Source organism: Leucoraja erinacea, chromosome 5, assembly GCF_028641065.1.
Source record: "Leucoraja erinacea ecotype New England chromosome 5, Leri_hhj_1, whole genome shotgun sequence".
NCBI classification, from domain to species: Eukaryota; Metazoa; Chordata; class Chondrichthyes; order Rajiformes; family Rajidae; genus Leucoraja; species Leucoraja erinaceus.
This window is the reverse complement of record NC_073381.1, coordinates 16717468-17220497: the sequence shown is the minus strand read 5'-3', so window position 1 is coordinate 17220497 and position 503030 is coordinate 16717468. Positions and strand designations below refer to the sequence as shown.

At 44.0% G+C, this 503030-nt stretch overlaps 12 protein-coding genes and 1 pseudogene across 17 annotated transcripts; 7 read left to right on the top strand and 6 right to left on the bottom strand.

Annotated features, from left to right (window-relative positions):
• Window positions 1–2209: 2209 nt before the first annotated feature.
• On the bottom strand, window positions 2210–21862 carry c5h1orf131 (chromosome 5 C1orf131 homolog). The gene is made up of 7 exons (XM_055635113.1): window positions 21684–21862; window positions 15434–15819; window positions 12310–12366; window positions 8781–8876; window positions 7038–7118; window positions 6779–6822; window positions 2210–2402 (listed from the first exon to the last, which is right to left on the bottom strand). The coding sequence occupies exons 1-7, from the start codon at window positions 21751–21753 to the stop codon at window positions 2279–2281; spliced, it is 858 nt and encodes a 285-aa protein (XP_055491088.1). The 5' UTR covers window positions 21754–21862; the 3' UTR covers window positions 2210–2278.
• A 360-nt stretch (window positions 21863–22222) lies between these two features.
• gnpat (glyceronephosphate O-acyltransferase) lies at window positions 22223–58679 on the top strand. The gene is made up of 16 exons (XM_055635111.1): window positions 22223–22422; window positions 31087–31278; window positions 32117–32293; window positions 33733–33862; window positions 34530–34657; window positions 36620–36695; window positions 40572–40723; window positions 40818–40948; window positions 41484–41707; window positions 44680–44925; window positions 47353–47432; window positions 47923–48063; window positions 49240–49342; window positions 53258–53351; window positions 55120–55181; window positions 56841–58679. The coding sequence occupies exons 1-16, from the start codon at window positions 22366–22368 to the stop codon at window positions 56882–56884; spliced, it is 2037 nt and encodes a 678-aa protein (XP_055491086.1). The 5' UTR covers window positions 22223–22365; the 3' UTR covers window positions 56885–58679.
• A 2569-nt stretch (window positions 58680–61248) lies between these two features.
• On the bottom strand, window positions 61249–69735 carry sprtn (SprT-like N-terminal domain). The gene is made up of 5 exons (XM_055635112.1): window positions 69443–69735; window positions 67930–68029; window positions 67343–67471; window positions 63796–64063; window positions 61249–62370 (listed from the first exon to the last, which is right to left on the bottom strand). Exons 1-5 carry the CDS (start codon window positions 69682–69684, stop codon window positions 61631–61633), a joined length of 1479 nt encoding a protein of 492 aa, XP_055491087.1. The 5' UTR covers window positions 69685–69735; the 3' UTR covers window positions 61249–61630.
• A 399-nt stretch (window positions 69736–70134) lies between these two features.
• exoc8 (exocyst complex component 8) lies at window positions 70135–72701 on the top strand. The gene has a single exon (XM_055635110.1). It carries the CDS (start codon window positions 70253–70255, stop codon window positions 72464–72466), a length of 2214 nt encoding a protein of 737 aa, XP_055491085.1. The 5' UTR covers window positions 70135–70252; the 3' UTR covers window positions 72467–72701.
• A 26498-nt stretch (window positions 72702–99199) lies between these two features.
• selenol (selenoprotein L) lies at window positions 99200–114556 on the top strand. 2 transcript variants are annotated; one of them, XM_055635107.1, is made up of 9 exons: window positions 99200–99341; window positions 101150–101228; window positions 103144–103197; window positions 105019–105064; window positions 107817–107941; window positions 109244–109358; window positions 109702–109824; window positions 111381–111518; window positions 113578–114556. In XM_055635107.1, exons 1-6 carry the CDS (start codon window positions 99215–99217, stop codon window positions 109314–109316), a joined length of 504 nt encoding a protein of 167 aa, XP_055491082.1. In that variant the 5' UTR covers window positions 99200–99214; the 3' UTR covers window positions 109317–109358; window positions 109702–109824; window positions 111381–111518; window positions 113578–114556. The 2 variants fall into 2 exon arrangements, with proteins under 2 accessions (XP_055491082.1, XP_055491083.1); XM_055635108.1 differs by lacking the exon at window positions 99200–99341 and adding an exon at window positions 99421–99599.
• Window positions 114557–118051: 3495 nt separating this feature from the next.
• Window positions 118052–136713, top strand: epm2a (EPM2A glucan phosphatase, laforin). Of its 2 annotated transcripts, XM_055635105.1 has the most exons (4): window positions 118052–118501; window positions 125505–125679; window positions 133131–133372; window positions 134870–136713. In XM_055635105.1, the coding sequence occupies exons 1-4, from the start codon at window positions 118261–118263 to the stop codon at window positions 135148–135150; spliced, it is 939 nt and encodes a 312-aa protein (XP_055491080.1). In that variant the 5' UTR covers window positions 118052–118260; the 3' UTR covers window positions 135151–136713. The 2 variants fall into 2 exon arrangements, with proteins under 2 accessions (XP_055491080.1, XP_055491081.1); XM_055635106.1 differs by lacking the exons at window positions 118052–118501; window positions 125505–125679 and adding an exon at window positions 127611–127759 and having other exon boundaries at window positions 134870–136712.
• Window positions 136714–142113: 5400 nt separating this feature from the next.
• On the bottom strand, window positions 142114–159317 carry tbp (TATA box binding protein). Of its 3 annotated transcripts, none has more exons than XM_055635102.1 (8): window positions 159162–159317; window positions 155293–155493; window positions 153162–153490; window positions 149647–149734; window positions 148410–148501; window positions 146137–146304; window positions 143414–143508; window positions 142114–143112 (listed from the first exon to the last, which is right to left on the bottom strand). In XM_055635102.1, the coding sequence occupies exons 2-8, from the start codon at window positions 155347–155349 to the stop codon at window positions 143033–143035; spliced, it is 909 nt and encodes a 302-aa protein (XP_055491077.1). In that variant the 5' UTR covers window positions 155350–155493; window positions 159162–159317; the 3' UTR covers window positions 142114–143032. The 3 variants fall into 3 exon arrangements, with proteins under 3 accessions (XP_055491077.1, XP_055491078.1, XP_055491079.1); XM_055635103.1 differs by having other exon boundaries at window positions 155293–155490; window positions 159162–159299; XM_055635104.1 differs by lacking the exon at window positions 159162–159317 and adding an exon at window positions 158984–158998.
• A 57569-nt stretch (window positions 159318–216886) lies between these two features.
• On the top strand, window positions 216887–291979 carry galnt2 (UDP-N-acetyl-alpha-D-galactosamine:polypeptide N-acetylgalactosaminyltransferase 2). Of its 2 annotated transcripts, XM_055635100.1 has the most exons (17): window positions 216887–217124; window positions 235835–235928; window positions 241347–241433; window positions 248024–248177; window positions 251818–251916; window positions 255053–255120; window positions 255201–255266; window positions 258667–258788; window positions 265272–265359; window positions 271121–271208; window positions 273762–273865; window positions 275393–275519; window positions 277219–277311; window positions 278671–278754; window positions 285919–286045; window positions 286940–287059; window positions 289932–291979. In XM_055635100.1, the coding sequence occupies exons 1-17, from the start codon at window positions 217029–217031 to the stop codon at window positions 290085–290087; spliced, it is 1773 nt and encodes a 590-aa protein (XP_055491075.1). In that variant the 5' UTR covers window positions 216887–217028; the 3' UTR covers window positions 290088–291979. The 2 variants fall into 2 exon arrangements, with proteins under 2 accessions (XP_055491075.1, XP_055491076.1); XM_055635101.1 differs by lacking the exon at window positions 241347–241433 and having other exon boundaries at window positions 216889–217124.
• Window positions 291980–292405: 426 nt separating this feature from the next.
• Window positions 292406–335455, bottom strand: pgbd5 (piggyBac transposable element derived 5). Its single transcript, XM_055635097.1, has 7 exons — window positions 334524–335455; window positions 328369–328796; window positions 305452–305586; window positions 302243–302423; window positions 299269–299466; window positions 297860–297965; window positions 292406–293819 (listed from the first exon to the last, which is right to left on the bottom strand). Exons 1-7 carry the CDS (start codon window positions 334867–334869, stop codon window positions 293630–293632), a joined length of 1584 nt encoding a protein of 527 aa, XP_055491072.1. The 5' UTR covers window positions 334870–335455; the 3' UTR covers window positions 292406–293629.
• A 4830-nt stretch (window positions 335456–340285) lies between these two features.
• On the top strand, window positions 340286–395896 carry cog2 (component of oligomeric golgi complex 2). Its single transcript, XM_055635099.1, has 18 exons — window positions 340286–340471; window positions 346917–347078; window positions 347157–347222; window positions 350853–350933; window positions 355062–355165; window positions 358297–358405; window positions 359757–359936; window positions 360372–360496; window positions 363550–363676; window positions 366167–366306; window positions 370098–370159; window positions 370246–370397; window positions 379541–379741; window positions 382012–382084; window positions 385687–385829; window positions 391891–392030; window positions 392798–392981; window positions 395281–395896. The coding sequence occupies exons 1-18, from the start codon at window positions 340388–340390 to the stop codon at window positions 395380–395382; spliced, it is 2235 nt and encodes a 744-aa protein (XP_055491074.1). The 5' UTR covers window positions 340286–340387; the 3' UTR covers window positions 395383–395896.
• A 1890-nt stretch (window positions 395897–397786) lies between these two features.
• On the bottom strand, window positions 397787–414021 carry LOC129696957 (angiotensinogen-like). The gene is made up of 5 exons (XM_055635096.1): window positions 413910–414021; window positions 408771–409571; window positions 400906–401164; window positions 398741–398882; window positions 397787–397994 (listed from the first exon to the last, which is right to left on the bottom strand). The coding sequence occupies exons 2-5, from the start codon at window positions 409546–409548 to the stop codon at window positions 397791–397793; spliced, it is 1383 nt and encodes a 460-aa protein (XP_055491071.1). The 5' UTR covers window positions 409549–409571; window positions 413910–414021; the 3' UTR covers window positions 397787–397790.
• Window positions 414022–420133: 6112 nt separating this feature from the next.
• Window positions 420134–473590, top strand: capn9 (calpain 9). Its single transcript, XM_055635090.1, has 20 exons — window positions 420134–420453; window positions 434233–434302; window positions 436741–436859; window positions 437313–437446; window positions 441717–441885; window positions 445225–445308; window positions 446538–446623; window positions 448570–448647; window positions 452826–452986; window positions 458291–458460; window positions 460822–461030; window positions 462026–462062; window positions 462796–462876; window positions 464650–464707; window positions 465222–465286; window positions 467542–467610; window positions 467693–467771; window positions 469394–469510; window positions 471729–471787; window positions 472509–473590. The coding sequence occupies exons 1-20, from the start codon at window positions 420229–420231 to the stop codon at window positions 472533–472535; spliced, it is 2097 nt and encodes a 698-aa protein (XP_055491065.1). The 5' UTR covers window positions 420134–420228; the 3' UTR covers window positions 472536–473590.
• A 6808-nt stretch (window positions 473591–480398) lies between these two features.
• Window positions 480399–500784, bottom strand: LOC129696956 (katanin p60 ATPase-containing subunit A1-like; annotated as a pseudogene).
• Between the last annotated feature and the right edge of the window lie 2246 nt (window positions 500785–503030).

Genomic DNA, 503030 nt, shown 5'->3' with positions numbered 1-503030 from the left:
ATCCTTATTATGGGCCTCTTTATAATGGACGTCGGTTACAGTGGACAGAGTGACCACCAGGCGGAGGCAATGAGCAAGGACAACACCACTAAATTATAAAGAATTATGTCTGCTACTTCCACTGTTTATATGAACCTCTTTCCAAATACAATGTAATCCATGATGGAATATGTGAAGTACTGCAGGACATGTGTTTAATTATCATGCTTTCAATATCTATTTTATCTTTAATATACCACCTGAGATATAACATTTAAAATATATGAACTAAGCTCCCTTTACTCGATTATGGCAACGGCAATATCCAGCCCCCCCCCCCCCCCCCCCCCCCCCCCCCCAAAAGCGGCCCATTATAACAAAGGATATCTGTATACTGTTTTTCTACCAGTTGACAAGGTCTAGTATATGATAATCACATTGACCAGGAACTCTATGCAGTGCTTCAGCTGTGACCTAGCCAATGTTTTATGAATTAGTACAATGATATCCTTGCTCTTATATTCTGCATGCTGGCAAATGAGGACCTATATACTCCATGCTTTTATCACTTTGTCTAATTCTACTTCCACCATCATGGATCCTTTTACTTGCACAGCAAAGTCCCTTCATTCCTCAATACTCCCAAGTACCATTCACTGTGCATGTTCTCTTATTCGACCTACCAAAGTGATATACCTTGTGCTTTGCAGGATTTAATTCCGTCTGCCATTGCTCTGCCCTTCGTACCAACTCATCAATATCATTCTGTAATCTATGACAATCAACAACAATTTTGGTGATATCTCAAATTACTGATCATACTCCTTTACAACTAACAGTAAGAATCCCTCACACCTTTATAAGGATACTATCTGGCCAGTAATGGATACCATCATTCTGTCTACTGATCAAGCCAATTCTGACCCCAACATTCATCCATGGACATCATCCTTTTGGACATTTCCTATTTGGAATCTTTCTGCCTTCTTCTTCATTTCTTTTTTGATTAATCCTTGCCCTCCATTGTCTTCCTCCCTACTGAACTCCTCAGCCCCATCCCTTTCAATTGAACATAAAAAATCACTCTTCAACCTTTTTTCCCATTGTTCCTTTGTCTCCATTCTTTTGATCGTGTGACCAGATCTTGATACAAATGTTCTCAATTGGGCGGCCATTTCCGTTCTGTCCTGAAAAGGACACAAGCTTCTGGCGACACTCAGTGGAAGCCATCACTTGTCGCAATAGATGATGGCCCCATGGTAGCAGAATTAGCTCAGGATACTTCCAGTTTCCAGCCCCGCCACGTGGACGCTTCTGCTGTGGGGCCTTTCCCTTTCCCAGTCCCGAAGAAGGGTTCTTGAGCTGAAACAATGATTTTCTCTCCCCACCACTGCTGGTTGACCTGCTGAGGTCTTCCAACATTTTCTTAATTTGTGATAATCTACTGATACCTTCTTCCAAATCAGAACTTTCATCTAAGCAACCATCTTGTCAATTTGGTATCTTAGGCAAACTTTTTAACTATAGCCCCTAAATTTAAGTCCAATCTGCTTGTACATACCGCAAGAACGATGGGGACTAGTATTCAATAGCTAACCTTCCATTGTATCCTATGTTATATCTTCTGTAAAAACAGTAGCATCGTCCCACATAAGTACAAAATCCAGATTTGATATACTTCAGCCGATGCTTAAAATGCTCATAAGGAATAACCCATTTTATCCAGAACTCGGGCATGCTAGGGATATTAAACTCAGAAGCCTTTCCTTATTGATGACATTAGCAGGAATGTAGCTTCCAGCAATCATATCAATGTGTAAGCTGATGAATATGTAATGTGAATAACATTCACTCACTGGTATGTCATTTTTATGTACAGAAAACTTTTCCAATGCTTTTGTTTAAATGTGTTTCCAACTAAACCGGCCTTAGATTTTTTTTTTAAATTGTGTTTAGCAGTCTCTTTTTACTGTACTGCAGAATTTTAGCTGTGATTTGTGATTTACGTATAATTTATGTTTTATGTGCCTATGATGTTGCTGCAAGATTTTCATTGCACCCGTAACTTGTCGTACTTGTGCATATGGCAATAAACTCGATTTGCCTTAAATTTTTTACCGTTAACCGTGGAAACAAATGAAGTAAAATTTAAATTCAATCTCAAGTGCAGCAGCTTTGAGTCAGAAATGTATTTAACCAAACATCGCAGTAAAAGCAAAACCCCATCTGATTGCCATGTTGCACAATATTTATTTATAACAAAAACATGATATTTGCATACTTTAGGAACAGAACAAAATTAGCGATGTTTTGATTTTGAACTGACTTTGAGTCTCTTGATGTCATTGTCACTGAGGATCAGCGCTCCATTTTTAAATCGTCCCACCTGTCCAGATGGGGCTCTGCCAGACTTCTTGTGTCGCCTGTGGATACCAAATCCCAATAAATGTACACAGTTAAAGCTTGTACTTTACATGATACTTAATGCTAGCCAGGTTAATTGTAAATTGCATAATTTACTGGGGATTAATTGTTAGACCATATAATGTCCATGGAATGGACGATCCCAATTGATCCATGAATTCTGTATTCAACAATATGCACTTATAAAATAGTTTTAAAAGCAAAAATATTTAAGGTGTACTGAACAATAAAATGGTATTTGAACAAAGAAGAAATTTGGAGAGAAGCCAAAGTTTAGTCCAAGCAGTTAACTTTTAGGGAGGGAGTTTAAAAGAAGTGGAAGATTTGCAATGAATTACAGGCTCTGGGGTTAAGGAAGCTGAAGGAGGCAATTACACAGAGACTAGATCCAGTAGAAAGGACAAATAGGAGCTTTCGGAGACTGGTCTTTGGTGCAGACAAAAGGACACTATTTGCGGCAATGGGAGGCCAGAACAAAAACAATGGATAAACAGTACTTTGTGAGGGGACTTTCACGATGAATTCGCAAATATTAAGGGTAGAAATTGCAAGGCCAATTAACAGAGCATGGAATCATTAAGGCTAGTGTTCAAACATACTGATTAATGTTTCCGTAGCAAGAGAGAAGATTAAATGAATAAAAAAGTGATGTTTATCATAGGAAACCAAATGGACATGGAGATTTACATACCTCAGGCCAATCTAAAACACTTGATAGTCAATCAGATTATTTTATCAAATGCTCCAGCAATGAGCAAACACCAATATCCACGTCTGGCACTGGCTGATGATTGATCTTGATCTAGATATTGATCTTGTAACTGGAAACTCCTGGTCTTCATTAAATAGTTCTATGATATATTTTATGCTTGAATAAGAAAGTAGGCTGGACTTCAATGTAAAGTCGTTTAAAAAAATGCTATCTAATGGGCCTGTCCTATCTAGGCGAAAAACCGGCAACTGGAACAGCGACTGTCAGAGTGGAACACACACACACACACAAACGCAGCTTCCTTCACCAGCCCGTGTGAATTTTTTAGACAGCGCCCCCCCCCCCCCCTAAAAAATTCACACGGTGCAAAGCAAAGGTGATACAGACACACCGCGATGAACAGGAAGGTTGGTGCTGTAAAAATATGGCTAAAGCACAGTGTAAGGTAAGTCCTTTAAAATAGAGGGGGGAGGGGGGAGAAGGAGGAGGAGTGGAGACAACTTTTAAGAAGCCAGAGAAACACGGCTGCGAAGCTCGGTGGACATTTAACGTATCCTTGGTTCTGCTTACTGCTTGGTTCTGCTTACCTTTCTTCCCCCCAATGAACCAATGAAATTCACCGGTCAGCACCGGCTACAACCTGCGAGATCCTCCGAGAACCTTCGGCCTCCTGGCAACCCACTCGGGCCTCCTGTCGACCCACCTACGGCTCAAGAATTCTCGCTACTCTCCATGGCGGCTTCAATTTAGTCCCCACTAATTTTTCAACAAGTTGAAATGTTCACGGTGACCACAATGAGGCCGCGACTGGTTCCCAGAATGCGGGAACGCCTCGCAACCATGAAGGCGACTCCCCGGCAACGACCAGCGAACATGTGGCGACTGCATAGTCTCCCGCAGTCGCCTAAAAAGTCGCTTAAGTGGGGCAGGCCCATAAGGCACATCAGATTGGACTGGATAATGAGTTCAAGTCCCTGGAGTCAGACTTCCAAAGACAAGATTCATACCATCAAAACTATGTTAGCACCCGAGAACAGATATAATTACTGAAAGCTCAGCACACAAGTTTGAAATAGATACCAAGTCTGCAGACTAATTGACAGTAGCTGTGAAAGGGAATTTAAGGCCTCTTAATCATCTCATCTTTAACCTCTCAATACTCAATTCTGGAGGTCCCCACCTGCTTCAAGAAGACCACTATCATCCAGCGTTAAAGAAAAGGTAGCGTGCTTTATGATCACCGTCCAATGGCTCTGACAACCACTATCATGAAGTGCTTTGTGAGACTGGTGATGGCGCACATTAACTCCAACCTACCAGCCAGCATTGATCCACTAGAGTTTGTTTACTGTCGCAACAGATCCATAGCAGACCCCACCTCCCTGGCCCTAAAACTCATCTCTGGAACACCAGGACAAGAACTCCTATTTTAGACTCGTATTTATCAACTATAGCTCTATCCTCATCACCATAATCCCATCCAAACTCATCTCCAAACTCCATGACCTAGAATTCAGCACTCGCATCTGGCACTGGATTCTTGATTTTTGACGCATAGACCACAATCAGTGAGGATAGGTGACAACACCTCCTCCACAATAATTCTCAACTCTGATGCACAGCAAGGATGTGTTCTCAGCCTCCTACTACACACCCGATACACTCATTACTGTACGGCCAAATTCACCACTGACTCCATCTACAAGTTTGCAGATGACACCATTGTCGTGGGCCGAATCACAAACAATGATGAGACTGGGTAGAGGAAGGAGATAAAGTACTGAGGACAATAACCTCTCGCTCAATGTCAGCAAATGAGCTAGTTATTGACTTCAGGAAGTATGGTGGAGTACATTTCCCAATCAGCATTAATGGCGTGAAGTGAAATGGTCTGGAGCTTCAAATTCAATGGTAATAATATGACCAATAATCTGTCATGGACCACATCAATGCAACAGCCCCGATAGCACACCGACATGTGAGGGGGGATCTTATAGAAACTTACACAATTCTTAAGGGGTTGGACAGGCTAGATGCACAAAGATTGTTCCCGATGTTGGGGAAGTCCAGAACAAGGGGTCACAGTTTAAGGATAAGGGGGAAATCTTTTAGGACCGAGATGAGAAAAACATTTTTCACACAGAGATTGGTGAATCTCTGGAATTCTCTGCCACAGAAGGTAGTTGAGGCCAGTTCATTGGCTATATTTAAGAGGGCGGTAGATGTGGCCCTTGTGGCTAAAGGGATCAGGGGGTATGGAGAGAAGGCAGGTACAGGATACGAAGTTGGATTATCAGCCATGATCATATTGAATGGCGGTGCAGGCTCGAAGGGCCGAATGGCCTACTCCTGCACCTATTTTCTATGTTTCTATGTAACAACCCTAGTTCCTGGAGAGACAGGAAATTCGGCATTTCTCCAATAACTCTACAGGCGCACCATAGAAAGCATACTGTTGGGTTGCTTCACACCTCAGTTTGAGGACAGCTCTGCCCAAGACCTCAAGAAATTGGAGAGATTTGTAGCTGTAGCCCAGTCCATCACACAGTCCAGATTTCCCACCATCGACTGCATCTACACTTTGTATTTCCTCGGAAAAACCCCCCAACATAATCAAAGACTTGTCATACCCTGGTCATTCCTTCTCCCTGCTCCCAGCCGGCAGGAGATACAGAAGTGTGAAAGTGTGCACCACCAGACTCAGGAACAACTTCATCCCCTATGTTATCAGGCATCTGAATGGTCCTTCCATAAACCAGGGTACAGGCCAATTCACCTCTACCCCATTGTGGCTATTGCACTTTGTCGATGGAACTGATGCACCACAATGTTGAGGTCTACATTCTACACTATGTATCTTCTCTTTGGCGCTACCTCATGTACTCGAGTTTGACTTGATTGTCTTTATGTATAGTACTATCTGATCTGATTTAAAAACAAAGCATTTCACTGTATCTTGGTACACATGACAATAATAAACCTAGACTGAACTGCTTGGTAACAACAATACAATGTCTTTACTGATCAAAACCTTTTAGCTGGAGGAAATTGTTGCTCATCATTAAACATAATTCTTAAGGGGTTGGACAGGCTAAATGCAGAAAGATTGTTCCCGATGTTGGGGAAGTCCAGAACAAGGGGTCACAGTTTAAGGATAAGGGGGAAATCTTTTAGGACCGAGATGAGAAAAACATTTTTCACACAAAGTGTGGTGAATCTGTGGAATTGTCTGCCACAGAAGGTAGTTGAGGCCAGTTCATTGGCTATATTTAAGAGGGAGTTAGATGTGGCTAAAGGGATCAGGGGGTATGGAGAGAAGGCAGGTACAGGATACTGAGTTGGATGATCAGCCATGATCATATTGAATGGCGGTGCAGGCTCGAAGGGCCGAATGGCCTACTCCTGCACCTAATTTCTATGTTTCTATAAGCAGTCTGACAATGCAGAAGGATTTGAGAAATTATGGACAGCTCAACTGGTCTTGATGTACAAGATGGATAAGAGAGACAACATCATCAATGACAACGTCAACACGAGGGGATGAGGTAAGGAAAGTGTGGTCACGGAAACAAAGGTATAGATCACTTGACTTTTGGTATAAACTTTTGAGAAGGATAATATGGCACAAAGAGAGAGACACAGACATTTTCTCCCACTCCTCACCTGTCCTCGTCCTTCTTTTCCTTCGGCAGGGCCGATTTTGAGTTCTGAAATAAGAAAGGAAAAATCTAATAATGAAAATGAATGTTTGACATAGTTTGACATCTCTTAGCCAATACTCAAATTACAAATCAGCCCGACCCTATGAGATATTATTCCAATATATTCTGACGTACACTTCACAAGGAAGGCAAGCAATGTCTTAAAGTTCAGGAATAAGATGCTCTGCTGAGAATAAGCACAATGATAAAACAGCACTAACCATTTTCATTTGTTTCGCTGTTTCCTTGTTTTTCACCATTTCCTGGTAAGTTTTGTAATTTACATATTCACGTTTTGGAGGCTGAAATAAAAGCATCAGTACAAAGGATTGTAAAGTTTAATTAGGACCTTCAAATTCCTGATATTAGTTACAATGTGAGAATTTTCTACATGTGTGTGCATTGTGAATATTCTATATGAATGCATTATACCCAGGAACATTATGCCTCGTATGAGGCATCAAGTGCTATTATATTATTCCTCAAACACTGCCACGTGGGATCCAACCGTCAAGACATCATTTCCCGCAGTACCTCGGCGCAGAGGGAGAACAAAGAGGGAAGAGACACAGACTTTTAAGAGACTTTAAGATTTTGCCTTCCATCACAGTGAGGAGGTGTTTGGTGAACTCACTGTGGTGGATGTTAAATTTGTGTTGATTGTGTGTTTTTGTCATATTTTATTATATGTATGACTGCAGGGAAACAAAATTTCGTTCAGACCGAAAGGTCTGAATGATAAATAAAAAAATAAAAAAAATTAAAAAAAATTAAAAATTAAAAAAAATTCAGTACTCCACAAGTACCATCATGGAAGCTTCGGCCCCTTTTTAAATGATTTAAAAAAATATATAAATGCTCATGCCGCCAGAGGAGGGCCACATAAACATAACCTTCTGACTTGAAGGCGAGGGTGGCAGCTACAGAGCCTCAGCCGACAATGAGAGGACAGGGTGTGCAGAGTGTCTGTGCTCTGGGTCACATGTACTACAGATCTGTGGTTATGATTGAGCGTCAACATGTTGAGTCCAAAACAATGTTACCGTATACGTACATTCCAAGTTGATTACTAGTAATAGAGCAAAACGAGAGCAGCCGTGTAGATGGAAATATTCACAAGAAATACATGATTTACTTTTAGAACACACGCTCTTTATTACAAATTGCTCAAGACCAGGTCTGTCCAGGGACCACAACAAAAATTTATAAAAAAAAAAAAAAAATTTTAACGGTGTTCTTCTGTCCTAGGGCAGATGCTTCCAAATAAACACCAAATATCGCTTTTTATAGTACCCCCTTCTCTACACTTCCACTCCCCTGGAATCCGTGAAGTGGTTGCTGGGCAATATCCAGGTGTGGGCTCACTTAAGGTCACTTTATTTGCAACTGGTCACTGAGACTGGTGTAATCCAGTTTCAGTGAGGCCTGTCCCCCAAGCTTGAGGATCATCTTACATCTTGGCCTTCCTGCCTCAGCCCACTGTCCGCTTTGACTGCCTTGACCCATTGTGTCCCCTTTACAAGCCAAATTAACTCAAGACCCAAAATGTTGCCTGTCAATTTCCCTCCACAGATGCTGTCTGACCTGCCGAGTGCCTATAACTTTTTTTTTTTTTGCTGCAGCCACTTGCACCTAGTCTCTTGTGTCTTAATATTAATAAAGGTCCAGTTTGAGAATCATTCTCTAAAGCTCCTTCCAAACTTCCGTTGCCATAGAATTCAAGCCAATAAAATAGCAAACAGAAAATGGAAATAGCTTTGAGCTGCCTGAACGTAACTAGCTCAAGTGCCAGAGCAAAGGGTTGCACACCTCAGCATAACTTCTACCCTTGAAAATGAGTAGAGAACACAGAGCAGTACCTTGTGGAAACCATCAGTCTCAGGAGGAATGAAAGAGTCAGCATGAGGAACTGTAGCAGGTCACAAACAAATATGCGTACATACAGTGCAATCCATATGACATACCCTAGCGCCAAGCATTATAGCTCTCTCTTGTTCTAAAACCCTTTGCTGTTCTTTTCTGTATCCAGTGATACCAAATCTGTGCACTTCCAGACGGGCCTGTAAAGCAGAAGGCATCAACAGTGAGGCTCTTGGTTACGATTTACACTGTTCAATTGCATTTTTTGGGCCCGTTACATCATCCTGCATGAGTTTGGTCAGCGTGCCTCCACTAGGCCCCCCAACCCACTGTCTTCATGCCTCCATATATAGAGCAGGTGCAATAAGTTGCAACAAACCAGCATGGACACCTATTGCACACCGCCCAGCCCAACCATCTGTAGCAAATGAGGGGGGACCTCATTGAAACTTACCGAATTGTGAAAGGCTTGGATAGAGTGGATGTGGAGAGGATGCTTCCACTAGTGGGACTATCTAGGACTAGAGGTCACAGCCTCGGAATTAAAGGACATTGCTTTAGGAAGGAGATGAGGAGGAATTTCTTTAATCAGAGGGTGGTGAATCTGTGAAATTCTTTGCCACAGAAGGTTGTGGAGGCCAAGTCAATGGATACTTTTGCAGCACGGATAGATAGATTCTTGATTAGTACGAGTGTCAGGAGTTATGGGGAGAAGGCAGGAGAATGAGGTTAGGAGGGAGAGATAGATCAGCTACGATTGAATGGCGGAGTAGACTTGATGGGCCGAATGGCCTAATTCTGCTCATCACGTATGACCAAATCTCCCTGGTTGTAACCATCAAACTCTTTGCAGGGGCTTTAACAACTACCCATCCATAAGAAAGAACTGTAGATGCTGGATAGTGTGTCGCCTATTCTTTCTCTCTATAGATGCTGCTTCACCCGCTGAGTTCTTCCAACATTTTTGTCTACCCATCCATAAGATGTGCAGTGTCGCTACTTCTCCCCCACTAACAGTCGCCTTCATAGCAGCTGAGGCTATGATGTTTGTGTTTATGCAATTAATCAGATACCCCATACCCCTATCTGCATACCCTTGTCAGTACCCCTTATCAAGCATATCCAATTTCTATGGGTATTCCCCAATCTTTACAAGACCCCATAAAGCTTGAAGAAATCCAAGAGATTTCCTCTGCCTCTGCCTCTGCACAGAAAAGTGAACAGATGTAAAGGTAGCTCTGCTATAATGTGCGTTTCTGTAAAACTAATTGGATACACAGGACTCTCAACTTAGGGAATTATTTGCATTACTCGAGCCAAATTGCTTATAACGTGATTTATATCAAGAATGAGAGAACCACTTAAAAGTTACTTTAGAAATTGATAAGCAGAAAAAAGCTGCCTTTGGGCCAAAAAAAACGGGGAAATAAAATGCTGTTTCCATGTAACCTCCACAGTTGGACACCAATAGACAATAGACAATAGGGGCAGGTAAAGGAATGTCCCCAATCAGTACCCCGTTCCTGCCTTCTCCCCATATCCCCTGACTCCGCTATTTTTAACAGCCCTATCTAGCTCTGTCTTGAAAGCATCCAGAGAGCCTGCCTCCACTGCCCTCTGAGGCAGAGAATTCCACAGACTCACCACTCTCTGTGAGAAAAAGTGTTTCCTTGTCTCCGTTCTAAATGGCTTAGTCCTTATTCTTAAACTGTGGCCCCTGGTTCTGGACTCCAACATCGGGAACATGTTTCCTGCCTCAAGTGTGTCCAAACCCTTAACAATCTTATATGTTTCAATGAGACCCCTCACATCCGTCGAAACTCCAGTGGACAAGCCCAGCTGCTCCATTCTCTCAGCATATGACAGTCCCGCCATCCTGGGAATTAACCTTGTAAACCTACGCTGCACTCCCTTAATAGCAAGAACGTCCTTCCTCAAACTAGGGGACCAAAACTGCACACAAAACTCCAGGTGTGGTCTCACTAGGGCTCTGTACAACTGCAGAAGGACCTCTTTGTTCATATATTCGATTCCTCTTGTTATAAAGGCCAACATGCCATTCGCTTTCTTCACTGCCTGCTGTACCTGCATGCTTACTTTCATAGACTGATGTCAAGGACCCCCAGATCCCGTTGTACTTCCCCTTTTCCCAACTTGACGCCATTTAGATAGTAATCTGCCTTCCTGTTTTTCCTACCAAAGTGGATAACCTCACATTTATCCGCATTAAACTTAATCTGCCATGCATCTGCCCACTGCCCCACCCTGTCCAAGTCACCCTGTATTCTCATAGCATCCTCCTCACAGTGCACACTGCCACCCAGCTTTGTGTAATCTGCAAATTTGCTAATGTTACTTTGAATCCCTTCATCCAAATCATTGATGTATATTGTAAATAGCTGCGGTCCCAGCAATGAGCCTTGCGGTACCCCACTAGTCACTGCCTGCCATTCTGAAAGGGACCCGTTAATCCCTACTCTTTGTTTCCTGTCTGCCAACCACTTATCTATCCATGTCAGCACCCTACCCCCAATACCATGTGCCATAATTGTCTCATTAGAACGCAGGCTGCATTTTGGAAGGGTACTTCAATACCAACGCTTAAATGTGGATTGCAAGTATGTTGGACACAGCTCATCTTGAGGAAATGCGATTCCTCCTAATGGATAAATCAGACCAATTCATAACGAGTTGGTCTCCATTCGTCGTTTTTTTGGAATCATATGGTGCAACACAATTGTAAAAGAACTGTTTCAGGACTGGCCGAGGGTTGGTCAAGATTATAGAAACATAGAAAATAGGTGCAGGAGTAGGCCATTCCCTTCGAGCCCTTCGAGCCATTCAATATGATCATGGCTGATCATCCAACTCAGTATCCTGTACCTGCCTTCTCTCCATACCCCCTGATCCCTTTAGCCACAAGGGCCACATCTAACTCCCTCTTAAATATAGCCAATGAACTGGCCTCAACTACCTTCTGCGGCAGAGAATTCCAGAGATTCACCACTCTCTGTGTGAATAATGTTATAAATAATAATCTCCTTTTCTTTTTTATTTTATTTTCTTTTCTCCATTTTCTCTCTCAACTTTCTTCATTTACTCGTTTTCTTTCTTCACACACTATATATTTCACATCTTTCTATCCTTTACTATCTAACATTTTTCTTATTCTAATCTTTTTTCAATGTAACAAAAAAAAAAAAAGAAGTTGTACATAAAATGTATTATGAAAATATATATTAGGCACTTTGGTGCCATATGACTGTACTTACTTCTAATAAAATAAAAAGAAAAAAAACCCCAAAACCCCGCAGGCTGCTAGTTTTACCGTGGTGGCCACTGAAATTGACAAACAATCACTTCTGTTGACACTTGGACAATGATACTCTATATCACAATGTAACATACAGCCTTAAGTATTTTTAGCTTGCAGTAACAAAAGTAAACTTAAAGCTATTAAAAAAAACTTTAGTTTTGAACATCCTGTGGGCACAATCACTTTGTTATTACATCTGACTCTAACCCCCTTTTCCCCACTGACATAAAAACAATGACATGTTTTTTTATTATGCAAGCTTTTTAAGGAACACAACTATCTGTACCCAAAAACAACAGGGCTGATACAAGACTTACCCTCTCCAAGTTAATCGCATTCTGGATCCTGTTGTCCTGCTCAGCAGTTTCTGTCACCTGCACATGTAAAAATGTAAAGTAATTGTTTCAACCATTAAATTCACTTAAAAGGCTGGAGAATGGTTCATTGCAATGGTAATTACTAAAGCTACAGCTTTCCGGGAGGAAAACCAGAGGCCCCAGCAGTTGCCAACAAGGCTGATGGACAGATAATTGATAATTGCCAAAATTATCCAAGAATCTACTTCTCATATGGCAAGAAGATGGTGTTTACATGTTTTTTATTGCAAATTTTTAGTCACCCTATGTGATTATGCAGGCAGCTGAATTTCCAACTTCGCAAAATGAGGCTAACGTTAGACCAAAAGACCAGACACGTATCAACAAATAGGCTGCTCCCGTTGAAAATCCTTCCCTCCTTCACCTCCTTTCTGAAAACCGAGAGTGCGGTTTCAAGTCAGTGGATATTTTTAAGGCAGAGATAGACAAATTATTGATTAGAATCGGTTATGGGTAGAAGGCAGGAAAATGGGATTAGTAGGCAGTGGGCCGAGGTGCCAAAAGGGCTCTAGATTTTAACTTTTGTGACCCATGTCTGGTATCTACTTGAAATTTGGCACAGATTTAGATAAAACATCATTGACAAGGAATTCATAACTCGTCAGTGCAAAAAGTTGCACACTAAATTAATTAAGCTAATTAGAAAAAGTAACAACGTCCTCTTGTGCTCAATAATATATAGCTGTACATGGGAACATTGAATACGGGACTGTAGCAGAGGTCCCGGATTTCACCGCCCCCTGAACTCACCTAATTAATGGGTGAGGGCAGATCCTGTGCGTTCCCCAGTTTACTGAACCCCACTGACTGCCAGTGTGCAGAGTGGGGGGTCACAGGCATAGTAGGACTGGAGCAGTGCTAGGCTGGGAGAAGTAAGTACGTTTATTGGCCAAGTATTCACATACAAGGAAGTTGCCTTGGTGCTCCGCCCACAAGTAACAACATGACATACAGTGACAGTTACGAATGACTCAGAAAACACTAAACATTAATAATAATAAAACATTAATGATAAAACATCATTGATCAAGCATGTGAACCAACAAAATACCAGATCAAAGGGAGGCTACAAATTTTTGGCTGTTGAGTAGAGCAACTACTCGTGGATAAAAACTGTTTTTATGTCTGGCTGTGGCAGCTTTGACAATCCGGAGTCGCTTTCCAGAGGGAAGTGATTCAAAGAGTTTGTGCCCAGGGTCAGAGGGGTCAGAGATAGACAGATATGCCATTTATTGTCACTATACATGTACAATGAGATTAAAAGCAGCTCGTACTCAGTGCATACATATAATTTAGATCGCTCTGCGGATGATCTTGCCCGCTCGCTTCCTGGCCCTTGCAGTGTACAGTTCATCAATGGAGGGAAGGTTGCAGCCAATAATCTTCTCTGCTGATCGGACGATTAGCTGCAACCTCCAGGTGTCGTGCTTGGTGGCTGAGCCAAACCAGACCATGATGGAGAAGGTGACAACAGACTCTACGATGGCCGTGTAGAATTGGACCATCATTGCCTGTGGCAGATTGTGCTTCCTCAGCTGCCGCAGGAAGTACATACTCTGTTGTGCCTTTTTGACTGTGGAGTTGATGGTAGCCCCCCACTTAAGGTCCTTGGAGATGACTGTCCCCAGGAACTTAAAAGACTCCACAGATGTGACTGTGGTGTTGTTGATGGTGAGTGGGGTGAGGGGAGGGGGAGCTCTCCTAAAGTCTACAATCAATTCCACTGTCTTAAAGAGCATTGAGCTCTAGGTTGTTGCAATGCCAGCTGTGACACTTCCTGTCTGTGCCAAGGCATCTTCCACTGAGAAGAAAATGCCTAACCCTAACCCGCTCCCCTTCCAGTGCTGCCCACGGCTGGTGCTGGTGCCACTTTGGGACCAGCAGCGGACTCTGTACCCGTGCGCTGTACGTGACGCTCAGCGCGTCCACCTCGGCCAGCACGCCCTTCTGGATCATCAGCAGCAGCCCACCCAACGCCACGATTACCCCATTGTGGGGAGCATCACTTCCCTGCACGCCAGCCGGGCCGCCTTCAGTACCCCCATAGCATTGGCTCCGTCAGTCCGCCTGCCCGCCCGCTCGCTGCAACACCGGTCAGCCGACAGCCCGACTGACCCCTCACTGCACCCACCGGCCGGCCGACAGCCCGACCGATTGACTGACCCCCTCTCTTCCCCCTGCTGCTCAGCTCGGCCCAGGGCCGCCTTCAGCACCCACTTCGCGCCGGCTCTGTAACGGAAGTCCTCAAAAAAAACAATACGCCTGCGGGCCGGATGTTTTCAGGTCACGGGCAGGATCTGACCCGTGAGCTCGACCCCTGCCCTAACCCTCTTCGACTGAGAGGTAAATGCCTAACCCTCACCCTAAAATGCCTAACCCTGACACTAACTACATTTTTATTTATCATTGTTATTTCACAGTTCACAACATAACTTTACAAAGATAAATCAGTTGTAAAACAAAAATTTCAGTAAGTGGTTAGCATTACCTTTCTTCCTTCAAAACCTTGCTATTGTTGTGATGTTATTAGGAGGCAGCTATGATCCCAGTGTGCTCGCTGCCTAGCTATCATGAAACAAAGCGCGTGATTGGTCAATTGGCGTCCAACAATATCAAACGTGCTTTGATTGGACAATTACTACTGGGAAAATTGGAGGTTTTTCTCATATTTTTAAAATATGTGCAGGTTTTGTTCTTGACGAGTTTCAGGTATGATTTCTATAATATTTTTACACAATATGTTATAAATACAGGCAGATACGTGATTTGGGTCACGAAATGAAACGAAAAATCACCTCGGCCCACGGTCTATAAGAGGCAGACATCAGCCATGATTGAATGGTGGAGTGGACTCTATTACGTGAACCTGTGAACATGGGTTACAACTTGCCAGTACTGTGGCAGGCAGTGACTAAATGCCAATTGGAGATCCACCAGATCTGGTTAACAGATGGTTTTGAGAGCTTCCAGTGGTGTTAAAAGGTTATAGTGGAGTTTGAGTGCAGGTTGCAAATGTGCAATTTCAGGAATGCAGAAGTGGAATGAGAGAAACTATGAAACATACTTTACTGATCTTGGCTGTGACTGGTGGAAGCCCCCTTTTCTTGCGAGCACCGGTAAAGCTTACAACTTCAACTGGCTTCTTGTTGCTGACAGTTCCATTCTGATCATCTGGTTCTCTTCTTCCCTCTGCCTTTGTGTACACCGTCTGCTCATTCTCAGGATCAAGAAGCTCTCTGCGCAGCCCTTCTAGACACTTTGAAGTCTTAGCAGAAGAGATTGCTGTTGTCTTTGTATGCAAGTTACTTGTTCTGGGAGCTGCCTCAGTGCAAGGCACAGCCTGAGCCTCTGAGCAAACAATTTGTTTTTTTGTTTTGTCTCGTTTGCCTCTTCCCCCTTTTAGTTTTCGTTTCTCTCCCTTCTTCTTCTTTCCATCCACCTCAGATTCTTCTGTAATATCAATGTAAAAAGAAATCAAAGTCACTTGGATTAAAAGGTCTGTACAGTGATGGAACAAAATACTACAAATGTGTGAGAAGAAACTGCAGATGCTGCTTTAAACCGAAGATAGACACAAAAAGCTGGAGTAACTCAGCGGAACAGGCAGCATCTCTGGAGAGAAGGAAAGGGTAACGTTTCGGGTCGAAACCCTTCTTCAGATGGAAACGACTATAAGCAATGGTCATGATGCATTTTTGGTTTTCCTGATCCTGTGAACAGGATGCTACATAATTTGGCTCACCTGCTATTCTGCTTCAGTTTTGCCCATGCCCATCTTTTGGTTCCCATAATATCTATAAAATCTGTAGAATCTTTACCATCTTACAGTGTCAGAGACTCGAGTTTGATTTCTACCGACCTCTGGTGCTGTTTAGGTGGAGTTTCTACATTCTTTCTGTGATCCCGTGAGTTTCTCCTGAGTGCTACATTCCCTCCCATTTCTCAAAAACATGCAGGTTAGTAGTTTTGAGGTGCAAGAAACTACAGTTGCCGGTGTCGAGCAAAAAAACAACTGCTGGAGTAGGAATTACAGAAGGGGAGTAGTGAAAGAGGGTCTCACTAAGTTGTAAAGTTACTTGGGCGCTGTAAATTGACCTGCTGTAAATAAGTGGTACGATTAGAGAGGGGTGCGCGATGCAGGAGGTGAGTTTTAGTAAGGAGAATGGGTAGAATGCAGGTTTCATTTATATTGAAAAGAAATGATGACTGTTTCTCTTTTTCTCTGAAGCCGTCAATGCCGACAACTGGGACGGATGTTATGGAGGACCAAGTAAAAGAATGTAGTTTATTTTTATGTATAAAAGTGTTGCTTAAGATGTATTTAATTCACATTTTAAGTTGCGAAACGGTGATTTTCCCCCCCGAAGAACCGGCAGCGTATTTGTTACAGATATGGGGGCATAAATTCACCGCATCTGAACGTTCTAAATGGTCCCGTTCCAGAAAATCCCACTCGCAAGATGATTTAAATGGCCATTAATTTACAGGTATTAAACATTAAATTCCTTCCATTTGGCCTATAAACCCATGACAATGAGATTTAAAAATTATGTTATATTCTGAATTATTGTGTAAATGTTATTTGGACACTTAGGCTATTTAAAATGTTAATCTATTCTTAAGAAATGGATAGATGGTTAATCTAGTAATTGAATTTTGTAATTAGCTACAATTCAAGTCAAGTCAAGTCTGTCACATACACATACGAGATGTGCAGTGAAATGAAATTGGGAATGCTCGCGGACTTTTGTGCAAAAGACAAACAACCAAACAAACTATAAACACAATCATAACATACATATTCTTTTACATAATAAATAATGGAAGGAAAAACGTTCAGTGGAGTTAGTCCCTGGTGAGATAGGCGTCTACAGTCCGAATGGCCTCTGGGAAGAAACTCCTTCTCAACCTCTCCGTTCTCACCGCATGGCAACAGAGGCATTTGCCTGACCGTAGCAGCTGGAACAGTCCGTTGCAGGGGTGGAAGTGGTCTCTCATGATATTGTTGGCTCTGGAGTTGCACCTCCTGATGTGTAGTTCCTGCAGGGGGGCAAGTGAAGTTCCCATAGTGCGTTCGGCCGAACACACTACTTTCTGCAGAGCCTTCTTGTCCTTGGCAGAGCAATTCCCAAACCAGATGGTAATGTTCCCGGACAAGATGCTTTCCACCGCCGCTGCGTAGAAGCACTGGAGGATCCTCGGAGACACTCTGAATTTCCTCAATTGCCTGAGGTGGTAAAGGCGCTGCCTTGCCTTAGTCACGAGTGCTGAGGCGTGTGATGCCCATGTCATATCCTCGGAGATGTGAACTCCCAGATATTTAAAACAGTTCACCCTATCCACAGGATCCCCATTTATCCTCAATGGAGTGTACGTCCTCAGATGATGTGCCCTCCTAAAGTCCATGATCAGCTCCTTCGTTTTTATGATGTTCAAGAGGAGGCTGTTATCCTGGCACCAAAGTGCTAGACCAGCCACCTCCTCCCGGTAGGCCTTCTCGTCATTGTCTGAGATCAGGCCCACCACCACAGTGTCATCAGCAAATTTAATTATTGAGTTGGAGCTGAACCTAGCCACACAGTCATGTGTGTACAGGGAGTACAATAGGAGGCTGAGGACAAAACCCTGGGGCGATCCTGTGCTCAGGGTGAGGGACTCCGATGTATTCCCTCCCATCTTGACTACCTGGGGCCTGGCAGTGAGAAAGTCCAGGACCCAGGCACACAGGGAGGTGTTGAGCCCCAATTCCATTAGCTTCCCGGCCAGTCTGATGGGGACAATCGTGTTGTAGGCTGAACTGTAGTCTATGAACAGCATCCTCACGTAGCCCCCCTTCTGGCTGTCCAGATGGGAGAGAGCGGTTTGCAAGACCTGGGAGACCGCATCGTCCGTGGATCTGTTCGGACGGTATGCGAACTGCAACGGGTCCATGTTCCGAGGGAGGAAGGCGCAGATGTGTTTCTTCACCAGCCTCTCAAAGCATTTCATGACTACCGAGGTAAGGGCCACCGGACGGTAGTCATTCAGACAGGCTGGGGAGGCATTTTTTGGTACCGGTACAATTATGGATTTTTTGAAGCAGGTAGGGACCACGGACTTGTCCAGGGAGAGGTTGAATAATGTAGTGAGCACTGGTGCTAGCTGCGTAGCACAGGACTTGAGTACTCGCCCCGAGATGCCATCGGGGCCTGCAGCTTTTCTCGTGTTCACCCGTGTCAGAGCCCTCCTCACGTCATGCTCGGACAGCGAGAATGTGTGCACATTCCTCCCTTCAGCATCGGTAGTCAGCCCGCTGGCGGTATTGTCGATAGTCGGCAGACCTGGAGTGGTGTTGCCCCTCTCGAAACGAGCGTAAAAGGAGTTCAGGTCATCAGCTAGGGAGGTGCCGGCACTTGCGGATGAGGGAGGGGTGCTTCGGTAGTTGGTTAGAATCCGTAGCCCCTGCCACAGGCTTCTGGTGTCCTGCTGCTCCATCTGTAACTCCATCTTGTCTCTGTACCTTCTCTTTGCGTCCTTCACCGCCCTTCGCAGTCGGTAGGACTCTGCCTTGTAGACGTCCATGTTTCCTGATGCCAGGCCCGAGTTGTAGGCAGCGGTGCGAGTATTCAGGGCCACATGAACAGACCTGTCTACCCAGGGTTTTTGGTTCGGAAAGGTGCTTACCCTTACCGTGGGGACGATGTTGTTGGTTACTGTTGCGATGAAGTCCGTGACTGCTTCCGCGAACTCACTGACGTCACTGGAACTTGCTTCGAACATATTCCAGTCGACATCACTCAGTGCATCTTGCAGCATGACCTCTGACTGATCGGACCACCGCTTTACGTCCCGCTTCCCGAACTATCCTCTGTTTATACTCCGGCAACAGGAAAATGGCAGCGTGGTCAGATTTTCCTAGAGGAGGGAGTGAAACGGCCTTGTAGCCTTTCCTGAACGGTGTGTAGCAGTGGTCCAAAGTTCTCCCCCCCTGGTGGCACACATGATGTGTTGGTAGAAGTTCGGCATGACCTTCTTGAGATTTGATTTATTAAAATCTCCAGCCACCACCCTAGCCGCATCCGGGTCCTTGTTTTGATGTCGACATAGCACATCGTGTAGGGCCGATAGTGCCATTGCAAATGTCCAGTCCCTGGAAAACAAGCTGGATGACCTCAGGGCGAGGGTCAGATTCCAGCGGGACATAAGGGACTGCAACATCCTCTGCCTGACTGAAACATGGCTGACCTCGCTGATTCCGGATCAGGTAATCTGCCCAACCGAGTCCTTCACTGTCCACCGTGCTGACAAAACAGAAGCATCTGGGAAATCCAAGGGTGGAGGAGTCTGCTTCATGACCAATAACAACTGGTGCAACCCTGGAAATATCAAGATGCTTTCCCGTTCCAGCTCGCCGGACCTGGAGCACCTGACGATCTCATGCCCCCCATTCTACCTTCCCCGGGAGTTCGGCTCAGTGATCGTCACAGCTGTCTACATTCCATCGCAGGCGGACACCGACATGGCACTCTCAATTAGGGTAACTAACTAATTATATGCTTTAATTTCAAGTCATCTAAGTAAGATTGTTTCATATTTGTTTTAGAATGCTTCAATCTATAATAACTGAAAATTTATTTCAGTTCTCTTAAATTTTAAGAAAGGTATCGGCTTTTAAATGTTCTTGATCACAGCTTTTGTGTCAAATCAATGCAAAAGCAATAGGGAACAAGATGCCAATTTCCGAGTATGAAAAGGGGTCACAGCTTAAGGATAAGGGGGAAATCATTTAAAACCTAGATGAGAAGAACTTTTTTCACACAGAGAGTGGTGAATCTCTGGAACTCTCTGCCACAGAGGGTAGTTGAGGCCAGTTATTGGCTATATTTAAGAGGGAGTTAGATGTGGCCCTTGTGGCTAAGGGGATCAGGGTGTATGGAGAGAAGGCAGGTACGGGATACTGAGTTGGATGATCAGCCATGATCATATTGAATGGCGGTGCAGGCTCGAAGGGCCGAATGGCCTACTCCTGCACCTAATTTCTGTTTCTATGTTTCTATAATTTTTTTAATACTGAAGATATGAAAGTGAATTAGGTATCAAATTAAACTTCTTTTTATGCTTTATCTGATGGGATAAATTAAAGACTTGATTTTTAAAATCTCAAAATTTTGTAACATTGCTAGTTACAGGAAGTTAGAAAAATCAATATTCAGAAACAAAATGCTGGAGTAACTCAGTGGGTCAGACATCTCTGGAGAGAAGGAATAGGTGACGTTTCGGGTCGTGACCCTTCGAGATCAGTCTGAAGATGGGGCTCAACCCGAAACGTCGCCAATTACTTCTCTCCGTTGATGCTGCCTCACCTGCTGAGTTTCCCCAGCATTTTTTGTCTCCCTTCTTCAGACCGCTGGGTTGTAAGCTGCCCAAGTGAAATATGAGGTTATGTTAGGTATGTTGCAAAGCCTACCTGAAGCGTCGCTGAAAATCTGTCGCTGCGGGTGTGCGTGATTTTGGCGCCGTTTAGAGGGGGCGGGTTTTAAAACGCGATTTTCCCTAGGCTGTTCCAATCGAGGATGTTCAGCCTAGTTAATTATTAACGGAAAATCGCTGGAATATTCCGTCGCTTTAGCTATTATTAGTTTTAAAGGCTTCATATAGTTGTTGTGGTAGTTTAAAAATTAACCTCTAAACCCACGACCACCGGCAGGGTCTCATACAGCAGACAACAGAAGGTAGGCTGTTTATGTTTACATTACAAAAAGGGCTTCTTACGATCCCTTTATACAAAGTTTAAAGTTGCGAGTAGCTAATTTTGGGCCCATTATATCCTGCAGTATTTTTCTGGGCATTTGGGGGCACAAATCTAGCGCAATGTGAACGTTCTAAACCTAGCGCGTTCACAGGAACCCACTGGAGAGCTGATTTAAATTGACTTTAATTTACAGCAATTGAACACTAAATTCCTTCCATTTGGCCTATAAATTAATGTAAATGAGATTTAAAAATTTCATTCAGTTCTCGTAATTAAGAAAGTTATGGGCTTTGACTGTCCACGATCACAGCTTTTTTGTATGTCCATCGAAAATCAACAGGGAACAAGATGCTAATTTCCGAGTATGAAAATGGCCATAACTTTTTAAATACTTGAGATATGAAAGTGAATTAGGTGTCAAATTAAATTATGCTTTATCTGATGGGATAAATTGCAGACTTGATTTTTAAAATCTCAAAATTTTGTAACATTGCTAGTTATGTTCCTCCAATTAAACTGAGACAATCCCACCCCAAGTCGGCAACAAAATGCCGGTCGGTCGGTCGCGGCTGCCGGCGCTTACCGCACTGGTACAGCAGCCCCAGGACCCGCTCCAGCAACCGCCGCTCGGCCTCGCCGCCGCTCTCGCCCATCACTACACGCGCTCCACGCCGTGTCTACGTCCTTGCGTCATCGCGCTCGAGAAGCTCGCCGATCGTCGGACCCGGACCGTCCACGCTCCGCTATAAGATCTTTGGTCCACGCTGAGCTCAGGGGTTCCTCTGACGTCATCACGGCGGCGCGGGCGCTGGTCGGCGAAGAACCTGGGGAGGGGCGGGGCCGATTGTAGTGGGTGGAGCTTGCGCTGGTCCGAGGAGAGGGAGGGGGCGTGGCTTCGGATGGTCCGGGGAGGGGCATGGCAGCGGGTGCAGGGGCGTGGCTCGCGCAAGCTCCGGGGATAAGGAAGGTGAGGGGGCGGGGCTTGCGCTGGTCTGGGGGTGGGGGCGAGGCTCGCACTGGCTGGCGCTGGCGCGGGCGCGGCCGTTGCTAGTGGGCGGGACTGTGCTGCTCCGGGAGGGGGAGGGGCAGACGGAGGTTCGCTTTGGTTCGGGAAGGTGTTGGCGAGGGGTGCGGCTCGCGGAAGGAGGGAGCGCGAGCGGCGGTTGGTTGGTTGCCCTGCCGGCCGCGAGGGCGGCGGGCGGTGGGCGGTGACGTGGCCTGGCGGGGCGGCTGTTGCTAACGGGCGTAGAGATTATGAGCCGCGGATGTCGCACATGGCCCCAAACACCATGGCGGGCACGACCGTGGACTCCCTGTACTCGGTGAGTGTTCCGTCGCCAGTGCGTTGATGCGTGATGGGCGCCGTGTCTGTGCCTTGAGCCGGCGACGCTGATGCAAATCCCGGGCCCGGCATAACCCGGACACAGAGGCCGCTGAGTGGGAGGCCAGTGGTGACAGATTGGTTACCCTCCAAAGAGTGACGGGTCGGCCTGCGGATATACAGAGCGAAAGTGACAAGACGAGATGGCATTTGTAGCCGCCAAGAGCAAACAAACTCAAGAAAACCAGTGCCATCTATCCCAAGAAACAAGAGAATTTGGGAATTACCTACAGTCTTCATTAATAATAGACCATGAAGCATTGTTGGATTGTTAACCAGCAAATCTGGTGTCAGTAGAGATAAACCTAAGTTTCTGTAGCTATAACCTCCTAGGTAGCTAATGGTCAGTGGTCATACTCCTTCGAATTTAAGCATTATAGGTCGAAGTCTCTGGATCCAAATGTAAGAATCCAGTTGATTACATAGAAAAACATAGAAACATAGAAAATAGGTGCAGGAGTAGGCCATGCGGCCCTTCCAACCTGCACTGCCATTCAATATGATCATGGCTGATCATCCAACTCAGTATCCTGTACCTGCCTTCTCTCCATACCCCCTGATCACTTTAGCCACAAGGGCCACATCTAATTCCCTCTTAAATATAGCCAATGCACCGGCCGCAACTACCTTCTGTGGCAGAGAATTCCACAAATTCACCACTCTCTGTGTGAAAAATGTTTTCCTCAACTCGGTCCTAAAAGATTTCCCCCTTATCCTTAAACTGTGACACCTTGTTCTGGACTTCCCCAACAATCTTTCTGCATCTAGCCTGTCCAACCCCTTAAGAATTTTGTACGTTTCTATAAGATCCCCCCTCAATCTTCTACGAAAGAAACGATTCACTTGACATGCTTAGCTCTGTGCGATATATTAAACTATGGCACCCGTGGATGTTCTTCAAAGGTCCATGATTGTTACTTCATTTATCATTCCACCAATAGTAGTGAAAAAGGTTATCTGCCAATTATCACACTGCTGTCTGCATAAGTTTGCTCTGTGTAAAATAACAGGTGAATGGCTGAAGAAGGGTCTCGACCCGAAACGTCACCAAATCCTTCTCTCCGGAGATGCTGCCTGTCCTACTGAATTACTCCAGCCTTTTGCATCTATCTTCGGTTTAAACCAGCATCTGCAGTTTCTTTCTGCACAAAACGACAGTTGTGTTGTATATTGGAATAATGACAGTGTTTCAAGCATGATTTGGTGAGGAGGTAGTTGGAGATATCTTGTGGCCATGAAGGACAATCTATATGTAATACCTATATCTATATGTAATATGCAAAGAACAGTCTCTCAAGAGATTGGCAAAAAATTCAGATTTGGTATTAAAAAAAAAAACTAATGGCATTCTTAGTTGTAATCTTGAATTCTGGCATGTCAAGTCGAGTTTACTGTTATATGCAGAAGTACAGTGAGAAAAGCACAGGCATATAGAACAAACGACACAAAAACATAAACTTTATATACATTCATGTACATTCTACAAGACAGTGAAAATAAAAAGGCTGAACAAAACAATCATGAAAAACACGATTAGAAAACAAGTCGGTGGTAGTGCAAGAAATGTTTTATTTTGTTTTTTTGTTATCAAAGTAGTATTTGGGTTGTGCAGGTCAGTTCAAGAACTTGTAGGAAAGATGGTTGTAGGAACATTGCTGTTCCTGACCCTGGTGGTATGGGACCAGGTTTCTCAATGTCCTGCCTGATGGCTACAGTGAAAAGTCACCATGACCCGGCTGATGGGGATCCTAGATAGATGCTACCTTTAGTCAGCGTGTCATGGTGACGCTTTAGATGGCAGGGTGGGGGCTGGCCTGTCATGGATTGGGCTGAGTCCACCACTCTGCAAACTTTTGCAATCCTATGCATTGGAATTGCCATAATGGACCCAGTCAGGATGCTTTCTACAGAAATTCCTTAGCGTATTTGATGACACTCTGAATCTCTAAACTTCTAAGAAAGTAATGTTGCTGACGTGGCATCTTTGTGATATGTGCTAGGCCTAAGACACATCATTTGTGATGGTAACGTCCAGGAATTTGAAGTTATTATTTGTCTCCACTGCTGACCCATCAATCGGAACTGGCATGTAGTCAACTGACTTCCCCTTTCCGAAGTCCACATGTGGTTCCTTGCTTTTATTGATGCTGAGTGAGAGGTTGTAGTTGTGGCACCAGGTGTTCTGTCTCTTTCCTGAATGCTTTATCTTCACCATCCATGATTTAGCTAACAAAAGTGGCATTGTTGGCAAATTAGCAGACGTCATTGGAGCTGTGCGTAGTCACACAGTCATGGGTGTAAAGAGAGTAGAGCAGGGAGCTGAGCATGCAGTCCTGAGGCAAATTGAAACAGCACAAGGTCATTTCTGAGGCAGGTTGATTTGCACCAATTTCTCAAAGAACATCATTACAGTGGATGGAAGTGCTACCAGATGGTAGTCATTAAGACTGATCATCATGCACATCTCGGGTACTGGTACAATAGATGCCCTTTTAAAGCAGATGGAAACCTCAGACTGAGAACCAAGAGGTTGAAGATGGCCTTGAATACTCCAAAGCCTCAAAATGCAGTGGATAGATTCACCAAACTTGGATAAATACTTAAAAATTACAAAAAAGAATTGCTGGATTGGGGGGAAAGAATGGAGAATGGGATAACTGTGGTCACTAAGAGTTGCCCAATGTCCTCCTGTCCTGTAATAATTCTGATTCAGAATTTTATTGAATTTGTATGCTGATCTGCTGGGTTGATCTGCTGGGTTGATAAAAGTGAAGGAATTTTTACCTTGAAAACTTCAGCAGATTTTTATTTAATTGCTCCTTGTAAATGACTGTTCAATTCCAAACACAGCTTTCCCTATAAATGTTTTGAATTAAGCTAAAATATACTCCCAGAAAATCAGATTATTATTTTGTGTCATCACACTACTATTTGCCAATAACGAGCAAATTTTAGTGCCACGTCGTTGGCCTCTGCAAGGTCCTTTACAGTGCATGTGTCATGCAGCATGTCGCAGCTCAGGAGATGTTCCATAGTCTGGAGGCCCTGTACGCACTCGCAGTCTGCCGCATCTTCAGCATATCCCCACTTCAGCATGTTTAGCATTTGTTCCTTCCCATGCCTGTCCGTAGTCTGTTGAGACTACACCAGGTTATCAACGGTTGATCGAAACCTGGTGGGAGTTTCTTGGAGGGATCGATTGCCATGTGAATGTCTTCCGGGAGATTTCTCTAGTCTCTCTTCCCAGAGTTTGAGCCTTCTGGACGTTGCACTGCTGTCCAGGGTATGGACAGAAGAGATTAAATTTCTGTGTGATTTCAAACGCTGAGGTAGCAAAGGATGGTCATGTATTGGGTGTCTTTCATCCTCTGATTGTCTGAGGCATTCTTTTTGACTAGCTACAGCTCTGATTTCGGGGGGTGCAATGACAGAGAGTAGGTAGATGATGTCAGTCTTGGTAGGTTTCATGCATCCATTGATGCAGCAACAGCTTGTGTTTAGCACAGGATCAATCTTCCTTACATGAGCTGAGCCCTCCCATACTGCACAGGCATACTCGGCTGCGGAGAAGCAGAGAGCCAGAGCTGTTGATCGAATGGTTGTAGAATTTGCTCCCCATTTTGAGGTACTCAGCTTACTAAGAAGAGCATTTCTGGAACTGACTTTTCCTTTAAGCTTGGTGATATGTGCTTTGTAGGTCAGATCGATCAAGTCACACCGAGATAGACTGGATTGTCACAGTGCTCCAATCTGACCATTCCATGTGATCCTAAACCTTCGATTTGCATACTTATTCTTCACGTGGAAGGCACAGACTTGGGTTTTAGATGGATTGGCTCGCAGGTGATTATCTTTGTAGTACGAGGACAGGTTGACTAAAGCCTCACATAGAGTAGCTTGTGCCTCGAGGAAGTCAGCACTTTGGGTTGTAATACATAGGTCATCTGCATAAATGAAACTCCTGGTGTTGGGATGGATAGGCTGGTCGTTAACATAGATATTAAACAAGGTGGGTGCCAGTACACTTCCTTGAGTTTTTCTGCCTGCGCTAGCGACTTTTCTTTTCAGACAGCTCGACAAAGAAGCGTCTGTTTTTGACCAGAGTTAGCACCCAGTCTGTGTCTTTTGTGAGAAAGACATCCAATAAAGCTATGGAAAGGCCTAATGAACCACCGTGGCCTAAAAATCCATCAGGCGAGAATGAAGTGCTCGGAGAAGGAGAAAGAGGTGCAGGGCACAAGCCTTGAACCTGATGAGACACAGGAGGAGCCCGGCCAGGACTTACCCCACAGAGCCCAGTCCGTCCATGCACTAGAGTCTCCCAACCCCTGCAGAGTAGTTATTAAGATGGCTGATCCGAGGGCAGTTGCTGCTGGGACGCAAGTCGGGGCCTGATCAACACCAGCTGGGTCGCCTGGGCGAGGGTGTCTAGTGTTGTGAGACCCGAAACACCCGATGACCCCAGGTCACATCACTGAGAAGATGTATATTTTTCACCAGGTTGGTTAGATGCAAGTTGTGTGTCAGATCAAGTACTTTGTGTAACAGTCAGCGATGGTTTACTGTATCATAAGCGGCTGAGAGGTTTACCAAAACCGCGCCTGTGATAACACTTTCCTGAAAGCTATCCTCTATGTGTTGGGTGAGATTGAGAAGCTGACCAGCGCAGGACTTCCCAGGTCGGAATCCCGCCTGCTCCTTTATTAGCGATGGCTCTAAGGCGGGTCAAGATGAGTTGCTCAAACAGCTTATAGGTGTGGCAAAGAAGTGATATTGCCCTGTAGCTCTTTGTTGCTGAAGAATCTTTGCCTGGCTTCAGCAATGCTATGACACTTTGGGATGTGACATCTTTGGGATGTGACATCTCTCCATGCAGGTGTTAAACATGGCCAGCAACCACTGTTTTGTAGTTGGTCCAAGGTGCTTGATCTGTTCAGTTAAGATGTTATCCAGACCTGCAGCTTTACCTATTTTTTGCTGTGCATAAAGCAGCATCTAGGTCTTTCATTGTGAAAGGCTGACACTAAATTGGATGATGAGAAACAGGACAATGACCATAAGGTATGTTTTTAAAGGAAAACAGGCAAACAATAATTAGTTATGAAAGGGTTGTTTGATAGCTCAAAATGGCACTGCTAGGAAACCTAGTGACAGCTTCAAGGTTTAAAGGATATTTTACAATATTGAATGACTGCTACGTACTGTGCAGCAACAAACTATAATGTATCTGTTGAAGACAGAGTGCAGATGCTGGAATCTGAAGCAAAAAACAACTGGTCGAGCAGCATCTATGGAGGCAAAAGGTATATTACAACATTTCGAGTTGTGACCCTGCATGAGAGAGAAAAGGAAAGATTGCCAGTGTCTTGGCAATCTGAGGAAGGGGTGAAACAGGTTGGTCGGTGATGGATCGAACGAGATAAGGTGGGGTTGGGGGAATGATGGGCAGGTGGGGATGGGCAGGGTCAGAGATTGGGAGGGGGGGGGGGGGGGGGGGAGGGGGGAAATGTGAACAAAGGGAGAAAAGATATAGAGTGCCCTCCATAATGTTTGGGACAAAGACCCATCTTTTATTAATTTGCCTCTGTAATCCACAGTTTGAGATTTGCAATAGCAAAAATCGCATGTGGTTAAAGTGCACATTGTTAGATTTTAATAAAGGCCATTTTTATACATTTTGGTTTCACCATGTAGAAATTACAGCAGTGTTTATTCGTAGTCTCCCCATTTCAGGGCACCATAATGTTTGGGACACAGCAATGTCATGTAAATGAAAATAGTCATGTTTACTATTTTGTTGCATATCCTTTGCATGCAATGACTGCTTGAAGTCTGCGATTCATGGACATCACCAGTTCTTCTCTGTTGTCTTCTCTGGTGATGCTCGGCCAGGCCTGTATTGCAGCTATCTTTAGCTTATGCTTGTTTTGGGGGCATGCTCAATTGAGTTCAGAACGAGTGATTGACTTGGCCACTCAAGAAGTGACCATTTTTTAGCTTTGAAAAACTCCTTTGTTGCTTTAGCAGTTTGTTTGGAATCATTGTCTTGCTGTAGAATAAACCCACGGTCAATGGGATTTGAGGCATTTGTTTGAACTTGAGCAGATAGGATGTGGCTATACACTTCAGAATTCATTATGCTACTACCATCTTCAGGAGTCGGGTGTGGATTTGTCAATGACCACTGTCCGCAGAAGATTCATGAACAGAAATACAGAGACTACACTGCAAGATGCAAACCACTGGTTAACTGCAAAAATAAAATGGTATCATCAATGAATATGTGAGCCAGTACATTCAGCAGCCATACATGCCCAGGCCATAACACCCCTATCACCGTGTTTCACAAATGAAGTAGTATGCTTTGGATCTTGGGCAGTTCCTTCTCTCCTCCATAGTTTACTCTTGTCATTATTCTGATATAAATTAATCTTCGTCTCATCTGTCCACAAGACTGTGATTGCTCTTTTAAGTACTTCTTGGCAAACTGTAACCTGACCATTTTATTTTTGCAGCTAACCAGTGGTTTGCATCTTGCAGTGTAGCCTCTGTATTTCTGTTCATGAATCTTCTGCGGACAGTGGTCATTGACAAATCCACACCTGACTCCTGAAGAGTGTTTCTGATCTGTTGGACAGGTGTTTAGGGATTTTTCTTTATTATAGAGAGAATTCTTCTATCGTCAGCTGTGGAATATTACTTGGCCTGCCAGTCCCATTGCGATTAGTAAGCTCACTAGTGCTCTCTTTCTTCTTAATGATGTTCCAAACGGTTGATTTTGGTAAGACTAATGGGCCTATCCCACTTAGGCATCTTTTTAGGCGACTGCTGAAGACTGTGTGGTCACCACTTGTTCTCAGGTGGTTGCTGGGTAGTCGTCTTCATGGTCGAGAGGAGTTCCCGCATTCTGGAAACTAGTCGCGGCCTCATTATGGTCGCCGCACATTTTTCAACATTTCAACAAATTAGCGGCGACCAGAATGAAGCCGCCATGGAGAGTAGCGAGAATTCTCGTGCCGTAGGTGGGTCGCCAGGAGATCCTAATGGGTTGCCAGGAGGTCGAAGATTCTCGTAGGTTGTAGCCGGTGCTGACCGGTGAATTTCATTGGCTTATTGTGAAAAGAAAACGTAAGCAGTAGTTTTCAGAACCAAGGATAACCGACCGGTAATGTTAATGTCCACCGAGCTTCACAGCCATGTGTCTCTGGCCTCTTAAAAGTTGTCTCCACTTCTTCTCCCCCCCCTTCTCCCCCCCCCCCCCCCCCCCCCCCCCCACATGTCCTTAGGAACGATAGCGGATTAGATGTTCATGTTCAAGATTCTCCCATCGAAACGAGATGTAGTTAGAAAATATGGAGTGATTATTTAAAATTGAGGTGCATAAGAGCTTCTTGCCAAGAGTGACAAATCTTGGAATTCTCTACCCTGGAAGGTTATGGAGGCTTGATCATTGCTGGTGTTAAAGAGGAAGTAGGTAATCTTGTTTTAGAGATAAAGGAATTGAGCGTTCTGAAGAAGTGGCATAAAGGAGGAGTTGAAGCCATGATCAAATTAATTGTCAGGGCAGTTTGGGAGGCCGAATAGCCTATCGCTATTTCCTTGTGTTCTTATAATGCAGTTGTTGAATGGAGATATGTTTCTGTGGACAAATACATTTTGAAAAAGATAACCTGCAGTCCCTCTCAATGGACAGAGTCAAAGGCTTTGAGATTAATCATGTATTGTCTTTCCACTGACTGGTTAGCACGCAACAAAAGCTTTTCACTGTACCTCGGTACACGTGACAATAAACTAAACTAAACTAAAGAAGAGCTGGAATTATTGTTGATGTTATTTACTGCATTTCTCTTCGGGTGACACAGTTAAGAATGTGTTCAATGTGTCTCAAATGGGAAAACTCTTTGACTATCATCGACCAGATAGTCCATTTATACCTTTGTAACATCATCAAGTTCTGACCAGCTTTTTTTTAATCTATTGTAGTGATGTTTATCTGTGTGACTGACATTTATGGTCTAGAACTTTTTAACATACTCCTCGTTAGTGTACCTGCTTCACTCCCCGTAAAGTTGAAATTGTGGAAAACTGTACTGCTAATATTATCTAATAACCATAAAATTGTAGATAGAGATATAGCACAGGAATGGTAGATAGAGATGTAGTGCATTTGACTCAACAGAACTCTGCTGAATTCTTTGTTGAGATATTTGAAGTACATATAATGGGTTTGTAGTACTATTAATGTAAGCTTTGTTTTTCCTTGTCATTAGCGAGATGTCAACAATATTAAGAAGCTCACGAGTAGTTATCAGGAAAGATGAGGATATGCAGCAGTACCATCTGACATCATAGCCAGTATTTTAGTTGAACTCGTGCAATTTGTTGAAAAACATAATGTCCATTGAGCATCAGCCCAGAATAGTTTAAGTGTACCTTGATGCTGGAGTACTGATGTATTTTTAACCCTTCATTTCCTGATGACCCTGCAGTGTAACTAGTGCAGAATACCTACTTTACAAGTGTATGATATCTCAGAACTTGAAGCAGTAACTGGATTTGTAAATGTATTTTACTTGAATTGTAATTTTCTGTTTTTGAATCACAGCAGAAGGATACAACATTGAATAAAAGAGAGAGATTTGAAGATTTGATGGAAGAGCGCAGGCAGAGTAGTGATCTCAGATATGCCATGCGATGTTACACTCCAGTGGTTTACAAAGATCTTGTGCCCCGTACACCCAGTGCTCTCAGGAGTGTTGTGTTGAAATCTGATCCAGTGCAATATGTCATCAAACAGGTACGTGTAGATGTTAGGATTTGGGTTGATTAAAGTTGTTGAAGTTTAAATGAAATTGCTGCAGCATATTGTATTGGTCTTCTAACATCTTAATCTTTTGATTACTTGGCTTTAGACCTAATACTTAAGCAGGAGTTCATATAAGTATGAACCCCACTCAGCGGTGGTAAGAAAGGCAATGATAATTACACAGAAATGAACAAATATAGAAATACACCATTCGATCCCACATACAAGCTTCTTGGGAAGAGACATGCAAGTGTGTTTATTGGCTTAGAAATATTTATTTGAAAACTGTCCAAAATAAAAACGCGCACTGTTTGATACTGAGATACTGGTCATTTCAGCAACGACTAGTATTTCAGTGACAAGCCAGTACTCTGCCTGGTATCATAATAATCAGAAGAGGAAAATGTTCATTCCACAGATTGTAATATTAAATCAGGAACAGGAGCTTGCTAAAATAAATGTAAGAAAAATAACCATAACGAAGAAAATAGTAGCATTAAATTGGGACAAATCCCCATGACTGGATGATATCAGGTTCGAAATAAATTAACTGTGACTGGATGCCATCGTGTTTTTAAAGAAAAATGCAGATGCCCTAACTATAATTTGTTAAAAGTTCTCTAATTTTCTGAACAAATTTATTAGACATGGATAATTGTGTATATGGCTCCACTTTATGGAAGGTGAAAGAGAAATTATACAATTGCGGACTAGTTTGTTTAGTCTTTTACAAAAGCATATAGTGAGAAAGGCTGTCAAATGTATCAGTGGAGTATGGATCAGATAATTCCCCGTGTAAATTTGATGTTGTTTTATGTATTACCTTTAGCTAGCAAAAGAAACTGGTGAGTCTCCAGATATCATCAGTGATGAAGCATCCGATATTTTGGAAAAGATGGGCCACAGCCTTCGCTTAAGTATTGTCCGATTCTTTGCATTCACTCTGAGCAAAATCTTTAAAATGCTATTTCACAAAGTCCACGTGAATGAGGAGGGAATTCAAAAGGTTAGTTTCATCTTTTGTAATATTTGGCCTGCAGTAATTTTTTGCAGATATTTCGACTGAAAAATTATTCTGCAGATATTTACTGCAGATGCTTGAAAAATCGAAGGCAGATAAAAATGCTGGAGGAATTCAGCGGGCGAAGCAGCATCTTTCGAGAGAAGAAGTAGGCGACATTTCGGGTTGAGACCCTTCAGACTCAAGAAGGGTCTGAAGAAGGGTCTCAACCCGAAAGGTCGTCTATTTCTTCTCTCCATAGATGGTGCCTCATCCACTAAGTTCCTCCAGCATTTTTGTCCAACTGCAGATATTTAACATTGTAAAGAAATGTGACAAACTTGGAATTGCCAGAGGAAATAAGCTTTTAATATAGTTTAAAAAGCTCACATTTCTTTTTCGCGTCATTACCTTCCTGAAAAATATAATTGTGCTAGTTATACTTTCATGAATGATAGCAGTCTTGCTCATGGTAAAGATAGACATAAAATGCTGGAGTAACTCAGCAGGACAGGCAGCATCTCAAGAGAAGTAATGGGTGACGTTTCAGGTCGAGACCCTTCTTCAGACTGACATCAGGGGGGGAGGGAGATAGATAAGGAAGTGTGAAAACAGGGCAATGGGAATGGAGAACAAGGAAAATAGAATAGATCATTGTTAGCTGGGACAATGCAAACAGAGCAACAAAGCAAACAGAGAAATTGTAGTTGGAGACAATAAAACTGGTCGGAGAACTAGCAAGGTGGAGGGATGGAAAGACCGGGAAAGCAAGGATTACTTGAGGTTAGAGAAGTCAATGTTCATACCACTGGGGTGTAAGCTGCCTAAGCGAAATATGAAGTGCTGTTCTTCCAATTTGTGCTGGGCATCACTCTGACAATGGAGGAGGCCCAGGAGAGAAAGGTCTGTGTGGGAATGGGAGGGGGAGTTATAAAGTGTCCAGCAACCGGAAGATCAGGTAGGTTCAGGCAGACTAAGCGGAGGTGTTCAGCGAAACAATTGCCGAACCTGTGCTTGGTCTCACTGATATATAGGAGTCCACACCTGGAACAGTGGAGACAGTAGATGGGGTTGGAGGGGGTGCAAGTGAACCTCTGCCTCATGATAAATTTGCTCATGGTAAAACTCTGCATAGTAAAGGATCTCTTCAGAGTGAGTGATCGTAATAGAATTCAATTTCAGGGAGAAACCTTGATCCGAAACTATTGTCCTAAAGGCAATAACAAGGGACAAGACAGGATTGATTACAATAGATTCCAAAAAAAGATTAGAAGGTAAGACAGCACCCACTAGCCTAAGAAATTATCTTCCCTCTGCAATAATTATTTCACAATCTCAAAATACTGCTTCTTAAAAGTGTGCAAATTTTCCAATATTATGTTAAATCATGTTTCACATTTTTCTTTAAAATGTGTCTTGCATGTATTAACTGAGCTCTTTTTCAGCTCCAACAGGCCATACAAGAATATCCAGTAGTTGTGCTGCCAAGTCATCGCAGTTACATAGACTTCCTCATGTTGTCATACATAATGTACACTTATGACCTCTCCTTACCCGTTATTGCTGCAGGAATGGGCAAGTATCAATTTTAATATAGAAGCTGTACATAAAGTTAATTGGTATATAAATAGTGGAATAAAGGGCCAGTCCCACATGGGTGACCTAATTGGCGAGTTTAGAAGAGTTTGAAAAAATGACATGTTGAAGACCTCCTTCAACTATGTAGAAGACCCCCTTCGACTATGTTGAAGACCAGCTTCGATTAGCTACGACTAACTTCGGGAAAATTGGACACCAAATAGTGGAGAGTGAAGACGGCTTCCTTCGATCTCCTTCGACCTCCCTTCGACTATGATGAAGACTATCTACGACTACCTTTGACTACCCTCGATTACCTACGACTAACATGCCAACCTACTACGATTAAACCTACGAGTAAAAAAAGTATCGATTTTTTTCCAGGGCGACCTTTTTTTACTGGTGGACATTTTTTAACACATTGAAAAAAACGCCACAACCTAGCTGAGACCTCGAGTACGCAGAGACTACTCTCGAGCATGAAGGAGAGTTACGAAGACCTCCTACGACCTCGTGTCGACCATGCTGCGAGTATGAGTTGAGGGCAAACTCGCCAGAACTCGCGGATTAGGTCGCCCAAGTGGGACAGGCCCTTAAGACTCAGCTTTACACGTCTACGTTAGTTAAAAATGATCTTTACATGAACAGTTCTTCTCCTTTTTAGATTTTATGGGAATGAAAATAGTCGGCGAGATGCTACGGATGTCGGGCGCTTTTTTCATTCGCCGTTCATTTGGAGGAGATAAACTTTACTGGGCAGTTTTCTCTGAATATGTGAAAACAATTCTCCGGGTTAGTATTGTGTTTACTATCAATACACCAGAGAGATATTGGTATTCTTTTATAAATATTGAATTTCTATGACTTTTATGGCTATGATTCTGCTGGAGTTATGCAGGGTTGTCAAGAGAGGAAGTGGATAATCCTTCTCAAAATTGTCTCATCAGAGGTGTGTTATCATTCTGCAATCTTCCTCATGATGACATACGAGCCCCGAGCAACTGGTGCAGATGGGTCAAGCAAGGCTGTGTCATTGCACAGGCTCTCAATCTTCTATGTAAAGCCACATCAGTTGATTGTACATTTTCTGAGAATGGAGACTGTCAAGAAAGGGGAGGGAGGTGTCAGAGATGATCCAAGTAAAATTGAGTGCAAGATGGAAATTAGTGGTGAAGTTAATGAAGTCCATGCATGGATTATGCATGGGTGCAGGAGGTAGCACCGATGCAGTCGTCAATGTAACGGAGATAGAGTCCGGGGATGGGGCCAGTGTACGCCTGGAACAGGGATTGTCCATCGTACCCTACAATGAGGCAGGCATAGCTGGGGCCTATGCGGATGCCCATAGCTACGCCTAGGAGGAAGTGGGAGGAGTCAAATGAGAAGTTGCTAAGAGTGAGGACCTGCTCCCCTGGGCAGAGTAGTGTTAGTAGAGGGGAATTGGATGGTTAACAAGCCTGTGTTCCCAATCAGAGGAAATTTACTTATTCAGCATATCAAAAATCTTTGGAATTTAAAACATTAAATCTCTCTTCATAGGAAACAAGAGGGGCAACAGGCAGAAAATTGATTTTTGAGATATCCTGAGGCTTTTGATACCAATGGGGGAAGTGCCAAGCTGGTGATGCTGGTGGAGTGGTTTCTAGATGTGATGCGTGAGCTACTTAAGCAAGCTGCCAGGAAAAATATAGGTCAGTTTGAGAGGAATAGCAATAACTCGTATGATTAGTGGCCTGTTTGAAAGTGGCGTGAGAATTGTAAGTTGATTCCCTGTACACAGCTACTGGACCTTGCCAAAATCACTTGCTTAGAAGTGCAGATAAAGTGCAGAAGTGCAGTTGGAGCATTTTGTACTTAACTAAGCATTGTACTGGGAAATAGATGAAAATTGGAAACATTGGAAGATGGTAGAGATCTGTGCTTGGCTTTTCAAAGGCAAAGGAAAACAATTGTTAGGAGGTGGGTGATGCTCTAAAAGATAGAGAATTGTGGTCCAGAGCGTGGTGACATGAGTCAAAAAGAGTACGAGCGTGAGCAGTTCAGCATGATTCTGACATTAAACAAGTTTTGGCTCATTTAAATTTCAGCATGTCAGGACATGCACTTGGAGGGAGTGCAGTAAACCTGAGTTCCTGATTCCTTGCTTCCAGGTTATACCACTGATAGATAGCTTGTGAGTAATTGATAGAGGGATCAAGAATAGAATTTAAGAAATGCCAGAGGTAATGGCAAGGATAGTCCTTGTGCTTATTATCCGCAAGAGATGTATTTCCCCACTGTGAAATACCAGCATGAATAAAATAATTGGTTCATGCTACCTAATATATATTTGCTCTTTGGTTGCAAAAGAACATAGAAACATAGAAAATAGGTGCAGGAGTAGGCCATTCGGCCCTTTGAGCCTGCACCGCCATTCAGTATGATCATGGCTGATCATCCAACTCAGTATCCTGTTCCTGCCTTCTCTCCATACCCCCTGATCCCTTTAGCCACAAGGGCCACATCTAACTCCCTCTTAAATATAGCCAATGAACTGGCCTCAACTACCTTCTGCGGCAGAGAATTCCAGAGATTCACCACTCTCTGTGTGAAAAAAGTTTTCCTCATCTCGGTCCTAAAAGATTTCCCCCTTATCCTTAAACTACGAATATTTTGAAAAAAAAAATCTGCATAAAAATGATTTGTTTGATTCCAACTGATCTGTGTTTTCATTTAACTCAAAGCTTCTGTATTAACTTAAAACGCATTTTTCAGAACGGTGATGCTCCTGTTGAATTTTTTCTGGAGGGGACTAGAAGTCGTACTGGAAAGTCACTGATGCCCAAATTGGGTGAGTACGAAGATTTGTTTTTGTGAACATTGAAATGTTTTAATCATGTAATCTTCAATTGTGCAGGTCTAAAATAAGGTTACTTTCATATTTATTTTATCACCCGCTCCACACTTGCTTACAAGAAGGGCCCGAAGGCTGCAAGAAGGCCTACTTGCAGCCTTTCATTATTATCTACAAGAGCTCTGTCCCGTTGTATGCATGCCACACATCACATTCCAGGATTGTGGTGATCACTGTTCACATGACAATTGAGCTACAAACCAATCTGAAACCTAGAAGTAATCTATTGCAGAAGAAAAATATACACCAAATTAGCACAAAACTAGCGAGAGAAGCTGAAAAATGGGATGGAAATTTTAAACGTTGGAGATGGATCATGCGAGGGAGTCCCTATTTTCTTCACATTTAGACATAGACATAGAAAATAGATGCCGGTGGAGGCCATTCTGCCCTTCGAGCCAGCACCGCCATTCATTGTGATCATGGCTGATTGTCCCCAATCAATAACCCGTGCCTGCCTTCTCCCCATATCCCTCGATTCCACTAGCCCCTAGAGCTCTATCTAACTCTTAAATCCATCCAGTGATTTGGCCTCCACTGCCATCTGTGGCAGGGAATTCCACAAATTCACAACTCTCTGGGTGAAAAAGTTTTTTCTCACCTCAGTCTTAAATGGCCTCCCTTTTATTCTAAACCTGTGGCCCCCTGGTTCTGGGCTCGCCCAACATTGGGAACATTTTTCCTGCATCTAGCTTGTCCAGTCCTTTTATAATTTCATATGTTTCTATAAGATAGCCCCTCATCCTTCTAAACTCCAGTGAATACAAGCCTAGTCTTGTAGTAGTTTAGTAGTAGGGAAATGTCTCAAATATTGTTAAGGCCAGATTTCATGTGAAATGTTTGAAAGCAGCCATGGTCTGGTAGAAATATGTATTGATAAGCCTATTAGGTTTTTGTAATCTGATTGTACTAACCCATAAATCAGTTTCTCAGTTTGTTGTTGGCAGAATTTGAAGTTGTAACTTTTGAACTAGAGGCACGGCTTTACTACATTATTCTAACAACTTTGTTTACTAACAGACTCTCTGTTGCAGTATAAATACTTGCAAAAGATTGGAAGATACAAATAAGAGAAGACAAATGAAATTTCAACTTGCCAGAAAAAAAAATTGCTGGAAGAGATACATGACTGGAATATCTGATTATTTAATTATTATTGAATTCTTTGAGCCTGGAAGGCTATAAAGTTTTTTTTTTTGCGAGGTGAAGAGTTATTTTTTGAACTCCTGATGGATATCTTTGAAATGGTGCTGGAGTCCAAAGAATAGGTCAGAGAATTGGTGACAGACAATTGGAAGTTTTGGTTCAAGTTTGTGAACTGATCAGTGATGTTTTGAAAAGTGGTCACCCAATTTGTTTGATTTTACCCAAGTCAGGATACCAAATGGCAAGGTCAAAGTAAATTGTCTCTTCACATGGAAAGAATTTTTGGGTGGAAGATTAGATAGGTTTTTCTATAGATATTTGTCGCTTCTCCTGTGGATTCATAGGAATGAGCCATGAAAGGTGGATGGCTGCTGGCGGAGCTGTTGGTCCTTTCAGATCGCTGAAAGGAAAGGGGTGGAAAATTTGATCTTGTGTTGGAGATGCTGGAATTTATAGAGGATAATCTGTTAAATGTGCAGGCTGGTGGGATGGAAAGGACAAATGCAGTTCAATCTTTGGGTTTAAGTGCACAAATGTGTGAAATGTAAGAGACAACAGCATTGAGAACCTTGGCAGCTATGGTAGGAGGAAACAGTGACTAAACATTGACATAAGCAACACGATATTGAGACACCATTAATTTAGCCAACTCCACCAATCAGTAACATCATATCTGTCCTTCACCTCAAATCCATTTTCCTGTCTTCATCCTCTAACTTTTGATATTGCTTTAGTTCAAAAATCTTTTCTCTAAATCTTGAATTATTAAATGATGATCTCCACTGTGATCTTGGAGAGATTTCCAAAGATTCGTCCCCTCTGAGGGAAGATAGCAATATTTCTTATTTCTATCTTAACGAGTGATCCTTATTCTGAAATCATAACCTCCTATTTCTAGATTCCCCCAAAGAGGAAACATACACCAACCTTTCTTCTTCCCCACCCCCACATCAGTCTGAAACGGTCTCGACCCGAAACATCACCTATTCCTTCACTCCATAGATGCTGCCTCACCCGCTGAGTTTCTCCAGGATTTTTGTCTACCTTCGATTTTTTTTCAGAATCTGCAGTTCTTTCTTAAACAATACTCCAAGCATCCACTGTATTAAGCCTCTTCAAAATCATGTTTTAATGCTATCTGCTCTCATTCATTCAAATGATTGAGTATCGGCTCAATCAATTGATTTGCTATGGAACTGAACACATTGTAGATGTGTTTCAACAGTGGATTTGCATTAAATAAAGAGCCAAACTTGATTATTGTGGCACTACATCCTCCAGCTTTTTAATGTGAGATTTCCTCCAGATTTGCACAGTTTAGAATTGCTTGAATGTGAACATTGCTGAACTTGTATGTTAGACTAGTGTGCAGAACCAGTATTTGGATGATATCGGACATCACCCTGTGATGCAGAAAGCAAGCTATCTACTCCACAATAGATCTAATTTTATGCACCGGTTTAAAATGAAAGGCTGAAAATAATGTTTAATAATAATTTTTTATGTACATACAATTGACCGAAGCAAAATAAAGATCTCGATAGAATTGAAAGATTTCACTTTATTCAAAATACAGAAAATTGACCTGCGTTTAATAAGCGGTGGCACAATTACCAGTGATAAATGATTACTTTTCACACAAATTATATTATCTCAAACATTTGTTGGTAATGAAACGCTATTTATTTCCAGTTGCTTTGATATAAAAGTAACTTCCTTGTGTTCCTATAAAGCTCATGCTTATACGTCTTTTATAACTGCAGGTTTGACAGCTTTTACATGTTTCTTACTTTGTATTCTCACACACACACTCTCTCTCTTCACCGTGTTAGGATGCCCAAATGTAAAATAAGTACTTTTCAAAATAATTCACTGATGTAATGTGAGCAACATGCCTATTAATTTGCACACGGCTAACTAGTGGAAACAGCAAAGATAATCTCCATATCTTCTAGGGTTTTTGAAGTGATGGTAAGGAATATATATTGCTCACTTGCTCCTCTTTAGCACCTTGCCATGGAATCTACCACGTTAAAATGAGAGAGCTGATAGTATAATATTTTGTAAAAATTTCAGCAATAAGTATTCTGTCATGATGCAGGATAAACATTTTGCTTATATCTTTAGATTGGACAGGATTTGAGACTGCTGCCACTGAGCTATGATTGACACATGTACAAAGGTTCACACAAACATTTTAAATACTCTTCATGGTTGTAAAATAATTTAAATTTGTCTCACAAATATTGGCAGAACAGTCTGTGATTTCTTGAGGTGCTGCATGAGAATGGGGCAATTACATTTCACATCAATGCAATATAATGTTATCATTGTAATAGGGATAACACTTTGTTGGTAATTTGATTTTTAGGGAGCAATATTTGATCTGTGGGCAACAGACAATCTTTTCAACCTTATAAATTTACCACCATTGTGCTTCTGATGCTGGGAGTTCCCTTGCAATTCAGAGCATGGCAAACATCTGGTTTAAGGCTAATAGTTACAGTATCAAGTTGCTGTCAAGTAAGTTGATTACATTTTACAGTACATTAGTATTCTAGAACTTGAACTTTCACCGTAAATGTGAATATTCCATCATGTCTAGAAATATTTGTGGGCAATTGCTCTTTGTTTCACTTTACGTTTTTTAAATGTTCTCTCTTCTAGGACTGTTAAACATAGCAATGGAACCTTTTCTGATGGGGGAGGTTTTTGACATGTACTTAGTTCCCATAAGTATAAGCTACGAGCGAATCCTGGAGGAGTCCCTGTATGCACACGAACTGTTAGGCGTTCCGAAGCCAAAGGAATCAACGTCGGTGTGTTCAGGTTTCTTCCTGTGGATGTCCTTCTTTTAACCATTTTCTGGAAATGTTAATGCAAGCTGGTGACCAAGCTGGTTTTGTTTTGTAGGGTTTACTGAAGGCTAGGAAGATTCTAAGTGAAAACTTTGGAAGCATACATGTTTACTTCGGGCAGCCTGTGTCAGTGCGATCCCTAGCCACAGGAATCGTTAGGCGATCTCATTATAACTTGTTACCCAGGTTAGTTGTCAACATCTAAAAGAGCATATAAATAAAATGATGCATTAGAGATCAGCTTTGTAAAAAAATAAAGGTTTTATTTGTAATTAATTGTTAGCCTTTTTGTCAGGCTAGACCTGTGCCTGCAAAAAGTGGAAATAATTGGCTTGATGTCAGAAATGGAGAAATGTTTGAAGGTGCTGCAAGGGAGGTCATCAATTCTCATTAAAAAGCAAAGAGGCAGTATTAGAAAACAGTATGATCAAAAGTAATTGATCACCCCCTGGTGTACAGATTAATGAAAAGCACTTCTGCATCTTTGTTGCATGGCCAATGACATTCTCCTCCCAAGTCCTTGTTCAAGACTTGTATTACACCACAAATGAATTTGACTGGTTCAGTACGATAATAGGATCTCATTTAAAATGATTTATGAGACAAAAGTGACCAATGTGTCTCTGCTTTTGTGTGTTTATGCTTCTGCCAGTTCCAGTTGATTAAAATATTAGACAAAGAAAAATATTTTTAACGTGTCATTTTTTGTTATTTTAAACAGGCATATTCCACGAAAGCCCTCTGAGGATGTGCACAGGTTTCTTGATGCTGTAGGCCATAAATTAGTGTTGTTGCAGCAGAAAAACATGGTCATCAGTCCCTGGGTACTGATGGCTACAGTGATCATCCAAAATCTGCCTGGCCTAACTCTGACAGAACTTACTAGGCAGACATTGTGGCTCAGGACAATTGCAGAAGTATTTGGAGCTTCCATCGACTGGCCAGGTAAGAAAAAGTTTAGTTTTGTAAAATGAATCTCTTTTGATCCTAATGACCCTAGCTATTGCCAACCTATAGCTGTTCTACCAAGTGACAAAGCGCCTTACATGTAGTATGTCAAAGCTCAAAATGAAAAATATACTACTTTACAACAGCAGGGATATTTTTTTGCCTTCTAGAAATGATTATTCGGTTCTTAAGAGGTCAGAAAGTCTGGCACAACCCTGCCCGATTTACACATTTCCTTTCCAGTCATGCAGCTGATTGCAAGCAAAATCAGAGACAGTAGTTGCTTACTTCACTGTCCCCCTGCACTGCTAACCTCTCCTTTTAAAAACAAAATAATAATTTGAAATGTTTTTCTTTTTTTTTATTGGCATGATACAGGTTATTGTTAAGTGCACAAAACAAAAATATCTTTATCCTGATCTTCTGCTGCAGAGATATTTTTCCTTCAGAAACCACAGCCATTTAATCATATAACCATGTAATAATTACAGCACGGAAAACAGGCCATCTCGGCCCTTCAAATCCGTACCGAACATTTGTCTTTGCACTGGGTAGGACTGCAGACACTGGAAATATTTTCGCTCACTGCCCAATGATTTTAAATATACTAGAAATCCTCAGTCAAATGCTACGTTTATGTCAAGAGCAGTCACTCCACTGCCTCTCTAAAACCAATCCAGTTGTAATGATGGCTAGAGATGAGCAGGCTTTATGGAAAACCAAAGGAGCATAAGTGAACAAATGATCAGTAAGTGCCAATTAAGGGCGCAATCAAACACATCTCCATCTGCACCCAGGTGATTAATGTAAATTGTGAGGGAGTAGAGGACTAATGGGGATGTTAATTAGCCAGATTAGATTTATATGGCTTGTGAACAATACACATATGGACAGTTTTCCACATTGTGTTGCATGAAGCAAATTAATGTGCAGTCACAGTGCAGTACGGTACTAATATTGTAACATCTGCTATGGATTTGTGTATTCGATTAAGATCAAATACTGCATGTTTCTGCTCGCATATCTTGGTGATAATAATCCTCTATTTTATCTCGTGTGTTCACCAGACTGATTCCTGGGATGTCAGGACTTTCATATGAAGAAAGACTGGATAGACTCGGCTTGTACTCGCTAGAATTTAGAAGATTGAGGGGGGATCTTATAGAAACTTACAAAATTCTTAAGGGATTGGACAGGCTAGATGCAGGAAGATTGTTCCCGATGTATGGAAAGTCCAGAACAAGGGGTCACAGTTTAAGGATAAGGGGGAAATCCTTTAGGACCGAGATGAGAAAAGCATTTTTCACACAGAGAGTGGTGAATCTCTGGAATTCTCTACCACAGAAGGTAGTTGAGGCCAATTCATTGGCTATATTTAAGAGGGAGTTAGATGTGGCCCTTGTGGTTAAAGGGATCAGGGGGTATGGAGAGAAGGCAGGTATAGGATACTGAGTTGGATGATCAGCCACGATCATATTAAATGGCGGTGCAGGCTCGAAGGGCCGAATGGCCTACTCCTGCACCTATTTTCTATGTTTCTATTTTTCTTGGGAGAGGACTGCTCATCCGCCTAGCTTACTTATGAGTAAAACTGTATCATGTTGAATGGCCAACACAGCACCAAGGTTTCAGCCCTGATTATACTACATCAACTCTCTGGTCAAAGCTAGGGTGCTAGCTGGGGACGGAAGAGAGTAGCAGGACATCATGAAGCAGGTGGCACCACTCAACCCTGAGTTGGAATGAATGCCATAGATGGATAGATTGATAGATATATTCTTGGGATGGAAGAATCATGAATTTTGCAGTAGTAAAAAGTTGAAACTTTTAAAATAAATTATATTTTATTCTCCCTTGTTCAAAACTATCAGGGACTGCCTGTGGCAGATTAGATATTGTAAAGAAAAAGACTGCAAAAAAAACCAACCCATTAGTGCAAAAAATATACAATTAGATTAATACGTCCATGGTCGAACAAGAGGTGGTCCACAGAGTTTAGTTTGTGAGTTGGATAAAGTGCCTGTCCCACTGTACGAGGTAAATCAAGAGCTCTCCCGAGTTTAAAAAAAAATCAAACTCGTGGTAAGCACATAGAATATACGTAGCGGGTAGGTCGGAGCTCGGGACATCTCTTAGCGGCCAGTAATGCTTACGGCAGGTACTCGGGAACGGGGTAAGCTCGTGAAGATTTTTCAACATGTTGAAAAATGTCCACGAGAGCCCCGAGTACCTACGAGCAGATATTACTGTAATTCTCCGAGTTTGAATTAGGGGGAAGCTCGGGAGAACTCTTGAATTAGCTCGTACAGTGGGACAGGCCCTTTAGACCTGTGCAGGTTGGTTCAAGACCTGGTGGTTGTACTAAAGTAGCTGTTCCTGAATTTGGTGGTGTGGGACTTCAGGCTTATGTATTTTCTACCCAATGTCAGCAGTGAGAAGAGGACACATATGGTGGGAATCCTTGATAAATGCTGCCTTCTTGGGGCAGCTTTTGATGTGGGGGGGGGAGCTGTGTCTGACGAACGGGCTGAATCCACAAGTCTTTGTTGCGTTTGAGGTACTGTGTATCCGAATTGTCGTATCAGGCCTTGTTGCAACTAGTCAGGTTATTTTCCACATTGCACCTGCTTAATTTTAAGTATTCAGTAACGTGCCAAATCTCTTTAAACTTCAAAGAAATCAGTCATGCTGGCACGCCTTCTTTGTGATTATGTCGATGTACTGGGACCAGGACAGGTCATCAGCGACGTTAACGCCCAGGAATCCGAAGCTGCCAACTCTCTCCACCAATGAAAATAGCACCTAAAATAGCACTAAAATAATAGACACTGTTAAAGAGAAACCAATAAAGCAATTTAGGATATTTTATATTAATCACACTATTAATCATATGTTCACCATAATTTTTTGCTTCTATTCCGTGTGTGTACAATGAAGTAAATGCACTGATGATCTCCGATCTGTTCCAGAAAATGTAACGCCTGACAAAGTGATTCGTTCTAGTCTTGCTCTACGCCACAATATAGTGAAAACAATCAAAAACCAGGTTGTGCTTTGCCAAGAAGACACTCCGGCAGAATTCACAGTGGAAATGATTTTCAAACGCACTGTCTCGGTGCTAATGTGTGCTTCCTACAGAAATCAGATATTACATGTCTTTGTGCGTCCGGCGTTGGTAGCAATTGCATTTCAGAACACACAAAGTTGCAAAAGAGGTAATTATGCATATTTTTTAAATCCATTATATCTCTCACTCTGCTGGCTGTGGAGGTCATTGTTTAAATAAAACTAACCTGAGTTTCTATTGTAGTCAGTCACCACAGAAATAATGACATTGAAATCCGCAGCAAATGTAATTGGTCTGCTTGTCATATTATTTAGGTGCGTGCAAAGAGCCAAGAGAAACATAGACAAATAGGTGCAGGAGTAGGCTATTCGGCACTTCGAGCCAGCATTCAATATGATCATGGCTGATCATCTAAAATCAGTACCCTTACCGGCTTTTTCCCTATATACCTGATTACTTTAGCCCTGAGAGCTAAATCTCTTGAAAACATCCAGTCAATTAGCCTCCACTGCCTTCTAAAGCAGAGAATTCCACAGATTCACAACTTTCTGGGTGAAAAGGTTTTCCTCATCTCAGTCCTAAATGGCCTACCCCTTATTCTTAAACTGTGACCACTGATTCTGGACTCCCCCAACATCGGGAACATTTTTCTTGCATCTAGCCTGTTCAATCCTTTAAGAAATTTTAATGTTCCTATAAGATATCCTCTCATCCTTCTAAATACAAGCCCAGTCGACCCATTCTTTCATCATATGTCAGTCCCCCCATTCCGGGAATTAACCTGGGGAACCTACTCTGTATTCCCTCAATAGCAATAATGTCCTTCCTCAAATTAGGAGACCAAAATGTGATCATGGTTGTGCTTGGTGTCGAGAAAAGAATAATTTTCATAATTGTACTACCCATTACTTTAGTATGTACAACAAATTCAAGTTTACATACCAAATATATATATATTTATAAACAAAATAAATAAATAATTGTTTACACATTTGCCCACCATTATAATTTGTTTCCCAGGCTGTTAGAACTGTGGAACTCCAGCATCTCTCGAGTTCCTCCCTGTAACAAGGCTTTTAAAACACATGTTTCGTGTCATCTGATTAAAAATTTTCTATTTCAACTTCTCATCACCCATTAATACTGCTTTCAGTGCCTCCTTGACTGGGGTTACTGTCTGAGCCCGGGCGGTTTCTCAATTTGAAAAACAATCTTAAAAAGAAATTCAACAAAAACATTTTTTAATTAGACTAGGCCTTAAAATACAACAGGATATGTCAAGTCCGCCTACCCCATCACTTTTTAAACTATTGCTATTCATCTTGTCATGTATCAGTGAACTTAGAAAGTGCCGACTGGCAATAAAATTTGGTTATAACCAAACAGGCCACAAAGTGATGGAGAATCTCAGCGTGTCTGGAGAACATGGATGGATGATCTTTTGGGTCGGGACCCTTCTTCAGACTGATTGTGGTGGGGAGGGGGGCTGAGAGAGGTGGAGGGAGGACAAGTTGTGGCAAGTGATGGTTGGATACTAGTGAGGGGGATTTTGGACAAATAGTTAGACAAAGGCCAGAGAAGAAAAGACAAAAGGTATGAGATAAGGAGATCAGGATAAAAGAGGTACAAATTGTGAAGCCTGAGGAAGAAATATGCGTTGGGGGGGCGCGTGGGGGAGATTGGGTACGAACCCAGAAGGGAAAAGAGGTAGGGGAAAAAGGAGGGGAAGAAGGGGAATTTGTTTGAAAATGCAATGTTCATACCATTAGGTTGTAAGCTCCAGCAATGGAGATGGCCCAGGACAGAAAGGTGGGTGCAGGAATGGGAAGGGGAATTAAAATAGTTTGCAACTGGGAGATCTAGCTGGCCTTGGCAGACGGAGCCTAAGTGTTCGGCAAAGCAATGCATGTGTTGAGCTTGGTCTTGTCAATGTAAAGGAAAGGAGTGGAGTAGTTCTATCCCTCCTTTGAGAAAATCACTTTTTGCACAGAGAGTGGTGAATCTGTGGAATTCTCTGCCGCAGAAGGTAGTTGAGGCCAGTTCATTGGCTATATTTAAGAGGGAGTTAGATGTGGCCCTTGTGGCTAAAGGGATCAGGTGGTATGGAGAGAAGGCAGGGATGGGATACTGAGTTGGATGATCAGCCATGATCATATCGAATGGCGGTGCAGGCTCGAAGTGCCGAATGGCCTACTCCTGCACCTATTTTCAATGTTTCTATGTTAGAGAAGGAGTAATTCCTTGTGTCTGTCTTATAACTAAACAGTTTGGTTGAATTTCTGTTCCTCATCTATTAAAGTATTGCCAGTAGCATTGTACCAAGATATGTAAGACATTTGCTGGAAACCCTCCATGCAGATTGAACAGCAGTGTCTGATAATGAGTTTCATGAAAATACTTCAACACCAAGACGTATGCTGTATAAAATGTACCAGGATTTGACATGAATAAACTGACTGTATAAGGTGATCAAAAACATGTAAAGAAACATTTCAAGGTGTAAGCATATCTGGCTTGAAATTCTCTAAATCACAAAAGCATGTTGCTCCTAATTATCTTTTCTAATTTCTTTCAGAGGACATCTTTGGGTGCTTCAGCTACTTGCGTGAAGTCCTCTCTGATGAGTTTGTTTTCTTGCCAGGAAATCTTGTCAAGGTAATGTAAAATAAAATGTGGCAATTTAATTCCTGCATATGCATAACTCAAGGGGTTGGGTTAGGAATGGGTGTTTCTATTTTCATAATGACCTGTGACAGGAAAATTCACCTGTGTTGTTATTAAGAAGGTGGTGAACTTAGTCAAGTCACTTACAACTGTTACGATCAGACAATTAAAATAATCGTGTGATGAGTCTTTGTAATAACATTCCCATTCTAAGCTCTGCAAAGGCCTTGACAAATTGACAACTTCCTGATTCTAAAAATGCTAAATGTAAATATTATAAATAACTTTATTTCTCCCCCCCCCTCCCCTCTTTCCCTCCTCTATTCCCATTTCTCTGCTCCCTCTCTATCTTCCCCCACTCTCTGTCCTCTCCCCCCTCTCTATCATCCCCTCTCTGCCCCCTCCCTCTCTATCTCCCACCGCCCTCTCTCCTCTCCCCTATTCCCTCTCTCTTCCTCACTCTTTTTATCTCTCCCTGCAGGACTTTGATGAAGGCCTGTACTTGCTGATGAAGAGTGGTGCCATTCACATGTCTCAGGCAGATCTCCATATATCTGAGAAGGGAAATACAACCATTTCATTTTTATCAGTGATGTTTGTGCCTTTTCTGGAAGGTTATCGGGTATGTGTGAATTTTCTGTTTATATATTCTGTGTTCAAACTTTTTTTTCCTTCTAGCTGAAGGTAGATAATTTTCAATTGGAGGCGGAAGCAGTAAGAAATCAAACTGCAAAGGCAGTAATTGATGTGATCAGAAGCATCTTATATGCACTGGATAAATTGACATTTTCATATAAGATCTGAATTTACAGCGTACATATCAACACTTGTTTATGCAAGGAGATATCTTTGCAAATGTTAAAAGCCTCTGATCATAAATTATTAGCCACCAAAATTGGATTGTTCCATAATTAATTAAAATGTTATTTTCCTTAAGTCTAACCACTTTTACATCCCTTTTAGTAATAAGACTGATGTATTACTATATCCCTGTGTGGTTTTTAATAAATGATTAACCTGAGATTACATTTAAATTGCCATAAACCTCACACATAAATTCATGTTCTAGGAGCAGAATTAGGCCATTCAGCCAATCAAATCTATGCCATTCAATCATGTCTGATCTATCTTTCCCTCTCAACCCCATTCTCCTGCCTTCGTCCCATAACCCGTGCCACCCTTACTAATCAATAATCTTGTCAATCTCCGCCTTAAAAATATCCATTGACTTGGCCTCCACAGCCGTCTGTGCCAATGAATTCCACAGATTCACCACCATCTGACTAAAAATTCATATTGTGTTGGACAGTGTGCATCATAAATTACATTTGGATGTAATAAATAACTAAGCTTTAGGCATTGGTGTTTTTGTGTAGGTCTATGCATGTGGTGTGCTATTTTCCATATATTCCATGCTTCACAAAGTTATTGTGCCTTTTGAGTGCTTCTGTGCAAATATTTATTTGTTGTTGATTTATTAATTTTCGTTACAATCTAGTTAAATCATATTTTATTCCAAACATATAAAAACAATTGATAGTGATATTTTGATGTCTTAATTACTCTTATATGCACGCCTTTAAGATAAAGAAAAATATTCCCAAGTTGAGAGTTTTTAGTATGTTTAAAGCACTAATTCTAAAATTTCTGAATTTATCTTTTTGTTTTTACCCTTTGACCCTTTTGAAAAGTGGGTTTTCCCTACAAAGATACATGGTTAAATACATGCTTTATTTTTTAAAGCATGTATTTTAAAGCTATGGCGATCTCTCTTAAATATAAATGTTTGCATTTGTAGGTTATTTTCAAATACCCGTTGCACCCGGAATTTGCAGACGATTTTACTGAGAAGAGCTTTATTGCTGCATTCCGAACCTATGCAGCTGAACTCATTCTGACAGGTATTTCAGCTGGTGCAAAATGTATTCACACCCGAATTTCTTCCTGAAGTATATTTGGCACTGGGAGCTTTAATTTTCCACAGTCAATGAGTAATTCTTTGAATTTCTGCATCATAGCAGTAACTGATTTTAGAATTCCCGTTTTCATCCGGTGTTTATGGTGTTGGATGTGACATCATCGGAGTGTTCACATCGAATAATACTTCCAGTCTTGAGTGCATCAATGTTAAAAGCATTATTCACAAGGGGAAAGCAGTGGAGACAAACAAAAGTGGTGAGGAACTGAGGAATTTGGTTTGTAAATTGGTAAATTAAGCAATTTATCAGTCAATATAAGCAAGGCTGCTCTAGGGGAGCGGCAGTGAGGGAGCGGCCTTGTGAGTCTTTGGCTCGAGAGTCGTGAGTAAAGTTTGAGTCTTTGGCTCAAGAGTCTTTGGCTCAAGAGTCTTCGGCGAGGAGGCTGAGGAGAGGAGGCTATGCGATCTTTACTGGGGTAGGGGTGACCTGTACAAAAGGGACAGGTTACACCTTAACTGGAGGGGGGCCGACATTCTGGCAAGCAGGTTTGCTAGGGTTACACGTGTGGGGGGGGGGGGGGGCGGGATTGACAAATTGGGAGTATAAAGATGGAGTTGAAAGGGAAGTGAGTACAGGAAAAATTACAAAAGATTCTCGAATTAATAGGAAGGAAAGTTTGAGAACGGACAACAGAGTAAGGTCAGGGCCAATTGTGAGCGGTGCGAGGGGGGACATGAATACGGAGGTCAAAGTGGTGTATATGAATGCGCGATGTATACAAAATAAAGTGGACGAGCTTGAGGCTCAGTTAGAAATTGGCAAGTATGATGTTGTGGGAATTACAGAGACATGGCTGCAAGAGGACCAGGGCTGGGAACTTAATATCCAAGGGTGTACCTCCTATCGAAAAGACAGACAGGTGGGCAGAGGGGGTGGGGTAGCTCTGTTGGTGAGGAATGAAATTTGGACCCTTGCAAGATGTGACATTGAAACAGGAAATGTGGAGTCATTATGGATAGAACTAAGGAATTGTAAGGGTAAAAAGACCCTAATGGGACTTATTTACAGGCCTCCAAACAGTAGCCTGGACATAGGGTGCAAGTTGAATCAGGAATTAAAATTTGCATGAAGCAACGGTAATGCTGTGGTTGTTATGGGAGATTTCAACATGCAGGTAGACTGGGAAAATGAGGTTGGTACTGGACCCCAAGAAAGGGACTTTGTAGTGCCTTTGTGATGGATTCTTAGAGCAGCTTGTATTGGAGCCTACCAGGGAGAAAGCAAATCTGGATTTAGTGTTATGTAATGAACTGGATTTGATAAAAGAGCTTGAGGTTAATGAGCCATTAGGAGGCAGTGACCACAACATGGTCAGGTTTAATCTACAATTGGAGAGGGAGAAGGGTAGATCGAAGGTGTCACTGTTGCAGTTGAATAAAGGGGACTATGGGGCCATGAGGGAGGAGCTGGCCAAAATTAACTGGAAAAATACACTAGCAGGGATGACAGTGGAACAAAAATGGCAGGTGTTTCTAGGAATAATACAGAAGGTTCAGGATCAGTTCATTCCTCGGAGGAAGAAAGATTCCAAGGGGAGTAAGGGGAAACCGTGGCTGACAAGCGACGTCAGGGACAGTATAAAAATAAAAGAGAAATACAAGGTAGCAAAGATGAGGGGAAGCAAGAATATTGGGTAATGTTTAAAGAGCAACAGAAGATAACTAAAAAGACAATACAGGGAGAAAAGATGAGGTACGAAGGTAAGCTAGCCAAGAATATAAAGCAGGACAGTAAAAGCTTCTTTAGGTATGTGAAGAGGAAAACATTTGTTAAGACCAAAGTTGGACCCTTGAAGACCGTGAATTTATTATGGGAAACAAGAAAATGGAAGATGAGTTGAACAGGTACTTTGGATCCGTCCTCACTAAGGAGGGCACAAACAATCTTCCTGATATAGTAATGGCCAGAGGATCTGGGGTGATGGTGAACTGAAGGAAATCTACATTAGGCAGGATAGACTGATGGAACTGAAGGCTGATAAATCCCCAGGGCCTGATGGTCTGCTTCCCAGGATACTTAAGGAAGTGGCGCACGAAATCGTGGATGCATTGATGATAATTTTCCAATGTTCTATGGACTCTGGATCAGTTCCTGTGGATTGGAGGGTAGCTAATGTTATCCCACTTTTTAAGAAAGGCGGGAGAGAGAAAACAGGGAATTATAGACCAGTTTGCCTGGCATCGGTGGTGGGGAAGATGCTGGAGTCAATTATAAAAGATGAAATAGCCGCACATTTGGATAGCAGTAACAGGATCGGTCCGAGTCAGCATTGATTTACGAGGGGGAAATCATGCTTGACTAATCTTCTGGAATTTTTTGAGGATGTAACTAGGAAAATGGACAAAGGAGAGCCAGTGGATGTAGTGTACCTGGACTTTCAGAAAACATTTGATAAGGTCCCACATAGGAGATTAGTGGGCAAAATTAGGGCACATGGTATTGGTGGTAGAGTGCTGACATGGATAGAAAATTGGTTGGCAGACAGGAAACAAAGAGTAGGGATTAACGGGCCCCTTTCAGAATGGCAAGGCAGTGACTAGTGGGGTGCTGCAAGGCTCAGTGCTGGGACCGCAACTATTTACAATATACATCAATGATTTGGATGAAGGGATTCAAAGTAACATTAGCAAATTTGCAGATGGGTGGCAGTGTGAACTGTGAGGAGGGTGCTATGAGAATGCAGGGTGACTTGGACAGGTTGGGGGAGTGGGCAGATGCATGGCAGATTAAGTTTAATGTGGATAAATGTGAGGTTATGCACTTTGGTATAAAAAACAGGAAGGCAGATTACTATCTAAATGACGTCAAGTTGGAAAAAAGGGGAAGTACAATGGGATCTGGGAGTCCTTGTTCATTAGTCTATGGAAGTAAGCAAACATGCTGGAGAAACTCTGCGGGCGCAGCAGCATCTATGGAGCGAAAGAAATAGGTGACGTTTTGGCAAAAGTAAGCATGCAGGTTCAGCAGGCAGTGAAGAAAGCGAATAGCATGTTGGTCTTTATAACAAGAGTCGAGTATCGGAGCAAACAGGTCCTTCTGCAGTTGTACAGGGCACTAGTGAGACCACACCTGGAATATTGTGTGCCGTTTTGGTCCCCTAATTTGAGGAAGGACATTCTTGCTATTGAGGGAGTGCAGCGTAGGTTTACAAGGTTAATTCCCGGGATGGCAGGACTGTCATATGCTGAGAAATTGGAGCGGCTGGGATTGTATACTCTGGAGTTTAGAAGGATGAGAGGGTTTCTTATTGAAACATATAAGATTTTTAAGGGTTTGGACACGCTAGAGGCAGGAAACATGTTCCTGATGCTGGGGGAGTCCAGAATCAGGGGCCACAGTTTAAGAATAAGGGGTAAGCCATTTAGAACGGAGACGTGGAAGTCTGTGGAATTCTCTGCCTCAGAGGGCAGTGGAGGCCAGTTCTCCGGACACTTTCAAGAGAGAGCTAGATAGGGCTCTTAAAGATAGCGGAGTCAGGGGATATGGGGAGAAGGCAGGAACGGGGTACTGATTGGGGATGATCAGCAATGATGACATTGAATGGCGGTGCTGGCTCGAAGGGCCGAATGGCCTACTCCTGCACCTATTGTCTGTTGTGATCAGAGGTGCCGAGAGGTGGTGGGAGATTGTAACAACCAACAAGTGTCTTTCTCTTGCTGTGACTGATCCTTCATAGACTTGCAGGATAGTTATCTTTGAGTATCATTGCTAATCAGAGCCTCTTATGATCTACTGCAGAATAGTCTGTTGTTCAACATTATATCAATGGTTTATGACAGCATTATTTGGTTCATCTATTCCCAACAGAGTCTGATTCACACTTTCGTTTGAGTACAGGTGCCATAAAGTATAATGAGGTCCTTTCAACGGATATGCAAAAGAATGCATTGGCTGCTTTAATCCGGTTAGGTGCCGTGGAAAAGTTTAAGACGTATGTATCATTAAAACATCTCAACAGTTCTGATCAAAGGTAGTACAGGTGCACAACCTTTTATCCGACGATCCAAATAACGAAAACCTCCGAATAGCGACATTTTTTCGGTCCTTGAAGAAAGGTCCTTGAAAACGTTCACCGAGGGCGGTCCGCAGAGGTGACAGCGGAACCTCCAGTCGGTCCTCGAAGAAAGGGGAACTAAATCCCCATTCATAAAAGAGGTGAGGGTATATTGCGCGGGAGGGTTAATAATTGACAATATGCTGCTGCCTGCCCGCTGAGTTAAAAAGTTCCCACGGTAGACACGATACACAGTGTATCGTGAGTCTTGCGTGGGAACTTTTTTAACTCAGCGTGCAGGCAGCAGCAAATTGTCGCTCCCTTCAGTTTCATCCCACCTACACCCCTCTGCTTCCCGGCCATGTGTGTGACCCCTTCCCTCCCCTCTCCAGTTCCCCGCCCATTGCACCGGCGCGGGGGCTTTGCACTGTCTTCACGTCGGCGATTCTAGCAGCACAGTGCAGTCGCCGGAGACGTCAGGACCAACGGGACACCGAACCCCAGGCCCACCGCAAGCACGGAGATCCCAGAGACCCACAGCCAGCAGCAGCCCAGCCCCGTTCCAACTCCAGAGGAAAACTGCAAACTGGCCAGAGACGTCAGGACCACCAGAATCCGCTCCCCGATGGGCCGCTACGGCGACAAGTGGCAGTTCGCCCACAGCCCGAGCTGCGCCCTCTCATCGGGACACCGACCCCCAGGCCTACTGCAAGCACGGAGATCCCAGATCAGCAACTCCAGCCCAGCCCCGTTCCAACTTCAGAGGAACGCGCAGTGTATGGGCAGAAGCTGATGGTGTGCAAGGTACGTCTTGTTCTTGGGGTGGCGCAGCTCGGGCTGTGGGCGAACTGACACTTGTCGCCGTAGCGGCCCATCGGGGAGCGGATTCCTCTGGAGTTGGAGGGGGAGGGGGGTATTGTGCTGTTTGATCGCCCCCTACTATCCCAGGGACAGGGAGACAGGACGTTCACCGAGGGCGGCCCGCAGAGGTGACAGCGGAACCTCCGGTCGGTCCTCGAAGAAAGGGGAACTAAATCCCCATTCATAAAAGAGAAGGTGAGAGTAAATTGCGTGGGAGGGTTAATAATTGACAATATGCTGCTACCTGCCCGCTTAGTTAAAACGTTCCCACGGTAGACACGATACACAGTGTATCGTGAGTCTTGCGTGGGAACTTTTTTAACTCAGCGTGCAGGCAGCAGCAAATTGTCGCTCCCTTCAGTTTCACCCCACCTACACCCCTCTGCTTCCCGGCCATGTGTGTGACCCCTTCCCTCCCCTCTCCAGCTCCCCGCTCATTGCACCGGCGTGGGGGCTTTGTACTGTCTCCACGACGGCGATGGCAGTAGGTCAGTGCAGTCACCGGAGACGTCAGGACCAATTGGACGTCGACCACCAGGCCCACCGCAAGCACAGAGATCCCAGAGACCCACAGCCAGCAGCAGCCCAGCCCAGCCCCGCTCCAACTTCTTCTGCCGGGATCAAGGCGCAAACTCGCGACCTTGCGGATATGAGCCGAGCACTCTACCACTGAGCCAGCCATTAAAATCTACGCAAAAAAATTTCCATTCCGAAGACCGACAAATTCTGAATTACGAAAGGTGTCTGGTCCCAAGGCTTTCGGATAAAAGGTTGTGCACCTGTATTGTTGCATTTGTATCTATTTTTGCAGACATGACCATGTTATTGACTTCTTGCTTTACAGAGCTGAAGGGATCATCTGCAAGGTGAATAAACAGACGCTTGGTAGGGTGGTGGACATGTTGGGTAAGTCTTCATCATTATCATTTTAACCTTGCATAATAATTGTATTTACACCTTGCATCTCCTTACCTGCCAAGTGGTTTTGCTTTTATCATATGTACAACATGGTCAAATATGCGTAATACTTTGTTTGTATCATACTACTGCACATGTGTCAATCCTTCACTAGATACTGTGGATGCCAAACCACTCTGCAATGGAAGTGTGTTAAGCAGAACGTCTGCAAACCTGGTTGATAGTTAGCAAATAGCCCAAATGGAGACAGTTTTTACATTTTAAGCAAGAACAGATTAAGGGTTTGAATAAGTTATGTCTTGTAGCATTGTATTACGATTTTCTGATGTACTAGACCAGGTGCGTCCCCCAAGGCAATATTCCACCACTCACCCATAGCCCCCAACTGCGCAGGTGCGGCTGAGGGGTTCCCGTTGTGAAGCGAGTCACGACAACCCACTCCCAACTGCGCCTCGCCATCCCTCTTCCTACCCCTATCTTCCTCCATTCCCCCTCATCCCTAGCACTCCCTCGCCCTCTTCTTCACCCACCCTCTCCTTTCTCCTACCCTCAGTCACTCTCTCCCTGCTCCCCAACTCACCTCCCCCTATCCCACTCCCACTCTCCGCCACTGCCCTCCTCTCCCTCTATCCCCCACCTCCCTATCTTCCTCACTCCCCTCTTCCTCTCCCTCTATCCCCCCCCCCCCTCCTCCCCACTCTCCCTCCTCACCTCTCCCACTTTCCCCTCCCTACCAACCTCCTCTCCCTCTACCCCCCTGCTCCCCTACTCCTCACCTCCCCCCTATCACCCCCCACAATGAAAATCATGATTTTTTTTTTAATGGAACCTTCCTCCTATCCCACCATCTCCCCACAAGAAAATCACAATTTACAAAAAAATAAATTCTCAATGAAAATCGCGTTACTGTTAACTTAATAAAAACAGAAGAATTTGATTAAAATTTAGTTTTTTTGAAAATCGCGATTAAAAAAAAAATGTAAATGAGAATCTGGATCCCATTGTGACGTGGAACTGGATCCCATTGTGACATCATTGTGACGTCGAAAGCGGCTAACGGGCAGGGCAAGTGAAAAAGTGGTTTGAAAAGTTATTTTTGTAAAGTTTAAAATGTCAATAACTTGTAAAATATACCATCAATTTGAACGAAACTTGTTTCATTTACATCCCAGGATAATGGTGAGTAAGGTGGGACAAAAATTGTAGCGCTATCGTATACCGTTTTGGCGGGATTTTGGGCTCTCATGCACACACATGCATACAAACAAACAAGATGAGAGTTTAGGTAATATAATAATATAGATAACACAATATGAAGCAAATTGGAAATTGCAACTTGACAAACATATATTGTGTTGAAATTTAAAACGTAGCCACTTGGCATAACCATGCTATTGGTAGAACCTATGCTAACAGCATTGGTGAGACCAGGAGGTGAAATGAACTTGGCCTGTCACCATCACGTGATGGTGAATTGTTTTGTTCCCCAATGAAATTAATCTCCTCCTTATCACAGCTAATGCACAAATATTTTGAGTATTTTTAAATAGTAAGTTATGTTGGCACAGTTATACAGACAAAATAGTAATCTTTGGAGTGTAATCCAAAGATTGTGTTTTACAATTAACCGTTGTTTTTGTTTAACAGCGCCCAGGATACCAGTGAAAAATGCTGCTGTGGCCAGACTCTGAGCACAACATATTACTCATGATGGCTCACAGATCGGTGGAATTTGTCGTGTTTTTTAATCGATGAAAGTGGGAACCAAACCCAGCTGGAAAAGAAATGTTGCTGGAAACGGATACAGTGAGCTTATCGCTTACTTGAGCTTCCAAGGTCGCAAAAGCCAGACCTGCACTGATCAGGAGCAAGAAATCCCTATACTACTCATTTTATGCTTCAAGTTGCTGTAACCTGTGGTGTCTTTTGTTTTTTTTGATAAGTTATGTAAGTGCAGATTTTGTTCAGGTAAACATTAATATAACCACAATAGTATGTCGCAGTCAAAACAACATTCAGCTAAAAGTGCAACAGGGTCGGTGGTGAAGTTTACAGTTTGATTTTTGTCTGTCTTGAACACCTGTTTTATCTGGGGATTTGTTGGAGCTATCTTTGAAATCTGTTTTATCCTCAGTCTTTCTGTTGTCACCACATCCAGAAAATTGCCAATGCGGAATAAGACCTGTTTCAGTGGAAGGATCCTGTTTGCATTTGCCTCAGTTCAGTTCATTTCCTTCGTTCATGTAGAGCCTTAAATGACATGGGTGTTGGTTTGCTCAGCAGCTGACAGTGGAGTTTCATGGCAGTTAACTATTCTTCAAAGGACCTTAACATTGGATAATTGAATTAATTCTTTTTTTTACTTTTATACTGCAATTAGGACAGCAAAACCAGAAACTTGTGTGAATGCATAAGCATTTAGAATAAAGGCACTTCAACTAATCCTGGGCACGGCTGTCTGGGGATTGTAATGATAGGAGAGGCAGCAAGAAAATGGCTGGAGTTTACATCCTTTCGCCTTCTATGTGGAAATTAATGAAATGGCCAAAACAATTAACATTTGTTTATTGCTGTGTGCTTCACAGCTTTATCGGAATATCTGTAAAAAAAATTAGCTTTGCACGCGTCTAATTCTGTAGGTGGCTTCCTAACATTGCGGAGACTGTATATAAAAGGAAAAACAATTTAGGGGGAATGAAAACACCCAAGACATGCTGCGGGTGGTGATGAGGGGGAAGATAAAGGCATGTTCAATTGCACTATTTGGATCCAAGCAACCACTCCAGAAATGAAACCCTGGGCACACTCCAAAATGGATGATAATGTGGTCAATCTGACAATTAGCTTCCTCGAGAAACAGGAATGTGTAGTCATCACAGAAGTGGAGAGTTTAAGGTCAGACTCTCAATTGGATCACCCTTGAAAGATGCCCACAGTGACCACTCTGGCAGTTGGAATACTCCAGAAACAGGGGCAAGGGTCACTCCAGAAATGTGCTCGATCTGGCTGTTGGATCACTCCTGAAGTAGGAAATGTGGTAGTTGTGATATTTTGGGTCACTCCTGAAGTAGAGATTCTGGTTACTGATATTTAGATCACTCCTGAAGTGGGCATTGTGGCTACCCTGACACTTGAGTCACTCCTAAAGTGTGAAATGTGGTTACTGCAACACTTGGGTCACTCCTGAAGTGGGGATTCTGGTTATTGATTTTTAAATCACTCCTGAAGTGGCCATTGTGTTTACTATGACATTTGGTTTACTCCTGAAAAAGGCTCATGTACCATTGTAGACATAAGATGAGGATGAAGTGCCACATAGCTCCATAAGGGTGACGGTTATTCAGATACATTAGTTTAGCAGTCAGCGTCCAGATGGTAATGGAACTGAACCATTAAACCCCTGTTCAAACCATTTTGTTAAAAGAACATTTAAAACATGGTTGAATATTTGCAATTTCCCTTAATAAATTAACAGTGCTAATCCAATTACAAGCTTGAATTTATTGATATTGTATTCTTAGTTTTTCTTTGCTGGGGGGAAGAAACTGTTCCTGAATCTGGATGTTGCAGATTTCAGGCTCCTGTACCTTCTACCTGAAGGCAGCGGAGAGATGAGTGTGTGGCCAGGATGGTGTGGGTCCTTGATGATGCTGGCAGCCTTTTTGAGGCAGCGACTGCAAGTGATCCCCTCGATGGTAGGGAGGTCAGATCTAATGATGGACAGAGCAGTGGTTACAATTTTTGCAGCCTTTTCTGCTCCTGGATGCTCAGGTTGCCGTACCAAGCCATGATGCAACCGGTCAGCATGCTCTCTACTGTGCACCTGTAGAAGTTCGAGAGAGTCCTCCTTGACATACCGACTCTCCGTAATCTTCGCAGGAAGTAGAGGCGTGATGTGCTTTCTTTATGATTGCATCAGTGTTCTGGGACCAGGAGAGATCTTCGGAAATATGCATGCCCAGGACTTTGAAGTTCTTGACCCTTTCCACCATTGACCCGTTGATATAAACTGAACTATGGGACCCCATCCTATCCCTTCCGAAGTCCACAATCAGGCAACAATTGTTATTTCAGGTTAATTTTGAAGTTTTGGCTTGCCCGTTTTGATTGGGGTAAAGAATTTTCTCGTTCACTTGAATGAAATTCTAGAAAGTTCAGAGATTAACCAGTCAATAGTTTCATTTACCACAGGTAATCCCCAAATGAATCTTGAGATCGCAGAATCAGATCATTCTAATCTCAGCCAAAGATTCATAGAGTCATAGTCATACAGCGTGGAAACAGGCCCACGCTGACCAACATGTCCATCTACAATAGTCCCACCTGTCTGTGTTTGGGCTATATCCTTCTAAACCTATCCTTGTACCTGTTCAAATATCTTTTAAAATGTGTCAGTTCCTGCCTCAACTATCTTCTCTGACAGCTCATTCCATATACCTACCACCCTTTGTATTTAAAAAAAAAAGTTGCCTCTTAGGTTCCTATTAAATCTTTCCCCCTCACATTAAACCCATGTGCTGTGGATCTTGATTCCCCTACTCTGGGAAAGAGTGTGCAATTAGCCTATCCAGGAGGACAAAGGGCTTAATTAGGAAAGGGAAAATAGATAATGAAAGAAAACTGGCAGGGAACATAAAAACTGACTGCAAAAGTTTTTATAGATATGTGAAGAGAAAGAGATTAGTTAAAACAAATGTAGGTCCCTTGCAGTCAGAAACTGAATTGATCATGGGGAACAAGGATATGGTGGACTAATTGAATAACTACTTTGGTTCCGTCTTCACTAAGGAAGACCTAAATAATCTGCCGGAAATAGCAGGGGACCGCGGGTCAAAGGAGATGGAGGAACTGAGTGAAATCCAGGTTAGTCGGGAAGTGGTGTTGGGTAAATTGAATGGATTAAAGGCCGATAAATCCCCAGGCCAGATAGGCTGCATCCCAGAGTACTTAAGGAAGTAGCTCCAGAAATAGTGGATGCATTAGTGATAATTTTTCAAAGCTCTTTAGATTCTGGAGTAGTTCCTGAGGATTGGAGGGTAGCTAACGTAACCCCTTTTTAAGAAAGGAGGGAGAGAGAAAACAGGGAATTACAGACCAGTTAGTCTAACATCGGCAGTGGGGAAACTGCTAGAGTCAGTTATTAAAGATGGGATAGCAGCACATTTGGAAAGTGGTGAAATCATTGGACAAAGTTAGCATGGATTTACGAAAGGTAAATCATGTCTGACGAATCTTATAGAATTTTTCGAGGATGTAACTAGTGGCGTGGATAGGGGAGAACCAGTGGATGTGTTGTATCTGGACTTTCAGAAGACTTTCGACAAGGTCCCACATAAGAGATTAGTATACAAACTTAAAGCACACGGTATTGGGGGTTCAGTATTGATGTGGATAGAGAACTGGCTGGCAGAGAGGAAGCAAAGAGTAGGAGTAAACGGGTCCTTTTCACAATGGCAGGCAGTGACTAGTGGGGTACCTTTCCACTTTTATATTTTTCAAAAGTGTCAGTACTTTTCTTTGAATCTCATGGTATCCATAGCTACTCTACTTGTTTCCCTTACCTCACATAATTCAATATCCTTCTCCTTGGTGAATACCGAAGAAAATAAATTGTTCAATATCTCCCCCATCTCTTTTGGCTCTGCAGATAGCTGTCCTTTCTGGCTTTTCTGGCTTTGCCCTTGATTCCCAAGAATTTAAACCCAAACTTGGCTGAGACAGAAATGATCAGATAAATAACAACTTCCACCTTTAATGCAGCAGGACATCCGATGGCACGGGAACATGAGTAAATGGCAACTCACACAGAATGGGGCAGATGACCAAAACTGGATCAGAAGTAAGCTTTAATGAACACCTGAAAGAAAAAGTCAACGGCAGAGACACCGCTAGGAGAATATTCTTGAGCCCAGGGCCCTGACAACTGAAAGCAAAGCTGCCAAAGGCGAATCAAAAGGGATTTGAGGGTGAATAAGGAGATGCAAAATTGAGTGCAACTAACACAAGAGCAATAATCATTCATCTGCTGTTATTTAATCCTCTAAACAGCATACAATAAATCAAAAGGGAAAAAGTTTACTTTAATCTTTATTAGAAAAATAAATTATTCAAACAATTATTCCGATCCAAATTAAGTTTGCAATTATTGTACTGAAAAATCATTGTTTTAATTGGCTGTACAGAGTTAAGCATCACATAACAAATAGCATAAACAAAGACATAAAACTATACACAATATATTTTAATCAAGGTTCCAAATATACGTTTTACTTTATAAAAGTCTTATGGAGACAAATAGCATTGATCGAGTTAAATTACATAAAATCTGAGAATGACTTAATTAACAAATTAACAACCACTCTCTCCTGAAGATTCTTACTGATCCTGACAATTCTGAAACAAAACTCACGATTTATATTTTCCTAATAACTTCTCCATCAGTGAAGGCACAAATCTAAGTGTTGGTTAATTTCAGAAGCCAAGACAGTAGACTGACAGGCGGGACAGTTAACAGTGCCACTCACACCACTGCGGTCAGCCGGGTTACCCATCTGTGGAGGTGAGGTGGACGCACTCTTCTGGCCGTGCCAATTCTCAGTGTCAGCTGCACGGGAAGTGCTTGCGCCAGAGGACTGACCTCCCCGCCTCTCTGCTGTTGATTTACCAAACGCATACAAAATGGTCCCTCTGGGAAAGGATGAATCAGGCCACACCGTCTTCCTATTCTGTTGGAGAGGTGGTTGTTGCAATTCAGAAACGAGCCCCTTTGGAGAATTGTTTGGCACTTTCTTCTTTACAGAGTTCACGGGATTTGTGTTATTTGTCCGTACGGGTGACCCATCGATGCTGATAAAAGCCCTGCCGTTGGAAACAGACCTTTTTGTCGGCGTGAAACCTAGGTGGTCTCCGGAACGTTTTAACAGCCGCCCTGAAGGGACAGAGGGTGTCCATGAATCCGAGGATGAACTTGATGTCCTTTGAGCAGCTTTTTGCCCATTGGAGTTGAAAGCTGGTTCTGAAACCCAGGAGACATGGTGGGAAGAAGGTGTGGGCAAGCTCACAGGAGTCCTCCCCAAGGACACACGTTGCAGGGCTGTGCTGGGGCTGCTGCCTCCCAGGACGTGACCTTTTCCACTGAACGGCAGGATTGTACGTATATCGACACCCACGGATTTATCTGACACAAGAAAAGGACAGATGTGATTACTATCTTTGGCTGATTACACACCAAGAAATAGTTCAGTAAATACAACCAAAAAGGTGTTAAAGATGTATTAAAAATTCACATCTACAACAAATTGTATACATTACATTTCACGATGCGCATCAGGGACCAATCCAGTGATGCACTCACACTTGAGATCCCAGTGACACTGGCAATGCGTGCATTAATTATTCATGCCTAATGCCCTGACATGCTGCAGTCTGTGTGGTGAAGCCACTCCCACAGGTATATTACAGGGAAAAAGTTCATATTCTTTCTGGTGTGTGACTTATGGACCTGTCCCACTTAGGCGATTATTTTAGGCGACTAACAGGCGACTGCTGAACAATTTTCAACATGTTGAACATTTTTCAGCGACAGTGGTGACATTTTGGGTTGTCATAGGTGCTGTCGTAGGTTGTGCCAGATTAACGAAGGTTGTCGCCAGTGCTGACTTCGGTGAATTCTATTGTCCGAGTCGCTGGCAGTCGCTTAAAAAAATCGCCTAAGTGGAACAGGCCCATAAACACAATGCCAATGCTACATCAATGCATTTGGTTCTTAACCACTACCTAAAATGGCTTAGTCACTGAGAAAGCAAACTAACTTCTAGATGGGAAACTGTCCGACGATATGGTGAAGCACATCTCATAGTATTGTCATTTTTGGACTACATACAAAGCAGCCTAGACATCATCAGGCAAACCCCTTTGATTTCACTGGCTGATCTGTGCAAATCCTGATTCATAAAGATCACAGCACAACTGGGGCAGAAACATTTGTACGCTCTCCCCATGACCTGTTTTCTCCGAGATCTTCAGCTTCCTCCCACACTCCAAAGACGTACAGGTTTGTAGGTTAATTGGCTTGGTAAATGTAAAATTGTCCCGAGTGGGTGTAGGATAATGTTAATGTGTGGGGATCACTGGTCGGCGCGGACCTGGTGGGCCGAAGGGCCTGTTTCTGTGCTGTATCTCTAAACTAAACTAATGGTGTCTGTTAATTTCCAGATGATGAGGTTAAAGATGAAATTCAATGCTTATAACTATCCTAAACGGTTACTGGGGACACTTGGGAAATTAAGTTGTGAAACAAATGTCTCAGGAATGCGCGTGAGTGGGCATGATTATAAAGTCTGAAGGACAATTAAATCATGTATTTGGAAAAGCTGACATCTAATCAGTCTCAGCTTCTGTTACGTGCTGAATTATATACTGACAACTAGAATCTGAAACAGCTGCTTTTTATCACTGTTATGTCTTCATTCAAACTCAAGAATAAACAAATGTCCGGTGGTACAATGGTGTCAAGAAAAAGATTTCATTACTTCCATTTCCCCCCCCCAAAAAAAAAAATATTTTTGATCACACCCACGCATCACCCAAGGAGACCCAGTACCTTTATCCTTTGTGGCTTTTGAGAGCTTTCCTGGTGCCCCTTCCGCTTTTGCCTTCTTCGTCTTGTAATTTTCAGGCTCTTTGACTTTGGTGTACGTCCCACCGCACGTTTGCTGATGCTCAGGCCACCAGGGATCTTGAGCTGACGGTGCCCTGTTCATTGCCCGTTTAACGTACCCGTAGTACGGCCGCCTGTTTTGGCAGGGTCCATCACACCGCCACCAGTGCTGCCGGTATTCATCCACCTCGTCGTGGAATGAGTGATAAATCTGAAAGAAAAACATGCTAGTAACAAACCACTCCAAATTCAGAAAGAAACTAGTTAGGAACTGGAGATAGCATTGCTGGTGCATTTTTAAAACTGTGCATTTCACTCTTTCCTGCCATTTCAATACATTCAAATGGCTTTTGATGATAGTTCCACACACAATTAGTTACATTAAATACGGTTTTAACTAACCAGATGGTATGCACTCACACACCCAAAACAAGGCTACAGACTATTTCAAACTAAACCATACCTACAGACATATCAGTTACTACAATTTAAGAAAGGCATTCGTTATTCTTTAAGTCTATTTGAAAATTAATATTTTTATACACTTTAATGTATAATCTAAAGGCCGATAAATCCCCAGGGCCAGATAGGCTGCATCCCAGAGTACTTAAGGAAGTAGCTCCAGAAATAGTGGATGCATTAGTAATAATCTTTCAAAACTCTTTAGATTCTGGAGTAGTTCCTGAAGATTGGCGGGTAGCAAACGTAACCCCACTTTTTAAGAAGGGAGGGAGAGAGAAAATGGGGAATTACAGACCAGTTAGTCTAACATCGGTAGTGGGGAAACTGCTAGAGTCAGTTATTAAAGATGGGATAGCAGCACATTTGGACAGTGGTGAAATCATTGGACAAAGTCAGCATGGATTTACGAAAGGTAAATCATGTCTGACGAATCTTATAGAATTTTTCGAGGATGTAACTAGTAGCGTGGATAGGGGAGAACCAGTGGATGTGGTGTATCTGGACTTCCAGAAGGCTTTCGACAAGGTCCCACATAAGAGATTAGTATACAAACTTAAAGCACAAGGCATTGGGGGTTCAGTATTGATGTGGATAGAGAACTGGTTGGCAAACAGGAAGCAAAGAGTAGGAGTAAACGGGTCCTTTTCACAATGGCAGGCAGTGACTAGTGGGGTACCGCAAGGCTCAGTGCTGGGACCCCAGCTATTTACAATATATATTAATGATCTGGATGAGGGAATTGAAGGCAATATCTCCAAGTTTGCGGATGACACTAAGCTGGGGGGCAGTGTTAGCTGTGAGGAGGATGCTAGGAGACGGCAAGGTGACTTGGATAGGCTGGGTGAGTGGGCAAATGTTTGGCAGATGCAGTATAATGCGGATAAATGTGAGGTTATCCATTTTGGTGGCAAAAACGGGAAAGCAGACTATTATCTAAATGGTGGCCGATTGGGAAAGGGGGAGATGCAGCGGGACCTGGGTGGCATGGTACACCAGTCATTGAAGGTAGGCATGCAGGTGCAGCAGGCAGTAAAGAAAGCAAATGGTATGTTAGCTTTCATTGCAAAAGGATTTGAGTATAGGAGCAGGGAGGTTGTACTGCAGTTGTACAGGGTCTTGGTGAGACCACACCTGGAGTATTGTGTATAGTTTTGGTCTCCAAATCTGAGGAAGGACATTATTGCCATAGAGGGAGTGCAGAGACGGTTCACCAGACTGATTCCTGGGATGTCAGGACTGTTATGAAGAAAGACTGGATAGACTTGGTTTATACTCTAGAATTTAGGAGATTGAGAGGGGATCTTATAGAAACTTACAAAATTCTTAAGGGGTTGGACAGGCTAGATGCAGGAAGATTGTTCCCGATGTTAGGGAAGTCCAGGACAAGGGGTCACAGCTTAAGGATAAGGGGGAAATCCTTTAAAACCGAGATGAGAAGAACTTTTTTCACACAGAGAGTGGTGAATCTCTGGAACTCTCTGCCACAGAGGGTAGTTGAGGCCAGTTCATTGGCTATATTTAAGAGGGTTAGATGTGGCCCTTGTGGCTAAAAGGATCAGGGGGTATGGAGAGAAGGCAGGTATGGGATACTGAGTTGGATGATCAGCCATGATCATATTGAATGGCGGTGCAGGCTCGAAGGGCCGAATGGCCTACTCCTGCACCTAATTTCTATGTTTCTATGTTTCTACTACCTGCATCTCTTGCAATTTGAATTTACTATATAATGTTCACAACATTTCACAGAGCCATTAACAGACAGAAAATGACAACAATCTATAAAATAAAGTGACTATAACCCAGGTTAAGGATAATTAAATGGGCGAAGACATTTAGCATCTGAAGAATAGTTCTGACACAAAATGTTGCCTATCCATGTGTTCCTGAGATGCTGCCTGACCCACTCAGTTACTTCAACACTGTTCTTTGCTCTAGAGACTTCAGCACATGGTAGCCAATGGTAAATAAAATTCAAGTTCCTCAGCAGGCCAGAATTGAAGCACAGCCATGGGCTCAAGGGTTTACAGCGTTGGTGACATATGGAAGGATGAAGCTAAGGTGACAATAAACTCACTTGAACTTTAACTTGAACTAAGGAGAAATTTGAAGGAAGGAACTGCAGATGCTGGTTTATACCAAAGATAGACACAAAAGGCAGGAGTAACTCAGCGGGACAGGCAGCATCTCTGGAGAGAAGGAATGGGTGACGTTTCGGGTCCAGACCCTTCTTCAGACTGGAGTCTTCTTCAGAAGTGCACCTGAAGAAGGGTCTCGACCCGAAATGTCACCTATTCCTTCTCTCCAGAGATGCTGCCTGTCCCACTGAGCTACTACAGCTTTTTGTGTCTATGGAGACATTTGTTGGACATTAAAACTGGAAAGGCTGCATCATTCAACATTTATGTGATATGGTTGCAAAACAACCCCCTCCGCCCGTGTACAGTGCCACCCATAATGTTTGGGACAAAGACCCATCATTTGCCTCTGTATCACACCTGAGCAATTACAAACGCATGTGAAGCCATATGTCCCAAACATTATGGAACCCTGAAATGGGGGGGAACTGTGTATAAACACAGCTGTAATTTCTACATGGTGAAACCAAAATGTATAAAAATACCCTTTAATAAAATCTGACAATGTGCACTTTTGCCACATGTGAAATCTCAAATTGTGGAGTACAGAGGCAAATCAATAAATGATGGGTCTTTATCCCAAACATTATGGAGGGCACTGTATAACCACAGGAGCCGACCATATCTGAGATATATTGCAGCATGTCTTTTGTTCAAGAGCTAGGACAAAAGATTCCTTTGATTTAGAGCAGGGCACACAACAGCTCAATCCACTACAAGGCATCAGTATTTCACTGGATTGTATTTAACATACAAATAAGCTTTTCAGCCCTTCAAGCCTGCTCCATCATTCATTAGGATCATGGGTGATCTTCCACATATAATCCCCATTGTCATGGAACAATGAATGAGAGCACACATCCCTCGTGGGTGGCGCCTGCCTCAGTACTTACAGTGATCTTGGTTCCAGACACCCTGTTGATCCTTCTCATGTGTTTGCAGAATTCAGGTCCATGAGACTCGTGATCTCTATCGTTGTTTGTGACAAACAGCAAGGCGTGGATCATTTCATGCAATAGTGTCTATTGAGAAAGCAAAATAAAGTCATAATTGCATTGAGCTACAACAGGCCCACTCAGTCCAACGCCGACCATCGATCACCCTTTCACACGATCTATTTTATCCTACTTTCTCATCCACTCCCTACATGCTAGGGGCAATTGACATAGACCGGTTAATCTGCAAATCTACACGTCTTTGGGATGTGAGAGGAAACCGGAGCACCCGGAGGAAATCCACGTAGTTACAGGGAGAACGTGCAAAGGTACACAAACAGCACCTGAGGTCAAGATCAAACCTAGGCCTCCGGCATTGAGACAGGCTAGATGCAGGATACAGCAGCTCTCCCAGCTGTGCCACCCTAATTGTATTGTAAAGTCACAAATATAACACCCGACAACTATATAACAACAAATATAACACCAGGGTTCCTAAAGAATCAAACACCAAAAAGAGGGTACTAGGACCTTACAGCACATACCTCAACCAAATCCCGTCTGGGTCGCAATTTCATCAGAGGTTCACTAATACGTACTGAACATAGTCCCCCTCTCCCCTCATAACTACATACACCGGCACACCTGCAAAAAGAAAACAGTGAGTCAGCAAACATAGGAACATAGAAATTAGGTGCAGGAGTAGGCCATTCGGCCCTTCGAGCCTGCACCGCCATTCAATATGATCATGGCTGATCATCCAACTCAGTATCCCGTACCTGCCTTCGCTCCATACCCCCTGATCCCTTTAGCCACAAGGGCCACATCTAACTCCCTCTTAAATATAGCCAATGAACTGGCCTCAACTACCCTCTGTGGCAGAGAGTTCCAGAGATTCACCACTCTCTGTGTGAAAAAAGTTCTTCTCATCTCGGTTTTAAAGGATTTCCCCCTTATCCTTAAGCTGTGACCCCTTGTCCTGGACTTCCCCAACATCGGGAACAATCTTCCTGCATCTAGCCTGTCCAACCCCTTAAGAATTTTGTAAGTTTCTTTAAGATCCCCTCTCAATCTCCTAAATTCTAGAGAGTATAAACCAAGTCTATCCAGTCTTTCTTCATAAGACAGTCCTGACATCCCAGGAATCAGTCTGGTGAACCGTCTCTGCACTCCCTCTATGGCAATAATGTCCTTCCTCAGATTTGGAGACCAAAACTGTACGCAATACTCCAGGTGTGGTCTCACCAAGACCCTGTACAACTGCAGTAGAACCTCCCTGCTCCTATACTCAAATCCTTTTGCAATGAAAGCTAACATACCATTCGCTTTCTTTACTGCCTGCTGCACCTGCATGCCTACTTTCAATGACTGGTGTACCATGACACCCAGGTCTCGCTGCATCTCCCCCTTTCCCAATCGGCCACCATTTAGATAATAGTCTGCTTTCCCGTTTTTGCCACCAAAATGGATAACCTCACATTTATCCACATTATACTGCAGATACTGCAAGACAGATAATGAGTGGTATAAACCATTTCAAATGTAGCAACTGCAAACATTACATTGGTAAATCAGACAACATGTCTGAAGAACCATTATCTTCCATTGACCCTTTTAAAATAAATCTACTAAAACAAGGCCACTGGCACCTGCCCCCATACACCAATCTGATGGACACATTCAAAACACTACATGGCTCATGTAACAGCCTGACTCCACCATCAGAAGTTGGAGAGGGTGCAGAGAAACATTATAGTAGTAGGAATAAGCCATTCGATATCTTTATACGTGCTCCGTCACTCTAAATTGTGGCTGATCTTGTAATTCTGAGTCACTTTCTTGTGCAATACACATCCCTCACTTACTGCTCGGGTGAAATCAGAATGAAGATGAGTTCTGACAGCAAACCTGACAGCACTTGTGGGACCCCAGCACGAACTAGGGTGGGGTGGGAGACTGTGCCAGGGGGGAGGGTGGGGGTCTCTCGGTCTCCCTCTCTCCCTCCCTCACCCCTCCCTCTCCCTCTCCCGGGTCGGGCTGACCCCAGGCCGCACTCACAGGGTCATCCGCGGGCTCCAGCGCACCTCCACCCCGGACAGCTGCCCCCAGAAGAACATGTCATTGAACTGCAGGAAGAGGGCGCGCAGGTCCGGGTTCGGATCCAGCAACTCCCACGACTCATCCACCACCGTGAGCGGGGCCTCGGGGTCGGGCGGCTTCTGGCGGCCGGCGGGCCCGGCCCGATCCTCGGCCTCCCAGGCCCCTTGTAGCTGCAGCGCCAGCAACAGATCGCCGTCCATCGTCCGCCCGCCTTCCACCCTCCACCGCCGGGCATGCGCGGTGGGGGCTCACATTACGTCACGTGACCGACTAGACAGAATGGACCAATGAGCGCCTTCGGTTTGAACCGACCAATCAGACAGCTGGTGAGAAGCGACCAATGAGGGGGCAGCCGGGCGATGATGGACAACCCACTTAGCCAATAGTCTCTGGGGTTGGACACCACTGGCCAATAGGGACATGGGGAAGGGGCGGAACTAACTAGCAGCCACCAATCGGATAGCAGACAGCTGGGGGGAGGCGGGACCAACCAGATGGAAGCTGGTGCTGATGGACAGCCGCTTCAGCCAATAGCCTCAGGTGTTGGACCAATTGTGTTGGGGCTAAGGGGCGGGACTAACCAACAGGGACCAATCGGAGAGGTGGGAGGGCGGTCCTCTGGCGGGCGGGGTATCGGGCGTCAGTGGGAGGGGGAGCGGAAGCGGAAGCACGGTCGGTCGGGGCCTGTTCGCTGACACCAGGCTTGGGGAACGGGCGGCTGAGAGACCGGGGCCTCGTCCACTTCCCCCGCCCGTGTCGACAGCGAGGATGGCGATGGCGGCGGCGGACGGCGGCTCCAGGCTGCGGCGCCAGCTGGAGGCCGTGCGCTTCGAGCCGGCGCTCTACGTGAAGCAGCTGTCGCAGCAGTCGGACGGCGACCGCGACCTGCAGGAGCACCGGCACAAGATCCAGAGCCTGGCCGACGAGACGGCGCAGAACCTGAAGAAGAACGTGTACAAGAACTACCGGCAGTTCATCGAGACGGCGCGGGAGATCTCGTACCTGGAGAGCGAGATGTACCAGCTCAGCCACATCCTCACCGAGCAGAAGGGCATCATGGACGGCCTGACCCAGATGCTGCTGGCAGCTGACAGGGAGCAGCAGCTGCAGGCCGGGCCTTCCTCCGCCTCCGCCTCAGCCTCCGCCTCCGCGGCCGACCGCGCCTCCACCAAGTCCGAGGCCTTCCTGCTGCCGCGGGAGGCCGAGGAGCACAAGCAGCGCACACTGACGCCGCTGCTGGAGAAGGTGGAGGGTTGCCAGGAGTTGCTGCAGGCGCCCGGCCGCTACCTGGTCTACAACGGCGACCTGCTGGAGTGCGACCCGGAGAGTGCGGCGCAGCTGCAGCGGGTCCACGCCTTCCTGATGAACGACTGCTTCCTGGTGGCCGCCTGGTTGCCGGGCCGCCGCGGCGCAGCGCTCCGGTACCGCTTCGACGCCGTCTACCAGCTGGACAGCTTCGCGGTGGTGAACGTGAAGGACGCGGGCCCCATGCGGGACATGTTCAAGGTGCTGATGTTCCCCGACACCCGCGTCTTCCAGGCGGAGAACGCCAAGGTGAAGAAGGAGTGGCTGGAGATCCTGGAGCAGACCAAGAAGAACAAGGCGCTGGGCGAGCGCCGGGAGCTGGAGAAAGCCGAGGCCCTGCGGCTGGCGGCGGCCGAGCAGGAGCAACAGCGGCTGCAGCAGGAGGAAGAGCAGCGGAGGAGGAGGGCCCTGCCGTCCGGCACCAACCCGTTCGAGGAGGAGGAGGATGGGGGGGAGGCGGGCGACGAGCCGCGGGCCGACCTGCAGCCGCTGGACCTCGGCCTGGACTGGATCCAGGAGCTGCCCGAGGACCTGGACGTATGCATCGCCCAGCGGGACTTCGAGGGCGCCGTGGACCTGCTGGACAAGCTGTCGGCCTACTTGAGCGGCGCCGACGGGCAGCCCGGGGTGCGGCAGCTGAGGAGCCGGGTGGAGCAGCGGATCCGCCGGCTCACCGGCGTGCTGGTGTACGAGCTGTCGCCCGGGCGCTCGCTGCGTGGCGGCCCGCGGGCCACCCGGCGCGCCGTCTCGCAGCTCATCCGCCTCGGCCAGTCCACCAAGGCGTGCGATCTCTTCCTGAAGAACCGGGCGGCCGCCGTGCACACCGCCATCCGCCAGCTGCGCATCGAGGGCGCCACGCTGCTCTACATCCACAAGCTCTGCAACATCTTCTTCACCGGCCTGCTGGACACGGCCCGCGAGTTCGAGATGGACTTCGCCGGCGACAGCGGCTGCTACTCGGCCTTCGTGGTGTGGTCGCGCTCGTCCACCCGCCTCTTTGTGGACGCCTTCAGCAAGCAGGTGTTCGACAGTAAGGAGAGCCTGTCCACCACGGCCGAGTGCGTGGAGGTGGCCAAGGAGCACTGCAACAAGCTCAGCGAGATCGGCCTGGACCTCACCTTCACCCTGCAGGCGTTGCTGGTCAAGGACATCAAGGCCGCGCTCCACTGCTACAAGGACATCATCATGGAGGCCACCAAGCACCGAAACTCGGAGGAGATGTGGAGGAAGATGAACCTGATGACACCCGAGGCCTTGACAAAACTGAAGGACGAAATGAAGAGTAGTGGCATCACCAATTTCGACCAGTACACGGGCGACGATTGCTGGGTCAACCTCAGCTATACCATAGTGGCCTTCACCAAGCAGCTGATGGCCTTCTTGGAGGAAGGACTGAAGCTCTACTTCCCCGAACTGCACATGGTTCTTCTGGAAAGCCTCCAGGAGATCATCTTGGTGGCCGTGCAACATGTTGACTACAGCCTGCGCTGCGAGCAGGATCCAGAGAAGAAAGTCTTCATTCACGACAACGTTTCCTTCCTTTATGAGACTGTCCTCCCAGTGGTGGAGAGACGGTTCGAGGAGGGAGTTGGGACGCCAGCCAAGCAGCTCCAGGATCTTCGTAACGGCTCCCGAATCATTCGTGTCAATCCAGAGAGCACAAATTCCTTTGTGTGAACATCTTGAAGTAGTTGTTGCAGCCAGCCCCTCCACAGCCCCTAGTGAGCTCTCTGTATTTCTTATTTAACACTAACCTTGTGTAGCACCTAGTTGTGGGGCAGTCATAAACATTGTCTCACCTTATGCAGAAGACATTATATCAACTACCGGTTGTCATTTTCAGCAACATCTGTCTTGTAAATACTACTTTTGTTTTTGTTTATACTTCACTAGTAAAAGAGTTTTGTGGCAATACCTGAATTTGCTTATATCCTTGGATTTGTGCAAAAAGCAAATATGGTACATCTCCATATTTGCTTGCATCCTGCAAGGCCTTATTCTCCCCCCCTAAAATCCCCTTTAACTGTGAAATACATTTTGATAATACCATTGCATTGACTAAACATGCCCCACCAGCCTTAATGCTTGTAGCTCACTGCATATTTTTAGTTTGATAATGCTAGCAGTGTAAATGGAAATATAGTTTCATGGTGGTTTCATCTTTATAGTCCTCCTTAATCCAATATCATTTTAGACTTGGACTTTTTTTGTCCATTTACACTCCTTGAATTATGCTGGGTTTATTAATTATGAGGAAGCTTAATAGATGTTCAGACTGTCGACCTTCTAGCAGTAGAACCTGTAAAACTGCCGAGCAGTGTAAACCTGCCCTAAAAGGGAAGCCTTTTGAACATGAAACAGTACCGCACAGCAACTGGTCCTTCAGACCACAATGTTTGTGTGGAACAGGATGCAAAGACCAACTCTTATCTGCACATAATCCATATCCATGTGTCTAACCCAAAGTTCCTTAAATGCCACTATCGTCTCTGCTTCTGCCTTCATCTGCTGCAGTGTGTTCCAGGCACTCGCCATCCTCTAAACAAAAATTAAACTTGTCCAGCGCATCTCCTTTCAACTTTGCCCCTCTATGCCCTCTAGTATTTTGTATTTCCAGCCTGGGAAAATGGTTCTGTCAGGTTTCCCCTCAACATATTGTTTTCCAAAGAAAATAATCTTAATCTGTCCAACCTCCCTGTAGCTAATACTCCCCAATCCAGGCATCATTCTGGTAAACCTTCTCTGCACCCTTTCCAAAGCCTCCACATCCTTCCTGTAATGGGGATACTAATACTACATGCAATACTGCAAATGCACCCTAACCAAAGTCCTGTAAAGCTACATCATGGCTTCCTGATTTTATACTCAATGCCCTGGCCAATAAAGCCAAGCATGCCCTGTACCACCTGTATCACTCTACTTGTGCTTTCACTTTAAGGGGGTTGTGGACTTGGATCCCCAAGATCCCTGTATACATCAATGCTGTTCAGGCTAATGCTCATAATTGTATATTAAATGTATAATTGCATTCGACCTCCCAACTTCCACCGCCTCACACTTACTCAGATTAAACTAATTTCTGTAGCTGATAGGTAGACACAAAAAGCTGGAGTAACTCAGTGGGACAAGCAGCATCTCTGGTGAGAAGGAATGGGTGACGTTTCGGGTCAAGACCCTTCTTGAGACGGATTCAGACTCTGGCTGATAAATATTCCGCTGTATAATTTGACCGCCTTCCTCATATGTGACCCTAGTAATGGTGGTGTCATCTGCAAACATAATAACCAACCCGTCCATACTTATGTCTTAAGTCATTCATATATATCAGAGGTCTCCAAACAATGGCCCGCGGGCCACATCAGGCCCGCCACCAGATTTTATCGGAATGGAGAGAATAGGTGATGAGGAAACACTTTTTCTCACAGAGAGTGGTGAGTCTGTGGAATTCTCTGCCTCAGAGGGCGGTCGGGCAGTGGAGGCAGGTTCTCTGGATGCTTTCAAGAGAGAGCTAGATAGGGCTCTTAAAAATAGCGGAGTCAGGGGTTATGGGGAGAAGGCAGGAACGGGAGTACTGATTGGGGATGATCAGCCATGATCACATTGAATGGCGGTGCTGGCTCGAAGGGCCAAATAGCCTACTCTTGCACCTATTGTCTATTGTTTATTTAGTGGGTTCTGTGGTAACGCGGGAACTGAAACGTCAGTTTGCTCTAAATTTTAGAGATGCAGCGTCCTGGAAACAGGCCATTTGCTCGCCCCCACCACTAACACTATCCTACACTTGCGCGCACACACCAGGGACAATTATACCAACCCAATCAATCTACAAATCTTCGGTGTATAACCAGCATATGTAGTTCCTTCCTATACAAACCTGCACCGTATTTGGAGTATGTGCGGAAACCGGAGCTCCCAGAGAAAATCCATGCAGGTCACTGGGAGAATGTACAAACTCCGTACAGACAGCACCTGTTTTCAGGAATGAACCTGGCATTCTGGCGCTATATAGCGGCAACTTAAGACTGTGTCGCCTTGCTGCCCAATTATCGTGTACAACTGTAACATTACAAATTATTGCAGCTGTTTTTACAATCCTTTCGATATTTTTTTACAAAAGGCAGATGCTCACCCTACATTTTTGACTGTGGGGGAAAAAAAGGGAAAAAGATCAATTATTCGCAGACCAATGACCTTGTTGTATTTGTTAGGCCAAAGGGTAAATTATGCCAGAGCCACCAGTTGAAAGCTAACATATGGTGATGCATTTATTGTAGATTGGTGCATAAGTTGCGATGTTGCTGCAGATGTATGTGTCAAGGCAGTGTTTGTCAGGAGTTTACCCTAAATATTAATGTGGGAATTTGGGTGCAGCAAAACTAAAATCAAAAGCATATTGAAAATAACACGCATGGAATCGAATCCCAGTGGCATATACCACATGCTGAGCAATTTTGCATCAACCCATACAAAGCTGTACCTATACATTGAACTGATCGCACAGCCAATTGATGAGATGGTCCGGATAGATGTGTTAATTGCTGATGCACATTCACACTCCCTTTCTTCTTCCACTTGACGGTCACCTAACTACAGAATGACTTGTGCGCTCCATTAATAGGAAATCTCTCGATTGGATGTAGCCTTCAGAGCCTTTTAAACATGTGGATGGGAAAGGAATGGAGGGTTATGGTCTGAGTGCAGGTAGATGGGACTAGGGGAAAATAATTGTTCGGCACGGACTTGTAGGGCCGAGATGGCCTGTTTCCGTGCTGTAATTGTTATATGGTTATATTTATATTTAGAGTAACCCGTGTAAGGCTGCTTCTCCTGCTTCCATTGGTCGCTGTCTGTTGGGGCTCTTCACTGCTTCCTCCATCGGGTTTGGTTATAGTTGCCGTGGGTGAGGGAAGAGAGAGAGGGGGGCCAGGGTGTTGGGGGGGACAGGGTTTAACCATGCTCCCGACTCGCTGCAACAAACCCTCTCAGTGGGGAACCGGTAAATGTGTGTGTGTGTGTGTGTGTGTATATATAAATTAATTCACCCGCCAGTTAGCTTAAAGATTAACCTTGGTTGATGGCTACAAGTTTTGTTTTTGAATTTCTTCCATTTGTTTTACTTAAGTTCTTTTGTGAGTTCATTAAATTTATAAAACTGACATTTCTTTATGTTTTTCTACGGCCAGCAAAAATGTGCCAGATATATAATGTGGCCCTTCCTCATGGTGAAAAGTTTGGAGGCCCCTGATATAAATCATAAACAACAGAGGTCACACACAGCACAGGTCCAGGCAGAGCTCCACTGGTCACAGGACTCCAGCCTGAATATTTTTCTACCACCACAACCATACGACAAAGTCCTGTGCATCTTAATCTTCTGAAACAGTCTGCCTTGGGGGACTAAATACCGTACTAAAATCCAAGTAAACTACATCTATTGCTCAATGATTGATCACATTCATAGCCACTTTAAAAAAACTAAAAATTCTTATCTGCCGCCTCTAATTCTCTATTGTGTCCTTGGTTTCAAAGCTGAAAGCTGCCCTAAGTAATGACTGTTTTGTGCTTTTAAGGATCTGTTTTATGATTAGTTAAGTGTAACTATTTGTGGAGGGTTCAGAGTTGCTGCTGAAATATGGAGCAAAAACAGAATAAAGTGCATTTCATTTTTGTTTATATTTTATCCCTGTGATTTGAATTTTCAATTTTTATCTGAGTGCACTAATTCTAAACACAACTTTGTGACCTTTTACTACTCTTATAGTTAGATTTTAAATGCAAGTTGCCACTGTAGTGTATGTCTGATAGGCTCTTGATTCTAGACGTATACAAGTCCATGCTGAAAATCCTTTTTTGAAAAATAAAATCCATATTTCCATCTTGTATTTAGACTTCTAAATATTGATACCTGTTCTTTCTGATTTAACAGAATGGCTTCTCCAAAATCAATTTATATTCGACTGTGAATAGCCAATATTCTGTTTTAGATACACCAAAAGATATCTTGTAAAATTGTTACACGTAGCAAAAATGCACTGAGGGGAATTACATCACTTTTCACAGAAAAAAATATTTATTTGAAAATTAGAGCACATGGTATTGGGGGTAGGGTATTGACATGGATAGAGAACTGGTAGGCAGGAAGCAGAGTAGGAATAACGGGTCTTTTTCAGAACGGCAGGCAGTGACTAGTGGGGTGCTGCAAGGTTCGGTGCTGGGACCTCAGCTATTTACAATATATATTAACGATTTAGACGAGGGAATAAAACATGACATCTACGAGTTTGCAGATGTTTGAAGCTGGGTGGTAGTGTGCTGCGAGGAGGATGCTATGCGGCTGCAGGGTGACTTGGATAGGTTGGGTGAGTGGGCAGATGCAGTAGAATGTGGATAAATGTGGTGTTGTTCACTTTGGTGGCAAGAACAAGAAGGCAGATTATTATCTGAATGGTGTCAGATTGGTAAAAGGCAGGAACGGGGTACTGATTCAGTCGTAGAGAAGTTGGGAGGTCATGTTGCAGTTGAATACGACATTGGTGAGACTGCATTAGAATATTATGTTCAGTTCTGGGCACCATGTTATAGGAAAGATATTATCAAGCTTGAAAGGGTTCAGAAAAGATTTACAAGGATGTTGCCAGGACTAGAGAGTGTGAGCTATAGGGAGAGGTTGAATAGACTGAGTCTCTATCCTTTGGAGTGCAGGAGGATGAGGAATGATTTTATAGAGGTGTAAAAAATCATGAGAGGAATAGATTGGGTAGATCCACTGTCTCTTGCCCTTGGACCAGAGGACATAGGTTCGATGGTGAAGGGGAAAATATTTAATTGGAATCCGAGGGGTAACTTTTTCACACAAAGGATGGTGGACGTATGGAACAAGCTGCGAGAGGAGGTAGTTGAGGCTGGGACTATCCTATTGTTTAAAAAACCGACAGATACATGGTACAGGTACATACAAACTTAAAGCACACGGTACTGGGGGTTCAGTATTGATGTGGATAGAGAACTGGCTGGCAGACAGGAAGCTAAGAGTAGGAGTAAACGGGTCCGTTTCACACTGGCAGGCAGTGACTAGTGGGGTACCGCAAGGCTCAGTGCTGGGACCCCAGGTATTTACAATATATATTAATGATTTGGACGAGGGAATTGAATGCAACATCTCCAGGTTTGCGGATGACACAAAGCTGGGGGGCAGTGTTAGCTGTGAGGAGGATGCTAGGAGGCTGCAAGGTGATTTGAATAGGCTGGGTGAGTGGGCAAATGCATGGCAGATGCAGTATAATGTGGGTAAATGTGAGGTTATCCACTTTGGTGGCAAAAACAGGAAAGTAGATTATTATCTGAATGGTGGCCGATTAGGAAAAGGGAAGATGCAAAGAGACCTGGGTGTCATGGTACACCAGTCATTGAAAGTAGGCATGCAGGTGCAGCAGGCAGTGAAGAAAGCGAATGGTATGTTAGCATTCATAGCAAAAGGATTTGAGTATAGGAGCAGGGAGGTTCTACTGCAGTTGTACAGGGTCTTGGTGAGACCACACTTGGAGTATTGCGTACAGTTTTGGTCTCCTAATCTGAGGAAAGACATTCTTGCCATAGAGGGAGTACAGAGAAGGTTCACCAGACTGATTCCTGGGATGTCAGGACTTTCATATGAAGAAAGACTGGATAGACTTGGCTTGTACTCGCTAGAATTTAGAAGATTGAGGGGGGATCTTGTAGAAACTTACAAAATTCTTAAGGGGTTGGACAGGCTAGATGCAGGAAGATTGTTCCCGATGTTAGGGAAGTCCAGAACAAGGGATCACAGTTTAAGGATAAGGGGGAAATCTTTTAGGACCGAGATGAGAAAAACATTTGTCACACAGAGAGTGGTGAATCTCTGGAATTCTCTGCCACAGAAGGTAGTTGAAGCCAGTTCATTGGCTGTATTTAAGAGGGAGTTAGATGTGGCCCTTGTGGCTAAAGGGATCAGGGGTATGGAGTGAAGGCAGGTACAGGATACTGAGTTGGATGATCAGCCAAGATCATATTGAATTACGGTGCAGGCTCGAAGGGCCGAATGGCCTACTCCTGCACCTATTTTCTATGTTTCCATGGATATGACAGGTTTGGAGGGATATGGACCAAGCACAGGCAGGTGGGACTAGTGTAGCTGGGACATGTTGGCCGGTGTGGGAAAGATGGGCCAAAGGGCCTGTTTTCACACTGTATCACTCTTTGGGCTTGTATTCACTGGAGGTTAGAAGGATGAGAGGCTATCTTAGAAACTTAGAAAATAGGTGCAGGAGGAGGCCCTTCGAGCCAGCACCGCCATTCATTGTGATCATGGCTGATCGTCCCCTATCAATAACCCGTGCCTGCCTTCTCCCCATATCCTTTGACTCCACTAGCCCCTAGAGCTCTATCTAACTCTCTTTTAAATCCATCCAGTGATTTGGCCTCCACTGCCCTCTGGGGCAGGGAATTCCATAAATTCACAACTCTGGGTGAAAAAGTTATTTCTCACCTCAGTCTTAAATGACCTCCCCTTTATTCTAAGACTGTGGCCCCTGGTTCTGGACTCGTCCAACATTGGGAACATTTTTCCTGTATCTAGCTTGTCCAGTCCTTTTATAATTCTATGTTTCTATAAGATTCCCCTCATCCTTCTAAACTCCAGTGAATACAAGTCTAGTCTTTTCAATCTTTCCTCATATGACAGTCGCGCCATTCCAGGGATCAATCTCGTGAACCTACGCTGCACTGCTTCAATCACAAGGATGTCCTTCTTCAAATTAGGAGACCAAAACTGTACACAATACTCCAGATGTGGTCTCACCAGAGCCCTATACAACTGCAGCAGAACCTCTTTACTCCTATACTGAAATCCTCTTGTTATGAAGGCCAACATTCCATTAGCTTTCTTCACTGCCTGCTGTACCTGTAAGCCAACTTTCAGTGACCGGTGTACAAGGACGCCCAGGTCTCGCTGTACCTCCCCCCGACCTAACCTAACCCCATTGAGATAATAATCTGCCCCCTTGTTTTTGCCACCAAAGTGGATAACCTCACATTTATCTATATTATACTGCATCTGCCACACATCTGCCCACTCACTCAACCTGTCCAGGTCACACTGCAACCTCCTAACATCCTCTTCACAGTTCACACTGCCACCCAGCTTTGTGTCATGCACAAACTTGCTAATGTTGCTCCTAATTCCCTCTTCCAAATCATTAAAATATATGGTAAACAGTTGCGGCCCCAACACCGAGCCTTGCAGCACTCCACTCGCCACTGCCTGCCATTCTGAAATTGACCCGTTCACTCCTACTCTTTGCTTCCGGTCTGCCAACCAATTTCCTATCCAAGTCAACACCCTACCCCCAATACCATGTGCTCTAATTTTAGTCACCAGTCTCCCGTGCGGGACCTTATCAAAGGCTTTCTGAAAGTCTAGATACACTACATCCACTGGCACCCCTTCATCCATTTTACTTGTCACATCCTCAAAAAATTCCAGAAGATTAGTCAAGCACGATTTCCCTTTCATAAATCTATGTTGACTTGGACTAATCCTTTTACTGCTATCCAAATGCCCCATTATTATCTCTTTAATAATTGACTCCAGCATCTTTCTCACCACCGGTCAGGCTAACTGGTCTGTAATTCCCTGTTTTCTCTCTCGCTCCTTTCTTGAAAAGTGGGATAACATTAGCTGTCTTCCAATCCACAGGAACTGATCCTGAATCTATAGAACATTGGAAAATGATCACCAATGCGTCCACTATTTCTAGAGCCACTTCCCTGAGGACCCTGGGATGCAGTCCATCAGGCCCAGGGGATTTATCATCCTTCAGTCCCATTAGCCTATCCAATACTATTTCTTGTAGAAACATATAGAAATCTTAAAGGATCGTATAGGCTAGATTCAGAAAAAATGTTACCGATGTTGGGGGAGACCAGAACCAGAGTTCACAGTTTAAGAATAAGGGGTAGGCAATTTAGGACTGAGATGAGGAAAAACCTTTTCACCTGGAGAGAAGTGAATTTGGAATTCTCTGCCACAGAAGGCAGTGGAGGCCAATTCTCTGGATGTTTTCAAGACGGAGTTGGATTTAGCTCCTAGGGCTAAAAGAATCGAGAGAGGTGTGGGGAAAAAGCAGGAATGGGGTACTGATTCTCGATGATCAGCCATGATCATATTGAATCGCTGTGCTGGCTCGAAGGGCTGAATAGCCTACACCTATTTTTCTATGTTTCTATTCCTGGAAATCTAGGAAATACTCACTTTGATGCACTCATCATTGGAGTGTATCATTGGAAGTATGGTCAAAATTGTAGTGCGGGAAATGAAGAGGCAATTTGCATAATATAAGAACTCAGAGTACACTGTTGGGCTGTCGGCTGCTCCTTTAATCAACAAGATCGTGGTTGATCTTTTTATTTTCCTGCCACATCCCTTGAATCTTTTCATGTCCAGAAATCCATCAATCATGGTTTCGAATGCAATCCACACCCTTTGTTGTGAGGCAAATGACACTTTACACTACTTGTAATTTACTTAACTTTATTTAAGCTTTAAGAACTTATTTCTTTAATACATTAACTCAGAAACGTCTGGCAAACATGGCTGATTCCGCAGGCCTTTCCCGCCCGAAATACTCCGCACATGCGCACACTCTAGAAGAGCCCTGCACATGCGCCCACTTCATTCTCCCCTCTTATTTATAAGTTGAGACGGTCAGGTTTAGAAACATAGCAAATAGGTGCAGGAGTAGGCCATTCGGCCCTTCGAGCCAGCACCGCCATTCAATATGATTATGGATGATCATCTAACTCAGTATCCTGTACCTGCCTTCTCTCCATACCCCCTGATCCCTTTAGCCACAAGGGCCACATCTAACTCCCTCTTAAATATAGCCAATGAATTGGCCTCAACTACCTTCTGTGGCAGAGAATTCCACAGATTCACCACTCTGTGTGTGAACAAATGTTTTTCTCATCTCAGTCCTAAAAGACTTCCCCCTTATCCTTAAACTGTGATCCCTTGTCCTGGACTTCCCCAACATCGGGAATAATCTTCCTGCATCTAGCCTGTCCAACCCCTTAAGAATTTTGTACGTTTCTATAACATCCCCCCTCAATCTTCCAAATTCTAGCGAGTACAAGCCGAGTCTATCCAGTCTTTCTTCATATGAAAGTCCTGCTATCCCAGGAATCAGTCTGGTGAACCTTCTCTGTACTCCCTCTATGGCAAGAATGTCTTTCCTCAGATTAGGAGACCAAAACTGTACGCCATACTCCAGGTGAGGTCTCACCAAGACCCTGTACAACTGCAGTAGAACCTCCCTGCTCTTATACTCAAATCCTTTTGCTATGAATGCTAACATACCATTTGCTTTCTTCACTGCCTGCTGCACCTGCATTCCTACTTTCAATGACTGGTGTACCATGACACCCAGGTCTCGTTGCATCTCCCCTTTTCCTAATCGGCCACGGTTTAGTACGTCTTGAGGACCGTCGCAGCACTGGAGCTTCAGGAGACAATGCAGTTTCAATAGCTGGTGGCAGATATATTGCTTGGTCATCAACTTCACTCATATTGTTATTTAGATTTTAAATTTTAGAATTTCTTTTAGAAGTTTCCATGGGAGTGTTGGAGGAAGTTCTCGATTAATGTTATCAAGAAGTGACGGAGCTGATGGAGATGGTGCAAGGTCACAAAGTGAGACAGTTGACTGACGTCCATCCTGATACCTGATAGTTGCATAAGAAGGGTTGACATCAGTCAGTTCAACTTCATCAACAAAAGGCTCATTCTTATTTGATTGGACATAACGACGAAGCAACACAGGCCCAGGGCTAGTCAACCATGACGGCAGAGAAGTACCACTAGAAGAATGCCGTTTGAAGTTAAAGAACCGCTCGTGTGGAGTAGTATTGGTAGCAGTTGACAGTAGAGATCTGATGGAGTGTAATGCATCTGGTAGAACACATTCCCAATACTGATCTGGTTTGTCATTTGACTTTGAAGCCAGCTTCACTGCTTTCCAAATAATTCCGTTATACCTCACAACCTGACCAATTCCAATCGGATGATATGGTGTTGTTTTACTTGTTGCAATTCCGCTATTAGAAAGGTAGTCTTTTAAATCTTTTGACATGAATGAGGTGCCCCTATCAGAATGTATGTAACTTGGAGCTCCACAGAATGAAAACAGTTGATCTAAACATTTGATAACCATAGCAGCTGACACATTTGGACAAGGAAAGGCAAATGAAAACCTCAAATATTCATTAACTAAGGTAAGTTTATAAACATTTCGAGAGGAGGATGGTAAAGGCCCTTTGAAGTCAATGCTCAAACGTTCCATAGGTTGAGTAGCTTTGATCAATCTTCCTTCTTCAGGACGGAAGAACCTTGGTTTGAACTCGGCACAGATTCTACATGAAGCACACATCATCTTCACATCTTCTGTAGAGATAGGTAAGTCTTTGGAACGAACATAGTGTAACATAAGAGTGACTCCAGGATGACACAGCCCATTGTGAAGATCAGTGAGTGCAGAAGAATGAACAAAGGCACAAAATGCTCGAGTTAATGTATCCGGAGCAACATTATCCTTACCAGGGCGGTACTCAATTGAATAACTATATGCAGATAATTCAATCCTCCATTCATGAATTTTACTGTTTTTAATCTTCGTTTCCGATTATCCAGCATAAAAGCTACTGAACGCTGATCTGTTATCAAAGTGAAGTGCTGGCAAAAAGGAAATGACTCAATTTTCTCACTGCTTCAATAGTTTCTGTAGCTTCCTTTTCGACGGGTGGGTAGTGCAATTCACTACCTTGGAGAGTACGAGACATGAAAGCCACTGGTCGTCCTCCTTGATTTACTGCTAAATCAGAGGCACCACCTTCAACAACAAAGGGAAGATCCTCATCGATGGCGTATAATGTCACAGATTCCAATTGTTTCTTTAAAGAAGCAAAGGCACCAATTGTAGTTGAGTCAAGGGGGAAAGATTTTGCTCTAATCAAAGGTTGAATTTTGTCAGAAAAATTTGGTATTCATTTAGCATAATATGCAAACATCCCAAGGACCCTTCGTAGAGAGTTTAATGTAGCTGGAACAGGTATCTCTTTGAGAGGGCGGAGTCTTTCTGGATCAGGCTTGATTATATCATTTCCAACCCAATAACCAAGAATATTAATTGATGACACTGATGTTATTGACTTAGCCTCATTTAATGTTAGATTTTATAGAATGTACAACATCTAAAAAACATTGTACAACGCACCTCCCCACCCTTCAATCTCTACCTCCCTCCCCCTCCTTCTCCACCTCCACACCCCTCTCTAGCTGCGCCTGCGCAGTTGGGGGTTATGCGTGAGTGGATGGGGTGAAAGAAGCAAATGAATATTAATATAATACCAAGCGGGGGGGGGGGGTAGTGTGTGTGTGGGGTGCTAAGTACGTGTGTGACACCGAAGGCCGCCCCCCACCCCACAACCGCATGTTGAGGGACGGGACCCAACGGGTCCCCCTTGTTCTAGTTGTTTATAAAAAAGAACTTTTCACCAAAACAGACATGGTAACAATGACATTATATATAAAATACATTTCCTTATGATTCCACCATTCAGGATAAAACCAGAATGATTTGACAGTATCTGCAATGTGTTGTGTAGTTTGCAAGTTATGATGCACGGATTAACTATTTGGGTTCGCCTGGACCACTAAAGAATAAAGCCTAGCCTTCTCAATTTCTCCTCGTATTACAGACATACCATCTTTGACCAGTCTGAATCTATGTTGCAACCGTTCTGGTGCAAGTATATTCTTGGGAAAGGAAATCAAAGTTGTCGCAGTTCTCCAGACGTGGTCTCACAAACATTGCCTATAATTAAGATTTGGACATTCTTCCTCTTTAACTCATCCTTTTCCATCAAAAGCCAACGTATAATTTTCCTTCCTGGTTGCCCTCAGTCCTGCATACGACCAAGTCTTTTAAACATGAACATTTCGCAGCCTTGTACCTTTATAAACAAAATACTCAGCATTTGTTATTTTCTTACTGCAGAGAATCATCTCACATCTCCCCCAGTTCTCCACCTGTGGCATGGTTTCCCACTTGTTTAGCCTGCATATAACCACTAGATGGCTCTTTGCATTATTCACATTTCACCACTATTCACATTTTCATTTATCAGCACACTTGGAAATGTTACATTTGGTCCGCTCGGCTAAACAGTTGAAGTGGAATGTGACTAGTTGGGCAAACTAATCCCTGCAGCCTGCCAGCCTGACAAGTATCCTTTTTACTCTTTGTTTTCCACGTGTTGAGCAAATCCCAGTCCACTATTGTACATTATCCCCAATTCCAGATGGCCTTACTTTATTCTGCAATTACCTGTGAGGGACCTTATGGAAGCTATACTTAACGGAAAAAGATTCATTGTTAAAACAACAAATGTTAATTGTGTTGGGATTTGCATAAGGAGAGGATGATTCCTCTCTATTTTATATAGAATGTAAAAGCAGGGATGTAATGCTGCGGCTTTATAAGGTACTAGACTAAGTGGGACCCGATGGGTCCCATGTTCACACGGGAGGACTGGTCCCCCGATGCAATATTCCACCTCTCCACCAATTCCAATATTGGTGGCCAGTGGGGGTGCTTTCTGGAGTGCTGGTATGGGTTTTTGGGGTGGCAGCTCAGTCCCTCAAGCCTGATCTGCTGGCAGCTCACTCACGGCTGGTGGAATGGCAGTTGACTCATGACTATTCCTTGAAATTCCATTTCAAGCAGGGTGCAAGGCCACCGAATTCAAGTGCAGTTTCCTACCGCTTCAAGCAGGGTGCAAGGACACTGACTTTGTGCAGTTTCCAACCGCTTCAAGCTGGATCCAAGGCCACCAAATTCAAGTGCAGTTTCATACCACTTTCAGCAGGGTGCAAGGCCACAAAATTCAGTGCAGTTTCATACCACTTCAAGCAGGATGCAAGGCTGCCAAATTCAAGTGCAGTTTCATTCCACTTCGAGCAGGGTCCAAGGCCACCAAATTCAAATACAGCTTCATACCATTTCATGCAGGGTGAAACCACCATAAACTCACAGTTCAGTAGACATTCAGTGTGTTCAGTTGATTTACAGCTCAGACAGAATCATGACCACTCCCTCCCCCATCATGCAGAGACTGAGCCACACCCACACTTCCGGGTTTTATAACCCCTCCCCCTCCCACCGGAAAAGGTGTGGCTTTCAGGGTGTGATTCACAGGAGAGAATCAACATTTTTAAAACACTAATAACACTTTATATGTTCATTGATGGGAAGAATTCTCTGCACCTGCCCAGCGGAGGGGGGAACTGAGTAAGATGGCCAAAAATCACAGCCGTATGTTGTAGCATGTTATCTATATAGCTGCAAACAGGAAGTAAGTGCATTTGTAGAGTGCCTTTTAACTTCAAGCCAAAGCACCCAAGCCATCATTTGCAGTAAGTAGTGCCAATCAACTTCAAGCCATATCACCCAAGCCACCATTTGCAGTAAGTAGTGCCTTTCAACTTCAAGCCAAAGCACCCAAGCCATCATTTGCAGTGAGTAGTGCCAATCAACTTCAAGCCATATCACCCAAGCCACCATTTGCAGTAAGTATTGCCTTTCAACTTCATGCCACCATTTGCAGTAAGTAGTGCCTTTCAACTTCAAGCCAATGCACCTAAGCCACCATTTGCAATAAGCAGTGCCTTTCGACTTAAAGCCGAAGCATCCAAGCCACCATTTGCAGTAAGAAGTGCCTTTCAACTTCAAGCCAAATCACCTAAACCATCATTTGCAGTAAGTATTGCTTTTCAACTTCAAGTCAAAGCACCCAGGCCACCATTTGCAGTAAATAGTGCCTTTCAACTTCAAGCAAAGCGCCCAAGCCACCATTAGCAGCAAGTAGTGCCTTTCAACCTCAAGCCAAAGCACGCAAGCCACCATTTGCAGTAAGTCGTGCTTTTCAACTTCAAGCAAAGCACCCAAGCCACCATTTGCAGTAAGTAGTGTCTTTCAACTTCAAGCCAAAGCACCCAAACAACCATTTTTAGGCAGTGCCTTTTTACCTCAAACAAACCATATTTTCATTTTCAAACTACATTAAGGGTACTCACAGTTGTGTAGACATTTGTTCACTGTTATTCAGAGCTCAGAGAGACATGACCCTTGGCTTCATCCATCTTGCAGAGAGTGAGTGAGGCACACCACTTCCTGGTGTTATAATCCCTCCCCCTCCCTCCAGCAGGGGCAGCAGAGAGAATGGTGAATTTTTTTAACTTCAAGCCAAATCACCCAAGTCACCATTTGCAGTAAGTGCCTTTCAACTTCATGTCACCATTTGCAGTAAGTAGTGTCTTTCAACTTCAAGCCAAAGCACCCAAGCCACCATTTGCAGTAAGTAGTGCCTTTCAACTTCAAGCCAAAGCACCCAAGCCACCATGTGCAGTAAGAAGTGCCCTTCAACTTCAAGCCAAATCTCCCGCCACCATTTGCAGTAAGTAGTGATTTCAACTTCAAGCCAAAGCAGCCAAACAACCATTTGCAGGTAGTGCCTTTTTACTTCAAACAAACCATATTTTCATTTTCAAACTACATAAGGCTTACAGTTGTGTAGACATTTGTTCACTGTTATTCAGAGCTCAGAGAGACATGACTCTTGGCTTCATCCACCTTGCCGAGAGTGAGTGAGGCACACCACTTCCTGGTCCCTCCCCCTCCGTCCAGCAGGGACAGCAGAGAGAATGGTGAATTTTTTAAACTTCAAGCCAAAGCTCCAAAGCCATCATTTGCAGTAAATAGTGCATTTCAACTTCAAGCCAAAGCACCCAAGCCACCATTTGCAGGCAGTGCCTTTTTACTTCAAACAAACCATATTTTCATTTTCAAACTACATTAAGGGTACTCACAATTGTGTAGACATTTGTTCACTGTTATTCAGAGCTCAGAGAGACGTGACCCTTGGCTTCATCCATCTTGCAGAGAATGAGTGAGGCACACCACTTCCTGGTTTTATAGTCCCTCACCCTCCCTCCAACAGGGGCAGCAGAGAGAATGGTGTATTTTTTAAAAACATTAATATCTCTCTGATTTGTCATCGATGGGAAAAATCCTCTGCACCCGTAAGGTGGAGGGGGGCTCTGAGCGAGGTGGCCAAAAATGACGGCCGTAGGTGGCGGCGTTCTGTCGGAAATCGCAGCACAGTGGGCCAAAAGCGGTCAAGATCAGAGATTTAGTAATATAGATGAGGCCCAAGATTGCTCACAATACTCCAAATCTGAAGAAGGATGTGCTGGTGCTGGAAGAGGTGCGGAGGAAGTTTACGAGAATGATCCCAGGGATAATTGGGTTAACATATAATAAGCGCTTGATGGCTCTGGGACTGCACTCGCTGGTGTTTAGAAGGATGAGGGGGAGAGGCTTGTTGAAACTTACTGAAGTGAAAGGCCTGGATAGAGTGGATGTGGAGAGTATTTCCACTAGTGGGAAAGTCTAGGACCAGAGGGTTTTCTCAAAATAGTAGTATTGTGTACAGTTTTGGTCTCCTAATTTGAGGAAGGACATCCTTGTGATTGAGGCAGTGCAGCGTAGGTTCACGAGATTGATCTCTGGGATGGCGGGACGGTCATATGAGGAAAGATTGAAAAGACTAGGCTTGTATTCACTGGCGTTTAGAAGGATGAGGGGGCATCTTATAGAAACATATAAAATTATAAAATGACTGGACAAGCTAGATGCAGGAAAAATGTTCCCAATGTTGGGCGAGTCCAGAACCAGGGGCCGCAGTCTTAGAATAAAGGGGAGGTCATTTAATACTGAGGTGAGAAAAAACATTTTCACCCAGAGTTGTGAATTTATGGAATTCCCTGCCACAGAGGGCAGTGGAGGCCAAGTCACTGGATAGATTTAAGAGAGAGTTAGATAGAGCTCTAGGGGCTAGTGGAGTCAAGGAATATGGGGAGAAGGCAGGCACGGGTTATTGATAGGGGACGATCAGCCATGATCACAATGAATGGCGGTGCTGGCTTGAAGGGCCGAAGGGCCTTCTCTTGCACCTAGTTTCTATGTTCTATGTGTGGGAGGTCGGTGTCACCAGAATACAAGCTACAGCCTGCACTAAGATTGTTTTATGATGAGAGAAACTGGAATATAAAAAATTAAAACTGAACATAAATTATTTCACTGTTTCAGAAATGAAATGATTTTTTGTTGCGAATCCAGTCAACTTAAGTTTGGATGAAGCAAAGCTTCCTTATCAGCTGAAGCAGAAGATTTTGCATTCCCCAATGCAGATGAGTTGATTTTGTTATTGGATGTGATCTCATTTGGACCTCGGCCCCTCAGGTGGCACAAAGTATCCCACACCCTTTTTCAAAGAATAGCTGCATGTTATTCAAGGAACCAAAGAGAAGAACATACTGATGTAATCTATGCATAAAGGTGGTGAAATGTTGTTAATTGGTCTCCACTTGGGATTTTATAAATATTCTCTGTTGATGTGATTAATGGAATGAGGAGGAGGGCTGATAAAAAATATATGGAGACACAAGTGACAGCAGATGCTCGAAACTTGAGCAATATAATTCCATACTTTGGTAGATGCAATTATTCCAGTTGTCGTGACACCTGAACCTTAGAAAACCTTGGGGGGATCTTATAGAAACTTACAAAATTCTTAAGGGGTTGGACAGGCTAGATGCAGGAAGATTGTTCCCGATGTTGGGGAAGTCCAGGACAAGGGGTCACTGTTTAAGGATAAAGGGGAAATCTTTTAAGACTGAGAAGAGAAAAACATTTTTTCCCTCGCCCAAATCTTTAATATATATTGTAAATAGCTGGGGTCCCAGCACTGAACCTTGCGGTACCCCACTAGTCACTGCCTGCCATTGTGAAAAAGACCTGTTTACTCCTACTCTTTGCTTCTACTGAGGTACATATTCTACATATTCTACGGAGGTTCTACTGCAGTTGTACAGGGTCTTGGTGAGACCACACCTGGAGTATTGCGTACAGTTTTGGTCTCCAAATCTGAGGAAGTACATTATTGCCATAGAGGGAGTGCAGAGAAGGTTCACCAGACTGATTCCTGGGATGTCAGGACTGTCTTATGAAGAAAGACTGGATAGACTTGGTTTATACTCTCTAGAATTTAGGAGATTGATAGGGGATCTTATAGAAACTTACAAAATTCTTAAGGGGTTGGACAGGCTAGATGCAGGAAGATTGTTCCCGATGTTAGGGAAGTCCAGGACAAGGGGTCACAGCTTAAGGATAAGGGGGAAATCCTTTAAAACCGAGATGAGGGGAACTTTTATCACACAGAGAGTGGTGAATCTCTGGAACTCTCTGCCACAGAGGGTAGTTGAGGCCAGTTCATTGGCTATATTTAAGAGGGAGTTAGATGTGGCCCTTGTGGCCAAGGGGATCAGAGGGTATGGAGAGAAGGCAGGTACGGGATACTGAGTTGGATGATCAGCCATGATCATATTGAATGGCGGTGCAGGCTCGAAGGGCCGAATGGCCTACTGCACCTATTTTCTATGTTTCTACGTTTCTTCCTCTCTGCCAGCCAGTTCTCCATCCACATCAATATTGAACCCCCAATACCGTGTGCTTTAAGTTTGTATACTAATCTCTTATGTGGGACCTTGTCGAAAGCCTTCTGAAAGTCCAGATATAACACATCCACTGGTTCTCCCATTATCCACTCTACTAGTTACATCCTCGAAAAACTCTATAAGTTTCGTCAGACATAATTTACCTTTCATAAATCCATGCTGACTTTGCCCTATGATTTCACCACTTTCCAAATGTGCTACGATCCCATCTTTAATAATTGACTCTAGCAGTTTCCCCACTACCGATGTTAGACTAACTGGTCTGTAATTCCCCGTTTTCTCTCTCCCTCCCTTTTTAAAAAGTGGAGTTACATTTGCTACCCTCCAATCCTCAGGAACTACTACAGAATCTAAAGAGTTTTGAAAAATGATCACTAATGCATCCACTATTTCTGCGGCTACTTCCTTAAGTACTCTGGGATGCAGCCTATCTGGCCCTGGGGATTTATCGGCTTTTAATCCATTCAATTTACCTAACACCACTTCCCGGCCAACCTGGATTTCACTCAGTTCCTCCATCTCATTTGACCCCTGGTCCCCTGCTATTTCCAGCAGATTATTTATGTCTTCCTTAGTGAAGACAGAACCAAAGTAGTTCTTCAATTGGTCTGCCATGTCTTTGTTCCCCATGATCAATTCACCTGTTTCTGACTGCAAGGGACCTACATTTGTTTTAACTAATCTTTTTCTCTTCACATATCTATAAAAACATTGCAGTTAGTTTTTATGTTCCCTGCCAGTTTTCTTTCATTATCTATTTTCCTTTTCCTAATTAAGCCCTTTGTCCTCCTCTGCTGGACTGAATTTCTCCCAGTCCTCTGGTAGGCTGCTTTTTCTGGCTAATTTGTATGTTTCATCTTTTGTTTTGATACTTACCCTGATTTCCCTTGTTATCCATGGATGCACTACCTTCCCTGATTTATTATTTTGCCAAACTGGGATGAACAATTGTTGTAGTTCATCCATGCAGTCTTTAAATGCCTTCCATTGCATATCCACCGTCAACCCTTTAAGAATCAATTGCCAGTCTATCTTGGCCAATTCACGTCTCATACCCTCAAAGTTGCCTTTCTTCAAGTTCAGGACGCTTGTCTCTGAATTAACAATGTCACTCTCCATCCTAATGAAGAACTCACCCATATTATGGTCACACTTGCCCTAGGGGCTACGCACAACAAGACTGCTAACTAACCCTTCCTCATTACTCAATACCCAATCTAGAATAGCCTGCTCTCTCGTTGGTTCCTCTACATGTTGGTTTAGAAAACTATCCCGCATACATTCCAAGAAATCCTCTTCCTCAGCACCCCTGCCAATTTGATTCACCCAATCTATATGTAGATTAAAGTCACCCATTATAACTGTTTTACCTTTGTTGCACGCATTTCTAATTTCCTGTTTGATGCCATCCCCAACTCCACTACTACTATTAGGTGGCCTGTACACAACTCCCACTAGCGTTTTCTACCCCTTAGTGTTTCGCAGATCTACCCATACCGATTCCACATCCTCCAACCTAATGTCCTTCCTTTCTATTGCGTTAATCTCCTCTCTAACCAGCAATGCTACCCCACCTCCTTTTCCTTTCTGTCTATTCCTCCTGAATATTGAATATTCCTGGATGTTCAGCTCCCAGCCTTGGTCACCCTGGAGCCATGTCTCCGTGATCCCAACTATATCATAGTCATTAATAACTATCTACACATTCAACTCATCCACCTTATTACGAATGCTCCATGCATTGAGACACAAAGCCTTCAGGCTTGTTTTTACAACGCTCTTACCCCTTATACAATTGTTGAAAAGTGGCCCTTTTTGCCCTGGATCTTTGCCCTGCCACTTTTACTTTTCACCTTGCTACCTATTGCTTCTACCCTCATTTTACACCCCTCTGTCTCTCTGCTCACACATTTAAGAAACCCTTTCCCTTTAACTCCATCCTCAACTATCCCATTTGACACCCCACCCCCCTTATTCAGTTTAAAACCACCCGTGTAGCAGTGGCAAACCTGCCTGCCAGAATGCTGGTCCCCCACCTGTTAAGATGCAATCCGTCCCCTTACTCCAAAACAGATCCCAGTGATCTAAGAATCTAAACCCCTGCCCCTTGCACCAGTTCCTCAGCCACACATTCAGGTCCCGTATCTCCCTGTTCCTGCTCTCGCCAGCACGAGGAACTGGAAGCAAACCGGAGATAACAACCCTGGAGGTCCTGCTTTTCAGCATTTTTCCGAGCTCTCTAAAGTCACGCTGCAGAATATTCATCCCCTTCTTTCCGACATCGTTTGTGCCGACATGCACTACCACTTCCGGCTGTTCACCTTCGCCCTTGAGGATTTTCTGCACTCTGTCCGTGACATCCTGGATCCTGGCACCAGGAAGGCAGCACACCATCCTCGAATCCCGTCTGTTGCCACAGAAACCCCTGTCCGTACCTCTCACAATGGAGTCTCCCATTACAATGGCGTTGCCTGACGTTGGCCTCTTTGGTTTTGGCTCAACAGCCCTATTTGCATCGCAAGCCAGTCCACCGCTCGGTGTAATAACGTCTTCTGACCCGACAGCTTCTAAGTGAGTGAACCTGCGGTACAACACCCGGGGACGTTTGCATTCCATGCTTCCCTCCCTTTCCCACCATCACCCACCTTCTCTCTTCCAGTACCTTAGGTGTAACAATCTTACTGTTAACACTGCCCAGTCCATCATTGGCTCTGACCGTCCTTCCATCGAGGGGATTTATCGCAGTCGCTGCCTCAAAAAGACTGGCAGCATCATCAAAGACCCACACCATCCTGGCCACGCACTCGTCTCCCTGCTACCTTCAGGTAGAAGGTACAGGAGCCTGAAGATTGCAACAACCAGGTTCAGGAATAGCTACTTCCCCACAGCCATCAGGCTATTAAACCTGGCTCGGACAAAACTCTGATTATTAATAACCCATTTTCTGTTATTTGCACTTTATCAGTTTATTTATTCATGTGTGTATATATTTATATTATGGTATGTGGACACACTGATCTGTTTTGTAGTAAATGCCTACTATGTTCTGTGTGCTGAAGCAAAGCAAGAATTTCATTGTCCTATAAAGGGACACATGACAATAAACTCACTTGAACTTGAACTTACTGTAGGACTTGTCGAGGAACGACTCAGTTTCTCGGGCGAACCTGAGGTCATCCACTTGCTTCTCCAGTTCTCCAACACGGTCCTTCAGGAGCTGTACCTGGATGCATTTCTCACATTTGTAACAGCCAGAGGCACCAGCAGTGTCCTTGACCTCCCACATACTGCAAGCATCGCACTGAATCAGCTTGCCTGACATCTCCTTCTTTCATCTCTCCCTCTCCAGCGTTTGATTATACAAAGTAAATTTGATTATACAAAGTGCTCTATTGTCAAAACCCTTATAGTTAAATAATTGATGTCAGGTTTTCAGAGCTGTGGGGTTTTGTATTATTTCTTATTGCTTCTCCGTGAACAGTTGCAACTTACTGATCCCTTGGTGTTGAAGAGAGGGGGATCATAGAAACATATAAAATTATAAAAGGACTGGACAAGCTAGATGCAGGAAAAATGTTCCCAGTGTGGGGCGAGTCCAGAACCAGGGGCCACAGTCTTAGAATAAAGGGGAGGTCATTTAAGACTGAGGTGAAAAAAAACATTTTCACCCAGAGAGTTGTGAATTTATGGAATTCCCTGCCACAGAGGGCAGTGGAGGCCAAGTCACTGGATGGATTTAAGAGATAGGTAGATAGAGCTCTAGGGGCTAGTGGAGTCAAGGGATATGGGGAGAAGGCAGGCACGGGTTATTGATAGGGGATGATCAGCCATGATCCACAATGAATGGCTATGCTGGCTCGAAGGGCCGAATAGCCTCCTGCACCTATTTTCTATGTTTTTATGTTTCTATGACCACCAGGGACTCCACCTCTTTTCAAACCACGGCTGGTTATTTGGTCGACGTTTATACTTTTATCTCGGAGCTTTGCTTTCAGTTCCTCACTTTTAAACACGGTTCCCCTATTTCTGTCACATTTTGCATATGGTAAAAGATCTCTTGCACTTCCTTTTGCACCATTACATTTCTCCTGCCTTGGTCACAAGATTCACATCTTCCATTTTAAACACAATACAAGGCCTTGCAACAATTTTAATATTTCTGGCAAGATTACTGTCATATTCTACTCCCTCCACCGTTTTATTTTGTTTATCCTTGATTTCTTCCCCACAGGACTGCCCCAATCCTGTGGTTCACTAGTCTTTTATCTTAGATCTATCTTTAGATTTAATAACTTGCAATGAGAAAAAGCTATCCAGGTTTGCGGATGACACTAAGCTGGGGGGCAGTGTTAGCTGTGAGGGGGATGCTAGGAGACTGCAAGGTGACTTGGATAGGCTGGGTGAGTGGGCAAATGCATGGCAGATGCAGTATAATGTGGATAAATGTGAGGTTACCAACTTTGGTGGCAAAACAGGAAAGTAGACTATTATCTGAATGGTGGACGATTAGGAAAAGAGGAGATGCAACGAGACCTGGGTGTCATGGTACACCAGTCATTGAAAGTAGGCATGCAGGTGCAGCAGGCAGTGAAGAAAGCGAATGGTATGTTAGCATTCATAGCAAAAGGATTTGAGTGTAGGAGCAGGGAGGTTCTACTGCAGTTGTCAGGGTCTTGGTGAGACCACACCTGGAGTATTGCGTACAGGTTTGGTCTCCTAATCTGAGAAAATACATTCTTGCCATAGAGGGAGTACAGAGAAGGTTCACCAGACGGATTCCTGGGATGGTAGGACTTTCATATGAAGAAAGACTGGATAGACCCTGCTTGTACTCGCTAGAATTTAGAAGATTGAAGGGGGATCTTATAGAAACTTACAAAATTCTTAAGGGGTTGGATAGGCTAGATGCAGGAAGATTGTTCCCGATGTAGGGGAAGGCCAGAACAAGGGGTCACAGTTTAAGGATAAGGGGGAAATCTTTAAGGACCGAGATGAGAAAAACATTTTTCACACAGAGAGTGGTGAATCTGTGGAATGCTCTGTCACAGAAGGGTAGTTGAGGCCAGTTCATTGGCTATATTTAAGAGGGAGTTAGATGTGGCCCTTGTGGCTAAGGGGATCAGAGGGTTTGGAGAGAAGGCAGGTACGTTATACTAAGTTGGATGATCAGCCATGATCGTATTGAATGGCGGTGCTGGCTCGAAGGGCCGAATGGCCTACTCCTGCACCTATTTTCTATGTTTCTGTGTTATCAACAGCTGGATTTTTCTATTTTTCACTCCTACAGATATGACCCCCTGCCATCGGATAGAGAAGATTGTAGATTTCTATGATTCTATGTTTCTATTATCTGTCAACGGTTTTATGAAAAGGGAAACTATATTTGACCAGGCCTTTTATTTGGAGGATGTAGCAAGCAGCGTATTTGAGAGAGAACTTGAATCTGAATTGTCTGGATAAGGTATCACACAAAGTGTTTAAAGATGCGCATAGTTTGAACTAATAATGCAATACGGGAAGAAAAGATGAGGTGCGAAGGTAAGCTAGCCAAGAATATAACGGAGGATAGTAAAAGCTTCTTTTGGTATGTGAAGAGAAAAAAATTAGTTAAGATCAAAGTTGGACCCTTGAAGACTGAAAAAGGTGAATTTATTATGGGGAACAAGGAAATGGCAGATGAGGTGAACAAGTACTTTGGATCTGTCTTCATTAAAGAGGACACAAACAATCTTCCTGATGTACTAGTGGCCAGAGGAACAGAAGGAAATCCACATTAGGCAGGAAATGGTGCTGGGTAGACTGATGGGACTGAAGGCTGATAAATCCCCAGGGCCTGGTGGTCTGCATCCCAGGGTACTTAAGGAGGTGGCTCTAGAAATTGAGGACACATTGGGGATAATTTTCCAATGTTCTATTGATTCAGGATCAGTTTCTTTGGATTGGAGGTTAGCTAATGATATCCCACTTTTTAAGAAAGGCAGGAAAGAGAAAACAGGGAACTATAGACCAGGTGGTGGGGAAGATGCTGGAGTCAATTCTAAAAGATGAAATAGCAGCACACTTGGATATCAGTGACAGAATCGGTCCAAGTCAGCGTGGATTTACGAAGGGGAAATCGTGCTTGACTAATCTGGTATTTTTTGAGGATGTAACTAGGAAAATAGTCATGGGAGAGCCAGTGGATGTAGTGTACCTGGACTTTCAGAAAGCATTTGATAAGGTCCCACATTGGAGATTAGTGGGCAAAATTAGGGCACATGGTATTGGGGGTACAGTGCTGACATGGATAGAAACTTGGTTGGCAGACAGGAAACAAAGAGTCGGGATTAACGGGTCCCTTTCAGAATGGCAGGCTGAGAGAATGGAGTGGCTGGGCTTGTATACTCTGGAGTTTACAAGGATGAGAGGTGATCTGATTGAAACATATAAGATTATTAAGGGTCTGAACACGCTAGAGGCAGGAAACATGTTCCCGACGTTGGGGGAGTCCAGAACCAGGGGCCACAGTTTAAGAATAAGGGGTAAGCCATTTAGAACAGAGACGAGGAAATACTTTTTCCCACAGAGAGTTGTGAGTCAGGAGAATTCTCTGCCTCAGAAGGCGGTGGAGGCAGGTTCTCTGGATACTTTCAAGAGAGAGCTAGATAGGGCTCTTTAAAATCGCCGAGTCAGGGGATATGGGGAAAAGGCAGGAACGGGGTACTGATTGTGGATGATCAGCCATGATCACATTAAATGGCGGTGCTGGCTCGAAGGGTTGAATGGCCTGTTCCTGAACCTATTGTCTAAAAGAGAAAAAACGGAATCAATTGAATCAATCAATGAAGCAAAACTAATGTGAACGGGTGATCAACGGTAGGTGTGGACTAGGTGGGCCGAAGGGCCTGTTTCCATGCTGTATCTTTCAGTCAATTTCAATTTAATCAAATTGATTATTTGTGAGTTATTTGCTGTTGTCACAGGGATTAATGCTGCGCTTCAACTATTTAAAATCTACATTGATGACATGGACAAAAGGACAAAATATAACACATGCGTTTGCTTATATGCCTTCAGTCTAGATGTACATAATCTGAAAAATAGCTGAAATCCAAGGAATATGAATGTCGGAATGGGAGGGGGAGTTGAAGTGCTGAGCCAATGGGAGATCAGGTTGGTTAATGCGAACCTTGCGCAAGTGTTGGGCGAAGCGATCGCCAAGCCTGCGCTCGGTCTCACCAATGTAGAGCAGTTGACACCTAGAGCAGCAGATGCAATAGATGAGGTTGGAGGAGGTGCAGGTGAACCTCTGCCTCACCTGGAAAGACTGCTTGGGCCCTTGGATGGAGTCGAGAGGGGGAGGTAAAGCGACAAGTGTAGCATTTCCTGCGGTTGCAAGGGAAAGTACCGGGGGGAGGGGGTGGTTTGGGTGGGAAGGGACAAAGTTTTTGGGAAGGGACCAAGAAGTTACGGCGGGAGCAGTCTCTGCGGAAAGCTGGAAGGGGAGATGTGGCCAGTGGTGGGATCCCGTTGGAGGTGCCTAACTTTTCGGAGGATTATCTGTTGTATGTGGCGGCTGGTTCGGTGAAAGGTGAGGACAAGGGGGATTCTGTCCTTGTTAGGAATGGGGATTGGGGAGTGAGAGCGGAGCTACGGGATATAGAGGAGAACCTGGTGAGAGCCTCATCTATAACCCCCATTCCCTAAAGAGTGAGGACATCTCCAGTGCCCTGGTTTGGAACACCACATCATGGGTGCAGATGCGGTGCAGACGTGGGAATTGGGAGTAGGGGATTAAGGGTCACTTTCAAAATGAGCAATTGACACCAGCAGAGGGATTTGCCAAGGATTACTCACCAAAACATTTGAAGGTGCAGGTGGAGGCCAATGTCGAGTTGCCCTGCGCAATGTGGGGCCTTGGGCCTAAAAGCCCAACGTTTGGGTGTGCACATACTGACTCACAGTCCACATGCCACTAAATAACCACTCATTATATTATATTTTTCATAAATTACCTTGGATCTAAGAATTTACAGGCAGGTTCACTTGGGGTGGAGAAGAGTAGTAAGGGATGTAAATCTCTGGAATGCTCTACCACAGAGGAAGAGGGATGATCTGCATGGGGCTGGGGAATAAGAGCATTGAAACATAGAAAATAGGTGCAGGAGTAGGCCATTCGGCCCTTCGAGCCTGCACCGCCATTCAATATGATCATGGCTGATCATCCAACTCGGTATCCTTGAAGGACACTGTGAGTGAATGGGGAAAGCTCAGATTTGTTATTTTATAAAAGGTGGAATGGGATACACTCTCAATAAACTGACAATAAACTCTCTTGAATCTTGAATTGGATACATTGCAATGGGATAGAAACATAGAAAATAGGTGCAGGAGTAGGCCATTCGGCCCTTCGAGCCTATACCGCCATTCAATATGATCATGGCTGATCATCCAACTCAGTATCCTGTACCTGCCTTCTCTCCATACCCCCTGATCCCTTTAGCTACATGGGCCACATATAACTCCCTCTTAAATATAGTCAATGAACTGGCCTCAACTACCTTCTGTGGTAGAGAATTCCAGAGATTCACCACTCTCTGTGTAAAAAAATGTTTTTCTCATCTTAGTCCTCAAAGATTTCCCCCTTATCCTTAAACTGTGACCCCTTGTTCTGGACTTCCCCAACATTGGGAACAATCTTCCTGCATCTAGCCTGTCCAACCCCTTAAGAATTTTGTAAGTTTCTATAAGATCCCCCTCCCCCTCAACTTCACTAGAGGGAGCACCACCACCTTCATATGGGTGACTCACCCTCGCTACATCCAAGGGATGGGGATGGGGATGGGGATGGTGATGGTCAACAAAGGCTTTCCTGGGCAGACACTCGCGGATCCCCGCATAACAATTGGGGCAGCGAGTTGCAGCGTAAGTGTTTTGTTTTCCCACACCCACCTTGTTCCCCTGGGCTTTGCTGAACACGCCTCGGGCCGCTCCTCCCTCCCCGGGAACGGGAACCCTCCTCCACCCAGTCGCCTCCCTCCCTGCCTCCCGCTCGGAAGTGCAGTCGGGCCGCAGCGATGGAGGATTGCAGCCCGGGAGAGAAGGAGCTGCTGCGGGCTATCGACGAGCTGTCCCGGGGCGGCCGGGGCATCCTGGCGGCGGCGAGGGAGGAGAGCGGCGGAGGTACGGCTCCCGGGGGGGAGGGGGGTGGTGTAGCTACCGGGCGGCCGGCACTGTATCAATTCATCGAGAGTGGTGAACACCCCACCCCTTCCCTTCGTGTCCCACCCTACTCCAACCCCTACCTATCCCCCAACCTCTACCTATCCCCCAACCCCTACCTATCCCCCTACCTATCCCCAACCCCTACCCCTACCTATCCCCAACCCCTACCTATCCCCCTACCTTTCCCCAACCCCTACCTATCCCCCAAACCCTACCTATCCCCAACCCCTACCTATCCCCAACCCCTACCTATCCCCCAACCCCTACCTATCCCCCACCCCTACCTATCCCCCACCCCTACCTATCCCCCAACCCCTACCTATCCCCCAACCCCTACCTATCCCCTACCCCTACCTATCCCCCAACCCCTACCTATCCCCAACCCCTACCTATCCCCCAACCCCTACCTATTTATTATGTAAAATAATTTTATTATGTAAAAGAATATGTGTGTTATGATTGTGTTTATAATTTGTTGGTTGTTTTGTTGTTTGTCTTTTGCACAAAAGTCCGCGAGCATTGCCACTTTCATTTCACTGTACATCTCGTATGTGTATGTGACAAATAAACTTGACTTGACTACCTATCCCCCAACCCCTACCTATCCCCCAACCCCTACCTATCCCTAACCCCTACCTATCCCCAACCCCTACCTATCCCCCAACCCCTACCTATCCCCTACCTATCCCCAACCCCTACCTATCCCCAGCCCCTACCTATCCCCTACCTATCCCCAACCCCTACCTATCCCCCAACCCCTACCTATCCCCAACCCCTACCTATCCCCAACCCCTACCTATCCCCCAACCCCTACCTATCCCCCAACCCCTACCTATCCCCCAACCCCTACCTATCCCCCAACCCCTACCTATCCCCAACCCCTACCTCTCCCCCAACCCCTACCTATCCCCCAACCCCTACCTATCCCCCAACCCCCCTATCCCCAACCCCTACCTATCCCCAACCCCTACCTATCCCCAACCTCTACATCCCCCCCACCTCATCTCACTCACTGCCCCCCCCCCTTCGTGTCCCACCCTGCCCCAACCCCTACCTATCCCCCAACCCCTACCTATCCCCCAACCTCTACCTATCCCCAACCTCTACCTATTCCCCAACCTCATCTCACTCACTGCCCCCTTTACCCCAAGCCTACTCCCCAAACCAACCCCCTGGTCCTTCCACCTGCTCCTGCCCAACCCATGTCCCTAATCTCCAACTCATCGTGTCCCCCAATCGTCATCCATCCTGCACCCCCCCCCCCCCCTTCCCCTCCCCTCTAGATTCTGGTCCTATCCATCCCCCCCCCCCCCCCCCCCCTCACCCCCCCTCATACTACCCTGGCTCCACCTCGGGTGCAAGTAGCCAGGCTTTCTGCTGTGGCAGTATTGCTAACTTTCAACCACACCCCTCATCCATTTCTTTAGCTTCTCGAATCTTTCTGAGCTTCCAATCCAAATTTGTGGAATATGAACTAAAGGTGTGCTTGCATGGGATTTGTTTTCCAGCAAGGGCCCAAGAGTTTGTCTCCCTGAAGATAGGCCGCCTGGCTGGGCTGATTCAGCTGCATGCAAACTTTTTCAACAAGTAAGTGACAAAGTCGGTTCCTTTACAGCAAGAGGTGAATTCTGAAGAGAGGTAAATAAAACCCTTCCCTTTTAATAGTGCCTTTCTCTCTTACGATGTTTCATGTAATTAATGAAGTATTCTTGTACCGTAATCAAAGGTATCAAAGGTCTTTTATTGTCACGTGATCAATTAAGGTATAGTAACCCGTGAATTACCATACTAAAAAAAAGCAACAAGACACACAACTACATGACAGTTAACATAAACATCCACCACAGCAGATTCCACATTCCACACTGTGAAGGAAGGAAATGAAGTCTAATCTTCTTCCCTCGTTTTTCTCCCCGCGGTCGGGGCAGTCGTACCATCCGTCAGGGAGATTGAAGTTCCAGCAGCCGGCAATCGAAGCTCCCGCGTTGGGGCGGTCGAAGCTCCTGCGGCTTGGAACTCCCGAAGTCGGTCTCTAACCAGGGACCGCGAGCTCCACGATGTTAAAGTCCGCAGGCTCCCGCTGTTGGAGCTCAGAGGTCGATCTCTGGCCAAGGGATCGCCAGCTCCACGATTGAAAGTCCCGCAGGCTCCAAGCGGTTGGAGCTCCCCAAGTCGGCCTCCAGCAAAGGCCGCCAGCTCCTCGATGTTATTTAACACATACTAAAGAAACAATAGAGAAGGAAGGGACAGGTAGACTGTTGGTGAGGCAGCCATTGCTGGCGCCACCTGGTGGTAATGTAGAAAATGCAAGAGCAAGTTTTGCATGGCAAAGGTACACAAAAATGCTGGAGAAACTCAGCGGGTGCAGCAGCATCTATGGAGCAAAGTCGATAGGCAACGTTTCGGGCCGAAACCCTTCTTCAAATTTCACCAACAGCCCAAACCACCTCCACCATCGACCTTCTCAAACACTATATATTTCAATGAAGTCACCTTTCATTGACTCCAGCACATAAAAAAGAGACAAAATGTAGAAACAAGGACATACAGATGCTGGTTTCAAAAATAGACATAATGTGCTGGAGTAACTCAGCAGGTCAGGCAACATCCCTGGAGAACATGGCTAGGTGGCATTTTGGGTCGAGACCCTAAAAGAGACATATTTACTATTGCATCCTTCACAGATTTGCGAAGTACCGAACTGCTTTACAATTAATGCAGTACCTTTTCATGTGTAGTAATGTTGAGAATATGGAACTTACTTCTCCCCACATTTCACCATTCCACCCCCTCCCATTTCCTCCCAACTACCTATTTCTCCCCTTCAATACACGCAGGTGTCACAATTTATAATTCTTCAATGCGTTTGTCTCTCACCTTCTGCTTATATCTCTGGGCTGTATTCCAACCATCAGGCTCGAAGGGCCGAATGGCCATCCGCCTATTAAACGACCTCAACCTCCATCTGTGTCCACCTATTACCTGCCACGCTTTGTCCTGCTCCCCCCCCGCCCCCCCCCCCCCCCCCCCCCCCAACTTTCCTACTTTCACCCCCAGTCTGAAGGCTCTCTCTCGACCCAAAACGTGAGCTAGCCGTATTTTCCAGAGATGCTGCCTGACCCGCGGAGTTACACCAGCACGTTGTGTCCTTTTTTGCGTTACAAACATCTACAGTTGTGCACTCGCCTCTCAACTTTCCGACTTGAGAGGTGAGTGCACAGCCCTTTGAGCTACAGCCGACGTGTTTGATCAGCCTGTCACAAGTCTGTGTTGGTCTGAAATAAACGGAATCGGTCTGAAGATGGGTCCTGAACTGAAACATCACCATTCCGTGTTTTCCAGAGATGCTTCCTAACCCTCTCAAGTTGCTCCAGCACTTTGTGTCTTTTTGTCTGAATTAAACTATAATATAAACCTCAATAGATGGGAGAGGGGAGGGGTTAAAACCTCTGTGTATTTTTTCTTGAGGACCTGACCAAGAATCTTTCCTTCCTCATTGAAGCTTGAATGTGCGGAGGAGAAGTGATGTTGAAGATTTGTTCAAAAAGTTTTACCAGTAAGTATCACGAGATGAGAAGTTAAACATTGTATAATGTCTGTTTTTTTTTCTTTGAGGTCGATGGGAACATAGGAGCCAAAGGTCATTTACCTCTCGTGGCCCTTCCAGAATCTAGCTAGTTTGGGGCTGAGCTGCACCTTAATTCCTTCCACCAGCTTTGGCTCCGAAACTCTCAATACCATTTGCCTAACAAATAAATGTACCAACATTACCTTCCAAATTTACATTTGAACTACACCGTCACCCCAGGTGTGGAGGGAGAAATGCAAATATTCGCAACGGTTGATTCGACAGAGAACTAAGCAGCAGGGAAATAGACCCTTCGGCCCAAATTGTCCATTTTGACCAAGTTGCCTAACTGAGCTAGTCCTACTTGTCTGCACCTGGCCATATCCTTCCAAACCTGTCTTATCCATGTATTCCCGCAAATGTCTTTTAAATATCGTTATTACATCTGCTTTTATCAGCAGATCATTATGTATATGCGCCACACTTTGTGCAAAAAATTGCCCATCAGGCCCCTTTTAAATATTTCCCCTCTCAGCTGAAAACTATGCCTTGACTCCCCGACTCATGAGAAAAGATTGTGACCATTCACCTTGTGTATGGCCCCTCATGATTTTATATACTCTATAAGGCCACTCCCTCAGCCTCTTACACTCCAGGGGGGAAAAAGACCTATCCAGCCTTTGTTGATAACTCAAACCCTACAGACCCAGTAACATCGTAGCAAATCTGTTTTGCACCTTTTTCCAGGTTAATTACTTTCTTCCTAAAGCTGGGCATCCAGAATTGTACACTGCTTTCCAAATGAGGTCTTACCAACAACTTATACAGCTGTAACATGACATCCCAACTCCTGCACTCAATACCCTGACCAATGAAGGCCAACATGGCAAATGCAACATTCACCTCTATCGCTGCTTGCATGGAACTATTTCTAATATCAGTCTTTAATAGCCCAGCTTTCTTCTGGATTTGTATCCTTACGCTGGAATATCCCACCACTGAAACTAATAGATATTATCTCTTTCTCCCCCGCTCACGAACTGCCACCGTCCATAGACCTATGATCTGCCGTACAATATCCACTGCAGCGAGTGAGGAATAAGCTCCCTTTGTGTGTTTAGTGTTACAACTATTCGGCAGTTCCATTCCTGAGCAGTGTCCATATCCTGAACTGCCTGTAAGTCGGAAATGAACAAGACCAGTGTGAGGGAGAGGATTATAAGAATCAGGAGCAGGGAGAGCGGCTGCCAGCTGGCCCCACTGAATCAGTGAATGAGTCTGCTCACCGCTCCCAGCTCTGCCCGACTTGGACCGGCTCCTCATTTTTGCATCTTGCGGGGGTCGGGGGGTGGGGGGGGGGAATACAGGCGCGTCCCACTCGGCAGAAGGAGCCTACAGCCCCGCAGCAGCCGGCAAATCCATCCCACCGATCTCCCAGATCCATCCCGCCAGTCTCCCATATCCACCCCACCGGTCCCCATATCCACCCCGCCAGTCTCCCATATCCACCCCACCGATCTCCCAGATCCATCCCGCCAGTCTCCCATATCCACCCCACCGGTCCCCAGATCCATCCCGCCAGTCTCCCATATCCACCCCACCGGTCCCCATATCCATCCCGCCAGTCTCCCATATCCACCCCACCGGTCCCCATATCCACCCGACCGATCTCCCATATCCATCCCGCCAGTCTCCCAAATCTTCATTCATGTATACGTGGTGTCTATTAGTTGGGCATTCCTAACCCCAGGGAGGGCCTGTATTATGCATCAGTCAACTAAAACCATGCATTTATTTTATATCGGACAGGTCTACCGCTGTGCGGGATCAGGTGGAAGACTTGATGAAGTTCGAGGTAGTTCTACTTTGGGTTTTTTTAAGTTGGAAATTGCCCAAATATTGACTATAGTTTGGTATGTTGAGTTGAATGCACTTCTGCTGTGTAATCATCCACCAGATACTTTGCCAAATGCCTGGGCAGTTTTTCTGCAACTCACTGGGCTCAAAAGCAGCTCCCAGCTGAGTGGAATGTGGTTTCAGTGCCTCGATTGACATCACTGAAGAGTAAAATTGCTTTTAATTCAGTCTTGGAACTGGTTCTGCTGGTTAACCTAGTAGTGGTTTAGGTTAAAATTCCACCCCACCTGCCTCCAGTTGATCTTTTCCTCAACTTGAGATCCTTTCCGTCGCAACTAAGGGGTTGGACAGGCTAGATGCAGGAAGATTGTTCCCGATGTTGGGGAAGTCCAGAGCAAGGGGTCACAGTTTAAGGATAAGAGGAGATAAGATGGAGAAAAATCATTTTTCACACAGAGAGTGGTGAATCTGTGGAATTCTCTGCCACAGAAGGTAGTTGAGGCCAGTTCATTGGCTATATTTAGGAGGGAGTTAGATGTGGCCCTTGTGGCTAAAGGTATCAGGGGGTATGGAGAGAAGGCATGTACAGGATACTGAGTTGGATGATCAGCCATGATCATATTGAATGGCGGTGCAGGCTCGAAGGGCGGAATGGCCTACTCCTGCACCTATTTTCTATGTTTCTATGTAACTGCCAAAGATAAAATCACTTTTCAGCCAGGCGTGGCTGCAAGGTAGTCCTATCATTTACTTTGCTTGTGCCGATTAGAGATAAGAATGCAGAGCGCACTGCTACAAAGCCCATAAAAGAAAGTCTGGATTCTGTTGCCAGATTTAGCATTAGTATGAAGTCTGTTTCCCCCAACAATAAATTTGTGGGCTCAACCAGCCTGTCCTACAACAATACTGTTGTTATAACTGCAAGTGGGAAGTGAAACCACTGCAGTGCTAGCAGAGTTCCTCTTGCAGCCTGCGATCAACACCCTGATGCTGTGGCTGCCAATGCAGACAGGTTAGATCTTCCTTCCTTGGTTCCTCACGGCCACCCAGTGCTGCCCTCTGAACACTGACTGCTCATGTTGGCCTGTGGTGAGCCAGTTGAAATCCGTCACCAAGGGAACCCTCCATCTGCCTGCTGTTTCCCTCAAGCAGTTTTCTGTTCTCAGGATGAGGGCGTGTCCGATTTAGCAGCATTTGTCACTCCTCCGATATCATCGTTGTAGAGTAGGCCATTCAGCTTCCTTTGTCCATGCCGACCAAGTTGGCATATTGCACTGGCCCCATTTGCCTGCATTTGTCCCATAGCCTCCCGACTCCTATCCATATATCTGTCCAAAAGTCGTTTGACAATCATAATTGTATCTGCTTCTGTAGCTGCTTCCAGCAGCTCATTACAGATCAGACTCGATCTGAGGATGAGTGAAAAGGTTGTCACTGACGTTCCTCTTCAATCTCTGCCCCCTCATCTTGAGCATTAGTTTGACTCCGCTGTCCTTGGGAAAGGACTGTGAGCATTCATTTTATCCATGAACTTCATGATCTTATATGCCTCAATAATGCCACCCGTCAACCTCCGAAACGCCAAAAGAAAACATCCCCAGCCTATCCAACCTCTCCCTACAACTCACGCCTGCATGCCTAAGTAAACCTGGTGAATCTCATCTGCACCCTTTCCAATTTGATGACATCCTTCCTATAGCTGGACCTCTCTTCGACCCACAATACCTCAACACTGGTCAAGAAGGCTCACCAGCGTCTCTTCTTCCTGAGGAGACTAAAGATGGTCCATCTGTCTCCTCAGATTCTGGTGAGCTTCTACCGCTGCACCATCGAGAGCATCCTTACCAACTGTATCACAGTATGGTATGGCAACTGCTCTGTCTCCGACCGGAAAGCACTCCAGAGGGTGGTGAAAACTGCCCTCTGGTTCCTCACTCCCCTCCATTGAGTCTGTCCAAAGCAAGCGATGTCTGCGAAGGGCGCGCAGCATCGCCAAGGACTGCTCTCACCCCAGCCACAGACTGTTTACCCTCCTCCCATCCGGGAGGCGCTACAGGTCTCTCCGTTGCCGGACCAGCAGGTTCAGGAACAGCTTCTTCCCGGCGGCTGTTACACTACTTAACTCTGCACCTTAACTCTGCACCCCGGACACTCCTTCCCCCAGAAAAATTGCACTACTACTACTGTATGTGCGTATATATATTTATTGCTCATTATTCTATGTTCGCTCTTCTGGGTGAGATGCTAACTGCATTTCGTTGTCTCTGTACTGTACACTGCACAATGACAATAAAGATTGAATCTGAATCTGAAGACCAGAATTGCGCACAGTCCCCAAGTGTGGTCTCACCAAAGACTTGTACAGTCGCAACATGTTTGGCACATGAGACGTCGGGGCGTCACTTCCGTCAACCGCCATGGTCCATGGGGTGATAGAGTGAATAAAGAAATGATGGAGTCAGTGCTGTGACTGAGTTTAGTTTTGTTTCATGTCATGTGTACCCAGGTATAGTGAAAAGCTTTTGTTGTGTGCTAATTAGTCAGCGGGAAGGCAATACATGGTTACCATCGAGCCATTTACAGTGCATAGATGCATGATAATGGGAATAACGTGAATGATTGAAAAATATGCCCAACTAATTTGTGGTCTTGCGGTCTCAATCATTTTAAACAAAGATGCATCTGAATAGAAGGGACTAATTTATTTTCCATTAACATTGACTGGCCCTGGCCCTCTCTCTCAATCCTAGTTGGAGTGGAACAATTTCCTGGGTGACGTGGATAATCAAATAGAAGCAAACGCGTTCCAGGCCCAGCTGAAATTGGGCACACAGGTCCCTGGATGCATGAAGCTCACTGATGTGAGAAGTGGAAGGTAAATGATTACACAAACTTATTGCTGTGAGATAATGATCCCGGATTCACATCCGGAATGCCAGTCAATTAGCTACCTAATGATCCCATTATATCTTGATGGTTTTGGTCGGTTGGTGAGGAGGTTTGAAGAAGGGTTTCGGCCCGAAACGTTGCCTATTCCCTTCATTCCATAGATGCTGCTGCACCCGCTGAGTTTCTCCAGCATTTTTGTGTACCTTCGATTTTACAGCATCTGCAGTTCCTTCTTAAACAGAGGAGGTTTAAATGTTGAAAACGGTGCAAGAACAAACACCGATATGATTAGGCCATTCAGTCCTTTGAAGCCTCCCATTTACTATCACATCCACCTCATCGGACCATCTCTTTAGTTCCAACACTTCCATCGGCCCATCTCCTCAGTCTCTCCACCGTTACCTTGATCCTTTCCATTGAGATCCTCCATTGCATAAATGTGATATTTTATAACCATATAACAATTACAGCACAGAAACAGGCCATCTCGGCCCTTCTAGTCCGTGCCGAACACTTATTCTCCCCTAGTCCCATCTACCTGCACTCATACCATAACCCTCCATTCCTTTCCCGTCCATATACCTATCCAATTTATTTTTAAATTATAAAATCAAACCTGCCTCCACCACTTCCACTGGAAGCTCATTCCACACCGCTGCCACTCTCTGAGTAAAGAAGTTCCCCCTCATGTTACCCCTAAACTTCTGTCCCTTAATTCTCAGGTCATGTCCTCTTATTTGAATCTTCCCTACTCAATGGGAAAAGCTTATCCACGTCAACTCTGTCTATCCCTCTCATCATTTTAAAGACCTCTATCAAGTCCCCCCTTAACCTCCTGCGCTCGAAAGAATAAAGACCTAACTTGTTCAACCTTTCTCTGTAACTTAGTTGCTGAAACCCAGGCAACATTCTAGTAAATCTCCTCTGTACTCTCTCTATTTTGTTGACATCCTTCCTATAATTAGGCGACCAAAATTGTACACCATACTCCAGAATTGGCCTCACCAATGCCTTGTACAATTTTAACTTCTATTCTATACTCAATGCTCTGATTTATAAAGGCCAGCACACCAAAAGCTTTCTTTACCACCCTATCTACATGAGATTCCACCTTCAGGGAACTGGCTACGGTTATTCCTAGATCCCTCTGTTCAACTGCATTCCTCAACTCACTACCATTTACCATTTTCTTGTAGAATGAGTCCCTGTTGGGGGAAAAAAAAGTAGAAGCTTGGCATTCAATGGGGGTGCCTGGTCGTACATTATCTTATTCTGGTTTCCATTTCAGAGAAATTCAACTCGAAGAGTTCCTCCACCGTCGGGAGAAACTGCTGCTGGTTTTGCTGAGGCATTTTGCCTGACTACCGTGACGCGATCACCTGGTACAACTACAGGCGCAACAGGTATTTCCCGTCCCCTTGGAGAGCCTCCAGCTTGAATTCTATACATCAAGTAGAGGGCGTGCACAGCATTGAGTTCCGTGATTATTTGTAACAGAGACAGGCTGAGCTGGATACACTCCCTCGTGTACATCACCCTTTTAATCCAAATCACCGCGTGCAGAAGGAATTCCAGCAGACTGGGCTCAGTTTGATATTTACTTGCATACGGGTCATAGAAACATACGGGTCATGTCAATGTTTTTGTTTCACATGGCGTTCACTGTTCATTTATTAGTTGATCTAATTGTTGATCGGTTTAATTCTGGATTTCATTGTTGAATGGTTGGTGTTGTGTTTTGCACAGAGCTGCCTTGATGTTGTGCCCCTGAAAGTCCTGCTGATCTCATTTGGATGTAAAGAGGGAGCTGTCCAATGGCTTCAGGAGACCAAATGTTCCTACGACATGTTGCTGGATCCCAGTCGGCAGGTACCTCATGTTGCTGCTCCCATCGGCAGGCTCATTTCTGTGTGTTCAGCGGTTCCCCGAGTAAATATGGTCATCCTAACCAGGTTATAGGAGTAGAGGAGCAGGGAGGTTCTACTGCAGTTGTACAGGGTCTTGGTGAGACCACACCTGGAGTATTGCGTACAGTTTTGGTCTCCAAATCTGAGGAAAGACATTCTTGCCACAGAGGGAGTACAGAGAAGGTTCACCAGACTGATTCCTGGGATGTCAGGGCTTTCATATGAAGAAAGACTGGATAGACTCGGCTTGTACTCGCTAGAATTTTGAAGATTGAGGGGGGATCTTATAGAAACATACAAAAATTTTTAAGGGGTTGGACAGGCTAGATGCAGGAAGATTGTTCCCGATGTTGGGGAAGTCCAGAACAAGGGGTAAGTTTAACAGTTTAAGGATAAGGGGGAAGTCTTTTAGGACCGAGATGAGAAAAACATTTTTCACACGGAGTGGTGAATCTCTGGAATTCTTTGCCACAGAAGGTAGTTGAGGCCAGTTCATTGGCTATATTTAAGAGGGAGTTAGATGTGGCCCTTGTGGCTAAAGGGATCAGGGGGTACGGAGTGAAGGCAGGTACAGGATACTGAGTTGGATGATCAGCCATGATCAGTATTGAATGGCGGTGCTGGCTCGAAGGGCCGAATGGCCTACGCCTGCACCTATTTTCTATGTTTCTATGTTATCAACAGCTGGATTTTTCTATTTTTCACTCCTACAGATATGACCCCCTGCCATCGGATAGAGAAGATTGTAGATTTGCCAACCATTTAAGTTATTCCCAACATCCTAGCACAGCAGGATACCTGCTAAAATGTTGACACTCAAGTAATATTAGGAAATTTGATCAACAAGCTAGGTTTTAAGAATAGTGAGATGAGCTTGGTAGAAGAAGGGAGCCAATGATGGGGTGAAAAAAATGGTGCGAATTCAAGAACCCATAGATGGGGAGGCAACGAAAGGTTGAATAAGTCAGGTCTTTATTCTCTGGAGCGCAGAAGGTTAAGGGGGGACTTGATAGAGGTCTTTAAAATGATGAGAGGGATAGACAGAGTTGATGTGGATAAGCTTTTCCCATTGAGAGTAGGGACGATTCAAACAAGAGGACATGACTTGAGAATGAAGGGACAGAAGTTTAGAGGTAACATGAGGGGGAACTTCTTTACTCAGAGAGTGGTAGCTGTGTGGAATGAGCTTCCAGTGGAAGTGGTGGAGGCAGGTTCGATTTTATCATTTAAAAATAAATTGGATAGGTATATGGATGGGAAAGGAATGGAGGGTTATGGTCTGAGTGCAGGTATATGGGACTAGGGGAAAATAAGTGTTCGGCATGGACTTGTAGGGCCGAGATGGCCTGTTTTCCCTGCTGTAATTGTTATATGGTTATAACGAAGCCTAGGATGGATTTAAACAGGAAAATAAAGATACTATATTAAAGACAATGGCATACAGAATATATTGCAATGTTAATGGGCAATGGGTTAAAGAGGGGGCTGGCAGAGCATAATATTATGTTTCTTTTCCAGTTGTACCATGCGTTTGGTTTGGGAATATCTGTTAAAAAGGTGTGGAACATTGACTTGATTACTTATTATGCAGAGCAATTAGTCAGCAATCGGACCTTACCCAAAAAAAATCACAACGTTGCCGATGACCCGCACCAGGTAAGTTCAGCGGCTATAATTAACCAACCAACCAACCAACCAGGAGACAGCTCGAGGGCTAAGGAAGGGGAGGAGCCAGCGAGCGCTAACAAAATTGGGAGAATTCAATGTTCATGCCCGCCGGATGCAGGCTCCCCAAGCGGAATATGAGGTGCTGTTCCTCCAATTTCCAATGTTGCTCACTCTGGCAATGGAGGAGACCCAGGACAGAGAGGTTGGATTGAGAATGGGAGGGGGAGTTGAAGTGCTGAGCCACCGGGAGGTCAGGTTGGTTCTTGCGGACCGAGCGGAGGTGTTGCTGCTTTCTCCTCCCCTTCCTTAGCCCTCGAGCTGTCTCCTCCCATCCCCCAGCCCTCGGGCTCCTCCTCCTCCTTTTTCCTTCCTTCTCCCCGCCACCCCCTATCAGTCTGAATAAGGGTTTCGGCCCGAAACGTTATCTATTTCCTTTGCTCCATAGATGCTGTTGCACCCGCTGAGTTTCTCCAATGTTTAGACTGTGTAAGCTTCATCTGATCTCATTAAGACAATGCCACTCTTGTCCCATTTGTAAGCAATCAATCAATCAACCTTTATTGTCATCTTGCAAAAAGCAACAATTGTACAGTGCAAAATGAGATGACGTTTCCCAGGGAATACCGGAGCATCACACATAAAACTTAAACTCTTCACACATAAAATAAAAACAATCCAGTCCCTGATGAAACAGTATAAATAGTTAAAAAGCAGGTAAAACAGCAACATTAAAATACAGTAAAAACAGTCATAAAATGCCCAGAGCAGCTGATGATATGATATGATATATGATATGATGATATGATATGATATACCATTTATTGTCACTATACATGTACAATGAAATTAAAAGCTGCTCGTACTCAGTGCATATATATAATTTAGTACAAAAGCACGAAACAAAAAACAAAAACAGAAGGGAGAAGTGGGGGGGGGGGGGAAGGGGGGGTGCACAATTCTGCGGCGCTATATACATATATACAGATGGAAGTCCGGGTGTTGGGCTGTGAAGTCAGTGCATGTGTGAATTTGAATTAAGAGTAGTTATAATTTTCGGAAAACAGCTATTCCTGAGTATATTTGTCCTGGATTTCATGCACCTATAGCGCCTTCCAGAGGGCAGCAGGTCGAACAGTCCAACCGCAGGATGGGAGCTGTCCTTGATGATATTCTTTGCCCTGCTAAGGCAGCGGGAGGTGTAGATATCCATCAGGGAGGGGAGAGGGCAACCAATGATCTTCTGTGCTGTCAGTTAAGTGGCCAGTGCCAGAGTTATTAAATTGTCAGTGCAAAGCAGCAGAATCAGGTGGAGTGACTGTTTAGCAGCCTCACAGCCTGTGGCAGGAAGCTGTTTAGCAGTCTGGTAGTCCGGGCTTTGATGCTACGGTATCTCTTGCCTGATGGCAGGAGATCCAGATGTGTGTGGAAGGGGTGCAGTTTGTCCTTTGCTATTCTCAGTCCTTTTTTCAGACAGCGGCTCTGGAACAGAATAGAATAGAATAGTTTCTTTATTGTCATTGTAACATGAACCATGTACAACGAAATTTAAAAATGTCAGCCAGTCAGTGCACCATTCAAACATTTCTAAAAGCTAACGATACATACAAGGTAAAATATTAAAAGATAAACAACTAAAATAAATATCACGAAAATAGCGTTGTTCGCCCGACAGTAAGTACACAGAGCACAAAACAACACGTACACATACACAAAAAACACGAAGCACTGACCGGGAGGACATCGAGCCGCTGCAACTGTGTGCGCCGCCATTTTTCAACAGTTCTTGTACCGATGGTAGGGAGACGCCAATGATCCTCTATGCTCCCCTCACTACCCTCTGCAGAGCCTTCCTGTCTGAGCAGTTACAGTTGGAGTACCACGTGTTCATGCAGTAAGCAGTAGGTTCATGGTAAAAAAAAAGGCAGAGAGTGCGCGCTTTATTGTTTGTAAGTGAGGTTGACAGGCACAGCTGAGACTTCCACCCCCCCAACCTCCAAGTTGTTTCTAAATGGGGTATGATGGAATTTTTTTTTTTCTCTCTCAACAGCTTGGCGGTGACTTTGGTTTGGATCAACGAGGAACAGTCATTTTCTTCCATCCAAGCGCCAGTCCAACAGACCGACCTGATGTATCAGAAATACTGAAAGTCATGAAATAATGCTGATTCTGTAGAGTAGCAAGAAGCCTGAGGTGGGGGAAAGAAACTATTTAGCTGTTTTAATAACTGTGATTCTACATTCCTGCTCTTTGCAAAATGAATACACACAGGACAACACACCGTGCAAATGATAAGCAATAATCTAATACCTTAAAACAGCAAGCGCTCTACTTTGTTCATTTCACATGACCGGCTGTAATTAGGGAATGACATTCCAGGGAAATTGAAGACAAAATCGTGCATGGAATTGGATTTGGTTTGTTTCTCCAGAGCTTCCTTGCTTTAACAGGGCTAGGCAGAATCACTTGAGAACACTGCCTGGTGGAAAATCAACTGTTTTGAGAAATGTGGGGTGAGATCACACATTCATAACAATATTCTGTCCCTTACTGAATACTAAATGGCAAGGATACATTGAAATTAAATATCTTAGGAACATTTTGAGTTAAAACCCAAGGGTTTCAAAATGAAAAAATGTGCTTCCAAGAAATAAATTTAGAATAAAAAATGGTGGCATTACATTGGATCTGATCTGGGAAGGAACAAGTTCCATTTTCAGCTGAATGGACATGGAAAGTTTTGTAATTTTTTATTTTCTGGTCTCTCTTGAAGTAGTTGTCAGGATCTGTGTGTGTGTTTAGTGGGGTATGTGGGAGTACCAAGCGATGCTTCCGGTTGCGGTGAGAAGGGAGTCAGTTTTAAGTGGATGACAGTCGTGCCATCACTCAGAATATCTGAATGGTACTGCTTGATATAACTGTAAAACAGACACTGGCTTCACCTTGCAACAAGTGTCACCACAAAAGTATATAAGTTGTGAATGATAACTGAAGGATGGAATTATATATATTATAAAAAAACAAATAAATTGTGGCTTTGTGGATTCCCATTGCTGCAGAAAATTGAAAGTTGCATTTTCTGTAATATTCTCTCTCGCTTTCTCTTTCTCTCTTTTTCGCTCTCTCTCTTTCTCTCTTTCTTTCTCTCTCTCTTCTCTCTCTTTCTCTTCTTTCTCTCGCTTTCTCTCTTTCTCTTTTTCTCTCCTAAGTAAGCACAAGGAACTGCAGATGCTGGTTTACAAAAAGTTCAGAGTGCTGGAGTAACACAGCGGGCCAGGCAGCATCTCGGGAGGAAATGCATAGGTGATATTTCGGGTCAGAATCCTTCATAGAAACATAGAAAAATAGAAATTAGGTGCAGGAGTAGGCCATTCGGCCCTTCGAGCCTGCACCACCATTCAATATGATCATGGCTGATCATCCAACTCAGTATCCCGTACCTGCCTTCTCTCCATACCCCCTGATCCCCTTAGCCACAAGGGCCACATCTAACTCCCTCTTAAATATAGCCAATGAACTGGCCTCAACTACCCTCTGTGGCAGAGATTTCCGGAGATTCACCACTCTCTGTGTGAAAAAAGTTCTTCCCATCTCGTTTTTAAAGGATTTCCCCCTTATCCTCAAGCTGTGCCCCCTTGTCCTGGACTTCCCTACATCGGGAACAATCTTCCTGCATCTAGCCTATCTAACACCTTAAGAATTTTCTAAGTTTCTATAAGATCCCCTCTCAACCTCCTAAATCCTAGAGAGTATAAACCAAGTCTATCCAGTCTTTCTTCACAGTCCTGACATGAATCAGGGTGAAATCTCTGCACTCCCTCTATGGCAATAATGTCCTTCCTCAGATTTGGGAGAAATACTCCAGGTGTGGTCTCACCAAGTCCTGTACAACTGCAGTAGAACCTCCCTGCTCCTATACTCAAATCCTTTTGCAATGAAAGCTAACATACCATTCGCTTTCTTTACTGCCTGCTGCACCTGCATGTCTACCTTCAATGACTGGTGTACCATGACACCCAGGTCTCGCTGCATCTCCCCCTTTCCCAATCGGCCACCATTTAGATAATAGTCTGCTTTCCCGTTTTTGCCACCAAAATGGATAACCTCACATTTATCCACATTAAACTGCATCTGCCAAACATTTGCCCACTCACCCAGCCTATCCAAGTCACCTTGCAGTCTCCTAGCATCCTCCTCACACCTAACACTGCCCCCCAGCTTAGTGTCATCCGCAAACTTGGAGATATTGCCTTCAATTCCCTCATCCAGATCATTAATGTATATTGTAAATAGCTGGGGTCCCAGCACTGAGCCTTGCTGTACCCCACTAGTCACTGCCTGCCATTGTGAAAAGGACCCGTTTGCTACTCTTTGCTTCCTGTTTGCCAGCCAGTTCTCTATCCACATCAATACTGAACCCCCAATATCGTGTGCTTTAAGTTTGTATACTAATCTCTTATGTGGGACCTTGTCGAAAGCCTTCTGGAAGTCCAGATACACCACATCCACTGGTTCTCCCCTATCCATGCTACTAGTTACATCCTCGAAAAATTCTATAAGATTCGTCAGACATGATTTACCTTTCGTAAATCCATGCTGACTTTGTCCAATGATTTCACTACTTTCCAAATGTGCTGCTATCCCATCTTTAATAACTGACTCTAGCAGTTTCCCCACTACCGATGTTAGACTAACTGGTCTGTAATTCCCCATTTTCTCTCTCCCTCCCTTCTTAAAAAGTGGGGTTACGTTTGCTACCCGCCAATCTTCAGGAACTACTCCAGAATCTAAAGAGTTTTGAAAGATTATTACTAATGCATCCATTATTTCTGGAGCTACTTCCTTAAGTACTCTGGGATGCAGCCTATCTGGCCCTGGGGATTTATCGGCCTTTAATCCATTCAATTTAATTCCCGGCTAACCTGGATTTCACTCAATTCCTCCAACTCCTTTGACCCGCGGTCCCCTGCTATTTCCGGCAAATTATTTATGTCTTCCTTAGTGAAGACGGAACCAAAGTAGTTATTCAATTGGTCCGCCATATCCTTGTTCCATTGGTCCGCCATATCCTTGTTCCTTCAGACAACAATTAGTTTGATGAAGGGCCCTGACCTGAAACGTTGCCTATCCATGTCCTCCAGAGATGCTGTCTGATCCATTGAGTTACTCCATCACTCTGTCTTTTTTCTACCATCACAGTGCTACTGTGGGACGTGCAGGCACAGCAATCAGTACTTGAACAGTCAGTTTATTCAACCTCTGATGGGGTACAAAACTGGATGTTAAAACTATATGGCAGCCACAAATGAAAGGTAAAAGATACTTGGGAGAAATCTTTTACCTTGATGGTAGTGGGAGTGTGGAACCTATCAGAGAAAGTGGATGAGGCAAAAAGCAAAAAATGTGTAAGGATCCACCACATACAGTATAAATAGAATACATGGGCAGCACAGTGGTGCAACTGGTAGAGCTGCTGCCTCTCAGCATCAGAGACCTGGATTCGATCCTGACCTTGGGTGTTGTCCGTGTGGAGTTTGCATATTTTCACAGTGACACACGGGTGTCCTCTGGGTGCTCCGGTTCCCGCCCACATCCCAAACACATGCAGGGTTGCAGGTTAATTGGCCTCTATAAAATGTATGGGGAGAAGGCAGGAACGGAGTACTGATTGGGGATGATCTGCTACGATCACATTGAATGGCGGTGCTGGCTCGAAGGGCCCAATGGCCTACTCCTGCACCTATTGTCTATTGTGTAAGAAGTGGATGAGAAAGTGAGATAACAGCACTGGTGTGAACGGGTGATCAATGGTCAATGTGGACTCAAAAGGGTCTATTTCCATACCGTTTATTTCAATCACAAAAAAAAGTAGATACATTTTCCCTTAGGAAGTGGGCGAGGAGGGGTTTATATGGACCATAACACTGGAATAGAGTAAAGGGCGTGTTTCTATACATAATGCAAAGTTATTTCTTTGACAAATAAACTCAAGTACTGCAGGAATTCAGCAGGCCAGGCAGCATCTGTGGAGGGACCATGTTTTGGTGCAGCACTGATAGACAGTTCATTTCTTGCACAATTAACATGGTAGGTACACAAAAATGCTGGAGAAACTCAACAGCTGCAGCAGCATCTATGGAGCGAAGGAAATAGGCAACGTTTCGGGCCGAAACCCTTCTTCACACGCCTGAAACGTTGCCTATTTCCTTCGCTCCATAGATGCTGCTGCACCCGCTGAGTTTCTCCAGCTTTTTTGTGTAACCTCCAATACACTTCATGTTCAGTGTCTAACATGGTTATGTTTGCCTTTAAATAAAGGGGCTTGGAGAGTGATGTGGTCTGAGCTTGCAAAATTGTAGCAAGTGAGCATATAGACGCTACATAGAACAGCACAGGAACAGGCCCTTCGGCCACAATGTCTGTGTCGAACATGATACCAAATTAAACTAATCTCCTCTGCCTGTACATGAAATAGCTGGACAACAAGCCCAGGAGGTGGGTGCGGACTTATTTGCCCTGAGCACTACAAGAGTAAAACCCGTGCAGTGATCTGGCCTCTGCATGTGTTGAGCTCTAAACATTCCCCGGTTATTTTGGGCTGCTCTGCACCGCTTGCCTCTCGGCTTTATTGGCTGCTGGTTGCATTCAGTCCTTCAGCAGCTGGAGGAGAGTGACAGGGGAGGGCCGAGCTGGAATCTGGGCCAGTCCAGACCAAACAGAGGAGCTCCCCGCAATGTTGCTGCGATTCGGGGTGGTGGTGACACTGGAAGAGCGCGATGTGCAGCTGTTCGTGTGCGGGTCGAGGCCGGAGCTGGGGCACTGGGACCCGGAGCGAGCCGTGCAGATGGTCGCTGCAAGCAGCGCGGTGAACGAGCCTTCCTTCTGGACAGGCGAGGTGTTGCTGCAGGAGCACAGCACCGACACTTTCTGGTTCAAGTTTGCCAAGCGGATCCGGGGCCAGTTTGTCTGGGAAGGTAGAGGACGTCGTTATTGACTGTGACTGGGACAGGCATTGCTCGCTGGGGCACTGGATGTGACAGATCACTGACTGTGACTGGGCACTGGCTGGCACTGAGCATTGTCACTGAGTGCTTCACTGGACACTGCCACTGGACACTCACTGGAGCACACATTGAGCACTGGCATTGTCAATGGACAATGTCACTAGGCACCGACTTTCACTGGACACTGCCACTGGACACTGCCACTGGACACTCACTGGACACTGTCACTGACATTCATTGAGCACTGGGACAGTTACAGAAACATAGAAACATAGACAATAGGTACAGGAGTAGACCATTCGGCCCTTCGAGCCTGCACCGCCATTCGATATGATCATGGCTGATCATCCAACTCAGTATCCCATCCCTGCCTTCTCTCCATACCCCCTGATCCCTTTAGCCACAAGGGCCACATCTAACTCCCTCTTAAATATAGCCAATGAACTGGCCTCAACTACCCTCTGTGGCAGAAAGTTCCACAGATTCACCACTCTCTGTGTAAAAAATGATTTTCTCATCTCGGTCCTAAAAGACTTCCCTCTTATCCTTAAGCTGTGACCCCTAGTTCTGGACTTCCCCAACATCGGGAACAATCTTCCTGCATCTAGCCTGTCCAACCCCTTAAGAATTTTAAGAAGTCATCGGGCAATGCCGCTGAGAACTAACTTGCTCTGAACACTATTAGCCATTGACTGGTTCTGGGCACAGACTATCATTGCAGGTTGGCCAAGCACGAGCACTCATTGGCACTGGGTACTGGATCAAACCATTTCTGGGAAAAGCACTGAGCAACTTCTTACAGTGACTGGTCCTTGATAGACTAAAGACACTTTAATGGGACTGTGACCTGGGCTCAGCCTGTCACTGGCCATTTGCACTCGATATAGAAACATAGGTTCCTAGGTTCTAGCACCTATTTTCTATAGAAACATAGAAAATAGGTGCAGGAGGAGGCCATTTGGCCCTTCGAGCCAGCACTGCCATTCATTGTGATCATGGCTGATCGTCCCCTATCAATAACCTGTGCCTGCCTTCTCCCCATATCCCTTGACTCCACTAGCCCCTAGATCTCTATCTAACTATCTCTTAAATCCATCCAGTGATTTGGCCTCCACTGCCCTCTGTGGCAGGGAATTCCATAAATTCACAATTCTCTGGGTGAAAAAGTTTTTTCTCACCTCAGTCTTAAATAACCTCCCCTTAGACTGTGGCCCCTGGTTCTGGACTCGCCCAACATTGGGAACATTTTTCCTGCTCGTCCAGTCCTTTTATAATTTTATATGTTTCTATAAGATATCCCCTCATCCTTCTAAACTCCAGTGAATACAAACCTAGTCTTTTCAATCTTTCCTCATATGACAATCCCGCCATCCCAGGGATCAATCTCGTGAATCTACACTACACTGCCTCAATCACAAGGATGTCCTTCTTCAAATTAGGAGACCAAAACTGTACACAATACTCCAGGTGTGGTCTCACCAGATATCGATTGGCAGTGTAGCTGGACATTAGCTGTCACTGGACACTGGGTTTGGGTCTGTAACTGTTTGAGCGTAGACTGTCACTGATCATGGACAATTATTGGGCACTGATTGGGCTTTGTGAATGGACGGTGCCAGTGGTCGCTGATTAACACTGGTCACTATCTGCCAACGGGCACTCTAACAAAGCACTGAATATTTATTGACCCTGTCAATTTGCACACACTGGCACTGGGCACATTGTCATACACAAGTTGAAAGGGAGGGTTCAGGTGAGAGGAAGTACAGAAATTTGCATGGCAGAGTGTAACAATATGAGTTAAGATGAGTAGAGTGTGTCAGGAAGGGACAAGATAACAAAAAGATGCAGCAGCAATAAGTGATCAAAGTATTGAAACCATGTAGAAAGCCAGAATTAAAATCCAATATTTTGAACATACAAGGTATTTGTAACAAGCTAGATGAACTGATAGCACAAAGAAAACAGGTTTCATCTAATAGTCATTACAGGCCATGGTTGCTAGGTGACCAAGGCTGGGAGCCGATCATTCCAGGGTACTTTATGTTCTTCATGTTTCAAAAAGATGTAAAGCGAATGCTGGTTAGGATAGTTATGTACATGGTGGTTGCTATAGACCTAGTGGGCCAAAGGGCCTGGATTTATTCAGTATGGCTATAGGCAGAACTGAAGAGGAGATGAGTTTAATTTAGTTTAGAGATACTGCGTGGAAACAGGCCCTTCAGTCCACCAAGTCCATGCAGACCATTATCACCCCACACACTGGCTCTATACTACACACTAGGAACAATTTACAGAAGCCAATTAACCTGTAAACGTGCACGTCTTTGGAATGTGGGAGGAAACCAGGTACCCGGAGAAAACCCATGTGGCCACAAGGAGAACGTACAAACTCCATACAGGCAGCACCCATAGTCAAGATTGAACCCGGGTCTCTGGCACTGTAAGGAAGTCACTCTACCCCACTCTAATAATAACATATGATATCAGGACAGTAATGGGAAATTATCTTGACTAACAAACAAACTGCTGGAGGAACATAAGCTAAGGGTTTAGTCCCAATCACCCCACCTACCTCATTTCTACCCTCATGCTTTTTTTTTCAATCTGCACTTTCTCTCTAGCTGTTTCCTTGTAACACGCTATACAAGGCACTCTGGTTATATTTGTCTTTGCACTGCCTGCTATGCACGTGTCTGGCTTGATTACACTTGTGTATGGTATGATTTGACTGGAGGCATGCAAAACATAGAAACATAGAAAATAGGTGCAGGAGTAGGCCATTCGGCCCTTCGAGCCTGCAGCGCCATTCAATATAATCATGGCTGATCATCCAACTCAGTATCCTGTACCTGCCTTCTCTCCATACCCCCTGATCCCTTTAGCCACAAGGGCCACATCTAACTCCCTCTTAAATATAGCCAATGAACTGGCCTCAACTACCTTCTGTGGCAGAGAATTCCACAGATTCACCACTCTCTGTGTGAAAAATGTTTTTCTCAACTCGGTCCTAAAAGATTTCCCCCTTATCCTTAAACTGTGACCCCTTGTTCTGGACTTCCACAACAGCGGGAATAATCTTCCTGCATCTAGCCTGTCCAACCCCGTAAGAATTTTGTAAGTTTCTATAAGATCCCCCCTCAATCTTCTAATTTCTAGCGAGTACAAGCCGAGTCTATCCAGTCTTTCTTCATATGAAAGTCCTGACATCCCAGGAATCAGTCTGGTGAACCTTCTCTGTACTCCCTCTATAGCAAGAATGTCTTTCCTCAGATTAGGAGACCAAAACTGTACGCAATACTCCAGGTGTGGTCTCACCAAGACCCTGTACACTGCAGTAGAACCTCCCTGCTCCTATACTCAAATCCTTTTGCTATGAATGCTAACATACCATTCGCTTTCTTCACTGCCTGCTGCACCTGCATGCCTACTTTCAATGACTGGTGTACCATGACACCCAGGTCTTGTTGCATCTCCCTTTTTCCTAATCTGCCATCATTCAGGTAATAGTCTACTTTCCTGTTTTTGCCACCAAAGTGGATAACCTCACATTTATCCACATTATACTGCATCTGCCATGTATTTGCCCACTCACCCAGCCTATCCAAGTCACCTTGTAGCCTCCTAGCATCCTCCTCACAGCTAACACTGCCCCCCAGCTTCGTGTCATCCACAAACTTGGAGATGTTGCATTCAATTCCCTCATCCAAATCATTAATATATATTGTAAATAGCTGGGGTCCCAGCACTGAGCCTTGCGGTACCCCACTAGTCACTGCCTGCCATTGTGAAAAGGACCCGTTTACTCCTACTCTTTGCTTCCTGTCTGCCAGCCAGTTCTCTATCCACATTAATACTGAACCCCCAATACTGTGTGCTTTAAGTTTTTATACTAATCTCCTTTAAGTTTGCATACTAACAAAAATGTTCACTCTGTTTTGGTGTACATGACAATAGTAATAAACCAAACTAACTTACCATGAACAATATCAGTGGTGGGAAATGAACTAAGTGTAGCGAGGAAGAGAGCCAGTATAAAGAGGAGAGGTGGAGTAGAGAAGACAGGGGCCATGGGTGATTGGTGGACCGAAGAGGGTGAAGGTTAAAGGGCAGATGTGTGGCAGGACAGAGGCAGGTGGGTGATAAGGTGAAGACACGGAAAAACAAAAAGAAAGGAAGGCGGAGCCAGGTGGGTAAGGGATGGGAGGGCAGGGTGAAGAGGGAGACAGCTAGGAGTGGAGATAAGTGGGAACAGAAAGGCAACCAGCACTGGGGTCTGAGAAGTATGGAAGGTGCTAATGGGAACCAATAGGGGAGAGAGAGGTGAAGGCTGATAGTGACCAGAATCAGATGAGTTATTTTCAAACACCACATGATTTTGCCTTTTCATGCCTTTTTTTGATGATTTCAGGAAGATAATGCCTTTTTCACGATTGTGCCTAAATCAGCCTTTTTTTGCCATTTTAACGTAACTTACAAGAAAATTGACAGCTCTCGGGCGAAACCGGCTGTAAGTGGATGTCAAGTGATGATTGGAGAGGGGTGTGTGGGAAAGGGTCCAGTCTTTGCAGACTGGACTTATGCTTTAAGTAGGTGTGAAGTGGTGATTGGGGAGGAGTAGGTGGGGAAGGGTCTAGTCTTTTCAAACCGGAGTCAAGCTATGAGCAGCTGTAAATGTTAGTTGGGGATTGGGTGCGGGGTACCAGGGTTAAGTTTCTGTTTATCGAACCTGCAGTAGAACTCGTTCAGGTCATTGGTCAGCTGACAATTGTCCAAGGAGCGGGGGGAGGGGGGGTTTTCCTCTTGTAGCTTGTGATTTCTTGCAAGCCCTTCCACACTGAAGAAGAGTCATTTGCTGAGAACTTGCTCCTCAACTTCTCAGAGTACCTTTCCTTGGCAGCTCTGATTCCTTTTCTCAGCTTGTACTTGGCCTGCCTGTAGAGGTTTGCATCCCCACTCTTGTAGGATCTACCCCTGCAAGCGTCAAAATGCCTAAAGTTTAGTCAACGCCTTGTAAAAAACTGAACGATTTGTGAGAGTGTACGGGAGTGATATATTCTCTACAGCCAACTATGTGCAGTTTTGCAAAGCATGTGAGAAAGCAGTGAATCATGAGAAGAAATATTTCTTCTCCCAGCATGTACAGACAGCTAAACACAAGTCGACGGCAGAGAAACTGAAGGTAGGAAATATGCAAGCTTGTCTGCTCACAACATTTACTGCTGGCTCCAATCGCAAATCTGAGTTTTCGAGTGATCTGTGCAAAGCATTCATTGATGCTGGAATTCCACTGTGGAAATTGGAAAACAAATCTCTCAGAGGTTTTTATGGGAAATACATAAAGGAACCTATACTGAGTGAGTCATCATTACAGAAAAATTATGTTGACAGCAACTTCAACATTGTTGTGCAGAAAATTAGAGATGAAGTTGCATGCAACAAAATATGGATCTCAATAGACGAGACAACCAATGCTGTGGGGAGATATGTTGCCAATGTGGTCATCGGTACACTGGAGGCAGGTCAACCTTCAAAGGAGTATTTCTTGACGTTGGAAGTATTGGAGAAGTCAAAGAGCTCAACTATTGCTCAGTTGTTTACATCTTCACTTGCTGTACTTTGTACTTAAAGTTCCTGGCGATGTAGGTGAAGACATACAAGGAAAATGTGAGAGGGTGATTTTAGCTAACAAAGATCTTGAAGAAATACAAAACATAGCTAAACTTCTCAAAGGTAGTTGTAATACACAAGATATCAACATGAATGTAGAGTTTGTAGCTTGGTTCAGGAATGCACCAGTGACCTCAGCTGGGGTAGAAAGAAGTTTTTCACAACTGAAGCATATTCTGTCTGACAGACGGCATAGTTTAACACCAGATAATTTGAAAAAAATTGCTAGTAGTTATGTGCAACCAGGCGATAATGTAGTATACCTTTATAATTATCTTTTTCAACCATATTTTGCTGGTGGAAATACATGCCTTTTTTGTAATTTTATTTTGCCTTTTTGCCTGCCTATTTCAGAGATTTTTAGCGCCTAAACATCCTGGCTCTAGCCATTAGTTATCCTCTGGATCTTTGTGCCCCGGAAACAAATTGAATAATATATTTCAAACGATTGTTTGGGCATTTACTGCTCTGTGATTCCCATGTAACTTGAGCATTTTGATGCGATTGCAGGCCAGGGAACATTCAGCCACTGTACCCATTCTCGTCAATATTGACTCTAATTATACACGGGTTAATTATACTCAGTATCCTGTACCTGCCTTCTCTCCATACCCCCTGATCCCTTTAGCCACAAGTGCCACATCTAACTCCCTTTTAAATATAGCCAATAAACTAGCCTCAACTGCATTCTGTGGCAGAGAATTCCAGAGATTCACCACTCTCTGTGTAAAAAATGTTTTTCTCATCTCGGTCCTAAAAGATTTCCCCCTTATCCTTAAACTGTGACCCCTTGTTCTGGACTTCCCCAACATCGGAAAAAATCTTCCTGCATCTAGCCTGTCCAACCCCTTAAGAATTTTGTAAGTTTCTATAAGATCCCCCCCTCAATCTTCTAAATTCTAGCGAGTACAAAGCGAGTCTATCCAGTCTTTCTTCATATGAAAGTCCTGACATCCCAGGAATCAGTCTGGTGAACCGTCTCTGCACTCCCTCTATGGCAAGAATGTCTTTCCTCAGATTAGGAGACCAAAACTGTACGCAATACTCCAGGTGTGGTCTCACCAAGACCCTGTACAACTGTAGTAGAACCTCCCTGCTCCTATACTCAAATCCTTTTGTTGTTTAATTTGATAATGACCTGATAGTCCGTTAGAATGATTGGCCAGAAAACTGGGGACCATTCATGCCTGGCTTTCTAATTAATTATGTCCTGTGTGTGATCTCCTACGCCAGCAGACAGGCCCTCCCCAGAAAACAGAGTTGATTGCTGAAAATGCTGCCAATCTCTTTTTGTCCATGTTAGGAAACGGGCCACTCCATGATCGGAGCTGCGAATACGATGACAGCAACTTAGTGGATGATGTTTACTGTATCCCTGTCGGACATTATATTGAGGACAGTGGGTGTACTAACGAGATGAAGCACACCACCGATTTCTACTTTCACATTGCTGATCACCAAGCCATGCACTACTCCAGGTAAAACCACTCGGATGCCTGAATTTTAACACTGCTGCTAATTTTCGAAGGTTGCTGAAGGTTGGCACAGGAACAAGTCTTCAGCTCGGTGCATCTGTGATGACCTTCAAGCACCTATGTACATTAATCCCATGTTTTTCTTTGCATCTCATCAACACTCCCTCCCCCTCTAATTCTCCTGCCACACAGCTGCACCAGGGGCAATTCATTAAACTTGTCAACCTGCACGTCTTTGGACATTAGAGAAAATTAGAGCACCCAGGGACACCCAGATGATCACAGGAAGAACTTGCAAACTCCACATAGAGAGCACCAAGGTCAGGATCAAACCTGGATCTCTGGATTTGTGAGGCAACAGCGTTAATAGCCCTGCCATTGCACAGCTTTAGTGAGAAAGCTATAAAAGTGGATACAACTACAATTTTAAAAATACATTTGGTCAGATATATAGATAAGAAGGGTTTAGAGGGGTGTGGGTCAAATGCAGGCAAATAGAACCTTCCCAATATGCTTTTGGTCAGCATAGACAAGGTGGGCCAAAGAGGCTGTTTCCATGCTGAATAGTTCAATAACTCTATGGTATATATTCACAGCATACAAACAGGCCTTTCTTTTCAATTGGTCTATACTGTGATCATACTTCACGCAAATTTTAACTATTCTATCTTTTAAGTTCCCACGTGTGTTTATTCCGTTTCTACCTTTATGCATCATTGCCATGCACTGCATCTGCTTACTGTGATAGCGAGTTCTTTCTCTGGGAAAAGAGGTGTCTGCTGAATTGCCAAATGCCCGTTTATTGAGTCAATAAACAACAACAATGTTTTGATACTAATGTTTGCCAATCAACTTTCAGCTTTTACTAGTTGTCAATTCCCTCTGGAAGTCTGAAGATGACCATAGGTGTGTATAATGTTGAATAAGTGTGATTTTGAAAGGAATTTCAAAGCTAGTTAATGGGAGTTACAAGTTGTTTCAGAGACAGAGTTTTAGGCTGATGAGAATCTGAGTCACAGGATTCCCTTATAACAGCCGTGTGTATCTTAGCTATGCAAGGCACAAGACAACGTTTTGCTAGTTAAATATTATACCAGGATAACTCTTGAAAGTCAAATCTGAGCTAGGAATGTATGAACTGACATTGCCAGCTATTCATTAATCTCTCATTGAACAGTTGATATTTTCCATGAGTTGCATCCCACCATTCAAACAGTGACCAGTTTATTCCTACCATCTGTATAATTTACCTTGCCCATTTAGAACATGGAACAGGACAGGAACAGGCCCCTTGGCCCACAATGTCCTTGCTGAACCTGATGCCATGTTAAACTAATCTCCACTGTCTGCACATGATTCATATCCCTGCATTTCCACATAGCCATCCAAAAGCCTCTTAAAAACCACTATCATATCTGCCTTCACCACCACAAGTGGCAGCAGTTTCCAGCCATCTACCATTCTGATTTGTTTATATTACGTTTAAATCTTGTAATCTGTGATTTTATAACTAATATACCTTGCAACCCAACTAAACAATTACTTTTGTTACTGATTTTGATTCTCTATTGTCTGCAGACACTGAGCCTAGTTATTGTATGCTCATAGTTAATTCACTTCCATGTTGCTACTCATTAACCAGAACAAAACCAACTAGTTTTCCCTTACTTGTTATTTCATTATCATATTGAATGCGAAACAAGGGCCTTAACAAACTGCAAAAAAACTTGTGCTCTCTCAATGCACAGATTTTTGTTTTTTTCAGACCTCCTGTGAATAAATAGTCATCCGCAATCGTAGCTTGCCAATCCACAAACTGGTACGCAAATGGTAAGATTTTTCAGTGCACAGAGTGAGATTCCACCTGCCTAACATTGTGCTTCAGGTCCATCCTCAGAACTGCAGCAACAATCACACTAGTGTGCCATCTTCCAATGTACCTTAGGGTATTGCCTCACTCATGAGATTTAAAGATAGGGAGAAAGCGTTTTGGTAAGTGGGATTAGATGGTGAACATGATAGATCGATGCATTTTCTTTTTCTCAGGGTTGGGGAATGAAGAACTAGAGGGCAGAGAATTAAGGTAAGAGGGGAAAAATGTGATAGGAACTTATACTGAGTGATGTACATATGAGGAACAAACTGCCAGAGGAAGTGATTCTCTGCATAAGAATAACAACATTTAAAATGTATTTCGATATCTTTATAAATAGGAAAAGTTTAGATGGATACAAGACAAATGGGATTAGTTTAAATGGCCATCTTGGTGGGCAGGGAGGAATTGGGCCAAAAGGCCTGTTTATATGCTGTTCGACCCTATGATGAATCAAATAAAGGTTCTCTATCCTTTTCTCATAGTTTAGTGTAGAGATACAGTGTGGAAACATGCCCTTCAGCCCACCAGGTCCACACTGACCAATGATCACCTGTACACTAGTACACTGTACACTAGTTCGATCCTGCACATTAGGCATCATTTACACAAGCCAATTAACCTTCAAAACTGCACGTCTTTGCAATGTGGGAGGAAACCGGAGCACCCGGAGAATATCTATGCGGTCACAGGGAGAACGTACAAACATCACCCAGACAGCACCCATAGTCAGGATCGAACCAGCTTTTTTTCAGAGTTGGGGCTGCTTGTTGCATTCCTGGAATGAGCCATTGCCCAACAATCTGAATTTTAACTCAGCGGCTCAGGCAGCATCTGTGGAGAAAAAGAATAGGTGATGTTTTGGGTCGAGACCCATCTTCAGTCTGAAGCATCTCCATAGATGCTGCCTGATCCGCTGAGATGCTCCAGCTTTTTGTGCCTATCTTCCGTTTAAAAAGCATCTACATTTCTTTCCTACACAATCTGAATTTTAACTCTTTTGTTCATCAATCTCTATAATCATATATTATAGGTGAGATTTTAAACAAATACAATCTAAGCATCTGGACAGACCGGTTTTACAACTCTGTGACGCGATCATAACCCCAGTGCTGCTTAACTGGAGAATGCATGAAAAAAAATAGAGAAACCCCGCAGGCTATTTCTATTCACTTCCTACTAGTCATTTACAGGTGTGGAACAGGAACAATTTTAAGAATTTGAGAATTTATCCGAGTTGTTCATGAAATGTTTTTATTTAAGCAGTTCATGTGTTGTATAAACACTCAGTTTTATACTTAAACGCTCAGTTTAATATTTAAACGATACAGCTCAACAATTAGTTCAGAAGGACAAGGTGGTGGGTTAACGTGTTGACTGTGGTGAAGACTAGCTGCGTTGTCTGCTGCTCCCCGCCAGATTCCGCCCAGGTCGGCGTTGATTTGTGGGGCCAGATCACGCCAGGTCCTTGCGATTGCTCGAGCTCGATGGTTTCAGACCAAAGTGGCTCGACCTGCCACATGACCCCCCCCCCCCCACCCCAGAACCTGAGAATTGGAGGCGGTTATGCTGTCGAGTGAGGCAGCCTGATCTTGTGTACGTGTCTCCTGTGTTCGGGGTTGCAGCTGGTTGAGTTGAGGGCGGGTTTGGCCGTGATGGTGGACGCCCTCTGCGGCGGGATTGTGCCACCTGCACTGATTGGTCAATGTCCAAGTGTGCCGGCTTAAGACGGTCCACGGAGACAGTTATTATAATTTATTATTGAGCAAATATTAGAAAAGTAAACCAAAAAGTCTTCAGGCAAAGTTAACAAAGATGAAAAAGAGATAATGTTTAAATATCGAGTGTTGTGGGTAAAGGGGATCTGGTGAATGACCTATGTTGCAGAAGGCTTTTGCTTCAGGTCAACATCAAACATTATTGTGCAAAATAAAAGTTGACTGTCGAGGTAACATATTGGCATGAGTAGATCAGCAGACTAACAGGAATTAGAGTAACAGGAATTAGAGTCTGGGATAAATTGATCTTTTTCAGGTTGACGGGATGAAATGAGTGGTGTACCACAGGGATTGGTTCTGGGACCTCAACGTTTTACAATTTAGATAAATGACTTGGATGAAGCCACCAAATACACAGTTGTTACATTTGCTGATGACTCAAAAGTCAGGCAGGAAAGTAAGTTTAAGGAGGACTCGAGGAAGCTGCAAAGGAATATATGTAGGTTAGGTGAATGAACAAAGATTTGACAAATGGAGTATAATGTGGAAGCATATGAATGTTTCCATTTTGACAGGAAGTTTTTACACGGCACAATATGCTGGATTACAAGGGATGGGTGGGCAGCGTGGAGTTGTGTTCCCCTCATTGAGAAATCAGGAGTCACAGTCTCAGAATAAGGGGGGGGGAGGGGTCATTTAGGTCAGGAAAGAGGAGGTTATTTTCCACTCAGAAGATAGTGAATTGTTTGAATTCATTTTACAAGATGGTTTAGTCGTTGTTCTGGATATTAAGAGAATCAAGGGACATGGTAAAGCTGGAAACGAGTTAAAATAGATTAGCCATGGTGATGAATGACAGAACAGGCTCTGTAAGGGCATGATATTCGTTCTATTTCTTATGCTCTTAAGGGGTGCCAACCTTGTGACTACATTCAGGCCAAGTTACAGATTTATTGTACTTTAGATGGAGCCCCAGATCAAAACCTTGGAACCATGCCACAATAGTTGTAAATACTGGTGTTCAATTAAACAACCAATGCCAGGGGGTTGTTCCATGAACATCTTCATCTTGAATGTTCATTGAGCTTAGCAGTTGAAAACAAAGGACAAGACTGATATTTATAACTATGGTTGTGAAAAATTACAGCTGGTTCTTGACCAGCTGGGTAATTCGATTGACGAATGGTTAATGGAGTTTAATGTTGATGAGTGCAAGGTGTTGCATTTTGGTAAGTCAGTCTACAGCAGGACTTTCACAGTGAAGGCTTTCGGTTCATTGGCCTTCATCAGTCAGGGTATTGAGTCTATAAGTTGGGATGCTATTGTTAAAGTTGTGCAAGACGCTGGTGAGGACTTGTGTGTTCTTTTTTGATCACCCTGCTATTGCAGAGAAGGTTTACAAGATGTTGCCAGGACTTGAGAGCCTGATCTATGGGGAGAGGTTGGGCAGGTTAAGACTTTATTTATTGGAATGCAGGAGGCTGAGGGGTGATCTTATAGTGGTGAATGATAAAATCATGAGAGGCATAGATAGGATGAATGTACAGAATCTTTAATCCAGGGGAAATCAAGAACCGAACAATGAAATTATTTCTTGCAGCAGCAGTCTGCTAACATAGTGCTCAGATAAACATAGATATTATATATTAAAAAGTTGATTAAAAAAAGACCCAATATAGTCCAATAACAAAACAAAGTGCAAAGTGCCTGGTCCATTCAAGGCAGTTTGTAATTTGGAGTTTAGTTGGAGTTCATAGTGTTCGATGGCCTGGTGTTGTTAGACGCTGTTCCTGAACCTGGATGTTAAGAGTTTTCAGACTCCTATACCTTTTTCCCGATGGCAGGACTGAAATGAGAGCATGGTCAGGGTGGTGTGAGCGCTTGATGATACTGGCTGCTATTTTGAGAGTATGCCTCCTATCCATCCCTTCGATTGTGGGGAGGTCACTTCCCGTGATGGACCAGGCAGTTTTCTCCACTTTTTGTAATCACCTTAATTCCTGGGCATTCAATTTGCCAAACCAGGCAGTGATGCAAGCAGTCAATATGGTCTCTACCATACACCTGTAGAGGTTTAAGAGAGTTTAAGAAGGAACTGAAGATGCTGGAAATCGAAGGTACACAAAAATGCTGGAGAAACTCAGCGGGTGCAGCAGCATCTATGGAGCGAAGGAGATAGGCAACGTTTCGGCCCGAAACGTTGCCTATCTCCTTCGCTCCATAGATGCTGCTGCACCCGCTGAGTTTCTCCAGCATTTTTGTGTACCTGAGGTTTAAGAGAGTATTTGTCCACGTGCAGAATCTCCTCAATCTTCTAAGAAAATAGAGGTGTTGATGGACTTTCTTCATGATTGCATGAATATGCTGGGTCCAGGACAGATCTTCAGAGGTATGCAAGCCCAGGAACATGGACATTATTGACTCACTCCACCTTGAACCCGTTGATGAAAACAGATTTGTGGATCCCCGGCCCATCCCTTCTAAAGTCAACCATCAGTTCCTTTGTTTTTACTGACATTGAGTGCAAAGTTGTTCTGGCACCATTCAATCAGATGAATGATCTCCCTCCTATACTCTGACTTAACATTACCCATAATTCGTCAGTAAATGTAAAAGTGGAGTTGGAATTGTGTCCGGCTGCAGTTATGGGTATAGCAGGAGCAGAGCAGGGGGCTGAGCACATAGCCTTCAGGTGACCCTGTGCTTCAGAATAAAATCCACCTGCAATCAAGCTGTTTTAGTATATTGCGGGAGTGCAGCGTAGGTTTACAAGGTTAATTCCCGGGATGGCGGGACTATCATAAGCTGAGAGAATGGAGCAGCTGGAGTTTAGAAGGGTGAGAGGATATCTTATTCTGGTATTTATACATTAAAATGAGAAAATTTGCTGTTCACAGTTTCATTAATTTAATTACAGCCACGTATAAGAAATTATTTGAAATGTGTCACGACTAAGTTGCCAAACAGCACTTATTCAAACAGTTCAATAAATGTGACCTTCCCCATGCCTTCAGGCTATTAAACCTGGCTCGGACAAAATTCAGATCACCAATAACCCATTATATGTTATTTGCACTTTATCAGTGTATTTATGCATGTGTGTATATATTTATATAATGGTATATGGACACACTGATCCGTTTTGTAGTAAATGCCTACTATGTTCTGTGTGCTGAAGCAAAGCACAAACTTCATTGTCCTGTCAGGGACACATGACAATAAACTCACTTGAACTTGAACTTGAACTTGATCATGATTTTCAGGCAGCAGACTTGCTCCCTCATAGCACCAGCAACTAGAGTTTAAGCCTGACCTCCGGTGCTTTCCGCATAGAGTTCGTAGGTTCTCCTGTAATTGTACTTGTTTCCTCAGAATCTTCCGGATTTCTTCTACATCACAAAGATGTGCAGGTAGATCAGTTAACTGGCCACTGTATATAGCCCCGTGTGTAGATGAGTGGTTGAATCTTTTTCTTCCCAACCCTCCAAATAAGGACAAGGAAATGGTATATTGACTTGAATATGTCTCTTCAATCTCTTCAGTTGCTTAAAACCAATATATGTCACAATTAACCAAGCATGGACTGTACAGTTGCATCTTTAAAGAAATAAACCATGGAACAAAGGTTTTTGTGAAGTCGATGTATTATTGAAATAGTATTGCATGTTCAATTCTACGTCCAAAGATTTCAGCAATACAATCCAATTTACTCTAAGCAGAGCTTTCATTTTATATCGTTAGACCCAACGAAAGGCTCATCTTGCTTAATTTTGGTGGGAATTTCTTTTACAGCCGAATGTAACCATAAATGTGATGTAGTTACTGAACTAATTTTGCAATGAAATGGGTGCTTTGATCTCCAGGATTCTGCCTCGGATTTGGCTTGGTAGCTGTCCACGACAGGTAGAGCACGTGACCATCAAACTCAAGCACGAGTTGGGGGTGACTGCAGTAATGAATTTTCAAACGGAATGGGATGTTGTGCAAAACTCGGCCGGGTGTAACCGGAGACCAGAACCAATGAAACCTGAGTTCATGATGGAATTGTACAAAGATGCTGACTTAGCATATATATGGATGCCAACTCCAGATATGAGTACAGAAGGTGAAAAAAATTATATTTTGATTAATTATTGCTAAAACTATGATAGAGCTTCTCTTGGAAGTGGTTACCATATCCTGCACGATAAAAATGAGTAACACAAATATAAGCTTACGGATAACCAACAACTTGCATTAATATAGTTCTAACATTGTAATAGAAATTAGGTGCAGGAGTAGGCCATTCAGCCCTTCGAGCCTGCACCGCCATTCAATATGATCATGGCTGATCATCCAACTCAGTATCTCGTACCTGCATTCTCTCCATACCCCCTGATCCCTTGAGCCACATCTAACTCCCTCTTAAATATGCCCAGATGCACAAAATACCGCAAGTGTCCACCACCAAAAGCATCCAGGCTGCAACACCATCACTGATCTAGCTGGGCGACTCCAGAAAGACACAGCTGTCAAGCTGGGCAGGTACTGAGAACTAACCAGGAAAGAATTACCTGTACCATGTCTTCAACAACATTCAGACAATTATGCTCTCAGTCCAGATTAGGTAATGTGGGCACCATGAAAGTTTGATTGAGCATTACATCAAGGAACCATATTAACATTTGTTGATGGGAATCAAAGGGAAAGCTCTCCAGTGACTGCAGTCACCTCTGACATGGAAAGATGGTTGTGATTTTTGGAGGCAAGACATTTCAGCAATAGGACAGCAATGCAAAGGCTGTGCAGGGGCCAGTTACATTCGCCAATCACCAATCTTCTCACCACCAATGTTTAGCGGTGGCCGGGTTGTGTTAGAGAGGGATTATGCGCTGTCCACAGACGCCCTGGGGGATTTCCGGGACCGCTGGGTTGGGAGGGGAGGGGGAATGCATCCTTGACAAGGATTGTAAGATAGTTGTATCATTGTTTATTGTTTGTCGTGTATTATGGTGGTGGGTTCTTTTTGATTAATTGACTATTTTGATTTTTTTTAATGTTTAGCACTGGGGGAAGTATAGTCCCAAAAGAGTCCAAGTGTTGAATTGTCATGTGTACCTGCACCAAAACAATGAAAAAAAAGAACTTGACCACCTATGTAAATACTTGAATAGACCAGTGAGCGATTCTGAAATTAATGCAGAATTAGTCACATTTACAAACTGGAAGTTCAGTAATGTGAATTTTCTTCTATTTGCCTGGATTAAATTAGCCCCGACACAAACAAACCATTCATAGCAAAAACAGGCCATTTGATTTACATCCCAAGCATAGAATGTACAGTGTACTGTACACTATTCGCAAGATGCACTATGGCAACTTTCCTGGTGTTCACGCCTTCCAAAGCCATGACAGGCATATAGAAAGACTGCGCCAAACCACATACAATCCTGACTTTCCTTCTCGGTCACTGCACCTTCTCTATACTTCCAGGTAAACTACAAGTTCCTCACTTGTCCAGTATAAGGTAATATATAAAAAATATTCTTCCTGGTAAAATTGTATTTTCGTTCTCTGACTAAGTTGCGTGTTTTTGATTTGGCTTTTTTCCCCTCTACAACAGGCAGAGTGAAGATGCTCCCTCAGGCAGTTTACTTACTGAATGGTTTGCTGGAGAATGGCCACACTGTGTACGTGCATTGTAATGCAGGTGTAGGAAGATCGACTGCCACTGTATGTGGGTTCCTGATGTATATCACTGGATGGAGTCTTAGGAAAGTTCAGTATCTTGTAACTTCCAAAAGACCCGCAGTCTACATAGATGAAGAGGCTTTAATCCTTGCCAAGAATGAATTTTATCAAAAATTTGGAAATATTCATTCTTCTCTGTGTCACAACTGTTAAGATTACCCACTATTTATTGCAAATACTCGGGTTGAAGGATATGTTGTGTTTTTGCTTTAAAACGAGCAGAGCTTTAATATTTATTTATGACAGCACAATATGAGCAAATAATTTATTGCAGAAATTCCCATAACTTTTTAAACATCCATCCTACCTAGTTCTGAAATATCTTGATGCAGTTTTAAGAACAGTTGGCGATTGCAAGTTGGCAGTGATTTTTGACCAAGGATGTCTGATGGAAACTGCTTGTAGGTAACAAACTACTCCGAGATGTTAATTGTTTATTTACCTATAAATCTTTTGAAAATCACTGAGACATACATTATAATCAGAATGAGACCCTGCTTGATAACAAGCCATTAGAGCGATTAAGATCATTAAAGCAATAATGTTAAAGGATGCCTCCCCCATTGAGAACACATCCAGACTTCATTCTGATTGGGACAATTCAGCAAACATAGAATGGTAGACATTAAGGCATGTATTGGTTGCACCGCCAGATAGTCGCTTATGCTGTAAGGAAACCTAACAGAAAATCATGTAGTATGGTACAGCAGAAGACACAATTAATTATCTCTGATAGCAGGTACATGAGTTACATATAAACACATCTTAGCCTTTCTTTCATATGTCATCGTCTTCTATTCGCCCCACAAAATACATTTGTCATTCACTTCAATTGCTCCTTGAGATATCATACTCTTACTACTTTGAGGTAAAAGGGATTCTTGTAAATACCCTGTTGCATTTACCAATGACGAATCTTTTATCTCATATAACCATATAACCACATCTCATTTTTCAATCCCTCCAGAGCTTCACCCTACCCTGTCTCATTCAGCTTTACTTATGTCCTGCCTTCCAGTTACAGGTTATGTACCAATATTGTCAGAGGGATTAGGGGATGCCTCTGTTCATTCTATAAGTCAGAGCACAATAGGAAAACAAGAAAATCAGCAGTGCAATTTGTCAATGTACTAATGCTATATTAAACAGTAATTATATTAATTTTAATACCAATTTCCAGGTGTATGTTGTTAATTTTGAATGTAAATATGTCAAACAAACAAAAATCAGAATGGAGTGAATATTTAATCCTGCTATAATGAAATGTTGTTGCAGAAAATATTTTAAACATTGCTTTTGTTTTTATATTTATCAATTTAATTACAAGTTCAAATTGAAACATTTAGATTGGAAAGTTATTGCATTAACAGTGTAGATGAAGTACATTGAAATAAAGGTCTTCTTCTTATCGAGTCCACACACAAGATTAGAAGTTGTTCAGCCAGAGCTGAACACACTTCTCGGCATCTGCACAATGGTGTCTGTCTTGCGCTTCTTGTGCGTGGTGGTGGAAAGATTGGTTGAAGCAGGGCCGCGACGTGAACGCTCTTTCCTTCACTCCGAAATAAAGGTGGAAAATAAAAAGAGAGCCAATGTCTCAGGTTGATTTCCTTTCATTGTAACTGGGACATGGGTACTGTGCATTATATTTGTTTGAAATCTATATAATTAAAAGTCTCATCAACCACTTCCTGTCTGCGATGTATATTGATTTTAAAAAAACGCTACCATATATCGCTATAATGTTTGGCCATCTTACTCACAGTCCTCCTCCGCTGAGGAGGCTCCGAGGATTTTTCCCATCAATGAAAAATAAAAAAGTTATTCGTGTTTAAAAACGCTTGAGATCCTCTCGCCTGTCAATCACCGCGATGAAGGTTACGCCCCCGGATGCCTGGACGTGACTCAGTCACTCTGCAAGATTGCGAGGGAGAGGCTATGACTCTCATTCTAAGCTGTGAATCAACTGAACTGTGAGTCTGTAATGTACTTGCAATAAATGATTTGTTAGCCCTTAATGGCAATGCCATGAGTTGTTTGGCCTGCTGCCCTGCCTGTGCTTGAAACTGCAATGCTTTATTGGGTCCGACTGTGTCTGGAAGGAATAAATGTTTTATTAGGTCTGACTTTGTTTGGTTCAAAAGTCCAACTCATTTCGTGACTTCTGCTTGGTGGAAAGGTCGCGCTGATTGCGTAATTTCCGGTGAGTGTAGAGGTCACGCTGATTGCGGAAGTGCCGCTGACTGCGGAAGCCCCAAAGTGGAGAGGCCACTCTCAGCCATGTGAGTATTCAAGAACATTTACTGCCACAGAAGGTGGTTGAGGCCAGTTCATTGGCTATAGTTAAGAGGGAGTTAGATGTGGCCCTTGTGGCTAAAGGGATCGGGGGGTATGGAGAGAAGGCAGGTACAGGATACCGAGTCGGATGATCAGCCATGATCATATTGAATGGCGGTGTAGATTCGAAGGGCCGAATGGCCTACTCCTGCACCTATTTTCTATATATGGTGGATGAGTCGGTGAGTGTGAGTGTGTGTGAGAGTGTGTATGGTCTCAGTGACTGAGCTGCCAGCCCAATAATCCATTCGGCCCACAATGTCCATACTAGCCCTATGGAAACCAGTCCCTTCGGCACGCAACACCATGCTATCGCTCCAGAACCCCCCCCCCGGCCAGCAATATTGAAAATGGTGGAGAGGTGGAATATTGCATTGGGGGACCAGCCCTCCCGTGTGAAGCTGGGACCCAACCGATCCCACTTAGTCTAGTCATAGATTATAGGTGAGATTTCAAACAACTTCATAATTATAGGTGGCACAGTGGTTCAACAGTAGAGCTGCTGCCTTACAGTGGCAGAGGTCCAAGTTCTATCCAAACAGCAGGTGCTGTCTGTACAGAGTTTGCACACTCTCCCTGTGATCACATGGGTTTTCTTGGGGTACCCTGGTTTCCTCCCACATTCCAAAAGAGCAAGGGTTAGTGGGTTAATTGGTTTCTGTAAATTGGCCCCAGTGTGTACGATAGAACTAGCGTGCAGGTGATCGTTGGCTGCCATGGATTGGTGGGCCGAGGAACTGTTTCCACAACGTATCTAAACTAAACTAATTACTATATGAACTACAAAGCTAGCTCAAGTTATTAAGGGAGCTGGTACATGGTTCATTCTGGAACAAAATTTTCATTTCAGGCCTAGCATGTTACATTTCCCACAAATAAAAAAGGATAGTTTTAGTCTATTATATTTCTTAACCCAGGGCTAGGCAATTTGATAATTAACATAGCACCTATAACCAAACACATCAAAAGTAATACAAGATTTGACACGGGCACTAAGGGCGACTAGGGCTTACATGAGGGTAACTAATAGAATTTCTTGAAAAGAGGGCAGAAAGGTTAGGAGGGGTATTTCAGGGCACAGGGCATTGACACGTGGTGCAGTCAGCAATAGGGGAACAATGATAATCAGTAAGATTCAAACAGCGAAAGCAGTGGTGTCAAGATTCCAGTTAAAATAGACAATGGAGTAAATAACAAAAAACAAATATTAAAAAAAACTTTAATTTTATGATAAGCTCCCCATTCTCCTTAAAAGTTCTCAAAATACTGAAGCTACTAGCTTCTTGTGTAGAAAAGAACTGCAGATGCTGGTTTAAACTGAAGATAGACTCAAAATGCTGGAGTAATTCAGCGGGTCAGGCACCTTCTCTGGACACTATAATCTTCTCCAGAGACACTGCCTAACCCGCTGAGTTATTCTAGGTTTTTGCATCTACCTGTACTAGCATTTGTTCCTTGATAGATAAAGACCATGACACTTTACTAGAATGTTGCCTGGGTTTCAGCAACTAAGTTACAGAGAAAGGTTGAACAAGTTAGGGCTTTATTCTTTGGAGCGCAGAAGGTTAAGGGGGGACTTGATAGAGGTTTTTAAAATGATGAGAGGGATAGACAGAGTTGACGTGGAAAAGCTTTTCCCCACTGAGAGTAGGGAAGATTCAAACAAGGGGACATGACATGAGAATTAAGGGACTGAAGTTTAGGGGTAACATGAGGGGGAACTTCTTTACTCAGAGAGTGGTAGCTGTGTGGAATGAGCTTCCAGTGAAGGTGGTGGAGGCAGGTTCGTTTTTATCATTTAAAAATAAATTGGATAGTTATATGGATGGGAAGGGAATGGAGGGTTATGGTCTGAGCGCAGGTATATGGGACTAGGGGAGATTATGTGTTCGGCACAGACTAGAAGGGTCGAGATGGCCTGTTTCCGTGCTGTAATTGTTATATGGTTATATGGTTGACACAAGAATAAAGTTAATCTGATGACGAAGATCATGGTACTGCATGCACTGGATAATTTGAATGGATACACAATAGACAATAGGTGCAGGAGTAGGCCATTTCGCCCTTCGAGCCAGCACCCCGCCATTCAATGTGATCATGACTGATCATCCCTAATCAGTACCCCGTTCCTGCCTTCTCCCCATATCCCCTGACTCCGCTATTTTTAAGAGCCCTATCTAGCTCTCTCTTGAAAGCATCCAGGGAACCTGCCTCCACCGCCCTCTGAGGCAGAGAATTCCAGACTCACCACTCTCTGTGAGAAAAAGTGTTTCCTCGTCTCCATTCTAAATGGCTTACTCCTTATTCTTAAACTGTGGCCCCTGGTTCACATCAGATATTTTCCTTTGTACCCATGAACTGCCAGATTGGAAGCCAATATATGTATTGGGAACAGATGACATTTAAATAGGAAATATTAACTGCAAGTTAGGACGCAAGCAGCAATCTTTTGGATAAGATCATATTTACTAAAACAGAGGCAATTATATTACAGAACTCAATTATATTAGCATTGAAACAGAATATACAAACCAGACAGATGATCTCATTGAGTTTGATCATATAGGCATGTTGCAATTAAGGAATATCTACCCTCCTGCACCAACCATCATGTTTGTTTATCAAAATTGAAGTAAGCTGCCAAGTACAGAAAAATCAAACAAATCCCTGGCCAAATTAGGACATGCAAATTCGACTTTGCTCCCTACAGCAGTCAAAACAAATCGAGATGACGGCAGTGATTGTGTAACCTGCAATCTGTAATCAGCTCTTTCAGTTGCAGTGAATCAATGCTTGCCACAAGAGCTTTTTCTTGCTTGACCATCTGGAATAAAAAGCTGACATCTAAGCTAGTTATGGTCTTACGCCTCTCTTCTCCATGATGATTTAATTCAAACCTATTGTTTGTCAAGATGGCTGGGTAGAAATACACTGTTTTGGCTGCAGTTCATTTTTATAAGAATTAAAAATGCAGAAACTATTCCTGCACACATCTTCCATGGGAGTTTTATCAGGGCAAGTAACATATCACAAAAATACCAGGAACCACTTTCTCAGGTTACATTATTCAGTTAAAAGCCAAATTGCATTAATGGAGACAGTATTTTTTCATTTTTACCTTTTCCCATGTGATCAAGTGTCTCAGAAATGTGAGAGCTAAAAAACTTCCCCATCCTATTCTCACATTGCTGTTTTAAGGACTGCTGATTTTTTTCTGTTTTAGTTACAAATGGAAACATCATTCAAGGTGATCACCACAGTGCTGTGGTTTAATCTCAACTTCAGCTGACTTGAATTCTACCGATTTAACTGTGGAGAGAAAAAAAGTAACTTGTACTTATGCAGTGCCAGCGTAATTTATGTGGTGAACTACCAATGTTGGGACATGAAACTATAATTATCTGATTGAACATCGTTCTGCATGTTCATGTTCTGCATCAGCTGGACATGTCAAACTGAGCTTTGGGATGTCTGGTTTCTTTGATGTACTCCAGTTATTTCTAAACACTTGTGGAATACAAGCACTGACCATTTTTCCTCCTTTTAGTTTACTATAGACTTCAACTTTGATATCTTCAATGAAATATTATGGAATTATTGTAACTGACCACAACTTCAAATTTTGCATCTTCTAAGGAAGATCAAACTTGTTTTCAAAGGCAGAAGCACCCCAATAGCAGTCAAGCAATCCATATATACTCAGGGCTTAAAATTCAGGACTGTTTGAACATCTGCTTGAACAAGGGTCTTGGTGAGACCACACCTGGAGTATTGCGTAGTTTTGGTCTCCAAATCTGAGGAAGGACATTATTGCCATAGAGGGAGTGCAGAAAAGGTTCACCAGACTGATTCCTGGGATGTCGGGACTTTCATATGAAGACTGGATGGACTCGGCTTATACTCGCTAGAATTTAGGAGATTGAGGGGGGGGATCTTATAGAAACGTACAAAATTCTTAAGGGGTTGGACAGGCTAGATGCAGGAAGATTGTTCCCGATGTTGGGGAAGTCCAGGACAAGGGGTCACAGCTTAAGGATAAGGGGGGAAATCCTTTAAGACCGAGATGAGAAAAATATATTTCACACAGAGAGTGGTGAATCTCTGGAACTCTCTGCCACAGAGGGTAGTTGAGGCCAATTCATTGGCTATATTTAAGAGGGAGTTAGATGTGGCCCTTGTGGCTAAAGGGATCAGGGGGTATGGAGAGAAGGCAGGTACAGGATACTGTGTGGGATGATCAGCCATGATCATATTGAATGGCGGTGCAGGCTCGAAGGGCCGAATGGCCTACTCCTGCACCTATTTTCTATGTTTCTATGTATCTAATAGCTGGAAAGATTACTGGCAACTGTGGGAATGATTGCCAGGCCCAGGGATTGATCAGTTATATTCATAGCTTTGGGTAAAATTAGCAACTACTTACACAAATTATGCTGTACCATTGCCCTAAGTTGGTGGTAGTCTACTTGCGGTAAAATCTGGAGGTTGTAAATTGCATGGGACTAATGGAAGGATGCGCTGTCAGAATTACTAGCTTTCTAGTGAGTTGCTAACTCCAGCTATGTCTTCCTTTTGGGGTGAAAAAAGAAAGCCTTGTGGCATTATAACAAAATCAAGTGCTCTCATTTGTGTCCTGGTTAATCCACATTCACCCCTCATTTGATACCATCAAAACAGATTCCCTGGTTATTTATCTAAATATCGTTTAAAAACCCATGGGTAATTAAAGCAAACTATAACACCTTGTTTTAGGAGCAATTAAAACAGGTTTGAAACAGATTTTTATAAAAATCTTGATTTTACTTTCGGAAACCATAAAGCGTTTTTACAGTCAATGCAATACCTGAAATGACATATTGTTGCAGGCAATTTACATACAGCCACTCCCATTAATAATAATGTAACAATGAACAGCCAATTTATTTATAGGTATTGGTTGACCAGTGCAGCAGAGAACCATCCTGCCCTTCTGAAATAATGCCATTGGATCTTTGGTGAACACTCAAGTATGACACCAAGTCTCTCTTAGAGAACAGAGTAATCCTCAGCAAATACACCACCTACAAAAGGTGGATGACCAAACGTTTGAACACATCATCCCTTGATGGAAAAACAACGTTTACTTATCATACTTCGTTGAGCAATTTTTGACTGAAGCTATTGTCACCACATAAAATAGTCTGTCTCGACACAAGCTTGTCATTAGTAAATTTTACTAATGTATTGATTGGCGAAAAAAGTTTAATCTAAAAATCTCAGTTGTAAATTGCTTGACAATTCAGAACACATTCTTTGATCATGCTTGAAAAAGCAAGATAGTTTCAAGTAAAATTTAATTAAAAATTAAACTTCAAATATTTTAAGATACATTTACATGGCTGACGTTTTATAAAAAGTTCAATATAAATAACATGCAAAACAAAATGTTCGATTGGTTGATAAAATTCCAAGTAATACAGAACTCGGGTCCTGACAATGATTTTGAACAAAAAAAACTGCTGTCACAGGGTGACTAGATTGGTACCGTAGATAAAAGATACTGATTTTTACTCCAAGATCATTGCATATAAGTCTGAATCACTCAATGTAAATGTGGTAAATTGGAATACCAGCAGGAAACACCTTCAACTGTACAGGCTATACAAGTCAACAGGGTATAGAAACAGTCCTTCAAAGTAGAATGTACTTGAGAATAAAGTTATGTTGTCTTCCTGAAACCTTTCAAAATCGGATAGATGTTTTCAAAAGCTTCATAGATTTCCGCACGAACTTTAGCACCTTCAAAATACAAATTGCATGTCAATTAACAAACTTGGGGGTGGATTTATGCATTACAAATTTTGTTTTTTAACAAACAGTACAGGAGGAACACAATAGTTGAGATTAATAACTGAATTAACAGAAGGAAGCTGGATAATTAAATAAGGAAGTAATAATATTGATAGGAATGTCTTTACATTACATTTACAATGAAGGAGATTTCTAGGAAATATAAGTATGAAAATAGCCAGTGCTGAAATAAAGTGCAATTGTGATCACGAGGTGCACTCAAATTAAGCAACAAAGTGAAGCATGTTACCTGTCAATACAACTTTTCCAGACACAAATATTAGTAACACAATTCTTGGTTTGATCATTCGGTAGATTAACCCAGGAAACAGCTCTGGTTCATAACTATAAAAATGAGAAACAAAATAATAATTGACCTTTTTGCAACGTCTTAAAATGATGACTAGAAAAATTACCAGATTTTCATAAAAACCCATCAGGTTCCTAATGTTCTTGAATAACTCAGCTGGCCATGTAGCATTGGTGGACAGTAGATAGGCAACATTTTGGGTTGGGACCCTTCTTCAGAGCCTGCCTATCAATTCCCTCCACAGATGATGCCTGTCCCAGAGTTCTTCCAACACATTTCTTTCCTCAAAATGTCAGCATCTGCAGTTCATTGTGTTTCCTGATGTACTTACCTGGTTTGGCCTACATGTTGCTTTAGCCCCACCATGTGGTTGGCTTCTAGATCCTCTCTGAATTGACCTAGCAAGCTACTCATTTCCAGTCACCAGTGTTTAATTGACATGTGCACCAGAATTACAATAATGAAATTATTTCTTACTGCAGCAGCACAGGTATATTCAACACAGCACTGTGGCTCTGCTGGTAGAGCTTCTGCTTACAGCGCTGCAGATCCAATTATGACCTCAAGGATTTCCTCTGGGTGCTCTGGTTTCCTCCCATACCCCCGAAACTTGCGGAATGATAGGCTAATTGGTCTCTGAAAATTGCTATGTGTGTGCAGGGAGCAGATGCAAAAGAAGAATAACAGAACTAGTGTGAACGGGTGAGGGATGGTCAACTAGATGGGCCTTGGGGCCTGCTTTCATACCATATCTTTCAATGAAACAAGTCAAACACAACAAATATTCAATAAATTATCAGTTTAACAGGTAGATTGTTTATAATGTCTGTTTCCACAATGCAAATTGGATATATTGCAATCAATTAATGAAGGAAGACTCTTTATATTACACACACACACACACATTAGTGATGATTTTGATCGCAAACTAGAGACACACTTAAAGGTCACTTCTGAAATTGGCAAGCAGAAAAAAGCAGATATGTAACAAAAAATTGTTTCCATGTAGCCTCCCACGGTAATGAGATACTATTGCCTCTTAAAAACATGGCTACTTTCACCGCAGAAGGCTAAAGAAATTGACAAATCATTGCTTCTATCGACACTTGTGCAACGACACTCGATTTAACAATGTAGCAGACAGCCTTTAATTTTAGCTTGCAGTAATAAAAATAAATATGTAGTTATTAAAAATATATTTATATTTGAAAATTCAGCAACTCATTGTGAGTCTGAAACTCTCCAGCCCCAAAAATCTCCTTTCCCCACTGAAAAAAATGTTTTATAAACATGATTTTATATAACAAGATTTTTTAAAATAATGCAACTATCACTTTACAGAACTATCTAGACTAGGCAAACATGACTATAATAGTACAAGCCACCATACATAGTGTAATCTTTGTTGCAAGGCCACTTAATTATACAATTTAATTATATAACTGTTTAATTTCAGCAAAAGTTATATAACAAGCTAAATTACACTACTTATCAAATTAAATGGTTATGAAATAGAGAGAGTACAGAGGAGATTTACTAGAATGTTGCCTGGGTTTCAACAACTAAGTTACAGAGATAGGTTGAATAAATTAGGTCTTTATTCTCTGGAGCGCAGAAGGTTAAGGGGGGGACTTGATAGAGGTCTTTAAAATGATGAGAGGGATAGACAGAGTTGATGTGGACAAGCTTTTCCCTTTGAGAATAGGGAAGATTCAAACAAAAGGACATGACTTCAGAATTAAGGGACAGATGTTTAGGGGTAATACGAGGGGGAACTTCTTTACTCAGAGAGTGGTAGCGGTGTGGAATGAGCTTCCAGTGGAAGTGGTGGAGGCAGGTTCATTGGTATCATTTAAAAATAAATTGGATAGGCATATGGATGAGAAGGGAATGGAGGGTTATGGTATGAGTGCAGGCAGGTGGGACTAAGGGAAAAAAAAGTTGTTCGGCACGGACTTGTAGGGCCGAGATGGCCTGTTTCCATGCTGTAATTGTTATATGGTTATATGGAATGCCATTATATCAAGTAAGAATATTTTATCTCACATTTAGAAGATTTCTGGTCAAATCAATTGGCTTCTCATTTGCAACATTAGAGGAAAATGTATACATTCTATAAATGATTCCCATATAAATATTTTGAGTATGTGCTAGTTAAGCATTGCAAAGGCTATAACGTATTGCATCTTCATTAATGTAGACTAAATATCTGTTGATATTAATTTCAAAGTGAGCACAACATGCAATTTAGAACAATCAATTTGAGTATAGAACAGGGTGTAGATTCAGCAAGTGAATTTGTTTTTCTCACTGCGATGGCGAGAGGAAAAATAGACGTGGGAAAAAATCTGGCCAATTGTTTTTCAAATTACTTCTGATCATTGTGCGTTTCTTTCCCCTTAAACTCTAATTTCGTCACAGAGATTACACACTGAAATATTTAAGGAAACATGTGCAGGTCATACAAGGGAAAATGCTAACCCACCAACGCAATGCAAGGAGGAAACCAATAAGAGTGTGATGGTGCTTAGTTTAACACCTGTATCGTCTTCATAATTAACAAATACAGAATCATTCAAATTTTTAACAAAAACTAGAAGAGTTATCAGTGTCGCCTTTGAATTACAAATTAAACCTCAACCTCCTTTTCCCATTATCATTACCTGCTGAATTGCTGATGAGTGAGCACCAGCCCTTCTAGTCGAATTGGAAATTTCACATCACAACTGCCTACCATGTTCTGAATTTTAAAATCCAGAAATTTCGCTGGAAATCCCAACTTTTGTACAACTCTGGCATATTTCCTTGCAGCTAACCGTGACTGTTCTTCACTGGAACAAAACACAGGGGTAAATACTCATCAAACAAATCCACACTAATAAAACGCAGGTGCAGTCAAAGATGCTGAACACGTCCATCCCTTTTTTGGTCTAATCACAGTTTAACGTGTTGAGCTAGTGATAATGCGCAGCACAGTTTAATTTATTTTATTCTCTAAATAAATCAGAAGCAATTGCTTTTACAATTTTGGAACAATTTTTAAAAACAAAGGCAATTAAAACATATTACCAAAATACTTCAGCCACTTTCTGGTTACACATAATTCTATTTCACAACTCCAAAAATAATGCAAATATAAAGAAGATTCTTTTCATTCACAAGATTATCTGAATGAAAGGCAGGCTAGAATAAGTGGCTATTAATGATAAGTCAATTGTGAATTAAAAACTTATAGAGGGAAAGAATACTGTAGTCTGAATGGCCTTTTGTGATTCTGACATTTTCTGCTTCTACTCAATTATGCACCAAATCCTTTACAGTTGATTCCATTTTAAATTTGCTATATCGACTTACAGAATAACTTAATAATTTATTAGAAAATACATTCATCATTCAGCAAGTTTAATGATCTAATTTGCTAATTTGTCATCACAATGACCATTAAGCAAATGACAAAATCAATTTTCTAAATACATAACAGTCATCAGTCTCATGGCCTTCAAGTCAGACAGCACAAGGAGTTTTCTCAACAAGGCTACACCCTATCACACTCGTCTAACTATGTGCGTACATAGGTCACCTTGAACCTGCCACAAATCGCACTGCACCATCTATTTGGCCCACAATACCAATGTCAACCAATCAAAAGACACGCTTGTACCACTTGGCTGCTCTTTGGATTTTTCTCCTTTCAGCATTCACAATTCCCTTTTGAAACCTCTGAAATTAGTCCAAACATACTTTCATCCTAAACCTTCCACATTGTGATAATTAACTGAATTAAAAAAAAAAAATCACCTACTCTCTTGCTGTTTTATGAATAATTTTAATACTGAGTTCTGCCATAAATATAGTTTCTCATACATAGAAACATAGAAAATAGGTGTAGGTGGAGGTCATTTGGCCCTTCGAACCAGCACCGCCATTCATTGTGATCATGGCTGATCGTCCCCTATCAATAACCCGTGCCTGCCTTCTCCCCATATCCCTTGACTCCACTAGCCCCTAGAGTTCTATCTAACTCTCTCTTAAATCCATCCAGTGACTTGGCCTCCACTGCCCTCTGTGGCAGGGAATTCCATAAATTCACAATTCTCTGGGTGAAAAAGTTTTTTCTCACCCCATTCTTAAATGACCTCCCCTTTATTCTAAGACTATGGCCCCTGGTTCTGGACTCGCCCAACATTGGGAATATTTTCCCTGCATCTAGCTTGTCCAGTCCTTTTATAATTTTATATGTTTCTATAAGATCCTCCCACATCCTTCTAAACTCCAGTGAATACAAGCCTAGTCTTTTCGATCTTTCCTCATATGACAGTCCCGCCATCCCAGGGATCAATCTCGTGAACCTACGCTGCACTGCCTCAATCACAAGGATTTCCTTCCTACTGCCTCAATACAAAAACATAATTGAGCACCTTTATTAAATGGTCACGTAATCCTTGCACAAAGATGTTTTTTTGTAAACCAGCACCGGAGGTTCCTTGTATACAAAGCAAAATAATATTAGCTTCCATAAACTCTGTGTATCATCCAGTTCCAATTCCTTGTGAAATTATTACTCTAAGATTTATTAGATGATTCTACACTGAATAACCATTCTGAACATCATTAAAACTGTTTTATCCAGCTAAATATTTAAATTTCAGATTATTACACTTGAAAGGAATAATACTGCACGAAACACAGCTTTGCCACTTGTTGGATTATGCAGGAGTGTACAATAAACGCACTGGGTATGTTAGTTAAATATAGTTATGAAACAACACATGGCATTAACATAACCTGACAGTTGTAACATTTGATAAGCAAGTAGGGAAATCAACAATTTTAAAGCCCCCAAAAGATTCAGAGAGATTAGTTTTACATAATTGAAATAGTGTATTAGCAGCATTATCAAAAATGTGAAAAACGCGATTAAAATTAACGGCCATACCTTTTTGCGCCAGTACACACCATTTTCCCGGAGCTGAAAATAAGTGCAGTTGTACGAGGCTCCCGAATTCTCATGATGACAGCAGCAAAACGCTAAAAAATATTTAAATACTGTTACATTGATGGCAAGACTAAATTTCTAATATGGTCCTATGATTGAGAATTTGGAAATTCTTATATGTATCACAAACAAATAACTTGGATGTAGATGGCCTGGTTGGTAAGTTGCAGATGACACCAACATTGGTGGAGCTGTAGACATTGAGGAAGGCTATCAATGGAAACAGAGGGGTATAGATCAGTTACAGATATGGGCAGAGAAGTAGCAGATTAAATTTTGCACTGTGGGAGGTCAAATGCAAGGGGAAAAGTATAGTCAATAACAAGACCGAGTACACTATTCCATGAAAGTGGCAACACAAGTAGAGAGAGTGATAAAGAGGTAGTATGGTATGCGTTGCATATCTTCAAATGTATTATTTATTTCGCAAATTACTTCTTGCGTAGGTGGTGTTGCTTGATTGAGGAGTTATGTAACACCAGTCCCTGATGCAAATGTGAACGCCTCAGATTCAGAAAGGTACAGCATGGAAACAGGCCCTTTGATCTTGAGCCTAAAATTACACTTATTTTTTCAACAATCTTATAATAAACCCATGTTATTGTTCCCACATATCCCATCAACCACCCCCAGCTCTCTCCAAAATATTATCAATCATCCACACATTAAAGGTGATTTAATGTGGCCAATTACCCTGCCAAGCATTGTATCTATGGGACGTGGAAGGAAACCAGAACATCAGAAAAGAAACCCATGCAATTACAGGGAGAATGTGCAACTTTGAAGGCAGCACTAGAAGTCAGGATCAAACCCAATTGCTAGAGTCACAAGGCAGCACCTCTACCTGCTGCTTCATTATGCCACCCTTATATTAATTGTGAAAAGAGTAAATCACAAGGCTATACATTTGGAATATAGAAAGGGGAAATGTCAAAACATCTATTCAATTCTTTTGATTCTCACTCTGTGTCTCTCTACTCAAACACATTGACAGATTATGCTAATATTAAATATTACATATAACACAGAAATATTTAAACGTAAAATGATTTTTCTCAACTCCAACACTTTAACCAAAATTTTGAGACTTAGTAAAATAACTTAAGGTGGCAAAATCATTATCAATTAATTCATTACATTGAAAGTTGCATTTGTTTCAATGACAGAACATACTTACTTTTGGGTTATACTCAGCATTTCTTGCTCGGAGAGCTATCGTCTTCAGATCCAGTTTGCAACCTAAATTGACTGTAGACACGATATTTCTAAACACAAAATGTATTTTATATTATTGAATAGTATATTACTGCAATTTATTGACATTGCAACCCTTTAAAAATGCAACTATTTTTCAATGCAAGAATACAAATGTAATACTCAAAATTTAAGGGTTCTGTAAGTTTTTTGCTTGATTTGAGTTGTTAAACAGGAATTGATGGATCATTTTTATCACATTATCATATTCTTACAATTCTCACTAAGGAAGACTTAAATAATCTGCCGGAAATAGCAGGGGACCAGGGATCAAAAGAGATGGAGGAACTGAGTGAAATCCAGGTTAGCCAGGAAGGGGTGTTAGGTAAATTAAATGGATTAAAGGCCGATAAATCCCCAGGGCCAGATAGGCTGCATCCCAGAGTACTTAAGGAAGTAGCCCCAGAAATATTGGATGTATTATTGATAACTTTTCAAAACTCTTTAGATTCTGTAGTAGTTCCTGAGGATTGGAGGGTAGCTAATGTAACCCCACTTTTTAAAAAGGGAGAGAGAAAACGGGGAATTACAGACCAGTTAGTCTAACATCGGTAGTGGGGAAACTGCTAGTCAGTTATTAAAGATGGGATAGCAGCACATTTGGAAAGTGGTGAAATCATTGGACAAAGTAAGCATGGATTTATGAAAGGTAAATCATGTCTGACGAATCTTATAGAATTTTTCGAGGATGTAACTAGTAGAGTGGATAAGGGAGAACCAGTGGATGTGTTATATCTGGACTTTCAGAAGGCTTTCGACAAGGTCCCACATAAGAGATTGGTATACAAACTTAAAGCACACGGTATTGGGGGTTCAGTATTGATGTGGATAGAGAACTGGCTGGCAGACAGGAAGCAAAGAGTAGGAGTAGGGTCCTTTTCAGAATGGCAGGCAGTGACTAGTGGGGTACCGCAAGGCTCAGTGCTGGGACCCCAGCTATTTACTATATATACTAGACTAAGTTCACACGGGAGGGCTGGTCCCCCGACGCAATATTCCACCTCTCCACCAATTCCAATATTGGTGGCCAGTGGGGGGGAGGCTTTCTGGAGTGCTGGTATGGGTGTTGTTAGCTGCAGGGACTACTGGTCTCCAGAGGGCTAGTATGGACATTGTGGGCCAAATGGATTCTTGGGGTGGCAGCTCAGTCCCTCAAGCCTGATGTGCTGGCAGCTCACTCATGGCTGGTGGGCTGGCAGTTAACTCACGGCTATTCCTTGAAATTCCATTTCAAGCAGTGCAAGGCCACCAAATTCAAATCCATTTTCCTACCATTTCAAGCAGGGTGCAAGGCCACCAAATTCAAGTGCAGTTTCTTACCTCTTCGAGCAGGGAGCAAGGCCACAAAATTCAAGTGCAGTTTCATACCACTTCAAGCAGGGTGCAAGGCCACCAAATTCAGGTTCAGTTTCCTACCACTTCAAGCAGAGTGCAAGGCCACCAAATTCAAGTGCAGTTTCATACCACTTCAAGCAGGGTGCAAGGCCACCAAATTCAAGTGCAGTTTCATACCATTCAAGGGGGGTGCAAGGCCACCAAATTCAAATGCAGTTTCATACCATTTCATGCAGGGTGCAACGACACCACATTCAAATGCAGTTTCATACCTTTTCATGTAGGGTGCAAGGCCACCACATTCAAATGCAAGGTGAAACCACCATAAAACCACACAACACCACACTCACAGTTCAGTAGACATTTCAGTGTGTTCAGTTGATTCACAGCTCAGACAGAGTTGAGTGGAGTGTGTGCGCGTGTGTGTGTGTGTGTGTGTGTGTGTGTGTGTGTGTGTGTGTGTGTGTGTGAGGGTGAGGGTGTGAGGATGTGTTTGTTTGTTTGTGTGTGTGAATGTGAGTGTGTGCGAGTGAGTGTCTGTGTGCGAGTGAGTGTCTGTGTGCGAGTGAGCGTCTGTGTGTGGTGGAGGGTGTGTGTGTGTGTGCGCGCGCGTGTGAGTGAGACTGTGTGTGCGGGTGAGACTGTGTGAGTGTGAGTGTGAGTGTACGGTGGTGTGTGTGTGTGTGTGTGCGGTGGAGTGTGTGCGGGTGGAGTGTGCGTATGTGAATTTGCTGCCTGCACCTTGATTGGAGTGCTGTGAGATTAGATTTGGCTGTCTGCATTCTGCTTGAAGTGCTGTGAGATTGGATTTCCTGCCTGCACTGAATGATGACTTTTAAGGTAAATTATCAGATTTTCTTTGTTAAAATTTGACCGCTCAATCTCTCTATATCAAAATCAAGAGGCAGTGAGCAGCAGAACACAAGACACAACAAGAAAAAACTGAAAATAAACCTCATCTTTAACATTTAAATTGTTGTTATATTTTAAGAGTCATTCACAATTTAAACTTTAATAAATCCTCTTTCCACTTGCCATGCCTGCCTGTTCTTCATCACAATGGCCAGGACTGGCTAAACCTTGTGTATCCTACCACAGTGATGAATGGTGTGGTGGATGTTTGTGTTACATTTTTATTGTGTATTGTGTGTTCTTTTTTACTGTACCGCTGCTGGCAAGTTCATTTCACTGCACTTTATTGTGTATGTGAGCGAATAAATCTGACTATTGACTATGAGTAAGTGAACTGCCAGCCCACCAGCTGTAAGTGATTGAAGTGCCAGCCCACCAGCCATGACTTAGTGAGCTGCCAGCCCACCAGCCATGATTCACTGAACTGCAAGAATCCATTCAGTCCACAATGTCCATACTAGCCCTCTGGAAACCAGTCCCTTCAGCCCACAACACCCATGGAAGCGCTCCAGAAAGCCCCCCCCCCTGGCCAGAAATGTTGGAATTGGTAGGGAGGTGGAATATTGCGTTGGGGGACTAGTCTTCCCTTGTGAAGCTGGGACCCAATAGGTCCCACTTAGTCTAGTCTTCTCTAATCTCATCTACTGCATCCAGTGTTCCTGATCTGTACATTGGCGAGACAAAGCACAGTCGGCCAATATTTTGGTGAACACTTACACTTGGTTCACTAAGGCCTCCTGGATCTTCCAGTTGCTAACCACTTTAACCCCTTCCCATACTGATCTTTCCGTCCTGGACCTCCTCCATTGCCACACACGCAAATTGACGGAAGAGCAACTCGTATTTTGCTTGGGTAGCATACAACCTCTTGGGCTCACACTTGTCTCTAGCCAACAATCAGCCTATCAGGGAACCTCCCTGCCCGAGGTCATATATTGCCGGTCCTGATTTGTCATGATTTTTTCCTGCTTCCAGTCCCTCCTCCCCTCCCCCTTACAATCAGTCTGAAGAAAGATTGATCAAAGCACATCCCTTACTCTGGATGGAAAAAAGTGTTCAATGTGTATATATTTATTCTATTACACACCATTTAGGACTGCTTAATGTTAATAACTGGATCAGTAGTTTTAAAAACATTGTCTACCAACACGTCAGCAAACACATTTCCCAAAGGCTAAGAAATGTACTTACTGTAGTTGTGGTACAATTCCTGAACTCTCAGAAGCAGGAGTAGCTGGAGTTACGGGCGTCATGGGAGTCATTGGAGAAGCATAATGAGATGTGATGCCTGGTAAATTAGTGGTGGTCATTGTCTGTGAATGAAAGAGCTGCGGTGGCTGATTGGTAGAAACTTGTGTTGTTAGTTGAGATGTTGTGGACTGCTGTGCTGCTTGTTGCTGCTGTCGTTGCTGTTCTTCCAAGAGAGATATGCTATTCGAGCTTTGGACAGGCTGTGGAGTCAAGCCAGTGCCATATGGCATCATCGGACTAAATATTGTGTTCCCGGGTGTCATGATACCCTAGATGTGAAAATGGGACAGAAATTAAAATTATGCAGTTTCCATATATTCTGCCATATGTATGCCACCGTTTCTCTACCTCAACCACCCACTCCACAACCCTTCAAGATCTTTTCTCTCCTGTAAGTCTTGTTGCACCGATCCATCATAGGTAAATTATCCCAATGGCTGCACTGGTGTTCCCTCCCTAAAGCATTATGCCTCTCCTCTAGTATGGCTCAACTGAATGCCAAACTTCTTGCCAACACATTTGGACATTTAAAGTAAGTAAGTAAGTTTATTGGCCAAGTATTCACATACAAAGAATTTCCTTGGTACTCCGCCCACAAGTAACAACATGACATACAGTGACAGTTACTAATGACTCAGAAAACACTAAACATTAATAATAATAAAACATTAATGATAAAACACCATTGATCAAGCATGTGAACCAACAAAATACCAGATCAAAGGGAGGCTACAGATTTTTGGCTGTTGAGTAGAGCAACTACTCGTGGATAAAAAACTGTTTTTGGCTGTGGCAGCTTTGACAGTCCGGAGTCGCCTTCCAGAGGGAAGTGATTCAAAGAGTTTGTGCCCAGGATGAGAGGGGTCAGAGATGATCTTGCTCGCTCGCTTCCTGGCCCTTGCAGTGTAGTTTATCAATGGAGGGAAGGTTGCAGCCAATAATCTTCTCTCCTGATCGGACGATTCGCTGCAGCCTCCTGGTGTCGTGCTTGGTGGCTGAGCTAAACCAGACCATGATGGAGAAGGTGAGAACAGACTCCATGATGGCCGTGTAGAATTGGACCATCATTGCCTGTGGCAGATTGTGCTTCCTCAGCTGTCGCAGAAAGTACATCCCCACTTAAGGTCCTTGGAGACGATGGTTCCCAGGAACTTAAAATACTCCACAGATGTGACTGTGGTGTTGTTGATGGTGAGTGGGGTGAGGGGAGGGGGAGCTCTCCTAAAGTCTACAATCAATTCCAATTCCACTGATTGATAAATGCATGTTGATATTGCAATTGATACTGTGCGAATGATAACATTTAGCACAGATATACTGAAGCTAACATCTGGATTATTATAGAATGACTTGACAACGTGCACAGAAACATATAAAATAGGTGCAGGAGTAGGTTATTCGGCCCTTCGAGCCAGCACCGCCATTCAATATGATTATACGACCTTTCCCGGTTTCTCATCATATCCCTTGATTACGTTAGCCCCAAGAGCTAACGCGAAGACAATGCTCTGTTGAAACAACTCTTTAAACACTGCCAAAAAGTACATGCATTATTATTATTCAATGCTGACCAATGATATATTTATAGGTTGTAACCAACTAATAAGATAAAATAAACCACAGATGCTGAAATATAGAACAAAAACAGAATGTTGGATGAACTCAGTGGGTCATGCAACATCTGTGGAAGCAAAAGGTGTATATTCCTGATCAAGATCGTATATCAGGACTGAGAAGGAACAGAAAGGTTTGCCAGTAAATATCTGTACATGCTGATTTAGAGTCTTTGTTCCATCCTCAAATACCTTATGCTTTCAATTCACAATCATCTATATTTTCACTTGTTTAACATTACATCCAGTACCTCCAGTTTTCATTCTGGTTTGCTAAATACACTAACTCTCACTTGCTCACGACAGGCTGCATCTTCAACCGCAGCACTAAAACAACGTCTACTTTTCAACACATTTTTCCACTTCAAAATTCCTCAGAACCTACGTTAAGGTTAAATCATGATAAACTTTGTATGACAAGGAGGTTGCCAGAGGAATAAAAATTACCGTGAACTTACTTGTGGTGATGATAATCCTTGTGCATAAGGGGGCAGCCCATTGTTTGACTGATCCATGGCTGAGACGTGTTGTTCACACAGTGGGAAAGGTTGCTACACGTCTCCTCTTCACCACAATAACACAGTTCAATAATTCCAATGTAGCTTCAGTTGTAACTCATACTTAAAACACTCACGATTTAACTGAGGGAGCAAAACCTACTGAAAGGTGGAAGGAGCAAGAAGTGAGAATAGAACTACGAAAGAGAAAGATGAGGTACAGTAAACTCATTTTAATGGACCCCTTTATAATGGATTTTGGTTATAGCGGATGGACCTGCCAATGATACGCAGGCTCGCAAGATGCACCAACGAGTCCTTCACCCACTGCGTGACCCCATTGATGCGGCTGTTGTGACTCGCATTATAGACGCTGGGGACAGCGCTTTCTTCAAGGCACCGGCAGGTCGCATTTGGTCACCGTGGGGGTTCTCTCCCCTCTCACCAGCTAACACATCTCCCGGTTTGCTGTGGCTTAGTCCACATGCCCCCCTCCCTGGAGTGGAACGGAGGGCAGACAAAGCGACAGGTGAGAGGGTAGGGAAACCCACAGTGACTGAGCGCGTCCTGTCGGTAGCAGCAACCTGAAGAAAGCTCACCTGTCGTGGGCTACAACGTGAGCCATAACAGCAGCCATGTCATCCGGTGAAGAAGTGCTCGCTGATGCAGACCAGCAGCATCGTGCCTAGTTTTAAGGTGAAATGTCACAGTGTTAACCATATAACCATATAACAATTACAGCACGGAAACAGGCCGTCTCGACCTTTCTAGTCTGTGCCGAACACATAATCTCCCTAGTCCCGGGTGGGGGGGGACCGGGAGGGGGGGGGGGGGGGGGGGGAGAGAGGGTGGTGGGGGGGGGAGGAAGGGGGGGGAGTGGGGGGGGGGAGAGGAGGAGGGGGGGGGGAAGAGAGGGGTGCGTGGGGGGGGGGAGAGGGGGCGTGGGGGGGGAGGAGGCGGGGGGGGGGGGGGGGGGGGAGAGGGGGGGGGGGGGGAGGGAGAGGGGTGTGCGTGGGGGGGGTGTGTGAGGGGTGCGTGTGGGGGGGGGGAGGAAGGTGGGGTGAGGGTGGGGGGGGGAAGGGGAGGGGTGCGTGGGGGGGAAGAAGGGGGGGGGAGGGGGGGGGCGTGGGGGGGGGGAGGAGGGGTGCGCGTGGGGGGGGGGGGGGGGAGGGGGTGCGGGGGGGGGGGGGGGGGGGGGGGGGGTGGGGGGGGGGGGGGGGGGGGGAGCGGGGGGGGGGGGGAGGGGGGGGGGGGGGGGGGGAGGGGGGGGGGGGGGGGGGGGGGGGGGGGGGGGGGGAGGGGGGGGGGGGAGAGGGGGGGGGAGGGGGGGGGGGGGGGGGGGGGGGGGGGGAGGGGGGGGGGAGGGGGGGGGGGGAGGGGGGAGGAGGGGGGGGGGAGGGGGGGGTGGTGGGGGGGAGTGGAAAGAGGGGGGGAAGAAGAGGGATAGGGGGGGAAGATTGGGAGGGAGGGGGTCCCGTGTGGAGGGAGGCAAGGGGGGTGGGGGGGGGGGGGGTGGGGGGGGGGGGAGGGGCGGGGGGGGGGGGGTTGGGAGGGGGGGGGGGGGGGTTTGGGGGGGGGGGGGGGGGGGGAGGGGTGGGGGGGGGGGGGGGGGAAGGGGGGGGGGGGGGGGGGGGGGGGGGGGGGGGTGGTGGGGGGGGGGGAGGGGGAGGGAAGGGAGGGGGGGGGGGTGGGTGGGGGAGGGGGGGTGGGGGGGGGAGAGGGGTGGGGGGGGGGGGAGAGGGGGGGGGAGGGGGGAGTGTGTGGGGGGGGAGGGGAGAGGTGGGGGGGGGGGGTGCGTGGGGGGGGAGAGGGGTGCGTGGGGGGGGAGGGGGTGCGTGGGGGGGGGGGAGAGGGGTGCGTGGGGGGGGAGAGGGGTGTGTGGGGGGGATGGGAGAGGTGGGGTGAGGGGAGGTGGGGAGGGAGAGGTGTGTGGGGGGGAGGGGGAGCGGTGTGGGGGAGAGGGGTGGTGGGGGGAGAGGGGGGTGTGTGTGGGGGGGGGGAGGGGGGTGCGTGGGGGGGGAGGGGGGGTGTGTGGGGGGGAGGGGTGTGTGGGGGGGGGGGGGGTGGGGGGGGGAGAGGGGTGGTGGGGAGAGGGTGTGTGGGGACAGGGGGGGAGGGGAGGGGGTGGGGGGGGGGGGGGGGGGGGGGGGGGGGGTGGGGGGGGGGGGGTGTGGTGGGGGGGGGGGGGTGGGGGGTGGGGGGGGGGGGAGGGGGGGAGGGGTGGGGGGGGGGGGGGGTGGGGGGGAAGGGGGTGTGGGGGGGGAGAGGGGTGTGGGGGGGGGAGAGGGGTGTGTGGGGGGGGGAGTGGGGGGGGTGGGGGGGTGTGAGGGGGGAGTGGGGGGGGGGGGAGAGGGGTGGGGGGGGGGGGTGGGGGGGTGGGGGGGGAGGGGGGGGGGGGGGGGGGGGGGGGGGGGAGAGGGGTGTGTGGGGGGGAGAGGGGGTGTGTGGGGGGGGGGGAGAGGGGTGTGGGGGGGGGGAGGGTGGGTGGGGGGGGGGGTGGGGGTGAGGGGGTGTGGGGGAGTGTGTGGGGGGGGGGGAGAGGGTGTGTGTGGGGGGGAGGAGCTGTGGTGGGGGGGAGAGGGGGGTGTGGGGGGGGAGAGGGGGGGAGGGGAGAGGGGTGTGTGGGGGGGAGAGGTGTGTGTGGGGGGGGGGGGGGGGGGGGGGGGGGGTGTGTGGGGGGGAGAGGGGTGTGTGTGGGAGGGAGGGTGTGTGGGTGGGAGGGGGGGCGGGTGGGGGGGGGGGGGGGGGGAGTGGGGGGTGTGTGGGGGGGAGGGTGGTGGGGGAGAGGGGGGTGTGTGGGGGGGGAGAGGGGGGGTGGGGGGGAGAGGGGTGTGTGGGGGGGAGAGGGGTGTGGGGGGGGAGAGGGGTGTGTGGGGGGGGGGGGGGTGTGTGTGGGGGGGGGAGGGTGTGAGGGGGGGGGGGGGTGTGAGGGGGGTGTGGGGGGGGGAGAGGGGGGGTGTGTGTGGGGGGGGGGGGGGGGTGTGTGGGGGGGGGGGGGGGGTGTGTGGGGGGGGGGGGGGGGGTGGGGGGGGGGGGGGAGAGGGGAGGGGTGTGTGGGGGAGAGGGGGGTGTGTGGGGGGGAGAGGGGTGTGTGTGGGGAGGGGAGAGTGTGTGTGGGGACAGCGGTGCGTGGGGGGGGGGGAGAGGGGTGTGTGTGGGGGGGAGGAGGGTGGGTGGGGGGGGGAGAGGTGTGGTGGGGGGGGAGAGGTGTGTGGGGGGGGGGGAGGTGTGTGGTGGGTGGGGGGTGGGGGGAGGGGAGAGGTGTGTGGGGGGGGAGGGGTGTGTGGGGGGGAGAGGGGTGTGTGGGGGGGAGAGGGGTGCGTGGGGGGAGAGGGGTGCGTGGGGGGGGGGGGGGGGGGGGGAGAGCGGTGCGTGGGGAGGGGAGTGGGGTGTGTGGGGGGGGGGGGGGGGGGGAGTGTGTATATAAGGGTTAGGAAGGGGGGTGGGGAGTGGTTGGAGGGGTCGGTTCCATTACCTCAACGGGCTCCCGCGGCCAAGTTGACTCTTCATCACTTCTGACCAGTGTTGCTGCAAGAGGATGGGACAGGCCCGGTCGCAGCAGCACTCTGGCAACGCAGCAGAGGTGCGGAACCCCAGGCCGGGCTTAGGGCAGCCGGTGCCGCTGAGGGGCAACCGTGCGGCCTAAGGCCACCGGAGCAACGGCTCGACCGCCGCGAGCCCGCACCGTCCCGTCCCGCCTCCCATCCGCCGACCCCCACGCTCACCGGAGCAACGGCCGGTCCGCTGCCCTGCCCTCCCCTCCCCCACACACACTCACCGCGCGCCCCGACCCCCGCATCGTCCCGCGCGCCCGCCGACCCCACACTCACCGGAGCAACGGCTCGTCCGCCGCGCGCGCCGTCTCCCGCACCGTCCTGCGCGCCTTCCATTCCCGGCGTCCACCGCGGGGCGAAGCCAAACATGACAGGACCGGCCGCGCGCCTGCGCGCCAACGTTGCCACTCGAGCTCGAGCCCGAGCCCTGGTGACCAAACCGTTGCTCGGACCGAGCTGCGCCATCAACTCCTCACCCTGTGTAAATCGAAAGGTAGACACAAAATGCTAGAGTAACCCAGCGGGACAGGCAGCATCTCTGGAGAGAAGAATGGGTGACGTTTCGGGTCGAGACCCTTCTTCAGTCTTACTCTGTGCGTGTGAAGTGCTGAAGATGTCCAGACCCTGCCAGGTGGCGCGGGCATTGTCGGACGACGTGCGTGGGGTAGGGGGTGGGGCTCTAACTCAAGGTAGCCTGCAGCAAAGATACTAGAGGAGCAGTATCTTTGGCCTGCAGAGGGTCTTCTCTCTATCCCGCAGCTTCGCTCTCACTCCCCATCAAAGATCTTTGCTCCCCATCTCCTTACTCGTAACAAGGACAGAGTCCCCCTTGACCTTACCTTTCACCCTACCAGTAGCAATGTTACAACATTTTGAGATTTAAAAAATCAAGTCTGCAATTCATCCCATCAGATAAAGCATAAAACGAAGTTTAATTTGACACCTAATTCACTTTCATATCAACAAGTATTAAAAAGGTTATGGCCATTTTCATACTCGGAAATTAGCAACTTGTTCCCTATTGATTTTCTATGGACATAACAAAAAAGCTGTGATCGTGGACAGTCAAAAGCCCATAACTTTCTTAAAAATTCAGAGAACTGAATGAAATTTTCAGTTATCATAGATGGAAGCATTCTGAAATAAATATAAAACAATCTTACTTGGAAGACCTGAAATTAAAGCATATCATTAGTTAGTTACCCAATTGTAGCTAATTCCAAACTTCAATTACTAGATTTAAACATCTATCCATTTCTTAAAAAAAGATTAACATTTTTAAATAGCCTAAGTGTCCAAATAACATTCACAAAGAATTCGCAATAAAACATGATTTTAAAATCTCATTTACATTAATTTATAGGCCAAATGGAAGGAATTTAGTGTTCAATTGCTGTAAATTAATGGCCATTTAAATCAGCTTTCGAGTGGGATCCTGTGGAACACGCTGGTTTAGAACGCTCACATTGCAGTGAATTTGTGCCCCAAATGCCCAGAAAAATACTGCGGGATTTAATGGGGCCCCAAATTAGCTACATAAAACTTTGTATAAAGGGATCTTAAGAAGCGCTTTTTAATGTAAAAATAAATAACCTACCTTCCCTTGTCCCCTGTATGAGATCCATCCCGTTGTCGGCGGTCGCGGGTTTAGAGGTTAATTTTTAACTTACTATAATAATTAAATAAACCCGTAAAATGTAAAAATAGCTCCAGCGAGCAAAACTCCAAGCGATTTTTTCGTCAGCAACTTAGTAGGCTGAACAAGCTCGATTTTAACAGCCTAGGGAAAATAGTGTTTTAAACCCGCCCCCCTCTAAACGGCGCCATAATCGGGCTGGGACAGATCTTCAGCGACGCTTAAGGTAGGTTTTGCAACATACCTACTACCAGCCGTCACATACAAAATATAATCCGCTGACATTTTCGCCACCTCCAATGGGATCCCACCACTGGCCATATCTTGCCATCTCCTCCCTTTTCTGCTTTCTGCAGAGACTGTTCCCTCCGTAACTCCCTGGTCAATTCGTCCCTTACCACCCAAACCACCCCCTCCCCTGGTACTTTCCCTTGCAACTGCAGGAAATGCTACACTTGTCACTTAACCTCCCCCATCAACTCCATCCAAGGACCCAAGCAGTCTTTCCAGGTGAGGCAGAGGTTCACCTGCACCTCCTCCAACCCCATCTACTGGGCAATTCCATAATTTCAGACGTACATTTCAGACACTTAAATGAGTTGCAAATGGAAAAATAATTACAAACAAGGAATTTTTATTTGACCAATATGTGACATCTACTGAGTAGAAAACAATTATAGATATAAATATAGTACAAACACCATAATGACATAATGACCTTGTACTAATAAAAAAACACCATGTGGTCGGACATACACAGAAAAGTGCGTTTTTCTGACATTGGAATTCAACTGAAAATCTCTGAAGTATACTGGCTTTTTCTCAAAAATCACTCATAACCATTTCAGTTAGATATCAAATGAATAATGTGTAATTTCTACTTTCTAGTAATGAATAATTATGTTTTTTCTTTGTGTCGGACGTACAGTACAGTACTGTCGTGTCAGACGTACATAATAATAATAATATCTTTTATTGTCATTGCACATAAGTGCAACGAGATTTGGGTTTGCAGCTTCCATCCGATGTAATAACTTAAATAACTAATAAAATTTAGATTTAGATACCCCAAGAAACATGGTTTGTAAAAAGAACATTACAACAGTAAAACAGTTCAAACAGACTAAAGTGCAGATGTATCTGTGCGACGTGACCATCCGAGGGAGACAGTCCAGGGGGGATGGGGCGCACTCAGCAGGGCTGGTTCAGAGCTGCTATAGCTCTGGGAATGAAGCTGTTCCTGAGTCTGGAGGTTCGGGCGTAGAAGGCCTTGTAACGTCTGCCGGAGGGAAGTAGTTCGAACAGTCCATTATAAGGGTGTGAGATTCAGATTCAATTTAATTGTCATTGTCAGTGTACAGTACAGAGACAACAAAATGCATTTTGTGAGGAGTCTTTATGGATGCTGATGGCCTTCCTGAGGCACCGTGTGTGGTAGATGCCCTCCAAGGCTGGTAGCGGTGTCCCAATGATCTTCTGCGCTCTGTGGACGACGCGCTGAAGAGCTCTCCTCTCCGTCTCCGTGCAGCTGAGATACCACACAGAGATGCCATACGTTAATATGCTCTCTGGTGCAGTGGTAGAAGGTTGACAGCAGCTGTGGAGACAGACCAGTCTTTTTTAATGTTCTCAGGAAGAACAGTCGTTGCTGTGCCTTTTTGACCAGCGCAGCTGTGTTGGTGGACCATGTGAGGTCCTCTGAAATGTGAGTGTCCAGAGCTGGACACTCTCTCCACACTGTCCCCGTAGATGGAGATTGGGGCGTATTCTCCATTATGTGACCTCCTGAAGTCAATAATCAGCTCCTTGGTCTTGGAGGTGTTTAGTGACAAGTTGTTATGTGCGCACCAGTCCACTAGGTTCTGCACCTCCGCTCTGTATTTTGTTTCATCACCGTTGGTGATCAGCCCAATCACTGTTGTGTCGTCTGCAAACTTGACGATGGTGTTGGTGTCGAATGCAGGAACACAGTCGTGTGTGAAGAGGGAGTAGAGCATGGGGCTCATTACACAGCCCTGTGGTGTGCCGGTGCTCAGGGCGATAGTGGAGGACAGGTGCGGGCCCAGTCTCAATGCCTGCGGTCATTCCGTCTGAAAATTCACCATCCAATCGCATATCGACGAGCTGAGGCCTAGCTGGTGGAGTTTGGTGGTGAGCTTGGTGGGGATGACCGTATTGAATGCAAAGCTATAGTCTATGAAGAGCATCCTCACATACGTGCCCTGTCTTTCCAGGTGAGTCAGGACAGTGTGAAGAGCCAGAGAGATAGCATCCTCTGTTGATCTACTTGCCCTGTATGCAAATTGCCGGTTGCATTGGGGGACAAGGCAAGTGAGGCAGGGATGCTGGGTTTGATGTGGGAGAGGACCAGACTTTCAAAGCACTTCATTGGTATTGGTGTTAGGGCAACCGGGCGGTAGTCATTCAGGTTGGTGACTTTAGACTTTTTCGGCACCGGCACTTTGGTAGCTGTGTTCAGGCACTTGGGGACCGTTGCCAGAGATAGAGACAGGTTAAAAATCCAGCTGTACAGCACAGTCCTTTAGTACCCTTCCCTGGATTCCATCCGGGCCTGCAGCCTTGCGTGGATTGATCCTACGCAGAGCGCACTGTACCTCCTGAGTGGTCAGTGATAAGGCCTGTCCCTCCGCCATGGCCGGGGTTATTCCACTCCTGGTGGTGTTGCCAGTTTCGCAGCGGACAAAGAAGGTGTTTAACTCATTGGCCAGTGTGATATCACTGTGGGGGCAGTCGGGGCTGCTCTTGTAGTCAGTGATGTCCCTGACACCCTGCCACATACTTATTATTATTATTATTATTATTATTATTATACAATACCTTATGTTTCTAAGTGCTGTGAACAACCAAATATTACAAATATCATAAAACTCAACAAAACGATATCAAACTTAAACAAAAGAAACATCATTAAACACAAAACAAAGAAAATAACAATTAACCATATACTTGATAACACTTCAATATTAAAATGGGTTTAATGCATTTGACAAATAGATTTTCATGTACAGTGTGCATTGGGATCATGCTATTAGGCCTGGAACATCTTTTCCCTTCAGAATTATTAAATTGAAAATAAAGCTGCTCATAAATTTGAGATCTGGTATATAATTCTGTATATTGGAGTACAATTTGAATACTGTTAATGCAACTGTAAAAGTAACATTTAATCCAACAACTTTAGCATAGACTTACTGAATTGTCATGCCTTCAAACAATGGCAGAACATTCTCGCAAATTGATTATTTCGTTCCTCTCACAGATTGTACAAGTGAATATTGTTTTTATTTTAATCTCAGAATTAGAAAGAAACACTAAGGAACATGTGAAAATATTATATATAAGGTATTTTTATACTTTTTTTTAGCTATCCTGTATATGCATGTTCACACAGAAAGGGGTGGAGGACCTTAGGGAATAGGACTTAGAAAGTAAAAATGTACTGTCCCCTGCTGCCAGCGATCACTGGTGGAGATATTTTTTGATAACATCTTTCCTGAAATAGAGAATTTGATCTGGGTGTTGTGGCCATCTCCAGTGCCCACCTGCTTGACCTTGACCTTGAGATCAGTGTAATTGGGACCAAATTCGATGACTTCACCAGGGAAAGTTTCCCCTTGATAGGCAACCAACACCCAGTCCCCAATTTGTATTTGTAATTCATCACTTTCATCATCAGATGATTCATCCATGCTGTCAAGGGACTCATTGAGATCCTCAACCTCCTTTCTGATGTGAACATGCCGGTGCTCGCTACTGTTGGACACGTCATTGGCAACCAAGTTATGTCCAACTGGGACCACACTATGAATTTTGTGCGTGTTTGGTACAGGTATTGTGGTTTGCCAGAATGCCTCCAAATTCTCTCTCTTGCATCTTTGGAAATATGATTTCAATGGTAGGGTTTCTGTGAACTGCAACTTCGTAAAACGTAATTGGCGTTGATGCCGTTCCTTTCCCACTACGAACAAATCTCCAAACCAACCGCTTCACTGAACCTCTAAGTCCATCGACCACACCCTTGCCTTGGGACGTAGGAAAGAAATGCCACTTTAGACTGATGGCGAATTCCTCTTCCCACTTGGCCAAGTTGGAAAAGAGGAATCTCTGTTTGAATTGTGAGCTGGCGCCATCTGATACCACATGGACTGTGCTGATTGAAGGATGCTTTCTCGTCAGTGCAGTCAGAATGTGTTCCATGAATGTGTCACACTTAGCTTGGTATGTTGGAGCTCATCAGAAACGATGACCATGCTCTCCCTGGTGTCTGGATCTGCCCTTATCAAAGCTGTGAAGAGGGTCACCTGCCCCTGGTTCCAATGAGCTGTTTGAATCTCATTCTGGTCAGAAAGTGTTCCATTTTCAGAAAAATCCACTTGCAACTTGATCCTCTTCTCCATCCACTTTCTTCCTCAGTCACCTGCCACTGGTGATACGTAACAGGCATGTTACACTCAGGGGATGGTCGGTGTTGTTCAATGTTCTCTTGGCATTTTGGACACTCCATTGACATGCACTTTTTATAGCCAGCATCACAGACAATGGCATCAATGAATCTTGAGAAACCTGGATCACATCATGAGGCATGAGGCCTACATTAATGCTTACCTGTTTGAACACACCACAGTGTGCAAGAACGCCTATTTTCCATCGGCTTCGCACTATTGAAATTATGATCTTAGTAAACTTGTGTTGGAAACAAAGTTTTGTTAATAATAGTGCTACACACTTATAATGATGCAGAGATATTGTGCTGTAATTACATGGCCTTAAGGCATATTAACATGGCAGAAACGTATTCATTATAAATGACGTGTCGGACGTACATGAATATATGATGTCGGACTTACAAAAAAAGTGTACGTCCGACCACACAATTTTTCCTTAAATAGAGATAATTGAATAAATCTAATGTACAGCCTTGCTTTGCATTGAGAACCTGCAGTTAATTGCTTTCTTTGGCTTTTTGTAAAATTAAAAAATCAGGTTTTTTTGTGACGGACGTACATGACCAAAGTACATATGATATTATAAGTAATAAATCATAACTTTAAAAAGTTTCACATTTTCTAATGTATGATCATGGATACATTGGTTATACTGTTTATATCTATCATAGTGAGTGACATAATTCACTTCATTTTCTTTTAGAAAAAACAAGAAATTAATTAGTACATGCAAGTGGCAATATATTGGCTGTCGTTGAATGCTTCCGTCGGAGCAGTCTGGTGACTTTGAACTTGGTCCAGTGTATCTGTAACTTACATATTTTGATAGTTCACATCTTTACCTTTAAAATGATATAACATTTGAACCAATTTGATTATTTTGAAAATGTTGCCTAAATATAAAGTTTTAGAATATGTGAAATGAATCTCAAGAATGTAAGGTCAGCATTTCACGAAACAACAAACATAAATACACACATTATTTTTAAATATGCCTTGTTTAAAAGATTTGGGTCTAACCCTGAAATAAATCCTTACATTTTGTGTCTATTTCTGTCCAAATGCCTTTTCCACGTTTCACCTTTTTCTTTTCACTATCCTGTTGACATATAGTCTGCCTCTGCCCAAATTCATCCCGATAGATCCAATTAGCTTCCTTAGAATTAATTGCAGTTGTTCCTCCCACTCACAATGTTATTTTCACGTTAAAATGTTAATCCATCTTGATTTCCTGCACCTATTCTCTATTGTTTATTTATTTATTTATCCATTTATTTATCTATTTATTTATTTATTTATTTATTCCGAACAAGTAAAGACATTAATAGTAACAAAATCAAAATTATCAAACAATTGGACATTACAATCAATATTTACAAGCAATGAAAAGAACAAAAAGCAAATTTCCAATGTCCAACTCTGTGTCTGTACAAGCTCGAAAAGGAGTGAGAAGAAGAATAACTTATTAAATCTCACCCCTTTTCTCCAACACTTCTACCATATTTAAAAATCAATTAATTAATAATAATAATACTACCCCAGGCAATTTCCCATAATACCTACAGACATATATATACATACAACTATTATACACATACAAACTTCATATATGAAGTAACCAAACATAAGTAAACAATTGTAAAGCAATAGACAAACATTAACCTATCTATTGTATAAGTCTATTGATTTATTCTGGTTCAGTCATTATTTGCTGGTCCTCATTTTGCCTTTAAGGATCCCCATTTTCTCTGCTGAATAGTATGTGACCAAATAATCTAAGCAAGATTATTTTATATAATTCTCAACATTTATCAACCTGACTATATGGTGCTGGTGACCCCTGCATGACTTCTGTGAAGGAAATTTGCCGTTCTAGGCGATTTGCCCTAATAGAATTCATGTCATTACCAAAATCTTTGAAATCTATCTGTCTGTCTGAGTGCCTGTCTGTCTGTCTGTCCATAATTAAAACTCTGATCTTGTACTCCTCCTGTTTGTGTAGTTTTTCTATTTGCGCAAAAACGGTACACGATAGTGCTACGATTTTTCGCCACCTTACTCACCATTCTCCTGTGCTCAAGTGCAATTTTTTTTATTAGGATCGATGGTATATTGTAAAAGTTAATAAGGTTTAAAAATCGTAAAAAACGTGCGTGTGCAGATTGGTCACTCCTGTCAATCGCCACCATGCAGATTGGTCTCTCCTGTCAGTCATGTAGGGGCGTCCGCTGTCAGTCTGCTGGAGGTCGCCAACTCGCCACCGGCGCCATGGTGAAGGAGTGGCGGCTGCCGGCATCACCCGACGAGCTGCGACCGCCCGGTACCTGGTGGGGAGGGTGGTGCCGTGGGCCGAGCCCGGGTACTTGGGCTGGAGCTGGACTGGGCTGAGCCGAGCCTGGAGCTGGAGCCGAGCCTGGAGTTGGAGTGAGGACCGAGCCTGGGGCTAGGGATGGGGCTGTGACCAGGGCCGAGAAAGAAGCTGCCGCCTGGGCTGGAACCAAGGACGAGCCTGGGTCTGGGATCAGGGACGAGCATGGAGATGAAGTCGGGGTTTGGACTGGAGCCCAGGCAGCGGTCGAGCTGAGGGCTGGAGTCTACAGCTAGGGCCGGGCCAAGTACAAGAACCAGGCCGCGTTCCAGGCATTGGCGCAGCTCTACGACCTGGGTAGGTGCTGGGGCAGGGACTGGGAGTGAAGGGAGGAGAATGAGGGAAATGAGGAGGAGGGAGATGGGGTGGGGAGTGAGGTGGTAGAGGGTGATGGGGGTGGTGTGGATGAGGGAGATGGGGAGGGGTGGAGGAGGGAAATGTGGAGGAGGGAGATGGGGTGGTAGAGGGAGATAGGGGTATGGAGGAGATGGGAGGTGGAGGAGGTACAGGGGGGTGGAGGAGGAAGATTGTGTGGGGAGTGAGGTGGTAGAAGGAGATGGGGTGGGAAGTGGGGGATAGGGGAGGGAGGGAGGATGGGGGTGTGGAGGGGGAGAGGGGCTGGAGGATGGAGATAGGGTGGGGAGTGGGTGGTAGAGGGAGATGGGGTGGGGAGTGGGTGGTAGAGGGAGATGGGGGTGTGGAGGAGGTAGATGGTGAATATTAGAATATTGCGTTGGGGGAACGGGTGAGTGGTGGAATATTGCGTTGTAGAACGGGTTGCGTTGGAGGACCAGGCCGCCCATGTGACAGGGACCTAACCTTACTGACCATTCTCCTGCATGTGCAATAAGCTTTGTTCTGATCGATGGCATATTTTAAAAGTTATTAAGGTTAAAAAATCTTTAAAACCGTGCATGTGCAGATTGGTCTCCTTTCCTGTCAGTCACCGTCGGGACGGCGACGCCCCTTCCTACGCCATCAGTGCATTAATTGGCCCCGTCCGCTGTCAGTCACCGGCGGCACCTGCCTCGCCCGGCGCGGCCTTTGTCGGCGCGGCCCTAGCTACTGGTGCTCCGGGGCCGCGCCGAGGATCTGAGGCCTGGGTGCTGAGTCTGGCTCTGAGGGCACCGATGGCTGATGCTCCTCCGGGGCTGTGCCCAGGATCTGAGGCCTGGGTGCTGAGCCTGGCTCTGAGGGCACCGATGGCTGATGCTCCTCTGGGGCACACAAGAAAGGAGAGGAGCGGCAAGCTCGAGATCCTGGGGAGGTGAGGTGGGAGGTGAGGAGTGGAGTTATGGAGGGAGGGAGGGAGGGATTGACTGAGGGTAGGGGAAAGGAGATGGAGGGAGAGGTGAGGCAGGGATTGGGGAGGGGAGGAGGAGAGGGAGGGTGAAGAGGAGGGGGAGAGAGCTGGGGGATGAAGGGAAATGAGCCGTGGCGGCGCAGCTGGAACCTATGGGTGAGTGGTGGAATATTGCGTTGGGGGAACCGGTTGCATTGGGGGACAAGGCCTCCCGTGTGACAGGGACCCAACGGGACCCACTTAGTCTAGTTCATAATAAAATTCACTCTTACAGAATTTATGTGGGATTAAAAAAACATTTTTTTTCTAACTAATTTCTTGATCCATGCGTAAATGACACAGCTTTACTTTAAAGAAAATTACGATATGGACCCCCGTTTCCAGAAATAACTCCCCTCCCCGATGGGGGATTGCCTTGTATACATTAGCTAAGGTTCAAGTTAACAGCCATGGCAGAGTTGTACTTCTTTCTATAAATCCTGACCACAGGTTCAAGAATAGCTTCTTCCCAACAATTAGCAGGCTCTTGAATACTACACAACACTCAATATGGTAACCATACCTCCACAGTATAGGAATGAATGCCATCAAAAACACTTAAAGTGGCGAGAGAGGAAATGAACATACATATATGTACGTGTATATTAAAAATAATTTTATATTATGGGAACTTGCTGGAATGGCGGGGTGTCCTTTTTCCCAGGATGGAAATGTCAAAGCCTAAGGCATGTCAAACCCTAGTACAGCCTGGGACTGGATGTCAAGTATTCCAACAGGCTTTGGGAGTATGCTACTATCTAGAGACAGACAGAGCGAATGACTGGAGCCAGGGGAACAAAGGATTGCAGTGAAAACGGTCACATCATTGACATCTGGTGGGAGCAGAGCTGAAGGTAACTTCACGGCTAAGGCAGTACGGCCTTGAGAAGATAATGTGCTTGGAATTGGCATGTTGCAAAATAACTATATAATGAGAAGGATGTATGAACAGGCAACATAATTAAGAACTCCCTAGCCTGATAAGAATGAAGATGTGTTTTGTTTATTCAGCCCTTGGAGGAGTGAAAGTAAAGCCATGAGAGCCTTGGGTTAGAACAAAGGCTTCCTTTCGACGATGGAAGGAGAAGTAGAATAAAGAAGGTCGGTTCAAGAGATCGGAGCGACAACCCGGGAACAACCATCGCAAGAAGATCAGCGGCGGTGGAAAGCATCTTGTCCGGAAATATTACCATCTGGTTTGGGAATGGACAAGAAGGCTCTGCAGAGAGTAGTGCGTTCGGCCGAACGCACTATGGGAACTTCACTCGCCCCCCTGCAGGAACTATACAACAGGAGGTGCAACTCCAGAGCAAATAAAATCATGGGAGATCCCTTCCACCCCTGCAACGGACTGTTCCAGCTGCTACGGTCAGGCAAACGCCTCCGTTGACATGCGGTGAGAACGGAGAGGTTGAGAAGGAGTTTCTTCCCAGAGGCCATTCGGACTGTAAACGCCTATCTCACCAGGGACTAACTCTACTGAACGTTTTTCCTTCCATTATTTATTATGTAAAAGAATATGTGTGTTATGATTGTGTTTATAATTTGTTTGGTTGTTTGGCTTTTGCACAAAAGTCCGCGAGCATTGCCTCTTTCATTTCACTGCACATCTCGTATGTGTATGTGATAAATAAACTTGACTTGACTTGAGTTTGAAGCTCAGAAGACTACACCCTACCAACAGAATTAATCTGGCCAATTCATTCATATGGATAATATCTGACTGCAAGTCATGAGTTTTGTGATTTAGTTTAAGAAGTGATGTTGAAATAATAAAGCAAATGAGAAGTTATTTGAAGTCAATTGTCTATCTGCATGTTTAAAGTTACTTGAGTGTTAATAAAGATTAAGTTGTACTAAACTAAACTAAACCTTGGATTAGAGTCTTTTGTTCGATACGTCAGTTGATACCCTATAGAGGTAATAAGGTCAACACTAGGCATATCTTTAAGGTCAGAGGGGCAAATTTTAGGGTGTTTTTTTACATGGAGAGTTGAGGGTGGTGGTGGAGGCAGACACGATAGTGGCAATTAAGAGGCTTTTAGATTGGCACATATATAGAAGATGGAGGGATATGGATCACGTGCAGGTAAAGAAGATTGGTTTAACTTGGCATCATGTTCGGCATGGAAATTGTGGACAACAGGGCCTGTTCCTATGCTGTACTGTTCTATGTTCATGGTTTAATTAGCCTTCATAAAATGACATAAATCCGAAATTTTTAGTGTACATTGCTATAAGCAATAACTGATTGAAACTGCTGATCGAATATGTTAGATATTGATGTTAGAAAGTACAAACTGTATGAAATTGAAGAAGACACCGTGCTGTAGTAACTCAGCGGAACAGGCAGCATCTCAGGGGAACATGAATAGGCAACGTTTCGGGTTGCAATCCTTCTTCAGAATGATTGCAGGGGGGGGGGGGGGGGAGGAGGAGGAAGAAAGCTGGGAGAGAGGAGGGACAAGACAAAGTCTAGCAGTTAAAATGCCGTTACAGGTGAGGAGGGTTATTTGATAGGCAGATGGATGGACAAAGGCCAGAGATGAAAAAACGAAAGGTGTGAGACAAAAGGATTGAAGAGTTGCAAATCGTGAAGTTAGAGTAAGGGCACATAGATGGAAGGGAAGGGGAGAAATAGGTGCAAGTCCATGTGGGGCACAGGGGAAAGTGGCAGGGGGGTGGGGGGTAGAGGGGTTGTGTGGAGGATGTAGGCGGAGGGGGATGGTTAGTTACCTTAAATTGGTGAATTCAAATGTTCATGCCATTGGGTTGTAAGCCAACGGAATATAAGGTGTTGTTCCTCCAGTTTGCGTGTGGCCCAGGACAGAAAGTTCAGAATGGGAAGGGGAGTTAAAATGGATAGCAACCAGGAGAACCTGCTAGTCTTGGCAGAGTGAGCTTAAGTGTTGGACAAAATAGTCACTGAATCTACGCTTGGTCTCGCTGATGTACAGGAGGCTATATCGTGAACACTGGATGCAGTAGATGAAGTCAGACAAGATGCATGCAAAGCTGTATCACCTGGAAGGAGTATTGAGGTTCTTGGATGAAGGTGATATAGGTATAGGGACAAAATTGAATGCTGTTTTGCTGTTGATTATTAGAGCTAATAGAGGTATGAGAAAGGGTCCCCTGCTATTCGGGCAGCTTGTGGGGATTGGAAGAGGACTTGTGAAACAAGGTAGCATAAGCATCTCCAAGTTTGCGGATGACACGAAGCTGGGGGGCAGTGTTAGCTGTGAGGAGGATGCTAGGAGGCTGCAAGGTGACTTGGATAGGCTGGGTGAGTGGGCAAATGCATGGCAGATGCAGTATAATGTGGATAAATGTGAGGTTATCCACTTTGATGGCAAAACACGAAAGTAGATTATTATCTGAATGGTGGCCGATTAGGAAAGGGGGAGATGCAACGAGACCTGGGTGTCATGGTACACCAGTCATTAAAAGTAGGCATGCAGGTGCAGCAGGCAGTGAAGAAGGCGAATGGTATGTTAGCATTCATAGCAAAAGGATTTGAGTATAGGAGCAGGGAGGTTCTACTGCAGTTGTACAGGGTCTTGGTGAGACCACACCTGGAGTATTGCGTACAGTTTTGGTCTCCTAATCTGAGGAAAGACATTCTTGCCATAGAAGTAGTACAGAGAAGGTTCACCAGACTGATTCCTGGGATGTCAGGACTTTCATATGAAGAAAGACTGGATAGACTCGGTTTGTACTCGCTAGAATTTAGAAGATTGAGGGTGGATCTTATAGAAACTTACAAAATTCTTAAGGGGTTGGACAGGCTAGATGCAGGAAGATTGTTCCTGATGTTGGGGAAGTCCAGGACAAGGGGGTCATAGTTTAAGGATAAGGGGGAAATCGTTTAGGACGGAGATGAGGAAAACTTTTTTCACACAGAGTGGTGAATCTCTGGAATTCTCTGCCGCAGAGGTAGTTGAGGCCAGTTCATTGGCTATATTTAAGAGGAAGTTAGATGTGGCCCTTGTGGCTAAAGGGATCAGGGGGGTATGGAGAGAAGGCAGGAACAGGATACTGAGTTGGATGATCAGCCATGATCATATTGAATGGCGGTGCAGGCTCGAAGGGCCGAATGGCCTACTCCTGCACCTATTTTCTATGTTTCTATGTTCAAGTTCAAGTGAGTTTATTGTCATGTGTCCCTGTATAAGACAATGAAATTCTTGCTTTGCTTCAGCACACAGAACATAGTCGGCATTTACTACAAAACAGATAAGTGTGTCCATATACAATAATATAAATATATACACACATGAATAAATAAACTGATAAAGTGCAAATAACAGATAATGGGTTATTAATAATCAGAGTTTTGTCCGAGCCAGGTTTAATAGCCTGATGGCTGTGGGGAAGTAGCTATTCCTGAACCTGGTTGTTGCAGTCTTCAGGCTCCTGTACCTTCTACCTGAAGGTAGCAGGCAGATGGGTGTGTGGCCAGGATGGTGTGGATCTTTGATGATACTGCCAGCCTTTTTGAGGCAGCGACTGCGATAAATCCCCTCGATGGAAGGAAGGTCAGAGCCGATGATGGACTGGGCAGTGTTTACTACATTTTGTAGTCCTTTCCTCTCCAGGGCTTTCAAATTGCTGAACCACGCCACGATGCAACCGGTCAGCATGCTCTCTACTGTGCACCTGTAGAAGTTAGAGAGACCTCCTTGACAAACCGACTCTCCGTAATCTTCTCAGGAAGTAGAGGCGCTGATGAGCTTTCTTGATAATTGCATTAGTGTTCTCGGACCAGGAAAGATCTTCAGAGATGTGCACGCCCAGGAATTTGAAGCTCTTGACCCTTTCAACCATCGACCCTTTGATATAAATGGGGCTGTGGGTCCCCGTCCTGCTCCTTCCAAAGTCCACAATCAGTTTCTTGGTTTTGCTGGTGTTGAGGGCCAGGTTATTGTGCTGGCACCATATGGACAGTTGCTCGATCTCTCTTCTGTACTCTGACTCATCCCCATCAGTGATACATCCCACAACAGTGGTGTCGTCAGCGAACTTGATGATGGAGTTCGCACTGTGACTGGCTACGCAGTCATGAGTATAGAGTGGGTACAGCAGGTGGCTGAGCACGCAGCCTTGAGGTGCTGCTGTGCTGATTGTTATCGAGGCTGACACATTTCCACCAATGGTCTGTAAATGAGGAAGTCGAGGATCCAATTGCAGAGCGATGCGCAGAGACCCAGTTCTGCGAGTTTGGTAACCAGCTTGGAGGGGATGATTGTGATAAATGCCGAACTGTAATCGATGAATAACAGCCTGACATATGAGTTTTTGTTGTCCAAGTGGTCCGGAGTGGAGGGCCAGTGAGATCGCATCCACCGTTGATCTGTTGTGGCGGTAAGCGAACTGCAGTGGGTCCAGGGTTTTGTCGAGGTAGGAGTTGATTTGCTACATGATCAACCTCTCAAAGCACTTCATCACCACTGGCGTTAGTGCCACTGGTCGATAGTCGTTGAGGCACGTCACCTTACTCTTCTTGGGCACTGGTATTATTGATGCCCTTTTAAAGCAGGTGGAGACCTCAGAAGTGAGAGGTTGAAAATGTTCGTAAAAATTCCAGCCAGTTGGTCCGCACAGGTTTTTAGAACACGACCGGGTATACCATCAGGTCCAGGCGCTTTTTGGGGGTTCACCCCTCTGAAAGATTTCCTGACGTCGGTCTCTGTGACTGAGACTGAAATACCATCACAGCGAATGGGGGCTCGGGAAGGCACATCAGTATTCTCCCTATCAAAGCGTGCGTAAAACGCATTGAGCTCATCAGGGAGTGATGTTTCACCGACATTCGAGCTGCCTCCTGGTTTCACCTAGTAGGAGGTGATTGCATTCAGGCCCCGCCACAGCTGCCGAACATCTGTCTCATCCTCCAGTTTGGAGCAGAACTCCCTTTTGGCCTTTTTGATGGCCTTACCAATCAAATACTTGTAGGCCACTGTATCATCGGACGTGAATGCCCTGTGTCTGGACTTCAGAAGAGTGCGGATCTCAAAGTTCATCCAAAGTTTCTAATTGGGTAACACGCGGAAGGTTTTTGTAGGGATGCAGTCCTCCACACATTTCTTTATGAAGTCTGTAATGACTGTGGCGTATTCGTTCAAGTCCGTTGCCGAGTCCTTGAACATTGCCCAGTCTACAGACTCCAAACAGTCCTGGAGTTGTTCCTCTGCCCCCCCCCCCCCCCGACCAGCTCTGTACTGTCCTCACTTCTGGGGGTGCGCTCTTCAATTGATTCCTGTAGGCAGGAAGAAGCAGCATCGCGGTATGGTCGGATTTACCGAAGTGAGGGCGAGGGATAGAGTGATAGGCATCCTTGATGGTGGTGTAGCAGTGGTCGACGGTGTTAGGTCCTCTGGTGCAGCAGGAGACATGTTGGTGGCAGTTAGGGAGTGATTTCTTTAGGTTTGCCTTATTGAAGTCCCCAGCAATGGTGGTAAATGCCTCGGGGTAAGACGTCTGGTGTTTGTTGACCACGGCGTGCAGCTCCTCCAGTGCCAGACGGACGTCTGCCTTGGGTGGGATGTAGACCGCGGTCAGGATAATGGAGGTGAATTCCTTTGGGAGGTAGAAGGGACGGCACTTCACCGGCAGATGTTCGAGGTGTGGAGAGCAGGAGTTGGACAGGACTGCCATGTCTGAGCACCACGCAGAGTTGACCATGAGGCAGACGCCCCCTCCTCTTCCTTTCCCAGGTGGCAGGGTACGGTCCATATGGTGGATGGAGAACCCTTCAGGCTGGACCGCTGAGTCTGGGGAGCTGGGGGTGAGCCATGTCTCTGTGAAACAGAACACAGAGCATTCCCTCAGCTCCCTTTGATAAAGCAGCCTTGCCCTTAAGTCCTCCACTTTGTTTTCAAGGGACTGTACGTTGGCCAGTAGGATAGTAGGGAGAGGGGGCCAAAGTCCCCTGCGCTTCATTCTGACCTGAAGTCCTGCCTGTCGGCCACGTTTCCGGACACAATGGAGGCTTCCCCTTTGTTTCCAGGTACTGTGTTTACTGTACCTGCTGTTTCTGCGAACCTGCGCTGGAACGGGAATTCCCTCACAGACGGCAGCTCCAGCTCCGTAATGAGCGGGGGTTCCCTCAAAGTCGGCAGCACCAGCTCCGTTGTTCCTGGAAGATCCAGCCCGTTGGCTCTGGGGGTTATCCCGGGGTCTCCAGGTATCGTACTCCAGGTACCGTCTCCAGGTACTGTACCGTTCGGTGAAACAGTCACCAAATCTATGCTTAGAACAAGATGTCATAGAAAGCAGACTGATTGCAATTAGAAGTAAACCACTGGTGAAATGAAATACGTAGAAAAGAAAAATTCACAAGAAAAAAAAGAACTGCCCCAGAAAACAGAAGAGGGACAATTTACCATATAGCTGTTGAGTCTTTTGGTAACTAAGTCTCAGGAACTTGGTACAATACACATGAGGATCCTTGGTGAAATTGATCGCTATTATAACCTTCCAGTCATCATAGACTACTTGAGAGGTTCCTGGGGATTATGAGATTATAGAAAGCCATATGTTGCTCCTGTTTTCTTTTTAAAAGGCAGCAAAGGTGGCATAATATATACACAAGTAAGTTTGATATTGGAGATAAGACCATGCACAATCTCATTGGCAATAAAACCATGGCAGACTATGTTACATTTAGTTTATTATTTTTGATAAATGATCTAAAACTAGGAGTTCAAGGCACAACAGTTTGAACTTTGAGATGTAAAATTAACATGCTGGATTCCAAAGATGAACAGGATATGCTTAAGAGAGGTTAGAATATACATGGGTTTGGAGCAGACAGAGGATAGATTATAAATAGACATATGCTAATTTGACAAATGATAAAATTCTGCATTACGTAAATGAAAACAAAGTCACTTGTATGGATTGTGGGATTATAAATTGCAATAAATGGAAGCTAATATAAGTACAGGACATGCTTGAAAAATCCAGTAGAATTTGAATAAGGCATTGATCTAAAATGTTATGTGTAAGAAGGAACTGCAGATGCTGGTTTAAACCGAAGATAGACACAAAAAGCTGGAGTAACTCAGTGGGACAGGCAGCAACTCTGGCAAGAAAGAATGGGTGACGATTTGGGTCGAGACCCTTCTTCAGACTGGTTAGGGATAAGGGAAACTAGAGATACAGACGGTGATGTGGAGAGATTAAGAACAATGAATGAAAGATATGCAAAAAAGTAACGATGATAAAGGAAACAGGCTGTTTGTAAGGTGAAAATGAGAAGCTGGTGTGACTTGGGTGGGGGAGGGATAGAGACAGGGAATGCCAGGGCTACCTGACGTGAAAGAAATCAATATTCATACCACTGGGCCATAAGCTGCCCAAGCAAAATATGAGATGGTGTTCCTCCAATTTGCGCTTAGCCTCACTCTGACAATGGATGGGGATCAGGTTGGTTCACGTGGGCTGAGCGAAGGTGTTCCGCGAAACAATCGCCCAGTCGGTGTTTGGTCTCGCCGATGTATAAGAGTCCACATCTTGAACAACGGATACAGTAGATGAGGTTGGAGGAGGTACAAGTGAACCTCTGCCTAACCTGAAAGTACTGTTGGAGTCCCTGGACAGAGTCGAGGGAGGAGGTAGAGCGACAGGCGTTGTATCTTCTGCGGTTGCAGGGGAAGGTACCTGGGGAGGGGATGGTTTGGGTAGGAAGGGATGAGTTAACTAGGGAGTTACGTAGGGAACTATCTCAGTGGAAGGTGAAAAGGGGTGGAGATGGGAACATGTGGCTAGTGGTGGGATCCCGTTGGAGGTTGCGGAAGTTTTGGAGGATTATGTGTTGTATGCAACGGCTGATGGGGTGGAAGGTAAGGACTAGGGCGACTCTGTCTCTGTTGCAACTGGGGGGGGCAGGAGTAAGGGTGGAGCTGCGGGGTACCGAGGAGACATGAGTGAGGGCATCATCTATGATGGGAGATGGGAACCCCCATTCCTTAACAAATGAGGACATCTCGGATGTTCTAGCATGGAACCTACACCAAACCCAAACCAATTAGGAGCAGACGAGGGCATTCGATCCAATTTGTGATCCCAGCTACAAAGACAGATGTGTACAGCAATTCGTTCTTCCCCCGCACAATTAAAGCATGGAATAATCTCCACCCTATTACAGTTACCCAACCAGATGCAACTAAATTTAAAGTAGCTATTTCTTCCCAATAACCCTTTCTGGCTTTAGTCCTCCCTCCTCCACCTCCAGTTTAAATTCCATTTGGAATATTTTGGAGGACCAAGAAACCAAGAACCAAGAATCTCATCTTGGGCGCAATGCGGCCTAGATGGAAAAATGGGAGTAGGGGATAGTCTTTGCAGGAAGCAGGGTGGGAAGAAGTGTAGTCGAGATAGTTGTGGGAGTCAGTGGGTTTGTAATAGACGTCAGTCAAAAGTCTATTTCTTGTGATGGAAACTGAAATCAAGAAAGGGGAGCAAGGTGTCGGAGATGGTCCAAGTAAATTTGAGTGCAGGATGAAAATTGGTGGTGAAGTTGATGAAGTCCATGACTTCTGCATGGGTGCAGGAGGTAGCACCGATTCAGTCATCAATGTAATGGAGATTGAGGTCGGGGACAGGGTAAGTGTACGCCTGGAACAGGGATTGTTCAACATACCCTACAATGAGGCAGGCATAGCTGGGGCCCGTGCGGGTGCCCATAACTACGCCTTGGACTTGGAGAACCCGAACTCGTGTCTCCTCTGTACCCCGCAGCTCCACCTTTGCTCCCCCTCCCCCAGTCATGACAGAGGCAGAGTCCTCCTAGTCCTTACCTTCCACCCCATCAGCCGTCGCATACAACACATAATCCTCCGAAATTTCTGCCACCTCAAATGGGATCCCACCACTGGCCACATTTTCCCACCTACATCCCTTTCCACCTTCGGCAGAGACCGTTCCCTCCGCAACTCCCTGATTAATTCATTCCTTCCCGCCCAAACCACCCCCTCCCCAGGTACCTTACCCTGCAACTGCAAATGATGCAACTCCTGTCACTATACCTCCTCCCTCGACTCTGTCCAGGGACTCCGACTTACCTTTCAGGTTAGGCAGAAGTTCACTTGCACCTCTTCCAACCTCATCTACTGTATCTGTTGTTCAAGATGTGGACTCTTATACATCGGCAAGACCAAATGCAGACTGGGCGATTGCTCAGCCCGTGTGAACCAACCTGACCTCCCGGTTGCTGGACACTTTAATTCTCCTTCCCATTCCTACACAGACCTTTATGTCCTCGGTCTCCTCCATTGTCAGAGTGAGGCTGAACGCAACTTGGAGGAACAGCATCTCATATTTTGCTTGGCCAGCTTACGGCCCAGTGGTATGAATATTGATTTCTCTCACTTAAGGTAGCCCCGGCATTTCCGCTCTCGCTATCCCTCCCCCACCCGTCAACTAGCTTCTCATTTTCACGCAACTAACAGCTTACAATGGCCTGTTTCATTTATCATTGTAACTTTTTTGCATATCTTTCATTAATTGTTCTTTACCTCTCCACATCACCGTCTATATCTCTCATTTCCCTTATCCCTATCTATACCCAGATCCTTAAAGGGCGATCTCACGGTGTGACCTGAAGCAAGACCTAACAAGAGTTTAACATCGTGGGAACCTTCTGCGATAGCAGTACGGCATTCGTGGACCACCGAGGACCTCCGTGGCGCTGACGGCAGGCAGTCGTGTGACTTGGTAAGGTCGGAAGAAAATTCAAACATTTTTGAATTTCTCCAAGAGTGTCTTGAGCAGCGTTGCAACATTGTATGAGTGCAGATGCCAGTGCGATATCCGTGCGATATCCGTAATGACTCTTACGAGTACCGTGGGAACTCCTGCAAACGGCAAACCCGGAAGCTTGACAGAAGGGACATAAGGTGAGGTTAAATAAATATATTTTTTACTATCAGATTGATGTCTGCAACTCTTCATTAACACATCACTACAAGAGGAATGTCTCTAATGTTATAATCCCTCTCATGCTGAAATACAAAATAGTTGAAGGGAGGTGAAATAATCACATTTTTATTCTTTTTCATTTTTGAGTGTCCAAGTAGCTCACTTGCTGAGCTATTGTACTCCAGCAGTTTGTGTCTCTTTTAGTCTGAAAGCAGTTTCTAACTGGAGGAACTCCGCGGGCCAGGCAGCATCTACTTTGGGGGGGGGGGAGGTGGGGGGGGGGGGGGGGGGGGGGGGGGGGGGTGGGGAGGGTGGAGGTGGTGAATAAAAAGTTGAATCTCTGTCAAGAAGTAGCAGAAGTTGTGTTAGAAACCCTGCATTTAAAAATGCATGGAATGAAATACATTCAATGAAGATAATAATTCATACAATGAATGGGGCAGCAGTAGATTAGCTACCTTACAGCGCCAGAGACCCGTGTTTGATCTATGGGTGCTGTCTGTTTGTATGGAGTTTGTACGTTCTCCACGTGACCTATATTTAAGAGGGAGTTGGATGTGGCCCTTGTGGCTAAAGGGATCAGGGGTATGGAGAGAAGGCAGGTACAGGATGCTGAATTGGATGATCAGCCATGATCATATTGAATGGCGGTGCAGGCTCGAAGGGCCGAATGGCCTACTCCTGCACCTATTTTCTATGTTTCTATGTTTCTACTGAGGGAAATTGACAGGCGAGCCTTTCCTCAGGCTGCCTTATCTCTCTACACCCCCCCCCCCCCCCCCCCAACTGCCACCCACACACACAAATGCTGGAGAAACTCAGCGGGTGCAGCAGCATCTATGGAACAAAGGAAATAGGCAACGTTTCGGCCCGAAAAGTTGCCTATTTCTTGTGCATGTGTCGGAAGGAACAGCAGATGCCGGTTTAAAGAGAATGAGTAACTCGACGGCAGGCAGCATCTTTTGGGAGAAGGAATGGGTGACATTTCGGGTCGAGACCCTTCTGATATGCTGCTTGTCCCGCTGAGCTACATGTTGTGTCTATCTTCGTTTTAATCCAGCATCTGCAGATCCTTCCTGGCCGAACCCGATTGAAAGATGAGAGGCTGGGCGATAGAAATCATTAATTGAATTAAATAACTAGATACCTGTCTAATCGTATCTACAGGATTGGACAGGCTAGATGGAGGAAGAATGTTCCCGATGTTGGGGGAGTCCAGAACCAGGGTCCCAGTTTTACAGTCTACCGTGGGAACTCTTTAATTACAGCGGGAAACCTTCAGTTTCCCAGGGGGTCGGGACGGGACTGGAGTTGGGAGGGAAAGGTGGGGGAGTCGAGGGAGAGGAGGGGGAGACAGATGGGGGTGTCTTCATTTAGTGGCGGTGGGTGTCTGTCACTGAAACAGGCAGGTGAGATTTCGCATCCACCTTGTGTGTGCCTCTCTCTCTCTCTCTCTCTCTCCCTCCCTCCCTCCCTCCCTCTCACACAGGCATGAATGGATGAACTCCGCGGGCCAGGCAGCATCTACGGAGGGAAATGGACAGGCGACCCATTCTTCAGGCTGCCTTATGTCTCTCCCCCCCCCCCCCCCAACTCCCACCCACACACGCGAATGCTGGAGTAACTCAGTGGGGGGCGCAGCATCTATGGCACGCAGGAAATAGACAACGTTTCGGCCCCGCTGCACCCGCTGAGTTTCTCCAGCATTCGTGTGTGTGGGTGGGAGTTGGGGTGAGGGGGGGGGGGGGGGGAGAGAGACATAAGGGCAGCCTGAAGAATGGGTCGCCTGTCCATTTCCCTCCGTAGATGCTGCCTGGCCCGCGGAGTTCATCCATTCATGCCTGTGTGAGAGGGAGGGAGGGAGAGAGAGAGAGAGGCACACACAAGGTGAATGTGAAATCTCACCTGCCTGTTTCAGTGACAGACACCCACCGCCACTAAATGAAGACACCCCCATCTGTCTCCCCCTCCTCTCCCTCGACTCCCCCACCTTTCCCTCCAACTCCAGTCCCGTCCCAAGTTCGGTCTGTGAAACGCAACATGCCAGCCCCGACAACCAGCCCGGTGGTCAGTCCTTTGAAGATAGACACCAGTTGCTTGGAGCAACTCAGCGGGACAGGCAGCATCTCTGGAGAGAAGGAACAGGTGGCGTTTCGGGTCGAGAGCCTTCTTCAGACTGAAAGTTTCACCTCTCAGTAGATCATAAAATAACACAATCATCACGGTCAATGTGAGACACAGTCTTTATTCATATTTGACAAAATAAAAAGACGACTTCTTGCACATATTGAGAGAAGGTGCATCACACCAAACAACATTTGTCTAAAAAAACACAGATTATTCTTCAGCTCATTAAAGAGCTCGGGTGAAAAAAAACAATATAGTGTGTGACAACAAAGTAACATCATTTGTGCCACGTGATTAACTACACTACAGTCCACGATGTTCATTCACGATTAACGGGAAAGATCGGGAGACGGACAAGTCACTCGCAAAAATGACAGAATTGCAGAGTACCGTGGGAACTCTTTATCTACCTCCCGCTATATCGTGCGGAACTCTTACTGGACCACGACCACTTCACTCGGGTGACATCTTGCATCAGGTCGCACCGTGAGATCTAGCCATTAGACCCAGCAAAGGTGAGGAAACGACAATATGTTTCCATGTCAACTTGTTGTGGAACTTGGAGGGAAACCTGAAAGTCGTGGTCTTCCATGCACCTGCTGCCCTATCCTTGGTGCTTGATATTGCGGGTTTGAGAGTACTGTTGGAGTAGCCCAGATGAGTAATTGCAGTGCATTTAGGAGATAGTGTACACAGCAGCATTGTACACTGCTACTAAGGCAATTAATGTCCGGAACGGTTGATGGACTGACGGTTAAACAGGTTGCTTTGTCTCAGAAGTTCTAAAGGGATTAGGAACTGAAGAAAATGCATCAAAATAACAAAATATTAAGTTTACGGTGGGACCAATAGGGAGAACAATGAGTCTCAAGAAGAGTCCCAACCCAAAACATCACCTATCTACGTTTGCTTGAGATGCTGTTGACCCACTGAGCTACAATGTTGACAAAACGCTCAATGAATAAATAATTGTGATTAGATAGAAACTTAAAAGAAAGGCTATGAAGTGTTTTGAACGCCTGGTGAAATCCCACATTACTGCCAGCCTCCCCTCATCGTTAGACCCCCTCCAGTTTGCCTATCGCCCCAACCGTTCTACAGAGGATGCCATCTCTACCACGCTGCACACCGTACTCACGCATCTGGAAAACAAAAACTCGTACGCCAGAATCCTGTACATTGACTTCAGCTCAGCGTTTAACACCATCATCCCACAGAGACTTGTGGAGAAACTAACCCTGCTGGGCCTCAACACCACCCTGTGTCACTGGATCTTGGACTTTCTGACAGAGAGACCGCAGTCAGTCCTTGTTGGCAAGAACACTTCAGGCTCGATCACGCTGAGCACCGGCTCCCCTCAAGGCTGTGTGCTCAGCCCGCTGTTGTTCACATTGCTCACACATGACTGTGCTGCCAGATTCAGGGACAATAAGATCATAAAATTCGCGGATGACACAACAGTGGTGGGACTCATCAGCGGAGATGACGAATCAATGTACAGGGAGGAAGTAAAACAACTAGTGGACTGGTGCGGCAAAAATAATCTAGAATTAAATGTCGACAAAACGAAGGAGATGGTTGTCGACTTCAGGAGGGCGCAGCCAAAGCATACACCCCTCAACATCAGTGGCACTGCAGTGGAGAGAGTGGAGAGCATAAAGTTCCTCGGTGTGCAAATTACAGACAGCCTCACCTGGTCCAGGAACACCACTGGGACCGTCAAACGGGCCCATCAGCGACTGCACTTCCTGAGGAAACTAAAACAGGCCTCACTCCCCACCAACATCCCCAGGACTTTCAACAGGGGTACGGTGGAGTCTGTACTCACGTACTGCATAAATACGTGGTACTCCACCTGCAACTGCTCAGACAGGAAGGCTCTGCAGAGGGTAGTGAGGGGAGCAGAGAGGATCATTGGCGTCTCCCTACCCTCGGTACAAGAACTGTTCCAGAGCCGCTGTCTGAAAAAAGCTCAGAGAATTGCTAAGGACAAACTGCACCCCCTCCACATACACCTGGATCTCCTGCCATCAGGCAAGAGATATCGAAGCATCAAAGCCCGGACTACAAGACTGCTAAACAGCTTCCTACCACAGGCTGTGAGGCTGCTAAACAGTCACTCTGTACTCACAGTTACCTGATTCTGCGGCTGGCAAGGCCACTTTAATAACTGGCACTGGCCACTCAAATCAGCTGCCCCGGACATTTTTATGATTGGTTTATTGTATTTTAACGTTGTGTTTTACCTGCTTTAACTATTTATTTATACTGTTCCATCAGGGACTGGATTGTTTTTAGTGTTATTATGTGTGAAACGTTTTAAATTTCATGTGCGATGCTCCGCTATTCACTGGGAAATGTCTTTTCATTTTGCACTGTACAACTGTTGCTTGCAAGATGACAATAAAGGTTGATTGATTGATTGATTGATTGATACTTAAGAAGTATTTTTAATCAAAAGAGAAGAATATTGACAGAGGGGATAAATACTAAATCAAAAGTAAAATAAAAAATTAAACTGAAATATTGATTAGTAAGAGTCAAAACAAAGTTAGTTCAGTTTGTCAGTGCTTCGACTGCGTAGCATCATCTGACATGTTCACTTTTTACATCAATGATTTCCACATTTGTAGTTGATACTGAAATGAAAGGAAACAACAGAGCAATATTGCCAAAATGTGGAATGGGCAACATTCTCTCAGGTGGCAATTAATGTTTGTTAGTATGAGATGCTAGATGGTAAAATAAAATGATTTATAACTTGATTGGGAAGGCTAGGTGATGTGGAAAAGCAGAGGAATTGGGGGTTTCAGCTGCAAGTTATTAAAATGCTGTCTCAAGTAGGCAAGGCAATTAAATGGAGGTAAAGAAAAGCTGGCTTATATAGAAAGAGGATAGTGTACAAAATGTGAGATTAAACGATTAATAAGTGCACAGATGGAGCAACGTGGGGTTTTGAAGGGTACTTCCTTTTGTGATAGGATAGGAGGCAATAGGAGGCAAGAGGACATTCATGAAGATACTTTCTGTTGCGTACAGTATATATTATGAAAACATTTTTGAAAAGGTTGAGCAAAAACAAACTGTTGGAGGAACTCAGAAGGTCAAGCAGCGTCTATGGGAGGAAATAAATTGTTGATTCACGCCACTGATTGGGCGTGTGTCTCATTACAATTAGAATAGAGCCTATACTAATTGAAAGTTACAAGGTACTGAAAAACTCCGTTGAACAGCAGTTTTCCCATGTAATATGATACCACCACAGTACAATAGACAGGGAGTTCCAGGCTGTTGACCCAGCTATGATAGTTCTCTCTCTACAAATGATTCATGAACTGTTGAGTATTTCCAGCATTTTCTGTTTTTATTTCAGATTTCCATCATCTGCATTAAGTAGCTTTAATTGTAGTTTAAATATTTTCTAGTTATTATCTTGTAAAATACAATTATGATTACTTCTCTGATTGTCCTCCAATATTTACTGTACAATATTAAATCTATCTGTAAGTGAGCTGTTCTCTATGGTCTGTTTTGCTGACTTCTTCCACATGTTAATGCAATTCAATTGGATCCCCGTAGACTATTTTACCTTTCTCCTTGAAGGATTCATTGAAGTTGTTTTTCTCTTTACATGGTTTCTGAATTTTTTAATAATCCAGTTGGGATTATGCTTATTTTGTCTGGTTTTGTATTTATCCTGGATCCTCCACATTGTGCCTCCAGGGGCTTCCTGTTTTTTTTGTACTGTAGTTGTTGCAGAACAAATTATTTAATAAAATCTGCTTTAATCCTGGAAGCTTTTTAAATTACATAATATCTGTTAACATGTAAAATAATATACCATCTGCTATTGCTGTTGAGGAAGGTTTAAACTGAGCTGGCAGGGGAAGGGAGAGAGTAGTTGTCCAGATGGAGTAGTATAAGCACGTAGAGAAGAAGTTAGTAAATCCAGTTGGCAAAACAAATGTGTAAACGACTACCAAGGGAATTCAAAGTGAAATTGCATCTATTTTAATGCTAGTATCACTAATAAAGTAGATGAGCTCAAAGCTTTAATTAGCACGTGGTTCAACAATATGGTTCCCATCAGTAACACATGGTTAAATCACTGAGAGGATTAGTAACTCAATATCTTTAGGGTGGACCTGGAAAAAGTGAATGGAAGCATCTACTTGCAGATAAATCTACATCTGCACATTGGGAAGCATTCAAAGGAGAAATAGCTATTGGCCAATAAGTTCCTGTTTAGGTAAAAGCCAATGTGTAGGGAAGTGTCGGGAACTCTCAGTGTCAACAGACATTGTAGGTTGGATAAAGCATCCCAGCGTACTTAAGGAAGTGACTCTAGAAATCGTGGATGCATCGGTGATAATTTTCCAATGTTCTATAGACTCAGGATCAGTTCCTGTGGATTGGAGGGTACTTAATGTTATCCCACTTTTTAAGAAAGGCGGCAGAGAGAAAACAGGGATTTATAGACCAGTTAGCCTGACATCGGTGGTGGGGAAGTTTGGATAGCAGTAATCTTCTGGAATTTTATGAACATGTAACTAGGAAATTGGACAAGGGAGAGCCAGTGTGGATGTAGTGTTTAAGAAGGAACTGCAGATGCTGGAAAATCGAAGGTACACAAAAATGCTGGAGAAACTCAGCGGGTGCAGCAGCATCTATGGAGCGATGGTAATAGGCAACGTTTTGGGCCAAAACCCTTCTTCAGATTGATGGGGTGTGGGGGGGGGGCGGGGAGAAGAAAGGAAAAAGGAGGAGGAGGAGCCCGAGGGCTGGGGAAGGGGAGGAGACAGCAAGGGCTAACAAAATTGGGAGAATTCATTTTTCATGCCCCCAGGATGCAGACTCCCCAAGTGGAATATGAGGTGTTGTTCCTCCAATTTCCGGTGGTGCTCGCTCTGGCCATGGAGGAGACCCAGGACAGAGAGGTCGGATACGGAATGGGAGGGGGAGTTGAAGTGCTGAGCCACAGGGAGGTCAGGTTGGTTATTGCGGACCGAGCGGAGGTGTTCAGCAAACGATCGCCCAGCCTCCGCTTAGTCTCACCGATGTAGATCAGCTGACATCTAGAGTGGCGGATGCAATAGGTGAGGTTGGAGGAGATGCAGGTGAACCTCTGTTGCACCTGGAACGACTGCTTGGGTCCTTGAATGGGGTCGAGGGGGGAGGTAAAGCGACAGGTGTAGCATCTCTTGCGGTTGCAAGGGAAAGTGCCCGGGGAGTGGGTAGTACGGGAGGGAAGGGAAGAATTGACAAGGGAGTTACGGAGGTGGCGGTCTTTGCGGAAGGCAGACATGGGGGGAGATGGGAAGATGTGGCGAGTGGTGGGGTCACGTTGGAGGTGGCGAAACTGACGGAGGATTACTTGTTGTATGTGACGACTGGTGGGGTGAAAGGTGAGGACTAGGGGGACTCTGCCCTTGTTGCTAGTGGGGGGATGGGGAGAGAGAGCAGTGTTACGGGGTATGGAAGAGACCCTGGTGCGAGAATTAGGACATTTCAGATGCCCTGGTGTGGAACGCCTCATCCTGGGAGCAGATGCGGCGTAGACGGAGGAATTGGGAGTAGGGGATGGTTTCTGGGAGGTAGGGAGCTGGAGCTGGAAGCCATGAGGTATGAGATGGAGGCACAGGCATACCCCGAGGAAGCAAATGTGGCTGTGGTATCAAGCCAGTGGATGTAGTGTGCCTGGACTTTCAGAAAGCATTTGATAAGGTCCCACGTAGGAGATTAGTGGGCAAAATTAGGGCACATGGCATTCGGAGTAGAGTGCTGACATGGATAGAGAAGTGGTTGGCAGGCAGGAAACAAAGAGTAGGGATCAACGGGTCCCTTTCAGAATGGCAGGCAGTGACTAGTGGTGTACCGCAAAGCTCGGTGCTGGGACTGCAGCTATTTATAATGTACATCAATGATTTGGATGAAGCGATTCAAAGTAACATTAGCAAATTTGCAGATGACACAAAGCTGGGTGGCAGTGTGAACTGTGAGGAGGATGCTATGAGAATGCAGGGTGACTTGGACAGGTTGGGGGAGTGGGCAGATGCATGGCAGATGAAGTTTAATGCGGATAAATGTGAGGTTATCCACTTTGGTAGCGAAAACAGGAAGGCAGATGACTATCTAAATGGTGTCAACTTGGGAAAAGGAGAAGTACAAAGGGATCAGGGGGTCCTGGTACATCAGTCTATGAAAGTAAGCATGCAGGTACAGCAGGCAGTGAAGAAAGCGAATGGCATGTTGGTCTTTATAATAAGAGGAGTTGAGTATAGGAGCAAAGAGGTCCTTCTGCAGTTGTACAGAGCCCTAGTGAGACCACACCTGGAGTATTGTGTGCAGTTTTGGTCCCCTAATTTGAGGAAGGACATTCTTGCTATTGAGGGAGTGCAGCGTAGGTTTACAAGGTTAATTCCCGGGATGGCGGGACTGTCATATGCTGAGAGAATGGAGCAGCTGGGCTTGTACACTCTGGAGTTTAGAAGGATGAGAGGATATCTCATTGAACATATAAGATTCTTAAGGGCTTGGACACACTAAAGGCAGGAAACATGTTCCCGATGTTGGGGGAGTCCAGAACCAGGGGCCACAGTTTAAGAATAAGGAGTAAGCCATTTAGAACGGAGACGAGGAAACACTTTTTCTCACGGAAAGTGGTGAGTCTGTGGAATTCTCTGCCTCAGGGGGGCAGTGGAGGCAGGTTCTCTGGATGCTTTCAAGAGAGAGCTAGATAGGGCTCTTAAAAATAGCGGAGTCAGGGGATATCGGGAGAAGGCAAGAACGGGGTACTGATTAGGGATGATCAGCCATTGAATGGCGGTGCTGGCCCGAAGGGCCAAATGGCCTACTCCTGCACCTATTGTCTATAAGTATAGACAGCTAATGGCACTTTGGGGGGTGTGATATTTGGTGGACTGTGTGGGGTGGGAGGACCCATTGCTCCTCCTGTGTAGCAGGTGGCACTGCACAGGGCAAGGGAGATGTTTTGTATATAGTTTATCCTGCAGACAGCATGTGAGTGTGCAGCCATTTTTGAGTTGTCTTGCTGCCAGCATTGGGTAAAGCATTAAAGGGGGGGGGGGGAGGGGGGCAGGGTGCTAATTACAATAAGATAAAAGGAAAATCCAAAGACATTCTGTAAGGGTATTTAGAGCAAAAAATAACCGGAGGAAAAGGTACGGGATTTGGAATAACTGGGAAAATCTGTATATGGGGCCAGAAAGTATAGGATCAGCCCTAAATGAATACTTTTCATTGGCGTTCTCAAAGGAAACAGATTTTTAATTTGGGGAATTAATTGAAAGGTTAGGTGCAGGTCTTTACAAATAAGGAGGTATTTGATGCCGGGGGCTTAAAGGTAGATACATGCATGGACTAGATGGGATTTATTCCAGGTTGCTGTTGGAGATGAGGGTAGAATCCATTGCATCTGATGTGGCCTCCTCGAAGTCGGCATGACCAAGTGTAGACTAGGCGATCGCTCACCAAACACTTGTACTCTAACTGCTAATACCTGTTTCTCCCATTTGCAGGCCATTTAACTCGCTTTCCTATTTCAATACCAACCAATTCCAATTGGAATTAATGCCTGGGTGGTATCCTTCACATTGTGAGTTGAGGCTAAAATTAAGATTTATTGTATGATTAGTGCCAAGAAAAAAATGTATCAGACTGTAATTTATGTTGGGATCGGATTGATGCCAAATTGGAAGTTGTGCCAGCATGGAAATTATGTTGAGATAGAATTGGTGCCAAGGTCGGATTTATAGTGATTAATGTAAATTGGTGCCTGGTCAAGATGCAATTAGTGGAAGGTGAGATTGGTACAGGCTAGGTTTCATACTGAGCGTGTTTGCTGAGATGTGATTGTACCAAGGTGAGATTGGTGCTGTGGTTCAATTATGCCGAGTGGTTTAGAGTCCGGATGGGATTAGTACGCAAATAGATTGCACCGGCTGAGATTGCTACAGAGGTGGAATGATGCTAGATTGTATTTAGTGCCAATGTAAGATTGTTGCCAAGATTTCAATGGAACCTGGATAGGACAAGTGCTAGTATTGACTTCAATGCAGCTTTCCATGGATCCAGGATGGGACATGTGCCAGTATAGACTTCAATGCAGATTTCAATGGATCCAGGATACAACAAGTGACAGTATAGACAGGGTTTGGTTAGAAAGATGGTATTTCCTGAGATAAACTCTGAATTTGAGGAAAATCCAAAGATTGGTTGAAGTTAATGGTGGGGCCACAGTTTAATGTTTGTCGTTGATCACCTGCCAGAATTCTCCAGGGTCGGAGCAGGAATTGGGGAGGGAGCTGCGACCCATGGGAATTGCCACATATGAGATTGCCACATATGAGATTGCCACATATGAGATTGCCACATATGAGATAGGCAAGTCACTTAACACATGCATGTGTGGAGAAGGAGACTGTTCAAGGGATAATCCTAAAAACGTTCTGCTCGCCCACCCCTTTTGGCATGTTTCTCTGGTGAATTTCACTGGCTGAACGTTATATTTTGTCAAATTGAAGGTTGAAGAGATCTTCAAGCAATTACTTTTACATTACAGTTCCCCCCAACCTGTTTAAGCTTTAGGCCACCCAAAATGAACTGAACAAATAAACCAAGCTGGAGGCTCTCTTTTATCTCTCTCTGTGCTTTGTCTTTGCTTTTTTTTGGAGTCTTCTATTTTGATTTCAATTTTTTCTTGGAATGCCTTCATTTAATAAAAGCATCACAATTGAGCAATCCTTGAAAACTAACAGTCCACTCACTGTGCTGAACACTGCTCTGTGTCCAGGATTCTCTTTTTTTTCAGTTTATTATTACATCCTGCAGCTATGTGATTGATGCTTTCACAAACCTCTGCCTCAAGAGTTGGTAACTTTATCTGATGAGGGGCCCAGTGCAGTGTAGTCAGGGCTGGAATTAGATGAAGAGAGGCCCTAAGCTATTTCACATGTGAGCCCCCCCCCCCCACCCACCACCAATCCCCCACCCCACGACTAGAGGACCATGGCTACCCGACAGTGACAGTGTGGCACTTTTAGATCCTACTGTGTTGTCATTAAACAGTTGGTTTTAAAATACATATTGGATTCACCGTGGAGCAGGCGATGCCTTACCTGGATCGCCGTTTGAAGCTCTGGAGTGTTGGGCCTGCTGCTTCAACATCAGAGCTGTGGTTTGCAGAGCTCCCAGCTTCGGGCCGCGCTGATTTCAACATCGTGGAGCCCTGGGACCCTTTTGCCGAGGGCAACCAGCGTGAATCTCTGCCCAGCTCAGCCTGTGGACTTCGGGAGCCACGGTCTCCGGTAGGAAGTGGCCGATTCGGAAGTCCAAGCCATTGAGAATGTTCCCCTGTTCCGACGTCAGATGGTGACCCCAAATATCATTGTACCAATTGGTGCATGTGACAATAAGTGTCTCTTGGATTGAATGTGGAATATTAAGAAATAAAGAAACTACAAATACACTAAGAACAAAAATGTTTTTTTCTCGCCTTCTTCATAGCAAAATCATCCAGAAGTTCACCAAGATCTGTTTGTCTAAGTTTGGCACTCTCAATGCACAGAATGCTCAGTGGAGACAACCTCTCTTGAGACATCAGTCTGAAGAAGGGTTTCGGCCCGAAACTTCGCCTATTTCCTTCGCTCCATAGATGCTGCTGCACCCGCTGAGTTTCTCCAGCAATTTTGTGTACCGTCTCTTGAGACATTGTGGACCTTAAATCATTTTTAATTATTTTGTGTCTTGAAAAAGACCTCTCTCCCTAGCAGTTGGTGACCATTAAGCTAAGAAACAACCGCGAGATTGCTTCCACATTAGGGAAGGCCATCTGAATTGTTTCCTTGTATATTATTTGATAACGGTGTGTATGAGACAGAGAGTGCTCTTCTGTACGCTTATGGCTTTGTCTCACGTATGAGTGAAAATGCAAAAATTCACCCGTAAGTTTCAGGTCAACATCTTCTGGGTATGCTTCCATCAACAGTTCAACACCTTGCTGAATTTCTTGTTTAGATGCGGTCAGATTAGCAAGAATGGGAAACTGTTGTGCAACTTTATTGTACACAGTACCTCTTCTTTTTAAATTGGTTTCAAGTGCATCTAGTATATGAATAAAGGATTCTATCCTAAACTTATCTCTTGAAGATAGTTTATCTAAAGCATCAGGACCAGGTGCACCTCCATCATTTCCTTGCCATTCCCTTACTCTTTGTCTCCCTGTGATAGTTCTGCAGTTACCATCTGGCAAGGTGGCCTTTGCTTGTTGCTCAAGCTCATCAAAATCTTCTCTAATTTTGCTTACAAAATCTTGAAGTGAACTGTACAAACTTGCACAAGTACTCAATAACAGTTTGGATTTCTGAATGGCTTTGTTGACCTTGTGGAAAATTACCTAGCAGACGGGTCCAAAAATGCAGCATAAACACAAATTCCAGTTTTCCATTTTCTGCAAAAGATTGATAGCTTGAAGCCTGGTATCACCCTTCAGAGTACGCTGTAACTATCCAAAATAGCTTCTGTGGCTTTTGCATGTGCCTCCCACCTAGTGTCTGACAAATATTTAGGCACTTTTGACTGAGGTTGCAAAAATGATTTTAGAACTGCCCATCTCTTTGTGGAGGATGAAAAGAAGATATAAATTTCATTGATAATTCCAAAACAGTTCACTGCATCAAGGCAGCAATCAACAGCCGAACGGCCCACCAAATTTAATGAGTGAGCAGCGCATGGAATAAATCTTGCAAATTTGTTTTTTTTCGAGGATTATTTGCTGCATACCCTTGTACCTACCAGCCATGTTGGCAGCATTGTCATAAGACTGCCCTCGGAAGAAGAGCTCCAAATCGCGGCAGGCGCGGAACTCATTGAGGTTGGGACGGAGGAGGACAAAGGTGTGGCAGACCGTTCTGTATCTGAGAGGGGGAGGTCAGGGGGGATGGTGAACACACGGCAGGGATGGGGGTTGGGGCCAGAGGAAGGCAGGTGAATGGACTGAGGCCGAGGCGATGTCTGGTGGTGGGTGGTCAGGGGGTAGGGGAGTATGAGGACTGTAGTGTGGGTGGGGAAGAGCTGGGGTCACATGGTTTGAGGGGAATGGGGAAGACCCAGTGGAAAAGCCACTGAGGTTACCAGGGTTAGGGGGACTAGCATTAGGACCCGGCACAGTCAAACTCAAGGTAGTTGGAGTCTGCAGCGTGGTAACGTCAGGCCCGGTGCTGAGTCCAGGCTGCAGGTAAGGCGACGGCTGCGGGCTGCTGGCGGGCGGTGGAGTGGCGCGGGTCAGTGGGAGGTCCCAGAGGGCGTGAAACCAGCCCCATCAGAGACTGTGAGCAGGGTTAACTATAGAAAGGACCATTCCGCCTATCGCAGCGGGTGGCTGCTCATTCCCACCCACCCTTTACCCCGCCCAGAGCCTTATCTCTTCTCCGCTGAAGCAGGCAGGTCGGGCACAGTCGGAGCTGGTTCTGACATTGTTAAACTTGCAGCCACTCACCAACTCCAACACTCCTGACTGTTGAAAGGACAAGGCTCAGAAAATACAAATATGTCAAAAGATTTATGCACCTTGGTGGAGCGGGCCTAGGCCCCCTAGATCTCGAGGCCCTAAGCTTAAGCTTGTCTAGCTTACACGTAAATCCGGCCCTGAGTGTAGTGGTGGAAGGATGTAGCCTTTCCAGCAATGCCTAATGATGGTTGTACACTGGACAATGTGAATCCAATCTCATCCGTGATGTTCCAAAAGCAGCATGGCATTGGGAATGAAAGAAAGAGGGGAGGGGCCATGCAAAGGAGGTTCATGCCCCAAAGTGCTTGGCTAACTTCGTGAAGTGACCGCAAATTGGTTGTTACATCATTTCACTTTGGTGAAAAAAGAAATTCAATTGTATAATGCTGAAAGAAAATGGAAAAGGTAATTAACTTTTGTGTTGATTTTTTTAGACCACTCTGCCAATAGGGGGCAGATGAAACCAAATGTGGGAACAAATGCACAATATTCATAATGAGAGCAAGAAACCAAAAGAAGGGAAAATAAGCTAAAGACCTGGTGCTGCATGCAAGTTTGCAAGCAACTGTTTCTGCAGTACAGAGTAACTGATAAAGGGCACGCATAATTCATTATACAGAATTAGAGAACAGTTGTGACACATAAACACTGGGCTCAAGTCATATTCCATATGAGCCTCGTCTCACCTTCCATTGTCACACCTCATCTACTTTTCTGGCTTCTAATATTTGCCTCAATTATTTCACGTAGTAACAAGTTCCACATTTTCAATATTTTCTCAGGTTTCTCTCGAATTCCTTATTTGATTTATTGGTAGCAGGCTTATATTTATGGTCCCTAGTTTTGGCTTCTTTCCACAAGGGGTAATATTTTCCTCAGAATATGTTCTGTCATTTAGATGCAGGAAACGTGTTCCCAATGTTGGGCGAGTCCAGAACCAGGGGCCACAGTCTTAAATTAGAGGGGAGGTCATTTAAGACTGAGGTGAGAAAAAACCTTTTCACCCAGAGAGTTGTAAATTTATGGAATTCCCTGCCACGTCACTGGATGGATTTAAGAGAGAGTTAGATAGAGCTCTAGGGGCTAGTGGAGTCAAGGGATATGGGGAAAAGGCAGGCACGGGTTATTGATAGCGGACGATCAGCCATGATCACAATGAATGGCAGTGCTGGCTCGAAGGGCCGAATGACATCCTCCTGCACCTATTTTCTATGTTTTCTAGGTCAAACATCTTAAAGTGAGAGGCCTCTGTCAGGTCAATTATCAAACCTCTTTTTTAGACAAAGGTTCCCCAGCCTGCACATGTTCTCCTGCTAATTATAACTTCCCTGCACTGATATAATCCAAATAAATTTGCTCATACCCTATCCACGCCTCCATATTTTTATATTAAGGACGTTAGTTTTCCATAGTGCTGTAAGAATTGTTGAGTCAAAATCTAATGGCTAGACTTCACCTGGAGAACTACATGTCATTTTGGATAACAGTATAATTCCACCTCAGTGGGTGAGCAGGCAACAATATTTCTTTGGCAGGAATTTAAGTTGGAAGGAAAAAAATAGCTTTAGTGCCAGAATTATTTTGTTCAATTTTGGCTGGTAAACAAAATTGTTAGATAACTTCCCACTGATGTAAGCAATCGATGCTAGTAACTTTGTGCCTAATTGAGTTTGACTCATTGGCCCAAGTTTCCAAAAATATGGCCCACCAACATGGGGTAGAAATTAAAGGTTGTTTTTCATGTCATTATTTCCCAGGAATACTGTGAGAACCTCACCAAACTATTCAAAGATGAGCGTCATCTGTCAGATGAGACATTAGGCTAATGTGCCCACTGCACTCTCAGATGAAGGTAAAGGATGAGATGTCAGCGTCTCAAAGAAGCTTCCAACCCAATGTACAGGCCAATATCCAATATTTATTTTCTTATGTGTGGCAGGTAACCGTGCACAAAATTGTTTCTCACTTTTCCTGAGCCACAACAGTGATTATATTTCAAAAATATGTCATAGGTATATTATCCAACTTAAATTTCTAATGCAGAAATGTTGTTGACTGTGCACTCACTGAGATGCAATTTAGAAACCTGACATTTACAATATCTAAGATTTTATTTCCTCTCATCTACAATTTAGAATTGGCACACAAATATCAATGCAAAAACTGCTTTCAATCGCACCAAGATTTTTACATCATACCTCTTCGCTAAAGTAATATTATTTGGCCACATTAATACAGGGTCTTGGTGAGACCACACCTGGAGTATTGCGTACAGTTTTGGTCTCCAAATCTGCGGAAAGACATTCTTGCCATAGAGGGAGTACAGAGAAGGTTCACCAGACTGATTCCTGGGATGTCAGGACTTTCATATGAAGAAAGACTGGATAGACTCGGCTTGTACTCGCTAAAATTTAGGAGATTGAGGGGGGATCTTATAGAAACTTACAAAATTCTTAAGGGGTTGGACAGGCTAGATGCAGGAAGATTGTTCCCGATGTTGGTGAAGTCCAGAACAAGGGGTCACAGTTTAAGGATAAGGGGGAAATCGTTTAGGACCGAGATGAGGAAAACATTTTTCACACAGAGAGTGGTGAATCTCTGGAATTCTCTGCCACAGAAGGTAGTTGAGGCCAGTTTATTGGCTATATTTAAGAGGGAGTTAGATGTGGCCCTTGTGGCTAAAGGGATCAGGGGGTATGGAGAGAAGGCAGGTACAGGATACCGAGTTGGATGATCAGCCATGATCATATTGAATGGCGGTGCAGGCTCGAGGGGCCGAATGGCCTACTCCTGCACCTATTTTTTATGTTTCTATGTTTCTATAAGCAAAAAACTACAGATGCACAGAAATTCGAAATAAAACAAAATGTTGGAAATATCTCAACAGTGTCTGATGAATGTTTCTGACATGGATCTGAAATGTTCTCTCTCCACAGATACTGCCAGATCTGTTGGGTGCTTCCAAGATTCTTCATCTTCAATATTTATATTTTATGACATAGTTTGCTTAAATGTTAACTCGAAAAACACTCAACTATTCGACAGTGGAAACACATGTTTATGTTTTTGGAGATTTTGTCCCAAAGAACTCCAAAGCCTTGTAATTCATAGGAAATGATACTGTAGAAAGGCCAATGGGCATCAGTTATGGTTAAAATATTGGAAAACATTCCTAATCGGGTCACCTATAAACAGTAGCTCAAGAAGGGTAATAAATAGTTATGGAATTCAGGAAACTCTTCTTATTGCACTCATTTGGAAGAACATGACATGAGCTACCCAAATAATTTGTTGAGGCAATTAGCATTTGTTGCATCTGAGAGGGATCTAGGTAAGTACACACAGGAGAAAGATATGGAGACGCAAGAGGATGCAGATGCTGAGATTCAGTAGGTCAAGCAGCATCTGGGGGGGGGGAACTGTTGGGCATTCAGTTCGAAAGCCTGCATCAAGACCAAGAGTGGAGAGAATAGTAGTCAGTATAAAGAGACGTACAGAGATTTTACGATGTTATTTAGTTCAATACTGTGAGAGCACAGTTGGAGGTGCTGTTTTTAGACAAGATATTAAATCAAAAACTTGGCCAGCCCTCTCAAATGGGCCACGAACACTCCCAAGCCATTTTTTTGCACATGAGTAAGGGAATTCACCATGGCATCCTGACGAATCTCTGTATCTGAATCAACAGTAGTAAAAACCTATCTTGGGAAAAATAATTGTAACCTCTGCACAGTAAGCAGACACGATAAGACAGCTTTTTTTGTGCTTGTCAATTTCCAAAGTAACTTTTAAGTAATTCTCTAGTTCCGGATGGAAATCACATTATAACCAATTCGACCCACATAATACAAACGGTGTTACCTAAATTATTAATGGCGTTATAGCCAATCTGTGATATGGAAATGTACATTATAGCAAAACTGCCTATAAATGGAATATGTGAAAAGTTTTTTTTTTGTTTTAAATACGCAAGTCAGTTCTGGCTACATCACCTGCAACAGCCAAAGGGCCAGTGTGTGACTGGTGACTGAGGAGGGGGTGAAGTTTGACGGTCAGAAGATATCGATGCGCATGTGTGTGTTTTGGGATAAATGAGGTAAATTAGTAGTAGGGTCAGATGACCATGAATTTTGTTGGGCTTAGATAATGTGCAACTGGATTTAAATAACACAGTCAGTCAGTTTCACCGCAGATGGCCATTTAAATTGAGAAGCAATCACTTCTATTGATACTGTGTAAAACAACATTACATATACCCTTTAATTTCTTACCTTGCAGTAACAAAAATAAACTTATTGCTGTTAAAAAGACCTTTGTGTTTGAAAATCATAGAGGGGAGGGGGGAAACTTTGGTATTACGAGTATGAAATTCTCCAGTCCCTTACCCCTTTCACGTAATTGTCTTCATAATACTTTTTTTATATAATGCAAGGTTTATTAGGAATGCAACTATTGTGTTACAGCGGAACATCCTGTACTTGGTCAAAAGAGTTAGTTAATATGAAGACACAATAGGAATGATATGGGGATCAATGGCAGTTACCAATAATAATTTTATCATGGGGGAATATGAAGGTAAAAATAATTGGCGAGACAAAATTTAAATATAATAGGTGGGTTAGTGAAGTGTGCTGATGAATGGTGAGTGGGACTTAATTTGGAGAAATATAAGGTGAATTTTAATTAAAGGGAGAAAGATTAAAAGGTTAAGGTATTTCAGAGACTATATCCTTACCGAAGGGACATGGTTTTTGAGCAATATTCACCAGAAATTCCAGAGTAGCCACAGAACAGTGCACAAATTGGAGTCCATACGAGCCATTTATACAACACCATCTGATGTACTGATGCCACAGTACAGCAAGACACAGAAGATAGTTCAGAAAGTGCAATGAAACTAACATGTCACATGTCAGTTGCCTAACAATAAGTTGAGTAACTTGGGTTGTTACTTTGAGAAAGAAGGTTCTGGGAGATTTTATTCAAGGATACAGGATCCTTAAGAGAATAGATGAAATGACCTTAATAATATACTCCATGTTGCGAGTCACAGCCTGACCACTCCCTCTTCTCCCTTCTCTCATTGGGCAAAAGGTACAGAAGTGTGAAACTACATACCTCCAGATTCAGGGACAGTTTCTTCCCAGTTGTTACCAGGCAACTGAATCATGTTTCCACAACTAGAGCACAGTCATGAACTACGATCAAACTCATTGATGACCCTTGGACTATTTTTGATCATACTTGACTGGCTTCACCTTCCACTAAATGTTATTCCATTATGGAAACATAGAAACATAGAAAATATGTGCAGGAGTAGGCCATTCGGCCCTTCAAGCCTGCACTGCCATTGAATATGATCATGGCTGATCATCCAACTCAGTATCCTGTACCTGCCTTCTCTCCATACCCTCTGATCCCTTTAGCCACAAGGGCCACATCTAACTCCCTCTTAAATATAGCCAATGAACTGGCCTCAATGTATCTATACATTGTAAATGGCTTGATTGTAATCATGTATTGTCTTTCCGCTGACTGGATAGTACACAACAAAAGCTTTTCACTGCACCTGGGTACACGTAACAATAAACTAAACTGAACTAAAGCTTTGCACTGTACCTCAATATATATGACAATAATATACCTAAACCTAAAATTAAATATTTGTACCAAAGTGCTCACCTCTATTACTCAATCTTTTATTCAATGTAGACTCAAAGACTGCAGATGCTGGAATCTGGAGCGAAAAACAAACAGTGAATCTGGCAGCCTCTGTGGAGGGAAATGAACAGTCCAACATTGGAGTATAGGATCACTCTCATCCAACGTATTCCCCATCTGTGTCATCTATCCCTCATCTAGACACTCCTCCTATCAGGTTCCCTCTTACCACTATTGATATCCGCCCACCCCACCAACCTTACTTGACTCAATACTCCACCTTCCTTTCCCATCACAATCCATTATCTGCAGCCCCTGATTACCTCTACCTATCATGCCCTAGCCTTTGTTGTTATCTCCACTCCTCTTTCCTCAACCTGACTCCATTCACCAATCCATTCCTCCTCATCTGGGTCCAACTATCATGTGCCAGCTCTTACCCTACCACTCAACCTTTTTATTATAGGCTATCTCCCTTCCAGTTATTAATTACAGAGAAAGACACTCATCTCCCCATTTCCCATCACATATGCTGCCTGACCTGCTGAGTTCTTCCTGCAGATTTTTATTTATAGCACTGCTTGATTCAATTTACTTAAAAAATATTAAACATTCAGTGCATAATCTGCATAAACTAGAGCAGGACATCAAAAGTTTACTGGAGGCTTGTTCATCTTTATCCAACCATCATCTGTTCCCAGGCAAATGTCCATATTGTTCATGATCCGATCATCAACAGATGTAGTCTCTCCTAACCTTTCTCTCTTCCAGATTCACGTGCCAACACAGAGAAAGACTATGGCACTAGGACGAGAATATTAAGGTTGCACGAGCAAGATGAATTAAAAAAAGCCAAAGTACAAATCTGTGATAATTCAACTGATTGGCAGCAAAGGCTCACAAGACTCTGAAATCTATTTCTGTTCCTCTGGCTTCAACTTACTGGTTTCATATTCCAAAAAGCAAGGATTTTCTGATTTAGAAAAACATTTATTACTAGTTTTATTGATAGACCTGGAAGGTATTTTCAATTTCCATTTTTCATAAAAGGTAATTGAAACAATATGGCTTTTGAAGTGCAGGAAAAGAGCACTGCCAAGAAGATCAGTCTGCACATTGGAAAAGAGTAGTGTTCCACTGTGATACTGCTGAAATGGTGCATTTTGTAATATCCGATTTTTGCACAGTTGCTGGTATTCCAACACGCCCATCCCTCATTTCAGAAGGTCACCAGCACTCCTGCTTATGGGTCTCTCACATCCCTCTTCATTTCTTCTGGGATCTCTGGCCTCTTGACCTCCTCCAGAATACTTGGCCTCCTTTGATCAGTTTTAATCTACAATTTGAGAGGGAGAAGGGTAAATCGGAGGTGTCAGTATCACAGTTGAAGAAAGGGGGCTATGGAGCCATGAGGGAGGAGCTGGCCAAAGTTGACTGGAAAGATACCCTAGCAGTGGAGCAACAATGGCAGGTATTTCTGGGAACAATACGGAAGGTGCAGGATCAGTTCATTCCAAAGAGGAAGAAAGATTCCAAGGGGAGTAAGGGGTGATCGTGTCTGACAAGGAAGTCAGGGACAGTATAAAAATAAATGACAAGAAGTATAACATAGCGAAGATGAGCAGGAAGCCAGAGGATTGGGCAACTTTCAAAGAGCAACAGAAGATAATTAAAAAGGCAATACAGGGAGAAAAGATGAGGTACGAAGGAAAGCTGGCCAAAAATATAAAGGAGGATAGTAAAAGCTTCTTTAGGTATGTGAAGAGGAAAAAATTAGTTAAGACCAAAGTTGGACCCTTGAGGACTGAAAAAGGTGAATTTATTATGGGGAACAAGGAAATGGCAGATGAGTTGAACAGCTACTTTGGATCCGTCTTCACAAAGGAGGACTCAAACAATCTTCCTGATGTACTAGTGGCAAGAGCATCTAGGATGGCGGAGGAACTGAAGGAAATCCACATTAGGCAGGAAATGGTGTTGGGTAGACTGATGGGACTGAAGGCTGATAAATCCCCAGGGCCTGATGGTCTGCATCCCAGGGTACTTAAGGAAATGGCTCTAGAAATTGTGGATGCATTGGTGATCATTTTCCAATGTTCTATAGATTCAGGATCACTTCCTGTGGATTGAGGGGTAGCTAATGTTATCCCACTTTTTAAGAAAGGCGGCAGAGAGAAAACAGGGATTTATAGACCAGTTAGCCTGACATCGGTGGTGGGGAAGTTGCTGGAGTCAATTATAAAAGATGAAATAGCGGAACATTTGGATAGCAGTAGCAGGATCGGTCCGAGTCAGCATGGATTTACGAAGGGGAAATCATGCTTGACTAATCTTCTGGAATTTTTTTGAGGATGTAACCAGGAAAATGGACAAGGGAGAGCCAGTGGATGTAGTGTACCTGGGCTTTCAGAAAACATTTGATAAGGTCCCACATAGGAGATTAGTGGGCAAAACTAGAACACATGGTATTGGGGGTAGAGTGCTGACATGGATAGTAAATTGGTTGGCAGACAGGAAACAAAGAGTAGGGATTGACGGGTCCCTTTCAGAATGGCAGGCAGTGACTAGTGGGGTACCGCAAAGATCGGTGCTGGGACCGAAGCTATTTACAGTATGTATTAATGATTTGGATGAAGGGATTAAAGTAAATTTGCAGATGACACAAAGCTGGGTGGCAGTGTAATGCTATGAGGGTGCAGGGTGACTTGCACAGGTTGGGGGAGTGGGCAGATGCATGGCAGATGCAGTTTAATGTGGATACGTGAGGGGTTATCCACTTTGGTGGCAAAACCAGGAAGGCAGATTATTATCTAAATGGAGTCAGTTGGAAAAAGGGGAAGTACAACGGGGGGGGGGGGGTTCTTGTTCATCAGTCAATGAAAGTAAGCATGCAGGTACAGCAGGCAGTGAAGAAAGCAAACGGTATGTTGGCCTTCATAACAAGAGGAGTTGAGTATAGGAGCAAAGAGGTCATTTTGCAGATGGACAGAGCCCTAGTGAGAACATACCTGGAGTATTGTGTGCAGTTTTGGTCTCCCAATTTGAGGAAGGACATTCTTGCTATTGAGGGAGTGCAGCGTAGGTTCACCAGGTTAATTCCCGGGATGGCGGGACTGTCATATGTTGATAGAATGGAGCGGCTGGGCTTGTATACTCTGGAATTTAGGATGAGAGGGTATCTTATTGAAACATATAAGATTATTAAAGGTCTGGACACGCCAGAGGCAGGAAACATGTTCCCGATGTTGGGGCAGTCCAGAACCAGGGGCCACTGTTTAGATTCAGAATAAAAAATAAATAATAAGTGGTAGTCAGAGGTACGTTCAGAAGTAGAGTGACAGCCGCCGGAAAGGAAGAAGCTGTCCACCTGCTGGTTCGGCAAAGGAGAGACCTGTAGCGCCTCCCGTTTAAGAATAAGGGGTAAGCCATTCAGAATGGATACGAGGAAACACTTTTTCTCACAGAGAGTTGTGAATCTGTGGAATTCTCTGCTTCAGAGGGCGGTGGAGGCTGGTTCTCTGGATACTTTAAAGAGAGAACTAGACAGAGCTCTTAAAGATAGTCAAGGGATATGGTGAGAAGGCAGTAATGGGGTACTGATTGTGGATGATCAGCCATGATCACATTGATGGCAGTGCTGGCTCAAAGGGCCAAATGGCCTACTCCTGCACCTATTGTCTATTGTCTCGGCCTCTCTTGAGATCTCCAACTTATCTCATGGATATTTCTGAGGTCTCCTGACTGCCTTTCATATGTACCTGGACTTTCTGGCTTCTCCTCAAATGCTCCATGGTCTCTGACCTTTTCCTGGCCTCACCTGGTGTCACTGACCTCACCTCAGCCTCTCATGGGATCCCTGACCTCTTCTTTGTTATCTCCCACGGTCCCCAATATCCATCTCAGCCTCCCCAGGTGTCTCTGATCCCTCTCAGTCATTTCTGGGCTCCTGGACATTTCTCAGCCTCTCCCAAGGTCCCTGACTCTCTTGCCTTCTCCTGAAGTCTCAGATTTCCTTTTCAGCCTTTCCTAGGGTCTCGGACCTTTTTCAAAACCCCTTTGAGGATCTCTATCCCCATCTTGACTGGTCCTGGGATCTCTGAACTCAGGCAACATTTGTGGGGCACCACCTAAGAATCATACATTAGCCACTGTCTGGGACCTGTGGTTGCAAATCCAGCAGAAGGGAAAAAAAAACATCGGTATATGTGTGTGTGTGTGTGTGCCCGCGTGTGTGCATGAGCAATTGAGAGAGAGAGAGAGGGAGAGAAGAAGGAGGAACAAAAGGGAATGTGTTCCTACTATGTGGAAGCCATACTTAAGGATGGGGCTTTACAGGGAATTAGGAATTATCGAGTGGGTACAGGCGTACTTGCTATTCAAAGGCAACTGTATCCCAATCAGGAGTTCATTGGGATGTAAGTAGCCAGCCATTCAGGATAGGGATGAGAAGAAATTTATTCACATAAAGGGTGATGCATTTTTGGGCACTAGGTCATTGAGTATTTTCAAGATAAGGATTAATAAGATTTCTAGGTATTAAAGAAATTAGGAGTTCTGGAGTTATTGTAAGAATGTGGTGCTAAGATAAAAGATCACCCACGATTTTATTGGATCATGGAGCAAGTACAAGGGTCGAAGGGTTATTTCTGCTTCCAGTAAGTTATTTTTATTTCATTAGATCATACATTTTTTACAGTCCATCAGTGATCTGACACCTGAAATTGAGTTTGTTGAAGGGAAACAATTCTCCCTTCAATTGCTACTTTGGAATGAACTCCTTATTGGGATATAGTTGCCTTTGAATAGCAAGTACGCCTGTACCCACTCGATAATTCCTAATTCTCTGTAAAGCCCCATCCTTGAGTACGGCTTCCACATAGTAGGAACACACTCTCTTTTGTTCCTCCTTCTCTCCCTCTCTCTCTCTCTCTCTCTCTCGCCAATTGGACCATGGTATCCCTTCAATTGCACAATAGTATTGGGTAGGATAATGGGACTGAAGGATGATAAATCCCCAGGGCCTGATGTACTGCATCCCAGGGTCCTCAGGGAAGTGGCTCTAGAAATAGTGGACGCATTGGTGATCATTTTCCAATGTTCAATTCAGGATCAGTTCCTGTGGATTGGAGGATAGCTAATGTTATCCCACTTTTCAAGAAAGGAGCGAGAGAGAAAACGGGGAATTACAGACCAGTTAGCCTGACTTCGGTGGTGGGAAAGATGCTGGAGTCAATTATTAAAGAGGTAATAATGGGGCATTTGGATAGCAGTAAAAGGATTAATCCAAGTCAGCATGGATTTATGAAAGGAAAATCATGCTTGACTAATCTGGAATTTTTCGAGGATGTGACAAGTAAAATGGATGAAGGGGAGCCAGTGGGTGTAGTGTATCTAGACTTTCAGAAAGCCTTTGATATGGTCCCGCTCGGGAGACTGGTGACTAAAATTAGAGCACATGATATTGGGGGTAGGGTGTTGACGTGGATAGAAAATTGGTTGGCAGACAGGAAGCAAAGAGTCGGAGTGAACGGGTCCTTTTCAGAATGGCAGGCAGTGGTGAGTGGAGTGCTGCAAGGCTTGGTGTTTACCATATATATTAATGATTTGGAAGAGGGAATTAGGAGCAACACTGGCAAATTTGCGGATGACACAAAGCTGCGTGGCAGTGTGAACTGTGAAGAGGATGTTAGGAGGTTGCAGGGTGACCTGGACAGGTTGAGTAATGGGCAGATGCGTGGCAGATGCAGTATAATATAGATAAATGTGAGGTTATCCACTTTGGTGGCAAAAACAAGGGGGCAGATTATTTTCTCAATGGGGTTAGGTTAGGTAAGGGCGAGCTACAGCGAGACCTGGGTGTCCTTGCATACCGGTCACTGAAGGTTGGCTTACAGGTACAGCAGGCAGTGAAGAAAGCTAATGGAATGTTGACTTCATAACAAGAGGATTTCCGTATAGGAGTAGAGAGGTTCTTCTGCAGTTGTACAGGGCTCTGGTAAGACCACATCTGGAGTATTGCGTGCAGTTTTGGTCTCCTAATTTGAGGAAGGACATCCTTGTGATTGAGGCAGTGCAGCGTAGGTTCACGAGATTGATCTCTGGGAAGGCGGGACTGTCATGTGAGGAAAGATTGAAAAGACTAGGCTTGTATTCACTGGAGTTTAGAAGGTTGAGGGGGGATCTTATAGAAACATATAAAATTATAAAAGTACTGGACAAGCTAGATGCAGGAAATATTTTTTCCCAATGTTGGGCAAGTCCAGAACCAGGGGCCACAGTCTTAGAATTAAGGGTAGGCCATTTAAGATTGAGGTGAGAAGAAACTTTTTCATCCAGAGAGTTGTGAATTTGTGGAATTCCCTGCCACAGAGGGCAGTGGAGGCCAAATCACTGGACGGATTTAAGAGAGAGTTAGATAGAGCTCTAGGGGCTAGTGGAATCAAGGGATATGGGGAGAAGGCAAGCACGGGTTATTGATTGGGGACGATCAGCCATGATCGCAATGAATGGCGGTGCTGGCTCGAAGGGCTGAATGGCCTCCTCCTGAACCTATTTTCTATGTTTCCATGTTACTAAGATAATATCTACATCCCATGCCACCGTAAAATGCAATAAAGTGTCCTCACATCTGGTGATTCGCAAAACTGGATAAGCTGTTAAAAAGGTTGAATCATGTTTTTTTTTTATTTGCTGCATTCAACACAGGGGTGCAATCTAATCCTGTGCTCCTACTTCTGGGAGCACTTTTGTCTCTGGAGCAGAAGGTTCTGGGTTTAAGAAGCGCTCAGGTTTGAGCATGAAATCTGAGCTGACATTCCATTGCAGTTGGCCTCTCAGCTCTCTCTCCTGTGTGTTTATTTATGCAGGTTCTTCATTGTTTTTGTTGCTGGTTTTGATTCTTGTGCAGTTGTTACCCTCTCTATTTCCCCTCTGAGACACTTGGCAACTGGAATCTAGTACTGTACAATATTGGCTTATACATCTAAATTGTAGAATGGATGCGTTACAAATGGCAAGCCTGTGCTTTGTAGAGAGCCCCTCAGGGTTGAGGTTGACTTGCTTCCTCTACAGTTATGTGGCTCCTGAGGTGAGAACTAGGATGCACGGAATCTACTACAGTGGGATAAGTAAAGCTTGTTAGTGGTTGAAGGGTTGATTAAACAATTGCATGCTCCACCCACTGTTTGTGCGAGGCTCCAAGTGGTTGGATTATCCTTGATGCCTCTCTTGACAGATGCGTCTTGGAGCTGAGATTCCTACAGGTTGGTTAGGATTTACATTTATTCAAGACTTTGAGGACATCCTTAAGGCTTGTTTGCTGCCTTCATGATGAATCTATTGACAAGCTCAGAGTATTGTGTTTGTTTCAGGACCTCTGGTATCATATGTGGGAACAATTTGACTCACTTATTGGAGATAGACGCAAAATGCTGGAGTAACTCAGCGGGACAGGCAGCGTCTCTGGAGAGAAGGAATGGGTGACGTTTCGGGTCGAGACCCTTCTTCAGAGCCGGATTTAGATGAAGGCTATTCCACTTGTGAGGCCCCTCCCAATCCCCCACCCCCATGACGGGAGGAAGATGGAAGAGTCCACCAGATTGACACCGATGTGCAGCCGAGCGTGGCCCTTGAGATAAGGGCTGGAAAGCTGCGCTTTTTATTTATTGCCAGTGCCAGTGTCGAGTTATCGGCTTAAAACACTATTATTCTGTAATGGAGGGCAAGGCAAATTGCTGAAGTATTGTTTAGAGACTACAGTGCGTTGTGACAGCATATGTAAGAAAGGCCTATGACAGTGTCAAAAATATTATACACCAGGCAAGTACGAAGCTTTTCAAAAACGGGGTGGCATGGCAGGATTACAAAAAATGTATGTGAAATAAATGCACGCAGCGCATATCACAAGCGCGAAGCTGAAAGACCCTTGCAGTCGGGGTTCTTGGGTTTTAGATGCTCTCTGGTGCATTTATTTCACATACATTTTTTCTGGGCCTTCTTTGGAGCACCAAATCTATGACCAATATTTCAGAAATAATTTTTGTTGAGTCAAGAGTAATGAGTGGTTGAAATGGGATGATTAGGGTCATTGTTGTATACATTTTTTTAAATCAAGAATTGAAGCTGTCCTTGTTTTAATAATCAAGTTGTACTATAAAATGTTATAAAGGAGCATGCAAACACTGCAAATAAAATACTGTTTTTGCAGTAAATAAAACCTTTTTTTTTGAAAAAAATGTTGTGTGTTGATTTCATTGCATGCTACTGTTCGACTGTGTTAGTGTGTGCACAATAAAAATATGATGCAAAATGAAAATCACAAACTATGGAATTCATATTTTTCAGTATTGTTAATATATATTTGCTCTAAAACCTACCTTAATTTTGCAATCTCACTAAAGATAATCCCCCTTTCTCTTTCCCCCCTCCTTCCCCTCTCTCTCTCCCCATCTCTCTCTCTCTCCTCCTGGTACCCTCCCTCCCTCTCTCTCTCTCTCCCCTCCCCCCCTCCCCTCCCTCTCTCTCTCCTCCCCTCTCCTCCCCTCCCCCTCTCACACCCCCCTCTCTCTCCCTCCCTCTCTCTCCCTCCCACAGCGAGACTCTGACTCCGACGTCGCAGACACCGCAGCCCCCCCCCCCCCCCCGTCCGGAGAAACGGGCACTCTCGCAATGCAATATTCCACTACTTACCTGGGGTAGACTCGAGGCATCGAGGTGATTGTGTGGTGTGCAAATGGAGATCTGAACCGCCTGGCTCCACTGCGCACGCGAGGAGAGACAGAGTCATTTTGCGTCGCTACTGCGTCACCGGCTTCCCCCAACTGTGCAGGTTATGGTCACAAATTGTGATGGTCACAAATTTTTCCCCCAAAACTTCCAGCGGGCGGAACCAGAATTTCAGGTAATGTCCGTCAAAGTGAAAACGCTGATAGCGCTCCAATTTTTATTTCTCTGGATTTTTTTTTACTCTGGGGAAAAAAAAACCTTGGCCGCAAGCCCTCTAGATTTTTAGGCCCTAGGCTTCAACCTATGAGGCCTGGAGGTAAATCCGGCCCTGCCGAGGCCCCCCTAGATCTCGAGGCCCTAAGTTTAAGCTTGTGAAGCTTATACGTAAATCCGGCCCTGCTTCAGAGTGATCTATCTATCTTCGAATTAAACCAGCATCTGCTGTTCCTTCTTACACATTTTGCGACTTACCTATTGGAACTGTTTGAAAGCCTCAGTGTGCTGTGGATTTTGGCCGAAGAAAAGACATTGTCTCCCTTTTCTGCAGTGGAAAGGAAGATTTTTGTGGTGGGTGGAACTCAAATGTTTTGAGATTGACTCAAATGCTTAAGAGTCAATTACTCTAAAGGTACCTCCTGGTGACACACCTACTGCTCGAGAATTCTCGCTACTCTCCATGGTAGCTTCATTCCAGTTGTCGCTAATTTTTCAACGTGTTGAAAAATTCATTGCGACCATAATGAGACCGCAACTAGTTCCCAGAATGCGGGAACTCCTCACGACCATGAAGGCGACTCCCCGGCAACCACCCGCGAACATGTGGCGACTGCATAGTCTCCTCCAGTCCCTAAAAAGTCGCCTAAGTGGGACAGGCTCATTAGTATTAGATCCATAATTGTATACATTTTCATAGAGGATTCAATGTTTTGAACTTAAGCACATGGATAAGCTTGAAGTCCGTGGTTGGGATGATCTTGATTCTGGAGTGGATGCGAGTTTACTGCTCATCCTGTCCACTGACCCACTCCAGTGGAAGTTCAAGATAAGGTCAACTATCACAACAGGGAAGATTGAAGAGAGTTTAAGAGGGAACTGCAGTTGCTGGAGAATCGAAGGTTACACAAGAAAGCTGGAGAAACTCAGCGGGTGCAGCAGCATCTATGGAGCGAAGGAAATAGGCAACGTTTCGGGCCGCTTCGGGCCCGAAACGTTGCCTATTTCCTTCGCTCCATAGATGCTGCTGCACCCGCTGAGTTTCTCCAGCTTTCTTGTGTAAGATTGAAGAGAGGATTGGTGCAATGACAAAGCCTTGTTTGATCTCATTCAGCACTGGGATTTGGCCTGTTGTGGATCAGTCTGTGAGGATGAAGATTCCATGTCACTGTGTAGCCTTTATTCGTCACCATCTGTTCTCCAATTACAAGTTTCTTGCTCAAATTCAGCTTTCAAATCCTGTGAATTACACATCCGATCAAATACAAAATAAATAGCTGATCTGAATCCAATCTGATTGCAATAAATCTAAACCTGACTTCACCATGCAAATCTAAATCCGACTGAACTATAGCCAATCCAAACCTGAGCCAGCCATAGTCAATTGGATCCTGTTCTGACACAATCAATCTGAACCCAATCAACCATTGAAAATCCAAAACAGACCCAACCACTCCATAACCATGGCCCAATCCAATACAAGTTGAGAGAGTTACAATTCTTTTCATGCTTTTGCAACTTTCTTTCAACTTGTATACATTTTTTTTTACATATAGTCATGTCGCTTTGGGCTTCAAGAAAGTAGACAGTATCCTCTGCAAACCTGTTTCTCTCACTCTTGAGCTGTGATAGTGCTTTCAGTTTTAGTGTGTCTTGCATTTGCAATTAATTAACTCCTTTATCTCCAGGATGAAGTCTTGGTGTTTTCTGACAAATAAACCAAGAATCTCTCAACAGATGCCAGGAAAGGCCAGGTACTATAAGCTGTGAGACATTTGTTGGACAGGTTTTCTTTTTGCTGGGACTTTGTGCTGTGTTTCTTTTCCTGTCAGTATTTTGCATCCAGATTCAATAAGGTGCCAGAGTGGATTGGATAGCGATTAGGGCAGAAGTCATTGGCTCCTTTCATGATGTAGATAATGCAAGCATCTTTGTGGTTCCTGTAATGCATCGATGGCTGGGTGAGAAATTTTGTCATGAGGTCTTGTGGTTGCCTCTCCGAGGAAAAAGTATATTGCATGAGACAAAAAAATTCTAAGCATTTTATCAGAAGGCGGATTTTGCTAGAGATAGCTTCCCTGCTCCTTCACTGCATTTCCAGATGTCTGCATCCTTTCCAACAATGGCACAGGAATTGTCAAAAAGGATCAGGATATTTTTTTAACGTTTTACATTCAGAGAATTATATTTCAAAGTACAGCATTGCAGCAATATTCCACAATTGGAAAAATATGAGAATTAATTTAATGTCAAGCTCCTTAACCAAATCATTCCCAACTATTTTTTTCTCTCTATAGATATAGCAAGAGATAAGGTGGACCTGGCGTTGAATACTTTGTAGCTTTGTCAGCTCCCTTTATGTGGTGACTATTTGCATACCTTGAGTATGCAAAACAAAGAATTTCACTGTGACTTGTCACATGTGACAATAAAGTATTAATTCATAAATGAAGAGTGTCAGCATGTCAAAGAGATTATGTCAACTTTGGATGGGTTTAAGTAGACTAGGTCTCCATTGCGGGCTGTTTGGCATGAAGGGTCAGCGCATGATTTAGAGGTCTGGTCATTGCCTGTGCCTGTAAAGGAAAGTTAAGTCTTCTTCCTCTTGCTTATGGCGTGCACAGCCTAAAGTTGTAGGACAACTTGTTCTGTATGATCTTCTGTTTGTGCACGCCACATTGATTGCATTCTTCGAAACAGGGTGGACCACGTGAAGGTTGCAATCTCCCACCCCAAATCTCCCATGTTACCTGATGGAGTCTTTGATCTGCAGCAGCACCTAAGCTCCACCATTTAACTCGCTGTTGCCCATTATCATTGGGCATTACCCTGGGCCTCTCCTCTCCAATCCTTGGTTGATCACCGCCTTCACTTAAGCCCTGCTCATTCCCACTCTAACCACAGCATATGTGACTCCAGTTGTGGTCATCCTGGTCTCCTAAACTCAGCCCTGGACCTGACACACTAGATGACACGTTTATGCGTGCACTGAGAATTGCAAGAGGAGACCTGAGATTGCATTGGTCGCAATGCACTCCACTGCCACGTCCCATCTTCTGCACCACTTGTTTCATTAGAATTGCCTAGCCACAGTGGCAACTGTTTGAGAGTCTGGGAGTAAATCCTGATGTTAGAGAGCCAGACGTTTTGGGAAAATTAGGAAACAAATTAGGAAATTTGGAACTCCTTCACAAATGGAAAATGATCAATAGTCGGGTCTATAGATAATTTTAAGTCTAAGATAGATAAGATTTATGGTTAAATAAAGACATTAAAGGATTTGGGGTTAGTTCACAGTTGAACCGTCAACTCAGTCAATAGCAGAATTGGCCAGAGTGATTAAATTGCAGATTCCTGTTGCCATGTTCCAAAACCCTACAATTCTAAAGATGATCAGACTGTTGTCAAAAGCAAGAAAAGGTCTTTCTGCTGCTATCCTTCTCTGGCTCTCCATGTATTTGGACTTTGCCAAACTGCTACTATCCAGAAATATGATTTACTTATTGATTGAGGATAACTGAAATGCATTGTTAAGATACTGATAAGCCACCATCACATTTTTCAGGACGTTGCTAACGCCATAAAGTATAAAATACTTGAAAGTGTTATCAACACAGACCTGGCTTAGCTGGAACTATTCGAAACTGTGACAATGGATTTGTTTCTCATTAGCCTTTAAGATTCATATTCTGCTGGTATGATCACCATCTTAAGAAGTTGCAGATATTTTAATAATGTAATTTTGTTCAAACCTAGGTTTGAATGACAATAAATAGCATTCCATCCATCCATCCATCCAATGATCCATTGATTTTGGATCATAGAGTGGTAAAGCAGAGAGACAGGCCCTTCAGTTCATCATGTCTGTGCTGAGCTTTTGCCCACATTATGGACCAAATCTCTATGCCTTGCCTATTCAAAGGCCTATCTACATGCCTATATGGTGTTTAAGAAGGAACTGCACATACTGGAAAATTGAAGGTACACAAAAATGCTGGAGAAACTCAGCGGGTGCAGCAGCATCTATGGAGCGAAGGAGACCGAAGGTCCGAAACCTTCACTCTTAATATAGTGATTGTATCTATTTCCACCACCTCCTTTGACGGTCCGTTTCAGATTTTACTATTCCAAATGTAAAAAAACGTTCCCCTCAAATTCCCTTTAAAACTTATTTCTCTCACTTTAAAGCTATGGCCTCTTGATAACATATGGGAAATAAATCATGAAACATTTGGATTTATATTATGTATTTCATGATCTCAGGAATTTAAATAGGTTTATAGTCAATTATATAACTCTATGAAGTACTCAGCAAAGTAATTTAGGAAGCTTAGGACCTACTTTGTGCAAAGCTATGTTCAGGAATATGATAATATAAATTAGTAATGTTGGCTGAGGTTTGAATATTGCTCAGGTCGTAAGGGGATAATAAGCTGCACTTTCTTAAAGTAATGCAACAGCACTGTTTACCCACACTTGTAAGGGACAGAAAGATGGCACTTCCAACAGTGCAACACTTATTCAGAAGACCGCTGAAGTGTCAGCTAATATCTGTGCTCAAGTTTTTACAGTGAGTGAGAAGTAAAAATACAGCTGACTAAGCTATGATTGAGACAGAACTCTGGGTAAGTTCCAGAGCTGAAATGTTGCCAGGAGCTGGCAGAATGACCACAGCCTTTAATTTATACACTCCTGGATCCTTCCCAGCAAAAACAGGAAATTGTATGCCCAACTCTGCAAAACTGGTGCAAGAAGTAAGTGACGGATTACTTATTTCCATCGAATTCCCTGTGGGAAACTGTCAGCAACATGTGAGGCTGACCAACACATTTTTTCATGGGTTACAATTATTGTGAAAGTATGACGTACTTTGATATCGTGAATGTGGATATATAGAACCACAAGCAATTCCACAGGCTTCCAGTGCAGACAAGAGTTCAATTGCATTAATAAGCTGCTTCCTATGTTTACTGACATAGAAATGTCAGATCCTGACATCAGCCACGACCTCTGCATTTAATGAAATCTATGATGCCACTGATACTTATTAAAGGAACTGAAGGACTGAATAGAAAAATTCTTGTGATCAAGGACAGCCTTTTTGAACTCAGCTGATGATCATCTGCACAAAAGCAGAATTGTGATTTAAGATGCATGCCCTCACCACAATCCTAAACAAGCAGATCACAGGAATTGTGAGGTGTTCTAACTTCATGATAGTCCTTAATGACTAACTCACAGTCACTAAGCTGCTTCAGAGCATAATTATTGTTGTAATGTTGGTACGTGCCAAATAATTTGTGCATGTACCGCAATAGTCATGCAATAAATGACCACCAAATCGCATTACTGACTTGGTGGAGTATTAAACATTGATTCATGCATGATTCATTATCTTCAGTGTTGGTAAAGTATGTCTGATGATTGCACAGAACAAGGCTTTTACAGTCCGAAACGTAAACTATCCCCTTTCCCCACAGATGGTACTTGACCCACAGGGTTCCTCCAGCAATTTGCTTTTTTGCTCCGGATTCCAGCATCTGCAGTCTCTTGTGTCTCCATTGTACTCAATCAATTTGATTTGGTCACCATTATGTCAAGAGGTGACTGAGTGTATTGGTAAGGCTGTAGGCACCAGCAAGATCACATCTATCCAGAATAGGATAGGCCTCTAACAAAAATGTCCAAGTACAACTACCCTGTACAACAGTGACATCCATCCAATAATGCAGAAAGTTGCCCTAAATAATCTGCCAAAAAAATACTTTCCGACTAACTACGATCTGATCAGTCTCCTCTCACTCATCAGCAAGGAGGTAGAAGTAGGACTTACCACCTAATAACTTGATCACTGATGATCAGTTTTGGTTATAATCATAATAAGTAGTTCTGAATTAGTTAAGTGATACCATTTAGCTACGTGTGAATTTTAGTAGAAAATATCTACTGCACACTTACACAGCCTGCTTTGGCAAACTCATCATGCAATAAAAGGATGAAAATATGCAAATCTGAATATATGCAATGAAATCACTCATGCAATAACTGTTCATGACTTTTTTTATTATCCAATCAGATGCAATTAATTATAGCTGGAATTCCAATAAGTAGCTAATAATTAAAATATTGGACATACATTAAAACTGCATTGGAGATTTCATGCACCAGAGACTCCATCTGAATGAACCATAATCATATAAACCTTTTTAATAGATTCGCAAGCATTCGCAATTTGACAGAGAGCAGTAACTGTTTTAATATACATTGAAAGCTACAATAACTTGAAAAAGTGTCAGCGAACTAAGATCAGATTATACCATCTGAATCTATTGAATATTAAAATAATGTTCTTACTTGCTTGAATGTCAAATGCTGGACCATAGTAAAATGCCGCTGCTTGAGTTGCTATAAGCATGCTCTAGAGAGAAGCACATAATTTGGCTGACAAGGTATGGAACCATTGTTGGCAAATTAAACCAAAGTTCATTATACACTTGGGTGGACATACAATCAAGATACATTTATTTACTTTTTATGCTGCAAAAGGAGACCATTCAGCCCATCACGTTCCTGCTGGCTCTCTGGTTCAGTAGAACAAGGCTATTCCCTGCATCTTGTTTCCCTGAAGCCGACACTCTCTCACGTGCATTCGCACGTGCATAATAGCACATCTTTGATCCCTTTACCACGTCCCCACTGGGATAATTTACAGTATCCAATTAATTCCGAGAGAATGTGCAAATTTCACACAGCTCCCAAGGTCCTGATTGAACTGCTGCATTTGTGCTGTCCAACTAATTCACCTGGCCCATATTTATCTTTTAACAAAAATCACCAAGTCACATTATGAGTTTATTGATCCCATTTGAAGCTTTGTTTTTCGTCTATTTTGCACTTTGGGATGTGATCCTGATGAACCTATTATAAATATAATATTTTTGGTGTGTTTTGTATTAAATTTCATCTGCCATTGTTCTATCCAAATGATCCTTTATTTTTTTTAAAATCTGCAACTCTAGCATCAACATTGCCACTCTAGCATCAACATAGAAACCCCAAGGAAAACTTGGTGTGGTGCTGAGAAAACTCAGTAGACAGCATTATTGTACCTCCACCAATGTAAAGCACTTTGGCCAACGAGAGTTGTTTTTTAAATGTGCTATATAAATAAAAGTGACTTGACTTGACTTGATTGTGCACAAACCCTGGTGCCTTTCACAACATTGAACTCTTTCTTTTGATTATATTTTTATTATCCCCAGACCTTTTTGCCTGTTGTAAGGCTTTCCAAGATTATATGGACAATGGTGAAAAACCCAATACTCCGGCCAAGTTTGATATTCCAGATCACTGATCTGAATTTGTGTGATTTAAAGGACCAACAGATGTCTGCAATGTCCTGCAATCTCAAATACACCTTCACAGATGTGCCCAGTTTTGTTTGTCCATGAATGTCAGAGTTACTGTCAACTTCTTAGCCTCAGGATTATTCCAGGCAGATGTTGTTGATCCTTTCCATTCATTACAGTCTGCAGTTCATTGCTGCAATAGGAAGACCACCAAAGCTGCATAGGCAAGGAGAGTTGACTTCATCCCATTTTCACCTCAGTCCACGGTAGTGGGCAGAACAGACCTGAAGAATTATTACTCATGCACTACTATGATGGGCACCCTGGCAACTTGCTGGGGAAGCTGCCTGCAGCTCTGAAGGATCTGCCTCTCTTGTATAAAAAACAGAACCATGAAGCTGTTCTTCATCAGCCTTTACAGATCCTTTGATATTCTTCCACCACTTTCTCCTCTCCCTCCATCCCTAGATTATTTCAGCATCCATTTTTTAAGCAGTAATACCTCATTATAACTGGAATAGTTCTGGTTGTATTCCACGAGGAGCTTGCTACTGTGGTTGCATCTAGCCACTTAGTTTCTTCATTATCAAAGTCAAGCTCGTTTACTTGAAATGCAAAACACTTTCTTCATGATCATCTGTAATGTAAATAGATTCATTTCATTCCATCAAGAATTAACATCATTCCATATGACACAGAATTATTGTTATTATCTGCGATTTTTAGAATTACCTTTTATTATTTATACATATATATATGTACAATATATATGTATAAATAATAAAATGTAATTCTAAAAATCGCAGATAATAACAATAATTCGGTGTCATATGAAATGATGTTAATTCTTGATGGAATGAAATGAATAATGTAGCTTTATCTTCATTATTATAAGATTTAACATTGCTTTTTCAGTTCATGGGAGTGGGCTATAAACTATGTAACATAGACAAATTATATTCAATGCTGGATCAACCTTAGTTTACACAATTTATCTTTGATTCCCGATTACAATATGTTAAGCAGAATTATCAGTTACACCAGGAAATTAAATTAATTCGTTTGCAATTCAGAATTGTTAATATAAGTGTTGTAAAATTATTTATATATTGTATTAGTCTAATGTATCTATCTTAAATGTAAAACACGTACAATGTAAATGAGTTTATTCATTATTGTAGGTAATGTTGAATTATTACATGCGGTGTAGAACTATTGTTTACTATTTCCATGATATTACGGAATGTCTTAATTATCTTTACTACAATGCAAAAATGTAGCGTCTCTATTCAATGAAATACAATACATCAGCGCTCTTTATCATGCAGTTTGGAATTGTATTCAACGTGCATTATAATAGTTGATATTAAACACGATGCGTGATTATATGGAAAATTAGGTGTTTTTGTCATGCAGCGCGAAATTAACCCAATATTTATCCGCGAAAGGGTAATTACTTGAAGTTTATATGTGGTGTGGAATTAACTTCCTTATTATACGCACTGCAAAAATGATCTTGGTGGTTATTTTGTAGGTTTGGTGCTGGAAGCCTGGAGCTGAGCTGGAGCTGGAGCTGCGCGAGCGGTGGGTCGGCGGTTGGTTGTGCCGCCTCGCTCGTCGCTCGTCCTTCACTCCCCCCCCCCCCCCCCCCCCGCGCGACGTACCCTTTACCCCCTGACCTTCGCCCAGGCGGCGCCGCCAGCTTGCGCGGCTCTTCGCTGATGGATGCTGAGCGTCGTTTGGTCGCCAGTGCCGATCCGGCCTGCTCCTTCGCCTCGCTCCCCTCATTCCCATCCCGCTCGAAACTATGCGAAGAAAGTCGAGAATCCTCCTGTGCTTCGCCCTTCTCTGGGTGCTGGGGATCGCCTATTACATTTATCTGGGCAACGGGACGAGCAGGAAGGTGAGGATTATTATTATTTTCTCCCTCGCTCTCTCTCTCGCTCTCAGCTTGAAGACTAAGAGCGACCGGTTGTGTGTGTGTGTGTGTGTGTTTGTGTGTGTGTGTGCTGGGCCTCGGGAAGGCGGCGAGTCCCCGGGATCCGGCCCCCGACAGGCTGCTGGAGACGGACACCGGCCCCCGGCCCCCGGCCCCCGGCCCTTGCCAGCCAGCGAGCCAGCGAGCCAGCACTGACAGGCAGTGGAACACATGGGCACTCGCCGACACATCTAGAGACGGGGGGAGCACAGGCAGACATTAACAACCGGGACACCCAGGCAGGCGCTCGTTCATTCATGTAGCGTCTGGATCAGTCGGACACTGGAGCAGGCACACAGACAGTGGATCAGGCACACAGACAGTGGATCAGGCACACAGACAGTGGATCAGGCACACAGACAGTGGATCAGGCACACAGACAGTGGATCAGGCACACAGACAGTGGATCAGGCACACGGATTGTGGATCAGGCACACAGACAGTGGATCAGGCACACAGACAGTGGATCAGGCACACAGACAGTGGATCAGGCACACGGAGAGTGGATCAGGCACACGGATTGTAGCTCAGGCACACACACACTGGAGCAGGCACATAAATAGTGGATCAGGCACACAGACACTGGATCAGGCACACGGATTGTGGATCAGGCACTCGGATTGTGGATCAGGCACACGGATTGTGGATCAGGCACACAGAGAGTGGATCAGCCACAGACAGGATCAGTCTCACAGTTCATCAGTTTCACAGTTCATCAGTGTTACAGACTGCCACACAGATCAGCCACAAGGACACAGGATCATGCACACGGAGACTGAATCAGGCACACAGAAAGTGGATCAGTCTCACAGACAGTGGATGAGCCACACGGGCACTAGATCTGGCATATAGACACCAAGGAACTTACAGACACTACATTGGCCTCATAGAGACTGGATCAGTCATGTTGGCACTCGAATGTGAAGCACACGATCACTCGCACAGACACCAGATCAGACTCGCAGACACTGAAACCTGCTGACTCTGGATCAGTCTCACCACACTGGATCAGTCTCACCACACTGGATCAGTCTCACAGACACTGGATCAGTCTCACCACACTGGATCAGTCTCACAGAAACTGGATCGGTCGCACAGACACAGGAACTGCAGACACTGGATCAGTCAGACACACACACTGGAATGTACAGGCACTGAATCACACACACTGGATTACTCTCACACGCACAGGAACTGCAGACATTGGATCAGTCACACACACACACTGGAATGTACAGGCACTGGATCACACACACTGGATCACTCACAGGCACTGGAACTTGCAGACACTGGAGGAGCCACACAGACACTGGATCATTCATCCACACCAGACAGTCCCTTGGGATCGGGCCTAACATATTTGCACTCTGTTTTGTCGGCTCTAAGTTGGCTAATGATCCGATATGGAAACTGCAGACTCTTCTACAGGTGGGGGAGCTAGCTGATTCATGGCCTTTCCATTTTTCAATATTTTTACTGCATTATTCACATCTGTATCTAAGGGGCTACCAGTGGGTTTAGTGTATTTGGAATTTTAGGCCTTCCATGAGATGCCACGCAAGAAGTTATTACACAACATTTGAACACATGGAATTGGCATGGCATGAGGATTAGTTAGTCTGTTAACCAGAGTAATAAATGGCACACTTTCAGGTTGGGAGCATGACCAGTCAAGTAGTAGAGGGTTCGGAGCTGGGGTCCCAGCTGTTCAGAGTCTCTGTATTAGTCATTTGTATGAGAGAACCATGAGTAATATACCTATATTTGCTGAGGATGCAAATCTGGTAAACAGTATAAGTTTTGAGAAGGGGTTCCAAGAAGATATTGATACACAATAAGAATGAATAAGGACATGGTGATGATACGTAATGTGGGAACTTGTGAGTACTCCACTTTTGTAGAAATGGTGAGCAACTGAAAGACATTGGCGCCGGTGGAATCTTGTATACGCCTTACCAAAGGTCAACATGGAGGTATATGAAGCGATTAAGAAGGCAAGTCACATGCTAGCCTTTATTGCAAGAAGATTTGAATAAAAGAGTAGAGACTCGTTCTCTAATGATATAGGGCCTTGATTAGTCTGTGCTGTGCACAGGTCAGGTCCCTATAACCCAAGGAAGGATATGGCCGTTATAAAGGTAGTACAGCAAATATTCACCAAATTGCTTCTTGGGTTGGGGTGGCACGGATGTGGTTTGTCTTTTGAGAAGAGATTAAGCAGTTCCTGCTTTTTCACTCTAGATTTTGGAGGAATTAGTGATGTTTGTGTTGTCACCCATGAGTGATGAGTGACGTCACCCATTCATTCTCTCCAGAGATGCTGCCTGTCTCGCTGAGTTACTCCAGCATTTTGTGTCTATCTTTGGTGTAAACCAGCATCTGCAGTTCCTTCCCTCTCGTTTTAAATCCTAATGTGCATACAAATTAAATCAAATTCCATTTATATCAATTTAGGCATTGTTCCTAATTTAGGCATTGTTTCCAATTCTGACATGAAACTGGGTGTGATTTGTGTCACTTTGGTCCACAGAGCAATAGTATAAGCTACAAGTGAATTATTACAAAGCTCTATTTGTATTTGAGCATTCAGTTAAGACTGACTCATGTGCTTTATCAAGTGCCTTGGTTTATATTTGAATGAACAGAATCCCCATCTTGTTATCCTCTCCATTCCTTTGTCCTCCTTTAAGTCCACTCTGCTACAATTTGTATCGGATACCATAAATATGAAAATTTGCAGTCCAATAAAGAAACCTTTCTTTTCAATCAGGGTTTGGTGAGAATGGCGAACCCACAACCACTGCGAGTGTTTGAGGCAGATTGTGTAGATTTATCTAAGGGGAGTACATACAAGAGAAAGCAAATATGCTTCCAGGAAGGGATGAAGAAAAGAGGGTGGAGGATCTTGTAAAGCACAAACACTGGGTAAACTAGTTGGATTTGATGCCGTTTCTGAATATTTTATGTAATTTGATCCTCTTTAACATAACTTTCAGTCACCCATCCAAATTTCTTTCCATGACTTGTTTTTTATTGTCTGCTTATGCTCCCATGAAGTGATAGAAATCATTTTTACTCTGCTAAAGCTCCTAAATACACCTTAATAACTGTGGCTGATATTTAGTGATGCCGGTGGGGTCAAGGTTGAGGTTGATGGGGAGTGAGGAAAACAGTTCAGTAAAGCAGGATAGATTGATTGCACAGTGCATATTTGTATTGATATGGTATACTATATTAGATTTTGCAGAATAATTATATTTATAAAAATAAAAAAGGACAAGACAGTTTAATGGGAGCCCATGACCACAAATTTAAATTCATTTTTTGATCTGCTGGCTTCCCTCGCTGACAGCCAGAAGAAAGAATCTGCTTCCAAAAATGTAATCTCTGAGTTTGTTAGAAAGAGCTCTAGGGGCTAGTGGAATCAAGGATATGGGGAGAAGGCAGGAACAGGTTATTGATTGGGGACGATCAGCCATGATCACAATGAATGGCGGTGCTGCCTCGAAGGGCCGAATGGCCTCCTCCTGCACCTGTTTTCTATGTTTCTATGTCAATAGATTAGAGATTGGGCACAATTCCAGTGGCACTGAAAGAATCAAAACTAAAACTTACACCCTTCACCTCCACGCCCTTCAACCATTTCAAGGTGAACGCTGCTGATATAAGTGATCCGTCTTAAACTAAAAATACAAGCCTAGAATTAAAGCATAATTTGTTTTAGATTGCCAATAAATCATGAAGTCCTTTGGACTTCAGTAGAAATTCCAGAGATGTATATTACCTGAAAAGTTAATTTTATTACATGGAACCTGTAAACCTACTTTGATTATTTATATTCTAGGTCCTAGCCTCACAGGGCAAAGGGAAACGAAATATGTAAATTATTTGTTTTCCCTTTTTTCCCCATTTGTTCTATTTCCATCCTGATGAAGACTTGTGCACACTATTGTGCAGTTTCAAGGAGTGTTGTAATGCCGGATGTACAGGTACTACCCTTCAATTGAGGTGTTAAAGTGAAGCCCTATTCACTGGTGGATGCTAAAGATCCTGCAGAAGAGGGGATGTCCAGAGTAATGTGATCGGTGTTTATCCTGCAGTCAGCATTATTAATGTAGATGATGTGATCATATTCGTATTGCTAACTGTGAACATTTGCTGGATACAAATTAGCTCCTGTTTGCTGGATTACAATAACGACTGCACTTTGAGAAGTCCTGAGGCGTTACAATATCCCTTTCCTCAATTGTGCTTTTCATCTCACAAATGCTACCAGACCTGTTGAGTGTTTTCAGCATGTTGTGCTTTACTTCATATTTTCACTATCTGCAGTGTTGTCTTCTTTCTTTGTCTGCATTGGACAGTTTCTAATTTTACATTGCGATCACATACGATTTTGTGAGCTCGGCGACGAGGTGTATCGTAAAATGAATGTGTTGCAGCTTATGACCCTTTCCGTTTCTTTCTCATGCTTGCCGTAGATCATTGGTTGCAAAGGGACATACAATGGCCATCTCCAAAGACAAAATGAAATAGTGAAGTCTGCATTGGCTAAAGTGTTTTAAAATTACTTCCACATATTGTACTAGTGTGGCTTTGAGTATGCTGCCAAGGTTAAATAGGTGCTGGGTCCAAATCCAATGGCTTCTTTTCTAGAATCACAAACCTTTCTTTTAATCATGACATTCACATTGTGGGTGTAGCTGTAATGATGGTGTTTAATGCCCATCCCTAGTTACCGTGGCAGCACATCAATATGTATGATCTGCGGTTATATGATGTGGCTTAGTTGATCTCAAGATTAATAGGTAACCACCTTGGCGTCGGATAGGGAAAGGAAAACATTGGTATCGGTTTAATATTGTACTGAGATACAGTGAAAAGCTTTGTTTGCATGTTATCCAGTCAAATCAGACTACGTGTGATTACAATAAAACCATAAACAAGTACAACTGGTAGTGGAAAGAGGAAAGTAACAATGCAGAAGCTAGTGTTACAGAAAAAGTGCAATTTTAAAAAGAAGTGCGTGTCTGCAACGAGGTAGGTTGGATGATTGAAATGACACCCTAGCTTATGAGAGGAACCGTCAGTGGTCTGACGACAGTGGGGAAGATGCTGTACTTGAAGCTTTCAAGCTTTTGTATCTTGTACCAATGGGAGAGGGAAGAAAAGGAGATGGAAAGAAGAGGGTGAAAATTGTCTGCGATTATGTTGGCTGGTTTCCTTCGGCAGTGTAAAGTGTAAATTGGAGTCGATTGAGAAGAGGTCAGTTTGTGTGATGGAGAATGCTGGTTGGTGTGACACCTACAACTCTACAATTTCTTGTGGTCTTGGGCAGATCTGTTGCCAAACTGAACTGTGATGCATCCCATTAGAATGCTTTCTGCGGTGCATCTGTAGAAGTTGGCAAGTCGTTAGAAGGATGGGAAACTTTCTTATTCATCTGAGGAAGTAAAGGCGTGTTTTAATTTGGCCGTAGCTTCAATGTGGTTGGTCCAGGTCAAATTACTGGTGATACTTAGGAACATGATGTTCTTGACCATTTACACTTTGTCACCATTAATGCTGATCAAACATCACCTCCGGAAGTTAATAACTAGCTCCTTCATTTTGCTGACATTGGAGTGGTTATGTAATAAAAGGGAACTACAGATGCTGGTTTATACCAAAGACTGACACGAAAAACTGGAGTAACTCTGCGGGTCAGACAGCATCGCTGGAGAAAATGGATAGGTGACGTTGCGGGTCGGGATACTCCTCAGACTGATTGTGGAGGGGGGGGAAATGGAAGCAAGAAAAGACTCGGACATACCAGGGCTGCCAACAAATGACCTCAGGCTTGTCCTGGTCTTTTCTTGCTCCCATCCCCCAACAATGTCTGAAGAAGGGACCCAGCCAGAAACACCATCTATCCTTTTTCTCCAGAGATGCTGCCTGACCTGCTGAGTTACTCCAGCATTTTGTGTCTATCTGTGAAGGATCGTTTGTTGTCTTAACACCATGTTATTAAGCTCTCTTTCCCCTTCCTGAGTTTCATGTCATTACTTTTCGAGATCCGGCCCACTAGTTCTGCAAACTTGTATATGTTGTTAGACCGAATTTGGCTGCACAGTTGTGAGTGCTGAGGGAAAATAGCAAGAGGCCAAGAACACATCCTTGCAGGGCACCATTGTTAAGAATTATCATGAAGGATTTTTCATCACCGATACTCAACTTTAAAGGACTGTTGTGAACCAATTGGATGGGTTAAGCGGTCTCCTTCTGTCCCAGAACAATTCTGACATTTCCATGATCACATTCAGTATCTTTCCCAACCTCTGGGTCTTCCAACATTGCAGCATTCCCACTGTGCTGCATTATGAGTAGCATCCTAAATTATTCACACCGAAAATGTTTATTCAGAGCTCTAGCCACTGAGACATAGCTAGAAAATAATGCTTTGTCCCACATATGCAGGTGTGCATGTATTGCAGTCAGAAGGTTGCTCAAGCACTCCGCTCCTCATTTAATTTGAAATAACTATTAACATGGGAAACTCCAGTCAAAAATAATGCTATCATTTAAACATCTCTGGTCCTTGATTTGTGTCCATTTGGCAGAAGTGTTCGCATGACTGCATGGGTTTGTTTCAGCTCTTGCAGCTGAATGTCACTTCTTAAGCATTATGCTCATTACAGTGGAAGGATTCATGTGCTGATCTTTGTTGCTATTATTTTACTGCTGACCATTTAAAAACAGTTTTTAATCTGGTGATGTGCAGTAATCTAGTGCGCATAGTGAATGTAACAACTTAATTGAGAAAAATTCCTTTGGTGCTTAAAAATATTTTTATCAGCTTTAGCGTCTCTGTATTTTCTTAAGTAAACATAGAAACATAGAAAATAGGTGCAGGAGTAGGCCATTCGGCCCTTCGAGCATTCACCGCCATTCAATATAATCATGGCTGATCATCCAACTCGGTATCCTGTACCTGCCTTCTCTCCATACCCCCTGATACCTTTAGCCACAAGGGCCACATCTAACTCCCTCTTAAATATAGCCAATTAAGATTCAGATTCAGATTCAGATTCAAGTTTAATTGTCATTGTCAGTGTACAGTACAGAGACAACGAAATGCATTTAGCATCTCCCTTGAAGAGCGACATAGCAAACGATTTGAATTAAAAAAAAATAATAAGTGTCCGTGGGGGGGGGGGGTGATTGGCAGTCACCGAGGTACGTTGTTTAGTAGAGTGACAGCCGCCGGAAAGAAGCTGTTCCTCGACCTGCTGGTTAGGCAACGGAGAGACCTGTAGCGCCTCCCGGATGGTAGGAGGGTAAACAGTCCATGGTTGGGGTGAGAGCAGTCCTTGGCGATGCTGAGTGCCCTCCGCAGACAGCGCTTGCTTTGGACAGACTCAATGGAGGGGAGCGTGGAACCGGTGATGCGTTGGGCAATTTTCACCACCCTCTGCAATGCCTTCCGGTCGGAGACAGAGCAGTTGCCATACCATACTGTGATGCAGTTGGTAAGGATGCTCTCGATGGTGCAGCGGTAGAAGTTCACCAGGATCTGAGGAGACAGATGGACCTTCTTCAGTCTCCTCAGGAAGAAGAGACGCTGATGAGCCTTCTTGATCAGAGTAGAGGTATTGTGGGTCCAAGAGAGGTCATCGGAGATGTTGACTCCCAGGAACCTGAAGCTAGAAACACGTTCCACCTCTGTCCCGTTAATGTGGATGGGGGTGTGCGTGCCGCCTCTGGACTTCCTGAAGTCTACAATGAGCTCCTTGGTCTTCTTGGAGTTAAGGGCCAGGTTGTTGTCAGCGCACCATGCTGCTAAGTGCTGGACCTCCTCCCTGTAGGCCAGCTCATCGTTGTTGCTGATGAGGCCAATCACCGTTGTATCATCTGCATACTTGATGATGGTGTTAGTACCATGTACAGGTGTGCAGTCATAGGTGAAGAGGGAGTAGAGGAGAGGGCTCAGCACACAGCCCTGAGGAACGCCGGTGTTCAGGGTGAGGGTTGAAGAGGTGTGCTTGTCTAACCTCACAGACTGGGGTCTGTTGGTTAGAAAGTCCAGTATCCAGTTGCAGAGGGAGGGGTCGATGCCCAGGTTACCGAGTTTGGTGATCAGTTTTGATGGAATAATGGTGTTGAATGCTGAGCTGTAATCGATGAACAGCATTCTTACATAAGTGTCTCTGTTGTCAAGGTGGGAGAGGGCGGAGTGAAGTGCCGTTGAGATGGCATCCTCCGTACTCCTGTTCTTGCGGTAGGCAAACTGATAGGGATCCAGTGTGGGGGGTAGGCAGCTTTTGAGTTGTGCCAGGACCAGCCTCTCGAAGCACTTGGTGATGATGGGGGTAAGTGCAACTGGGCGGAAGTCGTTGAGGCTTGCCGCAGTGGAGTGTTTTGGCACTGGCACGATGGAGGTGGCTTTAAGGCAAGTGGGGACAACTGCTTGGGCAAGTGACAGGTTGAAGATGTCAGTCCAGACGTCTGTCAGCTGCGCAGCACAGGCACTGAGCACGCGCCCGGGGAGGCCGTCAGGGCCAGCAGCCTTACGTGCATTAGTCCTACTCAGTGCCACGTACACGTCGTAGGGGGTGAGTGTGAGGGGTTGGTGATCGGCAGGTAGCACAGCCTTGATGGCTGTCTCTAGATTGTCCCTGTCGAAGCGGCCATAGAAGTGATTAAGCTCCTCAAGGAAGGAGGCGTCGCTGGATGTGGGGGTGATGTTGGAGGGTCTGTAGTCCATGATGGCCTGGATGCCTTGCCACATGCGTCGGGGGTCGGAGTTGTTGTTGAAGTGCTCCTCAATCCTGAGCTTATGGCAGTGCTTGGCCTTCCTGATGCCCCTCTTCAGGTTAGCCCTGGATGAACTGTAGGCTCGAGCATCGCCTGACCTGAAAGCGGTGTCCCGTGCTTTCAGCAGTAGCCTGACCTCGCTGTTCATCCATGGCTTCTGATTCGGGTATATGGTCACCTGTTTGAGGGAGGTGACACTATTGATGGTGGAGTTTATAAAGTCCAGAACAGAGGATGTATAGGAATCAATGTCCGTGTGAGAGTCAAGGGTGGCCTGGGCTGCAAACGCCTTCCAGTCAGTGTTTCCAAAACACTGCTGAAGTGTGAAGTCCGCTTCCTCTGACCAGACTTTAACTGTCCTTACAGTTGGTTTAACCCGTCTGATGAGTGGGTAGTACTTAGGTAGCAGGAACAATGAGACGTGATCAGACTGACCAAGGTGGGGGAGGGGGATGGCTTTGTAAGCGTCAGCCATATTGGTGTAGACTTTGTCCAGTGTCTTGTCTACTCTAGTGGGGAAGGATACATGTTGGTGGAATTTGGGCAGTACAGTCTTCAGGTTGGAGTGATTGAAGTCACCCGCAACAATGAAGGCTGCCTCGGGGTTGTGCGTCTGTTGTTTGCTAATGGCAGTATGCAGCTCTTTCATTGCAAGCTTGGCATTAGCATCAGGAGGGATATAGGCTGCAGTCACAACAGTGGAGGTGAACTCTCTGGGCAGATAGAACGGTCTGCATCTAACCAAGAGGAATTCAAGGTTAGCTGAGCAGTGACTCTCGATGATGGTGGAGTCCGTGCACCATGCTTTGTTTACATAAATGCACAGACCCCCCCCCTCTGGTCTTACCAGAGTCTGATGTCCTGTCCGCTCGGAGTAAATGACGCCCCGATAGCTGGATGGCGCTGTCAGGAACGTCAGTGTTGAGCCAAGTTTCAGTGAAGATCAAGATGTTGCAGTCCTTGATCCGGTTGTGGGAGGTGATCCTTAGCCGGAGTTCATCCATTTTGTTTGCCAGTGAGCGCACGTTGGCGAGGAAAAGGCTAGGAATCGCTGCCCTGTGTGGGGCTAGCTCTAACCTGGCCTTTAACCCACCTCTGCGTCCCCGGCGGTGTTTTCGTACCCGTCGCCGTCTGTTGGTGCTTCTGGTGGGCCGAGCTGGCTTGGTGCGCGCTGGTGTTTTGCCGCTCCGTTGCTCCGCGTCTGCGTTACTCCGCAGGCGGTCTTCAGCCCCGCGGCTCTGCTAATGGTCTCCAGCCCCGGGGCTTACCTGGCGTTCTCCAGCTCCACAGGTCGGGTGGTGGTCTCAACTGGCCTCAACTACCTTCTGTGGCAGAGAATTCCAGAGATTCACCACTCTCTGTGTGAAAATGTTTTCCTCATCTCCGTCCTAAAATATTTCCCCCTTATCCTTAAACTGTGACCCCTTGTTCTGGACTTCCCCAACATCGGAAACAATCTGAAGAAGGGTTTCGGCCCGAAACGTTGCCTATTTCCTTCGCTCCATAGATGCTGCTGCACCCGCTGAGTTTCTCCAGCTTTTCTGTGTAACCTTCGATTCTCCAGCATCTGCAGTTCCCTCTTAAACATCGGAAACAATCTTCCTGCATCTAGCCTGTCCAACCCCTTAAGAATTTTGTAAGTTTCTATAAGATCCCCCCTCAATCTTCTAAATTCTAGCGAGTACAAGCCGACTCTATCCAGTCTTTCTTCATATGAAAGTCCTGACATCCCAGGAATCAGTCTGGTGAACCTTCTCTGTACTCCCTCTATGGCAAGAATGTCTTTCCTCAGATTAGGAGACCAAAACTGTACGCAATACTCCAGGTGTGGTCTCACCAAGACCCTGTACAACTGCAGTAGAACCTCCCTGCTCCTATACTCAAATCCTTTTGCTATGAAACGCTCATAGATGTACAGTAATGTCTCTTTTATTAACTTTTCCATGCATTTAAATTGAATCAATTATTTTAAAGGCACAAATTTGTGGCTTATCCACTCCCGTGCTGTTCAGGGAATTTGTGATGTGGCCTCTACCCACCAAGTACATACGTCTATCTCACCTAAATCAGATGACGGGAAGACTGAAATAACTAGCTCACAGATATATAATATTTATATAGTACACCATCTCCAAAGCACCTGTAGAGTCGTCAAATGAAGTACAGTTGATGTGTGGTTACTGTTGCAACAAATGTGTAACCAACCTGTGCCACAGCAAGATGTGGGAAACAGCAATGTGATAATGCCCAGATAATTTGAGTGGAGACACAAGAGATCACAGATGATGGAATCTTGAGCAAAATACTGAGGATCTCAGCGGGTCAGGCAGCATTTGTGGAAGGAAATTGATGGATGAGGCTTCAGGTCAGGACCCTTCATTGGACTGAATCTTGAGTGATCATGGCTATATATCATGCAAGATTGCAGGGAGAACTCCTCTGATTGTCTTAGAATGGTACCATGGAATCCTTCACATTCTCCTGCAACACCAGATTTAAATTTGATTTAATATCTTATTTGGAAGAGTGCATCTTTGACAATGCAGCATTCCTCATTATTGGCACTGTGAGAGTTAGCCTCAATTTTGCATTCAAGTCTCTCAAGTGAGAATTGAAGTTGTGACTCGCTGACTCAAAAGCAAGAGTGCCATGCATAGGCACATTGATCAAGTCTCTCAAGTGAGAATTGAAGTTGTGACTCGCTGACTCAAAAGCAAGAGTGCCATGCATAGAGGCACATTGACATGTTAGTGCAATGTCAAAATGGTGTCATACTTCAGTGAATCACACATTTAGACGGTTTGAAAGCCAGCAGAATCTACATTAGCAAGAACAATTTGTTAAACTTGGCTGAAAGTTTTCATTCACCAAATCCAAACTAATGGAAAATCAGTTGAGCTTTCTTTCTAGATGTGCAGGAAGGAATGGGAATGCCTGGGTGTTGAAAAAATAAAGAAGTGTCCCGACCAGAAACATCAACCATCCTTTTTCTCCAGAGATGCTCCCTGACCCACTGAGTTACTCCAGCACTTTGATCATTTTGTTTATTCCACTTCAGCCTTGGTCAAATGGTAGCAGCCAGAATTATGGATCAGCGATCCAGAGATACAAGTTTGAATCCTCACATGGCAACATCCTCACATTTGAATCCTCACATTGCTGTGAACATCCATTTGACTCACTAATGTTTACCAGGGTAGGAAATCTGCCCTCCTTACCTAGACTTGGATATTGGTGAGTTCACTTGCCAAAATAAAGGGCCTGTCCCACTTACGCAATTTTTTTCGGCGACTTGCCGGCACTCGTCATTGTCAAAGCAGGTCGCCGAAAATGTTCAAAATGTTGAAAATCCAACGGTGACCAGAAAAAGGTACGACTCTTTGGGCGACATGTCGCGGGGTGACGCCTGTATGGTCGTGAGTAGTCGCCCAAAGAATCGTACAATTTTCTGGTCGCCACTGGTTTTGCAATATTTTGAAAAGCTTTCAGCAACCTGCTGCGACTATGACGGGTGCAGTTCTGGGACATTTAGGCAATCAACACTGGCATTGGCAGAAACATTCTGTGAACAGGTGAATAGTTAAAAACTATTGATGTTCAAATCTCTTAATGTTTTACATATTTGTAAAAGGTCTCATGACTGCTCCACCTCAAATTAACCTTCAGTATTATCACCTAATCTCCCTCTGCAAGCAGAAGGAATTATTAATGATAAGTGGAAAGGAGCATTAACACATGTTAACATTTTGGTACAAGGTGGATTTCTTATCTGCTTTAAATAAACCCGTTACTAATTGTCATCCTTTTTATTCATTCCGATCTACACCCTCATGTCTTTGTCTGAAAATCTTTTATACGGTAACTGGCCAAGAGTTTTTTCAAATTGCTGTAACACTAGGCCCTTCTTTAGTCAGAGGGTAGTATATCTTTGAAATTCATTGCCATGGGCGGCTGTGGAGGTCATCAATGGATATTTTTATGGCGGAAATTGGCATATGCTTGATTAGTAAGGGTGGCGGGGGAAAAAGGCAGGAGAATGGGGTTGAGAGGGATAGATAGATAAGCTGTGATTGAATGGCGGAATAGAAATGATGGGCCGAACAGTCTAATTCTGCTCCTAGAAATTATGAACTTATGAACACAAGCTACATTTAAAACATTTATCCCATGTTTTACAGCTACAATAAATTTAGGCTCATTTTCTTTCATAACCTAACAAAAGGGTGACATTTTCTCTCGCACAGAGACATTTAAATAAACTAAGATTTGATGTTCCTTTAATAAGAAGCCTGTATTTTACTTAAGTAGTGATGTTAATCATGAAATCAATTTGCATATCAGATAATAATGCATCCGAGTTCAGGAACTATTTTGATGTTCACTGTCTGATCATTTCATAGTTTCTTGTCTTCTATTAACATACATACGACAACGTGCAAAATTAAGTTGTGTTGACTGGAAACCCATACGTCTGTGGACCTGCAGGACTGCATCATCCCTGTTGAAATTAGGTTTTGGGCAGGAGATTATAATGTGATGGCAGATCAACTGGTTGAAGAACTCGGCGCACATAGCATCTGTTCTTCTAGTGCCCAGCATTTTCATTTCATTGACAACTGGTCAGTCCAGTGCAAATATAGTTGATTCTTTGGCCACCCATCTTAAATTAAACCTCAAATTGAGGACAAGTACAGATGTAACTTATTATTTCCAACTTCTTTGCCAGGTAAATGATGTCAATTTGTAAAAGAACATGGGTCACAGGGACACACACTCTTATTCCACTGCCACCCGTGACAACAGTGACTATTATTTTCTGGATCACATTCAGTGAACCTTCATGCTTAACCAGAACTCTGTGTGCTTGAAGTCTCTTTGCTTGTCTCATATTCAAAAAGATATACAGATGTAGGCAGCGGTAGATTTCCTTGTAAAATGTCCAAAACAGGACTGATAAATATAAAATTTGTTATTAGTAAATCTATATGGATAGTTTTTTTTAATCAAGAGAAGGGTGAAGAATGTGGAACTTGCTACTATAAGGAATAGCCAGAGTGGAGACTTTGCGCCCCACCCATGGTTTCCATGCGGTTCCCAGAGGTTGCAGGTGGTTGCCGGAGGTTGCAGGTAGTGGAAGCAGGTAGCGAGACTGACAAAAACCTCCGGGAACCGCACGGAAACCTTGGGTGGGGCACAAAGTCTCCAAAGGTTTCCGTTCAGGTTTCCTAAGTGGGGCAGGGGCATTAGCAATGATGAGACAATAATAACAAAGCTACTGATGGAACAGGGAAGAAAATATCTGCCATCCTTACTGGTATGTGAGTTCAGATGCTTTGCAGTTAAGGATAACAATAAATGTTGGCCTTTCCAATTATCCTAAAAACTGAGTAGTATTAGAGGTCTTGCAATCTCAGACGTGATTATTCACTTATGTTTTCAAATTTGGGCATAAAAAGAACTTAAGTCGGACAGAATAGATTCCGAGTTCTTTAATAGTTTATTTTGCATGAAATATAATTATATAGAATGTAGGTTTCAACAAACTCATTTTATGCATCTCCCGTGGGTAGACACAAAACGCTGGAGTAACTCAGCAGGAGAGGCAGCATCTATGGAGAGAAGGAATTGGCGATGTTTCGGGTCAAGACCCTTCTTAGTGTCCCATCTTTCTTCACTCCCTCTCCCTCCCCCATTCCCAGACCATCCTTTTCACTGGTTCTACATTTCACTCCCCACCTTCGTTCCTTATCAGAGTCCATCATCTTCTCCACCTCTAACCTTGGTTATGATCTCCACATGCCCTCTGAGTTAATCCCTCTCATTTCGATCCAATTATCACCTGGTCTTGCTTCACCTCTTCCCCTCACCTTTTTTTTACTAACTATTTCTGCTCTACTCCATCAGTCTGAAGGGTCCCGCCCCAAAACATTGTCTGTTCACTTCCTTCACAGATGCTGCCTGATCCACTGAGTTCTTCCAGCAGGTTGTTTTACGTTCAAGATTTCAACATCTGCGGTCTCTTGTGCCTCCATTACCCATTCTCACTCTCCCAATTAACTTGCACTAACCTTAGAACTGCGCGACTGGTGCCTCCCGCTCTTTCACAATCAAAAATCGCCCTCAAGATTGCAATAAAGTCATACAGCATGGAAACAGCCCCTTCACCCCAACTTGTCCGAGCTGACTAAGATGCCCCATCAAAACGTCCCATTTAGACAATAGACAATAGACAATAGGTGCAGTAGTAGGCCATTTGGCCCTTCGAACCAGCACCACCATTCAATGTGATCACGGCTGATCATCCCCAATCAGTACCCCATTCCTGCCTTCTCCCCATATCCCCTGACCACTATTTTTAAGAGCCCTATCTAGCTCTCTCTTGAAAGCATCCAGTGAACCTGCCTCCACCGCCCTCTGAGGCAGAGAATTCCACTGACTTACAGAGTTACCCACATTTGGTCCATATCCCTCTAAACCCTTCCTATCCACGTACCTGTCCAAGTATCTTTGAAATGCTGTTATTGTAATTAAAGGTACGAGCTTAAATAAACCTCTCCCTTGGTGATGGAGATACTGCCATTGTTTAAATAAACTCTCATGCTGAGCTCATCATGTAAAGACCATTCTGATGTTAAATGCATGAACAGCTCTTGAAAGAGCTCAAAGGGCTTCATTGTCTGAAAGCTAATATATGTGAAGCTGTACAGCTGGGAGATGGCTAATTGGTCCAAAGCTGCAATTGATTTGTCCTAAATATCACTGTCTGCATTTCTGAGAGCCTTTGTGGATTGAATCTAACATAATTATAAGTTACATTAAAATCCCCTTTAGTTAAAATACTTTATAAAAAGCAATCTACTCAATCTCTCTGCTCCATTGCTTGTGTTTCCTCTGATACCCACTGATTTTAGCTTGTTCTGATAGATCCAGATAGTACCAGAGTATTGTACTTCCGGTGGCGCTGGTGCCAGCAGCCTCCACCTTCAGCCGGGTATCTTTTTGTTTTTTTGTTTTTTTAGTTATGTTGATGTGTGTTTTTTATGATTTTTTTTAATGTCTTTATGTGGGGGAAGAGGGCATGGTGCGGGGGATACCGTCCTTCAGCCACTTCCTGGTGAGGACGCGACTATTATTCGAGTCGCGTCCTCGCCTCCCCCCCCCCAGCGGCCTACCTACCTGGATTGGCCTTTCCTGGCCTTTCCTGCCGGGATCGACGACCGGAGCTCCAGCAGCAGCGGGACAGCGCTGAAACATCGCGGGGCTGGCGATGCCTTACCGGGGGTCGCCGTCTGGAGCCCGGAGTGCTGGACCTGCTGCACCGACATCATGGAGCTGCGGTTTGCGGAGCTCCCAATGCGGGCGGCGCTGATGCGGGGTCCTGTGACTCTGCCCGGCTCAACCTGCGGACTCGGGAGCTGCGGACTCCGGCTGCGTGAGGCGGCTGATCAGAAGGTCCGGGCCGCTGAGGAGGAGGATGTTCACCGTCGGGGATCGGCGTCAGCGTTCCACTAGCCCGGCGTGAGGGCCTGAACATCGGGCCACCCGGGGCGGCGACTGCGGGTACTCGGAAGGCCCCGACCACGGATGAACATCTGGGAAGATCGGAGGGAAGGCTGGCTGGACTATGGTGCCTTCCTCACCTTGGTGCCACTGTGTTGTGTTGTGTCGTGGACTTTCTGTGTTTGTGCTTTTTTTTAAATTCTATTTTATTTTTTTTAATATGTTTTAATAGTTATTATTTATTTATTTTTATGATACTGACTGTAAAGGGAAATTCATTTTGGTGTCTATAATTGAGACAATGACAATAAATTTGAATACAATACAAGTACATTGTCTCCTCCCCTCTATCCCTCTCCTTTACCACACAGTTGTTTCCTGGGAAACCACAAATAAACCACTCTAATAAACCACTGTGTCTTACCTCCAACCCCACCCTATTATTTCTGGCAGAGGTACACAAAAATGCTGATGAAACTCAGCGGGTGCAGCAGCATCTATGGAGCGAAGGAAATAGGCAACGTTTCGGCCCGAAACGTTGCCTATTTCCTTCGCTCCATAGATGCTGCTGCACCCGCTGAGTTTCATCAGCATTTTTGTGTACCTTCGATTTTCCAGCATCTGCAGTTCTTTCTTAAACATATTATTTCCAGCTCCTGGTTTGTTTTCTGTTATCGCTTTTATCCCCAGCTCTCTGTTCTGCCTTCTGTTGTTACCTTAACGCATGCTCTCCCTCTTACTCCTCCTGTCATCTGCTTTATCTCTAGATTTTCTCTATTCCAGTTTCCCTATTTCCCTTTTCCCCTATACTCTTTCCCCTCCCCAAGCCAATGCCAAAGTTCTTAAGGCTCACCTGGCTGTATAGATTGCATGAAATTGTACATTTTCATAAGACTTCTCGGTTCTACCTCTCCGATTACTGATGTTGTGCAAGATGGATTGGAGCTTGTTGCAAGCAGATTATAAATATTACCTTTCCACACTTTTTCTCACTTCAATTTGTTAACTTCCACAAAGGACCTTCATCTTCTGTTGCTAATATCTGCCGTATATGCACAGTCCCCAACGGGTCCCACTTCGTCTAGTTGTTCATAAAAATGTCATCCCTTTTATCTAAAGAGGGAATTCACCGCCACCATCTTGTCAATTGTCTACATTCCACTCAAGCAATGCCAAGATCTGCACTGGACGAATTTATACTGCGTCAACACCCTCAAGACATTGACTTCAATCAAGCTACATTCAGGAATGTGCTTCCCAATACGATTACTGGTGCCCGCAGGGTTGTGTGCATAGTCCCATGCTCTACTCCCTGTACACCCATGAAAATTTGGCCAAACACAAGGCCGACTCGATTTTTAAGTTCACTGACGACGCCACTGTTCTGATCTACAACAGAGATAAGATGCAAGAGATTGAGAACTGAGTCCCATGGTGTCAATACAATAACCTACAAAATAGTTGTTTGTTGTTGTCATAAAGAAGCAGGGGGGTGAACAAAAACCATGTCTTCATCAATGGAGCTGCTGTAGAGCTGGTCGACAGCTTCAAGTTCCTAGGCTTCCATATCACCAGCAAACTAACTTGGTCCGTTCATACTGATGTGGTATTTAAGAAAGTGCATCAACATATATTTGCTTTTAGGGTCTGAACCTACATATCCACAAGGATTCTCTCGAACTTGTACAGATGTGCTGTGGAAAGTATTCTGATGGGATGCATCTCAGCCTAGAATGGAAACTGCTCTAATCTTGACTATCTGAACCTGCAGAGTGGTAAACACAGCCCAGTCCATCAGAGGCTCATCGTTTCTTTCCATCTCTCTACTTTGCCATGTGGCATGAGGAAGGTTTAGTTTAGCAAGCCACTAAAATTCTGTTTTGAGAGAAGTAATGCCCCTGTCCCACTTAGGAAACTTGAACAGAAACCTCTGGAGACTTTGCGCCCCACCCAAGGTTTCCGTGCGGTTCCCGGAGGTTGCAGGTGGTTGCCGGAGGTTGCAGGTAGTGGAAGCAGGTAGGGAGACTGACAAAAACCTCCGGGAACCGCCCGGAAACCTTGGGTGGGGCGCAAAGTCTCCAGAGGTTTCCGTTCAGGTGGGACGGGGCATAAGGTTATTTGGGGTTCCAATGTTTTTTTTCTGGTAATTTACTCATTCTGACACTGCTCTTATGTACATAAGAGTCAATATAGTGCATTTGTGAATAGTGTTACAACCCACTTTGCTGTAAAGTAGATATTTCTCAAATCAAGATGATTTATATTTGAGCAGTTTATAGCAAAGTCATGCAATGAATCCTACTACTTATACAATCATTATTCTCTTACAATTTGTTTGATAGGATGAGTGGAATGCTTTGGATCCAAATACAAAGAAGGATGGTCAGAGCAGCAATGCAGAAGGAAAAACAAAGAACGCGGAAACATTACCACCTGGTAGGTTTTCAAAGCTCTGAATACTGAAAAGTCTGGAATATCAAAAACCAATGGTGGTTTGTGCTGATTCATGTCCAAGTTGCACTTTGCATTATTGGTGAACTGAAGATTGTTAATGGGATGTGAGTTTCTGGGATAAACACAAAGGCTTCTTTCACAGGGCCGTATCAGTGCAGTTGCTGATGGTTCAATGTCTTCTCAACAGGGTAACCAGGTAGCAAGCATCGTCTGGGGCTAGAAAGTTTGATCCGTTGAAAATCATCTGAGGAGCCAAAACAGCCTTGTTTTCTCCAGCCCTCTCTGATGAGCAGAGGTCTTTAATTATAGATGGTTATGAATCGCAATTTCTGCCTCGGGTGCACTCGCCAGTAATTCAAATAGCTTGACCTAGTTTTAAATTAGTGGCTTATTTAATTAGGAAAGTTATGTTTGTATTTTTTAATTTACATTTGGTAATTAAGTCAATATCTTCCATTTTATGCATGGTTCTAGTATATATATATATATCTATATATAGATATATATAGATATATATATTATATTATATATATATATTATTTGGTGGATGTAAGAACGGCAACCAAGCTTTTGTGAACTTATTTATTTCAGAAATAACTCTTTGGTTTACAGGTCCTCACAAACATGTCTGACCATAACGGTGGTCAGCTACACAACTGTGGCGCGGAAGCGAAACCGCGCAAAAACAGCAGCCCCTCTCGAGTCACCGCGGCTTCCGAACGCCGGGTTCGATACCTGCGTTCAATTATATATATATTTTAAGTAATCGATTAATTAGAACTCTAGAACACTCTAGAGTAGTACAGCATCGGGACAAGTTCTTTGCCCCCTGATATCTGTGTCGAGCATGAAGCTAAATTAAACTAATCCCTTCTGCCTGCATGTGATCCATATCCCTCCATTCCCTGCATAATTGTGTGTCCATCTAAAAGCCTCTTAAATTGCCACCGTTGTATCTCCTTCCACCATCACCCCTGGCAACATGTTCTAGGCACCTACCACTTTCTGTGTGAAAAACAACTTGCCCCTCACATCTCCTTAATTAGCCCATTCTCTTACAAATGTATAATTAACTAATTCACGTCCAAGTCTCTACGGAATGTATACCAACTCTTTATTATCCTGAACTACATATCACTCTACTTTTGCTGCATCAGTCAGTTCACTTGGATGACCCAGTGGCATGTGTAGGTGACCTCTGACCTCTGGTGCTGTGTATGGGGTTTGCACAGCTCCCTGTGACCACATGTGTTTCTCGAGAGTGGGGGGTCCAGTTTCCTCTCACATCCCAACGGTGTGCTATCTGAGATATAATTTGGCTACTGCAAATGACCCCAAGTGCAGGTGGATGGTAGAATTCAGTAAATGGCTATGTTTGAGGGAATCATTTGTAGGAAATTAGTGGGGTAAACGCCTGGTAAAGACTTGATGGGTTGAATGGACTCCTATGTTATAATCCTTTTTATGATTACAAATACTTTCTGCCCTCTTCTTACACTCCAATTACGTGCTTTCTTCTTTATAGACGATTTATTCCCTTTTTTCTGTTTTTGAGTACATTTCTTTGCACTTAAGCCTTTCTCACGTTTCCAACTTTGCCGACTTTCTTCATATCTCCAACCTTAAATATTAATAGCTTTCCTTATGTTTTATTAATTCTCCTTTTGCTTGCCTGTTTTTTCTTCCCAGTTAATTTAACTCATAAGGAGCATAATCTAAATATGCTATCCATTGTAAGTTACTTTGAATTTTGTGCATTATAGCAAAATGTTTGATTTGTATCCAGTGTGTAAAGCTTTATTTTTTAATGCTGACAGTTCAATTTCCCCCAAAATTGTGAATTAATAAGACATATAGTATGCAGGTGATTCAATGCAGTTATGTAAATGTGAAATATCCCAGTTTCTTTCATGCAGATTAATCATTGCAATATGAAAGTTTCCTTTTCTTCAAATATTTCTTTGTCCCTTCCAATTTGTTGAGAATGGTATAATATTCTGCAATTCTGCAATATTCAGGAAATACATGTTTAAACCTGTTTCATAATTGTTTCTTTTAGAACATGGAAGGACGAATTGTTGGTAACTCTTTTGGAAATGACCATGCGAGCATATCAACAGAAAATGTTGCTTAACCTAGAGTATTGCCCGCATTTTTGAAGGGAGGAACAAAGTTAACATTACAGGCCAATGGCATTCCATCAGAGATGAGAAATCAATAATATTTCTGCATAGAATGGAGAGAACAAAGGAAATGTCTGTAATAGAGTGGAGATCAAGAAAAACAGAATGATACAAGTGGTCGTGGAGTCTGCTGAGGGATGTTGGTGGAGGCTTGTTAGCTCCACATGCAGATAGCGGAATGGGTAGCAAATTGGCTCCATGGAAGGAAGCAGAGGGTGATGTTGGAAGATTGCTTCTTGTACTGGAGGCCTGTGACTAGTGGTGTGCCTCAGGGTTCGGTGCTGGGCCCATTACTGTTTGTCATCTACATCAATGATTTGGATGAGAACATACAGGGCAAGATTAGCAAGTTTGTTGATGATACAAAAGTGAGTGGTTTTGCAGAGAGTGAAGATGGTTGTGAAAGATTGCAGTAGGATCTGGATCGATTGGCCAGGTGGGCGGAAGAATGATCGATGTATGGTTCCTTGAAGGTCGAGTCGCAGGTAGATAAGGTGGTCAAAAAGGTGGTACTTTAGCCTTCATCACTCAGAGTATTGAATATAAGTTGGGAATTCATGTTGCAGTTCTATAAGACGTTGGTGAGACCGCATTTAGAATATTGTGTTTAGTTTAGGAAAGATTTTGGCAAGCTTGAAAGGGTTTAGAAAAGATTTAGGAGGATGTTGCCAGGATTCAAGGGTGTGAGCCATAGGGAGAGGTTGAGTAGGCTGGGTCTCTATTCCATGGAGGATGAGGTTGGATCTTATAGAGGTGTACAAAATCATGAGAGGAATAGATCGGGTAGATGCACAGAGTCTCTTGCCCAGAGTATGGGAATCGAGGACCAGAGGACATAGGTTCAAGGTGAAGGGGAAAAGATTTAATAGGAATCCGAGGGGTAACTTTTTCTCACAAAGAGTGGTGGGTGTATGGAACAAGCTGCCAGAGGAGGTAGTTGAGGTTGGGACTATCCCATTGTTTAAGAAACAGTTAGAGAAGTACATAGATAGGATAGGTTTGTAGGGATATGGACCAATCGCAGGCAAGTGGGACTAGTATAGCTGGGACATTGTTGGGCAAGTTGGGCCGAATGGCCTGTTTCTGCACTGTATCACTATATAACTCTATGACTCTATCAGCAATTAGTAATACAGGTGCACAACCTTTTATCCGAAAGCCTTGGGACCAGACACATTTCGTAATTCGGACTTTTTCGGCTTTCGGAATGGAAGATTTTTAGTGTAGATTTTAACGGCTGGCTCAGTGGTAGAGTGCTCGGCTCATATCCGCAAGGTCGCGAGTTTGCGCCTCGATCCCGGCAGTTACTCGATCGCGAGTTTGAGTCTTCAATGTAGTTTTTTCTTGCAGAATAGGAGAGAATAGGGAGGGTTAGGCTGGGATCATTCTCAGCGAGATGATCTTAGTGCGGGAGACAAGTGTAGGAGAGGTGTACTGACTGTGTGGGCAGAACTTTGGAAGTGATTGCCCACCATTCTCAAAAGCCGCTGTGTCTCCCTGTCCCTGGGATAGCAGGGGGCGATCAAACAGCACAATACCCCCCTCCCCCTCCAACTCCAGAGGAATCCGCTCCCGGATGGGCCGCTACGGCGACAAGTGGCAGTTCGCCCACAACCCGAGCTGCGCCACCCCAAGAACAAGACGTACCCTGCACACCATCAGCTTCTGTCCCTACGGGGAGCGTGTTCCTCTGGAGTTGGAGCGGAGCTGGGCTGGAGTTGCTGATCTGGGATCTCCGTGCTTACAGTGGGCCTGGGGGTCGGTATCCCGATGAGGGGGCGCAGCTCGGGCTGTGGGCGATCTGCCACTTGTCGCCGTAGCGGCGCATCGGGGAGCGGCTTCTGGTGGTCCTGACGTCTCCGGCCACCCCCCTGTACAGGAGCTGAGACTGGGAACTGTACCGCCCTTGCAGGTGAACAGGAGAGTGGGGTTGTTTGCAGTTGCAGAGGGAGGGGGCAAGGGCGGTACAGTTCCCAGTCTCAGCTCCTGTCCAGGGGGGTGGCCAGAGACGTCAGGACCAACAGGAACCCACTCCCCGATGGGCCGCTACAGCGACAAGTGGCAGTTCGCCCACAGCCCGAGCTGCGCCCCCTCATCCGCAACCCGGGTTCCTCTGGAGTTGGAACGGGGCTGGGCTAGAGTTGCTGCTGGCTGTGAGTCTGTGGGATCTCCGTGCTTGCAGTCGGTGTCCCGTTGGTCCTGACGTCTCCGGCCACCCCCCTGAACAGGAGCTGAGACTGGGAACTGTACAGCCCTTGCCCCCTCCTTCTGCAACTGCAAACAACCTCACTCTCCTGCTCACCTGCAAGGGCGGTACAGTTCCCAGTCTCAGCTCCTGTACAGGGGGGTGGCCGGAGACATCACAGCCCGAGCTGCGCCCCCTCATCTGCAACCCCAAGACCAAGACGTACCTTGCACACCATCAGCTTCTGTCCCTACGGGAAGTGTGTTCCTCTGAAGTTGGAACGGGGCTGGGCTGTTGCTGGCTGTGGGTCTCTGGGATCTCTGTGCTTGCAGTGGGCCTGGGGGTCGGTGGCCCATTGGTCCTGACGTCTCCGGTGACTGGCACTGACCTGCTGGCATTGCCGACGTGAAGACAGTGCAAAGCCCCCACGCCGGTGCAATGGGCGGGAAACTGGAGAGGGGAGGGAAGGGGTCACACACATGGCCGGGAAGCAGAGGGGTGTAGGTGGGGTGAAACTGAAGGGAGCGACAATCTGCTGCTGCCTGCCCGCTGAGTTAAAAAGTTCCCACGCAAGACTCACGATACACTGTGTATCGTGAGTCTACCGTAGGAACTTTTTAACTCAGCGGGCAGGCAGCAGGAGATTGTCAATTATTAACCCTCCTGCACAATATACCCTCACATTCTCTTTTATGAATGGGGATTTAGTTCCCCTTTCTTCGAGGACCGACCGGAGGTTCCGCTGTCACCTCTGCGGGCCGCCCTCGGTGAACGTCTTCAAGGACCTTTCTTCAAGGACCGAAAAAATGTCCGCTATTCGGAGCTTTTCGTTATTTGGAATTTCGGATAAAAGGTTGTGCACCTATAGTAATTATGAAAACAGCAACTAAAACAATGATAATCTGTAATTCCACAATTACTGCACTAGCCCACAATGAACCTTTGATAATAGGTAAGTTATTTGCCTTTTGTGTGGTGTGATATTAGAAAATTGGACTTGTAATGGATATTCTTTGTAACCCATCCTCTTAGATGGAGTTAGACATGTCAAGAAGGAAAAGGGAAGAGATAGAGAACAAAAGCTAGTAATTACTAACATCTTTGAACAGCCACATAAAGGTAAAACATTATAGTTCCTGTTAGACCTTGAAGTTGTTTGATAACAGAATGCCATGATTACAAGACCATGTATAGATGTTGGTATTTGGCATTGATAAGAAACTTGATTTATTACCTCTGTATCCCAAGAAGGTAGTAAAGGGACATGGTCATCAATTAATTCAGTCTTTATGATGTAGCTGCATATCCTGAGCAGGTACACATATTGACAAATTAGTAAATCCTTAAATTGATACAATATCATAGAATTGATAGTTAATCTGTTTTTCAGCTCCTCAGTTTCTCTGTCCTCCACACAGCCCATCCACTTGTTGACTTGTCCAACCTCTGATATTGCGAGTATTGTGTGCAATTCAGGAAAGATGTGGAGGCTTTGGAGAGGTGCAGAAGAGATTTAGTAGAATGCTTGCTGTCTGGATTGCCGGGTATTAGCTACAAAGAGAGGTGGGACAAACTTGGATTATTTTCCCTGGAACGCAGGAGGTTGAGGGGAGACCTGATCTTATGATGAAAATATGAGAGGCATAGACAGACTAAACATTCAGAACCATTATCCCGGGGTGGAAACATCAAAGACTAGAGGACAAAGCTTTAAGATGTGAGGAGTAAAGTTTAAAGGAGATGCGCAGGACATTTCTTTGACAGAGGATGATGGATGCCTGGAACCCATTGTCAGGGGTGATAGAGGCAGATACAATAGTAGAGTTTAAAAGGCTTTTAGATAGGCACGTGGATATGCAGGGAATGGGGGGATATGATAGTGTGCAGGAAGACAGTTAGATCCAGCTCTTAGGGCTAATGGAATAATGGAATCACTAGAATTTAGAAGATTTAGGGGGGGTCTTATAGAAACTTACAAAATTCTTAAGGGGCTGGACCGGCTAGATGCAGGAAGATTGTTCCCGATGTTGGGGAAATCCAGAACAAAGGGTCACAGTTTAAGGATAAGGGGGAAATCTTTTAGGACCGAGATGAGGAAAACATTTTTCACACAGAGAGTGGTGAATCTGTGGAATTCCCTGCCACAGAAGGTAGTTGAGGCCAGTTCATTGGCCATATTTAAGAGGGAGTTTGATGTGGCCCTTGTGGCTAAAGGGATCAGCGGGTATGGAAAGAAGGCAGGTACAGGATACTGAGTTGGATGATCAGCCATGATCATATTGAATGGCGGTGCAGGCTCAAAGGGCCGAATGGCCTTCTCCTGCACCTATTTTCTATGTTTCTATGAATTAAGGGATATGGGAGAAAGCAGGAACGGGGTACTGATTTTGGATGATCAGCCATGATCACATTGAATGGCTCGAAGGGCCGAAAACGGCCCACTCCTGCATCTATTTTCAACGTGTCTATGTTTAAGATAGAAAAGATTGGTTTGTCTTGTAATCATGTCTGGCATGATGTGTTGTACTTTTCTATGTTCTATGGTACCAGCTGTAGATGTTGAGGCACTGATAGACTAATTTTAGTCATAAACACCTTGCAAATTAGCACACAATACACGTAAATACCCAACAGCTGTCTATTTGCTTAGCAAACATGCCAACCTTCAGTTTATTAGGAAGTAAAACAATCCAACAAAGGATTGCATATTAAGTTGATAAAATAGTTATTTAAAAAGCAGAATACTTTTCAAATCACTATTTTACCAGCTAAACATGCAAAAGATTAAAGCCAAGATGAATACTTCTGCTGCATGCCTAGGTATTTTGGACATGAAATAGCTGTAGGGCTAATGCCTCCTTTTTATTGCATATTTTTCATGACATGGGGACATTGCTGCCAAGGCTGATATTTATTGCCCTTCTATAATTGGCCTTAGAAAGGGGATGGTGAGCAGCCTTCTGGAAGCACTGTAGTGAAGCTACTCCCCAAATGAGTTCCAACATTTCTCCCTCAAAGAAAATAAATAGATTATGATACATTTCCAATTTAGGAAGACGTGTAACTTGGAGGGGAAATGTGTTAGCTATTTTAACGTTTCCAATTTTAATCGTGGGGTTGAAGTTAATGTGTTTGGGAAGAACTGTTGAACATACCGTCTTACAGATGGTTCATAATGTAGTTACAATGTACTGGTGCTGGAGGTGCATCAGCTGCCAGACACCCAGCAGCTTGTTGCATTCATGTGTGTGTCCTTGGTTCTTTTAGAGCTAGCCTTATTTAGGCAAGCGAATAATATTTCTGACTTCTCCCTTGTAGATTAAAAACACAGTCTTGAGGCTTTGGGAGGTATATAATGCCCCTGTCCCACTCAGGAAACCTGAACGGAAACCTCTGGAGACTTTGCGCCCCACCCAAGGTTTCCGTTCGGTTCCCGGAGGTTGCAGGTGGTTGCCGGAGGTTGCAGGTAGTGGAAGCTGGTAGGGACAGGGCCGGATTTAGATGAAGAGAGGCCCTAAGCTGTTCCACTTGTGAGGCCCCCTCCGCATTGGTTTTCAGCACTGGTGGCGAGGCAGCCATGGCGGTCAAATCTCCCACATTTCAAAGCGAGGGAGAAAGTGCCCAGCCCCGACCAGTTGCCGTTGCAGTGCGCATGCGCAGGGCGGCCAATGATGTGCTGGCCGTGGTTGTGCGCATGTGCAGGGGGGAGGACGTGCAGGCCGCAGCAATGCGTATGTGCAAGGCGGCCTACCGTGCCGCCTTGCACGGATGAGGAGCGAGCGGAGCCCGGCGGCCCGGACACGGATAGTGGGGGGAGATGGAGAGAGAGAGAGAGAGATAGAGAGGGGGGCCCGCCCACAGTTGAACGGTGGGTGTCCTGCCTTGGCCGGAGGCCCCCCTAGACCTCGAGGCCCTAAGCTTAAGCTTATATAGTTTATAGGTAAATCCGGCCCTGGGTAGGGAGACTGACAAAAACTTCCAGGAACCGCACGGAAACCTTGGGCGGGGCACAAAGTCTCCAGAGGTTTCCGTTCAGGTTTCCTAAGTGGGACAGGGGCTTTATACACGGCAGTAAACGCAGTCTCTGACTTGCTCTTGTAAGCATTGTATTTCATTTCCTGGTCTAATTGAGTTTATGGTCATTGATGAATTCTGGAACGTTGATAGTAATGGATTTGTCTCTGGTGATGCAATTGTACATCAAAAGCATTGATTAGGGTCTCTTATTAGATTGTCTTCCTTTGAGCAGTATGAAAGCAGTCCAAGGATGTTTATTCTGCTGAACGTGGACATGACATACAGAGCTATTTTCCACTGTGTTGGACCGGTGCCAATATTGTTATGGCACTGGAACAGCTTGGGTGACCAGTTGTGGAGCTTGTGAACAGTGCTACAGGCAGGCAGGATTCTGTCTGTTTCCATTGCCTTGGTGCCATTGTGTCATACAATGTGGAAACAGGCCCTTCGGCCAAAATTGCTCATGTCAACCAACATGCTCAATCTACACTAGTTCCACCTGCCTGCATTTGGTCCATATCTGTCTAAACCTATTCTATCATTGTACCTGTCCAAATGTTTTTTTAAACATTGTGATAGTGCCTGCCTCAACCACCTCCTCTGCCAGTGCTTTCCATATCCCCACCACCCTTTGTGCAAAGAAAAAGTTGCCTCTCAGGTTCCTTTTAAATCTTTCCCCCATCACCTTAAACCTTTGTCCTCTGGTTCTTGATTCCTCGACTCTGGGTAAAAGACTGTGCATTTACCCTATCTCCCTCTTGAACTTATATACTTCTATAAGATCACCCCTCATCTTCCTGCACTCCCAAGGAGTGAATTCCTAGCCTGCTCAATCTCTCCCTATAGGTCAGGCCTTTAAGTCTTGTCAATCCTCATGTCTTCACTGCACCTTTTCCAGCTTAACAACATCTTTCCTATAACAGGATGACCAAAACTGAACACAATACTCTAATTCCACACCAATGTCATGTACAACGGTAACATAACCTCTCAACATCTGTACATTATACTCTGACTGATGAAGGCCAATGTGCCAAAAGCCTTCTTGACCACCCTATCTACTTGTGACGCCACTTTCAAGGAAAGATGTAATTGCACTCCTAGATCCCTCTGCTCTACAACATTCTCAAGAGCCCTGCCAAACACTATGTAGGTCCTACCCTGATTTGACTTCCCAAAATGCAACAACTCGCATTTATCATTATTAAATTGGGCATCAATTATACCAGTGGCCAAGAAGAGCAAGGTGACGTGCCTCAATGACTATCGACCAGTGGCACTAACGTCTGTGGTGATGAAGTGCTTTGAGAGGTTGATCATGGCGCAAATCAACTCCTCCCTCGACAAAAATCTGGACCCACTGCAGTTCGCTTACCGCCACAACAGATCAACGGTGGATGCGATCTCGCTGGCCCTCCACTCCGCTCTGGACCACTTGGACAACAAAAACTCATATGTCAGGCTGTTATTCATTGATTACAGCTCGGGATTTAACGCAATCATCCCCTCCAAGCTGGTTACCAAACTCGCAGAACATTTTGAGGTCCACTCTTAACTGTGTGAAGCTCCTTGTGATAGATCCATAGATTGTATTTAGAAACGTTGGTTTTAGACTGTGAGTATGACTGTGAGTATTCCTTCTCTGTGAGATATTGGTCCCAATTTAGACACTAATCCCCAGCTTTTAGTGAAGTGGATGATTACACCTTTGTCCTGATTGGTGATTGATGAAAACCTGGTAGTCTTTTAAGCTGTACTCTTTTTTCCCCTCATAGTTTGATAAATCCGTATGGATGGCAGTTAAAAGTCACCCACTTTGTGGGATTTTACTTCGGAGTCACGTGAGTGACTTCGTGAAGAACCCCGCTTCCACGCATGCGTGTCATATCGCTACACGCATTGCAACGAGTCACACATTGTTCAACCAGATTGGGTTTGGGAGGGCAATACAGCATTACATTACGAACATTAGCTTCCCATTTCATTTTTTTTAACTAACTAAAATTATATTTCTCAGTTGCTGTGGCTGATTTGCCTCGGAATCATTTGTTTCCTCTGATTTACTCGTAGAACTGCCTGTCGTAGAAACAAATCAATGCAAAGTGCCTTATTCTACGATATTTAGAACTAAGGCATTATCCATGGGACCAGTCCCAGAGATTGGGAGTTGGATGTAGCAGACTAGATCTTTGAAGTAAAAAAAGACAAAAGAAAAAGACTCGGCAGGTCAGGCAGCCTCTGTGGAAAGATAAACTGTTAATGTTTCAGGTCTGTTAGCAAGCTGCAGCTTCTCATGTTCTTATCAACTCCCCCTTGATTCTATCACTGGCCTTCGCACTAGGGTGGAAGATTGCAACCTTCACGTGGTCCACCCTGTTTCGACAAATGCAATCAACCCGGCGTGCACAATCAAATAAGATCAAATAGAACAAGTTGTCCTCCAACTTTAGGCTGTGCACGCCATACGCACGAAGAGACAAAATGCAGTGGCCAATTAAGCTACCAAGCTGCATGTCTTTGGTGCAAAACCGGCGCACTTGGGAAAAACCCAAGTGGTCAATTGGAAAACGTGCCAACTCCACACTAAGTTCTGACAAAGAGACCCAGAACTGAACTGTTCACTGTTTCTCCTTCCACAGTTACTGCCAGATCTGCTGAGCATTTCCAGTATTTTTTTTTCTTTTCTGCTTTCTGGTATCTGCATTTGTTTTTGATTTGAACTTGCTGATAACACATATTTACAAAGTTCCAGTATAAATTTTTGTTTTAAATAACTGGGAATTTGAAACATAAGTGTAAAATGCTAGACGAATTCAACAGGTCAGGCAGCATCGGCGGAGAGCGAATGTTTAATTAACTCAGTTTCTCTTACCACAAAGGCAGTCAGTCACACTTGCTGAGTGTTTCCTGCATTCACTATTTCTGTTGAGTTATAGAGATTCGCTGCATGGAAACAAACTCTTCGGCCCATCGAGTCAGCGACAGCCACCAACCACCCGTTTTCATTAATCCTACATTTACCACATTTTTAAATTCTTCTCGCATTCTTATCAACTCCCCCTCAATTCTACCATGAGCCTGCACACTAGGGACAATACATAGTGGTCAATTAAGTTACTAAGCTGCATGTTTTTGTGATGTGTGAGAAAAAACGAAGCATTTGGGGGAAATTCAGGTGGCCACGTCGAAAACGTGCAAACTCCACACAGACAGCGGCCGAGGTCAGGATTAAACCCGGATCCCTGGTGCTGTGAGGCAGCATCGCTACCAGCTGCGCTACTCTTCTGCCCCTTACATGATTGTAGATTGTTCCACTACGCACATGTTTACATGGCTTTTCCTAGTTTTAATGTTCAGTGATTTAATCCCGGCCCCTTCTGCTATTTACCAGGGATCACCTTGGAATTTTGACTTTAGATTTAAAACAGGTTGGTGTGCTGACAGATGAAAGTTTCAGTCTGAAGCCAGTACATACAAACTGCGAATAAGTGTATCTTTATATATTGACCTTTCTGTCTTTCAAATGTCAACCAAAGCTTTAAAATTGAATTAAACTGACAGGATTTGTTTTAATGACAGAGGTAAATGGAGAAGGTTGCCCTTGTGAGACCGTAATTTGATCCTTAAACTGTAGGCACAAAGTGTTTCAAGATTGTGTTTGATTTTAAAACATGTTTTTGCTTGATCTACAGGGAAAGTGAAATGGCAAGACTTCAATCAGGAGGCTTATATCGAGGCCACTTTAGTAAAAGTAGGGCAGGATGCATATGCACGGAATAAGTTTAATCAGCTAGAAAGTGACAAGCTGAGGATGGATAGAAATATTCCCGACACCAGGCACGATCAGTAAGTAGACACGTCAGATTCTTGATTAAGACGAAAGATTGTTGGTTGATTGTATTGTATTCAATTTATTGTCATTATTTCATATTAGAGACAACAAAATGAATTTTCCTTACAGTCAAGTATCATAAAAATAAATAAATAATAAATAAATAAAACATATTAAGATTAAAAAAAAGCACAAACAGAAGTCCACGACACAACATAACCACAACACAACACAGTGGCACCAAAGTTGAGGAAGGTACCATAGTCCAGCCAGCCTCCGATCTTCCCAGATGTTCACCCGTGGTCGGGGCCTCCCGAGCACCCGCAGTCGCCGCCACGGGCGGCCCGATGCTCAGGCCCACACGCCGGGACGATGGAACAGCGACGCCGAACCCCGACGGAGAACATCCTCAGCGGCCCGGACCTCCAGATCAGTTACCTTCCATCGCAGTCCGCGGCTCCCGAGTCCACTGGCTGAGCCGGGCGTGGTCACAGGACTCCGCGATGTTGATCAGCGCCGCCCGCGTTGGGAGCTCCACGAACCGCAGCTCCGCAATGTCCTGTCTGCAATACCGAATGAACACCACAATCAGATCTGCCATCTTCTGGACATGATTTTGAACTGGGTTCTCCTCTATTTCTTTGGTGTCTGTATGAGAAAGAGGGTGGAGGTCTGGGAAAGAAGTGAGTCCTCCCTAGTTTACGAATCAATATTCATTCTCTCAGCCAACATCACTAAAGTATAACATCAGGTCAATTCTGGATTGTCATGTGGGATCTTGATGTCTGCAAATAAAGTGCTATATTTCATGCAGTACACTTGTTTAGCTATAAAGTACCTGGGGGTGTCCTGAACCCTTGAAATTAATGTATGGTTTATTTCAGTGATTCAGTAGACATTCAGAGTCATTGAGCTAAAAAGCATGGAAACAGCATGCTAAAAACAAGCTGCCTAATTGAGCTGGACCACTTGCCTGTAACTGACCCATATATCTCCAAACCTTTCTGATCCATGTACCTGTCCAAATGTCTCTTAAATGCCACACGTACCCACCTCTAACTAATAGCTTGTTCCACATACACTCCACACTCCGTGAGACGAAGTTGTCCCTCGGGTCCCTTTTAAATCTTTCCTCTCATACCTTAAACCTTTGCCCTCCAGTTTTAGACTCCCCTACATTGGGGCTGTTTACCTCATCCATGCCCTTAATGATTTTTTAAACCCCTATAAGTCATCAGTCTCCTAAGCTCCAGGAAAAAAAGTCCTAGCCCAACCATACTCTCGTTATAACTCTAAACCTCCAGACCTGGCATTATCCTCCTAATCCTTTATTCACCCTTTCCAGTTTAACAACATTGTTCCTATAGCAGAGAGGGAACAGAATTGTATACGGTACTCCAAATGTGGCTTTTAAAGACATATTGTATAGCTGTAACATGACGTCCCAACTCATATATTTAATACTCTGACCGATGAAGGCACATGTGCTAAATGATTCTTCATCATGCTGTCCACCTCAGGCAGGTGCCTTCATACCCTGCCAAAAATTATAAATGGTAATTATTAAATATAAATAGTAAAGGCATGGGAGAATTATGCCTATCTAAGAGATCGATCTCTTAGGTAGGCATAATTTTCCGTGCCTTTCATGCACAGTACTTGTAACACGCGAAGGTCTATGCAGCCCACGTGCCGTCGGTGCTGCTTCAAGCCGTCAATGACAAGCGGGGCTGAAGGCAGCTGAAATTCTGCCTTTGCAGTAATGTGCATGCACAGCAGCCTACTGCGCATGCGCAGCGCACATTTCTTGGCGGGTTTTTCAAATATGGATCGCCATTTTATTAAGAGTATCTTAGGAAACAAAGAGCGAGGAATGGAGTTTGTATACCGATAATGTGGTAAGTACATTTCTTGGTGCTATATCTTTTTAAATACTGTATTTCCCCGGGGGGAGGGGGAGTTCCTTTCACAGCGTATGGGTGGGGTAAAGTTGTGGGGAGGGCAGGAGTGTTGAGAAGGAGGGGGTCGGGGATCATGCCAGTAACCCACTTGCGACGGTCCGGGCGCGGAGCCACTGCATGGTGGCCGGGGGGGAGAAGTAGCTCGCGTGTCTGCGAGCGGCTGCCGGGAGCGGACAGCGGCACCGGCCGCCACCTCAGCCCCTTCTGCCGGCCCCCGCTCACCTCTGGCAGTGCTCTCAGTCTGAAAACCTCTCCCCTGCCACTCCCGGCCTCACTCATGTCGGCCGCTTCCCGCAAATCCTTAAATTCCGACAGCGCGATCAAGGGACCAATGGAGGTTACTCGGCTGCCGGAATTTGCAGGAAGCAGCTGACATGAGCGAAGTCGGCGAGTGGCAGGTGAAAGGTGTTCAACGGAGCCACTGCCAGGGGTGAGCGGACCTGCAGAAGGCGCTGAAGCTGCGGCCAGTTCTGGTGTCGTGTCCTGGCGGCCACTCGCAGCCATCCGAGCTGCTTCCTTCCCCGGCCATAATGAGGTGGCTCCGTGCCCAGAGCGCTGCGGCAGCGGTGAGTGAGTGGGTTACTGGCATGATCCCCGACCCCCTCCTACTTAACACTCCTGCCCTCCCCGCAACTTTACCCCTGGCCAGACTCTCCACACGCTGTGAAAGGAACTCCCCCTCCAATTGGTCCCTTGAACAAGTATTGTCATTCAATAAGATGACAACAAGAAGAGAACAATCTGCACATGCGCGATTTAATTTTTTTTTTAAAAGCCGACTGACTGCCTACCCTGAGTAATAACTCACGGCACATGCCTGGTCCACCTGTATTGCCACTTCTGTGGAACAATGTACTTATGTTCCTTGCAGCCTTTCTTAAATAAAGACATGGAATTAGCCACCCTCCAGTTTTCTGCTAGCATGCCCATTGCTATCAATGATTCAAATATCCATGCCTTCCCTAGCTTTCCACAAGTTAATTCTTGAAGGTGTATTTCTTTAATCTGGACTACTTTGATTGGGGGGTGACCAGCAGAACATATCTTTTATAAATTTTGGATGTAAAACTTTTAGCCTAAGTGTTTCTGCTGGCCAATTGTGGTTTGCAAGAATAAAGTTTGCTTTTTCCCACATGTTGATCGCAAGAGGCTGGATAAATGGCTACCCAAGTAGCATTTGAAAAACACTGTTTCCTACAAAGTCGAAACTATTTCATGAAAAGGCAGCTATCATCTTTCAAATCTTGTGCTATTACCCTCTATATGTACGTGTGTGTGTGTGTATATGATAAAGACCTGTCTGTGTTTTCTAATGGGTTATTAAGTGATGGGTATTGTGCATGCTAATCAAAAACAACTCATTTAAAAAAAATCTATTGAACATTTTAAAATAAGCAAATAATGATCTTATTTTGGATTATTGAATACAGTCATACATTTCTGCTTGATTGTTTAAAGTATTTGGAAATCGGGCATATATTTTTGTTTCCATCACCTCAACAGATCACCTAAGTTCCTTTCATGAGTCACTTAACAACACAAAAGGTTGAATGTTCATCATCGTTTTTTGTTCCTGTTTGATTAATCGATACACTTTTTTTTTTCCATTCTGATATGACGAAGTTACTTTATAAATAGCTGCATTGATTGAATATACTACATTGCGATCAGTGTGTTGTGTCCTGTCTGATAGGTGTCGGCGGAAGCAGTGGAGAACTGACTTGATAGCAACCAGTGTAATCATTACCTTTCACAATGAAGCAAGATCAGCGTTGCTGCGTACTGTTATCAGGTAAGAATAACAGAGGTCAGGCACAATACTTTGACTTTAAAACACCAGCAACATTGTTTTTGTAGCACCCATCAAGAAGTACAAGAATGTTTTCCACTGTTAAAACAAATGTTAACACCAAACCACACATATTAGGACAGATAGCAAAAAAGTCAGCCAAAGAGGTAGCCGATTGAGGAGTATCCTAAAGAAGAAGAGTGATGTAAAGAATTGGGGAAGGAATTTCAAGTTTATGCCATGAACAGCTGACAGTGGGTGATGGTATTACAAATTAACTGGGCTACATTTTGGTTGACTTCAAACTATTGTTTCTATAGAATGTCGGTAACATTTCAACCTCAGAGCCACAGGATTGGTGAGATCGTGGACGTCTGCAGAGCTGAAGAACGTAACAGAGATAGGGAGAGCCAAATGTTTGAAGGGATTTAAACTCTGATGAACATACTAAATCTGAAGTAGATTAGCAAGCATGGCGAAGATCAACCGGTCTAAATGTGAATTTGGGTGCTTTACTCGAACCTTTAAAACTGAAGCAGTAACCGAGCACACCTGCGGAGAACCCTGAAATATTATCAGCTACTTCAAGATATCAGAGCATAGTGGGTCATGTCTGGCCAATAGAATATGAGCACTCCACACATGAAAAGCAGGAACTCTTTATGTAATCTCTGTGGTTTGTTTTGGAGAACCTTGAAAGAGGAATTGGATTTCCATAGGTTTCAGACGTGAAAGGGATAAAGGAATTCTTTCAATCCCCGTCTCCTTATTGTGGCTGTTTACAAACTTTTCAATGCGGGAGAGTCTTGTAAATATTGGCAAGATCCCAGTCATTCTCCATCCCACCAGTGTCAGCAGAACGATGACAAAGTAAGATTATTGTGGGAACAGTGTTTTATGAGTACAGCTATTGAAAGCTGATTGAGCTGCTGAGTAATGCGAGTGGATTGCTTTGTTCCCCGTTGGCTGAGAGGTGAACACATTTTGCCTTTGAGGAACTTCGTTACAATCAGTGTAGAATTTTATTTTCAGTGTGTTGCATCAGCGTGTGTAATGCTCGAGGCAATTATTCCCACCAGGTCAATAATTGACAGTAGATCTTATTTCATGCATCGTAGTGACTTGGCTGACATTGCTTGGTTGCAGGAAAACAATTTGGTAACCCCAAACCTAAAAGTATTTTGTGTGATGTTTCAGGTGACGCTTCAGGTCAAGTCTGAAGAAGGGTCTCGACTTGAAACGTCTCACCCATTCCTTCCCTCCAGAGATACTGCCTGTCCCGCTGAGTTACTCCAGCATTTTGTGTCTGTCTTCGATTTATACCAGCATCTGCAGTTCCTTCTCACACGGTATTCTGTGCCTCGTGGCATGGTGCCATGTGGTGAAAAACTATTGATGTACACTGGTGAACCCATTTGTTCAAATTTGGTCTCACTATATTGACAGGATGCTGGCTCTATGCAGGAACTATCCACAGTATACTGCTAACCTGCTCTAATCCGATAGCTAGTGCAACCTTTGCTTTATAAAGATTTCCTTGTAAACATTAATGTTGACTTTGTCTCTGCTGCCCTTTCGGGCAGTGCATTCCTAACTGCAGCAATAAACGCATCTTAAAATAGTTCTCTTCATCCTCATTCTGCTTCTTTTTGCTCACCAGTTACTGCTTTTCAAATCCCTCAGAAAAAGAAGGATGAATGGGGTACACTGCGGTGGCTACACGCTGCTGTTGTTATTACAGCCTGCCTCTCAAAAATAACATAGTGACTTATGATTCAAGAACACTTTTTAAATGCAAAGTTGAAGGTTTGAATTTCGAACAGTCAAGGCAGACGATAGCTCTGCATTGTAAGGTAGGCCTCCCAATTGTAATATGTCACCAAAACAAGTGCGAGGATTTGTAATGAGTCGTCTAAGTCCTGGAGCCTCACTAGTTCCATGTTGGGAGTCTGGGTGCAGCTTTTTACGCTGTTGCTCCCCTTCTTCCATACCCACAAAATGCCCTCTTGTTATGGCTGACAGTGAGTTATTGAGGCTTGCTCAATTCAAGTTCAGCATTGAGATCAATAGATTTCATTTTTAGACAAGGATATTAAGGGTTAGGCAATATGTAGAACAGCATTTAGGCGACATGGCATACTGCCCTCAGTTCTTGGCTTCATGCCGCGAGGAAGAATTCATTTGTGGGGCAGCGGAATAGTTTCACCAGAATGAAGCTGGCACTTGAAGGGTTAGGTAATGAGTTAGGTGATTAGGTTTGGATTGTTATGAAGGTCAAAAAATGATCTAAATTAGGTGTTTAAGATGATTTAAAAGTGTTGATAAGTAGAGTGAAATAACCTATGGCTAGTGGAGATTTCAGAACAAGGTGGTATAACCATAAAATGGGAATCAGATAGGCCACAATGGTGGTGTCAGGAAGAACTTTTCACACAAGAAGTATCGGACATTTGGAATTCCCGCCCTAAAAAGATGTTGAGGCCAGTGTGGGTTGATGAGTGGGAAGTGGATAATTGTTTGAAAGTTAGGAGTCACCTAACTCCAATGAATGGACATGTAATTGAACAGATAAATAAAGGACTGATACATTTTTACTCTTAAGGTAAAACAGATGTATCAGCAAATACTTAGCTATTCAGTACCTTTTTCTTTGCAAATTGTACTCACAGCCAAGTTTTTCACTTAATTCTGCGTTTAAAACAGGATACAGAGCCTACTCAGGTTACAAACACCCAAGTTATGTATAGCCCATACATGCAATCAAACGTTTGGGAGACAGGCAGGATGGATTTGTTATCTCCTGTGGGACTACAGGCATCTTCTGTCGGGTGGGAACTCGATTTGCAGCAATTTTGTGAATGGTTGGGTTAAACACTTTGTTGTCCATGGTCAGCCTGTTTTTTTTATTTAAATATATTTCCGGGTGGCCACATTTCCGATTTGCAAACTGGGTTACGAGCATTTCTCAGGAATCAGACCAAGCGTAGAGGACTGGGGAGGACTTGTTGTATTAAAGCAAGCGACAGTGTATAGCAGGGGTCTTTACGGGTTCTGTAATTCAGCACAACAGAAGCAAAGTTTGATAAATAGTAATCATATATTTTATTGCATTTAATGTTGAATGATTTTTGTTTTACAGTGTGCTTAGAAAAAGTTCACCATATCTTATCAAAGAAATCATTTTGGTCGATGATTACAGTGACAACCGTAAGTAATTTTTTTGTAAAACTTTTCACAGTTTGTGTTGTCCTAAAATGTTTTCCTTTAATGTGTGTTACTGCTTTCAGCTGAAGACGGCACATTGTTGTCAAAGATTGAGAAAGTACGAATTCTTCGAAATAACAGACGTGAAGGTGAGTCAAGGTGTTCTTGTGTTTCTGTTCTTGAGATTTATTTTAAAGACTTAATGGACAATAGACTTGATAGACAGATGGCCTACTCCTAGGTGCAGGAGTATGCAACTCACTTCTCCTTGGCATCAGCTCCACCTACATCAACCGACTCCAACTGGCCCAGAACGCAGCCGCCCGACTCATCACCCAAACCAAATCCTGGCATCACATCACTCCAGTCCTCAAACAACTTCACTGGCTTCCCATCTCCCACCGGATCACCTATAAAATCCTGGTCCTCACCTACAAAGCCCTCCACCATCTGGCCCCCCCATATCTCACTGACCTCCTCTCCCCCTACCAACCCTCACGGTCCCTCAGATCCACATCAGCCGGTCTCCTCTCCATCCACAAGTCCAACCTCCGCAGTTTTGGGGACAGAGCCTTCTCCAGGGCAGCTCCCAGGCTCTGGAACTCCCTCCCCCAACTGATCCGCAATTCCGTGTCCCTCACCATCTTCCAGTCCCGCCTCAAGACCCATCTCTTCACCTCTGCCTATCCTTAGCCCCACGTCCCCCCCCTTTTCATCTGTGCATGAATTGCCTCATATTGTGTTTTGAATTTAATTCTGTCTTTAATTTGTGTACTAGTCATGTCTCTACTATTTATTTCATTCCCCTTACATGTTTTTCCTCTACCTGCTAAATTTTTGTAAGGTGTTCTTGAGACTCTTGAAAGGCGCCCATAAATAAAATGTATTATTATTATTATTATTATTAGGAGTAGGCCATTTGACCCTTCGAGCCAGCACCACCATTTAATGTGATCATGGCTGATCATCCACAATCAGTACCCCGTTCCTACCTGCTCGCCATATCCCCTGACTCCGTTATCTTTAAGAGCTCTATCTAACTCTCTCTTGAAAGCATCCAGAGAATTGGCCTCCGCTGCCTGCTGAGGCAGAGAATTCCACAGATTCACAACTCTCTGGGTGGAAAGGTTTTTCCTCATCACTGTTCTAAATGGCCTATATCTTATTCTTAAACTGTGGCTCCTGGTTCTGGACTCCCTCTACATTAGGAACATGTTTCCTGTCTCTAGCGTGTCCAATCCCTTAATAATCTAACATGTCTCAATAAGATTCCTCTCATCCTTCTAAATTCCAGAGTATACAAGCCCAGCCGCTCAATTCTATCAACATATGACAGTCCCGCTATCCCGGGAATAACCTCGTGAAGCTACACTGCACTCCCTCAATAGCAAGAATGTCCTTCCTCAAATTTGGAGACCAAAACTGCACACAATACTCCAGGTGTGGTCTCACTAGGACTCTGTACAACTGCAGAAGGACCTCTTTGCTCCTATACTCAATTCCTCTTGTTATGAAGGCCAACGTGCCATTCGCTTTCTTCACTGCCTCCTTTTCCCAACTTGACACCATTCAGATAATAATCTGCCTTCCTGTTTTGCCACCAAAGTGGATAACCTCACGTTTATCCACATTAAACTGCATCTGCCATGCATCTGCCCACTCACCCAACCTGTCCGAGTCACCCTGTATCTTCATAGCATCCTCCTCACAATTCACACTGCCACCCAGCTTTGTGCCATCTGCAAATTTGCTAATGTTACTTTTAATCTGCAAATTTGCCAATGTTACTTTTATTCCTTGTATTGCAGGAGGCTAAGGTATGATCATATAGAGATGCATAAAATCATGATTCGGGAGAGCTCATGGGATCTGGGGACAGCTAGTTAATTATGTGCAGAATTGGCTTCATGGTAGGAAGCGGAGGGAGGTGTTTAATTTAGCTTAGAGATGCAGCATGAAAACGGGTTCTTCAACCTACTGAGTCCACACTGACCAAAGATCACCCATTCACTAGTTTTACCCTACACACGAGACAATTTACAAAGGCCAATTAATTTACAAACGCGCACATCTGGAATACAGGAAGATACTGGAGCACCCGGAGGAAACCAAGGCGGAAACAGGGAGATCATGCAAACTCCATACATTCAGCACCCGTAATCAGGATCAACCTATTGCAACTACAAGTTGCTGGTGAGGCCGCACTTGGAGTAATTTGCTCAGTTTTGGCCACGCTGCTGTAGAAAAGATGCAATTAGGTTGGAAAGAGTGCAGAGAAGATTTACGAGGATGTTGCCATAACTCGTGGGCTTGAGCCATAGGGAGAGGTTGGACAGGTTAGGACTTTATTCCTTATGCCCTTGTCCCACTTAAGAAACCTGAACGGAAACCTCTGGAGACTTTGCGCCCCACCCAAGGTTTCCGTGCGGTTCCCGGAGGTTGCAGGTGGTTGCCGGAGGTTGCAGGTAGTAGAAGCAGGTAGGGAGACTGACAAAAACCTCCGGGAACCTCCGGGAACTGCACGGAAACTTTGGGTTTATAGTGCAGGAGGTCGAGGTAGGATCATATAGAGATGCTCTATATGGCTCTATAGTGCTCCGGCGGCTGAGGCGGCGTTCTGGCGGCGGCGACCTGAATCCGGGGCTCGGCCGCGGGCCAGTGGACGACATTGTCGGGAGCTCGCAGGTCACAGGCTGGTGCCTGTTTTCCGGAGCTCCCGTGGCAACAGCTGCGTCCGCTGGACTGGAGGGCGGCAGTTTCGGCCACCCCCGGGCCGCGGAGCTTGAACCGCGGGACTGACTTACCATCGCCCGGTGGGGTATCGCCTCAGCGCAGAGGGAGAAGAGGAGGGAAGAGACAGTAACCCTAAGACTTTTGCCTCCATCACAGTGAGGAGGTGCTTGGTGAACTCACTGTGGTGGATGTTAATTTGTGTTTATTGTGTGTTGTTTATTATTACATGTATGGCTGCAGGCAACGACATTTCGTTCAGACCAAAATGGTCTGAATGACAAACAAAGGATTCAATTCAATAAAATCACGAGGGGAATGGACAGGGTGATGTACAGAGTCTTTTACCCAGGAGAGGGGAAATCAAGGGCTAGAGGGCACAAGGTTTAAGATGAGAGGTGAAAGATAAGTACCTGAGAGGCAACATTTTTACACAGACTATATGGAATAAGCTGTTTGAGGATGTAATTGAGGCAGATACAATGACTTCCTCTAGCAAGGACATTTAAAAGACATTTGGACATATACGTGGGCTGGGATGGCTCAGAGGAATGTGGGCAAATGGGGCTAGCTTAGATGGGGCAGCTTAGTCAGCATGTACGAGTTGGGCCGAAGAGCCCGTTTTCTGTGCTGCATGACTAGGATAACATGGTTCCCTGAAAGTGGCATCGCAGATAGATAAGGTGTTAGAGGGCTGTTGGCACTTTGGCCTTTTTCAGTCAAGAAATTAAATGTAGAAGTTGGAACTTTATGTTATAGGTTCCAAGACATTGGTGCAGTTGTACTAGTTGAACTTTACTTTCCTTTGTGTCCGGACAGGGCTAATGCGCTCACGTGTTCGTGGAGCTGATGCCGCACAAGCAGCCATTCTAACATTTCTCGACAGCCACTGTGAGTGTAATGAACACTGGCTGGAGCCGCTCCTGGAGAGGGTAGTTGAGGTAAGCAAGTACGTTTGCCATGTATTACCTGATAATAAGAGGATGATGGGTATGTGGAATGAGCTGCCAGAGGAAGCTGTCCTTAGTTATAGTTTAGAGATACAGTGTAGAAACAGGCCTTCGGCCTACCAAGTCCACACCGACCAACAATCACCCGTACACTAGTTCTATCCTACACACTATGAATAATTTAAAGAAGTCAATTTACCTACAAACCTGCACATCTTTGGAATGAAGGCAGAAGCCAGAGGGCCCTGAGAAAACCCACATGGTTGCAAAGAAAACGAACAAACTTCATACAGACAGCACCTGTAGTCAGGAGATAGTCAGCCGGACCTCTCGCACTGTAAGGCAGCAACTCTACCTTTAGTGCCACTGTACCGCACTATTTGTGGGTACAATTATATTGTTAAAAGCTACTTAAGGGACTGCAGAGACGGTTCACCAGACTGATTCCTGGGATGTCAGGACTGTCTTATGAAGAAAGACTGGATAGACTTGGTTTATACTTTCTAGAATTTAGGAGATTGAGAGGGGATCTTATAGAAACCTACAAAATTCTTAAGGGGTTGGACAGGCTAGATGCAGGAAGATTGTTCCCGATGTTGGGGAAGTCCAGGACAAGGGGTCACAGCTTAAGGATTAGGGGGAAATCCTTTAAAACCGAGATGAGAAGAACTTTTTTCACACAGAGAGTGGTGAATCTCCGGAACTCTCTGCCACAGAGGGTAGTTGAGGCCAGTTCATTGGCTATATTTAAGAGGGAGTTAGATATGGCCCTTGTGGCTAAAGGGATCAGGGGGTATGGAGAGAAGGCAGGTACGGGATACTGAGTTGGATGATCAGCCATGATCATATTGAATGGCGGTGCAGGCTCGAAGGGCCGAATGGCCTACTCTTGCACCTATTTTCTATGTTTCTATGTTAAGACGGGTACATGGAAAGATAGGATTCAGAGAGAGATGGGCCAAACAGAGCCAAACTCAAGGAGACATTTTTTTTCAGCATTGATGGAGGACTTGTTTCCATGCCGTACTCTATACCTGACATTAAAAAAACTATTTTATTCTATTCCCTTAGAACATAGAACTATCCTATCAGTCCCATTCTTCATCTTGCTTACCCTGTAACCTATAAGCGAGTTTGGTATTCTGAAAAACGCAAGGAATCAAGGGATTTGTCAAAGGTCATTCGCCATAAAGAAAAAGCGAACAAAGCGCTGGCTGGCTGTATAGACTGTGTATAAATCCTTATCTTTATTCATAAGTTATGTGTAAAAATATATTTGATGAACAGGTGTGGCAGGTAGCAGGAGAGCGGGGTGTAGCAGCTAGAGAGAGGGGGCAGATGCAAGTGGGAGACAGGGGAGAGTAAGCACACAGACCTGCGCCTCATCTGCAGCCAGGATCGAACCCGGGTCCCCGGCCCCGCAAGCACTGCCGAACCATCACTGGACCGCCCACCCCCCCAAGTGTCTCATCCCCGCCTGGGGGATGGACACTGGCGGCCCCAGGCCCACAGTCAGCGTGGAGATGAAGCGCCAACTCCAGCCCAACTCCCGAGGAACCCGCTCCCCGACAGGCCGGGGACCGACAGCTGCACTCCCAGTCCCACCCAGCGGCCGCTGGCCAACCCCCTCAGCGCTGGCAAAAGCCAAGCACCGGCCATCAACGGGGATACACACAAACGCTGCAGCAACTCAGCTGGACAGGCGGCAACCCCGGAAAAAAGGAATGGGTGACGTTTTGGGTCGAGACTCTTCTCCAGAGATGTTGCCTGACCCGCCGAGCCACCGCAGCACCCGTGTACATCCCCGCTGATGACCGGCACTCGGTTTCCGCTGGCACTGAGGGGGCCAATCGACAGCCACTGGACAAGGAGAGAGACACAGCCAACGGTCCCCGACCCCCCCCTGGAACGGGAGCAGAGCAGAGCTGGAACCAGCGCCTACCCCCCCTCACCGGCCGCCCCCGAACCGGAACGGGACACCCAGGAGGGGATGGGGACGGCCCAGCAGCAACTCAACAGCGCCCGCAACGCCGGAGACCAGGGCCTGACCCCGACCCCGACCCCGACCCCACCGAAGCATAAAGCAATAAAAACGACAAAATGGTCATAGCTTTGTACAAAGGAACAATAAATACAACTATTTCATCGTTTGAATGCAGTATTTTCTTACATAGAAGAATCAAAGCTGGAAAATACAGATGAAACAAAGGTTCAGCTGCTCAGCTACCAACAATGTTTACAGCGAGTGACCTATGAGCTGGGCATGCGCAGTTGGAATACCAAACTCGCTTATTCTCTTAAATTTATATCAGTGCCTCGTGTTTTTCCTGCCATCCACCTGTACTGGGGTGCAGCTTATGGCAGTGATTAAATTACCAGCATGTTATTGCAGTGCGAAAGGAAACAGGAGTAAATGGAAAACATCGTGCAGTTACAAGGAAGATGAGGCCCCGATCAAACTTGTGCTGCTGGAATTATGGAGTAACATCACAATCTGTTGCACCATTGTTCTGTACAGTTAATTGGGAGAGAAATAAGTGTATCAGTTGACACCGATCTCGTACTTCCACAGTGAAAGGAGGGTCAAAATGAATGAAGGATTTCATTGTGCTGGCCAGGTGGTTGAGGAAAGACCCTTAATGAATAAGGAGTGCTCCCTTCACAGTTAGCAGCCTGGTCTGTCATTCAGCCTGACTGGATGGGGACTATGTCATTGGTAAAGAATGCATGCTGTGGAAATGTATAAGAAAGGCCAGAATTCCAGATTACCCAGTCCAAAATTGGACTACTGACCCCTTTCCTATATGCACAACACACCTCAGGAGATTCCTGGTTGAAACATTTCTGGTTCGAAAATAAAATAAATGTTGCTTGATTTATTTTGACCAGACTGATTCCTGGGATGTCAGGACTTTCATAAGAAGAAAGACTGGATAGACTCGGCTTGTACTCACTAGAATTTAGAAGATTGAGGGGGGATCTTATAGAAACTTACAAAATTCTTAAGGTGTTGGACAGGCTAGATGCAGGAAGATTGTTCCCGATGTTGGGGAAGTCCAGAACAAGGGGTTACAGTTTAAGGATAAAGGGGAAATCTTTTAGGATCGAGATGAGAAAAACATTTTTTACACAGAGAGTGGTGAATGTCTGGAATTCTCTGCCACAGAATGTAGTTGAGGCCAGTTCATTGGCTATATTTAAGAGGGAGTTAGATGTGGCCCTTGTGGCTAAAGGGATCAGGGGGTATGGAGAGAAGGCAGGTACAGGATACTGAGTTGGATGATCAGCCATGATCATATTGAATGGCGGTGCAGGCTCGAAGGGCCGAATGGCCTACTCCTGTACCTATTTTCTATGTTTCTATGTTTTGTTTTGAGGAAATCAAGAAGCTGAAGTAATTGAGGCGGATGTGGGACATTATATTCACAACAGAGTAAGATTGAATTTAGAAATAGAACTGAGTAATGGAGAATACAAGAATGGTATTGGACTGGAAGCTGTTAATTCTAATGTGCAGCAAAGATTTTAGTTTGTGTTTGATCATGCATTGTAGGCGTTGTTGGCAAAACCAGGATTTATTTCCTAACTGCAAATTGTACTGAGGAGTCGTGGGTGTGAAAATTAGGTTTAAGAGTTTTGTTTGGAAGAGGGAGATGTTGTAGATGTGATGTGTATGATTATTCAGACGATGTTTAACATAGCAGCATGCTCGTAGTTTCTTACAACGATTCAAATGTATGTATTGAAACAGTAATGGAAAAAAAGATGTGCAATGGTCATGAAAAGTAGCTCACAGGAGGGTTCGCAACATAACTCTTTGCCTACCTGATGTTGTTATTTTGATCTGCAGCCCACAGACATGTTTCCTGGAAGCTTTTCTTATAGCGCGATTGCATTTGTGTTTCATTCCTTCCTGCAACTCATTAAAGCTTTTTGAGCAACCATCTGTGTTGGTAATTTATTCCACATATTTGCCACATTCTTTGTAATAAAAATAAGTTCCTACATTTCTTATTTTGTTCTTTTGATTTGTGCATGTGATGTCTCATGATCCTGCACCTGTGATTAAACCATATAACCGTATAACAATTACAGCACGGAAACAGGCCATCTCGGCCCTACAAGTCCGTGCCGAACACTTATTCTCACCTAGTCCCATCTACCTGCACTCAGACCATAACCCTCCATTCCTTTCCCATCCATATACCTATCCAATTTATTTTTAAATGATAAAATCGAACCTGCCTCCACCACTTCCACTGGAAGCTCATTCCACACAGCTACCACTCTCTGCGTAAAGAAGTTCCCCCTCATGTTACCCCTAAACTTCTGTCCCTTAATTCTCAAGTCATGTCCTCTTGTTTGAATCATCCATACTCTCAATGGGAAAAGCTTTATCCACGTCAACTCTGTCTATCCCTGTCATCATTTTAAAGACCTCTATCAAGTCCCCCCTTAACCTTCTGCGCTCCAAAGAATAAAGACCTAACTTATTCAACCTTTCTCTGTAACTTAGTTGCTGAAACCCAGGCAACATTCTAGTAAATCTCCTCTGTACTCTCTCTATTTTGTTGACATCCTTCCTATAATTGGGCGACCAAAATTGTACACCATACTCCAGAATTGGTCTCACCAATGCCTTGTACAATTTTAACATTAACATTAACCAAGCCTGGATTTAATTCAAGCCTTTCTAAATTATGGTGCCATCTTAAGCTTTATTCTTTCAGAGTGAAAATCCACTGAGTAGCCATTCATTTCTCTTTCACTTGGTTCTGGCATCAATCTTGCTGCACTTATGTACCTGAACATCACTTTAGGCCACCTTTACCCTTGCTTATATTGAAGAATTGGATAAGGATTGTGAATGTAATCACTGAATTTGCTGATTCGCAAAACATTTGGAGTTGTACCCAACAGCGTGCAGACTGAGACAGCAGCCTGAGTAAAAGGCAAGTTGTCTCACACCAAATGATTTAAAATTCCCATCCTCTTTTCAAATTCTATCATGGACTTTCCCTCCTGTATATTAATCTTATTTCCTCTTGCATTTCCCCTAAATCTCTCCATTCTTCCAGTTGAACCTCTTAACCTTCCGTAGTATTCACAGGTCATGGCTTCAGCTGCTTTAACCTCTCCTACTCCATTTTGAGGTTCCCACCTGCTTTAAGACGACCACTATCAGCTTGGTGCCAAAGAAAAGCAAGTTGGCATGCCTTAATGATTACCTTCCAGTGGCTCGGACATCCACGATCATGAAATGCTTCGAGGGGCTGCTCATGACGTACATGAACTCCAGCCTCCCAGACAAACTTCATCTGTAGTTATTTGCTTATCTTCGCAACAGGTCTAGGAAAGACATGATCTCCCTATTCCTACACTTATTCCTGGAACATCTGGATAACAAGACACCCATGTCAAACTCCCATTTATTGGCAACACAAGGATCTGCTGATGCTGGTTTACAAGAAGGAAACCACAAAGTGCTGAAGTAACTCAGTGGGTCAAACAGCATATCTGGAGGACATAGATAGATAGGTTAAATTTCAGGTCTGGACCCGATGAGTCATCTACCCCTCCCAAAGGTGCTTAAAGCACTCAAGATGTTTGAGATATATAAGTCTGTCCCACCAGATCAAACAATTTCTGGTTGAATTAAAGTCCTCTCTACTCTTTTGGTTTAATTTAAAGTCATCCAAGGCCACTACTAGATTTTATCCTTTGGTTTCTAAAAGACTGAAGTACCAGTTCTATTGTGACTTTCTTAAAAGAGCTGCAATCGGTTCGTATGCAAAACATAAAGCCTTAGGAGTCCCACTTAGGAGTCCTAAACAGCAACCTCTGGTGACCTTGCCCACCACCCAAGGTTTCCATGAGGTCACCGGAGGTTTTGGTCACTCTCCCTAATGGTCGAAAATGGTTTCCGCGTGGTCGAGGCTTCATCTAGGTTGCTGCTATTTTTTCATCATGATTAAAACCGGCCTCGACTAAAAATAGGTTGCCGTTTTAAAAATCGATAATTTTTTAGTCGCAGGTCTAATCGAAGCTGGTTTTCTTCATAGTCGAGGAAGGTTTTCAACATATGCGTGGGAGGTGGTAGGAGGTTGCAGGTCCCCTCGACCTTGATTTCTTTTGGGTGGCGGGCAAGGTCACCACCAGAGGTTGCTGTTTAGGTCTCCTAAGTGGGACAGGGGCTTAAGAAAACCAGAGTGTTTTTTTCAAGGTGCTTGTCCCTCATATCCTGACTTTTAACTATCTCCCCTACAAAAAACATGTATTATCCGATTGTTGATGTTTGTGGAATCTTACTTTTCCAACATTACAACGGTAACTATAGTAAAGATTGTTTGATACTTTGGGATAATCTGATATGGTGAAATAAGTCAATTGGCGAAAGGTTCTTTGATTTAATTATTGTTTTTTTTCCAGACTGGCAGTGTAATTTATTTTTTTCTGTTTATTTTTTATTCACAGGATAAAACCAGAGTGGTTTCTCCAATAATTGATGTTATCAACATGGACAACTTTCAGTATGTAGGAGCATCTGCTGATCTGAAAGGAGGTGTGTACAGTGTTACAAATTTGAGCGTTAATTATATAAAAGCTGATAACATAAAATTTTAATTGGCATGTAAGTAGCAATTTTAAAACAACCAATATTTCAAATAAAAGCAGAAAATAATGGAAATATCAGTGTAATGGCAATTTCTTTATTTTCCAATGTCCAACTTTCCGTTGCCATTACTACACAGGTAAGTGGGAATGATCTTATGAAGATTAAAAAGAACAGATCTTCTAGTCGTTATTCTTTACTGAAGTAGTTGTACAAACAAAGAAATGAACATACCAGGCCCTCCTTATTCTCATACAAGCTGTAACTTTCTGTTCTCTCCCATCCGGTGAGAACTGTGTACTCTCCAGCGATGCCTGGTCTGATCACTCCCTATCCCCTAAGCCCATGCGTTACGCCCCTCTATCATCAAATGACCGCCCTAAGTGTCCAAAATAATACTGCTAGAAATATCTAGACAAAATAATATAAGATGCCAACACTAACTAGTCTGAACATAAATGGCTCCTACAATCTGCAAATCTGACTGCATCTGTGGAGAGAGAAAATTAGATGTTTCTTGTCATTTGAACTAATAAGTGTTTCAACTAATGATGAACATTTGCAGAATTAGGGAGAGGCTGGATGAGAATTGAGAACAAAGATCTGTAATAGAGGATAGGAGTGATTAAATGACAAAAGGCGAATATAATAAATGTAATGAAGCAATTATAAAAACAGAAAATAGTCCTAAGAGAGGCTTAGATATTTCCAAGAGAACTATTATCATCGCTGATGTTTGTGAAAATTCAAAGTTGAGGTTTTGGACTGAAATAATTTATCAAAAGATTAGTAACAAAACATTAATACTTGAGTAAAAGTTGAACTGCAACAACACAAACATCTCACCATTCCAAAAACCAAAAATATGAATACTTGAGTCAACCATTGATTTGAGATGACTGGAATGAAGACATATTACATCAGTAGAATGTAAACTTCAAGAAAGGGATGAGAGTGGACATTTTGACTAACTTCCCTCTAATCGTGACGTCTAACTATGTGCATGCAAACCCATCCTCCTGGTCACTCCTAGAGTGAGAGATGATTCCTCCGAAAAGAGTTGTATCTAACATAGATGTATCTTCTGTTTGATTCAAATTTCCTCTATCTTGCATTTTGTCCAACCAATAATTAATTCCTTCATTATCTCTAAAATCAACATGGTAGATTCCATCTCCCTGTGCTTCCCTACTTATGTCTCTACAGCGTCCTTCACGACTTCTGAATGCCACAATCATTTGCAGCCAGTTAAATACTTTATTCCACTGTAGCTAAACACTGCAGTATTGGATTCATTGGTTACATCCAGTGTCTAATATAGATAAAGGCCAATTCAACCAACTGATCTGTGCCAGTGTCCACACACTACATGTCCCATCTACTTCATCTCATCTGATAATGATGTTCTTCCCTTCTCCCTCTTGTTTAACAAATATCACCTTAAATGTGCTTACTCCTTGTGGTGGTGAGTTTATATTCCTACAATTTTCCGGAGAAATATTTTTTTTCTTAATTCCCTTGAAATTTGTTGTGACTGGCTTCTACTACTGCCAGATTTCATTACTGTGAAACGTGTGATATAAGATAACCCATTGCCCCTGATAGCTATGAAATGCTGGAAGAAATCAGCCAGAATGGTTTTGATGAACGCTCTTCGATTTGAATTGTTAACTGGTTTTTCTTCCACAGATGCTGCGTGACTGGCTGCCAATTTGGCATTTGCCTTTGGTTCAGATTTCTGCATCTGTAGTTTTATTTTGCTTTCTATATTATTTACCCTGCTTATTTGCATATCCAATTCAAATATGAAATGTTTGCTTTTTGCTTTCTTGATTATATCCTTCAAATGAAGTACGTGCCTTTAAGATTAATACTGTGGCAGCTCATTGCTATTCTAGACTGAAAGTCACCTTAATTAATTTACACAACTACAACAAATGTGCATTAAATGGCATAATTAAAGATTTGCTCTGAATAATTTAAAGTGAGAGAAGTGAAATCCGCTGCAGCAAATGGAAATCTGAAATAAAAACACATTCTTGAAATACTTACTGAAGCAGGTAACAGTTGTGGAGAGAAAACTAGATATGACATTTCAGTTCAATGAGCTTTCATCAGCAAGTGCAGAATTGTTCAACTACAATTGTTGAATAGCAGCCCTCCTTGCCCCTATAGTGGACTGACTGTAATGCATGGTTGATCCACATCCAGTGATTGTAGTGTGAGTCGCATGATAATTTCCAGCTATTTATTTCAATTATTTTATTTTCAGGCCTCTCTTAACTACAATGTTCAATCACAGGATCAATCGCAGCCATTTAGCTAAACAGCTAGCTTCATTTGAAGGAAGAGTGTACACTACTTTAGCAGCATCGGTGACGGGAATGGCCAGACATTGTTTCTGAGTTGGGACTCTTTCAGACTACTTTAATTTACCCCACAACTCTCTGGGAAGTGTTTCCCATTGGTGGATAGTTCACACATTTAAAGTACAGGCATATAGAAACATTGAAACATAAAAAAATAGGTGCAGGAGTAGGCCATTCGGCCCTTCGAGCCTGCACCGCCATTCAATATGATCATGGCTGATTATCCAACTCGGTATCCTGTACCTGCCTTCTCTCCATACCCCCTGATCCCTTTAGCCACAAGGGCCACATCTAACTCCCTCTTAAATATAGCCAATGAACTGGCCTCAACTATCTTCTGTGGCAGAGGATTCCACAGATTCACCACTCTCTGTGTGAAAAATGTTTTTCTCATCTTGGTCCTAAAAGATTTCCCTCTTATCCTTAAACTGTGACCCCTTGTTCTGGACTTCCCCAACATCGGGAACAATCTTCCTGCATCTAGCCTGTCCAACCCCTTAAGAATTTTGTAAGTTTCTATAAGAAATATAGATGGGGGAGAGATAAAAAATAAACTTTCTCACAGAGCATAGATCTGGAAATTGCTGTTTGTAAGGGTGCTGGAAGTTGAGGTAATCCAGGCTTTCAAAAATGAATTGTATCGCTATTTGAAAATAATTTACAGCAAGAGAATAGAGGGGTGGGACTTATTGAATAGCCCTACAAAGAACTGCAACATTTGAAAAAAAAAATGACAAAGTGCTGCACTGACTCTACGGATTAGGCAGCATATCTGGACAACATGGATTGGTGATGGTTCAGATTGGGACCCTTTTTCAGTCTGAAGTGTCATAACCTGAAACATCACCCATACATGTCCTTCAGAATTGCTGCCTGACCTTCTGAATTCTCTTATTTTTGTAAACCAGCATCTGCAGTTCTTTGTGTTAGCAACATTCTTGCATATATTGAGTTTCCAACCTAAAGAAGGCTGAATGGGATCCGTCTGTGCATCAATTGCTGGGGATTATGGAGGAGGGAATCAATTGCTGGGGATTATGGAGGAAGGAGCTGAGGAATGACACGGCATTCATAAGTGATATGAACAGAATTAGGCCATTGGGCCCATCGAGTCTACTCCGCCATTCGATCATGGCTGATTTATCTTACCCTTTTAACCCCATTCGCCTGCCTTCTCCCCATAACCCCTAACACCCACATGGGTGATTCTTCATTGGACGTCTAGGTGGAGGAAATTGAGAACAGGAGCAATGTTCTGCATCTGCAGAACTAGACCAAAAGGTATAGAATCAGAGAGCCCGATAAATCATTGCTACGACTCATGCCCTGGTGAGCTGCTGCAAGCTGTTAAACGACCTTGACCATGTGTTTGAGATCAATGCCTTACTAGAGCCTACCGACTGTATCATTCAGCTCAGACACAGTCTCACTACACAGCAACCCAGCCGCACTATTGAATCAATTCAAGGTGACACAAAGTCACAGCTTCCACTCTACAGTACCTTTTCTCCTCGTCCCGTAATCTTTTTTGACATGCAAGCTCTATTGCTGTATGCGTACCACTCTTTTGTCGGCCGCCTTCCTCTACTTTGCACTTGTCTTGTGTAAGATTGGCAAGAAAGGAAACTGAAGGTGGGTGCAAAATGAAGAGGGTGGGTGTGAAAACAATAATTCCATCAGTCCATTAACAATGTGCAGCTCAGCTACTGCACTGGTGTAATTGTGAGGCATCGGGCTGCAGCTAGGACAGATATGATAGATATCACAAGAAAGCAATCTTTAACAAGGGAATATAAAATGTCAGGATACACAAAAATGCTGGTGAAACTCAGCGGGTGCAGCAGCATCTATGGAGCGAAGGAAATAGGCAACGTTTCGGCCCGAAACGTTGCCTATTTCCTTCGCTCCATAGATGCTGCTGCACCCGCTGAGTTTCTCCAGCATTTTTGTGTACCTTCGATTTTCCAGCATCTGCAGTTCCTTCTTAAACAATATAAAATGTCGTTAGCCCTTTCTGAGTAAGACCATCAGTACTGGTACTGCAATTTCTGGCCTGCTGTGAGCTTGCAAATGTAATTATAAAAGGACTGGACAAGCTAGATGCAGGAAAAATATTCCCAATGTTGGGTGAGTCCAGAACCAAGGGCCACAGTCTTAGAATAAAGGGGAGGTCATTTAAGACTGAGGTGAATTGTGAATTTAGATAGTTGTGAATTTATGGAATTCCCTGCCACGGAGGGCAGTGGAGGCCAAATCACTGGATGGATTTAAGAGAGAGTTAGATAGAGCTCTAGGGGCTAGTGGAGTCAAGGGATATGGGGAGAAGGCAGGCACGGGTTATTGATAGGGGACGACCAGCCATGATCACAATGAATGGCGGTGCTGGCTCGAAGGGCCGAATGGCCTCCTCCTGCACCTATTTTCTGTGTTTCTATGTAACTGAAGTAGGTGGCAATGAGGACATTTCCTTATTGAAGTCTGGCACCTTTCACAAGTGTCTGAACAAGGGTCTCAACCCAAATTGTCTCCTATCCACGTTCTCCAGAAATGCAGCCTGACCCACTCAGTTAAACCAGCACTTTGTGTCTTTTTTGGTAAACCAGCACCTGCAGTTCCTTGTTCCAACTTTGCACATTGTCCTTCACTGAGGATAAGGCAGGAACACTGTTCCTTTAACAGCTTGGATAAATGCAAACTCTGTGTTCTTTTTATACACAGTATCGTCTTTTCCAGCCATTTGTCCTGCTCTGTGTAACTCAGCTCATTACTGCTGTTACACTGACTCCAAGCAGAGCAATGCCCTAAAAGGTAACACCCAATTACAACAGCCAAATGGGACCAACCAGTAAGTTAGTGACAATTCCTTTAAGCAGAAGATGGTTCATTCTGCTAATAAACATGTGTTGAGGAATGTGAGGTTTGGATAGGTGTTTACTGGATTTCTAAGGCAGAAAGGTAGAATTAGCATCAATCTGTTGTCACACTGTTTGACATTGTGGTCTGTCTATTTGCATTCATATAACAGAAATCCACTACCGATACCAATGGCTTCCAGCACATTTTATTGCATAATTCTCCAAGCTTTGGAAAAGTGCCCTTATTGAGTTTTAAAAGCAATTTTTGGCACTCAATAAGCAATATAGCTAATAATCACAATTTCTCATCTTAAATGTCTAGTCTATTAATATATTTTGGATAAATGAATAAAACATTTCAGATGTATCCTGTCCCAAATAATGTCTAGCATTTTCAGTTTCCTACCCCTAACCCTGAAGTAAATATTTTTCGAACATGATCTATCAGCTCAGATTTATCATTTCCCTCACTCTTGTAATTTGCAGGATTTGACTGGAATCTGGTCTTCAAATGGGATTATATGACTCCGGAGCAAAGACGAGCTCGTCAGGGCAATCCAATCGGCCCCATTAGGTACGTAAATCAAAGAGTTGTCCTTATTTTCTGGTATTTTATGACAGAACAATACCATGGCGTGTGGGTAAGTCAGATACAACATTGTTTTGGTCGTCGAAGGCAGAACAGTGTTCGAGTGAGGTTTTTCTGATAGGAATCGTGGAGGTTTGTGACAGTGTTTTGACCTTGTGTAGGAAGGAACCATAGATGCTGGTTTACACCGAAGATAGACACAAAATGCTGGAGCAACTCAGCAGGACAGGCAGCATCTCTGTAGTGAAACGAATGTGTGACGTCTTGGGTTGAGACCCTTCTTCAGTCTGAAGAAGAGTCGAGGTCCGAAACGTCACCCATTCTTTCTCTCCAGAGATGCTGCCTGTCCTGCTGAGTTACTCCAGCATTTATTGCTGTGACCTCTTGTTTGTGATATGTTTAAATAATCTGGATGAAAATCTAGGTGGTCTGATTAGTATGTTTGCAGACAACATGAAAATTGGTGGAGCCAAAAACAAAAACTGCTGGAGGAACTTAGCAGGTCAGGGAGTGTCTGTGGAGAAAATACACAGACTATTTTTCAGGTTGCAACCCTTCAGACTGATGGAGTAGTGGGGCGATAGTTGGTAGAAAGAGGTGAACCCTAGAAAGTTATTGTTTTAGAACGAGGTGATGGGTGTGAATCGTTATGAATTAGGCACATTCCCTTTCTTTTTTTGTTTAGCTCTACTTCTTTGGATTTTTTACTTATTTCCTTTCCCTTTCTAAGGCCCTCTTTTCTTTGGGGCCTGTTTTCTTTTCTTTTTTCTTTTTTTGTTTTTTTTTCTCACATTCTCAAGCATGCAGTTTACTTAAACATCATCACTGGTGTGCCAACAATAACCTCGTCCTCAACTCCAAGAAGACAAAGGAAATTATTGTTGACTTCAGGAAGGTCAGAGGGGGCAGACATACAACATCCCATCCATATAAACAGGACTGAGGTGGAGCGCGTCTCCAACTACAAATTCCTCGGGGTACACATCTCGGAGGATCTGTCCTGGTCCCTCAACACCTCCAAGCTGATCAAAAAGACGCAGCAGCGCCTTTACTTCCTGAGGAGGCTCAAGAAAGCTCACCTGTCCCCCCAGATCCTGACCAACTTTTACAGGTTCGCTGTACCATCGAAAGCATCCTGACCACCTGCTTCATGGTATGGTACAGCAGTTGCACCGTAGCGGACAGGAAGGCACTGCACGGACGGGTGGGCCAAACCGTTTCCGTGCAGTACATCATCGGTGCCCCGCCCTTTATCCGGAGTTCCATGGAAAAGCCCGAAACCGAACAACGGATGTCTCTGAGACCAAAGCTCGGGAAGATCATTAAAGACCCCTCCCACCCCAACCCCTGCACTATGGACTGTTCCCGGCCCTCCTCTGTAAATCATCAGTCAGTTAGGGGAGGGCTTTTAGGTGAAAGGGGAGGGGGGGGGGGGAGGGGGAAACTCAGGTCTCGTACCAGTAGGATGAGGAACAGGGAGCGGTCAATAATACCATCACATTGCTGAACTCGGGAGTCCCGCCGCCGAGACTTCATCCAGAGCTCTCGGGCGTCCACATTGTTCGATTATTTGTAGCTTATTCCCTGTATTTTTATTTTTATTTCTCGCGGCACTCCATACTAGCGCGACTGACGCTAAAGCTGCATTTGTGTTGTACCACAGACTCGTATGTGCACGGCGCCCGGAAGGCATTAAAGTTCGATTGAATTGAATTGAATTCATTTCCCGGCAACTACTGCGGACATACAGTCACTAAACTAACTGACTCATACTCTTGATTTACTCTTTTCCCTGGTTTTCTATTACAGCCGCTTAAAGTTTTCAAAAAAGCCCGAGAACCTTCTACGCAAAAATCTTCCATTCGGATGTTCCGTAAAATTCCGAAATGATTAAGATGTATGTATCCCAAGGCTCTTAATAATTGTGCACCTGTATGTTGTTAATGTGAGGAGAAGGGGTGGGGCAAGAGTGAGTTGATGGTGAGGGATAGATGTATCCACCTGACCTTGGTACTTTGGCGTGCCTTCTTGAGCCAATACTATTGAAACTCTGGGAAGTGCATGGTTGAAATAACAACTCTTCATGCTGCTATTTGGTATTCATTTCCTTAAAAAGATCACAGGTTCATTCACTACGTTAATGGGCAAAAATAAAACCTTTAATTATTCGGGAAAGAATTGCTTTTCCCCACACTCTGCAGTTATATTCCTTGTCAGGCATTCGCACAATTCCAGAGAAAAAGTACTGTAGGAACCCAGGGGGCTAGGCAGCATTGTGGAAGGAATGAACACATGATTTTTCTGGTTGGGACCGTCTTCAGTCTGATAAGCTGGAAGAAGGTCCCTGACTTGAAGCGTCGCCTGTCCATTCACTCCACAGATGCTGCCTGGCCTGCTGAGTTTCTCCAACACTTTGTATTTTGGTCAAGATTACAGCACCTGCAGTTTCTTGTGTCTTCACCCAACTCCTCTTTTGCAAGTATAAAGTGCATTGTTGCGTGTATTGGTGCGTAAATGTATAATACGCTGTATTCATAGGACGCCCATGATCGCTGGAGGTCTCTTTGTGATGGACAAAGCTTACTTTTCGGAGCTTGGAAAATACGACATGATGATGGATGTCTGGGGTGGAGAAAACTTGGGTAAGTGCCTATAAAAAGTCTTCAGCACATTAAACATTCAGATTGAAATTGAAGGGCAGTATGAAGAAGGTTGTGGCTTTGCTAAACCTGGGTGAAATGGTGGTGCAGCGGTAGAGTTGCTGCCTAACAGCACTTGCAGAGCCGGAGACCCCGGTTCGATCCCGACAACGGGTGCTGTCTGTACAGATTTTGTACATTCTCCCCGTGACCTGTGTGGGTTTTCTCCGAGATCATCGGTTTCCCCCCACACTCCAAAGACGTACAGGTTTCTAGGATAATTGGCATGGTAAATGTAAAAATTGTCCTAGTGTGTGTATGAAAGTGTTACTATACGGGACTCACTGGCCGGCGAGGACCCGGTGGGCCGAAGGGCCTGTTTCCGTGCTGTTTCCGTATCTCTAAATTAAACTAAACTAAAGGAATATTTTTTAAAAATGAAAGTAACTAGGTTTGTTTCCAAGATGTGCTTTGAACAATTTTTAATTCAGATAATTTAGTTTCACTGAGTTCGGATGCAGCTGCAGAAATGTCAAAAACATCTGCATGATGTCTGGGATTGTTACTTCTGGTCCAGTAACTATATGAAAGTCCGTCTCCATTATTAGCAGCACTCTTTGTGCCGAGGACATCTGAATAAGACTGATCCCACTCGTACTCACACTGGCTGTCGTTAAGCAACGCATACTTGGAGCTTGCTTTGCTGTAATGGAAGCATGCCACTGAGGGCCCATTTGGTATTTTGATGCGCTTGTGGAGTTAACAGCTTTAAGGATTTCTGGGTTCTCCGTTGAAGTTTCCGTTGCCGAGACAAGCCAACTATTTGGTTCCTTCTCTCGCAAAGAGACCAGAGTCTCAGACACGCTGAAACACTCCAAAATGACCGGGCTTCATAGAAGAAGATTGAGGGGGGATCTTATAGAAATGTACAAAATTCTTAAGGGGTGGGACAGGCTAGATGCAGGAAGATTGTTCCCAATGTTGGGGAAGTCCAGGACAAGGGGTCACAGTTTAAGGATAAGGGGGAAATCTTTTAGGACCGAGATGAGAAAAACATTTTTCACACAGAGAGTGGTGAATCTGTGGAATTCTCTGCCACAGAAGGTAGTTGAGGCCAGTTCATTGGCTATATTTAAGAGGGAGTTAGATGTGGCCCTTGTGGCTAAAGGGATCAGGGGGTATGGAGAGAAGGCAGGTACAGGATACTGAGTTGGATGATCAGCCATGATCATATTGAATGGCGGTGTAGGCTCGAAGGGCCGAATGGCCTACTCCTGCACCTATTTTCTATGTCTCTATGTTTCTAAGAAGTCTGGGAGCAGGTAAAATGCTGCTGCAATACATTAGAGGTTGATGGATGAAGTGCGAGCATTGTTTTGCTTGTGATAATGTAATACTCATCATGTAATAATGACCATGAATGTTCAGTGTGTGTAACGTTTAGGGTAGCAAAGTGTAATGTGAAGCAATGTAAACAAAACTGCAAATTAATTCAGTTTACGGGAACTGTTCGCCCATATTTTCTTCCAGAGATTTCCTTTCGGGTATGGCAATGCGGGGGAATTCTTGAAATCATTCCCTGTAGTCGTGTTGGCCATGTATTTCGCAAGCAGCATCCTTACACTTTTCCAGGAGGCAGCGGTACTGTTTTCGCAAGGTAACTATTACTGATGTTTATAGGTCACGCCCTTGTTTCTTCCACTCCCCATCCCTCTGAACTCATCCAGCACCTCATCCCTTTGAGATATGGTTACCCCTCAAATTCTGATCTCTTTGCCTCTCTGATTATTGTCACCAAAACAGTGGCTGCCTCAGCCATTCCCTCCACGATCACTTCACCGCTCCACCTCTCTCTACGCCTTGTTCCATAAAACGTACCTGCTTGATCAATTGTTTAACCACCTGACTTGATATCTTGTCCCATTTATCATAAATCTGTTGGCTGGGTCCATCAGAACCCTTTCTTCCTCCCCACTCTATTTCAAGCCCCATAATTTCAGTCACTCTTAAATTACAGTGAAATTGTCCTTGATTTTGTGCATCTATCGCAGTCACTGCCTCAAAAAGGCTGGCAGCATCATCAAGGACCCACACCATCCTGGCCACACACTCATCTCCCCACTACCTATCTGAAGACTGCAACGACCAGGTTCAGGAATAGCTACTTCCCCACAGCCATCAGGCTATTAAATTCTTCTCGGACAAAACGCGGAACATTAATAGCCCATTATCTGTTTATTTGCACTTTATCAGTTTATTTATTCATGTGTGTATATATTTATATAATGGTATATGGACACACTGATCTGTTCTGTAGTCATGCCTACTATGTTCTCTTGTACTGAAGCAAAGCAAGAATTTCATTGTCCTATCAGGGACACATGACAATAAACTCTCTTGAATCTTGAATCTTGGGAGAGCTATTCCAACTTCTGCAATTTTTTCACAGAACTGAGGACCCATTATCACTGGCGCTGTTCAGATAAATCGTAATTCCCTTGAAAACATTCACATCCTCTCTAAAGTCTGTTGTGCAGAATAAGACACAATATCTCAGCTGTGGGCTAACCAGTCATTCGTTCTGACTTGCCCCAGTAACTGCCTAATTCACCAATATCGGTCACAGTAACAATAAAGCTATCAGATTGCTTTAAAAAACGAATTGGGTTCATCAATTCTCTTCTGAAAGAAAATAAGTCCTGGTTATCTGAATCGTGACTCCAGATCAACACTAACACAGCTACCCCCTGAACAGACCCAGGAAGTTGCATGGCGCAAGTAGGAATAACAAAAGCATGCCTTGCCAGCGCCATACATGTCCTGTGAATTAATAACAAAGTGATGATTTAGAGTGTGTTATAGATATGTTTTACCTATGTAATGTAGAGGACATTATATCAAGTAAAATGTTTTGGTTTGAGTGACTTTCTCTATTTTGCTCCCATTTCTGTCTATCAGACTTGTATCAATGAGTTTTCACCAGGGTAGATTTACATGGGATTTGGAGCAAAGGCAGAAAATGAGTTAAAGTATGGATCGGGCATAATCTTCTTGAATGATGGAGTAGGTGTGCGAGGTTGAATGGCTGGCTTGCTTAGTTCTGCATGATTACCCTGTCGGTTCCATTACTGGGCTGACATTCATGCAGTCCGCATCATATTATCAGGTATCAGTCAGGTATTATCGCTGAAATGCAATACCTTGTAATTGCTCTTCGTGATATAATGCAATTCTTTAATGAAACACCCTGATACTGAGAGCATCCCTGCTGAGAAATCTAACTGGTCTGGAGTTGATCATCTATTTGAGAGAAAATATTTTTAGAAGGAAAATGATTTGCTTTCTCCCTTTTAAAGGAACACACGCAGGGCAGCTGAGGTCTGGATGGATGAATTCAAGAATTTCTATTATGCAGCAGTGCCTTCAGCTCGCAATGTGCCATTTGGCAAGTGAGTAGCATTTGTTGAATGGGAACTGTACAGCATTACCCCCCATTATTTTAAGCTTAATGTTTAATTTTTGACCGTAATTCAATTTAAAGTTACACCATGGAGTTATATTTGTGTCATTTAGGAGATTGGATCACTTTGCCTTGATTTTCCATTCTCTGTTCTATTAAATTAAATCTAATATTTTATTAGCACAGGATTCTATGCTGGGGCCTCTGTTGTTTGCGATATATATATATATATATAAATGACGAGTATAAATGTAGATGGGTTGGCTTGTAAGTTTGCAGACAACGCAAATATTGTGGAGATGGACAGTGAAGAAGAATGTCAAAGTATACAGCATGATATTGTCCAATTACAGATATGGGCAGAGAAATGGCAGAAGGAGTGTAATGTGGGCAAGTGTGTTGTTACATTTTGGTAGGTCAAATAAAAGGAGAAACAGTTCGACAGGTAGTACATGGATAGAACAGGTTTGGAGGGATATGGGCCAAACACGGGGAGGTGGGACTAGTGTAGCTGGGCATGTTGGGCCAAAGGGCCTGTTTCCACATTGTATCACTCTATGACTCTATGAGAAAGTATATAGTTAATGGCAGAACCCTTAACAGCATCGATGTACAGAGAGATCTGGGGGTCCAAGTCCATAACTCCCTAAAATTGACAACACAAGTAGATAAAGTGGTAAAGAAGGTGTATGGTATGCTTGCCTTCAGAGGTTGGGGCAATGAGAATAAGAGTCAGGAAATCGTGTTGCAGCTTTATAAAACTTTGGTTAGGCAACATTTGAACTGTTGCGTGCAGTTCTGGTGGCTCCGTTATACCAAGGCTGTGGAACGTATGATGAGACTGCAAAAGAAGTTCACCAGTATGTTGCCTGGATTAGAGGCTATTAGCTCTAGGGAGAGGTTGGCCAAACTTTTTGTTTTAGTTTTGCTCTGTGACTCCTGATTTAAAAACCCAAACATCTTAAAACGTTTGAATTATTTACACAAAAAAACCTAAGCAGCTTGACAGCATTTCCTTTATTCTAAAATTCCACCTTCCAAACGTGAACATCCAGTGACGGTCCTGGACAAGTGCTGCAGGGTTGGATGAGGCAATACATTGTCTGCTGTCTATGTGGAGGTAAACAATCTCACCGGCAAAGAGTTTTGAAGAAGAGAAGGAAATTTCTAGGTGCCCACAGTCATTATTAAGGCCTCAAAAGAACATCAACAAAGCAAAAAAATGATCTGGGTATTTATCGCAATGGGAATTTTCAGGCGATGAAAATTCATTTTGAGGTTTAGTGTCTGATGAGCTTCTTGAGGTTTTGATGGTGCAATATAAATAAGAATTCCTTCTTTTCGGCAGTATTCAAAGCAGATTGGAATTGAAGAAAAAATTGGCATGTAAACCATTCAAGTGGTACCTGGAAAATGTCTATCCTGAACTAAGGTAGGTTACTATTCCAGATTTTAACATTACTTGCTGCAGAAATGTATCACTGGTGTGGATGTCAAGGAGTGCAGGATATATTCTGAGTGTTTCACTGAGCAGATCACATAACTTACTCCAAACAGCGCATCACGTCATCCAGGAGAGAGCGAGGCTCTTTGTACGGAGCAGCTTTCTGGAATAGGGCCTCGAGCAAAATAAACCTGCTTCTCCAAGTTAAAAATAGCTGTCACACCTTTTAAGGTTACACAGAGGCACATACTTTTCTGTTGTAGTCCACACTGCATACTGTGGGCAGGTTGTGTGCTCAGCAGAATGGTAGTATAACAGAGCTAAGTCAGTGTTCAAAATCAACATTTTCCCCATGCTGGAAATATGGTATAAAGCAGGAAATGCTGAAAAGACTCAGCAAGTCAAACAGCTTCTGTGGAAAGTGAAACAGTTAAGGGCCTGTCCCACGAGCATGCGATTCCATGCGGCAAGCGAGACCTAACGTGGTCGCTTGAGCCGTACGGCCTCGCGGGGCCGGTCCCACTTTGATCGCCGGAGCCGTCTGGAGTTGTGCGGAGCTGGTCCTGACATCGCGCGGGGCTCCGAAAAATTGACACTGTTCAAAAATTCCGTGCGGCAACGGCCTGCCGGCCCACAACCACATTGAGGCCGTACGCACCGCCTCGACGGGCGTGCGCAGCATCTCGACGCCGTACATCACGCGCAAACTTCCCGCGGACTTTGCTCGAATTTCACGTCAATTCGTACGGGATCACTCGACCGCCGCATGGCCCCTGCTTCCGGTTTGGTCGCGCTCGCCGTATGCAGTCGCATGCTGGTAGGACAGGCCCATTACTGCTTACTAACATTACGGCTTTCATACTTTTGTGGTAGAACCTACTCGGTGTAACTACAGGAAATCTCCAGGTTACCACAGCATTCCATTGTTCGTAACCCAAACAGTTTTTTAAGTCGGAGTTGAGCAGAAAATGTGTGTGGGAGAGGATGCGAGGAACAGCTGCGATGGGAGAGAGAGCAGAAGCGTGGGAAGAGTGGCCACCAGCGGGCCTCACTTACTCAGCTCTCCAAGCTCTGTTGTGGCTTGGGGCTGTGTGAGGAGAGTAGACGCACAGAAAACCTTCATTCCCACCTGGAAGAAGACGCCTACTGCAGCTAGCAAATCCATCCCGCTGGTATCCCAAATGCTCGTAAACATGTGAGGTGTGTCCATATGCCAGACGTTCATATGCCAGGGAGGATTTGCAATATGGTCCTGTTAACTTGATGAATATTATATTCAGTACAGGCTGCAAAACACACTGCTCTGTGGGTATTCGAAGAACTTAAATGCACAAAAGATAACTGAATGAGTATTTCTTTGAGTTGATGAGGTGTGGATATTGCTGGCAACAGTGGAATAATGTATTGACCTTGAACTGAGGAGGCATTGTAGAGAGCCGATCACAATGAAGGACTTGAAGTCACATGTAGGGCAGCTCAAGTGAAGATTTCCTTCCCTGAGGGCCATTCGTAAACCAGGTAAATTTTTACTACCACCCAATAGTGTAGTGCTTACAGTTATTGAGAGTTTATTGATTGTAATTTAAATTCCTCAACTGCCATGGTGGGATTTGAACACTTGTCTCTGGATCTGTAGTGTAGAACTGTAGCTGCTGGTCCAGTAATGTAACCACTGCAATACTGAATCCTAGTGGTACAGTGGTTAAAAATAGTGGTGCAAAATAGTGAGTAAGCATTGCTGCTCCAGTTCAATATGAATAGAGGACTTAAGTCACTCTGATCTTAGAAGACAAATGATGAAAATTGTGCGGCACGGTGGTGCAGCGGCAGAGATGCTGCCTTACCGTGCCAGAGACCCGGGTTCGATCCTGTCTACGGGTGCTTCTCTGTACGAAATTTGTACGTTCCCCCCGTGGCCTCTGTGGGGGAGATGTTTCCCATCTTCCTCCCACACTCCAAAGACGTACAGGTTTGTAGGCTAATTGGCTTGGAATTAAATGTAAATTGTCCCTAGTGTGTGCAGGATAGTGTAAGTGTGCGGGGATTGCTGGTCGGTGTGGACTCGGTGGACCAAAGGGCCTTTTTCCGTGCTGTATCACTAAACTAAACTAAAATGATTAAAATGTATCTGTTTTTGGCTGATATGGAATACTGGAATACTGCCTATGTTCGAGAGAGGCAAAGGAGATTAGTTTATCTTGGCTTCTTGTTCGGCATAGACATTGTGGGCCAAAGCACCTGTTCCTGTGCTGTACTGTTCTTTGTTCTAAGCTCTGCCCTTTCTGAGTGGTGGAAACTATAATAATGCAGTGCCTTTATCATTCAGCATCCTGTGGATGATGGCAACCTGCTACAAGTAAACACAAGAGTCTAGTTGGTGAAGAGAAGAAAAGACTTTAATGATATGCAGCACAGTGGTTGTCCGAGCACGGTACAGCAAAATCAGACATTCAGTTCCTGTGTCTTGAGCTCTTTAAACATCCATTAAATTCCATAGAAACATAGAAAATAGGTGCAGGAGTAGGCTATTCGGCCCTTCGAGCCTGCACCGCCATCCAATATGATCATGGCTGATCATCCAACTCAGTATCCCGTACCTGCCTTCTCTCCATACCCCCTGAACCCTTTAGCCACAAGGGCCACATCTAACTTAAATATAGCCAATGAACTGGCCTCAACTACCTTCTATGGCAGAGAGTTCCAGAGATTCACCACTCTCTGCGTGAAAAATGTTTTTCTCATCTCGGTTCTAAAGGATTTCCCCTCTATCCTTAAACTGTGACCCTTTGTCCTGGAACTTCCCCAACATCGGGAACAATCTTCCTGCATCTAGCCTGTCCAATTCCACATTGTATCGTGCTTACATCAAAGGTGTATGTTAGATATGTCCACATAATGTATCCGTCTGAATCCTTTGAAGGCACTTCAGTCACGTAAGTGATTGTGGCGTCCATTCTAAGGCTGCAACCCCAACCAATACTCGTGTCAAAACTTCTCCCAAGGGCAGGGTATGTTCATTATTATCTTTCTATAAACAAACTTCTCTTCACTTCACCATCTGGACTCGTGCGTTTACTTGAAGCAGGTTGCCATCAGGATGTTGAATGCTAAAGGCACTGCATTATTATGGTGCTGGGGAAACTCAGTGGGACAGGCAGCATATTTGGAGGACATGAATAGGCAACGTTTTGGGTGGGACACTTCTTCAGACTGACTGACTAGTGGTGGGGGGGGGGGGTGGGGGGGGGGGGGGAAAGCTGCAAGACAGTTGGGGGCATAATAAAGCATGGCCAGTGATAGGTGAATACAGTGTGGTGGGGGGGGGGGGTTGATTTGGCGGATGGTTAGACTAAGGCTAGAGATGAAAAGACGAGCTACAATAAGAGCAAGAATGAGATGTGAAATATAAAGCAGAGGAAGATATATAGATGGAAGAGGGTGGGGGATAGGGAGTGGGATTGTGGGAGAAATGGGTGTGCATTGAGGTGGGGAACAGGGAGGAAGGGGAGAAAGTATCTATACTCTTATTAATGGATCCCTCTACATATTCCCAAAGTCATTACATTTGCATATGCACTGCCGTGCCAGTGTTTTCCTTTATTTCCTCCCCAAACTATTTCTTGCGGTGAATACGGGAATGCTCAGATCCCAGAAGCAGAACTAGGGTATTTTCTTGGACACTTCAAGATCAAGGAACAAAAACACAAAGAAGATTGATTCATACCCCAAGCTGTCCAGCATAAAATGCCCCAAAATGCCCAACAGGATAGAAAGTGGTGATGGAGGGGAGGCGAAAAGATCTAATGCAGAATTCTGAATAATTCCAGAGTTTGTGGTACATTGCTTTTATTTTCAGATGTAATCTCTTGCAGTAACATAATCTGATATCTGAACCAGATAATCTGCAAACCGATTGTTGGGACAAGCCTCTAGCTCACTGGCTGCTGATTCTCATGCTCTCCTTAATATGCAGGGGACCCAGTTCTTACATGCCCTTTGATACACAGGGACCCCGGTCCCTACGCTGCCTGTAGCCCCAGACAGGGGCCCCAGTAACTGTGCTCCCATTATCACACAGGGACCCTGGTTACTGCAATACTTTTAACACATAGGGGACCCATTTACTGCGCTCTCTTTAACATAGAAACACAGAAAATAGGTGCAGGAGTAGGCCATTCGGCCCTTCGAGCCTGCACCGCCATACAATATGATCATGGCTGATCATCCAACTCAGTACCCCGTACCTGCCTTCTCTCCATACCCTCTGATCACCTTAGCCACAAGGGCCACATCTAACTCCCTCTTAAATATAGCCAATGAACTGGCCTCAACTACCCTCTGTGGCAGAGAGTTCCAGAGATTCACCACTCTCTGTGTGAAAAATGTTCTTCTCATCTCGGTCCTAAAAGACTTCCCTCTTATCCTTAAACTGTGACCCCCTTGTTCTGGACTTCCCCAACATCGGGAACAATCTTCCTGCATTTAGCCTGTCCAACCCCTTATGAATTTTGTAAGTTTCTATAAGACCCATTAACGCTCTTTAACACACACAGACGCTGATTGCTACATTCCCTTTAACACACAGGGACCCCGGTTCCTGTGCTTCCTTTAACAAGGGCCCTGATGCCCATGCTTCCTTTAACACACACTATGGACCCAGTCGCAATGCTCGAGTCTGAAACTCACCTGGTTTTGTTTCTTGTGCTCACTTGAAATTTCCCAGAACTAATTTCCCACATTCCTTTAGATTTGCCATGTTGACGGGAAGATATTTTATATTCGTGTGTAACTCCTTTGAAGAAAGTGAATTAAATATGGAACAACCAATAGTCTGGAAAATCTAGCAGTGGGAAACCAGCGAAGGTTGAGCTAAATATCCCAGAGTATTGGAGTCATACTGCAGCTTGATATTCTAATGCCCCTGTCCCACGTAGGAAACCTGAACGGAAACCCCTGGAGACTTTGCGCCCCACCCAAGGTTTCCGTGCGGTTCCCGGAGGTTGCAGGTGGTTGCCAGAGGTTGCAGGTAGTGGAAGCAGGTAGGGAGACTGACAAAAACCTCCGGGAACCGCACGGAAACCTTGGGTGGGGCGCAAAGTCTCCAGAGGTTTCCGTTCAGGTTTCCTAAGTGGGACAGGGGCATAAAACTGGAGTGTTGCGTGTGTAATTGTAGCCATGCCTTTCAAGTCAAGTTTATTCGTCACATACACATATGAGATGAGCAGTGAAATGAAAAGTGGCAATGCTCGCGGATTTTACAAAAAAAACTACAAAACAGAATGGGACGGAAACACATATTCACATATTACATATTTGTGGGAGGGAAAAAAAAGAAAAAAACAGCAATTTTAAAAAGACACCTCGCAACAGTAAATTGGTATCGTAAAGTTAGTCCCTGGTGAGATAGGAGTTTACAGTCCTACTGGCCTCTGGGAAGAAACTTCTTCTCAACTTCTCCGTTTTCGCAGCATGGCAACGGAAGCGTTTGCCTGACCGTAGCAGCTGGAACAGTCCGTTGCAGGGGTGGAAGGGGTCTCCCATGATCTTGTGGGCTCTGGAGTTGCACCTTCTGATGTATAGTTCCTGCAGGGGGGCGTTTAGCCGAACGCACTACTCTCTGCAGAGCCTTCTTGTCCTGAGCAGAGCAGTTCCCAAACCAAATCATGATATTTCCGAACAAGATGCTTTCCACAGCCGCTGAGTAGAAGCGCTGGAGGGTCCTCAGAGACATTCTGAATTTCCTCAATTGCCTGAGGTGCCAAAGGCACTGCCTTGCCTTACTCACCAGTGCTGCAGCGTGTGATGTTCATGTCATAGCCTCAGAGATGTGGAGATGTGTAATGTAATATAATCTATCTAATCTAATCTATCTAAATCCCAGGTATTTAAAGCAGCTCACCCTACCCACAGTATCCCCATTTATCTTCAATGGTGCGTACGTCCTCGGATGTCGTGCCCTCCTAAAGTCCACGATCAGCTCCTTAGTTTGTTTGACATTCAAGAGAAGGCTATTGTCCTGACACCAGAGTGCCAGATCAGCCACCTCCTCCCGGTAGGCCTTCTCATCGTTATCGGAGATCAGGCCCACCACCACAGTGTCATCAGCAAACTTGATTATAGAGTTGGAGCTGAACCTGGCCACACAGGCATGTATGCACAGGGAGTACAGTAGGGAGCTTGTCTTTGTTTGTCTTTGTTTCAAAAGAATTGTGTTACAAACTCAGAACATGATCTCAGGGGCCATTCTTACGCATGGATATTTTTGACTGGTGAGGTTCATACTAAATATATCTAATGAATTTGGTGCTGTCATTGTACCAGTTGAGCACTTGGAGCATTTCTGGTAGATGTCTGTGACAGTACATATTCTAGGGGAGGTGCTCCTTTCATCCTAAAATCCATTGGTGACCAGTCCTCTGTGCACTTGCATTTTTTACATTTGTTTCCAGTATCTTTTTTCTGTTTTTACAACCAGATTTTAAGAAGAACAACAATCGTTTTATATTTCTGCCTTGGTGAGAAGTAAAATATCACAAGACATAAATGGCACAGCTCACAGCGCCAGAGACCCGAGTTCGATCCTGACCTCGGGTGCTGTCTGTGTGGAGTTTGCACGATCTCCCTGTGACGCCGTAGGTTTCTCCCAGGTGCTTCAGTTTCCTCCCACGCTCCAAAGACTTGCGTGTTTGTAGGTTAATTGTCCTCTATTAAAATGGGTGTAACAGTCAGATACATAGAACTCGTGCAAACGGGTGATTGCTGATCGGTGTGGACTCAGTGGGCGGCCAATGGGCCCAGTTCCAAGCTGTATCTCTCTAAATTAAACATTTACTCTAAAGAGAGCAGGCGGGATACCACGAGTGACTGCGGCATTTCTGATCACTTAGCAGATAAATTGTAATTGTAACCCTGCTTTTTCGTGGACCTTACTCACTGCTCACCAATTTTTTGTTGCATTTCCTGCATCATTATATTACTACACTTGAAAAAAAAGTTCCATTTACTGCTTTTGAGTCTGTGCTTTTGAGGAAAAAGGAAAGTTAGAGCCGTGAGTTAATTCTCTGATTTTTGTGTTTAGATTTTTAAAATTTGCTCAAATTTAGCCTGTTCATGTGTAGGATCAATAATTATCCTTCTCTTTCCTTTTTGTAGGGTCCCTGATCACCAAGATATTGCTTTCGGAGCTTTGCAGCAGGGTTCCAATTGCCTAGATACACTGGGTCACTTTGCAGATGGTGTTGTTGGCGTCTATGAATGTCACAATGCAGGAGGAAATCAGGTGCACAGTCTCTAATTTAATTTTTACGATGAAATATAGTGAATCAGTTGTTGCTTTATTCAAGGGAGCCAACTGCCCAACTTGTCTAGATATGTGTCCTAAAGCTGCGTCCATGGCCTGTCATGAGGCACTTGGATTCACCATGTTGAGTGGGGTTTGGAAGCCAGAATAGTCAATGTGACAACGTAACTACCGCAAACTTTAGTTGAACCAGTTTGGATTTCCCCATTACCACATTCTTGCTATTTTTTTTTTCTCTCTGTGTCAGTCAACACATTTCGAGGCTCAATAAATTAATTTCCCCCAAAAAAGGCGCAACGTCCTGGAGTAACTCAGCGGGTAAGGCAGCACCGCTGGAGAACATGGATAGGTGACTTTTCAAGTCGGAAACCCTTCTTCGAACCCAACCCAAAACGTCACATAGCCTTGTACTCCAGGGACACAAAAATGCTGGAGAAACTTAGCGGGTGCAGCCGCATCTATGGAGCGAAGGAAATAGGCAACGTTTCGTCCCGAAACGTTGCCTATTTCCTTCGCTCCATAGATGCAGCTGCACCCGCTGAGTTTCTCCAGCATTTTTGTGTGCCTTCGATTTTCCAGCATCTGCAGTTCCTTCTTAAACACTTGTACTCCAGGGATGCTGCTTAACCAGCTGCGTTACTCCAGCACTTTGTGTCCGTGTTTGTAAACCAGCATCGACAGTGCCTTGTTTCTATAAATTTTAATTTCCCCAAATGCCGTGCAATAGAGGTCATTTAGATTCTTGACATGGTTGGTTCTTCTGCCTTTGGGTTGGAAGTCTATCTTTATGGTGGGGGCGAGGGTGAGGTCTGTAGTAGTCAGTCTTACCTGAAAATCTCTATTCAGATCTCACTTTACCTTTTATTTTGCCAGGAGTGGGCACTAACGAAGGACAAGTCGGTGAAACACATGGATTTGTGCCTTACTGTGGTGGTACGGTCTGCTGGCTCTCTCATAAAGCTGCAGGGCTGTCGAGACAATGACAGTCGCCAGGTAGGTGCTGATGAAGGGGCTTTGCTCAACCTTTTAATTTAAACAGGAGTGTGTCTGGAAAGCTTGTCTGGATAGAACTGCCTGGGAATTGTGAATGATTACTCCTTTTTAGTTATACACTTTGTTGAAAGTATTCTAATTATGTAATCATCTCTAACTTCAAAGTAAAACGTCTTCATGAATCTAAACTTCAGCAATGAATAGGGAATTTAAGTTGAAATGACTCCCCCCCCGGAGAAAATATGGAACTTGCTACCACATGGAATTGCTGAGATGAACCCAATAATAATAATAATAATAATAATAATATATTTTATTGTCATTTAAAATAAAATTTAGATTTAGATACCCCGAGAACATGATTTGTAAAAAGAAAATTACAACAGTAAAATAGTCAAAACAGTTCAAACAGACTAAAGTGCAGATGTATCTGTGCGACGTGACCATCCGAGGGAGACTGTCCATGGGGGTGGGGGGCACTCAGCAGGGCCGGTTCACAGCCGCTATAGCTCTGGGAATGAAGCTGTTCCTGAATCTGGAGGTGCGGGACAAGTTGGAGAGGGACAAGAAGGAGAGGATAGGGTTAGATGAAGGTGGCTGGTGGTGCTGTTGGTGCAGCCATCTTACTCCAGGAACTTTGGGTGATTCACACATCGGGCCCAATTCAGCCATCTGGCCCATTCTGGAGTTTGCATGTTTTTTTCCATGACTGCGAGGGTTTCCCCTGTATACTCCAAATCCTCCCCACATCCCAAAGATGCGTTGCTTGGTAGTTTAACCGGCTGCTGTAAACTGCCCCTTGGCGTGGTTGGGCAATAGGAGAGGAATGTGTTAATGGGGATGTGAGAGACAGTTGATTTTAGAGAAATGAGTGAGGCAGAGAGGTTGAAGGAATTGGTCCTGGAGCTGGCAGACACTCGATGGGGCGAATAATCTCCTTCTATTGTGTGGAAATCTGAGATCCTTGTCTAGTCTGAACACTGGTTTGGACTCAAAACTGCTGGTGTAACTCAGCGGGCCAGGCAGAATCTCTGGAGGACATGGACGACCAACATTTTGGGTTGCCTATCCATGTCCTCCAGAGGTGTTGCCTGACCTGCTGAGTTACTCCAGCACTTTGTGTCTTTTTGGAAACCAGTATCTACAGTTCTTTGTGTCTTATCAGTTTGGACTGAATGGTCTCTTGCGGTGGAGGTGAGTTATTGGAAGAGGTGCTGTTCTGGAGCTCACGCCCTCCAGGCTGCAACGATGGAAATCTGGTCGATGACCCAACATCAGCTCCCCTTCCTGGCACTCCCACAAAATTGAGACAGTTAAAGTGATCTCATCACCCCAAGAAATGTGCAAGAGCTGTCATTGAGGGCTAGGAACAACAGGCTCAATGGCCAGTGATCTTTGCTTGTTTACAAGTGATGAAATCTCTGGGCCAGGGAGATCTGTGGATTCCTGGAGAGAAGTCAATACATCCATCAGACTGAGAAGGAAAGACTGGGGGCTGGAGGTGCCCGGTGACCAGGGTGTATCCTTGCACCCCTCACAAGCAGCCTCTGCACATTACACTGGCAGTTCATTCCATGTTACTTATGTGCCAACGAGATAATCTTTACATTGCTGTGGTAGCGTTCATCCCAGCTCCTGGCTCTGCAGTACATAATCTGGGTGGATGTCTTTGTTTACATAGAAAATAGGTGCAGGAGTAGGCCATTCGGCCCTTCGAGCCTGCACCGCCATTCAATATGATCATGGCTGATCATCTAACTCAGTATCCTGTACCTGCCTTCTCTCCATACCCCCTGATACCTTCAGCCACAAGGGCCACATCTAACTCCCTCTTAAATATAGCCAATGAACTGGCCTCAACTACCTTCTGTGGCAGAGAATTCCAGAGATTCACCACTCTCTGTGTGAAAAATTATTTTCTCATCCCGGTCCTAAAAGATTTCCCCCTTATCCTTAAACTGTGACCCCTTGTTCTGGACTTCACCAACATCGGGAACAATCTTCCTGCATCTAGCCCAGTGGTTCCCAACGTGGGGCGTACGCCCCACAGGGGGGCAATTTGATTTTTAAGGGGGGCAATTGAGTGCGACTGAGGAGGTCTGGGTCCAAATTTTCGATTTTTATTTTTTTGGATTTTCCATCAGGTAAACATATGTAGTTTATGTTTCAGATGTTATTTTGAGTAAATAATTTTTTGGGGGTAAAAAAGGTCTTTATTGTGTAGTTATTACATAATCACCGCGCCATCGCTCTTCATGCACGTCGCACGAAGCGCGCGAGGTCATGGGAGAACCTTATTTATTGAATTGGATTTAGAAATGCGATTCAAAGAGCTTTTGCTAAGTTACCCTTATAATATCTATTTCCTCCGTTTTCTCTCAAGGGAAAGCAAGGGGGGGGCATCAGGATATTAGAGGTGATTAGGTGGGGCATGGCCAAAAAATGGTTGGGAACCACTGATCTAGCCTATCCCACCCCTTAAGAATTTTGTAAATTTTTATAAGATATCCCCTCAATCTTCTAAATTCTAGCGAGTACAAGCCGAGTCTATCCAGTCTTTCTTCATATGAAAGTCCTGCCATCCCAGGAATCACTCTGGTGAACCTTCTCTGTACTCCCTCTATGGCAAGAATGTCTTTCCTCAGATTAGGAGACCAAAACTGTACGCAATACTCCAGGTGTGGTCTCACCAAGACCCTGTACAACTGCAGTAGAACCTCCCTGCTCTTATACTAAAGAGTGGTCCATACCTTTGAGAGTTCAGAACCCAGGAGAAAGAGTGCTGTGAAAAATATTTTGTAATCTTGTAGTTTTTAATTTTATAGCTCATTTAGCTTGTTAACCTATTCTTGATAATACTTTGTTTTTGCAGAAGTGGGAACAAATTGAGAGCAACTCGAAACTAAGGCATGTTGGCAGCAATTTGTGTCTAGACAGTCGGAATACCAAAACTGGAGGACTCACTGTCGAAGTCTGTAATCCATCACTTTCACAACAATGGAAATTCTCACTTAATTTACAGCAGTAACACATCTGCATTTTGGAATTTTCAATGTGGACAATATTTAAATTGGTAAATCAAGTTTGCATTCAACCATATACCTCGATTTTTGAAAAAGTTTCATATTCCATCTTATCTTGAATTGCTGTATTGAGTTTTCAAACTCATGGGTTACTGTTTCTATATTTCTTTTTCATTTAACCAAGATCCTGCACCCTTTCTTTTGAATTACAGTAGGACGGTACATAGAATTCCATCCCCCTCAAGAACCATTTCAGTCTTTCTGATGAGGAAGTTTCCAAAATAAGGATTTCTGTTTTATAGGAAACGCCCTGCACTAATAACAAAGGTTGCTTATGAGCACATCCAATATCCATGTATTTAAATGTGTCCCGATGCTTCACAATTCACACATTGTTCAGTATTCTTGCTTTTTTTGTATTAACCTGTCATTCAGATGCAAAGCTTGTGTGTTTATTTCCTGATGTTTGTTCTTGATGCGAATGTGCAGACTCCAGATCTCAACGTGGAATGGTTTTGATAAGCCAATGCGTGTTGTTCAAGCCAAACCAGGCAAATGTAGGGAAATGGTACAGTATCGAATAAAAGCCGGAACCTGTTGCTGTGCATGAATTTTGGTATGTCTTTATTCTGTTTAACTGAACCTCAGCACTTTTCTTAGTTCTTTGTGTGCGAGGGGTTAGGATGGATGGGAGTTGTAACCTATGATTGTGTGGCACAAACATGGCTCGGTGTTATTTAATGGATCAAAACCTGTTGATAATTCAAACTTATTTTGTATTTATTTAAGTAGCTATGTTACATGATTGTTACATTACCAAAATCATTCCTTCTGTTTATGATTCTAGCCTGCACTTGCTGTGAAACCATCCAAGAATTCACTCATTAGCTTTTGCTGCAGTGACTTTTTCAAAGCGGTATTTGATTGGGGCCTTGCTTAATCCAAGTTAGGCAATCATAATATATCTTTAGTGGCGACGGTACCTTTTTTGTTTTGTTCAAAGACATAAGATGAATTTATAAAATAGTGGCTGTGAATTGAAAACAATAGCCATTGTGGAGAAAACAGTTTGTATGCCTCTCAAGCTCACCTCTGCTAATAAGTTCTCCTTAAAATCAATTTTCTGTAAAGTCTTAATTCATTTATATTTATTTAATTTACCAAATTGATGGCTGTCTTGTCAGGTTACACTGTTCACTTAATTACTACAATGCAATAAAGGTGTCTGGCACAACCAGGAGTACAAAAGGATGATTCTCTCCATGTCTTTGTGTCTTTCTCTCTCTCCCCCAGTCTTTGTTTATGTGAAAGGGCAGACAGTGATTTTATTACCAACGTTTAAGAGCAGAAACTGTAGTTGGAAGAGGTTATACTGCTGCTGAACATGATATTAATTTTCAAAGAAATGTTTACATGCCAGTGTGCCAAAGTTCATTCTGTAGAAGAGCTGCATCCTTTCCATTCATAAGTCTTGAAATGTTAAAGATTTTTTCTTCTACTAGAAAAGATCCCGTGAAGTCTTTGCAAGTGGCAAAGTGAGAATGGGATTGGTGGAACAATTCCACCAGTGTTCAAATCTTCAAGGAACAATATTGGACTTACTTTTGTTTTGAAGTAACTTGTGACTGTGTTAAGTTTTTTTCCCCCGCTCCCAAATGTAAAATTTCTTTTAATTTCCAATTCTTGAGTGATTTTGTATAGAGTAATGTTAATCTTGTGCACAACAATGTCACTGTGGAGTATTGAAAAGATGACAAGTCTTGTTGGTTTATAGATTAACTTCCCCACATCTCTTCTCACTGGAAAGCATGATCTTGCTCATAGTTTTTATAGATGTGATGGAAAGCATCCTTGAAAATGAATTAACTTTAATAAACTTTATACCTTTAAATTCCAACTTTTCATGTTTTTCTTTTTAAAAACTGGATTTATGTTGCAAGGTGTTTTGGGGAAAAAATTACTGTTTTTAGTTCATATTCCTATGTTCTACAATGTTGAAAAGACAGCAGGTTATGCACCATTTATTGACAGAGAACCAGAATTAATATTTCAGATTTAACACTCACCAAAAATGTTAACTATTTTGTCTATTTCCACAGATAATGCATGATCTCCTGAATGTTTGTTTTCATTTTGAAAAAACATTTACGTGTAGCCATTCAGACCTCTGAACGTGTGTTGCAAACCAATGAAATCTGTTTTGTATGTGATTCTATGAACCAAGTAGTGGCATACTAATTACCTTTTTAAAAAAGTCTGCCTTGAAGGCATTGACATTACTTGCTGAATGGTTCACGGACCGTTAATCAACACAATAGTATGACCTTTTGCCACAATTTTCCTTTATTGTAAATTTTACCATACATCTTTATATTTTAAATACAACAGATTTGTAATATACAGGGCACTTTTGAGACACTTACATTGCTTGAATACAAATCAATGAACAGAAAGTGAATCCCGCAGGAAAGCAACAGATGAACTCTGCATGCTGTCTCCACACCAAGGTAGAGATTTAAGAAATGGACAAAACCTTCTATCCCTAGTTAGCACAATTCACTCAGAGACACAGATTCCTCTTCTGCTAACAGTTCCTCCATGTTGAATGGCAGACACACTGAGAAACAAGAGATGCCACCAGCTAATTCATCCACCGTATTCACACATACCATGTCGCTATCACAATGCTACTGCATCTAACAACCCAGCTGAGGGACTGAACTTCAAGGCCCCCTAAGGAGAGATAGTCATCTTATGGTTTAGACTCTACCTCCACATACATGATCTAGGGATTTAGTATTCCAAGCAACAACTTCTACTTTGCAATGACAAAGTATCATCAGTGAATAAAGAATGTAATTTATATCTGGTGCACTATTTGCTAAATGCAGTACATAGCAGAAATTGTGAATTCTGAACACTATTTAATAACTAGTCCAATGTAAACATTCAGAATGCATATTAAACCTTTCATTATAAATATCTAAACAGGGCTGTTGGATTGCACTATGAGTGAGGAATCATTAGGCGATGACATTATCGAACAATACTCAAAGGCGCAAATCATTAAGAATGTAACAATGGAAATAGTTAAGGTTTTTTTTCTGCAAAACAATGAAATGATTCCTTGATGGTTTTATGATTTCCCACACGTGCACAATTTGCATACAAAAGTGCATATTTCACATCCCCGCATAAGTTTAAAAAAAAAGCCACAATAGGTCCACAACTTGATTCATCAACCTTGTGTTGTTATCCCAGGTATATTCAGGCATTACAATCAGGTTTCCCTCTATTCATTCTACAATCGCCCGTTTCAGTACCCGTCTCCAGATTCCTTGCAAATGGTCTTCACTTTGGCTTGAGGCTTGGTGGCAGAGCAGAGAGTTAGAGACGTGCGTGCTGTAGATTTCAGGTAAAAGCTCAGCGATGACAAAAATCATTTTTTTTTAAAATATGTTTGGGACAAGGTTGTGAGATGTGGTTTAGCCCTGTGGATACAGTGCAACAATTTGACATCAGTACAAGGATTGCCAGCAGAAATCACTCAGGGAAGATGCTCTTCAATTCCAAACAGCTCCTTGACCAGTCTTTCACCAAACTGTACCCTGGTGTAGCGTCTGACCAGATATGCCTCGGACATCTTGTACAAGATGTATGCATTATTGACAGCTATACTGAGTACAAACCAGAACACTTGCTGCCAGGTCTTGTTAGGTTTATGGGATATAAAGTATCTATGGAAGAGAACAAACAATTATTAGGTGCCATTTCAAAACACAGATATAAAAAGATAAGGAGATACAAGGAACTGCAGATGCTGGAATCTTGAGCATACAAAGTGCAGCTCTGGTGTAACTCGGGAGATCAAGAGGCATCTGTGGAGGGGCATTCTGAGTCTGAAGAAGGGTCCTGACCCGAAACGTTATCTATCCATTTTCTTCACAGATGCCGACTTACCTGCTGAGTAACTCCAGAACCTTTTGCTTTGCTTTGTAAATAGCCAACACCAGTGGTCAACAGAAATTGATTGCATTAACAATACAGTCAGTAACAGGTATACAGTGCCCTCCATAATGTTTGGGACAAAGACCCGTCATTTATTTATTTGCCTCTGTACCCCACAATTTGAGATTTGTAATAGAAAAAAAATTCACATGTGGTTAAAGTGCACATTGTCAGATTTTATTAAAGGCCATTTTTATACATTTTGGTTTCACCATGTAGAAATTACAGCAATGTTTATACATAGTACCCCCCCATTTCAGGGCACCATAATGTTTGGGACACAGCAATGTCATGTAAATGAAAGTAGTCATGTTTAGTATTTTGTTGCATATCCTTTGCATGCAATGACTGCTTGAAGTCTGCGATTCATGGACATCACCAGTTGCTGGGTGTTATCTCTGGTGATGCTCTGCCAGGCCTGTATTGCAGCCATCTTCAGCTTATGCTTGTTTTGGGGGCTAGTCCAAGCATATAAAAGGCATGCTCAGCTGCGTCCAGATCGGGCGATTGACTTGGCCACTCAGAAATTGACAATTTTTTAGCTTTGAAAAACTCCTTTGTTGCTTTAGCAGTGTTTGGGATAATTCTTCTTCTTCTTTTCGTGTCCATCTTGTTACAAATGTTGACCTCACTGTCATCGTTCGTCCTGAAAATGACGCAAGCTTCCGGCGAGAATCAGTGGAAGCCATCACTTGTCAGAATAGATGATGGTGGTAGCAGAATTAGCTCAGGATACATCCAGTTTCCAGCCTCGTGACGTGGATGCTTCTGCTATGGGGCCTTTGGGATCATTGTCTTGCTGTAGAATGAACCGCCGGCCATTGAGTTTTGAGGCATCTGTTTGAACCTGAGCAGATAGGATGTGTCTATACACTTCAGAATTCATTATGCTACTACCATCAGCAGTTGTATCATCAATGAAGATAAGTGAGCCAGTACCTTCAGCAACCAAGGTAGACAAAAGTGCTGGAGAAACTTAGCGGGGACAGCAGTATCAATGATGCTGCTGCACCTGCTGAGTTTCTCCAGCTCTTTTGTCTACCTTCAATTTTCCAGCATCTGCAGTTCCTTCTTAAACACCTTGAGCAGCCATACATGCCCAGGCCATAATACCCCCACACACCTGAGTAATTACAAACGCCTGTGAAGCCATGTGTCCCAAACATTATGGTGCCCAGAAATGGGAGGACTACGTATAAACATTGATTTAATTTCTACATGGTGAAACCAAAATGTATAAAAATGGCGTTTATTAAAATCTGACAATGTGTACTTTAACCACATGTGATTTTTTTTCTATTACAAATCTTAAATTGTGGAGTACAGAGGCAAATAAATAAACGATGGATCTTTGTTCCAAACATTATGGAGGGCACTGTAACATAATAGGCATGGGGTTTTGCAGTAAGTTACATTAATTTGGATGTATTGCCTGAAAGAGAACTGGCAGCAGATTTACCAGTAACTCAACGGGCTAGTGGCTAAATTCCTGAAAATCGTAAGACTATAGGGTCAGGGCCAGATCTTGGCGTGAATGGGAGAGCTCTTTCACAGCCATGAGGGGACACATGGTCTCAGAGCATCATTCAAAGGAAGTTTACACATCCATATTTTCCAAACGGGCAAGAATTCTGGAGTACAAAAAAGGCAATTTAAAAAAAAAGCAAGTTCTCTCAATGCACAGCAAACTATAAACACTGGAATTCATAGGTTTTCCAGGGAATTGGGGGGGAAGAAGAGGCAAAGATTGTGAAATCCTTGAGGTTTTAAAGATTGAAAATATATTAACATGTTAAAAATATTATGAATGCTAGCTGTCCAGGAATGGGTGCTTACATTTGACCGATTGTGAACAAATAGGGGTGGTGGGGTGGACCGCTAGGGGAAAACTTTCCTTCAGAAATGTTGGGAGCCATTGCTCCACATCACAGCAGCATGCCACAGTTGAAGAGTCATGCAATGGACAACACACCATCAGCTTAACATCCTCTTGCTATGTCAGCGCGTTTGACCATTCCCATAGTCCACCCAGTGCATGCAATAGCTGTCCGCTCTTCAAGAGTGAATGTAGACTGCTTTACCAATTATAGATTGTAAGCATCACGATACAAGCACAAAGTATTTACAGATTAAGTATGCGGACAAAATTAATTTGAACAGATAGGAGTGAGCTCATTCACTTTGAAGGATAGATCAGGATTTCCTAATTACACAGCATGATAAAGGAACGCCCAGTCATGTTAACATGGCAACACCCTCCTTTCATGAATATAGAGATATTTGCCAAAATTGGGAGAGGTTTTGCATTGACCTTTCAACACACCCTGACAAATATACCTCATCAGGCAACATCCATCAATCATCAACAGACCTCATGATATTCTACTCAACCCCACAAATAGCTCAGAGGCATCAGCGATAGGAGCAGAAAGTTACACTGGGTGGGGACTTTTCATCTCCCAAGTTCTGGCTTCCCATCAAGGGTAACTATTCTAGGTATACTCAGGAAGATAACTAGTTGTTATTGAAGTTTATCATCTCAGTCAAATATTATCGAGTTTGTTAAGGTAATGCACCAGGCCAGTGGTTCCCAACTTTTTTCATCCAGTCTACCCCTGGGAACGTTAATAGCACATAACAATGTTATTTCACTTATAGAAACATAGAAAATAGGTGCAGGATGAGGCCATTCGGCCCTTCGAGCCAGCACCATCATTCATTGTGATCATGGCTGATCGTCCCCTATCAATAACCCGTGCCTGCCTTCTCCCCATACCCCTTGACTCCACTAGCCCCTAGAGCTCCATCTAACTCTCTCTTAAATCCATCCAGTGACTTGGCCTCCACTGCCCTCTGTGGCAGGGAATTCCATAAATTTACAACTCTCTGGATGAAAAAGTTTTTTCTCACTTCTGTCTTAAATGACCTCGCCTTTATTCTAAGACTGTGGCCCCCTGGTTCTGGACTCGCCCAACATTGGGAACATTTTTCCTGCATCTAGCTTGTCCAGTCCTTTTATAAGCAAAGTCCATTATTTATGAACAACTAATGATGAACAGATAACCGGTATACCAGAATCAAACACAGTCAGTCAATGGGAAAAAATATGTACGTCCAGAATCAATAAATTTACCCCCTGGGTGTAAATTTACCCCAGGTTGGGAACCCTTGCACTTGGCCTAGCCATACTCATCAATGGTGAAGGGAAGGTCATTAGGTTATAAGTAAGAATGCTCACCAATTAATAACTGTTGAAGACCATGACAACGTTCCAGCTTGGGAAGATACGACGCAAGTAAAATACCTTTCCCGTGGCATTCAGAAAGTATTATCACCACTATTACATCAACATCCCAAAGAGTTATTATTGAGAAGCAACTTACACAAATCCAAGATTGCAAATAATTAGACTGGACAATCTAGGAGGCTAAAGAATTAATGTATTCCAAACATTGCTGTTATTTTTTTTTAAGGGAGTCTCAACAGATTTGGAATTTTATGCAGTATTCTCCTACCTTACAGCTATTGGCGTAATGGGAATGCATCGAAAAGGAATTCACAAATCATTACCAACAAATTTAAGATGGGGAATGACAATTTATTCTTATGGAATTAACACGAAAAAAATCGGAATAAATAAACTGAAAAAGAAACAAATATTGTCAATTATTGTCAAGAGTTTGCATTACTGAAAATTATGATATGAACAGTTTTGAAGTACAGGTGTACTGTACACAGTTATAGACAAAGAGGCCATGAAGGTACTCACTTGCTGTACTTATCATCATATTTGCAGATATAACCAAGATGTGCAGCAAATGCCTCTACTGCTAATGGACAGCGAATTTCTCCACTTTTCCTTCTAATTATGACTCCTGTGGGACCAAAATGTTGAGATGAAATACTAAGAACGTGATTGGAATTATTCTACGCAATTGTAATACTTAATGAGCTTAAAAGTCAAGGATACAAGTTTTGACCTTTAATCAGAAAAATGACATTATCAAATTGCAGCACATTATCAAAAACCCCATACATCTGGCAAAGTGGACTTTTTGGATGTATTTTATTTGAAATTCATCACTAGTCGCAGAAAGCATTCTTTCACCACGAGGACATCATCTTAATCTAACAAGCAAAGAGGTAAACAAAAGATCATCGGAACAGGCAGCATCTCTGGGGAGAAGGAATGGGTGACATTTCGGTTCAAGACCCTTCTTCACCCTGTCAGAAGGGTCTCGATCTGAAACGTCACCCATTCCTTCTCTCCAGAGATGCTGCCTGACCCGCTGAGCTACTCCAGCACTTTGTGTCCTTCAATGACCAATCTAATATGGACCCAAAATCCAACAGCAGCTAGTTAGGGATCTCTCCTACTTTGTTGTTCCACAAGAATGCACAAATGCTCTTTGCTATAAATATGACTTGCTCCAGCCCTGTAAACTGACTAGATCTTTGCATTTGCCAGTTTTCATTTGCTCTAACCTTGAGCAAGCAAATCTTTAGCTGTTTGGGCCCTAATTACTGGAAATGCTTCCCTAAACCTTGCTTACTCTTTCAGCTTAAAAATGCTGATTAAAATCCTTTTCACTGATTAAGGTTTTGGTTTATTTGCCTCAGTATAAAATTCCTGACAGTTTTTATGAAGCATCTTGCGATACTTAATCATGTTAAAGGTGTTATGTAAACAAAAGGGGTAAATTGTGCTGACAAGGGTTGGATTTTACACAACCCTGACAAACTGAACATCTGGTGGCGGTAAACAAAGTTTGTGACAAAATGACAGCTTAAGTTAACAACCATGCAAAAACATAACATGGAGAGTAAACCTCAGTGTCAAGGCAGTCTGGTTATGTATTAAAAATACAATGTAGACCAAAAGGTTGCAGGGGCATCAGCAGCTAGATGTTGCCCTTCCATATGCATGGAATACAAATGGAATGGTATAGTGATATGCAAGACTAACAACTACATATATTGACTGCTCAGGCTCCTCCAGCTGTGTTTTTTTCCAACAAGTTTACTTCTCTGTAACCAGCACTAAAGGTAGCCCTTGGAGTCACAATTGAGGGAACAAACCCCAGCCGCAACAAGGAACCCAAAACCAAATTGTGCAAGAAAATGATTTACTTTGAATATTCCTACGTTTAACAGTATGACTGCTTTAAGAGTACTTGCCTTCTTTAAATGGAGAGTATGCGTTCGTGAGGAAGTAGAATTGTCCTTTGTTGGACCAGCTGATTAATGACATGTTTTTTTTCATTCTCACTCTGTAATGACCCCGAACATGTGGAGGCTCAGGGTTAACCAGCATTGACTGTGGCAATCCTGTGCAGTCACTCTTCCTGGTGCTCAGGAGTCCACAGCAATAAATTCCTAAAAGCACAGGACAGAAATAATCCGAATGCGAGCTCTATGGATCAGTTCTTAAAGATACCGACCAAACCAAGGTTCAAACTGCCACAACAATATTGCACAGCTTTTGGTATATACAAAACATCAAGAAACATGGACAAAGAATGGTAGCCCAAATGTGAACATTGCATGGAGCAATGTAATAGTGCCTGCAATTTCAAGTGAATATTATTGGTTACCTAGGCCATGGGTTTCATATAAAGCTTGGAAATGCCGACAGTGAGGTAAACCACACCCATGGGCCAAACTAGCTGTCAAAATGATCAAACATGTGGTGTGGAAAACATCTTGCTCAGACAGTCTGAAAGAATCACTAAAGCCCCTGTCCCACTTATGTGTCCTTGGCACGTTAATTACGCGACCTCATGGTCGCGTTGAGGCGCGAAGGTCGCGCGCGATTTCATGCGCCCGCACAGCCATCTGGAGTGCGTAACGCCATTTGAAGATGGACACAAAATGCTGGAGTAACTTAGCGGGACCGGCAACATCTCTGGAGAGAAGAAATGGATGGTGTTTCGTGTCGAGACTCTTCTTCAGTCTGAAAGAAGGGTCTTGACCCGAAATGTCACCCATTGCTTCTCTCCAAGGATGCTGCCGGTCCCGCTGAGTTACTTCAGCATTTTATGTCCATCTTCAATTTTCTAGGCCCCGCTCTGGGAGTAGGAGTGGGGGCAGATCCGGATCCGCAACGGCCGTGAGCCCCAGGCCGAGCTCGGCGATCGTTTGCCGGCTTCTGCTGCTGTTGGAGGTGAGACATTACGTCACGCCAGTCTTGGCCCCGTCCCACTTTGGCCGTCAGTTCCGCGACAGGCCGTTGACGCACGAAGATTTTGTTCACTACAAAACTTCAGAGCACCACGCGATATCGCGCACAACTCCATACCCCTCCGCGCTTCTCAGTGGGACCGGCCGTACGCGGCCACACGATGCCCGTGCACCTCAACGTGACGACGAGGTCGCGTAATTTGCGTGCCAAGGACACGTAAGTGGGACAGGCCCTTAATGTTCACACCACGGAGACCAAATCTACATGACACTGCAAAACAATGCTTCACGTAGTGGGGAAAGACAATGGTCAAACAGGATGGAATATTTTGTTTAAACAATTCTTAAGACTCATGCTTTCTTTACACACATCAAAAAAATTGTTATGCAGTTTAAAATAGGTTTAACCTCGAGTAAAACGATAATGATCCATACTTGTGCATCTTAGTGTCTTTTAGGAAATTCATATTTGACTTTGAGTGGTTTTGATTCCCCCTAGAACTATACCGTCAGGAAAAAATTTCCCAAGTGATGTTGACAGCAGAGCAGCACACAAAATATGTCCAGGATGAGGTTCAATCGCATCGATTCTCATTTCCTCACAAACCAAGCAAGTTTCAAACACCCATTCTCCCATGATAAACCATGCTTTTTTAAGGGGCAACATTCAAACTGCATTCTTTGTCCTCAGCTTGTTTTATGACGTTCAACAACCTCAAATACAATGTCTACCTGGATCGCTTCGCACTTGGAGGTCACGGTTACGGCGAGTCTTACTTTCCTGTTTCAAGGGGCTTTCTAAGGTGCTGTTGCTGATCTCTGCCACATATCAGTTTGCTGCTGCTGCGTTAGAGAGGTCACCCTAACTCCACATTCACTTGAGGAGAAAATAATTTATTTTTCCTACCCTTATAGACATAGGCAGAGTAAAATGATCCTGCAAAGACTTCCCCAAGGTGCAATTATTGACAGATCTCCTATGGCATTATTTCCTCACAATCACAGCCTGGAAGTACCAGCACACAGCCCAGGAGGGTCTTCGTAGCTCTTGCAAAAATAACATAGCTTATCTTGATGCCGTTCTTCATCTGCCTGTCCAGTTTCTTCTGACCCTTGACGACATTCTCCTACCCACACCCCAACCCACAACCACAGCATCTATGAAATTAACAGTTCTCTGTCGATGTACAAGTGCCACTTGTACTGCGGTATTCGTTTCCAAGGACTGGCTACCAAGTTGTAATCCAGGATGGAATTTTTTTAATTTAATCAATTCATTGACCCGTAGGTGTTTGAAACATCTGTCAAAACACGGCATTGCGCAGGGAAAGAGACAATACTACTGTGTAAGCTTGCAAATGAAGATTTCAACCTTGATGGGATTTTCATAAACAATATTGGGAAAGCGATAATGCAATTTCAATACCATTCAAAAATTAGACCAGTTTTTAGATGCTCGCATTGAGTGATTCTTTGTAAAACAAATGTTGCACAGCAATATGTTGTTCATTCTGAAGAAAGGTCCTGACCCAAAATGTCGTATATCCTTTCCTTTCATAGATGCTGCCTGACCTGCTGAGTTACTCCAGAACTTTGTGCATTGTTCAATCAGAGTAGTTTATGAGACATAGACTCAATAGTATGTCAGTACTTAAGATCATTCTCTACAAGATTTTCACCATCATCTTCCACTCTTTCCTCATGCTTACACATCTTCCCTTTACATATTTTGTTGCATCCATCACAAGCTCTGTCTTGATAAACACTTAATTTCAGAATTCTTATTTGTATTCCCTTAATATTAAAATATTATATTAAAATTATATTGAAACATCGAATGAAAATCCCCTTTCAGAGATTCCTTAATATATACATTTAGCAAAAAATAGATTTAAAGTCTTTCATTTTTTTTCAAGATATCTTACTTTGCAATACTGAACTAACCTCAATAATTCACAATTTTACCACAAACCTTTTTTCTCAAACTCTTCGAAAAGATTTAAACTGGTAATGCTGGGGCCAGTATATATGATGTAGTTCTTCCCTGTCAAATTCTGACAAAGGCTTCTTGCCACAAGACTGTGTAGCTGTGGCCTATTCTTCAAAGTATCCAGCCCATCCGAGGTTGTTCCTTCTTTCAAGTGAATGTAAATCTAAAAGAAAATAGGAGAGAAGATGAAAAAAAAACATTCAACATGGTTCGTGAGCAGCCTTAAGTTAAAAAGATTACATTGCAACAAGCAATTTCACTGGAGGATGCACAACACAACACCCACACATACACACAACCACGTAAGCACACACACTTTCTCTGCCTCCCTCTCTCAAGATAAATTTAACTTCCTTCACGGTTATTCTTTGCTTTCCATACAGGTGATTAAAGAAAAACATGGGGGATTTTGCAGAGAATGGGGAGGTTTTGGAGAGGGTGCAGAGGAGGTTTACTAGAATGGTGCCTGGATTAGAGGGGTTCATGTGCAAGGATAGGTTGGATAGACTTGGATTGTCCTCTCTGGAACATCGGAGGTTGAGGGAGACTTGATGGAGGTATATAAAAATATGAGAGGCATAAATAGGGTAGACCGACAGAGCCTTTCTCCCCCAGAGTGTAAATGTCCAACATAGAGGGCATGGGTATGGCGAGAGGGAGAAAATTTAACGGAGATGTGCGGGACAAGTTTTTTCCATCCCATACTAAGGGTAGTGGGGGCCTTGAACTCAATGCCAGGGGTGGTGGTGAAGGCAGATATAATAGTGATATTTAAGAGGCTTTTACGTAGGCACATGGAAGTGCAGGGAACAGAGGGATATGGATCATGTAGAGGCAGATGAGATCAGTTTAACTTGGCATCATGTTTGACACAAATATTGTGGGCCGATGGGCCAGTTCCTGTGCTGCACTGTTCTATGGTAGACAAAAAATACTGGACAAACTCAGTGGGTGAGGCAGCATCTATGGAGAAAAGGAGTAGGCAACGTTTCGGGTCGAGACCCTTCTTTAGACCGATCTGTGTTCTCTGTTCATACTTAATCGCAGAGGATTAAAGTATATTCATTTTTAAAAATGCTCTCCATTTTCTTTCACTGTTGATCCCGTGGAAGGAATGACCTCACGCAAGCAGACCATCCATTTATTCCCAAAATGGGAACCATGCGTTGAACTGGTGTTTAACTTCAAAACACAAAGTGTAAAACAAGGAGCTGGTTTGTTTTTCCCAGAAATTCTGCTCCTGGAAAGATGTTAGACTGGTGCCAGAAATAACATTCAAAAGAACATTTGGGAAACTAGAAAGATTGAAGGGGAGCCAAGTGGGAAACTAAAGAACAGAATGCTTCTTGACATGATGGACAAAGTGTTATTAACCAGACGAGTCAACAGTTGAGGTGATTGGCAAAATAAACAGAGGAGCATTAAAGGTGATTTTTTTCATTCAACTACTGCTTGCGATTTGAATGAAAGTGCAAACTCACTGATAAGTGCACTGGAAGTAGATTTGAAGGGAAAAAAAAAAACTGGATACACTTTAAAGGGGGACCATTTATGAAGGCCACGGTATACTTTATCTTGGTGAAAAGGAAAGTTGGGAATTGTAGGAACGAGCAAGACTCAAGGCAACCACCTTTTTAAAATGATCCTATGGCCACTGTGATTGTATGCTATATATTTAAAATAAAAGGTTCAAGAGAAAGGAATAAATATTGGTCGAGATTATCAAGGCAAGATTCTCTCAAGTTGTAATTTGTTTTAAATACAGCCACAGATATGGGTCACCACGTTAACTTACACCATGAAAAGCCATGGAAATTAGCATTACGGCTTCCAAAAAGGAAGTGTAGATTTAGGTGTGGTAACAAACCCTGATGATAAAATGCTCATGTGGCCCAAGGAGTCACTGAGTAGCCAAATAATCTTGTAATGGTGTCTGATAAGGTATATGTTTACCCCTGACAAGTTTGTGAACAAATGAGTTAGATTCTCTGTGCTGGGAACTGTCACCCTGCCTCTCTCCGTTTGGACCCTAAAGGGCCTGTCCCACCAGCATGCGACTGCATGCATCTAGCGCGACCAAACGTGATCGCTTGAGGCGTACGGCCTCGCGGGGCCGGTCCCACTTCGATCGCCGGAGGCGTATGCAGTTGTGCGGGGCTGGTCCCGACATCGCGAAGGGGTTCCAAAAATCTTGCACTGTCCGAAAATCCTGCACGACAACGGCCTGTCGGCCCGCAGGCGCATTGAGGCCGTACGCAGCGTCTTGACGCCGTACGCAGTGTCTCGACGGCATACACCTAGCGCGTGGCATTGCGCAATGACGTCACCACCCGGCGTGCCGTTACTTGATGACGTCACCACCCGGCGTGCCGTTACTTGATGACGTCACCGCCCGACGCCGTGTGACATCCAAATTCAGTCAGCCCGCCTCCTGCCCAGCTGATTGGTGAGTATGATGTCGGGACCAGCCCCGCACAACTCCATACACCTCCACGGTTGGAAGTGGGACCGGCCCCGCAAGGCTGTATGCCTCAAGCCACCACGTTTGGTCGCACTAGACGCATGCAATCGCATGCTGGTGGGACAGGCCCTTTAGTCTTTCATGGTGCATTTACATTATAAAGTTAAAGTAATCATTGAGAATAAATAGTAGCCAAGAAGATTGAGTAACATACAATCATTACACTTACAATAATCAATTCACGCAGAGGATTGCACCGTCAACGTGCTTATCCTATATTTTACAAATAAAACTGACATTAAAAGAAGTAGGTTGCCTCCAGCTCAGAACAATCAGTGGTGATAATTGCACTGTCACTTTATTGAAATAAACAAAGATTTGAGGTTCAAGGTTTTAGCAAACTTTCAAGATTTGGCAGCAAGAATAAACCTGTAATTTTTCACAGAATTTTTCACATTCAGCTGCCTTAAAAAGGACATTTTTGTACAAAAATTCAAATGCACAGTATAGAGAACAAAGTTAGCCTAGTTTGCTATTTGTCAGTGTTTGAGCCATTTCTGATCTCAGCACAAACAGGTGATGCAGATTTGGGCATAGGGAACATGATGAAAATTGCAGGTGCAGTTTAGTTGAAAATACATTTTAGATAATTAGTTGCTGAAAATCTAAAAATACTTCTTTGTGCCATAATATCCACTTTCAGAAGCAGAAAACATCTTCAAAAACAAACCTGACAGATGTAGCCTGTTGATGCACACTGTCGCACCCAGAGACTAAACTTGCGCTTTTTCCTTTTACGTAATTCTCTGTCTGTACACGTGGCAATGAAGAGTGGATCTTCATCGATTAGTGGCTCGTGAAGTACCTGGGAGACAAAAATATAAATGCATAGATCAATGAAGAGGTAACATTTCCTGCAAATACAAATCAATATAGTTTTCAAATAAAATAATTTAATCTTACAGTTTATTAAATCACAATATATAGGTAATCTATGAATTAGGAATTCTAGTTAATCTGAATGTATTGACCCTACCTCACACAATCAGTAATTACAAGGCAAATATTCTATCCAAAAGCAATTTTGTTTATGGCAAATGCTGCTTACAACGTGGTCATATGTATATTAGGGAAACTAAATTCAATTAGAAGCCCTTTTCGACTCCACAGTCAAAAGACCACAACAGAGGATGTATTTCCTATGGCAGCTGAGCAAGCACAATCTGCCACAGGCAATGATGGTCCAATTCTACACGGCCATCGTAGAGTCTTTTCTCACCTTCTCCATCATGGTCTGGTTTGGCTCAGTCACCAAGCACGACACCTGGAGGCTGCAGCAAATTGTCCGATCAGCTGAGAAGGTTATTGGCTGCAACCTTCCCTCCATTGATGTACTGTACACTGCAAGGGCCAGGAAGCGAGCAGGCAAGATCATCTCTGACCCCTCACACCCTGGCCACAAACTCTTTGAATCACTTCCCTCTAGAAGGCGACTCCGGACTGTCAAAGCTGCCGCAGCCAGACATAAAAACAGTTTTTATCCACAAGTCTTTGCTCTACTCAACAGCCAAAAATTTGTAGCCTTCCCTTTGATCTGGTATTTTGTTGGATCACATGCCTGATCAATGGTGTTTTATCATTAATGTTTTATGATTATTAATGTTTAGTGTTTTCTGAGTCATTCGTAACTGTCACTGTATGCCATGTTACTTGTGTGCAGAGCATCAAGGCAAATTCCTTGTATGTGAATACTTGGCCAATAAACGTACTTACTTACTTTTTGAAGGATACTTCCATGTAGTTTACAAGCATGCCAGCTGCCCGTCACTTTAATTCCCTGTTCCAATCTATCTCTCTGTCCACAGATTCCTGTGCTGGTCCAATAAAACATAGGAACATGGTAAATAGGTAAATGCAGGAGTAGGCCATTCGGCCATTCGAGCCTGCACCGCCATTCAATATGATCATGGCTGATCATCCAACTCAGTATCCTGTACCTGCTTTCTCTCCATACCCCCTGATCCCTTTCGCCACAAGGGCCACATCTAACTCCCTCTTAAATATAGCCAATGAACTGGCCTCAACTACCTTCCGTGGCAGAGAATTCCAGAGATTCACTACTCTCTGTGTGAAAAATGTTTTCCTCATCTCGATCCTAAAAGATTTCCCCCTTATCCTTAAACTGTGACCCCTTGTTCTGGACTTCCTCAACATCGGGAACAATCTTCATGCATCTAGCCTGTCCAACCCCTTAAGAATTTTATAAGTTTCTATAAGATCCCCCCCCAATCTTCTAAATTCTAGCGAGTACAAGCCGAGTCTATCCAGTCTTTCTTCATATGAATGTCCTGACATCTCAGGAATCAGTCCGGTGAACCTTCTCTGTACTCCCTCTATGGCAAGAATGTCTTTCCTCAGATTAAGAGACCAAAACTGTACACAATACTCCAGGTGTGGTCTCACCAAGACCCTGTACAACTGCAGTAGAACTTCCCTGCTCCTATACTCAAATCCTTTTGCTATGAAAGCTAACATACCATTCGCATTCTTCACTGCCTGCTGCACCTGCATGCCTACTTTTAATGACTGGTGCATCATGACACCCAGGTCTCGTTGCACTCAATGTCAGCTCAAAGAACAATGCATTCTGGGAAGTTTCACTAGGACAGGACCTAAAACGAGCTCTGGGGAGTGTTGTAGAGCAGAGGGATCTAGGAGTGCAGGTACAGTGGCTTGCAACGTTTTCCTTCCCTTTTGAACTTTTCCACTTTTTGTCATGTTACAACCGCAAACGTAAATGTATTTTATTGGGATATTATGTGATAGCCCAACACAAAGTGGTGCATAATTGTGAAGTGGAAGGAAAATGATACATGGTTTTCAAATTTTTTTACAAATAAAAAACTGAAAAATGTGGCATGCAAAAGTATTCAGCCACCCCCCTCGAGTCAATACTTTGTAGAACCACCTTTCGCTGCAATTACAGCTGCAAGTCTTTTGGGGTACGTTTCTACCAGCTTTGCACATCTAGAGACTGAAATTTTTGCCCATTCTTCTTTGCAAAATAGCTCAAGCTCAGTCAGATTGGATGGAAAGCATCTGTGAACAGCAATTTTCAAGTCTTGCCAGAGATTCTCAATTGGATTTATGTCTGGACTTTGACTGGGCCATTCGAACACACGAATATGCTTTGATCTAAACCATTCCATTGTAGCTCTGGCTGTATGTTTAGGGTCGTTATCCTGCTGGAAGGTGAACCTCCGACCCAGTCTCAAGACTTTTGCAGACTCTAACAGGTTTTCTTCCAAGATTGCCCTGTATTTGGCTCCATCCGTCTTCCCATCAACTCTGACCAGCTTCCCTGTCCCTGCTGAAGAAAAGCATCCCCACAGCATGATGCTGCCACCACCATGTTTCACAGTGGGGATGGTGTGTTCAGGGTGATGTGCAGTGTTAGTTTTCCGCCACACATAGCGTTTTGCATTTAGGCCAAAAACTTCAATTTTGGTCTCATCTGACCAGAACACCTTCCTCCACATGTTTGCTGTGTCCCCCACATGGCTTGTGGCAAACTGCAAACGGGACTTCTTATGGCTTTATTTTCCCAACAATGGCTTTCTTCTTGCCACTCTTCCATAAAGGCCCGATTTGTGAAGTGCACGACTAATAGTTGTCCTGTGGACAGGTTCTCCCATCTGAGCTGTGGATCTCTGCAGCTCCTCCAGAGTTGCCATGGGCCTCTTGGCTGCTTCTCTGATCAATGCTCTCCTTGCCCGGCCTGTCAGTTTAGGTGGACGGCCATGTCTTGGTAGGTTTGCAGTTGTGCCATACTCTTTCCATTTTTGGATGATGGATTGAACAGTGCTCCGTGAGATGTTCAAAGCTTGGGATATTTTTTATAACCTAACCCTGCTTTAAACTTCTCACAACTTCATCCTGACCTGTCTGATGTGTTCCTTGGGCTTCATGATGCTGTTTGTTCACTAATGTTCTCTAACAAACCTCTGAGGCCTTCACAGAACAGCTGTATTTATACTGAGATTAGATTACACACAGGTGGACTCTATTTACTAATTAGGTGACTTCTGAAGGCAATTGGTTGCACTGGATTTTATTTAGGGGTATCAGAGTACAGGGGGCTGAATACTTTTGCACGCCACACTTTTCAGTTTTTTATTTGTAAAAAATTTGAAAACCATGTATCATTTTCCTTCCACTTCACAATTATGCGCCACTTTGTGTTGGTCTATCACATAAAATCCCAATAAATTACATTTACGTTTGTGGTTGTAACGTGACAAAATGTGGAAAAGTTCAAGGGGTATGAAAACGTTTGCAAGCCACTGTACACAGTTCCTTGAAAGTGGCATGACAGTGGCATCATAGGGTGGTCAAGAAGTCTTTCGGCACAATGGCCTTCATCAGTCAGAGGATTGCGTATAGAAGTTGGAGGTTATGTTACAGTTGTACAAGATTGTTGAAGCCATATTTAGAGTAATGTGTTCCGTTTTGGTCACCCTGTTATAGGAAAAAATGTTGTTAAGCTGGAGAGAGTGCAGAGAATATTTACAATGATGTTGGCAGGTCTCGTGGGCTTGAGCTATAGGGAGAGGTTGAGCAGGCTAGGACTTCATTCCTTGGGGCACAGGAGGACGAGGGGCGATCTTACAGAGGTGTATAAAATCATGAGATAAATAAACAGAGTAAATGCACAGGCTCTTTTACCCAGAGTAAGGGAAATCAAGGACAAAGGTTTAAGGTGAGAGGGGAAAGATTTAATAGGAAATTGAGGGGCAACCTTTTTTTTTTTTTTTTTTTTTTTTTTTACACAAAAGGTGGTGGCTATATGGAAGGAGTTGCTGGAGGAGGTAGTTGAGGCAGGTACTATCACAACTTTTAAAAAACATTTGGACAGGTACACGGATAGGATCGATTTAGAAGGATATGGGCCAAATGCAGGCAGGTGGGACTAGTGTAGATGGTTGGTCTGCATGGGCAAGTTGGGCCAAAGGGCCCATTTCTATGCTGTATGACTTTATGATCAACCCAAAACTCTGTTTGCCTCTTCTCAGACACTTGCTGATCGGCTTAGTATCTCCAGCATTTTCTGAAATTCAGCTGAAAAACACCAACCTTATACGAATTGGTTTGTACATATGAAGCCGTTCTGTGCAATGGTAAACCTCTCATTTGGTTATCTGCACACCCACTGCCTTTTCTGCAAGAGCCCGTTCCAAAACTGTCCACCTTCAAGTCTGTTGCTGGTGTTGTCAAAGTAATGTCAGCTAGCATTGCTGGTTTGTAAATGATGTAATTTAAAATTATGACAAGGCATTTAAAATTGTAGATATTGAGAATGACAAGTTAGGTTGAGGAAAAGGAGAGCCATTTTCACAGAGATTCACCCCGATGTTAATTATGGTTATATTCATTCAGCAACATATAGTTGGTGAATTTAATTGCCTTGTCCTCCAAACCATGAAGGAATTCATGATATTCACCACAAAATTGATGAGGCAATCCTTGGCACCAAGAGCTGACATGGGCAGAATAGGTTTTAGTCATGGTCCTTCACCTGTACTAATTGGAGTTTGAAAGAGATAATGAGGTCTCGCTATGTATCTAACAGATGCCCGACAGGTTTTTCCTTTCTAGATATTATTAACCATTATTTAAAAAAATAGAAATCAAAGAACTCATGGAGAATGGGGTCAGTTGAAGAAAATATCGCTGAAGTGGAAAATTAACTGCACACGACACAAAGGGCTGAAAAGTGGTTCTAATTACATACCATTTTTAATGTGGCAGATGTCTAAAGGCTCTTGAGAGAAGCAGTAATAACATTTGACTCCGTGCCATTTAGGAGACATAAACACAGCTAAACCAAAGCTTGTTCAAAGAGGAAGGTTTTAAAAGGTATTTTAAGGGAAGAGAGGGGCTGGCCAGTGAGAGGATTAGGGAGGGAATTAAAAACTTAGGCTCTTGATAGTTGAAGGCATGGCTGTCACAGGCTTCCAGTTACTGGAATGTAATTAAATATTTCTGATTTTAGGGATATGTGGTCTATTATCGAGGGTGACTGGTAACTGAACTCAAGAGAATATTTAGCGCAGTTGAGCTTAAACAGTACACCATACTTCAATTCAGTTTTGCACTTATTTGAACAGAAGTAAAAATGCACTCGAAAGTACCCATGCAATGCTGACAATGAATATTTAAACTATTTCAAATGTTAATTTTGCCTTTGTTGATTGCACAGCAATCTGAGACAGCTGATTGTGTTTTTCAGGCCATTATTAAACAAGAAATTTGGTACTGTGTTAAGCTGTCAGCCTAAAGTACTGCCTTATCTTTGCAATGAAAACAAAAAATGATGACCTTATCTCTCTGCTTAGAGGGATGTAACAGATTCCATAGAACATCTGGAAAGAAATGTAATCGCCTTCAGAGAATATCAAACCCCATTTTATCATTTGCTAGTTTAAAAAAAACATTGCACAAAATGGTTGCGAACAGGACACAGACTCCATTTTAGTGCTGAAAGACACAAGGTACTGCTTGACAAGTACTTTCAGTCACATCGTGCCCTCAGTGTAGCAAGAAAACTAGACTTATAAAAACTATAGAAATTATTAATTAGGAAGAAACTGCAAATGCTGGTTTAAACTGAAGATAGACATAATGCTGGAGTAACTCAGCAGGACAGGCAGCGTCTCTGGAGAGAAGGAATAGGTGACGTTTCGGGTCGTGACCTTTCTTCAGAAAAATTACTGGTTTTGTGAGAAAGAATGCTTGAGTGCTCTTTTCAAGCTTTTGTTTTAAGATTTGGAGTCCTCACATCAAACCTTTTGCACTGCAGGATGCAAGGCTGCAGGAGAACAAGGCAAAACCCCAATGCTACTTCTAAAGACAGAACTGCTTTTAAATATGGGTTGAATGTTCTACAGGCATTTATTGCCCAAATCTATCGGCTCTCGCATCCAACTGCTTGAACACCTCAGTACTCAGATAATCAATGTTAATTATATCACTTTAAATGAAGGGGTGTTCGTTAAGTGTCGATTAAATAATTTACCTGGCAGAAGAATTTTCATACACATTACACATCCCTGAATGTTCCATCAGTCACCTGCCCAGTCCCAGAAGCTGCATAATTCCCTCATCAATGACATCAGTTTTTACCCAATACAAGTAAACAAAAACAAAATAATGCAGATGCTGGATATCCAAAATTAAAAGCAGAAAAGTTTGTCAAAATATCAGTGAGAAACTGTTGCCTCTCACCACTTCATTTACTTTATGGCATTCGTACAAATTTCTGCTAGGGGCACATTTCAATAAATAGTATGTCAAAATGAATGTTGATACATTTAAAATCCCATTGTAAACATACCCATTTATTATATAGAGTTTCATGCATTTCATGTAGCATTCTAAACATTTGCTTTGAATACGAGTGTCTGAGATATCATGGACTGTTTTCTCTAGAACGCCGGAGGTTGAGGGTAGACCTGACAGAAGTATATAAAATTATGACGGGTAGACAGTTAAAACCTTTTCAAAAGGGTGGAAATGTGTTAGAAAGATTTTCCCAACAAACGACAGTCACAGCAATTTAGATCCAACTGAATGTTTAATACATGAGAGAGGATCGCACAGAGTACAGGCGTCTGAACGAGTCTCTCTGCCGAAGCAGCGCCCAAACTCATTCCTTTATACAATGGAGTAAACAAGGATGTATCGACCACAACTCAATCTCATCATGTATGTATCGGACCACAATTTAATCTCATTACGCAGGTATCGGTTTTCCCCAACTTAATCTCATCACACAGCGACCACAACTTAATCTCGTCACACAGGGTACAAAGTACAAAACCATAGTCAGCCACATAATGTCATCCCAAGATAGACTTGCCCATACATGATTCTTAAAGGTACAGTCCCCCGATAACTATCGGAATGAATTTTTATATAAAAATGTCAAAGACGAGAGGGCATAGTTTTAAACCTGAAGGGGCAAGGTTTAACGAGATGTACACAGAGAGTAGACACAAGGAACTGCAGATGCTGGTTTACAAAAAAAACAAAAAAAAACTGCTGGGAGTAGCTCAGCAACTCAGATTGAAGAAGGGTCCTGTCCTGAAATGTCACCTATCCATGTTCTCCAGAGACACTGCCGGACCGGATGAGTTACTCCAGTATATTATGCACACAGAGAATGGTGGGTGCCTGGATGCATTGCAAGGGTAGTGGTGGAGGCAGATATGATAGTGGCATTCAAGAGGCTTTTAGATAGGAACATGGAGATACTGGAAATGGAAGGGGGGGGGGAGTAATGGATCATATCTAGGCAGATGAGATAACATTATGTTTAGCACACAAATTGTGGGGCGAGGACCTGTTTCTGTGCGTTCTTTTCTATGTAAAGCACAGAAGTGCATCCTTCGGCCAACCGTATCCACAGGGACCATGTTCATCTACACTAATCTCATTTGCCAGCATTAGGACCATGTCTTTTTAAAGCCTTGCCTAGTTAAAGGTCTAACTAAATGCCTCTTAAATAGAACAATTGTATGTGACTCCCCATCTCGTAGGATGGATGTTGCTGAATCCCGAGGGCCTGAGTTATAAGGCGAGGCTGAATAAGACTAATGTTGTTTCCCCTAGAGTGAAGGAGGCCGAGGAATGACCTTAGAGGTTTGTAAAATCAAGGGGGACATAGATAAGACGGATGGTCAAATTTCTTTTCCCAGTCCAGCGAGTCAAAAATTAGAAAGCACAAATTCAAGATGTGGATGGAATTTAAAAGGGGATCCGAGGGGTAGGTTTTCCCACACAGAATCTGGTAGGCATATGGAGCAACGTGCCAGAGGAAGTGGTTAAGGTATGCATGTGCAGTGTTTAAACAATATTTGGACAGGTTGGGAGGGACATGTGCCAAATAAAAGGGAAATGTTGCTAACACATCAAACAGATCATAACCCGTCTGTGCTTGTTATGAATATAGGTCGAGAATGAGAAATGTATATAAAGACAGCCAGATCATCAAGGGGGAGATTTGTCAAGCCTCATTTACTCACCAAGAATCAACTTATGTTCTTTTAGGTTTCTGGGTCACAAGGCTCCAGGCAACCTTGGCCACACATGGAATTTCAGATTCAGATTCAGATTCAATTTTAATTGTCATTGTCAGTGTACAGTACAGAGACAATGATTACTACTGGCATCAACAATGAACTTCAAATAAAATCGAAATCAGAGAACTAAGTCTGGCAGAGTGGGGTCATATCTTACACAAACGTAGATGACTGCAGCGGTTGAAGGTCAATTATTTCAGCACCAAGAGATTGCCGAGCTTTGGCCCTGCCATCTAAAGCTACATTAGCAACAATATGATCAAAGATGATGTTTGCTACCAACTGAAGTATTGATTCAATTTGCCCACACATAGCAAGGTCTAAATAAGGCACAGACACAGAGCAGATCAGTAACAAACAACAAAGAGAGATTTACTTGGGGGTAACATAAAACCCAAGTGAATCCAACCCGTCAGTGACCGATCTGAACCCAACCCAAGTCCAAGAATTTTAATTTCTATAATATCTAATAGAAGCTGATTACAATGTTGGGTGCTGAGAGGCTCACTGTGGCCTCGCGCATAGAGGTGCTGGGCAATGAATATCGGCAATATCTAACTAGCTTCTTTGATATTCAATGACAGTAGAAGTATCAAGCTTCCCATCATTAACAACTTTGGAGATGGTGATGGGGAAATGGGGGCAGCAGTAGAGGGAAGAGGTTTACCATTGACCAGAAACTGTACAGATAAAGCAGTTACATGGGAAGATTACATAATGTGTTTAAGAAGGATGTGTATTCTTCAGCAAGCGATTCGCCACATGTTTTCCCAAATACCCTCGAGTGTAAAGGTATAAAGTGCAAGGTATAACAAGGTATAAATCAGGAGCGCGAGAGAATACTTTCCACTCTCCTGGATGAAAGCAACTACCATACTCAAAGCTCTTAATCTAGAAGCAATATTTTCCTTGTTAGAACCCATTCCACCATCTTAAATAATCACTGCCTCCACCCCAACCAGAGTAGGTATCATCTATAAAATGAGGTAATGCAATTAGAAACATAGAAAATAGGTGCAGGAGGCGACCATTCGGCCCTTCGAGCCAGCATAGCTATTCATTGTGATCATGGCTGATCGTCCCCTATCAATAACCCGTGCCTGCCTTCTCCCCATACCCCTTGACTCCACTAACCCTTACAGCTTTATCTAACTCTCTCTTAAATCCATCCAGTGATTTGGACTCCACTGCCCTCTGTGGCAGGGAATTCAATAAATTCACAACTCTCTGGGTGAATTCTTCAATTACTTCCTAAACCAACAACTTGTACTACAGAGAATGGCATGGTCGGCAGGCTCAGGGAACACCATTACCTGTAATTTCCCATACAAATCATACTGTCTTGATGTACAAATATATTGCTGATCCTTCATCAGCACTAGATTAAAATCCTGTATCTTCCTAATTCACAGAACAGGTCCTTCAGTAAGGCAGTAAGGCTCCATCTCTGAGAACTGCTCATACCTAAAGAGTTTGCAAGTTGGAAATGCAGCCATGAACCATAGTTCTGCACAGCAAAAAAATCCTGCAGCCCTACAGTCGCCACCAAATCCATCCCACTGGACTCCCAGCTGCTCGCTTGTGTGTAGAGGCTATACATAAGTCAGGTGTTCATAAGATAGGGAGGACCTGCACTATGACATTACCTTAACCATATAGACTGCACCAGTTCAAAGCATGAATTCATCACTGCTTTCCAAGGGCAACAAGGGATACACAATAATTCATAGCAAAAGGATTTGAGTATAGGAACAGGGAGGTTCTACTGCAGTTGTACAGGGTCTTGGTGAGACCACACCTGGAGTACTGCGTACAGTTTTGGTCTCCAAATCTGAGGAAGGACATTATTGCCATAGAGGGAGTGCAGAGAAGGTTCACCAGACTGATTCCTGGGATGTCAGGACTGTCTTATGAAGAAAGACTGGATAGACTTGGTTTATACTCTCTAGAATTTAGGAGATTGAGAGGGGATCTAATAGAAACTTACAAAATTCTTACGGGGTTGGACAGGCTAGATGCAGGAAGATTGCTCCCGATGTTGGGGAAGTCCAGGACAAGGGGTCACAGCTTAAGGATAAGGGGGAAATCCTTTAAAACCAAGATGAGAAGAACATTTTTCACACAGAGAGTGGTGAATCTCTGGAACTCTGTGCCACAGAGGGTAGTCGAGGCCAGTTCATTGGCTATATTTAAGAGGGAGTTAGATGTGGCCCTTGTGGCTAAGGGGATCAGAGGGTATGGAGAGAAGGCAGGTACGGGATACTGAGTTGGATGATCAGCCATGATCATATTGAATGGCGGTGCAGGCTCGAATGGCCTACTCCTGCACCTAATTTCTATGTTTCTATAAACGTTAGGCTTTCCAAAGGCAGCCACATAACATCAATGCAATGAAAGGTAAAGACCACAAGTCCACGAAGAATAATCGACAATATTTTTTTAACTTATTCTCTACCACTGATAAAAATATTAAATATCATATATAGAATGGAAATATAGCATCTGTTCACTGCAAGCACTATCTGAATCACCATGTGATGATTCAGTTCTAAGTGAACAAACGATGCTGCAGGGGATCCTTAACAAAATAATTGCATTTTGGTGACACAGGTTTGATGGGGTGGAGAGTCTCCTGCACTATTTAAATATATGATGACGGAAACACTAATTGATAATTAGTATTTTTGAAAAGTCAGCAAAATAAATCAAAGGCGTGTTAATTGATATCATGGAGAAATTAAAGAACAGTTGTGTTTATTTCATTCCCACTCAGCCAGCTCCCTACCCAACTGCAAGTAATTTAAATTCAAAGCAGTAGATAAACTTCTTCCGGTTTCCTTTCATTTTTAAATTCATTTCGTACATTTCCCTCTCCAAATAAACGTTGCGTGAGAAAACATAAAATCTTGCCAAGATTGGAAAATGTCCCAAAATATAACACATGACATTGGATCGCAAAGGTTTCATTTCAGATAAGTGGAAAAAGGAGAGATATTTAGAAGCAGTGAGGATTAGAGAGGGTATTCCAAAGCCTGGCGTCTATAGAGCTGAAGAAATGAAATCTGGAGAGGATTAACGAAAAATTTGTGTGGCACAAAAGCTAAAACGGAGCTCAAGGATGGGAGGGTGGTGGGGAGGAATACAATTACAGAGGAGGAAAGAGGACAGTCAATGGAGGATAGACACAAAATGCTGAGTAACTCAGCGGGACAGGCAGCATCTCTGGATAGAAGGAATGGGTGACTTTTTGGATCGAGACCCTTCAGTCAATCAAGGGATTTGACGTGTGATCATTCTAAATACGAGCAATTCATGGACAGATCTGCCCCACGTCACGATGGGCTAATGGGTACAGAGATGATGGTGAACAGTACGATGCAAATGTGGCAACAATGTTTTAGATGAAGTTTAGTGAAGTAGTTGTTTTGGATAAAGTTTAGTGAAGTTTCATCACAAAATAAAAGTGGGGGGGAAGTATAAAATAACTAATTTTACGCAGAAAAGTGTGGTAAAATTATGCAATTTAAACTATGAGAAACAGTTAACCTCTCTGCGCAATGCTCAAGAAATGCTCTTGATTGACAGCATGCTGTCAATCAAGAGCATTCTGCGGAATAACCATAACAATTACAGCATGGAAAACAGGCCATCTCGGCCCTTCAAGTCCACGCCAAACACTTATTTTCCCCTAGTTCCATCTACCTGCACTCAGACCATAACCCTCTATTCCTTTCCCATCCACATACCTATCCAATTTATTTTTAAATGATAAAATCGAACCTGCCTCCACCACTTCCACTGGAAGCTCATTCCACACAGCTACCACTCTCCGAGTAAAGAGGTTCCCCCTCATGTTACCCCTAAACTTCTGTCCCATAATTCTCAAGTCATCCTCTTGTTTGAATCTTCCCTACTCTCAATGGGAAAAGCTTTATCCACGTCAACTCTGTCTATCCCTCTCATCATTTTAAAGACCTCTATCAAGTCCCCCCTTAACCTTCTGTGCTCCAAAGAATAAACACCTAACTTCTTCAACCTTTCTCTGTAACTTAGTTGCTGAAACCCAGGCAACATTCTAGTAAATCTCCTCTGTACTTAAAATCTTAAAAGTTAAAAGACGAAGGAGGTTTTAATAAATTTAACAATGAAAATTATGCATATTTTACAATGTTTTCCAATGAGGTAGTTTTTGTTTATGGAGGATGAAGCATATATGAACATAATATTCACAGCTTTAAAATATTGAGCAGAGAGTAGAAGAGTGAAGAAGACATGATTAATTTTGCCAATGTTCTGGTTCAAAGATTACATTCACCTTTGAAATTCAAAGCACTAATTTTACATATTCAACAACCATGTCTAATTCCCAATCCAATTACAATTTGCACTCCCTTCATTATTACAGTCGGGTTACCTAGTATTACTGGTTAAGTTATTGAGTATTGTATATTTATTTTTTGCATTGTGCTTTAATGGGCAGCAAATAAGAATTTCATTGTTCCATTGTTAAACACTGTTGACTCTAGACAAAAGGGAAACTTATTGTGGTCTAGGAGAGAGAAAGAGAAAGGGCAAAAGTGCAAAAAGGGCCCCATAAGTCATGGTGGATGGGTATGCTTGGTGAGGCAAACAACATGGCACGCAGTGGATTGAAAGAGGCACCATTTAAACATAGACAACAACATTTGAAGAACTGAAAATTCTGAAGAATTGGATAAAGTCAAGTGGGAGAAAATGCAATAAGATAACTGTGGATGTCAATGAGTGCACAGTAAATATCTGCTGAGAGCCTTTCACCAGACATCATTTTTTCAAAGAAATCTTGGATCGGGGTTAGATGAAGATGGGCTAGGGAAGAGTATGAATGCAACCAAGGCCAAACTGAACTTAACTAAAGTAAACTGACGGAGCATGGCGTTTGCAAGCTTTTGTAGGCCTAGACCAACCTTTTCTAAGCACAGAACTGAATGGCTTGCTTCTGTGCATGTATTTTATGCAATATTGTACAATTGAAACAAAATCTCTTTCCAAGATTACTGAACAGTTAATTTGGGAAGTAAAATAAATTCACACCGAACCACTAAGGAACTGCTGCGGAGGTTGGATTTTAGATATTTTGGGAGGAAGCCAAGTTGTGAACTGAACTGTTTTATAACTTCAGAGCCTCATTGTAATCGCCTAAAACACAATATATCCATTGTTTAAAGTGGCAGGGTCTACACGGACAAAACAAAGGCATTATGCACAGAGGATGTCAAGTGCAATGGACATAATAATTAGCAACTGTTATATTCTGCTCTGCACACATTATACATACATCACAATTTCAAATGCAGTAACACAAATGTCACCCATCTTCAACTCACACCCACCACCACCATCATCATCATAAGATCAGGAAGCTTTGTGGAACTGGGTTTGTCTGGAATGAATCATTATTCTGCAGATGCAGAAACATTAGAAGGAGAGGAAGAATTAATGCACAAGTGCGAACAGGTGTTAGGCATCATTCATATTTAGCTGGATACTTCTTAATATCCAGAGGTAAAGGTAAATAGAAAACATATTTGATTTTTCAGGAATACAATGAGAAGGCGCTCATGTTTTTAAAAATGCATTCTCTCATAATTTCAATGTTGTACATAAAATAGCAGAAGAGAGGAACTACTCATGCTGGTTCACCAAAAAGGACACAAAGTGCTGGAGTAACTCAGCAGATCAGACAGCATCTTTGGAGAACATGGAATGACAATGTTTTAGTTTGGGGCAAAAGATATTCATTTCCAAATCACCCTCAAGAAAGTTGTGCTCAGCAATCACCTTGAATCACTTGCTGAAGGTATTCCCGTGTTGCCATAAAGGAGGGAATTCCAAGATCCTCACTGCGAGGGTCAAAATATTCTTTCTGGGGTCCACAGACACAGTTCCAAATGGCACTTGACAAAGTAGGTGAGTGAGTTGTCTGGGACTTGTCCATTTTGAATGGTCCAGGGAAGCCTTTGAGATGGGGAGGATGTTATACTTTATCAAGGAGACCATGAGAATGCCTTGGCAATGGTTCTCTCTTCTGGAAATCTCCGATCATAACAGGGATGGAACAGTGTGCTTGCGTTTGGGAGTCTGGTGTCAAGCTGCAGACAATGGGGCTGACCTACTGGAGTTAATTGAGAATCATCAATAAAGAATGTTAATTAACAAGTGCTAACTTGCAAAACACACAGTGCTGGATGAACTCTGTGGGTCGGGCAATTCTGCAGAGGTTCAGATAGACAACGTTATGGGTCGGGACCCTTCTTCAGACATAACCAGGAGGAAGGGTCCCGACCCGAAGCACCACCTGTCTGTTTCCTCCATGGATGCTGCCTAACCTAGAGTTTCTCCAGCACTTTGTGTTTGGCTCACGATTGCAGCATTTGCAGTGCATTGTGTCCCCATACTAACATGCAAATTATTACTATCACAGTGTCAGGAGCAGTCGCAAATTCAGCCAGAGACCAATGAATGGAAGCACAAGTGAACCCAGAACCATCTCTGGCGAAGTTGTTCAAGCATTAGGACAAATGAAACACAGCTGCCTATAATGTTGCCAAACATTGGGAACAGGCCAACAATAATGGGGAGGCACTGTCTAGGACATTCAAACTGGATTGGAAAATTGTTTGAAGCTTCAATGTTGTACATCACTTTGTTGGAAAGCAATGGCAGCTTTGAATTATCTGCACTCTCTAAATGCAATTGGATCTTTCTTATAATGCGGTGACCAGACTTAAACGCAGCACTTAAGCTGCGGCATAATAAACATGCTATGCAGTCTTATCATAGCCTCCCTGCTCTTAAACTCCATGCCTCCCTTTTAACCACCTTACCTACCTGTTAATTTTAAAGCTCTATTGACATACAGCTCAAAATGCATTTGGTTTCTCCACATCACAATATAGAGTTTTGGTTATTCCCTTATCTTACTGTGCCTTCTCAAGGAAATGCGCATTAAATATACCAATGAATACTGCCGAGGAATAGGCAATGCTGGAAGTGTAGATTATGAACATAAATAATATGTAAGACTTATAATCTTTTTATTGCACACAGTTTCATAAACAGTAAATGGTCAACTTATCATCATTTGTTATCAGAAAATTGGCCAGTATGTAATAGAATATATCTGAAATCACAAGCCACAATATGACTCCGTCATACCCGTAATCATTAATTACCATCTCCAAACTCTGTATGAAAATTGAATAGTTTATTGCCCATTCTCCATCAAGGATTCGTGTCCTCCCTGAAGACAAAACAATGAGGATTACACTCAATACTTTGTGGTCATTATCGGTATCCAGTGATGATCTGTTCATCTACTTGTGTCACGCAATGGCTGTCAATCATTCAATGCATATCATAATGCTGTCAATGGAGACACAAAAGACTGCAGATGCTGGAATCAGGACTGATGCAGGTCGTCAAACCAAAACATTATCCATGCCTATGCTTTCTTAGATGCTGTTTGACCCACTGAATTTTTCCAACCATTTGTTTTTTGCTATGGTACTGGGAATAATGAGTTTAATCCCATATGACAACCTTCATAAATGCATCAGGGCTAAATCCCCATCAAATACTGAACTTTTATTTCTGAAAATGTACAGAAAAATCAAGAGGCTTGGATCTCAGCATCTGGTAGTGTTACTCTAAACAACAATTGAAATATTTGCTATCAATCAGTGGAAGCATGAGATGAATCATATTCTAGTTTTGTAATGCCACTTTAATCTGGGGGGGGGGGACTTTAAAAAAATATAATTTTAAAGCCATCGTTGTAAAATAAACTCCTAAAGTAATGACAAAATAATTGCTGCTTGTAATGCTCGAACAGCTTAGTTCTAATCACTGCTGTGTCTGTTTGGTCCTATATTGCGGTGGGGAAAATTACTACATCAACTTTCCAACTACACCTGTAGTTGGAAAGTTACTAGAGAGTATTCTGAGGGATAGGTTATACAGGCATTCGGATGGACATGGGCTGATAGGGGATAGTCAGCATGGTTTTGTACGTGGGAGGTCGTGCCTCACAAATCTGATGAGTTTTTTGAAGACGTGACCAAAAAGGTCTATGAGGGCAGAGTTGCAGATGTTGTATTCGTGGATTTCAGTAAAGCAGCCGACAAGGTTCAGCATGGTAGGCTGCTCTGAAAGGTTAGGCCGCATGGGATCCAAGGAGAGATAGCTGAATGGATTGAAAATTGGCTTCACGGAAGGAAGCAGAGGGTGATGGTGGAAGATTGCTTCTTGGACTGGAGGCCTGTGACTAGTGGTGTGCCTCAGGGTTCGATGCTGGGCACATTACTGTTTGTCGTCTATATCAATGATTTGGATCAGAATATACATGGCTAGATTAGCAAGTTTGCTGATGATACAAAAGTGGGTGGTTTTGCAGATAGTGAAGATGGCTGTGAAAAATTGCAGCAGGATCTTGATCGATTGGCCAGGTGGGCTGAGGAATGGTTGATGGAATTTAATGCAGAGAAATGTGAGTTGTTGCATTTTGGGACATCTAACATGGGCAGGACCTACACAGTGAATGGTAGGGCTCTAGGTAGTGTTGTAGAGCAGAGGGATCTAGGAGTATAGGTGCATGGTTCCTTGAAGGTCAAGTCGCAGGTAGATAAGGTAATCAAAAAGGCTTTTGGTATATTAGCCTTTATCAGCCAGAGTATTGAGTATAGACGTTGGGAGGTCATGTTGCAGTTGCATAAGACGTTGGTGAGACCGCATGTATTGTGTTCAGTTCTGGCCACCACATTATAGGAAAGATGTTGTCAAGCTGGAAAGGGTACAGAGAAGATTTACAAGGATGTTGCCAGGACTGAATGGACTCAGCTACAGGGAAAGATTGAGTAGTCTGGACGCTATTCACTGGAGCGCAGGAAGATAAGGGATGATCTCATAGAGGTGTATAAAATCATGGGAGGAATAGATTCCATAAATGCACAGAGTCTTGACCAGAGTAGGTGAATCATGGACCAGAGGACATAGGTTTAAGGTGAAGAGGAAAAGATTTAATAGGAATCGGAGAGGTTCTTCCACACAAAAGATGGTGCGTGTATGGAATAAGCTGCCTGAAGAGGCAGTTGAGGCTGGGGCTATCCCAACGTTTAAGAAACAGTTAGGCAGGTATATGGATAGGACAGGTTTGGAGGGATATGGATCAAGCGCAGGCAGGTGGGACTAGTGTGGCTGGGACATGTTGGCTGCTGTGGCCAAGTTGGGCCGAATGTCCTGTTTCCACACAGTATCACTCTATGTCTCTATTTACACAAATTATTGCAATTCTAACTTAAGTTTAGTTATTCAAGGAAAACAAAAAAGTATTGCCATTACAGCTTTCTAAAACTCACTCTGGGAGAAGAATGTTCATGGTAAACTGTGACATTCATATCTTTGACACACAGGGCCAATCAACTAGATGTCTATCAACAGTTTGTAAAAGACCAACAGACTTGTGGAAGAACTCAGCAGGTTAGGCAGCATTTGCAGGGGGAAAATGGACAGGCAACATTTCGCATTGCAACCCGTTTTCAGATTTAAGGAGGAACTTTTTAAGAAACTTTTAAGATACTCAATCAGTCTAAAGAAAGGTCCCAATCCAAAATACCTGCCCATTTCCCTTCACAAAATTCCTCCAGCAGTTTGCGTTTTTCACTGAAAATTCCAACATCTGCAGTCTCATGTCTTGTATTTGTACAATTACTTTCTCTTCCAAAGCACTTTAACAGCGAACTAAGTACGTTTGAAGTGTAGATACCATCCTATAATGTGAATGTAACAAACAATTTTCACACAGAAAACAAATCACATAAACATCAAAATTATAATGTTTATGACCAGCACACACTCTAGGAGAGAACGCAATTAGCAATGTGATCTTGCAAGAATATCCAAAACCTTTTCACTACCAATGGCCAACACCAACACAGGGTCCAATCCAGCTCTTGAGATGGTCGTTATACTTTTCCACCACTTTAAGGTACATGAGGATAAGTATCAATGTTAGCCTTAATGTGCTCTCAAATCTCCATGCCAATGAGTTGTATGTATGTTGCTTTCACCTGCTACCATAATCACAGATGGGTAACAACAAACAATTCCAGGTACTCTGCCACAGAAGGCAGTGGAGGCCAACTCACTGGATGTTTTCAAGAAAGAATTAGATTTAGCTCTTAGGACTGAGGGAATCAAGGGATATGGGGATAAAGCCGGAATGGGGTACTGATTTTGGATGATCAGCCATGATCATATTGAATAGTGGTTCTGACTCTTGCATCTATTTTCTATGTTTCCATGTACTCTGGTGTATCCAGCCAAATCCATGCAATATCTTCCAGATATCATTTTGCAAGATGACACAATGTCCAAAGTTCAAATACTTACACACTTCATCAGCTATCATCAGCAATCTACAGACCAATATAATAATAAAAATATTAAGGAATGTTAATTATTGCCAGCACATATCCCACTGGACAACACTGCACAGCGATCAACAAACAGGTCTAAATTCATATATAATTGCTCAACTGCAGCTTATGGTCAGGTCGGATGGAGTTCCCCCCGCCACGGGTACCATGTAATCCCGTGCTACCTGTTCCTTGGTCAGACAGTCGGCGACTAAACCGTCTCCCACACCTTGTTTGCCAGGTGAGGAGGGGGCTGTGGACCCCCAGCAGGACCTATAACAAGACCTGTCAAAGGGCGGATGAGCTCCTAATGAGCCAACAGCCATCCACACTTCAGTAGAAGTTGCGATCACTGTCGTACATAGCATTGTAAGGCACCATGCCCGCTGATGTTTTCAACAATGATGATGATGGTGGTATCTGTCCAACCTGTTCTCAATTTAACTCAATATTCTAAAACTAATATCAAAGACTTCAATATTGCTCAAAAGCCTCTTACGTGAAAACAAAAGGCAAAATAAAGGTACAAGTCATATGTTCTAACTGACCGATTGGAGCAAGATCATTTCCAAATTTCATTCTTATATGACATGGCGGCGGGGGGGGGGGGGGACACTTTTAAAGGGCGTGGGGAGCTGTGGTGGCGCGCGGCCATGACCAGACTTCGGGGCTTCGGAGGCTCCAGCTGCGGGCCTGTGGAAGGTGACATCGGGAGCTCGCGGGTCCCTGGTGGGAGACTGCTTTTCTGGGCTCCTGCGGTGGCAGCTTCTCCCGCCCGAGTTGCTGGGCTGAAAACGACCCGGAGCTGGGCCTGACATCGCCCGGCGCGGCTTTGAACGGCCGCGGGACTTGCCATCGCCCGCCGGGGCCTCCAACATTAAGACTCGGAGCAGGGCCTTACATCGCTGGCACGGCCTGAGCGGCCGCGGGACTTACCATCGCCCGCCGGGGGATTTTACATCGGGGGAGGATGGACAGCAGGGGAGAGACAATACTTTGCCTTCCATCACAGTGAGGAGGAGATTCACTGTGATGGATGACTGTGTGAATTGAGTTGTTTGTGTGTCTTGTAAAATTGTTTCTTTTTGTTGTATGGCTGGAGAAACCAAAGTTCCTAATGGATAAATAAAGTTCATTGAAATATTCCAAGTTTATAAACCTGGGAATACTCAGCAATGAGCATCAAATCTCAACAGGATACAGAATTGCAAACATTCACTACCCTTATTGGCTGACAAAGTGCCATTATTTTAGATCTCACAGACAAGGAAACAGGCCTCTCACCATATACCTTGTGAAGCCCTTAGAATTACATCCTGTTTTGATAGGATCTTTCCTTTTAAGTTCATTTTGCCTCGTCTCTCAGTCTGAAAATCTTGGTCATCCCAGAAAGCAATACAAACACAAGAAAATGGCTCCTTGAATCCAGGCCCTGATTGGTCCTCATTTTTTCAACTGCAACCATCCGTGTTCTCCAGGGATGCTGCCTGACCCGTTGAGTTACTCCAGCACTTCATGTCTATTTTTGGTATAAGCCAGCATCTGCAGCTACTCTGCAGTTTCCTCTTTTCCATTTGCCTTCCTCATTACTTATTCTGCATATTGACACGAGTTTGATAACAATCAGACCTCCTGTATAGTTTAATAATCTCTCAGTGATTACAAAATAAACACATTTTCTATTCCATTACCAATGGACCCACTCCCCAACATTATATTCCACCTAACAACTGTTCACCAAATCTAGCTCATTTCCTTACCTTTCTTACTTTTTTTTTTTAATATCAGTTGTCTCCTCTTGCGTGGTACTCCTTCAAAAGTTGTTTTGAACATCTAAGCAGATAATGTTTAATAGGGATCCTATATTGTGTTATGCTGCTCTGTCAAATAGTCGAATGGACCATTAGCTGAATGTATTTAGGTCTCCTTTTCTTACATTTTTACAAGTAACGTTTAGTCGTTTAACAAGCCAGGAAGTCATGTGATAGCTTTCATGCTATCTATTTTAAGCCTCGGCAGACTCACCAACTACCACTTACTGCCAACAACAATAGGTTGTATTGATTGTTCATATTGCAAGCAGTCCTCTCTTCAAAAATGATCTAAAAATAACCTGAAGTTCACATATACCATTATGAATGTGGTCAAATATCAAAATGCTTCTGTGCGTTTAACTCCCGCTGAGATAGGAGATCCTCCCTCAAATGGCATATATAATGAGTTCTATTGATTACAAAATGTCCCAGTATTCGGGCAGAAATGATTGCACCTTCCCTTCAGCAAGGTAATGAGTTTGGTGAAGAGAGAAAAAAAAATCAGAGTACCTTTGAAGCTGTTACCTTTAAAATGTTTGGAACCGATAGTGTTTTCTTAATGTGTAAAATCTGTGGGTATTTCATAAAGGCATGCGTTTTACATTTCAAAAATGTATTTAAATATTTCTAGAACAACCATATGCTCCTTATTAGAGTTGAGGGCTACAGGATTAGAGAGAACACGATTAGTGGATGTGGTGCAGGGGAGTCTATGAAAGTAAGCATGCAGGTGCAGCATGAAGAAAGCGAATGGCATGTTGGCCTTTATAACAAGAGGAATCGAATATAGGAGCAAAGAGGTCCTTCTGCAGTTGTACAGCGCCCTAGTAAGACCACACCTGGAGTATTGTGTGCAGTTTTGGTCCTCTAATTTGAGGAAGGACATTCATGCTATTGAGGAAGTGCAGCAAGGTTAATTCCTGGGATGTCAGGACTGTCATATGCTGAGAGAATGGAGCAGCTGGGCTTGTACACGCTGGAGTTTAGAAGGATGAGAGGGAAATCTCATTGCAACATAAAAGATTGTTAAGGGCTTGGACACGCTCGAGGCAGGAAACATGTTCCCGATGTTGGGGGAGTCCAGAACTGAGGCCACAGTTAAAGAGTAAGGAGTAAGCCATTTAGAACGGAGACGAGGAAACACTTTTTCTCACAGAGAGTGGTGAGTCTGTGGAATTTTCTGCCTCAGAGGGCGGTGGAGGCAGGTTCTCTGGATGCTTTAAAAAGAGAGCTAGAAAGGGTTCTTAAAAATAGCGGAGTCAGGGGATATGGGGAGAAGGCAGAAACAGGGTACTGATTGGGGATGATCAGCCATGACCACATTGAATCGCGGTGCTGGCTCGAAGGGCCAAATGGCCTTCTCCTGCACCTATTGTCTATTGAGATGATGTCAGAAATAGCTGACACTATGAAAGTGGAGGGCAATGAAGGGAGACGATATTTCAGGCCACATTTCAATTACTTGAAAACCTAATTTTTTTCATATTTATAACAATTTCTAGATCAACTAGACTGTAAAGATGACTTGCATGGGCAGAGAGAACAGTACTAAGAATCGCAAGAACACATGACAAAAGGATCACGTTGTGTCAACAAACTGATTTAGCAAAAAAAAAAACTCTTGGTCAAATGCTTTAAAAAAAATAAAGAATCAAAACGACAGCCAAGGTCAAGACAGTACCCAGAGTTGATTCTATCTCCCCACGTCAATATTCGCCACAATAACAGCACAGAAATGCTGCTGCTTTCATGGAACCACCACAGCATTGCATAGACAAACCCAAGTGACGAGTATTAACAAATTAGTTGTCGTTGAAGGAAGAATCGTGAATCATCCCCTTCCTTTTAATTTATTTTCTTGCACATTTTGCCATTGCATCTTGTGCCCCATGTTGAATGCTCCAGCTCTACAAGACTAGTAATGTCCAGTATCTGCTGGTCAGTAGTCACAGTTTGAATCTGCTGAATGAACAGGGACTCAACATAGAGTGCTTGCTGGTATTCAGTACATGCGAGTACAATCCATGGAGCAAAGTTCCATTAATGACACACAGTAGCATGGACACATTTACTTTTCTAAAACTTACCTCGTATAATTCCAATAAGACTCAGAACATTGTTCAAGATAAACAGTGGGTAAACCCTACCTTCCATAATCTTATTAACCAATATTCTCAAAATCCAATTAGAAAGGGTTAATCATGCCCAGGATATACTTTACGATACATATTGTCAGTACCTGGGTTTGAGAAGGCTTGAATGCTGTATCAAATGTCATTTGTAGGCAATCCAAAAAAGGTTGAATCTTATATAGACCATGTGTTGTCTGGCTGGATCGAAATGCTACAATATGGAAGTATTTCAGGATCTTTTCAAATCTGGCTTGTGTCATCATCAATGCAATGCTTTTGTTGCTATAAAACCCACTGCTCCATATACTGAGGACAGACTCACAGTGGTGAATGCTGGTGGAAATCATATATCCCAAGAAGGTTTTCATCTCTGGAAGACTAACAGCACTCCAACCTTCATCGTGGCCAAATTTTTCTTGGTACTTTTTGGCATACATATTTGTTTGAACAATCATGTTCCTTATAACATTATCAGGGACAAAGAGTTGAAAGAAGTCAATTGCACTTGCATTTAGAGGCATCTTATGTACAGGACCTGTGGTAAGAAAAAGAGAAACAGTGATTCAGTTAGATTGCTATAAATATTTGGTCCAGGCATTGCATATTGCTTCAAGGAAAAGCAAATCTTAAACAACTTAATTCAGACAACTGCAATAATGCTAATCATGAGCAGAATGTTTCTCTCATTATCTTCTTCATACTTCTTCGTTGGATCCCATTATTTAGAAACATGTTCAGTATTGTCTTGGGTCTACAGAAAGCCCCCCCCCCCCCTCCCCCCCCCCCAGAAGCGGTTTGAAGGAGCTGACTTCACCAAAATGTTATCCGGATTAAATTTGCATTATTGTGAGTAGACTATGATATAGTTACATAACTCTCAGTTGTCCAGCACTTCATTAACCAACATGCTCCAGCACTTCAGGAAAGGCACACTGGTCAAAGGAATGTCTGAGGCAAGATTGGGTTAACCACATAATTAATGAACTGTCAAGTCCCGAACATACTAAACTATTGAGCTGGTACTTTCCCTTTAATATTGCAAAACATCCCAACACCATCAAAATTTGTTTTATAAAACTGGTATGCATTATGAAATATTTTATATGGTGTATAGAAAATAAAAGCCAGGAGATGTTTAAGGAGGGAATTCTGACGTTCCTGATTGGCATACTCTTTGGCCTATCCTCTAAATTAGGAAGATGAAAACTCCAGATAACATCTAAATGTGGGGCATTAGCAAAACCATTCAACAAAAACACTTATTGTACTTGGGTTTGACGATTGTATTGATAGTATTATCTGATCCGTTTAGATAGCATACAAAACAAAGCTTTTCACTGTACCTCAGTATGCATGGCGATAATATACCTGAACCAGGTTAAATTAAAATCTGCTCACCCAATTTATCTGATCTACCAAGTAGTTAACTCCACATTCAAGTTTCCAAACACAAAAAGTATAAATACAACGATGTGAATAGAATTCCAGGGATAGGAGACGTGGACAAAGTTTCATTGGTAGCATGCTTTGCTTCTTTGGATGAATGGATTGAGATGAATGAAATACAGCTGTTGTTGCTGGCAGAAAAACTCACAGCTCTAGCTTCAGTGTCAGTAACTCCAGTGATGTTGCTCCAAGTCCATAATAAAATCAGTTAGTTCAATGATTATAGGGCTGGCATACTCATTGACAGATATCATAATGTCTGTTACTGAAGTTCATTCACTGTAACACGCAACAGGAATTCGCAAGCTTAGAATTACTTATTTAGATTGTGATTCCAGTGGCAATTTATTTGCTTTTGCATCTCCTAAACCTCTTCCATCCCACCTCCACACTCTTCATTGACAAACATATCCAGATACTATATATTATAGCATACTCCTCACACCCTTGTAATGGACTGTTTGAACTCCTACCTTCCAGCAGACGTTACAAGGCCTTCTATGCCCGCACCTCCAGACTCAGGAACAGCTTAATTCCCAGACCTATAGCTGCTCTGAACCGGTCCTGCTGAGTGCCCCCCACCCCCATGAACTGTCTCCCTCGGATGGTCATGTCGCACATCGACCCGGCACCGACACAATTGCACTTCCAGCTTTTTTGTGTAACCTGCACTTTAGACCGTTTTGACTGTTTCACTGTTCTTGTTATAAATCATGTTTCTCAGGGTATCTAAATCTAAATTTTATTAGTTGTTTAAGTTATAACATAGGATGGAAGTTGCATACCAAATCTCGTTGCACATATGTGCAATGACAATAAAATATATTATTATTATTATAATTATAGTGTAAATGCTGTGTGTTTGGCCGTGGTTCAGTGATTCTTAAATTTAAAATCACCAATAGGATATGGGAAGAAGGTGCATGGGAAGTCCATCGTTTCCATAAAGTAGGTTTGGCAGAATAATGGCTGTTATGAAGCCAACATCCAGATCCAGAATCCAAAGATAAACTTGAATTCTGTCCTTGGCAGCTGGAGAATTGAAATTAAGGTGATAAAATGTGAACCAAAAAAAATCCACCATCTGCAATGGGGACTGAGAACCTATCAAATTCAACTATATCTTTCACAGGAGGAAATCTCCAGAGGGATCTTGAAGCACATGTCAGTGCATCTCTGAAGGAAGCCAGGCAGATGGACAAATAGTTAAGAAGCCTTAAGAGATTCTTGCCTTGGCTGAATTTTAGAATGCATAAGCAGGATTCGACTAAACTATATAAATAATTAGGCAGGCCAGAACTAGAGTTCCATGCACAGTTCTGGTTATGAGACGAATGCGGGCTGGGGATGTTTTTTTTGGATCTGAAGAAAGTTGAGGGGAGACTTGACTACAGATGAAATAGACAGAGGCCAAGAGAAGAACAGAAATTACCTACTTATTTTAGCAGAGAGAACGCACATCTATGCTCTCCTAGATAAAGTTGATTGGTAGAAGGATTACAAGGGTTAATAATTTGCTTTTATAAATACAACAAGTAGTGGGAACCTGGACCTATCTGCACTAAAGAGTATTGGAGGTGGAAATCCTCATCATATTTCAAAAGTATCCTTTGATCATTTGAAGAGCATTAACAAATCAGCATGCTATGTACTAAGATCTAAGAACATACACTTCTATTACAAACCACACTGACTCCCATGGCTAACTAGACTACACTTCTTCCCATACTGCTTCTTGTAAAGACGCTATCCCTTACTCCCAATTCCTCCGTCTACGCTGCATCTGCGCCCAGGATGAGGTTTTTCACACCAGGTCATCAGAGATGTCCTCATCCTATATAAAACGGGGGTTCCCCTCTTCCATTATAGATGAGGCTCTCACTAGGGTCTCCTCGATATCCCGCAGCTCCGTTCTTGCTCCCTCTCCCCGCATTCGTAACCAGGACAGAGTCCCCTCATCCTCGCCTTCCACCCCATCAGCCGTCACATACAGCATATAATCCTCCAGCATTTTCACCACCTCCAACGGGATCCAACTACTGACCACATCTTCCCATTTCCACCCCTTTCTGCTTTCCGCAGAGACCATTCGTTCCGCAACTCCCTGGTCAACTCCTCGCTTGCCACCCAAAACATGCCCTCCCCAGGAACTTTCCCCTGCAACCACAGGAGATGCAACACCTGTCCCTTTACCTCCCCCCTCGACTCCATCCAAGGACCCCGACAGTCTTTTCAGGTGAGGCAGAGGTTCACTTGCACCCCCTCCAACCTCATCTACATGTATCCGCTGTTCCAGGTGTCAACTCCTGTACATCGGCGAGACCAAGGGCAAGCTAGGCAATCATTTTGCCGAACACCTCCGCTCAGTCCGCCTTAATCTACCTGATCTCCCAGTTGCTCAGCACTTTAACTCCCCTACCCATTCCCACATTTACCTTTCTGTCCTGGGCCTCCTCCATTGTTAGAGTGAGTCCCAGCGAAAATTGGAGGAACAGCTCCTCATATTTCACTTGGGTAGTTTGCACCCCAGTGATGAACAATAACTTCACTAACTTCAAATAGCCCTTGCTTTCCCTCTCTCTCCATCCCTTCCCAGTTCTCCCACCAGTCTTACTGTCTCCAACTACATTCTATTTCTGTCCCGCCCACTACCCTGACAGTCTGAAGAAGGGTCTTGACCCGATACGTCACCCACTCCTTCTCTCCAGAGATGCTGCCTGTCCCGCTGAGTTACTCCAGCATTTTGTGTCTACCACCAATTGGATATTGGGGTACGCCACTTGGCCCCTCAAGCCTGATCTACTATTTAATAAGATCACGGCTGATCTAATTGCATCCTCAACCCTATACTCCCATTAACTTGTGGCAACCTTTCACCCCTCCCATCTCCCCCCCCCCCCCCCCCCCTTACTTATCAAGAATACTTGCCTTAAACAATATTCAAATACTTCTTCCACTATCCTCTAAGGTTATGGGGAAAAGGCAGGAGAATGGGGTTAGAAGGGAGATATAGATCAGCCATGATTGAATGGCGAAGTAGACTTGAAGGGCCGCTCAAATGACATTATAATCTTATGACTATCCTCTAACATTCACAACGACGCTGCAGAAAAATATCTTTGCCACATCTCAGTCTTGAATGGGGAACATCATACATTGATTGAAAGATACAGCATGAAAACATGCACTTTGGTCCACCGAGTCCACACAGGCCATCAATCACCCGTTCAGATTAGTTGTATGTTATTCCACTTTTAGGAGAACATACAAACTCCATAAAGACAACAACCAAGATCAGGATCAAACTCTCAAGACCACTCATAATCTTGCATGTTTTAGAAACAAGATTAATGTGTCCATTGGCTGCATGTACCACTTGAGATTAAAAGTCTGCTTTTAGATGGAATTGACATGATGCGCCAAATGGACTCTTTCCATGCAGCAAATTTTTATAATATCAAATCAGTTGTTACGCCTATCATTTCTAGTATAACTAAAGACGAGAAGTAAATGCTGAATATATCACCGATACTGACATAAACTAATATAAACAAACTTAAATAGTTATAAACAAATCCAACATCCTAAAATCAAACTGTCATCAAGATAAGCCAAAGATGGACTCAAAATGCTGGAGTATCTCAGTGGGCCAGGCAACATCTCCGGAGAAAGGAAATAGGTGACGTTTTAGCTAGAGACCTTTCTTCAAACCGAAGACCCGAAAAGTTACCTTTTCTCCAGAGATACTACCTAATCCGCTGAAATACTCCAGCATTTTATATCGATCTTCAGTAAACTAGCATCTGCAGTTCCTTCCTACACATAAGCCACGCTGAATATTGCGTGATTAATATCGGACCGCGAGCTGAATACCAAGAATTTCAATAGATACCTGAAGATAAACCATTGATTAAAGTTTTATCTATCTGGTTACATCACTCCCAAGTTCATTTGATGAGATTATGGTCTTCAGAATCTAAATGTGTCTTTATCCACCATTGAAAAATACAGCTATCTAGAATTCCACTGAAAATGTACACCACCAGAAGTACAAATCTCTGATCATGTAGCTGAACCATCTGCTTTTTGCTTTTCTTTTGTTAAAATAACTGAAGTTGTATATTGTTTACATATCTGCATGTAAAATTGGACACACTAAGAAAACTACACTGCAGTATCTGTAAAAAATGACGATCAGAAGAACCAGCAGGAATTCAGAAATGCAAAAGATCTAATTAATTTAGTTTGAAAACTACAGTGAATTGTGATGATGCTTTAACACAAATCATTAAAATATATCATTATTTTAACACAAACTGAAATACTCAGTCTACCCAACGTCTTATTTTAATTGCATTTCGAATAAAAATCCAAAGAAATATACTGCAGTTTCAACCACCAATACTTAACGAGTAAACTCATATCGGGCAACTCGTTCAATCAGATTACAAAACTACACACATGGAACTGGAAACCTCATTACACATCAGAGAGACCAGAGAACGGGAAGCGAGCATAAATAGAAGGGTAGCTTAGAGACTTGCACCACCGTGGTCACTCACACAGGCATGTATGTCTGAAAGACCTTGAGCCATCGCCTGACCGAGCAAACACCAAAGATCTGCAAACAAACCCTCCCAGCCTTTGCAGCTCATGTGGCACCCGGGAAGTAGGGATGGATGCAACAAACCCAAGGGGAGGTTGATCTGCCCACAGAGCTCCAGGTGCTCCGGGATCAATACTCGGGAGGGAGCTCACCGACCCGAAACACAACACAACAAGGAGGCAACAGGTGGGGCCCAGTGTTGTCCCTCACCGGTGGAGTCAGTGAACGGAGGGAAGGCGATATCCTTCAGTCGCTCCGTCCATCCCGCCGCCTCATCCTCCTCGCCCGGCTGGCGCTCGGTGCCCGCGGGCCTCCTGCACCCGCCCGCCGCTGGCGGCTCTTCCTCCTCCTCCTCGTCGTCCTCCTCCCAGTCGGACTGCGAGCTGCCAGCCGAGGTGCTGTAAAACGGGTTGTCATCGCTGCTGCTGCCTCCGCCGGACTCCCCAAACACATCGTCGGAGATTTGCAAGCTCTCGTAGCGGGAGCGGGCCGCCTGGAGCAGGGAGAGCGCCTTCCGGCGAGCCGCTGCTGCTGCTGCCACCTCCTCGGTCGCCATGGAAATGAAGGGCGGGGGATGGCGGGAGGGGTTAACGCCGCATACTAACTGCGCATGACAGCGGCTATCGCCAGCCCGGGCCCGGAGCGCCGGGGGGGGCACCGGCTCCTGCAGCCAATGCACGGAGTGTGCGCGGGGTCTGCAGCCAATGCACGGAGTGTGTGCGGGGTCTGCAGCCAATGCACGGAGTGCGTGCGGGGTCTGCAGCCAATGCACGGAGTGCGTGCGGGGTCTGCAGCCAATGCACGGAGTGTGCGCGGGGTCTGCAGCCAATGCACGGAGTGTGCGCGGGGTCTGCAGCCAATGCACGGAGTGTGTGCGGGGTCTGCAGCCAATGCACGGTGGAGCACCTGCAGCCAATGCACAGAGCGGGTGAGGTACCTGCAGCCAATGCACGGAGCGGGTGCGGCCCCAACAGCCAATGCACGGAGCGGGTGGGACACCTGCACCCGATGCACGGAGCGGGTGCGGCTCCTGCAGCCAATGCACGAAGCGGGTGCGGTCCCAACAGCCAATGCACGGAGCGGGTGGGACACCTGCACCCGATGCACGGAGCGGGTGCGGTTCCTGCAGCCTGTGGATAGAGCTGGTGCAGCACCTAGAACATAGAATAGTACAGCACAGGAACGGGCCCTTCGGCCCACAATGTCCGTGCATTAACACGACGTGCCAAGTTCAACTGATCACATCAGCCCGTTCTATGTTTCTATGATTCATATCCCTTCTTCTTCCGTGTGGCGTGCACAGCCTAAAGTTGTTGGACAACTTGTTCTATTTGATCTTCCGTTTGTGCACGTCGAGTTGATTGCATTAGTCGAAACAGGGCGGACCACGTGAAGGTTGCAATCTTCCACCCCATTCATATCCCTCTATTCCCTGAACTTCGATGTGCCTATTTAAAAGCCTCATAACGCCACTATCGTATTTGCCTCCACAATACCAGGCAATGCAATGTAACCACTCTCTGTAAACAAATTGCCCGGCCCATTTCTCCCTCCTTTTAGCGATGCCCTCCTCTATGGTTGGACTGTAGCGTATGGACGAAGTGAGCGGGGCACTTGGACCCAAAATGCGTTGGAGCTTCTCCTGCAACCAATGGATGAAGTAACTAAGCATGGACAAATATGAGAGCAAGTGGGTGGGTGATCAAAGATAATGTATCAGGTGGAAATGACTCTTGAAGCAATGTATGGAGTGGGGACAAATGTTTTTTGTTAGTTCAGCAAGCAACCCCTGCTGCCCATCCAGTGGCACTAGGAAAAGGAGTGACAATAAGTAACAGCAACATGAATAGTCGTACATAGCCAGTTGCACTCAGCCAAGGTATGGTGCAATCAAAATGTTCGCATGCATTTTATTTTTTGAATACATTTTTTTTAATCGATCAAAACTAACACACTCAACCATCACCAACAGAGACCAACCCCTTTACTGCAAAATTCTCCTTGCTACCTTACATGCCTTTTAAAAACTCCTTGGAGCACTTGATCAGGCGCATTCACCAGTTAATTGGCCCAAATCTCAAGATTCCACCTACTGGCAGAAATAGGAGCAGCATAATCAGGCCACACTAGTATTATAACCATATAACAATTACAGCACGGAAACAGGCCATCTCGGCCCTACAAGTCCGTGCCGAACAATTATTTTCCCTTAGTCCCACCTGCCTGCACTCATACCATAACCCTCCATTCCCTTCTCATCTATATGCCTATCAAATTTATTTTTAAATTATACCATCGAACCTGCCTCCACCACTTCCACTGGAAGCTCATTCCACGCCGCTACCACTCTCTGAGTAAAGAAGTTCCCCCTCATGCTACCCCTAAACTTCTGTCCCTTAATTCTGAAGTAATGTCCTCTTGTTTGAATCTTCCCTATTCTCAAAGGGAAAAGCTTGTCCACATCAACTCTGTCTATCCCTCTCATCATTTTAAAGACCTCTATCAAGTCCCCCCTTAACCTTCTGCGCTCCAGAGAGTAAAGACCTAACTTATTCAACCTTTCTCTGTAACTTAGTTGTTGAAACCCAGGCAACATTCTAGTAAATCTCCTCTGTACTCTCTCTATCTCCTCTGTACTCTCTCTATCCCCTCTGTACTCTCTCTATTGACATCAATAATTGCAACAATTGAACTCTATTAATGTAACCCCAGGTAACTTACTGGCTTGTTATGGCAAATTTGCAGAGTGACGTTTATACCAGCAGCCAATGTTGTAAGCAGCAAGGCCAGTGATTGCATTGGTGCTTATTCCCAATATAGCAAATTATAGGATTAGTTATGATTCTCAATGCACTAAATAGCACTAGTATCGATTGCATCAAGCAATCCAGCAATTAATATATTGAACAATAGCGGGAAAGGTAACAAATACATTAAGAAACATGAAGAATTACAATAGTACCACTGTAAGCGGAAATGTAAGCACCACTGCTGGTGTCTGCCAATGTAGTGAGTATAATACGTTGAAGTCATGTTATGAGTTCAACCTCAATGAACGAGTTGTACTAATAGCTGGAGCACCAGCAGCACATCATTAAACTTTAATTTGTAGCATACACGGTGGCAATGAAATATATATATTTTTAAAACTCTCTCATAATCTAATGCTGTCAGCCAGATTTGGAGAAAACCCCATCTAATGGAGTATTTGATCATCCTGGTCTACATTTATCCTCAAAAAACCAAACCATTTCCATTTTAATCCTCATCAGTATCAGGATTATTTTGTGTTTTGTGAATTATGGGCAAAGCCTCTTGATTCTGCCGTACTTTAAGCTCAATATCTTCTGCAAATAAACCACATTATGTAACAAATGCAGATATTGCAGCAAGACTATATCAAGTCAAGTCAAGTAGCCTTTATTGTCATTCAGACCTTGCAGTCTGAATAAAATGTTGTTGCCTTGCAGTCCTACATAGTAAAAATGACAAAAACACACAATAAACACAAATTAATATCCACCACAGTGAGTATTTTGTAATATTTTGTAAGTTTCAAGTTTACAGCTTGAGCAAAATGTAAACGTATTGTTGATTCAACTCTACCCAATTGATAACATTGGATTTTGTCTAAGGACATGAAGCATTACAATGTGCTACAATGCTGAGAATTATATTCTGCACTCTGTATCTTCTTCTTTGTTCTATTTATTTTACTTGAGTTTGAACAGATTCTATATCTGACCTGTTTAGATAACATGCAAAACAAATGTTTTAACTGTAGCTCGGTACACGTGGCAATAATAAACGTAAATCTAAATCTAATCTCAGCATAATATTACATAGAATATCAATACACAACATACCATCTAATGTAATCATCCTATGTTCTTTTAGTGGATTTTCTTCTTTTTTATTCATTCTTTTCTCAGTCATGCCTTTATGGAGCTCCAATAAGTACATTTATGCTTCTTGGTTCAGCTACTATTTTAGATATCAGATTCTGTATTTTTATTACTTTCTGACTCAAATTCTTTTGTTTTAATTTTTCATTATATGGACTAATGATCAATGCATAATTATGACCCTAATTTTTGTGTTCCCAGAAATATAGTCTTGATAAATGATTAGACGAATTAAAATCCTCAATGGGGATTCAGCCTTCTTTTTCCCAGATAAAGGTACTCCAGTCTATTTAGTCCTGCCTTTTCATGCATATCTTATACTGTAAAGTAAGCTATTAGAGAATACTGGTTTGGAGATGACCTTGAACACATATCATCTGCTAAGGAGAAGCAAAAATGAGATTGAAACAACACAATATGAGCTGGCACAGAGACCTGGAGATGACAGGTAAATTTAGGATTGGCCAGTTATCACGAGCCAAGATAACAGAAGGCTCACGTCACTATCTTTCAAGAGTGAGGTGAGTGTGATCAACAGCACAGGAGAAGTAGATTGAAATTTTGAATTAAGTTATTATTTTGAGGTTAGTAATCACAGACATTACTCCCAATGTCATGCCAAAATTAATTAACAGTAGGGTAAACACATGCACGGAAAGATATACCATGTAAAAGACAAGCACAATCTACTGTTTTAGTGGACGTAGTGTACCTGGACTTTCAGAAAGCATTTGATAAAGTCCCACATAGGAGATTAGTGGGCAAAATTAGGGCACATGGTATTGGGGGGAGAGTGTTGACATGGATAGAAAATTGGTTGGCAGACAGGAAACAAAGAGTAGGGATTAACGGGTCCCTTTCAGAATGGCAGGCAGTGACTAGTGGGGTACTGCAAGGCTCGGTGCTGGGACTGCAGCTATTTACAATATACATCAAAGATTTAGCTGAAGGGATTCAAAGTAACATTAGCAAATTTGCAGATGACACAAAGCTGGGTGGCAGTGTGTACTGTGAGGAAGAAGCTATGAGAATGCAGGGTGGCTTGGACAGGTTGGGTGAGTAGGCAGATGCAGTTTAATGTGGATAAATGTGAGGTTATGCACTTTGGTAGCAAAAACAGGAAGGCAGATAATTATCTAAATATTGACAAGTTGGGAAAAGGGGAAGTACAACGTGATCTGGGGGTCGTTGTTCATCAGTCAATGAAAGTAAACAGGCAGTGAAGAAAGCGAATGGCATGTTGGCCTTCATAACAAGAGTAGTTGAATATAGGTGCAAATAGGTCCTTCTGCAGTTGTATAGGGCCCTAGTGAGACCACAACAGGAGTATTGTGTGCAGTATTAATTCCCGGGATGGCGGGACTGTCATATGCCGAGAGAATGAAGCGGCTGGGCTTGTATACAGGTGAGGATTCACTTTCCGGTTTTTGCCCTACCCTTTCCATCTCACCTCCCTTTATCCGTTTTCACCCCCTACTCCATCAGTCTGATGAAAGGCTCGAACTGGGAGGTACCCCTTGGACACACAAATGGGCAGGCGAGGAGGGGGTGAGAGGGGGAGACGTTGGTTCGCGGGAACTGCTCCATTAGACCGAGTGCACTGGCCTACCGGACTTTGAATAATGGCACCAGAAAATGGATGGAAAATTGGTTGGCAGACTGGTGCATGTGTAATGTGTGCAAAATGAATTTCACTGCGCAGTTGCAGTGACAAATAAAGCACTATTGAACCCTAAAATAGGCACAAAATGCTGGAGTAACTCAGCGAGACAGACAGAATCTCTGGATTAAAGGAATGGGGGAGACGTTTTGGGTCCAGGCCGTTCCTCAGGGCAGAATCCATCGTCTGTTTCAACCAGCACCTGCATTTCCTTCCTACACATATTGAACCCTAAACCTCGATTATCCATTTCCTTCCGCAGATGATTCTCTAAGTTCCTCCAATACGTTATTTGTGTTTGCTCAAGACTCCAGCACCTGCTGTGTCAGGTCAGGTGTATCTGCTGATGTGGAGCACAGTGACAGTGGGCGGTTGTGCAGGGTTTGCCGGTGTTGGGCCCCGCCGTGTTTGCCGAGGGCGCTGTAGCTGGAGTTTGCTCTTCACGGATTCTCCTCTTGCTCTCCCAGGGATCGGGCAACGCCGACGGCTGCCAGAGTTGACAACCGGGGATGGAGCCTCGGCGGGCGGCGGGGTCGCTCACCCTGCCCGCGGGGCCCGGCTCCCTCTGCTTCAACAAGGACGAGTTTCTGAAGGTAAATCGGCCGCATCTCCGCAGCCCGGGCCTGTGCACCCACAGCCCGGATACCGCCCCCTTCACACCGCCTCGGCCCACAACAGACAACACACACCAGACACCAGCCCGGGGGTTTCATCCCACCGACTACTCTCCTCTCCTCTCCACGGCCCCGTTCCCAGAGCAACGCATCAAACCACTTCCAGTCAACGGCGTTTAAAGGGGTCTCAGTTTAAAGCCCCGTCCAAGAATCATTCCTTGCACTGAGAACCTCGGCCGGGAATACATCAGGAAATGATGGGATGGGAGGTACACAACAATACTGGAGAAACTCAGCGGGTGCAGCAGCATAGAAACATAGAAAATAGGTGCAGGAGTAGGCCATTCGGCCCTTCGAGCCTGCACCGCCATTCAATATGACCACGGCTGATCATCCAACTCAGTATCCTGTACCTGCCTTCTCTCCATACCCCCTGATCCCCTTAGCCACAATGGCCACATCTAACTCCCTCTTAAATATAGTCAATGAACTGGCCTCAACTACCTTCTGTGGCAGCATCTATGGAGAGAAGGAAATAGGTAACGTTTCGGGCCGAAACCCTTCTTCAGAATGATGGGATGGGGATGGGGATGGGGAACTAGATACCAAAGATCTTATAGATCTATGCTAGATACTAGAGGAGCCTCTAGTGTCTTTGATAGGGAATGAGGAGGGGGGGGGGGGGGGGGGGGGGGGGGGAGGAGGAGAGGGCTAGAAGAGAAACAAAGTTAATGTTTCAGGTTAATTTCACTCCCTCGGAAAGCGTGGGTAGGATGGATAGGACACAGGGAACATATTTGACACGGCGAGGCCAGCGTCAAGAGTGTTTAATATAAAGGAATTGCAGATGTTGGTTAACACAAAAGGTTGGCACAAAATGCTGGAGTAACTCAGCGGGTCAGGCAGCATCTCTGGAGAACATGGATGTTTTGGATCGGGAAGATAGGCTGCTGTTAATAGGGAGAGCGGCAAAGAAACTAGAAACAAATAGAAAAGGAGGACAAATCAGGGCCGCCAAGAGATGCCCTCAGGCGAGGAGGTTCCCTGATAGCCGATTGTTGGATAGAGACAGATGTGAGCACAAGAGGGATACAGGGTTGTGAACTGTGTAGCTGATTAACAGACTTTTTTAGTTGAGAAAGAGGGGGATGGGAAACTGCAACATCAGTCAAGTTTCAGGAGAAGGGAGTGAGTATGGGGGGGTTCTTCTTGGTTCTTGGTTTCTTGGTCCTCCAAAATATTCCAAATGGAATTTAAACTGGAGGTGGTGGAGGGAGGACTTACGGGGGCGGCAGGAAATGTAAGGAGGGGGAGAAGTGTTTGGGGGGGATGAAAGGAGAGGAGGAAGGGAGGTGTTCGTAGAAGTTAACTAAAATTGGAGAATTCATCGTTCATGCCGTTGGGTTGGTGCAAACTACTCAAGTGAAATGTGAGGTGTTGTTCCTCTAATTTGCGTTTGGCCTCACTGGCAATGGAGGAAGCCTGGGACAGAAAGGTCTGTATGGGAATGGAAAGGAGAGTTAAAGTGGTTAGCAACCGGGAGATCCAGTAGGCTTTGGTGGACCGAGCGCAAGTGTTTGGCAAAGCAGTCGCAGTGTCTACCCTTCGTCTCGCCGATGTACAGAAGGCCACATCAGGAACCGGATGCAGTTGATGAGGTTTGACGAAGTGCATGTGAATCACTGCCTCGCTGGAAGGACTGCTGGATGACTAGATATCGAGGGATGAGTTATAAGGACAGGTGTTACATCTCCTGTGGTTGCAGGAGAAAGTACCTGGGGAGGAGGTGGTTTGGGTTGGAAGGGATGATTGAGCCAAGGAGTTGTAGAGGGAGCGATTTCTGTGGAAGGCGAAAGTGGTGGAGATGGCAAGATGTGATTAGTGGTGGCATCACATTGGAGGTGACGAAAATGTCGGTGGATGATATGTCGGATGCGGAGGCTGCTTAGGTGAAATGTGAGGACCGGGGAACTCTGTCCTTGTTGCGTCCAGGGAGAGAGGGAGCGAGGGCAGAACTCTGGGTCACAGAAGAGAGAGGGTGAGGGATCCATCTATGACAGCCGGCGGGAGAGAAACGCATTCTCTAAAGAATGAGGATATCTCTGATGTCCTCCGATGGAAAGCCTCACCTTGGTAGCAAATGCGGCAGGGACATGGGAGTTGTGAGTTGGGGATATACATTTTGCAAGAGGCTGGGTTGGAGGAACTGTGGTCAAGATAACTGTGGGAGTTGGTAGGTTTGCAGTAGATGTCAATCAATAGTGTGTCTCCTGCGATGGAGTCACAGAGCGTCAAGAAAGGGGAGAGAAGTGTCAAAGATATTCCAGGTGAATGTGAGGACAGGGTGGAAGTTGGTGGTCAATTGTTTAATTCATGTGTTTAATTGTTAGATGTACTGACAACGGAACATTTAAAACGTCACCCATTCCTTCTCTCCAGAGATGCTGTCTGTCCTGCTGTTACTCCAGCATTTTGTGTCTTTCTTTGGTATAAACCAGTATCTGCAGCTCTTTCCTACACAATTAAATTCTTGCTGCAATTTAACAGGCCTGTTAATGCAATAGTACAGATAAATTCATAATAATCAGTAATGCAATAAATTAATAACCATATTACTAGTTAACTACAATAATGCAAACTCAAAGTCTAGTATAACCAAAATCACAGTCCTTAGAAGTCCACAGTTTGCTGAGGTAGTGGTTTGTGTTGTGTAGTGATCAAGAGCCTGAGTATTGTTTTGAAGAAGCTGTTCATGAACCTGATGGTCACAGTTTTCAGTCTCCTGAGGAGACATAGGTTCTCTGGGTGAATGGGGGCAGCTGAAAGCCAGTTATGCAAAGAAAGAATCATAGTGGCATACCTATGCTTTCATAGCCTTTCAGCCCACAAAGTCCATGTTGACCATCAACTATCTGTTAACACTAATCCCACATAAAACACATTAAAATCAAATTACATGAGTATCAACTTCCTCCAGATACTAGAAAGTGTAATTTGTCATAAATAGCAGGCCTTTATCTCGGGCTATTTTTTTTTTTGTTGCCTCAAAGTCTCTGTGTTGGGTTTTAATTCCTTTCCTTAAATTATTCCATGTCACCTCTTCAACAACTTACTTAAAAAAAATTACAAGTTTCCTGTTTACCCTGTACAATCTATCACATTGAATTTCTTTGTGGGCCTGATTAAGAATTCATCCATATATGTTTTCATTGTGCTCATCCAAAGATTGGCTGATACACATTTTTCTGAAGCCAGTTGGGAATTCTTAATCAACAATTGTGCACAGTACCTGTTACAGCTAATTATAAAGAGTAGACACAAGGAGCTGCAGATGCTAGTTTACAAAAAAAAAACCCACAGTGCTGGAGTAACTCAGCGGGTCAGGCAATATCTTCCAGAAGACACGGATAGGCAACGTTTCAAGTCAGGAAGGGTCTGAAGAAAGGACCTGATCCGCAAAGTCACTTATCCATATCCTCCAAAGATGCGGCTTAACCCGCTGAGTTACTGCAGCAGTGTGTCTTTTTGCTAATTATATGTTTCCTTAATTGAATATCAATCCTGCTTTTGATTACTTCAGTTGTGTTAGAGAAATGGAACAAAGTAAGATTGAACTTTCTTTTGGTCTGTTGTCTAAGAAGCACTTTTGAAACATTTCCGACCCTGAGTTTTGTCACTTCTTGGAAGTATTAGAATAGTGTATCCATAAGGCCTCATCAGGGCTCTCGCTTAACTTTTTTTCCCTGTTGCCAGCCGGGCAACCTTGACAGCTTTTTAGGTTGCCAAATGACAGTTAAGGTGGTCATTTAAGACTGTTTGCATGAAGCGTGTGATAACGTGCTTGGATGAAGTGTGTAGTTACCAGTTGGAATTTATGCTCAATGAAGCATTCACATATTATGTTTAAGAAGGAACTGCAGATGCTGGAAAATCGAAGGTAGACAAACGTGCTGGAGAAACTCAGCAGGTGCAGCAGCATCTATGGAGCAAAGGAAATAGGCAACGTTTCAGGCCGAAACCCATCAGTCTGAAGAAGGGTTTCGGCCCGAAACGTTGCCCATTTCCTTCGCTCCATAGATGCTGCCGCATCCGCTGAGTTTCTCCAGCACTTTTGTCTACATTCGCATAATATTTCTGCTTCAAATAAAGTCACAAACTAAACATATTCACCAATCAAGACATTTTATATACCACAATGACATGCAGCAAAATTATAAAACAATATCTCAACTCTTTTTACATATTGCAATTGATGCAAGCATGTTTTCTGTGAAGGACCGAAAATTACCATGACATGGCCATAGCATGGGTCGTTATTTCTATTGGCACAGAAACACTCTCGCTTCCCACATAATTTATCCACAACAAAATATACAGGTTGCAAGGAAATTTCTAAAGGCATTTTATGATAATAGCTGTTAAAACCGACTATACCCATCTGACAGGTTAAACATTACACTAACTGACAAGAGATGGCCAAAGGACATAACTGCAGCAAATGTTCTTTTGGTAATATGTTTAAAGGTGTCAAAACAAATAATAACATTGGCAATTAAAACACATTTGATTGCATTCCATTATCAAACATAGTCAATGTTCACTGTGAAGACCATGAAGCACAATAGGGTCAGGGGGTGTGTGAATCAGTGCGCGGTGGATAGATGGCGGGGGTGGGGGGGTTTGAGAAGGTAATCGGAGCGGAATGGATGGATTGAGGCAGGTGAATTAGTACGTGCTGGTTGGAGTATGTAAAATTGTGAGGGGGGATGTTAGTGGTGTTGAATGGGGGGATCAGTATGGGAAGGATGGGGGGGGGGTCAGTACCGAATGAATGGGGGTAGACAAAAGTGCTGGAGAAATTAAGCGGGTGAGGCAGCATCTATGGAGCTAAGGAAATATGCAACGTTTCGGGTCGAGACCCGTCTTCAAACTGTTCCTCCCATTCTTCTTGATGGATTGGGGGGGGGGGGTCAGCACAGGGTGAATGGGGGGGATCAGTACAGGATGAATTGGGGGGGGGGGGGGTCAGGACTGTGGATCAGAGGGTCTGTGCAGGATGAATGGGAAATCACTACAGGATGAATAAGTGGATCAGTACAGGATGAATGGAGGATAACTACAGGACGGATGGGGGGGATTGGTGCAGGGTAAATGGAGGGTTGGTCAGTACGGGATGAATGGGGGGATCAGTGCAGTATGAATGGGGGAGAGGTGCAGGATGGATGGGAAGGGGGGTCAGTACAGGATGAATTGGGGGACCAGTGTAGGATGGATTGGGGCGGGGGGGGGGGGGGGGGGGGGGTGGCAGGAGAATCAATGCGAGGTGGGTAGGGTGATGAATGGATGGGGGGGGGGGGGGTAGATGGGGAGGGGAGGATGTGGGATGTCAGTGAGGACTGAATAGAGGAGGAGGGAATGGGGATCAGTGCGGGATGGAGAGAAAGGGTCCCAGAATAAGAGGGGTGGAGGGGGCGTACAAGAGAGAGAGAGGGTGGAGTGGGGTGGAAGGTGCAGAGGAGGTGGGGAGGAAGGAAGGTCGGCTCCTGGGACAACATCGCACGCTGCCTTGGCGTCCCTGTCCAACGCCAAAGTGCCGCCGCCTCCACGCCACCGCCTCCCCTCCTCCTCCAGCCGACTGGAAGGTGCGGGACCGAGCAGTGCAGCTCAAAGATCCTATAGCTATAGGATCTGTCATGCAGCTGCTTCAAAGGGCGGAAGGAGGCCTCTCCCTCCCTCTCCTTCCTCCCAGCCTCGGTGTGCGGGAAGGGTTGTGAAAACCGCCGTTGGTGGATTTGTAAGCAGTGTGATAGCGGCCAAAGATCTTATAGCGGAGATCTTTGATAACGGCCGCAAATCCGCCAACGGCGCTTTCACAAGCCCTCCCGCACGCCGAGGCCGGGAGGAGGGAGAGAGGGAGGTTTCTAACGCCGGGCGGGGTGCGGGAGGAAGAGGCGATTCTGTCCCGGCCGCTGTTGCCGCTGTTCGTTCGGAGCCGGTCATTCACTTCGACCCTTCGTCACCATGCACCTAGTATCTTTGCCCCAAAATCAAAGATACTAGACGAATAGAGCCGGCGACACGAAACGTCACCTTCCTATTCTCCAGAGATGCTGCCTGACCCGCGCAGTTACTACAGTTTTTTTGTCTTATCGGTATAAACCAGTATTTGATTGCCAAGCCGGGGCAAAATGAGTCGGCATTTAGGTTGCCCGGCTGCACTTTGAGTGGTCAATGGCACCCGGGCAACCTCTAATTTTGAGCCTTGCTCATTTATTTCTGAAAAAAGCAATAAGGTGGCATAAAATACATAATTGTCCATATTGTAATTCTTGTTGTGATTCTTGTTGTAATAGATAAATGGATTTATTCCATAGGTTAAAAAATGATTTGTGGTGTTTGACATGCTTACTTTTTTTATTTGCAGGATAATTTTGATGTGGATCATTTTGTATCTGAATGCAGAAAGCATGTCCAGTTGGAGACACTTCGCGATGATCTGGAACTTTATTACAAGCTCTTGAAAACGGCCATGGTGGAACTGATAAACAAAGACTATGCAGACTTTGTCAACCTTTCCACCAATCTGGTAAAACTCTTTAAACTGAATCTTTGTGATTTTGGCTGGTTTGCATTGCCTTCACTTTTTTACTGTTTTCTTTTACAGGTTGGTATGGACAAAGCCTTGAATCACCTGACAGTGCCACTGGGTCAGTTGAGAGAAGAGGTGATGGTATGTCTTTACATTTCATACTTGTTATTTTTGATAGTATTGCCACTGATTGACAGTGAGTGATTGATTGAAAGATACAGCTTTGTGATCAAAGAGATTATCAAGAAACAGTCCTTTCGGTCCGCTCACTTCACATTGACCATCGATCACCCGTTCATACTTGTTCTATGTTGTCCCAATTTCTCATCTGCTCCCTGCATACGGTGCAATTTACAGAGGTCAATTAGCATGCAAACCAGCACATCTTTTGGGTCTGTGATGGGTTAACAAAATAATAAAATGCATAAACAGGACACAACATGTAACAAACATCCACCACAGCATTCATCACTGTGGTGGAAGGCACAAAACATTTTGGCCGTCCTCCTCCATTTCCCCCCCCCCCTGTGGACAAGACCAGAGTCCAGAGTCCAGTCCAGGATCGGTCTTTCCTCACCGGAGACCGCGGCTTCAAGATTGTGTAGGCCGCAGGCCGGCGGTTGAGATTTAAAGTCCCCGCTGCAGCCAGAAGCACCGTAGACTGCAGGGCCGGCGGTCGAAGCTCCCCTCCAGGGGTGATGGTAAGTCCATGCCGGGCCCGCGGTAGAAGTTATCCGCGGGACGGCAATGGCGGCTTCTTCTTCCCCCGGGTCCCCCACGAGGGATCCCGGGCTGTAGACGCCGCAGCAGCTGGAACTCTGCAGACCGCGGCTTCAGGCTGCGACTTCAGGCTGCCGGCTGCCCCGGGCCAGTGAAACGGAGCACTCCCCTCCGGCGAGCCCCAGCGAGGGCTCACCCGCTCCACGCCGAGTCCACGCTGCGCCTGCCGCTGAAGCCCCGGGCACGTCTGAACCATGAAAAAACAAACGTAGCTTTTGTAACTTTGTCTGGAAATAGTGTCAGTTTCATGTTAAGGCGTCAGATTAAGTTACTGATTTCTACTAGGTTACTGACATTGTGGATTTTTTTGATTTCTTGACAAAGCACATAATATTAATAGTGGGGAATGGAATATTTTATCACAGATCAAATTATTTCAGTCCAGACAAAGCATAAATCCTTACAATATTGTGCCAAAACCTCTGCATCCACCATCATTAATTTCTGAATTTCACACATTCTATGTGAGATCATCAACTTATTTGCTTTCATACATGCCAAGTGCAGCCACAATATTTTGCTTTTGTGAGGCTCTTTAGCTCTTGTTACATGCTTTTCTCCTCACGAAGTGATAGTCTCTTTAATCACAAAGCTTGCTTCTCAATTCTATATCATTATTATGTTCTCCTGGTCTGATTTTAATATGACCCGAAAGCAAACCGATAGTTGCTGGAAATCCGAAATAGAAATAGTAAGCAGAAAATGCTGTAAATACTCAGCAGGTCAGGCAGCATCTGTAGAGAGTGAAACCATGTTAACATAGAAACATAGAAATTAGGTGCAGGAGTAGGCCATTCGGCCCTTCGAGCCTGCACCGCCATTCAATATGATCATGGCTGATCATCCAACTCAGTATCCTGTACCTGCCTTCTCTCCATACCCCCTGATCCCCTTAGCCACAAGGGCCACATCTAACTCCCTCTTAAATATAGCCAATGAACTGGCCTCAACTACCCTCTGTGGCAGAGAGTTCCAGAGATTCACCACTCTCTGTGTGAAAAAAAGTTCTTCTCATCTCGGTTTTAAAGGATTTCCCCCCTTTATCCTTAAGTTGTGACCCCTTGTCCTGGACTTCCCCAACATCGGGAACAATCTTCCTGCATCTAGCCTGTCCAACCCCTTAAGAATCCTGCATCTAGCCTGTCCAACCGCTTAACGTTTCATGTCAATTACGTTTAGCTTGGTTTTGAGGATGTGCAATATTCAGGAATGGACTGATAAGTGTCAGTTGGATGCTCGGGCAGTTGGATAAAATCAAACATGAAACAGCAATGAGGCCCAGCGGATGACTGAACTCGGATATCAGAAACCTGATTAAGCATAAATCAAATATTTGCTAACTTCAGAAACCATGTGGATTGCCCTTTAATTTTCAGAGCTCGAAATTAGCGGTTGCCCGGGTGCCACTGACCACCCATAGTGCCTAAACGGTAACCGGTAACATAGGTAACCTAAACGGCGAGTCATTTTGTCCGGCTTGGCAACTTGGTTTATACCAAAGATAGACACAAAAAACTGTAGTAACTCCGCGGTTCAGGCAGCATCTCTGGAGAAAGGAAGGCGACGTTTCGTGTCGGCGATGCCTGTTGTGCGGGGCAAAGATACTAGGTGCGTGGTGACGAAGGGCCGGAGCGAATGGTGGGCCCCGAACAGCGGCGGCAGCGGCCGCGATAGCGGCTCCAACACCTCCTCCACCCGCACCCCGCCCGCCCTGATAGCGGCCGCTGCTTGCAAACCCGCTAACGGCGCTTTCAACACAAACCCTCCCGCACGCCGAGGCCTCCCCCTCCCTCCCTCCTCCCTGCCTCGGCGTGCGGGAGGGTTTGTTCTGAAAGCGCCATTAGCGGATTTGCAAGCAGCGGCCACTATTAGGGAGGGCCCCGTCATTCGCTCCGACCCTTCTGAAGCAGCTGCACCATAGATCCTATAGCTATAGGATCTTTGAGCTACAGCGCTCAGCCCCGCACCTTGCTGTTGGCTGGCGGAGGAGGGGATGCGGTGGCGAAGGCAACGGGGCGATGTTGTCCGAGGAGCGTTGACCTTCCTTCCTACCTCGCCCTCTCTCTCTCTCTCTTTCTCTTTCTCTCCCTCTCCCCCTGCACCTTCCCCCTCCTCTCTCTCCCCCTCCCCCCCCCCCCCCCCTCCCCCTCCCCCCCCCCTCCCCTCCCCCTCCCCCTCCCCCTGCACCTTCCCCTCATTCGTCCTGTAGTGATCCTCCATTCATCCTGCACAGACCCTCCGATCCACACTGTACTGTCCCACCTCCCCCATTCACTCTGTGCTGACCCCCCCCCCCCCCATCTATCCTGTACTGATCCTCCAATTCAAGAAGAATGGGGGGGAACAGTCTGAAGAAGGGTCTCGACCCGAAACGTTGCCTATTTCCTTCCCTCTATAGATGCTGCTCACCCGCTGAGTTTCTCCAGCACTTTTGTCTACCCCCATCCATCCCGTACTGAACCCCCACCATTCAACACCACTAACATCCCCCGTGCTCTCCCCTCACAATTTTACCTACTCCAACCAGCACATACTAATTCTCCTGCCTCAATCCATCCATTCTGCACCGACTGCCTTCTAACCCCCCACCCCTGCCATCTATCCACCCCGCACTGATTCACACACACACAGCCCTCCCTGACCCTATTGTGCTGGAAATGTTTGTTTTAGTTCATAAAGATGGATTAATTATATTGTGAATACATTAAACAGGAACTTTGAGAAAGGCAGCAAATAAATTGCTCAGTTTCCTGGAGCTCCTATTGTAGACTGATTTAATTAAACATTTGAGATGCAAACAAAGACATTAGCTTAAGTGCAGGTAGTTAGATTTGAATGCACGGTGTTAGATTTGTAACTGTATTAATGAATTGAGACAATATTTTGAGCAACATGGTTCAAAGATAATGAGATTTGCACCTCTTGAACCCTTCTACCCCTGTTTTAAAGTTATAAGCCTCGTTTAAGGTCCACTTTCTCCTTGTCACACAGAGCCTGAAGCTGGCAGTTAGCGAAGGGATTCAAGCAATAGATGACCGTCTGACAAAAGAAGACGACATCAGAAAGAAAAAGGTGAAATATTTAATACTGGTCTGCGAGCATGTAACTGGATAGACTCAATGGGTTGCTGTGATGCAGGTGTCTAAACATGGTATAATAAGAATCGTAATCCTAGTCTGAACCGTAATATATTTTCAATTCATCTATTTCTTTCAAAACTATACATTCCCTTTGGTAAGCACTACAATTTAGTATTATTAAAATGAAGTAATTATAGTGCCTTTCACTACCTCAGGACTTTCTAAGTATCTGATATACGGTGGGAAATGAAGAACCCATTGTGCATACAGCAAGGACCCACAAGCAGCAAAGTGATAAAGACCAGATAATATGTGTTATTGACATTGGAAGCTGAATACATTTTGTCCTGGAAATCCAAGGAGAAATCAGTGTTTTCCCTTGAATTCCTCTATTGGATATATTATGCTGACAAATGGGCAGGCAAATAGATCCTTGCCTGATTCCATCTGCCCACCATCCCCTCCCCACCTGGTCCCATCTATTACCTACGATTCTCTATCCCATGCCACTTGTCTGCTGCTATATATTGTCAATATTTTGTGTTAAGAATCAATTAGTTGTCATGTGTATTGAAAGAGAACAATTAAATTCTTACTTGCAGCAGCTCCTCTCAGTGGAAATGAAAGGTCTCAACCCGAAATGTCAGCTTGCACATTTTGATTCCACAGATGTTGCTTGACCCACTGTGTTTTTCAAGTGTTCTGTTTTTGTTCTGGATTTCAGAACCTGCCATCTCTTTTATCTCCAAATTGATTAATCCTGTTGTTTGGATGCACCGAGTGCACATCCTCAGTCTGCCAAATGCATCTGTATGTTGATTGGTCTGGATATCTTTGGATGGTGTTACTCGGTGTTTAGAGTATGCAGTAAGCGAAGGTGTTCATCTGAGACCCTAATCCTGTGGCACTGGAGGTGTTTATTTGCGACGCATGTGTGAGCAATCCGTTTATTGAATCCTCTGAAAGGCAATCGATTTAATGCAGCCAAAGGAAATACAATTCTTCGTTTCATCTGTTCTGAGTTGTCCTTCAAGAAATTTGAAGTTTACCCTCAGCTTCTTTGCAAGCAGTTTGCAATCATTAAAGAGCCTGAAATAAACATGAAATCAATGACCACAGAGTAGCAGACGCCACTGTAGGAAGAATTGCTGTATTTGCCTGGGAGGATAGAATAAGGAAGAGAAAATATGAAACACAATTACAGAAATCACACATGTCATTTAGATGTTTAACTTTTTTTCTCTGCACTAATGCAGTGAACTGTTGGGAGCATTTTAGTTTTTGGTTCAGCTATTCAGTTATTTTTATTTAAATTTTCTTCTGTACGAAGTTCCAATGATGCCCTTTTTGTCTATTTGCATGATTTCATTTCCTCCGTTCTTATTTAGCTCCTTGCATCAAACGTAGCCTAATATGTTCATTACCATTTGCAAGTTTTTGACCAATTTACATTGCATTTGTGAATCCATGTGTTAAGGAAAAGTAAGGGACCATTGGATTGATCTAATTCTACCGTAACAATATTTAATAATTGGGGATGATCTGCCATGATCACAATGAATGGTGGTGCTGGCTCGAAGGGCCGAATGGCCTCCTCCTGCACCTAGTTTCTATGTTTCCAATCCTCATGTACACACACACAGTGTGATTACCCCCTTTTCAGCCATGTTAAGATCAGAGAAGCCTAGCTACTCATCGGATATTTTTAGGGAAGATTTAGAAGGGATGTTCAAAATTCTTGTGGCATTAGTGTTACATACCACAGCTTTTGGTTCACAAAGATTGAGACAGCAAAGATAAGTTGATGGTGCATTAAAGCTTCAAATTAGTTTTTTAATATGCTTTCACAATTGTGATTCTCATTCAGATTGTATGAAACTCCATTATTTTAAAGCCTTGTCTGTGTGATTAAACTCCCAGAAGAGGTTGGTCCTTCATTAATATTGGACATTGCCTTGGCTCAGGACATTTAAAGTAATTGAGGAACTGTTATATATCGATAGCATCTTTCACAACCTTGGGATAGCTCGCAATTCATTTATAGCCGATGAAATGTAATCACATTTATAATTTAGGAAATGTAATTTGAAAGCAATAAAGTTCCACTGACAACCACTGGATAACCAGCTAAAATGTATTAAGTGATGGATTTGAGATAACACACTAACGAGAAATACTCCCAAACTTTTATTTTTGCTTTGTGTCATAAGATCTTTTGTGTTCACTTGAATGAGCTGATGGGATGTGGGTTTAATGAATCATCCAAAAGATAATCCCTCGAAGTGTAACACTTCTTCAGTGCTGCATTAGTGTCAGTCTGGATTACGTGTTCAACCAAAATCTTTGGAGGCAAAAGCAAAATAATTATGACTGAACTGCATTGTTGGAACTGGTAGATTGCTCATGAATTAGAGATGTGCAACATCTAGTAAGTACACTTCAGTTTCAGCTCTTTAGGTTCCTTTTCAGTAAATAGACACAAAAGCTGGAGTAACTCAGCGGGTCTGACAGCATCTCTGCAGAAAAGGAATAGGTGACATTTCGGGTCGAGACCCTTCTTCACGCTGAGAGTCAAGGGAGAGGGAGACTAGAGATATGGACGAGTAAGGTGTGAAAACGGCAGATCAAACCAGACGATGATAAGGAAATGTAGAATGGTTCATTGTTAGCTGAGGGGAAGACAATAGACAATAGGTGCAGGAGTAGGCCATTCAGCCCTTCGAGCCAGCACCGCCATTCAATGTGATCATGGCTGATCAACCCCAATCAGTACAGGCTAGATGCAGGAAGATTGTTCCCGATGTTAGGGAAGTCCAGGACAAGGGGTCACAGCTTAAGGATAAAGGGGAAATCCTTTAAAACCGAGATGAGAAGAACTTTTTTCACGCAGAGAGTGGTGAATCTCTGGAACTCTCTGCCACAGAGGGTAGTTGAGGCCACTTCATTGGCTATATTTAAGAGGGAGTTAGATGTGGCCCTTGTGGCTAAGGGGATCAGGGGGTATGGAGAGAAGGCAGGTACGGGATACTGAGTTGGATGATCAGCCATGATCATATTGAATGGCGGTGCAGGCTCGAAGGGCCGAATGGCCTACTCCTGCACCTAATTTCTATGTTTCTATGTTTCTATGTTTCAGTACCCCGTTCCTGCCTTCTCCCCATATCCCCTGACCGCTGTCTTTAAGAGCCCTATCTAGCTTTCTCTTGAAAGTATACAGAGAACCGGCCTCCACAGTGAGGTGTGGAATTCTCAGGCAGAGAATTCCACACTCGCAACTCTCTGTGAGAAAAAGTGTTTTCTCGTCTCCGTTCTAAATGGCTTCCCCCTTATTCTTAAACTGTGGCCCCTGGTTCTGGACTTCCCCAACATTGGGAACATGTTTCCTGCCTCTAGCGTTTCCAAACCCTTAACAATCTTATATGTTTCAAGGTAACAAGGAGGCATAAAATCAGTACATTAATCTGGACAGTGAAACTAGTCGGAGGACTAGGGTGGAGGAGGGATGGAGAGAGAGGGAAAGCAAGGGTTTCATGAAGTTAGATAAATCAATATTCATACCCCAATCGAAATGTGAGGTGTTGTTCTTCCAATTTACGTTGGGCCTCACTCTGACAGTGGAGGAGACCCAGGATAAAAAGGTCAGTATGGGAATGGGAATATGAGGAGGAGTTAAAATGTTTAGCAAACGGGAAATCAGGTAGGCCTAGGCTGACTGAGTGGAGTGGTTCAACTAAACGATTGCCGAACCTGCGCTTGGATTCGTCGATAGTTCAAGAAGTTCATCCGTGGAAATCAATCATTTATTTCATTTGTGCTTTGCAATGTACCAAATGAGAGAAGTAATAGAAACATAGAAAAGAGGTGCCGGAGTAGGCCCTTCGGCCCTTCGAGCCAGCCCCGCCATTCAATATGATCATGGTTGATCATGGTTGCTGCATTCTACCCATATCCTTGATTCCATTATCCCTAAGAGCTATATCCAACTCTCTCTGGAATAGATCCAGTGAATTGGCCTCCACTGCCTTCTGTAGCAGATCTGAATATTGAGACCAGAAATTATTTAAGCATTAAATAAAATATTAATTATAAAGATCTGCTTTATCTATGTGGTCCTTTGCAGATGTGTGTGTTAAGACTGCTTCAAGTAATACGATCAGTTGAAAAAATTGAGAAGATCCTTCACTCTCAATCTTCCAAAGAGGCTTCGCCTTTAGAAGCAAGTGGGTAAGTGTTGCACTCTCATAACTTTGCAGCCAAGCATGTGTTAACATAGTCCAGTGCAGCCCCTTGCCAATTTTGTGTAAGCCTCTCTTGTGTGAGATTCTATTAAGCATGGGTCCAAATGTCATCCTTGGGTTTAGTGCACTATAGAGCAGGCCGCAGCATGTGAAGAGTTCATTCCTGCAATAGTTCTGCAGTTACAAGTTGGCAGAGGAAGTTGGAAAGACAGTTGTTCAGGGTGGGGGGGGGGGGGGGGAGAGAGTGAAGAGAACTGGATCTGAAGATGGGGGTTAGTTGAAGGCATTGAAGTAGAAGAGAGCATAACCAAGGGGTGAGCTACAAGGATATGGACCACATTAGAGGAAGGGCAGCATCGGATGGAAAACTTCAGGGGTCAGGCGTGTGATCGGATGGTGGCGTGAGGGGTGGGGATGGTCAAATCTGCAACTGGGTTGTGGGGATAGAGGGAGTTGGTCATGCACGCGGTTAGGTAGTGGGAGTTATTAGGGTTATGTCATAGAAGAGGAGTGGTTGGATGCAGGTTAGGATGGGTCCAATGCACAGCCTGATTGGAGGGTGGGGACAGCTAAGTGTCTGGGTTGTGGTGAGAATTCACCTACGCTTATGATGGAGAAGGGATGAACAAATAGATGGCACGGACTGTGAAATTGGGAGTGAGCGGTTATCCATGCAAAGGCCCAGAAGCCACCAAAATAGTGTCGGGAGTATGTTTGTGAGAGGCTTTAAGACTGACACGTCAGCAAAATAGATGACGTCTGACTCTATAACAACCGAGGTGTAAATGTTGCTCCATTTAATACAGAGCAGACTTCTGCTTTCAGTTGAATTTAGTTTAGCGATGCAGCTTGGAAACAGACCCTTCGGCCCACCACAAGTCGTCGAAAACCTGTCCATACTAGTTCTTTGTCATCCCACTTTCCATCCACGCACTCGGGACAATTTAGAGACGCCAATAAACCTCCAAACCCCCATGTTTTGGGATTATGGGAGGAATCCAGAGCACCCGGAGGTAGCCCACGTGGTCACGGCGAAGTCTGGTTTGATGTGCGTGTCACGGATTATGGCAGAAAATGCTGGCAGAGCTCAGCAGGTCAGGCAGCATTTGTGGAAAGAGGAGCAGAGTTAATGCTTCAGGTCGCTGCCACTTGATTTCAAATTGCAAAGATTTTTTGGAGGGATGAACAGAACAAAGGAAAAAAATCTCTGGTAGGATAAGGTCAGGGTTGATGGGGGGGGGGGATGAGCTGTTGATGAAGCTGTCTGGGTAATAGGTGAAATAGACACCCAATCTACGCTTGAATCCACTTTGTAGAGTACCTAGATTCAGTCCACAGAGGTGTCTCACAGTTGCCAGTGAATGACAGGAGGAAATAATTTTTCGGACAGATGAAGTCCTAGTCCCAGCCAACCTTGTTCCCGATCACCTTATCCTCTTCTCCTTCAACTGCTCATTTTTAGTTTTGTTTAGTTTGGAGATACAGCGCAGAAACAGGTCCTTCGGCCCACAGAGTCCATGCCGACCAGCGATCCCCACACATTAACACTATCTTCACATACTAAGGACAATTTACATATAGATGGAGTTTAATGCTGATAAGTGTGAGGTGCTACATCTTGGCAGGACAAATCAAATCAAAATAGGACGTACATGGTAAATGGTAGCGAATTGAGGAATGCAGTTGAACAGATGGATCTAGGAATAACTGTGCATAGTTCCCTAAAGGTGGAATCTCATGTAGATAGGATGGTAAAAAAAGATTTTGGTGTGCTGGCATAAATCAGAGCATTGAGTATAGAAGTTGGGATGTAATGGTAAATTTGTACAAGGCATTGGCGAGGCCAATTCTGGAGTATGGTGTACAATTTTGGTCGCCAAATTATAGGAAAGATCTCAACAAAATAGAGAGAGTACAGAGGTGATTTACTAGAATGTTGCCTGGGTTTCAGCAACTAAGTTACACAGAAAGGTTGAACAAGTTAGGTCTTTATTCTTTGGAGCGCAGAAGGTTAAGGGGGTACTTGATAGAGGTCTTTAAAATGATGAGAGGGATAGAGTTGACGCGGATAAGCTTTTTCCATTGAAAGTAGGGAAGATTCAAACAAGAGGACATGATTTGAGAATTAAGGGACAGAAGTTTAGGGGTAACATGAGGGGGAACTTCTTTACTCGGAGAGCGGTAGCTGTGTGGCATGAGCTTCCAGTGGAAGAGGTGGAGGCAGGTTCGATTTTATCATTTAAAAATAAGTTGGATAGGTATATGGGTGGGAAAGGAATGGAGGGTTATGGTCTGAGTGCAGGTAGATGGGACTAGGGGAGAATACGTGTTCGGCACGGACTAGAAGGGTCGAGATGGCCTGTTTCCATGCTGTAATTGTTATATGTTATATCAAGCCAATTAACCTACAACCTTTACGTCTTTGGAGTGTGGGAGGAAGCTGAAGATCTCGGAGAAAACCCACGCAGGTCACGGGGAGAACGTACAAATTCCTTACAGACAAGCACCTGTAGTCAGGGTCAAATCCAGGACCCGGGGCTCTGATGCTGTAAGGCAGCAACTCTACCCCTGCGCCACCGTGCTGCCCATCTTGATTTACTCTAAAATCCTGACGCAATCTTTGTTTTAAAAGCTCTATTTTGTGTTGTACAACGCGGATGTCCCTCCACGCGATTAAAACAAAAATCATTTTGCCACAAGAAGCCGATGTGTTGCTTTCCCAGTGCTGCCATGGAAGTGACACTCTGCTGTCGACTCAGAAGACAGTGCTGTATATCCAGCTTATCTGACTGCAAGGGCGCATATTGCCAGACTGCTGTCCTTAGGAACATTTGAAATGTGCCATCTCTTGGTGTTGTGCTAAACTGGTAAGTTGGAGCCACCCTAAATAGTGCCCTCTGCAAGATTGGTTCACAAGTCAAATCACATCCTTTCATACTGAAAATTGTCAAAGTTGCATTTGCCACGGTCCAGATGTAACCTCTTTCTCTCCGACATTTCGTCATAGACTGGAGTGTACAAAGGAATGATGGCTTTAGATGTTATTTGAAGGTGTCGTTGATTTTAATATCTTAATTTATTAATTTCTTTCTTTCTTTCTCACTCCTTTTTCAACAGTGCGCCCTTAGCTGGACAAATGCTGGAAAGGATTGGCACAGAGTTTAATCAGTTACATTTTCATGCAGTGCAAAGCAAAGGAATGCCCCTTTTGGACAAAGTGAGACCTGTAAGTGTGCAATTCTGTGTTTGGTTTGATGGAGTTCTGATTTTGTAACGGGAGCAGTTAATACACACGAAGGAAAGAGCCATTTCATTTCATACCCTCATTTGTAAAAGCAAGCTGACAGTGGCCTTAATTAGCACATATTAGTTTTATAGAATAGAAGCAATTAGTAGAAGCCAGTTTCAGGGAACCCTCTGATAAAATTCTGCTGGTGCATGTGGATGATGGAGATGTAGTCCAGTATCTTTATTTTTGCACGAGGTGATTCTCCGCATCAACCAAATGGGAATGATTTTGTCCCTGTATTTAAAGATTCTGCATTTTCAACATTTACTAAGTGTCCCTGAAGTTTCCAAAGATTTGGAAAACATTGCACAACGATCTTGGAGGATTCGGGCAATCTGGTTTCTGGGGTGCTGCATGGGACCTGCCTGCTGTGTGCAAACACTGTTTGTGCTCTGTTTGATGGCTCTGCTGGTTTCTTCCATTACATTGGAAGGTGGACATATCGCATATATATTCCAACGTGAAATACTTAAGGGGAATATGTTTTCCTAGTTGCATAATAAAAGGAGACCAATCAACTCCTTGTGTAGGAAAGAACTGCAAATGCTGGTTTAAATCGAGGATAGGCACAACATGCTGGAGTCACTCAGTGGGACAGGCAGCATCTCTGGAGAGAAGGAATGGGTGACGTTTCATGTCGAGACCCTTCTTCAGGCCTCAGAAGTCTGAAGAAGAGTCTCGAGCCGAAACGTCACCCATTCCTTCTCTCCTCAAACTTGTACATCATTTCATTTCTGAACTATATATCTTAACTTTATTTGCCTGCTATGTTTTCATAACTCATACAAAAGCCAAATCAAAAACATAACAGTTGCAGTTTTTCAGTTTTCATTTGATCCCTGAGAGAGACTTCCACTTTTCACTTTTCTCTCTCCCCCTCTCTTCCTCTCTTCCCTAGCAATGACTTTAACCAACTTTAAACACCTCAGTTATCTCTTTCCTTGCAAATGTATAACGGATGTAATATTGGGTATGTATCCCATTAAGAGTCATTGCATGTGACCAACTACTCTTAATTGTTACCTTGTTAGTGCCAAGTACAAAGGAACCAGTGTTAGCCTGCCTGATAGTGGGCATGAAAAAATATTTTCTATTTTCTCTTTAAATTCTTCTGTTTAGTAATTTGATAATTTAATAATGATGGCAGTTTTTCCGCCAGGCATTCTGATTTTGATATTCCTTTTGATTTTCAGTTTCTGATCTTTTGGCATTATATGTTGAATTTTTTAATCCCAAATCTGTGTTTACGCACAGCATTGACATCGTGCATACTAAACTTTGTTTACAGCGAATTGCTGGGATCACAGCCATGCTTCAGCAATCCCTGGAAGGACTTCTGTTGGAAGGTTTGCAGACTGCCAACGTTGAGATTGTCCGCCCTTGTCTAAGGACCTACGCCACCATAGACAAAACAAGGGATGCAGAAGCCCTGATCGGTCAGGTTCTTGTGAAACCATATGTGGAGGAGGTGAGTGAGTGAATTATTATTCCAAGTATATTTCACATTTGACCATGAATCAGATTTTTTTTTAACGACCCCCATTTGTATACCCGGCAAAGCAGCAGTGTTTAGAGGGGGACAATATTCAGGAGTCAAAGTCAAATGGTATGAGGGGAAAGAGAATCGGGGAGCAGGCTGGGGAGGGAAGTATAGGGAAGGCTGTCCCAGAAGACAGGTAAATGCTGATCTTACCATTTACCTTTTATCATCCACCATCCTATTTTTCAACCTTTTTAATTAATAAATATACCCTTTAGTAGGCTATTGTATTCTATAATTTATTTTATACAACTTAGCAGTTTCCCTTAACTTTGTGACCCAAATGTTGCCATTTGTTGCATTCAGTTGCTTATTAACCATCCTTTTTATCAGTTTAAAAGTGAAGATTATTCCTCCTTCCAGGTCATCAGTAAAGAATTTGATCAGTCTCGGGCAAATGTTCTTAAAGAGATGTATGGCAAACTGCTGGACTTCATTCCTAAACATTGTCGCCTCCTCCAGGTGGTGACCGGGGGAGCAATAACCGGGTGAGTTATCTGCAAATAAAATATTCCGGCAAGTCCTAACCCAAGTCGACAGATGAGCTTTAAAAAAAACTGGCGATAGTCGCACAATGTTGGAGTAACTCAGCGGGACTGGCAGCATCTCTATAGCCTGCACCGCCATTCAATATGATCATGGCTGATCATCCAACTCAGTATTCTGAATCTGCCTTCTCTCCATACCCCCCGATCCCATTAGCCACAAGGGCCACATCTAACCCCCTCTTAAATATAGCCAATGAACTGGCCGCAACTATTGAATTGAATAGAATAGAATTTCCTTTATTGTCATTCAGACCTTAAGGTCTGAACGAAATTTCGTGCCTGCAGTCATACATACAATGATACAATAATAACAACAATAAACACAAATTAACTTCCACCACAGTGAGTCCTCCAAACACCTCCTCACTGTGGTGGAGGCAAAAATCTTAGGGTTGCAGTCTCTCCCTCTGCTCCCTCTGCGCTGAGGCGATTCCCCACCGGGCGATGGTACAAACAGTCCCGCAGCTCACCGAACCCCGCGAACGGGCCGGTTCAAACACTGCGGCCCGGGGTGGTCGAAGCCGCCGCACCTCCAGTCCAGCACACGCAGCCGCCGGCCCGCGGCTGAACCCAGGACTCTGGACACCGCCGCCAGAACGTCGTCCCAGCCACCGGAGCACCGTCCCAGCCCCCGGACCGGATCGCCCTCACGTGAGTACCGTTCCACCCTCGGGCTGGGCCACTCCGACGGGAGTGCCGTTCCTCCCTCGGGCTGGGCCACTCCAGCGGGAGTGCCGTTCCTCCCTCGGGCTGGGCCACTCCAGCGGGAGTGCCGTTCCTCCCTCGGGCTGGGCCACTCCGACGGGAGTGCCGTTCCTCCCTCGGGCTGGGCCACTCCAGCGGGAGTGCCGTTCCTCCCTCGGGCTGGGCCACTCCAGCGGGAGTGCCGTTCCTCCCTCGGGCTGGGCCACTCCAGCGGGAGTGCCGTTGGGCTGGGCCACTCCAGCCCCTCACCATGCCGCTCTCACGGGAGCACCGTTCCATCCCGGGCTGGGCCGGGAGCGAGCCCAGGACGAGTCCTGTCAGCTGCCTCCAGAGTCCCGAGGTCGCCGGCTCCGCTAGGCCTCAGTGTAGACGGAGGCAAAGAAGGGGGATACGACAGAAAGGTCGTATTCCCCCGAAGGGAGTGACAGCAGCCCCCGTTTCACCCCCCACCCCCCTCCCCACATAAACACAGCCTAAAAACCAAAAACATAACTAGACAAAAACGAAAAAAAACAACACAAAAAAGTAAAAACCAACGGACTGCAGGCGAGCCGCTGCTGCCAGGGCAGCGCCGCCACTTCCTCAACTACGTTCTGTGGCAGAGAACTCCACAGATTCACCACTCTCTGCATGAAAAAAAACTTCTCATCTTGGTCCTAAAAGACTTCCCCCTTATCCTTAAACTGTGACCCCTTGTTCTGGACTTCCCCAACATCGGGAACAATCTTCTTGCATCTAGCCTGTAAGTTTCTATAAGATCCTATAAGATCCCCCCCCTCAATCTTCTAAATTCCAGCGAGTACAAGCCGAGTCTATCCAGTCTTTCTTCATATGAAAGTCCTGCCATCCCAGGAATCAGTCTGGTGAACCTTCTCTGTACCTTCTATGACAAGAATGTCTTTCTTCATGCAGCCTTCTGAAGGAGGGTTTCGACCCGAAACGTCCCCCATTCCTTCTCTCCAGAGATGCTGCCTGTCCCACTGAGTTACTCCAGCATGTTGTGTCTACCTTCGATTTAAACCAGCATCTGCAATTCTTTCCTACACATGCAGTCCTTAAAGTTGGCTTAGAGCACTCATAGAAGCAGACCCACCAATCCACAGATGACTTTTCACTGGTATCATCAACAAACCTTTGAAGGTTGTTGACCACTCCCAGCGTTTTTCTTACTCTCTGGTCACATATCCCTGACCGGGCCCATTCACTTTGATCGCTTCGTGAACTTCTGCTACTATTACCTCTACACCCATTTATCTCTCACTCTATGCCTCTTTCTCTCTTTTCTCCTCAATGTCCACTTCCTTCTTCTGAGGTCAATGTCTGGAGCAGGCGGTTGGCACATTGAAGGAATGAGTGCGGCAGCAAACAGCGCAAATACAATAAAGGATCTTCACAATAAAGGATACTTTACTTACAAGCCAAAATATTGCAGGGTGCAAATATTTAACAAAGGTTTCTATTTAGTTTTCTGAAAATAGACCTTCAATGATGTGTCTTTTAGTAGTAGCAGTTTACAGCTGTTATCCTCTGGTTATGTTAACTTCATGAAAAATTAACCTTTGCACAACAGAGAATCATTATGCATGGACAAAATGTAGATTATATTATTCATGAGTTAACAGTTAACTAAATGTAAAACAAAGGGGGAAATTGGCATTAGTCTGGAAGGTGAAAGACATGATTTGATGGAATGGCTGAAGACCAGTCAACGTGGCACAGAGACAGGCACAAGAAACTGCAAATGCTGGAATCTGGAGCAAAAGAATTGGAGAGCTGCTGGTGGAACTCAGTGGGACAGGCAGCATTTGTGAAGGGAAATGGACAGTCGACACTCCGGATCCACATTAAGAATCTAGACCCAAAGCAATGACTGCTTATTTCCCTCCACAGATGCTGTCTGATCAGCAGACGCCCTTCAACAATTCTCCTTTTGTGACAGAGAGACGCATTGGTGGGAATCTGCACAACTATTTCTGTTCATCAATCACCTTGAAATCCATTCTGTCTGCACCTTCTCTGCTGTCTCTCTAAACATTCTCCACATTCTTTACCTCAAACACACAACTGAGCGCAGTTAGATACCACCGGTGTACTTGGCATAAATCTTTGCTGAATTTGTAATGTTTTTCATGTGTGGCCAGAATTACAGCTACCTTCAATTGCACACAAGAGTAAAATCAATTTTAAACTGTACAAATAGGAATTGTATTTAAATGCCACAAGGAATGCCTATTGTGCAAGTTGTTACCTTTCTTTTAATATTTAACTGCGTGTACTCTGTCTTCCAGTGATAAAAACAAAGTGATTCCAGGCTACGATTTTATGGTGAATTCTGTCTGGCCAGAAATGGTGCGGGGCTTAGAGGAAAAATTGCCATCATTATTTAATGCTGGCAATCCAGACACATTCCATGAGGTAACCAACTATGCACAAGTGTTTATATTTGAATAAGAAATAAAGGCTTGCATTTGAATTTCCAGTTTCCATATTTTTAGATGTCCCCAAATATTTAATAATCACCAATTCATAGCGTCATATGAAATCAGGCCTCGTGGCCAATCAAATCTTCGTCAACCAGACCTCCAAGCATCCCTTTACATGTTCTCCCCATATTCCCATCAACTATATGCAGACTCTAACATACACCTACCAACCAAGACATTTTCAGGATGTGGATGGAAACCGGGCACTCAGAGGAAACTCAGACGGTCAGAAAATGTTATGCCAATTCAGCACAAACAGCACCGAAGGATAGGACTGAAGGCAGGTTTCTGGAATTATGAAGCAGCAGCACTATTAGCTGCTCAAATATGCTGCCTGTATCTCTGTAGTATTGTTGCTGCTATAATAATATTAAGCATGACAACTAATTTAAGTCTTAAGTTCCATGAAAATCAAGATCCATGAAAAGTTCATTTGTTTTAGTGATGTTGATCGGAGATTAAATAATAATCACATCATTAGGGAACACCCCCATCCATGTTTTGCATCCATTGTAGAGGATAAATTTGGTACTGAGGCTGCAGCCTGAAGACTGCAGCCTTCCCCCAATATGGCTGGCTAGCATCAGGTGAGATTTTGTGTTTAAATCTCTGAGTTGGGACTAATAAACAAGCTTTTGGCTTAAATGACAAGATTGCTACCTGCTGATGGCCACATGGATTAATTAAATTCTGGTGCAAGTTGGTTTACTGAACATAAATCAATGTTTTAATATCAGATATCCTCCAAGAATTGTGGTTTGTTGGTATCACTTAATGTGGGATATGTCAGCCACATATACCTGCCAATTTGCCATAAACCAATGATGCCAAGGTAGTGGTGGCGGCCACAAATGAGGAAAAGTTTGATATATCGGGTAGTGAGATTTTTCCTTACATTACAATTGTATCTGTGGTTCAGAGTATCTCACTGGGTAGAAATTACTTTCTGCATTCTGAGGTTGAGACGGGGGCTATATAACTGCAAGAAAACCAGAGCACCTTGGAGAACCCCATGCAGTTCCTTTGCCTCGCCCTATCATTGTTAATTCCTCCAGTAGCGTAATTCTCCAGCTCCCTGTATCCTCTTATCACATCTTTGCTTAACATCGTTCCACTGTAGACAACTGTTTTGGGGATACCTGGTCCCCAGGTCAGGAATTCCCTCAAAAAAACCTCTCCACCTTGCTGTTTAGGAAGGAACTGCAGATGCTGGTTTACACCGAAGATAGACACAAAATGCTGGAGTAACTCAGCGGGACAGGCAGCATTTCTGGATGGAAGGAATCGGTGACATTTCGGGTCGAGACCCTTCTTCAGACTGAGAGTCAGGGGAGAGGGAGATACAGAGATAAAGAAGTGCACTGTGTGAAAGCGAGGCATCAAAGCAAATTAATTTAAACCCCAACGGTTTGAATATTGACTTCCTAACTTTGTCACCCTTGCTTTAACCCCTCTCTTCATCCCTCCCCCTTGCTAGTACTCCGACCAGTCTGACTGTCCACTGATTAAATTTTACCTCTGCTTCGTTGTCACTTTCTAGCTAATAATGATCTATTCTACATTCTCCTTGATCTCCATACCCCTTGAGTCTCGTTTTCACATCTTACACTTCCTTATCTCTGTGTCTCCCTCTCCCCTGACTATGAGCCTGAAGAAGGGTCTCGACGTTTCGGGTCGAGACCCTTCAGGCTGGCGAAGTCGCCCGTCCTTTTTTTCCCCCACAGATGCTGCCTGACCCACTGAGTTACTCCAGCTCTTTGTGTCTACACCATGTGCAAATGTGTTCAGTCTGAAGAAGGGTCTCGACCTGAAATGTCACCCATTCCTTCTATTCCAGAGATGCTGCCTGTCCCGCTGAGTTACTCCAGCATTTTGTGTCTATCTCTACCTTCTTTGTCATTTAAGACATTTCTTAAAACTTACCTCCTTTCCTCTTTGTGACTTAGTGTCAAATTCTGTTTGATACATCTCCATTTATAGATTATTTGAAGGGGTAGATTGGACCGGCACGGAGGCCGGACTGAAGCCTGAACCCAGGACTAGATGAATAGTTATGTGCTCTGACCTACGGACCTATCACCCAAGTTGTATTATTGATAGTTTATCCTATTTTTCTAATTTCTTTCTTTCTTTATTTATTTATTTTTCCTATCTATAAATATAAATAAATACTTAGAGGCAATGTTAATATGTAACTGATAAAGGAGGATCCCAGCTACTTTGGTAACTGGGTCCCTGGAAACCTGGATATTTAATATGTAACCATTAAACAAAGTCTGTATTGGTTTGGACTATGATATGCAGATTCCTCTAATAAAAAAATATTTTAAGTTAATTGTTACAAAATCAAAGGTATTTTCTAAATGCAGGATGTTGTTCCCTAAGACATTAACCTAACCATTCCATGTATTCATCATTCCAGAAATACACAATTACAATGGACTTTGTCAGAAAGTTTGAGTGCCAGTGTGCATCCCAAGCAAGTGTTAAAAGACTACGCTCACACTCAGCATACCAACATTTCCTTGGGAAATGGAGCCTGTCTGTTTATTATCAGATCCGGTAAATATTATATCGTGCATTATTTTCATTCCAGTGAAGTGTCATAAATACATCCTCTGTTTTGTATGGATTACTCCTGATCATTTTAAGTTCTTTATAAAAGAAAATTGGATAATATGAGGGTATAATTTAAGTAACTAAATAGCACGAGCAAAAAAATTAATTCTCGGAATATTTCCGATGGATGGACACCTCGCTGATATTTATAATACCAGTCATATTGTAATGTATTTGATATACTTCACATGCTTTAGTATTTTCTCAATGTATTGTATTCTTTGTATTGTATTCAAATTTATTGTCATTGTCTCAATTTGAGACAACGAAATGAATTTCCCTTACAGGCAGTATCATAAAATCATAAAAAAGAATAAATAAATAATAAATAAATAATAAAACATATTAAAAATAAAATTGAAATTAAATTATAAAAAAAGCACAAACACAGAAAGTCCATGACACAACATAACATAAATGGCACCCAAGGTGAAGATGGCACCATAGTCCAGCCAGCCTCCCCTCCGTGTTCATCCGTGGTCTGCAACGTTGCTGCAACGTTGAAGGATATATTTGTCTCACAGTACTGAGGAACATCAGAACCTGGTTCTGAGGCGCAGCAAATAGTGCTGCTGCATCACAGCTCTGGCAACCTGGGTTCAATATTGACTGTTCTCTCTGTGACTGCTTGGGTTTACATAGAAACATAGAAAATAGGTGCAGGAGGAGGCCATTCTGCCCTTCAAGCCAGCACCGCCATTCATTGTGATCATGGCTGATCATCCCCAATCAATAACCCGTGCCTGTCTTCTCCTCATATATCCCTTGATTCCTCTAGCCCCTAGAGCTCTATCTAACTCTCTCTTAAATCCATCCAGTGATTTGGCCTCCCCTGCCCTCTGTGGCAGGGAATTCCACAAATTCACAACTCTGGGTGAAAAAGCTTTTTCTCACCTCAGTTTTAAATGGCCTTCCCTTTATTCTGAGACTGTGGCCCCTAGTTCTGGATTCTCCCAACATTGGGAACATTTTTCCTGCATCCAGCTCGTCCAGTCCTTTTATAATTTATGTTTCTATAAGATTCCCCCTCATCCTTCTAAACTCCAGTGAATACAAGCCTAGTCTTTTCAATCTTTCTTCATGACAGTCCCGCCATCCCAGGGATCAATCTCGTGAACCTACGCTGCACTGCCTCATTCACAAGGATGTCCTTCCTCAAATTAGGAGACCAAAACTGTACGCAATACTCCAGATGTGGTCTCACCAGAGTCCTGTACAACTGCAGAAGAACCTCGATAACCTCTCAATAACTTCACGTTAGACTCCTCCCATTTCCTCCAAACTCAAGGCGTAGCCATGGGCACAAGCATGAGCCCCAGCTACGCCTGCCTCTTTGTTGGGTACGTCGAACAATCCTTGTTCAATATGTACCAGGGCCCCATCCCTGACCTCTACCTCCGTTACATCGACGACTGCTTTGGGGCCACCTCCTGTACCCACACACAACTGACTGACTTCATCCACTTCACCACCAACTTCCATCCGGCACTGAAATACACCTGGACTATTTCCGACACTTCCCTTCCATTCCTTGACCTCACTATCTCCATCGCAGGTGATAGACTCCTGACCGACATCCACTACAAACCCACTGACTCCCATGGCTATCTGGACTACACTTCTTCCCACCCTGCCTCCTGTAAGGACTCCATCCCTTACTCCCAATTCCTCCGCCTACGCCGCATCTGCTCCCACGATGAGACGTTCCACACCAGGGCATCTGAAATGTACTCATTCTTCAGGGAACGGGGATTCCCCTCCGCCACCATAGATGAGGCTCGCACCAGGGTCTCTTCCATACGCCGCAACACTGCTCTATCTCCCCATCCCCGCACTCGCAACAAGGGCAGAGTCCCCCTAGTCCTCACCTTTCACCCCACCAGCCGTCACATACAACAAGTAATCTTACGTCATTTTCGCCACCTCCAACGTGACCCCACCACTCGCCACATCTTCCCATCTCCCCCAATGTCTGCCTTCCGCAAAGACCGCTCCCTCCGCAACTCCCTTGTCAATTCTTCCCTTCCCTCCCGTACCACCCCCTCCCCGGGCACTTTCCGTTGCAACTGCAAGAAATGCAACACCTGTCCCTTTACCTCCCCCCTCGACTCCATTCAAGGACCCAAGCAGTTTTTCCAGGTGCGACAGAGGTTCACCTGTATCTCCTCCAACCTCATCTACTGCATCCGCTGCTCTAGATGTCAGCTGATCTACATCGGTGAGACTAAGTGGAGGTTGGGCGATCGTTTCGCCGAACACCTCCGCTCGGTCCGCAAGAACCTACCTGACCTCCCGGTGGCTCAGCACTTCAACTCCCCCTCCCATTCCCAATCCGACCTCTCTGTCCTGGGTCTCCTCCATTGCCAGAGTGAGCAACACCGGAAATTGGAGGAACAGCACCTCATATTCCGCTTGGGGAGCCTGCATCCGGCGGGCATGAACATTGAATTCTCCCAATTTTGTTAGCCCTTGCTGTCTCCTCCCCTTCCTTAGCCCTCGAGCTGTCTCTCCCATCCCCCAGCCCTCGGGCTCCTCCTCCTCCCTTTTTCCTTCCTTCTCCCCGCCACCCCCTATCAGTCTGAAGAAGGGTTTCGGCCCGAAACGTTACCTATCTCCTTCGCTCCATAGATGCTGCTGCACCCGCTGAGTTTCTCCAGCATTTTTGTGTACCTGCAGAAGAACCTCTCTACTCCTGTACTGAAATCCTCTTGTTATGAAATCCTCTGATTCTCCCAGGTGCACAGGTTTCCTTCCAGATTCCAAAGACAAGGTTGGTGGACTTGGTAAAAATGACTTCAGGAAGCAAGGTGGAGTACAAGGTGGAATCGGCATCAATGGTGCTGAAGATAGTCAAGAGCTTCATGTTCCAAGGTGTAAATATCACCAACAATTTGTCCCAGTCCATCCACATTGGAGCTACAGCCAAAATGCCTCTACTTCCTACAAAGACTAAGAAGACTACAGATGCACCATAGAAAGCATACTAACGGATGCATTACAGCTTGGTTTGTCTAACTTTTCAGCCCAAGGTCGCAATAAATTTCAGAGTTGTGGAGCATTGCCCAGTCAATCACGCAGACCACCCCCCCCCCCCCCCCCCCCCCCCCCCCCTCCTCCCTCCCCACCATGACCCCATGTACACTTGTACGCTGCCTCAGGAAAGCAGCTAATATAATCTATGCTATTAAACATAAGCTATGCTTTTTTTCAAGTGAGTGGCTTTCACACACTGAGCAGAAAAGATCATGAATAAGTAAGGCTGGGGTCAATTGAAATGAGCAAAAATTAGTGCAGGCCCCAGGACCTGGCTGAACCGACCCGACCAGCTGTGACCTGCGCCAGATACTGGCAGAACGACATCTGAGATTGCAACGGACTCGAAGAAGAAGAAGCAAAAATTAGATTGATTTTGTATTTAATGAGCCAGGTTTATTAGGATTACAGAATCAAGACTGACATTTAGAATTAAGTTGATATCAGCCATGAAACAAATGAATGGCAAAATAGGGTTAGTAGGTAAAGGTTTTCCCCTGTTCATGTATTAATAATGCTGGGTGTCAAACTATTTGGCTCGCACTTCATTAAAAGCAGCAAACGTGTCAGTAGAAAACTATAGATTAAAAGAGAAACCTGACCACTGTCAGAATCCATGTCTATATTTTTGCCATACCTTTTTCATTTAGTCATTTCATAGGTCGAGAGACGTTTAACCATGTAGCCATTTCCTTTAACAGGTTCAAAGAAATTGCCGGAAATTTTGAGGCTTCTTTGTCTGAAGGTTTGAAGGAAGCACCAGGTAAGAACTTTTCCAATAGAAATGCTCTAAATGAACAAGGCCAGTTCAACGGTTTGTGCTGACAATGCTTGGTCTATTTCACTTAGATGGAAGCGAGTTTCGGCTGCAAGTCACTTGCATTCTGTGGCAGAACCTTATGAAATGCTGGGATGATCACATCTTCCTCCCTCCATTGGCTCATCGCTTCTGGAAACTGACTCTGCAGTTGCTGGCACGTTATGTTAAGTGGGAAGAAGAGGTTAGTGTCTCTTATCTTTGCCCCTTTAAACATTTAGATTGGTAGGATCATTCAGTGCAGACAAGCCTAATGTGCATGTGGCGCTGTTCTCTGCAGGAACTATCTATTTAGTGCTACTTCTTTACCAAAAGCACCCCGTTCCTTTGCTTTCAGGCATATAATCTCTTTTTTTTTTAAAGCTAATCAAGAAACTTCTCGAGCAATGCATACCATAATAATAATAATAATAATAATAATAATAATAATAAATTTTATTATGGACTCGAGGTCCAGACAAGGGACTACATTACATTAAAAATTGCATTGCATATTTAAAAATATCATAAAGTACATATAAAATCTTAGTATATCACTTATAAAAGCATCATAAATTATATATTTTTTAAAACACAATACATAAGTAAAAAATCCAGATTAAAAGAATGATCAATGTCCTACAACGAGACAACGATACCAGTGTCTCCACAGCTGGGATTCGTAGCGTGTAGTGCTAACCCTTATGTTTGACAAGGCCACAATAATTACATTTTTAGAGTCATTTATCCTGCAAATGAATTTATACATGTGATTTCCTATTGATAGCTTCTAAAGTACTGACTCCTGCAGCCACAAACATATTACTGGCACTACACCATCTAGGTTTCCTTAGCAGTGTTCTCATGGCATCGTTATATGCCACCTTTAGTCTCTGCAAACTTGTCTTTCCATAGTTCGACCACAGGTGCGCAGTGTAGAGTGGTGTGCAGTATGCTCTAAATAGCGACATCTTCACCACATCTGGACACGCACCAAATTTACGCAAGAGAATATTTGCCTGTACATACAGCATGCGTCGTTGCCTATAAATATCCTCATCATCCGTGCTGTAATTGTTATATGTTATATCATCTGTCATTTGTTCTGTAATAATATCCCCTAGATATTTTACCTTATTACAGACACTAAGATTATTGTCAGACAATTTAAAATCAGGAAATTTTAGACATTTATCCTCTTTGGTTCTACAGATGATAACAGCACTCTTACTAGCATTATATTTAATGTAATGTTCCACACCATACACAGTGATTGATACAAATACATCGATAGATGCTCCTGAACACATCATCAGTGATGTAACCTGGGGTCATTGGGTGTTTCGGGTCTTTCAACATCAGACACCCTCACCCAGGCGACCCAGCCGTGGTTGATCAGACCACGACTTGTTGTTCAGGTGGCATTCGCTCCTCCCCATGGACCTCCTCTCCTGATCCAGAGCCATCTCGAGGCCTTCTCCGCTGCCTCTGTGGTGTTCTTGATGGCCTTGCTCCTCGCCACTCCGTTTATGCCCAGTGCACTCAAGGCTTTGTAGAGCGATTGCCCTGCAAAACCTCTTCAGCCAACCTCGATGGGCATACACCTTGCCTTCCAGCCCTGCTTGCGGCAGTCTATGACCAGCTCTTCATACTTGGCCATCTTCCTCTCGTGGGCCTCCTCCAGACGGTCCTCCCACGGCACTGTCAGTTCCAACAAGACAATGTTTTTGGTCGCCTCTGAGACCAGAAGGATATCTGGCCTCAGGGTGGTCGTGGCAATGTGCTGTGGGTACTTCAGCTGTTTCACCAGGTCTACAGAAAACTGCCAGTCCTGCGCAGTCACCAGGATTCCTGACTGATTCCTGGCTGCTGTGGTTCTTGGCAGCTGCACTCCGGCCTTCACGAAGGTGATCATCTGGGTGGTGGGGCGTTCTCGTCTACAGCTACTGATTCCCATGCTGATGGCTTTTGCAATGGGTTTAAGAACCTGGTCGTGATGCCATGTGTACCGGCCCTGCCCAAGAGCCTTTGGACAGCAGCTCAGCATGTGTTCCAACGTCCCCTTGACTGAGCATTGCGGGCAATCTGGAGATTCCGCTTTGCCCCAGATGAAGAGGTTCGATGGGCTGGGCAGGACATCATACACTGCCTGGACCAGGAACTTGATGCGCTGTGGTTCAGCCTGCCAGAGCTCAGTCCATGTGACTTTTCGGTCCATGGCCTGCTCCCACCTTGTCCAGGCTCCCTGCTGCCTCAACCCAACTGCTCTGGTAGACCTATCATAGAGTACATATAAAATCTTAGTATATCACTTATAAAAGCATCAAAATTATATATTTTTTAAAACACAATACATAAGTTAAAAATCCAGATTAAAAGAATGATCAATGTCCTACAACGAGACAACGATACCAGTGTCTCCACAGCTGGGATTCGTAGCGTGTAGTGCTAACCCTTATGTTACATATAAAGCTGCCTACATATAAAATCTTAGTACAGGTGCACAACCATTTATCCGAAAGCCTTGGGACCAGACACTTTTCGTAATTCGGAATTTTTCGGCTTTCGGATTGGAAGATTTTTAGCGTAGATTTTAACGGCTGGCTCAGTGGTAGAGTGCTCGGCTCATATCCGCAAGGTCGCGAATTTGCGCCTAGATCCCGGCAGTTACTCGATCGCGAGTTTGAGTCTTCAATGTAGTTTTTTCTTGCAGAATAGGAGAGAATAGGGAGGGTTAGGCTGGGATCATTCTCTGCGAGATAATCTTAGTGCGGGAGACAAGTATAGGAGAGGTGTACAGACTGTGTGGGCAGAACTTTGGAAGTGATTGCCCACCATTCTCAAAAGCCGCTGTGTCTCCCTGTCCCTCCAACTCCGGAGGAATCCGCTCCCCGATGGGCCGCTACGGCGACAAGTGGCAGTTCGCCCACAGCCCGAGCTGCACCACCCCAAGAACAAGACGTACCTTGCGCACCATCAGCTTCTGCCCCTACGGGGAGCGTGTTCCTCTGGAGTTGGATCGGGGCTGGGCTGGAGTTGCTGATCTGGGATCTCCGTGCTTGCAGTGGGCCTGGGGGTCGGTGTCCCGATGAGGGGGTGCAGCTCGGGCCGTGGGCGAACTGCCACTTGTCGCCGTAGCGGCCCATCAGGGAGCGGCTTCTGGTGGTCCTGACGTCTTCAGCCACCTCCCTGTACAGGAGCTGAGACTGGGAACTGTACCGCCCTTGCAGGTGAGCAGGAGAGTGGGGTTGTTTGCAGTTGCAGAGGGAGGGGGCAAGGGCGGTACAGTTCCCAGTCTCAGCTCCTGTCCAGGGGGGTGGCCGGAGACGTCAGGACCAACAGGAACCCGCTCCCCGATGGGCCGCTACAGCGACAAGTGGCAGTTCCCCCACAGCCCGAGCTGCGCCCCCTCATCCGCAACCCGGGTTCCTCTGGAGTTGGAGCGGGGCTGGGCTAGAGTTGCTGCTGGCTGTGAGTCTCCGGGATCTCCGTGCTTGCAGTCTGTTTCCCGTTGGTCCTGACGTCTCCGGCCACCCCCCTGGACAGGAGCTGAGACTGTGAACTGTACCGCCCTTGCCCCCCTCCCTCTGCAACTGCAAACAACCCCACTCTCCTGCTCACCTGCAAGGGCGGTACAGTTCCCAGTGTCAGCTCCTGTACAGGGGGGTGGCCGGAGACGTCACAGCCTGAGCTGCGCCCCCTCATCTGCAACCCCAAGAACAAGACGTACCTTGCACACCATCAGCTTCTGTCCCTACGGGGAGCGTGTTCCTCTGGAGTTGGAACGGGGCTGGGCTGCTGCTGGCTGTGGGTCTCTGGGATCTCCCTGCTTGCAGTGGGCCTGGGGGTCGGTGTCCCGTTGGTCCTGACGTCTCCGTTGACTGGCACTGACCTGCTGGCTGGCATCGCCGACGTGAAGACAGTGCAAAGCCCCCGCGCCGGTGCAATGGGCAGGGAACTGGAGAGGGGAGGGAAGGGGTCACACACATGGCCGGGAAGCAGAGGGGTGTTGGTGGGGTGAAACTGAAGGGAGCGACAATCTGCTGCTGCCTGCCCGTTAAAACGTTCCCACGCAAGACTCACGATACACTGTGTATCGTGAGTCTACCGTGGGAACTTTTTAACTCAGCGGGCAGGCAGCAACAGATTGTCAATTATTAACCCTCCTGCGCAATATACCCTCACCTCTTTTATGAATGGGGATTTAGTTCCCCTTTCTTTGAGGACCGACCGGAGGTTCCGCTGTCACCTCTGCGGGCTGCCCTCGGTGAACATCTTCAAGGACCTTTCTTCAAGGACTGAAAAAATGTCCGCTATTCGGTGCTTTTTGTTATTTGGATCTTCGGATAAAAGGTTGTGCACCTGTATATCTATATTACTAAAAGTCTGATCTTGACCGCTTTTGGCCCACTGTGCTGCGATTTCCGAGAGAACACCGCTACCTACGGCCATCATTTTTGGCCACCTCACTCAGAGCCCCCCTCCGCCTTCCGGGACCGGAGGATTTTTCCCATCGATGAAAAATCAGAAATATATTAATGTTTTTTTAAAAATTGCCATTCTCTCTGCTGCCCCCGCTGGCAGCAGGGGTGAGGGACTATAAAACCTGGAAGTGTAGTCCCTCACTCAGTCTCTGCCAGACCCAGGAAGCGAGAGGATCATGGCTCTCTGAGCTGCGAATAACACTGAACGCACGTCTACTCCAGGGCTGCAGCCCAATTGTTTGCCACGCCTTTTTAACAAGTTTGTGGTCACAAAATGAATTTTGGTTGTCAGGTGGCTGCAGCCCAATTGTTTGCCTTGGCTTGTCTTTAAAATTGTTGCAACAGTTTTTTGATGCCAGCCCAAGAATCCATTCGCCCCACAATGTCTATACTAGCCCTCTGGAACCAGTACCTTCGGCCCGCATCACCCATACTAGCGCAATAGCCAGCCCCCCCCAATGGCGAGCAATATTGGAATTGGTGGAGATGTGGAATATTGTGTTGGTGACCAGCCCTCCCGTATGATGCTGGGACCCAACGGGTCCTACTTAGTCTAGTCACTTATAAAAGCTGCCTACATATAAAGCATAGCCTGCCATTCTTCATAACTTAATGTTTCTCAGTGACTTAAAGATAGCTCATTACCTCATGCCTTTTTTGTTTAGTGAGGAGAAAACTGTAACTGCAAGCAATACGGATGCATTCAATGTGGATGCATTTACACTGTGAGCCAGATTGAACTGAGGTATGTTAGGTGGTCTATGCTGAATGTATCACTGGAATTTCAGATGAGTTGTCCCTGACAATATTCTATTAACTAACAGACACCTTATTGAAGTTATTAATTCATTATTGATATTTGTTGATGAACCATTTTGTCTTACATACATTTTTCCAGTTTTCCCATGCTTACCCAAAAGGCATATGTGATTGCATATTAAGTTGAAGAATTTTACCACTGAAGTTAATAGCTTTTTGTTGGGAATGGTTACAGAACCATGTAGATGAGGTTAAGTTAGAGATTAGAAATGTAATTAAAATAGGTCAACAGCCTTGATGTTCATCTGTTTATTCAACCCTTCACTGTTTGTTCGCACTCCTCCGTATAGTTTTTGATTATTATATAGTATGGATTTTTTCAATTCCCTGTAAGAGTCCCTCCAGGAAATGTATTATTTTGGCAGTATTCTTGGTGGAGGAGTTGAGTTACTCAATTCAAATGTAAATATGGTTAGTCATTTGTTGACACGTGTATCTGATGTTCAACTTTTTGAATTGACCAGTTGTTTAAATTCTGTGAAGTTGCAGCGACCACTTTTACAATTTCTTGCCAGTTTGCATTCAAACTACACAATAACTAGATTTATATTGCACCATTAAAAAATCTCCCCAGACACTTTGCAAATAATTTGATCCCGAATTGTGTGTTGAGAGCAATCAAAATAAACGTGGTTTACGTATTTGCTCAGTGACGCCGATGTTGCTGTCATTTGCCCCTGAACTTAGTTATTTCCCATCTCAGGGCAGTTGCAAGACAACCTCATTGTTGGTTGGTAGTTGCATATATTTCACACTGGGTAAGAATTACACGTTTCTGAGGCTGAAGGGCATTAGTAATAACAATCCAGTAGTTGGTCAATGTCATTGATACCAGCTTTTTTGTAGAATTCCAGCTTTATTTAATTAGCTACTCGAATGGAATTTGATCTCTTTTGTCTGGGTCAGTCGAGTTCCTAATGCAACCACGGTGAATGTCAAAATGACCGCAGATGTTGGAAATCTGGAGCAAAAATGGTGAAAATATTCCACAGGACGTAGATGGGGAGAAATAGAGCTAGCTATTTGAGGACCATGACACTTCACCAGAACCTAAACACAGCGTCACCTAATTAGTTACAATGTTTCCTATATTTTAGCAATACTGCAACAAAAACTGGGGCGATGGAGTGGAGCAGCTGGTAGTGCTGCTGCCTCGTGATTCCAACAGCCTGCACCCAGTCCTATGCTCCAGCCCTACCATTATGTAATTGATAAGGAAGCAAAGTAAAATCTCTCTCCATAGCCTTGGTCAGAGATTTAGATTTTTTTTAACTTGCATATTGTTTGCGAAGATTAACACTGCTGCCAAACGTATGTTTACTATGAGCTCACAGTGAGTCCAATGAGCTCACAGTGAGTATGATTGCAATGTACTTTCATTCTTTACCTTAATACCTTACTTAATAGATTATTCCATATATTAAATACTCTTAATTTCTGACAAGTTTTTAATAATATTTTTTAAACAATACAGTAAACTGATAAAATGTTATTCAATTTTGGATTTGGTATTCGGTATCTTCCCCCACATTCTCAATTTAAATTCAGCTTGCCACCTGTCCCATGATTTCTAACTGTGTGGATTAATCATTCCTGTGGCACCATATCAAAACTCTTACTGAAATCTAAGCATACCGTGTGCAGTGTCAACAAAATCTGGCATTTCCTGTTGAACACCAGTGAATCTGTTAAGCAAGCTCTCCCTTCTGGCAGTTCAATGCATGCACTCACCACCGTACACGTAATGCATTTACATCTAAACACACTTTGTGAGCTAAAGAACTGTGGCGATCTGAAACATTAAGCGGTTTAATATATCTGTTGCATTCAGAATCTTGGAATAGCAAATCAGTAACTTGTTCCCTGAGCAGTCACTACTCCAGACTCGGTGGAACAAGCTCACCATTCTCTCCTCAATGCTTATAAAAACTCTAATTTGATCTCAAATCTCTTATATTTAAGAGGGAGTTAGATGTGGCCCTTGTGGCTAAGGGGATCAGAGGGTATGGAGAGAAGGCAGGTACGGGATACTGAGTTGGATGATCAGCCATGATCATATTGAATGGTGGTGCAGGCTCGAAGGGCCGAATGGCCCTTCAAGCCTGTTGTTTAGGGGGGGGGGGGGGGGTGGAGGGGGAGAAGTGCACTGGTCTAGACCCATATCTGGTTGGGAGGCACATTGGCCTTGCTCCATATGGAGACGGGAGGTACACCTACCTGAGGACTGTACCTCCTGTCTACCAGAATTTCTGAATTTACATCTTTCCTCTCAGCTGGTCAATATACAATGTAAACAACAGTAGCCCAAACACTGGTCAAGGTGGCAACCTGCTGGCATCTCCTTGCCACTTTCCCGATGTTGGGGAAGTCCAGAACAAAGGGTCACAGTTTAAGGATAAAGGGGAAATCTTTCAGGACCGAGATGAGAAAAACATTTTTCACACAGCGAGTGGTGAATCTCTGGAATCCTCTGCCACAGAATGCAGTTGAGGCCAGTTCATTGGCTATATTTAAGAGGGAGTTAGATGTGGCCCTTGTAGCTAAAGGGATCAGGGGGTATGGAGAGAAGGCAGGTACGGGATACTGAGTTGGATGATCAGCCATGATCATATTGAATGGCGGTGCAGGCTCGAAGGGCCGAATGGCCTACTCCTGCACCTATTTTCTATGCCTATGTTTCTATGTTACCAAATGGGGATAGGAGATGCGCCAGTGTGCATGATCACACAATTCCAAGTACAGGGGTTGCTGCACTTGCCCGTTGGTAGGAGGGCGGCCTAAATGAAGTTATATTTGAGAGAAGAACAGTACACCATTTCCCTTAGAATACTGACGTTGCTTTTTTCCATTATTCATGAAGGGCCAAAAATATATAATCTAAACAACTGTTGTAAATGCAGCTTTTTTTAATATCACATTGCAACCAAACAAAGGAGGATCAAATGAATTTATAAATCAAATATGTACTTTCCCCTTGCACTGTATGAATGAACTCAAAGGGCAAATATGTGCTCAGCCTATCACTGGGCACAACTGAAGCAAATATTTGCAAAGAGTATTCCAAACACAAAACAAAGCTCCACCCAAGGCAACACCACCCTTTATAGTAACTCAGTAAATTTGCATCCTTCCCACAGAAAGCTGCGTTAAGTTTAAACACAAAGTGCTGAAGTTACTCAGCATGCCAGGCAGCATCTCTGTAAGACGTGGATAGATTAAGTTTTGGCTTGGGACCCTTCTTCAGACTGAAGACATGTCCCAACCTGAAACCTATCCATGTTCTCCAGGAATGCTGCCTGACCCACTGAGTTACTCCAGAACTTTGTTGTGTTGTGTTGTTTCTGTCAACCAGCATCAGCAGTTCCTTGTGTCTACACTTTTAAGTTTACTTGCAGCACTGTAACTTTCTGCAGAGGTGTAAAATTGTACGCGTATTCAATTGTGGAGAAATGCACCCTTGGGGAAAATGCAATTGTAAAATTAGATGCTTGTCACGGATTCTTTTTCTCCACATTAGTGAGAAATTTGGAATACTCTTTACAAGGACTACATTTGTTTGGAATATTTAGAAGTTTTAAAACTGAATTTGTTGGTTGCCTGTTCATAAGATCATGACACAGGAACAGAATTAGGCCGTTTGGCCCATTGAGTCTGCTGTGCCATTTGATCATGGCTGATCTCACAGTCCCGACGCTAGCTACCTTCTATACTCTCCTATCTGTATATATTTTTTTGCCTAGGTACCAGTTTAATTCATCCATATTGCACATATTGTTTAACCAGTATTTTTATTTTTACTATCTTGCACTCTGACCAGATGCTAAACTGCATTTTGTTGTACCTGTACTCGTATTTGTGCAATGACAATAAAGTTGAATCAAATCAAATCAAATCAAATCAAATCTATTTTCCCCTGTCAACCCGCTTCACCTGCCTTCTCCCTGTAATCTTTTGACGTTTGGGGTTATTTAGTGTTATCACATTGGTATCACAAGTCATCATTAAATGTTTTTCTCTTTCCTTTCACTTCTCTTCCTCTCCACAGTTGAAGAGTGCATCGCCAGATAAGGACCTTACTCACCCTGGGATGAAACCTACGCCCAGCAACAGCAATATGGTATTCACTTCAAATGGAAGTAATGAGGAATTGGGAAATGGGCAAGCTCATGATGTGAAAGCTGTATCCCCTCTCACTATGAGCCAACTGGTGTACCTTGTTGCCGATCTAGACAAGGTCGAAGAACAGGTACGAAGAGCTAATTTCTTTGTGTTCCAAAATCTGAAAAAGAAGTTCTGTCTGTTTTAGAACCTTTGGAAGTTTCCTATTTTTTTTCTTGCAAATTATTTGTTGAAGTCAAAGGATTAGAGTGCATTTGTTTCAGTTATCACTCATCCATCAAATATGAGATTAGCCTCAGAATTCAGCCTCAGTTTTCCCACTTCCCTAAGATATTATGGTGTGTTGGAGATGAAAACTTGCTAAAATGGTGCAGTCGGGTCCGAATCCTCATCTCCAGCTCCTTGCTTTCTGTTTGAGCCTTGGGGGCGGTGCTGGAAGTACAATGTACTATTGTTGGTGTACAGTTAATATTGCTGCATTACAGACAGTAAAGTATACTCTGACTTTGTGCCTTTGATCAAAGAAGGGAAATTATGTTGCGAGTTACGTTGACAGGAGCAGATTATTAGAGGGGAAAGGAACATCGGCCAAGTGGGATGTTTTTAAATGTGTACTGAAGAAAGCTCAGGAAGTGTACGTCCCCTTAGAGTGAATGGCAAAGCAGGCAAACATAAGGAAGCTTGGCTGATGAAGGACAATGAGACGCTAGTCAAAAACAAGAAGGATGCATGGGACAGGCATAGGCAGCTGGGATCAAGTGCATCCCTGAAGAAGTTTTGGGAACTAAAGAATAAACTAAAAAAATAAATTAGAACTGCAAAAAGAAGCCAGGAGATAGCTCAGGCAGGTATCATTAAGGTTAACTCAGGCAGGTATCATAATCCCAAAAGATTTTATAAATACATGCGAGGGAAAAGGGTAACTGGAGAGAGAGTGGGACCTCTCAGGAATCAAAGCGGTCACCTCTGTGTGGAGACACAGGAGATGGTCACGGTCCTAAATTAGGATTTTTCCTCTATATTTACCGAGGAGAAAGATAGTAGGACGGAGGAAATTGGAGCAGTCACTAGAAGTGTCTTGAGGGCAGTCAGGGTTGCTGTCGAAGAAGTAGTGCGGTGTTTGAAGGTAGACAAATCTCCAGGGCCTGATCAGGCCGCCACTTCAGTGCCTTCTGACGGCCCGCTCACCTCTGGCAGTGCTCTCCATCTGAACACCTCTCACCTGTCGCTCGCTCATGTCAGCCACTTCCTGCAAATCCTTAAATTCCCACAGCAGAGTAACCTCAATCGCGCTGTCGGAATTTAAGGATTTGCGGGAAGCGGCTGACATTTGCGGAAGCGGCTCTCCAGCGAGCGGCAGGAGAGAGGTTTTTAGACGGAGAGCTACCAGAGGTGAGCGGGGGCCGGCAGAAGACGCTGAGGTGGCGGCCAGTTCTGTTGTCCGGCCCGGCGGCGGCGCTCACAGCCACCCAAGCTACTTCTCCCACACCCCCCTCCCTGGCCACAATGCAGTGGCTCCGTGCAAGGAGCGTCACAAGTGGGTTGCTGGTATGATCCAGATCCCCCCCTTCACAACGCTCCTACCCTTCTCGTAACTTTACCCTGGGCCAGACTCCCCAAACGATGTTGAAAGGAGCTCTCCCCCCACCCCCACACCCTGGGAAATACGGTATTTAAAAACATCACCAAGAAATGTACATACCTCATCATTGGTACACGAGCTCCATTCTTCTCTCTCTGTTTCCTAAGATACACTTAAAATAATGCCAACCCATATTTGAAAACCCCGCCAAGAAACTCGCGCTGCGCCTGCGCAGTGCTGCAAAGGCAGAATTTCAGCTGCCTTCAGCCCCGCTTGAAATTGACGGCTTCCAGCAGCGCTGACGGCACGTGGGCTGCACAGACCTTCAAGGGTTACAAGCGCTGTGGATGAAAGGCACGGAGAATTATGCCTACCTAAGAGATCGATCTCTTGGATAGGCATAATTCTCCCATGCCTTTACTATTTATATTTAGTAATTACCATGTTATAATTTTAGTCAGGGTAGGCAGTGCCTACCCTGACGGCTCGTGCCTGGGAGGGATATGGACCAAGCGCAGGCAAGTGGGACTAGTGTAGCTGGGACATTGTTGGCCGGTGTGGGCGAGTTTGGACGAAGGGCCTGTTTCCGCACTGTATCACTCTACCACTCAGTCACACTGCAGATTGGGAACTCTTTGCGGTGTCATCCTTGGTCGATTGCCATTCCGACATTTGCACCCAAGATATATGGGCAATAATCTCTGGGATGGTATACTGTGGGTCTGTCCTATCAAGAGTCCATATCTTCTTGGATTGGCTGACGATGTGTAAAATGCAGAACATGTTTTACTTTATCTCTAACATTTTCTTTTCAGCTTCCTGGCCTTTTAGACCTAATCAATCCAAGACTAAAGGGTATTGGCTTTCAGAATTTCTCTCTTATTTCAGGTAAGATCTTTTAAAAAAAAATTAAGGGAGTTGAAGGATGTATGATGAACGTCCCTCATGGTTTTGAGCTGCTTTATGCTACAGCATCATTGGAGATTGGGCAGTGAGGAAATCTGTGTGAGGATTTTCAGAGTTTATTGAGGGTTTGGAGCGAATGTTTATGTATGTTAGATTTTGCTTCTTTCTTTCTGTCTAATTTAATTAAACAGCTATAAAAGAATGATTGACTCATGGTAAGAAACCTATATAACATTTCACCTGATCTTGCTTCAAGGTTCAACTATAAGGAAATAAGAATCTTTCTGTGTGGTCTTTTACACACAGGCAATAAACTACTTTTGAAATATAGTTGCTGCTACCGTTTAGGAAGTGCAGCTACCAATTTGCAAACAAACAACCATGAAATAAGGACCAGGCCTTCTGTATTTAGTGATTGTGATTTCTCAAGTAAACCAGGATCTTTGCCTAAATCTTTTGCACTTATATGAGATGCTGGACGGTTGCCCTTTGATAAAATGCTTTGTCTTGTCCAAGTAATGCACTTTTTTTTATAGCCAGTTGAACATCTAATTGATAAGACTTGGAAGAGTAGCACCTGGAAGAGCGGAACTGCCTCATTGAAAGATGGCACCACGCACAATACTGCTTCCCTCGGTATTCCATTGGAAGTGTCATCCTACATTATAGAATGGGGCTCGTACCCACAGCCACCTGATTCAGAACTAATGCTACCTCGATCATAATTGCCATTTTACTAGGGAAATACAGTCTCTTTCCTATGTATTGGTAGAATAACAGATTTGGTCAGGTTAAATCTTGGAAACATTTCGTAACACTTAAGTAGTTTATTGTGGCAATCACTTTGCCCACAACTAAATCTCACAGAACTTTGAGATGAATGAAGCAAGTGCATTAGGCAGAACAGCAGTTTAGTTCAGACTGTGAATTTGAAAATGGAATTAGATTTGTACATGGCTGCACAGTCGTGGGTGTACAAGGAGTGAGGAAGGGGGCTGAGAACGCATCCTTGCCGACAACCCGTGTTGAGGATTATCGTAGAGGATGATTTGTCCCCTATCCTTGCTGATTGGGATCTGTTGGTCAGGAAGTTGAGGATCCAGGTGAATGAATGAATGAATGAATCTCTTTATTGTCATTGCACATGGTACAACAAAATTTAAAAGTCAATCCCACGGTGCGATTCACAAGAGCAATTTTAAATATATAAGAAAAGGTAAATATATATACATATTTAAAAAAATTACAGATAAATAACAATAGCAGCTGAGGTAGAACCATTCAGTTGAATGTGAGTGTTATTTCTTATTTTGCATTATTAAGTTCACGTATGGCTATGGGGTAGAAGCTGTCTCTGAGTCTGTTTGTGCGAGTTTTGAAAGACCTGTACCGTCTGCCAGAGGGCAGCGGATGGGACAGGTTGTGTCCAGCGTGGGAAGGGTCCTTCAGGATGTTGGCTGCCCTGCCAAGGCAGCGAGAGCTGAAGATGTCCTTCAGGGGGGGCAGTGGGCAGCCAGTGATTTTTTTGTGGGGTGTTGATGACCCTTTGAAGGGCTCTCCTGTCCACTGCAGAGCAGCTGGCATACCATGTGGTTATACAGTACGCCAGCACACTCTCGATGGAGCAATGGTGGAAGGACACCAGCAGCTTCTCCTCCAGGTTGTTTTTCCTGAGGATCCTCAGAAAGTAGAGTCGCTGCTGGGCCTTCTTGACTGCTGTGGTGGTGTTTGTAGTACAGGAGAGATCCTCCGTAATTTGTGTGCCCAGGAATCTGAAGTCTTTCCACACAGTCCCCATTGATGTATAGGGGTTTGAGGGCTGCACTGTTCTTACGAAAGTCTATGATAATTTCCTTTGTTTTTGTGGTGTTTAGGATGAGGTTGTGGTCTGAACACCACGCTGCCAGTCTTTGGATTTCCTCCCTGTAGGCTGTCTCATCTCCTCCTGAGATGCGTCCAACCACAGTCGTGTCGTCCGCAAACTTGACGATGGTGTTGGTGAAGTGGGCGGGGGCACAATCGTGGGTGTAGAGGGCGTAGAGGAGAGGGCTCAACACACAGCCCTGTGGGGAGCCAATGCTGAGTGTGATGGGGGTGGAGAGGTGATGGCCCAGTCTGACGGTCTGGGGGCGGTTAGACAGAAAGTCCTTGATCCAGAGGCAGATGGGTTGGGAGAGTCCTAAATCCATGAGTTTGGTGACCAGTCTGCTGGGGATGATGGTATTGAAGGCGGAGCTAAAGTCAATGAAAAGCATCCTCACATAGCTCCCCTGGTGTTCAAGGTGGGTCAGTGCAGTGTGAAGAGCAGTGGCGATGGCATCCTCAGTGGACCTATTTGCTCTGTAGGCAAACTGGTGTGGATCGAAGGTGGATGCAGAGATGACTTGTCCAAGCAGTGCACATTTTTTTCGTAATAGTCAGTTGATGTGACACATGACAATAAAAGACCTTAACATCTAATTGATAAGACTTGGATGAGTAGCTCCTGGAAGAATCTAGTTTCCTCATTACTTTTTGGTGTCAAGCTAGATAATGCCCAGCCCAGAGGGTGATCTGAAGAGAGAACCCAATCCTTGATTCGTTTTTCTGAAATCGCCTACTTTCATAAATCTTGTCCCACATTGCTTCCATATACCCCTCAGGTGCTATGTATAAGGGAATATTTTACTCCTGATAGCTAATTCGCAGACCAAAGCCATTCCATGTCCTTTATCATCACTCGTAAAATAAAATGTGAAGAAAGCAGGAATAAAGTATACTAGGGAATAAATACATCATTGATCATGCCCTGACTCTGATGTTAATGTGCAACAAAAAAACAATGTGTAAAAAAAAAAAACTCAGTGGGTTGACCGCCATATATGTTGGGTTGACGTTTTGGGTTGAGACCTGCACTAGAAGGGAGAAGATGGCCAGTGTAAAGAGGAGAGTCAGAGTAGTGTGGCAGGAGCCAGGGAGTGATCGATGTTCTGGGAACGGGTGAAGGATAATGGACAGGTAACACCAGGAGGTGACGGGGTGGGTGGAATTGGGAGACAAGAGACAGCTGGTTGATGGAAGTAGATGGAGAGAGAAATAGGAAAAAAGTGATGGGGCCATTGAGATGAGAGGAGGATGAAGGAGAAGGCAGCTACTAGACACTGGACACTCGCTAGAATTCAGAAGATCGAGGGGGGATCTTATAGAAACTTACAAAATTCTTAAGGGGTTGGACAGGCTAGATGCAGGAAGATTGTTTCCAATGTTGGGGAAGTCCAGAACTAGGGGTCACAGTTTAAGGATAAGGGGGAAGTCTTTTAGGACCGAGATGAGAAAAACATTTTTTTCACACAGAGAGTGGTGAATCTGTGGAATTCTCTGCCACAGAAGGTAGTTGAGGGCAGTTCATTGGCTATATTTAAGAGGGAGTTAGATGTGGCCCTTGTGGCTAAGGGGATCAGGGGGTATGGAGAGAAAGCAGGTACAGGATACTGAGTTGGATGATCATGTTGAATAGCGGTGCAGGCTCAAAGGACCGAATGGCCTACTCCTGCACCTATTTTCTATGTTGCTAAGGTGCTAATCTGTATTTCTCCCCCTAACAGAAGCACTGGCAGAGTCTCAGACTTCTTTGAAAAACAGTATACCACCATTAAGTGACAAGATTATTGAAGAACTCAGTGAATCCTGTTTCAGCTATCTTAAAAATGCTTCTGAGGTCCCCAGGCTCTATCGGAGGACTAACAAGGTGAGCATTTAACAATTGCCATCTTTGTTTTTGTTGTAAGCGGAATAACAAACACTGACATGTGAACATTTTAAAGCGAGCAGCAGTTAGAACGCAGTCATAATGGACCAGATAATCTGTCTTTGGGCTCCATTAGTTCTTTAGCAGGAAAATATTAAGTTAGTTACCCAAATTTCAAACTTCATTACTAGATCTAAACATCTCTTTCGCCCTGTGTCCAACAAAATAATTCACAATAAAACACCTCATTTAAATTTATAGGCCAAAAGGAATTTAGTGTTCAATGCTGCCTTTTACAGGACCTGTGAACGCGCTGGTTTAGAACGTTCACATCCTGGATTTGTGCCTCAAATGGAAAAATACTGCGCTATAAAGTAGAGCTGTGGGGTTCTTACACATGTGGGGGCTGCATCAGGGTTTAGGGAAGAGAACAAGCTGAATACAGAGGTGTAGTTTAACGACTTTTCGTTGAGTGGTGTTGGCTGAAAATCACCTACAGCTCATCACCTAACAAGGCTAAGGAGTTTAGACAATAGACAATAGGTGCTGGAGTAGGCCATTCGGCCCTTCGAGCCAGCACAGCCATTCACTGTGATCATGGCTGATCATCCACATTCAGTACCCCGTTCCTGCCTTCTCACCATATCCCCTGACTCCACTATCTTTAAGAGCTCTATCTAACTCTCTCTTGACTGCCTCCACTGCCTTCCGAGGCAGAGAATTTCACAGATTCACAACTCTCTGGGTGAAAATGTTTTTCCTCATCTTCGTTCTTAAATTGTGGCTCCTGGTTCTGGACTCCCCCAACATCGGGAACAAATTTCCTGCATCTAGCGTGTCCAATCCTTTAATAATCTTATGTTTCAATAAGATTCCCTCTCATTCTTCTAAATTCTAGAGTATAGCCACTCCATTGTATCAACATGCAGTCCCACCATCCTGGGAATTAACCTTGTGAACCTACGCTGCACTCCCTCAATAGCAAGAATGTACTTCCTCAAATTTGGAGACCAAAACTGCACACAATACTCCAGGTGTGGTCTCACTAGGGCTCAGTACAACTGCAGGATCTCTGCTCCTATACTCAACTCCTCTTGTTATGAAGGCCAACATGCCATTAGCTTTAATCACTGCCTGCTGTACCTGCATGCTTACTTTCAGTGACTAATGAACAAGGACCCCCAGATCTCGTTGTACTTCCCTTTTTCCCAACTTGACACCATTCAGATAATAATTGCCACCAAAGTGGATAACCTCACATTTATCCACATTAAACTGCATCTGCCATGCATCTGCCCACTCACCTAACCTGTCCAAGTCATCCTGCATCCTCATAGCATCCTCCTCACAGTTCACACTGTCACCCAGCTTTGTGTCACCTGCAAATTTGCTTATGTTACTTTGAATCCCTTCATCCAAATCATTAATATATATTGTAAATAGCTGCGGTCCCAGCACCGAGCCTTGCGGTACCCCACTTGCCACTGCCTGCCATCCTGAAAGGGACCCGTTAATCCCTACTCTTTGTTTCCTGTCTGTCCACCAATTTTCTATCCATGTCAGCACTCTACCCCCAATACCATGTGCTCTAATTTTGCCCACTAATCTCCTATGTGGGACCTTATCAAATGCTTTCTGAAAGTCCAGGTACACTACATCCACTGGTTTTCAATTTTCCCATGTCTATTTTCCTAGTTACATCCTCAAAAAATTCCAGAAGATTGGTCAAGCATGATTGCCCCTTCATAAATCCATGCTTGACCAATCGGTTCGGACCGATCCTGTTACTGCTATCCAATTGTGCCGATATTTCATATTTTATAATTGACGCCAGCATCTTTCCCACCACCAATGTCAGGCTAACTGTGATAATTCCCTGTTTTCTCTCTCCCACCTTTCTTAAAAAGTGGGATAACATTAGCTACCCTCCAATCCACAGGAACTGTTCCTGAATCCATAGAACAATGGAAAATGATCACCAATGTGTCCACGATTTCTAGAGCAACTTCCTTAAGTACCCTGGGATGCAGACCATCAGGCCCTGGGGATTCATCAGCTTTCAGTCCCATCAGTCTATCCAACACCATTTCCTGCCTAATGTGAATTTCCTTCAGTTCCTCAGTCACGCTAGATCCTCTGGGCATGAGTACACCAGGGAGATTGTTTATGTCTTTCTTAGTGAAGACAGATCCAAAGTACCTGTTCAGCTTGTCTGCCATTTCCTTGTTCCCCATAATAAATTCACCTGTTTCAGTCTTCAAGGGTCCAACTTTGGTCTTAACTAATTTTTTCCTCTTCACATACTTTTACTATCCTCCTTTATATTGGCTAGCTTACCTTCGTACCTCATCTTTTCTCCCCGTATTGCCTTTTTAGTTATCTTTTGTTGCTCTTTAAAAGTTTCCCAATCCTCTGGTTTCCCGCTCATCTTTGCTATGTTATACTTTTTTTATTTTTATGCTTTCCTTGATTTCCCTTGTCAGCCTCAGTAGCTCCTTATTCCCCTTGGAAGCGTTCTTCCTCTATGGAATGAATCCATGAATGAACTGATCCTGCACCTTCTGTATTATTCCCAGAAATACCTGCCATTGTTGTTCCATTGCCATCCCTGCTAGGGTATATTTCCAGTCAACTTTGGCCAGCTCCTCCATAGTCACTTTTGTTCAACTGTAATACTGACACTTCTGATTTTCCCTTCTCTCTCTCTCTCTCAAATTTTAGATTCAAACTTATCATATTATGCTCACTACCTCCTAATGGCTCCTTTACCATGAGTTCCCTTATCAAATCCGGTTCATTACACAACACTAAATCCTGAATTGCCTTCTGCCTGTTGGGCTCCAGTTCAAGCTGCTCTAAGAATCCATCTCGTAGGCACTCCACAAACTCCCTTTCCTGGGGTCCAACACAAACCTCATTTTCCCAGTCTACCTGCATGCTGAAATTTCCCATAACAACCCTAGCATTACCTTTGCTACATGTCAATTTTAACGATTCAACTTGCACCCTATATCCAGGCTACTGTTTGGGGGCCTGTAGATAACTCCCATTAGTGTATTTTTACCCTTACAATTCCTCAGTTCTATCCATACTGACTCTACATCTCCTGATTCTATGTCACCCAACGCATGGAACTGAATTTCACTCCTCACCAACAGAGCTACCCCACCTCCTCTGCCCACCTGTCTGTCTTTTCGATAGGACGTATACCATTGAATATTCAGTTCCCAGCCCCGATCCTCTTGCAGCCATGTCTCTGTAATTCCCACAACATGATACTTGCCAATTTCTAATTGAGCCTCAAGCTCATCCACTTTATTTCCTCAGGCTCATCCACTTTGTTTTGTGATGTACTTTAGGAGGAGAGGAACACCCCTGTCCCCTGTCTCCATCAATGGTGTGGATGCGCAGTTTACCAGGGCGTACAAATACATTGCAGTGTACCTAGACCGATAACTGGTCTGGTTCAGGAACGCTGAGGCCCTGTACAAGAAGGGTCAGAGCCGGCTGTACTTTTTGAGAATGTTCCGCTCCTTCAATGTCTGCAGTAAGATGCTGCAGATGTTTTTCCAATCAGTGGTAGCCAGTGCCATCTTCTTCGCTGCCATGTGCTGGGACAGCAGGGCGAAGGCTGCAGACGCCAATAGGATCAACAAACCCCCCCCCCATCCTCAGGAAGGCCGGCTCCCCCAAGTCCCACTCATCACTCCAGTTGGATTCATGGGAGGATGCTTTTTGGCAGATCAATTCCCTCTTCCCAACTGAGATTGATTGTGACCCCCCCCCCCCCCCCCTGGTCCTCAAATTCTTCCCAAATCCCCCAAGCCATTCCACTCATCACTTCTAATTTCATGTTTCAGTGTAGCATTTGGTGACAGATTTCGGTGTGGACCTTTTGGCAGATCAATTTCCATCCTGGGATTCTAAACTAAACTAAATTGTGACATTAGTGGGGTCTTGGGTGTAGCTTATGCGTTATTCTAATTTTAGAGCATTTTTCAATTTGATTTGTTATCATATACTGGCTAAATTCATGCTGGTGGAACTCTAGGGAAATTTTGACAGTGAACCAAGGGTGTTGATAGCATAGAACTGGTGACAGATGATCGGTGTGGACCTGTAGGGCTGAATGGCCTGTTTCCATGCTGTATTTCTAAACTAAACTAAATTGTTGCATTAGTGGGGTCTTGGGGATGTAGCTTATGCGATTATTCATAATTTTAGAGCATTTTTCAATTTGATATATTATCAATAGACTGGCTAAATTCATGCTGGTGTACATTTTAGAACAAGGTTAGAAGGACAAGGTGGGGAAAGTGATGACAGTCTTAGAATGGACAAGCCAAAGATCCACCTTGTTAATTTAAACCATTAGAGGCTACCTGGAGGAAGGAAGGATTGGAACAGCTTGACAAATGTAGATGAGAAGACAAGTACATATATTGAGGCCATTTTGTGTTTTGCCTTTGAATTGAAAGTTCAATCTGTGTAATTAGTTATCAGAAATTTCTGACGCTAAGCTGCACAGAAGTTTAACCGCATGTCTTGAAGTAAGAATCGAGTGGAAGTGTGGTTGTGTCAGTCAGGGAAAGGAAATCATTGCAAAGGAATGAAAGAAATGGTTAAGAGCAATGGAAACAGTGAAGTCCGTGGGATCAGACAACAACTCTGCCTTAGTACTGCCCTCCAGAATTCCCCGTGCCACTAGCTTATCTATTCCATGTACAGTTACAATATTGGCATCTCGTGACTTTGTGAAAATTGCCCAGGTACTTCCTGTTCAGAAAAAGCGGGAGAAATCCAATCTGCCCATTTACTATTAAATCAGAAAATGTGCAGAAAATCAACTGAACCACTTACATATATCTACAATGACGCAAGCTTCAAGGCACGTCAGGAATGTAAAAGAATACACTTCATTTGCCTGGATCACTTGTCTGTTGACCACGTGAAAGTTGCACCCTAGGCACCACTATAAACTTTCATTCCCTCAACACCGGTGCTCAGTGGGTATAATGTAGACCATCTACAAAAAGCACTAGTTCCTCACCTAGGCTTCTGCAGCAGTACTTCCCAATCATATGGAATCTAAACCAAGAAGGGCAAAGGCAGCAAATGCCTCGGAACGCCGTCACCATCAGGTTCCCCTCCATGCACAATCCTACTTGAATAATATGTAGCCTGGAAATTGTTGCTGGGTTTAAATGTTGGAGCAATCTCCCCTAAAGCATGCAAAAGGACTTTCACCTGGAGGACTGCTGCGGCTCACCGTCTCAAAGGTAGTTGGGATTGGTCAACAAACATGGTGGTGCAGCGGCAGAGTTGTTGCCTCACAGCATCAGTGACCCGAGTTTGATGCTGACTATAGCTGCTGTCTGTACAAAGTATACGTTCATACGTTCTCCCCGTGACCTGTGTGGGTTATCTCCGGGTGCACCCGTTTACTCCCACACTCCAAAGACCTACAGGTTTGTAGGTTAAATGGCTTCGGTAAAATTGAAAAATGTCCTTAATGTGTGCCATAGGGACACAGCCCACTGGCCCTCCGAGTCTGCTCCGACCAATGACTCCACACACTAGGGACAATTTACAATTATACCAAGCTAATTAACCTACAAACCTGTATGTCCTTGGGTGTGGGAGAAAAACGGAGATCCCGGAGAAAACCAGGGGGAGAACATACTAACTCTGTACAGACAAGAACCTGTAATCAGGATCGAAGCCGGGTCCCTGGCACTGCAAGACTGCAACTCTACCTCTGTGCTACCGTGCTGCCCTGTCTAAGGGCGCCCGGTATCTGCTGGCTGAGTTGGTGACAAAAAAAATTCCATGACACCATTTTGACGGGGATCGGGTAAGTTTACCCCATGGTCTGGCCATGTCAATTCCCCAGCTAACATCGTGAGAAAAGAGTAAACTCTTAAGAAGGCATTCAGATTGCTTTGCAGACTTTGCCTGATCTTACCTAGCTTGAACCTACACCCTGCTTGCCGTGTGATTAGATCTCATCGTGATTGCTATGAAGTTTGTGTCATTCTTAAAACATTTTTGTTTTTGTCAGGAAGTCCCAAGCAAGGCCTCCTTGTACATTGAAAATGCTTTGAAACCCCTGTACCACCTTCAGAATCAATATAAGAGCGTTGTGAAAGAAAACCGGATACAGGAGTGGTTATCTGGTGCCATTAGAATTAGCACGGAAAGGTAAGTATTCCATGGTCCAACTTATCGTAAGTAAACATTCTAACTGTGCTATTATGTAAGTTACTCTGAATATCCAAGGTTATATTTAAGAGGGAGTTAGATGTGGCCCTTGTGGCTAAAGGGATCAGGGTATGGAGAGAAAGCAGGTACAGGATACTGAGTTGGATGATCAGCCATGATCATATTGAATGGCGGTGCAGGCTCGAAGGGCCGAATGGCCTACTCCTGCACCTATTTTCTATGTTTCTATGTGCAGCACTCAGGAAGCTTTGTAGGCTGGGAGTGAGCTTTGGGTGAGATATTTGTTTTGTTTATTATTGTGCCAAATTGTACACTTATTTTGACTGTGTGGTGGATGATAACAGTCCTGTGACAAACTTGTGAAGAGCCCTGAGTTTTCAGGTTATAGCCAAAATTGTTCCTGACCGTGGGTGTTGTCTGTGTGGATTTTGCACGTTCTCCCTGTGACCTCGTGGGTTTTCTGTGGGTGCTCCAGCTTCCCTCCAAATCCCAAAGATGCATGGACTTGGTAGGCTGTTTCCATGCTCTGTCTCTAAACTAAACTAAAATAAAGAACATTGGTTTCTTGTTCCCAATTATTAAAGAGACAATGATTGCTTAAACTATTTCCTTAAATTGAGGCTGGATGAAAGAATGATGGTTTTTGGTTCTTAAAATCATGATTGGATGAAGGCACTTTAGGACACAATGTACAGGGAGAAATTGTTTTAAAAAAAAAAAACTCAGGCTGAACAACTTCTTTCCAGATACTACGAAACAGTTTCTGATGTCCTAAGCTCAGTTCAAAAGATGGAGGAGAGTCTGAAGCGACTGAAGCAAGCAAGGAAATCTGCAGCTCCAAGCAGCATGGGAACAACTAGTGGCGGGATCAGTGACGATAATAAAATCAGGCTACAACTTGCTTTGGATGTCGAGTACCTATGGGAACAGGTAGGTCACTTATAGGAGCAGGGAGGTTCAACTGCAGTTGTACAGGGCCTTGGTGAGACCACACCTGGAGTATTGCGTACAGTTTTGGTCTCCTAATCTGAGGAAAGACATTCTTGCCATCGAGGGAGTACAGAGAAGGTTCACCAGACTGATTCCTGGGATGTCAGGACTTTCATATGAAGAAAGACTGGATAGACTTGGCTTGCACTCGCTAGAATTTAGAAGATTGAGGGGGGAATCTTATAGAAACTTACAGAATTCTTAAGGGGTTGGACAGGCTAGATGTAGGAAGATTGTTCCTGATGTTGGGGAAATCCAGAACAAGGGGTCACAATTTATGGATAAGGGGGAAATCTTTTAGGACCGGGATGAGAATTTCTTTTTTCACACGGAGAGTGGTGAATCTGTGGAATTCTCTGCCACAGAAAGTAGTTGAGGCCAGTCATTGGCATATTAAGAGGGAGTTAGATGTGGCCCTTGTGGATAAAGTATGGAGAGAAGGCAGGTACGGGATAGTGAGTTGGATGATCAGCCATTTGGTTATATTGAATGGCGGTGAAAGATGGCGAAGGGAATGGCCTACTGCTGACCTATTTGATGTTTCTATGTTGGCGGCCCAACAGGTTGTGGCGCCTTGGAATAGGGGCGTACATGGTAAATGGTAGGGTGGTGAGGAATACACTTGAACAGAGGGATCTGGGATAACCTGATTCTCATAGTTCCTTGAAGGTTTCTTTATTTCTCATATAGCTATAGGGTGGTAAAGAAAGCTTCTGGTATGCTGCTGCCACACAAATCACAAATTACAACCGGCATTGGTGAGACCAATGTGGAGTTTGGTGTACAATTTTGGCGCCCATTATATAGGAAGGATGTCAACCAAAATAGAGAGAGTACAGACGGAGATTTACTAGAATTAATTGCCTGGGTTTCAATTATCACTAAGTTACAGAATGATAGGTTGGGACAATATAGAAGTGTCACGGTTGATCGATCTGGGGCGCAGAAGGTCAAGGGGGTATCTCCTTAACTAAACTAAACTTTATGGTGATCTGATTATCTTACAAGTGTGATGTTACAATCCTTTTTATTTGAAAAAAGGGAACATCCAATACAAAGAATGCATAATTTAGTAGTAATATCTCACTAGAGTAATACTTTTCTGGGGTAAATGCATTGGTTGTCGAACCAGTTAATTGATCATATTTGCCTTTCTATCCCCAGGTCCAGAGGGCCTGCAGATGTCAGCAGGTGTGGAATGCTCTGCCAGTGGAAGTGGTGGAGGCAGGTTGCCATTGGTATCATTTAAAAATAAATTGGATAGGCATATGGATGAGAAGGGAATGGAGGGTTATGGTATGAGTGCAGGCAGGTGGGACTAAGGGAAAAAAGTTGTTTGGCACGGACTTGTAGGGCCGAGATGGCCTGTTTCCGTGCTGTAATTGTTATATGGTTATATTTAAGAGGGAGTTAGATGTGGCCCTTGTGGCTAAAGTGATCCGTGATACCCCCTGATGGGATTGCAGCTTGTAAATCTCTGAAGGATGTTTGTGCATACTGAGTATGGGGTGATGATCGTTCATGGTCATATTGAATGGCAGTGCAGGCTCAAAGGGCCGAATGGCCTACTGCTGCACCTATTTTCTATGTTTCTGTTTCCTCGGCCCAATTAGGTTGTGGCGCCATGGAATGGGGTTGGTGTTGGTAGGGTGGTGAGGAGACACTTGGAACTGGGTGGTCATAGATATGCTGATTCTCAATGTTTTTATATTTTCTTTATTTTATATTCTTCTATAGGTTGTGGTACAATGGCGCATCTGGTATAGCTGCTGCCACACAGTGCCAGAGACCCAGGTTCGAACCGGACCGTGGGTGCTGACTATGTAGAGTTTGCACGTTCTCCCTGTAACCGTATGGTTTTCCACCGGGTGCTCCGGTTTCCTCGTACATCCCAGAGACGTGCGGATTTGTAGGTTAATTGGCCTCTGTAAATTATTACTAATGTGTTGGGAGTGGATGAGAAAGTGGGGCAATATAGAACGTGTGCACGGGTGATCGATAGCGGGCATAGGCCAAAGGTCAATGCTGTATCTCCTTAACTAAACTAAACTTTATGGTTTGATCTGAATTATCTTAAAAGGTGTATAAGTTATAATCCCTATTTATTTAAAAAAAGTTACATCCAATACAAAGAATGCATAATTTAGTAGTAATATCTCACTAGAGTAATACTTCTCTGTTGTAAATGCATTGGTTGTCGAACCAGTTAATTGATCATATTTGCCTTTCTATTTCCCAGGTCCAGAAACTGGGCCTGCAGATGTCATCCTTCACACAGTTTGCTGCTCTGCTGGATATAGTGCAAGCTGCCAAAGGTGCGGCTGCAGTTGAGCCTGTCTGACAGACTGCGGGAGCCAGGAAGAAACAACAAACTCCACCCTCTGGCTGGATTACAACAAACGTTTCACCACACCAGCCGCTTTAATGCTATGTTTCACAGTTATAATTCGCAAGGTGGGCGGGCGTGTGTTGCAAATCTCTTCTTGAGTCTGAGCCGCGATAAATCATGAAGGTGGGATTGCAGCTTGTAAATCTCTGAAGGATGTTTGTGCAACGTAGGTATGGGGTTACTGATCGTTCATTGGTTTGTTGTACCTATAATTCTTAGTGGGGAATTGGACAATATGTGGAGGATGCAGGATTTCAGTGGCTGCATCAGGCAAGTGCAATTTATCTTTCACACTCTTTATATGTAGTTGGAATTGGAACTACTAAGACAAGAACTGTGATTTTTTTTTTCCTCCCCCCCCCCCCCCCCCACTCCAATAGTGGGGAAGAATGTAAAGTAAAGCATTATTCAAATTCTACTATGTCAATGATTTCTCATCTTATTTAAATAAATTAACAAGGATTTCTGGAGAAATATCTTGTCTGAATAATGGTTGAAATATGGAACTTAGTGTTGCTGGTTTGAGCTGAATCGTAGAGATGCATTCCTGATAACTAGGAATATTATTAGAGGTGGGGGAGACAAAAGAATCTGAAAAAGGAGGAAGGTTGGGAGTGAAATGTAGAACCAGAGGGAAGGATGGTGGGTAGAAAGGAATGGAGGGGGAGTGAGAAACATGGAGACATGCGGTGGGGTGATGAGTAGGTGGAGAAGGGGAAATGAATTGAGTGATGGGGGTGGGGGAGAGAGGAAGTTGAAAGAAGGTGTGTCTGGGTGGGGAGGAAAAATGTTGGGTTTGAAAAATTAAAAGGGGAAGAATACCTGAAATTGGAGAATTGAACGTCCATGCAATTGCGTTGTAGACTACCCAAGCAGAATGAGGTGTTCTTCCAGTTCATTCAAATGAACCCGCCGGGTTCCTCCAATGGTGTGTTCTTTGCTCAAGGTTTCAGCGTCCGGACTCCCTTGTGTCACCCTTTTATGAAAGTTCTTCGAGAAGTTCCTTTGTTTTTAATGTCCTTCATTACCATGTATAACGACTACATGGTTACATTCTTTACATGATGAGAATTACCTGGATACTTCGAACTGTTCAATCATTTAAAGCATGAAATAGATAAAATGTGGTTGATGTATGGAACTAATTCACTTTGAAAATAACGCTGAGGGAAGTATTGCTGACTGGGAATGTTCCTGCTTGGATTGCTGTGAGATTGGGTGAATGCCCCTGAGAACAAGCTGAGTTTACCCACAAGGTTTACATTAAACTGAACTCTGGATTGTCTACAGCTGCCCTGACTCAACATTATATTACTGAACAAGAAGTGCAGAAAAGAATACAAAATATCTGGTTCATTTCGGCCCATGCTTAGAGTTGAAGTTGGAAGGTCAGACGTTCAGGTGTGGTTACTTCAGCATATCATTTGGGCAGGATTTCACTGAAAGTGCTGTGCTGTCAGTGGTGTCATTTATCAGACAAGGCTTTAAACCTGGGCCCTGTCTGCCCGCTTGGGTGGAAGGAAAAGATAATAAGCTAATTTTCAATGCAGGCTGGATGCTGTTCTCCTATTGTTTACAAAGGACCTTCCGGGGAAGACAGCCTATGATCCTGACCCAGTTTGGCCTATACATGACTGCAAACACGCACCAATGCAGTGGCTCCCGTCCATCTGCCTATTGAAACAGTTGCAGGCAGTTCAGATCTATCAAGTGATCATGAATGCTTCAAGGAGTAGATCCTTGGTGCCTTCCCTGTTCGGGTGTAATTTCAACCTGAACTGTTTATATGGATACCACATAAATAAGGAGCATAGTTACACAGACACAATTTGCAGCATGTAAATACATTTAGTTTAAAATTATCAAATTGTGGCATTTTAACAGACTATTCTTTCTTGCCATTATTACTTTCCTATATGTCTCCAATATGTTAGTTTATGTATGCCATTTATGTATATTAGTGCCATCACTCCTGATTCAAAAGACCAGAAAAAGATGTAGAAACAAAGACCAGATGCTGGTTAATACACAAAAAGACACAAAGTGCTGGAGTAACTTAGCAGGGCAGCATTCCTGGAGAATATGGATTGGTGCCCTTTTCCAGGTTTCTTTACTGTCCCCCCACTCCCCCCCCCCCCCCCCCCCCCCATCCCCCTATCAATTTTCTCCAGGGTTGCTGCCTGACCTGCTGAGTTACTACAGCACTTTGTGTCCTGGCCAGAAGAAGCCATTAGGTTCAATGACAAACTGCTGCTGATGGTTCTTTTTGAGGACCATTTGCTCCCATCTCAATGGTTCTTTTCCCTGTTTATTTTTTACTGAACTATTTTCCAGTAATTTTTCCATGAGCACAACATATATTAAAATATGTTTAATTCTGATTTTAAAGGAAGTTTCTTTACTCTGCCAAGAAACAGCAACATTTCCAATGTCCCATCGTAAACTCGGAAAAAGAATGGCTTGTCTATTCGAATCTCTGTGGTTGTGTTGGTGACTGAGAGATCTTCTGCAATGACTTGCTCTCTCTCATCTTCCATGACTTCAAAAATAATGCTTTGTATAACCTAAAAAAATATATACGCATGATTTTTAATGGAGTGAAGAAGCTCAAAGAAACACATTTATTAATAAATGTATTAATAATTTATTAATAAATTAATATAAATTAAAAAAGAAAAAGAACAAATACAATTTTATCTAGCACTTTTGACATAATAAAGTGTTTCAAATCTCACAGATTTTCAATCAAAACTTATACCGAGCTGCCTGTGGAGATATAAGGGCAATTGGCTGAAAGTTCAATCGAAAAGGAGCTTTTATAAGTGATAGTAGTGGAATTAGGCCATTCGGCCCATCAAGCAGAGCTCTGGATGAGGTCAATGTTGGAGGTCTGGCCAGGAGATGCGGTAACGCTATATTCTGCACTCTTGATATTTTTCTCTTTGCAGTCAGGTTGTACTTGTGTAATGGCTTGATTGTACTCGTGTGCAGTATGATTTGGCTGGATAGCACAAAGGTCTACACAGTATCTCACAATACATGACAATAATAAACCAATGACAATGTTTGAAGATAGAGTTTCAGCAGCAGATAAGCTTAGATAGGCAGGTTGAGTAGACAAGGGATAATTTGATATTGGGGCGGGACAGGGAGGGGGGGGGGGGGGGGGGGGGGGGAGCTGTAATGTCCAGATTGGGAACTCTCTCATTCAACCATAGCAAGCATCTTGGGATGTATCTCATTTAGACAAGGTTGTACTTTCCGGATGTCATTTATCTTTTTGGATATGGGTGTGGTATTGTTCCCCTACCTGTTCTGGCACCAGCCGTTGGGCACTGCTTATCCTGGAGAAGTTGGCTTGACCACCCAGCATGTCTGGATCCTGGCTGAACAACTCTTTCACGTTGTAGGTGCCTTCCCACACAAAGCGTGGCATTACAAGCTTCACAAACCTGAAAAATGCAAGATAAATAAATGTCCCCAGATATCAATCAATTGAGCATGCAAGGTAACTTTTTTATGGGGTGAAATTAGACTTGGGATAGAAGGCAAAATCGGCTAAGACTCAATGTCACCTTTCTGATTCATTGTCCATCTACAATGCCAGAGTTTAAAAGCATCACACATCAGGACCCGGATTAACAGAGAGAGCTAGTCTAACGCCAACATTTTTGCAGCACCCATCTCCAATTTGTCCATTGACCTGCCCACTTGACAATGGAGATATAAATGTTGTCTCATTGTGTGCAACCCTTCATGTACCTTGGATATTTTGGTAAATTAGAATAAGGAGAGATTGCTCTTCGAAAAGTGATGTCCAGATAGCAATATACAAACCGTTAAATATGGTAGCCCAGGCTAATCTGACCTTAAAATCCACAATGGAAATGGAAAATTCTGGAAATGTTCAGTAGGTCAGGCAGCATAAGGGAAGAAAAGCAGAGTTAACATTTCAGTTTGAGGACTTTTTGTCAGTCTTCTGCTTCACTTTGAAACCTTAATGCTGTTTCTTTTTCCACGGATGCTGCTTGATTTGTTCAGTGTTTCTGCTTTTATATCAGATTTCCAGTATCAAAACTCTTTTTAAAAACATTTATGCCTGAAATCACAACGCCAATCTCCGTGGTTCCACCTCGGAGTGGTAAACTTCATAGCAGTTATATAAAGCTTGTGTATGTAATCTTGGTTGGACCACACTTGAAACATTTGATCAGTCTGATCTCCATATAATAAGACATAGGGACACAAGAAGGGTTCACAAGGATGATGCCAGAACTGAAAGATAGTTACTGTCGGGGAAGATAGGACCAGGTTGAGCGTATTTTCCCTCTCAAAGAAAAGATTTTGTGGTGACCTAGTAGAATGAAACAATGAGTTGCACTTATAACACCATTTGTATGTTCTGGATTACTTACAACACAACAGTTTCCCAGCCATCCATTGAATAATGAAGGTACACAAAAAAGCTGGAGAAACTCAGCGGGTGCAGCAGCATCTATAGAGCGAAGGAAATAGGCAACGTTTCGGGCCGAAACCCTTCTTCAGACTGAATATGGCTTATTTCTTAGGCTTACTTCTAGCATGACTCTAGGATCCATAACATCTTTAATAATCTCTAAGATCCTGAAATAATTTGATGGATTGACATACAGTAATATAGAAAATAGGTGCAGTAGGCCATTCGGCCCTTCGAGCCTTCACCGCCATTCAATATGATCATGGCTGATCATCCAACTCAGTATCCTGTACCTGCCTTCTCTCCATACCCCCTGATCCCTTTAGCTACAAGGACCACATTTAACTCCCTCTTAAATATAGCCAATGAACTGGCCTCAACTGCATTCTGTGGCATAGAATTCCACAGATTCACCACTCTCTGTGTGAAAACTGTTTTTCTCATCTCGGTCCTAAAAGATTTCCCCCTTATCCTTAAACTGCAACCCCTTGTTCTGGACTTCTCCAACATCGGGAACAATCTTCCTGCATCTAGCCTGTCCAACCCCTTAAGAATTTTGTAAGTTTCTATAAGATTCCCCCCTCAATCTTCTAAATTCTAGCGAGTACAAGCCGAGTCTATCCAGTCTTTCTTCATATGAAAGTCCTGACATCCCAGGAATCAGACTGGTGAACCTTCTCCGTACTCCCTCTATGGCAAGAATGTCCTTCCTCAGATTAGGAAGATGTACATCTTCAAAACTAGGAGTCATAGAGAGAAAATAATTTCCTTGTGAGCCATTAAAGAAATCTCTTTACCCAGAATTGGTAGCAATGTAGAACTCAGTACCGCAAGGGTAGTTGAGGTTTTTTGGATTGTTGAATTTAAGGAAAGCCTCTTAAGCCCGATAGATGGGAACGGCTGGGTATTAAAAGGGAAGGTGAAGCAGGAATTTGTGGGGATGGCATGGGTCCCGTTATCTGCTTCTATGCAGTAAGTTCAATGAATCTAGAAAGAAAAGTTGTAAAAATTCTGAGTACCCAGTCTGAGAGTCGCCCAGGATTCTGTCAGTTGTCAGGGTCCTTTCAAAGTTCTTCATTTTGGCTGGTCGAACCGGTTGAATTAGCATGACATACATTGTCTCACTCAGTGGAAGTTTAATCATTGTGTATTCGGGAGCAGTCTTGTACTGAAGCTGGCCGCACCAAATTGTCATAGGTACTTTGACTTTGTCCCCCGCATCATTGAAGAAATCTTGAAGTTCTGTCCCGTGGCATTGAGATCTGGTTTTCCATCTTCCTGAGGGAAGAAAAGTTATTTTGATAGCGTTACAAAGAACATTCCCACATGTGTAGAGACGCTGGCCTTTTGTCCCAAGACTCAAATTCATGTAGATATTGGAATGAAAAAAAAAAATTTGCATCACAATTTTACGCTTTAAAGGAGTAACGATTTGGATGGACAACAGGGAAATTTGCTACTTTTGAATAATGCCAGGAGCACTTTTATCTACATCAAATTGGAAAGGGGTAATATTGGAATGTGCTAACTGAGGAATGTGTGATTGTAGCATCCCAATATTGTGCCATTTAATGTATGTTCCTAGCGTTGCATTAGTTTATTGTTATCAATTGGGAGCACTGCGGAACCTGTATTCAAAGTTTCCAGCAGTGCATGTTCGTAGCCTTGTGACAATTTATTGTTACCCACTCACAGCACTGCAGAATCTGTATTCAAAGTTCCCAGCACTGGGTCAATTCATGATAGGTTCCCAGTGGTGGAGTGTCAGTGTGTCGGGGAGAGGCTGGGCCCTTGGATCACTATAGGTGATAACTTGATAATTGGTGTGCTAAACAGATATTGGTTCCCAGCATCAGTTCAATTTATTGTCATGGATTCCCAGCACCAGGAATCTGTCAGCATAAGTTGGCAGTGCCAGATCCATTTATCAACTACCACTGAACCAATTTACTGCTAGGAGTTCCCGGCATGTAACAAATTATCACGTGCACAGCACTAGTCGATTTATCATGATAGATTGCTCGGCACTGAAGCAACTTGTCATCATGGGTTCCAAGCAACATATCAACTCATTGTCATGAATGCCTGGCATAGAACCAATATCACGAGTTGCCAGGAGTGAATACATTCCAAGCACTAAACAACTTGGGCACAGTGTATTTGATTCCAGGTAGACAAAAGTGCTGGAGAAACTCAGCGGGTGCAGCAGCATCTATGGAGCGAAGGAAATAGGCAACGTTTCGTCCCGAAACGTTGCCTATTTCCTTCGCTCCATAGATGCTGCTGCACCCGCTGAGTTTCTCCAGCACTTTTGTCTACCTTCGATTTTCTAGCATCTGCAGTTCCTTCTTAAATATTTGTGTCCAGCACTGGTTATTGAAAGTTATTGTTTCCCATGGCTGGAGAATTCGTCATCGTGATTCCAAACATTATTTATTTTTCCTAGGTTTCCACACTGGATCAACATATCATTGACATGGCAGTGAAGAAGGCGAATGGTATGTTAGCATTCATAGCGAAAGGATTTGAGTATAGGAGCAGGGAGGTTCTACTGCAGTTGTATAGGGTCTTGGTGAGACCACACCTGGAGTATTGCCTACAGTTTTGGTCTCCTAATCTGAGGAAAGACATTCTTGCCATAGAGGGAGTACAGAGAAGGTTCACCAGACTGATTCCTGGGATGTCAGGATTTTCATATGAAGAAAGACTGGATAGACTTGGTTTGTACTCGCTAGAATTTAGAAGATTGAGGGGGGATCTTATAGAAACTTACAAAATTCTTAAGGGGTTGGACAGGCTAGATGCAGGAAGATTGTTCCCGATGTTGGGGAAGTCCAGAACTAGGGGTCATAGTTTAAGGATAAGGGGGAAATCTTTTAGGACCGAGATGAGAAAAACACTTTTCACACAGAGAGTAGTGAATCTCTGGAATTCTCTCCCACAGAATGTAGTTGAGGCCAGTTCATTGGCTATATTTAAGAGGGAGTTAGATGTGGCCCTTGTGGCTAAAGGGATCAGGGGGTATGGAGAGAAGGCAGGTACAGGATACTGAGTTGGATGATCAGTCATGATCATATTGAATGGCGGTGCAGGCTCGTGGGGCCAAATGGCCTACTCCTGTACCTATTTTCTATGTTTCTATGACATGTTCCAATCGCTGTACCAGTTCATCATTGATTGCATGTAGCATCATAAATTCTCCACACCGAATCAATTTATCATCTTAGATTTCCAGAGTAGTGTCAATCTTATCAGATTATAAAAATTGTTTCAATTTCCCCATCGCTAGCTAGATTAATTTGTCACCAAAGGCCCCAGCATTGTATCAAACCATCTTAGATTCACAGCGATATTTAAGTTGTTCAAAGCAGATTACAAATAACATCTTTATAATGTGGAAACAAGGAACTGCAGATGCTGATTTCAGATTCCGTGTGGAGAATTTGTGATGTTAATTTGATATGCTGCATGGATCCAATGATGAATATTTATAATCCCAACATACAAATATACAAAGTACAAATATATCATCATATGTTCCCAGAACTTTATAAATGTATTATGTTTTTTAGTTTTAACTGCTTAGAATTATACTCTAGGTTCCCAATGCTCTACCATTTATTAACACTGGGTTAATTTATCCTGCTGTGAGCGTATTCATCATATAACCATATAACAGCACGGAAAACAGGCCATCTCAGCCCTTCAAGTCCATGCCGAACACTTATTTTGCCCTAGTATGTATGTGGAAGGTAATTGCCATACATGTGTCTCTAGGGAATTCCTTTCTTTTTTTGGTCAAAAAGATTATGCCAGCACCACTCTACACCTCTCAGTCCCTTAGGAAATCACAAGGTGACGTTAACACAGCTCAAAAATGTTAACCTGCACGTTTTCCCTTTGTTATGGCACATTTTATCAAAACACGTTTTCAAAATCAACTTACACTTCTAGTGCTACCACCTTTAATCCTGCATGCTACCTTTATCAAAAGAAAAACTCTCAAAAGCACTCAAAACCAGCCAGATAACAGACGGAAAGAAACCCCAGAGGAATCAGACTAAGAAGTACAGGAACAGGTCTTTCAAGTCTCTTTGATCATTCAACTACATTGTGACTGATTTCAGCCACCGCCATGAAACCATGACTCAGTAGGAGGGAGGAACTGAAGGGAATCCACATTAGTCAGAAAATGATGTTACGTAAACTGTTGGGACTGAAGGCAGATAAATCCCCAGGGCCTGATGGTCTGCATTCCAGAAGACTCAAGGAGGTGGCCCTAGATATCGTGGATGAATTGGTGATTATTTTCCAATGGTTTCTCGACTGGATCAGTTCCTGTGGACTGGAGGGTAGCCAGTGTAACTCCACTTTTTAAGAAAGGAAGCTAGAGATAAAATGTGGAATTATGGACCAGTTAGCCTTACATCGGTAGTGGGGAAGATGCTGGAGTTAATCACTACAGATGTTATAGCAGCGCATTTGGAAAGCAGTAATGGGATCAGTCAAACTCAGCATGGATTTATGAAGGGGAAATCTTGCTTGACTAACCTTTTGAAATTTTTTGAGGATTTAACAAATACAATGGATAAGGGAGAGCCAGTGAACGTGGTGTATCTGGACTTTCAAAAAGCCATTGACAAGATCCCTTTGTTCACTTTGGGAAAAAAAATGATAGGGCAAGTTATTTTCTAAATGAGGAGGAGCTGCGTTGTAATGCAACGCAAAGGGATCTAGGGGTATTAGTACATGAATCACTGAAAGTTAGTATGCAGGTGCAGCAAGCAATCAGGAAGGCCAATGGAGTTTTGGCCTTTATTGCTAGGGGGATTGAGTATAAAAACACGGAGGTCTTGCTGCAGCTGTACACAGTATTAGTGAGACCACATTTGGAATACTGTGTACAGTTCTGGGGTCCATACTTAAGAAAGGATGTACTAGCCCTGGAGGCAGTGCAGCGAAGGTTTACAAGATTATTTCCTGCAATGAGGGGATTGACATATGAGGAAAGGTTAAGTAGGCTGGAACTCTACTCTTTGGAGTTTAGAAGAATGAGAGGCGATCTCATTGAAACATATAAGATCGTGAGGGGCCTTGATCGGGTGGATGCACCGAGGAAATGATCGGGGAAACTAGAACTAGGGGACATAGTTGCAGAATAAGGGGGGGCTCTTTTAAAACTGAGATGAGGAAGAACTTCTTCACCCAGAGGGTGGTTAATTTATGGAATTCACTGCCCCAGGGAGCAGTGGAAGCAGAAACTTTAAATATATTTAAGACTAAAATAGATGTTTTTTTAGCTGCCAAGGGGATAAGGGGCTACGGGGAGAGGGCAGGGATATGGACCTAGGTATGGTTAGTATAGTAAGACCTGAGTGATCTCCTGGACAAGTGTCGATCGCCTGGATTGGGGTCGGAGAGGAATTTCCCGGTTTTTTTCCCCGAATTGGACCTGGGTTTTTATCCATTTTTTTGCCTCCCCCAGGAGATCACGAGGTTCTTGGGGTGGAGAGGGGTGATAGCGGTATAAAGGGGAGGGTAGTGTCTTGTGTTCTGTGTCTTGTGTCTACTCTTTGTGGGTAAGTGTGCCTGTTTAGTGTTCAGCCATGAGCGAATGGCGGTGCGGGCTCGACGGACCTGGTGGTCTACTCTCGCACCTACTTTCTATGTTTCTATGTTTCTATCCCACAAAAGAGATTAGTGTGCAAAATGAGAGCACACGGTATTGGGGGTAGGGTATTGACATGAATAGAGAACTGGTTGGCAGACAGGAAGCAAAGAGTAGGAATTAACGGGTCCTTTTCATAATGGCAGGCAGTGACTAGTGGGGTGCCACAAGGCTCGGTGCTGGGACCCCAGTTGTTTACAACGATTTAGACGAGGGAATTAAATGTAACATCTCCAAGTTTGCGGATGACACAAAGCTGGGTGGCAGTGTGAGCTGTGAGGAGGATGCTATGAGGCTGCAGGGTGGATAGGTTAGGTGAGGGGGCAGAAGTATGGCAGATGCAGTATAATGTGGATAAATGTGAGATCCACTTTGGTAGCAAGAACAGGAAAGCAGATTATTATCTGAATTATGTCAGATTAGGAGAAGGGGATGTGCAACAAGACCTGGGTGTACTTGTACATCAGCCACTGAAAGTAAACATGCAGGTACAGCAGTCAGTGAAGAAAGCTAATGACATGTTGGCCTTCATTGCGAGAGGATTTGAGTTTAGGAGCAAGGAGATCCAACTGCAGTTGTACAGGGCCCTGGTGGGACCGCACCTGGAGAATTGTGTGCAATTTTGGTCTCCTAATTTGAGGAAGGACATTATTGCTATTGAGGCAGTGCAACGTAGGTTCACCAGATTAATTCCCGGGATGGCAGGACTGACATGATGAAAGAATGGGTCGACTGGGCTTGTATTCGCTGGAATTTAGAAGGTTGAGAGGGGATCTTATAGAAACATATACATTTTTTAGAGGACTGAACAGGGTAGATGCAGGAAAAATGTTCCCGTTGTTGGGGGAGTCCAGAACCAGGGGTCATAGTTTAAGAAAAAGGGGTAAGTCATTTAGGACTGAGATGAGGAAAAACTTTTTCACCCGGAGTTGAAAATCTATGGAATTCTCTGCCGCAGAAGACAATGGAGGCCAATTCACTGGATGTTTTTCAAGAGAGAGTTAGATTTAGCTCTTTGGGCTAAGGGAATCAAGTTGATATGGGGGAAATGGTTGGAATGGGGTACTGATTTTTGATGATCAGCCATGATCATATTGAATGGCGGTGCTGGCTCGAAGGGCCAAATGGCCTACTCCTGCACCTATTGTCTATATTTTTAGTGTAGTCTTATTTAATATCTGTCAAATTCCATTTTGAGAAACTCAATTCAACCTCAGGCTGAGGTTTTCACTACTCTTTGCGTAAAGAAATTCTCTATGTGTCACTCTCACCCCCACTCCAGCTTTAATCTTATTTACATTCTGTTCAAGGACATTTTTTGGTCCTCCATCTACCCTGTTGAATTCTTCATTCATTTTGCACAAGAAAGGGGTTCAGCTTGGTTGTTTTTTCCGAAGAAGCAGAACAGCATTGCTAAAGGGGGTGAAATTTTAAATAGACATCCCATTTGAATGATCAAATTTTTGTAATGTTTGATACTACTTTATGAAATATCCAACCCACATAACTGTTGAAATGCCATGTCAAATCAATCTATCTTTCTATTAATCATGGTCTTTCAAGGAACCCCTTAAAGTTCCTTATTCCCCTTATTCCCAGGTACATGGACAAATATAGGTACTTTTTTTAAGAAAGCTGGTAAATTGTTCTGTGCTGTTTAGGTCATTTCCAGTTACTTAAAGTAAGGTTATAAGCAGTTAGTGAATATATCTCCAATAAAAATTCTGAATATTTAAAAAGAAAACCCAGTTTTCAGTTTCATCAAAAAATTTGAACCAGTTTTAACAGCAAAATAAAACCATTCTATAAATTTCCTGCCAAATTTGCTGCTTCCTGCGATTTTTACAAGCAGTTTGAGGAGGAAATGGACATGAACAGCTGTGGGTACGGATTCTTTTCGGCGACTGCAGGTGTCATATCAGTGTTGGCAAAAGATTTTGAACATTTCAAAATCCAGCGGCGACAAGAAAATGTTGGGAGATTTGAAAAAACACAGCGCGCCAATACGTCATCACGCCGCGTCACGCCGCAAATAGGTCAGTCAATGATGCCGGCAGTCGCCGAAAAAAAATCGCCAAGTGGGACAGGCCCTGTAGAGTTGCTGCCTTACAGCGCCAGATACCCGGGTTCGATCCCGACTACGGGTGCTGTCCGACTACGGAGTTTGTACATAGAAACATAGAAAATAGGTGCAGGAGTAGGCCATTCGGCCCTTCGAGCCTGCACCGCCATTCAATATGATCATGGCTGATCATCCAACTCAGTATCCCATACTTGCCTTCTCTCCATACCCCCTGATCCCTTTAGCCACAAGGGCCACATTTAACTCCCTCTTAAATATAGTCAATGAACTGGCCTCAACTACCTTCTGTGGCAGAGAATTCCACAGATTCACCACTCTCTATGTAAAAAAAAAAATTCTCATCTCGGTCCTAAAAGATTTCCCCCTTAACCTTAAACTATGACCCCTTGTCCTGGACTTTCCCCAACATCTCCCTGTGATGATGTGGGTTTACCCCAGGTGCTCCGGTTTCCTCCCACACTCCAAAGATGTACAGGTTTGTAGGTTAATTGGCTTGGTGTAATTGTAAAAATGTCCCTAGCTTGTGTAGGATAGTGTTAGTGTACAAGGATCGCTGGTTGGCGCGGACTTGGTGGGCTGATGGACCTGTTTCCACGTTGGAAACTAAACTAAACTCCCCAAAAAGCTCCTGCAAACGAGTGGAGTCTGAGTACAGCTAATGCCCGGTTTTGTGATCATCCCCTCGCTTCCCTCTGAACCTTCTGAATTTGTAGTCGGCAGGGCAGTACTCTGCATTTCGCCAACTTGGACGTGCTGTTAGTGCCCCGTTAAAACGGTCTAGTGAAGGTGATTTGACTGTATTGTTGTCTAGTTTATTCAATTCCCTTAAGGTTCTTACAAAGAATGAGTTCTTATAAATATCTGTCCTGGCGAAGAGATGTCACACAGACATCTCTTGGCCATTAACGGGATCATCCTCCAACCTCAATGTTCAAACCCAGTCTATGTGACTACAAAGCTAACGGTCTGGTGAATCTCACAGCTCAGCTCAAAACCAGTCGGGGACTGAACCTATCTGAAAATCAGTGGTGTTTCCTTGGATTTCTTCCCAGCGGTCTGTTCGGAATGTTGGATGTTACCCGACAAGCCATTTCACTGCTTTCGAAGCTGCTTCCGGTTCCCCAGGGCCTAACCTTTAAAGTGAATAAAGCTGGCCACCAGCAGGTTGGTGCGGGGAGTCACTAGACCGGCCACTAGATTGTCCAGCCGGCCCCCACTTGCTCTGTGGACGAGGCTGTTGATTGACTTTTCAACCACTCGGGGCTGGCTGAAGTTGGCACTTCCCAGCTGCACCTCAGGATAGAAGAGTCGGAGGCTCTGGACGAAGCTGTGGTGAAGCCTCAGGCCCTCCTGGAAGACCATCCAGGTGCCGGTAGACAGGGAGCCGCGCTGGTGGGAGAGGATGTCTTGCAGGAGCAGCCGGAATTGCTGATGCATGTCCTGGGAGCGCTGGCTGTCCCTGATCTCTCCACAGCTGCTGTCGGAGAGGCCCAAAACGTCGTGGAATTTGTCAGCGGTTGACCCCTCCGCACCCACTAAAAGACTGGCCAGCACCATGTGGAGGTACGGAGGGGAGAGCACCGTGGCCCCCGACCTCTCCCGCGACATCCAGCGAGAGAACCAGGAAGTGCCCAGAGCGGCCTGGAGACTGGATAAATATCTCCTCTTACTGCGGCTGGGCTGCACCTGTTCCTCCTTCTCCTCCTCATCCCACCATGCACCCTTGGAGCCGTTGACCTGGTTGGCATTAACTTCAACCACTCCGGGCAAGGTCGTCTCGTTCCCATCGATCTCCACCGAAGAGGTCAATTGATTACAGCTAACCAGACTAAAAGGGTGGATGTAGGGCCGGTAAGATGCCCCTGGTTCCATGAGTGCCCCAATGCAGAGGAGGGGGAAGATCAGCTTCATCCTCTTCCTCTTCTCAGCTAAGGCTGGAATCAGAGAGGAAACATATGTTGGTTATCACACAGTGAAGTGTCAAGTGTGTTTAGTTGTCATATGCACCAGGAACGGAATAGTGAAATTCTTACTTGCTGCAGATTTGCAGGAACATTATCGCAACAAATAAAATAATCAATAGTACAATATATTATCATTGTCTATCAGTGACTATCTTACACTCAATGCCTAGACCTATGAAAGCAAGCGTACAATATGGCTTCTTTGCCACTCTCTCAACTTTTGTTGCCACTTTAAGAAAATTATTTACTTGGTCAGCAAGATCGCTCTGTACATCAATGCTGTTAAGGATCGTGCAATTAATTGTATATTTTCCCCTTCCCCTGAAAGCATGCAGGTACAGCAGGCAGTGAAGAAAGTGATTGGCATGTTGACCTTCATAACAAGAGGGGTTGAGTATTGGAGCAAAGAGGCCCTAGTGAGAACACATCTGGAGCATTATGTGCAGTTTTGGTCTCCAAATTTGAGGAAGGACATTCTTGCTATTGAGGGAGTGCAGCGTAGGTTCGCAAGGTTAATTGCTGGGATGGCGGGATATGTTGATAGAATGGAGTAGCTGGGCATGTATATGCTGGAATTTAGGATGAGAGGGGATCTTATTGAAACATTAAAGGTTTGGACACGCTAGAGGCAGGAAACATGATCCTAATGTTGGGGGAGTCCAGAACCAGGGGCCACAGTTTAAGAATGAGGGGTAAGTCATTTAGAACGGATATGAGGAAATACTTTTTCACACAGAGAGTGGTGAGTCTGTGGAATTCTCTGCCTCAGAGGGCGGTGGAGGCCGGTTCTCTGGATGCTTTCAAGAGAGAGTTATATAGAACTCTTAAAGATACCAGAGTCAAGGGAGAAGGCAGGAACGGGGTACTGATTGTGGATGATCAGCCATGATCACATTGAATGGCGGTGCTGGCTCGAAGGCCCGAATGGCCTACGCCTGCACCTATTGTCTATTGTCTATTTGACCTCCCAAAGGTGCAACATCTCACAATTCATCAGATTAAACACCTATCTGCCATTACTCCGCCCAATTTATATCTCGCTGTATCCGTAATAACCTTCCTCTCTGTCCGCGACCCCAGCAATCTTGGTGTCATCTGCAAACTTATTAACCAACCCATCTACATTTATGTCCAAGGCATTTGTATATCTCATGAACAGCAGAGCATAGCCTGAATATTGTAGATAGACACAACTCAGCAGGACAGGCAGCATCTCTGCTGAAAAGGAATGGGTGATGTTTCAGGTCGAGACCCTTCTTCAGACTGAATATTGTCCTTCCTTCAGTTCCGATCCATACGACCAAGTCACCATTATACCCGTGCATCTCAATCTTCTGGATCAGCCTACCATGGGTGACTTCATCAAATGCCTTAAGGGCCTGTCCCACAAGCATGGGACTGCATGCGGCAAGCGCGACCTAACGTGGTCGCTTGAGCCGTACGGCCTCGCGGGGCCGGTCCCACTTCGATCGCCAGAGCCGTATGGAGTTGTGCGGAGCTGGTCCCGACATCGCGCAGAGCTCCAAAATACTGACACTGTCCAAAATTTCCGCGCAGCCACATTGAGGCCGTACGCAGCGCCTCGACGGGCGTGCGCAGCGTATCGACGTCGTACACAGCGTCTTGACGCCGTATGCAGCGTCTTAAATGAATGAATGAATGAATGATATCTTTTATTTCGAACGATTTAAAAAAAAAGAAAAGATGAAAATGAATAAATAAAAGGAAAATTATATATATACATATATATATATACATAAATACATACACACAAATACATACACACATATACATGTACATATATATACATACATACATATACACATATACACACATACATAACATATATGTACCTACATAAATTAAAAAATCAAAAGCCAATTTCAACATAATACACATTAGACTCGTTCAAAAAGGGATAGGAAGAAGCCTATGCTTGTCAAGTCCTACCCCCATTCTTCACCATTAACAAATGCAAAATTCAATAAAATAAACTAAACAGACAATTCAAATAAAACGACTCCAATCAAGCTATTAAGAAAAAAAGAACAAAAAAGAAAAGAACAAAAAGACCAAGCACCATTAACATCTGTGAGATTTACATTCTCCTTCCTCATTACTGTACTTTTCAAAGATATATCTTTTGTACATTTTTTAAAATTATATTCATACTTTGTTTAATCGTTTCGTCAAGACCATTCCACAAAACCACCCCACAAATGGAAATACACATACTTTTTAAATTGGTCCGAGCATAATGCTGTTTCAAGTTTAGTGTCCCTCTGAAGTTATAACCCCCCTCTCTGTCTTTGAACAGTTTTTGTATGTTTACAGGTAGCAGTTTATTTTTTTGCTTTATAAATTATTTGTGCAGTCTTAAATTCTCCCAGATCCTTAATCTTTAAGGTGTGTAATTTTAAATACAGTATATTGGTGTGTTCATGATATCCTACATTGTTTACTATACGAATAGCTCTTTTTTGTAGTGTGCTTAGTGATTGTAAGGTGGTTTTGTAGATGTTGCCCCATACTTCCACACAGTAATTTAAATACGGTAACACAAGTGAGCTGTACAGAATATACAGCGCTCTCTCATTCAAAACATGCCTTGCTTTCCCCATCACTCCAATACTCCGTGCTACTTTTGCTCTCGCATGTTTTATATGGGGTTTCCAGCAGATTTTGTGATCAAGAATCACACCCAGAAATTTATTTTCATACTCTTTCTATTTCAACATTATTTATCATTACTTTTACTTGTGTATTTATTTTGCGTTTTCCAAACAGCATAAGTTTGGTTTTGTTTAAATTTAATGATAATTTATTCAAATCAAACCATGTTTTTAGTTTACTCATTTCTGCTGTGACCACCTCCAAAAGCTGCTGCAAATTGTCCCCATCACAGAAAATATTAGTGTCATCTGCAAATAACACAAATTTAAAGAGCCAGAGACTTTAAGATTTTGCCTTCCACCACAGTGAGGAGGTGTTTGGTGAACTCACTGTGGTGGATGTTAAATTTGTGTTGACTATGTGTTTTGTCATTTTTTAAAATTATATGTATGACTGCAGGGAAACAGAATTTCGTTCAGACCGAAAAGTCTGAATGACAATAAACGAATCTAATCTAATCTAAGAGGTTTGACACCCTACATATAGCATTAATATACAAAATAAATAATTTGGGGCCCAAAACCGACCCCTGTGGGACTCCACAAGTTATTTCTAAGAATGTTGATTTGCAGTCCCCTATTTGCACAAACTGATGTCTTTTACTTATGTAGCTTCTCATCCACTCTAGTACAACCCCTCTGATTCCATACTTTTCCAGTTTTTTGATTAGCAAATGATGATCAATTGTATCGAATGCTTTATTCAAATCTATAAATACACCCATCTATAAATACGCCTAGTGTGAACTTCCCGCGGACTTCGCTCGAACTTCACGTCAACTAGTACGGGATCACTCGACCTCCGCGCAGCCCCTGCTTCCGGTTTGGCCGCGCTCGCCGCATGCAGTCGCATGCTGGTGGGACAGGCCCTTTACTAAAACCCATGTAGACAACATCCACAACCCTGTCCTCATTAATCACCTTCCTCATCTCCTCAAAAAACTCAAACAAGTTTGTGCTTTGTAGGTAGATTCATCTCGTTGTAGGGGAAACGCCTCAATTGCAATTGTACACCAATTTAATTAATTTATTTATTTATTTGTTCCGAACAAGTAAAGACATAAATAGGAATAAATAACAACAACAAAATCGAAATAGCCAAACAATTGGACATTCCAGGCAATATTTGCAAAGCAATGAAAAGCATAAAGCAAAATTTAAATGTCCAACACTTTTTCTTTACAAGCTCGAAAAGGAGTGAGAAGAAGAAGAACTTATTTAATCTCACCCCTTCTCCCTAAACCCTTCTTCCATATTTATTTATTTATTTATTTATTTATATTTATTCCGAACAAGTAAAGACATTAAAGACATTAATAGTAACAACATCGAAATCATCAAACAATTGGACATTACAATCAATATTTACAAGCAATGAAAAGAACAAAAAGCAAATTTCCAATGTCCAACTCTGTGTCTGTACAAGCTCGAAAAGGAGTGAGAAGAAGAATAACTTATTAAATCTCACCCCTTTTCCCCAACACTTCTACCATATTTAAAAATCAATTAATCAATAATAATAATACTACCCCAGGCAATTTCCCATAATACCCACAGACATATATATACATACAACTATTATACACATACAAACTTCATATATGAAGTAACTTATATACTTTATATTAAAAAATACCTCCTTAACATAATCACTGTCCCACTGAAGGTTAGGGTCTCTGCTTACAATAGCGGCACTCCCTAACTTGAGAAGGAATATATTGCAATTAAGCCTTGAGCTTAGAGAAGCACTTACCGTTAATAAAATTCGGACTTTTGACTGTTCCATGCACATGTGTCATGAAGTGATCTTTTCCCTGCTGAGGTAATTATTAACCAGTCAGCTGTCCATGATAAACAAAAACCTTTGCTAACATTCAAATAGACCACAAGGTAATTGTTACCCTGCTAACCTTGGCATGTCAGTATTGAGGGAGTTGTGACAGGGGAGCATGCGTTTGTGTGGCACCTTCAGGAACTTCCAAGGGGTGTCCCGCACTTTGTATAGAAACATAGAAAATACGTGCAGGAGTAGGCCATTCGGCCCTTCGAGCCTGTACCGCCATTCAATATGAGCATGGCTGATCATCCAACTCAGTATCCTGTACCTGCCTTCTCTCCATACCCCCTGATCTCTTTAGCCACAAGGGCCACAGCTAACCCCCTCTTAAATATAGCCAATGAACTGGTCTCAACTACCTTCTGTGGCAGAGAATTTCAGAGATTCACCACTCTCCGTGTGAAAAATGCTTTTTTCATCTCGGTCCTAAAAGATTTCTCCCTTATCCTTAAACTGTGACCCCTTGTTCTGGAACAAGTCATCACTATCGTGATGTAGGAAACATGCAGCCATTTCACTTAGAGCAAGTTCTGAAAATAGACCTTTGACAAAGATCAGATCATAAAAATGAAAATTAAAGAAGAAATTGCAGCTGCTGGAAATATGAAAGAAAGACAGCAATTGTTACAAAAACTCAGCAGGTCAGGCAGCATCTGTGGAAAGAGAATCAGTAGCTGTTGCAGATCTGGGACCCTTCATTAGAACAGGGGAAGTGGAAAAACCTGATGCTCTCTTTCTTTCGTGCAGCTTCCATGCCGGACATACTGCTGCCACCACCAGCCAACACAGACACAGCCTCCTCGGCCTCTTACGAGCTGCGCCTGCCGCTGCTGCAACCACCACCATCTGCTGCCACACTCCGACCGCCCGTGGGCTACCACCATTGACTCCACTTATCTTCGCCTCTTCCCCATCCACCAGCAAGCCGGGGCGGTCAACTCACCTGGATTCCACGCCCCGTTCCGGAACGAGAGTCTGAAGAAGGGTCTCAACATTAATCAATCAATCAATCAATCAATCAATCAACCTTTATTGTCATCTTGCAAGCAACAAGTACAGTGCAAAATGAAAAGACGTTTCCCAGTGAATAGCGGAGCCTCGCACATGAAATTTACCTGCTGCAATGTTAAAACAGTAAAACCACTGCCAGCCGCCAGAGTCCAAGTGACTGTGAGTGCAGAGTGACTGTTTAGCAGCCTCACAGCCTGTGGTAAGGAAGCTGTTTAGGCCTAGTAGTCCTCGTAGTCCGGGCTTTGATGCTTCGATATCTCTTGCCTGATGGCAAGAGATCCAGGTGTGTGTGGGAGGGGGTGCAGTTTGTCCTTGGCAATTCTCTGCCCGTGGGCTACCACCATTGACTCCACTTATCTTCGCCTCTTCCCCATCCACCAGCAAGCCGGGGCGGTCAACTCACCTGGATTCCACGCCCCGTTCCGGAACGAGAGTCTGAAGAAGGGTCTCAACATTAAACATCACCTATCCATGTTCTCCAGACATGCTGAGTCACTCCAGCACTTTGTGCCCTTTTGCATATTAACCAGGAACTGCAGTTATTTATTTCAATGACTTATACAATGAATACTTTGGTTATTGCGGACAATCGGCAATAACCGACACACATCCCCCCATCACACTATGGTCCATTATAACATGGGTTTACTTTATAGTACAGTAATGGTCAATTGTCTCCCTCTGCTGGTCACAGCTTGCTTTGATAGAACCAAAAATTCCAATTGAGTGCATTGATTGATCTAAGATCGCAGGTGACAGACTACTGACCAACATCTATAACCATATAACCATATAACAATTACAGCACGGAAACAGGCCATCTCGGCCCTACAAGTCCGTGCCGAACACATTTTTTTTCCCCCTTAGTCCCACCTGCCTGCACTCATACCATAACCCTCCATTCCCTTCTCATTCATATGCCTATCCAATTTATTTTTAAATGATACCAATGAACCTGCCTCCACCACTTCCACTGGAAGCTCATTCCACACCGCTACCACTCTCTGAGTAAAGAAGTTCCCCCTCATATTACCCTCTACTATAAACCCTGTTTGAAGAAGGGTTTCGGCCCGAAACGTTGCCTATTTCCTTCGCTCCATAGATGCTGCTGCACCCACTGAGTTTCTCCAGCTTTTTTGTGTACCTTCGATTTTCCAGCATCTGCAGTTCCTTCTTAAATTACTATAAACCCATTGACTCTAATGGCTATCTGGACAACACTTCTTCCCACCCTGCTTCCTGTATGGACTCCATTCCCTACTCCCATGCTTTCTCCCTTTTCCCCCTCCCCTTCCCAGCTCTCCCACAGCCCGCTGTCTCCACCTCTTCCTTTCTTCTTCCCGACCCCGACCCCCCCCCCAATCCCACATCAGTCTGACGAAGGGTCTCGACCCGAAACGTCGCCTATTTCCTTCGCTCCATAGATGCTGCCTCACCCATAGATGCTGCCTCACCCATTGAGTTTCTCCAGCATTTTTGTCTACCTTCCATCTAAGACCCAGTAAAAATTACACATCCAAGTCGGGACTGTGTTTCACAAGAGGATGTGGTTAAAATGTGGTGAGAAACTTTGCTTCTCTGGTTGCCATCTGGATTGAAAATAGGACGGGGGAGTGGTGATCAGTCTGAGAAACAAAATGCTGGAGTAACTCAGCGGATCAGGCAGCATCTCTGGAGAAAAAGGATGGGTGACGTTTCGGGTTGGGACCCGTCTTTAGATTGAACGTAGAGGGGAAGGAACTGGAGGTAGGAAAAGCCCAGAACAAAGCAAGGCCAGCAATAGATGACCAAGGAATGGTGGAGCCTATAATGGCCCATTGTTGGCTGAGGAAGAGGTGATGAAAATAATCCTCATCCGAAACGTCACCCATTCCTTCTCTCCGGGGATGCTGCCTATCCCGCTGAGTTACTCCAGCATTTTGTGTCTACCCTCAGTTTATCCTTGCAGGTGGTCCCTAAAAAAATCCCAGTGACAATTTTGACAAAATCATGGCAGTTCTCCCCTGTGTCCTCTCAACCAGCACAATACTAAAGCGAATCATCTGATCATGATTTCTTTTCTAAAAATAAATTTTATTCAGAAAAAAATATATAAAACAAAAAAACAGTGCAAAAATACTTCTCATTCTCAATGTCGACACATTCAAAGGTCTATACATTCAATAGTGTCGCACTCAGTAGTGTTTGCGTCTATGTTTAAACAAAACATTTGATCATCATTACACACTTGTGTAGGAAGGAACTGTCGATGTTAGTTTATACTGAAGATAGGCACAAAATGCTGGAGTAACTCAGCGGGACAGGCAGCATCTCTGGAGGAAAAGAATAGGTGACGTTCTGGTCGGAACCTTTCTTCACACACTTGTCGACTCAAGTTATGTAAATTGGCTGCCAGTACCTTTCTTCACATGAACCCAGGATTTGAAACAGGTTTTTACAAAGTGAAGTTGCAGCTTGATTCTTCCAATCATTTCAATATGAGCTCACTGCAAAAAAAAATGTAACTCAATTCAATGAAAGGAGTGAAAAAATGGTTTTGTGTGTACAGGACTAAAGCAGTTTCGCAGAAAAGCAGAAGGGATTTCAGGTGTTTTACATTACGAGACACGCCCAGACCGGAGGAACCATGGGAATTTGGAATTTGTCCTGACTGTCCAGTTTAACTAGTTTTTAACTCTCAACTGTATGCCATGAAGTGGGTAAGGTGTGATTCAAGCCCTTTCTGACTACACCCTTTCTCTGAAGCATTCTTGGATTCCCTGTGGCCTTAAAGCAGTTGACATTTACACATTTATTAATTGAATTATGAATCCATTTATTAAAACATTTGTTAAACAATAAAAAGTTAACATTAAACCAAATTGTAATTGTGATGGGTAAATCTCAGTACTATCAAGGGATATGGGGAGAAAGCAGGAACGGGGAGGTACTGATTTTGGATGATCAGCCATGATCGTATTGAATGGCGGAGCTGGCTCAAAGGGCCGAATGGCCTACACCTGCACCTATTCTTGTTATAATCTCTTTTAAATCATTCCTGGTTAAAGTATATTGAAAAAAGGCATGAAGATTGGTTACATTTCTTAGGGTCTTTGGGAAGATATCCTTGGATAATGGAATATGTCCAGGAACTTGAGATGAATAAGAGATGGAATGCACATCTGCGGACCTTGTGTGGGAAGCTAGGAAGGAAAGGGTGACGGTGGGGGTGGGGTGGGGTTGGGGTTGGGGAATTGGGGGTGGGGGGTGGCGGGTGGGATTGGGGTTGGGGGGTATTGGGGGATAGGGGTGGGGTTAGAGGTGCGGTTGGGGGTAGGGGTGGGGGGTAGGGATGGGATTGGGGGTGGGGTAGGGTGGTGGTTGGGGGGATAGGGTTAGGGGGTAGGGTTGGGGTAGGGGGTTGGGTTGGGGAAAGCATTGGATAGAGGCAGAAAATGCTGGAAAGACTCAGCATGTCAGGCAGCATCTGTGGAAGAAGAAAGCTCTTAGAAGAGAATGCTCTCACGTCTAAGAGCATTAACTCTGTTTCTCTCTCCACATATGTTGCCTGACCTGCTGAGTGTTCCCAGCATGTTCTCTTTTTATTTGGTTTGAAGGGCATTGGAATAAAGGCAGAGAATATCAGGCAACTGAACCAACCCGTCAACAACTAGAGAGCAGTCCAGAGCCAATATCTACCTTATTGGAGACCCTTGGACTAGACTTTATCTTGCACTAAATGTTATTAAGGTCATGTGATAGGAGCAGAATTAGGCCATTCGGCCCATCAAGTTTACCCTCCTGCCTTTTCCCGATAACCTCTGAAACCTGTGCTAATCAAAATTTATCTATCTCCGCCTTAAAAATATCCACTGCCTTTGCCTCTGCAACCTTCTGTGGCAAAGAATTCCACAGATTTACCACCCTCTGACTAAAGAACCCACCGACTATTCACGTTGCTCACTTTATCATGTATTTGCACACTGTGGATGGCTCGATTGTAATCACGTATTGTCTTTCTGCCGACTGGTTAGCATGTGACAAAAAGCTTTTCAATGTACACGTGACAATAAACGGAACTAAACAAAACACTCAGCAGGTCAGGCAGCATCTGTGGGGAGAGAAACAGTTAGCATTTCAGCTAGATCATCTTGACCTGAAACCTGCTGAGTATTTACAACATTTTCTGTTTTCACTTCAGATTTCCAGCATCTGCAGTTCTTGCTTTTCAGTTGTCTCAGTGAAGATTTGAACTAATTAATGGATGGTCTGATGGCCAGTCACTACTTTGATCCTCACGGTGTGAGCTTGTGGGGTGTGGCTGAGGAGTGCTGAGATTAGCACATAAACCATATAACCATATAACAATCACAGCACGGAAAACAGGCCATCTCGGCCCTTCAAGTCCGTGCCGAACACTTATTTTCCCCTAGTCCCATCTACCTGCACTCAGACCATAACCCTCCATTCCTTTCCCGTCCATATACCTATCCAATTTAATTTTAAATGATAAAATCGAACCTGCCTCCACCACTTCCACTGGAAGCTCATTCCACACCGCTACCACTCTCTGAGTAAAGAAGTTCCCCCTCATGTTACCCCTAAACTTCTGTCCCTTAATTCTCTAGTCATGTCCTCTTGTTTGAATCTTCCCTACTCTCAATGGGAAAAGCTAGACGATAGACAATAGGTGCAGGAGGAGGCCATTCGGCCCTTCGAGCCAGCACCGCCATTCAATGTGATCATGGCTGATCATCCCCAATCAGTTCCTGCCTTCTCCCCATATACCCTGACTCCACTATATTTAAGAGCCCTCTTGAAAGCATCCAGAGAACTTGCCTCCACCGCAGAGGCAGAGGCAGAGGCAGAGGCAGAGGCAGAGGATTCCACAGACACTTGGTGCTGGAGTAACTGAGCGGGCTAGGCAGCCCTTCTCCAGGCTGTATCGGGTGAGTAACCGGGTTGCAGAGGGTGTGTGCCAGTTTAGGGGGTGGGGATGATAACAGGTGTAGGCGGAGGGAGCCGGGCGGGGCTCACTTCAGTAGGAAGACGAAACCTGGCGCAGTCTTGCTCCAGCAGGTGAATTGGCAACTTGCTCCGGATCTCTCGCCCCCACCGCGTCTCAAACATGTCCTATGTGTTCACCTCGGCGAGCGGGGGCTCCCAGAAGAAGACGGCGGTGCAAGCCCGGGGGACGGTCGGAGTCAAGGCCAGGAAACTCACCTTCCAGGAGCTGAAGCAACACTGTCTGAAGGAGCAAGTCCTGTATGAGGACCCGGAGTTCCCCGCCGTTGAGTCGTCGCTCTTCTACAGCGAGAAGCCTCCAGTTGCCTTTGAGTGGAAACGGCCGAAGGCAAGTGTCCGCGTTGTGTGTACACGGGAGCAGACAAGGTGTACACGCTGCTGGGGGCTGTGTGGGGGGATCAGACAAGGTGTACTCGCTGCTGGGGTCTGTGTACACGGGAGCAGACTAGGTGTACACGCTGCTGGGGGCTGTGTGGGGGGAGCAGACAAGGTGTACATGCTGTTGGGGGCTGTGTACACGGGGCAGACAAGGTGTACACGCTGCTGGGGGCTGTGTACACGGGGGCAGACAAGGTGCACTCGCTGCTGGGGGCTGTGTACACGGGGCAGACAAGGTGTACACGCTGCTGGGGGCTGTGTACACGGGGGCAGACAAGGTGTACACGCTGCTGGGGGCTGTGTGGGGGGAGCAGACAAGGTGTACACGCTGCTGGGGGCTGTGTACACGGGGGCAGACAAGGTGTACACGCGGCTGGGGGCTGTGTACACGGAAGCAGGGACAGGGGCTGTACACTAGAGCCCGGGGTCTGTGTACGTGGTGCTACGGTGTATGGACCAGGGACTGGGGTCTGTGGAGCAGGGAGTGTGAACGGCACTGACAGTGCCACATATACGGGTTCGATCCTGACCTCTGGTGCTGAATGTGTGGAGTTCGCACCTTCTCCCTGTGACCACGTGGGTTTCCTCCGAGTGCTCAGGTTTCCTCCCACACTTCAAAGACGTGTGTGGGTTTGTAGATTGTTTAGGAAGGAACTGCGGATGCTGGTTTAAAAGGAAGATAGACACAGAATGCTGGAGTAACTCGGGGGGGACAGGCAGCATCACTGGCGAGAAGGAATGAGGGATGTTTTGGGTCGAGACCCTTCTCCAGTCTGAACACATTGGCACAGGGTGCAGACACATAGTATGGAGTAACTCAGAGCGTCAGGCAGCATCTGTGAAAAACTAAGTCAGGGGAAAGGGAAATGAGAGATGTAGATGGTGATATAGAGAGAAATAAGACAAATGAATGAAAGGTATGCAATACAGAATGATCAAGGAAAGATGGAGCCCACAATGGTCCATTGTTAGCTGTGGGCTGGATGATAACGAGTTATACAGACAGTGCAATTCAACAGGACGACAGGGAAAGTAGCATGACAACTAGGGAAGGGATGGAGAGAGAGAGGGGATGCAAGGGTTTCTTGAAGTTGGAGAAATCGAAAGTCGTACTTCTTGGTTGTAAGCTGCCCAAGAGAAATACGAGGTGCTGTTCCTCCAATTTGAGTTAGGCCTTACACTGACAATGGAGGAGGCCCAGGGCTGAAAGATCAATATGGGAACGGGAGTTAAAAGCCTCTGGCTACAGGACAGGGGGCTGTGTACATGAGACAAGCATCCATGAGATCTGAGGGTTTTCGAAAGCTGATTCAGCTGCGCGGGCAGCCCGTGATCATGGCAATGGAAGCTCTTAACATAGGGATAAGATTTGAGGAATGTTCTTTGAGATAGGGATGTTCTTTGCAGAAGACACAAAGCTGGGTGGCAGTGTGAACTGTGAGGAGGATGCTATGAGAATGCAGGTTGATGGACAGGTTTGGGGAGTGGGCAGATGCATGGCAGATGCAGTCTAATGTGGATAAATGTGAGGTTATCCACTTTGGTAGCAAAAACAGGAAGGCAGATTATTATCTTAATGGTGTCAAATTGGAAAAAGGGGAAGTACAACGGGATCTGGGCGTCCTTGTTCATCAATCAATGAAAGTAAGCAGGCAGTGAAGAAAGCGAATGGCATGTTAGTTAGCCTTCATAACAAGAGGAGTTGCGTATAGGAGCAAAGAGGTCCTTCTGCAGCTGAACAGGGCCCTAGAGAGACCACACCTGGAGGATTGTGTGCAGTTTTAGTCCTCTAATTTGAGGAAGGACATTCTTGCTATTGAGGGAGTGCAGCATAGGTTTACAAGTTTAATTTCCCGGGATGGCATATGCTGAGAGAATGGAGCGGCTGAGCTTGTATACTCTGGAATTTAGACGGATGAGGGGGGGGGATCTTATTGAAAAATAAGATTATTAAGGGTTTGGACACGCTGGAGGCAGGAAACATGTTCCCAATGTTGGGGGAGTCCAGAACCAGGGGCCACAGTTTAAGAATAAGGGGTAAGCCATTTAGAATGGAGATGAGGAAACACTTTTTCACACAGAGTTGTGAGTCTGTGGAATTCTCCGCCTCCGAGGGCAGTTCTCTGGATGCTTTCAAGCGAGAGCTAGACAGGGCTCTTAAAGATAGCGGAGTCAGGGCATATGGGGAGATGGCAGGAACGGGCCACTGATTGGGGATGATCAGACATGATCATATTGAATGGCGGTGCTGGCTCGAAGGGCTGAATGGTCTACTCCTGCACCTATTGTCTATTGTTCCTTAACAAGTCCCTCCAATGCTCAATATCTGTTGATGTTCCTCAATATCTCATTCCCTTCCTTGATATCTCACTCCATCTGAATCATCTCCTCACCCAGAAGAATCCTTTCCTTGCACTGATCAGCTGCTCTGGGCTGCCAATCCTGCTCGTATTGACTGCGTTCACTCCCCATCTGCTGCATGTCCCCTCCACATCTTAATCCTGTTCTTACCCTTTTCTCCAGCTCCTGACTTTCCCTTTCAACACCCCCAAAGCCCCCTTCCTTCTTCTGACCCTCTCCTTCGGCCCTCCCCTTGGCCTCCTCAATGATTATCTTTCTCACATTGCCCCTTGGTCTGGCTGCCCTCTTGTTTCGAAACACTCTTTCCGTGACCGGGTTCTACAAGCCAAAACCAACTTTGATGGCTCCCACCATCTTCTTGGGTTTTGGTGGGAATAAATCACCCGGGGTTGCTTCTCCCCATTTCATGATTGTAAGTGATGCTTAGATCAAGTCAAGTGGGGGATCTGTTACTTTTAGCGTTTCTGAAGAGCACTGAATGTGCAGGAAGATCTGTCAGATTCAGCAAAGGCTGACCGGTTTAGTGACAGTCCTTCAAGTTGTGTGGATTTGAAAGTTGGGAAGAAAAGTTAATTCCCTTATTATACCCTTATTAATCACAGGGGCATCTCTCTGTGATTATTCAGTGGATACTCATAAGGCTAGGCTGATGGAATATGTTGAAAAATGAATTATGCAGAACTTTACAAAATGGGACCCCAGTCTAGTCTTGGCACCCCTGGACACTTAGAGGCTGTGCCCTGTTTAACAACCTCTTAGACACTGCGATTGCATTGTTCAAAGAGGAACCATTATGGGTTTCGGTAAATCATCAATAGAATGCACTGATTTGAAGGCACGTCAAATGTAAAGAAAAGCATGTACGGACTGTATTGTATTTCCAGTATATTTTAAAAATATATTCAAATTAAAATCCATATTAGAAATAGGCCATGGAGATGCAAGAAACTGCAGGTTGGAATCCTGAGCAAAAAACAAACTGCTGTTTCATCCGTCACAAGAAGGGTCCTGATCCGAAATGTTTTCGGTCCATTCCCCCCACAAATACTGCCTGATTCGCTGAGTTTCTCCAGCAACTGTTCTTTGCTCGTAGAAATAGGTCATTTGTCCCAATGGTTCTGACCAGATGACACGGTGCTCGGCTCCCTTTCATCTCTAGCTTTCAGCATTCTTCTCTCCAGAGATGCTGCCTGTCGCGCTGAGTTACTCCTGCATTTATCTTTGGTGTAAACCAGCATCTCCAGTTCCTTCTCTACACCTTTTAGTTCCTGTTCGCTTAATCTGAAATGCTCTCTATCCCATTCATTTCAGCTGCTCCACGTCAGAGTGAATTCCCTGCTTTTCCAACTCTTTGACAACCAAGCTCCTCTTGAATTCCCTGGTGAACATCATATTTATGGCTCTCCTAATTCTGGAAATATTTTCTCCACATTATAAATCTGGTATTACACACCTTTCATAATTTTGAATAATCCCCATCCAGTCAGCCTTCATTTCGAGAGAAAGAAATCCCAGCTTGTTTGTTCTTTCTGACTATTAGAAACCTCAATCTGAAATCACAAGATTGCACATAACTCTAGCCACGCCTGCAGCCCCACCCACTCTACTATTAGTGAAATATTTATTGTACTGGGCATGGATCAGTGAGTCAGGCCATTTTAAACTCTTCCAATTAAGGTGTTGCAGATTTAGTCAACTTTCACTGGTGATCCAAACATCTGCTCTTGTGGCTTTGAAATAATTTTTTAATTGAATTACATATTTACACACGTTTCAGTAATGGACAATTGAGCCCAGCTTGTCCATGCTGGGCCATGTTCCATTCAAGGCTTCCACATCCTTGCTTACTTTACAACCAGTTGAAGGCTTCAACACCTTACTCCTCATGTGTCCACCTGGCCACCCCTTCCTCAAAGGCCGACCCTTTGTTTAAGGATTTCTTCTGATGGATTGCTTTTTATTTTTCTGCGACAATCGTGTTGGGGCACTGGAGTAGCAGCTGGATGACCTTGTGGCCATCCGGGAAAACGAGAGTTTCCTGGACAGGACCTCCAGTGAGGTAGTCACGCCGAGGATACGGGAAGAACCAAGGTGTGTGACGTAGAGAAAGGGTGGACGTTGTGGAGTGCAGGAGACCCAGGTGGTCGTGCCTAATGAAAACGGGTACGCCCTCTTGGGAACTGTCCGGGGAGACGATGTTTCCAGTCCGGGCGGCGGATACGTCGGTGGCTCCAATCCTAGAGATGGAACTCGACCGGCGAGACCGACATCGGGCAGAGCCATTGTGGTGGGTGACTCCATTGTCTGAGGAGCAGGCAGGAGATTCTGTGGCGGCAGACGAGAGGCGAGGATGTTCTGTTGCCTCCCTGGTGCCAGGGTTCAGGATGTCACGGGCCAAATTCAGAACATCTTCGAGAGAGAGAGAGAAGGTGAACAGCCAGCAGTAGTTGGGAACGTAGGCACAAACGACATCGGGAAGAAGAGGGAGGAGGTTCTCCAACATGACTTCAGAGAGTTGGGAAGAAGACTGAAAAGCAGGACTTCTACGGTGGTTATCTCTGGATTGCTTCCAGTACCTCGTGCTAGTGAGGACAGGAACAGGGAGATAGGGGATCTGAATGTGTGGCTGAGGGGCTGGTGCAGGGAGCAAGGATTTAGATTTATAGACCACTGGGATCTCTTCTGGGGTAACCGGTACAAAAGGGATGGGTTACACCTTAACTGGAGGGGGACCAACATTCTGGCAGGCAGGTTTGCTAGTGCTACACGTGTGGGTTTAAACTAAATAGTGGGGGGGGAGGGATTGATAAATTGGGAGTATAAAGATGGAGTTGAAGGGGAAGTGGCTACAGGAAAAATTACAAAAGATTCCTGAATTAATGGGAAGGAAAGCTCGAGAATGGACAACAGAGTAAGGTCAGGGCCAATTGTGAGCGGTGCGAGGGGGGGAAGTGGTCAAAGTGCTGTATATTAATGCGCGAAGTATAAGGAATAAAGTGGACGAGTTTGAGGCTCAGTTAGAAACTGGCAAGTATGATGTTGTGGGAATTACTGAGACATGGCTGCAAGAGGGCCAGGGCTGGGAACTGAATATTCAAGGGTATACCTCCTATCGAAAAGACAGACAGGTGGGCAGAGGGGGTGGGGTTGCCGTTTTGGTGAGGAATGAAATTCAGTCCCTTGCAAGAGGTGACATTGAAACCGGAGATGTGGAGTCAGTATGGATAGAACTAAGGAATTGTAAGGGTAAAAATATCCTAATGGGACTAATCTACAGGCCCCCAAACAGTAGCCTGGACATAGGGCGCAAGTTGAATCAGGAGTTAAAATTGGCATGTAGTAAAAGTAATGCTGTGGTTGGTATGGGAGATTTCAACATGCAGGTAGACTGGGAAAATCAGGATGGTACTGGACCCCAAGAAAGGGATTTTGTAGAGTGCCTTGGTGATGGATTCTTAGAGCAGCTTGTATTGGAGCCTACCAGGGAGAAGGCAATTCTGGATTTAGTGTTATGTAATGAACCGGATTTGATAAAGGACCTCGAGGTTAATGAGCCATTAGGAGGTAGCGACCATAACATGGTCAGGTTTAATCTACAAATGTAGAGGGAGAAGAGTAGATTAGAGGTGTCAGTGTTGCAGTTGAATAAAGGGGACTACGGGGCCATGAGGGAGGAGCTGGCCAAAGTTGACTGGAAAGATACACTAGCAGGGATGACAGTGGAACAAAAATGGCAGGTGTTTCTAGGAATAATACAGAAGGTGCAGGATCAGTTCATTCCTAGGAGGAAGAAAGATTCCAAGGGGAGTAAGGGGCGACCGTGGCTGACAAGGGACGTCAGGGACAGTATAAAAATTAAAAGGGAAGAAGTACAAGGTAGCAAAGATGAGCGGGAAGCCAGAGGATTGGGTAATGTTTAAAGAGCAACAGAAGATAACTAAAAAGACAATACGGGGAGAAAAGATGAGGTACGAAGGTAAGCTAGCCAAGAATATAAAGGAGGACAGTAAAAGCTTCTTTAGGTATGTGAAGAGGAAAAAATTAGTTAAGACCAAAGTTGGACCGTTGAAGACTGAAAAAGGTGAATTCATTATGGGGAACAAGGAAATGGCAGATGTGTTGAACAGGTACTTTGGATCTGTCTTCACTAAGGAGGACACAAACAATCTTCCTGATGTACTAGTGGCCAGAGGATCTGGGGTGACAGAGGAACTGAAGGAAATCCACATTAGGCAGGAAATGGTGTTGGATAGACTGATGGAACTGAAGGCTGATAAATCCCCAGGGCCTGATGGACTGCATCCCAGGATACTTAAGGAAGTGGCTCTAGAAATCGTGGATGCATTGGCCACAATTTTCCAATGTTCTATAGACTCAGGATCAGTTCCTGTGGATTGGAGGGTAGCTAATGTTATCCCACTTTTTAAGAAAGGCGGGAGAGAGAAAACAGGGAATTATAGACCAGTTAGCCTGACATCGGTGGTGGGGAAGTTGCTGGAGTCAATTATAAAAGATGAAATAGCGGAACATTTGGATAGCAGTAACAGGATCGGTCCGAGTCAGCATGGATTTATGAAGGGGAAATCATGCTTGACTAATCTTATGGAATTTTTTGAAGATATAACTAGGAAAATGGACAAGGGAGAGCCAGTGGATGTAGTGTACCTGGACTTTCTGAAAGCATTTGATAAGGTCCCACATAGGAGATTAGTGGGCAAAATTAGGGCACATGGTATTGGGGGTAGAGTGCTGACATAGATAGAGAAGTGGTTGGCAGACAGGAAACGAAGAGTAAGGATTAACGGGTCCCTTTCAGAGTGGCAGGCAGTGACTAGCGGGGTACCGCAAGGCTTGGTGCTGGGACCGCAGCTATTTACAGTATACATCAATGATTTGGATGAAGCGATTCAAAGTAACATTAGCAAATTTGCAGATGACACAAAGCTGGGTGGCAGTGTGAACTGTGAGGAGGATGCTATGAGAATGCAGGGTGACTTGGACAGGTTGGGGGAGTGGGCAGATGCATGGCAGATGCAGTTTAGTGTGGATAAATGTGTGGTTATCCACTTTGGTAGCAAAAAACAGGAAGGCAGATTACTATCTAAATGGCGTCAAGTTGGGAAAAGGGGAAATACAACGGGATCTGGGGGTCCTGGTACATCAGTCTATGAAAGTAAGCACACAGGTACAGCAGGCAGTGAAGAAAGCGAATGGCATGTGTCGGGTCGGGGACTCTACTTCAGACTGAATGTGGAGGTGGGAGGTGGTGAACAAAACCGGAGGTGAGAAACCGTGAGAACAAATCAGGGCCTTGCGTTTGCTTCCCCTGCTCCCCTCTCCAATCAGGCTTCTGGCTCCTGTTGCAGGATTAATGTGTGAGAGACTCTGGCTTACCTGCTCAAACCTCATTTTGTCTCCTGTTGTAGCTGGAACTTCTTCCCACCTTCAAGCTTCTAAAACACTAAAGCACAAAATCATTGGTTAAAAGTATTAAATTCCTGCTTTTTGTGGTTTTCATAGATTCATAGAGATTTACAGAGTTAAACAGCATGGGAACAAGCCCTTGGGCCCAACTCATCCTTGGTGACCAAGATGCCTGTCTACCCTCATCCCATTTGCTAGTATTTGGTCCACATTCCTCTAAATCTATTCTATCCATGTGCCTGTTCAAATATTTTTTAAATGCTGTAATTATATTGTTCTCGGCAATGTTGAGGGAATAAACTTTAATTTGCAGAGGTGCCAGGATAATTGAGAGGTTTAGTAATTCTCGTTTGCTGCCTGATTGGCCCTTCGGTCCAACATGTCATTGTCAGATACTTTGCCCACCTACATTGATCCCATTTGTCTGTACTGAGACCATATCTTCCTCTGCCATGCCAATTTAAGTCTCTGTCCAAATGCCTCTTAAATGTACTAATTGTATTTGATTCTATCCCCTCTTCTGGCAGTGAGTTCCAGATGTCAAACGGTCTCTGTGTAAAAAAAACGTATCCTCAGATCCACTTAAACATTTGGCCCTGTCCCACATTCAAGAGCTCTCTCAAGTTTAAAAAAAAATAAAAAAAATCAAACACGTGGTAAGCACGGAGAATGAACGTAGTGGGTACGTCGGAGCTCGGGGATGACTCTTAGTGGCTCGTAACGCTAATGGCAGGTACTCGGTAAGACTCGCTAATGGTTGGTAAGCTCGGGAAGACTCGTGAAGATTTTTCAACATGTTGAAAAATGTCCACGAGAGCCCCGAGTACTGATGAGCGGCCATTAACTGTAAATCTCCGAGTTTGAATCGGGGCAAACTCGGGAGAACTTTTTGAATGAACTCGTACAGTGGGACAGGGGTTTTTGTAGGAAGGAACTCAGATGTTGGTTTACACCAGAGGTAAACACAAAATGCTGGAGTCACTCAGCGAGTCAAGCGGCATCTCTGGAGAAAAGGGATAGGTGACACTTTGGTTCGAGACCCGTCTTCAAACTCGGGATCCTTTTCTCTAGAAATACTGGCCGACCCGCTGAGTTACTCCAGCATTTTGTGTCTACTTTCCCGTAAAAAAATTGTTCTCCCATCGTAAACAAAAGTTTCATTAGTATTTAACTTCTGGGTGAAATTCACATTCAGTCAATAAAGGGACAGAACGAGCATTAAACTGCTCAACAAAGCACAGATGATAAATCGGGGTTTGGTCCCACAAGAGGAATGCAATATAGGTGTGTGACAACTGCTACTACAAATCCAGCAGGCCCAGATTTACTGCATTCCATTACTATTGTTCATGGGTGGAGTAAGATTGGCAATAGGACACACACAAATCTGCATTCTTTAGCACTGAGTCTGCTTATTTGACTGTGAGGTACTGTATCTGTTGAGCAACTGAATCCAAAGATTCACAAGTGCTTTTAACACCATCCAGCCTGCCTGCCCTCTGTTGTGATGGTTAAGCCATTGAAACAGGTACATGGAAAGGACAGGTTTACATAGAAACATAGAAAATAGGTGCAGGAGTAGGCCATTCTACCCTTCCCGCCTGCACCGCCATTCAACATGATCATGGCTGATCATGCAACTCAGTATCCTGTACCTGCCTTCTCTCCATACCCCCTGATCCCTTTAGCCACAAGGGCCACATCTAACTCCCTCTTAAATATAGCCAATGAACTGGCCTCGACTACCTTCTGTGGCAGAGAATTCCACAGATTCACCACTCTGAGTGAAAAATGTTTTTCTCATCTCGGTCCTAAAAGACTTCCCCATTATCCTTAAACTGTGACCCCTTGTTCTGGACTGCCCTAACATCGGGAACAATCTTCCTGCATCTAGCCTGTCCAACCCCTTAAGAATTTTGTCAGTTTCTATCAATCTTCTAAATTCTAGAGAATAGAGTTTGGAGGAATGTGGGCCAACAGCAGGCAGATGGGGATAGTGTAGCTGGGACATGTTGGCTGGTGTGGGCAAGTTGGGCCGAAGGGCCTGTTTCCACACTGTATGACTCCATGACCATTCGGGGAATTATTTGCAGATGGGAGGGAATAGTCTTGGGAATCATCAACGTTGACACCAGATCCCATGAATCCCATTGCATCAAATCAAACATGGGCAAGAAAAACTCCCTGATTATCATCTGCTCTCTCCTTCAGCTGAATGGTTGTTTTAGAGATACAGAACAGAAACTGGCCCTTCAGCCCACCGAGTCCACACCGACTGTCGATCACCCGTTCAAACTTGTTCTGTGTTATCCTACTTTCTCACCCACTCCCTACACGCTGGGGGCAATTTACAGAGGCCAATTAATCTACAAACCCTCATGTCTTTGGGAAGAAAGCGACACAGTGGTGCAGTGGTACAGTTGCTGCCTTGCAGCGCCGGAAACCTGGGTTCGATCCTGACCTTGGGTGCTGTCTGTACGGAGTTTGGCCCTAGGACCGCGTAGTTTTCCTGCGGGTGCTCCGGTTTCCTCCCACATTCCAAAGACATACAGGTTTGTAGGTTAATAGGCTTGTAGGTAATTGGCTTCGGTAAATTGTCCCCAGTGTGTTGGATAGAACTAGTGTGTGGATGATCATTGGTGGACACAGACTTGGTGGCCGATGGACCTGTTTCCATGTTATATCTCTAATAGCTAAACCAGAGCACCCGCATGAAACCTACATGGTCACAGGGAGAATGGGATCGAACCTTAGTTCCTGTCAGTGTGAGGTAGCTGCCCCACCCCGTTGTTCGTGTGTGTGTTCACCTCTTCAGTATTCAGTATTTACTTTAATGTCATTTTAACTGAGTACTAACATACACAGATGAAACGAAAAATTGTTTCTCCATTTAAAAATGTTTTAATTTTTTTTTTAACCTTTTTCTAAGGTTTGTATGCAAACTTATTATTTAATTTATGTAAAGCACTTTGGTGTCAATGCGAGTTGACTTAAAACGTGCTTTATAAATAAAACTTACTACTTACTTACTTACAATCAGTTCCCGTCAGTGCGGTTTTTAAAAACAGAATAAATACATATAACTTTAAAAATTAAAATTACCATATCTAAAATAGGCCTAATAATTGAAATATAACCAGACCTTCAGACCGAACAGTGGCTTTGCTTTGGCAGGTGCCTAGCTGTCACAGTATGGGCGAGGGTAGATGTGTTGGTGTATGATATATGGGGAGGGGACACAGTCCGTTAATCAGTCTTATTGCCTGTGGGAAGAAGCTGTGTAGCATCCTGCTGGTTTTGCAGCTGATGCTCCCGTACCTCTTCCCAGATGGCAGAATGGAGAAGATGTGGTGTGATGGATGATAGGGGTCCTTGATAATGGAGATGGCTCTTCCATGTTCAATGCTGTTTCGGAAAAGCAATCATAGCCTTTCTGACTGACACCACGTTTCTGAGGGCCACTGTGCTTGGCAAGTCACGCATCTGATGGCAATATATCTGAAGCCCAGTAACTCTGCCAGGTGGGATGATGCCTCGGGCACCTTGTTTTGGGCCCAGTCCAGGCACATTGTAGCATTGGCATTAGTAGCGAACCGTTTGGCATAAAGTGGTCCACAATGTGCTGAATGCTTCATGCTGGGGCAATGTTACTGGCTGTGTCTGCTGGTAAATACCTTGAATGCCTGTTGAGTGTGTCCCACTCTACAATGACAGCAGCCACCTTACACAGGTCGTGGATCCTGAGCTCTGTACACCTGTACCTGGCCCTGAGGTGTATTAGCCAGGTTGCAATGTAAATTCCAAACAGTTTGTTAAAACCGAAAAAAAAATCCAGTACAAATCCAGGGTGAGACAAAAATGCTTCAAATGTTGTTCATCCTGTGAGCCCCACCCTAATTTAGCAAAGTTTGAAGTTCCATCTCCTACTAAACATTGGACACCTATTTGAGGAATGTAGAGGAGTGGAAGCAGAACACAATAGCAATCATAATCACCCAGTTAAAATATTACAGGTTGATTCACTTCATCCACCCAGCTCCACTCTACTATTCATACTGTTGATAAACCTATAGGTAAACGGGCTAAAATGATTCCGGCGATTGACACAGAACTGGGAGGACAGAAACTCACAAAATTCTTAAGGGGTTGGACAGGCTAGATGCAGGAAGATTATTCCCGATGTTGGGGAAGTCCAGAACTAGGGGGTCAGAGTTTAAGGATAAGAGGGAAGTCTTTTAGGACTGAGATGAGAAAACCAGTTTTTACACAGAGAGTGGTGAATCTGTGAAATTATCTGCCACAGACAGTAGTTGAGGCCAGTTCATCGGTTATATTTAAGAGGGTGTTAGATGTGGCCCTTCTGGCTAAAGGGATCAGGGGGTATGGAGGGTGCAAGGATGGGATACATTTAATGGGATACTACATACAAGAATGCATTTCGTTGTCTCTGTACTGTACACTGACAATGACAATTAAAATTGAATCTGAATCTGATACTGAGTTGGATGATCAGCCATGATCATATTGAATGGCGGTGCAGGCTCGAAGGGCCGAATGGCCTACTCCTGCACCTATTTTCTATGTTTCTATGATGACATGACAATCTGATAGATCAAGTAGCATTGGCCTAATTTCTCTTAGAAATGTACACCCCCAATCCTTCCTCTCTACTTGGTCCAAATCCTGGAACTCTCTTCCCAATATCAACAGAAGGGCTGCAATGGTTCAGGAAGGTGCCTCACTGCCACCTACTCAATTTAAGGTCTAAGGTCTGTCACGAGGTAGGTCTTGAGATTGGGAACACATCCTTAGCTCCTGAGAGATCTGGACAAGACTGATGACAGTGGGGATGAAACTATTCTTGGATTTGGTGGTGTGCGTGCTTTCAGGCTTGGGTATCTCCAGCTTGATGGAAGTGGAGAAACGAGGGAATGCCTGGTGTGTGAATAGTCCTTGATTATGTTGGCTGCTTTCCAAAGGCACCGTGAAATGCAGCAGAAGTCGATGGGAAGCTGACTGGGTTTCTGTGATGGGTTGGGCTACATCCAGAACTCGTTACAATTTCTTGTGGTCTAATGCGGGGTATTTGCAAGACCAAGCTGTGATGTATCTGATAGGATGCTTTTTTGCGGTGCATATGAAAAAATTGGCAAGCGTGATGGGGGGAAAGACTGAATTTCCTTGGTCTTCTGAGGAAGTAGAAGCGTTAATGTGCTTTAAAGGATGAGACAAAGTGAGGTTATGGTGGGGGCGTGAGTGGTGCAGAAAAACCATCACAGGTCAGTTGGGCTGAATTGTTGCTTCTGCGTTTTATGTAACTCGGTGCAACGTAGAATATAGAATAGAACATAAAACAGTTCAGTAGAAGTGTACAGCACAGGAATGGGCCCTTCAGTCCACAATGTTTACACAGAAGATGCTGCCTAACTGAACTGACCTGATCTGCCTATACATGATCCATATCCCTCTGTTACCTGCTCTTCTATGTGCCTATCTAAAAGCCTCTTAAATGCCACTATTGTATCTGCCTCCATCACCACTCCTGGCAATGTGTTCCAGAGCCCCCACCACTCTCTGTGTAAAATAACTTGCCCCACACATTCCATTCAACTCTTTCCCCCTTTCCTTATAGCTATGCCCTTATAGTATTGGACATTTCCACCCTGGGGAAATCGATTCTGACTGTCTACCCTATCTATGTCACAAAGTGTGTAATGATTGGGGAGATTTTATCTTGTTTAAGGCAGCGGTTTATTACGATTTAAAATACCCGAAAGGGTGTTGGAAACAGATTCTATAATGACTTGCAGAAGGAGAACTGAAAATAAATCTGAACAGAAGCAGTTTGCAACACTGCTTAGAAAGAGCATGAAAGTGATCCTGCCAGGAGGTCTCTCTCTTTAAAGCTTCCACCTGTTTAAAAAACGCTTTGATTTGATTGCAGGAGATTTCCAAAGACCCGAAGTTCTTTGTTGGTGGAGCATCAAGGACTGATATTTGTCAGGGAGATCTGGGTAAGTGATTTTGAGGCGTGACTTCCACTGGTGTCCCTTGTTTAAAAAAAACTTGTACCTGGGCATGCTGGACATCAAGAGGTGCCACTTAACCTCGACCACATGGCTGCACCAGAACCTTCCCATACAAACCCTTTTTTTTGGTGTTGGTGATGGCACAATTAAAAAAAACAAAAAAAAAAACAGGTTTATTCCTAAATTAGCAGTTTTGTTTTGTGTTGCTATTGAAGTTTGGGGTTGGGGAGGGGGTTATGGAAAATAATTTGACCAAAGTTATATGGGTTTTGATATGGCCATTTGAGTTGGCAGAACATGGGGTCAGGAAGATGGCTGCCATTTGGTACTTCACTCTGTGGTCCTGTCTCTGGGTCGCTGCTTCTAGCAGCGTGGCTACATGTTCTGCTGAAGACTCTGTACCTCTGGACATCAGTGTTGGTGTGGAGTGGATCACCTATGAGGATCTACACTGTCCTGTCGGAGCTAGTGGGTAGTCTATGTGGACCTGGACTGTTCTGTCAATGCGATTGACCCCAGCTATATCCAGCTCTCTCTGCCTGTGAAGATGACATAGAAACATAGAAATTAGGTGCAGGAGTAGGCCATTCGGCCCTTCCAGCCTGCACCGCCATTCAATATGATCATGGCTGATCATCCAACTCAGTATCCCGTACCTGCCTTCTCTCCATACCCCCTGATCCCCTTAGCCACAAGGGCCACATCTAACTCCCTCTTAAATATAGCCAATGAACTGGCCTCAACTACCCTCTGTGGCAGAGAGTTCCAGAGATTCACCACTCTCTGCGTGAAAAAAGTTCTTCTCATCTCGGTTTTGAGAAGAACTTTTTTCACACAGAGATTCTTTGATCACAGGACATTGACCAACAGGGAAAGTTTAGTTAGCTCATCACACTGCGGTGCTAGGACTAAAACATTTCATATAACCATATAACAATTCCAGCATGGAAACGGGTCATCTCGGCCCTACAAGTCCGTGCCGAACAATTATTTTCCCAATTGATTTCTCTCCTGAACCTCTCCGTCACCACCTCGACCACCTCCCACTGCCCAACTCCACCCGTAGCCGTGTCGTCCTCTGAGAAAGGGACTAAACATATTCCTTGTCTTCGGGTGGATTTTAAAATGCTTCTCCCACGTGCAGACTTGCAATGACTCCTGAGTGTTGGAGGTTGTTCTGTGAACAATGTAGGCACATCTCGATGCTACAAAGGAAGGATATACCTGATCAAATGCTTCTTAAATGTTGCAGTAGATCCTGCCACAACTACATCCACCGACACCTCATTCCATACACCCATCACCCATTGTGTCAAAAAAAAATCACCCCTCTGGTTCCTAGCTTTCCCCGTCACATTAAACCTATGTGTCTTCGTAACACACACACACACACACACACACACACACACACACACACACACACACACACACACACACACACACACACACACACACACACACACACACACACATATTAAATCTTCCCTCCTCACATTGAACCTATGTCCTCTGATTCTCGATTCCCCTACTCTGGGTAAAAGACTCTGTGCATTCATCTGATCTATTCCTCCCATGATCTTATACAAGTATATAAGATCACCCCTCATCCTCCTGCACTCCAAGGAATAAAGTCCCAGCCTGCTCAACCTCTCCCTATAGCTCAGGCCCTCGAGTCCTGGCAACATCCTCATAAAGCTTCTGTTCACCCTTTCCAGTTTGACAAAATGTTTCCTATAATACCGTGACTAAAACTAAACATAATACTCTACTTGTGGTCTCACCAAAGTGTGATGTAAGTACAACATGACCTCCCAGCTACTATACTCAATAATCTGACTGATGAAGGCTAAAGTGCCAAAAGTCTTTTTGACCACCCTATCGACCTGTGGTGGCACTTTCAAGGAACTATCGTTTCTCAGTTTCCAGGAGTGTCCCTTAAAGCACAGAGTTGTGAACACAGCTCACCTTGTTGTGAAGGGTGGGGTTTTTCACTGTTGAGATCTTGGGATGTTCCTGATGTTGGGGGGAGGGTCCAGAACCAGGGGGTCACAGTTTAAGAATAAGGGATTGGCCATTTAGGACTGAGATGAGGAAAAACTTCTTCACCCAGAGAGTTGTGAATCTGTGAAATGCTCTGCCACGGGAGGCAGTGGAGGCCAATTCATTGGATGTTTTCAAGAGAGAGTTAGATTTAGCTCTGAGGGAATCGAGGGATATGAGGGGGAAAAAAGCAGGAACGGGGTACTGATTTTAGATGATCAGCCATGATCACATGGAATGGTGGTGCTGGCTCGAAGGGCCGAATGGCCTACTCCCGCACCTATTTTTCTATGAGATTGGTTCAGCATTCACCCATGAGGACCGGGACATTTCCAATGTGGTGTCGGGCAGAGTTTGTTAACGCCAGCTTTATCTTTTGCCAGGAGACTGTTGGTTGCTCGCTGCTGTGGCCTCACTAACTCTGAATGAAAAGCTGCTCCACCGAGTTATCCCTCCCAATCAGACCTTCGGCCGGGATTACGCTGGAATCTTTCACTTTCAGGTACGTGCCAGAACATCCGCTCTCAAGTCAACGCTGATAACTTGTGTCCTTCCCTGTATCCGGGGAGGGGAAGGGAGGGAATGAGCAGAGAGGGGACTCGTACAAGGGGGAAGGAGATGAGGGAAAAAGCAGCAGAGGACCGAGACTGAAGGGAGGCCAAGTGGCAGAAAGAAGGGCAAATGGTGAAGGAAAGAGGATATGGTGAAAGTAGAAGTAAAATGAAAGATTATTATAGGGTGAAAGAGATCTTGTGATTATGAAGTCGGTTTCATGGTGTATTAAAACAGTTTATTGAAGGGGCGAGCGTTAGGTGAAGGCAATAGACAGAGTCAGCGGAGTGAAATTATAAACTGCAGTTTATTACCCAATGTTCAAAGAACGACCTTGTACAGTCAGTAGTGTTTATAATGCATGCATTGCTCAGTCAGTAAAGTTTTCTCTCCTCTCCTCCAGTTCTGGCAATCTAACAAGTGGGTGGATATTGTGATTGATGATCGTCTGCCAACCTTCAAAAACCGCCTTGTGTTTCTACACTCTGCTAGTAGCGATGAATTCTGGAGCGCCTTACTGGAGAAAGCCTACGCCAAGTAAGTATCAGCACACATTCTGTCTTGGCAGTTTCATCCATGTGAGTGAGAGCCACCAACATTGCCAGCGTCTACGTCCGACCCCTCACTGCCCATTGGCAAGGGGTGGGTGAACCAACCTCTTGCCATCTTATTGGGGAGGGAATTCCTGGATTCACACTCAGTGGTGATAAATGCAATGTACTTCCAACCAAAGTGATCAACAGTCGAGAGTGAAGAGTGTTTTATTGTTGTATGTCCCAGATAGAACAACGAAATCCTAACGCAGTACCACAACATAATACACTGTAAACAATATAATAAATGAGAAAAACATTTTCAGTGTGTGTGTGTATATATATACAGATAGAAACATAGAAAATAGGTGCAGGAGTAGGCCATTCGCCCCTTCGAGCCTGCACCGCCATTCAATATAATCATGGCTGATCATACAAATCAATATCCCATACCTGCCTTCTCTCCATACCCCCTGATCCCTTTAGCCACAAGGGCCACATTTAACTCCCTCTTAAATATAGCCAATGAACTGGCCTCAACTACCTTCTGTGGCAGATAATTCCAGAGATTCACCACTCTCTGTGTGAAATTTTTTTTCTCATCTCGGTCCTAAAAGACTTCCCCCTTATCCTTAAACTGTGACCCCTTGTTCTGGACTTCCCCAACATCGGGAATAATCTTCCTGCATCTAGCCTATCCAACCCCTTAAGAATTTTGTAAGTTTCTATAAGATCCCCCCTCAATCTTCTAAATTCTAGCGAGTACAAGCCGAGTCTATCCAGATACATACATATACACACACACATCTAGATTGGGGCATGGGGCAGGCTGTTTTATCTTGGATGGTGCCGAGCTTCTGGAATGTTGTTGGACCTGACTACATCCTGAGAGAATGTGCCATCACGTGTATTTTAGTTGGTAGAAAGGATTTGAGGGTTCGGGAGGCGAGTCATTTACTGTGGTATTTATTTGGTTTGCCCAGTTGACGCTTCCCAATCCCAAGGCTGTTGGTAACAGGGAATTTACCTCTCCATTTGTGTACGTGTAACCTGGCTCTTATGCAGCAACATGTTGTTTCTCACTTATCAATTAAATGCCCTGGTCTTGCTGTGCTGGGGCTGAGGCGACTTTATTAATGAGGGAGGTGCAAATAGAATTAGACAGGTAGAGTTCTAGGTGAACTTTTCCCCATCACCTTGAGTAGCACATGGGACTGGGGATAATATATCAGAAAATGGTTGACGGGGAGGAAACACAAGAGTGTGAACAAAATGTGTGGGAAGGAACTGCCGATGCTGGTTTAAATCGAAGATAGACACAAAAAGCTGGAGTAACTCAGCGGGCCAGGCAGCATCTCTGGAGAGAAGGAATGGGTGACGTTTCGGCAGACACATACAGGGAAACGCAGGCAAGGGGAGTTCTAGAATCGGCGGATGGTGGGACGAAGACCAGGGATGGGAAAAAAAAAGACGATGAGACAAAAGGATTGAAGAATGACTAATTGTGAAGCCAGAGGAAGGAATGCAGGTGGAGGTGGAGGGGATTAATGGATGCAAGTTTAGGTGAGGCACAAAGGAAGGGGAAAATGGGGTGGAGGGGGGGGGGGGGGGGGGGGGGGGGGGGGGGGGGTGAAAGGGGAGATGGAGGAGGATGTTGTTAGAGGTTACCTACAGTTGGAGAATTCAATGTTCAAAGCTCGAAGATATCATTTAAGACAATAGGTGCAGGAGGAGGCCATTCGGCCCTTCGAGCCAGCACCGCCATTCAATGTGATCATGGCTGATCATCCCCAATCAGTACCCCATTCCTGCCTTCTCCCCATATCCCCTGACTGCTATTTTTAAGCCCTATCTAGCTCTCTTTTGAAAGCATCCAGAGAACCTGCCTCCACCCCCCTCTGAGGCCGAGAATTCCACAGACTCACAACTCTCTGTGAGAAAAAGTGTTTCCTCATCTCCGTTCTAAATGGCTTACCCCTTATTCTTAAACTGTGGCCCCTGGTTCTGGACTCCCCCAACATCGGGAACATGTTTCCTGCCTCTAGGGTGTCCAAGCCCTTAACAGTCATATGTTTCAATGAGATACCCTTTCATCCTTCTAAACTCCAGAGTGTACAAGCCCAGCTGCTCCATTCTCTCAGCATATGACAGTCGCGCCATCCCGGGAATTAACCTTGTAAACCTACGCTGCACTCCCTCAATAGCAAGAATGTCCTTCCTCAAGTTAGGGGACCAAAACTGCACACAATACTCCAGGTGTGGTCTCACGAGTGCTCTGTACAACTGCAGAAGGACCTCTTTGCTCCTATACTTTACTCTTCGTGTTATAAAGGCCAACATGCCATTCGCTTTCTTCACTGCCTGCTGTACCTGCATGCTTACTTTCATAGACTGATGAACAAGGACCCCCCAGATCCCGTTGTACTTCCCCTTTTCCCAACTTGATGCCATTTAGATAGTAATCTGCCTTCCTGTTTTTAATACCAAAGTTATGGAATTCTCTACCACTGAAGGATAGTTGGAGAAGTCATAGTCATGGAGTCATAGAGTGATACAGTGTGTAAACAGGCCCTCCAGCCCAACTCGCCCACACCAGCCAACAATGTTCTAGCTAAACTAGTCCCACTTGCCTGCACTTGGTCCATATCCCTCCATATCCCTCCTGTCCTATCCATGTACCTGTCCAACTGTTTCCTAGACGATAGGACAGTCCCAGCCTCGAATACCTCCTCTGGCAGCTTGTTCCATACACCCACCACACTTTGTGTGAAAAAGTTACCCTCGGATTCCTATTAAATCTTTCCCCTTCACCTTGAACCTATGTCCTCTGGTCCTTGATTCCCCTACTCTGGGCAAGAGACTCTGTGCATCTACCTGATCATATACACCTCTATAGGACCACCCCTCATCTTCCTGCGCTCCATGGAATAGAGACCCAGCCTACTCAACCTCTCCGTATAGCTCACACCTTCTAGTCCTGGCAACATCTTCGTAAATCCTGCTCCGTATGTATTTAGGAAAAAAGTACATAGTTTGCTGGACATTGAGTTCATTGACGTGTGCATAAGTAGAGGCAGGTGCAGGGACAATGAAACAATATGCTTGCAGCAGCATCACAGGTGCATAGGCTCAACATAGAAACATAGAAAATAGGTGCAGGAGTAGGCCATTCGGCCCTTCGAGCCTACACCGCCATTCAATATGATCATGGCTGATCATCCAACTCCGTATCCTGTACCTGCCTTCTCTCCATACCCCCTGATCCCTTTAGCCACAAGGGCCACATCTAACTCCCTCTTAAATAGAGCCAATGAACTGGCCTTAACTACCTTCTGTGGCAGAGAATTCCAGAGATTCACCACTCTATGTGCAAAAAATGTTTTTCTCATCACAGTCCTAAAAGATTTCCCCTTTCTCCTTAAACTGTGACCCCTTGTTCTGGACTTCTCCAACATCGGGAACAGTCTTCCTGCATCTAGCCTGTCCAACCCCTTAAGAATTTTGTAAGTTTCTATAAGATCCCCCCTCAATCTTCTAAATTCTAGCGAGTACAAGCCGAGTCTATCCAGTCTTTCTTCATATGAAAGTCCTGCCATCCCAGGAATCAGTCTGGTGAACCTTCTCTGTACTCCCTCTATGGCAAGAATGTCCTTCCTTGAGGTAGTACCTCGTGCAGATGCTTTTGACGAAGGGAAGGCCTGTGCTCATGAAGGATCTGCAGCCTCTTGCATTCCTGTGCATTGGAATTGCTGAATCAGGCCATGATGCAGCCACTCAGGATACTTTCTTTAGAGCATCTGTGGACGTGTGTTAAGTTATTTGGTGACATGTCGAATCTCTTTCAACTTCCAAGGAAGTAGGGGTTATCAAGGGGTACGGGAAAATGCTGTTGAGAATGAAGATTGACTATGATAATATTAAATGGCCCAAAGAGTCGAATAACCTCCTCCTGCTCCCACTGCTTCCTGAATTGCTTGCTGGATCTTAGCACTACCAGCACTACAGTAATGTTATCTTATCTTTTCGACACAAGTGAACATCAGCCCCCCACATGGCAATTGTTTAGCACCAGAAGAGGGTGAAATGCAACTACCAGGTAACATCTTCCATCCATCTGGGAGACTAAGGAGATGGTACCTGTTCTGGCAGGAGGGATGGTATATTGAGGTCTCAGCATATTGAGACAGACGAGGGACGTGGGGAGTGGGTGAGGAAACTGAACGTGGGAGGAATGACATTGAAATGCTTTTATTATATAACTTGAATCTCGACAGGATGTACGGAAGCTTTGAGTCGCTGAAAGGAGGGAGCACCTTGGAGGCCATGGAAGACTTCACCGGTGGAATGGGAGAGATATTTGATTTGAAGAATGCACCCCCAAATCAGTTTTCCGTCATTAAAAAGGCGCTGCACAAGGGGTGCATGTTGGGATGCTCCATTGACGTGAGTATTTGAAGTTGTGCACGGGGACAGCTCTGTTCACGACCACAGGGCCAGGGAATGCTGCTGATTAGCACATTCCAGGATGCCGGCGAATATGCAGAGGGAGGCACGGAAATTCAGTTCAGTTCAGTGCTCTGTGGGAATGACAGCAGTCTGAGGACTTGCCATCACTGGATACCGAGGGGTGGCTTCCTGTGTAGCGGCTTCGCAAACACTTTGCATTGCACTGTTTAAGGAGGAAACATGAGGGGCATTGAGATATTGCAAGAGAGTGTATTAATGATACAATGGATATTGTAGAGAAAGACATGTCCCAATTAAATTTAGAGAATATATAATGAATAACATATATTTTCCAAATAACAAGAATGAATACTATCTGATGTAGTTTCCACCACAGACGTTTCCTGTGTTTACTGACAAGTGGCCATCTTCAATGAAATCTACCAGTTCAGTTGCAAAGGGGCCTCATCCACTTCAGCTGTGGTGCACTGTGATAGCCCTCGGATGCAAGAACTCACTGGGATTTGGCTTTGAAATATGGAGTGTATTTGACCATCCCTTGGTACACTTGAACATCTTAGCTCCAATAAGTTTAAAATTGGCTGGAGAGGGACTAAAGTAATACAAATCAGCAGACTTGCAGCGAGTGGGCCAGATAGTAGGATCAATAGGCCCATGATACGAGCTGGGGGGGAAAGGCAGGTTAAGGGACGATTAAACAATTGGCCTAAAAGGTGGCAGGTGGATATAGTAAAATTGGGAAATGTGATGTTGTCCTCTTTGGTAGCTTGCAAAACCGAATACAATTTAAACAGTTGAGGGTCTGTCCCACGAGCATGCGATCTGAATGCGGCAAGCGCGATCTAAAGGGCCGGTCCCACCAGCACGCGCCTGCATGCAGCAAGCGCGGCCTAACGTGGTCGCTTGAGCCATACGGCCTCGCGGGGCCGGTCCCGCTTTGATCGCCAGAGCCGTATGGAGTTGTGCGGAGCTGGTCCCGGCAACGCGCGGGTTACGAAAAACTGACCGTGTTCAAAAATTCCGTGCGGCATCAGCCTGCTGGTCCTCAGCCGCCTCGACGACGTGTCACTCACTCGACCTCCGCGCGGCTCCCGCTTCCACGTTGGGTCGCGCTTGCTGCATGCAGGCGCATGCTGGTGGTACCGGCCCTTTAGGTCGCGCTTGCCGCATGCAGGTCGCATGTCCGTGGGATAGGCCCTTTAGAGACCATTAAATATTTTTTATGGTCAGAGAATTTGGATGTATAAGTTCATCCGATACAGAGGGTCGGGAAGATAACAATAATATTGAGCTTTATTTCAGTGGGGATTGGAGGACCAATAAGGAAGACTTGTTGCCATTGAACAGCATTTTGGAAAGGCCACATCTGGAGTATAGAATATAGAACAGCACAGGAACAGGCCCTTCGGCCCACAATGTCGATGCCAAACATAATGCCAAGATAAACTAATCTCATCTGCTTGCACACACGTAATCCTCCATTTTTAGCTCGTCTTAAATGCAACCAAAGCATCTGCCTCCACCACCACCCCTGACTGTATTCCAGGCACCCATCTCCCTCAGTGTAAAATAACTTGTCCCGCACATCTCCTTTAAACTTTGCTCCTCTAACCTTAAAGCTCGGCCCACTTGTATTTGATATTTCTATTCCAGGAAAAAGGTTCTGACTGTTGCCCCTATCTGTGCCTCCCATAAGTTTATGTACTCCCTATCAGGTCTCCCCGCAATCTCCAGTGTTCTAGAAAAAACAATCCAAGTTTGTCCAACCTCTCCTTGTACCTAATACCCCTTATCCAAGCAGCATTCTGGAAAACCTGGTTCACACCCTCTCCAAAGCCCCCCCCCCCCCCCCAAAAAATCCGCGCCGCAACGGCCTGCCGGCCCGCGGCCGCATTGAGGCCGTATTCACCGCCTCAACGGGCGTGCGCAGCATCTTGACACAGTACGCCTTCGCTCGAACTTCACGTCAACTCGTATGGGATCACGACCTCCGCGCGGCCCCCGCTTCCGGTTTGGTCGCGCTTGCCGCATGCAGTCGCATGCTTGTGGGACCGGCCCTTAAGGCTGTCTTACATCCTGGTGAGGTTAGATGAACGAGCGGTAATTTGAATGAGTCTTTAGACTTTTAGACTTGAGAAATATAGCGTGGAAACAGGGGCCTTTGGCCCACCACGTCCAGGCCTACCACTGATCACCCAGCACTATCCCACACACCGGGCCAACTTACAATTTACACAAGCCAATTAACCTACAAATCTGTACGTCTTTGGAGTAGGGGAGGAAACCGGATCACCCGGAGAAAACCTAAGCGGTCACAGGGAGAACAAACAAACTCCGCACAGACAGCACCCATAGTCGGGATTGAACCCGAGTCGCTGCCACTGCAAGGCAGCAACTCTACCGCTGAGCCACAGTGCCACCCCTGTGAGCCATTCAAGATTCTGAGAGTGATTGACAGTGTAAAGACCAGGGGCTGTTGGCTCTGGATAAAGTGTCTGGAACTGGGGGCGAGGGAAGAGTCCCAAACTTAGCAGTCAGCTATTTGTGACTGAGATGAGAAGGAAATTCTTTTCTGTCAGGGATTGTAAATCTTCTGAGTTCTCCTCCCAGGAAAGCTGTCGATATTGAGTTCAGAGCAGTGTATTCAAAACGGAGTTTCATAGACTTCTGGTGACTATCGGGATATATAGGAGTCAGATGGAAAAGTGGACTATTAATGATGTTAATGAATGGCAGATCCAGCTCCAGAGCCTAAAACATAGAAACATAGAAATTAGGTGCAGGAGTAGGACATTCGGCCCTTCGAGCCTGCACTGCCATTCAATATGATCATGGCTGATCATCCAACTCAGTATCATGTACCTGCCTTCTCTCCGTACCCCCCGATATCTTTAGCCACAAGGGCCACATCTAACTCCCTCTTAAATATAGCCAATGAACTGGCCTCAACTACCCTCTGTGGCAGAGAATTCCAGAGATTCACCTCTCTCTGTGTGAAAAAATGTTCTCATCTCGGTCCTAAATGTTTTCCCCCTTATCCTTAAACTGTGACCCCTTGTCCTGGACTTCCCCAACATCGGGAACAATCTTCCTGCATCTAGCCTGTCCAACCCCTTAAGAATTTTGTAAGTTTCTATAAGATCCCCCCCCCCCTCAATCTTCTAAATTCTAGCGAGTACAAGTCGAGTACATCCAGTCTTTCTTCATATGAAAATCCTGGCATCCCAGGAATCAGTCTGGTGAACCTTCTCTGTACTCCCCACAGCCAAAGTTAAGGGTTAAAATTATTAACACGCGGTCTTGTTAACTTGGTAGATCACCAATCCAGCTGAAACAGAAGCTCGGACTTCGACAGGACTCGTCAAAGGACATGCATATTCCATTACTGGTTTGGACCAGGTGAGGCCTTGTTGTTTGTCGCGCTGGTAGATTCTACTCGCATGTTGTGTTCTTGCAGCCCGTGCATTGGTGTACTGAACGTTGTGTGTGTGTGTCCACCCCTTGCAGCCCTGTGGTCTTGTTGCTACAGTCTGGGGTTTATAGGACTGGCACCCCTGAATATCACAGTACAGATGCCAGCTTTGGTAGCTGTTGAGTGCTGCTGAGCCAATGGCCACTAACCTGTGCATGGCATCTCTGCCCATCAAACCTTAGACCTGGCACTGATGCTCAACCCAAAATGTAGCACCGTGCCTCTTTCTAGCTAACGGATTCTTCACTTGGTCCTGGCATTAGTTGCAGAAATGTCTATGCACTGGGTCATAGATTGAGCAAAGTTCCCTGGATTCTGTGCTTCTGTCCCAGTGATAAAGCCCCAGGCCCTTCCACGGCCCTTCCACGGCCCTTCCGGGTCCGATTCCAGAATAAATTTGGGGATTCTTCCAGCCTGATCCAGAGATTTCTCTGGACGGTATGGTGCATTTCCCAGCAATTGCTCTGAGAATTCCCTTGGTCTCTTCAGGTTTAGCGTAGGGGACAGAAGCCTGGCATCTTTCTGACTTGTGTTGCTTAAAACCATATATGAAGCTTGGAGCTCCCTTGCTAATTTCCAGTGCCAGGGCAGGGACAATATAGCTCGAACACAAACATGGATCTGGGGAGCGCCCCTATCTATGCGCTTTATGCCCAGGATTTGATTTAGGTGGATCCCAGGATGTTAGTATTCCGGCCCAAAGATGGAAATCAGGTTCAGGACACTCCATCTTGTGTTTATAGCAAAAAACAAAATTTCTATGAAGAAATACTAATCCAGCACCCATTGTCTCGGGGAAGGGGGCCATACAGGATCGCTGTGAGAACGTAATCGCTCCAATGCTCGCTCTGCTCTTTGGCCTTCCATCACAGTTATGTGATGGATGTTTATGTTAAATGTAATTATGTTGTGTCTGGGGTCTATTTGTGTGTAATGTATGGCTGCAGAAACGGCATTTCGTTTGGACCTCCAGGGGTCCAAATGACAATTAAATTGACTCTCTTGACTCTTGACTCTCCTCGCACGTCCAAGAGAGCCCAAGAGTCCAATGTTTCTATACCTGTTGCTAAACTGGGCTTTCTTTTAGTCCTTTACTTGTAGTGTCAGATTCAGCTTTTAGCCTCCACTTACATTTCACTTCACTTTTCTCTTAAAGGTGAACTACAGAGGTCGACCGCTGCAGATGATCCGTATAAGGAACCCTTGGGGTCAAGTGGAATGGAATGGTCCCTGGAGCGATGAGTAAGTGTCAGGGGAGAACACGACAGTCACAATCTCAGCATTGTAGCAAAGGCTGATACTTCAAAACGCATGCCAGCTTTTTTTTAATCAGAAAAGGTCAAAATTAGAGATGGATACTGAAGATGCTGGAACATTGAGCAAAAAAAAAAAGAACTCTGCAAGTCAGATAGCATCTGTGGAGGGAAATGGACAGATGATGTTCGAGTCTGATATGAAGATGGGAACCGACCTGAAATGTCATCCGTCCCTTTTCCGTCACATGTGTTGCCTGACCCATTGGTTCCTCCAACAGGATGTTTTTTACTCAAAGCTAGAGAGAATAAGTGGAAGGCAGAATACAGAAACAAGCCGATGCGAGCCCCCCCCCCCCCCCCCCCCCAACCCCCCCCCCCCCCCCCCCCTCTGTAGAAGTCTTCTCCCGCTCTTCATCTCATTTGGCCTTCAATTATCCAGCCTTGAATGTATCTTTGTATTCACCACAGTGACTCCCACATATAACCATATAATAATCATATAACAATTACAGCACGGAAACAGGCCATCTCGACCCTTCTAGTCCGTGCCGAACACATAATCTCCCCTAGTCCCATATACCTGCGCTCAGGCCATAACCCTCCATTCCCTTCCCATCCATATAACTATCCAATTTATTTTTAAATGATAAAAACAAACCTGCCTCCACCACCTTCACTGGAAGCTCATTCCACACAGCCACCACTCTCTGAGTAAAGAAGTTCCCCCTCATGTTACCCCTAAACTTCAGTCACTTAATTCTCAAGTCATGTCCCCTTGTTTGAATCTTCCCTACTCTCAATGGGAAAAGCTTTTCCACGTCAACTCTGTCTATCCCTCTCATCATTTTAAAAACCTCTATCAAGTCCCCCCCCTTAACCTTCTGCGCTCCAAAGAATAAAGCCCTAACTTGTTCAACCTTTCTCTGTAACTTAGTTGCTGAAACCCAGGCAACATTCTAGTAAATCTCCTCTGTACTCTCTCTATTTTGTTGACATCCTTCCTATAATTAGGCGACCAAAATTGTACCCCATACTACAGAATTTGTCTCACCAATGCCTTGTACAATTTTAACATTACATCCCAACATTCTCACCACTCTTTGTGTAAAAACGTTTGCTCTGGTTTTCTTCCTGGATTTTTATCCAGTGATGGTTATTTATTCTTGAGGTTTTTATGCCCATAAGTAGAAATGTTTTCTTCACATATACCCTAACAACCACATTCATCGCCTCCAGTTCATCTATCAGGTTATTCCTCCATCTTCCCATTGCCAATGTGGCGATAAAACGCTGACTGTTCAATCATTCCCAATAGTTGTAATCAGTTCTATGCGGGAGACGGACATAACTAACGTCAAGGTAAATTAACATAAAGTGCTGCAGAACCTCAGTGGGTCAGGCAGTATCTCTGGAGACCTATCCGTGTTCTCCAGAGTTGTTGCCCGAGCTGCTGTTCCTCCAGCACATTGTGTCTTTTTCTGTAAACCAGCATCTGCAGTTCAGTGTGCCGGCAAATTAACATGTTTTGTTTGGTGCATGAATTCTGTCTAATGTCAAATTTACTTCCGTTGTCTGCTCAGCAGTGACATGCCCATGTGCTGTCTGCTCTATTGTTTTGTGTGTGGGCACCTTGCCTCGAAAACTGCACCTGAAACCCAGCTGCAGCCCTTGCTGCTGTCATGGATGTGGGGGGGGGGGGGGGGGGGGGCTACACCTGCACCTATTTTCCATGTTTCTATCACTCTGAGCTCCTCCAGCAGTTTTGCTTATTTCACTCCAGATTACAGCATGTGTCCTAATAATGCCTGAATCACACTGAAGCTAATTGCCCAAGTTGGGCAAATCTCTAACTTCACCTTCCAACACCACAGCCCTCGGGATAGGAAGGATGCCAAGTGCAACTAGTTGTAGCTTTCTGTCTTTTCCTTCCAGCTCTCCTGAATGGAAGGCAGTGGATGCAACGGATTTTCGAAGGCTAAACATGACCTCCAAAGACGATGGCGAATTTTGGTAAAGTATACTAAAACATTTAATAAATAAGCATACGAGTTAAAATTCCTACAGCATTTTGAAGAAACTAGGAAAAGTGATTGATATGTTCCTAGATCCACAGAGAGATACAGCCCTGAAACTGGCCTTCAGGTCCACTGGGTGCTAACCATCAAGCTTCTACACTAACCCTACACTATCCTTTTTGTTATTCACACATTCCCATCAAATCCTTCCAGATCCTAAAACTCACCAACATACCAGGGGCAATTTACAGTGGCGAACTAACATATCATAGAGGGAGTACAGAGAAGGTTCACCAGACTAGAGGGAGATGCAGCGAGACCTGGGTGTCATGGTACACCAGTCATTGAAGGTAGGCATGCAGGTGCAGCAGGCAGTAAAGAAAGCGAATGGTATGTTAGCTTTCATTGCAAAAGGATTTGAGTATAGGAGCAGGGAGGTTCTACTGCAGTTGTACAGGGTCTTGGTGAGACCACACCTGGAGTATTGCGTACAGTTTTGGTCTCCAAATCTGAGGAAGGACATTCTTGCCATAGAGGGAGTGCAGAGACGGTTCACCCAGACTGATTCCTGGGATGTCAGGACTGTCTTATGAAGAAGAGACTGGATAGACTTGGTTTATACTCTCTAGAATTTAGAAGATTGAGAGGGGATCTTATAGAAACTTACAAAATTCTTAAGGGGTTGGACAGGCTAGATGCAGGAAGATTGTTCCCGATGTTGGGGAAGTCCAGGACAAGGGGTCACAGCTTAATGATAAGGGGGAAATCCTTTAAAACCGAGATGAGAAGAACTTTTTTCACACAGAGAGTGGTGAATCTCTGGAACTCTCTGCCACAGAGGGTAGTTGAGGCCAGTTCATTGGCTATATTTAAGAGGGAGTTAGATGTGCCCCTTGTGGCTAAGGGGATCAGGGGGTATGGAGAGAAGGCAGGTACGGGATACTGAGTTGGATGATCAGCCATGATCATATTGAATGGCAGTGCAGGCTCGAAGGGCCGAATGGCCTACTCCTGCACCTAATTTCTATGTTTCTATGAGTACAGAGAAGGTTCACCAGACTGATTCCTGGGATGTCAGGACTTTCATATGAAGAAAGACTGGATAGACTCGGCTTGTACTCGCTAGAATTTAGAAGATTGAGGGGGGATCTCATAGAAACTTACAAAATTCTTAAGGGATTGGACAGGCTAGATGCAGGAAGATTGTTCCCGATGTTGGGGAATTCCAGGACAAGGGGTCACAGTTTATGAATGAAGGGGAAATCTTTTTGGACCGAGATAAGAAAAACATTTTTCACACAGAGAGTGGTGAATCTGTGGAATTCTCTGCCACAGAAGGTAGTTGAGGCCAGTTCATTGGCTTATATTTAAGAGGGAGTTAGATGTGGCCCTTGTGGCTAAAGGTATCGGGTGGTATGTAGAGAAGGCAGGTACAGGATACTGAGTTGGATGATCAGCCATGATCATATTGAATGGCGGTGCAGGCTCGTAGGGCCGAATGGCCTACTCCTGCACCTAATTTCTATGTTTCTATATCAAACCTTGAAATGTGGGAATAAACCAGAGCGCCCAGGGAAACTCACATGGCCATGAAGGGAGCGTGTAAACTCCACACAGACATTATCAGGGGTCAAGACTGAACCCTGTTCCCTGGAGACATGAAGCAGCAGCACTACTGATTGCTCCACTCCCATTGCGCTCCTCTCGTACATGAAATGCAATATTTAGATCATTGATTAGTTCACAAAATGAACCTTGAAATGACTTGGAACTAATAGATGACAGTGACTGATTTTTATTTTCATGAAGACAAGTCCAAACAAGATCCCAGTTGTGGATGCATTTCCCGTGCCCTCAATGTGACCTGTGCCTTTTGCATGTTGAAGGGCAGAGGTTGCCCCTTGGTGCAGATTCTCAGCGTGGTCCAGATAATTGCGGGAGTTCCCTGAATTATTTCCCTTAGGTGCCAGTGTGACCACTCTGAAGATACCTGGTCTGCATAGACTGTCATTGTGTCAAGGTACAATATGGATGTCCAATGTACAGGCAACCCCTGTGTTGGGGAAATTTGCCCCTACAGTATTCATACTTCACTGTCGAAGCTTGAACTATAAGAAGGGCAATCATAGAGCCATACAGAATGAATATAGACCCTTTGGTCCACCATGCTTATGCTGTGCAAGTTGTGCAATTATTCCATTTGCCTATGTCACTCTAAATCCTTCCTATCCACAAGCTTCACGTCCAACTCACCTTATTTAGATTCCTGATTCCTCCAATGGGAATACTATTGAAAGCTGTGGAAGAGGATAACAGGGATTCACCAGATTAACATTAGGAAAGAGATGGCATGGCAGGACTTTCATATGAAGAAAGACTGGATAGACTCGGCTTGTACTCGCTAGAATTTAGAAGATTGAGGGGGGATCTTATAGAAACGTACAAAATTCTTAAGGGGTTGGACAGGCTAGATGCAGGAAGATTATTCCCGATGTTGGGGAAGTCCAGAACAAGGGGTCACAGTTTCAGGATAAGGGGGAAGTCTTTTAGGAAATGAGAAAATAATTTTTTACACAGAGAGTGGTGAATCTGTGGAATTCTCTGCCACAGAACGTAGTTGAGGCCAGTTCATTGGCTATATTTAAGAGGGAGTTAGCTGTGGCCCTTGTGGCTAAAGGGATCAGGGGGTATGGAGAGAAGGCAGGTACAGGATACCGAGTTGGATGATCAGCCATGATCATCTTGAATGGCGGTGCAGGCTCGAAGGGCCGAATGGCCTACTCCTGCACCTATTTTCTATGTTTCTAAAAGAGAGCAATTCAACACAGGGTTTATGAATTCTCAAAATACTTGAGGGCATAAATATTCTCCCCCAAGTTTCGAATTCAACAGCAAGGGGACACTATTGAGAGACTTTCATTAGTATTGCACGTTTGATGGAGCAAGCAATCTTTTACATCAAGCCATGTGTAAAGGTGTTTGATCAATGTTAGGATGTTGCTGGGCAGTGTTTTAGGAAGTAACATTTCAGAGCAGAAGTCATGGCACCGAAAGGCACAGCTGTCATTGGTGGAGTGATGGAATCGGGGCTGCACAAGAGGCCTTCGTGGATGAGGGTTGAGTTGGGAATGGGGATGTTGAGACAGAGGTTGCAATGTTAGAGAGACGGGGCTCAGATGAGTGGTGTTTAAGACCATAGAGCACATGGTTAAGGAGACGAGCAGGAGGTGTGATGGGAATCTGAGGTTGGTCGAAGTCTGAACACACTGCCTGAGAACATGAGGTCGGGCACTCTCACGGCACTGAAGCCCCTGGATGAGTGTTTACAGTGCCGACATGGTGGGCTACAGACTGAGTTCTGGTGAAAGGGATTGGCTCATGTTGGATAGATATCTGATGGTCGGTATAGATACGATGGGCTGAGCACTGAATAACATGTTTCTGTGCTGTGCGACTATGATTCTTAGTGTTGGAAGAAGATGACTCCATCAAAAAGAGATGTGATTTCCCAGGAGATGGCTCCATATTCTCCTCTTATCAATATTGTGAGAATCCCAAAGAATACTTTTGGAAAGAGCATGTCCAGAGAGGCAGAAGAGAAACTGTAAAGAACTGACATAAACACAATGGAGCAAAGACCATCTCCTCGACTGTAGTTTCTATGATTCTTGTTTTTTCCAATGGTCCTTTTAACGTGGGAATTAAATAATATCTCGTGTCACACTTATCATTTGATTGAAGTAATTTTGATAAATTCCTTTTGCAAGAAGTTGACCACTGATGGAAATCTTACCATGTTCTTGCGGTTTCAATGTCATAAATGATAGGAGTAGAATTGGGCCATTTGGCCCATTGAGTCTACTCCGCCATTCAATCATGGCCGTTCGACCTCTCCCTCCTTACCCCATTCTCATGCCTTTGCCCCATAACCTCTGACACCCGTACTAATCAAGAAAATATGATTTATTTTTTTCACTGAACGCACAGTTTCAAAGACCGCTGGCATGGATGAAGGCCATTGGCCCATTATGACCATGTTGGTTCTTCAAGAAAGATTTCCAATTTAAATTTGTCCCCAGCAAGTATCTGTCAACCTCGAAAGCTGCAATTTGAATTAGTCTCAACATCTTCCCAGGTAATGCAACCATTTACACATTTCTTTGTCCTTCGCAGGATGTCATTCGATGACTTTAAGAGACATTACAGCAAAGTGGAAATTTGTAATCTTACACCAGACTCCCTGGATGATGATTCCAGTCACAAGTGGGAGGTGACCTGTTTTGAAGGGATGTGGACCACAGGCTGCACAGCAGGTGGATGCAGGAACTTCCTAGGTAACGGATGTTTACAATGAATGGAAGATGAAGAAATGCCGTTGAATTATATATGCCTGGAAGATGGATGTTATATTGGATCTTTTTTATGTGCAATTAGCGGATGGAAGCAAGTTTTCATGTGATTATATTTTCAATCATATCCACCACCCATTAGAAAACTGGGTTCTGTTATGATGGGTGATAACATGCCTGATACTTTACCTACATCAGATCCCCATTTAATGGGCATGCAGCTCCCTTTAACCCAGTCACTGATGAAAATGAGATTTTAACTTTATGGCCCTCAAGGTGCAGTTGTAGAGTTTGGCATAAGTGTTCTTCACGGACTAGAAGGGCCGAGATGGCCTGTTTCCGTGCTGTACTTGTTATATGGTTATATAGTTGCTGCCTTACAGTGCCAGAGATCTGGGTTCGATGCTGACTACGGGTCCTTTCTGCACGGAGTTTGGACATACTCCCCGTGACTGCATGGGTTTTCTCCGGGTGCAGAATCCAAAGACGTACTGGTTGTAGGTTAATTGGCTTTGGGAAAAATTGTAAATGATCCCTAGTGTTTAAGATAGTGATAGTGCACGGGGATCGTTGGTCGGCGTGGGCTCAGTGGGCTGTTGTATCTCTAAAACTAAAAACTAAAAACTAAAACTAAAAAATCCAAAGAGAATGGAGGACTAGCCTTACCCAATATCCTCTCTTCTTACTGGGCAACGAATATTAAAACCATAATCTTCTAATAACCATATAACAAACCATATAACAATTACAGCACGGAAACAGGCCATCTCGGCCCTACAAGTCCGTGCCGAACAAATTTTTTTCCCCTTAGTCCCACCTGCCTGCACTCATACCATAACCCTCCATTCCCTTCTCATCCATATGCCTATCCAATTTATTTTTAAATGATACCAATGAACCTGCCTCCACCACTTCCACTGGGAGCTCATTCCACACCGCTACCACTCTCTGCGTAAAGAAGTTCCCCCTCATATTACCCCTAAACTTCTGTCCCTTAATTCTGAAGTCATGTCCTCTTGTTTGAATCTTCCCTATTCTCAAAGGGAAAAGCTTGTCCACATCAACTCTGTCTATCCCTCTCATCATTTTAAAGACCTCTATCAGGTCCCCCCTTAACCTTCTGCGCTCCAGAGAATAAAGACCTAACTTATTCAACCTATCTCTGTAACTTAGTTGTTGAAACCCAGGCAACATTCTAGTAAATCTCCTCTGTACTCTCTCTATTTTGTTGACACCCTTCCTATAATTGGGCGACCAGTAATTGGGCGACCAACCAAGTTCTGGTTGGATGACTCACACCAACGGGCCAATTGGCTAAAAATGGAAAGAGAAGATTGTTTGTCTTTCTCCATAGGCTCGATTGTCCTGTCTCCAACACCCCTGAATAGGTCAATGTATTGTATTGTATTGTATTCAAATTTATTATCATTGTCTCAATTTGAGACAACGAAATGAATTTCTCTTACAGACAGTATCATATTAAAAAAAAAAAAAATGTATGAGCATAACCCTATAATACATGGTATAAATCATATCTGGAAACGGTTGAAGTTCAGTCTCAAATTGAGAGACATTCTCTCCTTCTGCCTATTGCAAACAACCCCTCTTTTAAACCCTCTATTGTGGATGGTGTTTTCACCCAATGGAAGAACAAAAGAATCAACTGTGAGAGACCTATATTGGAAGGGGACTTTTCCAACCATCCAAGAGTTGCGGGAGAAATACTATTTCAATACTAATAATTTTTTCAGATATCTTGAGGTTTGGGGATTTTGTGAAAACATCCATGCAAGACGCCAACTCTGCAAATTCAGATAAATTCGATGAATGATTGAATAGACATGCAGATACAGAGGTTGATATCCTACATTTACAATGTTCTTCAAAACATCATCTGAGGTTTACGAGCGTGCAGAGGAAGATGACATGGGTCAACAAATCTCAAATGGCATATGGGACGAAAGCTTACAATACATCCATACTTGCTCCATAAATGCCAGACAGTTCAGAGTGCTGCACAGGTTATGCTACTCAAAAATCAAACTGAACAAAATGTTCCCCAGTGTTTCCCCTCTCTGCTACAAGTGTCAGTTCCAAGAACCCACAGTTTTGTATTTTGTACAAAAATAGAAGGTTTTTGGACTGCAGTATTCAGTGTCCTCTTCAATATACTGAAAACCCCATTAGAGCCAGACTCAAAACTGACACTACTGGGAATATCAGAGGCATGTAGTAAATTGACTGTTTTTCAGCGACGCTCTATCGCCTATGGACTAATATCAGCAAAAAAATTCATACTTAAATTCTAGAAAAAAGCTGAAGTCCCTCCAGTGAAGATGGGGATTACAGAAATGGCGGACTGCATCTAGAGCAGTGGTTCCCAACCTTTTTTTGGCCATGCCCCACCTAATATTGCCTTCAATTCCCTCATCCAGATATTAATGATCTGGATGAGGGAATTGAAGGCAATATCTCCAAGTTTGCGGATGACACTAAGCTGGGGGGCAGTGTTAGGTGTGAGGAGGATGCTAGGAGACTGCAAGGTGACTTGGATAGGCTGGGTGAGTGGGCAAATGTTTGGCAGATGCAGTATAATGTGGATAAATGTGAGGTTATCCATTTTGGTGGCAAAAACGGGAAAGCAGATTATTATCTAAATGGTGGCCGATTGGGAAAGGGGGAGATACAGCGAGACCTGGGTGTCATGGTACACCAGTCATTGAAGGTAGGCATGCAGGTGCAGCAGGCAGTAAAGAAAGCAAATGGTATGTTGGCTTTGCATAGCAAGAGGATTTGAGTATAGGAGCAGGGAGGTTCTACTGCACTTGTACAGGGTCTTGGTGAGACCACACCTGGAGTATTGCGTGCAGTTTTGGTCTCCAAATCTGAGGAAGGACATTATTGCCATAGAGGGAGTGCAGAGAAGGTTCACCAGACTGATTCCTGGGATGTCAGGACTGTCTTATGAAGAAAGACTGATTAGACTTGGTTTATACTCTCTAGAATTTAGGAGATTGAGAGGGGATCTTATAGAAACTTACAAAATTCTTAAGGGGTTGGACAGGCTAGATGCAGGAAGATTGTTCCCGATGTTGGGGAAGTCCAGGACAAGGGGTCGCAGCTTAAGGATAAGGGGGAAATCCTTTAGAACCGAGATGAGGAGAACTTTTTTCACACAGAGAGTGGTGAATCTCTGGAGCTCTCTGCCACAGAGGGTAGTTGAGGCCAGTTCATTGGCTATATTTAAGAGGGAGTTAGATGTGGCCCTTGTGGCCAAGGGGATCAGGGGGTATGGAGAGAAGGCAGGTACGGGATACTGAGATGGATGATCAGCCATGATCATATTGAATGGCGGTGCAGGCTCGAAGGGCCGAATGGCCTACTCCTGCACCTAATTTCTATGTTTCTATGTTCTAATCACCTCTAAAATCCTGATGCCCCCCCCCCCCCCCCCTTGCTTTCCCTTGAGAGAAAACAGAGGAAATAGATATTATAAGGGTAACTTAGCAAAAGCTCTTTGAATCGCAATTCTAAATCCAATTCAATAAATAAGGTTCTCCCATGACCTCGTGCGCTTCGTGCGACGTGCATGAAGAGCGATGGCGCAGTGATTATGTAATAACTACACAATAAAGACCTTTTTTACCCCCAAAAAATTATTTACTCAAAATAACATCTGAAACATAAACTACATATGTTTACCTGATGGAAAATCCAAAAAAAAAAAAATCGAAAATTTGGACCCAGACCTCCTCAGTCAATGTTAATTTGGACCCAGACCTCCTCAATATTAATTGCCCCCCTTAAAAATCAAATTGCCCCCCTGTGGGGCATACGCCCCATGTTGGGAACCACTGATCTAGAGAGAATTAAGTTTATCTTGAATGATAAAATGAAGCAATTTTTTAAAATATGGTCACCTTTTATTGATTTTCTTGAACAAACAATATTTGAACACAAATTAGAAATGACTCGTAGGGCTGGGTGAGCGGACGTACGGATGGGTCGACGGATATATCTCCCCTCTTTTTTTCTTTTTTCTCTCTCTCCTACTTTCTCTCTTTTTAATTTAATGTCATTTTTGGAAAGTGTTAAAATTGAAGCTGTTCACTGAGCTGTAAAATTGTCAAGTTTTTTTTAATAAATACTACCAGTAAAAACATTCAAACCAAAAACTAAAAACTGACAAAAGAAAAAAACAAGGAGGAAATTGTGCAACAGATTTGCAAGAAGGAATGATGAGAGGGATAGACAGAGTTGACGTGGATAAGCTTTTCCCATTGAGAGTAGGGAAGATTCAAACAAGAGGACATGACTTGAGAATTAAGGGACAGAAGTTTAGGGGTAACATGAGGGGGAACTTCTTTACGCAGAGAGTGGTAGCTGTGTGGAATGAGCTTCCAGTGGAAGTGGTGGAGGCAGGTTCGTTTTTATCATTTAAAAATAAATTGGATAGTTATATGGACGGGAAACGAATGGAGGGTTATGGTCTGAACGCAGGTAGATGGGACTAGGGGAGAATAAGTTTTCGGCACGGACTAGAAGGACCGAGTTGGCCTGTTTCCGTGCTGTAATTGTTATATGGTTATAAGACTGGGAATAACCTGTCCTCACTATTCCCTCACTCTCTCAACCATTCCATCTGTTGGCTTCGGATGTTATTGCTCAGCATATTTTAAACAGTATTGCTGAGTACCCTATTGCTATCTGTAGCTTTCTACGGAATGCAGAGCGCCAAGTTGTTTAAAGGCCTTTTTTTTTTTTTTTAGAGAAATTGGCTCATTACCCTCCCATATTACAAAGCTGACCACAATCAATAGCTACCTCATACTGATATCTCATTTGAGATCATTCTGAAGAAGGGTCTTGATCCAAACTTCATCTGTTCTGTCCCTCCACTAATGCTCCCTGACACGTTAGGTTCGTCCAGCACTTTCTTGTTTGCTCATTGACTATGAAACACCTAGGAACATGCTAAGGCAGTGAAAGGTCCCTTTGTGCTTTGCCATCCTTCACTTTTATAAACCAGAAGTGAATGATCTGCCTTTTGCGTGGGTTAAAGGAGACATTCGTTTTTAAGACAGAGACGCCAGGATGCGGGAATCTTGACCAAAACATAAAGTGCTGAAGGAACTCAACAGGTCAGGCAGCATCTGTTGAGGGAATGGACAGATGCCGTTTTGGGTCAAGTCTTCTGAAAGAAGACTTTGTGTTTTGCATTAGTTCTTAAAGGCAGGGGAGTGTTTTATTTTATAACAGAGACTGAGTTTGTGGCTGTTTTGCACACAGACACTTTCTGGACCAACCCCCAGTACAAGATAAAGCTGCTGGAAGAGGATGAGGAGCAGGAGGATGGCAAAAAGGAATGCACCATGGTGGTGGCTCTCATGCAAAAGAATCGGCGCAAATTGCGGAAGGAAGGAGCGGTGCTGCAGACCATTGGATTCACTATTTATCAGGTGCCCCGCACAGTTTTGCTTTGGTTATCAACTACTAAGTGATGAATCTGGAAACTCAATAGCTGATCAACAAGTTAAAGCAGGGAATGAGGGTGTTAAAGAGGGTGGAATTGATCAGAGTGAGGGCTGAATGGTTGTGATCCTACTTCAGATGCAAGAGTTTTTTCCACTGCGTTGAATCTCATGTATAAGGGGTGTAAAGGAAGGTGGACTGGAAAGGGTGAGTTGATGTACTAATAAGATCTGATCAGTGGGAGGAAAGGTGTGATGATGGTGTTGGTGCAGTAGTTAAATGGCCACACCAGTAATCCACAGACCCAAGTTCAAATCCTTCCAGATGTGGAATTTACACACTATTGATTACCTAATTAAAAATATATATTTGTTACTAATAATGACAACAAACCACCAGATTGTAAGAACCTGCCTGATTCATCTACGTTTTTTACTGTGCGAAATCTGTCATGTTTAGCCAGTCAATTTAGCACACATTGTAGTTTGGTTTAGTGTCATATACAACAAGTGCGATGAAATGCCTGCTCACATGTCAATAGACAATAGGTGCAGGAGGAGGCCATTTGGCCCTTCGAGCCAGCACCGCCATTCAATGTGATCATGGCTGATCATCCCCAATTAATACCCCATTCCTGCCTTCTCCCCATATCCCATGAAACTCAAAATAAACAGTATACATGCAATAATGATCAATAAATATAAGAAATTCAAACAGCAGAATGATGCAAGATTGCATTGCAAGAATCAAGTCGTACGGAGGAATATTAAAGTACAATAACGGAATAACCGATGAAGTAGAGTTTGAACAAAACAGGTCGGGACCCGACACAAAACACCTTCTGTCTATTTTCTCCACAAATGTTGCCTGATCCACTGCGTTCCTGCAGCACTTTGTGTTTTATTGTACAAGACATTAGCGAGGTCACATTTAGAGCATTTGCACAAGACATTGGTGAGGCTACATTTAGAGCATTGGGTTCCGTTTTGGTCACCCAGTTATAGGAAAGATGTTATTAAGCTGGAAAAGGTGCAGAGAAGATTTACAAGGATATTGCCAGGGCCCAAGAGCCTAGGCTGTGGGGAGAGGTTGAGCAGGCTAGGACTTTATTCCTTGGAGCGCAGGAGGATGAGGGGTGATCTTATATACTTGTATAAGATCATGAGAGGAATAGATCAGATGAATGCACACAGTCTTTTACCCAGAGTAGGAGAATAAAGAACCAGAGGACATAGGTTTAAGATGAGGGGGGAAAGATTTAATATGAACCTGAGGGGTAACCATTTTACACAAAGGGTGGTAGATATATAGAACGAGCTGCCGGAGGAGATAGTTGCGGTGAGTACTATCACAAAGTTTGAAACATTTGGATAAGTACATAGATAGGATAGATTTAGAGTTATGTGAGCCAAATGCAGGCAGGTAGGACTAGTGCAGATGAATTTAAGAAATTAATTTAAGAAAATGGTTTGGTTCAGAGAGTTGGATGGATTTCAGTAAGAGAGTTGTATTCATAAAAAATGAGCTTCAAAGTGATATGTGAACTTTGTTCTCTTAAATATTACCTCACTATGATTTTTTAAAAAGTGATTGTGCCCTTACGCAAATGAGGAATATTGTGTGGTAAAAAAGACATCAAGTGCAGGTCAGGCAGCATCCCCGGAGAACATGGACTGGCAGTTGTACAGGGTCTTGGTGAGACCACACCTGGAGTACTGCGTACAGTTTTGGTCTCCTAATCTGAGGAAAGACATTCTTGCCATAGAGGGAGTACAGAGAAGGTTCACCAGACTGATTCCTGGGATGTCAGGACTTTCATATGAAGAAAGACTGGATAGACTCGGTTTGTACTCGCTAGAATTTAGAAGATTGAGGGGGGATCTTATAGAAACTTACAAAATTCTTAAGGGGTTGGACAGGCTAGATGCAGGAAGATTGTTCCCGATGTTGGGGAAGTCCAGAACAAGGGGTCACAGTTTAAGGATAAGGGGGAAATCTTTTAGGACCGAGATGAGGAAAACATTTTTCACACAGAGAGTGGTGAATCTCTGGAATTCTCTGCCGCAGAAGGTAGTTGAGGCCAGTTCATTGGCTATATTTAAGAGGGAGTTATATGTGGCCCTTGTGGCTAAAGGGATCAGGGGGTATGGCGAGAAGGCAGGTACAGGATACTGAGTTGGATGATCAGCCATGATCACATTTAATGGCGGTGCAGGCTCGAAGGGTCGAATGGCCTACTCCTGCACCTATTTTCTATGTTTCTATGTCATGTTTTGGATCAGGACCCCTCCTCAGACTGAATTCTGGGACTGGGTACCATGACACTAACATTGGAAATTTGCTTTCAGGCTGAAAGCGGAGCTGACCATCTGCCGAAAGAGTTCTTCCGATTTCATGCTTCACGTGCAAAGAGTAAGACATACGTTAATTTAAGAGAAATCTGTGAAAGATTTAAACTTCCACCAGGAGAATACATCGTTGTTCCCACTACATTTAAACCCAACGATGAGGCTGAATTTCTTGTTCGAATCTTCTCGGAGAAGAAAGCTCAAACAATGTAAGTTGCTGTTTATAAGTAAGTTTGTGTTTAGTTTAACAGTCTTAGAAACATTAGAAAATAGGTGCAGGTGTAGGCCATTCGGCCCTTCGAGCCTGCACCGCCATTCAATATGATCATGGCTGATCATCCAACTCAATATCCCAAACCTGCCTTCTCTCCCTTTACCCACAAGGGCCACATCTAACTCCCTCTTAAATGCAGCCAATGAACTGGCCTCAACTACCTTCTGTGGCAGAGAATTCCACAGATTCACCACTCTCTGTGTAAAAAATGATTTTCTCATCTTGGTCCTAAAAGACTTCCCTCTTATCCTTAAACTGTGACCCCTTGTTCTGGACTTCCCCAACATCGAGAATAATCTTCCTGCATCTAGCCTGTCCAACCCCTTAAGAATTTTGTAAGTTTCTATAAGATTCCCCCTCAACCTTCTAAATTCTAGTGTGTACAAGCCGAGTCTATCCAGTCTTTCTTCATATGAAAGTCCTGCCATCCCAGGAATCAGTCTGGTGAACCTTCTCTGTACTCCCTCTATGGCAAGAATGTCTTTCCTCAGATTAGGAGACCAAAACTGTACGCAATACTCCAGGTGTGGTCTCACCAAGACCCTGTACAACTGCAGTAGAACCTCCCTGCTCTTACACTCAAATCTTTTTGCTATGATAGTCTTATAGTGATACGTGGAGCATTCAAATCATTGTGCTGAGGCTAGATCTTTCAAAGAGCCCTTTCAATCCATTGTACATTTCTTCCCACATAGTCTCATAGATTATTCCTTTTCAAGTAGTTACTCTGTTCCTTGTTGAATGTGACAGTTTAATCTGCTTTCATGACCTTTCAAGCAGTGAGGAAATAAAAGCTTCTTTCCTTTGACAGGTTCCTAGTCTTGTATCCTTTTGTCCTTCATCCTCTCCAACTGCAATGTATTTTACTTGTGCATATTTCAAATACTGTGAAGTGATTTGCTCAGACTAATATTAGCTTTTCATTTGCAGTGAATTGGGAGATAAAATTGGCGCTGATCTACCAGAGGTGAGTGCTGATTGCCCTGTAACTTCTATCAGAGTCGATCCGGTGATGTTAGCACATGGCTTCAACATGGGGTGTGGGTTGGGCACGTCTGTGCTTCTGGTGCAGGGTTGTTGCTTTGTTTGAGGAATGTAGGTACTGTATAGTCTATGAGTTGGCCTCATTTGCCCAACTTCCAAAAATTTGGATCTGAATGGATGGCTGTCGGATAACCATGATCATTTTTGAGTGGCAGGGCAGGCTAGAGGGGCCGAGTGGCCGGCTCCTGTTTCCTTGCATTGATTGAGGTTTATTGGTTTGCCCAGGGCACTGGGGTGAACTCGGCTACTCTTGCATGTAAACAACTGTTAGCAGAGTTGGTCTTATTTGCCCAAGTCCCTGATTTGGTTCTGGATGCAAACAATCCCATAGCTTTGCTAAGTTCTCAGCCACGTGTCAGTGTGGGATTGCAAAGCGATTGGAGCAACGACATGGCACACCTTCAGTTCTTCACTGACTGTCAGCCCGGGTTTCTATGCTCCAGTGTACGGAATGAGTATTAAGTGCAGAGTAGAGGGGGTGGGGGATGGATCCTATCCTCTAGATCACAGCACGGGGACAGCATCTCCCTCTCTCTCGGGATATTCCCACCATTCCTCTCTCTGACTGAGCAGACGTCAGTCCTGAAGGAATCTCGGCTGGGGAGAAATTTATGTTACATAAAAGTGGAGAATGAAAGAGAACGTTTTTGTTTCAGCCGCCCAAACCGACGCAAAAACTGCAGGAGAATGAAGACGAAAAGCAGTTCCGCGCTGTGTTTAAGCACATCTCGGGGGAGGTGAGCAGCTACTATTTCAGATGTTACTTAACAGTGGGGAGTTAATGCACAGGCGCGCGGCTCCATGGCATGGGCCATGTAGTATCAGGAGTGGGGGGGCCACAGAAGATCAGGAGCAAGGGCCCCACAGTATCAGGAGTAAAGGCCAGGAATATTAAGAATGAAGACCCAGAATATCAGGAGCGGTGCTGCCCAGAGTGATGATGCACAATATTAGGGATGAGGCCCCAGAGCATCAGGAGTGGGGACACAGAATATCAGGAACAAGAACCCAGAGTATCAGGTATGAACCCAGAATAACAGGAGCGAGGCCCCAGAATATCAGGAGACTCCAGGGAGGTTGGAATATCATGTTCAGTGTTGGTCACCATGTTACAGGAAAGACATTGTTAAGCTGAAAGGTGTGCAGAGCGGATTTACAGTTGCAGTTTAGTCTATTGTCACGTTTCTGAGGATCTGAGGAAAGACATTCTTGCCATAGAAGGAGTACAGAGAAGATTCACCAGACTGAATCCTGGGATGTCAGGATTTTCATACAGAAGGTAGTTGAGGCCAGTTCATTGGCTATATTTAAGAGGGAGTTAGATGTGGCCCTTGTGGCTAAATGGATCAGGGGTATGGAGAGAAGGCAGGTACAGGATACTGAGTTGGGTGATCAGCCATGATCATATTGAATGGCGGTGCAGGCTCGTAGGGCCGAATGGCCTACTACTGCACCTATTTTCTATGTTTCTATGGTTCTACGTTTACCGAGGTACAGTGAAAAGCTTTTGTTGCGTTCATGAGGATGTTGCCAGGACTTGGGGGGCCTGAGCTATAGGGAGAGGTTGGGCAGGCTAGGACTTTATTCCTTGGAGCGTAGGACAACGAGTGATCTTATAGAGGTGTATAAGATCATAAGGGGAGTAGAATGGGTAAATGCACAGTCATCAAGAACCATGGGGTTTAAGGTTTGAAGGAGAAAGAGTTAATAGGAACCTGAGGAGCAACATTTTTACTCAAAGTGTGGTAGGTACCTATATGGAATGAGCTGCCAAAGGAAGTAGTTGAGGCAGGTACTATCACAACAATTAAAAGACATTTGGACAGGTGCATGGATAAGATAGGTTTAGATAGATACGAGCCGAACGCAGGCAGGTGGGACTAGCGTGGATGGGGCATTCTAGTCAGCGTGGGCTGAAGGGCCTGTTTCCATGCTGTATGACTCTTTGACTCTACGACACTATGAGGTTCAGGAGAATGGGCAGGGAGGTTTAGGAGTGAGGTTCGGGGAGTTTCAGGAGATGATCTGGTGAATCAGGAGTGATTCTGAGGAAGGTTTGAAAGTGACGATGGGGATGGTTGAGGAGCTGACTGTGGCTTTGCAAATCCTTCCCAATTCCAGAAGTTGGGCCATGGTCCCTGGGCTGCACTAATGGTGGGAATGGGATGATCTCCCTCTGAGCTCTAACCCTCTCTCTAGAATATTGAGTTCCTCTTGTGCATCTTACAGGATTTTTGTGAAATTGGCAAAGTTACTGTCGTCATTGACTTGCCCTCAGATTGTTTTAAAATGTCTCTGACTGTAAAGTGGTGGTGGGCTGTGTGATGAATGTGTTTGAGGAGCGGTGGGAGATGATTTGTGGAGAATAAATCCGAGTCTGTTTCTGTGCTGTCTAATGATGTCTAATTGAATAGAGTGATGATGATCTATCATCATGGCTACAGGAAGTCATTGTGCCTTGACACTCAACAACAACCTTACCCTTCACATTTTCAACTGCTCTCTTTCAGGATCTAGAAATCAATGCTTATGAACTGCAAGGTATTTTAGACAACGTGTTTGGAAAACGTAAGTTCATACCGTGATCTCAGAGGGGCATCTCGTGTTGCACAAAAGGTTTACACAGTATAACATGAAGTAATGTGGTTTATTATTCGGACAACGCTGGTCAGGGTCTCATCTCTCGCAGTGAGGAGCCCCATTCCCCTGTCTCCAGGCTGCTGTATTGACACCAAGGTCTTAAACATGTCTTGCAAGTTGTGGGAAGTCTAACAGGCTCACAAGTCAAGCCTCAGAATGGACTCAGAGTGCCAGTGGGAGGGTGGTGAATGTGGACATTGAGCTGGGGAAGGGGAATGCACTAAAGCGCATGGATGGGGTTGGGTGGGAAATACTGCATTATGTGAAGGGCTGCCAATAAATGCATCCCTTTAATTCCATTAGTCAACGATGGGCTCAAGTGACGATTCAGATATTCAAATGACCACAAGGAAGGACGATGGTGCCTAGGAACATTGAGCATGAACTGTGTGTGGAGCAGAGTGGAACTTTGATCCATCACTAACTATTGTTTGTTTTGCAGAAAAAGAAGTGGGAATCGTGAGTTTTGACATTGAGACATGTCGCAGTATTGTGTCCCTCTACAATGTATCCTGTGGACAATTTTCTCTTGCAAACATGATTAGCATTTACTAATCATGTTAAAAAAAAAAGTTTGGTTTACTGTTATTTGTTGTAAAAGTAGGAATGTTAAGGGGCTGTCCCACTGCGGCGACCTAATTGGCAAGTTTAGAAGAGTTTGCCCATGACTCGTACTCGCAGCATGGTCGACACGAGGTCCTAGGAGGTCTTTGTAACTCTCCTTCATGCTCGAGAGTAGTCCCCGTGTACTCGAGGCATCAGCAAAGTCGCAGAGTATTTTTCAACATGCTGAAAAATGCCCGCAAGTAGAAAAAGGTCCCCATGGGAAAAAAAAATCGATTTTTGTTTTTTTACTCGTAGGTTTAGTCGCAGTAAGTCGTAGTAGGACGGCATGTTATTCGTAGGTAATCGAGGGTAGTCGAAGGTAATCAAAGGTAGTCGTAGATAGTCATCAACAAAGTCCAGGGAGGTCGAAAGAGATCATCTTCACTCTCCGATATTCGGTGTCTAATTTTCCCGAAGCTGGTCTTCAACATAGTCGAAGGAGATCTTCTACATAGTCGAATGAGGTCTTCAACATAACACCTTTTCAAACTTCTACTCGCCAATTAGGTTGCTGTAGTGGGACAGCCCTTTTAGGGATCTGAGGGTTCTGGGGAACTGGCATGAAAGAGATCAACATTGATACGACGGGCTTGAGGGACTGAGTGGTCTACATTTCCCTCGTTTTCTCATGTTCTTAGATTATCATTTGTTTATAAAAAAATACATAATTTGGAGTTTTTTTTGCCTCTAATATATATACACTATGGTTAAAAACTGATTTATGGCACCTCTTGTAATGTTGCAAGACTGGGCGAGGGAGGGTTTAGTGGGGAAGTCCCTTGAATGGGATTTTGAACCATGTTCTTATAATCTGGGCAAGAGTTCAGGCCACTACAACATATGCAGTGGTGGTGACAGAACCAAGCACTGGGTCATCCAGGTGCAATGCTCCAAGAAGGGTAGACAGTCACAACCTTTTTTCCCGGGTGAAATAGTGCTTTATTGTTACATGTGCAAAACAGAGCGAAAAAAATGTCACTGTGTTTTGCACATAGAACGTGCTGCCAGGGGTGGTGATGGAGGCAGATACGATATTCAATTCAATTCAATTTAATTGTCATTTGGACCCCTTGAGGTCCAAACGAAATGCCGTTTCTGCAGCCATACATTACAAACAGATAGACCCAAGACACAACATAATTTACATTTTACATAAACATCCATCGCATCGCTGTGATGGAAGGCCAAAAAAACTTATCTCCACTGCACTCTCCCCCCCCGATGTCAGAGTCAAAGTCAAAGCCCCCGGCTGGCGATGGCGATTGTCCCGCGGCCATTAAAGCCACGCCGGGTGATGCGAGGTCGCACACCGGGTCTTGGTGTTAGAGCCCCCGGCGTGCGCTCGCAGAGTCCCACGGCCATTCTAAGCCGCGCGGGGCGGTGATGTAAGGCCCCGCTCCAGGAGCTCTTCGACCCCGCAACTCGGGCGGGAGAAGTTGCGTTGTGGGAGCCGTGAAAAGCGGTCTCCCTCCAGGGACCCGCGGGCTCCCGGTGCCGCCGTCCGCCAAACCCGCAGTTGCAGCCTCTGAATCTCCGGAGGTCGGGCAGCAGCAGCGGCAGCGGCGGACTCGGCCAGCTCCGCGACGAGGCGAGTCGGCACCAGAGTCCCCGGTCTTCTCCTGTTGGAGGCCGCTCCACATTGCAGCCCCAACGACAACGAAGACCCGACAAAGAAAAGGTCGGGTCTCCCGTGCAGGGAGACATTTAAAAGTTACCCCCTCCCTCCCACCCCACCCCCACCCCCCCACACACACACCCCAACAAAAATGGTCTTTCAGAAGAATTTGGATAGGCACCTGGATTAGGGGGGTGTGGGGGGGGTTCGTATCACGTGTAAGCAGAGGAAATTAGTTTAACTTGGTCAGCACAGACATTGTGGGCCAAAGGGCCTGTTCCTGTGCTGGACTGTTCTATTCTAAAACATGCAGCTGTCAAACAAATATCAGGGCACTTGTATACACACAAAGTACACCCGTAAGCTTCAACTTCATAAAACTTGTCATTTTACTTCTATTTGGTAATATTCAGCCATTGTAAAATCATCATCAAATACTCCCTTGGTTCAGGCAGGGAAATAGTTCAATTGACAACTGTGAGAGATGCATAAGAAAAATTACTACATTGCGAGATATTCCTTGACTGTTTCTCAAACACAGAAAGAGACTGGTAAAGGACTTGGGTTTGACGAATTTAAGATCCTCTGGCAGCGATTAAGCGTATGGAAGGTAAATAAAGACGACAAAGACATTTTCTGCTTTCGCCGCGATCTTTTTCTTTCTAACTTTGTGTTTTTTATTGTCACTGCAGAATGCTTTCCTGAGATGTGATCATGACAAATCAGGGACTATATCAGCTCACGAGCTACGATCAGCTGTCAAGGATGTTGGTAAGGAACTAGGCATGGCTCGAGCCTTGCCTGACATTAAAGACATTCCCACAGCTTCCTGATCTCAGGATATCCACAGGTTCCATCTAGTTGCTGAAGTTCCTTGTGGTACTGTTGTAATATCAGCAATCACCAGAAGGTGGCAGGGCAGGTCATTCTGGATGGTGCACCAGCAGATCAACCTGGCTGTGGAGCTCGTACCAGAGGTGCCTGAAGATTGCACGTACATAAGCCGACTCAGAAAAGGAAATATTTTACAAACTGAACCACAATGTTAGCAGACAATCCACTTCCAAGGAAATTGTTAGCAATAGACAATAGACTATAGACAATAGGTGCAGGTGTAGGCCATTCGGCCCTTTGAGCCAGCACCGCCATTCAATGTGATCATGGCTGATCATCCCCAATCAGTACTCCCGTTCTTGCCTTCTCCCCATGTCCCCTGACTCCGCTATTTTTAAGAGCCTGATCTAGCTCTCTCTTGAAAGCATCCAGAGAACCAGCCTCCACCGCCCTCTGAGGCAAGTGTCTATCTTATAACCATATAACCATATAACAATTACAGCACGGAAACAGGCCATCTCGACCCTTCTAGTCCGTGCCGAACACATAATCTCCCCTAGTCCCATATACCTGCGCTCAGACCATAACCCTCCATTCCTTTCCCATCCATATAACTATCCAATTTATTTTTAAATGATAAAAACAAACCTGCCTCCACCACCTTCACTGGAAGCTCATTCCACACAGCTACCACTCTCTGAGTAAAGAAGTTCCCCCTCATGTTACCCCTAAACTTCAGTCCCTTAATTCTCATGTCATGTCCCCTTGTTTGAATCTTCACTACTCTCAGTGGGAAAAGCTTTTCCACGTCAACTCTGTCTTTTCCACGTCAACTCTGACATTAAAGACATTCCCACAGCTTCCTGATCTCAGGATATCCACAGGTTCCGTGCAGAGTTTCTATAATTTAAGAAGTAGTCGGGGCTTGAAAGAAGTAATATGTGTTTTGCGTTGATGATCCCAGCCTCGTGCACTTGAGGAGTCTGGAGAACTGATATCCAGTACTGGGGAGATTAGAAAGGTGATTGCTACTTTAACAGGATTAGAAGTGATCCAAGCAACGATGATCACATCATTGGATTGTTTTCTCTAAAGCATGGAGGCTGCAGGAGACCTGATAGAAGTAAATGAAATTATGAAAGGCATAGATAGGGTGGACATGCCAAAGACTGGAGGGCTTAACTTTAAAGTGATGGGAGCAAAGTTTAAAGGAAATGTGCAGGGTAGAGAGTGATGGATGCATGGAATGCACTGCCAGGGATGGTGTTGGAGGCTGATGCGATAGTGCCAATTAAAAGACTTTTGGATAAGTACATGGATATGCAGGGAATGGAGGAATATGAATCAACCTGAAACATCACCCATTCCTTCTCTCCAGAGATGCTGCCTGTCCCGTTGAGTTACTCCAACATTTTGTGTCCCTCTTCAGTATGAATTGCATGCAGGCAGAGGAGATTAGTTTAACTTGGCATCTTGTTTGGTGCTGACATTATGGGTCAAATCGCCTGCGCCTGTGCTGTACTGTTCTGTTCTAACTTCAATAATTTGTCTGTTATCAGGGTTTTTCCTCAACAATCAGTTGCTACAACTGTTGGTCGTCCGATATGCCGATGCAAACCGACAAATCGATTTTGATAACTACCTGCGTTGCATGGTTCGATTGGAGACTTCGTTCAGTGAGTATTACCTATAAACTGTGGGACATACCAGGCCGTCTCTGCTAATTTGTGTCAGCCAGCTGATTTTTCATACAATATACAATACAATATTTTATTACATGTCATTTGAACCTCAGTGAGGCTCAAATGAAACGTTGTTTCCACAGCCATACAAACAGACAATTCCTACAAGACATACAAACAATTCAATTCACACAAACATCCATCACAGTGAATATCTTCCTCACTGCGATGGAAGGCAAATATTGAAACATATAAGATTATTAAGGGTTTGGACACGCTAGAGGCAGGAAACATGTTTCCAATGTTGGGGGAGTCCAGAACCAGGGGCCACAGTTTAAGAATAAGGGTAAGCCATTTGGAACGGAGATGAGGAAACACTTTTTCACACAGAGAGTTGTGAGTCTGTGGAATTCTCTGCCTCAGAGGGCAGTGGAGGCTGGTTCTCAGGATACTTTCAAGAGAGCTAGATATGGTTCTTAAAGATAGCGGAGTCAGGGGATATGGGGCGAAGGCAGGAACGGGGTACTGATTGGGTATGATCAGCCATGTTCACATTGAATGGCGGTGCTGGCTCGAAGGGCTAAATGGCCTACTCCTGCACCTATTGTCTATTGTCTAAATCTTTTCTTATCCACTTTACAGCTAAGAATTTATTATCATTTAAGAAACACATTTGCCGGTTAGAGCACACCTCGGTACCAAAAAGAAAATAGAAACATAGAAAATAGGTGCAGGAGTAGGCCATTCGGCCCTTCGAGCCTGCACCGCCATTCAATATGATCATAGCTGATCATCCAACTCGGTATCCTGTACTCAGTATCCTGTACCTGCCTTCTCTCCATACCCCCTGATCCCATTAGCCACAAGGGCCACATCTAACTCCCTCTTAAATATAGCCAATGAACTGGCCTCAACTACCTTCTGTGGCAGAGAGTTCCAGAGATTCACCACTCTGTGTGAAAAATGTTTTTCTCATCTCGGTCCTAAAGGATTTCCCCATTATCCTTAAACTGTGACCCCTTTCTCTGGACTTCCCCAACATCGGGAACAATCTTCCTGCATCTAGCCTGTCCAACCCCTTAAGAATTCTGTACTTTTCTATAAGATCCCCCCCGCAATCTTCTAAATTCTAGCGCGTACAAGCCGAGTCTATCCAGTCTTTCTTCATATGAAAGGCCTGACATCCGAGGAATCAGTCTGGTGAACCTTCTCTGTACTCCCTCTACGGCAAGAATGTCTTTCCTCAGATTTGGAGACCAAAACTGTACACAATACTCCAGTTGTGGTCTCACCAATACCCTGTACAACTGCAGTAGAACCTCCCTGCTCCTATACTCAAATCCTTTTGCTATGTATGCTAACATACCATTTGCTTTCTTCACGGCCTGCTGCACCTGCATGCCTACTTTCAATGACTGGTGTACCATGACACCCAGGTCTCGTTGCATCTCCCCCTTTCCGAATCGGCCACCATTCGGATAATAGTCTACTTTCCTGTTTTTGCCACCAAAGTGGATAACCTCACATTTATCCACATTATACTGCATCTGCCATGCATTTGCCCACTCACCCAGCCTATCCAAGTCACCTTGCAGCCTCCTCACAGCTAACACTGCGCCCCAGCTTTGTGTCATCCGCAAACTTGGAGATGTTGCATTCAATTCCCTCGTCCAAATCATTAATATATATTGTAAATAGCTGGGGTCCTAGCACTGAACCTTTGCGGTACCCCACTAGTCACTGCCTGCTATTCTGAAAAGGACCCGTTTACTCCTACTCTTTGCTTCCTGTTTGCCAGGCAGTTCTCCATCCACATCAATACTGAACCTCCACTGCTTTAAGTTTGTATACTAATCTCTTATGTGGGACCTTGGCAAAAGCCTTCTGAAAGTCCAGATATAACACATCCACTGGTTCTCCCTTATCCACTCTACTAGTTACATCCTCGAAAAATTCTATATGATTCGTCAGACGTGATTTACCTTTTGTAAATCCATGCTGACTTTGTCCAATGATTTCACCACTTTCCAAATGTGCTGCTATCCCACCTTTAATAACTGACTCAAGAACCAAGATGAAGATTTAAGCACGTTTTACTGTTAATATTTCAAATCATCTCACAGCAACTTTAATTTAAACACATTTCTTTATTGGATAAAGTGTAGTCCAATATCGTTTGTAGCGTTTATTGTATTTTTTTTTTTAAATATAGGATCATTCAAGTCTTTTGATACCCGGCAGACTGGTGAAGTGACTTTGAACTTGATGCAGGTAAGTGACTATGATTCAGTCAACACATTTTCCCATGGGCATTTCCAGTTATGTGTTTTACTGCAAATCCTTGTGATCTTGTCACACAAATCTATGTCCAGCAACATTGGGTACTGAAATATGACAGCCCTTTCCAAATGGAGAAAGAGCATTCGCTCATAAAAACTACCCGCAAATGTGTAAACTGGCAGGATATACATATAACAGCACTAACTGGAGGAGCTACTCCAGTATCTGGGGATGACTGCAGAAGATATTATCTTATTTAACTGTCAATAACAGACAGCCATCCAACTGGGAGATGAGAGACTTAATATTCCAACAATGGTTGAATGCTTCAGGGGCATGAGGTAGCAAGGTACCCAGACTGCCCTTGACTCCGATTCTTGCACTGATTATTTATAGACTGAAAGTTTCTCCTAATATCATTTAAAAAAAAAAGGTTAATAACATCTGCACTGTTTTGTCTCTGTTGTGGGATAAAGGAAAACTATAAATATTTTACCAAGAGACACCGCCACTTTGTGCTGCAGTGCTTCGGTGTAGCACAGGGAGTGTCAACATGCATTATGCTCAAGTCTCTGAAGTGGAGCTCAGACTCATAGACTCCTGCCCCCAACTGAGCTGAAATATGCTCTACTTAATGGTCAGACATTGCCATCTGAACTGGATTATTTTCCACTCCTTTTAACCCATGTTGTCTTTTTTTCCCAAAAAACAGTGGCTCTTCCTGACTATGAACATATGAAAATTGAACAGAAGACTGAATGAAATATTGTTGTGTGTCAGTGTATACTACTTACAACTGATCTTAGTTTCCACATTAGGCTGGGTGCCATATGTAACTGAATGAGGCCTTATTCTCTGCATTTGATTTTTTATTGAATAATACTTTTATATACGAGCATTTTTGGCGGAACTATTTTGGCAAATATACTTGCTACCAAAGGTACAATTCTAGGAAAGTTATCTGCTCCGGGGCTGTCTCATACTCCTCCATTTTGTAAGTAAACGACATTTCCTGCTACCTTCCAGCATTGGATCCTATTGCTCTTTTCATTAATTCCCCCATTGAAGCTCATGTACATGGATCATTTAGCATTCTCTTTCTCTGGTGACTTTAGGCCACTCAACAATACCCGTCTCCAATATATTATCTTTACTCTCGAACTCCAAGTACGTAGATTGTCCCATTATACAACTCCTTTCATGACCTTAACTCCCCCCCATTAAAGCTATTTACAGAACTTGACGCATACACTTCCAGGGTTAATAATTGTATCAGAAAGTTTCTAAATTCATGATTTGTTTAAATAGGTTACTAATATAGGTTACTAAATTTACTAAGACATTAGTAAAGGGTTGTGGACATTTTGTGATTAAAATTAATTGCCTGTGTGGAGGTCAACCATGTGGGCCAATTGGGCTGTTTCTGTTGTTTCCTTCTGTTCCCCAATCAGAAAGTTCCTTATTCATAAACAACAAAAATGTACCCTTGTTAAATGACTGATAATAGCACAGGCCCCTCCTTTAAGGGAGTTGGGGCTGTTTCTAGGATTTCCAATGGTACAATGGGTGTATTATTGTCACATATGCAATGTGCACATCCATAGTGAAATTCTTTTTTTGCTTTTAGCAATTCCACAGAAATAGTCTACTGCCGCCATATGCAAGAGGCACCATGTTCCAAGCCCAGTCCCTGCTACAGTTGGTGTGAGCGGTGCCCAATCCAGGCAGGCCCCAGGCTGCAATGGGCCTCCAGCCATTACCTTCATTAATCCACCAGCAAGCAACGTCCTCTCCTCGCCCATCTACCTTTGTTCGGGGGGGGGGGGGGGGGGGGGCTCCTAGAGCAGACCTAGAGGGCGCGGTAGGCTCCCTCCATCTGGTCCCTGGTATTTGGGGGATGAGCAGCAGCAGCATCAGCTTGGTGGGCTCCCCCTTTCAGGCCGCAGTCTACCAAGTCCTCCTAGTATTGGCTGGCTTTACGTCTACACACTGCAGGCCATGGGACACCGGGTCCTGCACCGTTTGCTGCGGTCTGCCGGCTCAGAGGCTTCCCCTGTAGGCACCTGGTGATCCTTTTCTCAATTGGCCATAAACAAGCCAAGTATTCCCACCTTTCATTTTATCTAGAACCATTTTAAGACCCTTCTTTTAGTCTGAAGGGTCTCGACCCAAGACGTCACCTTCCCAGGGATGCTCTTTTTTTGTAAACCATCACCTGCAGTTCCTCGTCTCCTCCTTTTATCACTAATTGTTTACTCTATGACAAACCTACTCATGTTGAAGGTGCAATGGAAAGAATAGATTCACTCCACGATAAAGAATAGTTGAGGTAAACCATGTAAGTGCATTTGAGAAGCTAGATAAAGACAAGGGAAGAAGAAATGGAAGAATTATGGTTGGGGTAGAGAGACTTTCTGAAGTATAAATAACAAAATTTGGCAAAATAGACTGTTCATGCAGTAATGTCCATGAGTGAAATGTAGTTTAAGATATTTTTAATTTATTTTGTGAAAATTTGAGTTTGGCGTAATAGTCTTGTTTTTCTCAGATGAGAACTGATCAGTTTGTAACCAGATTGGAATCAATCATGTTTGAGGCATAATCTATATGGTGCTAATACAGTAGTGTCATAAAACATATTGACCTTAGTGTGGTTTCTGTTCAATTGAGCTAAATTCTCCATGTCCTCCAACATTTCCTCAGTGTACTACCAGGTTATACTCATAGGTTAAAAATAATGAGGTGCTGAACAATTATATATTTCGAAAACTAATTAGTCCATCCTGTAGTTCCTTTATGTGAACAAAGGGGGAAAATACAGGGTGTCAATATGCTATTAAAGGCAGAAACATCCTGCGGGACACAGCCATAAACATCCAGATCAACAAGTATGAAAGCACTCGGCATCAGACATAATGGGAAGACCTGAAGATCCATAGTGTGTTAACCAAACATATCCATTAACCCGAATGCTTGTGCTGTCCTGATCTCCTCCTCTTTCTCAAGAAGTCAATCGGGGATGACTTTCTTCATGTGGATCTCAGTTGATTTTGAAGTGGCTGATGAGAACATCGCAGTTGAGGCACGAGATACCTCACGGGACAGATGGTTAGGTAGTTTGAAGCTTTGTATTTGCACCATGCAAGCTGGGTTTCTGTGTTCTCCTGATGTACAAATTTAGAGTTCTCACTGCCAGCCCAACTGGTGCTTCTCCACTGAGTAGTCATGGGCATTGGTCCTGTCCTTCCCTAGCTGGTTGTAATGCTTCCCTGTCCATCTATGTGCACAGTCCTCTGCTAATGCCAGCCCTGTTACATTGCTGTGACCAGTAATAGCTGCCTCAAGAGTAAATCAGCTTCAATGATAACCAAGTATAACAGAGGTTGACACAATACCAGTTTGTCTGAAGCTTCTGATTTCCTAATACACAGTATTTACTTATTTTTTAACTATGTTATTAAATTGGTGCCTGTGATATTAACTAAATTTAACCAAAGAAATTAAAATAAGATTCATTACTGTTTGTAATTCGCCTGGATATGTGAAACAGCTTTGATGTCAAGTTTTAATCTATGTTTAGATTCTGATCTATGTTTTGTATTGATAAGGGGGAGATGATGAAAATAAAGTGCCTGTTTGGTGTTTGACTCTTTCCAGCCTCTATTGTGCACTTTCTCCACAAGCTGTAACTATTTTCCCCCAAGGCCATGACTTGCCATTATGAGAACATAAATGACTGACAAATAATTCAAGAGAAATGTCTTTACCCAGCAATGAGAATGTAAAGCTCGCTAACTCTAGGTCTCTTTAAGGGCAAGCTTGGCAAATACACAAGGAACGCATGTATATACTAATTGAGATGGAGGTGCAACATGTTCATGTTCATAAACAGTGGCATAGACCAGTTCAGCCAAAATGTCCTGCACACAAGAGTGCTCTCATCAACAACTTGTACAGCTGCAGTGTGATACGCCAACTTTTGTAACTCAATACCCTTCCCAATGAAGGTAAACATGCCAAACACATGCTTCACCGCACTATCTACCCGATACACCGATTTCAGTGAACAGTACTTCCAGGTCTCTCAGTTTGCAACACTCCAGGACTCTATCAAGTCCTGCCCTGGTTAGACATACCATGTTGCATCACCTCACACTTGTCAAAGTTAAATTGCATTTGCCATTCCTTGGCTCGCCTTCTCAGCTGATTGACATTCTGTTGTTCCCAAGAGAACTTTCACTTGTCCCACAATCTATGGAGAATACCACAGTGCTTCCAGCACTCATCTCAACCAACACTTAGAACTTGTATCTCCACAATACACCATTTGTTTTAACCTTACTGATTACAACAATTCATTAAACATTAACAGAATAAGTGAATGTCATTGACATATTAATTTTAGCAACTCAAGCCTTTACATTAAGAGTTCATCCTTGAGAAGAAGGGTGCCCGTGTCTGCAGTTTAAAAATTACCAGTTAATACAAATTTCACCAGCCAACTGCAACGAGCTGTGTCAACAGTGGAATGGCAATTCCTCCATGATTCATTTAACAACGCAGCTCATCCGCATTGTTTAGACTGGATGTCAAGGCATCTTTATTTAAAAACCGTTGTTAAACCCCATGTGGCAAGTATCTTCTTACAGAGCAAGAATAGAGATTCAGGTAAAACTGCATTGTGTTTAAGAAGGAACTGCAATTGCTGGAAAATCGAAGGTACACAAAAATGCTGGAGAAACTCAGCGGATACAGCAGCATCTATGGAGCGAAGGAAATAGACAATGTTTCGGGCCGAAACGTTGCCTATTTCCTTCGCTCCATAGATGCTGCTGCACCCGCCGAGTTTCTCCAACATTTTTGTGTACCTCAGGTAAAACTGCAGTTTAGTTCTCACACCCCAAGGACAAACATACCTTATGAAAGTCAGCTGTTAGTCAATTGAATTATCAATCGCAAACTGACAGTATTAAAAGCACTTTGGAAAGTAAAGCCCCTGTCCCACTTGGGCGATCTCCACCGCGACCTCTGGCGACCTTAAACGACTTTTTAAAAAATCAAGGTCGCGGTGACCTACGACCTTCCACGACTATGTGCACGGCCACCTATGACTATGTTGAAGTAAGTAAGTTTATTGGCCAAGTATTCACATACAAGGAATTTGCCCTGGTGCTCCACCCACAAGTAACAACATGACATACAGTAACGAATGACTCAAACACTAAACATTAATAATAATAAAACATTCATGATAAAACACCATTGATCAAGCATGTGAACCAACAAAATACCAGATCAAAGGGAGGCTACAGATTTTTGGCTGTTGAGTAGAGCAACTAGTCGTGGATAAAAACTTTTTATGTCTGGCTGTGGCAGCTTTGACAATCTGGAGTCGCCTTCCAGAGGGAAGTGATTCAAAGAGTTTGTGGCCAGGGTGAGAGGGGTCAGAGATGATCTTGCCCGCTCGCTTCCTGGCCCTTGCAGTGTACAGTTCATCAATGGAGGGAAGGTTGCAGCCAATAACCTTCTCTGCTGATCGGACGATTCGCTGCAGCCTCCAGGTGTCGTGCTTGGTGGCTGAGCCAAACCAGACCATGATGGAGAAGGTGAGGACAGACTCTACGATGGCCGTATAGAATAGGACCATCATTGCCTGTGGCAGATTGTGCTTCCTCAGCTGCCGTAGGAAGTACATCCTCTGTTGTGGTTTTTTGACTTCCTTTGAAGGCCTCCCTCGACTATGAAGAAGACCTACCTCCAACTATGTTGAAGACTGGCTTCGACCATGTAATTTTTACTCGTGGATGGTCTCTGGAAAATTGGTCCATGAATGAGCATCACCCCCTTCCATCTCAGACATGTACTACCACTCATGATTTATGTACCATCTCAATTTCTTCATGGCCTTGGTACCTGAAATGATCTCTTCATGATTATAAACCATAATTTGGAAATGATCTCATGCAAGAAAAATCAACCTCAATTTAGCGTTTAACCAATAAATACAAGTTATGTGCAGAAAATAAAATCAACTGACCTAATTGCCACAGAGGGTAGTTGAGGCCAGTTCATTGGCTATATTTAAGAGGGAGTTAGATGTGGTCCATGTGGCTAACGGGATCAGGGGATATGGAGAGAAGGCAGGTACAGGATACCGAGTTGGATGATCAACCATGATCATATTGAATGGCGGTGCAGGCTCGAAGGGCTGAATGGCCTACTCCTGCACCTATTTTCTATGTTTCTAACTGGAAGGAACATTTACCTTGGTGTCAGACACTTAGATAGACAAAAGGACAAGAATAAACAGTTATGGTGCATTCTTCCCATTTCCAAAGATTCACAAGAGGAGGATTCTTTGGCCAGTATGCAGTACAAAAACTGAGGTTCAAGGCTGGTAAAAGCAGATGCAGGTTTGCTCAAGAAAAAGTCAAAGAAACCTATACCAAAATATCCAAAATCCTGCAGTGACTTACTCCATACCCCGCTTCTGATTAAATCAAATTACTAAATTGGTGTAATTATTTCCTCCAAACTGCACACACAAATCAAATGAAGGATCAAACATGAAGATGAAGGGCATTGTACCTCAAACAGTTTAAAACAGTTGCTGTGGAAAACCATCTACGACATTTCTCCCTTTGGTGTTTTAAGATTTTGAACAAGGATGTTAAAAATTGGCATTATAGAGGCATAGAATGATACAGTGTGGAAACAGGCCCTTTGGCCCAACCTGCCCACACTGGCCAACATGTACCAGCTACACTAGTCCCACCTGCCTGAGCTTGGTCCATATCCCTCCAAACTTGTCCAATCCATGGAGGCCCAGATAGAGACCCAGCCGACTCAACCTCTCCCTATAGCTCAGACCCTCTAGTCCTGGCAACATTCTCGTAAATCTTCCCTGAACTCTTTCAAGCTTGACAATATCTTTCCGCTCACATGGTGCCCAGAACTGAACGCAATACTTGCTGACTCACCAACGTCTTGTGCAACTGCAACATGACCCCCCCAACGTCTATATTCAATACTCTGACTGATGAGGGTTAATGTGCCAAAAGCCTTTAGGACCACCTTATCTATCTGTGACTCGACCTTCGAGGAGCCATGCACCTGCATTCCTAGATCCCTCTGGTCTACAACACTCCCCAGAGGCCTACCATTCACTGTGTAAGTCCTGCCACTTAGACGCCCCAAAAGGCATCACCTCACATTAGAGCATTGTCCAGCTGTAACATTAGTTGTCTGCATCTCATGAGCCAGCTTGAACATTCAGCACAATTACATGGGTATAGGGGTGATGCTAAACACCGCTTCTATATCCAGAAGAATGTATTCATATTTTGTAGCCAAAATCATTTCCCCCCCATGAGATATGACATTTGGTTGAGGCCTCCATGCTAATGGTAAAAAGATGCAATTTAAAAGTGCACCAGTGAGAGGAATTGGTTTAATATTAGGAATTACCAGACTCTTGACAATTACTCAATTTCCAACATTTTTGTTTAAATACATAAAAAAGGTGTTGATTATTACCAGATTGCCTGCTGTGATGGACCTCTAAGCCAGTCGTCTCCCCTCTCAGTCTCATTGTGCCTCACAATCTGAGGAATTTATTTTTCAAGTTTCCAAACATGATTGAAAAAAAGGAAATGCCAGTAATTCAAAGTTTCTTCTGCCTTGAAAAATAACAAGATCTATAAAGATCTACAAAGAACAACCCCTTTATACCCAAGAAGTAGTATCAGTCGATTGCCCAAACAGGATCTCTGCCAGAAGCTAACCATCCATTCAAATAAAAAGAACCTATCTATACAAGTTGATTGAATTAAATCAGGACTTTAATCAGTGAATCTGTAGCAGGGACTCACTCGCAGGAGTCCAGCCAAGAATCACAGGTCACAAAGTTGCGTGAACAAACGGTATTTATTGTTAACAGTGCTGCTCCTTACTCCACAATGACTCGTACCGCACACGGGCCGGATGGGTTTGCAGGCCACCCGTTAGATATGGCGCTTGTGTAACTTTGCAAATGTATTATTAACATTCCACCTATATTGCTTAGCCACCGATGCTTCTTTTGTTTCTACAAGGAAGGATGTAGATTGGCTATTTCATACTAGCCAATTATAGTTTGTTAGTTGGACTCTGCCTGTTAGGTGCTTCATATTATCAAGTGCCTGCTTACGCTAGTTAGAATGAGTAGCAGCTCGGAGATGTGATGTCTGCAGATCCTTGCTGTATGTAGATTTAATAAACACGTGTTGTATCTTCATGTCTATTCGAGTCGACTCATTACACTCACCTTCAAAATCTAATAAAAATAATTAAAAGAATTATATTGAAATATCATTAGCTTTATTTTACTTTATTTTTCCTCTATTTCTTTTTATTTCATTTGAAAATGAACATGCTTGATTAGCCTGAATGAGGGTGATTGCAACAGGGAGCTAATTTAACAAGTAAAATGAAAACTTATAATATTTTTGTTTTAACAGTTGTTAAGCTAGTTATAAATGATCCAGAAAACAGTCATACATTTTCGAAGCACATTAACATTGCTGGAAACAAAAGAGTTAGATTTAAATAGAATTTTTCACACTTGTTAAATTTTAAACAAATCCTGATGGCAAGATTCTCTGAGAACTTTTACTTTGGTTTTGCAATATCTGTGGTTTAAATAAAAAAATCTACAAAGTTAAACATCAAAGAAATAAGCACGGATTCTGACATTCATTGTAAGTAAGGCACTCTTGCCAATTACTTTTGGCCTGTAGTTGAGAAGGCAATCTTTTGTTTTACCCGAGGAACCCAAAATATATAGCTCCTACTAATTAAAAGATGTCTATGTTGGTCAACAGGAGCCAAACTCAGCAATCCATTTCTCATATTTCTCAAGATCAGCAGCAGAAACAGACTTTGAAACTTTTTTCAATGCCATTCTAAAATCTTCCATGGTTGTTGGCATCTGTAATTCATCCCTGGAAATATTTCGTATTTCCTCAGGAGAGAGGCCCTGGATGCGACGTCGCATGGCCATCATGGAGGCATCCCTGCAGAAAAGAAATACTATTCAGGTTTGAGGTCAGAGAAGCAAGTTGCATAATTCTCCACCGTGCTTTATTCCCCTTTTTGTTCAAATGACGCAGATGATTCTCCATTAATAATTTGACCACACTGCAGGCTCACATTCAAATTCATATTCCCCACCATACCACAGGTTTTAAAAAGCAAAAGACTATAGATGCTGGCAGGCAGGTGTTGTGGGTAGCAAAGCAGAATTAATGTTTCACATTAATGACCTAATATCTCAACACTAAAATTCTGCACTGGCTCTTCATCTACATCCTGACTGAGAGGTCTGCAGACAAAGTCAGATTGTGTAGGAAAGAACTGCAGATGCTGGTTCAAACTGAAGATAAGCACAAAATGCTGGAGTAAATCATCAGGATAGGCAGCATCTCTGGAGAGAAGGAATTGGTGACGTTTCAGGTCGAGACTCTTCTTCAGACTGAAAGTCACGGGAAAGGGAAATGAGAGATATAGACGATGATGTAGAGAGGTTTATAACAAATTACTGAAAGATATGCAAAAAAGTAACAATGATAAAGGAAACAGGTCATTGGCAGCTGTAGCTAGGTGAGAATGAAAGCTGGTGTGAATTGGGTGGGAGAGGGATGGAGACAGAGGGAATGCAGGAGTTACCGGAAGTTAGAGAAATCAATAATCATACCACTAGGTTACACGCTGCCCAAGCGAAATATGAGATGCTGTTCCTCCAATGTGCGTTTAGCCTTACTCTAACAATGGAGGAGGCCTGGGACAGAAAGGTCAATGTGGGAATAGGAAGGAGAATTAAAATGTTTAGCAACCGGGAGTTCAGGTAGGTCCAGGAGGACTGAGTGAAGGTGTTCAGGAGATCCTTCCTCATTGATGTCGGAGGGGAGGCCCCCGACATCAGTGAGGAAGGGTCCAGACCTGAAATTTCACCTATTCCTTCTCTCCATGGATGCTGCCTCGCCCGCTGAGTTTTTCCAGCATTTTTTGTCTACCTTCGATTTTTCCAGCATATGCAGTTCTTTCTTAAACATGTATTCACGTGTACAATGTGCATAGAGTTTCTATTTTAGAACGATAACTGTAAAATACCCAAAGTGTTACCAAGAAAATCTGTTCTTGTTTTACACAAGTAAACATTGTATTTACAATAAATATAAAGGTGCAAATAAAAAAGAACTTGCATTTCCTAGATTCAAGTTATCCCAGTGCAGTTTTTTTGTTTATTTTAGAACTGTAGCCAATGTTGCTTTGCAGAAAAATGCTAATTCATTTTTCTCATTCAACAAAGCATGAAATACGACCAACTAATCAGTTGTGTGCATTGAGTGGCTTTCATTGTTTTTTATTTAAAACATCTGACCTATCCAAACAAACATTTTGCAATGGAGATACAACGTTACGTTTTGACATAGTTCATTTTTAAAAGTAGATTTTTCCATCATATCAATGGCATCAACAAATGGGAACCAAATAGATGGTGTTCCAAAACAAACCTGCAAACATTGGTAATATCTGCTCCAGAATACCCTTCCATTTGTTCAGCTATTTTTTTGACATCCACATCATCTGCCACTTCCAGTTCTCGCAGATTTATCCGCAAAAGCTCCTCTCTGCCGGATGCTGAAATATAAATTGGCAAAAGCAAATGTTATTTGGTATTTTAAATTACTTTGACAACACATACTGCCAAAGTGGCACCTAAAAAGAGGTCTCGATTTCAAACAGAGAAGTTAAGGTTTTGATTGAGCTGTGAAGATTTTTTGATAGCTCTTTTTCACATACATTTTACTAATCAACTTCTTCAACTAGTGATAATACCAACAGGATAATTTGGGATTCATTCCAGCGGTATTGCTACAAATTGAGAGAGAGGTCTCTTTTGAAAATAGATACATTTGGCTGTTAACACCTTTAAACAAAGAATTGAATTATATATCATAAGAATATTTGTGTCTCTTCATATAACTTTTGCATAGGGGATTTCCAAAGTCTACAGAGTGATTTAGGCCATTTGGAAGAATGGGCTGAAAGATGGCAGATGGAGTTTAATGCTGATAAATGTGAGGTGCTACACCTTGGCAGGACAAATCAAAATAGGACATACATGGTAAATGGTAGGGAATTGAAGAATACAGTTGAACAGAGGGATCTGGGAATAACCGCGCATAGTTCCTTGAAGGTGGAATCTCATATAGATAGGGTGGTAAAGAAAGCTTTTGGTATGCTAGCCTTTATAAATCAGAGCATTGAGTATAGAAGCTGGGATGTAATGTTAAAATTGTACAAGGCATTGGTGAGACCAAATCTGGAGTATGGTGTACAATTTGGTCGCCCAATTATAGGAAGGATGTCAACAAAGTAGAGTACAGAGGAGATTTACTAGAATGTTGCCTGGGTTTCAACAACTAAGTTACAGAGAAAGGTTGAATAAGTTAGGTCTTTATTCTCTGGAGCGCAGAAGGTTAAGGGGGGACCTGATAGAGGTCTTTAAAATGATGAGAGGGATAGAGTTGATGTGGACAAGCTTTTCCCTTTGAGAATAGGGAAAATTCAAACAAGAGGACATGACTTCAGAATTAAGGGACAGAAGTTTAGGTGTAACATGAGGGGGAACTTCTTTACTCAGAGTGGTAGCGGTGTGGAATGAGCTTACAGTGGAAGTGGTGGAGGCAGGTTCGTTGGTATCATTTAAAAATAAATTGGATAAGCATATGGATGAGAAGGGAATGGAGGGTTATGGTATGATATGGTATGAGTGCAGGCAGTTGGGACTAAGAGAAAAAAGTTGTTCAGCACGGACTTGTAGGGCCGAGATGGCCTGTTTCCGTGCTGTAATTGTTATATGGTTATATTCATAGTTCTACAAAATAAACTGGTTGAGAATTTCAGAACTATGCTGAAATAGAAATAACTAAAGCAGATACCATTATGTTCAATGAAATGTATGTAAGGGCATACATCAAACCTTTAAATGAAGATCGGATAGATCATGTGGTCATTGCAGAAACATGCTTTAATCTCCATCAAGTTCAAACTGTTTTCAATAACTGCATTTTAAATGGGGGGGGGGGGGGGGGGGTAAAACAATCAGCACCTGAAGGTAGAGGAATGTAAATCCGCTTTTCCAGTCGCCTCCTTAGAGCTTCATCAATATCCCATGGAAAATTAGTTGCCGCCAGAACCATAACCATCTTGGAAGATTCATCATTATCTGATGCACATCCAACGCCTACAATACAGCACAATAAACATAAAAGTCAATTTATCATTTCAAGTTCCAGATTCTCTTTAACAAAATGCCAACTGAACCAAGCAAATAACATAATCTAAATGGGAAATAGGGTAATTATTCATTTCCTCTCATTACCATAGAGGCTCTGGCTCACAGATGGTCTGCAGCAGCTAAAAATTGGACAAGTAAAATCTCTAACAAGTTAGGGAATATGTTTTGGGATTCCTTTAAATTTTCTATCTGAGAATACTTTACATTTATTTTTATTGAACATTAATGCCCTAAAGCGAAATGATCAATTAAAAAAAATAAAAAAAAAAATTCAAAAAAAATCCATGAACCTAATTTTAAACTGACGCTCAGATGGTCAGGTACATTTTTTCTCTTGAACAAATAGATTCAAAACAAATACGTTCCTTGAAGAGATCAAGAGATCTGGCCGAGCAAATTCCTTTCTTATGCTGACAAAACATGATTTAAATTTCCAAAAATAACACATCATATTTAAAAGGGAATGTATAAACTGAACAAATCACACTGCATTGACCGAATTATTTCTCCAGTCAATAATCAATGAAGGCGGAATGATAGATCAAAACAAGTTTGCTGTTAGTCAAAACAGTAATTTCTATTTTAAAAAGTGCTTCTGTGCTGACACTGAATTTCAAAGTAGAAATGTTAAAAGGAATTGCAAAGTGAACTTACAATTTTTAGCACTCAAATGAAAAGTTAAAAATAAATTACCCATAGCAGTTGCAATGACATTTGTCCAATGTATATTCAGTAACTGTTAGTCTTCTTTTAAGCGGATTAATTATTAAATGGTATTAAGTGCGTAGTGCAAAGCAAAATGCCTTGCGGATTAGTTGATTATTTTCTAAGATTCCATCCCGTTCACAGCTTTTCCATATTTCATTCCCTTTAGCATCTGTACACCACAGCATACACCATTCATAAACTACACTGCCATTCCTTGGATAGCATATCTACTCGCATAAAGATGCATAGGAAAACCACCACCTGCAAATTCCCTTCCACAGATCATCCTGACCTGGAAATATAGTTTCTTCATTGTCATCAGCTAAATGCTGTAATTTCTCTCAAAAAATACTATACCAATGGAACTGCAGTGGTTTAAAAAGCTTGCTCACCACCACTTTCTCAATAACACATTGGAATGCTACTAAATGCTAACCTTGCCAGCAATGCTCACAGCAAAGGAAACTGGATAAAAAGCAATAAAACCAAACTCCTGATACATGCAAATGTACATCCACTGATAAGTAAAAGCATTGTTCTCCTGAATATTTACCAAATACACACATTTCAAAAAGAAATGGCAAAGGTCGGACACACAAGGGTTTTTCAAATTGGAAGGGAATAGTAATGAACAGAAAAAAGGTTGGAAACCCTCAACGGGTCACACAACATCTGTGGAAAGAGAAACAGAGTTAATACCCGTGTCCAGGAATGCCAACTATAAAGTTAAAACTCCTCTCCTCCAGAAAGGCCTACATTGTAAAACTCCCCTTCTGCTCAATAACTGTTTCTCTTTGCACTGGTGTTGCCTGACCTGCTGGGTGTTTCCACCATCTGTAGTTTTTTTCCCCCTATTTTCGTAATACTAAAGGTGGTTACAGATTTCATGGCAATTTGTGTTTGGCTTGGCACTTTAATTCTTAGTCCCCCACCTGGTCGGAGAGGCGGGAGCGGTTTCAATGCCTTACCGGGGTCGCCGTGCAGTAAAGCTCCGCAGCGCTGTGGCCGCCAACTCCCAGCTGGGGCTGCGGGCGGCGCGCCGGTTGTAGCTCCGCTGACCCCTGCAACTCTACCCCTGGCCTGCGAGAGGCTCCAAATCCATCGCGGCCCGCCGCCCGCAGTGCCCAGGACGCCCACCACTTGTCCCAGCTCCAGCTAATGTTGGGAGATCCCGCAACGGCGTCACAGTGCAGCCCGGATACCATCGCTGGAGCTGGCAATGCCTTCCCCGGTCGCCGTGCGGGGCTGTAAGCTCCAGGCCGCGGATGCGCTTTCCCTCCCACAGCCGCGGAGAGCTGGGGCCGCGGGCGGAGCTGGATTTGGAGCGCCTCGCAGTCCAGGGGTAGAGTTGCCGGGTCGTAGCTCCACCGTTGCCGCCGGCGCTGCCGGACGTAGCCCCATGATCCGCTAATGTTGTGGTCCCCGTCACCCGCCCAGGTAGGTACTAAGAATTAAAAGTTTCCCCCTTCACCCCCCACCACATAAAATCCTCCAAACTAACTGACTAACATTTACTGCAATGATTTACAATGATGCCCCGTCTCCGGGGAGGAGGCAGATCGCTCCAGACATTTGCACAGCCGCCCCCGCGCTACCTACCAATACCTTCACTCTAAAACGCTAAAAATTTCTTTCATTCGAAATCGGAAAAATGTCCGAAATCCGACCCAGATGACTCTGTCCGCAAGGCTTTGGTATAAAAGAATTAATGGCACACTGTATTTCTTCTCATGTCCGTACTTTATTTCAGCAGCCCAAAAGAGTACAAATTGAACTGAAGAAAAATAAACACAATCAAAAACCTCAATTGGTCTCTAACAAATCTTACTGCTAATGTGAACTTCTTTTGGAATGTTTGCACAGTGGACATTAACCCATCAACACATTAAAGCTTGGTAACCAAGGTCTGTACCAATCACCCTGCAGCTAATTAACCCTTGAGCGCATAAAAGAATGATTATTTGATAAAGGCCCGCATGCTTAACAAAGGAAAGAAAATGGAAAAATTACCAATCCATCTGAACGAGGCTAATTTGCTTTCACTCTTCTGCTCGCTTCATGTTCTTTCAGCAGTTCCTCTACGCTGCAAATGGCGTCACTTTCCCTCAATGAAAATGGTTGTGTTCCGGGCATAAAATCTGGCCTCAAACACAAAACAAAATGTATTATCAAGTGATGTTCCTCAGCATCATTTCCAACCATTTTTCATGAAACTTTTTCTATTGTTTTTCCTTCAGCCATGGAAACACTACACATAAACCGTTGAACCCCGCGTTTTTTTTTAATTTTAGTGACAGTAAAGTCAGTAAGGTGAACTTTTGCGAAATCAAACCTACCCTTCCTTCCCACTATATCACAGATATTCTCTAGAAGATCCCCAAGCTTCACCCACACCACTCTTTTCTCAATTTGGGAGTATGCATCTGTATTCTTTTTTAAAATAATTGTGAACGGTTTAGTCGCCAAGCTGTTTCTCAACCATTATCTTTATTTTTGCGTTGAAACCTGAAATCTATTGGAATTTCAGAATACAGCAGAGACTATTGTCATCCTTGAAACTTGTATTCAGTAGCAGAATTGAAAAGTTTCATTACCTTCAATGGCAATTTTCCATTCTGTGTCTCAGTGCTAACAGGCCTATTCATTTCCTTTCCTTTTCCGAACTTCTATATCTCCATCCTCCAGAAGTTAGGCCAGCAAACAATATATGCTATTGTCCATAGACTACCCACATCTTTCTTCTCCATATGTGCTTTGCAGCAAAGACTTTAATTTTCATGCTATGCAGCTTCTCTGGTTCCATTCAATTTGGTATGGGAGGTGAACTTTCCCGACACCTTGCTTCTGAAGTTTTATATTATTAGTTTCCTTAATCATGGGCTTCCTTCCCACTATGTGGCTTGACTTGCCACTGCTAATGTTCTGTATTGCCAGGAAGGGCGGCGCCAAAAAGTTTCAGTTCCCCATCGAGAGGATTCCTCAGCCAACAAGCATAGGGATTCCCCTTGTCCTTGTCCTCCCAACACCAACCCAGCAGTTTCAATATGCTTCCGCCCCCAATACATCTCCCCGCCCCTTTCCAGCCTTCGAGTGAGGAAGAGGATTCTGAAGGGACCTTTCTATCCATGACGCCCTGGTTCAGTTCCCATCTCATCAACCATGAGGAGGACGAGTTTTAGTCCAGTACGAGTCCTCACGGAAAGACAATCAGTGATAGGTGTAGGATTTATGTCAAAGTCTGATGGGCTAAGAGCGTTTATCTCAGTGCTATTGTGGGGGAAAACAGAGCATTCACAAGGTCTGCAATGGCAATCTGATTTCCCAGGTACATATTCATTTTAATTTTCCATCCAACATTGGACTATCTTTGGGCACTGCCAGAACCGCCTGAGAATCCTCAGCCTTTGTGTGTGTTAATTTTCACACTTCTAGTATCTGCAGCTGTTTTTATAATCCTAGACGTGCAAAATAATTGGCTTTGTGTGCAGTCCATCATGAACTGAACTTTATTTATAGAGCAGTTTAAAAACAACCCACTGAAAGTAAACTGTTGCAAGGCATGACTAATCATAACATAAAAACTAAACATAAAACAGAAAAAACGTAAAACATTAAAATACAGTAACAACAATAAAACAATAGAAACGACTAAACAGGAGCAACCGTCTCTCAGCAGGGTCGAAAGCCCAGGATAGAAAAGGGTCTTAAGACTAGTTTTGAAAATGGACAGTGCAGGGGCCTAATGTTGTCAAAGGTAGAATGTTCCATAATGTCGTTTAGCAGCAACCAGAGGAGGCTCTATCCCCTCTGACCGAAATTTTCTTTCAGACCGAAAGGTCTGAATGACAATAAAGGCTACTTTTACTGAGCTTCCGCCTAGATACCTCGTTACCTCCAGGAAGCAGCTGATCAGCTGACCTAGCACCGAGCAGGAGCGTAGGGCCTCAGAGAGGTAAGGCGGGGCGAAACCATTTAAAGATTTACAAACAAATAAAAGAATCTTTTAATTAACTCTAGAGTACACAGGCAGCAAGTGGAGGTAGGCCAGAATAGGCTTTAATGTGCTCCCTCTTATTGACAATTTCCGTTAAAAAGCGCAGCAGCCAGCATTCTGAACCCAACTGGAAGACAATGCAAGGGACCATATTGGCTAACTCCCAAATAAAGTGCAGTTACAGTAATCCCAGCCGAGACATATACACAGGCAACACACTATACCGAGTGCCTGTGGACCTTGCACCGTTTCCAGTTTTTTCACCATTTACCAAATACCGCACCCGTTTTAAACTTTATGTCTGACGCAGATATCTTCAAATTTACTTTCCCCGGTGCAATCCAGTTATTAGTCACTGCTTATTCACTTTAACCATTAATAGCCCCCTTGGGTTTCCCTGGCTAATGCAAGTTCTAACAGAACTGCTGTCACATAATCACTTAACGGAAGTCTGGAGTTTGTATTATCAGACTTATTGGCAGTTCAGAAATGCTAAACTATTAATTATTTTTCTAATTTACTTTGATTCTGATAGTGTATAAAAAGACTAAGCTATTCCCATTTTTACAGTCACCAGAAGACCAGAATAGGTCACTTGTCATAGTTTTCTCAGCAAACAGAGGTAATGACAACACTATCACAGACAACATGCCAAAGTTGGGCGAATCATTTCCTTTAACCAAAAGATTCCATTGAATAATCTAGACCAGCCTCCTCCTTGTCATGAAAGAAGACAAGTACTCTACGCTGACCAAATTCTTTTGAAACATTCATTCCCTACCGTTTATAGGTTTCAACATGTACAATTATAACTGGATACTCTCCCCTTCAAAATCCTTTAAAGCTATTCAGGATGTTCCTCATTGTATCAGGTGGGCAAACATACCATGTCGACTTCTGAACACCCTTTACAAACCCTCTAAATTAATTCCTTACAACTACCATATTATGCTTCCGCTCCCTCCTCCTTACTCACAACTTCCATGGGGGGGCTGAGGGAGCTACCTTGTTAAATACACGCTGTCTCCTTTTCTCTATCTAACACAAACAATGCATAGTACACTGTACCTCTACTGGATGTGGTTAGTTTCTCTGTAACTCAGCTCTACCCTCACTTGGAATTCCCCTCTATGTACCATATCGGGAAGTCACGTTCAAACATCCAATAATTTCTATCAGCCTTAGAATGAAGGATGTTCCTTTAGAAGGAGGGGAGCTGTGGAATTCTTTGCCACAATAGGTCGTGGAGGCCAAGTCAATGGATATTTTAAGGCAGATAGATAGATTCTTGAATATATGGGAAAGACAGGAGAATGAGGTTTGGAGAGATGTAAATCAGCCACGATTGATGGCAGTATACTGATGGACCTAATGGCCTAGACTTCTGCTCCTATCACTTATGACCTTATAGCACTAACTGTCAAAGCGATTTAATTTACAAACTTGCACCTACTTTAACAGCTTTTAGATTAACATATTATTTCTCCATACCTACCCTTTCCAAACAGAAGGCGAACCAGTTTCTCCGCCTCTCCCCTATACTTGGATGTAAGTTTGAAGATGAAATGTTGAAAAATGTTGTTCACACATTCTGTCGCAACAGCTTTTTAGCCAACATTGTTTTTTTACCAGTTCTGGGGGGCCAACCATCAGAACTCCCTGAATTATAAAGCAAGTGAACATATCCTCAAAATCTACACGTTTATATACAAATGGCAATGCTTCATCCTTGCATTACAAAAGAGACACAATACCAGCAATTACAAATTTAAAAGATCTGAACATTGGATTATATAACAATTACAGCACCGGAAACAGGCCCATCTCGCCCTACAAGTCCGTGCCGATTAAATAAATTAAGTTGATAGGAATCATGTAGTTTAGTTTTGGCGCAACAAGGTTTGTAGAAATTTTAATGTATCCCCTAAGTTCCTTGTGAATTTGATTCTGTCGGGCAATGTCAACAATTAAAATCACCCCAGGGAAGCAGATGGGCAGTATTACCCATGTTGAAATTAGCACAAAGCTAATGTTCAGCAGATCTCTTCAGAAAAAAAGTGCTCGAGTAAGTCAGTGGGCAAGGCACATTTCTGGAGAACATGGTAGGTGACCCTTTGGCCCGAGACCCTTCTTCAGACTGATATGTGATGAAAAGAAAATGTGTGAGATCAGGATTTGAAGAGGGGGGGGGGGGGGGGGGGGGGGGGGGGGGGGGTGAATTATGAAGCCCGAGGAAGGAATATAGGTTGAAAGGGAAGAATGAAATGGGTACAAATCCAGGTGGAACACAGGAAGAGAGAGAGGGGGGCCGGGAGAAAGATGGGAAGGGAGGAGATGGGAGAGTTTTTTCTAATTAGTTACCTAAATTGGATGAATTGAACATTCATACTATTTTTCCGCAGATAGTCTAGACTTTCCTCATTCACAACCTTCAAGCTGAACAAATGGAAAATTGGAACCATTCCACTTTTTGAGATTATTAAATTAATTTTGAATTAATTAAAAAAAAATTAATCTGTTTCTATTGTTTCTTAAATGATTCAGTGATAGGGGCATACCGCACAACGGTAAGGACAAGGGGATCCCTATGCTTGTTTTTTGGCTAGGAAGAAGGTGAGAACGGGACTGACTGGGGTAAATGGAGCTGTAGCAATGGAAAGTCATTAATAACGACTTAAATAGGACAATATTGTATCATGAGAGAAAAGCATTGATGGTGGTGGGGAAAAGGGCGTGGATACAAGAAGTGGTCTGGATCAGGTAGACCCAGTCTGTAATTCAACGTAAATGTGTTATTAAGACCCCATCTAAACTGATTATTGTAAAGAGCAGCATGGAAACAGAACCTTCGCAAACCCTCCTAGTCCTTGCGGAGCATTGATCACTCCTACTCACACTAGCACTATGTTTCTCACTCTTGGGGGGCACTTTTGCATCCACCCCCGCCGTGGAGGGGGGCCCTCACACACGGGGACAATTATAGAGGCCAATTTAAAACCACAAAGCCGAATCATCTTTGTGACATTGGATGAAAAATATAGCACGCGAGGAAGCCCATGCAGTTATAGATGGAGAAAGCGCACACAATCCACACAAACAGCACCCAAGGAAGATTCAAACCCGGGGCTCTGGTGCCGCGGTAGCAGCTACGCCACTGTATCCATCCCTTAGATAAGATAGCATTCTTAAAAAGATCTTTATAGATATATTAGTTCATGTCAATTCTCTGTATTCTGTCCTTTGTAATGACACATGCCTTGTATGGTTTGTGTAGTCCGCTCTTCTAATTTTGTGTAGTGTCATTACCGGTTCCACCAGGGCACGTGTACATGGGCACGTCCGCCGGCAGTCTGCTCGTTTTTTTCATCTTTTAAAATTTTTTTTAGTGTTTGTTAAAAGTTTGTTTTAATTGTTCCCTCCATTTGTCTTATGTGGTGGTGGGGTTCGGGGGGGGGTTGTGGGGGGAAACTTCTTTTCGGCCTTACTTTGCAGGAAATGGCGATTGATTTTCACATCGCATTCTCCAGGCGCTCTGCCCGTTTCCATCGATGGAGCTGTAGGTCCTCCTCGGACTGCGTCGTGGCCCCCACCCGGGGGTGCGTACTTAACATCGAGCCGCGTCCCGTTGCCTGGGATCAGCTCCAACATGCGGCCTGTGTTACTTACCACCAAGAGCTCGCAGTCTCGGGAGAGGACCGAGTCGTGAGCTCCACTCGTCTTGGAAGGTTCGACCATAAGTCGCGACGCAAGGTTTGATTGTGTCCAGCGCGGGGAGTTTTGACAACCTCCCGATGCAGGAGCTAGGTCGTTGCCGTCGACTCCGTCGTAAGGCCCAAAACGCCGCTGGCTACAGGGGGGTCAAGATCGTTCCCCATCAACGGGTCATGTGCTCGGCCCCCCCGACCGCCGAAGACAAAGGAAGTAATGGAACTATATTTCGGCCTTCCATCACAGTGAGGAGTCCATTGTGGTGGAATGTTCATGTTAAAATGTCTGTTATTAGGGGATGATCTGTTGCTTTTTACGTTTGGATATGACTGAACTGGCAAATGAACATTACCTAGGTAATGGTTGTGCAAAGACATACTTGGCAAATAAAGTGCTATTCGCGATTCGGATAATGATTCATTTAACACATAATGCAATGGGCAAATAAAAAATCAAATAAATAAAGACACACACCCAAATATGTACAGTATTTGACTTAATAACCTTTGAGAAAGAGATGACATAACTATTATCTTACGATTTCCAGAGCATGGCTGTCTCCCTTAAAGGAGTTGCGGGTGGCTTATTATCCACATAGCAGAACTACAAGTGCTTCTTCCAGCATTTTTATTTGGGCTAGTGCCAGATCTGCTATATCAGCCCTGAAAAAACCAAATTTGTGTTGTTGAATTCATATTCAATGCCCGACATACTGTTATTTGCTTTCAATAGATACAGACATCAATGATTTATACTCCACATCGATACATTGGGATTTGTGATATTATATCTCTCTCTAAAGCTTCCACTAAGCCCCGGTCATTTCCAGACCCATCAAATTTTTTTGGCTCACTATCAGAGGCATCAGTTTGTTTGATCTATCAACATATAGATTAAAAAGATTATTTCTTAAAAAATAAAACTCTTATACATTCCTTTATTTTGGTGACAAACTACCAAATAACAATCTGGAGCGACATGCATACCACATGACTGGGAATTGATGTTCCAGTTTATGCTTTCCCTGAAAATAAAAAAAATCGAAATAAAAAGTAAAAAGCGTTGCATAGGACAGATGGCGTTTGAAAAATAACACATACACAAAAACCTTTTGCTTTTGCAAGTCTTGATAACATGCGACTGTCCATAAGGTCACAACACACTGTGAAACTGAGATACAACATAACTCACTCCCCCACTGAAAACAGAAAAAGGTAAAAAGTCATTAACAAAGGATATAGCAATTCCTATTGCACAACAGACATTTCAATGAGAGAAACTGTTCACTGAACATTAAAAAATGCAAGTTTAAAAAACCCTTTACAAGCTATATTCCATTATTTCCCAACGCTTTAGCACAGCTTTTTTAGTTTCTTGTTATGAAAATTTAACCTTGTCCTCCTTCCCTTTCTTTTCCTTGGTTTTGTTTACTTTGGCTTTGTCATTGTTTCCATTGCGAGATACTGGACGGGTAGAACCTTTAACTGGAGCCCCTAGGCGATCTTTCTGAGGAGCTCTAAGGTCATTGCAGGAGTGGATTGTCGTTTTCCTTCGGGGTGGCGATGGTCTATTTAAAGAGAAATAAAAATCCATTTGGTTTAGTAAGTCAGCCAATATTCCCACACTTCAATATCAATAAACCTAAACCCACAAAAATTAATTATTTGTTCTTTGCTCCAATCATCTTACTTTAAATATTGAAAGATTTTATTTTGTTTTTTGAAGTCTATCCCTTTAAATGGATTGACTAAGCCCAATGCTTTCCTAAAACAATATTTTTTTTAGTGCTCCTTATTTCAAATATCTAATTGCAGTAGGGTATGGTTAAATTAACTAATAGACATTGATCCAGTCTTATTCGCCTACCATTTTTACATAGACTGGCTTGGTGTAAACCATTGACTAGAATGCATGGCTTGCATGCAATCCATTACAACCAATATAAGATGGAGATGAATTTGAGTAGTTGCTCCACTGTTCCTCCTGGCTGATGAAGTGAGACACCCAAGAACAGACACTCTAATTCGCTGCGACCACATGCATCTGGAGTTTGGTCCAAATTACCACATGGAATCAAGTAATCTCTCTTTCTGGTTACGAACACCATCTTTTTCATACTATGGAAATGCCGGGCCCACGTCTGGCCAAAATGTTATCGAAGGCAGCACATATCGCTTCCGATGAAAGTATCTATTGGAGAAAAGTTGAATCTCCAAACCAACTCGAGCAAGATCATTAATGAACTGCAGCACAGAGGAAACGGTTGTCATTTGTGTCATGCTCGGACATCAAGATTTATGCCATCACATTGGTTTGTTGAAGCACCCGCGTGACTGGCCTTAAATCAATATTCAAACACAAAAAACTCCCACATGTTCCTGCTGTACATTACACTGCCCTTCAAAAATAAAGTGTCACATGAGACCATGGAAACACGTGGACCACGCCCCTTTGAGAGCCATCTTCAGTGAGAAGACACTAGCTGCTGATATTTTATCCTCATCTCCATGTGTCTTTGTTTCTTGAGGAAATTGACATTTGAAGCTCATTTCTCAGAACTGGCACAAAATTCAAGGTACACTAGGCAGAAGTGATCTCTGCCTCCGATGTGCTTCGGATTACGTACAACATGCACTTAAGGTACTGGAACAATACTATCAATGTTCTTTCTGCAAAATTTTCCAAATTCACTGGAATAATAAAACAGCATCCGTCATCTATTTTAGGCCAACATCTGGAGCATGAAGGCCCGAGTTATACTTGGCCAGTCATGTTGAGCAACTCGTGTTGTTAGTAGGTCACTTTTGAGACACCCAAAGACAGACACTCTATTCCATGCTCTGTCAGATTACCACATGGTCAAAGTCTCCTTGACGAACAACATCTTCATACTCATGGGAATTCCTGGCCAACATCTGCCAAAAATTAAAAAGCAGCTTCCGAATGATATTGAGAACATCAAGGAATTTTGGTGGTTCTCACATTGATAGCAACGTTGGTCCATTCTGGATCCCCCAAATTCACCGGAGCAAGTGACTTTCTGGCCTCAGGTGAAAGAGATCTAAACAACATAATGTTGCACACGGTGGATATGCGTTGGGTCATTATTCGAGAAGTCAGCAAATGTCATCACAGTGCAAACCTAGAACCTTTGATGACAGGATAGGCGAGTCCTGGTTTATTTCATAATGTATTTCACAGTGATTTGCAATTATAATGCAGGTTAAAATTATAACAAAATAGAACTCCATCCTCTGGCAAGCATTTAGGAATTCTGAATGCATCTTACCATCAATTCTATCTTTAACACCTAGCTAACTTTAAACTAGGATTTTGTTAAATGTATTTTTTAGTTCCCAATGAAGTCTTAACTTCACTTAATCGACACTTAACATCGCTGTAATTGTTAAGGGAATGATACTAAAACTGTATTTTGATCTTTTCTTTCACCATCCACACAAAAAGGTATCTGGTAATTCTATGCTTTGAAGCAAATAATAATTATTTCAAGCACACTTTGCTTCTCAAAACTTAAGTTAGAAGAATACTTTCCCACCAAGTTTTGAGATCATCAGTACATCGTATGATATGAAAATCAAAATCTCGCAGATGCTGGAAATCTGAAATAAAGACCAGTCACAGGCCAGGCAGCATCTGTGGCAAGAGAAACAGTTATTGTTACAGGATGTGGACTCTTGACCAGAAGATACAAGATATCTCACGATTACTTGCAGCTCTACAGGCTATACAGGCAATGACCAGACATCTAAATCATGTGCTGACCTCTTTCATGCCGAACAGCCTGCAATGGAGAATTGTTATTCTTAAACCCATCTAACGTTGCCATAATCTCTTTGACGTGCTGACATTCTTCATTTATCTCTTGCCATATCTACGGGAACAAAACAACATAGGAATTATTCAGTTAAGAAACTTAATGCTACTTACAAAAATAGGTAGAATTCATTCATATTAGTAGAATCACATTACAAAACATCAGTTACTCTTCCTCACCGCCATTAACTTTTAGAATTTGGGGGAAGCACGAAACACGACATTGGCGCAAAAAGGAGCTCTTTGGTAAAAGATTAGCTATAATTTTATTGAATAATGGAGCAGGTATCAGGAGCTGAATGCAAATCCTGTTTCTATTCCTTATGTTATCCTCTGAAATGCAAATAAATAAATAAATAAAGAATTAAGGTAAGAAGCACTACATTTTGAAGGCTATTTGTTAAACACGACAGCGTCTCATCTACCATCTGGATCCTTGGGACGTGTTAATGAATTTAATAAATTCAGAACCCCCTGCCCTTTAGTCATGGTCATAGAGCCATACAGCAGGGAAGCAGATCCTTCAGCCCAACTTAACCAAGATGCCCCCATCTACTCTAGTCCTACCTGCCTGCATTTGGCCAAAATCCTTCTAAATCTTTCAGCTCATTCCATATACCCATATACTGTGGGGGAAAAAAATTGCCCCCCCCAAGTTCCTATTAAATCTTTCCCCTTAAACCCATGTCCTGATTCTTGACTTCCCTACTCTGGGTAAAAGACTCTGTGCATTCACCGGACCTATTCCCCTCTTGATCTTATATCACTCTTCAGCCTCCTACTCTCCAAGGAATAAAGTATTGGATCTGGTGAAAATCACACTGCTTCAATTTGTTTTCCTTTATTTTTTCCATACGTCTCTAATTACTGCATAAATAACTTGGTAGTCTGCACCCAATCACTACGTTCTCTCTGTCCCTCTCCTTCTGTGCAACCTAACATGGACTTTACAGTTCCGATAAAGGGTCATTGGCATGAAGCATCAAATCTGTTTCTTTCTCCACTAATGCTGCATGACCTTTTTGGTTTGCGTTTCCAGCATCAGCAATTAAAGTTTTAAAATTCCATTTTTGGGGATTTTATTCAGAATGTATCTTTCAATAAAATCTGGAAATTTGAGGAAGGCCGGGAGTTGAATGGATTCTAAGCTGAAGGGAAACTCAAGCCAAAGGTTTTGAAGGCATTTCCCAGAATGATACAGTCAAAGTTATCTAATGTACAGAATTGAAGCGGGAAACAAAAGAATACCAATCTGTTAAGTGAAGAAATAAAAACATTGTAAAAGTACATTTGAAAAAGACCTGCTTAAAGGATTGTTTAAACTGCACAAGACAACAGTTTACCAATAAAGCTGAGTCTATGGATTTATTTGTAGTTGTTTGCATAGAAGCCATCAGTCTGGACCTACATGATATGGCATAAATTGTACACAGTAAATATCATCTGTGTTAGGAATCGATGACTGATTTCAAAATAGAATAGTGATTTGTAATAGTGATAGGGGTAACAATAACATTTGTGTATAGGTATACAAGGGTGAATTTAAACTAAATAGCGGGGCAGAGGGGTTGGCATACGGTTGAAGTTAAAGGGGAAGAGAGTACAGGAAAAGTAACAAAAGACACCCGAATTAATGGGATGGAAAGTTCAAGAAGGGATAAAAGAGTAAGGTCCCAAGAAAGGGACTTAGTAGAGTGCCTCCGAGATGGATTCTTAGAGCAGTTTGTACTGGACCCTACCAGGGAGAAGGCAATTCTGGATTTAGTGTTGTGCAATGAACTGGATTTGATAAGGGAACTCAAGGTAAAGGAACCATTAGCAGGTAGTGACCATAATTTGATAAGTTTTAATCTGCAATTTGAGAGGGAGAAGGTAAAATCAGAAGTGTCAGTATCGCAGTTGAACAAAGGGGACTATGGAGGCATGAGGGAGGAGCTGGCCAAAGGTGACTGGAAAGGGACACTGGAAGGGATGACGGTGGAAGAGCAATGGCAGGTATGTCTGGGGGGAATAATTCGGAAGAATCAGGATGATTTCATTCCAAAGAGGAAAAAGATTCTAAGGGTAGTAATGGCTGACAAGGGAAGTCAAGGATAGTATAAAAATAAAAGAGAAGATGTATAACATAGCAAAGATGAGCAGGAAGTCAAAGGATTGGGGAACGTTTAAAGATCAACAGACGGTAACTAAAAAGGCAATACGAGGAGAAACGATGAAGTACGAAGGTAAGCTAGCCAAGAATATAAAGAACGATAGCAAAAGCTTCTTTAGGTATGTGAAGAGGAAAAAATTAGTTAAGACAAATGTGGGTCCCTTGAAGACAGAAACAGGTGAATTTATTATGGTGAGCAAGAAAATGGCAGACAAATTGAGCAGATACTTTGGTACTGTCTTCACTAAGGAAGAAACAAACAATCTCAGATGGAGGAACTGAAGGAAATTCACATTAGTCAGAAAATGGTGTTGGGTAGACTATTGGGATTGATAAATCCCCAGGGCCTGATGGTCTGCATCCGAGGGTGCTCAAGGAGGTGGGCTCTAGAATCGTGGACACATTGGTGATAATTTTCCAATGTTCTATAGATTCTGGATTAGTTCCTGTTGATTGGAGGGTAGCCAATGTTATCCCACTTTTTAAGAAAGGAGGGAGAGAGAAAGCAGGGAATTATAGACAGGTTAGCATGACATCGGTGGTGGGGAAGATGCTGGAGTTGATTATTAAAGATGTAATAGCAGCGCATTTGGAGAGCAATAACAGGATCAGTCCAAGTCAGCATGTATTTGCAAAGGGGAAATCATGCTTGACTAATCTTGTGGAATTATGTGGGGATGTAACAAGTAAAATGGACAAAAGAGAGCCAGTGGATGTAGTGTACTTGAACTTTCAGAAAGCCTTTGATAAGGTCCCACACAGATGATTTGTGGGCAAAATTAGAGCACATGGTATTGGGGGTAGGGTATTGACATGGATAGAAAATTGGTTGGCAGACAGGAAACAAAGAGTAGGGTGCTGCAAGGCTCGGTGCTGGGACTGCAGCTATTTACAATATACATTAATGGTATAGATGAAAGAATTAAAAGTAAAATTAGCAAATTTGCAGACAACACAAAGCTGGGTGGCAGTGTGAACTGTGATGAGGATGCTATGAGGATGCAGTGTGACTTGTACAGGTTTGGTGAGTGAGCAGAAGTATGGCTGATGCGATATAATGTGGAGAAATGTGAGGTTATCTAATTTGGTGGCAAGAACAAGGCAGCAGATTATTATCTGAAGGGTGTGGGTTAAGAATAGGGGAAGTACAACGAGACCTTGGTGTCCTTGCACATCAGTCACTGAAAGTAAGCATGCAGGTACTGCAGCAGGCAGTGAAGAAAGCTAATGGCATGTTGGCCTTCATAACAAGAATAGTTGAGTACAGGAGCAAAGATGTCCTTCTGCAGTTGTACAGGGCCCTGGTGAGACCACACCTGGAGTACTGTGTGCAGTTTTGGTCTCCTAATTTGAGGAAGGACATTCTAGCTATTGAGGGGAGTGCAGCGTAGGTTCACGAGGCTAATTGCAGGGATGGTTGGAGTGTCATATGATGAAATAATTGACCGACTGGGCTTGTATTCACTGCAATTTAGAAGCATGAGAGGGGATCTTATAGAAACAAAAAAATTATTACGGGGTTGACAATAGACAATAGGTGCAGGAGTAGGCCATTCGGCCCTTCGTGTTAGCACTGCCATTCAATGTGATCATGGCTGATTATCTACAATCAGTACTCCGTTCCTGCCTTTTCCCCATATTCCGTGACTCCGCTATCTTTAAGACGTTAGATGCAGGAAACATGTTCCCGATGTTGGGGGGGGGGGGGGGGGAATTTGCGGAATTCTCTGCCTCGGAAGGCTGTGAAGGGCGATTCACTGGGGTGCATTCAAAAGAGAGTTAGTTAGAGCTCTTAGGGCTAGTGGAATCAAGGGGAGAAGGCAGGAACGGGGTACTGATTGGGGATGATCAGCCATGATCACATTGAATGGCGGTGCTGGCTCGAAGGGCCGAATGGCCTACCCCTGCTCCAATGTCTATGTATCTATGTATAGCATACAACCTCAAAATTATCAGATTATGGGATCTTGGCCATCACTCTTGGCAAAGTTTAACTATAAAGCAGTCCTATAACTCTAAATCCAACAATTAAAAAAAAAAAAATGGAAAAAGTCCCGTTTTGTTTTACCTGATTCCATTTCTGCTTGTATGTAGGATCTATGACAGAGGATAAATATTTTTGAATCTGCTCAACCACGCCCTGATAGTATACCAATGCAGAATCATAATTTCCCAATAAGGCGAATTCTCTGCCCAACTTCACGTTTTCACTTATTTCAAGAAGACTCATTTTCATTACATTCTAGAAAAACAATAACATTTTTAAAACATGAGGAAATATAACTTTTGAAAAATACAGAATATATCTTGAATATTTTACTCCTGCCTATACACCCCCCCCCCCCACCCCACCCTAGGCTTTAAATACAGCAAACAGTCTTTCTAATTCAGCCATCCTTCTTTTGGGGCCTTCATGAATATCACACACCATTACAACATTATAATTCTCAAGAGATCTTACATCAAGATTTTATCCAGCTGAACTAAGTGGACAAGAGCGATTTCATAATATTATTAATAACAACAAGGAGTTAATTTGCGGTAGACTAAAAACAAACACAAATTAATTGATTTCTCAACTCTAATTGTGGAGCTTTTCGTCAGAATTCAATTGTTTTCAAAATTCACTTGAAATCCTGGGAAATTTTAGGTTAAATAATATGATGTTATGCCAGCTCACCTTTAGTAATTGCTTCCTTATTAATTTCTCACACTCTGTAGGCCCATTTGTTTTATTCTAATTGTGTGTATTTTCCCTTTGTGGCGGCACCTAATGGTCAGACCACTTACAAGTCAGAACCCTCGTCAGTGGTTACGAGGACTGTCATGTGCTTTAGAGGTTGTAAGCCTACTTTAAGCAGATCTCACCTGCATGAGTCATGACAGGTAGCTGAAGCTCGAGCCAACACCCTCATTCGGTGCCGCTACACCGCAGACATTATTTATTATGCTAATCGTAATTTCTTTCTCTTTCCCTTTTTTTTTCCCCTTTCAATTGTTTCTTTTCGGTAATGTGTTCAAATATACCCCTATGCCTGTTTAACAATAAAATAGGTAGAAAAAATAAAGCCAGTAATGAAATTTAGAATACCTCGGATTTATACAAACTAGCAACAATGCTAGAAACAAGCGAAAAATAATCTGGTTGGTACACAAAAATGGTGAAAAAAGGAAAGTACCCGGAGAGGGGTGTACTGGAGGGAAGGGAAGAATTGACAAGGGAGTTACGGAGGGAAGCGGGCTTTGTCGGAAGGGCCAGACATGGGAGGAGATGGGAACGATGGTGGCGAGTGACGGGGTCCAGTTGGAGGTGGCGAAAACTGACGGAGGGATTACTTGTTTGTATGTGACGGCTCGTAGTGGGGTGGGCAAAGGTGAGGACTAGGGGACTGCCCTTGTTGGCGAGTGGGTGGGGGGGGGGGGGGGGGGGGGGGGTGGGGGGGGGGGGGGGGGGGGGGGGGTCGGGGGGGGGGCGGGGGTGGGGGTGGGGGGGGGGGGGGTGGGGGGGGGGGGGGGGGGGGGGGGGGGGGGGGGGGGGGGGGGGGGGGGGGATTGGGACAGGGGGGGGGGGGGGGGGGGGGGGGGGGAGGGGACGATGAGTGTTGTGTGTAACCTAAAAGGGCCTCGAAAGTTATCGGTTTCCCGGGTGCCGCTGACACCCAAAGTGGCCGCCCGCGCACCTAACCGGGAGTCATTTTGCCCTGGCTTGGCAAACTTGGCTCATGCCTTCACGCGCCAGGCCTGATAAAGGCCGCTGCTTCTGCCACTACCGCCAACGGCTATTTCAAAACAGACCCTTGAGGAGGGAGGTGTCCGTCAGTGGCCGCGAAGTAAAAGATGGAGCCGCTATGAAACTGAATTTAGTTGCCTGCACTCTGGCCTGAACTGCTATGAAATTGAATTTGGTGCCTGCGCTCTGCTTGAAATGTAATTTCAAGGAATACCCGCGAGTTGAAACTGCCAGCCACCTTAGCCTCCTAGTGACTGAGCTGCCAGTCTCCCCCGCCCGCCTGGCCGAGTGGACTGAGTCTGCCAGTCCACCATCTCTGAGTGACTGAGGGGCTGCCAGCCCACAAGCCCTGAGTGACTGAGCTCCGTCACGCCCACATTTAGCATCTTTCCCACAACCGGGTGGTCAGCAGACGTTGGGGGTTTAGACGGGTTGCGTTGGCAGTCTACAGCCAGCGCAGAGAGCAGCGCTAAACCCCGCTCTCAATTGTGCCTGTTCCCGCCAGGGTTAACTTACAGCCCTGTCTGCTGGATTGACGTTGATAACGGAATGCAATCAATATGTTTTATTCCCAATGTTATTTGATTTGTTTAATCCATAAAGATGGATTAATTAAATTGTGAACATGTGAAACATTAAAGCAGCAGTGTTCGATTTGTCACTGCTAATGTTGAACAAACGTTATTACAGAATTCATTTTAATGGCAAACCATGGCTCTTAAATATGGAGTATCAGTCAGTGTAGTTATTTAATGAGCAACATTC

Excerpts from the sequence above, each read along its gene's own strand:
- galnt2 (XM_055635100.1), top strand. The coding sequence starts at position 217,029 with ATGCGAAGAAAGTCGAGAATCCTCCTGTGCTTCGCCCTTCTCTGGGTG. Across the intron at positions 241,434-248,023 it reads CTTTGAACAGCCACATAAAG|GGAAAGTGAAATGGCAAGAC; the intron begins GTAAAACATTAT and ends CTTGATCTACAG. Across the intron at positions 287,060-289,931 it reads GAGACAATGACAGTCGCCAG|AAGTGGGAACAAATTGAGAG; the intron begins GTAGGTGCTGAT and ends TTGTTTTTGCAG.
- LOC129696957 (XM_055635096.1), bottom strand. The coding sequence starts at position 409,548 with ATGAAGCTGATCTTCCCCCTCCTCTGCATTGGGGCACTCATGGAACCA. Across the intron at positions 398,883-400,905 it reads CTGGGCGACTCTCAGACTGG|GTTTGTGAAGCTTGTAATGC; the intron begins GTACTCAGAATT and ends TGCATTTTTCAG. Across the intron at positions 397,995-398,740 it reads AACGGCTGGTGCCAGAACAG|GTTATACAAAGCATTATTTT; the intron begins GTAGGGGAACAA and ends ATATTTTTTTAG.
- selenol (XM_055635107.1), top strand. The coding sequence starts at position 99,215 with ATGGGTGACTCACCCTCGCTACATCCAAGGGATGGGGATGGGGATGGG. Across the intron at positions 101,229-103,143 it reads CATGCAAACTTTTTCAACAA|CTTGAATGTGCGGAGGAGAA; the intron begins GTAAGTGACAAA and ends TCCTCATTGAAG. Across the intron at positions 107,942-109,243 it reads ACTGATGTGAGAAGTGGAAG|AGAAATTCAACTCGAAGAGT; the intron begins GTAAATGATTAC and ends TTTCCATTTCAG.
- cog2 (XM_055635099.1), top strand. The coding sequence starts at position 340,388 with ATGGAGCCTCGGCGGGCGGCGGGGTCGCTCACCCTGCCCGCGGGGCCC. Across the intron at positions 379,742-382,011 it reads TAGACAAGGTCGAAGAACAG|CTTCCTGGCCTTTTAGACCT; the intron begins GTACGAAGAGCT and ends TTTTCTTTTCAG. Across the intron at positions 392,982-395,280 it reads TCGAGTACCTATGGGAACAG|GTCCAGAAACTGGGCCTGCA; the intron begins GTAGGTCACTTA and ends TCTATTTCCCAG.
- c5h1orf131 (XM_055635113.1), bottom strand. The coding sequence starts at position 21,753 with ATGGGCGAGAGCGGCGGCGAGGCCGAGCGGCGGTTGCTGGAGCGGGTC. Across the intron at positions 15,820-21,683 it reads GGGGCTGCTGTACCAGTGCG|AAGAATCTGAGGTGGATGGA; the intron begins GTAAGCGCCGGC and ends TTGATATTACAG. Across the intron at positions 8,877-12,309 it reads ATGCGATTAACTTGGAGAGG|GCCCGTCTGGAAGTGCACAG; the intron begins GTAAGTCTTGTA and ends TCTGCTTTACAG.
- gnpat (XM_055635111.1), top strand. The coding sequence starts at position 22,366 with ATGTCGCACATGGCCCCAAACACCATGGCGGGCACGACCGTGGACTCC. Across the intron at positions 33,863-34,529 it reads CGTTATTGCTGCAGGAATGG|ATTTTATGGGAATGAAAATA; the intron begins GCAAGTATCAAT and ends TCTCCTTTTTAG. Across the intron at positions 55,182-56,840 it reads TAGGGTGGTGGACATGTTGG|CGCCCAGGATACCAGTGAAA; the intron begins GTAAGTCTTCAT and ends TTTGTTTAACAG.
- sprtn (XM_055635112.1), bottom strand. The coding sequence starts at position 69,684 with ATGGACGGCGATCTGTTGCTGGCGCTGCAGCTACAAGGGGCCTGGGAG. Across the intron at positions 67,472-67,929 it reads CCAGACGGGATTTGGTTGAG|ACACTATTGCATGAAATGAT; the intron begins GTATGTGCTGTA and ends CTTTCTCAATAG. Across the intron at positions 62,371-63,795 it reads AAAAGCCACAAAGGATAAAG|ATAAATCCGTGGGTGTCGAT; the intron begins GTACTGGGTCTC and ends TTCTTGTGTCAG.
- pgbd5 (XM_055635097.1), bottom strand. The coding sequence starts at position 334,869 with ATGGCGACCGAGGAGGTGGCAGCAGCAGCAGCGGCTCGCCGGAAGGCG. Across the intron at positions 299,467-302,242 it reads CGAAGAGTTTGAGAAAAAAG|GAATTTATTGCTGTGGACTC; the intron begins GTTTGTGGTAAA and ends CTGTGCTTTTAG. Across the intron at positions 297,966-299,268 it reads ATACTCTCCATTTAAAGAAG|GAGTCATAATTAGAAGGAAA; the intron begins GCAAGTACTCTT and ends TTGGTCCCACAG.
- capn9 (XM_055635090.1), top strand. The coding sequence starts at position 420,229 with ATGTCCTATGTGTTCACCTCGGCGAGCGGGGGCTCCCAGAAGAAGACG. Across the intron at positions 420,454-434,232 it reads TTGAGTGGAAACGGCCGAAG|GAGATTTCCAAAGACCCGAA; the intron begins GCAAGTGTCCGC and ends ATTTGATTGCAG. Across the intron at positions 445,309-446,537 it reads CCATTACTGGTTTGGACCAG|GTGAACTACAGAGGTCGACC; the intron begins GTGAGGCCTTGT and ends TTTCTCTTAAAG.
- epm2a (XM_055635105.1), top strand. The coding sequence starts at position 118,261 with ATGTTGCTGCGATTCGGGGTGGTGGTGACACTGGAAGAGCGCGATGTG. Across the intron at positions 118,502-125,504 it reads GGGCCAGTTTGTCTGGGAAG|GAAACGGGCCACTCCATGAT; the intron begins GTAGAGGACGTC and ends TGTCCATGTTAG. Across the intron at positions 133,373-134,869 it reads TCCAGATATGAGTACAGAAG|GCAGAGTGAAGATGCTCCCT; the intron begins GTGAAAAAAATT and ends CCTCTACAACAG.
- exoc8 (XM_055635110.1), top strand. The coding sequence starts at position 70,253 with ATGGCGATGGCGGCGGCGGACGGCGGCTCCAGGCTGCGGCGCCAGCTG.
- tbp (XM_055635102.1), bottom strand. The coding sequence starts at position 155,349 with ATGGATCAGTCAAACAATGGGCTGCCCCCTTATGCACAAGGATTATCA. Across the intron at positions 148,502-149,646 it reads ATGCTGAGTATAACCCAAAA|CGTTTTGCTGCTGTCATCAT; the intron begins GTAAGTATGTTC and ends AATATTTTTTAG. Across the intron at positions 146,305-148,409 it reads GTGTGTACTGGCGCAAAAAG|TGAAGAACAGTCACGGTTAG; the intron begins GTATGGCCGTTA and ends GTTTTGTTCCAG.